Below are 576,716 nucleotides of genomic sequence, written 5' to 3'. Positions count from 1 at the left end.
ATCTGATCTAGGAATGAGAGGATCCAATTAATCTCACAAGACCAGAAGAGCATCATCATGAGCAACAGATTTTTTCCTGTTGAGCGAGCAGTTGGAAGACAGACGTACAAAACATGTTTGCAGACAACAGCTTACAGCCCAAGCAGTGAGGCAAAAGTCAGTGTGTTGGCAGGCTGTCCCAGTGGCTGTTGTCAGTGCTGTTCTTACAAAGTATGGCAGTCCAGCTGCATCACATGGACGTGCACTCTATCTTCTCATTGTAATGTCACCATTAGTCTGGTCTAGACTTTGACAGAACAGACAGGACATGGGATTCTGTGGGAAATGTAGTCCACAAAAGCCTGATCTCTCATCATTATCAAAGGAAACACAGTTTTAGTGAGCTAACAGTTGATTAAACATCAAGCAGAAACAGCAGAATTGGCACTGATAATGTGAGTCAAATATCCACTCTCTGTTTTTCTCTTCTCCACCAACTCCTGAGGAGAACATCTGGCTCTTTAAATGCTCCGCTATGTTCACCAGCTAGTTGCTAACTTTGTCTGTCTGCTGTTTATGAGCTGGATAGGTAGTGTCTTTTTAGAGCTTTTTAGCTGAAAACATGGTCCTGCTGTTGAAAGCTGAGAAAGCGAGTCAAAACAGTTAAAGGCAGGGTCTGTAGCATAGATCAGATCGCCAAGACATCATAAAGAGTAACAATCCAGTAAAACCGTCCCATGTCACACTTAGACGGCAACAGTGTCCACACTCAAACAAGCCAGTTTAGATTAATAATGCAATGCCAAAGAGATGCCACCAAGTTAGCTGCATCAGAAGTCCCACATCGCTGGTCTCCGATTGGTTTCCCCACCATGTCCTGAGAAACCGGTACACAAATTTGAACGCGGTTCTCTTTCGCTCTTCATCTCAGTGGGTGCGTGCTTCGTGCAGGTAACTCACTCACTGGCTGAGCTGTGCAAACTGTGCACAATTTCTTCTTCTTGTTCTTGTTCTTCTGTTCTTGTGTGACCAGCTCACTAGCTTTAACCTTGTGGAAGACTGTTGTCGACCTGTTAAGAGAATTTCAGCAAAAAATGTAAGTTGCACACCATAAAACAGGAAGCCAAAAAGCTAAAGATGGTGACAGACACTGAAGAGTTGGGTTACAAGAGATACCTGAGAAAAAGCTACATTCACAAAAAAACACATAGAACAAGAAATGTATACAATACACAATTACACTTACATGTGTGATCCAACATTCTTTTGCGCCCCCCCCTGTTTATACCTTCAGTGTTTTCTATTCATGTGTATTATAAACCACACTGCTGTTTAGGTATTTAATGACCAGCTCCTGTGTTTGTGCTGATCACCACAAGACCCCCTGCTAGTCTGGCAGGGAAACATCATGGCTTCAGGACTCCTACACTCTTGCACAGCGGGAGTTTCTGATAGCTGTTAAGGGAGCAGGCTTTTTTTATAGCCAGTATTACCTGTGTTCATATGTTGATATGATGAAAACAAGAGGCGTCCCATGTGATCTATTATAAATATCATCCATACCATCAGTAGGCTACCATATACCATCACATATGTATGTGTGCATTTATTTAACCCACTCTGTTGTCAGATTTGAATATATTTGAGATGTCAGGATTTCTCAGAGTACAATTTTTGTCAAAAAGAAAGGACTATATGCTTTTGCTTTCAGGTAAATATTCATGTCCATGTAATTTCTGCCCCCATTCTTTCCCATGATCCTCGGCTTACTGTATATAAATGTGGGGTTGAGAAGAAAGGCAGTTGATGGATGTATACCCCAGCCATCAGTTGCCTCCACTAACACGGTAATTGAAATGGTAATTTTCTGATACAGGATGATGACCTGTGTTCGGCCAGAAATCCCCAGCCTTATTGGATAATAAACAGGGAGAGAATCGGCCCATCAAAACTCATCGGCAGAATCACTCACAATTCAGCCGCAGAAGAGAGAGAGAGCAGACGGTAGAGACTAAGCTCTGATATGCTAATAGATTTTGAAATTTCTTTCCGTAAATTCAGTGTGTACAGCTCTTCGCTGTTTTGCCTTTGTGAAGACAATGTGTGGGCGAGTGTGGGTGTACATGTGCAGCAGTGAGTGTTTATGAACAAGTCTTTGCATAAATGAGTTTCACCTGAACCCTGTCTGTCCTTCTTTTTTTTTTTTTAAATGTTTTAATTCATTAATTTTCCCAGAGCAACTCTCATCTTCCCTCTGCCTCTGTTTGGCATATGGCCTGATAGGCAAATGAGGTGTTATTTGTAGTTTATGCCAGACAGGTAGCTTTGTGTTTTTGTTATTCAAATCATTATCTTAATTGCTTTGCATTGCTTTGATGGCTTAAGGGTGGCTAGCTAGTGAACCTGAACAACCAACTCGCAGTGACCAGCTCTTTTTTCAGCGTTTCTGTCTCTCTCTGGTCTCTTGCCAGACAATAATACAATCAGCCCAGCTCCCAACACACACACACACACACACACACACACACACACACACACACACACACACACACACACACTTACGCACGCACTTTTAGCAATTACTCAAACTAATTAACAATTTGGCCATTGGAATAATTACCTCTAGTTAAGCAGAGAGGCACACTCAAGTGTTTAGTTCTATGCTTATTATTGCTCCCGTAATTGTTGCTGGCTACCATTTTTCTTGTGTGTTTGATTGCCAGATAAATGTAGATTTATCCTCTACCTCGACACTGCAGGAGCTCTTATTCCTCATTAAACCGTGCAATAATAGATGTTTGGCCACTTGGTGGCAGTGGAAACAAGCTGTATATACAGCACTGACATATTATCACCTTTTAAGCTCCTGTGTAAGAGTTCTTTAGGAATTAATTGCGCATTTAAACATCCAGCAGATTTGGAGCAACATTAGTATTCATTCAGCAGTTGTATTTCTGGTGATCCCGCGATTGTAAGTCCAATATTGATTGTTCTTTTAGCTCTGTTTTTGGTCTCTACCATCCTCTGAGTGAGTGAGTTTTTAGGGCTAAAAAGCTTCACAGAGCTGAGAGGAACTGCAGAATTGGATGATACTTCTGAATACGTTTGTCAACACATATGACAACTTTGATACTACACAGTATCATCTGTTACAAAATCATAATGTTATTGTAAAAATATCGATTATAGCTGCTTCAACTTTTTCGACATGACCGTCACAATCCTAGCAATTCCCCGAAGCTCCCCATTGTCCACATGCACACATCTTTATCAATGACCACAAGTAATGGTTTCTATGGTGACCATACATGAAAGCGAGGGTGAGGAAGCTAAAGAGACCTGTGAGATCCTGCCCCGCTCAACTGTGCACTGTGTGTGTGCCTGTCTACGTCTCTACATGTCTCTCAGCAGGCCTCATTCAAATAGGATGTAATATAATGTAAATAAGCAGGGATGAGACTACAGTGGCAGCGGCCGAGGCCAGGAAGCCAGGCAGGCACTGACTGGAACGGGAGGCAGGACAAAAGAACATGGAGGCCTGAACACAAAGACAAATCAGGCATGAAAGGAAGGGCCACCACAGCTGACATTGTTTGCACAGTAATTGGTTGTTTTTGTCTCCATCAAATGGGGCCTATTAATGAATGGATTGGAAATAAAATAGAAATAAGGACGCCCCGGCTCTTTAGGAGGCAGACCACTGATAAGAGATTCCATTGCATCCCAAGTTTTTTTTGTTTTTTTTTAAATGCCTTCATCACTTAACCTCATTTCACAGAGGAGAGGCTAATATAAGCACACAGAGGCTGTTTAATGTTCAGGCCTGGCAAAGCTGTTCTGTCCCTTGAAGTTTTTGGGATGGTCCTTTGAATACAGAAATATTCAAAAAAAGATTTCTGTGAATTTTTAATGCAACGTTGCATTTGTGGTTTGAGCTTTTAGACATCATTTGACATGTCGTCTGGTGGTTAATGTTTATTTTGAGGTAATTGCTCCTGAAGGCAGGGTGGTAGGGATTTCATTAGTTCCCTTGCCCCTGTCTCACAGCAAACATTTTACCTGGACTCATTAAGCATCAGACATGACACATCAGAGAGACTGTTCTGCCAGCGTTCAGGCTGTTACTCTGCCAGGGTCTGCCCTCACTGAATAACCTGCCAAAGCTGAGAGCTTCTTTTCTCTTGTGCCCTAAAAAAAAAATCTTCTCTCCCTTTTTTGTGGCCTTAAACTGCATTTGTCTCATTCAGTCCAGGCCAAAAAAAAAGTGGTTTTTCCGTCTTAGTGTGGGACTGTGTAATGAAGTCAAAGGGTGCAAATGTATTTATCTCTAAAGAGCTTATATTCAAACCTTTTAATAATTTCTTGTGGTCCCCTTTAATAAAGATTTAAAGATCTCAAACGGTCTAAAGTCAGTTTTCCTTCTTTGTTCCGCCTGCAGAGAAATTCCGCTCAAAAACAGACTTAATAGTCTTTAGATGTACTATTCATAGTCTTGAATCAGTCAGTATTCATGAACAGGAACAGGCGTTTGAGTATTAAAACACGCAAATAGCTCTGTCTCATCAGTTATACATGTGAGCACTCGTCATATTTTATATGAGCTTGGGCATGCAAATTTTATACAAGTTACTTGCTGGGGTGAACAAATATTTGTCTCTTATCTTCTGCAAAATCAACCATTGCATGAAATGTCTTGACTTAGGAAATTATTTGGCCTTCTTGTTTAGAGGCAACTTTGACACGCATTGAATTACATTAAATTTCAATTTAAGTTTGACTTTTTTTCTTATCCTAACCAAGACAAGGAGTGGCAATGAAAGAGCAGAGCGATATAAAAGCAGGCTATGATTCCGTGTATGATGGAAGCCCTCCTGCAGGTGTTTTGCCCTTTTAAAGGCTGTCCTACAGACTGTGCACTCGTGGAGGTTTTGAATGGTTTAAAAGAATCTAAAGGTCTCGGACAAAGGTCCACATTTTCAGTGTGTCTTTAAAAGGGGGACAGGAGGTCAGAGAGAGACGTAATTGAACACTTTCTGCAAAAGAAATGGCTACAGTGCATACATTCACGTATTTGTACCAATTACTGGGCATCATCTCAGGAATATTCCTTTTAGACTGCATTCAGCCATGCGTCAGAGTTTGACACCCAGTGGCTTTAGGCAGTCTGGGTGGTAGTCTGGCAGAGGAGGGGAAGAGGGGTCTTCATCGTGTTTCATTTTAGGCTCCCAGTGCCCTCTGGCGGTCCTCAGAGCAGGCTATACCCAACTCCTCATTTCTTCCTCAGCTAGTCTCGCTATTAATAGCTTAGTGCCGCTCCAGCTCCCTTTGTTATTCCTGCTTGGCTGCATGCTGCGCAAAGGATGTCACATGTTTATCAGACCAGAAATATTGTGCATCTCTGCTTTTTGGAGAATGAACTTTGAGAGAAATCCTCCTGTGAATCCAGATGTCCTCTTCTTGTATTCTATAACTTTTTTTGTCTTTGGTGATCTTTTTGACCTTTTTCCCTGTATGATGATGATTCCTAAAAAGCTTGATCACTGAGGCAAAAGGCAAGCAGCATGCCTTCTCTTGCCCCACTCCCCCCTCGCCCTCCTTTTGGGTCAGATCACTGCTCAACAGATTGCACTGAGTCACTTACATGTGAAGTGTGTATCGCTGTTGGAGCCTTTGGAGACAGGTGGGAGTGTGTATTAATTTGTTAGTTAAACATGTGCACAATTCAGCACACAGATCTTTGCACATCCTGTACACGTGACATGCCTCTTTATGCAGAAAGATGCTGATTGATTGATTACATCAGGCGCTCACACACACACACACACACACACACACACACAATAAATTTGTAGAGTCAGCTTTGTGTAACACTTCAAAGGATTTGTCACTGAGTCTGCATAATTAGGACACTATGCCATCTAAATTCAAGTAGCCCAGTTGCCCTGGTGATCTGTCACTTTTTCCTAGAAGTCAAATTCATGAGAATAACCCCCATGCACATCAACAGTAACACCTTTGAGGAAGAGCAATCATTTGTTTTTCACCTTAAAAACACATTTTTACACAGTTAATAATTAAAATAAATACATATTTTATTATTCCTGCAGTAGATATTGAGCCACCTGTGGTCCCTGGTGCAGGTTTAAATCTCATAAGCATGTCACATGTTATGATGAAAGGTTTCAGGTGGTGTTTTTAAACTGTTTCAGAGATTTATGTTAGTTGGTTATTGTGGTTTTGATTGATGTATTTATGATGCAGGCTTTCCATTTACATTTTGCTCTGATCTTTAGTGGAATAAAGGGGTCCTTGTAAACAGTTCCTAAAGCTGTGGCGCTGATGATGTTATCCATGTTAATGGATTGTGGGATCGTCAGTACAGAGATATTATGGTGTGTGAATGCACTCTACAGGCAATTTGAGGAACTGCAACAAACAGCCATGTGGTTTTTGTATCATTTTTTGTCTTTAAAGGTCACATTTAAGCCTTTTCCACTGTAGGAATGATCCATTAAGTTTGCATACAGCCCGTGTCACAGGTTCTTTGAATTGTTATTCTTGCTTTATCATCTCTGATATAGTACTGTGCCCAATAACCAACATCTTGCTTCCAAACCCAATTATCGATGTTTTGATTAGACAGATAGAAGTGTATACCATGACGTAGTATTTTTAGAAAGTGGAGCAGCTTTACCTTTTTCTTATCTGGAATAGAATCTGGTTGCAGTGGCCATTGTTTCTCTGAAATTGCTCAAAGGCAGACAGAAAATATTGTGACCAAACTTGAAATAAATAAACTGGGTTGCAAATAAGTGAAAACGCCATGAGACAAAATAATCCTTGAAGGTTAAGAGTAGTCTGTACTGGGGTGGATCCCTTCCTTTAAAATCCACTCATGTCTTTTTAGACTTTGAATAGAGGTGGGAGATAACCTGCTGTGTGCACACATGCACAGAAATATTACACTAAAGAACACATACAAAACAGACTTTATTTTACCAAGTGATTCCCCTTGTTGCTTTTCACAATTCAAGTAAAGATGTCAGTCTTTAAGCTCCAGTAAAAATATTTTTTTATCATAAGTGTGGTGAAATTCAATGTCAGCTGAGTGACATAAATGTGTAGGAAACTGTCCTTTAATATGTGCAATATATTTTTGCTATACATCTGAACATAAAGTATAAGTCTATAGTATTCATGTATGCTTTTAAAACATGTCATTACATGTCTCCCTGTTGGTAAATGGAACAAGGTGCTCATTCTTCTCTGAATTCAGATGATTAACTTCCCTGTACTGATCAGCAGTGATACGTTTACTATTTCTGCTGTGATCTGTGACCACCTATCTTGCAATGTTTGTGTAAATGAAACTATCCTTCTGAATATGGTGATCTGTCTATAGCTGTTATACTGTGGTTTACAGTACATATCAAACAATGTAGCTGAATGTGCCTTGCATATAAATGTATTATAAATAGTGTTTGTATTAAGTATGTATCATGAATTATTATATACACCGGCATATATATAAAAATGGATTTGTAAAATTTCTGTTAGCTCTGGTTAATTTCCTCAAAGAGCTGTGTTGAAAGAAATGTAAAGAAAGGCTTTTACTGTGTTACAGTAACCAGACATCACTGAGAATCAATCAAGTCAGATGATTAAAAAATCTTTTATTGTCTTTTAAAGTCTTTTATTGAACACCAAACCAATTACGTTGTAAGAAATAGTGGATGGTAGGCTATGTAGGAGGGCAGAGTGTGGACCAGTCCAGGACCTGTCATCTTCAGCTCCTCAGATTATGTTCAGGGTCTGGAAGCAGGTTGGGTGCTGAGAGCGGCTCAGATCATTCAGTGGACTGCTGTGGTGCTGAGGTCTCCTGGGCTGCTTGGCTGGTCCACATCCTCTCTCAAAGACACAGGAAGAGTCCTGCCCCCTGAAATTAGAAACAAGTCATGGAGTTTTATTGTACAGTTCAGTTGTTCCTTTGGGTTGACTCAATAATTTCTAAATAAACTTTAGTCTGTATCGTCACAGATTTAGTGAATTTTGTAGTTTTAGTAAGGGCTTACTTACTTACTTGCTTGACTAAAACACAGGTGACCATTGCTCTCCAGCTTGTCTGGTCATCAGGTCCGGTCGGATGGATGATCTTCGTCTTTGTCGCCAAGGAAACTTGTGGATGTCCTGCCGTGGTTCTCTGGATCGTGGCGCCCTGATGGTTGTCTGTCTTCACATCTCTGGAAAAAAGCAAAAACTACAAAAAAGTGAGTAAAGCGAATCCCCATTGGATTATTAATGAAAAGTGATAAGGGTTGATGGAGACTTTAGTCAGTGTTAATTATTATCATACCTGTGTCAGATAAAACTGTTTCCATGCTGGTAAAAAGTAATTAAAAACTTGGTGAATGAGCTAAACGATCACTGACTTATTGAGAAGGTGATAGAAAAGACACTTAAGAGATGTTAAAATACTTTGCTAATGTCATTTATTATTCTGTATAGCCATCTATTTGGAAAAAAGAAAATCACTGAAGTACAACACCATATTTCATCGGAGAACCAAATCATTAAATAACTGATAAAAATAAGTACAGGGGACGAGTGCTAATATTGTTATTATTACCTTCCTCTTCAGGAATAAGAAGAACATTATGAAACAAAAGAGTAAGTAAAATGATCACTGAATATTTAGAATAGTGATAATAATACATTTGTGTTACCTCTGACTGGTGGAGTCTATATTAAAAAGTAAATCATCAGCAGAGTGAGACCGACCTGTCTTCCTGCCCACCTGCTTAACCTTCCTCTTGTGTTAGGGTCGGTACCGACCCGTTTTAGGTTTTAAATGGATAAAAAAAACCCACATACATTTGTTTATTGAAAAAAAAAAAATTGTTTTCACTAAATTATAAAATGCTCTAGTTAAAATTATGACCATTGTGTTGTTAGGGTCGGTTTCGACCCAGTTATAAAAATAAGATTATAAAGCAATAATTAGAGCCAAAACTGAAATCATAAGTTCACTGTTAGCCAACACACTGACAGCCAGCTCCTCTCCCAATCATGTGAGCTTTAGGGGATTCTCATTTTGCCTTGTTTTCCATTATACCTGCACAAAAACAAAACAAACAAAAACGAGCATGTCCAGATATGTGAGGTCAATTCAGTATAGAGTTAGTGACTTGCAGAGTTGGTGAGAAGAAGATTTTCAGTGAGCCATAATATTTATTGGTGAAATAATATTTTTGGTGAAAATGAGGGAGAGGACACAGAGCAGCATAGTGATTCTGATGAGCAGGTTTCTGAGGAGGAAGACAATGTGGAGTATCATCCAGAAGACACAGACACATCTGATGAGTCTGATGAGGAGGTCACCGGTGCTGAAGCTGCTCCAGCTGAAAGATTCAAGTCCAGAAATGATAAGATCTGTTGGAGCTCAGTACCTCCTGATGTACATGGCAGGGCAGCTGCTGCAAATGTCATCAAAGTGACCCCTGGAATCACAAGGTTTGCTGTGACCAGAGTCAGTGTTTTGAGCTATTTATGCCATTGTCACTAAAAAGAGTCATCATTGCTATGACAAACATTGAAGGAAAAAAAGTCTATGGCGGCATGTGTAACGACATTGATGAGGTGACAGTGGATGAACGTCTTGTCTCTTTCCAACGAAAATGCCCCTTCCGGCAATACATACCCAGTAAGCCAGGGAAGTACGGCATAAAAATCTGGGCAGCCTGTGATGCAAAAACCAGCTATGCCTGGAATATACAGATTTACACAGGCTAAGCTGTGAGTGGCATCCCTGAGAAAAACCAAGGAAAACATGTGGTCCTCGATATGACTACTGGACTGCAGGGTTGTTTGTTTGACCTTGCAAATCTATATTTTTTATATTTATGTTATATATTTGTTCTGCTTTTCATTTTGTCTTTGTACTAAAGTTCTATTGCTGAAAGTATATTTTCTTGAAGTAAATATATATATGGGTCGAAATTGACCCGTAACACCATAGATGTTACTATAGTCAATAATATTAAAATGAAAAAATAAAAAAAACAAATTTATTTAAGAGATGTGTTCTAAATCCCCTCAGTAATAGTCAGGTGACATAACAACCTTTTATTTATTTATATGATTCTCCTGAGGTTCATTTTACATTTTTTTAAAATTGAAATCGAGGGGTATACTGACAAAAAAAGGCTCAGGAGCCCACACCAAAAATATTATATAAGGAATAAGGAAGCCTAACAAGGTAACCAGGAGATGAGAAACAAATTGGATGATAAATAATTGTTTTTAGTGTATTTTACAGCTGATTTAAGACACGGGTCAAAACCGACCCGTTAACATAAGAGATGGTAACAGGAAACTAACACAAGAGGAAGGTTAACTGCCCTCACACATACTTACCAAGCTACCTACCTAGCCAGATCGCTATCAGCAGACCAGCTCAGATCAATCTGGACAAAAACCTCACAGTACCAAACCCAGCACCTGCCTGTGGAGGACTTGAGGCCAGCAGTTGATGGAATTGGCTCCTCACACCTTTCTGCCTCCCCTGGGTTTTCTGCACTGCTCCTCCTCTGCCTTTTAGGAGCGACTCGGTCACGGGTCTCTTCCCTGCTCGTCTTTGTGGAAGAGCTGAGGCCAGAAGTTGATGGAACTGGGTCTCCAGAGCGTTCTGCTTCTTTGTGGTCTCCCTCACAAGAACTCATTGGCCTCTTTGCACTTATTAGTCTACAGTTCTCTTTGCTTCTCCTCTTGGTGAAGGAGTTGAGGCCAGAAGTTGAAGGAGCTGATTTTATCAGAGCTACTTCCCTCCGTGAGGATTCGCTCACATCTCCTCCTCTGAGGTTCTGAGGGTTGGAAGATGCCATGACCGCAAAGACTGAGTCTTCCAAATAAATATCCAGGTAATTTCTGACGCTGCTCCACAGGCTGTTGATGCTGAACAGGTACCTAAAGGTGCCTGACAATTAGTCTCTGAGGAACAGCAGCTGAATACCAGCAGGAACACCAGCATGACCGGGGACTGCAGCATGAAGGCCTACAGGAACAATCAAAGAGGAACCAGCAGCAACAGGAGGAAACACTTGTCGCCTGCCCTGCCAAAAGTGGTCCTGTGGGAACTGGTGGTTGAGTGGAGAGTGAAGGATGACATTTTCAGCCTCATCATCTTCAAACTCCTCTTTGTCCTCATCCAACATGGTGTCGTAGCCAGAGTCATCACTGCTGATGTCCAAGTCAGACAAATGAATGCTGTCATCTGTCTCTTCCTCGGAAAGGTTTAGTAGGATGACTTCACCTTCTTCAGTGTCACTCTCAACGTCACTTTCCTCATCATCAGAGGAGAGCGGGGGGATGTCAACCTCAACCTGAGGGGCCTCATCCTCGTCATCAGTAGAGATATAGATCAGGAGGTTGTTATCTTCATCTTGGATGTTTGAAATCTGAGAGGAGTCACCTGAGTGGAAAAGAAGATACATGCATATTAATATTGTTTGTTGTATAAACATGCATTATATACACATAAGAAAAGCACTTTGTAGTTGCTCAACAAGGAGATGAGAGGCTCCCAACCACATCTTCCACTCTTGTTTAAGCTGTATTCAGATTTTAGCTCTCAAATACATTATTTGAATAATATGCTACCAATGTGAAAATGGGACAAATGTTTTCACCAGGAAGAAGATTAAGGGGTCTGGGCAAAGCACCTGATCTTATAAGAGGAGATAGTTGTTTTTGGACGCTCTAACGTCCAGGACGAGCAAGCAAAATTACAGTGTTTTCAAATCACCACATTTTTGTTAATCCACTCTATGTCCCCACTCAATCTATTCTAAGCATAAAATAATTCAACTGTGCTATTTTACACAGAGAAAATGTTGTGTTGGTGGCTGCTATCGCCCAATGTAATTACTTTTTTCAATGAGGCCTACTTAATTCTTTACCTTTCAACTCAATAAAATATATTCATTTTGTTCTGACATGATTTTTAAGGGTTTGACAAATATCAAGTCATGATTTTGAGAGAGAAAAAATGTGAATTTAAAAGTTTTCTTACTTCCACTGTCGTCGGATGACACAGGGACAGCTCCAACCAGCAGTTGCTCCTCCTCCCAGATTAGCAGTCGAGGCCAATTTAAAGCCAGTTTCTCCAGATGTTCACTTTTCCAGTGATGGCAGTTATCCAGTAGTTCACAGTAATCAAACACTACAAGGTTAGTTTTCCAGCAGATGTCTTTCGTTCTCCAACAGATCAGCTTTTCAGCGCTCAGGTTTTGCAGTGACTGGCAGCCTTTTTATAACCTCGGTCAGCTTGTCATTTGATAAAGAAGCTGCCGCAAGCATGAAGACAGAATCGTCCAAATAGATATCCAGGTAATTTCTGATGCTGCTCCACAGGCTGTTGATGCTGAAAAGGTACCTAAAGGTCCCTGACAATTAGTCTCTGAGGAACAGCAGCTGAATACCAGCAGGAACACCAGCATGACCGGGAACTGGAGCACCAGCACGAAGGCCTACAGGAACAATCAAAGAGGAACCAGCAGCAACAGGAGGACACACTTGTCGCCTGCCCTGCCAAAAGTGGTCCTGTGGGAACTGGTGGATGAGTGGAGAGTGAAGGATGACATTTTCAGCCTCATCATCTTCAAACTCCTCTTTGTCCTCATCCAACATGGTGTCGTAGCCAGAGTCATCACTGCTGATGTCCAAGTCAGACAAATGAATGCTGTCATCGGTCTCTTCCTCGGAAAGGTTTAGTAGGATGACTTCACCTTCTTCAGTGTCACTCTCAACGTCACTTTCCTTATCATCAGAGGAGAGCTGGGGGGATGTCAACCTCAACCTGAGGGGCCTCATCCTCGTCATCAGTAGAGATATAGATCGGGAGGTTGTTATCTTCATCTTGGATGTTTGAAATCTGAGAGGAGTCACCTGAGTGGAAAAGAAGATACATGCATATTAATATTGTTTGTTGTATAAACATGCATTATATACACAAGAACAGCACTTTGTAGTTGCTCAACAAGGAGATGAGAGGCTCCCAACCACATCTTCCACTCTTGTTTAAGCTGTATTCAGATTTTAGCTCTCAAATACATTATTTGAATAATATGCTACCAATGTGAAAACGGGACAAATGTTTTCACCAGGAAGAAGATTAAGGGGTCTGGGCAAAGCACCTGATCTTATAAGAGGAGATAGTTGTTTTTGGACGCTCTAACTTCCAGGACGAACAAGCAAAATTACAGTGTTTTCAAATCACCACATTTTTGTTAATCCACTCTATGTCCCCACTCAATCTATTCTAAGCATAAAATAATTCAACTGTGCTATTTTACACAGAGAAAATGTTGTGTTGGTGGCTGCTATCGCCCAATGTAATTACTTTTTTCAATGAGGCCTACTTAATTCTTTACCTTTCAACTCAATAAAATATATTCATTTTGTTCTGACATGATTTTTAAGGGTTTGACAAATATCAAGTCATGATTTTGAGAGAGAAAAAATGTGAATTTAAAAGTTTTCTTACTTCCACTGTTGTCAGATGACACGGGGACAGGTCCAACCAGCAGTTGCTCCTCCTCCCAGATTAGCAGTCGAGGCCAATTTAAAGCCAGTTTCTCCAGATGTTCACTTTTCCAGTGATGGCAGTTATCCAGTAGTTCACAGTAATCAAACACTACAAGGTTAGTTTTCCAGCAGGTGTCTTTCGTTCTCCAACAGTTCAGCTTTTCAGCGCTCAGGTTTTGCAGTGACTGGCAGCGTTTTTAAAATCTTGGTCACCTTGTCATTTGATAAAGAAGCTGCCGCAACCATGAAGACAGAATCGTCCAAATAGATATCCAGGTAATTTCTGATGCTGCTCCACAGGCTGTTGATGCTGAAAAGGTACCTAAAGGTCCCTGACAATTAGTCTCTGAGGAACAGCAGCTGAATACCAGCAGGAACACCAGCATGACCGGGAACTGGAGCACCAGCACGAAGGCCTACAGGAACAATCAAAGAGGAACCAGCAGCAACAGGAGGAAACACTTGTCGCCTGCCCTGCCAAAAGTGGTCCTGTGGGAACTGGTGGATGAGTGGAGAGTGAAGGATGACATTTTCAGCCTCATCATCTTCAAACTCCTCTTTGTCCTCATCCAACATGGTGTCGTAGCCAGAGTCATCACTGCTGATGTCCAAGTCAGACAAATGAATGCTGTCATCGGTCTCTTCCTCGGAAAGGTTTAGTAGGATGACTTCACCTTCTTCAGTGTCACTCTCAACGTCACTTTCCTTATCATCAGAGGAGAGCGGGGGGATGTCAACCTCAACCTGAGGGGCCTCATCCTCGTCATCAGTAGAGATATAGATCGGGAGGTTGGTATCTTCATCTTGGATGTTTGAAATCTGAGAGGAGTCACCTGAGTGGAAAAGAAGATACATGCATATTAATATTGTTTGTTGTATAAACATGCATTATATACACATAAGAAAAGCACTTTGTAGTTGCTCAACAAGGAGATGAGAGGCTCCCAACCACATCTTCCACTCTTGTTTAAGCTGTATTCAGATTTTAGCTCTCAAATCCATTATTTGAATAATATGCTACCATTGTGAAAATGGGACAAATGTTTTCACCAGGAAGAAGATTAAGGGGTCTGGGCAAAGCACCTGATCTTATAAGAGGAGATAGTTGTTTTTGGACGCTCTAACTTCCAGGACGAACAAGCAAAATTACAGTGTTTTCAAATCACCACATTTTTGTTAATCCACTCTATGTCCCCACTCAATCTATTCTAAGCATAAAATAATTCAACTGTGCTATTTTACACAGAGAAAATGTTGTGTTGGTGGCTGCTATCGCCCAATGTAATTACTTTTTTCAATGAGGCCTACTTAATTCTTTACCTTTCAACTCAATAAAATATATTCATTTTGTACTGACATGATTTTTAAGGGTTTGACAAATATCAAGTCATGATTTTGAGAGAGAAAAAATGTGAATTTAAAAGTTTTCTTACTTCCACTGTCGTCAGATGACACGGGGACAGGCCCAACCAGCAGTTGCTCCTCCTCCCAGATTAGCAGTCGAGGCCAATTTAAAGCCAGTTTCTCCAGATGTTCACTTTTCCAGTGATGGCAGTTATCCAGTAGTTCACAGTAATCAAACACTACAAGGTTAGTTTTCCAGCAGGTGTCTTTCGTTCTCCAACAGTTCAGCTTTTCAGTGCTCAGGTTTTGCAGTGACTGGCAGCCTTTTTAAAATCTTGGTCACCTTGTCATTTGATAAAGAAGCTGCCGCAACCATGAAGACAGAATCGTCCAAATAGATATCCAGGTAATTTCTGATGCTGCTTCACAGGCTGTTGATGCTGAAAAGGTACCTAAAGGTGCCTGACAATTAGTCTCTGAGGAACAGCAGCTGAATACCAGCAGGAACACCAGCATGACCGGGAACTGGAGCACCAGCACGAAGGCCTACAGGAACAATCAAAGAGGAACCAGCAGCAACAGGAGGAAACACTTGTCGCCTGCCCTGCCAAAAGTGGTCCTGTGGCAACTGGTGGATGAGTGGAGAGTGAAGGATGACATTTTCAGCCTCATCATCTTCAAACTCCTCTTTGTCCTCATCCAACATGGTGTCGTAGCCAGAGTCATCACTGCTGATGTCCAAGTCAGACAAATGAATGCTGTCATCGGTCTCTTCCTCGGAAAGGTTTAGTAGGATGACTTCACCTTCTTCAGTGTCACTCTCAACGTCACTTTCCTTATCATCAGAGGAGAGCGGGGGGATGTCAACCTCAACCTGAGGGGCCTCATCCTCGTCATCAGTAGAGATATAGATCGGGAGGTTGTTATCTTCATCTTGGATGTTTGAAATCTGAGAGGAGTCACCTGAGTGGAAAAGAAGATACATGCATATTAATATTGTTTGTTGTATAAACATGCATTATATACACATGAACAGCACTTTGTAATTCCTCAACAAGGAGATGAGAGGCTCCCAAACACATCTTCCGCTCTTGTTTAAGCTGTATTCAGATTTTAGCTCTCAAATCCATTATTTGAATAATATGCAACCAATGTGAAAATGGGACAAATGTTTTCGCCAGGAAGAAGATTAAGGGGTCTGGGCAAAGCACCTGATCTTATAAGAGGAGATAGTTTTCACCCCATTTCTTGAGAAGTCCTACGAAACAGTTTAGAAGGGTTTTATTTCTGAGAATGAGTTCCAAAAAAAAGCTCAAATTAAACTGGGTGGACATAAGAGGACATCCAAAAGACTATTTATGAATAGTGAAAAGGCCAACTCATTCCAACAGTGTGTAAAAACACAGACACTTATATAGTGTATCGCAGATCACTTTCCACTGGCACGTAGTATAAAAATGTATTTCACAAGCATTATTTCACACAACAGGGATGGAGGAGGTAAAATGGCTGTATTCAGTCAGATTTAGTTACATTTATGGTTAATAGTAATGTCTATACAGCGGGATTTGTCTGTTATTTAGCTGTATTTTAATACATCCTTAATACATTTGTCTTTTCTTGATCAAAAATGTATATTTTCAGTGACACAGGACAATAACATTTCACCAAAACAACAAGTCACAACTCTGCTGTATGTCAAACACAAGCTTTAAGTAACAGTCGGACCTCTTAACAAACATTTAGCTTAAACTCATAATAATATGTTGGTGCTTTTTGCAGAATATCTGGGACAAATATGATAAACTTTTAAGTTAAAAGGACTCGATACTTCAGTAAACAGTTCTGGGTGCATTTTTAGGAAAACTGTATCTAAAGAGGCGACCACGGTTTGTTTACATTTGTACATCCTGGACGTGCTGACGTCCTGACTTCGGCTCCTAATAATTCCACTATCTCCATGGTAACAAGAATGTTTTTTTTTTGTTATTAGCATTATTCGAAAATTGGTCCGGTCGCCATGTTTCGTCAATTAAACTTCCATCATTAAATTTGCAAAACATATTCCCCTAAAACAAAAAAATATAGTGCTTCCAAATCACTACACTGTTGTTTATCTATTCTGCACCCCTATTCAATCAATTTCAAATACATTTAACTATTTAAGACGGAGAAAACGTTATGTAGGTAGCTACATTTCAATTAGGCCTACTTAGTTTACCTTTAAACTCAACAAAATATCTTCATTTTGTACTGAGAAGTCTTTTCGGTGTTGTAGAAATATTTATTAATGATATTAATGTTAATATTTTACACAGAGAAAATGTCGTGTTGGTGGCTGCTATCGCCGCTAAATAAATAAATTTAACTATTTAAGACGGAGAAAAGGTTATGTAGGTAGCTACATTTCAATTAGGCCTACTTAGTTTACCTTTAAACTTAACAAAATATCTTCATTTTGTACTGAGAAGTCTTATCAGTGTTGTAGAAATATTTATTAATGATGTTGGAAGAGGAAAAACTTTAATTTATAAGTTCTCTTACTTCCACTGTCGCCTGCTGACACAGGGACAGCTCCAAACAGCAGCTGCTCCTCCTCCGGGACCAGCACTCGAGGACAAATCAGAGTCATTTTCTCCAGATGTTCACTTTTCAGTGATGGTTGTTATCCAGTAGTTCACAGAAATCCAACACAAAGTTAGTTTTTTCCAGCAGATGTATTTCGTTCTCCAACAATTCAGCTTTTCGGCGCTCAGGTTTTGCAGTGGACCAACTTGCCTTCGAACTCAGGTGCAAAGAGGGCGAGTGGAACGACTGCCAGCCCTTTTATAACCTCGGTCACCTTCCGTTGCCATGGCTTTTTCTGACGCATGCACGTGCGTGTGCGTGCTGTTTTATCAAAATACAATTTTATCAAAATTCACATTTGTACTACAAATAAATCTCAAAATCCAGTTTGTGTGTGGTGGTGATAAAGTAGCAGCACCAAGATTATTATCAGGGGGAGTATCTAGACTTTGACCATTTGCAGTTATACTGTTGCTTTTGTATTTACCTGCATTTCAATCTAGTAACATAAAATATGAAAATAATTTATACTGTGTCCAGCAGAAAATAATGGAAACACATATCTGTGTGACAGCCTATATAGATCAAACTGCGTTTATGTAAATGTCTTTTTAACAGGTCTGTGTGTCATATAGGCCTATGCACTCACTGAAATGTTTCTTATGAAAGGTTTTACACATTTTATCTGCTCTCGTAACCCTATTTGGAGCGCTGTGTAATAAATTCAAGACAGTATATAGGATATGTTAATACTTGATACCATTTTAGAGTGCTGTGTATTGTGTAATGAAGCTGGGGTTTTTTTGCAGAAAAAAATTATTATTACAAGTCGTTGAATTGGATTTAATCGATCTATTTTATTTCATTTTTCCCAATTATTTTGCATAATTATTTATCATGAGGGTACATGAGTGCTGCTTGCACATTTTTACTCTCAAACTTAATTCTTGCCATCATATTATCATGTATTTCTGTTCATTTCCTCTTCTTTCTACACGCCCCTCACCTGTGAGCAGTGCTGGCTGCTATGCGCTCCCGTACAGTAGGTGGCAGTAAACACACCAGGTTTCTATTGGTCTGCGACCTTTTGACGAGACGAAGAAAATGTCATGCCGCTATCGACAAGTGTGATGTAAGTGTACTTACGTTTGTTTTTGCCACGATGTAAACAGAGCGAATTTTTTAAAGGCATAAGAATAATGATGTGGTACAGGGAAATGTTACGCGACGTGTAGCAAAGAGATAAACGAGTGGACAACCGGAGGTATTTTGTCGTAGCTAGCAGCCTAGCATCACATGACCTTAACCTGTGTTAGGTCTTAGATGAAGATAGGCGATGTGCTCACACTGATGTTGTTTGGCAATGAGATATGGAGGCTATATTGTGCATGCCCCCATTTTTTTTAAATGCAGGAGAAAGGTCAACACTCAAATCTTTAGGAAAAACTGCTATAAGAAATAATTAACTAACCAAGTCGATAATCCTCACTAGATAAACCAGCCTGAGAGATGTACTGTCACTGTCATGTGTTATTCTTGGAACTATAGTATATATTGTACCATGTGATCTGTTTGATACATATTTTTTTTAGACAGATGAAAAGGTCTGTTTTGTTTAAGCACCTGTTTACACTGACCTAATGTTTTGCTGTTCTCCTCTTTTCCAGGAGTCTTGATGTAATGGCTGCAGTGGAGAACTGAGAGGAGTTTTTACACGATGGAGACTGTGGCTGACTTCCTAAGTGTATTCCACATCAAGGCCAGTGGATTGTCCGTGACACTCAGCCTCATCCTCATCTTTCTGGGTCTTCTCTACTGGTGAGTAAATGGTGTAAACCCTTGTCGGTCTGATATGCTGCAGCCACTGTGGAAATGAAGTCACTTATGCAATTTACAGCCTGCGAAAAGTGCGCACTCTTTTGAAATTCAGTACATTCCTCAGAGGGAACCTCTCAAAGCAGCCTAAACCAGCCAGGGAACAAGGTAACAGAGCACTGATCATGCAGTCTCGTGTGCTCCAATTAAAACCAGTCAGTTAAGACATGCACACATTAGTTAAGATGTCGTAGAGCTGATAGGGCAAAAGAGAGATAGTGGGCTGAGTGTTTGTTGAAATGTTGGTCTGTATTCTTCACTAAATTAGCTTTTATACTTCTCATCAACACAACTCTGTGCTCTTTCTTCTAGGTATTCAATTTACCCCTTTTCAGTCCTTTCACGATGTGGCATCAAACATCCGAAGCCAATGCCTTTCTTGGGAAACATATTTATGTTTCGCGAGGTAAAATATTTCCTCCAAATCGAGATTTATCCACTACTCTCTCTCTCTCTCTGTTTGTTTGTCTGCCACTGTGGAAATCTGCTCAGACAGTGACACATTTTATCCACCGACGTCTAGCCTGGGATAAATAATATCCATGCTGTTATTGTTATTTTTCACTTCTTAAAGATAGAGAGCTGACAAAGAAGCACTCCTAAGTTATATTATGCTGTGTTTTCATTTAACAGTAAACAATAATGTTTCCAGGTATCTATGGTATACTGATGTGTCTCTGCACCGCATTTCTTGATGTAATGTAGTCATCGATCCACAGCTGGTCAGGCAGCAGCTGTAGCTTCCACTACAGGCATTTTGCAAGCAAGCTCTAGTATCATTAACTATGGCAGGCCACTTTAGCAGTATCCAGAAAACCAGCAGGATTCAGTGTCTGTCTTTGAGGAGTGTTAGCTGAGCTGCAGTCTTACTCAATCTGGTCAGAAAAGTAGTGTAAAGTTATTTTTTTTATTTTGCAGCGTACTTTTTGCAGGATATTGATTAACATTTCATCTTTGTCGTCACTGTAGCTCTGTTAGATAACTTTGAAGTTGTTTCAGGCTTTTAATAAATAACTAAGCTAGAATCTCAGTACTTTCTTTTGAAATAGTTGGCCCGACTTGACCCTCCTCACAAGATGTGCACAAACCCACACAGCTGTTCACAAATGTGCCGATGTCATTTTTGTCATCTGTTCAGATGTTGTTTTTCATCTTTTTTTCAGGGTTTTTTAAACCCTCTCAATGATCTCATAAAGACACACGGCAGAGTTTGTGGGTGAGTGAAAGAAAGACTTACATCAGCATCTGATAAAATGATTGAATTATTGATTTGAATTCTTCCACATTCTAAGATGAAATCATTACTTGCTTAGTAAAAACCTTTTAGCAGACCTATGCTACACACGTCAGAATTAAGGTGGTTCTTTGATCTGACTGAGACTGTACTTGGTATGTTTTAGGTATTATCTGGGCCGGAGACCAGTGGTGGTGGTAGCGGACCCTGACATGCTCAGACAAGTGATGGTCAGGGACTTCAGCAGCTTCCCAAACAGAATGGTGACGACATTAGCCAAAGCGTGCACATGCACACTGTGTGTGTGTTTTCTCGTGATGCTAACATAAGCTTTGATGATGTAACGATAACGGATGTTTGTCCCCACGCTCCTGATTCAGACTATGCGCTTTGTCACAAAGCCCATGACCGACTGTCTGCTCATGTTGAGGAATGAACGCTGGAAGAGAGTGCGGAGCATCCTGACCCCATCATTCAGTGCTGCCAAGATGAAAGAGGTGAGATATGAATTGGTGCCAGTTAGAATCATCAGATAACTCTACAAAAGCTTATTATAGGTCGTAGATTTTCTGCATGACACACATCACAAACATCTGATCTGTTTTTGTCTGGTAAGTTATTGTCTGTCACAGACATAAGTGAGATATTTAAATTTATATTTTAACTCAGTTTAACAATGTAGAAAAGAGTGATAATGAAGCCATGGTCTTATATAGCTAAACTTTTGAGGAGTTGTTTTTGGAATTCAGGGTGAAGCGCGTTGGCATGATACCGCTGATAAATGTCAAAACACAAGGGTCTTTCATGAAGTTCGATCTTCTCCTCTTCAATCACTCAATTTAATGAAAGATCTTTACTGTCCTGTAGATGGTTCCCCTAATCAACACAGCCGTCGCTGCCCTGATGAACAACTTGGAAGTCCGCGCTGAGTCGGGAGAAGCCTTTGACATCCACAAGTAATCACAAAAGCAATGAACAGAGACTATTATAACAACGGTGTCTTTTTCTGTCCTCCCTTATATTTTTATTTGTGTGCCTGTTTTCGCAGGTGTTTTGGCTGCTTCACCATGGATGTTATTGCCAGTGTGGCATTTGCAACTCAGGTGGACTCTCAGAACAACCCAGATGACCCGTTTGTCCACCATGCACAGATGTTCTTCTCCTTTTCTTTCTTTCGGCCCATCATGCTATTTTTCAGTTAGTCCAATCTATTTGCACTGTATAAATGAATTATTACATTGAGACATTTGTATAGGGATGCAACAAAGGCTAAAGAATAAAATGCACTGAAGCATGGACAGTCTCAGAGGTATCCAATTAAATCTTAATTGGGTGATAAATTTGAAGAAAATGTTAGAAAAAGTTAAAATATATATATATATATATGTGTGGGTTATTTTTTTTAAACACAAGCATTTCTGATTGTACAGTCATGTGTTTATTTGTCCAGTTGCTTTTCCATTTATCATGGCACCTCTGGCGAGATTCATCCCCAACAAGAGACGAGACGAGATGAATCAGTTCTTCATCCACAGCATCGAGAGGATCATCAAGCAGAGAGAGGAGCAGCCTCCTGAACAGGTGGATCTCACTGACATTTAATAATCTTAAATACAGCACAACTTACAATTTCCGATTTTTTTTAAAGATTATTATTATTTTATTTTTTATTTTTTTTGTGTGTAGAGGCGTCGAGATTTCCTTCAGTTGATGTTGGATGCACGAACCAGCAAGGAGAGAGTGTCTTTGGAAGACTTTGACACAGCAAACCATACCAGTGAGCTGGATCACAGGAACCAGCAGACACAACCGTCCGCTTCTGATCAGGACGACCGTCCTCACCCACAGGAGCCCCCCACCAGGCGCCCACAGAAAAAGACGATAACTGAGGCTGAGATTGTGGGCCAGGCTTTTGTCTTTCTTCTGGCTGGCTATGAAACCAGCAGCAACACGTTGGCCTTCACCTGCTACCTCTTGGCCATCCACCCTGAATGTCAGCGCACTGTACAGGAAGAGGTGGATGATTTCTTCACCAGACATGTAAGCGTGTTTTGTCGTGTTTTGATCTGATCTAATTTTCCACAGTTAGTGACGACATATAGTTTTTTTTCTTATGTTGAAAACCTTCAATGATTAGTGCTTGTCAAAAGACTTTTCTTTAGATTGAGGAGATTGGAGCCAGCTTGCAAGTTATAACGAAGTTTAGTCTTGCATGCAAGAGGACCGTTCAACAGTGCAACAATATCATAGAGGTTACAGAGTAAAAGGCTCAACCAGTGAGCATGTACTGTACAGTTGGTTTTTATAATGGGAGTTGTGGGTGTAGCTTTGACTCATCGTGTGATCATCTACTGGCGTGAGGCGAAAGACATTTGGGCTATTCAGGTCTTCTCGTCCTTGTAGATATGAGGCTACACACCGTTGCAGAGCACGCCCTCGAGTGCGATTCTGTCTGACAATTCGCAAGCATGTCCTCGGATGGGAATTCTCATAACAGTGCTGAATTCATGTTGTATTTTCCTTTTGTTGTAGGAGTCACCAGATTATACAAACGTCCAGGAGCTGAAGTATTTAGACATGGTTATATGTGAAGCGTTACGTCTCTACCCTCCAGGATTCAGGTAAATTAAGAACATGAAATGAGGAAAAGAAGTATGTCTATACATGCATGTAGTATATTTATATTCATGTTTATACTAATCAAATGGAGTAAAAACTGAAAAATAAGCTATGTATAGAATAGAATAGATCATTACCGTCCACCAGGGTGGATTTATGTCTTCAGATTATGAAAGACAAGAAACAACAGCGTACAACGCATACAGTTAATAAAACAAGCACATAGACAGGGCCAATTTACACAATAAAATAGTTCATGTCAATCCTCGTTAACTTGTTGAGTGAAGGATATTGGTGGCATTTGGGATAAAGGAGTTCTTAAATACATTTTTAGTTGCCAGAGGGACCTTACAGCACCTCCCGGAGCTCAAACTAACGAGTTGGGAACTAGGTGTTAAACACATGAACCTGTTGCCTTTTGTTCTACAAAGGTATGCAAGAGACATCGACCACGACTGTGTGGTAAATGGCCAGGCCCTCCCAAAAGGAGCGACGCTGGAGATCCCAGCAGGCTTCCTCCACTACGACCCAGAGCATTGGCCAGAGCCTGAAAAGTTCATCCCTGAGCGGTAGGTCACTGTTCTCACAGTAAATAAGCAAAACTATTGTGCCTGCACCTTGTGTATCATTATCATCTAAATCTGTCCAATAGCCATGACATAATGACAACTAATAGTTGATGTCATCTTAACCGGCAAAATACATTTTACCACCATCTTCCCTGACGCTCAACATAAACTCATGACATTCATTATTATGACACTGATTGACTCTTATTCACTACTGCTCTGATTTCATCCAAAATAAAACTTGTGCTTGGTCTCCAGATTCACACCAGAAGCCAAGGCCAGTCGACATCCATTTGTGTACCTGCCGTTTGGGGCCGGTCCCCGTAACTGTGTGGGAATGAGGCTTGCCCAACTGGAAATAAAGATGGCTTTAGTGCGTCTGTTCCGCAGGTTCAGCATTGTGGCGTGCTGCGAGACCAAGGTGTGTTGGACACTTTAGATACTAAAATAACTATATGAGTCTTATAAAGGATCCATACACACAGAAGACACATTTGTACACTTCACAACTGGGTACGGTACCACTCGTCACACTTAAGTAGCTGTTCTTGGGAAAATGGAAAGATATCTGAGAGTCAGTCCTACAGTGAATTCATTTGTTAATATATATGAAATGTACAGCATGTCTCCATTTACATCCGTAAACATCAGATCATCATACGCTCATTGACTAAATTATACAGTAATACAATACTAAAGCCTCTGTGCAAATAATTCCAATAATATCAGTAATAATATCTCTGGCTTTTATCAGACATTTGAGATTCCTGTAGTTTGCAAAATTTGCAAAAAACAGTGGAACTAACAATACAGTTGTGGAAATTCAATCTTCACCTGTCGGCTACTTCCCTCGCATGAGGTTATGAACAAATCTGTATATGTAAAAAACACAAACATGTATGGAAGATGTCATTTTTCAAACATTCTTTTCTTTATGCAGGTTCCTCTTGAGTTGAAGTCGTCGAGCACCCTAGGACCTAAAAATGGCATCTTTGTGAAAATTCAAAGAAGAGACATGGAAGGAGGTCAAGCGGATTCTCCACCAGACAACTAAGAAACTCACCCTCAGTCTGCTCGGATGTTAGAAGAATTCTATGAATAGTTAGAAAGCATGTTCAATTTTCACATGAAAATATAATGTAAGTGTAAATTTTAACACGGTGCAGCTGAATTACAGTGCTTGTCTAGTGCCTTTCTTCTCGGAGTGAAGTGGACTGAAGATGACAAACAGCAATATTGTAAAATTAGCATCATCGGAGTGTGGACAGGGAGGAAGCTGGAGAACATATGAATAAAGACATAGGAGCAAACAAAGGAAAAGAAGTGTGCAGGCAATGGCAACATTGCAAATTCTTTTTGCTTTGATTTTGCACATTGCTGCCTGTCATGAAATGGTTATTTAAAAGGAGCATATTTAATTAACTATTAATCCAAACAATGGTTTTATTTTAAGTATGATCAGGTTAATATTTAATTTTCTTTCTTGCACTGTTTAATTTTTGTACATTCCTTCACCAAACGGGCAGTCTGCTGCTGCTGCTCACTTCACTCTTACTACCTGTGAATGATGGCAGGAAAAGTACTGTTTTACTTTTCTCACCATGACCTCCTTCATTATTCTTTCAGGAGAACATTTTCAACTTGTGGAAATTAAGACGTTACTTAACTATTTCTCATGTTAGTAGGTAAATCTTGGTTTATTGATTTAAGCCAGTGTTTGGGAGATATTCTGAGATACTTGAGAATTGCTTTTGCACTGATGATTAATTCAGATGTGTCCATAAAACGTGTATTTTAGCTGCTGTGATCAAGGACTGAATGTGATTATTGAGTGCAATTCAAAATGGGTCAAATGCCACATGTGTGCAACTGAATATTTACACAATATGATGAGATTTGTCTTTGTTGGTGTGTTCTGCTGTTATATAATTACAGTGACTGGTGGCAGTTTGTAATATGTTTATTACACACTGTAAATTCCATTTGTCTCCCTCAGTATTCTTCCAATAGATCTGCATTATTGATCTGTGGCAGACATTTTTACAACAACCTAGACACCAATAGCGTTTGGCTGAGGCAAAGCATTTTTTTAAAACATTTTTTAACATTTCTTTTCTGATACATTATGCATTCACCATGACACACTGTAATAAACATGCAGGGACGTCCCACTGAGTATTTCTCTTACCTTAAACTTCTACTCCACTACATCTCATTGGAAAATATTGAAACACTATCAGTTTAGACAATCTAATGCACTGCTATAGCTCAAACTATAGTAGTTTCAATTTGTTTCATCTCAGTCTTCTACGATACGCTTTATAACTGTTTATGCATCAGTAATGCAATAATTTTTAGCCACTTAACAGCCACTCTTACATTTGATACTAAAGTGCACTTGTCTAGATACAACTTCTGTACCTTTACCAACGCCTTTGAATGCAGGAATTTTAATTGCATTTTTACTCCGTGGTATTATTACTTTAGCTTAAGCTAAAGATTTGGATACTTCCTCCACCATTACAAAACTGCACAAGCCTTTAGCAAAGCCACTAGCTGCATCCAGTCAAAGTAAAGAGCATCCCATAAAGATTTCCCTTGAGCAAAATCTTGAGAAAACACCGGCATGGTGGTTTATGAGTAGTTGATAAGATACTCCGGATAAATCTGCTGTTTTTCAAAGATAACATAGATGCTGGGGTCATTCTCCTTGTCAACGCAGCTGTCGTAGAGGGTTCTGTTGTTTCTTTTTGCAGGGGGGCGGGCATAGCTGCTGTTTCCCCTGACGTACTCCCCCACCAGGATCAGAGCAGCAAACATGATCTTGTTCAGGTTTCCTTTGGCCCTGGCATATCTGTCTGAGTAGGAGGCATCTCTGGCAAAGTAGCTCCCTGAAAGATACCAAAGTGTTACTGCTGACACAGCCCCAAAGAAAAATTAGGATGGGTTTTGATTTACTGCCACGGTGAAGTATGCTGATTTTTCTGCCTGATAAAGCTGGATTTCCACAGTTCACTGCTCCCAAACACAACTGTCAGTACTGTATATTCATGGTGTCACTGTAGTGGCTGCTGAAGCTGTCAGGCTGTACCTTTGCCGTAGGCCGTACCGTGGACACCACACATCCTCCAGTCAAAGTTTTGCTCACAGATGGCCTCAATCAGGGACTCATCTGTCCCGTGGAACAAGTACTGCTCATTCACAGCTCTCCCTCCGTTCCTCGCCTTCATCTGCTCCTTCTGCCTGAAAACACACAATATAGAAAACATAACTGAGGTGCAACTAATTAAATCAGTTGTTTTTTAGTTTTGGGATTTTATACTCTGCTTTTGGACTCTACCAACTCCTGAGAAAAATATCTGACTCTTAGCTGCTAAATCCTCCACTACACTCAACAGCTAGTCACTGACTACATCTGTCTGCTGTGGAACATCTACCTGCCACAGTTTAAGTTGTCAGAGAGTGAACCAAAACCAAAAGTTGTTTTTTTTACCATTGAAAAACCTTCCACAGAGAGGGGTTCTGGATCCTTTGGATGCTCTTAAGTTTGCCCTGGGGCATGGTGCGCTTAAACAACATCTCAATCATATCATACTCCTTCGCAGATTTGGAGAGAAGAACGAGCTGAAAGATGAGAGCACAGCACAGATAGACAGGTCATTAATGAAAGGTATGAATATATATTCAATGTTGAAGAAGGAACAAAGCGTAGTGAAATCAGAAATACTAAGCACAATTAGGAATACCTTGTATCCTAAGTCTGGTAGAGCAGTCTTGTCCCAGTGGGGGGGGAAACCTTCAGCTGTGGAGGAGCCAGAGCTGTGTGATGACGATGAACTACAGAGGAGACACGCAGAACAAGTGTCTGACTGGTGAAGTCCAAAAGTGCAGTGTTAGAATTGCAAGGATGATGCAAAGTCTCCAAATACACATACTTCTTCATCATGAGCACATCATGAGCAGACACAAAGCGAGGCCTCCGTCTGACCTCTCTCTTGGTTTTGTATTTTAGATTCTGCTGATACATCAGCTGAGCTCCCTTTGCATCTTTGAAGTGGAGGGTATACTGCTGTGTGCCAGCACTAAAAGGAATCTCTATATCTCTGTCTGCCAGGTACATGTTCTCCAGAGTCTGAGAGGTGACAGAAGCGTCACCCTAAAGAGGAAAAACAGCCAACAAAGTAAAAGTTTAAAGTGAGATTTGCCACTGACGAAACAGGAACATTGCTGCATTAGTCGTACATGTGTGACTGACCTGTCCAAACTCCTGCCATTTCCCGATGTCGTCCTTCCAGTACCAAAGCCACTGTGTTGTAAGGATGAAGTGAGGGGGCTTTGAGACAGACGAGGCAGTGGACAGGCGACGGACTGGGGACCCTTCATATGTCATTGTCGTGAAGTCAACTGACTGCACAGCAAGGGGTGCGGAGCTGAAAGCAAGCAGCGCAAGTAAATCAAAAGTTCCCTTAAGGGAAGAAGACGAATAAATGGTTAAAGATCTGCTTGTTGCTATAGAGAGAGGACTGTGTGTACATCTCTGTGGTCTGTGTCTCCACTCATGCACCTTTGAAAAGACAAAAAACTGAAAATCCCGGTGGCGGCTGGTTGTTGCTCCGTGCAGTTTGTGTCACGTTCTGGGTCACAGTAGGCCTTCTCAATGCCCTCCATATCAGGCAGGTCCTTCCAGGTCACACCGTCGCTGCCTAAAACCTGCCATCTGTAAGGAAGGTGCCAGTGGACACGAGCACACTTCTCTGGGGGCAAACAACGAAACAGAAGGCACTCCTCAGACAGCGGTCAGCACGTAAACACCATCCCCTCCTCACACATGCATTGAGAAGTTACTGTGACTCTAGTCTCACGTGTTACCTTTGAAGCTGCAGTGTTTGCAAATGAAAAAGAGGCAGATTTCGTTCCTGTCAGCGTCGCTCATGGGTTTTGATGGACTAGCAGAACTAGTAGGGGATCCAGGGTTGCTGAGGGACGGCTTCTGAGTGGGGATTCTCACTACTGGCGACACTGCAGAAGAGACACACACACAAAATCTACTGAGCTGACAACCACTCTGTTTAGATGTAGTTGAGAAAATGTTAAATTCGAGTCCTCATTCTTTACCAGGAACAGCAGCAGCTCGTCCCTCCTGTTGACACATGATGATGAATTTATTCCTGTAGATCTCATTAAGGTGGTGGATATTCTCCTGACTGTATCCCCTGAAGATCTTTCCATGCACGTCCACATGATGGGCTCTCTTACACTTTGAGCCAAACTTACAGTCACCCTGGAAATAGTGCAGGCAGACGTGAAGCTTGTTGCAGGAAGTGGTGAACTTGCAGGAACCGTGCAGACCGTCGCCCTTGTTGTAATGTGGGCAGATCTGGAGGGGTCAAGCCACATCATTACAACAAAAATATATGACAGCTTAGACAGAAATGTACACAATTTTTGTACATAACCGCAAGACGATCTGAATTCCCTCCTCTGTGTCCTCCACTTGCCAGTACAACCTACCTCAGGAAGCAGATAGGGGTCGTTCTGCAGCAACAGCTGGAACAGCTGTTTCTCCGTCAAATCCCGAAGACCATACTTATCCAAAAGCAGTGCATTGTATGGAGACACCAGACTATGGGAATTTTTACACTTGAATCTGAAAATAACAGAATAAATGAAACACGCTTTCAGTTTTACCGAAGTGCTCACTGGTAAATACTGACAAGTATCCATTTGGTTTCTGTAAATGTATACAGGCCTCTAAGGATTTAAAAAGTACTATATTAATACTATTATATTACTGCTGATGGCACACGCCCAGGATATGGACCCTACAAGGGCATACATACACACCTTTATGGTCATGTTTTGGGTTTTTATGTGAGGTTAAACTGAAAAAAATAAAGCATTTCGCATTTTATGCCTTTGTCATATTTTCTAATAATAACAGTCCTGGGTTGCTGTTACAGTTGGTTGGTTTGATGTTTCTGTTTTTGTGCTTTCTGACAAAATTAACAGAATTTCACAATTACATTCTGCTGTGTATGTAGCCGGCTTGACATTTAATCAAACTGCACCTTTCATGTGAAATGCTTACTGTAACTCCCTCCAGTCTCTTCAGGGTTATGCAAGCCATCACGCTCACTCTCAGTGTGTCATTGTGCACAAGGTGGTTTATTTTGGGACAACAATGATCGCTTCATAAGAGGAGGCAAATTATTGCCACCTTCTGGTCAAATAAACCCTTGAAGTTCATGTCTTCATTTTATTATGTAATACGTTCATGTCACAGCAAGGTAGTCGATATAAATACTATGTCCCACAGCTTTAACAAGGGAATGTGCACATGCACCACACTTCACAGGTGGTTTCTCTCAGCCTCAGGTTGGGTGGAGCTCAGCTGTGATTCAAGTTAAGTCATCAATCACAGCAACAACAACATTTGGCTGTGACTCATCCCACGACTGGTGTGTGAGACAGCGATCACACCTGTGTGGGCTTTAAAACCCACAAGAACCTCACAGACCTTTTAAATATCCTGGTAAATCCCCTGTACAGCTTTATCCTTGAATTTAAGTCAGGAAGTCCCTCAGTGACAGCTGCTATACTTCCTGGTGCAGTCATGTGAGCCAGTGACAACCTGTGTTCCCTGGACACCTTTTCTGATTAACACCAGTGTTAACACAACAAGCTCATTTTAAACAGCTTGTTTCTGTTATTAAAAGATACGTTTCAAACTATTTAACAATTCTAATACCATCCTAGATCACAGTTAACCTGTCCTGACCATATTTTATGGAAAAGTTAATGTGAAACAGCTTTGAAAAGTAATGCTGTGACATACAGTGTATGTATATTTAACATTTCAGATGTTGGACAGTAGGGGCAGTAACTCTGTAAATAAGTTTAGAGCTGTGTTCATTATGATCTATTTAGTCTGTTTCATATCCCCCATAATTCTTTACTTAAAGGAGAAAGGGTTCTTCTAGGTTCAAGTTTACAACTTTGCTCCCATTGCTGTCACCTTAATAAGTCGCCTCTGTGGTTTGTTCGCACACATTCATCGACAGTTTGGGAAACTTTCTCTCTCACTGTATCACCACTACAGTGTAAAGCCTCCAAATGCAGCACAGCAGAGGGCCTCTTACCCGAACGTGCAGTCTCCGCAGACCAAATACCTGCACAGGTGTAACGCTTCGCAGCCGCCACACCCTCCGGGTTTCTGCTGGCAGAGCCTCAGGGCGGTTTTAGCCACCAGCAGACTGTCCGGGCTCAGTAACCGGCCGCCGGCCTGCCTCCGTCCGCCCTCCCGGATGGCGATCTTACCGTCGTCGAAGAGGACGCTCCGCAGGACCTGCTCGGCCACGGTGAAGCTCTGGGAGATCTTCTCGTCCAGCTGTCCGAAGTCCAGACTGCCCTGGTGGTCGCACAGGGTCTTGACGATGAATTTGGAGACGACCGAGGACATCCTGAAGTGAGATCAGCCGAGAAGTGAACGGTGTTGTGGTGGAGCTCCTCTCAGCTGGAGCGACGTCCGCTTACCGAGAAATGAAACTGAAACTGTAAAGAACCAGAGGCGATGAAACAGTGACAGAAAAAACAGTGATAGGTCTGCCCAGACAGGTTATGTAGGTATAAGTTGTTTTGGTTTTTTTGTTTCTCAAATTAACACTTTGGGGGACATTGAGTTGTGGGCGATGAGGGGAGAAATCTAACTTAACTGTGTATTTATTTATCCTTAACTCACTTTATTATGGGCTGGTTTCGTTTCGTCTCCTCAGGATTATTGTGGAGTTGAATTCACATCTAAAAACCACAACGTGCTCATTTTCTCTTTCAATCATTAATTGATGCTCATAGCTGCTGTTTCCCCTGACGTACTCCCCCACCAGGATCAGAGCAGCAAACATGATCTTGTTCAGGTTTCCTTTGGCCCTGGCATATCTGTCTGAGTAGGAGGCATCTCTGGCAAAGTAGCTCCCTGAAAGATACCAAAGTGTTACTGCTGACACAGCCCCAAAGAAAAATTAGGATGGGTTCTGATTTACTGCCATGGTGAAGTATGCTGATTTTTCTCCCTGATAAAGCTGGATTTCCACAGTTCACTGCTCACAAACACAACTGTCAGTACTGTATATTCATGGTGTCACTGTAGTGGCTGCTGAAGCTGTCAGGCTGTACCTTTGCCGTAGGCCGTACCGTGGACACCACACATCCTCCAGTCAAAGTTTTGCTCACAGATGGCCTCAATCAGGGACTCATCTGTCCCGTGGAACAAGTACTGCTCATTCACAGCTCTCCCTCCGTTCCTCGCCTTCATCTGCTCCTTCTGCCTGAAAACACACAATATAGAAAACATAAATGCGATGACCTGCAACTAATTATTTACTTTTGATTGATCTTGGTTCATTTTTTTCATTAATTGATTCAATAAATTCTGTTTTTGGTCTCTACTAGCTCCCGAGAAGAATATCTGATTCTTCAGGAACTCCACTATGTTCACAAACCGGTTTAATCCTGTGTCTGTGTGACGCTCGGTGCTCAGCAGGTAGTGTACAGGGAGGTTTTAAGAGGTTTTTTTAGAGCTCACATTGTCATTTACAATTGAGAGAGGGGTTCTGGATCCTTTGGATGCTCTTAAGTTTCATCTCAATCATATCATACTCCTTCGTAGATTTGGAGAGAAGAACGAGCTGAAAGATGAGAGCAAAGCACGGATAGACAGGTCATTAATGAAAGGTATAAATATATATTCAGTGTTGAAGAAGGAACAAAGCGTAGTGAAATCAGAAAGATACCCTGTATCCCAAGTCTATTAAGTCTCAATCTATTAAAATGGAAATAAAAATACCTGTTTAGAATAATGAATGGAATGTAACATCAGTATTTTACTGAATTAACCCCTAAAAAGGCTCTCAAATATCCATTTGGTTTCAGTAAGGCCTCTAGAGATTTAACAAGTACTTTATTAATAGTCATACTCATGGATCACAGGATATGGATCCCACACTGGCATACATGATACACTGTGATTGTTTGTGGGTTAAACTGAAAAAATAAAGCATTTCAGGTTTCAGGTGTCTGCCATGTTTTGTAATGATGATCGTTTTATGCTGCTGTCATCGTTTGGTTGGTTCGATCCTCACAGTGTTTGTGTTTTCTGATATAAATATGTCCACATTCTGCTGCGTCTTGTTATCTTATCAAACTTTGACATACATGTGAAATGCTGGCTGTGACCCCTTCAGTCTCCTCAGGGTTATTATTGACTTACAGAAAAAAACACAGTAACCTTAATGTGGAGTTAAACACCATACTTTTGTTCAATTCAATGTTGCTGGTGGACGCCACTATTTCTGTTCAAATTGTGTGCAGAAGCGATGACGGACAGTTTGCATTGTTGCAACATTTGGCTTTTGTTGTTGTTGTGGTCGAACTATCTATTCCCGGTGTTGTCCAAACCTGATCCTGGAGGACCACCGTCCTGCATGTTTAGGTGTTTCCCAGCTCCAACACACCTGATTCAAATGAATGGGTCGTTATCAGGCCTCTGCAGAGCTGGATGAAGAGCTGATGATGTGAATCAGGTGTGTTGGAGCAGGGAAACATCTGAAACATGCAGTAACAGGGATATAATCTTCCCTAACATGTGTACAGGCCTATTTGCTATTAGTATCATATGTTGTATACTCCCATTTTGTTTAAAATCCTCACTCACCCTTTAGTATATGGCAACAATAAAGATGACGCTAAAGATGACATTACGATTTAAATTCTTAATTAAGACACAGTGACTGTGCCAATTCTACTCATGTGCCCTGTAACTTTTCACATCAGCAATTTGCTGTCATCATGAGATATTTTTCGTGCAGAGTTCTGCCGAGGTCAGTCTACTTGTTGCACCAACGTGACAAAAGTGTGAGTTGTCCTGTTGCACAACATCAGGAGAGTGAGAGAAATATGTGCACACACATTAATAAAATGTCTGATTTGGACACGACACCTGTGTGGAAGTCTGGGGCTTTAAAGTCGGAAACTTCTTGACAAAACTTTGCATTTGCAGCTCTAATCTCAATCTTTTGTCTTTGTATCGTCTGTTGACATATACTTCTGATAAAGGGTTGCAGTTTAAACAAATTAGGCCTTTAAATTTGAACATTTTCCAACTGGTTTAACATTTTTTGATTGAAGTATGTTTTACCATGTTATAAATAAGTAACTTTATCTATATTTCACTTTAAATTGTCAGATGTTATCAAATGGGGTCTAAAGAGAATAAAATGAATTTTTTATAGTTGATATAGAATGTAACAGACAGAATGTGCTTCACACATATTTTCACATAATAAATAATAATTTTGATTTGCTTTCTTTTCTGTGTTTACTCGCTGCAAACTTCACAGAGTTTAGAGGTTTACCAAAGCACGTGAACGCAACACCAGCCCTAGCAACCACCCCGCTTCGGTGTACCTTAGCAACCATGGAGGACGAGCCTTCGCCGAGGGAAGAAAAGGGAAAGGAGGTCACACAAGAAGATAAAGAACTCCTCTACAACCAAGTCGAAGAGCTGAAGTAATGAAAATAAATGTTCAAGGACATCCTCGTGTGTACAAAGTAGCTCCACCGTGAAGTGTGCTAACTCAAAGATGGATGACTAGCTGAAGCTACCTGCTAACGTTGCCCGCTAATGCTAACTTAAGAGAGCGGTTAGTTGTGGTGTTGAGCAATATGGTTATAGGAGTTAAACAGTACTAGTTAAAGCTAAAACACAACTAGCTAGCTATATTCAGAAACATTAGCTGTGTATAGAGGGTCAGAAGTAGTCTCATGCACTTTAACTTCCGCTAGGTTACAGTACGACTCATAATATGACATGTTGAAATACTATTGAAGTATTTGACATTTAGAAATTCTCTTTACTTACTTGCTAGATAACAAGATGAACTTTTTTTTTCTTAGAGGCGGGTGAATATGTCGCCAGAATTTGACAGGTGGATTAATTGTGACCCATCTCTCCAAACATATGAGTTTACCTCTCCAGTTTAAGCCACCAAACTTTTAGCTTCAAACCTCTTCTGCAGCTGACTTTGAAGTTTCTGCTATTCACTTCCACCCAAGATGTTCCTATGCAGCCCTGCTGGCAGAGAATGACATGTTTGAGCGGTTCATCAGCCGCATGGATCCTCAGGACCTGGTGTCCCAGACTGGGGGAGATGCAGGAGCCTCGCAGCTGGAGGGTGGGGTAAGAGCTACCCAGTAACTTCTGTACTTTCTGCACTACACTCAGTATGTAGGTAGGTTTCCCCACTGAAAATGAACGTCAGGAGAACAGATTTTGGTCACTCTAAACATAGTAATAAATCTTGACAGTGACCGTGACATGTAGATGACCTCTCTGCACTTTACTCCTGATAGCCCCACATCATTTTGTGTATGCGTGTGTGTGTGCGCACATGTGCCTTGCCAGGTTCGTGGACGGAGGCGGAGGTCCCGCGGCAACATCTCAGATCGCCCCCAGCAGCTGACTTTGGAACAAAAACTTTATTTGGCACAGAGGGAAGTCACAGAGACACAGCAAGACCAGGAGAAACTCAAACAGAGATACGAGAGAATTCAGGACAACTGCAAGGTTACAACACACCCTGGCACAAAATAAGCAAACAAGCAAAAGAAATGCACTCTTACAGTATGCTTTGTCTTCGCAGGCCTCTCTGAAAGAGGCAGAATTGCGTCTCACAGAAATCAGGAAGGCTAAGAACGAGTTTGAATGCAGACTGCTTAAACCTATGAAGGACAACAGGCTGGAAATGAAGGAGCCTGAGAGGGTGCTCCAGTACATTGAAGACAAGTCAAAGGTAAAACTTTAGGTTGAGTCTATCAACCTTTGCAAAGTTACGTTTAAATTGATTCTGAGATTAACCACTAATACTACTCATGGTAAATGGTCTGTATTCGTACAGTGTCTTCCTAGTTATTTTGACTATTCAAAGCACTTTTACATTACATCCTCATTCATCCATTCACACAACATTCAAGTTGGAGGAGAATATTCTTTCATACATGTTCCCACACTGAAACTGTGCTTCAGGAGCAAGTTGGGGTCCAATGTTTTGCACTTCGACATGCGGACTTGGAGGAGCCGGGGATCGAACCGATTCATGGACGACCCACTCTACATCCTTTAGTCCCTAATTGACCCCCTCATTTGAAGTTAACTTACAAAAGATATAATTACATTTTCAGCTGTTCAAAGTCAATTGTTTTAATTAGTTTAAATGTATGCACGTCTCATAGTTCAAACATTTTACACAATTTTCCAAGACATTCATATGTTTTTATCCAGATCGCGCAGTTGGAGAGGTTTAATCTGAAGAACCAGGCACTGAAGGCCCACGAGAAGAAACTCCAGCTGCAGCTCCAGCAGAAAAAAGAGACGGGAAAATCAGAGTACGAGGTACACAGTGGTGTGTGGGGATGTATCCACAGAGGCTAAGAAAATTGGGAAAGTAGATTTCTATTAATTATGCCTTGATCAGTCCATTGTGTAGTTTTAGAGTTAAACTGTTATGCAAGAGAACAATGAATCGGACTACTCAATCTGTTTTTTTTTCTTGCAAGCCAGTATATACAACATTTATGTTGCCGCATGTTTTCAGGAAATATTCCAGGAGTACAACGAGCCGAGGATTGACAAAAACCCGGATGAGCTCAAAGTGAATCAGTTGAAAGTACAACGTGTCCTCAGTTCACATAAGGTGACTCATTAAAAATGTGTTTTTATTTTTTAGAAATTTCACTGAGATCATTTTATCAGTTAAATTCGGTGTAGATGTACGAAACCACCTTGAATTTAGCTCTTACCTCTGTGTTTGTTTGTGTGTGTGTCAACAGGAGAAGCTGCAGATTGTCACACAGGAGTCCACAGAGCTGAGCAATGACATCACCAAAAGGAAGCAGATGCTGGCAAAGATTGATGAGGAGATACAGCACGTGGAGGAGGTTTGTTTGGTCAAACTGTAAGGACTGAAACTCATAAATGGTTTGGTTTAGTGGTTACCAAAGAGTTGCAGAGTAATTTGCATTAAATTACATAGGATTGACTGAAACACATCATTAGTTAACACTTTATTTCTTCTTTAAACCACACTTACCTCCTGCTCTTTAAACTATTTCCATGTATGCCCCATCCCTACAACCTAATTTTCTCTTTCTTCAGGAATGTCTGAAGGCAGAGGCCCTCAACAAACACCTGCGCCGCCAGATGACAGATTATCAGGCTCCTGGTATCACAGAGTACATGAACGTAAAGGACAGACACAAGAAGCTTCAGCAGAGCATTCACACTTGGGAGAGAAAGGTTGGGATTGCTGAGGTAAACCATCTTTTATTTTCTTTCCCCAAACACAATCAGCTCCCTGCTTAAAAGCCAGGAATCTCTGCCACCTCCCTTAAAAATGGGATAAGATTTTGAGGTGCTCCATTGTTTTATCATACCATACAAAGCCTAAGTCCAGCTGGAGAAAAAACTGTTGTGTGACAGTATATATAACACTGGGCTCTCTGTTTTCTGTTTTCACCAGATGGCCTTGAAGACCCAGACTAAAGCATGGAGCACACAGAGAGCCACTCTTACCCCAGCAAACAGCGCTGACACTGGAGCTGGAGCGAGATCCGAGGTACACCAGCGCCCAGTAAAGCTCCCATACATAGCAGAACACAGCGCATAGAGAAACAGAGAATCAGAGAGCCTCCTGGATCCATTAAAGAGAATATATTTATTCGTGGTGGAAAGACAACTTTGTTGGGAATTGTTGAGATAAAACAATGGACTGTTGCCTTAAAACTTTCATCCTGATCATGTTATTTTATATTTTTTGTGTGAGCTGTGTCCTTGGAAGATTTTTACCATGCAGCATTATGAAGAATAAAATCCACAGTAGAGTTTCTGTAAAACTGCTACATCACATCCTATTCCCTTGTTTGTTGTAAAGTCTTTGTACACTGTTTGGTGTATACAGATAACTTGATTCTGATTTCTTGTTTGGAATAGGCTCCCAGGGGGTGGGGGGAGGGGGAGAGTTAGAAATCTAGGCTTAAATCCCCTCTCTTGTCTCTGCACTCTGGTCTCTCATCACTTCACTCACTAGGGTAAACATTCAAATGTCCTCTGCCTCCTCCAAATAGTAACCTCACTGCTGGTACTGTCATTCTATTTATCTTTTCTTCACCAGATTCCACAGGCTAATATTACAAATTACAGTTTTATATTCATCTGAGAGCTTTACTGACTGCTTGTTTTGCAGCTTTCATTTTTACACCCAAAACCTATGATCATCTAAAATATTATATTTTGCTTTAAACTGAATCATCCAACAATATGTCAAGTCGCTAAATTATCTTCACATTAAAATAGAAGCAGCATTTTACCGTTGCATCATCGCCAGTAATACAATAATCTGATCTAATCTTTATAATCACTGTGAAAGAGGCTATTTGAAGTACTTTTAAACAATTGAAGACTTATTTTGTGTGAACACCTTGAACTTCAATGAGCATAAAAGTAACTAAAGTCACGCAGTACAGAAAGTGGAGGAAAAAAATCCACCTCAGACTCGACAAACTATTTCCTTTATTAGAAAGAAATCCTTGGAGGTATAAGCCCTCAAAGAACTCTAAATGTTATGATGTTACATGCCATATATACAGTTATATACATAAAAGTGCAATGTCACAATGGGTAAGCTGTTTATTTATTATTAATTCTGTCATATAACTGTTTGGAAAATGGCATCATTACTTATTCATGTGTCTTCTTCTAGCACTGCATTTTCTCAAAAAAACACAGCATCTGACATGAAAATGCAACAGTAAAGAATGTCTGAAGTTCCTCTAAAACATTTTCAAAGGCACTTTCACAAGTACATACTACAGATGTACAGAACACCACAGAGTAGCTTATAGCCTACACACGGCATAACTGAGTCCTACTGTTGATGATGTTAACATAGTGACAATAGCACACTTTTTTTTTTTTTTTTTACAACTGGCTTCATACTGTATCTCTGGATATTTATTCTACATCGTTTGTTCTAAGTCATTTCTACCCAGAAACACAACAAACATAACAAAAGTGATTACAAAAATAACCAACGTTAGTAAGTCTGAAATCAATTACCTTTTGATTATTATACACACGTCTGTCAAGTCAAAGATAGTGTAAACCTGCTGTTAGAGAGCATTGCGTATTCATTGCAAACAGAGCCTTTTCTGTGCGTTGCTATGCTAGCCAAACATCCCCAGGACACGCACCCAGTTCTGTTATTTCTGCAGTACAGAGATTATTTTGAAAAAGACGCATACAGGAGTGCAGTCACACAGGTGGCTGCTCTGGCTCTGGCATGTACAGTTTTATGGGGATATTGCATTTGAAATTATGACGTGGACCTGGACGCACATGAGCTGGCTGTTCACCACAGACTGTGTGAGACTTCCTCCTGCTCCATGTGTGCCGTTTCCTGCCACATGTCGGCCAGTTAGAGGCGTGACCATCCATAGACGATGCAGATGATCCACACAGAAAGCCCCGATGACAGCACAAAATAAAATAAAAAAAAAAAAGACATTACTGACATTCCCACCTGAACAAAAAAGGGCTAGAGGGAGACAAAGCAAGCTGCTGTTTTCAGAGACTTTGACAAAGAGAAGCATAGGAAGCAGGGTGAAGATATCGGGAGGCTTAACAGTCATCAGGTCCATGGCTACAGGCAGCACTCCCACAGGGCGCCGCCATGAGTCTATACACATCAGTCAATATGAAGAATGCCTACATCATATATGGAGGATCAACATCCATGCTTTAACTTGTACAGTCATGTCTTTGGGTAGATAAAGCCAAGCAAGGCATAAACGGAGCTATGGCATGTGTTGTATATACTGTAGGTGGGAGATGGTTTGTCATCAGAATGTTAGGTTAGGTTATACAGATGCAAAGGCAAATGTTATCAGGCACACAGTGCCCCTGCGTCACCTGTCACCGCTGCAGGAATTCCAGACTGCACCCTAATGTTCAAACAAAGTTCACAATGAAGTAGTGGTTTTATCCAATAGTCATTTCTCATTTCAGGCAATATGGAAATATGTTCAAAATAAATTTGAGTGAATCCAGCACAGAGGTGATATTTGTACATTTCTAAGACACAACACACGCACGGTATGCCTTGCCACAGAAAGTTGCAGAGTTTACACGCTAGTAAAGAAAAGCATACTGCTATCAGTATCTATTCACAAAGTACCGTTAGTCGTTAAGGGCTCTTCAGGCCCCAAATCAGTCCAACCTTCAAACCATTTCTGTCCAGGTAGTCACAGCACCTTTAGATTATTTAACATTGGAAATCAGTTACATCTCAAAGTCAATAAGGCCTTTGGACCAGTGCACAACACCTTCTGCGGCCCTCGTAGCTAAGAGCAAAAAAAAAAAAAAAACGTTCTCTAGTTCTATGTGTGAGAATGCCACTCTGATCTCTACGGCTCTCGGCAACCTCTGCTTCAGATTCAGGTTCAGTGGTAAACAGAAGAGCTACATGCAGCCTGTTTTGTTCAAACTTACACAGTTCATGAATGTCTGTAAACTAAACTAGCTAGAGTACATTTTCTACAACCTGGAAGGAAGCCTTTGTGATTTGTTGTTTGAATTAATTTTTAAAAATGTGTTAGATAATATTAACCTAAGCATATTAACACATAACTGTGCACATCTTATTAAGACAGGAAGATTTGTCCGATTGACAGATCTGTCTATCTTCTAACTCCTACATCAGTCTCCCAGTCAGAGGTCTCTTTATGATCTCCATTTCAGCTTCAAAACACCACAAGGAAGCATGTTTTCCTCTCCAGGTCCATGTATTTTACACGCTCTCAGATATTACTTGTCTAGACACCGGTAGTGTTTTGCCGCCCCCTGGAAGATAATTGAAGGTTTTTGTTTTATATCTCCGGTTCCTGTCCCAGAGGTTACATGGTGCAGGACTTGTCCAGAGGGTCCTGAGGAGTCGTAGCTGGAGGCTGTGCAGCCTGGCTGGACTTGGGCAGGACCATGGGCTTGGGCCTCAAGGCGGGGGGTTTGAGCTGCACCCCCATGCGGGGTGCTACCATGGGCTTGAAGGTGCTCATGGCATCGCTGGTGCTGCGGCGGATGGGTGGCTCAGTGTTGGCGGTGGACCTCAGCATGACGCCGTGGATGGGGCTGAGGGACTCACTGGAGCTGGCCGGCGTGGGACCCCCGCCGCTGCTGCCGGGGGTCTGCCGCTGCTCCAGGGTGTCCAGCACCACGTCGGGGGCGTGCTTGGCTGAGCTCTGCCGCTCCAGCTCGCGCAGCTCATTCAGAGCAGTGTTCATAGTTTCCTCTATGTCCTGCAGGAGACAGAGAGAGTGTGTGTAAGAGAGGAGGGGGGGTATGGGAGGATGATAATAACACTGGTGACAGAGATGAGTGTGCGACAGGAAGGTTGGGGTTAAAAATGGGAGGAAACTAAAAGAGAAAGTAGAAGAGTGAAGAAAGAAACGAGAGAACAGCAAAGACAGTAGGAAACAAAAAGCGATGTTAACAAAGGACCACAGTGACAGTTTTCAAGAGAACACCAAGCATGCATTATACATGCAGAGAGTTAGTAGAGAGTATAACTTTGCACCGGCATGTCTCCCTCTGCATGCTAATGACTTTGGATAGCAAAGGAGATGCAGAGATGACAAGATCTGTTCATCTAAGCATGCTCCCAGTAGGCAGACAGACAGCCCAGCACAGTTTTAAGTACTCTCTGTGCGTTCTAACTGAGGCTCCATAAAAACCATCATTCACGGCTTTACTCTTCATGAGTATGTGACAACAGTCAAATTAGAGCCACCACCTTCCTATCAGCGGTGACGCAAACATGGGTGTCTGCTTGAAAATTAATTATTGCCTGTTAGGCACTGATATATTCTGTGATAGGTTTTCATATCTGAAAAGTTCTCTGTGTGCTCACAAGCCAGACTTCCGTAAATATACTGTGAGGAGTCCCAGTGTTAAGCTAAGCTCCCTGCTGTCTGCCTGTGAAGCTAGTCTTTTGCGTGTATTTAGCACACGGACACAGTTGCAGCCAGAGGAAGCAGAAGACAGGGACTGACTATGTTTTTACAGGGCGGGGCAGGGCTTTGATGGTGGAGGGAGCTGCGGTCGGGTCGCCGCTCGTCCCGCGCTGACCTGTGCGATGGTCTCCGGATCCAGGGGCTTGCCGCCGTGGTGGTGGTGGTGGGCGTCAGTAAAGCCCGTGTACTGGCCCGAAGAGGTGGAGCGGCGGATTGGGGGGCTCTCCATCTTCTTCAGCGACTCGTGCCGGCTGATGTTAGTGAGACTGCCGTGGCCCGTGCGGCGCCGGCGTTCGGGGCTGTCCATGGGCATGTGATTGCGACTCCGCAGCATGTCCCGTGGGCTGAAGTGGCCTAGAACCGGGGAGCCCATCTCTGGGGTGCCTCCATGTCCTCCATGACCATGCTGGGAGGGATGCACCATGCAGTGGACATCGCTGGGGCGGGCAGGGGGCCGCCGAGATGGTGGGTCTGATCTTTTCTTGTGCCTGCTGGGACACAGGAGAGGACACAACAAAGGCACATATTTACTCACTGTGGTACAGCTTTAATCTTTTAACATGTTACAACGTAGCTAGCACCCAGACATTGCACTTTGAGTTATCGTTTCTTCTTTTTAATTGCAGCTGTTGCGCCACATTGCATCTTCCAAATGTGAACTTTTTTACCAACTAAAAGCCTTGTGTTTGTATTGACTGCTGTCCTCTATAATTTAAGCCTTAAATTATTGAATTTCTTTAAGGGCTTCCTCTGGGTAGGGCTCTGAAAACACAACAATCCTACAGACATGAAAATCCTTCTAGGTGGATGCACGGGGGTTTTCTATGTTACAATACACGGACAGGCCACAATTTTTAGTTGCCTTAAGTCAGCCCTCATCAAACATTTACCACTGTGGAAAAAAAACTATCAGTGTCATGAGAGGAGCCCTGACGTCAGTGCCTCAGACGAGCTTATTTGTAGAGCAGGTAGTGTGGAGCTGGCTATCAGCCAGAGGAGGGAGGCCTGTGGTTCATCAGAGCACCAAATCAGGCTCCCCTGGAGAAGCTACGGCTGCCTCAGCAGTACAGCTGTCCTCTGTCTGAACCTGGACCAGCACAGCACCATACACACCTAATCTGACACACACACATTTGAAACATGGACAGAGCAGAGCGGGAACACACTCACACTCACACACGGACGCATGCCTGCTGAGTTATGCATGATGTTTCTCCACAGTAGCATCTCCTCCCTTGAAGCGGTTCTGCTACTCCATAAAAGGCCGATGGAGCAGCAAACCCTCCTCAGTACGTCTCTAACGGGCTCTGCTCTGCATATTTATGACTAACGGCACTCCAGTCCCACAGACAGCCCGAGTGAAGAGCTGTAATGTTTAATCAAAGCAGCCATCATCACCATCATCACTTTCAGTCTAGCAGCTAAATGTTTAAAAAAGATATTTGAGCATTTGGCATAGAACTAGGATTTAATCTAGAGAATTTAATAATGTAGTTATCTAATTTTTATTACATTAAATCTCAGTAATTCAATGATTTTATTTCAGGTAAAAAAAATTGAATAATATAATTTCATTTTTAAGCAGTCGCTTTTTCAGTCAGTACAACATTTTCTGACACGACGATAACTTAAAATATTAGATCACATCTGAAAGCTGATACGCGTCAGATTGACGATTTTAATTAGTCTTCTGATTGCATTATTAGTTCACTGTGATGACGAACAAGCGGTAATTTCATCCTTTAATCACTTCTCGGAGGCAAATGGCTTCATTTGAGACTTTACGCCTGCCTGATGAACGCTGTCTCAGCCATTGTCATGACGATTTCCGGGCAGCTTCATCACCGTGCTAAACAAAAAGCTATAACGAGCAGATATGAGGGACTGTGAGTGTGTCAGAGAATGAAAATTGCAGCTTGGTCTCTCCCCAGTCCCGTCATTTCATCATTTCACCGCTGAAAAACTGCTCGTCTACGTGAAAGTCTCAGGTCAGTCCAAACAGCCATGTGTGCTTATGTAAGACTCTGAAACTCGTACCTGCTCACACATGCAGAGCACACAAAATGTCTATGAATTAAGCAATAATAGCTACTGGTGGTAGTTAAAACACTGAAAAATAAAGACTCTGTAGTGGAGCGGTGCAGGCTGGTGAGGGAAAGATGATTTTTTTTCTGACTGCAGTGAGAAGTCTGGAATAGTAAACAACTGCAAGGACCACTGACAACCTGCAGGGGGAGCAGTCTGTATTCATAACACCAGTCTCCCTCTGGGACAGAGTGTACACCAACAGGCACTGCAACTTACTCTGCAAGCTGTCATCACACTGACAGCTCACCCTTTGTTTACCGTGGTCTTGGCTAATAATAATGTAAATCACAAGGCGTTCCACGAGTCCCTCTCCCTCAGAGCGGAGAACGAACCAACCGTAGTACTTGGTGTGATCCCATCAATGTGCATCGTCTCCGCCGAAAGAGGCAGCAACATAACCGCCTTGTTTACTAACGCTTGCTTGCTGTGGTCGTGATGCCAAACTCTCGTAAGAGGTCCCGTCTGGCGAGGGGGTTGTTGATTGAGAACACCGGGAGAGGAAAATATCTAAATAAAGCTCAGGATATAAATGATTCAACACTTGTGAGGATTGTCTGAATGGAAGAGCGGAAGAGTGAGTGGGAGGGGTAGACGGGAGATGAAGAGAGAGAGGTGGGGGGTCACCTGGGAGCAGGAGACAGGTAGAAAGAGTTGTTTGGCTGGCTCTGGGAGTTAGACGAGCTTCATTAAGGCTGATGTGAAAAAGATGATTCATTCAGATATATTCTCCACCCGCATACAAATACCTGCAGTGGTGTAAATATTGCCTCTGGTATGAATCATCAACATTTCAACAGTGAAGTAGAGGGAGCGAGTGTGGCTCTGAATAAAATAGCACTTGCTCATGTGTTCGGCAAGAGTCTGTAACAGACGTTTCAAGGTCGCTTACTCCACCGCAAGAAATGCAGCAATGAAGAGAGGAGCAGGAGACGAACTGGCTGGCAACCAGCAGACGCTGCCAAAAAAAACTGAGGTGTGATTGGATATTCTGTCTGTGTGCCATCACTGTGGATGTACAGTATGTTGCAGTGGGGATGAGTAAGCACCACTGTGACATGGCTAATTAATACTCGTACTTTTCAACTGGAACTGGGGATCAAATAGTGGGAGAAGTTTTGCTCGTCCTGTGGCAATTAGGCTGAGAGAGTTGAGCTGAGGATACAGAACGAGCATTATGCGACACATCTTTTCCTGCTCATATAACAGGCAAATCAGACACGTGCTATAAACGGCTCTGAGTGCAAGCTTGTGCTGAAGTGTAAGGTTAAAAAACAAGTGGAGTGGAGTGTAGAGACGAGGAGTTTGTGTGAGTGCATGTGCCGGTGTTCACACCTGAAGCTATTTAAGCATCTTGGATGATGCAACACTGAAGCTGTTGCAGACATTCTGCTAGACTGTCAGTCGTTATTGGATTGGCCGTCTGTCATTAGCCCTTGATCACCATGGTGTCAGGAGGACTGGCACTGACTAACTTAACGCATTGTTGAGTGCTGTAAGAAATCCTAAAATACTGGTTTTTTATCATGAACTTTGGTCAAATCTTGGCTGTTCTGTGTTATGTGCAGTGACATCTTTTCTTTTGAATTTTCAGGTTATTAAGTGTGAGTTTCAAACTGGTTTATCTGTTCACCAGTAGTGTCTACCCCCTCCCTTTCCAAACACATGACTTCCTTTACAATCCAGACAAACACAACAGGATTTTTTCCCAGGAAAAAAAACACCTCAAGTGTAAGCAAATAATCAGGTATTTATGAATTGGATAGAGGATGCAAATTGTTTAAAATGCCAGATTCCTAATTTAGGTGCCTTTTAGAAAGTGCTTATGAGAGACTTTTATATTTGTGTCCAACAGCCATGTGAAAACCAACCTGGTAATATAGGCCTCAGAGATCCTGGTGTCAGTGGGCGAGCCGATGTCTTTTCCTGAGCATTTATCGTCTCCGGCGTGGCCACTGCTGGCCTCGCTGTCGGCCTTCTGACTCAGAGTGTCCGAGAAGTTGTCATCACTGCGACACACAGACACAGAGTGACATTGAGGCATTCAAAGAGGAGGAGGAAGTGACAGTCTAAAGCAAAAAAGGAGAAATCAGCAAATCAGTCGATCTTTCATATTTGCAATGTTCCTCTATGGCAGTATTTGATATCAGTTTCCTGTGAGTCAGCGCGTCTCCCCCTCTCCCCCAAGGTCCAGAGAGTCAGATGAGTCATATTCCCGGGCCTCTCAGTATTCTGGTGATGCACTGTGGTGGTGACATGCACACACCCACACAAGCTGGCTGTATGTGTTTCAGGGTACAGTTGGTGCCTGTCAGGTGGCAGTAATCAGAGCTACTGAGCTGCACTGCTGCCTCTGATGATGTGCATTAGCAGATAGAAAACACAGTCACTTATTTAGTGAGTCCACATGAATGCACATGGACAGTGACAGAGCAAGGAAGAGCACTTCTCTAAATCTGAGGTGGCGGTAAACACAATTCACAGACAGACGAGCGAAAGTTCCAACACTCGACAGTGGAGTCTTGAGAGGGGCGTCCTGTGCTGAAGTGGTCTCTCAGACGACTCTCTGCATCTTTTAGTCTGGACTCTTTTTTATGGGACAAGTTAGGATCACAGCCCCGTGTGCTCTTCCACTCCTCTGCCTGCTCTGTTTAAGTAGGGAGCAGGATGTTACTATGCTCCGGGACAACCCGTACGGCAGTAAATTCCCCTGCTCTTTCATTAACTAAGAAGACATCCCATCAGCAGTGCCCCTCCTGGTGAATTATTGATGGAGGCACACTGACGGGACAGCAGCAGGGGAAAGAAGAGAAGAGGAAAAACGGGAAGGCATTCTGAATGGCCGTTTTGTCGGCCAGCTACTAAGTGATTGGAGTGATTCTGTTCCTGTCCTAATGAGACCGTGAATCCAGTCCATTAGGCACTGACAGTCACCATGGCAGACTGTATGCTTGTTAGTGCTGAGAGCAGGAGACAGTGACAGAGGGGCTGGCGGAGGACCCTGGAGATGAAAAACGCTCTACAGCGGAGCGCGTACGACAGCAGCGTGCCGGACAAGTGAGGCTGAAGGGCACAGTGGCAAGGCTGTAAGCTAAATGCTAATGTCAGCGTGCTAACATACAGTGACAATGTTAGTCTACTGATGGTGAGCGGGTGTAGTGTTTGCCAGTCTTAGTTTAGCATATTAGCATGCTAACACGTGCTAGTCGTCAAACCTGCTGAGACTCCGTGAGCGTCATTAGTTTTGCAAGTAAATGGTCAGAAACCAAAACATTCAACAGATGAATATTTGGATGTGAAGTTGGTGCAAGATGACAAGTGAAGGAATCACATAAAGATAGCAGTGCAACCTTTATTATGATCACGATACTTATGACTTTAATTCCTATGTCAGTGTAAATACATGGACTATTGTTCAGCCTTAAAGCATTCTCTGATGAGCTTGATGCACTTGTGCATTACTTAGTCACATCTAAAATAGTACTGGATGAAAAACACTCACATGTCTTGGACCACAATATACTGGTGTGGCACCAGGCCATCGATGCCGTTGTGCCGTCCCTCCCACCAGTCTTCTGACGCCCGCTGATACAGCAGCAGGGAGGCGCCCTTCTTGAAGGACAACTCTCGGGAAGAGCGCCCAACGTAGTCAAACTTGGCAATGGCTTCAATGGGTTCGCCCTCTGTCAACGGAGAGAGGATTACACAGGTCAGGTATGTCAGACAGGGCGAAGACAAGACGTACCGATGGCCATTATCGCACGTGCAGACATTTGTAATGACTGATGGAAGTGGTTGCAGTCTTATGAAATAAAAATCTCCATCTGGATAGACAGCGCGCACACCTAAATGCATGTTGGCTCTGTTGCAGGTGAGTCTTACACCAGATCTGGCAGACTGGCATGGTTGTGCACGTGGATGCTCATGTGTGACACTTTGTGCACATGGAGTTCAAGTGTGCTGAGCCAGTTGGTTATTTTAGTTGTAGTCAATAGTAACCTGGATCTACAACACCAGGCCAGGGCCACAACAGGCCCTGAGGAGCTTTAGCAGGATAATTATAGAAGCTGGTGAGAGGAGATCTATATGACTCAGGGGCATGTCAATCACTGTATGGATCATTAGGCTGGGTTGATATCTGCTCAATAACTGTACAAGCAGATCATCAGCTGGATCAGTGACTAGGAAATAAACACAGGGAATTTCAGGCAATACTAATCAGTGGTAGACTGAGTGGTTACTATTACGCTTTAGTCCAATTTATAAGTACTGATTGCTCTCTCTCTATCTAGTCCATTATATTTTAAATCACTGGAAACCATCTAGACTGTCTATCCTGAAGAAAACCGCTAGTTTCACAGCTACTGTCGAGCTACCATTGGAAAGGTACACGTCTCCAAGCCAATATGCATGCACTACAGCAACACAGGTCTAAAAATAGCTTCTTTATTCCGCCCTCACTCCTACCTCTGCCCCCCCCCTCCCTCCTCCCATCTCACTTTCTCACTTTAAATCAGACAGGGGGTCCCTGGACAGACTCGCCCTAGCACAGGCTCTCCATATACACAGGCAGTAGGAGTACATGGCAGAAGCTTGTATCGGCTGAGAAAAGCCATCATGGTATGTCTTTCACAGGAGCTTGAAAGTAATTCTCAGATGAGCAGAGAGGCCACGTGAGAGAGGAACTACAGACGTGACTCTGAGCAGAGCCGAGGTTTCTTCATTTCTCTCGACCTCATTTTATTATATGTCTCCCACCCCCCCCAACCTTTAACATTCCACCTTCCTTGCTTCATTTGGTCGTTAAGGTTGACGGGGTGGATGTGACGGGCTCCGATGAAATGTGACAAGCAGGAATTTACTGTCTGAATTAATTGGGCTGCACTGCAGCGGACAAGGCTGTTAATAAAGATGACGGAACCCTTATCGGTGCAGGGGATTTCTCCTCCTGTCTATTTTCTCAACCTATCCATCCATCTGCAAGTGTTTATCCAATGCACACACACACACACACACCCTGGTGCTGCAGTGACGTGGCTGCGGCTGAGAGCAGCAGGCCATAAACTCAAATCTCTGTGTGGTAAAGGATCCCCTCTGTCATGTTGTGCAATTATAACTGAGAATCGCTTCAGACCGAACCACCCGGGGTTACACACACACACACACACACACACACACACACACACACACACACACACACACACACACACACACACACACACACACACACACACACACACACACACACACACACACACACACACACACACACTCACACTGCGACTAGAGTTAAAGAAATGTTAAACTGTGGGAGCTGCAGGCCTGTGGTGTAAGAGATACGAACTGTCAGATGTCTTGCACAAGCCAGTGGAGCGGAGTTGGCGTGGATGTTGCTCTACATTCATGTTTGTGCATAGAAACAGGGGAGTAGGAGCCTGGAGTGAGATATGGTTGGGATCAATACAACAGGAGGGGTATTAAAACACTTTTCCCTCCTGATACTCATCTATCCAACCTTTCCACTGAAGAGAAATCTAAGGTGCTCGCTGCAACAAATGAAAAGACTGAAGTAGGTTAGACATAGATCCTCATGGGGGGAAAAGGATGACCCTTCAACATGTGCAATCCAATATACAGTATGCCCTCTGGGCCTGATGACAACAAGGACATCCTACTGTACTCCTGCAAAGTGAGCTATAATCAATGTGCCAGTTAGTTCACCTTTGGCCTTGTAACGAATTTACCAGCAGATAACATCAATGTATTGATGGCGTGCGAGAAAGGGCCAATCTAGAAACAGACCGTTAATCTCCAGGCATGACAGCCACAGTCCATGAGACCCGTCATGAGCGTCGGCTCTGAGCAGAAATGGGCTGTGGGACAAAGTGGGAAAACAGGTTGCAGAGGTGTCATTTCCAGCAACCATCTTTAGAATTCTTTTGAAGAATGTTAATCATTCTGCGGACAGATGGTCCGGATGGTGGGAAAAGCCTCTTGTGTTAAAGTGCTCTTAAATGACTTTCTGGGTTTTTAAGGGTATTTACATTTCGGTAAACTGAAAACATAACTCTGGGACTTGAATGTAATGGTAAAACGTGAGGGGCACAAACTGGGGCTGCAGCTGTTTTCAGCCTCAGCTTCGTTTTAGAGTTTTTAGTGGGCGGGGACAATCAGTCTGCTGGAGAGCTGTGGGGTCACATGATCCACAGATCTCCTTATGACATCATAATGGGAGCCAAATCTAAACAGCATGTTTTCACACACATCTACTGGAAGATGGAGCAGGAGAAAAAGAGAGAGGATGGTCTTAGCTCTTAGTTTGACGGGGACACACATTTCTGTTGAAAAGGCATTAAAAAGAGCATTGTTTCTAAAATGGGACCTTTAAAGATCTTTCACTTTTCCCACTAACTCCTGATCAAAGCAACAATCACGTAGCTGTACTTTCTGCGTGTAAATCCGGCTGGACCAGATCATCTATCTGAGCTAATGAGCTCTACCACACTCCGGGGGACCACGCCGACCAGACGAGAAAATTTCCGGACAGCTACTTAGACCAACATGTGGAATGACTTTTACTCCTCTCTCTGTCTGTCTTGCATTAACTTCGTCTGAGGGCAAAGAGGGCAAACACATTTGAGTCTTGACAAGAGAGAGGAGAATGCACGTATGGCTACTTCAAGTCTGCAGAGTCAAGTGCTGGTGACTGAACAGGAAAAGATGTTTGCTTTTGTCTCTGAAATCCAAATGAGGTCATGGGGATTTAAAAATAACTGATGACAACAACTTGACCACAGTTCTCTACTCCAAAGGGAGGGACTCAAGTCAGTGAGAACATCCTCCCTGAAGGCCAAGACAGGCTTTTGGAACAAAACCATGGTAGCAAGGGATATCTGGAAAATATAATCTGCCATTAATTACTCAAAGAGTTATAGCTGCCATCTGTGTGTTACAGTGGGAATCCTCACATACGGAAGTTTCCCTCTCTAATCAGATGTCCTTTTTAGGACATCTGATGATTGCTTTAATTTGAGTGATTAGCAGCTGTTGTAATGAAAAGAAATCAGCCATATTTCCAAACTCTTTCTATGGATGATAAACGGTGACAGGGAGCCCCTAAAAATCATCTGTGGGCGTGAAAAGGAGACAGGATTGGGGCTGCTGTTGTCACCATGGAAACAGGTTTAGGGAAAGCCTGTTACTAAGGTAAGATATGAGGACTTTGCTTGACTATAGGTGGACTCTTTTTTTGCTTACACTGGGTCAGCGCTCTGCCACGGATATTTATGGCTTTTTAATGAGCAGCAAGTTTAACAGTTTTTTTCTGCGTTCAGCTTGATGTGAGGAGTTACGTCGGAGCCCGGCTGATATTTTGGTTTCAACTCACTCACTCACTGTTTGATTTGGACCAGACCAACTGGTATCCGTTTCACTCAAACAAAGGACCACATGTAGGATCACACATATTTACTGTATCCCACCACGTCTGGGAGAAGTCTATTACATCCTCTAGCGTTTTATATGAGTCTGGTTTATTTCTTCATATCTCTCTTGAACACATGGAAATGTAGTTAAGAGAAAACAGATTTTTTTGAAAAGCTAATAAAACTGGACACTTTTGACACGGTCTCCATACATTTGCTATTCTATTACACACTACTATAACACTATCTTTTCACAAGGTAGTCAAAAAAAAAAAAGAAATCAAGGAAATTGAAAATTTTAACCCAAGGCTGTGACCCATGGGAAACAAGATCTCTCTACCAAGGGATCCAGTGGGTGTAGACCACCATGGACCATGTGAAAGAGGAATGTGGAAGTGTCCCTGTGTCCCTGTGGCCCAGAGGGAGAAGCAGAACCATTAGAATATGAATGAGCGTCCATCACTGTGAGCCCAGTTCCCCCGGCCCTTCAAGGTTACAGCATTTAACAGGCTGAAAGGCAGGATTAGCTGCAGAGAGCTGGGGTTAACCCTCGCAGCACCACGGACACGAGGGAAAGCTTAAATTTGGATTCAGCATATAGAGGGGAGGCTACAGCCTTTTACTTTATGTATGAGAGTGTGCGTTATGGCACGCCAGCTTTAATTAATGTGATATTTCGTTAATGCAGTTTGGTGGAAAACCATTAAGAAACAAATGTGCAGAAAGAAACAAATATTTAAGAAGAAAAAAAAAAATTGTGGAATTATGCACGACAAGCATACATGTTTGTATAGTTACTCACCATCCTCGCTGGTGTGCGTCTCTGTCCCTCCTTCGTTGTCTACCTCCTCCAGGGCTCCATGCTCACTGTAGGGGCTCTCACTGTGGGGGACAACATGATACTGTCAGGGTCACAACCAAGGCAGGGCCAGGGGTCAAAAGACCACGGATTTCTTTTCCATCACTTTGAAGTATGGAACATAAGACCGTCGCTAAAATCTCAACAGTTAAATCTCATTTCAGTGAGGATGACAAGGAGGAGGAGAGCTTCTTTTTTTGTTTTTTTTATGTTTGATATGACTCAGAGGAAGGTCAAACAGCGGTCATTGACAGTACTCAGTGAGAGGCTTAGATCCTCTATCTGTGGTTGGGCCTCTTCTTCTAAGAGGCCCTCTTCTGGCATCACGCTGGGAGAGCTGGCAGTAATGCCACACACACATCCCCACAGATTACCCCTGCCAGGAAATGAATGTCTCCTCCCATGTTAACATGTCACCAGCCGCCTCCGCTTCTGCAAGAACGGGGGGCAGCCAAGACAACAAACCTCCCCAGGGCCTCATGTGCCTTGCTGTGAAGGGGGGGGGGGTATGGTAGTGCTGGGAAAGATAATTAGCTTTAGCCAAGGATAAATCCCTGTCAGCCTGTGATGATGTGGGGGCATAGAAGAGGAGAAACAGAGACAGATAAGGAGAGGAGGAAACAAGTGATAAGCACTGCTTGCAGATGTGGAGCTGGCAAAGGGGGGTTTGATTGGGTTTTGATCTGTTTGACCGCAATTCATCTAATCATCCTCTCTCTGCCAGGTGAACTTTCTCTTTCCTCCTGCCGTGATCACGGTAATTAAAGTGATTGTTTCAGACTGTTTCACCCAGAAAAGAGTCCACTGTGTAAAGTCAGCGCTGAAACATGCTCTACCTTGTCATGTTCCCACAGATGCCTAATTGGTGCGTGTAATTACTCATATCAACTCCACTGACACACTACTGTGACAGCTGCAGCACTGAGAGGATGCATACCTGCGTGCTGAGTGAGTCCCAAAGGAAGGAGGATTGGCTGAGTGCCTTTGTTCCAGTCACGGTACCAGAAGAAGAGAAATAAGAAAACCACCTTCATCTGTCTGACTCTTAAACCTACATCACGTCGTGTGAAGCTGTGCAGCTGCATGAAGTGACCTCATCAGAATGCTTTTGGTCTTTTAATTCTCGATCCACAACTTCTAAACACCAGTGACAGGGTGGCCTGGTAACTAGAGAGCGAGTGTCTTGTATATCAAAGTTCATCCGAAGTTGAGTTTGCATTTAATCATTTCTAATCATTTAATAGAAATAGCAGCAAAATGCCAAAGTCATTCCTCACCAATAGTCGCCTCCGGCCATACACTTCTCATAGATGGGCCCATCCAGTTCTTTGGCATCGGGAAAGATGGTTTCATGGTGGATGATGATGGTCTTGACGATCTCGTTGACGTGGGCCTGGCAGGAGACCTGGTCCTGGCTGTCAGGTGTGGGCATGAGCGTGGGGCCGAAGCATATAGCCAAGTTGTATGGGTCCATCATGTTCTCGTCGCTGTACTGGGACAGGCTGTAGAGAGGAGGGAGGGAGGGAGGAAAAGAGAGATTGGGCCAAGGACACAAGAAAAGGCTGAGTGAGAAAAGGACACAGCAGTGTGGACCGCATTCCAGATCAAATCACGTCTGCTCATAACTTAGTGTGACGGGGCAATCCTCGTGAAGTGAAGCGCTGGGTGGATTTACTGGTTAGTGTCTATGAACTTACTGGTTGAGGAAGGCGAAGAGGTAGCGCATGACGATGAGGACTGATCTGGGAATGGTCAGGAGGATCTTACGGATGTACAGCGCTCTCTCGTACAGGTTTTCTATTCCTAAAGCAGAAGAGAAAGGAAGGAGGGCGTGATATTAATATGATAATAAAATGCTGCAATACCTCTGCTGCACGTCAAAAGCACCACATTGCAGAGCCGTATATTGAAAGCACTCATCAATTTTGATGACAACCACATATTGATTTTCACCATGCCGTGTCCCAGCATAAACATACACATTGAAGCTGAGAAAATTACTTATCAGAATTACGGTAAGTCTCTAGAGGAACAGCAGAGATTTACTAATGCATTGATATATAAAATGTGTGTGTGTGTGCGTGTGTGTGTGTGTATAGAGGGCACAGGAAATGTATCAGCTGTGGTGGTGGCCTTCACTTCAGCATGTGTTCCTCTGCTGACACCGCAGAGGAAGGGGAGGAGGAAAAGGAAGTAGGCGCTCTTAGTTAGCACCTGAGTACGAAGAGTCCAAGTAGTTTTTCCGGCTCTAAACGAAAACAGCATCTCTCTAAAACCATTTTGTCGAGTTCTCTATTCTTTCACTATTTCTTCTGAATATTACCATAACATTGTGCTCTTACTGTGCTTTATCATCACGCTAGACAATGCCAACTTTCATATCTTTCGTTACTCTCTCAATTGTTCTGCTGTGGCACTTGAGGCAGCCTATTTTATTTGGCTGAGCTGGGGCTCTGCTGGCTGCTAAAAATAGCCCTGTCACCCTCCAGCCACTCTGTGCCATCTGGGATTTGTGCTTCTGGGATACTTGTGATGTATTTCATTTTTCATGAATACCTAACTAGGATTCTGCAAGGCTCCTGAGCACTTCAGAAGCTACTATTTAAGGATCTACTCCCGTATGCGTCAGCTACAAACACACGTGTAAACACACCCACGCTAAACATCTTTGCTGCAATTTCCAAAATGAAAAGATACAAGAAGCTCCAGAGTGCTGTTGTGCTCACAGCCCACAGAGAGCAGTTACATGGAAAAGTGATCTTGTAGCTGGTCTGAGCTGTCCCATATGGAATAAGCAGAGGATTTTTAATATGAAGCCTGCTGGGCAATGAGCCCACACTGCAATCACTGGCATGTTGAGCCGGGGAATGTAAACAGGGAATCCCCATCACTTATCCTGCACAAATGTGTAAAAGAACACCTAGGAAACACACACACACACACACACACAGTCACACTTCACACACCTGTGAGTACGCAAAGGCCTGCATGAACATAAATACGCACATGCACACACAAAGCTGCATCATGGCACAGATTGTGTCCATGTTCAACTGTTCTCTAACAGAGACCCTATGTCATGTCTTAAAAGATCAGACAAAGCCACACAAAGGGCTGACTAATGTGTGAACCGACTCACAGAAAATGACAATGTGACTATTATAAAGACTTCGGTGTAGATTCAGCTCTGGAGTCAAGCGACCGCTCAGTGCTGTGGGCATTTCACATTCCTTCACCATCATGTAAGCATGGGCAGCTTTGTGCCACTTACAACAAATAATATCCTTCTCAGTGCTCAGCCAAATACCACAGAGTCGTGACAACACACACTGTCAAAGAGAAGTCACAGCCATGCCACAGACGGTTAATTGCACACTGTGTTAATGATGCTAAGTAATAAGACTACCAAGATACTTGAGAGACGTCTTTAACCACATAATAACTAACAACAGTTTCATATTTTAGGCTGATTATTGCAAGAGAATCCTTTTCTATAGTTTTAGAAATGCTTTCCAAAGTTAGAGGATTCAACAGAGGACTTGTTTTACTTGTGATCAACAACAAAGAGATGCACTCAAAATAAAAATAAAAAATAAAAAGCTTCTCTGATACTAAGTAAAAATGTGTGTTCTTACTGATGCAGGATAGCAGATCATTGAATCTCTCTTTTGGGAAAAGAGGGTTCTCCAGACCACGGAAGTAAAGTTTGAGGACCCCAGCCACCGAGTTGATGTCGTGATTATTCTCATCATCCGTTAGGGGGTCATTTCCTAAGACACAGACAAGGGAGGAGGTCAGTTGGACGTCCTTAATTATCAAAAATTAAATTAAAATTAAAGCATTTTGAATCTGATGCCAATGAGGCAAAAAACAAAGATCTAGGTGATAATGTGCAGTTAATACAGTTTAAGAGACATCATGTACCTCTTTCAAATGAGTTCTTGATGTCATTGACTTCCAGCTGGGATCCGGATACACGAAATATTCCTTGATGTTGGAGGCCTACACAGACAAAGACAGAGACATGGTAAGGAAGGAGGAAGAGGAAGTGCAGTGACAGATTCAACATGCTCATAAGTCCACTCTGACGGTCACAGAAAGAAACTCCCTCATTCAGCAAATAAAGCTTATAACAGTTGGACCTGAGAGGCACATCGTGCTCGCTTAGCCCCTGTGCTTTTCTAATTAAGGATAATTAATGAGTCGGGGAGACCGCAATCAAGCTTTACTAAAGTGTCTTCCAGCTGGGATTAGGACTTAATAAGGGGAGAAGTCAAAGGTCAGGAGGAAGCACGATTAGTCTGCTGCTTTCTCTTTTAGATTTCTCTTTGGATGTCACCACAGATGTCAGCCTCAGCCCAATAATGCTTAGAGGTTACAATCTGTCAGTGTTTTGTCTGGTTTAAACTCATCACTTGGGCCAGGCAAAGCTGTTTGTGTCTCACTGTATGTTTTGGAAGCTGGGTGGAAAAGGCTGCACCGCTGTAAACAGGATGGAATCTGTATTTTCCCATGACTGCAACTGAAGTGGAAACCTCAACATGTTCACGCCCAAACAGTATGCGCTTGGAAATCACTGAGGTGTCGCTTTTCACCAAAGTCAGACAAACTAGGGAACTAAGCAGGCTGCAGTTGGTTCATGGGAAGAGTTCATCAAACAAAATATAAAGGCAGTTATCAGTTTATGATTGCTTCACCATGGTGACAAAACGCCCATAAGCTGTAGAACTCACCATACAAATTTATGTAGCGAATACAGCTTTCAACCACGCGGGGAATAGCCTGTCCAGAGTCCTTTGAAGGCAAAGTAAACGAAAACACCCAAATGTCAGATCGTGTATAATTTGCCATTTTCATGACATGTACAAGAGCTAGAGCCCGACAGAACGCTGTCAATATCAATAATTGAGAATTGTAAAATATATATACAATATATTTAGATTTTCAACAAAACATAAGAAGTACCAGTAAATAGAGGATAACTGCAAATTGTCATCACTAAGTGTAATTAGAATTTCACTTATTTGTAATAACTATAACAGAAATGCACTAAACTTAACGTGTGCAGTGCCAAATGCACATGACACATTTATTATGGCAGCTTCCTTCGCTGCAAATGTTTTTTAGTATATGTTAAAAAAACGTTGGTCAGTGCCGATGTAGCTGTCATGACTGAATAAAGGTTATTAGCCTGCTGCTGTTTCGGTCGGGCTCTAATAGAAACGGGTTTTTACATGATGTTAAGAGTATATAAACATGCACACCAGGTGTAAGTGACATTGGCAGGTTTAGACACAAACTGAGGGTTACCTTTTTGAGATCTTACTGAGACAGACTGAGTTGGCTTCACCAGTTGTTTGATTGATCGTGCCCGGTCTCCCATAAGAACTCGGTGATTATGACATAGCACAGAGTGTGTACAATATCTAATCACTGACTACAAACCTGTTGTCCGACACGTTTCCACTGGCCTCCAACGTTGCTAAATATACTTTTTATGCTTGCAATCAAGTACACCCGGTGTTTAAATTAACTACAACTTATCTCAAGAGCCACACACTCAATATGGAGCTCAGGGCAGAAGTGGTGAGATGAGAGGAGCAGCACCGTCTCCTTCAGAGAAAACACATTCCTCTCACACACTTCAACGCGGACTGCACTCTTGTTGGGCCTCGGTGCCAGCTGCTCCTGTGGCTCAGCGCTGGACAGGGACTCAGTACATGCTTTTAATGATACAGTGGATCCGCTTACAGCCCTCAGGGGTACACACACACGGTCCAAACACAACGACCGTGCCAAAATTGACTATCTATCGTTGGAGTGGAGCCATGAGGGTTGAAGCACAGGTTTGGTGCAGCAGGATTATGTAATGAAATCCCTCTGGATATGGGAGACTGGGGGATCACTGCTTTAAATCACATAACTTCAATACCAATTTTTAAGCTGGAAATGGTTCATGCTGGGAATTTCCAAACACGATTGAAATTAAAGATTTGCTGAAGCATCTCAGTTTAAGGAGAAAACCTTCATGTCAGTCGGTCTCAGCCTACTCATAGAAGCCAGGTAACGAACACAAGACACAGGCACATAACATGAGGTGAAAATGCTGTTAAGGCAGGACAGATGAGGGAAACGAGTGCAGACAAGCAGCATGGGCCCCCCCAAGACGCTTCAAGATGTCTACCTGATGTCGAGCGTGTGAGTTCCGTCTTCCGCGGCTACAGAGAAGTGTCACAAGAGCCACAGATGGACAGGGAGACAGACAGAAAGAGAGAGAAAAGCAAGACCCAGATTAGGACCACAGCAGCTGCCCACCAAAGCTTTTACTAAGAGCGCACCCTCATTCCACTCTGTGCTGCCATCAAACCCCGAAAAGTAAACAATGGGAACTGGACAGGACCAGGCAGGGCTGTGAAGAGGCTGGAGGAGGGAGGCACACCTTTCCCAGTCTGGCATCCGCTCCCTGACTGCTATCTGTCCTGCTGTTTTTTTTTTACTGGCCTCTGCTCTCGCTCTGGATGAGGTGGACAGAATATCTCTGCCAGAGCGGCTCAGTGACGCCAGGTCAGCAGTGAGTCAGGGGAGCTGACGGAGACAGACATTTATCCCCCCCCCAAACTGCCGTTCCTCTCCTCCTGCAGCCCTCCGAATCCATCAGTGCCACCCCTTATACCTCAGACGCAGACTGCCAGAGCTGACTGGCTCATGAGGAAGGTTTCCAGAATCCATCTTAGCACAAATATGTTGTTGTTGGTTTTTTGTTGTTGTTGGTAAAAGATAAATCAGAAGCTAAGATGCTTTGGGGGAACCCACCAAAATGGCCAGAAAGCCAGAGCAAGACAGAAAATAGATAGGAGGAGGAGGAATGTCAAGCGGGCAGACTGGTAATCAGTACCTTGATAAATGACTCCAAATTGCCATTAAATAACCTAACATTAAAAACAGAGCGGGGTCTAGCCCGCCGGGTGCCAGTGTGAGATCTGAGCGGCCCATTGGGATGTCTAGAATACAAAGAATGCATCAGAATAAGTAAACAATGCAGTTTTCCTCTTAGACTGGTTTATATGTATACCGGCAATAACCTCTCTGTCCTTCAAAAACTTAAACTGAAGCCCAGGCTGACTAATCTTTAAAACCTTTCGACTCAAGATGATGGAATTTTCAGACACTGCTGAAACCCGTGAATGAAGCTTTTCTTTATAATCCTGTCTTCTTTTCCCCCACAAGATATCCCAGGCCAGAGAAATATCAGACTGGAGGGGAGCATCCGAAGTGTCAGCATCCACCTCATGACAGGTCCTGGGGGGGGGGTTAGGCCTCTCTTTAAGTCTGTTTGGATGTGTGTGTCTGTGCGACCTAATGCAATTTGGCTTCTTGTGACCTGTAGAACTGAGATGAGTTCAGGACTTTGGTTTCTCCTGCTGCTCAAACATAGTGACAGAAATATTCTGCTGGACAGGCCCACAGAAGTTTTACATTTCTGATCATGCAGACCCAAGAGATGAAATCTTTGCAATGTGAACACAGTTTTGTCATTAGATATACCGTAACCCCAGCAAGGAGTCAGTGAATACTGTCCTACTGTGACGTAAAAGCACCATTACTTCACTGACACTTGATTACAAATACTGGTGGTTATCTCTTCTGCAGAGCAGAGGTGCAGCTAACAATTCTTTTCATCAGCGTTTAATCTGACAACAATTTTCTTTCTTGATTAATTTTCTTAGTCTATATCATGTTGAAAAACATCACAGTTCTGCAGAGCTCAAGGTTTACAAGAAAATAAGACATATAGTCACTAGCTGGAGGTAAGGAGCTTTTGGTCTCTTTGCTTGAAAATTGACTTCAGTGATTGATTCAGTTATCAGAACAGTTGCTGCTCAAGAGATGTTTACTCAAAAGTATAAACTACATTTTAAAGTGCACAGAGAAGAAACATTAGAGTTTCTTTCCAGATCAGAGAGTGCTGTTGGATGCGACCTGTCCCCTGCAATTCTGTAAGTGCAAACTAACCTTAAACCCAGAAAAACCTTAAAAAAACTTTGCTGACTGACAATCTACTGTGAATGGCTCTATAGCTGTTTAGTTTACACTCCCCACGAGGAATTGACAATATGGTTATACATTTTCTGTAAAATAAAATGTAAGTTAAATATAGAGCTTGGCTTAAATGAATGAGCGAAAAAGTAGTCAAATTCCAGTACTGGTCTGTTTTCAAAGAGGCAAAAGAAAGACTGAGGATCCAGCTGACCCATCTGTTCCTATTCGCTCCTCTTTTGTTGCACTTTAAAACTGATGCTAAAACATTTAAATTTTATGCAAATTCCCTCTCTTAGGTTTCTCAGGCTAAACTTTCTCCACTTTACCACCTCTCATTCTCTTTAAAAGGCCAGACATGTGGCACTGTTGGGAGTTGGGAAGTACAGTTACGGCGCCACACGACACCAGGTTGGGCTTTAAAAAAAATAATAAAACACGGTGGCTGACACATCTGCTCAGCACTCTCCGGGGGGCTTTTTCTCTGAGGCTAACCACGGACTCCTCTGCTTTCATGGTCACAGTGGATTTTACGTGAGAATTCCCTGAGGCAAACTGCCCTCGCCCTGATGAGCTGTGATACGTCACGAAAGGTTTGTGTCGCTGGAAGTGTATCTTGAATATGCACTGGTCCTGTGTTGTGAGTGCGTACTTTACCTCGTGGTCATGTAGTCAGCTCTGTGGCCTGTGGATGAAGAGAGAAAAGAGAAGAGATGTGAGGTGAAGTTAGATGTGTGGACGTGCCAGGACCTGTCTCTGAGGTCCCTTTGGTGCGTTCTGCGTGCGCCTGGTGAAGCATTTGAAGCCTGCCATCTGTCCACAACCTCTGGCCTCTTGAGCAGCACAAATGAAACCCATACACACACACACATCCACGCGCAAAAACAACAGCTCATAGCTTGCACAGAGACCTCTACAGGCAACCCTCTAGTGACATTAGAATTAAAGTGCAAACAAACATGCACCAGGCACACACTAACACGCTAATCATTATAGTAATACACAGAGCTACAAGTTTCAACAGGCAAAGTAAAATTGAGTACAAAATAGTTTCCAAATGGTTTTGGGAAACAGGAGTAGTTTTGAATGTGTGGCCATCTGTTCCAATGAACAGGATCTGGCCTGTCTGTGTCTCTCAGTGACTCATACTGTACTTCAGCTCATTGACAACAATGTGATTAAGGAGCATGTGGGAGAAGCAGGAGGCCTTTCTCTTCCTCGTTAGCACACGGCTCAATTACTCACTAAGCGGACAGTTTGACTGAGACCACCAGGACTGTTGATTGGAACAATGACTGACAGCCGCTCTGTGGGTTGAAGGTAGATTAGCTGAGGCCTCGAGGAGATCCCACCAATGTAGAACAGAGAGAGACAGTCGGTAATGACCGCCACCCCTCTAATACACGGCAGGCCATTAAGTTTGGAGTAAATCAATCACTAAGACGGATAATACAAATTCACAATCCCCCTCAGCTCCTGCTTGCCTGGCTAAAACACAGATTACCATCTAGGAACTCTGACTAGTGGAAAAAGCAGGCAAACAATGGGAAGTTTGCCATGGAGACGGCTGAAATCGCTCAGTAGGACTGCAGGAAACAAAAAGACAAAATTCAATAACTAATTATTAGTTAAGTTGGATGTTTGGACACCGTTTGGCGCTAATGCGTCCTCATTTTGGCTGGAGGAAGGAGACACTCAGACTGGTGAAAGTGGATTTGACATTGAGAGGTAAGAATCAAGAACAAGTGCACGACCCGGTGCGACAACAAGAACAGTATAAGAGAGAATTAAAGCGAAGGGATCGTGACTGTACCTTCACCAAGTGTCCTCTTCAGCAAGTCATGTTTGGCCTGCAGTTTGGAGATGAGATTACTGCCCTCCAGAAACTCCCGGAATTTCTGTGGAGAATTGAGAGTAATTACACGCCGGCCCCCAGTGCCAGCCAGAGCGCCCGCTCTCAAGACAGCAATCTACGATAAGAAAGCCGAGGGCAAAGGACACGCTGAGAGTCTTTTTAAAGCTTTTATCAGAGCATGTCCATCTTCAGACTGGAACAGGGTATCAGTTAGTCTTACAAAATGGAAATTTTTGGGGAGAGCTACCCCGTGATCAAAAATTTCAGAGTGGCTTGGTGCATGAGACTCTGAGTTTTAAGTCCGATAAATAGATACACTTTTGTAGCATTTATTAAACAGAGTATATAACTACACAAGAGAGATCAGGCACTTTCACATTTTTTAAAAAAGCATCTAAGTATAGAAGGCTAACCAAGGCATCAAAGAGAGTCTATAAAAGGGATTTATTTCTATTTTCATACAGAAATAAAAGACATCTCTGAAGTCTTTTCCTTTGTATTTGCTCGCTCATCCACCACCATCTCTTTTCTTAAACCCCTCATCTTCGCTCACCATGAAGTAGAACTGCTCCGTCTCCTGCTGGTTGGCCCTCCTCTTGGCAATGCTGGGTTTGCTGAGGTACGTCTCCGACACAGTGGACTTGATTGACTCGGTGGACCGGCTGTGGTGGAAACACTCGGACACGTCGTAGTCTTCAATAGTCACCATGTCTTGGATGGTGGTCAGGGTGGCCTCTGATGTCTTCTTGATCTGGGGACGAGGGTTGCGGAGGAAGAAATTTGTCAGAGAAAAAAAAAAGCCGCCTGCTCGAAAGCTAGATGTAATTTCTTTGCTATCTAGATGTTACTATCGCAGCACACTCAGCAGTATCTATCATCACACTCCCTAAAACCCTCTCTCGCTATCCGATGACATTCTGAAAAATTAGGGTGTTTTCTGACAAACCGCAAGTTCCTAAAAATCCACCGACCCCTGAACAAGACTTCCAGCCAAACCAATCAATTTGCATGCACTTAGAGGGGCCAGAGGTGAACAGTGTCTGCCGGAGATGGTACAATCGGACGCAGGCTTTTAGGACTCATTTCCATAACTGCCTTTTCCCTGCCAACAGGAATGCTTCTGCAGGAGCTTATAAACATCTGGACTTTGCTGGACGTGCCCCACCACTTACTGCTCAAGATGCTTAGCCAGTGCAAGTGCAGCAGACCGTGGCTTTCTATGTGATGACAAAAGATGACAGCGGATGTGACAAACAAATGGGAGGGCAAATGAGTTTGCAACAGCTCTGTAAAAGTTAAGGAGACCAAAAGGGATAAAGTGACAGAGTAGAATAAAAAAAGGGCTCGCACTGAGTGATATTGAGAGATATTACATTATTGCTCTTTGAGCATTGTGGTGCCTTGAGCTAAATGGCTAAATCAGCATGGTAGTAAGCTCTCAGTGATACTGAAAATGCTAACATGCTGAGGTTTAGCAGGTGTAATGTTGCCATCTTTTGACATGCTTACAACATTTGGTAATTAGCACTAAAAACAAAGTGCAGCCGCTGCTGATGGGAATGTCGTTAGTTTTGCAGGCATTTAGTCGGCTTTTTAATCATATTTAGATCACCAAATGCAACTCTGTTTCCAAGAGGTCTGTTCTTTCTGTCTGGTCCTGGTACTCTCTGATATGACGGTGAGCTACATAAAAAATCTAATCTGTCCAATTGTGAGGATTACAAATTCCTTTCATTTTATTCTAATTGCCCAGGACATTAAAAAGTATTAAAACAGGGGTCAGTGGAGGGTCAACACAGTGATTATTCTGCCTGATGTTTAGTCCTTCAGATTGATTGACGAACTGCCCAGTTTATTAAAATAATATCATTATATAGGCTAAGGATATTTGCAGAATGAGGATAAATAGGAAGAGAGAGAGAAAAAAAACATAAAGGGGACAGACAAGGCGGAAGAGTCTAGAGACTGTCGAATGTGAGCATGAATCACTGATGTGGAAAAGCTGCAGAAGGAAAAGAGGCCATGCTGATGGTGAAACACCGGGAAAAAAAAAAAAATCAGCAAAACGCTCCATTCAGCAGAGACACACTGGGGGAGAATAAAGTCCTGTGACGATCGTAGCTTGATTGTATGCGCTTTTAAAAAGGTGGGGGCACCACAGGTCAATGGGGCCCTGAGTGAGACACAGCTGGAATTCCTCCTAATTATTATTAATGGTCTGCAGGACCCCCACTCAAAGGTGGTGACCCCATTTCTTAGTTACTGAGCGAGTCTGACCTCAGTGCTAATGAAAGAAGGAACAAGGTGGATTCCTTGTTTAACTGTTATACACACAGAAACAACAGAGGATTACAGCTTGTTTCTTTTAAGTTTGACCTGCGACTCATTTGGCCTTCAAAAAGAAAGAAAAAAAATACACCTGAAAAGCAAAGTGGACTTCATCTCTTTCATGTGCTACATTGATGGATTACAGTGCTGACACACATGCTTGGGCACACAATGTGGATGTAGTTACAGTGTCATCAATCCCGTCATGAAGAAAAAACACATGCTGCAGGTTTGAACACGACTAATGACAGCATAGAATAGGAAATGGGAACAGGATTCTGTGATCACAAAACTGCGCAAAAACACCATCCTGTCTCGTGTCGACAGTCGGGGATTATCATGTGGTGTGCCTCTAGACACAGAAAACATACAGAAACCATCACTTTACACGTATGCACCCTAGTTTTAGGTGCGATATACAGTCATTGGCTGCACGTTCTGAGTGTGTTTGGTCTCTCTCTCTATCCCAGAGTCTCTGGCAGCCTCATCCATGGTGGCCCCCGTAGAGGCGAGAGGCCCAGCTGTCATCACGAAGACAGGACCCATGCATGCGAGAGAATCGCTCCCAGTGAAAAAGCTGTTGAGTTTATCCATTATTCAGCAGACGAATAGTTACCAGTGTTCACTACTGGGCTCAATTACAACAGAGCTCCTAGTGAGACTCGCTGTATATGCCCATTAGCCCCTGTGGCTGACTACACAACAGACCTGGACAAAGTCCCTGAGATTGAATTAAGTTTCTTTACTTTTAATAAAGAACCATGACTCAGGTATTTCCTACGGTGCTACGCAGACAGCCCACCAACTCGCAGAGTTGACTACCAGTCTGGCTTGCTCACAGTCGTCATTCACTGGACTGAAAATAACTTCAAAGTGCAAAATGATTCCACTCGTCGCATTTTAAAACCAATGTTATTCTGCTGCAATGTTATTTCAACACCTATTATTCCAACTCAAAAGCCAGGCTGCTGTCCGCAGCTTTCAACAGACCATGTAGTAAGTGTGTTATCTGTTGATCATCCCACTATGAGCACACACACAGGCTTTGATGTGCCTCCCTGAGAATTATCTGAGGAAAAACAAACACTCCCTGCAAAGGAGATGGCATTAGATTGCCAGATTTTAGTGTGAAATGTCTTGAGAATACGAAAGCGAGCAAAGGAGGAAAATCGGCCTGTGTTAGCTCTGGTTCACACGCAGACGAAAAACGAAATCTAAAGGGCCAGATTATTACATCTGAAAAAGAGAGGAACCACCCTGGCTGACCGAGGAGGTGAAATGAACGATGTCCTTGGAGAGCAGACTTTTTATATGAAAAAAAATGTGATTGTAAATTCTGCAGGGAGGCACAACGCAGGGCTATGTTAACCCCAACCCCAGAGTTTTTTTCTGTACGTCGCACCCCACCCACCACTGATGTAGAGTAAATTATTCAGCAATGTTTTCTTTCACTGTTTCACGGGAGTCAAAGAGGTTTGAGGAAACAGCTGCACTTCTATTAAGCACTGCCCTGCAGCCTTTCCTGCCCAGATAGAGACAGACTCCCTTTTTCTCTCTTGTACATTTGACAGTCGTGCTTGTGTGTCCTCGCAGCGCTTTGAAAGTTCATTTTTCAAGGATGTATCTGGCACGCTGTGCCCGGGAAGAGAGGCCATCTGGTGATCCTAACACAAGGCAGCAGCACCCACCAATTCTGACCCACCAGGACATCCGCTACAGCGAGGCAGGCGGAAAAGGACACGAGGCAAGCAGGGCTTGTCATCATACCCTCACGCACAAATGTGCACACACACACACACTGATGTGTGTGTGTGTGTGTGTGTGTGCCCAGTTGCAGGAATACTGTACATACTGCGGGCAGTGTGAACTGTGATGACACCAGCAGGATCCTGACCAGCACTGATGCACAGAATAAAACAACACCCTGTCTGTGTTTGAATGATACTTAGTAGTGCTGTAACTAGGGATTATTCCCTAGTGCTGTAAATAGGGATTATTCCCTAGTTACTGTAACTAGGGATTATTCCCACTTGTTTATTGTCTCTACTAATTGATGAATCATTAGTTCTACAAAATGTCAAATCAATAAAAAAAATAGAACAATTCAGTTTGGAGTGATATAAAACATAGAAAAGCAGCAAATCCTTTACATCTGAGAGGCAAGAACCAGCTAATATTTGGCATGTTTGTTTGATTTCTGCTCTAGTAATTAGCACATTCAAGTAAGACAACAGACACAGCTATCCTAGCCATCATCGTTCATTGCAGCAAATGCATTTTCAGTCAATTTCACTGAAGTGTCGACAATATGATCAAAAGGAATGTGAAGTCACGGTGGGCGTAGAGCAAGTTGAGTGACATGTTCCCCTGTTTCTGTTGGTCTTTGTAGTGGGATAAAAGGGAGACGGTGCACCGATGTGGAGGGAGGGAGTGAAACAGAGGATAAACTCAGAAGTCAGCGAGAGCTCATAGAGAGGAAGCAAGTCAGACGTGATACAAAAGCCAGCCTGATGGACATAATTGCACTCTGTGGCAGTCACGGGTTTTCTCCCCCATTGGCTTTTGTTTTATACATAAAAAATAGTTACTTCAGCATGCTGCAGACAGATTAAAACAATGCAGTCTGTGAAGCAGGGGTGCACCTCCAATGTCAAAACACAGTAGCACAGGACAGGTTTGTGCAAATAAAAGCGAGACAGTGAATTCTACCGGTGGGAGCAAAAAGGGAGGCTTCACAGAGAGGGTTTGATGGCTACCTGCAGGGCATGAGAGGGGAAAATATAGAGTGTGCATGTGTGTGTCTGTGTGTGGTGTGTGTATGCAACAACAGAACAAAAACTTTGATTCTTCAGAGATCATCAGCATCTCACCTTGGACGACTTCTGGCTAAAGTTAACTTTCTTTAGTAGCTCTAATGCTCAGCAACTGTCAGCATCTTGCAACCAACAAACAGCAGCATAACTAAGTGGCAGATGGCAAAACTGGAGCAGCAGAAAATAGTTTTGACATGTTTGACACACACACTACCTCTATAATGACTTGAATATATGTGCGTCATTTTACCTCCTCGTTCTCGATCTTCAGAGTGGCCAGGCGGGACTGAAGCTGCTGGAACCTCAGGATGAGCTCTCCGTTCACCGGCGGCTGCACTGAGATCTGACACACCTGGAAAGACAAGGAGGAAATACATTGTCAATTATCAGGAACCTGAAATTCCAACCTACTGAAGGAACGAGGAGGCCACATAACCTCTGGTTTAAACAGGAAGCAGGCATCCAAATTCTTATTCAGTTGCAGAGCAAACCACAGTGACTTCTGCCAGCTGAATGTAGACAACCGCAGAACAACAGCTAGTAAACAGACATGATATCAGCGTTGGCAGTGCCAGCCAAACAGTAAAACTTGTAACACATGTTGAGCTACATGACTGCAGGGGGAGAATTAACACATGATTTGTCAAATTCAGTGCCCCATAAAACCTGATCCGACATCCCAGACGCAGTAAAATGCAGCACTTAAGCCACTGAAAATCAGACCTCATTAAGTTGGGCTATTTTAATCAACTCCAAATTCACTTCCATGCTGTTCAGTGTCTTGGAAACAAAACATTTAGAAATCCACAATGCACAGTTTTTGTAAAGTTTTTTTTTTTTTTTTGCAGTTTCTTTCCTTCAAATACAGTCCTGGCAATTTCCTGACTCATTCCAATTTAACAATGAAACAGGTTAATTTTTAACCATATCATCAATTCACAGCAGATATTTTCATCATAGCAGTTTCTTTTGCTGACTGAACTATGTACCTCATCTCCCATGTGAGGCTGAAACTCAAATTTTGCTGGTGGGCAGAAAGCCGTGGGGTACATCTCCATGAACCTCTGTCGGTCACTTCGTGGGTCCAAACTGTCCACGGCATTCTCTATGATGTCAAGGCCCTCGTGGCGTGACGTCTCAAGGTTGTATTCGGCTGACAGGTAGGTCCGCAGGGCCCGGTTCAGACTGGCGTGGTACCCCAAATCACAGCACTGGAAGAAAGGCTCGACTTCAGATGGAGAAGTGGGGAAAAGTGCAGCTACAACATTAAACATTAAAAAGCCTAGAGTGGCACAATCCACGATCCACATGAAAACTCAACCCAGACTAAAGCTGCAACTAATGATTATTTTGCTTTTTTAATTTCAACCTGATGATTATTTTCTTGATTATTTGTTGTCTCGATAAAATGTCGGAAAATTGAAAAATTCATGTTACAGTTCCTAAAGCTCAAGTTGATTTCTTCAAATAGCTTGTTTTGTTTGATCAACTGCCCAAAACCCCAAAAAATGATTGATATACTATCACACGAGGAAAATAAAAAACAGCCAAACTTTGCATGTGAGAAGCTGGAACTGGAGTCGTTTTAATATTTTTACTTGAAGGTGATTATCAGAAAAGCAGCTGATTAATTTTCTAATAGTTTCTGATCTTAACTACACAACAGCTATATCCAAGTTATTAATATTTTCTGGTGGTGTTTTAAGTTTCTTTTCACTGTAGAAGTAACATTTACGAGGACAGTAGAAAAACAAGCCAATAATTTAGTTTAGTTTAAATAAAGTAATTACATTATATGTGCAAACATACCTGTAACTGACTGGTATATGGTCAATATACAGAAAAATACAGACTGACCTTTAAATAAGACAAATTACCCTGGTAAACAGTCCAGCACTATCTGAGCCAGCACTGTTGCCTCTGTGTTACACAACGTTACCTCACTGTTAATGAATGTTGCCTCCATGATCTAATGCAGATTTTTTTATACTAGAAAATCTTAAGTCTGGGCCAAGGTCTCTCCTGGGAAGAAATACACGCCCCAGGCACCCACACACACACACACACACGTATGTAAAGTTACACACACGAACACGACATGGTCTGAGTGATAGGTAAACATGATGCCACTACTAGCCAGCTTGTACACTTTGTTTTCAACTAGAAAAAGTCTCCTTCATCAATAAACAAATGTGTGTAAGCCTGCACATACAACTCACGCAGAGCTCATCCCCAACTCAATCTCTCACTCACACACACACACGCACACACACCCTGGTGAGATGTGAAGGCTTGTGAGCAAAGCGGGGAGAGGGGTAATTTCAGCGCACAGCAGGCCGCTGAATAGAGGTTGAATTTCTCTTCTACTTCAGTGCTGTCTGGAATTTAAAACCCAGAAACGCTAAAAACCCGGCCTTCTCCCATTTCCTTAGAAAGGCCACAGAAAATGGCGCTGTAAGTTTATTTCTCCAACAAAATAATAATAATCCCGGTGAGCTTTCTCATAAACAGGTCATGTTTACTGATACAGTACCAAAAAGGTCAAACAAAGCAGGAGTGCTGTATTGACTGAAGTGATGACCCATAGCGGTACATGAAAAAGTACATTTCATGTTCTGGGTCTCTCCCACTCTCCATTCAGAGAGTCTATACAGTAGAAATCAATATAATATGTGGGTTTTCAAGAATGACATGAAAAGAAGGAAATGAGGAAAGAAAAGTTTTCATTTCAAAACTTAATAAGCTGCTTTAATTCTGTCCAGCACTGTAATTTCCATCCCACAGTCTGGTGTCTAAAGATCGCTTTTATATCAGGCCCGGCTGCTAGAGTCATAAGTCTCTCCTCTGATCATGATTTTAAGGCTCTCCTTAACTTATGCGAAAACTCCCCTGAATAGCAATGGGTCTTCTGCATGAGGAGCACAAAGAAACCTAATAAAAATCTACCTGGTATGTGTGTCAGCCCACAGAAAGACGACTGCAAAGTGTGTGTTCTGTTTACGTAACAGTGTCCTCAGCAAAAACTTTTGGAGACAAACAAGCCTGCGCTGAAGATGAAGCCGTCGCAGAGCAGAGTTGACAAAAGCTCGCGGCTTTATACTTACGTCAATTAAGTCCGACAAGTCGTGGATGTAGTATTTGAAAACGGAGGAGTTTGATGCTTCCAGTGTCAGTAGGTACTCGTTCCGCGCTTTGATCGACTTCAGCTTGTTCTCGGAGTACTTGGCTTGACGCTGATGAGAGAATTAGAGGCACGAATGAGAAACAGACAGCAACAGAGGGAACGAGAGAGGATGAATTTAATGAGATGAGAATTGCCTTCTTGACAAGTGATTGTGCCTTCATGTCTCTGCATGCACTGCACGCCTCAGAGCTGAGACTGGATTACTGGCAAAACAACAGCTTCAATAAACATAAGAGGAGAAATAAGTTAAATGATGTTAAAAATAGCAAAAAAGAAGGAATGAGAACGAATAAAGAAAAAACCCTCAACTAAAAACAGACCGTGTCTTTCGCTTTGACTGGGGTACCTCAGTCTGAGCCATCTGTCTTTGTCCTCCACTTCCTCTACCGGACAAATGCAAGGCTGTTAGTTAGTCACTATCCACTGACCAATGGGCTCTGACTCACACGCTTCCCAGTCCATCCATATTTTAACACTTCCCAAATGCGTTTGTCATTTGTCGCAGAGATTTAACAGAAAACAGGCCTGTTCTGAGAACACAAAGCCTGCTCCTTTGGCTCAGACCGTGCTCACAGTGTTTTCCTTTGCTCAGATCAGCTCTGAGAAAAACTCCAAATGGAAAAGTAAATGGTGTCACTACTACTACTAGTTTAAATGCAATTGTCACAAACTGGATTAAAATGGTTAACGATGGTTAATGGATTCGGAAGCCCTGACATTTCTACCTTCTCTTTCATCTTCTCAATCTTCTTCACAGAGCTGCGCCTCTGGTATTTGTCCTCCATTCGTATGCTGAAGACAGGATCACCCCTGCCGATCTGCTTCTCCTCTTGCTTCTCTGCCTCCTTCAGCTTGCTCTCGGCGCTGATGCTCTCTGAATGGTACATGTGGTAGGTCTTCATCACCTGGAGACAAAAAAAAAAAAAAATGTCAATAAGCTGAGAAGAAAGGAATCTTTAAGGCCCGTTTGTCATTATTTCCTCTTCAAGACTGGCAAAAGTCAGCAGCCTGAACACCACGCTTTTTTTGTGTCTAGTGTCAAGTTTCCGGTCAGTTTCTTTGGGGTCAAAGGTCAGAATAATCAATCCTGACAGACTTTCATAACCAGCAACTAAACCTTCCATCCTTTGATCTGCTCATTCATCACAAATCGATTCAACTCATCTCGCAGCAGTCGGTCTGTCTCTCCCTGAACCACAAACCCAAGACAGATTCTCTCCATTTTATATGAGGCGCTCGCACGACCACAACAACCACAAATCCCTGCAGCTAAATCTAACACGCTGCCTGCAGTGCTCTGTGTTTGAAAAAAAAATACACTCGGAAAAGAAGATTTGTTTTTGCCTTCTGGTTCTACCATGAGGTTATTAAGAGGGAGGCTGACTGCTCTTTGAGTGACAATTCAGCTCTCGCCTCTGCAATTAATACAAGTAAAGTCAAAACAAGTAAGCTGGATTAACATCACATTAAAAATGATTTTATTGAGATGGTATTAAAGTTTTGCTTCATTTTTAGACAGCAAGCATAATGGATCCATGCCACAAGAAGTACTTCTAGGAATACTTTTTTGGGAGTTACCATATTATTTTATATGCCCAGATCATTGCATTTCTTCTTTTTAACATGTACCATATGCATCTTACATACATCTAAATAGAAATATTTATTTTGTAAAGCCTAGGTATGTTGAACACTTCCACCCCTCTGTCATCACAGTGTAGCTATTTAACAGAAGGAAGTGCATTACTGTGATGCCGAATGGCTGATTAGCACCACTTCCTGAAGTTTGAGTCATCGTCGTCCTCAGAAGAAGTTGGGAGCGTGATCGTTCAGCATACACACTCCACGGGTCCATTTAGTGATGACTCAAATGTTGAGTAGCAGGTAAACCATGGAACCCAAACAATGAGTTCTTCAAGAGAGCCGAGAGATTCCAAAGGTCTTATTAACGCTGGCTCACGTCGCCAGGAGAGGAGAGACCAAACACACATCTGGGGCCTCTGAGGACAGTGCAGATGAATCACTGGCTGTGGGAGAGTCCATGACGCTAACCTGGAGTCATCAGCAAGAGAGCTCACTGACCTTCACATGAACATTCATGATTAGTATTTACAGCAGTATCATCAGATTTTATATGACATAAATACACTGACTGTAATAGGTAGTAATAGGGTTAGGTATGCAAGTATTAACAGTGCTTGCACAACAGTAAAAAAGTTGGTGCACTATCAAGAGATAACTGCATCCACTAAATCTTTGACCTTTTATCTGATTTGTTCTCTCGCAACTTGCTGCCATTTGAAACTACTGGCTTGCAAAGGGCTTGTAGAGGTCAGAGAATTGTGGGTAGAGAAGGAGGAGCAGTCGGAGTAGGAGAAGGAGAGGCATTTGTACTGTGAACCTTTCCAAAGAAGCAACCCAACAAAACAATCTAATAACTCTTTTGGAATTAAATTTGTTCAAATCTGTCAACGTCTCATCAGGTGTTACATTTAGTAAAAGTTTTCTTACATTAATTGGTCTCCTGTAAAGCTAAATGAGCCTGTGCAGCAAATTGCAGCTCCACAACCTGTGTATGCGATACACGTGTCTGCACAAAACCTCAGCTCCAGTACAAATAGAGACTCACCCATCTCAAAATCTAAACATCTTTCCCCCAAACTGAGTTATTTCTGTACGAGTGGAACAACAGAGTAAAGCCTGATTTGTCTGGAGCCCTTTGCCTTTGGTGGGGTTTGGCCTAACTGGAATCAGTTTAGAGATGGGTGACTGACCTTGGGCCCTGTACTCCGCACTTACTGGTCTGGAGTCTGCCTCTGCTCTGTTTACTTTGGTGTTTCTTTTGGAGGGACATATTTAGAGACGGAGCAGACCTGTTATTTCATTGGCGGAGGCCGACATCGGGACTGTGGCTGTCTGATGCAATAGCTACCAAGTGTGTGTGTGTGTGTGTGTGTGTGTGTGTGTGTGTGTGTGTGTGTGTGTGTGTCTTCCCACAGGGGCTAAACCAGGTCAAATCTGGAGTGTGGACTGTGGTGAGAGTGACACACATTGAGTTTGGAGTAACACGTTGTATTTGGAGCAGCACAGCCATTGACTGGAAGTGTAACCGCTGTTATAATCTATAGTAAGTGACTGGAGACCTTATAAGCAAACTGAACTACTTTTAACTCCATCTCTTGGGAAGAAACTACAACTGCCTTGACTTGTATCTCCATCTGTGTGCATCCCAGGTTATTACATTATTGAGTATTCACTCAATAATGTGATTAAATACAAATAAATACACAGTTTTAACAGTATGGCTAAATCATATTTCATTTTACATTTTCTGAAATCTTACTGCCAGGTTAGTATTTGTTGTTGGTATAACTACAAACCCATACCAATAATATATAAACAACATGGCTTCAGAGTTACAAAATATGTAGTAAAAATCAAGCCTTGATTCCATCCCATCGAAAAATACACGGGCATCTAATTGTCCAACAACATGTGTGAGGCATTAAACTAAGCTAGTAGGCTGCGAGGGCTGATTGGGCCAATTAAGGCAGTGGAATTAGCTATTGATTCATGATTTAAGTACGTTTCCCAACCAGGGTCAGAGCTACACGCAAACCACTTACAGCAAAGGCCCTGAACAGAGGAGAAGAAATGGTCTTTATAGGAACCAGACTGCAGTAACGCAGCCTTAATATAGAAGTTGATGGTCTGGTGAAATGTTACTAGGGCCCTGAGAAAATCTAACCTCAAAGTTCAAAGGTCTGCAGCCACTGCTTCGTTTAACATTTTGTGTTGCCTCTAATATGTACGGTGGGGGTCCATGCTCTGCCTGAGAGCCTTTGTAGCATGTAATCTCTCTTGCTCTCTCTCCCAAGAGGCTTGCCATCTGTCTATTATCAACTATGGAGTAAAGGCAACGATGGCAAAAAGGAATAACCTTAAAAAAAAAAAAAGAAAAAGAAAATATTTGTGGCAAGTAGCTATTAGGCTCCAAACCCCTGGTGTGGCTTTGCATGAATTTATTTTGAAGAGCAAGAAACCGCTAATAGGAGCCATTAAAAACTGAGAATAACGTTGATACTTCACACTTTGAATAGCTTGTTCATGAGGGCAAGAGAGACTGCGTTTCAAAATGTTGTGCTGCAAAAGACATTATTAGACAGGATTTCCCTACCGTGTGAGCAATCACATTGTTAGAAGCCTATTTGCTTAAATGTTGAATATTTGATCCAGCAGACGTCTTTATGCTACAGGGTTAAAGTCTTTAAGCTGTTAGAAAGAGACGTTATTTAGCTCAGTGCTACACACCAGTCTCGACCACGGCAGACTAAGACTAAGTGCATTAGTGAAAAAAAGGACAATCATGACTACTTACTGTGTACAGCTCATTTAGGACCTTCATTAAGTCTTCCTGGAGCTGAAAAGCTATTTCCTTGCTCTGAAAAAGAAACACAGAAGAAGAAGCCATTAAAGGGAGAGACCATTAAAACAAATCAGTAATTTGACACAATGAAAAACAATAAGAGTTTTCCAAAACAAAATGTATAGTTAATACCCCTTTAAATCCAACACAGTGGTATAATTCTGTCAGTCATGTTTGCCAAGTTGAATTTCCATTACAAACACTGCAGCAGCTATTTTTATTTAACTGATCAGTCTTTTTAGCGAATGCACACTGTATATTAAGTTTTATGTGAATGGTGGGCAGCGACCAGACATTTACTTGTGGTTTGAACAGTACAAATAGGAAACAGAACAGTGGATTCATCATCCTGTGTCAAATACAGGCTTTCTGTGTGAAAGTGGTGTCAGTGTCACAACGGCCTTTCCACTCAAGTCGTCGAACACAGCTTGAGTTTCACTGTCCACATGCTCGACACATTATCTCGATGTGAAAGATTTTTTCCCAAATATGTTAACTCGATCAGCCATGCCACAAGGCTGACTCAGTAATAGAATCACACACACACACACACGCCCACATTAATACATCTCACGGTGGTAGGATACAGTTTAACAGAGATGCCGTGATGGATTTAAAGGAGCTTTCACTTTTAATGTAACTGTGGAGCTCCCATATTTCCTTCACACTGACTCATATGCTGTATCACATGTTTATGAGATTATGAGTCATGACAATGAATTTTTGATATCTCCACTAGAGTGATACCACACGCTGGTACCTGGATGATGTTACAGCCTTGGCCTGCACTCAGGTCTTTCTTTAACCCAGTTATCCTCAGACAAATCTCATTCTGGGGGCCACTCCCAGCAAAAGGCTGTTCTGAGATGGTATTGAACCACCTAGTGAAGTGGGATAGAGTGGTGATTTACCCCTGATCAACTATGGAGTGCATTTCACGTTTTTTACAGGGCAATGATGGTCAAAAATAAAGCTACATCTACACTTGCAGCCAGTCGTTATTAAAAGTTACCCTGTGGAGTTTTTGAACACTATTAATACTATGGTGTGACATTTTTATGTGTGGCTCCCTATTTTGTGTTTACAGGTGGGGAATGCAAAATACATTCCTGCAACTGGTTTCAACCCATTGTATGGATGGACAGTTGGTAGTGGGAACACACTGCAGCAATGTGCCAACGAAGGCAAGAAAGACGACGACTGCTGGCTGGACAAAGTGAATGAAGCAGGATTAAGAATGTAAAAAGGTGGCTTTGCAAATGTTTTATTAGTAAGGGAACAAAGGTTTGTAGAAATAAGGGTAGATAGTGTTTTTATACTTATACCAGAATTTGTGAACAGTCCATTTGCTGGTATGAGCAGCAGGGTCCAGAGCAAACCAGCTAACAGCGAGGTCAAACTCAGCACATTTCTTTGTTACACTTGCATGTGGTTGTGTCCAAGCTGCGTTTACTACCAGTTACTGACATCCTGAAGCAGTGTTCATACCCCAACAGTTAACAGTGCATGGGATTTCCTCACTTGGGATTAGATGAGTCATACATGCTCTGTTGCCTTGCACACGGAAACAGGTAAGAGGCTCTATTGAGGTCACACACCTCCACTGATCCAGGTGAGTTTGCAAACACGCTCATTGTGGCGCACAATTACACTAATTTCCAGCTCTAAAACTGATTCTGCTGAGCTGTACAAATGCAACAGGCCGAGACCGCATCAATCTTGTGAAAACTTGTGTGCGCTGACACACAAGCTCACTGTTGCTCTTCACGAGTTGCTCGCAGGTAAAGCTGCACGATGTCTAAGCATGTGAATAGACAGCAAAGAGGATTACACTCTCAGTTAGCGGTTACCAGGCTGGTGTCTGAAATAAGTGTCATGCTGGGTGACCTAGCCAATTGGCAACATGGTCACAACCGCCACCTCGTCTGTCAGTTTCCTGTTTTGTAGCCTTTATCTAATCAGAGGGCAAACAGCCTATAAGCCTGGATAACCAGAGCTTTAGAAGCACCAGACTTGGCAAGAGTGACACTCAGGTATATTTGAAAATGGAGTGAAGGTGCAACAGAAAGGTCTTGAGTCTTTAGTAAATGAGAGGATGATCTGGTCCTTGGGTTTATATCAGATCTGTAATTGTATCTTACAAAAGACAGCAGTACCATATTTTAGGTAAACTGTCTATCAATTGTGGATTCTTTCATATCATACAGATCATAAGGACACAGGCATTCTCCTGTGGGAAAATCCATTAGCATCCATCAGTTCAGAGGACAGAACCCTTTGACTATCTGTCGGATCTAACGTTCGTCAGTTCTTCTCCATTCAGAAGGCTGGGAAGTGATCCAAAACTCAATGAAAAGACTTCTAAGGGATCACATGAGCTGCGAGAGGGTGTGTGTGAGGGAAGTAAAGACACAGATGAAAGTCAAGGAGCATTACATTCAAGACATGTTTATGGTGCTTTCACCAGAAAAGCTACACTTCACACAATGCTTTCGAGAACTCTGAAATAATAAGAGTGTTGCTAAATGTAATAGATACGCACACACAGTATACCACAAATTACAAGCAATAAGAGCTTTACTAAGTGTGGAGTTGTGCAACTGACATTGATTTAATATGCACAACTCACCCCCTTTCATTTTACAGGAATTCCAGCCGGGGGGGGATCCAATTTGATCTAATTCATTAAAAAGACCCTTCAAATGGGTTTCCCCTTTTAAGCTCATACCATCTGCATTCCAACCACATCAGAAAGATGAAACAACCCGAGAGAGGAGAAAACAAGTCAGCCTTTGGGGAGTGGTGGGTGTCATATTGCCATTGACATTAATCACGGTATAGAGATGGCAGTTATATACCCTGCGGGGCTTGTGCGTGTGTGTGTGTGTAGTGCTCAGCACAGACCTGAGTGCCTTGTCACTATGGGAAACTGCGGATTTTCAATCTGCTTTGTATCATTACAGTGTTGGTACTAACTGTCATCCATGCTGCCTAATACACAGCACTGTGCAAAAGTCTTAGGCAGGTGTGAAGAAATGCTGTAAATTAAGAATGTAATTTAATTGCTTATTTTATGTCAACTTACAAAATCCAAATTGAGTGAACAGACGAAAAATCTAAATCAAATCATTACTTGGTGTGACCACCCTTAGCCTTCGAAAGAGTGTCAATTCTTCCAGGTACACAAAGTCAGGGATGTTGTAGGATCATAGTCAGGTGTATGATTAACCAGTTATACCAAACAGGTGCTAATGATCAGCAGTTTCATATGCAGGTTGAAACACAGTCATTATATATATGTATATATATATATAAGTTCAAAACTTCATTAAGCTTTGGGAAATTGACATTGCAGCTGCAGCCTCAAAACGTGACTCATAAATAAAAGAGGGCAGAGTAAAACAAAGAGCCAGTTGTATGAATAATGAAAACTGAATACATGTGATAAGATCTGCCCAAGCGTAAAGAAAGAGAGAGAGAACTCCACTTCTTGACTCTTGTATTAAAAAAAAGAAAAAAACAAAAACACTTAAATGGGGAGTTTCTAAAAGAATTTGTGGCTGTTTGAAAAAGTTGCCGTCCGGCATGTGCGTTTGTGTCTTCAGCGCTGCATCGTGTCAAACGGACCGGCCGGAGGATGTTGACGAAGGCACCAGGGCTACTCTGGGGTTCTCCTCTGCTGTTCCAGCTCACAGCGTGAGACCTGAACATACATGGATATAAAAACACAGGTCTTTGATGTCCTGGAAGGATGACAACAGTACAGCTGTCTCCTTGAAGCTGTGAGGGAGCCCACGTAACATGGGGGACTTCTCTGTTGTTTGGGCCTTGTTACAGAAGCTCTGCTGAGATCAAAGGCTCAGGGAAGCTTTAATTAGAGGGCGAGCGGTGTCTCAGGTCTCCTATGAACCGGGACCTCCCACCAGTCTGCCGTTTGTCTGTCACCTGCATCTACTGAGGAACTGCATTGCACACTTTTACACAATGTGGTTAAATATTGCAGATTCCACAGCAATAATGATGCAGGTGGAGCAATGACAGGAGCACGAGGGGGTGCTCTGCCCTGGAAAGTGTCACACTAAAAATGTAAATCTGCATTGAAGGTAGTCTATAATTACGATCATCAGAGTGTGTTGAATCAGGGGGGGCAATGAGAGCAACGTCTGAAAAATGTCTGTTTCACATCTGGCCTCATTAGTAGAACCATAAGCCTTTAAACACTATCAAAAGGAAATGACTGCTGCAGCTTCCTGTTTGTGTGTTGGGGGTTCGGGGTGGTGTTTAAAGACCACGCCCCTCTACAATCAGATCAAACCACAACCATCAAGAGATGTTAATTACTCTGAGAACGAGTGAAAGAGTCTTACTTTTACTGTGTAAGTCAGGTTAGACGGCCAGGGCTTGCAGTCAAGCAGAGCAAAAAAAGAAAGAGGGGAGACTCAGAGATAGAAAAAGTCGCACAAGCTAAACTGACACAAAGGCGCTCCTCTGAAGAAAAGCCACTTTGTAATTTAGGCCTGTGGCGAGTTCATGTGACTCCTGCAGCATAGGAGCTCATAATCTTCTAGGGAGTTGTCGTCTTTGTGGTGGAAAAGGCAGCAGAGGCCCAGTTTCAGCCACGAAGCCGCAGTCTTCAGACTGGAGAGTGAAGGCGCACTGATCTGAAACTGTGGTGACCAGGGTTTCTCTACATTACTCTGATTCACAAAACTAAACCACAGCAGCCCAACAGACAGGGTTTCATCCCATCAGACGCAAAGCTGAATATATACTGTACATATCCTGCGACTAAATATACTTCATTGTCAGATGAACGGGTTAATTGTGAATGAAAGGCTGTTTATATAACATCAGTGACTGCAGACCCTGCTGACCGCTATGAAAAATCTGGACTGTGTTAGTGGTGAGTTCAAACTTCGGCTTTTGTTGATCAAAGAAAAGTCACATCTAACCTCCTCTAGTAGAGGTCAAATAAAGTAGGTTAAGTTTATTTCTTGAGCACATTTAAACACTGCTTCAGCTGACTAAAGGGCTGTACAAAGAACATTAAAATAAAAATGAGTAATTGCACAAAGACAAACGAATCAACATCAGTACAGAAGGAAGTAAAAAACAAACAAGAAAACAAAAATGAGAGTTGAAGCAGTCAAAAAGAGACTTCTGGGGCGTTAAAAAAAGACGGTGAAGTGCTGTACGAATGTACCAGTGATGGGGTGCATTCATAGTCCGCGTTTGGAACTGGAAACTGTATTCACGAACGAAAATGGATTTGTGTGTTTTGACGCGACCCGATCAGAGCTGTGAACAGAGTAGTTTGTGTCACTGCGGCAGGTAGACAGAGTCTGAAGAATAACAGGGGCTGTAAATGTGCTAATGCTGAATTTAGCACAAAAGAAGCATTTACCTTCTTGTAGGCTGTATGTTTGGATTCTCTCTCAGCCCAAACACCTAAAGGCCACGGGTTTTTTTTCTCTCCTACCACAGAGCACCTCTGTTTTCCACCTTATTAAGGAATAATTTAATGTCCTAAAATTACATCCTACAAATTGTTCATTGTGATGCTGGTGGCGATAGGGAAGTCAAAAGACTAACCGTTGAAACAAGTTGGTTACTCAAGTTATGACCAAAATGTGAGCAACATGTGTATGAGCACCATATTTAGCTTTAGTGTGATCGTAGCCTGCGCGATCTGCACCCTCACCTTCTTGAGTAGCCGTGTGGAGTCCTCACTGATCTGCATGAACCTCATGATGACGTTGTTGAGGTAGATGTCGCTCAGAGTCGCGTGGTCCTTACTCTCCCTCCTCACCTGGTTCAGCAGCAGGTACCAGCAGTTAACTGGGGACAGCAGGTTCTGGTCTTTCCTAAACAAACCAGGGAAACAGGCAAGTTTCAGTTGAAAAAAATTAATAAAAATTAATATCCCAGTGTCTCATGACTCAGCATTCTTTGTAAACACCTTGTCTGTTACGGTGCATGTGAAACATGCAAATAATCAAGAACACACATTATCACATATTCAAAACCCACTCATGGTTTGGAAGATATGAGCAAGCAAGCATGTACCTGTATCTGTTTATGGTTTGCGTCAGTGCATTTGAACATTTTCCTGTGTGTCTGTACCTGCATAAACGTATCAGCCCTAATTTCTTTGAACCATATTTGTCATTTTCACAAGGAGATTGTGGCAGTTCCTCAAGTAGCAGGATGTCTGCAAACACCTCAAGTGCACCAGGGCCTGTTCTAGAAGCAGAAGCCAGATGCGTCATAGCCCTCCCTTGGTGTTAAATGTCCCATATACTGCTGGTTCTGGGCCTAAAAAGCTCTCCATATATGACATGGACTACGCAGTTACGTTGGAAATACTTTGTATCAGTGACATTTCTGGGGCAGAGCTCTTCTAATGCTCTGAGCCAAACTGACTTCCTACAACCGTGGAAGAGAGTGCCACGGGCTTTAAATACACTTAGAGGAATGAAGTTAGAGAAACCGTGGATGTATTTTAAGTTGAAAAGTAGAATTAGACAGACATGCAAGTGAAGAGGGGTCACAGCAAAGGAGAAAGATAGAGATCTGAGTGCAAAAAAAAAACTAAAGAGTAAAAAAGTGGAGCATGGGAGCTGTTTCCTGTGCTGTGTGGTGGCTGCTTCCAAGCTAACTGTAGGACATTGTCCAGGCCAGAGCAGGCTGGGGCCCTGCATAAGCACTGGCTTGCAGGCTGACTTCCTCTGGGTTAATCTGTAACATTCCTCTTGCCTGCTAAGAGGAGCTCTGAATACGAGTATGTGTGTTTGGGAGAGGTTTTATGGTTGGGTCTGGGGTCAAGTCTTGCAGGAACCATATGGGGACTCGCCTCTGCTTTCCCCTCACAAAGTCAGTCTGCATCGACAGGCAGCACTTGTCAACACAACAGGTGAAACTCTGCACTCGGCAAGTGACCCAGCCCTGAACCACCGTTCAGGCCTGGCACAACATCTGCCACCAGAGCAAAAACGAAGCATTTCTCCAAATGAATAACTGATGCAAACATTCCAGTCAGCCGAGACTCTGCAAAAACAGGAAGCAAACTACATTTGATAAAAGCAGAGCCAAACACACTGACGTGAGAGCATCCGAGAGCATTTGAGAGCACAGTCCTTTCTCAAAGACGCCAGGAAAACAGTGAATGAAATAAACTGATTTAGCTAAACGCTGAGTGATGCGCTGGTGCCTCGGCTAGAGGACACGTGCAAGGGGAGGAGGAAGAGGAGGGTAGAATATGAGAAAATAAGTGAGGCGGTCCCAGAGCTACAACAGCAGGACCTCTGGACAGCGTCACACACACATTGTCAAAGAGCAATTACCATAAATCCTTTCTGCATTATGTATCAGCAGAGTGCAATACTTCATTCTGTGGCACTGACTCTAGACATGTGACAGCACACATGCGTACGTGTTTATTAATTCATGCTCACTTTTGCACATGCAGATGCATAATGTCCAGGTGGCCTCTGGCATGAAGCTGGACATAAAACATCATGAGCCTGTGCAAAAGTGTATAAAATAATCCTCTAGATTTCCGGAGCAGTCATGCGATTGTGATCGATGCCCCTCTGTCCACCTGTAACCATTTTCTCCCAGTTGTGAAATAATGGAGCTAATTTGACTAGAGATACAAAACAGCTGAAGTGAGAGCAGCCTGTTGGCAGGATTCGCCAGAAGATTTTCAGTCAGGGCCCGACTGCCTGGTGGACCTGTTCTCCTCTTTGCTTCAACCCGCCTTACTGCTCAAAACACAGCAGGACTCCTCGCTGTGAAAAGTTTGACCTAATTCAGCATCAGTACATGCACGGGTCTTATAAAAATTCAGTGCATCACACAATAGACGGCTAACAACAGCAGCACCATTCCTTCACAGGAAGTCCATTCTTTTTGATTGAGAGGCTACATCAAACACAGCAATGTCCCAGAATTCATTATAAATCAGCCACAGATTTAACTAAAGCAAAATCATGTCATGTCATGACAGCAAATCTGCAAAACTCTCGGAGACTCAAGATTTTCCACAAACACATCAGCAGATCTTAAAGCACCTTGTATGTTTGTTAATGCGCCGACCTACTAAATCAAACTAGAGGCCTGCAGTGAAAAGAGGACAGAACGACAAAACAAGGGTGGCGGGGGGGGGGTACTGACACAGGCCGTGACGACAAAGCAACCTCTGGGAGTTGCTTACCCCACATAATGGCAGGAAAATCTCTCACTGTCATCGTTTCCCCCTCAGCCAGGGCAGGAACTTGGTCAGACAGACTTACAGATAGACGTGTCCCCGAGAGGCTAGAACACAGGTACGAAAGAGGAAACTACTGTCCAGGAGAGGCAGGAAAGGGAGACAAGTGAAAAAAAAGAACTCATTAGCCACGTACTGCCTCTTGTCACAATGTGTGTTCTGTCCATTCATGCAGTCCAGGAGTCACTGAGTCAACGTCAACATACTTGCACTCTCATACAGTAGCAGGATGCTGATAATGATGGATAATTACCACTTCAGTATGTAGGGTATTGAAACAGGAGACCTTATCAGCATCAGAGGCAAAAGGACAAAAGTCCTGTAGCACCGTACTGATACCATCTTTCAATAATGAAATGTGGTGGCGGCTTTTATTCCTGCAGCACAGTGACTGCCGTTCACCTGCAATGTAGGCATACAGCTACAACCGAAGAAAGTGATCACTGCAAGCTTGTCATGTATAGGGTTAGAGTTACACTGGATTTAAGTTTGACATTTAAAGGCATCCCATCAGGGCACCAAGGCCCGATTAATAATTCTAGTTTCGACTCATTCTGTGAATACGTTTAAGCAGTGTTGAACTTTAGTCAGACGAGCATGGTACCAACTATTTTCTCCTCCTTGCCACTAGAGCTGAATGCCCTGCAGAGTGTAATGTCTGGCAACATGTACAGTATGCAGCCGCAGCATGTTCTACACCTTCTTTTTATCCTCACAGACAAAGAGAGGAAGTCCTTTAACCAGAAACTTAATTCTGGATAAAAGCAGCCTATTTAAGATGATCCCAGCTGTGGCTTCGGCAAATATAAATAATTCAACGATTCCCCTGCTCACCATCTCCATGTCCCTCCCTGAGCAAACTTTGCATAATACAGTATCTGGTTTGTGCATGTGTGTGTTTAAGAAAGACTGGGAGAGACATACACTACTCACAAAAAGTTAGGGATATTCGACTTTCAGGTGAAATATATGGAAAATGTAAAGAGTGAATGCTACAGTGATATTATATCATGAAAGTAGGGCATTTAAGTAGAAGCATGCAATGGTAATTTCTTCATCTTAAACAATTTATTGAAAGAAAATGTAACAACAGTGGTGGGTATACCACAACAAAAAATTTTCAGTGTCTCAATAAATTGGGACGTGGCCAAAGGACGTCCACTCCTCTCCTTTCTGTGACTCTTCCAGTCTCTGTATCACTGTTCCAACCTCCTGATGACACTCTGTGACCCTCTAAGCTCAGTGAACACCTCCGTCTGAGGACTTCCTGTTTGAAGCCTCCAGTGTTGAGGTGCTGCTGATCAATTGTTAGGTGTCGTCTTGGTCTCATGATGTCAGAATGTGAACAGCAGGATGAGGAGGACTGTTTAAATACCAATTCTAACTGAAGCAGGAAATGTATTGGTCGATTCATGGATCAAATCTGTTGTGAATGTTGCTGTTAAGCTTCTTGTTAGAGAACAGCAACTGGTGCAAAAAGTACTGAAACACTGAACAGTTGGACATGTGCATTCAAAGGTTTAGAGAAGGTCACATTAAGTTCACCTGGAAAGGTTAGAATGCATTTTAGGTTCATCCTGAAATTTCACCTGAAAGCCGAATATCCCTAACTTTTTATGAGTAGTGCATAATGGTCTGTATGTTCTGCAAACTGCCACTATAACACAAATGGACTAAACAGAAAGGCCTGAATGGCTTTTCCACAGACTGTCACTGTGGGCTGGACACAGTGATGCAGGTCTGTTATTTTATTCTTGTCAGAGGGAAAAAAAAAAAAGGAGGACACTGGTGGGAATTAATTTTTTGTTGCTGTCATAAATGTGCATTTAGTTTCTAAAGCCACAGATGTACCTGATGCAATCACTCATGGTCATCATCTTCTCCGCTGCAGCACTGCCTGACATCCTGAAAGCTATAAGCTCCAAAAGTTTTCAAAAGGTCATCATCAGCAGCTCACAGAGACATGCTTGGCCAAGATAGTCCAAAACAGCAGCATGTGTTCTGTTGAGTTTCCAAACTTCACATTATAACAACCAATTATTGTCCAATAACCAATAACTGTCAGCTATCAAGTATAAGTAGGCTAAATGTAGGCTAGTGCACGCAATTTAAAAAGGGGAAGCGGAGTGTTTTAGATGCTGAAAATCACAACTTATTTCTCAATAGACCGTCACTATAAAGAGGAGTCTGTTTGTTACTCTTGTAATAAGAATGTGAATATAGATATGATCCCTTGGTTTATGTGTGTCATGTTCAATATTTCTAAATGTATTGCTGCTCCAAACCCTTTAAAATCTTTAAATCAGAGACAGTGCCTATGTGTCTTTAAAAACATCCGTCTTTACTTTAGAGTTGCTGTCATCCATCTTCCCCTGCTGTCTTGCCACCAGCTTTTTTGTCAGACTCAGACAGAGAAGCACAGCTCAACACGGGGCACTTCCCCTGAAGCAAGATGGATTCGTCTCCAGCAAGTAAGCTACTGCAACACTCCCACAGGTGGAACAAAGTCTGTGCGGTCGGGCGAACACTAACTTTATCTCGCTCCCGTGGAGGATTCTGGACTGAACTAGCTCGAAGGAGCACAAGAGAGAGCGGCAGAGTGAGACCTGTATAAGATTATATAATAAATAATATATGATTTATTTATATATATAATATATATATAACATATTGGTGGTGCAGAGGCCAAGTTAAATCTCCAGTAGCGATACCTCCAGTCTGGTCATGATACCAACAAACACAATGTTTGAAGCTTGGTGGGAAGCCAGTGTGGGATCATGTTGTATAGCTTCACTGGCAACATGGCCAGTACAGAGGGCAGTGGGACCATGGAGTGATACCATTAACCTCCACCTGCGTTTCCCCCTGTTGGTGCAGACACAAATACTCCATGTGTACTGAGACGAGCTATGTTGCTGACTACAGGGGAACAAATTAAGGAGAAACGGGGGAAATTGTTGTCCAAACAAGCAAACCAACAGTGTGTACTAACACATAGAATGACATCTTGTCAACCTGTCTCATCGGTTAGAGCATATAACATCAGATAATATAAACCAGATTAGATATGCAGCTCTGCTGACAGCGACAGCAGTATCCCCCTCTTGAAGGCAGCTTGTCTAGACTAATCACCCACAGATTTAGCTGCTCATTTTTATGCAACTTTAGCATTTTGCTGCTCTGCCAAGCTGACCTGTCACATGAATACTGGCTTCAGGCTACAGACGGAGTAAAAACACACTTCTTCACACCACAGACAGGCCTGTCCAACGAAAACAACCTAGAGAATATGGAGAACACAGAGGTCTCACTGTACGCGTGTTGTTTATGTGAATACAAAAATATAGGCCACATGATTTAAAACCCACAGGAAGGCTATTAATGTTATTCAAACGCCTTGTATTTACATTAGAAATACGCTCCTTGGCACTTAACCTGTGAATGAAGTGACCGGACTGTACATCACGCAATGAAAACCACAGAGCGCCATACCAGAGTCCCTGCACCATTTACACACATAGGCACACACAGCTGCTAGAGCCATTGGAGCTTCAGACAGAGAGCAGGGGCTATTTGCAGACGGCGAGGACAAACACGTTTTATTTTCGTTCCCACCACAAGTTCAAACAATATGCTAATGTCTGCTTTTTCCATGAGCAGAGTTCTACCGTGTAATAAGGCCAAAAACTACGGCTCTCTAAACTGTGTCAAGATCCTAAAACAGGCTTCTAGTCAAACTGTAATACACCAGGAATATAGATGGAGGGAGGTGATGGACATAAACCTCAACAGTTTGATAAAGAATCTCATTTTATTATATCTGTACCACATCAAGGTTTACTCTACAAGGCAAACAATCAATGAATTTCGAGGTTTAGTTTCGTCTTCCACTTCTTATATCTTTTTTTAAATATTTTTTTCATAATGACAATATATCGATCGAGATATGTCTTCAGTGAAAAGTATTGAAAACGGTAAATTTTCAGAAGTTTGGCATCAAACTCTTGGTTTATTGAAGTTCTTCAAAGTTCTGCAAAGGCCCTGGTATAGTTGCTTGTGCTATACATTAAATACTGATGCCTTGAGAAGTTTGGCACATACTGTCAACTAAAAGGATTTTGTAAGAACAATATCTTTTGTCAAAAAGACAGAAATTCTCAATTCTCTGAAGAAAAAGTCCCCTGTACCGCACAACACTGCACAATATCAGTGTGAGGAAAAACTTTCTGAATATTTTTTTTTGTATAGATTAATTTTCTATGATGGGGGAATTAAAGTAGGACTAAGAAAAAGATGTCAGTCTAGCACTAGAATTTCAGAGGGTAAAAAAGAAATTTGAGAATTACTGAAAGAAAAATGCCAGAAACAAAAATAAAACTCCTCCACTGAGCTGCTTTTCGTTCTGGCTGCTTTTTGACTGGCTTTGTAAATGAAGCGAAGACTGATACAGCTCATCAGCAAAATAATCCCATTAGAACATAGAGATCCAGCGTGACTTCCATCTGGCTGCCAAAATAAAACACCTTTTTTTTTTTTAGAAATAAATTAGACCAGCAGACTAGGAATGAAAAGCATGAAAGAAGTATTCTCTGGGCCGTAAATGAACCCAGATGACATCATAAACTAATTGCGCACAGACAAACACTGAGACAGTGTCTCCTCACTTGTACTGCTGGTGATCCTTGGTGCTGCGAGTCTTTGCCATGAAGCGTTCGGCCAGTTTCTCCAGGTTTCTAGAGTACTCCATCTCAATCTCTGCCTTCTTCCGGAAGAAATCCTGGAGGTCCTGCAGCAGCTGGACCCTCATCTCCGTCTGCTGGTCCAGACATTTCTGCTGCTCCACCAACTGAGCCCGGATCTCTGAGGACACCCAGGAGAAGAACAAATTAATTAGGATGGAGCCAGAGCCTGAAAGCTGAGAAATTAGGTTTATTTAGTTTAGACATGTAGAATACAGAGCTACGTGAACTCAATGTGTACATGATAGGAACACTGTGTCTATTTTTAAAGTCTATTTGTAAAGTAAATGACCGTTATCATCAGTTATACCTTAAACAGTCCCAGATGTTTATTCGTTAAAAAATGTACGACATGTTCACAGGTCTTAAGTTAGACTATAGTTACATCAACTATTAAGCCGACCCAATGTTATATATCAGCATGCCAACATTATGTATTTAAAATCTATTGATTGCTATAAAAAAGACAAAGAATCAGCAAGATGAGTATTTACAGTACAGCACATGTACACATCAGTACTGCAGAACAGCCCGATGCAGCTTATTATCTCTTAGTTATGGGTCTTCTGAATGCTCGTAGAGATGTAAGGTTGGCAAAAGTGGTCTCAGGCGTTTCATTAAGGCTGAAAATAACTTCAGGATGAATGGAGCCTGATTCCCATCACACCCAGATTTACAACACAGAGCAGGCTACACACACACACACACACACACACACACACACACACTAGTGCCTGCGACTGAAAACCGAAGCCATTTAAGAAGGCAGAGGGGTGACAGCAGGCCTCGCTTAAACAAGCTGTATGTGCAGGTAAATTACCCTCTGAGGTCCTTTCTGAGAAGGCACGTCTGTCAGAGCGCCCCTCATTTAAATGTACATCCTCACCAGGACAACACGCACAAACATGCACACACAGACACACACAGACACACACAAATTGTTTCCTTTGTGTGTCCTCTCTGGCCAGGGCTATGTATAATGGATTTCTCCTAATGGAAGGTAGCCTGGGCCAGACATCTTCAGCAGAGGAGGGAGATTAATGAGGTGATTTAGAGCCACGTGGACACCGATAGCGAGGGGCACAGAGTGATCTCTCACACTAAAAGGCAAAGAACACTAGGGCTGCAACATGCCTTTACAAATTATTTGTACAACTCACTGGCCTGGTTGTCATTTTTATAAAAGGTAACAGCCTCCGAGGACTCACCGGCTTATTGGCGCACTGAAAAAAATATGGAAAATAGGAGTAATAAGATCTGCTGAAACAGGATAGCTGTTTCAGGGTAAAGTTTAATGTATTAATGTATGTAATGTATTGTACTGTCATCACTTAGAGCTGAGGTAGCTATTAATACATAAGAACTAAGTCTTCAGCAGAGGGCAATGCCACCCTTCGAGGAAAACTTCAAACCTCAATCAAGTGTTATGTTGGTGCTATGTTGTGCTATAGGGCAAGATGAATTGATAATTATACTCACTGAATTAACTCAAACAACACTTTTCCTGATCGTGTTTATTATTTCATGGCTCATGTCAGTATGGGTTGAAGACATCGTTTGACTATCTGCTTGTAAACCCATTTATATGACAGAGACAGCATTTTGCAGGCTGTGACACAGAGATACTGTATACTGCAGGGCTAATTAATTATAAATCTGTGTCAGTCTGACACCCGCTGTCTGGATCACTAGTTTATGAGCCAGCATGATCTCTCCACTGTGAGATATGCAGCACTATTGGGCGTCTTTACTTCCAAGTTAATGTTCAAAGTCTTTTGTTGTTTTTGTTTCTTAGCAAATGCGGGAATACAAATGGAGAGCAGCACAACATATTTGATCATTTCCTAAAATACAGACATATTTTGGGACATGTGAATACTTGGTGCTGTTTTTTTGTTTTGTTTTTTATTTTGCTCCGTACTTTAGAAACTGTCCTGTTGAGTGTCTATCAGTCCCTGGCAGGGAGGCACCACTATTGACTTTGCCACCTAAAATAACTAAAACTCTGGGCAATAGACTGCATTTGGGCACTGACTATTTTTCCTCCTTTGATTACGACAATAAGATCTGTGCATGTGCACATGTTCTTATAATAGTCTGCCTTCCTGTGTGAGGCAATAGCCCTCACTCTGACCCCTAAATTAGCTGTATTCTGTCTGTGGTCAACATTACTTAAACTGGACTAAACCAGAGCAAAGGGAATTGCAACAACTTTGAATCTGGCCCACCTGCTGCTTAATGAATACTCTCATTAATATGGACGTAAAGTGGACTGAAACAAAGACAAGTATTTGTTGAGACAATGAGACAGCAACAAACGACTTAGCAAAAAAGCCAGGAGATCCCTGAGAGCCTTTCTAGTGCACCATCAATAATTCAGTGCGTCAAACTACTTAATGGACAATCAGCTGCTGACTCAATTAGAAAGCTTCTTGTCAAAAAGGGGTGAGAGCAGCACTGGTGTGTATGTGTGAGCATATATGACCACGTGTCCTTAATGCAATTATCAAATTACGAATAGGCTCCACTCCATTCATCAGCATTAAATCTTCTCACAATCTTAATAAATTCAATTTACAGTGGGTCTGTTAGAAACTCTTGATTATTTTTTGCATTTTCAAGTAACAGCTCCTTCCTTCTGGCACTCACAAGGACTAAAACCACTTAAACAGAGATGGACGGGACACAAGGGAGGCGTTTCAGCAATACTAAATCTGAATGAATGCTTATCAAAGCAGTTTAACTCTCAACCACAGTGAACAACAAACATCATTAACGTGGATGATGGGATTTAAACAGTAAAGCGGAGGCCTGACTGCAATCAAGTACTCAAAACTTCAGCATCAAGAAAATCAGGCCATTGACAAAACTGGGAGACGACCGATGTATGCTAAGGTGGAAGTTGGTTTTAAATTTGACTGCATATAAGTCTACCAGGCCTTTTTGATGAATGGTCTAACCTTGCAATTGCCTCCATCTCCAGAGGATGTAGGGATTAAAACAAAGCTACCATGGCACTGACACAAAGGAGTGTACTGGATCATTTAACATAATTACATTCATGACTGCACATGGAAACTCATTAAATCATTCATTTTCCGAGTCAAACGTTGGCCATTGAAGCTGCAGTTCAAAATTGGAAGTGCGGAAGAATTAATGTTAAAAGCAAACCACCTGTCAGAGGAAATTACAGGTTTGGCACTTCTTGAAAATGTGATGTGCAATGAAAACTCACTTTTGGGTTAAGGAAAATCCAACTGTGACAAGAGTCAAACAAAGACCATGACCACAGTCAGGCAGATACATTTGAGAAGATATTTTTTTCAGTCCAACATGGCCTACCTTCCACACTAAGCTGGTGTTTTTCAAACCAAAAACCAATGCTTTTGAAAACTGCTTTCCATATGCCTGAAGCCTTTTCTATTGTTGTCAGACAAGTCTACTAACATAAAATAGGGATTTATTCAATGGTTCCATTACAGCCACTTAGGAATTACTGATCATCTTGGTCAACATGTAGCATTCATGAGCCACGATCAAATCGCAATGTATACAGATATTGAAAAATGATTGTCAATGAGGACAGCTAAAGAGTGCGAGTAAGATCTCTGACTATAAATTAATAAAAACACAATAATAGTATCAGTGATTATCAGTGGAGGGTTAATCTGCAGACACAAGCAGAGGTTCCTCAGGCAAGGCGGATTGAGACGAAAATAAGTGTAAATGTTACACAAGTTGTACTGTATGTAAAGATACGAAAGACAGAGCCACACAAACGTTTCTGAACAACCCTGGTAAAGTTAAGCCCTGGTGTACCCAGGAGAAGCATGTTTTAGCTTTAACTAAGGTGTGTCAGGCTCACCTCTGACTAAATGGCTGTAATACAACCAAAAGAGACTAAAACACTCCAAAAAGAATAAGAATAACAATAATAAACCAAGTGTGGACACCGACATTTTCATATTTCATAAGTGTTTTTAGACCTATCCACCTTAGTGTAGACAAGACTTCATAAGAGACGTTATCTAACCTAAAATGTAAATATTTGAAATGAATAACTGAGTCACTTTTGTGTTTCACAAGAGTCAAACAGCTCTCTTTGATCATACTGATTCATATGAACCCCCTACTGCAGGCAGCACAAGCTGTCTGACCAGTAAAAAACTAACATGACCAGCAGACTGGCACACAGGACCTTGAAGTTCTTTGAAAATTCACTGTGATCCAAAAGTTTTCTCATGTTAAATCCATCTGACTGACAGTGTTCATCTACTGTTACATGGTGCATTCCTGTCGTTCTGAGGTCATCTGTATGATAAACACGTGTGGAGGCCTCTGTGCCGAAGGATTTGGTGTGGGGAGAGCGTGGGGGTGGGGTGGGGGTGGAGGCTCTGCGATCCCTTTGAAACTGAGAGGAACTACGAGCACCTGTGCACTGTTTTGAGAAATGACGTGACGGGATACCAGGAAATAATGCTGTAAAGTTGCTGAAAAATAATAACTTAATTTCTCTCTGTGAATCTACCGAGCAAGCAAACAATCTGCCAAAGCTCCACAGGCTTTTCTGACCATATTCAGGTACATGTTGGCGCGAGCGGCTTGCAGAATTAAAGCAGGCGCTATAAAGTTGTCAGCAACAATTCTAGCTGACTGATGGACATCCAGTCAGCGTGGACCAGAATGCACATGATGTTGATATGGACAATGAGAGAGTGCTGTTCGGTCTTTGTGGTGATCAGTTTGTACCAAAGCCCTTTTGTTTCTGAACTGGATGTTATCCAATTGCTCCTTTGGAGGCCACATCACATACTTCCCATAACCCCATTCATGGCGACAAATATGTCCAAAGTTGCAGTTCAGAATGGCGTCTGATTTGCCAGATAGGCCCGTTCTATTGTCAAAGAAACTGCCTTGTAAGCAGGATGGGTACTGACCCACACTGTTGACCTCCAGAGAGAGAAACTGGGCTTCAGTAAAAAAACAACTCACCCACTATCAGAGGGCCACAGAGTTAAGTTTTTTCTCTCCTGAACAAATAATATGCTCCCGCTGATGCTCCCAATTAACCTTGCTATGAATCAATCTGTCTAAAAAGCATCTGTTACTTTTGCTGAGTGCAGCAATGTATTCCTCTGGAGGTTCCATAAAATACTACAAACACTATGAGAGTTTCTAGAGTTTCTCAAAGTTGATTACAGTCTTCACCAACTACTATCTGGGACATGGCGTACCACATCAGTCCCAGGGCTGTGTTGCCACATGCAGAGTGTCTCATCAGCAGCACCTGAAATAGCAGCTGAGGCCTGGGGAGGGACTGTGCAGGAAGGTGCCCAGCCCCACCATCTGCTTCAGATCGAGGGTTTGGGACTGGGGGAGTTGTCCATGCCTCTTCTAGAGGCTGGATACAAGACAGGATAAATACCATCAAAGGTAATTACGGAATGGCCGTTCAGTTTTTAACGCAGCACAAGCTTTTAATTACAGCTGGAGTGGGATCACAAGAGCTGAGTATCTACAGCACATCTTCTTCTGACGTTTTTGGAGTATTCTGAAAATCCAACAAGGCTCTACTGCCATACTTAATTATAACAGGACCTTCATCCATATTCTAGCTTCTTTAATAAATGCATACCGTATGGCAAAAATTATACAAAAAGTAGTTTAATCTAAGCAACTGGACTAGCAAAAGATGACTCACTACGCAGTTGAGTCAATCGGTGCTAATCTGTTGTTCTGATCAGGTCTGTACATGTTTTTTCGTAACTTTTAAAACTACACACTCATTTGCATCTCTGCCTGTGAAGAAAAATCCTCGTTTTTTAAAATGCAGGGCAGACTGAAGATAGAAATGTGGGATATATTAAGTTGGGCTCGTACCCATGGCAACACAGGACACCAGCCCAATCCACACAGTCACAGTGTTGATTCCCCCTGATGAAAACTGATGAGGCTCATTCCTTAGCACTCGTCTTTGGTTTGATGTTTAAACCCAGATGCTAAACACACTACTGTAAGCACCCTGAGCTTCTTGGTCGTCCAGCTCTCATCTACTGTGCCCACCTGAAGCGTTTTCTGCCTTCTCTCTGCACACCATTAACGAAAGGCAGATGGATGTGGACTAAAGGCCCGCAGGGTGACTGACTCTCTACTAGCACTCTTGCACTCGGCTGCCATGGAGTGTTTTATCACCAACACATGATATGCCAGGCCCGGACCAGATGGGGAGCCACTTGATGGACTGCTATGATGAGCACTGACAAGCATATTGCGACCGATGGAGGTAAACAAAGGCTTTTAGGTAGGCTGGATATACTGTAAAAGCTGTAAAAGCTAAGGTAATTAGACCTAACAAAATCATCAACGGAGCAGGAAACTGTACCGAACTATTCTCAAAAAGTAAAGTTGAAAGTTCTTGAAAATGAGTCATGCAAATGACATGAATCAGGAGTTTACTAGAAGCGGACAGTGCTTTGTCAACAGGTGGTTCCATCCTGTACCCTCAGGTACTGCGTTATGACCCTTACATGTTCTTACATTAAACCAGCACAATGATACTGTGGGAAAAAGCCAACAAAGGTAACTTTTCAATTATCATTTCACATACAAAAAGGAAGAAAAGTTCCATTACCCTTTATGAAGACTCAAAAACAAAAAACCTTCAGGCTATGGCAGCCTTAACATTAACTGTGTAACAGTAGCTCATGGCTAGGCTATGCCCACTGGACATAACATCTATATCATACTTTACCAGAAGGGAGAAGTTTCTACATTTGACATCATGAGTCATTAGAGCCAATAAATCATGACCAGGGAGTCACACACAAAACACTTTGCAGTGACTCAAGCTGTATCACACAGTGTCCTTGTGAGAGAGGACTTGTGCAACGACTGATTACGTTGGTGGGACCAGTAAGAAAGTCATCATGTGCTTGGTATGTCAGACTTATATCTGGGCATGACTGCTGTAATGTGTCACTGTGTGGTTTCTTATTGCAGATTATCTCACTAGTAAGATTTAATTACTGATGTCCAGGTTTCCTTCTATTTTGCAGCATGTGTCATACTCACTCTGTCTGTGATAAAACATATTAAACACTGAAAAGGGGACAAATGCCATTTTTTGGCTGAAATGAAGCTGTCAGGGACAAAGCTACAACTTGAGGGATAGCCCGGTCTGTCTGAATTACACAGACTTGCCAACAAGGCTGAACAGATTCTCGCCGATCACGCAAAGCACAGCCAAACTACACAGAACATACTGCCAGCTTTACTAAAGCATCTTATCTCAAAATATTACAGAACTGGCAATATGGGCCCCATTACAACATCTGACTGACATGTTAGCAGCTTCCAAAACCACAAACACAGTTCCAGTGAAAGTACTGCAGGCCACCGTGATCCAGCGACTTAAACCAGAGTGTAAGAGAGCCCGGCCCATAATCCTCTGCTTCTTTCAAACAGTATGAGCTGAACAAATGGGAGTCCTTTGGGATATTTTATGATCCAACAGGAGTATGATGCTACTCGTGTGAAGTGATTTACAAGAGGTTAATTTCTTAGCAGATTATCTGCACTAGCACCTTTGTTTGTTGTTCACTATTGTCATGCCCACACTGCTGGGGAGAAGAGGACCATGACCTGTTATTACCTTGCATAAATTATGATTTCCTCTGACATGGACGCACACACTTAAGCACTACTTCTCCCAGCAACTCCAACACACACACACACACACACACACAGACACAGGAAATGCAGTAGTGGCTGTGATTTGAGTCCTTGTGTTTTCTCCTGGGCCTGGGAGCATTGTGGGCGGCAGACCCAAAGAGCTCAGGTTCCTTCCTGCGCTCTGGTTTTTATAGTCTGATTCAGAAACAGCTCGGCCATGGCAGCTAACTGCGCTTACTGTTCAAACACAATACACTCCAGCAGTCAAAAAAACAGATGTTACAACAGAGAATTCTAACTAGGCAAAATAAACACTTAAATCTATGTCAGCTCCATTCACTGAGTTAATATTTAAATGTGCAATTTCAATAAGCGAAATGTAATAATCTCTGACAATTAGACTCAGCTGTGCCAAATGGCATATCGGCCAAAAAGCCACGGTTGCTAAGGCAACGTCTACACAGACGAGAAGCCTACGGTGAGCAGGAGAGGGATCAATCACCGCTGACATTGCGGTGGCCTGTGAGGACCATCGTTTTGATCCAAACAAAATAAGAGAGTGAGGAGCTGAATGAGTAAGCACACTTTAGAGGCAGAGCTGTTTGTTCAGCTGCTGGTTAACATCTAGACATTCTGTTTGATCTGGACACCAGTCTGGTGCGTGTTTGGTCCGTCAGACGGGCCGGACCAGATTTGTGTGGCTGGATGCGTCTCTTTAAGTATGTGTGGGTTCGGCTTTTGTGTGTTAGTGTGCTGAAGGAAATAATGCTTCACCTGTTGATGTTCTAAAAAGTTTGAAGCGCTCTTCTTCCCTAAGAGCAGTACATGCTGTTGGGTTGGATTCACAGGAGTAACAATGGAGAGCATACTAGCGTGCTCCATTCCTCCTTTGACGGACAGTTATTCTCTTTTACAGAGGAGGTGAAACACAGCGGATAAGCTACAATAGCTTCCTCCATTTTGGATTCAGTAGCTCTCTGTTCCCTCAGAGGTCAGCTCTGTCAAGATGGGTTGCTTTACGTCAAAGGCACAAATTCGTGCGTCTAAGGTCACCATGAAAAATGTATGTAAATGTCCTTTTTAACCCTGTTGTGACATGAAAGTCCTGGTGTGACAACACAATCTGTCTGAAAAGCTTCTGTGGGCACAAGTTGCTGCTTACTGCTTCTTTTTTCCCCTCGCTGTAACTCTGGGTCACCACTGGAATCCTTTTGTAATGGCTGAGAGTCAAAGCAGGGCACAGCTGCCAACGTAGCAAACTACAAACTTTTCAAAGACATCTTTCGGGCCTACAGGGAGTGAGGATTTGATACTCAAGAAATCAATTATAGAATAGACAAAATGATTGACACTGCTTCACTTTAATATTTCGTGCTGAGGGCGATAAGAATGTGGGCGAGTAATGCTAAGGACGGGAAGCGGTTACATCTGCGTGGCTGAACATCAGAGAAACGAGAATCTGTGAGAAATACATTGATCTTTTTTCAGTCTTTTGGCCAGACCTCACCACTTTTCTTATTAGTCTCTAGACCATACCCAGCTGCTCTGTCTGCTGCCCTAAAGGGACCAGTGTGGGTGCTTGTGCGTGAAAGAAAGAAAAAGAGGCCTAGATAATGTGTATACTGAAAACCAGTCTGGGCCCTCAGCTTGTTTTAATTTAAAGCCCAGTCCATACAGTGGAGTTCAGAAAACCACACTAGACATGCAGCATCTAAACCTCAGATGTAAAGATTTTTTTCCACTTTTCCAAATGGAAAATGACACCTCGCCTTGTACCTAGCCTGTCTTTGTCCTTTTGTTTGGGGATATTAGCGATGGGAGAGATAAAGGGACTAAAGCTCATATGTCAAGGCAGCCAGTCAGCCTCTCATTCTCAACAAAGCTATCCTCGGGCAAAAGACTTGGCTGGGCAGGCCTGCAGCTCTTACAGTTGGGATGTTTGTTTGGGGTAACAATACTATGAAAATTCTGCGGTCGGACAGCTGAAAAGATAAATGCCTTTCAAAAGGGCGTCACACGAGAAACATCTGGAACAGAGGCGCACAAGCTTTCATCTATAGGAATATTTACTTCCCCTCGCAGTAAACAAATGGAAACTGAAATATGCTGGCAGAGACTTGAATAATACAAAACTCTGAAAGATGAGCCTAAAGAATGGCAGAGCAGTTATGTGGCCTGCGGTGATAAACGTTTGAAGGAGGGGTGGTTTCTAAGAGACTGTGGATTTATTCCCTGCTCATGGCCCCCAAGGAGGCGGAAGGGTGAGAGAGAGAGAGAGAGACCGAGACAGAGAGAGGGCATATAAATGAATAGCCATACAATGTGGCTCATCACCCACTCACCTGCACACACTCTCAACACACACACAGCAGGTAGAGGGGGAAGTGTGTGCACCTGTATGGGAACTGAGTGCATTACATTGCAGGTATGCAGACCAGACAGCCGAGACGCTTCCAGCAGCGGAGATGAATCACTTTGACAGCTCTGTCACCAGCAAGCTCCCTGATCTCAGTTTCCGACTCTCCCTTGTATCTCCTGGCCTCTGCTCCTCACCCGTCTCCCTCCAGTGCGCCCTGGACAGTTTGGTCTGAGGTCAGGATTGTCAGCAGTCTCCGGTGGCACTCAGAGCTGCCACGGACTACCCTCCAATTCTGCTGCTTATTTCTGTCTGTGGGCATGTCTGTAGGCCATTTAGTCGGTTTGCTGGTGTCTCTATTACAGTCTTTACCTCCATTGAACTAAGATTAATTAAGGTGCATTAAATGTACAGAGCAGCAACCATAACATATAAATTAGGAATAGCCCATATAATAGCCAAATAGCTGGAATAGTCCAAAACTTAATACTCAGTTTACATTGATACAAAAGTGACAAAAGCAGAAACATTTGATAAGCTGAAATCAGTGGAATCTTATCCAGTAATAAACGTCATTTTATCACTAAAATATAGCATAACTATGATGCAGTCTGAGTCTGATCAACAACCACGTGCAAAGATAAAACTTTAAGAACATTAATTTTTGTAGTTTAATTACAAAAAAACTTAACTGTGCAAATAGAGCAAATCTGGGTGGGCTGATGCTCTGACACGTCCCTGTTGGTATGAATGTTTGTCTTCACGCTGAAGCCTGTTTGCCTACCTGCCTCTATTGTCCATCCACGTATTTGTCTCTATCCAGACGATCTACGAAGCTGCCTCTCTATGCCATCTGTCCATCTCTCTGTCCAGCTGTCTATTTACCCGGGGTGTTTGTACATCTGCCTTCCTTCACAGTGTGTACACCTCTATTTTAAAGTTCTTTTGTCTGTCTTCCCACACAGCAGCCTGGAGACACCAGAGCTGCACAGGGACAGGAGTTATGGCCTGGAGCCAGCTGGAGCCGCTGCCAACTTGGGTTGACAACGTGTTCCCACAGTCGGGACACCGTGGCACCGTTGGGCCATACTAAAGTATAGGGGGAAAGAGGAGATGAGTGTACACCACTACAGCTGAAGTGTCACTGACAAAGCTGGACCACCCAGCTGATATACAACCAAAAAAAAGTGGACAAATGCACCTGGTAACTCAATCAAGGAGTAATATCATGAACAAGTTTTTAATTCGATGTGGCAAGCTTTCCATTGTGTTGCTACCCACTGCATGACAAATACTGGATCATAACCATGGTCATAACCATGTTTTTACAGCACAGTTATAACTCTGCTGTAAAGATTCAACTTCCTGTGAACTTTGATCCAGTGATAACTGCATCTCATCACTCTAAGCCAAAGGGCTCCCTTGCAAGTTCAAATTCAAAGCAAACAATGCAGGATGCCACAAAAGACACTAAGAAGCTACGGTATTATTGTTGAATATTTGGTAACATCCAGGCTCAGGAGCTTAGAGAAACCAGTCCCAGTCTAGCACAGTTTCCCAGTCCCCCTCATTACACACTCCATCTCCATAAACACCTGCCTCAATGTGTCCCTTCAGACTCTTCAGAAACACTGAGATCCTTAAAGGAATCTTAGTGGACGGCTCTCTTAAATGAATTCTACACGTTACAGAAACAGAGGACGGGAAACCACGCCTGGGGGCTATTTTTCATTCTCCTTCTCATGCTCAAATGTTTCATCTTTGGACAATGAAAACAAATACCAGCAAAAAGATTGGCCAGTGATTAAGTTAATCCATCTTTTTATGACTCCAAGAAGAGATCAGTAGATGGAGGGAGACTGTGAACTTCAAAAGTATGTTAATGCGGGAGCAGGCTCAAACCTGGGCTTCACCAACACAAACAAAAACACGACACAAGAAAGCAATAAAGTAACAAGCAAGCTCCTAGTGGTTTGTGCTTTAATCAAGGCTTGTCCTACAATCACAGCCTGCATTATTACTGAGTAAAACTGGGCTGATTCAAATGAAGACAGGACTCCTAAGTGATTCCTGGCTATTGCTGAAATTCCACAATCTCCCTTTACGATCCTTCATCAGCAGGTATTGAATATACATGGCTGCTGATTGGCAGCAATAATTAGCACAGAAGAAATATAAATAAAAAAAATCAATAACAAGATGACAAGTCTACAGTAACTACACAGCGATGCTTCCTATCCTGGGGATACATTGATGATTGCATATTTTTAACAGAAATGCCAAAGACTTGATGGTTTTGATCATTATGTCTGGATGTCTAGAAGTGGTGGACTGACAAACTACCTCTGAATAAGTACACTTTAAATGATAAATGCAGACAGTTCTCGACAGCAAAATGTTAAGGTATGGAGCACATGTCTTCCAAAAGGTCACAAGTCCATGTATAGTGAATTTCTGTTCAATTTTGTATTTCAATATTTTGTATTGTTGTGACTTGACCTCTGTACCGCACTCTGGACAACAATTTCCTCTGGGATAAATAAAGTCATTCTTATTCTTATTCTTATTCTTAAACCTAACTCAAATAAAGAGTGTACTATCTGTGGTAAAAGGGAAAAGATTCATCTCCGCTGATATGTTGTTTGATTCCTCCTCATTTCTTTCTGCGGTTGGGTCAGTGATTGATTGGAGCTTCAGGAGAGCGAACAGGCAGCCAGCACGCATGTGCCAGAGAAGGAAAGAGCGACCGACCCCAAACTTGCACGGTGAATTACATTATGGCAAACATCAGGGGGGCGGTGCAAATATCCTGAATTCTGACCAAAAACCCACATGGGAAACATCAGCCATTCCTTCATGATTTGTACTGTATCCACTAAACAGCAAAGAAAAACATCATCCTCCGCTCATGTGTTTTCCTTCTCGTTACTGACCACCCCTCCTTGCGTCCCTCCCCTCACCCCACCACAAAAAACAGCACCTCGCAGGATGTGTGGTTTCTGGGCCTTTGATAGGGTTGAGCCACCAGAGGAGCTGCAGGGACCGAGGAGGAACAACCCTACTATTCAAGACCAGGCCTGTAATTCCAGAGGCAAGGGTATGTTCTGCAAGCACACTGGGGAGAAACAGAGCGGAGACAGAAATGGTACGAGGCTACTTATTACCTGAAAAAGTTAAGGGCTCTAGTAAAAACTCAGGCAAAAGGGACCGAGTTGTGGTATCTGCAGGATGTATACTTATTCTGACAAGAGAAATGTCATAGAAAGGCTAAATCTAAGGTGATTTCTTCCATATTTATTTGAAATAAACTGACAAAAACAAATCTCAGTTGGTCCAGGACAGAGAAATCCAAAGGCACATTCAAAGACATTTTATTGTTGGTGTACAGACTCCTTATCTGCACACCAACAATAAAGTCAAGACTGAAACATCGAGCAGAGTCTTTTTCAGTGGACAGAGAGTTTAATTGGGGGGGAATAAGTTGGGATCAGAAAGTTAGAAGGACTGCACATGTTGATGTTCACTCCACAACAAACAATGGAGTCTTTTCTCAATAACACACCAAAGCTTTCATCTGTTCCTCTCTTTTAGCTAATCTGAGGATCGCTTAAGTAATCCTTCTTGTCCCTCATTTGCTAATCTTGTTTATGTCCCACTTCAAACTAATGTTTTTAAAAAATGTCCCCAAGTTCAATTTGAGCTATACATTTTCTGACAAAGAGCTTCTGGAAAAACACACAGAGATGGAGATGACTTTCAAAAGTTGTAATCAGCTCAAGTCTCCTGTTCAGATCTCCATGGGACAAGTTTAAAGGGAAAATAAAACTACTTTTGAGGTCCAAAAAGATGGATAAGACGTCTTATCTGCAATGGAGCAGCTGGTTGAGACAAAGCACAGCTGAAAGTTAGACCTATGATGCACACACCACGCAGAGACACACAAGTCCATTCAGCCTTCTCTAAAAAATACTTTTACAAACCCCCCTGTGTCTACACACAGGCAGTATTGATTACTAGGGTAATGCCTTTAAATTAAACTCTAAGTAGCACACAGCGTCCTTGTGTGGTAGCCTTGTGAGCATTAATAGGATGTATTTATGTTTGTTTAGTGATGTGCTCTGTGTGTGTGTGTGTTATCTGCCTGTAGACTTCCATTTGTCATTCTTTCTGTGTGAATAAATGACCAGTCATTAGGGATTTACAGGTCACGAGAGAAGTGCTACGGCAGTGGATCATGAAGTGCACATACATGTATTCATTAATCGCATAATGATGTTTATTCCATCAATTTGTTTGCCGTTTATGCATAAATGAGCAGAAATGCTGCAGGAAAATACAGTATAATGACATCAACCGACTGGGAAAACACTCATGAAATTACGACATGGACAGCAGCCAAAATTAAGAACTGTTGGCCTTGCGACTGTAAACGGTAATACAAAGAGATGGCATAAAGATAAAACTGCAGCCGTGAGTGGAAACAGGAAGAGGGACAGAAAACCACTCCAGCATTTACAACCAAGACGCATTCCTCCTCCTATTCAGAACTTTTCTGTAATGTGGATGGGCTGAAAACATTGTACAAGAGGCAGAAACTTCCCCCAAACTCCTCTGAGGAAAAACAGTTCATCTTTTCCCACCTGGTGCTGAGAGTTGTGACAGCTGAAATAATCCACTCGTGGAGACGGCTTCAGCCTCGTGTAAACATATTCCGTTTGGGGAATGTGGAGACTCATCTCCAGCAGGAAGGGTAGGGTGAAATGAGAGTTGTCTTTAACCTGTGCTAAAATATACATTCTTCATTAAAATCATCAGCATTTTCGACATGTCTGAATGAGAATAAATGCTGCTACTGAAACTGTAATGAAGCAAATTGCCATAGATCGCTGAGATTCACTGAAAACACTATCAGATGTGCCAACAGTTACTTAATTAAATCTCAACGGTGCCTCAAGGTTAGAGTCTGACTGCACGCAAGCTTTCGCAGTGCTGACTAAAACACCCCAGTCAGCCATTCAACCCTCTGTTTACTAGATGCTGTTAAATATCATGGCTAACAATACCTGCTGACTACCATTAAGAATGCTGGCCATAAGGAACAAGCTTAACTTCCTGGAGCACTAAACTGAAAACCATTTCAGCATTGGTGTCCAGTTATGAGGTCATCTCTGTGTGCAGGGGAATGATTTCACCTCAGAGGGACATGGGGATCAGGGGAAATGTAGATCACACACCTGACATATCTAGACAGCTGCTGTCCCATGAGGAGAATGGGAAAGATGGAGCTCTTAGTTGAATTTACTCTGTAGTTTGATTATGTACAGATAAACAGCTTTTTGCCTACAATTTAAACATCCTGTAAAAGTGCTACAATTTGGTACTGTTACCCTGGTCCTTACACTATCTTGTGCACAAATCCACAACTGAGATTTCTCAAGATTAAAAAAAAAATACTTGACACCAGTGGGGAGGGAAACCTTAGAATTGGAGCAGTACTGATGAGGAGCACAGCCTGTTGAGCTGTACTAACACCAAAAACGCAGAGAGAGAAACTTTGGCAACACATAGGCATAATTTAATGCTGCTAAAGAGATTCATGTATGACCTCTATAATGATCTGATCCGTTGACGCCTCAATTCAGAATGTCAGAGGAAGAGCATCAGTTTGACTTTGGCCCTCGGTCTGGCTGGTCACAGGCTGGGGATTGAGGGCGCAGAGGTTGAGGCTAAGAAGGGCAGGTTGGGGGTTAGAGTAATGAGGTGCATGGATGGGTGAGCTAAAGCTGGGATTGAAGATTGAGGGTAGAGAATTAAGGGCAGGTGGGGGATAGTGGGGGGGGACTTTGCCTAAGAGCTTGGGGTTTAAGATAGGAGAAGAGGACATGACTCCCCTGGCAGTGAAGCCACTTGTGCACAAAGCCAAATCTGATAAACTGATCGTAATGATGATATTATGGACAAATGGATACAAAGCACTGGTTCACAATAAGATACAGATATTTTCATTTACTTTAGAGGCACTATAATTAGCTGAGTCGATGTTGACATTCAACTTTAAAGCTTTGCTGCATAACCTGGACACCTTTGAATAAAATAAAAAATTTCTGACCAGCACCCATGATTTCATCCGATCAAGTTCATATTTGGTTGGTGTACTCCTTAGGACGCAAGGGAATGGGGCGTTGAGTGTGAAGTCGATTGGGTTAGTGGTTCTCGAGAGCACTGCAAGCAGCACTTCCCAGGCCCAAGCAATCGGTCCCCTCCGAACAGGTATGTGTTGCCGAGCATCCCCCCCTGATAATGCTGCAGGCAACAATACCAAGAGCCGAGCAATAGCCCCATTCTGAACAGGCACACGCTCAAAAACAGCCACGCCCAAGCACAGCACCAGTTAAATGAAATCCGAGAAAACAATAAAAATGTATATTTAAGCTGATTTCCACCCACACAGACATATATGTAAGGTCTTTTCCTATAGCCACAGGAAAACGCCACTGATATTTTGCCAACAGCCAAACATCAAAGCAAACGCTAAATCTAAAATCAAAGATATAATTATGCTGATATGATACAGTTCAGAGCTTCAGCCAAATATGCACACATGCATTTTTAATGGCTGTTTAAGAGCTGTGAATGAATCATCAGAGCCCAAGAAGAAGGGACCATGTTAAGCCTACAATCATCATCTTTTTATTATAATGCTTGTTTCAAACGTTCCAAGAATCAAACAAAATATGAAATGGAACCCCATGTTTTTTGAGCTGCGTCTAACCGAACTGACAGCTCAAAGCAAACTTTAAAAGGCAGCAGGAATTTAATGCTCTACTGGAGGATTTGGTTTTCTTTTGCTCCGAGGCTGATGCAACAACATCTGTAAGGCCAAAGCTGCACTGCGAGGGCATAATAATGAGGCTGCCTTGATCGAGACAGCTCACTGCAGTGCATCTGAGTTTGGTGGTTTAAACTGAGTCACAGGTAAATATTTGCTCCACACTGCTCTTCTGAAACCTTAAGCTCAACCTTAGAGATCCTCACCTGACAAGGGAATGTTACGAGGGGGAGCAAACACAAGCAGGGTGATAATATGCTTATGTAATATTTGAGGACTACAAACTGAAACACTTGAGCAACGGAGCAAAGTTCTCAACAGAAATTCTTGTCCCAATAAATCTTGTTCATTACGATGTGAGCCTAGGGATGGACAGGGTTGGGTGGTCAGACCTTCGTGTTCCCACAAGGATGAATTTTTCCCTCTTGCATCACAATGGGTTTGACATTTTTTGGATTTTCATTTTTATGGCCAAATATCTGCACATCTAAAAATCATTCTCATCAGCCTCAGCTGTACTTCATGTTCAGTGCAATGCTAAATGTTAGCTGGTGCTCCATGTTAGCATGCTGACACGCTAAACTAAGATGCTAAACATCAGCATATTGCCTTGTGAGCATCTTAGCATTAAGTTCAAAGCACTGGTTTGCCAAAGTACAGCCTCCCGGAGCTGCAAGCAGAGCTGTAGATGGATGGTCTTATTCAAATCATAGCTGCAATAGTTAACTTTTCTGTGAGACAGGAAAAAAGTCTACAGGTGGCAAAAATTGTTGACTGAACAATGCTGATATTCACCCATGTTTTTGTCTGCTATATGTTGAGCTTTTCTTTTCTTTTGCTTCTGTGTTTAAAACAGCTTTGCAATTTTCCAGGCCTGAGTAAATGACAAAAAGTCTGACATCACTGACAAGCCTGTTCTACTATTACAGGGGATTTGCATGCTCCCACAACATCACACTTCCTACATTTTTTTCCCCAGCTTTTTTGTTTTAAATTACGGATCATTACAAAAAAATAACGTGTGTAGTTTGATCGCTATTAGGTCTTTTCTCTGTGGCCACAGCCAGCATTGCTGAAAAAGACATTGCCGTCACTCAAATCACATCCTAATCTTTCCCTTCACTCGGGTTTCACACTGAGCACCCACACTGCCTCCCAAACTGCAGCCTGAGGCCCAATCAGTCCCCTTGTCACAGCCAGCAGGGATTGATTTCTCACAAGGCATCTACAGTGAGAGGAAGTCCACAACACCCCCCAACAGCCCCCTTCCTCACGGGGCACCAGAGGCCAAGTTAGGCTAACACGATCAGCTCCTACACACACACACACACACAGAGAAGACAAGAGAATGAGGCTGCTTCACAAAGACCTCATTTCCAGATAATTATAGTGGAAGCCAATATGGAGGAAGTGACATAGAGTTACGTGCTGTTATCTCCTCTGACCTCCCCTCAGGGAGGCTTTAACTGCCAATCCTCTCCCACTTTTTTAAGTACCAGTGGCTGCCTCTGAGAGCAGGCCCTCAGTCTGGCTCTCAGGCACTGACACGACATGTCTTCCGCTGAAAAAAAAATGTCCGTCAGAATATCTCATTGAAAGCCTTTGTCATTTTCCCTTTTCGTGAACACAAACTTGACAAGACTGGACAGGTGAAATCGGATGCCAGTTTTGTCTGCAGGGGTCAACGCCACGCAGATCCACCCAATGCTTTCGGATTACCACATGAGACCTGAGCCGAGCGCGGCCAGAGAATGTGATCGACCTTAGGGCAGCTGCTCAGAGTGCGAGAGCGAGGGACAAAGAGGGTGGAAGAAGAAAAGAACAGACAGATCAGCTTTCACTGCGCTTTGTTTCTCTACACTATAGCGAGCAAGACTGGGGCTTTCTCTTTTCTGTCTCCCACAGAGCCGGGAGATGGAGGCCATCTTTTTGTGTGTGTGCGTGTCTGTGTGTGTGTGAGTGAGAGAGAGAAACCGAGAGAGAGAGAGACCACTGTCCAGTCATGCATGTGCCACGCACCCGGCTAGGTTGCCATGCATCACACCCCTGTGACACGCCATTAACCAGGACAAATCACAGGACCTCAGGGGAGATGGTAGCTTCCTCCACACTGCCTGATTAAAAAGTAAGATATATGAGGTATGTCCACAATGCCTGTGTCCATGCTGGGTAGCAGAACGGGCAAGTGTATGCAGACACACTCAACCTCCCCACACACACACACACACAAACTGGGATGACATTTTTGAATTGCTCCAAACAATCTTGTTTGCCCTGCTATAATGGTGCCTCAGCTGTCATCCTGCTGCAAGAGCAGATCACAATCTATAATTAAGAAGGAGATAAAAAGTGTCCTCTATACTATTTTCTTTGTGACCATTTGTGTCAGATAGGCTTTGCTCTACTTAGGGTTATGAGAAAAGGGCGGACCAGGACAGTGTCACGCTCGTTCTATTTCCAGAACGGTCTGATCTAAAAAACTAACTTTGCTGTGCAGCTCATACCACTCCTATTAAACTATAATAAAATGGGCTGTCAGGAGTCTGCAGGGACTTCTTGCAGAGAGCAATGTGCTCTACTTCATCCTAACCTAAAAAAAAAAATCCACCAGAACAGGACACAAAGATTTCCAAGAGCTGAGTTGCAGCTATTTGCAGTACCATGAGCTCTGCCAGACTGGGTCCTTCACTGGTGTTCCTCATATAGAAAGCATTAAAACAATTAGTGGATGCATATCTGGTTATCAAAAGGACTTTCTTATGACAAAGAGCAGTCTCTCACTCTACTGTGGAAAAATGACCACCCAGTCACCCAGGAATCATTGGAAACACAGAAGCTTAGCCTTTGTTTCGAGCAGAATAACCAGGGATTCAATTTAGTTTTAGGTGACACTGGTATCAATACTAGAACAGGAGGTGGACTTGTACTGATTATTTATACAACAGTTAAGTTGTCATCTTTCTGACCAGTCTAAAGGGAAAAACAGGGTGCATTTGTGACCGAAATGTGAGCATGTAGGGAGCCTTGATCAAGAGAACTAGTGAGTTCCAAATTTATTTTACTTTATATTATTTGCAGATTGTTCCCATTCATTACATTATTCCAAACATCAGAGATGTGTCACAGTAAATACAAATTAAGACAAGATCATCACGAGCTCCATATTTCTTGGAACTATTTAGTTAAAACAAAAAGCATTATAATTTCCATAAACAGGTCTGAAAGCTACCTGTTACTTTGCTGTTAAATTTCTCGGAAGAGTGAAAAAAATCGCTGACTGCTATAGAAAACTCATTAAGTATTTGTTTGAATGGCCAACGAGCATTGACGAACCCAGCACGACAGGCACGCTATCCACACACCGCCTAATTAAACAGAGTTGGCAGTGCTGTGGTCGGAGGATTCAGGTCGAGGAGCAGAGGTCAGCGATTTGGAGACCAGAGGGTCAAGTTGTCCTGGACAGAAGGCCGTCAGCACGGGTTCAGTGCAGGGACAGAGACAAAGAGCACGACAGACAGAAACTGAAAACCACCATAAGCTGCGTTTCAGTAGAATCTTACTTATCAACCTCTGCTATTAGTTAATCTGAAAGTGTGAAAATGAGGAAGTGTACTAGAAATAGCTGATGACTGAGCTGGATTCTTTTCTTTCATCACACGGTGAGGCACAGAAGATACAAAGAAAGATACAAAGAAATATCAGCTGTTTCATTGCATCCAGACCAACATCACATGAGGTCTCATGATGACAAAATAAAGGGGTTATTTATGGAAACGGCTGACCAACACTGCATGGCAGCTAGGAGAGTTTTCAGGGAGTGTAAAAACTTCACAAATGCTTCAAAAGATAATAGAACCATAAACATGTAATGTCATCTTCATCACTCACCTTTAGTTTATTTCATTGTCTGCTGTTTGCTGTTAGCCATGGAGAAACTCTTTGAAGCTTAGAAACTGAGCGAGTAAGAAGGGACAGAACACAGCCAAAGGAGGACTGAAACTTTCTCCATGTGTGACCACTGGCAGCGGGACACAATGAGCAGTGGAGGAACATGTCTGACAGATCTTTATCCGTAAATGGCTCTTTTTTTTTTATTTTTTATTTTTTTATTCCAAGCACCCCACATATGCGTAGCTGGAACCGCAGCTATGGCTCTTGTTTCCATCTCGGGGGAGGGTGCAGGAGAGTTCAGGCCACAGCTGACAGGACCTGCCTGGAGCTGCTCAGACACCAGCCATGGCTGCTCACTCGGCTCGAGCCTTCTCCTGCTGCAGCCCACAATGAGCCTTTATTATGAGGCTGATAAACTCAGAGCTGAGACCCTGGGAAACTCCTTCCAACTCCTCGCTGCACTACTAAAAACAGACCGAGCGCACTGGGGGAACCATAGACAGAGGGATAAGTGACCACATAAAAAAAAAAAAAAAGCGTAGACGTCCACCGCAGCAAGAATACATTATATTTTCAAATAAAAGACAGGGTTGCCTTCTTTGCTTTAAGCTATAATCAATCAAGCTTACAGACACAAAAGGGGATGAAGCCTTTAGTTGACATTTCATTGACCGCTTCTTTTTCTAACACTATTTCGGCCTAAAACGTCTCCTCAGGCCAGCAGCCCAACATGGCAGCCGTGCCTCGAGGGGTGGTCTCTGGCTATTGATTAGGAGGGCAGCCAGCTCAAAGCCCCCTTCCCTTAGGTCGTGAGGTCGAGGTAGAAGAAAGGAAAAGGGGGGGAGGGGACATGGGAGGAGGCGTAGCTTGGTCAGTAAATTAAACTTCTGTTCATCACTGTTAAGGGTGGATGTGAAAGAGTTTATGGCAGAGGGTGGAGGGAGGAATTGTTTTTGAGAAATGTCGTGTGAAACTCTGAGAAATTGCGGTAATGTGTAAAGCTGAAAGGAACTTGCTGGAGGTTATATACACTGACTGAGCATAAGCTCCGTCTGAGAAGACAACCTCATAGGAGATAACGTACTACAGGATATGACATATTGCTAATGCCGTTGCATTGCTGATATCGGGGATTGTTTTAGTCTGCCCTGACACAAAATAATAACTTACTATCTTGAGTCACTGATGAAGTTGAACATTTATCTGTCACTGGCTGGTAGAGGTTACTGCCCTGGTTCATAACTGGATTAGTTATGCACTACATTTTATTGACTGGAAAATTATGTAATTATGAGACACTGTGTACACCGAATTTTCAGCTGTGTTCAAGGAAACAAATCAAACAAGAACAATTGAAGTAGCTCAACACAACTTATATTACAGGTGGTTTCTTCAAATTCAACAACTTTTTCTGACTACTGCAGTCTCAAAATTATTCAACCCCCTGAACAGAATCCCTCATAAGAGCACTCATTTGCAAAGCAGGTGTTGTCTCAAGACACCCGATGCAACTAATCAAGGGCTTCATTAGTTGCATCAGGTTTGCTTGAGACAAAACACACCAAATACTCAGACTGGCTGTGGGTTTGTTCACAGTGACGCTTGGTTGCATGTTAGAAATACGAGTAAGTCGATATAATTGTCCAAAAAAGCTCAGAGATAAGATCATTACCTTGCACAAACAAAGAAAAGGATACATATGGTAGCAAAGGCACTGAATGTTCCTAGAGATGCTGCTGGATGCATAGTCCACAAGTTCAAAGCTAAAGGAACACTGGCTGCACTACCTGGACGTGGCAGAAAGAGGAAGCTATCAACGGCTGCAGCCAGATTTCTGGAGGAGGCAGGTGGTCAAAAACCCTGGAGTGACTGCAAAAGACCTCGTGTTGAATTTGGTGAAACCACCAGTAACATTAGTTGTGTTGAGCTACTTCAGTTGTTCTTGTTTGACTTGTTTCTTTGAACACAGCTGTAAATTTTGCTAAAACACCTAATTTGCAAAAGGGGGGGTTGAATAATTTAAGGTGCTACTGTATATACATTTACAATGACTTAAGCATGCAGTGGAAAGTCATAACGTACAACAAAGCAAGTTGCTAATGTAATTTGGCTTGTCTTTGGCAGGTGCAGGAAATATGAGTAACCATTTGATGAATGCAGACTAGATTTGACTGCCAAACATTTGATTGTTTTGAATTGCATCATTTCAGGAAATCTGGGAAGCCCGCCAGCTGAAAGTAGTCTGAAGTAGAGAGATGCATGGGCACAAGTCAAGGCCCAGGATCAGACCAGGTGCAGGCAGCGCTTTAGTTTTAATTTGACTGGCCAATGCAATGGAATCAAAAATAATACACATTAACTATGTCTCATTTTAAACAATGTCTCATTATTCTACTGATCTGGCAGTAATTCGCCAATATATATACAGGAAGGAAGTGCATTCAACTAAACATAACTTTTGACATTTACATAAAATATTTGGCAACATTTTTCCACCACTGCGAGCCATGGAGCTATGGCGTTTCAAATCCAAACCTCTGTACCCACTTCATGTCATAAACTCAGTGACACATGCCCAAAATCACACTGTAAACAGAAACCAGACAACGCTGTACACAATCTCATTGTATTTCAAGGGATTGATATGTGAGGCTGTTGTTAATTTAGATATGCTTATCAAAATTACAAACTCAATGTGAGAAGGATAACCTGATTAAAGTGTGAACATGCCTGCTGCAACAATCAGATCAAATTAGTGGAGTGGATGTAAAAGCAGTGTGACATCCATTTATGACACTCCTCTCTGCGCACATCTGATGATCTGATTACTTAATGAATCATTTGTCGATTGTTGATATTAAGCTTTTACAGCACATGGTGGTTTGCAGGGAGTTCCAGGAAAAAAAAAAGTATTCACCTATACAAAAATCCTGAGCAAATGTAACCAGGAGCGGCCCCATATAGAGTTGAACTAATCTCTTAAGCATAGAGGGGCGTTGCCACTAGGAGAAGATGGAGGACTTGGGGACCCTAAAAAGCTCAGCTTTCTTCCCAGAAAAGGGGATGGGAGCAGGGTTCCTGAACAGCAGCAGGCCACATCTTGTGAACAGATTGTGTTGGTCAGTCAAAGGTTTGACACAGAAAAGAGGAAGTCAAAGTGGCAGATGTCACATTGTTTAGGTGAACGCAGGAAATAAAAAGCAACAAGAGACTTCACTTGTAGCATGTTTGCACTTGTCTTAAAAAGCTTTCGCCACCGCTTAACACGTAAACAGCTTACATTTGGCAGATGAATCGGCTGAATACACACAGACGCAGATTAAAACAAGTCAGCCAAGTCAGAGATTATGACCTCCGCCTTCACTTATTCCTGCACTGACCTCATACCATCCCTTCCCATCCCCCAATCTCCTTCCCCCTAATCCAGCCCTGCTAGGTGGCAGACAGCAGCACGGCCTGATGGTCAAACTGCGTCTGTCTGCCTTCCTGTCTGTCCATCTGCTGAGCTCCAGCAGTGGTTCAAAGGAATTAAAGTTGTCTAGAAAGTTGCCAAATCCCCCCCCCCCCCAAGCTCTCCCTTTTATTTCACTATCTGATTTGATACTTCTGTTTTACTTTCTCTAAGCACGGTCCAATTCCATTAACACCCTGTGCCTCCTATTAGCTAATGCAGCAGTTACACACTGAATCTCATCCAGCTCATTACCAGGCATGCCAGTCCCACACAGGGATTCTTCTCTATGCTCCAACACCACCAACAGAAAGGGCGAAAACTACAGCAGAACATGGCGTGGTTTGACTTGATCCTTCCTAGGAATAAATTGGACCAATCAGTGTCACTTACAACTGAACACAATACACCAGGCTTGTTTTGTCTTCATTTGTAACGGTGCATTTGCAACCTCTTTTATTTGGTTTAGGGGTAGAGGGGCATGGATAGAGGCTGGTTTGGATATTTTTAGGGGGAGGTGAGGGGTCAGGGGCAGAGGAGAGGGATAATGTCCCGGTGGCCTTTGTGACAACAATGAAAAGCACAGCAGGGAAAGTGAAGCCTTGCTTTAGCTCAGCGGAGTTTATTAAAACTGCAAAAAGGGTGAGTGGCCACAGATGGTGCTGTCAATAACCACTCACCCACCCCTGCAAACGCACGCTCGTGCACACCAATGCCACACCCAATGCCATACCACCGACTGGAAACACACAACACACAGTTATAGAAAGGAGGGGGGGTAGTAAAAACAGATGGTAAATGTGTGTATGGATGTGTGATGTGGAGAAGTGCTCCAGGGGGCGTTAGGATTCCGAAAGTCTTTCAACCTCTAACCTCCATTAACACCTCTGAGAAGCTGTAAAGACAGATCGTCACAGATCCACCAGCATCCACGGTGGAGTATTACTTACTGCAACTGCAGGGAGTGTAAAATAATTTGTTTCAGTACCAAAAATGGCAACATCTGCTCATTGAAATAGAATATTAGATCAAGATTCATTAAAGACCAGAGAGAGAAAGCAGCAAGAAAAGTAGAGGAAAGATCAGGGACATTGGAGTCTTTTGTATTTGTGTAATCCAGTACCACATGGCTTTAGGGGACCACCAAAGTAATGGTTCTCAAGTTCCCATTTCCCTCCAGGTATCCTATTTTCCCCATCAGATTTCTGGATGACTTTAAATGCAGAGAGAGGGTCTTCCTCACGTGGCTCCAGCATGGTGTTAATGGGACAAAAACTTGACAGTCACAAAAGGTCGGGTTACAGTGGCAGCTTGCTTCAGACCTACTCACTCTCCCAAACTCACAGTTGACAATATTCACTAATCAAGAGAGCAAAGGTGACACAAGGACATGGGAGTCTGACAGCTGTTCAAATTTTCACTATCACTCTAATCTCAGTGTGTGTAAAGATGGAATCCTACCAAAAACCGAGATTACAAAGCACCAGGTCAATCAACCATTAACTGATAGCAAGTCAGCTTCTTAATTATGCTGCTTTTCTCCATTTGGTATAATTAAAAATGTAATACCTTCACAATAAATGTTATTGATTAGAGTGCATAATTAATCAGGTAATTCAAACAATGACTACTGACTGGTGTTGCTGTGAATGAACACAAACTGAATCAAGGACACATTTGGATTCAACTTTCTGTGAAAGCACTCAGCAAGTGACTGTTTATATACCCTGAAAAGACAATTTGCTTAAGTACTCCAAAAACTCCCTGGTCTTTTATAATCTAGCATGTTTTTTTTTTTTCCAGCAAAATGAGCCTAAAGAACCATTCTAAATAAAGAGACGGCAGCTTCAGCACACCGCACTCTCATCTCATGCTGAAGTCTGGGGACGATGGATTTATTTCACTAAAAAACCATGGAAGACCGATTTAAAGCAAAATTACAGTTTTGGCTACATGATCCAGATGTTACATATGCCTAGCATCTGCATTATAGGCAGTAATCAACACATACATGCTCATCCACCGACATGCAATTGGACAACCTTAACTCCCACTATTACCAATGTAAATAAACTAATGACTTTCAGCCACAAGACAAATCCTGTTAATTTCAAAGATAACCAAGACCACACCACCTCAGAGCAGTTTCCTGCCTTTAATCCCTCTGCATACAAACATGGCCAGGCCTCTCTGTTTGAGTATGCACAGGGGCAGGGCTCTGATTTCAAACAGCAGTGAAGGCAGGTCAAAGGGGGCTGCCTTTATGATGATCTGGGAGAGGACCCCTGACCGAGGCTCAAGGGGACCTGCCATCAGAGTCACGACCCCCAGGCCACAAACAGCGAGCCAAAGTCTGACATCAAAACCAACACTTTGCTCAAAAGCAAACAAGGCAGCGTTGCTATGCCCTGATCCACCACTCCACAGAAACAGAGACCCACAGAGAATGCCAGTGTACCTGCAACCTTTCCTCAGCCTGTTTCAAATGACTTGAAGCCGTCGTGCGATATAAAGCACAAACAAACTCTACTGTCTTGACCCAATTTCTTAATGTTTTTGTTTTTCCCAAAGCAAGCACAACCTTGATGTAGATGCCGACTTACGCAATTAGCAAACAATAAATCCCCGTGCTACAGAGCTTTTTCAATAAACGGATAATTTCCTTGAATCACCAAAATGACATTCATTTTTATGTCATCTGTGGGAGGGTAAAAAAGGCTGCTGGAGGTACTTAAGGAGTGAATGTCAGCTGAATGACAAGTCAGGCCTGACAACAGTAATGCCAGCCATTGTAGGGAGGCTTTCAGACAGACAGGCAGTCACCATGGAAGACTACATTAAATACCTCTCATCTACTGACTAGAATAACAATGCCACTCTGCACATTGTTGCCATTATGCCTTTGAAAAGTACTGAAAATGTATAAATATAAAAGATGAATCTTAGGGGGGTAAAAAGGTGTAAATCTGCTGATAGCAGATGACCACAGTGCACATGTCATTTACCAAAATCAGGACGGAGGGATTCAGGCTACAGATCAATGGTTATGGGGTTATGCAAGATGAGGCAACACTGGCCACCAGATATTTGTCAAAATATTGTGAGAATAACAACATTTTATTAAACTGTGAGACAGAGAGGATGCTGGCCAAAAGATCAAACATCAGCTCCGGCTGTTTTCTGAGCCGCTTGTTGTTCTACTTCTTGAGTAATCAATGTCTGTTCACCAGAATCTGCCTCTGGCTATCGCAGCTACACTGCAGATGTGATCCCACTCATTATCACTGCAAACTCAACTCATGAAGCGCTCCACAACAGCAAAATCAGGAGCTGCTCTAAAACTGAATATCTAATGTTGACTGAATGCATTTTCGGCCCCTGCTAACTACTCATAACCTACCAACACTCTGGCAGCTATTATTCAAGCACAAACGGGCTGCATTTGCAGGAGTCATCTGACCTACTAAAGAGTCTCATTGTTATGCTTGACAACAGGCATAAACATTTAAATTCTACAGCGATGATACAGTATGTGTGGATGAGCAGAGCGTGACAAGTAACATAGAGCATCTCCATGGTTAATTACAGTGAGTGGAGTTTGTCTGAAGACAGACGGATTTATCCACATTTGTCCAAAAATACATTTGCCTGATAAAAAAATAAATAAAGCAACTCTCAAATTGAAATACCCGCAGGGTATTTGCAATGCAAAAAGAACAAGTACAGTACTTTATGCAAACAGCATGGCACAACCTCTGGTTTAATATCCTCACAGGAATATTTACAATGCATGACAAGCCTCGGTGCATTGCGCTCAGAATTTAACTCTACATCTTCGACAAAACAATACACCTGAATATTGATTTGCTGGGGCTCAGGTGGTCTCGTCAAGCAACAGCTATTCTCAGCAGCATCAGGTTGTTGTTATTACCCCGCTGGGTTCTGCATGACAAATGGGAGGCTTCGTCATCTCTTGTTCAGCATCCCCTATGACTGTGCATCATCCTCTTTTAGAGGCTGAAAGCCCTTAGTCATTCTCGCGGGGGGAGCAGAAGAAAAGGTGCTGGGCATTCCTCGCAAATGAGAGCTTGTGCTCAACCACATGCAACCTTGTAATTCCTCAAGCAGCACCGGTCCCTTCACCACCCTGCCCCCTCCTCTAAACCCCTGCACCCCCGCTAACCTCCCCCCATTCTCTGGATCTAAGGCTGGTTAAGGGGACGTGAATAGGTGATATTTCAGCATGCCAACGGCACCGAGGAACACAGCTGGCTGGCTGGCTGGGGGCCAAATCCCCATGGTTACCCAGGACCAGCAACTACCTCTTTCCTGTGCTGGTCTATCTGGGAATAAACTACCTCTGCTCTGCATGCATGGGGGGACTTGAAGGAGACAGAGGAGACAAGATAAGTTAGGGTTGCATCATTGCAGCGCCCCACCTCTAAATCACCTACCTAAATTGGGGCAGATGGCACTGAGCGGTAAATAAACGGGTCCAACTGCACACAACCAGCTCTTCTGCAGTGCCCCTGAGCAGCACACTGCCTCTCTACACAAGTGTGCTGCCTGAACTTGTTGCAGTCACACTGTGGGAACAATGTGGCAGCTACAAAGTCTCACACCAGCCCTGCGTGGCTAGAAAAGCTCAGCCACTCACCTCAACAGTAACAGGTTGTTCAGTCAACATAATAAAAATGCACCAGACCAGGGCCTGATAGTAAAATGTGTTTCAGCTGATAGAGGTTGTTGCCTGATTGGACATACAACCTGAACATAACAGATGACTTGATATGCAGAGAGCTGGTAATCCCTTCTTTGGATCGGTGGGGAATCTGCTGAGCACTTTCATTGGCTTTTACATGCAAAACTACAAAACAAAAGACCACTAGCTCCCCCCTGAACACATACGACCAATCTTTTTATTTTGCTAATTAAGCTCACCGCCTTCTAATGCTAATATAAACACCATTAAACAGCAGTGGGCCTGTGGGTAACTTTACAGAAATCAGAAGATTGGCTGTTCTGGTTCAACATGTGCCTGTTAAACACCAATAGTAGGTCATATTTTACCAACTTTTTTTTTTAATGTGACACACCACCGGCTGTGACTCCCAAACAGGTAGGGATGAACTAACATTAGCCTGGTCCCTATTAGTCTGCCGCTACACATCCACTCTCTCTTACCTTTGACTTGACTCTCGTACTCCGCGATGATTTCTTTATCCTTTTTGAACCTCGGCGTGGACATTTTCTGTCTTTGCCCGAAGCTTCTTTAAAACTTCTTGTACAAAATAACTGTTTGTCAACAAGCGGGATCCTACAGCAGCGGACGCATCCCACACAGGGCGAGGAAAATGAACGCGAAGAAGAAGAAGAAGAAGAAGAAGAAGAAGAGGAGCGACACAGAATGACACTTTGGGAGGATTAAACTCAGCAACAAGCTCGACTTGGAGCGAGAAGAAAACGTCTAGTTCGTCATTGTTCCTCTTCCCTTTGGATAAGCGGTGGATATTCAGCAGAGCCGATGCGCAATCTTGCTCCAACCAATGGATCCACTCAAGTATCGGAGCAGTCGGCGCGGCGCAACACCACCGAAGAAGAAAAAGAAGGGGGAAAAAGACAATCACGCAACTTTCGGGGTCTCCGCGGCGGGTCTTCACAACGCTCTGCAAAGTAGTGCCAGCGACCCGTCCGCGGGGCTCTGAAGTCGGCTTGAATCGTGCGTGTGTGCGCTTGGGTTTTTTTTCTCTTTAGTGGCTTCCAGTTTGGGACCCGCACACACACACACATTCACGCACGCACACACACGCTCACACTTCCCCCCCTTGCTCGCTCTCCCTCGACGGTTTCTCCCTCCAACTCCCAGCAGGCTCAGAGGCAGACAGGGCAGGCCGACTGCAGCACTCAGCAGCTGGAGCCAGGCAGGGAGAGGAGAGGGGAGGAGAGGAGAGGAGGGGAGAGGAGGGAGGGAGGGACCTGCTCACACATACTGCTAGTGGACACCAGTGGACTGACACGCCCGCTCCCATATCTGAGGGCTTTTTCTTATTTGTCCATGTTGGTCAGCTGTTGGTGACTACAGGCCTCTGCAATTTATACCTAATGCTCTTCCTTAGTATTACTTACACACATGTGACAGAAACACAACTGAACCCACATTAAGACATTTAGGGTTTGCTTTTACTTTTACTTTTATTTGAACACAAGAAAGATCCTATAGGTATGTTTATCTGATATACAGACATCCATTACTGTAAGGGGTGAAATAAAAGTTATTTATAGGGGCCCATAGCTGCAGAGGGCCCTTTAAAGGTCCCGTTAAAATACACTTAGGTGCCCCATATGTCCCCGCTAGACTAACGCACTCATATAAATTACAACTAATATAGATGTGTCCTTACAGGAAGCATATTGCATACATGATTTAGTCATTAAAGAGTAAGTGCATTCTTTAAGCTTTAAAGTCACAAAAACACATTTGAAGATACCACTATGCTTTTGCTCCATTATATTACCTGATCTGTGTTTATTTGGTAAAGACAGAAGTTTTTCCCCATGATTTTTGCCTTTAAAGAAAACAACAACAAAAAACTCAAAACTAATTGGCCCACAGCACCATCTGCAGGGCAGATCAAAAAGCACAGGTTAGCCACAACCACTGATTTCTAGTCAGGACCATACTTCAATTTATTTATTTTTTTATTGCACTTTCATAAAAATAAAAAACGAAAAAGAAAAAAACAAAAAAAAATCCATGCAGCACAGCACTGAAATAAATAGAAAAAGGAAGAAATGTTTTTGTTATGTTTTGATCAGAAAAGTAACACATACCACAGCAACAACATCCATTTTCAAGCTGCCCACAATACAAAATAGATCATTTTCAAACAAGGCTTAAAACACATTATTGCCACTTGATGTTTAGTGTTTCCTAAAAATCACGATATTAAGTGCATACAAACAGAGATATAAAACACAGTTAAAATAATATAAGAACTGTAAAATGCAAAGGCAGTTTATCATTTTATCATTTCTAAAACACCTCGACGTTCCATCATTGTAAACATTAAGATGATAAATATATAGCAATGTCATGGGGCCCTTTACTGACTAGTAATGGCAGCTTTAACACTTTACTACATACATAAATGGTTTTATAACCCGCACAGGAATATTACACTTAACACAACTAGGTTCACTTCACCAGTAGTATGTCACGTTTCTCCACAAACCACAAATAAATTAAAGCTACCGCTATTTATCTTTTAAATGTTTGTTGGTTAAGCACCATAGTCAACCGCTTTTGAAGAAAGTCTCCTCGATGACCTCAGTGAACCTCTCCTTCATCTGCTGACGGAAGCCAGCATACCACTCCAGCAGCCTCCTCCTCCTGTCCACCTTCTGCTCCTGGCTCATCCCTCTCTCCCTCTCCAAGATGGCCGGCAGTTCTTTCCAGTCACTGATGAAGATGAAGGGTGCTCCTGCAGCTTTGAGCAGACGTAGCGGGGAGCTGGCCCCGGCCGCACAGGACCCAGGTGTTAGTACATCTTCCACCACGGGCACCGAGCCGTAAGAGCAGGCCTCGTAGATGCGGTAGCACTCTGTGTTGATCCCAACTGGGCAGAGAGTGAGCTCGCTCTGGGCTAAAGCTGTCTGATAGCGACTCAGACTGTCTGCTGTCTCCTGAGGGAGCCACCTGAGGCAAAGAGGGAGGAAAGATATTATGAAATATATTTCAGTGCTGTTGCAATGAGATAATATAATGCTGTAGACATTCATTTCATCTCCAGCCTGGCTATGGGTTTGTTCAGTGACGTTTGGTTGCATGTTAGAAATATGGGTAAGTCAAGGGAATTGTTCAAAAAGTTAAGAGAACAATTGAAGTAGCTCAACACAACTTATATTACAGGTGGTTTCTTCAAATTCAACAACTTTTTCTGACTACTGCAGTCTCAAAGTTATTCAACCCCCTGAACAGAATCCCTCATAAGAGCACTCATTTGCAAAGCAGGTGTTGTCTCAAGACACCTGATGCAACTAATCAAGGGCTTCATTAGTTGCATCAGGTGTGCTTGAGACAAAACACACCAAATACTCAGACTAGCTGTGGGTTTGTTCACAGTGACGCTTGGTTGCATGTTAGAAATACGAGTAAGTCGATATAATTGTCCAGAAAAGTTCAGAGATAAGATCATTACCTTGCAAAAACAAGAAAAAGGATACAAAAAGATAGCAAAGGCACTGAATGTTCCCAGAGATACTGTTGGAAGCATAGTTTGCAATTTCAAAGCTGAAGGAACCCTGACTGCACTACCTGGACGTGGCAGAAAGAGGAAGTTATCAACAGCTGCCACCAGATTTCTGAGGAGGCAGGAGGCCAAAAACCCTCGAGTGGCTGCAAAAGACCTGCAGCGAGACTTGGTGTCAGCAGGCATTGAGGCTTCAGTCTCTACAGTAAGGCGCATACTAAATGCTGAAAACCTCCATTGCCAAACTCCATATACATGAGCCACAGCAGCTTTGGTATTCTGTTCTGTGGAGCGATGAAACAAAACTGGAACTTTTTGGGTCTATGGATCAGCGGTGTGTCTGGAGGAGGAAGAATGAAACGTGCTGTAAACAACACCCTGCCTACAGTGAAGCATAGCAGTGGCTCAGTGATGCTCTGGGGTTGCTTTGCTTCTTCTGGCACTGGAAACCTGCAGTGTTCACAGGGCAAGATGGATTCAATCAAGTATCAGGAAATCCTTGGAGAAAACGTCTGTGAGGAAGCTGAAGCTTGGACAACGATGATCCCAAGCATACCTCAAAGTCCACCTGATTTCAGAAAAAGTCTTGGAAGATACTAGAGTGGCCGTCACAGTCGCCTGAATTGACTTGAAACCACAGAAAATCTCTGGTGGGATTTGAAGAAGGTGGTTGCAGCACGCAAATCCAAGAATATTAGAGAGCTGGAGGTTATTGCACATGAGGAATGGGCTAAGATACCTGAGAACCTGGTGTCTGGCGGTGCATCACATTTGCAGTAGGTCATAACAGCAAAAGGGGTGCTCTACTAAGTACTAAAGATGCTTGTCGAGAAGGGGTTGGATAATTTTGAGACTGCAGTAGTCATTAAAAGTGGCATCTTGTGTTGAATTTGGAGAAACCACCTGTAATATTAGCTGTGTTGAGCTATTCTATTCTAGAAAGGCTGTAGCTGTGGAAGGTATCCACTTGATTTGACTAACTAATCCTGCTGAAGCCTCACATACAAATACTTTTGCACAGAAAAAGACCTGTGGGTTTGGTCCTTCATTACTTTGGAAGTGCTGTAGAATGGGATCTCTTTGCTACCAGTACAGACAGGGAGAACGATTACAACTACCAGTAACACATTCAGTGTACATACAGGCAGTATTTTAGGATACACTAGAAAAAGTGTCTATCCGTTCTTCATTCTGTCTTTTCCAGGTTCTCAGGGGCCTTGAACATATTTGACAGTTTGTGGAATAAAGAAAAATAAGGACTTAGAGGGACTGTATGGTCTTTAATTAGCCCTTTCTCCTTATATTTTACCGCATAAGACCTAGAAAAAACCCTTGACTTTGTAAGTAGGAGAACCCCAGTGACTGCACAAAAATAGTTTTATCATAAATAATCTAAATTATTACTGATGTTATAAAAAGATGAAATAGAAAGGCATCAGTGAGAAACTCTTGATATTAATATTCTCAATGAGTATTTTTAAATCATTTTTATCTGAGAAAACAGGATAATCATACATTTCTTGTCATTAATACTAAATATAAAAGTTTCACTATTTCATATCAGTCCTACAAAACGGCTCAACAACTAAATAATGACTTACTTCTCTCGGGCATTGGTGAAGCATTCCTTATCCAGGCCAGTTTGTTTCAGCACCTGCATGAGAGTTTCTCTGGAGGAATTTTTGTAAACAGTTCCTAGGAAATTGCAGAGGTATGGCCTGTTGGAGGTGATTAATTGGGCATTCGGCCTGATCATAGGAAACTGCCTGTATCTGCACAGAAACAAGCAAAACAGAGCAACATGTTTGACAGTGTTATTCATTTAAACAGGCAGCTTTCACAGTTTAATAAACTGATATTGAGCACTTATGGTCTACACACACACACACACAGGAGTACTAGGAAATGACATACGTGGCGACACCAAGAGGCCACTGGAAGACATCCTTGTCATTGACCCAGGGGCTGTCGTACACTAGAAACAGCAGGTCCACAAAGCCACCATTCCTCTTTAAGTACGGGCTGATCCAATTGTTGTTGCAGTGCTCGTTGCCCAGCAGCACCACGGCCACATGTGACACTGTGTGGGATCGTACCAGAGCTTGGACATGCTCAAGCCACCGCGTGGAGTAGGAGACCTTCTGCTGCTCGCGGCCGTTCAGCACCAAAACCAGGCTGCTCATATCCAGAGGGGCGTGACCCTGGACCACAGCAGGACCTGTGTAGAAACTGAAGATGCAGATGAATTAGGGAAGGGAAGGAGAACAAAGTACATATTTGATGGTTCTGTCTTATCGTTATACAGTATGATGTGGTGCATTTCATGTGTTGTATTTCACATAGTGCCAAAAGCATACTATATGTTTGGCAGCCTTTTAAATATTCCATCTTTGTTACCTGAAATCAATCTTTCCTGACTGCAGCTCTCCTTCTCTCCACTGTGCTACCTTATCAGTAGGGTTGAGAGGTCCATCTAAAATATGTTCCCACAGGTAAAGGCCTGAGGAGAAAAGAAGGGTTAATGCAGTTTGCCATTGGAGTTAAATGTCATCATGTGGAGCGCCATTATGATGTACCATCGCCTGCCTTCCGCAGCAGAGCACGTTAGTATTATATCTACATCTATGTATGTAGACACTCCTGTTATAATCAGGTACATATACAGCATGTTCAGTTACTGAGTCTCACTTTAACTTAATGACTTAGGAAGTATGTAAGAATATAATTTTTTTTTTTAAAAACAGCGAAAAGGGAGAGGGAAAAAAATTCAAGCTGAAGCTTATTATAATTGTTTCTGACTAATAAATGTTTATATTTGAAGCCTTATTATTTATTCCAAATGATAAATAGCATGATGCAACTTTGTCAAAGCTCTATCCCTCTCTGTAACGCAAGAAAGAGAATATTTCGCAATTTTCCTTCAAATAAGGAAGAATTATAAATTATAGAGAATATTTCAAACCCTTCAAAACATGTTTGACATACAGTTTCATCTGGTCTTTGTTCTGTTGATTTTTGATCTTCTTAATCTGGCTGACTTTATTTCATTTACACTCTGAGCTACACAAATATGACTGATGTACTATATTGACTTAACCTTTAGAAAAATCTTTGATTCTGGACATTTGGACACTTCCGGTAGTTTTCTTATTAGCAGTGATTACGTTATTATTATTTCTTTCCCTATCTAAACACTGTTCATCTTCATCACTAAAGCACAGTATCTTCTTGCTACCTGCAATAACACTGTAAACTTATGCAAACTTCACATACGTTGCTTCGTACATACATCAGAATTTAGAAAATAATTTGGTTTGCTCCCATCATCAAAGTTCTGTGAAGTTTAGTGATAAATGTACGGTGGCCGGGAGGTGCAAAACAATTTTACAATACAAGAAACACTTTTACAAAGCTGGAGACAAATTTACATTTTAGAAAACATTTTTACAAATCAGAAAACAAAATTACATTGCCATAACACATTTACAAGTCCTGAGGCAAATTTACATTTGAGAAAACAAATTTACAAGACGTGAAACACTTTCACAAACGCCGAGACAAATTTACAAGTGACGAAATACTTTTACAAGCGGCCGAAACAAATTTACAAGTAACTTTTTCAACCGGAAAGGGAATGTACCAACTGTCGAGTAGAACCGGAAGTGATAAGGAGTTCATGGCGACCCACGATGGACGGCAGTCAAGCGGTCTTTTGCCCATTTTGTGGCGAACATATAAGCCGATTAACGCGGTACATTCCCTTTCCGGTTGAAAAAGTTACTTGTAAATTTGTTTCGGACGCTTGTAAAAGTGTTTCGTCACTTGTAAATTTGTCTCGGCGTTTGTGAAAGTGTTTCACGTCTTGTAAATTTGTTTTCTCAAATGTAAATTTGTCTCAGGATTTGTAAATGTGTTATGGCAATGTAATTTTGTTTTCTGATTTGTAAAAATGTTTTCTAAAATGTAAATTTGTCTCCAGCTTTGTAAAAGTGTTTCTCGTATTGTAAAATTGTTTTGCACCTCCCGGCCACCGTATAAATGGCTGCACAATAGGAGTTAGTTAAAAGCTACTAACAGAGGCCTGAGCTGCCGGAATGCACCAAAGCTTTTTTCCTCAGGCTTTCTGCAGTTTTTCATCACAGTGCGCCAAGGTTGTAGTTGTTTATAGTTTTTAAACTATGTGCAGTAGTGTTTGTAATTTTCATACATGACACAAAGTCTGTACTGTCCATTACTCATGATGTATGGCTGCATTGCCCTCTTCTTGTATTTCTTGCACCTCAGCGTCAGCGAGGAATATTATTCTTTACAACTGTATGATTGTATACGAATAAAGACAATAACTTCAACTGAAAATGTATATTGTTTAAAGTTGAAACATCCACAAGAAAAAAAAAAAAATCATCAATCACAAGAGTTGGAAGCACAAAATCAGATTTGATCTAAGTCGGTATGTGCACTTCTTACGAGAAAATCACGAGTCAGTGCACGAATGCAAATGAAGTCTTTGTCATTTCACTCCAGAATCTCAAATCACAGACCTCTCCTAACACCATGGCTTACCTATGGCAGCTTTCCCCCAGATCTGGACTTTGTATCTTTGAGGTTTGTTCTTGTCAATTCGACCCAGGTGCTGTTTGAAGGCTTCTCTCTTCCTGTTCAGATCTGAGTTGTACTCCACCTGTTCATCCTCCCACGGGTTCCAATCATCTGCTCTCAGTGGAGCAACAGCACCGCCATCTCTGACACCACCTGCAAACACAGCACATAATTTCCATTCAGTCAGTGGGAGTGAATTTCCGCTATCTGCCATAAACACGTTTGTTTTTACTGTCAAATTCAGGGAGATTTACGCAGCATCTCTGCAAATCAGGCCGGATGACGATTGTGCGGTGTGAGATCAATTACCCGAGGGTGCTCCCGTCTCTTTCTTCACCACCCTGTGAACGCGAGAGATTACTTTGGTGCTGAAGAATACATTGTACGCAGCATAGAGTGAAAACGCCACATACGCGAAAATAATTAGAAGGAATAGCTTTCTTTTGGGTATTTTCATCTTTCTTTTCTTTTCCTTTTCTAAATCTCAGGTTACCATTGTGTAGTTCGTCTCCATATTTTGTGACAGGACCCTTGTTTACATCACGAAGACCCCATGGATACGGCTGCCCTACTTAAATGCCTGTACCAAATTACCCACTGTTTTAAAAGCATCAGTGGTTTCTATCATTTTGGACAAAACTACCACCAAATGTCAACAATGAATCTATAAAGTTAGTTTTTGGCATTGATTAATAACTGTAAGATAATATAACAACGTGATATGTTAGAAAAAACAGGAGCTCTGCGGTCAACCCTCATCCTAATGCGGAAAGCCGCGAAGGCGGAGTTGGTTTCTGGTGAAGCAAACTAGAGGTGCACGCTAGATTTGTTCGCGCAAGGTCGCGTGCCCAGCTACGGGGCTGTGGTTTCATATTTGGGGCAAATATGTTGTCCATAGCCGCTCGTGCCGGGGCTCTTTCCCCATGTTTGCGGGCAACAAAGCCCACAGTTAAAAGCCTGTCGATCCCGGGAGCGAAGGAGCTGGTGTCCGCTGCTGGTAAGGACGAGCATCGGACGTGTGTGCTGTGTGATGTGACGATCCGACTCAACATACTAACAGCCTACATTTAAGTTACCACTTCCACATCAGAGGACACGCTAATGTGGTGTATCTTTGTTTTTCACATTGTTCGTCTGCAAACTACAGTTGATGTTACAGCTAACTTCCTGTAGCTTTGTAGTTTCCTTGATGCTAACAGCCGAGTTGTTGATACTGACATCTGTGACCTGACGGAGGGTCAACAACAGATTAAATCCCACGATGTGATCAAATATAGAGATATGAAAAGTTCATTACAACAGACCTAAACACCAAAGTCCACCACTTAATGCCACTGACATCAGTCTTCATATTTGGCCTTAACGATGTAAATGTGAACTGAAGTGAAGTGATGATCATCACCTCCTTTTTTCATTCTGTAGACTAAACGTTTAATCTGTTAAATGAAAAGAAAACTGCCGGATATATAGACATTGATGAAAACTGTTAGTAGTAGCATTACTGACGGAATCAGGATTTCTAGATCTGGACCTGATCTGATGTGCTTTATGGTGGGAAAATGTTCAAATCCTGATATCTGCTGCTGTTTTGTTTTTAAAAGTCCATCCTCTGGTTTCAATAATCTATAATGACAAATGGTCATGGATAATGTGAATAAAATCATTAGTGATTTAATCCAAAATTTGAATTTCTTAAATTTCTGTACCATGCTAAAAGTAAAGCTTTCCAATGTCTCATGTGTGAACCTTAAATAATCAAGTCTGTATCTTTGTTCATCATAAGATCTAGTGTTGATTAAGCTTTGAGTTGGAGGTTAAACTGTCATGTGCTGAAAATCTACAAATGGATTCCAACATTTTAGAGGCGAAATGTGATAATTAAAAGTTATAAATACTCAATATTAAGCAACAGAGGCATTAGATGTTTAAAGTTTACAATATTTTTTTTGCCAACTGCTTCGTGCATCTGCTTTGTCTTCAAGAACTGCATCATTTGTCTCATTTCCAGCTCCTGGGCGAATCCGCCTTGCCCACACGGATGTCAAGATTCCTGACTTCGCGGACTACCGTCGCCCTGAGGTCTCCGACCCCAACAAGTCCTCTCAGGAGAGCAGTGAGGCAAGAAGGTCATTCTCTTACCTCCTCACTGGAGCGACCACTGTGGTCGGTGTCTACGCAGCCAAGACGGTGGTCTCCCAGTTTGTGTCCTCAATGAGTGCATCAGCAGACGTCCTGGCGTTATCCAAAATTGAGATCAAGCTCGCTGACATCCCTGAGGGCAAAAACATGACCTTCAAGTGGAGAGGAAAGCCCCTGTTTGTGCGTCACCGCACAGAGAAGGAAATCTCCACAGAGGCGGCTGTGAATCTGGCTGAGCTGCGTGACCCCCAGCATGACAAGGATAGAGTGCTCAACCCCAAATGGGTTATTGTCCTCGGCGTGTGCACCCATCTGGGTTGTGTGCCCATCGCCAACGCCGGAGAATACGGAGGCTACTACTGTCCCTGCCACGGCTCCCACTATGATGCATCAGGAAGAATCAGAAAGGGACCTGCTCCGCTCAACCTGGAGGTTCCCTTCTATGAATTTCCTGACGATGACACGGTCATGGTGGGATAAATAACGGCGCTCTGTCTCGGCTTCTCTCTGTAATTTGTATTTTTTGTGTGAGAGTTAAGGGTTAGAATAAAATGTGTGTATTTACTAATACAAATATTTCCATTACATCTTTTCACACTTTATCTATCTCCATAGAGTTCTGTCATTACACACTACTTTTTGTATATTTGGAGCGAATCCACAACAGCGACGGGTGAAGGAAACAACATTTTTTACAAAGACTTAACTAAGGCTTTAAAAAAAAAAAAAACATGAGTCTTCCTGGCCTGAGTTCTACTTTGTATTTAAGAGGATTTTACACAACAACTTTTGACAACGACAGCCAGGTCCCTTTAGGATATCTTGAGGCACAATCCTCAAAGTTAACGGGCTACATTCAAGCCCGTTTGAGGTGAGAGAACCAAACACTACCAATAGAACAAGGGGAGACTTGACCACAGCCATGATGTGTCTAAAACATGGGTAGATGTTTGCTCTAAGCACTCTTTCTTCTGTTCTGTGAGCTTTTCTCAGACAAAATGTTTCATAGCAGTGATGTCAGTAGCCAAGAGTGTTTCAAAACTGCCAAATGAGATTAAGCACTATTAATTTACAGTCAGATCTCCAGCTGATTTAATGCTGAGGGAAAAAGTGCACTCTATAAAACAGGAAAAATACAAAGTTTTTTGTTTTTATTGATGAAATCATTTAAAGCGATAAAGAGCCTCCATGATGACAATACGGCACACTTTACACAGACGCTGGTATATTCCCACTCCCACTTAATTTACATCAAATCAAAATATTTCACTGTAGCCTAAAGTCGGCGCTCATTCACTGCATAATCCTTTGCATTTAAATATCGAAAACTTCAGTGTGGCCTCAACACCCATTCAGGCCTTAATTCAGAGCAACTTTTAATATCAGACATGAGGATCAGTGCCATTAAAGGCTTAATAAATAAATAAATAATTCCAACTGATAAGTGCACTTCCCATGATAAGTGAATCCACGGTCGTATTAAACCGTGTAACCTGTTGCCAGGACTGTGATGGCGTCTTCACATTTGATAAAGAGTCTCTCAAGAAACAGTTTTTTTTTCCAAAGACTCTGTTCTCTTGAGCACGAGTCCAGTCATCCCAGTGTTTCCGCAGACTCTAATCCACGTAGTGCACCTGTGCCTGGAGCTCCTTGGTGATGTACCCGAGAAGGGCGCCCGTGAGCTGCTGCTTCAGTGTGGCGTTGCCCATCACGAGAGCGGTTAGCTGAGCCACATCTGTCCACTGAACGTCCCCGAGGACGGCCATGACATCGTCGTAAAGCTTCTGCTGCTGCTGAGGGCTGAGCTCCATGATGATCTGAGGCAGTGGTTTGAACTGTCCGCTGGTCAGCCAGCAGCCCAGAAGGCCTCCCACTGCACCGCCTACAGCCGGAGAGGGTTTCAAACTTACAAATTTAGCAACAGCATTGATCAGCCCTGCAAATCAGTATATGTTTGCAATGTAGCACTTGTAAATACTGCACATTATGCATGCAGTGAAGTGAAGTATACTAGTAGTCTACTAGTAAGAAGCACTCAGATCTATAAGTAAAAGCAGCAATACAGCAGTCGGGAGTATTGAAACGTTTACTTCACAAATGTATTAGAAAAATAAGTTACAGAGGAAGAGTTATTGATGCATTAATATGTTCATCACTTTAATGTTGCAGCTGGGAAAGACGGAGCTCATTTTAATGACCCCTTATTTCAGCCTATAATATTACATCATAATGTACTTGTTGATTATATTATTAATCTCAATCCAGAACTAGTAACTAAAGTTATGAAATAAATGTTGTAAACCTACAGACCTTCACTTAGTTACTTTCCTCCACTGCCTTAAACTGATGAAACTTTCCTTCCTTCCTAATATTTCAAATGAATGTATAATTCATGGATAAATGTCCACGGTGGTATTATATTAACACTCTGGAATATTTAAGTATATATATATATATATTTTCTGTAAATTAAAGGAACTGTTTGCATCTTTTCCACTTACCTACTGCAATACCTAGAGGGCCCCCGACCAACCCCCCAGCGAAGGCCAGTCCCCCAGCCGCTGCTGCTCCCTTCCCTGAGCCTTTCACTGTGGTCTGGATCTGCTGATTGGCAGATAACTCACAACACAGCTTCATCACATCATCCAGCCGATGGCCCATGCTGTGGGTCACAGTCACAACTTTAGGAGACACGAAGAAGACGTGTGTGCCAACAATGTTAACCATAAGCATGAGGAAAGAAATCAGGGAGACGCTGTCAGTCACAATATTATTATTTGTCATTTTCTCTTCACAAATCGAGCTCTGAATTCAACACGATTCAAGACACCGAGCTCTTACAACGACCATGTGTGTATTGATCACTGTGGTGGCACACATGGTGCATTTAAAACAGTGGTTATTTACAGATGTATTAGTAAATTATACCAGATTGCGTCAGAAAACATCATCAGACTCACACCACCTTCATCAGCCGGTGTGTTTCTCCACTAAACACGGTCCGTTCACAGAGAAGCAGCCTGCTATCAACACACCTGCTGGGTTATCAGATCCTCATCCACGTCTGTTGGGCTCGTTTTTAATATGTTATTATGAGGTCAGCTGTGATCTCTTCTGCCGGTCTGATTTCTGAGCTTGCATTGCTATGGTCGCAATGCCTGATGGGAGCAACAAAAAAATGCTGCGTTCACGGAGGTTCGACCAACCCCGTATTTCCCTGCCTATTGGTCGGAAAACAGCATGCAACCGGTTGTAAATTAGTGTCATGGATGGTTAATGTTCATTTTGTATGGACCATGTGACAGGAAACCACTGACAATGCTCGTCACGTGATTGCAGAGAACAGAGATAACTTTAAGCAATTTAAATCTATTTCCTTTGTTAAAAAAAGGAATAAAACACTTTCATGTTAAAGGTGTTTGTTTTGGTGTTGGTGTGTGGGGTTGGAGGTGTTTTGCTGATTAATCTACTTACGTAGACGATGAATTAATTAAGGATAATGTAATAATAATGACTTAATTGATATGTAAGTACACATTTGTTAATTATAAGGTTTATGAATTCGGGGGAGGCGTTAAAGGGAATTGTATTTGTCTCATTAACAATACCTTAAATTGATGATGAAACTTCCCTTGTCTAGAATTTCAAATTAATGTATAATTTGTGCGTAAATGTCACGTTCCCTTTAATTTGTTCTTAATTTGGTGCACGAGACATTTATAATTAATTGGCAAACCACCAAAACATAAATATGTAAATTATAGAACATTTGATGTCTTTAAGGGATTCTTGTTTTACAGTGCATTCGTTTTTACAACTGGTGCATCTAATATTTCCGACTGCATTTGAAGGCAACAAAGGCAGCCAATGAGCGTGTGAGGAGAAGGGGGCTGGACCCACGGTGGTGTTACATTAATACTCTGAAACCAAACTTGTTCATCACAACTGTCCCGTTTGAGCTCATGCACCTCTGCTGACAGCGATGTGGGCTGGTGTTTGAGTCTGTGCGTCTTTAAATGTGATCTTAACTCGGCTGTTTGTGCAGATTCACCACGTCCCTTAAACGCACCGCTACTTTTACTGCAGATAAACTGTGAAAATGGCCGAGCACAGTGTGACGCTGTTACTGTGTGCTGGTCTTGTATTGTAGCAGTATGTCGACTGTTTACATTTGTGCAATCATCCACATTTACCCAGAGTGCACCGGGCGAAGGAGGGACAGCTGCGTCAAGCTGACTTCATGTAACTGGAAGACGGAAGAGACGATGCTTCTGTCTTCACAATAAAAGCATGAAACGACTGAACAAAGCAGGGCAAAAGAGAGAGAGGTCCAGTTTGTCTGTGTCACTGGCATAGCTACACTGGTTTTGACAGCTCTATTAGTCACGCTGCACATCAACAATTTACAGTTGAGATGTGTATATATTCACTTAAATGAACTTACAATACATTGAAACACAATAATACACGACTAATTTAACACGAACCACTCTGTATGGTGAGCTTATCTTTTTTTTTTTTTTACTTTTGCATGTCTTGATTCACACACCTAATGGCCCTCAAAGGCCGGAGCTCACCATGTAGTACTTCCTGATCATTTACACAAGTGTAATTTTGTGTTGGAATCATAGAGTGTATAAAACAGGTTGTAATATGCAAATAAGGGCTTAAGGTGAGTCCTGCTTCATCACCTGATCATGAGGTCGTACCCTGTGTTAAAATCTAGTTTTTCTAGACTTTCATCATCCTCAGCCCTGAAATAATTGTCATTTAATAAAACACACGAGGCGTGTTGCTGTGTAATATTCCTGCACAGGAATGAGCTGCGTACTTGTAGTTACCCTGAAAAGCGACGCGCAGGTGAGGTCTTTTATTTTGAACGTGCCTACCGGAAGTTCCGCTATTAGAGCCGGTGTTTTGACCTTGGACGGACGTGCGTGTCGCAGCGAGAGTAACGAGGAATATTCGCCAATCTTGGGAGTATTAAAACCGTGGATATTTTTGGAAATCATGCAGAAATCTTGAAATGAGAGTGTGAGATGGTATCACTTCCGAAAGTGAGGATAACTACCACCACCACTGCCCCATTGATGAATACGGCCAGAGCGGGTCTCAGGAATAGCTGCTGCATTCATAAACACTTTTTTAGGACTCACAACAACCCCTGAGCTTTGTGTCGGGGTCACTAACAACGCCTGTCCTGCTGTGCTCGTCGGCTGACAATGGCTGAAAAGGGTAAAATGAGCATGACTTTAGAGCATCTCGGCGGAGTGGTCAGGCTCAGAGAGGAACACGAGAAGGTAAATGAACCAGCAAACACTAAAGCTAGCAAACCACCACTGTCGGCCACTGGCCACGCGGTGAGGGGTCCCTGGACCACGAGTGGGTCAGCTGAAGCTCCTTTCCCCCACTAAATACACGCGTTTGTGCACCACTTGTACCAGCATATGACACATTAGTGAGTTGTGAGTTTGTTGTTTTGACTGTCCGCTTTCCAGAAGCTTCCTCCTCACTGCTGCTCACACGTTCAAGTCCCTGTTGAGCAAAACGCTGCCTGGAGGAGTGTTTGGCTTCGTCTCTCTGCAGGTTTACACGGATTCACTGGCCTCCAGGCTCTTCTTCTTCTTCTTTTTTTGGAAATGTGTTTTAAACGTATGCATTGACTGTCCACCAGCTAGCTAGCAGTGGGTTTTTTTTTTTTAGCAAGTACACATTTGATGTCAACGCCTCCTCCCCCTCCATCACACACATGTATATCTGCACCAGGAAGTCCCACATTGTTCAAGTTGACATCAACACAATCTGACACTCACTTTCACTTTTTATTTCAAGTCTGACACAGAGAAAGTCCTCACTGTGATCAGATTACCCTTCTTAAAGTGCATCTGTAACACTATCCAGATGATTTAATGTTTAAATGACACCAGTGTTTAGTGAGGGGATGTTTGTGCAGATGTCCTGATAAATGATCAGCAGTGTTTGTCTTCCTCTCCTGCTTCCTGGGTGTTTTGTCTGGTTCCCTGTGTGTGACGACTCTTAAACTTCCACAAAATATTTACAAGTTGCATATTTTCACAGTAGTATTCACAGCACCGGTCGAATGAAAGGACTGGTCACAGCTGTCATAACTCCTTTGACGTTAATAAATCTTCGACACTACACTGTGTGAGCTGCATAGATTTTCAATGTGATTCATGTTGAAATAATTTGTCCTAAAAACAGGTGGTGAAAGACTGTGAAAGTCGGATTCAGCACTGGTAAGCATCAATAAAGTCCCATGTACTATTTCAACAGTTTTATAGTGACAGCAGTCTGTAGTGTTGTTTTTTTCTTGCTTTGGAGCGCATTATCATAAATCTGAATCAGTCTCACAAAGAAGCCAAAATACAATCAACCCAGGTTCAGATATGACTGATTTCTGTCATTATCCACTCTTTTTTTTTTTTTTCCTCACAGCACATTTGTGTTTAGACGCAGTTATTATACCTCCATGTTAGAGCGGGATTATTTATTTTATAATAACCATAAGAGTTTGGCTTCCACAGTTAATCAAGCCTGATTCTGTGTAATATTACCTTGCGTTGAGATTGCCAGCTCCGGTCAAAATCAACAAATTAGACACTCCCTGACCAATCAGAGGCATTTGTTTCGAGTACGCTGTAATCAGACCCTTTATTCCTGATGACAGTGTGACGTGAGCCAGCGTGCACAAAACCAGGACCCTCAAACCAAAGCAGCTGAAGGGAATTCAGCCATCATTTATGTTTATTATTCGCACCTGTGCTTTTCCTGCTGTGACATGTTAAAATGTCCTCTCTGATATGGGGCTGTTTTGACTAATGACGGTGTTAGATGTCCCACCGAAACAGATGCAGCAAAGCTAACAGGAGAGCGGGGGAGATGTCAGTGAAGCACAGAGCATACAGACCCAGACAGGCCTGAGAGAAGCTCCGATCAGGTAGATGAAGTGGTAAACACCCGTGTGAGTGCACCAGGACGGTGGAAGGGCCTCTGTGTTCGTAGTAGTATTGATTACTAACACAGCTGGTAGCAGTGACTTCATGTGAGGAATGAAAGATATGCACATTTGATGCAAGTTACAGTCTTATTAAATGTAATGTGGAAATGAAGGCATCTCCTCGTCTCTCCTGTTGAGTCCAGCCACCTCACGCAGGCCCCAGCCTTAATCTGCACAGAGGAATAATTAGGCAGAAAAAAACAAAAAATCAAATTGTTCTCGCAAGTTTGGGAATATCAGTCTATGCACATGCAGTCTGTCATCACATGTAGACACACGTGGTCAAACCAAGTGGTTGAAATAAATGGAAATGTTTATTTTTCATGTTAAAAACACTCGTAATTGTATATTTATGTCAAGCAACAACTTGAATTTGACAATTTTATTAAAACGCCGTATCACATACAAAACTCATGTAAACGTCTACTGCTGTAGCATGGCAATGTAACGGTAACGGCCATTTACTAAAAACTACTTGAATACATGATAAGTTGTTGTATTAAACTTTCAGTCTCAGGGGTTCATGTTTACAAGGGACACTGAGGGAAATCTATGAGGTGAAGTCAGCATTAAGAGGTTTTTGAAGCACATTGCTTTCATCTGACTAACATCACACATTTACAGACTACATACACTGCTGTTGTGACTCTCATCGGCAGCCTCCAACATTCAAAAAGAGTTGTGAAAGAACTTTTAGAGGAACTGTACATATTTCTGTGGTTCAGACAAGATGGCATCGTAGAATAGCGTTCATTTTGGTCAGATGCTCTGTTGTCAGGATTTTCTCTGAAGTTTTATCACAATGCGGATGAGAAACAGCGGCATGTTGAGGCCACATGGATTACCAGAAGTCTCCCTGCTCCCCTAAGAGGGACAGGAACAGGCACTTCATCCTGACTCCGTAGCTGTCATTTGCTTCCCATTGTTCTTTTTAACATCCCTAAATAAGCCAAACAAAGCAATCTGGATATCGGTGGCTTCAGAGAAAAGCTGTGGCTTCAAATGAGAGAGAAAGAGGAAACATTTATTTGAACAGCTGTTGGCCTAACATTGTTGTAAATCCATGCTTTTGTAGGACGAAGGTGTCAGGTGACTATGAAGCCCTGAGAGAGCGTCTTCAAACTCTTCCAGACCAACTGTCTTATGACATCATGGTGGGTGCTAACCTCATTGATAAATGATAAAACACAATGATAAAAACACGCATACAGTCGAACGACTTGTGCATTGGAGGATGAATTCCTGTTGCAAACGGAAAGTTTACCATCTCCTGGTGAGCTGGGCCGATATGTTTAACTCTGCAAAAGCCAACTTTGAATACGCATTTTTTAAAAACTGTCACTGAAAGTTTTATTTCTCCTTTTGTCCCACTTTCATGTCTTCATTCTGCCACCTGCTTCATTTCAACTGTTTCTCTTTCGTTCTGCCCTTTTTCCATCCCCTGTGCCACGAACAGGTGCCGTTTGGCCCTTTGGCCTTCATGCCAGGGAAGCTGGTGCGCACCAACGAGGTCACTGCGTTGCTCGGCGACAACTGGTTCGCAAAGTGCTCTGCCAAGCAGGCTGAGAAAATTGTCGACCACAGGATGAAATGTGAGTCTCTCTCTGTCCTCCCTCAAAAAGGCGGCTTTGTGCCATTTTAATGTGATCGCCCGACACTGCGCCTGTTCACCCAGCAGAGGGCGTCGCTGCATCAAGTCTAGAAGGAGTCTGAAGGAGTCACCATGTGACAAACTTACTTTTAGCTGAACCATTACTGAGCATAAGATTTTGGGAGAAACTTTTAAGATCCTTGCAGAATTTAGTTTATTTTAGATATAGATTTAGTGAACCACGATGCCCGTTTGAATAGTTGCACTGAAATGTTGGCACGTGCATGGTTTTTGATTTATTTCACATGCGGTAAAAGGGCTGCACAGCACATTTACAGCACTCATTCGCTGTGCCGCCCTCGCGTTCACATCCATGTCATAGGTCACCACTGTCAAGCCTGCCTTCTAAATCGTGTGCAATTCATTCCTTCTCCTCTCCTGTGGTCAAATCAAGACCCGTTAATGCAACATTATTGTCATAGGAGGAAAAAAAAAAAAAAAAAAGAAGCTGTTCATTCTAACGTGGATGGTGCAAAGCCACGCTTCCCCTGCTGCTCTTCCTTGGTCTGAAAATCTCATACGGAGTCAAATGGGCCCAAGTAACGATCTCTGATGTGAACATTATTAGAGTGTTTAGTGAAGCAGAAATGTGCTGCCACAGCCCATCCGCAGCCGTCTGCCCCCCCCCCTGCTGCCCCTCCCCCCCCATCTCCTGACCCTGCCCACCCCGCTATTACAGAGCTAAGTGCTGTAATACAAACATAGCTAGCTGAAATGTGTCAGACAGCGGCTGAGTTGTCAGGCCTTCTGCGTTTGACCTTTCCTCACTTCCAGTTGATGCACTGACTGGAGGGGCTCCCGATCGCCATGGAAACAAGGGCCCTCTGCTGCTATTAGTAAAAGGGCTTAATTGTTGTCAAGATTTAATGATCCGGAGTAGTATTCAGGGCAGAAGATATTTTGAACTGTTTGTGTCATCATTTTTCAATTTTTTTCCCCCCAACTTGTTTTGGATTTTGACTCTTTAGCCGCCGGTTGTCATTGTTTTATTAAATGTCTCATTTAAACCTCCTGCAGCCAGTCTTTGCACACTGGGTTTTTGCCAGTCTGCCTCCAACTCTCTGAATGCACATTTTGATGATAATGTGCCTGTTTTCTGCAGATGTGAAGAGCGAACTAGACGATCTGTCGAAGACGATGAAAAACTTTGAAGCCAGAGTTGGGTTCACGAGTGACTTGGAAGCCATCTCAGCCGTATGTTGCATCACTACCAGTCATCTCACACAGACAAGATGTTGCACAAGACAAATGGGGACAGATGTATTGACTGTGCTTCTTCCTTAGAGTAAAGGGGATTATGCTGACATAAGAGAAGAGACCGGAAACAACGATGCTGCTGTCACCAAAGGTATCTTTGTCAGCTTTATTCTTTCTGCCCTCATTTCGCTCATTCGTGTTTGCTAACGAGAAAGCAAAGAAAGCTTTTAACCCATCGTTTACTACACCTAACGTTGACATTTAGGCTAAAGTAGTCTGAGAATTTCTCTCCCATCTTGTCTGCTTTAACAGCAAAGCAACGAATAGCTCACAAGCCAAATTCTAAGCCCAAGTCGGAGGCCATGTTGGATCTAAAGGAGGAGGAGGAGGATGAGGAGAACAAAGGAGAGGGCCGAGACGGAGGGAGCAGAAAAGGCATCATGACTGAGGAGGAGTTGTGGGCGAGATTGGATGAACTGGAGAAGCTGGAGGAGCTACAAGATGAGCAGGACAGGTGCACGTTTTTTTCTTGGTAGCTTTAATAGTTTCACACTTTCTAAACTCAGGGAGAAATGAAAATAAAACGTTTTCCTTTTAGACTATCCGATAACGCGGACATGAACGGCGAGGACACGTCATCCCTCTCCTCGGAAGAGGAGAAGGAGGGAGATACTGCAGCTCTGGAAAATGGGCCGAGTCTGAAGCCCAGCTGGACCTCCGCGTCTCGCAGCAAAGCGCCAGCCAGCATAGACCGGAAGGAGGAAGACGACGACGAGGAAGAGGAGGGCAGCTGTTTGCCCACCATCTTTTTCTCTCACACGGTCGAGCCCAAGAAGGTCAGATTGATGAGTACCTTTTAAACCTTATACAGATTTGTTTACAATTCCATATCTTCTCCTCTTTTAGGTTCAATTAAATTCTGTTTTGTTGACTTTCCCCTTAACCTGTTTGCTCCAGGTGAGGATAAACACAGGAAAAAACACCACTTTGAAGTTCAGCGAGAGGAAAGAGCAGAAGGAACACTCGAAGAGGAAAAAGAAAAACGGACACAATAACGGACACTCCCATCACGAACTTCACAAAATCACCACACCAGCCGACCTCTACAGGTAAAAACAGCACAGTAGGCCTCTTCAAAGCTCCTGCGGACAACATGTAGACGTATCTCAGTTTTCCTTTCCTCTAATTGGTGACGCTGTGTTGGTGTTCTTTGCCAGATTGTTTGTGGATGTGAAGAACGGGGAGCCCATCCCCAGGAAGTCCATCCTAAAGTCACGCAGCCGAGAGAACAGCGTGTGCAGCGACACCAGCGAGAGCAGCACGGCAGACTTCGAAGAGCGCCGGATGATTGGACGCAGCTTCAGCCACGACGAGGCGACGCACAGCGACACCAGTGATGGCATCACGGAGGAGGACAGTCCCACAGCGGTCCCACTGCACCCCGCCAGCCGATTTGAGGTCAGTTTTTCTTTTTCTTTTTGTCTTTGTCTGAACAGATCTCAGCCAAGTTTCTTTGCACGCTGTCATCTTTTAATCTCAGTTCAAGTGTGAAAGAGTCGGCAATATAGCTTTATTATGAGTTTATGAAAATTACACCTTTGAGCCTCAGATCCCTTAATGAAAACATAACAAAACTCCCACAGAAGCGTCTCTCAGTCGAAATGAGAGCTGCGTTGGGTCCAACAATCATTTAAACGCAATATGAAAAAGAAAACGCAGCATGAAAACATTATAAAGCCTTTTGTGACACCAAACCTTCACAGTAACTTCAGGGTCAGTAAGCAGAAAGCAGTCGGTTATGGAGTACCACATTTATACTGGCTTCTTTCCTGTTATTTCTCTCAATTCACTTCAATGGGCTTTAATGCATGTGTGTGTGTGTGTGTGTGTGTGTGTGTGTGTGTGTGTGTGTGTGTGTGTGTGTGTGTGTGTGTGTGTGTCTCCAGGTCGTTCACCATCCCTCAGGTTGTGGCCTGTTGATACATACAGAGCAGCAAGATCTGCCCTCTGTTCTTAGAGTATTTTTAATCTGGAGAGCTCATTAGCCTCTTTAAAATCTCTTTAAAAAGTAGAATTTGTCAAAGGAAATGTTCCTTATTTCACTGACTGTTTTACACTGAAGAAAGAAATGCATCTCCGTGTCAACCCCCCTCCCCTCTCCCCCTCTCCCTCCAGGCCTTTTCAGGTACGGTGGTAGAAAAAGACCCGATGCCTTCAGCTGTCCCCCATCTGACCATCACTCCACCAGCGCTGCCAACCATACTGGAGAGGAAACAGGAGGAGGTGGCGCCCGACGTCGCCCCGCCTCAGCAAGCCCCGAAAAGGGTGTCGAAGTTCAAAGCTGCCAGGTTGCAGCAGAAGTGACTGTTAACGAGCAGACATCATTTGTCACAATAACTTCTTGTTTTTTTTGTTTTTTTTTTTAAGAAAAATAATATTCTTTTCTACAGCTGACGAACTGGACAAACCATCATCTTTCTCTTCCAACCGCACAGTGTTTCTGTCATTGAGTTACGACTGTTCAGTGAGAAAAAGCACAGCAGCAATTTACAGTTTATGCGTCAGCCTTGTGTGTAACACTGCTTTTTAACAAGCACTGATAAATGCAGTCTCTTTTGCTTATCCACTCCAACAGTATAAACCGCTTGCTGTCTGTCTGTCATATGTTTACCTGTCTTCTGCTTTACATTTGATCCATGCTACTGCCAGTTTAAGACTCTAAGCTTCACCACTTAGCCTGAGATGCCTTGTTTTGTTTCTTTTTCCAAGCATTGATCATTAAACAGAATCAGGTGCCCGCTAGCTCCCATTTTACCCTCCCTTGACCTGCCTAATGAATGTATGTGTTCCTTTGTGACAAGCTTTACGTAAAGACAGAAAAAGAATATTGATGGAAACTAAAAGAAAATTAAATGATTTTGGCTACAAGTCTTGAAAGAAAATATCTTGTTCTGGATTGATCTCATTTCATTTTTGTTCTGCGGACATTGTTCAGCTGATTTTACTCTAAATCTCTACTCTACTCTAAAGATTTGCTGTAATAACACATAGTAATGGTGTGTAATAGTAACACATTGTTGCTCCTGATGCCTAGTGTAAATTGTTTTGGTCTTTAAACAGCTATTACCAGACACTGGCTGAGCTAATATGGTCCTTTATGAATTATTGTTACTCCTTGTGTATTTCCCATCGTGCATTAAAATTTGAAGAGCTAAGTAAATCGCCATCTCTGCACCATAGTGGAGCCAAAGCAAGCAATAACACTTCATCAAAGCTGTAAAGCAAAGTGAGCACAAAATGCCTTTTCCAGTTAGCAAAAGTACAGTCAGCCTTAATGAGAGAGCAGGAATTTCCATCCAGTCGCTTTGCTGACAGCAAATCAAGTTTTAGCATGGGGCCCAAAAGCAAAATTTAACTGCTGAGGTCCAGAAGAAAGTCGGATTTAGAGGCTGAAGTCTGCAGCTCATGGTTGGAGTCAGTGAGTTATGGGTATAAAGCAGCCACGCTGCTGTAGATGAGCGTGATGGGAAATGCTGTGACATCACGGACTGAGATGAAACACTTAAAACTGAGCTCATAGATGGCGTAGATCTGGTTTAATATATTTTGAAAATGGGTCAGGTGTTCAGTGCAGTGGCGGAAGAAGTATTCCAATACTTCATTTAGGTAGAAGTACCAGGGCAACAATATAGAAATGATCCAGAACAAGTAAAAGTCTTTTCAAACTCCTTCAGTACAGACAAAATCTACTTCAAGATTAAGTATGAAAACTAAAAGAACATGACTAGCTGATATATTATCACATTATCATAATGTTAACACATATGCAACAATGTGTGAGAAGCATTTTACTGTCGTAGCTGGTTGAGGTGAACCACTTTTAAACACAGCTTTGGTAGTTCAGTTCACAGGTTTCCAGCCGAGGGTCAGACCCCTCCGAGGGGTCACGAGATGATGAATGTGATAGGAAAGAAGGAAAAAAAACCAGAGCTCTGCCACATAGATTTGTCTTTCTAAAACCTTTCTCTGATCTTTGCTTTTTCTTAAAAGTTGGATAGTTTCACCTCCTTGGACATCAAACAGTTGAGAGAAACCATGTGAGAAGTTTAAAGAGGAAATGCCTGTTTGGTGGAGCTGCTAACAACTCACAGACGTATGAAACGTGAAAAGGGCCTCAATAGGCACTGCTTTTCAGAAAGGGGTCACAAGCCAAAAAGGTCGGAAACCACTCGCTTAATCTTTAACAACGTGCTCTATTTTACAAGCTTATCATACAGTATGTACTTTTCATGCAGAAAATCTTAATCTGAAAATCATACTATAGCTGTCAAATAAATGCAGTAAAGTAGATGTATAGTAGATGTATAGATGCATAGCAGAAAGAGAAATACTCCAAGAAAGTACAAGTACCTCAAAATCAGACTAAAGTACAGTACTTAATTACTTAGTGGTTTATCGCCATCGTCGGTACGATCCCTTGGATGGTTGTATTTAAATCTGACCAGTTGTGAAACCGCAATTTCATATAGATAAAGATTTTTGTTAGGGTCTGAGTGTTTAGAAATGGCTTCTTCTGTAGTAGCGAACCTGAAAAGACTATCACTGTGGACTGAGCTGTATTGTTTGGTGTAGTTTTGATTTTTAGTGGGGCAACTCATACAAGCCCCTGTACTTCATCTACCCCGCAAGCAGCTTTAATTAAAGCTGCGGCTTGTGAGTTGAAAGGCTATCACTCCCCTTTTAGTTAAATGGTGGGAGTGCAGGTCTGTGATAAGAAGCTTTTAAACAGGTCCTGAGGTGACTCTGCCCCCTCCCCCCCTCCCCTTCATCAGGATTATTTCTCCAATATGAAAATCCAGGTAGCATGAGACAGATTAGGCAATGCTTAACATGCTAGCGTTGTGTTGGTGAGACACGGATCAATGGACTTATGTAGGTTAAGCTGTGAAGGTATACGTATGCTGGAACATAGTAGCACTACATTACAAAGAAATCTAGCATACAAACTATGTAATGGGCTGGAACACGCACGAGATCTACATTTCAGGGATTAAGAGGGATTTTAAGAGTTGTGTGATGAAGGATTCAAGCAGGTATTGTTTTCCAGACAGGTGCTCGGGCCTGGAAGAGTTGCACTTAGCTCCAAATGTCAGAGGAATGGATTAAACGGCAGCCAGTATATCTGCTTCACTGCTATTTGAATATACGATATTAAAGATCCAGCCACAAAGTGTCTCGTACCTACATCATTTACACTCCTATAAGGAGAACTGTTTTTTTTTTGTTCCACTAATGAACCTGAGGTGCAAATTCACAGGAGAGGAACAAATGTTCAGGTGATCCGCGCTGATGTCACAGCTCTGCAGCTTCGTGACACTCTGATCCTCACGCTGCTGTTTCCATCCTCATACTCCTCAAAATGTAACTCAAACTTCACCTCAAACCAATTAAAAACACCACTTTTATTCTTGTTTTATGCTTTAGTGTCTTATGTTTAGTGTGTCTTTGGAAAAATTGAATTTCATTAATCACCAAAAATCAATAAATGTTTGGACAACAACTACATCCAATAATCATGATTAGAGCTGAAATGATGACAGAAAATTCATCTGCAATTTTTTTTTGATGATTAAGTAACTGTTTGAAATAATTTTTCAAGCAAACAGTCTGGTTTACTTTATAAAACTTAACATTTATCTGCTTTACATTATGGTAAATTAAATGTCTTTGGGTTTGGGACTTTTGGTCATCTTGGCCTTGACCTTGTGATAATCTTCCCTTTCACCTTTTCTGCCCAAACAATTGGTTGATTAACTGAGAAAATTGTGAAAAACGACCATTAATTCCATCTTAAATCAATATAATCCTGCCTCACATATTTCCAATACAAGAAAAACACAGAAGAAAGCCTAAAATAAGTATCTACCTCATTATTCATGTCAACCACAGCCAATCTACACCACAACAGAAAAACCAATAAACCTGTTGCTGTGTTGGTGGCCTCTATGTCTATTTTATTTTTTTTCTCCATTTCTGGATCTCTGATTGTGTCTGATGATCTCTCAGAGAGGAATGCGTTTGGAGATGCGCTCACTTATTTAAGTAAGAAAACTATTGCTTGGAGCAAAATCAACAGTGAAGGTCAGGAAGATGGTAGAAATGTGATAGATGTTACAAGCATCCAATTAAGCCTCCTTAATGGGGCCGTTTACGGACTAAAGCGCTGTATCACTGAGGTTTGCTCATCCTGTCTTCCTTTATATAGCACTTTTGTACATAGAGTAAGAATCAGTAGGGCCGAAGACAACACACGGGATCAGCCTGTGGAAAAAAACCCCTGCATTATTCTTCTGTCTATAAAGAGAGCAAGTTAAAGGATCATAGGATCATGTTATACACACACAGGAGAATCCTTCATGCTTTCACAGAAGTTTCCACGGAATGTTAAAGTGGGCTTCTACTCTTGCAGGTAATCCACCTTACCAAATTTGACATGCATAATACCACTTAATACTTTCAAATGCAGGCACTCAGTTGATGAGATCTGCGTCCTCGAAGACGGCAGTGCACATTTTACGCACGGTGCCAGTCTGTTACACTTACACACCAGCGGCCAGATGAGGGAGACATACGGCTTCGGGACATGTCGAAGTATACCGAGTAATTTTTACAAGATTTCATTACCTCTTTCTTCAACTGGAAATACTACAGAGCAAAGCGCACTGCTGCTTTCGTCTGCTGAGAGCGATTAATAGGGTGGCTTTTTTTTTTTTTGTTTTTTTTTTGTTTTGTGTTTGAGGTAAAGAGAGGAAGCGGCAGTTCAAGTGGGGGGAAATCTGGGTCCGACTGTGCGCTGGGCGTTTATGATAAAGCGTGTGAAGCATACAGTCCGTCAGTCAGTCATCCACTCACCCAGTTCAACATCACTCTCCGCTGAACTCCAGCTGTCACCTCGTGTCCTCCTCCGCGCCTCCAGGAGCCGGCCAGGTAAGAAGAAATCACTGCTGAAAATGTGCTCCGGGCATTTGTGAAAAGTGAGTAAGTTTCTGACGAGTCGGATTCTGATAGACGTGCGTTTCCATGAGCTGCCACTATTTCTGGCGTGTGTGTGTGTGTGTTTTTTGTGTGTGTGCGTGTAAGTGTGAGGGGGGCAGAGTTGGGGGGTTGAAAAAGTAAGTAATGGCGAGTGATGAAAGGTGGACTGAGGGATTCAATTCGATGCGTTTGTGTAAAATTGAGATCTTTCAGAAGAATGTAGAGGGGACAGCAAATGCGTGCGTTTCCTGGGTGTTAATTGTGCATATGTTGCGTAAATCAGACCATGAACATGTTCCATGAAATGCTTTCCATACGACCTTCCACCAAATTCTATCATATTGAGCCTTAACGTGTGTTTGTCTCATCCTGCAATTAAAAAATGGAAAGTAACAGACACACCAGACCCCATACAGAAAATGGGCTAATGAACTTGTGGCTGAGAATACTGATGCAAGGTGTCTGCACTCTATAATAATGTACAGTTTGCCTATTAAAAGCAAGACTAGCCTGAATTTATTAGACTATACAGGGGGTTTTAAAGTTGCACCTTTCACCCAGCGGCGCTGTCTTTAAGTGGCCGTGCTGTAAATATACATATATATATTTTTTTTACTCTTACCTGTACAGAGTGGCACAGCTACTTTCAAAGCCACCCTCACCCTCTGCCCCCCCCTTCTCCTTCCTCCTGTTTCCAAATGCTCTCCTTTGAAGCGATGATGCCCCATCTGTCATATGTGAGCAAAGAGAGACCATGCTCTGCTCTTCTCAATTACTGAATTCTCCTCATGCCAGCTCCGGTGGGACAGGAGGAGGAGCAGGTGGGTGGCAGTCAGTGCGATCAATCAACATGAAATATTCAGCTTTGAATATACACATCATTTACTACCGCTGCTGCTGTCCTTGTTAGAAACACCCCAAAAAGAGTTGGGGCGTTTGTCTGAGGCGTTTTCTAACTGGGACCATGTGTATGCTGTGACACAGTTCTTGATGAAAAATTGGGCCTTTGTGCATGTTCAGGTGACACCATCTTTTAAGAAAAAAAAAACAAAACCTGTAAAACTATAGCTGGAATATCGAGAGGGATGTTTGAAATGATTGCCATCATAACGGAGAGGAAATTAGAGAGAGGGAGGGTGAGTGGATGAAACTGTATTAAATGTAGCGCCACAGCCATTTTCTCATTATGCTGCAGTAAATTCATACAGCTTACATGACAAAGCTCTGCTTGGCAACTTTCTCCCCTGATAGGAGCACTTGTTTGAACACGAGGCACATGATTTGAATATCTGTAATCCATGCTGAAATCAACAGGCCAGATGAACTTTTTGGCACCCTCTTACCACCACATTGAGTAGGATTTTCTCCCCCCTCAAAAAATGCCTAAGCTAACCTAGACTTAGGCTTAACACCACATGAAGGGGGAAAAAAAATTGAGGCAAAAGTTATTTGATTTGTCTCTCTGATGCGGACCGCCGAAATCCTGGAACTTTGAAAATCCTATCAGAGAAAAATCTGGACTTGTTCAGTCATTCAAACTCTTCAGGAAACTTTTAATCTCCTAAGTGTCTGCCTTGTGATAATAATATCTCTGTGATGTTGCCTCGTGAAATATGCCCGAGTACCATGGCCCTAAGTATTTGAGCTATGAGGCAATACAGTGAAAAGCATAGCCCCCTCATATGAGAACACAACAGTGAATAATTAATAACCTTGCTCCCAATTCCAGGAAAACAATAGCATATTGTAGGAACACTGCACTAATTTAACTAGAGGAGGGGGGAAAAAAAAATCAGTCGACAACTTCGACAAAATCTGGAATGCATCGCCATTGTTATAAAGCATGTTTGCACGAGTTTTGGTCTAGTTATTGTAGCCGCTGTAGCTGTGCACACTTTTCATGCAGCTGCGTCGTATGCGTATGTGCTGTAGCGTTGCCTGCCGCATGATATTGTAGTGTAATGTTGTTTGCCTTTGAGATTAATCAGAACCCATTAAATACCCCTCTCTCACCTGCTGGCAGTATGTGAGGTGGAAGTGCACGTGCAGGAAGCTATTTTCCACAGGCCTCCTCTCTTGGCTGTCAGCTCCCATTAAGGGGGAAGGGTGTCATATCTGTAACACAGCTGAGTGCAGATGGCAGAGTGGAGGGGATGGCTCACCGATTTAAACAATGATTAATGAACAGAGATGGAAAACAAATTACATTGGACTATTGGAGGCAGGGAATTGTTTTTATGAAAATGTTAATTGTGTCTGCCAGGCTGATACCAGGAGTGGGGGAAGGGTGGAGTGAGGGCAAGGCAGCGAGGCAACCAAGGGGCTACTGAAAGGACGTCTACTACTCCCCAAGCTCAGATTATTGGCGTGTCTCAGCATGCGATGTTTAGTACCGTACCTTGGCTTTAAGACCTCTAATGTGCCATAACTTTCAAGGTTTGCCTTTTTATGATGAACCCCATGAAGAATTGTCGCCCACCACTGCACCAATTAGCGTTATCTCTAATAATAAGTGGTTGTAAGTGACGAGAGAAGGCGCCCTGTTCTAGTTGTAATTATTGCAGGCGGGTGCAGCTGCACTACTTAGGGAGATGATGATAATTATTTTTCTTTTTTTTTTTCATTGCGGGTTGATTATTTAAGAGCATCATACACTCATCAGAGTAATCAGGAGAGAGTGATTAGTGAAAATCCACGAGGCTAACAGCTGCCACATTAAACACTTGCCTCTGTTGCCAACACACAGAGTCAGAGCCCTTCCACAGGACAGAGACGAACGAAAGCACTTCACCTTCAACTCCAGGACCACATGTGTTTGTTAGAAAGTCAAGGCTCGGGGCACACAGAGAATTAGAGTAAACAGAGCGCTCCATGAAAAGGCATGTTGTCGCGCAGCAAGGTCAATCTTCAGTGCTTCAATTCACAAGTACAGCAGCGCTCTGAAGGGGAGGAAAAGTTGGCGTTTTTGGAAGTGTGGGAAATAGAGATAGTTGCTGCGCAGTGACCTTGCACTCCCCCCGAACTGTCTCTTATTGTACTGAAATAAGCGAATGTCGAGTGCTCCGGTGAATGAGAGCCGTTCGGTGAGGCCGTTGATCTAACACCCAATCTGATACACAATCCAAAAAAAAATCTCAATTAGAGATGTGTGCCACAGCCATGTCCGGTGTGCATGCTGCGGTGCTTGCCACTGTGGAAGGCCTGCTAAACTAAGGGCTAATTCTCTTAGCCCAGATGTTGCCTGAGCACAGTCCTGGGATCCCACTGGGTTGATGAGCTCAATCAGTGAAATGATGAAAAGATGATTTTGTCCCTGTAATTACAGTGTGTAAACTACTTAGCTAGGATTGCAAAGGAAGTCATTTTCTAATTACGCTGGTACCCCGTTGTCTAATGGTGGATGTTTTGTTGTTTTAGAGAGCGCAGGAGTGAGAGGGAGAAGGAGAGAGAGAGAGAGAGAGAGTGTCAGAGACAGACAGACAGACAGAGGGAACGAGAGAGTGTGAGAGAGGAGCAGAATATATATGTGTGTGTGTGTGTGTGAGAGAAAGAGAGAGAGAGAGAGAGAGAGAGGGGGAACTTCATGAGGGGTCTGTGCTCTGCTGCTGCGGCTGAAAAAAAGACCATCACAAGGGCAAGATGGCTGCCAAATGAGAGTTCATTGAATTATCAGCCCAGTTAATGTGCCTTGGATTATGCTCTTTGTTTGTCAGTTTTTTCCTGTAGATGCCATAGCTTAATGAGATACTGTAAGTGGCATTACCAGACTCCTGCTGTGATTTTGTGATGACTCGTTTAACGACTTTTGTTTTAGTGCCTCCAAGTGCTTTAGCAACTGAAAGTAGATGCTGTTCCCCCCCCCCCCATTTCTGCCATTTCTTTGCAGTCTTGCAGATATTGAGCAATGTGGAAAACAAGCGTGATGGCAAAACAAAATTATCCTGTTTCTTTAAGTGATATAGTGACAAGGGTGTGCGCTGGCAATCCTGCTTTCCTTGCACCAGGGGGGAAGTTGTTCTTTTCAAGAAAGCAAAACATGTCAGTATGTTGCAGACTGAAGAAGCTCCATTCTTTGAGATCTGTGTGAGTTTTGTTGGAGCTGGCTGCTGTCCTGCAGGGCCCAACCATCTGATGCAGCCTACACCATGTGGATAGGCTTCTCTTGTGCAAGGCATCCCCTACGCACCCCACACTGTTAACACACCCTATCGTACGCCAAAGCTTTGTTTGTGTCCAGAAAGAACAGGTGGTCTGTGCAAACAAGAGCAACTGTTTACACATTAGTGATTTAAAATACATTCTATATGCACGTGCCTGTGTGTGAGTGTCTGTGTGTGTGTGTGTGTGAGTGTCTGTGTGTGTGAGTGTCTGTGTGTGTGTGTGTGTGTGTGTAAGGGAGTGTGTATGAGAGAGAGACAGCACATGAGTGGGTGTCTTTGCATGTGCACGATGAAGATGAGTCAGGAAGACAGTGTTTATGTTTCCTTGCACTTTGCTGTTTGTGAGTGCCATTGAAAGCATCAGAGGAAGCTCATGGATGTAAACTTTAACTATGACTCACACACACACACGCACACGCACACACACACACACACACACACGCTTACACACACTGTAGTGAGGCAATGATATTGCATGTTTCCCTCTGAATCCTCATGCACACTTAGTCATTTTCACATCTTTGCCCTCCGCATAAACGTGATTTATGAACAGTTTATCATTTGATAAACGTATAGTGAATTGAACGCACCGTATTCCACCAGCTCTTACAGGTATAAACACACAGACGGTCACCACTGAGGAAACCTGCTGTTTTCAGTCTGACTTGCAGTTTCTTTACCCTGTAGCTTTTAGTATGTTGCCAGAGGAAGTTGTTTTCCCTCTGTTGCATTCAATGCCACTAATCTGCATTACTGAAACGAGACAAATGAAATTAATCGAAAGCCTCCTTTCACTGAACATGTGGAATAGCTGACTCCCAAATAACTGCACATCACCACTGTACCACATGCATGCCAGATTTATTTTTACAGGGCACAAGCCAGCTTTTTGATAGTTGTAAAAGGAATGGCATAGATTTACTGCAGCCACAACAAATGTGTATGTATTCCTTTATGAGTTCTTTAGCTATTACTCACAAGGAGCTAGTTTGTCAGTGCTGTGTGTGCTCTTTCTGTGCTCTGTACCCGCACAGTAATGAATGGTGCTGGTTAGACTATTCTGTCTCCGTCAGGCTTTTGGGGGGCCTACAGAGAAGCTCCTATAGGGTTTCATTAATCTGGCTGTCAGAAAGTATATGGGTGCTATCTTTTGTACAGGTCATGGTGGGCAGCTGTGTTACTACTGCCCTCTTCCTTGCACTGCCTCTTCATCCCCTGACAGGGCAGTCCACAGGATGGTTGGCTGGCTGATTTGTTGGGTGGGCGCGTGGGTAAAGTGAAGCACAGGGGGCAGAATGCATGGCATGGGGCCTGCTCTGTAATAATGAATAAAACTGTTGTTATCTGCAGACTGGGACGTCAGGGAATTTTAGGAATTTTGAAAGTCATTATCTCATGTTATGTGATTTTGAAGTAGGCAGAACCACATTATAAAGAATCTGGGGCATCAACAGACATGATGTGCATAGCATCACTCTATGTTAGTATATATGGGGTTTCTGTGTCAGAGTGTATCATTACATGAGAATATCATCACATATCACATCTGTAATTTACATTTTTAATCTTTTTTTGCCTACAACTATGCCCAGTGCTGCCAAAATAAATACTGGCTAAATCTTTCCATCTTTTCCAGGCTTTTGAGCCAAAGTTAGCAAACAGACATTCTTGTTTTTGATCATCTTGACACAAGAATTTTGTTGCTGGAAAACTGACATGCAACACTAAAAATACATGATATATATCTGTCATTTTTACTATCTGACTGTCTTCAGGTATGTATGTGGGTACGTTCATATTATCACACACTAGTGTTTCCTCCTCCACTTGCTTGTATATGATCTCTATTTTCGGCTACATTAGATGGGTGACTGTAACTGGTGCAGGTTGCAGGCGTATCTAGCTGCATCCATCCATCCACATAAATCATTAATGCTTTTTAACTGCTGTTAAAAAGACATTTGAAATATGCACTTCTGATCCATAAATTCCAGTCATGTGTTCCATTTCGGTGTCACCTTTCCATTGATTTACAATATCGTAAATTACCATCTTAGTTTACAATACGCCGCAATTACAAAGTAAAAAAGACTACCCCTCCAACCTCTTGTAGATTACATTCTGAAATGCAGAATCCTTTTTCGGACTGCATGAATTAATTAAATAATCTTTGATATTGTCAGATCTGAAATATCCACAATGCACAGTTCGCATGGCTGGTTTAATTGTGTATGTGTTAAATTTTTTTTTTCTTTTATTGCCTGTGCTAAATCACACCTGCTCCTTGTTCGTCTACACGCGGCCACACCTAAGAGGCGCTACTGTGACATGATGCTTAATAACAATCAAGCTCTCTCTCTATCTGCACCAAAAGAGCCTAATCCACTCTGACAGAGAAAACACCTGATGGCCCTGCATGCTGCTTCCATCTCCACCAATTCCTACATAACCTGATGTATGCACACACACACACACACGCTCGCATGAATGCTCGCACACACACACACACACACACACACACACACACACACACACACACACGAGTGATGCAGGTTTTATGCCTCCTTGCTATGCTTAGTTAATCAGAGGAATACCACTTTAGCAAATATGAAGTGGATCTTGTGTATGCTAATATCATTCCCTCACTTTCTCCCTGTCAGATATGATTAGGTCAGGCCTGTACATTGATCCCAGCTCAGAGCAAACACGCTGCGCACACCGGCCATGGCTGCATGGATGCCAGCTCTTTATCTGTGAGGTTTTGTGTACAACATTTTCATGACTGACTGAGGTTGCTTTGGACCATAAGCAGCAGCAGCAGGTGGCGCAGACTCCCTGCCGGACATTTTATTTGTTAGTCCTTCGGTCACATTAAATCTAGTGTCTAGATTTTGAACAAGGTTGCTTTTAGTTTGGGGTTTTCTCTTATTGCCTGCCTCGCTCCTACCTTCGGCTAGCTAGATGTGAAAGACAGGTGAGAGAGCCCACTTGTGTGTTGCTTAATAAACGAAATGCAGACGCAGCAGTCAAAGTTATTTCAGAAGATGCTGCAGACGCGAAGCCATTTGACGTTGAACTTGATCAATCATTATTGATTGGACGCAGACTTTAAATTGGATACACTGTACCATGTTACACAGCCAAGGCTACAACAGAGTGATGACATTAATAGAGGCAAATGCAATGATAATAAAAATGACCGTAATCCTTGAAAGTGGGTGTGATGGGTGGGGGGCATTTCCCCCTCTGCTTTAGCATGACTGCTACGGGGGACCAGGTCAGTAAATATGAAGTGTATCTACTACATTATAATATAATTTACTCATTTTTTCCTGTCAGATATGATTAGGTCAGTACCATATGGCTACATTGATTTCTGATCTGCAGCTCAGAGCAGACTCACCAGCCTCTGCTGCCAGCCTGCCAGCTCGCTATCTGTGTGGTTTTTGTGTACATCATTTTCATGACTGACTGAGGTTGCAGTCCAGGATGATGTAAGCCTGTGTTAATTCAGTGTGGACAGTGCAGGCTTTGTTCTGTGCCCTTTGGTGCTGCACTAGAGCCGTGCAGGGCTCGCTTATGTGACCTCTACCATTGTAGCACGCTGTGAATTTGAAGCTTTGTTTTGCTGCTACAGTTGAATCAAAAAAGGGAAACCAGGCAGTGGAAGAAATAAAGCATTTTCCAGCTTTCCCTTTGGATACTCTTCCTTTAAATTTAGTTTGCATTTTTGCATCATCAAGTTGTTTATTTTCCTTAGTACTCTTGTGACATAATTATCCCGGTAAAGGTTTTATTCAAATATGCAACAGACCTGCTGAAAAAGCTTAACTCTTTTACTTTAATCTTTCGTTTTTTTAAAGCGTCTAAAGATTTGTGAAATGCAAAGGAAGGCCAAGTTGAAGCAGACAGTCTTTGATGTTTGTGCTGCCTTAGTATTGTGTGTCAGTACAAAATGAGATCAAGACAAAGATTTTCACCTTACCCTTTAGTAAAGATGAGATATTCGTCGAGGAAGCCTTTGTGGTTAGACTTAATCAGCGTTTTCACAGTCTCCAACAATAATCAAAAACCACAGGCATAACTAACACAGGATGAGGAGAGTCAGAACCGACTTTGCTCTATTTCCTGACCTATTTGTGGTGAGTCACTGGCATTGTACAGCAGTTGCAAAAGTACAGATTTACTTCATTGACAGCTCTTAACCCACCTTACTCACCTGCTCTTGGGCCCTCTGAGCTTGATATGAATGTATTGGTCTTTGATTTGACAGAATTTGAATGCACTTAATGTTCCTTTTGTTTTCTCTTTAGGTCTCAGCTACCACAAACAGACATTTCATCTGAACGGCATGAATCCACATCCTGTTTCAACTGAATAAGTGCAAACAGTCAGCATACAGTTCACTGCTAACCTTCGGACTGCCCCACATTGACTCCCTTGACCACCGTCCTGTGACATCAGCCAGTCCCTGAAAGGACAGCTTCATTACCCCATCCACCCACCCAATTAGTAGCCAGATGGCGCTTCTGGCCAATCAGATAATGGATGCAAGGATTCTCAGCAGTATGAACGGGAGAGTAGAGCTTTCCCAGTTCTTGAGAATCTCCAATCAAAGCATCGTCTCCCAGGTAAATTCCACCCAGGATGACAACCGCAAGAACAGGAAGTATCCCTGCCCGTTGTGTGGAAAGCGCTTTCGCTTCAACAGCATCCTTTCGCTTCACATGCGCACACACACGGGGGAGAAGCCTTTCAAGTGCCCATACTGCGACCATAGGGCTGCACAGAAGGGCAACCTTAAGATACACCTCCGTACTCACAAGCAAGGCATCCTGGGTAAAGGCCGTGGTCGAATTAGGGAGGAGAATAGGTTGCTTCATGAGCTTGAGGAAAGGGCGATCCTGAGGGACAGGCAGACACGGGCTGGTCATGTTAGCCAGCCGCAAACATCTAATATAATCCAACTTCAAATGCCCCAGCTGTCACAGACTGTCCCAACGCAGCCCCCATTCTTAGCCAACTCTGGTGCTACAGAGAGCCAGCCACATACATCCACATCTCCTACAGTGACTGCCATCCATGATGATCCCATCCAACCCCAGCCCACCGGTTTCCGCTGCTCATTCTGTAAGGGAAAGTTCAGGAAGCAGCAGGAGCTGGAGCGCCACATCAGGATCCTACATAAACCCTATAAATGCACCTTGTGCGAGTTTGCTGCCTCACACGAGGAGGAGCTCATTGGCCACGTTGAGACGACACATATAACTGCTGATACAGGCTCAGGTCAGAAGCCTGCGATGGGCGCCGGCGACAAGCGAAAGCCTGTTGGTGAATTCCCATGTGAGGTGTGCGGCCAGACCTTCAGCCAAGCCTGGTTCCTGAAGGGACACATGAGGAAACACAAGGACTCTTTTGAGCACTGCTGTCAGATCTGTGGCCGTCGTTTCAAGGAACCCTGGTTTCTCAAGAACCACATGAAGGTTCACCTCAATAAGCTCGCTGCTAAGCGTAATCTCCCAACTGAGCATGATACCCCTGCTAACATGAGTAGCCTAACTCAAGAGCACCAGAGCAACCTCTACTCGCAGTACATCTCCCGCATTCACAACAGGTTCCTCACAGCTGAGAGAGCTGACCATCAAGATTATAACCAGATACTTGCCACAGCAGACATGAAGGTCAGGGAGATGTTAGGGAGGATGATTTCCTCTGGTCCAGGCCCTCTGACGGATGCAGAGAGCTCATCTTTATTGGGTTTAAATCATCTCCACCCTCCGCTGAGCTCCACAAGCATGGATTATCTGCAGAAAGTCATCTCGACCAGAGATACACTCAACAGCGGCAGCAGCTACCAAGGCTGGCAGATCATGGCACCAGGGCTGCCTGCTGAGCAGCAAATGTTCAGCCCTAAAGATCAGCAGCAGTGCTCCTCCTACCTGCCTGAGAGGTGTCTCCCTGTGGATGATGGGAAAGTGTGTCTCGGTGACCCAGACACCAAGGCCATCAGCAGTCCCGGCAGCCCAGGCAGCCTGAGTCATCACGGGCCACCAGAGATCATCACAGAGACGGGGAACTCCCACTCTGGCAGTGGACTCGAAAAACGACCACAATCTTCCTCCCCATCCACAGGTAATTCAGTTAAGAAAAGCCCATTGTTATCTGAAGACACTCGATTTTACACATAAAGTTCAGTGTACTTGATACGAGATGTGCTGCTCACCATATGACGATGGGTGGAAAATGTCTTTCATGGCTCTGTCGTTTCAAGAAAATATCCATGATGATGTCAGCTCTAATCAATGACACAATCCAGCAGCATTATGGGAAAAGTAGGATCATGGAGCTTGACCCATAGTGGAAAATAAATGTCATATCATCCTCTGCTGCTTTAATTTGTACCATTCTTTTTTAAAACATTTTTTGGGCATATTACCTTTAAATGGCAGTACAGACGCAGACAGGAAATGTAGGGAGAGAGAGAGAGAGAGAGAGAGAGAGAGAGAGAGATACGGATGACATGAAACAAATGTCCCCGTCTGGATTCAAACGTTGCACTTTACATGGTACATGGTAAGGTTTGACTAAGATGGCTAACATCTACAAACAGACATCGTCACGCTGCAGTAAAAAATCCTCTTAGGTCATCACAGCAAATGTGTGCATCTGACAAGCCTTTCTATATATTTTCTTTTTTCAGAAAATGTAATAGCTGTGTGACAGCTTTGGCCCCGTCTTTTTGCACACATGATGTAGGTGGACATTAAGCGCGGGGTCAGCAACACCACCACAGATATTACTGCCATGCACAAGGACTTTGTCTTCCTTTTAAAGACAATGGCATCATGTTGAATTGTAAGGATAATTAGTACCCTCTATTTTTTATCTGTCACATCCCCACCCCTTGCCTACGGGGGCACAAGATGTTAATGCATGCCATCTGGTGTTTTTAATGATTTGATATATACCACCCAGTGATTTTTATGATTTGATCTACCACCTGGTATTTTTATTGATAGTCTTCTGTTCCACCTGGTGATTTTGGGTGATTTGGCTCTCTGAATAAATGCCTTTCTTGTCATGGCATCCTGCGAACATGTTATCATGAGCCTAAATTACAGCCATAACAGTGTTATTAAGAGAGTAGAACAACAAATCCAAACTTTTGCTCTGTTTCATCATAGCTTATGACTGTGGTGATTCTCTGTTGGGGGACTGCTGTTATGTACATCTAAGTCTGATGCGCTCTTGTGGGATTTGATCCAGTACCCTCTTAAATGTTGGCCGTATAGCAGAGATAAATGGATCAGGTCTAATCTCATTAGATGTTTTGTCTCCATATTGTACACACATACTGGTATCTGCATATTTACATGTAAATACTCTGAGTTTATGGCCAAATCCCTCTCTGGTTGCTCTTTAAGAAACATATTCAAGCTCTATTGTTTTTACTTTCCCTCCTCTCCCCTATCACCAAGACCATACGGTGTCACTTCCAGAAACATTTATGATAGCTGGCTAGCTGAGGATTTGAGTGCACACAGTTCTGGGATGGCACATTCAGTATCAGACTCTAATTTCAGTCAATATTAAGCATGGAAACTAATTCATTGTAAAGGTCAGGCGTCATTGCTTTAGTCAATGATGGATCCGGCAGACTCTCTCTCCCCCTCTCCTCCTCTCCTCTCTGTTCTTAGTCTTGTGTAATGGTAGACTCACTCTGGGGGCTTAGCACCGCATTGTTTAGCTCTGACAATATATCCCAGAGACCTCTGCAGCTGCTCCCTGCGCTCACAATGACAGATTAATTAACACAATCACACGCTGCTGGCCCTGGCTCAACACACAGGTCTGCTGCGGGACAGATAGGTAAATCCTACACATATGGAGAACACGCACCACTTGATGAGGGTTTAATAACAGGGATAAGTTTTTTCGGAGGTGGGGGGTTGTAACTGATCAAGTCTGTCTGTCTGGATGGCTGGACGTGGAGGAAGAGAGAGGGAGAGAGAGTTTTCTAATTCAGGAGAGCGGAGATGCTGAGGAAGAATTACCACTGCCAGATGTTCAGCTTGAGGAACATTGATTAGTCCAGAATTACTGGCTGCATTATTCATAGTCAGCCTATGGTGGTCATGAAGTTATTGATGTTCTCAATATGGATAGCAAATATAGTACAGTCATGGCTGTCAGAGTGAGAGACGGCTCCTTTGCTTGATACATCCAGATACAGTGCTGGATTTAGATTTTTAACTGCAAATACCCGGCATCTTAAATTAGAAATCACGCTTTAGATTTCAAAAGAAGGCGTGTGCTACGAATTACTTCTCTCAATATCTCATCAGGGCAGATTTGAAAATGCACTTTGACTTTAATTATGATCTGAGATTAAGAATAACGACTCTTCTTAAAATGATAAACTAATGAAGGGTGCATGCTTCAGGCCTCTGACCTACATTGGACCAGTTAGATCCAGGCTCAGAATAAAAAACATGCCCAGCAAACATAAAATGCTCTGACAGTTATTAATTAGTCCCATTCAATACTCTTAACCTCAAGGTCAATGAGCAAACACCATGTAATGATGTTGTCCCCACATGTGTTTTGTCCCTTATTCCCTGCTTTTACACTTCTTTTTACTGTAAGCGTTAACAGCTAAGAGAGCCTGAAATGATAAGCGCCTGTAAAACTGTTAATGGTAATATGAGCAGAGGTTTACCCAGAAACAGAGATAAAGCAGGCTGCTGTACAGAGTATCACTTTTCATTTGGCCGTTCCGGTTACATCAGTCTATTCTTTGTGATTGCTGACAGTAAAAGCATCTTTTAACTGAACGGGTCCTTATCTAGCTCGCTCCTGTGTCGGGCTTAACAAATTCAGCTCTTATTCAGAGATCAGAGTCAGGCTGACTGGTTTGTCTAAACTGATTACCTGTTGGCTTTTCCGTCTCCCTCTCACTTCTGTCTTTTAATCCTCTTTTTAATTATTATTGCAGATATGAGGCTCAAATTAAGCTCAAAATGCTTGTTTTCCTAGCATGCAGATAAAAAGATTTACCCAGGGAGTTCTGAACACCTGCCTTGAAATATTGTTCCACCGTCTCCTGAATGCCATTTGGCTTAATTGACTTGGAAACGTCCCAAATGCGTCATTGACTATGTGGTCTAATTAATATTAATAATATATGCTATTATAAACATCAAAGAACATCTGGTGCCCCTGTTTTTCTCACCAGTCTTGTGTGTGACTCCCTCGCTCTCACTCTGTTTCATCTTAAACCAAACCAGCCACCATGTATCTCTGCTTTGCATTTCAGGTGCTTGATTGCATATATAGAAAGAGCCAAAGCCCCACTGTATATGGAGTTTGATATCTACAATATAACTGCCAAATGCCTGTGTAAGCATAGTATGTGAGCCCGTGATTGCATTGACGGTGATGTATGGCTGTAAATCTTAAAGCCTATTTCCATATGAAATGAATCACTTGTCCAAACCCAGCTGCATGCTTTTTCCATAGACACGGCTCACTTGAAACATTTATTTATTTATTTACCTTTTTCCTCTGCCTTGTGCATCCAGTAAGGGCGGATAACTCATACGCATCACTTCATTAGATGCTCTGTGTTAGGTGAGAGAGGCTGGGGTTTGTAATGATGCAGTAATTGGAGTTTTGGTTGATAAATCTAAGCTCTAAAATTACTCCCCTCACATAATGTGAGCCTTGGCAGTGTAAGTAAATCTTAAACTGATTAAGTTAGCATGAACCAGGCAATCACAAAGATGGCACCCATCCAAAGGAAGAGAAAAAAGGCAGAGTCTTCAGTCTTTGTGTTGTTTTACCACTCTCATATAGGCTGGCAAATGGGTTTAGGAAGGTCCACGCTGCAAGATGAGGTCAGATATATGTGTTTTCTGCATTTGGAGCTGACCGGTAATGTCATCGTAATTTAAGCCACAGAATAATTGAGATATATGGCGTGTCTGAAAGAGTTCCATTAAGCTGTTTTGATTTTTTTGTCTGTTACTGGAGACAAGGGTGTGGCACAGTTGAAGTCTCTTTCCCGCTCTTGCACGCCCACGCGCGTTGCCACACACATTCAGTGTATGCAGCCATCAAATCAAACATACTGTACACACATGCATGCACACAAACACATGCTCGGTACAAAGAGGGGTGATGGTCCTCAGATGAAGGACACGAATTTGCCATTTCAGCAGCGATTTTTCAATTTCATTAGGTTCAGCTCTATTTGATTAACATGTGGGTGTTATTTTATGGTTTTGTACATTTGAAGTAGTACAATACAGCCGTCTTTTTACTACTGTTCAGCTCGCGAAGGTGGTTTTTCTATTAAAGTTGGAAAAAAAGTAAAGTAACAACTACAGATCATTAGATTTAGATTTACCTCAGAGAATTACCTCAGGGTCAGATCTTGAGGTGTATGAAATTGATATTTCTCTGGTGGGGATGAATCACTGTTGTAACTCAGATATTAGTCCATTAAAGAAGAACAATAAGGCATCAATATGCATAGAATTAAATTAATGGTGGTGGGTTTATCTCTCTATCCCAGACGCATCCCTAAAAGACACAGTATAATATATGACCTGACCTTCAAATGCCAGGAGAGTGTTGGGCAATAAACTGCCAATATTTGTGGCTTAATGGCGTCGGATGACTTTTACTGTAATTGGAATGGCAGCGAAACAGCTGGGCTGTTTAAAGACAGTGCAAGGCTGAGGTCTCAGACAATCACTAACTCAAAATGCTCACAGGGAGTGTGTTTAACCCTGGAGGGACTTTCTGTGATGGCTATAAGGATTGAACTGTAGGTAAACAGAGGGAAGAAGACATTTAAAATAACTTCAATTAAAAGTTATGGCAAGTGGGATCAAATGTCATTTCCTCATGGATATTTTTCACTTGCTAAAAGGAGAAAAATTACCCTTTGTCATTCACCACAATAATACACTTTGTACTTTTTGAATAATGGTCTCATCACACCATTTTTCAAGTTTGAAGCAAAAATAAACCCAGCTACAGTACATGCTGCGGTTAATCAGAACTGCTCACATGTTGGACTTCGTTATTTTTGACTGGGAAACCCACTTACTGGTTTTGATGGAATGAGGTTCTTGTCTGCGACATCTGCCTTGTTCTAGTTGCTTTAAATTTCACTGTTTATTATTTCTGGAAGAATCTTGTTTGGTGTTAACATCTTTGGGTGTATTTATTGCACATGGTGGTGGCGTCCATACTGTAAAATGATGGATCACTGGAGCTGAAAGCTGATTACAAGCTTGATTTACTGCAGGGCAGCGCTTAAATCATTCAACTCAGCCTGGTGTGGGATTGCAACATTTTTCATGTTTAGACAACGGTTGTTGGTACATACATTTCTCAGAGCAAAATGCTCAGTATGCCTCTTATACGCAGAGTTTCCTAATTCGATTTGGATTGTATTATGATTTTGCTATTGTTGTCTGTGTTAGGTGAGAAAGTCTACAGGTGTCCACTCTCGAGTGACTACACCGCTGCACAGACAGCCTCCCTCGGCTTCCATCTGGATCGCTACCACTTCCCCCACTGGCAAAACAGCAGGGATCTTTCTTCTCCACTGCAGCCCACCAGCAGCAGCTCCAGCCCCAACCCCAACCCCAAGCTCAGACCCAGATCCAGAGATGACTGGAGCCCTGCTGCGGCCCACTACCTTGGTCTGGAGAGCCACAGTGAAAACGCCCTGCTCATCAGCAAGCAGTCCGACCTCACTGACAAAGATGCAGGTGTAGACGGCTCTTTATCTGCTTTAACCAGGAAGTCCCAGTATGAGCCTTTAGATTTGTCTGTCAGGCCAGAGTCTGTCATGTCTCATTCAGCCATGTCTCCTGCTGTACTGGCACAGATGTCTGGCGTTTTTAGTAATGGACTCTCCTCCTCCATTACCCGCCGGCTGCAAAGTTACTCTAATGCCGCAGCCGAACTCAGTGTGAAACCCGCATTTCAGTGTGACCTTTTGGTGCAGGGAACAAAAGAAGAGATGAACGCACAGAATGCAGGCTCCACAGGGCACGACGGTGAAGGTGAATATGAGAAATCCGAGCAAGGGAGGGAGGACGAAAATGACGATGCTGCCAAGTGGAAGATGCTGAAAAATAATGTCCTCAAGCCAGAGGAGCTGGGACAGCAGGCAGACGCTGATTTCCAGAGCCCTGGCGAGAAGAGGCAAGACAAGCCAGGACCTTGGGGCAGAGCTGTGGCTGAATCTCCCATCTCTTCTCTGGAAAACTTGACTCCTGGAGAGCCTGATCAGCTCCAGCACCAGGGCGGCCTGCTTTCCTTCCTCAGGTCCCAGGGGAGCCTGAGCGGCACACCTGCCAGCGCGCACAAAGCCAGTCTGAACGGTGGGGGGGACATGGAGAAAGATGTTGCATCAGGTGAGCATCACCTTATATATCATATATGTTGTATGCAGCTGTCACTGTTATCAAGATGTAGCGAGGACCTCCTTTACATTTGAAGGTATGTATTGCCATCTAGTGGTCAAAGGCTGACCCTTTTTTTTTTTCACTCATCTTGTTATTTCCTTTCAGATGCTCTGTACCACCCCATCCAAACGTGTTAGACCACTGCAGATGGTGGAAGAACAATATTACAAGTGGTTGACTTAGTTCTATATTTAAGTGGCTGACTAGCATACTGGTTCTACTTTTTTTGTTTTTAATCTGTGCTTGACACTGTCACGAGGATGCTGCTATAGAAATCCGAAAAAAGTTTTTGTCAGTATCTCAGCCCTCATCACCTAACAGAGTAAGTGTGAAGTATGAGTGTGAGTGTGTGAATAAATCATGCCAATTACAAACAACACACTCCCCTTATACTTAGAGCACTTACGTTTTTTTTCTCTCTCGCCTGATCTTATCTTGAATCTCAAATAAGGGCTAAAGAAGACACAGGTGTGTGGCACTGATTACCCCTACACTTTGAAGGATGATATAATCTCCTTGTGTGATAGGTTACAAATCGCCCAAGCCAATGGAGCCCACTGATGGAGAGGCTTAAGCTCTTGTGCTGGTGTGATATGCTTGCTGAGTGCAGATTTAATAATGCTGTCTCTCAGGAGAGGGAATCCAACAGCTGGGGTCTTTGATATGCATGTATTATGAGTGCAACATGATACACCTTCCCTCTGATCCCCCTCTTATTCAGAAACTCAATATGTTCATGTGAAAGACAGGAAAGTGCCTGTCAACTCCATTAGGGATTAACATCTGTTCCCTTTCTTTATGATTCTAACAGCAAGATGTAGTTTTCTATTTGATTGTACAGATGGTTATTATAATATGCCGAAAAGCGCCCTCCTCTTCAACTCCTGTCATAGCTGTCACAGTGTTAATGTGTCTTTTTTGCTCTTACTGTTTATGCCATTTGAATTTTAAAAAAAAATTGAGATTTGGAAAAGCCGTTGTCTTCAAGCAAACCTCATGTCCAAGAACAACTGGCATCATTAAACCTTTTTTTACAGCATATTTTACTCTGTTTATTGCTTCTGCTTTTCAGCAATCTGATCAATGTATCCTTTCCAGGAGTTATTTCAAGCATCCCTTGCCTTTTGTTTGTTGCAGATTGATCCTCCATATTTTTTCCCCTCTCCCTGAGGAAGTAGATGCCAAAGACACAATAAACACCTGTCAGTCAAACTGGACATTGAGACGGGTAACTGACATTGAGAGTCCATTGAGTGTCCTCTAAAACTGAACTAAGCAGGTGGCCCGGCAGCCTGTCCTGTCTGCAGTGCTGACCAGGTGGCTTTGTCATGGGGCTGTCTCCTGTTGCCCCCATCCTCTCCATACTGTATGGCACGTCGAGTGGCATGGTGACATATTGCTGGGCAGTTTGGACATGGAGTGATGTGTTTGTGATGACAGTTCAGGTCGGCTCCAATGTGCCAGCAGTGGTAATTGGCCAGATGGTGACCTCTGGTTGAACCTGTCTGCATGCTCATTAGTCTCACTGAGCCCTCCCTTGTGTTTTAAACAGAATCTCTCATCTCTGCACTGCTCAGACCCAACCACTAGATGGCAACATTTACCACTCTAACAAATGAAGCTGCTGTAAAGCTTCTGAATATTTCTCCACCAGGTATTTTGGCATGCTTTTATATTTCACAGGCACAATTTGGACAAATGTTTTTGTGAACACAGTCATGTGACGCCATGAATGCCTCGAGGCTTAGAGTGTTGACCAGATTTTGAACCAGTTAACCAGTCAACTAAACCAGCCATCTTTTGTGTGACATCAGATCAGGCCTCTCTCAGACGCATGAGAACAAGTGAATATGAGAAGATCGATAAAGAAAGGATTAAGAATGAAAGAACAACAGAGGACAGAGGGAAAGAAAAGGCCCTGATTTGAAAGGTTGAAAGGGGTGAGTCATTATCTCATTGTCTGACCTCTGCATACCCTCCGCGGAGAGGGTGACAGAGAGCGAGAGAAAAAGGAGAGAGAAAAGGAGCGAGAAAGATCACCATAGATGGAGATAGATGGAGCGACAGCGAGGTGAAAGAGGAGCGGTAGTACGGCTGTCTCCATGAGCAGATGTCGTTTGAGGGCAGCGAGAGGGCACCGCGGCCTGCCTTTGTGCCGTGCTTCTCCCCATAGAGATAATGAAGGGTGGAGCACTGGGAAGGATGTGCAGTCATCACTCACTGTCTGTGTGCCATCAGAGCTCAGGCCTGTGTCATCCGTCACCATTCAGCTCCTCTGGCCCCCGTCGGCCCCGCCACTGTCATCATGGTCATTATCTCAGCCTGTGACACACAACACACTCAGCACACAAACACACGTACACACGCACAGAGGAATACATGTGTGCAGGTGCAAACATATAGGTGTGTTAAACCTCACACAGATATCCACTTATAGAGGAGAGTTTGGTTTGGCATATTTGGATATATATGCTGTTATATGTGAGTTTTAAGACCAATATCAAAATAAAACCTTTTGGTATTTGACTTTTTGGTGCATTATGTATAGAAATATAACAAGGTTTTTCTTTAGAACCTTTTGCCCATCCTGCAACAGCAACCAGGTTTCTCAAATATTAAATGCTGGCTAAACACAACCCATACAAGAACTTTGCGCAAGTCTAAAATTAACAAAATTGTTATTTAAATCAGTAAGTATTTGTTTTTAAAGAATTCAGAATGAAGAAAACAACTCTGACCAAAGGTTTAAAGCCAGCTCGTGATATTTGACACTTTTCAATACTCAAATCGCACAAATTATGCACTTAAAGGAATAATTTGACATTTTTGGAAATATGCTCTATTTCTCCTTTCCTGCTGAGAGTTAGATGAGAAGATGCCACTCTGATGTCTGTTGTTCGGACATGAAGCCACAGCCAGGGGAAGGTTAGCTTAGCTAGCAACAGGGAAACAGTCTGAAAGTTAAAAAAAAAACCTGCTAGCTCGTCTAAAGCTCACTAATATGTAAATCCAAGAGTAAAAGCAACACATTGTGGTTTTATAGAGAGGCATGCACAGCTTGCAGTTGCAGCAAATACAAGTGGTCAAACAATCAAAGTTGCAGCTCAGATGAACTTTTTTGAAAGGATCAAATAATACACCCAAACAGTCCATTTTAAACATGGACCACAGCGACTTCCTGGTTCATCGTTCACCTAGCGTACTAGCTATTCTTGATTATTATTGTAGGTATGCTCACTTTAAGTTTAACCCCCAGACAGTGAGATAGTGTGGCTGAACTGTTAGCCTCCCAATAACTGATTGTCTGACTGCCCGTGTTTCTTGGCACTTGGTTTCTAGATCCAAGATGAAATAAACCAGAATTGTCCTTAAATACAGTCCAATGTCAGTATCATACAGAGTCAAAGTCAGTAATCACTCATTCTGTTTTCCTTTCTTCACTCTTTCTCTCAGCGCCACACAATCCCACCCCTCTCATTTCCTGTCCTGTCTATTTGTGCATCCGTGCTTGTGTACATGTGTAGGAGTGTCTGTGTGTGTGTGTGTGTGTGCGCGTGCGCTTGTGCGTTTATGTGAGTGTGAGTGTGTCTGGCTGTTCTAAAGCTGTAGCTCGAGCAGCCTATGAATGGAGGATCATGTGGTGAAGAGATGGATGGCTCGGAGCCCACTGCTGTCTCCTCTAATTGTAAAATATTAGTTACATTAGACTCTGGCTTGTGATTAATGGAACTTATTTGGAGGTTGCCCTCTCTAGGACCTCCCCTCTCCTCTGGTGGGAGGGAAGAAAGCACAGCAGACCCAGGGAGGCGAGGAGGGGGAGAAAGAAAGGCGACAGAGGCAGAGAGGGGACGACAAGCAGGGCAACAAGCGACTGATGTAGACGCGAGACCTTTTGGCATATTTTTAACTGACTTATTCAAAGTGTAATAGGCTACAGGAGTGTTCACAACATCTGAGTGCATTCACATGATTTTAACAAGATTGAGGGACATCTGTTCAGTCGCTCAAGTCACAATGGATGTGTACGATTTGGGAAAGTGGGATGACAGTTTCACAGTTCCCTTACGTGCAAGGTTACAAATAAAACATTTAAAAAAAGAACTCAGGAACGCAGTTTGAAAAATGCAGAGAAGAATCAGAGATAGTTATCTTTACTGTCCACTCTGATTCTCTGTTTTTCCACTTCCATTGATTGAGGCTGGGGTAAGTAAGTAAATAAGTCAGACAGGTGGAATTTAACAAACTACTCTGTACCTGGATTTTGACAAAACTTTTCTTTTACTGTTGTTCCTCACAGGCAGCTTCCCCTCCCTTCCTAACTCTCTAAACTCTCTCTCTCTCTCTCTCTCTCTCTCTCTCTCTCTCTCTCTCTCTCTCTCTCTCTCTCACACACACACACACACACACACACAATACCCTCTGTGCCATCCTGATGATATTCAGATGTGTCAGGCCTCATCCTCTCTCTGACTGGTGTGTGAATGTCGATGTGTGTCCTTTACGGCCATCAGGTTATTATACACCAACAGATGGAGCATTACCTTTTATTGCTCACACCTTCTGTGAGTTTTCCCACTTTTCCCCCCAAAAACACCTTTTTTATGTAGATGTGAAAGCGAGTGTTCAGCTGCCTACAGCTGTCTCGGCTCTGATGAGGAGCAAATAGAGAGGAAGAGGCGAGGGTGGGGTGAAAAAGCTGAGACAGCCCTCAGTTTTTGGGAAGTGATGTCAAATGACATCAGCACATAATGGTTTACTGTAACCATGAATCACAGAAAAGCACATTGAAGTGTTAGACAGAGGGGAAAAGAGACAGTCATTATATGAGGTAACATCTCAAAAATAGCACAGCAGTGAACAAGGACACATGGCTGTCTAGGTAGACAGGTAAATGAGTCAACCAGCGCAGTGTTTGTTTTGATCTTAGCAACACCTTCAGGCTTTGGTGTCATGCTGATTTTTATTGAGGTCAGATAAACTTCTGGAAGTTATTAATGGCATGTTTTATTGCTTGTATCTTAAGGGTACACTCTGTGCTGTGTCATGTAGGTTCACATTTCTGTAGTGGAGTTATGTAGCTGGCGCTAAAGAGGGGGACAGACAGGAAGTTTTGGCATGCCTTGCGTCCCAGCTGCAGACGTCTGTCATTCCTCAACTCACCACTTGTGTGTGTGTTTATTTGTCTATGTGTGTGTGTGTGTGTATGTGAGTGTCATGGAAGGGGGGGGGTGGGGGGGGTTAGGCTGTGTTTGTGTTGTGAGCAGGAAATGTGTTACAATGAATAAGAACTTGCTGGCCTTTCTTATAAAAACCTGTCAGCCCATGAACTGTCACAGTTTTCTGGTAAAGCTGGAGTGTTACAAAGTGCAAATTGTTATTATGAGGCCACATCAATGTCACAGTTCAGTCACTTTAGTTTTATTTATTTATTTTGTTACATTTTTCTGACTTTAGCACCTTGTGTGCAGCTTTATTCCCCTCTCTGGCATTTCATTGGTTCAGAGAAAATATTTAATTTCTCACCTGCCAACATCTGGTTCAGAATACTGACCTGCCAAAAATTGTATTTGATACCCAGAATTATAAACACTCAATCTCACCACACTCATTTTCACAAAGCTCTCTCATGAACAGAAACCTGTACTGTGAGAAACATTCACTGAAGTTTTGTCTAGAGCCAGAGCAGATGGCCTGTTTTAATTTGATTGGCTCACAGCGGTCAGCTGGGTTTGAATGCGGGCAAACAGTAAAAACAGTCAAATGTCATCATCTCAGAAATCATCCAGTTGGAGCTGATTTCCATTTAAAAGACATTCATTGCTACATTTGGCATTCGCCATTCTAGACAGGGTGAAGAGATTACATTCCTTCACACTGTATCACTTTTAAGTCCATTTTCTTTGTCTTCTTTGTTTCTCTCTCAGCTCGGAAGCCATTCCAGTGCAGGTACTGCCCCTACAGTGCCTCCCAGAAAGGCAACCTGAAGACCCACGTCCTCTGCGTCCACCGCAAACCCTTTGACAACAGCCTCTACCCGGACCGCCGCCTCCGACGCTCACACACGCCCCAGAGGCCCTCCAGATTGCCTCCGAGCATCACGGGAGATAATCGTGTGCCAGGGAGAGACCAGATTGGCATGACATCACTCTGTGGGACTTGATGTTGTCATGGCAACAGCAGATACTGACAGTTATGATTATTGTTTTAGCTTCACCTCGAAGGGGTTAGGATGATTGAGATTGTTAAAAAAAAATGTTAACAACCAACCTTGATGTACATTCCAGTGTTTACTTGAAGAGCCACAGTACGTATTTATCTGTAGCAAAGAAGCTGCCTATAATAATAAAGTCCATTGTGATGTGAAAGTGTAGCGAGGGTATTTAGTGCCGTTCATTTTGTCGAAAGTGTCCAAACGATTTACTTGTGTTTACATGCATCTATCAGTTCAACACTTGTCTGATACGGAGAATGTACCGTGCCTGCCCAAAGCACTTGTTCTTTCATCCAGTAAATACCCTGTGTTACATTTTTGTAAATATCGCTCGATTTCCCTTCCAGTCCAGAAGTCTTGTCTATCTGTCAGGATATGGTGCCAGATGTTCGGGCTTTAATCGCGGCAGATGTAATGAAGTAGAATGTTGCACATCGGAGCTTCCATTTGTTCTGGATTCCACTCCAGGGAGAAAGCCTCTCTCACATATAATTATTGCCCATTAACTCCTATGCTTCATGCCCTCGTGCTGGAACAATGCTCAATTAAGGGGAACCAAGGAAATGGGAAAACTGCAGAGATTCATTGATAGTACATTCAAATTCTTTCTTTCTTTTTTTTTTTTACTTTTACTTTTTTTGTAAATTGAGTGGAACAGCCCATGTGTGTATGTACCAGATCTGCCCACTGGTGTAAAATAGGCCCGGTCGACACGGCTACTGTATGCTGCTACAGCCACGTATGGTAATTTTAGCATGATCTGAGCCGCCTCAGCCTCCCGTGCCAAAAGTCTGCCTGTACACCCAGAGATCACCTTGGGCAGCTGTGTGCCTGTTCAGCCGGGGCCTTGTAGCCACAGCGATGTGACTTTGACTGACAGTCGGCCTGACAACTCCATTCATGCGCCACCTGCTAGCTGTCAATCAGGGCGGCCATCCTGGGGCTATTGACGGAGCTGTCAGCCTGTGTGAGATGTGTCTGTCAAAGCCCACCCACTCTGCCACTCTGTCTCCCTGCCTGGGCAGTCTGACATTCGTTTACTGTCCCCCTTCCACCCTTCCTTCCCTTCCATCTCTTTCTCTTTCTTCCACTCTCTGTCTGTCTGTCTCCTGCCTGTTTTCCTTCAGAGACACTGCTGCCCCTTAATCCCAGATCCAATCACAGATTCTTTGGGTACACATTTGTCATCCTCAAACCCTCTGGTTTTTGTAATAGAGTGCTTCACAAACACTTCTGCAGGTGACTCAGGCCTGATGTACATGTGGTTTTTATCGCTGCTGCTTGTATTTGTGTGTACGCCGTCAGCGCTGAATGCCACCGCCACTAATCCTTTCTTACCATTTTTTCCCCATTAAGTTTCACTCTCCGCCCTCTCCCTCCTCCTCCTCCTCCTCCTCCTCTGCTCACTCACCCTTCATCTCTCTACCTGACAGGTGACAAGGTCTGGGCCTCCAGCTGACTGGCTAATCGGAGGCCTGTCATACCTGTCAATAGTTTTTCAGAGCCATGCCAAGCCAGATCAGGCCAGACCAGACCATCTCGTGAGTTGACCAAGGGCACAGAGTTTTGAGCAGAGAGGAGGAAATGCCCCCAAAACTCCCAGCTTTGTGAAAATTCTGTCACTTGTACCCCTGGAACAGCCCTCTGGATATGGATCATCCCTAAGGCCTCATCCTGTCAAACCTCCTAATTAAGCGCAGTTTCCCTTAAAGCAGGATCTTTAATTAATGCTGGGGAAGTTTGTTAATTACTACTAATGGTGATGAATGTTTTAGTTAACGTCTCACTACTGTAGCCAATGTCATACTCAGTCTTTGTACTTGTTTGCAAGGGCTCATCTTTCTAGTGTTGTTTTTACGTTTGAACTCAAGGACTCATCGTGTCAAAGCTTTATCTTTAAAGGCAATTTGCATGGTATCGAGTTCTGTCGTGCCCTGGCAGCCTGATTGGCTTGACAGACAAGTGAAATACACAGATGGCACAATATTTTATCCACCCAAGCTCTGGCTCACCTTGACCTTTTGCTGAGAATGACATCCTGTTTACCTGCAGTAAATCAATCCTCATTCTCTGACACCTATAAATAACCCTCTCCTTTGGAGAAAAGGCAGACATGCCATCTTGCCGGCTGCCGGCGTGGGGTTTATCTGCCGACCTCAGATCAGAATTATTTCAAAACTGATATTCAGTGGAAGTTAACTTTTGAAACATGCTAATTGACTACAAAAATAGCCAACCGGGCTTTCTTTTTCTTCTCTTTCCATCTTAACATTTATTACCATAATCTTCTCTTTCTTCTTTTTCTCCGCGTCTTCATGCTCGTCCCCTCATCATTACCCTTCTCATCATTATTACTATTTACAGTTGCTTGTCTGCACATCATGTTTGAGGTCTCTTTCCCAGCCTCATTGAGAGAGGCGGGCCATGTACAGCTAATCAGCTTGAATAAGTAAAGGAAACAGTTTGACAGGCCAGGTAATGAGAAGTAATGAATCACTAATCACAGTCTCTTACAACCCTTGGAGCACAGATGAAAAATTAAAGGTAATTAGCTTGCACAGTTGTGAAAACAATATTTAAGACTGTTGGCATCACATGGCACAGACTTAACAGATTTTCTGCGCTAACAACATACATCAGCACTGCGCTGAAGTCCTAATATCAAGCTGTTATTGGAAAAGCTTTCTCAATGTAATTTTAGTGACTGATCTGATCAGGGTGTACGAGTCTCTCTTTTTTTCCCCCCTCTTGCAGGCAATCTTGCCAAAACGCAAGCATGAAAAATGTTTCACTCGGTTTTTCCCGTAGGATTTTCTCCACTGAGGAAAAGAAGGAACATGCCAGCAACATGCTTCTGAGACGTCGGTAAAAGCAACACTGAGGAACAGCAGAGTGTGAGATAATATACATTCTCCACTTCACACACACACACACACACTCACATAGAGAGTAAGGTAATTCAGAGGCATGTGGTCTGAGCTGCGAACCCTTTGCAGATCTCTGTGGTTCCTGAGCTTGACAGCAGAGTGAGGGATGCTTTGACAGAGCCCGTGTTTGACAAGTCTGCGTGAGACTCAAAGTACAGGATCCAGACATGGGCTGTCAGTCAAAGCCGGCACATCTCCCAGCTGAGACGTGCCAGTTTAGTCACAGTTACAAAGGAACTAATATGCGTTAACTGGAGCAAGGCACACATATGGGCCTGGTAGAGCCCTGTGTCCCGAGGCTGGGATTGAATGGATGCCAAAGAACATAAGCCCAAGATATAAAAAGAATTACAAGGGGACAAATAAAACATGGGGATTATGTCAGTGTGAGAAATGGAGGCGTTGCAATTCTGCATGTGTGCCGGCTCGCTTCTCCTGTTCCAGCATCCAGGGCCTGTGGGGTGTAGCCCTGCAGTCCTGCACCTGTGCTCTGAGGATCCAGGAGCTTTAGAGACAGAATGGAGAGGAGGCTGTTCTACTGTATGTGTCAGGGAGGGAGAAAGAGGGGGAGAGAGGGAGGGTTGGGAGAGAAAAGTGGGACAGGACAGACTGACTGGAGGTTTTGGAGACAGCAATCAGACCCAGGAATGCTGTATCTGCCATATCAGGTGCCAGCGCCCGTGTTTTGAGTTTTAGGCGAAAATGTAGGAGTGTAACAACCCCCACCCCCCTCCCCCCCCCTCCTCCCCTCATATCGTACAATACAAATGTTCAGTTAAATACCAGTGACAGGAAGTGACTAGATTTAAGCCCAGAGCTACTCCCCTGTTCAGCCGCTCGTGTCGTGTTATCGCCCAAAGTTCATTTGAGTTTCAAGCCTCCTCTCTCTCTCTCTCTCTCTCTCTCTCTCTCTCTCTCTCTCACTCTCTCTCTCACTCTCTCTCACTCACTTTCCCCCTCTTCACTTTCCGCTGAAAAGACCTGTCTCGCATAACAAACAATTGCACCAAACTCCATTAAAATCACTTCATGGGGATGTGATAGTGCCTCAAGTTAAAGGCTGTAATTGAAAAGCATTTGACAAACCACGCACTGCAAAGCGACAATAGACAAGCTGTGATTCTCACTTGAGTTATTCAGTGGAAATGATTATCATCATTTTATTTTTTGCCCGACACAACTTGCTTGAATAGTTCATCTCTAAAACAGTGATTCTCGGATTTGTTCATGCTAACGATCATCAGATGGATAGAAACCCGGATAATGATTTTCTTTTTCACTACATGACTCAGTATATAATAGCCACTGGAACCTATACACAGTTTCCTGATGAAATAAAAGCCAAAATGAGCTACTTTGGATTTTTTTTTTCTTTGATCTGGTGACACCAAAGCAGGGCTAGCTGAATGCTACTTTGACAACTTACTGTTCTCCAACCTGCACTGAAGCGCAGTGTAACCAGTCAAACCGTAAGAAGTGGAAAGTCTCCCTGGGAAGATGCTCCCGTCCATTGATTTGAAGTGACAGCCACATCCTTGACAAACACACCTGTCATTGTTCAAGTCACATCACATTTTCAGTTTCATAGACGGAAGACAGTAGAGGTGTGCAGGTGTGTGTGTGTGTCCTGTGGAGTGGGGGTTGTGTGTTCACGCACATGTGTCCATAAGAAAGTTTCTTCTTCTTCTTTTTTTCCCTTTTTTTTTTGGTGTTTTTGTGTGGATAAATACGTCCACTCTGCTCCAGCTGTTGTGCAGGAACACAGCCAGATTCTTTCATTGGCTTCCTCAGCCGATGTTTATGAAACAAGACATCTGGTATATTTATTTTCAAACACACGTCAGAAATGGATTTAATGTGCCAGAACCTGCTGACCATCACTCTGTGTGTGTAAGTTAGTGTCGCTGGGCTGGTCGGAGAATCTCTCTGTGTGCCTCTGCAGTGGTGTGGCGAGTTTTTAGGGGGGAGGGGCTGCTTATGGGTACTGAGGGAGGGGGAGGGTGATGAGCTGCTGCAATAATAAGCAGATTTTAATGATTTACTATAAATCAGCAGCCGAGGCCTCTGCTTGGGGAGACTGAGGGGGATGACAGCTCCTGACTCACACACCTCGCAAATGCCTTGCTGATGATGTGTGTGCGCTTCAGATCATCAATCACTGAGCACACACGCACACCTCCCTCACACTTTTACAAAAACATGCTTTCAACACACGTACGCAGGTGCACAGGCACACACACACACACACACACACACACATGTGCGGCCACACACATGTTTCTTGTCTCTAATGTCTCCTCTGCTGTGGCAGGGGACAAATCAATCATGGGTACAGAAGTTCAAGGGGGTAAGAGATTGTCTGGTCCGTTTTTCCCTATGCTATTGATCCCATTTTACTGGCATCATCGCCAAGCTGTCTCACAAACCCCGGGATGGCGATGGATTGAAAGTGGATGATTGAGAGAGGAGGTAGGGTGACATTCACTGTAATCTCAGCCCCCACCCACACCGCTACCCCGCCCTCCTCCAAACACACAGACAAATCCAATGTCATTGAAAGTTAGTATTCTACCAGGAGTTTTTTGGAGCAGATAGAATCAGGCCCATCATCTTAAATCTGCACAAGCTTGCAGTTGAAGGAAACACACTTGGCAAAGATTAACAGTGGGTTTTTTTTGTTTTCCTGTCTCTTTGCATTCCTTCTCCAGCCATCATACTGTTGGGCTGAGTATCTGAAGGTGTTGTGCTGTCTACTGTTCCCTGAATTTGATGAAAAGGACATTGGAGAGAACACCTCCTGACAGCACATCCCAAAGTGTGTGGGAGACGCAGAAAGAGTGACACAGAGCATTTCTCTAAAATTTCAATATGAGACTCATGTGGAAAATATTGATGCATGCTCAGTTTCCTCATAAGTACTCACAGTGTTTCCTTATCTCTTGTGTATAAACAAATGAGGGGGAATTTTCCCAGTAAATGATGGAGAACCGTCTTTTTTGTGAGTGTGGAAAGCAATTCTACTGAAGGCGTCCGATGGATCACAAGATAAACATATTGTAAACAGATTTTCCAAAAGATAATCGCATGTGCCGAACCCTGGGAAGGTTTTATGACAGTGTCTTACAATGAAGTGCTGATTCCCACAGGTCACATGATACCTTTGAAATGATCCACATTTCATTATCTCCATATCATTATCTACATTTGAAAAGAAATAGAGGACGTGGACCAGACGTAATATAATTTAATACAAACGATTTAGAACCTATTTATAGTAATTGTCACTATCATAGTTATAGGAGCTGCTTGCTTGGACATCATCATAAATTTCATGTTGTGCTGATAATTAAAATCATCCACTCTGCAACACTAAATCATACTTAAAATATACAGTAGTTTATATCATTCAGCGCCAAGTTTCACAATGTAAACCCACAATGCCAATGTAGCTCAAATTATTTACCTTCAGTATTACAATGCAAACTTCAAGCGATGATGAAGCTCAAATCACTCACCGCACTATTAGTATCAGTATATCACCGTCAGGCTGTTTATCACATTATATCTACATTATGATGATGCACAAGTTTAATTACAGATGGATGGATGCTTCATTCATCTTTCCTGTTGCTGACGTCTTGATTAAAAATGTTTAAAGGATTATCTATGGGACTCCTATTTGTGTCCTTGTGTTTGTCTTTTCAACTTTCATCCACTCGGCTGATTTATTCTCCCTGTCTATAAATAAATAGACAGGGTCCATGTGATGGATTAGTCTGCTGACATTGTACCAACTGCAGGTAAACAATTACTATTCATGCTTCATCGTCTTAGAATCTATACCAGGATACTGCCACTTAGCAAGGGGCAAAAGGTTAGGTTGCGAGCTATTGTTCTGCATTTAGTCAAATGTCATTCATTTCATAATCCACTGCAATAACAGAAAATTTGAAGTTTCGGGAGGTGTAAAGAACAGATTGTTCATGTGAAAAACGAAACCGTTTTTTTCTGGAATTTGATGAATCAGATGAGTCTTGTAATCAAAAGCAGGCCTGTTTTCACATCAGAGCGGTATGGTGAGTGTCTGCGACTGCGTTTGTGGACAATAAGTCTCCTTTAAGGTTGTGAAACACGCACAAGTTTACGACCACATCCATCCCCTCCTCACACGTCATTCATTGTTTATTCAGAATCCAGTGTTGCTCCAACCCTCTGCCCCTGTGGGCTGGATCAGTCTGCGGTCATTATGCTGATATGAGCAGTGAGTCACTGAGAAAAGAAAGAGGGGGTTAAATCTGTCTGTGTATGCGTTTGTGTGTGTGTGTGTGTGTGTGTGTGTGTGTGTGTGTGTGTGTGTGTGTGTGTGTGTGTGCGCGTGTGACTATATGTAGTAGGCCTACATCTGTCAGAGTGTGATTACAGTGCTGGGAGTTTATGAAACAGCCTCTGTATCAACAATTATTCATGTCCCTTAGGCCACAGAGTGAAAGGCCTTTTTCAGACTAGACTGTGGAAAAGAGGATTAGACAGAATACTATGAAGATGTGTGGCAGAGGAAAACATGGTACTAGCATTCAAACGCTATTTAACCACTCTTTTCTCCAAAAGATGATTTGTTTGCTTAATCAGACTGAACTAGATTGCTATTGTTTTCTTTTATTTTAGCTGTAAATCAAAGGAAAATATTGTCATTCATAGTTGAGCCAAAAAAAGAAAGCCAGTGAGAAAGACAAAGACAGTCACGAGTCAGGGATATTTGCTTATATTCTGATACTGGCTACTGGGGGTGTTTGAGTGATCCAGCAAACACATTAAGCCAGCCTTTAATTATAGGTAGACCACATTTGTCCAAGCTAGTAACAGCTGAGATGTGGGAAGACAGTGACATAGTGACATCAAGACAAGTGATCGCATGTGCAGACAGACTGTAAAACAAGCCAACAGTTCAACCGGATTATCTACAGCACTTTTTAGGGGGTAAACCTTAAAGTGAGCCCACCTGTAATGTCAGTAAATTACACAGGAAATTCGTGTGCATGTGCAACCACGGAAAGTACAGAGGGTCAGAGTTGGACCAGGAAATGAGTCTGTAAAGTGTAATGGATGTTTATTACAGCCAGTTTTATGTCAGAGTAATACGTTATTACAAATCTTTATGACTGTGTGACTGCTTGTTTTTCTTGCCCCAGTGAAGTATTCAGATGTTTAATTTAAGTAAAAGTGGCAACACTACAATGTAGAAATAATCTGTCATCTTACAATAAAAAGTCCTGAAGTGAAAATCTTGTTCAGGTAAAAGTATAAACAGCAGAATGGCCCCTCTCATTGGATAAATTAGTATATCTGTCTGACGATATGGTTTTATTTTTACTCACTGATTACTGTTTGATGTTGTAGTCCGTGGAAGTGAAACTAGTTCTCAGTATGGTAGTTTTTCCACGCTGATCAATGGATTGTATGTAAAACCTGAATCTGCAATGCAACTAGTAACTATAGCTGTCAGATAAATGAATAACCTATAAAGATATGACACAAGCTGTATTTAAAATGTTCATTTATTAAAGAATATTCACATTCATATTCCAGATGATGTTTTTCAGCTTTAAAATTAGTTCTTTCACCTCCTACATGAAGCCAAACCAGTGTAATATGGACTCATTAACACCGACCAGCACATATCCAGAATCAGATCCCAGAGCGAGCTGAAACAAAGCTATAACGATAATGGGTCACATGACAGTGAGGCAGTGACACGGTTAAGGCAGGTGTTTATGTGCAGACACATTAACACACAGTGACAGCAGCAGGCTGCTGTTTGGACTCAGCTGTGATGGAGGGACAAAGCTGCGGCCTGTGGTTCATCGGCTGAGACATTACTGGGCCATTTCTGTCTGAGGCGGCGTGATGCCTTGTCACCTGACACTGGGCTGCTTTGACAAGCTGTTGCACCTTAGCTGAAGTGTTCTGAAGACCTCGTGTACACACACCATCAGTTTCTCTTACTCATGTTTTCTCCACAGCTCATGTAGAGTGTGTCTCTGTGGCTGTGTGTGTGTGTGTGTGTGTGTGTGTCATGGAAAATTACACTTTCTGAGTCACTGAGTCCTAACAAAAAGTATCAGTGACTTTTAGAATCAGCACACATGTAACCAACTATAACTGGTAACACTTTATAAAAAGGGTTTCACCCTAAACAAGTGATCAAGTCACTAAGACTTACTGTGATTAGTTCACACTTAATAGATCATCAGTTAAGGAATGCTACTTCACAGTTTACACTTTATACATTACTTCATATAACAGCTGGATTTTTTTTTAGACAAGATTGTATTTCCGGACCATGTTCAGCCTCTCTTATAAAAATTGTTTCATATTTCTATAAGAATAGGTTCTGTTCTGCTTTCAAACTGGGCATCCAGTACAAGCATTTGCATGACACGACAGTACCTTTGATACATTTAGGGGGTGGAACACAAGTTATTAATTTATTTGCTTATTTCTTTTAACTATATTTGTAGCACAGTAGAGAAAGATGCACTGAAACCAAAATCATAATTTGTCTATTGGTACCAGATGACTTTGGCTTCAGTAAATCTTGGTCAACCTGCTATACTCCACTCCAACAAATGTAAATGTGGCAAAAACATCATTGGGTCGTGTCATTGGGTCATGTTTTTATGGCTTTTGTCTTAGATTCCTTTTCATTTTGTGTTTATATTCATGGGTTGGGTTTTGTTGGAGGCGGCCTGAGATGACTTGCTTCACTATTTGTATCGGATGAGCAATTTGAAAGCAGAACACTACCTAGTAGCATTGAAATAAACTTTCATGTATCAGGAATCCAGCTGATTTGTTTGCTTATTTATTAATGTATGAAAGAGCTGTGAGTGAACATTCTTTATCTGCTGATCTATTAAGTGTGAACTAATCACATAAAGTCATAGTGACTTGATCATTTGTTGATGAAATTCAGAACAGAAATTTGTCATACATAATGTATTATTTCATGCATTAAAGCATTACGAGTCATGCATTAGTTAATCATTACGTAAGTATATGATTTGTACCCTCATTATAAAGTGTTACATATATCTGTCCATTAAATATGATGCAACAGTCAGGAAACTGTTAGCTTAGGTTAACCAAGCTTAGCACAGACTAAAGGCTAAAGGTAAAAAAAACATCAAAACCATCAGCTCATGAGCCCCAATAAAACCACAACTTGTTGTTTTAACACATACATGTAAATTAGTGATCTTAAGGTGGATTTTGCTACCTTTGCTGTTAAGCTAACCGTCTTGTGGCTGTAAGTTTAGCCTATATTTCAGACTCATATGAGAGTGCTATTGATTTTCTCATCAAACTCTTGGCAAGACAGAAATAAGCGTGTTTACCAAAATGTGGAACACTTCCTTTAAAAATGTAAAACAACGCATTTGGCACAAAGCTTCACTGCATCACTTTGTCAGCCGTTTATTGTTTAAAAGCTCTCTCTTATTCTTTGGATGGTAGTGTACAATTTGTTTGCTTGTACATTGATTGTCAGGACAACATGAAAGGTCAGAAAAAGGATTTAGAAGACATCTGCTCATGTTGTAAATATTGATTGAAGTGCAGTAGACCATAGGGAAAACACGTGAATTGCTAAAATGAGCTGTGAAGCCCTTTAAGTGGTGTGTTTGCTTTAAACGTTAACCTGAGACTGCCTGCAGTGTGTGTGTGGAGTTTGGCACTTCCATGTATTGTACATCTGTTTCCTTACTTCGTGAAAGATGAATCACAAGATTTATTGTATATCTATTGTTACATTTTCTGAGCTTATGAATTCTCTGTGTGCTTTTGTGTTTTGAGTAAGAACACTGAATGTGTGGGTGTGTGTGTGTGTGTGTATTTATTGACACATGTCTATAAAGACAATTCATTGTCCAGTAAGTCTCAGGAGGGATCAGTTTCATGTCCCCTCCTCTTCCTCCTCCTCTCACCCTCAGGAATGGAAGACATTTCTTGTGAGAACAAACCTTTAATTGTCTGCCCTGTCGACATGTAAGGGAAGTGATGCGTTATATTATATCATCACTCTCCCTGACGTCCCCTGAATGACCCCACAATCAACGTCTCAGCTAAATGGACCTATTGTTGCTCACATTTTAATATTAACCATTCAGTCACCCGATGAAATATGTTTGTGACTTCAAAAAAAAAAAAACATCTGTTGAAGTCACTTCCTGTGTCTATCTAAGTGACGTCACAGATGTGCGATCAGGATTTACACAGGCTTCTCCTAAGGGCCACGGTCGATGGAGAACATCCACCATCCTGGTTGAGCTGTAAACTGTTGCCACTCTATCTGTTTTGTTCTTCCTTTTTTTGCGGTAGCACCAGAGGGGAGAGCTGAAGAGGAACTGCAGCTGAGTGGCGACACTGACTGAATTACCCTTCACCCCATGAGGGTGCAAGTTTGGGTCAGTTACTATCGACAAGCCTCCGTTGAGCTCTGCGGTGGCTGGAGGGAATAAGGGAGGTATTGTTGTCTTTTTTTGTGCTGAGCTTATTGGGGTAAATGTTTCTGCAGTTAGACAAACACGCACAAAACGACAACTCAAAGCCAAAGAAAGTGAAGTGAGCATACACATTTCCCCCAAAACAATGCCTGCATAAGCCTATTCTCTAGCAGTGGTAGGGGGCACACATTCTTTCCAGTGACTGACAACTAAATAAGCTGTGGAATTACAATGCTATTTCTTCCTTTGAACATGTTGCCGTACACAGGCTCGACCTGTATTGGATAACTAATTAGGCAAAGAAAGTAAAGTGCGAAATCCTGTAACGCTGAAAGGTTTGAGGGGGAAAAAACGGCAATGCATTCTCAGACAAGCGACTGTTTGGTGGACCTTATTGATTCCGAGGCAGAGGCAGAGATCAATGAAAAGAAACAGACTGAGACAAAGAGTGGCATTTAAGGGTGGAAAAAGCTGACATTTTCTCCATCACTGTCACAGCCGCGGCCATAAAGCAGCAGCAAATATTAAAACATTTCTCATCTGAGCGGGAGTATTGGCAGCAGAAATTGTTTTCTCCGCGGTGTGATACTCAGGCTGAACTCCCGGTAGAATCCCTGGGGACTGCAGATTGGTGCCTGTGACATATCGGCACCAGCATTTACACACACCTGCCACTCATTCCCAAACAGCCCAGGAGCAGGGCTGTAGAGGGCAGATAGCAGCCGAGGAGGCTGCTGGTTGGACTGCTGTCAAGGTGGGTAGGTGTGGTGGAATTCATCACTGATAACACGCTTATGTTTGCAGGCCGCATAGAGTGCTTCTATTAGTCAGCAATGCCCTCGACACTGTATGCTGGTTATGCATATGTAATGAGCGTGTGTGTATATGTGTGAATGACGTTTCTTATCTGTGTCTATTTGCGCTTGTGCTCATGCGGCGCCATTAGAGCAGAGCAGAGGCATGTGTGCAAAGTAAAATGTATGTTTATGCGCGTGCTATAACCACATTGTGTGTAATTATGAGTGTGTGTCCTGTCCTTCGAGTGCACTCCCTGAGTCTTGAACTCTGAGTGACACGGGTAGTGCAGGGTCAAACGTCTATTTGCGGGATAAATGATATTATGCTACACTAAGAGAATTACAAAGAGGATGTCCCTTGGAGTCACCAGGCTTAGCAATCAGTCATAGTTACTTTGTGTGTCTCCTGAGCCCCCCCTCTATCTGTACTCATCCACTGGTCTGGAACGGGTGTTAAATGGATCCTAGACCGCATCCCGTCATTATGAGCTTATGATTTGAGCCTTATGACAGAGATAGAAGGAGGGGGAGGGTAATTAAGAGAAAGAGATTGTTGAGAGAATACGCCACATTCATTTTTTTGAGTTCCTACTGCACCTCTTTCCTTTGCAGCACCTCTCTTAGCAGAGTGACACACACCTCCCTCATCCCTGCTCATCACCGCATCTCCCTCTTTTTCATCTTTATCCTTCCATCCCATTCGTCCCCCCTGTTTTTAAACTAGCTCTCCCTCCCTGGCTCGCAACTTTTTTCCTCACCTCCCTGCCTGCTTGTTCCTTCCTTCCCTCCTTCGCACTCCCTTGGTGGTATTTGATAGCAGTAAAGCAGGAAGCAGGAGAGCAAACAGCAGGTGAACCCGCTCTAATACTCAGCTGTGCCATCTGCTGCGGTCACATGACTGAGCTGCAAACCAGCTCTAACGCCATGATGTCCCATCATACCTGACACATCGATCAATCATGACCAAAGAGCAATAGAGAGACGGTGAGCGAGAGAGGAAGAGTCAGAATGAAAGAGAACCAGAGCGACATTAAACACTGCATGTCCTACGAATGAATGCCAGCCAATTATGACTCAATATATTACCTAGTTTTAACTCAAAATTTTGTCACGTCGTCTGGACTATTTAGTTTAATCAAAGCAAATTGTACCTGCAGCATAGACTTAGTCAAAATCTGATCAACTGTTTCTGAAAAATGAATAATTTGACATCTTTGATTGATAAATGTAATTGTGTCATATGACAATCTAAATCTGATCATTGAAATTGGCTTGCTGTGTGCACATGCAACAAATGGATGAAAAAAAAAAAAATCACAACAACAACAATGAAACCCCTTCACAATAAGTCCTCTTATTTCACCAAATAAGACAACAAATTAAGGGAAAACCAACAAAACTCTGCCTGAACCCAAAGGTCTTGATGGGTGTGAAGAACACATTCAATTATAGCAACAGTGGCCACAGGAAATGATTTCAGTCAAAACTGTCCCTACCACAATTAAGCTGTGTTAATTATGTATTTCATTAAGTAAGTGGATTAGAGGCAGTGCTGATGAAATCATAACGGGGGTTGCCGGAGGCCAGGCTGCAGAGAACAGACAGGAAACGACTGATATCTCTCCCTCTTCCTTATACTTCTCTGTTATACCCTGAAATAACCCTATAAATACTTAACACCTTTACCGGCCTATCTGGGCTGTCTTCATTCGCACACAATCACCTGGTCTCTGTATCTGCATACCTTTTTGGTGTAGGATCATATAGTGTAATTGTGCCATAGATACTGTTGACATCCACATGCTGTTTGCGAGTCCTCTGGAAACGATGAAGTCTCTCCATTTCATCTAAGCCAGTTCATTACCATTCAGGTGCAAAGAGGAGATAAAGCAAAATGCAGATCGCTCTTTCTGTCTCCCCCTCTTCCACACCCGTACTCTCTCACTCACTCACATGCACTCTTTTATTCTATCTCTCTCTCCTGTTCTCTGTGTTCTCTGATGTTTTATTTGATATCCCACAATAAAGCCTCTCTTTGAACTGCCATCAATTGTGTATGGATTTTTCCTCTGAGGAGAAACAGAGAGCTGTCTGAAAGGGCTCCAGTCCCGCAGGCTGCCTTCATATTGATGCAGAGGAGTATTGCCATCTTCATTGCTGGATCAATCACTCACGTCACTGTTGTTTTATGGCTTGGGCCACTTCACAGAAAGAAGCCTGACAACATCACCGCAGAGGTTTGCAAAACGATACAGCTCTGATAGCTGAGGAGGGTGGAGCGGGAGGTGGAGGGCTGCGGGAGAATTTTTTGGAGGCGAGCAGGGATGAATTTAGATTCTGTAACTGTTACACACATGCGCTTGCACATATCTCCCTATTTTACAGCTGTGGGAGCTGCTGGTTTATTTCTTGGTGTGGTTTAGTCAAACAGAAAACAGTGAGAACGCCACAGGATGTCATCAGAACTTGATGCGATCTGTACCACTGGATGTGGAGAAATAGTGAAATAAAGTGTTTATTACAATCCCATTTAAAGGAAAAATTTAATTTCTCTTTTTACCCGCAATAATTTAATCTCAACTTTTTTATCACCACAACATCACCTATAGATTTGTGAAATATTGACCCAGTTGGGGCGTGCAAGACACTTTCAGCTTTATGAAACACTTTATCTTATTAGAAATCTTCCAAGCTGTTGTTTTTGAGGCAGTAAACACAGAAAGCAGTCCCCTGGAAATCCCTCGCTGTTGTAGCAAATTGCAACTGGGTTTCCTGACTCTAAAAACTCCCGACTCTCTAGAAACAGCTTTAGATATCAGGTTGAGGTGTTTTATTTTTTATTTCTTTTTAAATCTGAGTTGGTGCAGGCCGACAATGTTTTGGTTTGCTACATACACAGTAGTCCTGATTATAGTTGGGTGAATTTGTAGCGCTTTAAGAATAGTTGCAGTAGATCAAAACTGCATGGTGTGTGTTTTTGCAGTTTGGGAACTTGCAGACACAAACCATATTCTTGAATTCACTCATCAGCAACATCGAAAGCGTGCCACGTTCTCACACTAATGTAAACAAACCAAGCCGTCATGCGCATATGAATACAGCAAGAAAGTTAGCTGGCAAATTGCCCAGGAAATGGAGTTGGTTCACGCAAAGCACAGTATTATATCTCATATAATCATTAACAATCACATAAGCTGATTGATGTCAACTTTTTCATTCATGCTCAATGAAATGCATCTTCTGTCTGACTACCTGCTGACTAGCAACATCTGATCAGACTCATTACAGTGTACAAGCCAGGCTTTTTAAAGCAAGACGATGTAACTTTTGATGAGCAGCCTCAGCAGCGGCCTCTGCAGCAGCAAATGGTAATTACAGTGTGTGTGTGCGCAATGAATTCTGTTACCTGAGAAATGAACAGTACCGAGTGATTCTAATGAGAGAACATTTTTTGAGGGGGAACAGACTTCTGCACCCACAGCAGTTATCCTTGAGACCCATAGCTCCATAGTGGGTAGTGTGTGGCGTAGTTCTGATGAGTGTTATGCACCTTTGGCAGGAGCTCGTACCTGCTCAACTCAAGTTACATAGTGCAACGACAGGCGTTCAAGGCGTAAAGCCATCAGCTAACTTGTCGGTTCAAACTTTTTCAGGTTGATGTCTCGGCAGAGAAAGAACATGCTTTCCATGACTTGTTGATCATGTTATTGTCAGTCTGAATGCACTGTGACTTAACTTCAGCCCTTGCTGTCCTTAGTCCGGTCCCAGCTCTGCCTGGCCTCTTCACTGCCTGTGAGGCCCGGTCTTTGAGGTGCAGCAGCAGACACCAGAGTCCCTCCACAGCCATCAGTCATCACTCTCACTCTGAACTCCATATGACCTTCCCCTCTGCTCTGGAAGACTAGATGGCTGTGTGCACTCTGGCATCTCCATACTCACCTTAAAGAGACAGAACCTGCTTTTTTTCTGAATGAACCTCAGTGCAAAGGTTCCTCTTTCAGCACCAACTAGGTATCAGAGCTGACCTAAAAGGAGCAAGAGCAGGGTGAGAGGGAATGGTGGAGGCCTGGTCAGAAAGAAGTGTAAGTCTTCATATCTGGTGAATGGCCCTTTAATTCCCTCTCCTGACAGAAGGCAATGGCAGCCTGGAGGAGGGTCAGGACACCAGTTGGCATGAATAGACACATTTTTGTCTCGTCTCCAACTTTCTCTGCTCCGTGCCTCCAATGACTGTAACATCTCATTTTTTCCCCCAAGCTGGAAGTCTCAACAGCCATTCTCTTGTCATTGGAAGGCGGGCAGGCAGCTCTCTGTCTCTTCTCTCACAGATGAATAGAAAACATTGTGCCAAAAGCTTCAGAATAGCCAAGCTGTTTTCGATTGCATATAAAACACAGAATTTGAGAACATGTTTGAAAATGACAGGCTGATTGGCTGTGGTCATTTCAGGCTGTGTGGGCCTCATTTTTTCCTGTGTTTCATCAGTGGGTGCATTCATCCATTCAGGATAGATTGAAGCAGTAGCCTTTAATAAAGTCACTAGGCTTGAAAATATATGAATAAAATGACATCCACTGCCTTGGATGGATCAAATTGACTTATCCTGGTAATAGCCCAAGGATAATGTGTGCGTGTATGCGTGTGTGTGAGTGAGAGAGTGTGTGTCTGTGCGGAGAGACAGTAAAAAAAAAAAAAAAGAAAAGAGCAGAAACAGAGATGGATATAGTGGTAAGACAAAGGCAGGAAAGACAAGAATATCAGGGAAATAAAACAAAGTTGACCTAAGGGGACAGAATTCAATGAAAACCTGAAGCTGGACACATGACTTTGAATCTTATTTGTATTGGTGAAAGTGACCCATCTCTGGCACAAGCATTATTAGGGATGCTGGGAAGGAGAAAAACAAAGCCATTAAAGGGGAGAGCAGAGGAAGAAGAGTGACAAACTTGATCCTAACAAAGTTAAAGGGTTATTCAACACAAAACAACAAAATTATGAGTCCAATTTCTCCAATTCAACAGCAATTTGATCGCGCTGAGCCACTGAGGACTCCCAAATCCAATGATACACCAGAGGAGGCATAAAGAGTTGTTGAGCAAAGGGAGCAATGATGACAAAGAAAGTTTTATATTTCAGTCAATTAAAAGAAAAAAAGACCACGCGGTTTCAACTCTTGACCCATCTTACAGCTTTCCTTCCATTTCCCCCCATTTTTTCCGTCCATGTTTGGCAGAAGGGTGTCAGGCTGCGATGTTGATGGAGTGGTCGTGAACCACAATAATGACAGTCAGAAGCGATGGCTGTACAAGGAGACACATGTCTGTTCTCTGCTCTTCAAACGTCCAGCTTAAACTCCTGCTATGTGTGAATAAAGAGGACAGGAAGTGGCAGTTTGGCAGCTCCAACCAGGAGTGTCACTCTCAATTGTGTCCCCTGCCAGCTCCAGACACATCGCACGGCCGAAGAGGTCACGGGTCTGACTCCTCTTTTTCTCTCTGTCCCTCTCTTTCCTTCTCTCCTCTCTTTCGTCTGTTTTACAGGACATTCAATTTCACTGCCACCTACGCAATGCATAACAGTCAAGGAGAAGACAGAATGATGTACGCAAGACACGAGCCAGAGCGACGGCGGCACATTTTTTGAACGCTCCGATAAAACATGAGGCTTGTCTTGTCAGATTACCCTGACACCCTGTGTCAAAATCTCTGCCATGTCTCCGTGAAGCAGAGAAGCAGATGTCCTGAGTTTGCCTTCCTTCTCTGGACAGAGCTGTCAAGATTTGCTCGTGAAGGACGCTGAAGACAGCGCAGATGGAAAGAATGAGTTGTTCGAGGTTTAGCTTGTTTCTCTGTCAGGAATGAGTTTTATGATGAGAAACAGTAAGCACTATGTTGAAAATAGGGTTGGATGTTCTGTTACAGGATTTCTGCATCTCAACAAATCACACAGCTGAGTACTTAGAGTACTGCTGTCTTTTGTGCGGAACAAGTCTGCCAAGTCAGCTTGTTTTAAAGACTGTTTCGTATAAGGCCTCAGTTTTTTTTTTCTTTTTAATAAAGTGAGTTACCTACATTAATCTGTTAATCTAGCATGTGCTAATTACATTCATTTGTAGATAAAAACCCTGAACTTTTACAAGCTTAACTAAGTACATTTGTTCAAGTATTTTAATTTCATGTCACTTTTTACTTCAGGCGCAACCATTGTACATTTAATTTCCTTCTATTTTTCCATTAATTCAATTATATTTTACAGATTGTTGTATATTTTACAGAGATTTTACAAATAAACATATAATCAGTTTAAAGCAGATTAAAACAATATATAAATACACTGAAAATGCTCTAACGCATGAATGCAGAAGTAATAATATTTTAATAATATGTATTAGAAATTTGAATGGTGGTTTTGCATAATGGGTTCTTTTAATAACACTCTTTTTTTACTTAAAGTTGCAAATCTGGTTCATGTGGACATTTGAATCCAGTGAGGGATGGTGGATCTGCCCTTAACAAAAGTATATAAAGTAGTAATTACTGGATGCAAATGTAATGTATGGCAACTGCTGTAAAAATTTCATGAAAATGAAATCAGAACTTTTCAGGACTTTTACAGGACTTTTTTTTTACAGTAGGGCATGACGACTTTTACTTCATTAAAATATCTCAGTATTTCTTCCACTACCGTTTAAAGGACAATGGACTTTTTGCATTGCAGGCACACCCACATTGGAAAAGCCATACTACTAGTTCTCTGCTTCAAATGTCAGTTCATACACTAGCTGCTGATAAAACAAAGCTCCTCGCTTATAGCTTCATATGCATTAAATTCAGGAACCTAGATTAAAAGGCACTCATAAATGTCATTTGTTTCTGATAAGAAATGGTTCCTGATGATAATAAGCCCTTGCCAAACAGAAAGGAAGTCAAATAGATTTTGATTCCACTCCAAATCATTCAGTAGCTTCCAACTAATGTAACTTGATCAGAGCACTCTCAAACCGGAGCTCTATGAAATGACAGTTGAGATTAATTTTGTCAGCCTTGTAATCGCGCCTTATTGATGTGTTTCCTGTGAAATGGCACATTGGAAAGAGCAGCTTCTGCCACGGGGCAACTGTGTTTCATATGGTAGTCATGGATGGACATTTGATGCTGACCTCCTGATCGCACACCTTCATTCTGTCGGGCAGGCAGGCACGCACACACGCTCACAGGTAATGCTCTATTATGCTGATTTATTGAAGGTTAATTTAATCACTCTTGTAATACCTGACCAGAGGGTGTTCTTACCCGTGAAAAACCCAAGTAGAAGGAAAAAAAAGGAGAAAAACATGACAACAAATCAAAAAGTGATTTCATGAAGGTGGCACCAGAGACAGGCCAATCCATCAGAACGGCGGCAGAGTGTGGACGTGTTGCCACGCGTGGTGCCAGGCGAGGTGCCAGGCGGTCCAAGGCACATCCTCCATGCCAGCGCCCTGAGGCTGTGTGTCCTCATCACAAGGACAGAGAGGTCGTTAGGACCAACTGCACTAAATCACACACCTCCTCCCACCCACTGTCATGGCCGACAAAGCAGGTTGATGCAGAAATGCTGGAGGAGGCAGAGCAGCTACTGGTCGAATCCACTGGTTTGTTCCAAGTAATCATCACATCCTCTTATTCCAATTGATCCAGTGATATATGATGTTGTTATGACACTTCCCCTGCTTGTGAGAGCACCCCAATGTCAACAAGGCTTTACACGGAGTGAATGATTTCTCCTAAATGCATTTTAGAGTTTTGCACAAATACATTTTCAGAGCTAAGTAAACAATGCAAGCCATTATCTAGATGTATTGTTTATGCATTTTTTCGCTCCGTGGCTGGGATGAGCAAGTGAGTGAGAGAGCTGTAAACAGAGAGACAGAAAGACAAAGGAGAGAGAGAGAGAGAAAACTCCTTTTCCAAAAGACATCAGCTCTGTGAACAGCATAGACAGATTTTCCATTCCGTCAGCATTTTCCTTTACGTGCCGAACAGATAGCTAAAGGTACCACTTAATGTGATGGGAGACAGGATCTAATGGATTGATACACAGGTTTTGACATGCTATTTGAGCATGTAGCTCGCTATAATTGGTCATGTCATTGTGCATTAAACTAACGATATATAGAGTAGTGCCCCGAGACGAGTGTCTTTAGCAAATCTGTCAGATATCACACCAAAATACCTCTGACAGCTATTTCAGGCAGTGGCAGCACACTGCAACACAGCAGCATGAAAACCTGCACCCACTAGTGAAGGCACATTGAGAAATCAGACCATCTTAAACTCACCTCTCCGTCTCTTTCTCTTGGTGTCTCTCTTTTTCACTTGCTTGGCTGCAAATCTTTGCACGTCATTGTTGGCTTAAATCGTTTGTGTCCTCTACGGGAGCGATATTGTGGCTGATTTCTTTAATATTTTAGACTGTGAAGGCAACATTTCCTTTCTGGCACGAATGAAAACAGGCCAGTGACCTTTAAATTGGCTGTCATAGATGAGTGTGACTCCTCCCATACATTAGACACACGGGGTCAGAGGTCCAAGGTGAAGCTAACTTGGCTCTACCCATGACTCCTTCGCTGCTGTCAGAGGACATCATGTCACTTTTCCTTCAGAGGCTGCGTTAATGGACTTCACTTCTCCCATTGTCTTCCATCTTGGCATGTAGGGATTTAGGGAGACACGAAGCTTGTTTGTCTGCAACGACATGGTTGTTTATCAAATTACGATGTCAAACCGGAGCACTTAGAGGAACGTTTGATTTGTTGTTTGTTTTTAATAGCAGTTAACCCATTTTATCCTCCTAACCTGTTGATATTTTTAAGACTTTCTCTGATTAACGTGAGGCATTAAAATACACGAGTGAGATAGCTACTATAAATCTTACTGAAATCACAATTTATGTATTTTCAGAACCACATAGTTTTGTGTGTGTCACACAGCTGTCGGCATCAGTTTGCCCAACTGCACAAGCACACTCAGACAGGAGTGATATATATCATCGTGCTCTAAGGACATCCACCACTGTTTTGGCAGCCATTTTGTTTCCTAAATACATAGCCTCTCCTCCTCAGCTGTCTGTCTGTCGTTGCTGTCAGCCACTCCTGTGTGATTGGTCTGATGGGCTTGATGCTCATCACTCTGTCAGGCTAGGCTCGCCTTTCATTAGTCTGGGCCCCTCCATCCGCCACACTCACACAAATCACATTGACATCCAAACTCCTCAGATCCACAGAGCAATTTAACTGATATTCATTAGAGGGATGACAAGAGCTGATGGGAGATCTGTGGAATGGAGGAGTGGGGGGACTCATTCTCCTCCTATCCTATCCCTGTCCTGTCCGCCTCCTTTCTTCCCCCTTCACTGCTGACTTTGTTTTAGGAGCATTGAGGCGCATCGGCGTCTATAACTACCCAGCCCTCAAGGATATTCAAGACAAAAGAACAATGGATAACACATCTAATCTCCTCTTTATTATCGCTGAAAAATACAATTGAGAGGAGTTTTGTGTCTTTCATGCTAAATAATTGGCTACAGCAGATCCACAGCTTCTACATTGCTCTCCTCTCGCAGCCACTATAATGCTCATCCAAGCAGAAGTCCAATCATTTAGCCCTCTCCCTCCAGCCCCTCATTAACCCCCAAAGTGTCAACTATCTCATTAACGCCCCCAACCATCCTCACCCCAAGTCCATCACAAAGCCTAAAGCCTTCATCAACACATACAGTGCTGAGAAAAAAAAACTGATCATGTCTGAAAGATAATTTTATATCTGCAAGGACTCTGTAAGCTTGGAAACTCACAAGATATTCAATAAGGCAGCTCAGCCTTTTTCATTTGCATTATCAATGGCTACCGGTCTGAATCCCATCTTTCAATTATCATCCTTTGTTAAGGGCTTTATTCTGCTTGTCAGATGTGAGTCATCACTGGGTTCTCCCACAACGTTAGACCAATGTATCCTAAACGTCGGAGGGCCGGGAGCAAGTCTGAGGCGGTAATGAGTTTGTGTGAGAAGACGGGGTCAGGACACAGTGTGTGTGTGTTAATTAATCTGTTCCCGGGTGGGAGGAACTGAAGCGAGATGATGAGATTTAAGAGAGTAAATGGGTGTGCTGCACTCGAGCTGTCCTCTGTTGAGTGAGCGAGCAGGGTTAGAGGCTGGGCAAATGGCCGTCACCATAGTAACCAGATAACTTCCCCAGCCCCAAGTCACTCAGTCAGTCAGTCATGACAAGCAAAGCCTGGGAACATCAAACAGAAAGAACATGGTGTCCCCAGGCGTCTTCAAAATAAGACAAAGGTAGATGATGGAAAACCTGAGAAGTAAATGTGTGTGTTTGTGTGTGTGTGTGTGTGTGTGTGTGTGTGTGTGTGTGCGCCTTCATCATGCATACTGAAAAACATTAAAAAAAGAAAAAAACTTTCTCATTACATGGCACTGAGCCTGAATTGTGACTACTCTGATAGCATCAACAACTGCCAGTAATATTGTTAGATCCAAAAGCCTGCTTTGAGGGAATAGCACCTGTCTGTGCATTCTGCACCACTGTCAGCTTGTCTCAGTGCGCGTATATAGGATCCGCTTTATTTTTTCCAAGGGACAGTCTTGGAGTCCAGGTGTGTGCCAGATCTGCTGTCTGTGCCCAGGGCTCCTGATGGCATCCAAGCCCCCGTGGTAATCAGCCCACTCTGCCTGCTGTTGCAGCCTGCCTGCCTCCTCCTCCTCCAGTGGCTCGTTTCAGAAACATCTGGTGGTTTACATGCAGCACACACCACCTGCCAGACGCCTCGCAGGCAGTGGCACTACTCGCACCTCTCGAGTCCGCCCCACAACAACACGACGACACAGAAATCACCAGGAATATCTCGACAAATTGTGTTTGTGAAGACAACTGCAGATAAAAATGCTGAGGGTTTTTAAGTTCTGCAGATGTAGTCGTGTGAGCAATCTGTCAGCTGATTTGCAAATGCTTAGTCATTACAATATGGGACAACAATTGGGAGGGGTGAGTTTTTTTTTTCCCTAAGATGCACGATTTTCCAGTGAGCCAGGTGAAAAATTAGATAACAGCTTGGAAATTACATTTTGGACAATGCTGTGTTGTGTCAGCTACCCCTCTTCATTAACAAGCTGCTTTGAAATGTCGCTTCTTGAAATATTGCTTTTTAAATTAGAGATTCACCATGCACATTTCTCTGATTGTAAATATGAAAGAAAACAAATGCTATATGCAGCAGTTAATTCAATTTAATCATAGAAGCACAAGGCATTAACATATTTGTATTTTTTTTTATCAAATAACATTTATAAAACTATTGTGCAAAAACAATGTCCTTTTAATCTTCTTCAAAGGCTCTGCACCAGTGGATAGTCATAGTCCTCTTAAATTAGGAAATATAACAAGTATGCATAATTTAAACAGCAAGTTGTAAGCTTATACACTATATATACATTTTTACACAGACCTGGATTTTAAGTGCCCCTTACTCAACGATAAAGAACAAGGCAGCTTTTACAATCAGCAAGAAAATCAATAGGCTGTACAGAGAAAACTATAAAAAACAAGCAATGAAGTTTTGCTGTTTGGCAGATTCTTTTAAGGAGCTTTCCCAGGCATTTGGCTGTTTTAAGGTGTTTAAAAAAAAAAAAAAGACCAGTTTGAAAGGGCATTTTAAAATCTGGACAGGACAGGACAGGACTGTACAAATGTAACAGTAAAACTTGTTGAACATGCAGTCTACCAGCAAATCAAAACCAAACTCACAAAAATACAAAATAAATACAATAAAGTTAATACATTTCAAGTTATTAGCTGACCTTCTAGTCAAGAAATTCACTGTGATAATGAAATAATCTGTCCTCTGTTGTCTCACATTGCCAGAGGTGTACGTAGAGTGAGAGGGACAACAAAGTTCACAACGAATCGGCTTGAATATCTTTGACCTACTTTTATATTTTGATGTGAAATAAATGTCTTTTGAAATACAGAGAAATCAGAAATGTGTATAGGCCGAATAGATGTAAACACCTTGTGCTGACATTTTTAACAGTAGTTCATGCCATCTTTGTGCATTACCACACTTTTGAATATTCTCTGTTTCTAGTTTTTGTTTTAAACAGCCATTCTACATGTGTTTTCCAGTATGTCTACTGCTGAGAGCAATTTAGTGTTTCTCTAGTTCGCACACATATAGCAGATGGTCCTCTGGAGACTTCCCATGGCTCTTGCTGAGGTGAAGCTTGATGGCGTGCTTAGTGGCAAATTTACGGACACAGAGCTGGCAGCGATACACTGACCCATTAGTGCTGCAGTCATCTTGTGATTGTTGAGAAAGGAAGGACTCCAGGGGCACTAGTTTCTCAGTGACAGTGTGGGAGTCTCTGACAGTCTGTTTAGGGGACAGCTTGGCCAGGTCCCTGATTCTGAACCCTAGGTGGGCTTCCAGGTGGCATACATATGCTGCTGGGGTTCGGATCTGTGAGGCACAGTCGCTACAGAAGAATATAGGTTGACCGGAGTCCAGGTTCTTCAGGAACTTTGTTCTGCCCGTTCTCCTTAGCTGGTACTTGACGTTAGCCAGCCAGTGGCTAATGGTGGTCATGGAGAGGCCTGTGAAACGAGACACGTGCATTCTTTCCTGCGGGCTGAGGTCGTTCATGATGTACTTGCCCTCTGATGTCTGCCTCAGGCTCGAGGCAAACTGCGCCTGCAGTAGGAGGAGGTGCTGGGGGTTCCAGTTAGAGTGGCGACCTTTGCGTTTGTGGCCATGCAGGGAGACGTCGTCATCCTCATGAGTAGAGCCCACAATCTCAGATTTATCTGTGATCCGGGACCGGGAGGGGGGTTTTGGGACATGATGGGACTGTGTGAGGTTCCTCAGCATGTCTGAGATATCTGACAATGCATTTTCATGCAGAGGGCTGCTGGATGTGTAGGGAGAGACCACTGTTAGCTTTGCAGGAGCAACAAGGGAGGAGGGGGAGATGGAGGAGGCTGTGGATGAAGGGGTTAGCGGTGCTGAGCCAACAGAGCCTCCTCTATCGCTTTTGCCTTTTGTGAGGTCCATAGGTTGGTCATCATTGGGCTGGCAAAAACTATTATCAACTACACTTTCAGGCTTTTTGGTCTGTGAGGGAGGGGCGGCCACAGCAGCCCTCTCAGCCATGCTCTGGCTAAGCCTGGAGAGCAGACTCAGGGGATCTTGGTTTGGCAAGGAGGGCTTGGCTGCTTTCCCCAAATGAATGTTCATTACTGACTGAAGAGCACTTAGAGGGTTGACAAAGGGCTGCTCTGGAGGAGTGTGGCCAGTGATAATGGCAGTACTGCATCTCAGTGTAGAGGCGAGTGGGGACTTGACTGCTGTCTCTCTCTTGGGTTCTGTTGCCGGGGATGCTCTGTCGCTATGGCTTCCCCTGTCGCTATTGGCTGGGGTGACTGCCCTCCATTCCCGAGGTGAGTCAGCCTCTCCGCCCTTATGCGAGTCTCCAGCCTCACTGCTACACGGAGACAGATGGTTCTCCACCTTAGGAGACAACTGCTTTACCCTTTGCTCTACTTTTGCTACTTTCTCTGTCACTTTTTTCACCAAATCCTCCATCGCCTGGAAGTTGTTGCTGGGGAAGGGGGACGACTGACTAAGCGGTGGGGAAATTAGGGGTTGGTTTTTGGCCAGGGAGGACAATGCTCCATCTCCTCCGTTGAACAAGAACTTAATCGGGGAATTCTTTTCCATGATTCCCTGTTGGAGCTTAAGGGCACCAGGGAACTGGTAGGCTGCATGGATGCTAGGGTAGCCGCCCCAGCTTGGATTCCCACTCTGCGCCTTGTTGATGGCTGACGTCACTGTGTTTTCCAGTGATTTGAGAATATCGAAGCCCCCTTTAGGGCTCTCCTTCAGGTCCTCTTCGGTGAGATAGTTATACATTGAGATGTCGTATTTTTCCTCCTTTTCAGCATCCTCCTCCTTCCCAACCGAAGCTGCAATTTGCTTCTCATCTCCAGCAGCCTCTTGCTTAGTGCACTCCTCCTCAACCTCCTCCTTTTTGATCTCTTTAAGAGGAGGGGAGGTAGCAGGGGGAGTTGGGGTAGTTTGAAGAGGTGGAGGAGAGAAGGTGGAAGGTGCAAGTGGGACAGACTGGACCCTCTGTTCAGTGGGTGTGTTAACCCTCACAGGTTTGGGGGATGTGGCCTCAGGAAGTGTTTTGATTCTCTTTCCCACAGAGCTGGTCACCCTCAGGAAGTGTCCTGTCACCATCATGTGGGTTCTCAGCTCTTGTAGTGTATTATGGGAACTCCCACACTCCATACACTTAAGGATCTGGAATTTGTTGGATTCAAACTGCCAAGCGTAGCTCGCGCCGTTCTGGTGGCCGTAGCGGTTATTGGAGGTGGTGTAAGGGCTGGAGGAAGGTTTCTGTGAGAGTTCGCTAAAGTCTGCCTGCGAATGCTTTGCTTTGGGGGTTCCTTCTCTAGAACGTGGCGAGGCAGTGAGGTCCAACCCCACTAGTCCCTTTCTCCTAGAAGACATGATTTTGGCTGCCACAGGGGCCATGGGCTCCTTCAGAGGCACTTTCTGGTAGTGTTTGGTTTTGATCATGTGGACACTGAGGTCCTGGAGGGATTCAAAGGAGTGGCCACAATACATGCACTTCAAAACTTTCTGGGCATCCTCCTTCCCCTCCATCTCCAGCAGGGACCGCTTACGTGGTTTAGACCAGCGCTTTCCGCCACTGCCTGCCCTGTCCTTGTTGTCATCGCGATAGTGGCCTGTATCATTCATGTGAACTGTCAACTCCACCAGGGTGTCATAAGCAGCACTGCAGCCCTTACAGCGGAATTTACTGGCCCCAGTGAAGATGGAGCCAAACAGCTTTGGGTTTTGCCTGTGGAGCTGGACTGTGCTAAAGAGGCTGGGCTCAGACTGAGTGGGGTGACGGCTCTGGGGAGGATGCTGTTGTAGTGTCTTTGCCACTGCAGACTGGTGCCAGTCATAGCTACCGCTGCTGCAGCTACTGCTGCTACTAGTGCTATTGCTGCGAGCTGGCTTCTCTGTAGAGGCAGACGACTGTGCCTGTGGCAGAGAAGAATTAAAGTTCAGCGGTGACCACAAGGGGCTGCTCAGAAAGCTGGTGTAGATAGCCTTCATTTGTTCTAAGGTGTCCGTGGCTATGGGAGGTGTTTTAGTGCCACCATTCAGAGGTGCTGTGACCAAGTTGCCCTCGGCTTTTCTGGAGGGGCTCTCAAAGTCTGAGAGGCGGTCACTGGTCTCACTCACATGTGACTCACTGTCCATCTCTTGTCCGGAGAGCTCTGCGGCCCCAGATGACTCCTGGTCACATGCCTGCTCCTTGGCAGGCCCTCCGCTTTGCTCCACAAACTCATCTTTCATGGGAAGGTCATCCTGAGGGGCCGAGGGCAGGTCGTCTGCTTCCGCCTCCTCATCCTCCACAGTGTGCTCTGTCAGCTCCTCGGGAGAATAGGCTGCAAGGAGAGTGGCGACAAAGACAGAAAGAAAGAGATGAGTTAAATTGCAGGGAGTGAACACGCTATGTTAGAATAACTGAAGAAAAAGTTTCCCTGCTATGTGTGCCCGAGGACTCCCAGGGATAAATGAGCCATCTGTGTGGGAGCCTTTAAAGCTGAGCTGAGAAATTACAGTCATCCCATTTCACCTCATCAACCGTTGAGGTGTTATTTTCCTCTAGGCGAGCCTGTATTTATATACTACCCCAGCCACACGGAACTTATGCCTCCCCTCTTTTCACTCCTTCTATTGGAGGAAAACAAAAAAGAAATATCTTGGCAAAAACATAATGCGCCATTTTATTTATCTCAGGGCGCAACAGCTTGAAATGAAAACTAAATCTGAAATTAATGAAGCCCAATCTCACTGTGGCATTCTCCTCTGGGGTAATAAATGAGTTGGATCAACCTCCATCTGTCAGTTAATATGTCTGACGCCTCTTCATCTGCCTCTTCTCTGATTACACACACATACATACTGACACACACACACACACGTGCACGCAGACAAAGAGCATGTCTTGAAGAATTTCAAGAGAGAGATGTCAGAATTTTGTTGAAGAAATTTTGATATTTTGAATAGACTTCGCACAGTGTCATCTGGACTGAAGTGAGTTCATTAGTTTCTTGATATGTGGAAGATAGTCAATACTCTGGGTTCAAGCTGCATGCTTAAAAGCAAATCTCAACAGTCTAAACAGGTGTTAAGTCTCAAGCAAAGCACAACACAAAAGCATTTCACAAAACAAAAAGAAATGAGCAAAATGAAGGTAGGAAGAAAATGAGACAGAGGCAAAAAGAGCGAGGAGCATCGCCATGATGGCAACTCACAAGCGATCTGTCATTTTGTATGCTAGCGCCCACTGTTTACATGGCGAGTGATGATAAGGGTGTGTGCCCTTATATCATGTTTGTGCGTGTGTAAACTGCCCCATACAAAAACACAAACTCCTGTGTCTCCTGTGGTGGAGAGTCTACCTAACCAACGCCAACTCACTCACCACTCACCCCCTTCCTCTGCAGTGTCACCATGCCCCCCTCCCTCATTTCCTGTCAACCTCACTCACAAAACCGCTCAACATAAGGAAAAACAAATAATCTCTGAAAATAGCGGATGGGATGTAGACGGGTCTGAGGGCATTTCGACAATACAGTGAGCTAAGATGAATGCCACAGAAAGGAGCTGTAGGTATAGCTATAGTTTGGGAACTCACATAGTCGAGCTTGTGCAGGCACACACACATACACACACACACACACACACACTGTGACTAAATCCTTCATTCCCCCACCCACCCCACGAACTCACGTCCAGTCTAAACAAAAATGTCATAGCTGAAATAACTCTCATTTCCAGTGCTAACAGCCAATATCTAGGCAGCCATGCGGCTGGCGCTGGTCTGATTTGGGCCCTGGGGGCACAGTCAGCAGGCAGCCCCACTGAGAGGCTAGCCTAATGGAGACCTGGCAGGTGCGGCCCACTCTCCGTCCTCCCGGAGATTTGGTTTGTCACTGGGTATCCATTACCTGCCATTCTCCGCTGATAGGCCCCGACAGCCCTGATCAAAAGATGTCGTCGGGCCCCAGTCCGCTTGGCAGTCAGTGGCATGTCGTTTGTAAAAAGGGCCAAGCAGGGTGTAAATAAAATGACATGATCACTTCCCTGGCCCCTCATGTTCTGGACACAATTATGATAATGTGGATATGGAGGGGAGGGAGGGGTCTGGGAGGATGGAGAAGGGGGCGACGAGGTAAATCGCTCACGCTCGGGCAAACACGCGAGGGAGTTATCTCACTGCTACCAGTGCTCAAGCGACTGCCCACACCCTCTTTCCTTTCGCTTTACTTTCTCTTCCGCTTCTCCTGTTGAAGGTATTCATGTCAGATTCTCATTTGAAAGAAGAAATCCAACCAGGATGAGCCAGTTAACGTGTCTGCGTCCTGACTAGCTGGTCACAGATGTCAGTTTGCATCAGACGAGCCTGACACATCGCTTGACCAAGTTGTCAGTTTTCTCTTCCTCTTCAAGAAAATATTCCACATATTTCTTCACATTGTCAAGCTATTTCATCAAACTATTGCTATACCCAATTTCACGTCATCTTATCACACTCGTAAGGCTTCCCAGGCCTCATTCTGTGCCTTAACTTGGTAGTAAATGTTTTACATTACATACTAATAGAGCTGGGGCCCTATAGGTTATTGTTCATTTGTCATTAAGCCGAGATAGCACAAACAGGGGGAGAGAGGTCCAAGAGGACCAGCTATAAAACCTACAGAGTCTAGCCGTGCTCCCAGGCAATTTAAAATGCAAAACAAAAACCATTATGTCTGAGCACTATCTGTTAATTTAATCCCCAATGACTGATAATCCATCACACAGGGCGACAACCACATCCAATTATTCTCCATGGCTTGACTGACAACAGAGGTGATTTATCAAGCTAATAAAAGGTGATGGGAGTATAGAAGCTCCCTGAGAATAAAAAAAAGAAGCAGATTATGAATACAACAATACTTTTGGATGCAGCCTTAACTAATATCTAAGCATATGGTGTAGGGCCAATGTGTGAGTTTTCCTAGTGTGTGTGTATATGGGAGAGAAAGTGAAAGAGAGAAGGCGTGTGTGTTCTTGTAATGATAAAGTGTGCTGATGCCATGTGGGGGAAAGACAAGAATCATTAGGTTCCATGAATGATTCCTTTGGGGGGGGGCGGGGTGTTTGGTGGTGGGGGACAAAAACGGTAGGAGGTGCACTTTCACACAATCAACATCTCAGTCACGGCTTGCACAGAAATAGCGGTGACACATTCGCACAAACACACAGGCTGCAGAAAATAAAAGTCTCACATGCAAAAACACACATTTCACCTTAAGATACGCAACCTCAAACACACACGTACGTAATTATAAATAAAACTAGCCAGTCAGTTATGACACCAGCTCACCCCCCCACACCCCTGCACTCAGATACACAAACACACTCGTGCACGCACGTAGATGCAAGCGATGAGGAAAGACAGTGACATCTTGGCATGCAGGAGGCATTCCTGTGGAGTATCATTTTCATAAACATAAGGGCCGCAGACGAGGAGGGAGAGATCATCTGATAGAAATACTGCAGTGCTGCTCTGACGATCAGGAACAACAGACAGGGCAGGGACAGGGGGTGATTAAGCAGGAAGGTGCTGTGGCTGCCTCTAAAGCAGAGCCTCTCAGTGTCTCTCTCTCTCTCTCTCTCTGTCTCCTTCCCTCTGTCCCATGGGTTATTTCTCCTCAAGTGCTGCTGAAAGCACAGTCTGTTTTTGATGCTGCATTTTAAATTGGCCTTGTATGCAGAGAGATAATATGAGGACCTAAAGAACCCCCCCCCCCAAAAAAAAAATCAATCATGTGTTTCTCAAGAAGAAATCTTTGCACTCCTTTTTTTTTTCTTTTTAAAGATTATCACAACTTGAATCAGCAAAATCATTTAAATATCTTTTAGCGAATGTGAATTAGCGAAAAGTGCAATCCAATATCTCCTCATCCAGCTATTCAGTCCTCTCCCTTTTTCTCAAATCTGTCCCTTGATGACCAAAGTGCATATTCCTGATCTGGCCTCCGCAGCTGGGAAAACAGTCTGGAAGCCAGATCACACCCAGCAGCAGCGGGGTAAACAGGATGTGTCATTAAAAACTCTACCTGTGTCTGACCCTCACACTCAAATGACTGCTTGGTCCCTGAAACCAAAAAAGAGACAACCTTGCCACAGGCATCGTGATATAAAAAAGGGTGAGTCCTTTGTGCAGTTATGGTGAGTACAATGTTTCATCTGTGCTTTTTCTGCGCTGAAAAAGGCACAGATGTCTGTTTATTGTGGTGAAAAAAGTACATAACCTCTACTTTTTTTTTTGTTTTACCAAGATTTGGTAAAAGAGAACCTGTTTAAATTCCCGTGATGCTACTAATATGAAAGATAATGTCTAAAAAAAACTATGCTTGACCAGTTTCATAAACCAATGTAATGTATAATGTAAATTCAATGTGTACATTTTTGTGTATTAGACAGATAACAGAGATAAATAAGAAATGCAGTACAAGATAAACATCACAGTTTCTCATGAGAGAAGCTAACGCTATTGCAAAGGTAATGTTTATATAGGTTTCATAGCTTGATTACCTCTTTATTTATAACTTCACCACTGTACTGTGCACAAAGACGCAACTGGGATCCAGGGAGGGGAGAGGAAATTGTCTACATGGGTGGTCCCTTATAGCTTGCTGTAAAGATTATAAAAAAGTTTTATGCCGTTGTTCAAGGACAATAAAAGAATCAAGCAACAGGAAACAATTTAAGCACAGAGACGGCAGCCTATTGTTGCTCTTTATTAAATCTTACAACTATGCCCGATCAAGGCCCTTGATCACATGCTAGTTGAGATATTGCTATCAGCTGGTGCTTGGATAGGAGGGCTCAGAGAAGAAAGAGTTAAACTGTGTCACAACATGATGAGTGCTTCTTGATATGTGTACAGTATTTCAACTGGACCTTGGCGCCCTTAAAACAACATGGCCCCTCAGCAGGGGGGCTCTTACTGACAGGAAACAGCTCCAGAACACTACGGGACAGGAAGTCACCTCAGTCTCAATCAAAAAAAAAAAAAAAAAAATCCACAAACCGCCGACCTCCACTCACTCTCTCTAGTTTCCCAGAAGCCTGAAAAAACTCTTTAAATAGATTAGAATAATTCAGTCCAAAACAGCCCCATTCTGTCAAAATAGCAGATCAGTAACATACCTAAAATGCCTTTCTGTTGTACACATTTGTCAAAGTTACACACTCAATCAAACTTAGCTCTCTCCCTCCCTTCCCTTTGATCCTTACAGGCTGGCTGAAAGTCCCACGAGAAAATATGTAACAGGTGATCTGTGGCTATTTCAAAAATTAACAAGTCTTGGCATGCTCCAGATATGGCCAGAGAAGGCCGTCTTGTGCTGCTAATTTGCTAGGTTTTTAATACTTAACTCTGCTACAACACTGAGCTTGTGCGGGCTATCATGTTACGAGCAATCATCGACGTCTTTGTCAGTTTTTATTTGTGTGTGTTCTCTACCCCCTGATGGCATTGTGAATACATTGTGTCCGCCAATTGTAGTGCAGGATGTGTGATATGGGAGATGGGAAAAACAGAGAGATCATTCTGGCCGCAGGCAACGCTTAGGGCTGAACCTTGTCAATGCCCATAGTGAGAGAGAGAGGGAGGGAGTGAGAGAGGGAGACACTGAAGACCTTCAAGATCTGAAAATTCATCTAGTTTATCTGACATGAAACGAGCCACAAACACTGTTGCTGACTCTACTATAGAGGAGAGCGAGGTGACCAAACTCATAGCTCCAGTTCCAGTTTGAAACGCGATGCAGCCACAATAAGTGATAAGCAAAATGGAAACAAACCCAAAAAACCCAACACAAACCGCTTCAACAGGTGCAGAACCAAGGGCAGCAATAAGGATCGAGATGCCACAGGCAGGCGATGTTCCTTTCCGACGTGAGCCTGTTTTCGTCTGATGACATGTTTGCCAGTCAGACTTTCTTAAACTATCCCAAATCTCTGCCTCCTTTCCATCACTCTCTCTTTCTCTAACTCGGAGAGTTCTCGAGCAAAACTCCATGATGCAGAATTGCTTTTATTTCCTCATTCCTTCAGCCGTTTAGTCCTCACAGAAAAAAAAAAAAAAGTTAAGATGTTAAAAGGTCACCAGGCTGACTGAGTGCGGCAACACAGTCACACAAGGTGCCCAAACTAGGATTACTGTAAAACTAGATCCAATACTCAAGTTATTGTAGGTCTGACCTTTTTTACATTCTGGTTTCTAATTCCACGTTCCTGTCTGCTGCAACATTTTACTTCTCAGCTTTTTCATAGAGACACAAGAATGCAACAATTATTCAAAACGGAGCTTCACACCACACTGCACAGGGCCTTACAAACACTGCTTTCACTGGATCAAACATGCTTTAAACACGTCCATTTTAACCCAACACTTTAAACTAACTAACTTACCCGAAGCATGTGTTATCATAGTTGTCAAAACTCTATGTGCTTAACAACAGTCATGAACTGGATAAAATTGAATGTGAAAACTGTCTGACTGTCATGTTTCCTTTGTCCCGTGAACTGTCTCAGTTAACACCATGTGTGCAGGAGTGATGGATGAAACTATGAAGATCGGAGCTATAAAACGTAATTTCCCCGGTTTGTGCTACGGCTTGTATTACTGTGGATCTGAAATCAAAGGTTAGTGTAGTTCTATAATTCAGGACAGCTCTAAAACCAGGCCCTCTAAAGTAAAGAGCTGACACTAGATCAGGAGCTCAAACCAAATTAGAGATGGGTTCAGGTCTGAAACTGGGATTGAGTTTGTGGCTTGTAGGTGGGACTAAAACTAGGACTGTGCTTAAAGTTGAACCTTAGGGTAATGTGGGGGAAATAAAGTCGGGGCTTAGGAGGAGGACGAGCAAACCCCTGTCACAACGCACAGCTGCTGCCATGATCGCCTAGCAACGAGGAGGTGATGGACGCAGCCTGAAGATGGATGGCCACCATAAATCACAGGAGTGAGTAGGAGGAGGAGGAGGAGGAGGAGGAGGAGGTAGGAGACAGAGAGAGAGGGAACAAGAAGAGGGGAAAAAACAAAACAACAGTTTTTTTCACTTTTCTTTAGCAGCAGCAGAGCTGGCCTTGCCTTGACCCCTCACTGTACTCTTTTATTCATGATTGTTGGGGAATGACGCTGGTCTAGGGACTCTTCTGGGCAAAGCTAAATGGAAACTTTTACGTAATCATTAAAGTCAGTTAGATTGGATCCAATGGATCATTTCATAATGTATGATTGCAATAAAAACCGTTGAGGTGACTATGAGCCCTTGAGTGTCTTGAGTTTTTTCATAATTCCACTAACTTTTTAAAAGATGATAATAATGATGGACTATACCTTCCATATAGCAACCCTCCAGGCAAGGCAATCTGGGTAGTGTAGTTGCGGGATAAACATCCCTGGGCTATCTGATTATGGCCTACTGCTGCGGCGCTGGTGTCTAGTAACACTCAGAGAGAGCGCTCAGCCATCCATCACACAGTGAGTGTCTGTCTAAGGCTTTCCACCCTGCTTCTTCTCGTCCTGGCTCTCCAGTTACAGCCATACACGGACGGCCTAAATAATATTCTTCATGATAAATGGCACTATAAGCCTGGTATCCATCATTAATCTGATTTTTAAAGAAGCATCCATCTTGGAGAGAGCCTGTTAGGGCCACGGGAGAGCAGAGCAGCTCGGGTTCATTTAAAGGCCAGGCAGCTGCATGAGTGATACCTGTCAGCCCTGCTCATCAGGGAGCAGCACACACACACACACACACACACTCATATGGCATTAAACATTGACGCCATATGGCCACACGTGCGCACGCCCACACACACACACACACACATCTGCAGTGCTCCTGTTCGTGGTCGTTGTGCATACATTATGAGCACATAACACCAACACACTTGTCGGACTTGTATACTCACAAATCATACTTCTCCCCTTCATTCAGACATCTACGGACGTGTCATGGAAGAACATACTGTCACTCATCAAAACACAACTCAGTGTAACTCAATCCTCCCTGTCATCTCGAAAAAATCTCCCCTCCCGAACGCTTCTCCTCAAGGGTTTCAGGAAAACTCACTCTTCCCTGGAAAAACTCACACACACATACGCACACTTACACGCACACAAACAGACGACGGTTTCTTCCTCGCTCTCCATTCCTCTGTCTCTCTCCACTGACTCTGCACCTCATTCTCCATTCCTCTCCTCTTTGTTTCTCTCAGTCCACTCTCTGTCTTGTTTTCCCCTCTTTCACTCTCTCTTTCTCTTCCCCTCTGCCCCCTATCCACCTCCCTTCCCTGTGTGTCTGGTAAAGCCTGTTTGATAAATGACACACGTCACCGTGTCAGAAGCGAAGGGTGGGTCAGTGATAAATGACTCTGTTGAAAAGGAAATCGGCTCTCTGGCATGGCCGGGCTATTCTCCTCCTGGATTGGGTTTCAGGACCCCTGAAGACCGGAGCAGCTCAGTTTCCCCGAAAAGAGAACACATCCAACCAGGCAGTGACGCTCGCTACCTCTGGGAGGGGTGGGGGATGGAGGGAGGGTGGGTGGGAGGTGGGGTTGGAGGGATCCAGCCTGTCCCAATTGTCGCCACAGTGCAGCTGCATCTATCACAACAGCGGTGGGACTATTTTTACAAAGCCTCCGACTCAGTGCCCAGACAGCAGTCCCGGCTGAAAACCTCGGCTGAAAGCACACCGAAAGCTGAAAGGGAAACGGTTTTCTATTTGTGACACTACTACAGCACTTACACTGCTCTTTCTCTCCGGGAGCCCAACCCTATGGCTTGACATCTGCCAAGTGTGTGTTAAAAAGGAGAGAAGGCCCATTTCACCGCCCCCACTCTTCTCCTGCTCATCGTCCCCACCACCAGCACCTCCTCCTCCCCTTCCTCCCCCTCTGCCCTCTTTCTCTGTTCTCTTACACTCTCTCTTTCACTCACTTGCTGGCAGGGTGGCACTGTTATCATTACACAGGCAGGATTTATGGAGTCAGGGCCTATGGCAAAAACAAAAAGGCATCTGTCAATACCTGTGGGAAACACTCTGTCAGCCTTCCTCCTCCTCCTTCCACTGGTGCTCACGGCCTCATTAGGTATGCACTTATCAGACACATAGATCATAGACGTGACTCAACCTCACCGGAATCCAGCCACAGGACTTTCATTAGCAACAAGGCCTGCAAGGCCAAAACATTTGCCGCGCTCGCACCTGCAAACAACGCCAACGGAGGCGTATTGTTGTTAAAGCTCGCTAACGCTGTCAGTCCGTATGGCGGCCGAACAATTAAGTCCCAACTCGGGCTCCCCCGCTGCTTCCGTAAGGGCATGCTTTTCACACATAAACAGGAAGGCAGACAGATACGAAAACAGCTTACTTCATTTCACTTGCTGCTTTTACAACCCAGTCACAACATGTGTGCATGTGTCTGCAATGTGTGCAGTAAACGCTTGCGTCTTTACTAGCGTCAACACTTAATGTTTGTGTGCTATGTCTTGCGTTTCCAAGGGAATGTACGTATGCTGCATAGGTGATGTGAGGGAAGGGAAGAGAGGAAGAAACTAGGCAACGCAGAAGGCCTACAAGGTTCGGTGAATTGTGGCCCGACCCCAGCAGGCGATCTACAGTTACAATTCCTTTCATCACTATCGCAAGCCAAGCCACACACACACACACACACACACACACACAAACCCGACAAATCAGAAAGTGCATGCTCACTGATTTGGGGACATACGCGTGCACACACACACACACACACACACACACACACACTTACAGAGAGAGACATGAGTGATGGCTGCCAGTCTGGCAGCTGTAATCCTGACCCTGCAGAAAGAAGAGACTGTTGCTGTGAAGCCCGGTCCAAATCAGACTCACACCCCCCCCCCTTTCATCCTTCTGCATTGGAGTCTCTCTTATACACACTTTCATACACAAATGACCAAAGCAAGGTTATAACAGAGAAAAGGGGACGCTGGCTCTCTAGAGTGGACTGACAACTCTTTCACTGTACTGTAAATACACTGACACCACTCTGCAGACATACTGTGCAACTTAAACATTACGGCAAACCAGCCGCGTCTTTGGCCACACGTTGTAAAGCCCATGTTAAGTCGGTGGACTACTTCAACTTTCCTCAGCCATTTCAACAGCTTCGGGCTTCGGGCCCCGTGCTTGCAGTGAAGCTAATCGCCAGCCACAAAGGAAGGAGGTCTGTATTTCCACAGCTGGGAGAGTCTCTTTCTCATGTTTGCTCGGCTGTTTATGTGGCCAGCTGCCCTCGGTTGTTAAGAGCACTCAGACCTGACCCAGGTAGGCAGGCCCATTTGTCACCTGCAGCGGAAAATTGAGTTACAGCACAACCAAAGGCGAGCGGCTCTGTGTAATATCAAGTTGATTACATCAAAGTGGTGGCAAACCTCATTGGGCTGGGCACCCCGAGCTTGTCATCTCCAATCACAGGGCCTGTCAGGACTCCATCAGCCTCACGGCTAATTGGACCAACGCTAATGAAGCAGGCAAAACAAGTTTTCTACTGTGGAGAGAGAAACCCTCTCAGACAGAGGAAAGGAAGAAAGAGAGGGAGAAGCTGAGAGAGTGTGTGGTGGAGAGACAATGAGAGAGCAAAGCAGGGTGTGTGTGTGTGGAGGGGGGCGGAGGGGGGGGATTTTTCATGCAAGTCTCAAGGTTGCAGTGGGCTGACTCTCCCCCTAAGTCCCTAATCAAGGCCCATCATCTGTCATCCTTTTCTTTGCTCTCTCTATCACCATGCTCTGTGCTGCAATCAATTCATCATCACCCTTTGTGTGCCACTGAACAGTTGACAACTTTATAACTTGCAGCTGCACGGGCTGACTGACAGGGGTGGAAGGGGAGCATGAAAAAATGAAGAAATGAATAGATGAATGAATGAACAAAGAAGCGTGGTTTCAGCGAGAAAAAGTTGTTTTCTAAAAACACAAAACGATCTATATTACAGCCTTTATTCCCTTTCGTCAACAGAGAAACAGCAGTGTAGCAGCGAGGAGAGAGTAGAGAGGAGAGAAAAAAAACATCCTTCTCACTGATCTGAAATCAGAAAGCTTTCAGTCATTCTTTATGTGCTCCCCGCGGCCACTCTGAGCCAGTGAGCATGTACATTAGGCTGGGGCATTTTGATGAAATAAAAGCCCAGGCCAGCTTATGGCTAAACAGAATGGGAGCACTCACTCAGCCTGTCTCTGATTGACCATTAAAGCCATTGATGAATGGGCCTGTCAGGGGAGAGACAATTAAATCAAACATGAAACAAAGCCGTTGTGACGGCCCGGTCTGACAGAGCAAACCCATTCCTCCCCTCCATTACATAGCACACGGCTCCTTTTACAACCTCTAACCCACTCCTCCCGCCTCCTCTGCCCACTGTGTGTGTGTGTGTGTGTGTGTGTGTGTGTGTGTGTGTGTTCAAAGTGAACAAGTGAGCCTGTGCACATGGGAGTGTGATGTTCTCTGCTGGAAGTGTGTGTGTGTGTGTGTGTGTGTGTGTGTGTGTGTGTGTCTGTCCGTGTGTGTGATGTCTCACAGTGAAACCACTTTGTCCCCCCTTCTTACACTTTTTCGTGAGTCAGTTGACCATCAGAGACAGACAGACAGACAGACTGAGAGAGAGAGAGAGAGAGAGAGAGACAGACAGACAGAGAGAGAGAGAGAGAGTAAAAAGTACACAGGGCCTTTCAAAGTGGTTTAAACGTGACGTCAGGGGCCTGCAGCACATGGTGGGAAGTGATTTTCTGATGCAAATCGGGAAGGATCAGATCAAAGCCGCATGACAGCCAATCAATCAACCGTCAAATCAGACATGGCAACTGTCGATTATGGCTCCTTCCAGCCCACGAAACCCCATTGTCTGCTCTCAAATTGTTTATCTTATCCCAAGAAAAGAAAAAAGAGCTCAGAGGTAGGGCTTTTTCCCCTGCTTGTGCAAAGAAGTTATGCGATCGGATCAAATGCGCACAAAGCCCTTAAGTCCCCCCCCTCCGCTCCCCTCCTCCCCTCTTATGACACGCCTCGGGCACCCACCATCAAACAAACACTGCTTATTTCCAGCGGGTTTTGCTCTTACAGATCACATTTAGGCAGCGGATTGGATCGGCAAACTATCAGGGAATCAAGCTGGGAACAATAGGGAGCGAAAGTTTACAGCAGTCAACTCATCGGATCAGACTACAGTAGCGGCACAGCGTGGAGAGCCAAACCGCAGAACCACAGCCTGCTGTACACAAACTGCACGTCCGCTTATCTTTAATAAAGAAAAAAAAGGTTCCAGTTTCTATGAGGTCTCACAAGAGTAGCCAAGAGTGACAAAGCGCATCGTCAGAAACACAAAGTGGAAACGGAAATGCAGTGACTGCACAAAGTGAGCTTTACAAAACAAAGGTAACATCCGCAGTTTCACGGCAGCAAACCTTATTTTTTACGCACATTACTGTTGGATACACGTACCTGCTGCGCGCTTGGGCGCTTCTTGTTTCCTCCGCGGCATTTTTATTTGTGGGGATTTCCGTGGAACTCTTCTTCTTCTGTTTTCTGTTTTTTTATTTTTTTTTTATTTAATATACCCCCTCGCCGTATCCGGGAAGATCCACCTTCTACTCAAAAAAGATTCACGCCTTCGTGTAGTAGACTGCACAACATCGGGGAGTCCGATGGAAAGAAAAACTAAAAATCATCGTTACGGAATAGCGTCGTGCGGGAAAAGTCAGCCGAAAAATAAATAAACGAGGTGTGTGTGTGTGAGAGAGAGAGAGAGAGAGAGAGTGTGAGAGTGTGAGTGTGTGTGTGATGTTGGATGTTTTTGGTGTGATCGCGTTAAGAATGTCAGCGACGATAGCCAGCGTCCACCTCGGCTGCCTGGTCTGGCAACAGGCAAAGTTGAGGGATAAGAGAGATGATCGCGTCACTCACAGCGGGAGAATGGGCAAACCCACCGCTCCGTTAACTCTTTACTTCTCAGAGAGGGGCGGACACCGCGCACGGGTGTCCTCCCACCTCTGCTTTTCATGGGAGTCACAGCTCATCAGCTATCACTTGATTATTACGCACAGCAGGCTTGCTGAGAATCACAGGCCACAAAACCGCAAACAATCCGAGAAATATTCCAATAATGTCACCAGATGTGTGAGTCGTCGTCCGCTGCGTTCAAACTCAATCGCATTTTAGTTCTCATCTGTCACGTTAATGTTTCTGCAGCAATTGCTGACTTTGCTGCATTTGTTCCCAATCATTATTATTGGCCCCCTTAAAGTTCGTTTGAATGATCATAATTGACATTCGAGTGACAAAACACATTTATTACAAGCTTCCTCTTAATATGCAAAACACAGGCAGTCACTAATAATACTTTATTAAATCTCACAATTTTGGGTCCGTGATAATAATCGAATCTGACTTGTTTTGTGCGATGAAAACCAACAAAACAGCAACGTAGGACAGTATTTATTACAGATGTTACGTGTTAATGCACACAGCAGCTGCAGTTAAGCATGTAACCACAACAGAGCAAACAGTAGTGTGTGCATATGGATGCATTCAGAGATGACAACAAACCAGTGTTAGGAGGAGGGGATGCATTTTTAGTTGTTCACAAGTAACAAAGCAAAATACAAATGTGTACAGTAGTATTCTCTACCGAGTCAATTAAATATAACAAGTCTGGTTATATTATTCTGTCAAAAAGACAGTTGATCAGAGTTATATACAATCAGTTGATTGTACTGTAAATAACAGGAAGTGCCGAAAGAGACGACAATGAGCTCCGGTGGCCTTGCTTATATGGTATACAATGCTTAAGTTGTTTTTGATTTTTCATTTATTCATAAGAAAAACATGCTTACGCAGTCTATATATCTTTTAAGTGGTGCAAAAAAAAAACTGTTTAGCAACCATCTCACCACTGCCCCAAAATGCAAACATGCCTGAGGCCTTTTCCTTGCTAATTTAATGTGAGCAGTTAAATGTTAGCTTTCATCACAGTAAAAGCATCACTTCTCTCATATATCCACATTAGGTAGAGATCAAAGCCAGTTCAAGGAAAGAGCGTTAAGTCTCAGTGCCGAGGTAATGAGTTTTTTTTTACTACTTCTCTCGCTTTTTTCTCGAGCCAGCAATATCTCTGCAGAGTGGGATGGTCCCGGGTCTCCCCCTGTGCCTCTGATGTGTGCTGACCCCTGCCAGCAAAAAAGACACATACAAGCACCAAAACATGCTGCGTTTGGGTGCTCAATGTTGCATAAATATTGCGCACACGCACACACACACACACACACACACACACTCACAGACACACACATCCAGTTCAGAGTCAAGGTTCTGCTCACTCTCTCAGATACAAATCTCAAACATTATGCACACACAAATGGCAACATACACCCCCTTTCCCTCTCTGTCTAACACACATACTTGTGCGCACACACAAACACACACAGACACACACACACACAGACATGATGCATCCTCACTCAGAGAACAAGAATTAAAGGCCTCTGTGATCAGGACGCCCCTGCCTCCCTGTCTCTAAGAGCGCAGAGGCTGGGTCCCTGTCACTTTAACAACATGAAATTACAACCCAAATGGGATGTCAGGGGTTAGCAGTGTCTCTAAGAGAACTATGTGAATATATTTCCTCCTATGGACTTGCCCCCATCGTGACCTCCCCCAGGAACAAGAAGTAACCAAGTGATTGGCGTTTTTACAGGCAAATTAAACCGTCTTGCAGGCTGCTGAAGGCAGGAGGAGAAAGCAGCCGTTCCAAAATTAGTGAGCCATCATCATGACAGAAAGTAGCGGGGACATGGTGTCATCCAGCTACTGTATCGATTAACCCATAAATAGTATATGGCCTCTACACTGTGGCTCTCCCAGGCTTACACTGTAAATGGAAGTTATCTCAGCTGTACATCTGTCTTGCTTTGCTGTGTGCATTAAAACCCTCGTATCTAGACTGCTACCTGGTTGGGTGTTTAGCACAGCATGAAAAAGAGGACTTTATGCATATAATTAGTGAAATGCAAATTGTATCTTGGATGCTTTTAGTGCTTTGACATTATTGTAATGATGAAAGTGTGAAACAGAATGTGTTTTTAATTAAAGAAAGAGTTCTTACAGAGTGGATCACGCCATTGTTTTAAGAAATGCAATTTGATGCAGGAAATGTGCATATTTTAAAGAAATATTCAGATTCTTTTTGTTCTTTTTTCCCCCAAAAAGGACTATGTGTGCTTCTTTCTTATGCCAGGTAGCCCTGCTGCATTATCCCCCTATTCTTGCTCTTGACACCAGGATTATCATAAAAGAGGAACGTCTGTCAAGCGCGCATTGATTTGCACACAAGTTCGCCCAATCAATCTCAAAGTTGCGATTAAAAAGCACGAGCTGTTTCTATTTTTCTATTCAAATCTTTTGGCAAAAAAGGGAGAGGCCTTTCAATTTCATAGCCTCCAGAACACTCAAGTATTCATTGCGCTCTACTTTTCGCTTTCAACCTCTCTGCGGGAGGCAGGACTCATGACATCTATGTATGCTGCTCTTATTCACAATGCTATTCAGCCTTCAGATGTGTGCTGCAAGCGATCCCTCAATACCATCAGATCGCTCATACTGGCATGCACCCAGTTATGGGCCTGTCCAGAAAGGCAGCGCAGTGTAAGTGTCAGAGTGCAAAGTGACAGTTTTGTACTCAAGAAGAGTCCCATTCAGCACAGCTCTGTTCAAACGAAGGACCAATCTTCTATAATGTGGCAAAGTCTTGCCGCTATTCCAGGAAAATGCCTCTGAAGAAAACTTTAAAGGCAGCAAAAAGACACTGAATAGTGTTTTTCATGTATTTCCTGTGTTTGTCTGTGTGCATGCTTTGTTGGCTTATCTGTATATTCATGTGGGTATGTTCATGTGTGGGTGTGGGTTTGTAATGCATGGCCCCGTTCAGAAGAGTGATTGCTTTATTCCTGCCTTGTAGGTGCTATGGGGGCCAGAGCCGTGTCTTTGGGCAGCTGTATGGATGGCTTGAGGAGGTCTCCATCATTCATAAAGCGCACTCCTACATGTAGAATTGATCTTGCAAAGAAACAGGGTGGCAACAGCAGTTCATCAGTCTTTCCCGACCACAAATCACTCGGAGGTGTCCCCCCGGGGGAGAGGTGACACCATTGTCAGTGCAGTGGTCCCCTTGGACAACAGAAGGGGCAGGGCAGGAACCCTCGCTCATACGGTGGCTCCAAAAGTGTCCGGTGAAATGCGAACGCCATTTGTGCAAATATGCCATATCCATAGTAAAGCTCAGAGAATATCTGGACTATAAATAATCAGAAGAAAAGGCTATTACAAGTACTTTGGCTGACAATGCAGCTAAATCAAGCCATAAAATTAAATAACTGTCTGACCCTTCCTCTATTATCTGTTTGAATACACATGCTCTTAATTTATTGTCACAGTTTAAAACTATCTTGAACAGACATATTAGAACAACATATGATTCAAAAGGAGAGGGAGGCGCAATTGTTATACTATACTAACTCTCATCTTTCAAGAATCTGATTAATTTTGAAAATGCACTTTCACGCCAGATGCTGAAGTCACAGGTTTTATAAAGGATGCATAATTAAAGCTACCTTTACTCATAGTGTTTAATATATGCATCTCTGCCTATTAATAACTCAGGTCATTAATTTGTATAAATCAGCTATGTATGGCACCGAGTAATTTCCACTCCTGTAAAGAGAATTGGTAAGATGAAGCTCTTGCCTTTGGCCTTGGGTTGCACATTACACTCATCTTACATTAGGGCACATGCGTCTCTTGTTCCTCCTCCTCCTCCTCCTCCTCCTCCTCCTGCTGCTCCTCCTCATACCGTTTGGACTTTGTCATTGATCTTCATTCTAAAATAATCTCTTATCATTTCTCATTGTAAGCCTGCAGAGAAACCTTTTCCAGATCCCAATTCATTAGCTTCACACTGAAAATAGAAAAAGCTCAGGGAAAAGGTGGACATGTGATGAAGGCTCAGAGTAAGCACCTTTAAAATATGTCCACCAATCCACCTTAAACACTCGTGATCTTTCTTTAAACCTCTGACATGCTACATATTTCTCTTTGGGACCATTCGTGCCCTAAAGCATGAACTGCTCACCATAAAAAAAATGACTTTTCAGCTGTAATGTTGTCACTCTCCTCTGGGTTTTCAACCCTTTCCCCTGTTATCAAGCTGTATAGTTCAGTTTTCAGTTCATGTCTTCATTAAAAAACATCAACATTCACAAACTGAATGGGTCAGGCATTGAAAAGGTCTCCTTAACATTTCTCCCTGCGTCTCCCCAGACAGCCAACAAGCAACTCGTTCTCAGTCATTGTCCCGAATGCGAGAGCAGAAGCATGTGTGGGACGAAAGAAGATTCTATAATTTTGTGGCAAATTATTATGAAAAATCTGAAAAGGTTCATCCTTTAGGGGTGGTAGAAGACTCCACACCGTTTCAATTAGCGCACTTCTGATTGTAGAGGCAGAACTCAGACGATTGATCAAGTCTCTCTCTCTCTCCTCTTCTCTTTCCCTGCCTCATTGCCCAAAAGACCCTTTTAAAATATTCAGGTAGATTATGAATGGTTACACCCCTATCTATTTATATCTCCTTTATTGACAGTATTACATTTATATGGAGTCAAGGTGAGGGATTTAATTTAAGACTCTTGCCAAAGTGCTCAGAATATTTAGAAAAAGACTGATGAAGGAACAATGATTTATATGATTAACACTTCTCAGAGAAAGGAAAAGAGTTCAATGCAGGATCAGTTGTAACTCTAACATGGATTTGCTTGGGTTTTGCTGGTATTTGTAATTCTGAGCAAATTCAGGAATATTTCAATAAGTTTTAGGAGCTATGGTCTCACTGAGTGACTAATAATTGTGGTGTTACCTTGTTATGGAAATTCAAAGCTACGTCTGGCACATCGCTCCTCTGATGTCACGTCAGTCTGCTTAGTGCTGTCAGCTTGTGTTTGAGAGAGGGCTGATTCCTCTCTTTCCCCTTCCTTCCCAGGCGGGGAACATAAAAGGGAGGATGTTTATGATGGACGGGCAGCTTTTTAAAGAGAAGCATCACAGGGTGTTGGATGGGAGGGATCCGAATCAGGACGGCTGTGATGTGACGAGACAGACAGGAACATCCTTCTCTTCGTGTCGAGATGTCAAGCAGAGGGAGTCTTAGCAGAGTAGACAGTATCATCACTCTCCCGAGTAAAGCAAGAATTCGCAGGGGAGGAGAGAAGTGGAGGGACAGTGGTGCAGAGCGGGCGGCGCCTCTGCCATGTTGGCCTGACTTTTGTGTCAGGTTGGGCTCTTTTCTTTGTTTTTTAAACACTGTTGCTTGTTCTTTGGTGCTTTGCTCTTTTTATAGGTTTGGAAATGTATGTCTTTTCATGTAAATATTAGTGTTCATTTGTAATGGCAGTTCTACATGTAATCTTACCATGTGCACACAACAATAACACAGTTTTATTTGCAAAACAAAGTTAAAGACACACTGATGCTCATGCATGAAGGAATAGTTAGCCATTTTGGGAAATAAAAGGTTTAGTTACTTTCTTGCCGAGAGTTAGGCAAGAACACTGTTACCACTCGTGTGTCTGTGTGCTAAATATGGAGCTGCAGTCAGTTAGTGTAGCTTAGCATGAAGATCAGAAATTGGGGGAAAACACTGGGGGAAAAAACTAGACTGGCATGTAAAATCCACCTAACAGCACCTCAAAAGCCGTATATCATGAGTATACGACAACAAGCGCAGTCACTTCCTGTTGGCAGATTTCAGGAAGTAATAGCTACTGGCTGAGAAACACTCATAGCTTTATTCTTATTCTTATAGTAAAAACATGACAATGATGTCAATCTTCTCATCTAATTCTTGACAAGAAAGTTCCCAAAAGCCGAACCATTGCTTTAAGAATATAATATACGAATATAACAACATATTGTAACAACAGCTGAGGTGGTCCATGGATGCAGCTTGTGAGGAGCCTCTTCCTCTTGAAAGACATTCCAGACTTAGAAATAATCTGCATAAATTTACACCTTTTTAAAAAATGTGAATGTTCTGTCTTTCTCTTCCTCTGGCTCTTATCCTGTTTGGTAATTAGCCTTTGACCCTCCGGGCTCACGCAGGCGTGAAGATTGAAGGACAGAGATAGTTTAAGCGATGGATTTGTCATAGAAATTTCTCATCAGTCTGAAATCTTGAGGGCAGAGCACCCAATTTATTACATTACAGAGCACATCTTGTAGCACTATCACTTAGGAAGGAAGTGTCAAGCAGAATCTGGCTTTGACTGTCGTGCCAACTCCATTTACCTTGGTTTTACAGTGTGCCCCTTGACTTTGCCATGTGTGGAGAATCACTAGACGCCGGTGATGGGCAGTAATTCCCTTGCCTATATGAGTGAGTGATCAGAATTCATATTAGCATCTTTACACGCTGATGGCAGCCTGTCACTCCAGGTGCCAAGTGGTCTCCTTGGACTGCAGTCAGTCACTCACAGGGAGGAAGCAGTGTCCCATTTTTATCCTGCTGGAGAGGAAAACATGGTCAGTTCCATTAGTTCCATCTGGAACACAGAAAATTATATTTAGCTGACTTGTACCAGCTCTTAGCACAGAAAATAACTTTCCTGCCTTGATATAAAAATTACTATTTTATTGAAATATCTCTCCATTCATGTGATGTATATGTTGGCAGCATGAACATCCTTTTGTGTGCATTTTCAAAGGATTTCAGTTCAGCAAAAAGTGGGTCTTTCTATGTACATTTTCTGTTAGCGGCCTCTGATTCTGTTGTATTGGTTTCTCTGTCCGTAATTTCATGAGATTAATGACACTGTCACACACTTGTGAAGCGTCCTTAACTAAGATTCAGCGGCATAATGTCCACTCCATCTTTGTTTCATTTTTCCCATTCAAAAGGCATTCCAATCAGCATTAGGCCATCTTGAATCCCTCCTCGTTCTGGCTACTGCGCAGCGATGGTGCCAGTGTTGGAGGGGGAATGTTTTTGCCAAACAGATGGAAAAGCATCACTGTGTTGCACACACACAGACACACATACTTCCCTCTTGGTGATTTCACGGCCTGCATTGACATTCAGTCATTCATTACAAAGTGAATTAATGTGCCAGAGTTGCAGTTTCCCCTTAAAAACAGATGTCGCCGGAACATCTAATTAAGCAACACACCAAATCATTGCCTCTCGGTCATCTCCAGCCGTTTTGCTTCTTCTACCCCTTTAAGAAGCGCCTGAACATACAGTATGGCTGTATCTCATCTGGATCGGGCGAGGTAGGTGTTGTGGCTGCGACCTCAGTGCCCAATAACCTAAATCACCATTTAAATTATTCACACAATAACGACACCGGAGCACTCCATTATGAACATTATTGCTGAGAAATGGGCTCTGCTGAGGTGAAGGATGAGTCTTATCTTTCGCTGTCAGTCGGGGCATTAGTCATGGTAACGGGTCCCTCAGACCTGTGTTCTGGGTTTTCATTGAGCCTTACGTAGCAGATTTATCACAGATCACTAGCTGATGTCAACGTCCTAACAATGAGATGAGATGACCGTCTAAAGCTGTTTAGCTTCAGTATTGTAATTTAAGGTCTGGATGATGCACTATGTGGATATTGGCATGCTATCTGTGAGATGGTGTCAGTTGCAACCTATCTGGTATAAAAAACTGTGTCAAAATTGCATGCCGTGGGTTTTACACACTGCAACGATAGCGAATTCACCAGTGCACCACTTTGACATTAACATCTACATTTACTGTGGCTCAGGAGTAAATGAAACTTCACAGACAGGAAAACTTTCCATTTGAACCAAACAAGACAGAAGAACGGAAAGTGTTTTCTCTGTCATTGCTCTTTTTTGCCCCGTCAAGAAGCCAAACTCAATTTATGTCAAACAAGGTTTAAAGGACCTTGGGATTAAAGCCATAAACTGGCTGCTGTCAGACCTGAAGCCCTGCTAACAATTTAGTGCCAAACCGGCGTTGTTCAATATCATTTCATATTATATCATGTCACGACACAGTGACAGCTACACATCAGCCCAGTCACAGCTGGTTTGCCCTGAAGAACTCCTCCGATGTCGGCTCCAATCGAAGCTGACTCCACTTTGCTCGGATCTAAAATGGGAAATCTATCTGAAGTACTCTGCAGGGAGCGGCTACAGCTTTTGGTAACGAATGCTAACAGGTCGATCAGGTAATGAGAAGAGATATTTGGGTGGGTGGGCGCGGAGTGGGGGAGACTGGTGCTGTAATGGGCCTGCCAAAAGCCTTCACTGGCTCCATTAAAACAGCCAGAGACAGTGCTAATGGAGTACTCACCTATACAGAGATACAAAACAGCTATAGTGAAATCAACAGCATACGACTGGAATATTTCTACCTTTTGCTGCAAATGAGTTCGCAGTGCCAATTAAGCGCAGTCCTATTTAAAGGCGTCAAAGGCCATGTCCATGCTAATATGGATACATTTGAAAACACTGTTTGTGTGTCAAAAGTTTTTCGCGTACACCTGCATTTCCAAATTGCTAAATCTCCTCTGTTGGGCACACACTGGCAATCTGAACAAAAAGCTTCAGGCAATTTCTGCCAAGCAGCTTTCCACCTTTTTAAAGTGTTGTGTAGCAAGCATGATTAGGAGTGTGCCAACAAGATTTTCCACAACAGATCATTTGACAATGAAATGTCTGAAGTCACTTGACAAGTCTCAAAAACCGCCAAACAGGATAAGATCAGAAAGAAGGAATGACCACATTTGCAGCCAAGTAATGAACGGGAGTTTATATATTTTATTATAATTATAATCTTACTATCAATTATTGTAATATATGTGTGTTCACATAGGTGTAATAATGTGAATATCTATCTTATATAAAGACTAATGTATTGGGCAGACTTGTATTTTATTCTGAAGTATGCTAATATGTCGCTTCACGTATAGAATTACTTTATTTGGAAGTTGTGTAGGTGGTTTTAAAGTATATGCACAAAGTTATTATTGTACATATCAAAATAAACAGTATGTTTTCATGAGAGGTGAACGGAGGTAGAGTGCTATTCTGCAGTCTGATGCTGATGTTGACACAGTGGATCAGTAGTGAGCAGAGTCTCCTCATAATAAAGAGGTTGAGCTTTGATTGTCATGTGAGACATGTGAACTGGACTGTGCATATGTCACTGTGCATATGCTCAGGTTCATATTAGTCATGATGGCCCACATATCCTCAAAATACTCCTTTCAGGTCATATACTGAAGTTTTCCTTTTCCACAGGCCTCTCAGTACAGGCGTCTTAGATGTACATTAGTCAACAAAAGGCTTGACCCCAGGACTCGTTTTAAGCTCATTCCATCTTCTCTGCGTCACTGTTTCTGTGTATCTTTTGCTATCTGTGAGTCCCTTCAAGTCGAACCTCTTTGAGCAGAGAGTGATAGAAGAGACGTGAGACTGCAGGAGCAGAAGGACGATGGGACAATTTGTACAATCGCAGGAGAAGGCAGAGAAGGAGAGTGACAGAGGGAGGGTGAAACCTCCACGTGTTTGATGGTGATTGGAGACATCACTTACACAAACAATGAGGCGGAGGATGACAACATCTTCTGCATGACGAGTGTGTTTGTGAAGGCTGTCCTCACACAACGAAATGGCACTTTGAATCATCCTCACACCCCAGACGTGTACGCACAATGACACGCACAAACGCATCTAAACACACATGCACGCACAAAGAGATTTCACTTCACATTTTCCAGCCCGATGTCATATAAAGTATGCAAGTACAAGAGGTGGGGAGGAGACACGGGGTCACTTTGTAAGAGGGAGATATGCCTTGTTTGTCAATCAATATACAAGCTTTCAGAGGAGAGACATAAATGCAGGTGTTGGAGTCCTGGTATTAGACACATTAGCACGTCTGTGACACAGAAAAAACACTATATTGTTTGAATGAACTCTTCTCACTCTGCTCTTCTCCTTCCTCTCTCTATCTTCGCTTACCCTTTCCGTCTTTCTCACCCAAACGTAAATGGCTTTGACAACTCACTGGTCTATGGCCATTCCACAGCACCATCCCTTCATTCTCCTTCCCCTTTAGGGTAATCTGATTTTACACAGTGGAAGTGGAGGCTCTCGCACATCCAGGACCAGGGAATCAGTGAGCTGAGCAGACAGGCCAGCGTGCTCCGACGGTGGGGTCTGACCAGATTCCTAAGATGTGGCTCCTGTTAGCACTGAGGTCCTCTAATAAAAGTCACTGAGCCATTCTACTGTACAATTTAGTCCAAAACTGCAATTTCCCAAACATTTTTTTTTTTTTTAATATTTGAATATTCTGACTCTCCACCACATTTCACATTACAAATGAATTATTAGTAATCTGACTGTTTACTGTAAATATGAAGGTGACATTTGTTGGTCCTATTTGAAAAACAATAAAGATTTCTTGAGGATGATGCACCTTTAAGCACCTAAACCTTTTTTTCAGTTCTTCAATATTTCCCATCATAATCAAATATTTATGACTAGATGAGCAACAAGTAATCTAATGGTTTTGGAAAAGTCTTCCTTAGTTACTCTTTATTAATAGCTGAATACTGAAAAACTAGTCTGCTTCACATCGGGATTGTGTGGGTGTGGTTTGATCAGATTTGATTGACAGTGTTTGTGCAACATCAGCAAACAACCCACCAACATCTGAACTGATTCTAATTCACATGTAGCCCACCTTAAGAAAAGACACAAAAACACAACTACAGAGATCTCCCATAGGAAATAACAAAAACTGTTGTAATTTATAAGGAAAAATTCTGTGTTCATGTGGGACCCCATCGCTCATAAAAGTAAGAAGCTGATTAAGAATATAGGTTTCCTGGGCCTGTTGCTGGTGTCTCTTGTTTAATGTCTTCATCTACAGTGGCCCTGAGAGTTCAATGCAGTGAAACTTAAGAAAACACATGCAAACAGACATAACATAGAGAAACGCATGCACAAGCATTTAGAAAATTCAGACAACACAGTACAAGAGTGAAACATGCTGCAATTACAGAAAAGGATAACAGATGTGTTTCCAGAGGACGCTAAAATGTGATGAACACGCCACAATTGTTGACTCATTAAGTATCTGAAGTCGGGCCCATGTATCATCTGTTTACGTTTACGTTGTGGATTTCTGATTTCTGATAATTCGAATCTGTGCACACGCTGAAAGTGTCCGCTGCATGTGACTCACAGGACCTTGCACAGCGGAGAAGTGAAATTCTTTCAATAATTTTAATGAAATTTAGCTTCTGTGGCAAATATTAACCTTTGCTATCCAGTTCACCAGTGTTGAGAGACAACCTGTACCCTCCATAATAATTTGTAATAAAATTCTGCTTTTTTTTTTTCTCATGAATCACAAACCATGATGTGTTCACGCTTTGGAAATACCTCTCTTGCTGTTTTCTGTATTCGCAGCACATTTACTGAATGCTATGCATGCGTTTTCAAATTGATGAAGATACTTTCTGAAATTGCTTAGTTTTGTTTATTTGCATGTGTTAAGTTATGTGTTAAGCACTGTGCTGAGCTTAAAAGGTGCAAAAGTTACACTTACAATGACACAGGAAATAGCTTATCAATTAATCCGAATTCTGTATCTAGTTGTTTCAAAAAATATCAATTTGTGGGTTATTTTTGAATTTCATAACAGTTTTGGGCAAAGTGAAGAATAATCTAAAGTTTTAGATGAATAACTTTAGCAATAAACAAGAATATGATGTGATAAGGACAATTTCCTTTCTGTGTTCCTGTGCAGGCAGTAAAAAAAGTATAAAGGGAATACTCTGTTGTGATACCACTTTTTCCATTAGATTTTCTTTTCCTATAAGAATTTAATGAATCGTAATCCAAATACAAAGTACTCAGACATTCTCTCTGCCTTCTGGATGCTTTATATGTGTCTAATAATCTAATAATCTAAAATAGTGTCTAACAAACAGTGTCACTAATTAAAATATTTCATTCTGATCCGCCCAAATGTATCTCAAGCTATTTTGCTTGCTTGTTTTTAATAACTAACTTTCATTTTATTTGTACAGGCATCATTATTTGTGATTATTTCTCTCCGCGTCTTTCACACATGACAGAAGACCGTTCAAACGTGTGTGATCAGTGGTGAAAAAGAGTCTGCTGCTTTTTCTTGCCCTTTCCACAGGGAGGTCAGAGTGCAGAGTCACACACACAATAGCACCACTGGAGGTGATAATTTTTCAGCACTCAGTGGAGCAGATGATGCAAACATGGGGCTTGAACACAGTCCTTTATGTCAGGCTAAAGTGCATTGCGACGCCTGGTTATATGGATTATGTTGTAGGTCCACAATTGTATGTTCTTTTCACTTGAACAAATGTCATATGCAGTGTGGTTACCACAGTAGGTTGCACACTTTTAGTCATTACTGCACCGTCCGTTGCTACCACACAAGCTTCTCTCTCCTCCTCAGGTGTGGTCCTCCCTGATACAGACCATCAGCTGTGCAATCCACCATATTCTGCTGCCAGCTTAATAAATGGCTTGTGTCAGAGGCAGTGTCAGTCTATTGGTTGCTCATTTTGAGTTTGTCTAGGGGTTGGAGGGGAGCTTTGCATTCTCCGCTGCGCTGCTCAGTGACTGGCAAAGTCCTGACTTTATTGATTTCTTTCTTCACTGCTCTTTGTCAAAATATCCAACTGCAGACCTTAAAGACCTCCGCCATTGCTCGACATCAGCAGCCACACACGGCTCCTCTTATAATGGTCGACTCCTGCACTTTGTTTTTTGAAGGGGGAGGAAGGGATGATAGGCTGTGTGAGTGGAAGATGATTGGAGAACACAATCTAAAGCCTCAGCAGCGCTCTCTCTCTCTCTCTCTCTCTCTCTCTCTCTGTTTCTCCCTGTATCTCACTCTCTCTCTTTCCATTCTGACACAGAGAAAATATTGTACACTGACTGGCTCCCATTGAATCCATGTTGTGATTCATCGCCCAATTTCAAACTGCCAAGCAGCTAAATTGCACCAGGTCTGCCAAAATTCATCCCAGGAACACGCAGGAGATGTGAAAAATTAAATGTCATCGTGGCACAGTGGAAAACTTTCACCTCTCATCGAGCAGAATATGCTCGCTTCATTCTGTACTGATGGATGATGGCCCGGGGCTATACTTAACCTACTTAGTAATGTCATGTACGGCAGAATGTGTTTACTTTTGAAAAATAGTGAGAAAACATAAACTCTATCAGAGCTTGACATCTACGCATTCTTCCTCCAAATAAAGTGGCTTTTTATGTTGATGCAGGAATGAATTTTCCCCCTCATCAGACTTGTTTGCTGTATATCATGCACTAACGCTGGGGGTGTAAAATAATGTAGGTGAGATGAAAAGACAGATACTGTTTCAAAATATTAAGGGATGTCTGTTAGACTTCACTGCTTAAATATCTGGATAAACTGGGAGTGATTATAATTTTTTTTCGCATGGCTACTCTTTAAGTGCCAGTTTGAAGTTTTATCAAGGAAAGTTATGCCTGTCCAGACATTTTGAAGGGGTAAAGGTACATTATTGAGCTTGAATGAGGGAGGGTGAGAGACAATGGGCTGAAAAGCAGAGAAAGGATGAGGTTGGGAGGCAGGGAGAGGGTAGGAGGGCTGAGCGATGACTGGCTACTTTAGCAATTAAAATGTGGGGCAAAGACACAGAGGCTTGGTTTGACCGAGAGACTGCACCATTCATCATCCCAGCTGCCATAAAGCAGCAGTAGATGGAATCTTTGATTTGAGCTTCACAGGAACATAAATCAAAATCCAAACCATGGCCTGTCAGGGCCATCGCCAGAATAACCCATTTGAGAGAGGGAGAAAGAGGAAGAGAGGGGAGGTAAGGTTGGAGAGAGTAAAGGTAGTTACTTTTCTGGCTTTGCACTCCATCCCACATGTTCACACACACACACACACACACACACACACACACACACACACACACACACACACACACGCACACTCAAAGACAGATACAGTTTACAGACACACACCTTTGTCCCTCCATATGTATTTGAAGTTCAGACGCAGCTGCCGCACACCCCGGCACAATATCGAATCCAGGGATCATTGATCAAGTGGCTGGGTCCTGTCAGTGGCCAGTGGTGTGCCTGACCCGCCCCGCCCTGCCAACATCTCCCCGTCCACCCCCCTCCTCTCTTCATACCCTCGAATACAAGGCAGAGAACAAGGAAGTGAGGTCATGCCGCGTGTACACCCATCCATCTAAATAGCATGACAACGACAGCTAATAAATCATTCATTCATTGTTTAATCTATTGTCTGCCCGGGCAAAAGTCATGTGGCTGATATGAAGACAGATTTACCCCATGCAGGTGGGGCACATTGAGAGGGATTTTTACTGTTACTGGTTTCCTTATCAATTAGTAATGTGTTCATTATACCTTGGAGCAATTAAAAGCACTAATGATTGAAATAACATGGAGGGTCTTTTATCAAGTCAGTGCCAAAGTAATTTAAGCCAATTTAGTCATACATTTTATTTTCGCTGGAGGCTTCTGGGTTTCAAACACTGTGATTTACTGGTGCGTCGTGGAAGTTGACTGAAAGATGAATGATCGCTCATCTACAAGTTATTTCAACATCATGTTCACCTGCACATATGCAGGAGTGCCTCTAATAATATATTCATTTGGGAGGGGAGGAGGGTGCGGGTGAGGCTCTCTACTCACTTGCAAGGTCAGCGAAGGTTCACTTTAAATGCAACACACAATCCCAGAAGTATGAATATTTAGGTTCATCTTCTCCACTGCGAGCCATGTTTAATTTATTGTAATTACACAAAGTCTGAGTGAAGGCAGCGTGTTATGAGCAGAGGTAGCAACCCTAACATAACCCTATTACCGAGGGGTTACGTTTCCCCAGTGCGGAATCAATGTAAAACACATGACCTGAAAGAGCTCAGGACAGGTTAATGAGGCTACATTTGGGATATGCATCTCATTACAGCAGCCAGAGGGAAGGTCACTAAACACCATTGTTTACCTTAGCCTGCCGCCGAACAGACTCACCCTTGAAAAGCAGGGCGAGAGGTACCAAAATACCAGCAAATCATGACGTTGTAATGGTATGACTCAGATACAAAAAGCACCAAAGCTCACATTCCATTTGGGAGAGGTCATGTGCTGTGTGCCCCACGGCGAACACGACCGCCATGTCTGACCTGTTGTTAAGGCGAAGATAGCAATTGTTTTACGCCAGATGAGTCTGATACACAATATGATTTAGAAGCCATAAAAAGCGATGAGGTAGTGTTGATCTCTCAGACAGCTACCTCCGCTGATGAATGATTGAGCTCAGGATGGGCTTGAAGCCGACGATGGGAGGCCATGAGGAGGTGCGTGTTCATTTATGTGGCGGCGTACAGCAGCCAAGAGCAGTGTGTGGCACTGCTGTCTGTGCCCGCATGCGGAGCGTGGCATTAGTCAGAGTGTGTAAAGCCCTACCAGTCAGACTGGAGATGGGTTGAGGGAGATGAATGGGAGGCAGGTTCACTTTATTACTGTCACTCTGCTCTCTCCCAGTCTGCCTCAACCTCCCCACTACCACCCATCCATTAATCACATGTTACTGCCTCCCTCCCTCCCTCTCTCGCTGTCTATTTCTCCTCCCTCCACCTTTCTACTCCTCCTCCATCGCTCCAGCTATCCATCTATCCTTCTATCATTCACAATTGCATCACTTTTTCCAAACCCTCGCTTACTTTCCCTCACTCTCACGCCCTTTCTATCATCCTATTAAGTCTTGTCTGTCTCCAGTTTGCCACTCCCTCCCTAATCTGGAGGCCACCACAGACTTTAACATCAAACTGTGGCATTATGTAAGACAAATTTACTTCTTATGTGACACATATCAGCATAAATTAGAGAGCCACCCTCTGCTGGAATGCACTTGTATACATTTTATTACCAAGTTTGTGTATTAAGTCTTTCTTACGTTCTGCTAGCCACTTCCAAACTAGTCATTTACTAAATTGGGTTTAGCCATTACGTCTAGCAATGTGTAAACTGGTTGCAAGGAAACATTTGCAGCAGCATCCAAGCAAAAGCAACCAACTATGAACAGGAAGTCACTGTGCATCATAAACTGCCAGTTTAGTTTTAGGAGGCTTAGCGATATACATATATATAAAATTTATATTTGCACACATGGAGAAACATGTTTGGTAATATTTGTAAGGCAATATTTATGTAGTTTAGAAAGTGGAAAACATATGATTGTTAAATGTTTATCTATCCTAGTTAGATAAGCATTACTAGCACAACACCCTGTAATGTTTTTCCTGTAAAAACATCCTGTAATGTATTTAGGTTGTTGAAACATAATTTAAAATCTTCCCAATTGTACACATCATCATTTTTCAATAGCGTTTTTATGCAGTGTCAGCTCACATATTTCGAATTATCTGCTTTGCTCTTCAACGCAAACCATATTGGCTGATGTTAAATATTTGGAGAGTACTAATCTCTTCCTAAGAATCACTTAGTGTGGTGCAGCCTGTTTTGATTTAGTAACCAGACTGAGGGTGAACTTGATGAGGATCCGGTGCAAGTGGCCTCTGGTCCATAAACATGCAGGCAGTTGGAGTTGAGACACTACAGATCAGCGTGGAGCAGCAGCATTACCCCTGCAGTGATGCCACCAGCTCTCCCTCTGTCCCAGCAGCTATCAGCCTCTCTGCAGCTCCCATGGGCCACACGTCAGACAGTAGTGCTGTGTTGATGCTTTTGCTACATACTGTATATATATATAGCCAGCTAGCTCTGCCTCTCTGGGGTACCTGTGTGCTACGTGGATACCAGGGCTGAGGGGGAGGAGGGAGGTAGGGAAGAGAGGCCCCCATAGGCCGGCCATGCCGCCGCTCCCCCGGATCCTATCGGCTAATGGGTCGGCAGGGATTTGGGGAGGGGGGTGGAGGTGGACAGAGACGGATGGCTCCTGACAAACTCACACTGACAGCCAGTGAATACAGGGCAGCCTAGCAGAAAGGTCAGAGCAGGGATGGATAAAGGACCGCTTGACTTTCAAAGTTTCACCCTGCTTGGTGCCACCGCACTGTCAGTGCAGAGAGAAAAGTGTTTACGGCTCGTCAGTTGGTTTTTCTGTCAAGTTAGCCGGGCGCCTTTGCTAAGTGCCTCTTCTTTACACACCAAAACGTCTGCGTTTCCTCCAAACATTTACATCCAGCACATAAACAGCTTTACTTGTGGGCAAAAAATTACAACAATTTTCAAAATGACTATGCCTTTAGCAGGTTCAATTCCAGGTGCAGCACATATATGCAATAGCACTGACATTCTCATTAAGTCCGTGGTAAGCTGTGTACCTTCAAGGAGAAAGAATCAAACCCTCTCTAAATGAACTAATCTGCTGTTCACCCTCGAGGCTCAGTTACTGTGTGCGTATGTGTTTGTGCGTAGGTGATGTGTTTATTGACTCCAGTAGAGGAGTGGATAAGAGGGGAGCCTCTGACTGAAGAACACTGATCCAGTCAGATGTCACAGGCCCTCAGAACTGCCTCTAATGGGGCCCCAGGGACTCTCTATCTCTCTTTCACCCTCTTCCTCTTTCTCTCCCTGCCTCACTAGTTCTCTATAGCCAGTCTCTCTGTGTCTATCTGCCCCTGGCATTCTGCACCTATTACACTTTGTGCATCAACTATTACAATAGTTATATTATATATAGTTAAATTACAATAGTGATTAATCTACTATGCAATGCAAAGTCCACCATCAAAAGTGCCATCAGGACACCACAGTTCTTTTACCACATGTTTATTCATGCTAGATTCATGCAAGGACACTGTGAGTGAAACATTTCATTGTGCTTTATCTATCCACAGTCAGAGGAAAAATAAGATGTTTTAAAGGAATAGTTTGACATTTTGGTAAATGCCCTTATTTGCTTTCTTGCTGAGAGTTAGATGAGGGGATTGATACAACTGTCGTGTCTGTGAGTGATATCAGCCTTCTCATCTAACTCTCTGCAAGACAAGAAGTCCCAAAAATGTCAAACTATTCCTTATGTATATATGGAATAGTTTGGCATATATGTCTAAGTCTATGTGGACTTTATTTGTCCAGCTAAAATTCTAACGTGCATAAGCTGCTACAACCTAACGTGTGTAGCAATAAATGCAACTTAATCATTTAATTCCATAAGTGATTAAGACTGAAACACACTTTTAGATTTTTGCACAGTGGTTGGTACGTGGTCAGTGAGTAGCAACCATGAAGATATCTGATAAACTTTTATAGCCCCGACAACAGTCATGCCTGCTCCGATTATATGTGAAACTGTCCACACTTAACCACATCTGATTTGCCTACTTAGCGTGAGCCTCATCATGTGAGATCAGCGAGGACACCACTCGTCAGCGGGCCGGAGGAACCGGAAGGGACAGTTCCCGGCAGGACGTCCACTCCTCCCACCGCTCCCAGAAGGCCATGCTTCAGCCATGTGTCCATCATCACCGTTGGGAGGCGTCCATTTTTGAGTCCTCGCATCCTCCATCTGAGGCACCCCTGTCTCTTTGAAGAGTCGTGTGACCTTTTCCCCACGTCAGGTGTCGTGCTCGGTTACGTCAGGGCGGCAGCTGAGTGTCAAAATGTGGTCCTGTTTGTGTCTGTTGACTCTGTTAATGGTTTTACCCAAAGAGCACCACTTTGGAGTGAAACAGGATCTGATGTGAGATGACCGGGGTGACAGAGACATGGCTGGCCTGGCTGTGTTCTACGAGGTGGCCCTGGCTCTGTGGAAAGCATCCTATTAAGACGGGCCACACACGATTCATTGTCAATGTGGTGGTGAACATTTTTCAGGATGAATTGCAGAGAAATAGTCTATTTGTAGGTGTGCATATGTGTTTCTGACACCTCGAGATTGGAGTGCAATGAGGAGGCAACAAGGGGGCACAGTCATTTTAATATAGATACATGAGACTGATCACACACTGCAGAAGGAAAGCCAGTGTCACAGATTGTTGTAAGTGGCCTGCTCTCCTGGAAAGTAGATTTTAATCTCACATAGGCTTTTATCTGGTAAATGGTTGGCTGGTATAAAAGGTTTGAAAAAAAAAACGCATGTACATGTTTGTGTGAGCGTTTCCAAAGGCTAAATAGTGTACATGCTGACCTTACACCCTCCAAGAGGGTTCATACAGACAGTGTATGTCCCTCCACTGTGTCATAACCCCTTTTCTTCTCCCTCATTACATTTCTTAGGGTGGAAAACGCACATGTGCTCACACACCATTGCCTGATCATGTTAGAGCTGACTGGGGCACCAGAGCTGCCGTCCACTGGCCTCCCCCGAGGCCTCTTCCGAACCCCCCACTGCTACTGTACAATCACTGAAATAAGGGTCAGGCAACCAATCCCTTTGATTCAGCCAAAACTTCCACATTTTCCTGTAGATTAGCGACACACTGTAGCATTAATGTCCAAACACTTCTGCTACAGACCCTTTTGAGTGCTGTGTATCATTATCAATATGTCATGGTTTCCTGGGAGGTACATTTAAAAGGGCCCAACAAATCGGAATTTGTTTCAGCACACAGCCACGATTATGTACGGTTTATTTGGACACACATTTGCTCCGGTAAAACACTTCTTAACTGATGGTTTTGTTCCAGCGTTTAAACCTGTGTGAAAGACCTGTTTGAAGCCTCGAACATTTGGTGTTAATAGGGCAGAACGGCGGGGTGTATTTGATAACCACAGCAGCTACAGTATGACATCCACAGCCAAACGATGGCTACCAGCTCTGCAAACAACCACCACACCCTCGATCCATTTTTATTGTATTTGAGCAGCAGTGTTATATTTCCTGGCCTCCCCTTAGCACCACACACACAGGGCACTCCAAACAAAAAATCCATACTATCGACCCGCCAATGTCACCACAATTACTCTTCCCAAACAGCCATTGAGGACAAATTACATCTGCACTGCCTTTTCACCCGGTCACTATGGCTGAGCAGTAGCCCCCTCACACCACTGCCTCCTCCTCCTTCTCCTCCTCCTCCTCTTCCTCCTCCTCTAAACCTCCCGTCTCCGTCCCTCCATTTGCCCCCTAACTGAAGTCTGGATGGAGATATGGAGAGGGTCACAACAGGGGACGGGACAGCAAAACAGCAAAAAAGCCAGCAGCTTAGACTAAACATAACAGAGACACTTCTTGAAATATTGCTCTTGCTTATCACTGATCACACAATTTCAAGCCTCCTAGGCAGCTGCTACTAAATGTGCAACAGTTATTCTGCTTGAACACTCACTTATCAAAGGAGAGATTTTTTTTTTCTCCCTGCATTGACATGGAGCGTGGGCAACCAGAAAAAATTGCCTAAAATTTGCATATGTCGCAATGGAATAGGTGATGTTCAAATATCATCTTTCTGCCAGTGGCAGACTCAAGCTGAGAGCTGCATCTTCCTCTGCACCCGGGCAGGCCTCCAGTGGTGAGAGGTAATCTCGCTCTGAGGTGTGAAGAAAACCACTTCCCATGTTTACATGAATACAGAAGCCCAACGCCACAGAAAACCCTCTGGTATTGATTTCCCTGTCTGTATACACTGCCAAAATCATTTATTCACTATTGGCAGTGGTGCTAGCAACAACCAGCATTTAATGCTCTTAGCTATTAAGTTTCTTTGCAAGTAATCTCAGAGAATGTTGTCCCCCCTCCAACAGCAGACAGGGTGATTGAATTTTCCTGATGTTACGATGGCCCAGGAGGACATTTAAATGACTCCTGGTGCAGGTGGTGTATACCTGGGTGTCGGAGTTTGATTCTGTTTCAGACAGTGTGTAGGTCTCCTTTCTGAATCAGGATCATCAGTCACCGCCCACACACACACACACACACACACACACACACACACACACACTCACACAGCCTCTCACCTTCATCTTAAACAATGAAAGGGTCCACACTCTTTTAACTATAATAGCTCCAGTGCCATTTCTTCTCATAGGAGCGCTCGTGTAGAACTCTTTGCCTCTAGGGCACATCAGTGGCTTCAGTGATATTTTCTGCAATTGTAAGGCTGGAATCAGAGCAGGGTTTTTTCTTATTGTTCCCATATCTAGAACAGCATGCAGATGCAGCATTCATACAGTAGGTGTTTCTGCAGGAGTCAAACCAGATAGACAGTATTACTTCTCCTTAGCATGTAGGAGGTTACATTTGAAAGGAATGAAAATAAATAATATACCTTACCTTACTGGGGTGGATTTCTAAAAACTCAATCGAGAACTGACTGGCTCATACATCAGATTCCATCCTTACAAATATAAATGATATCCATAAACAAACCCCCAAATTTTCACTGAGAATAAGAATATGAAAGAGAAGTAAAAAAAAAAAAAGACGGAAAAATGGTAGAAATAAATCTTTATTTTGATGGAAAACGTCGAGTCATACATCTACAAAATCTCATATTCTCGAAATTGAAGGATTTGAATGACAGAGGATGTTTGACTGTGTCAGATTTAGAGAATCATATGTGCGGTGTGTCACTGGGAGACTCATATTTCACTGAGAAAAAGATGAAACTCAAAGTTGCGTTTGTGCAGGCACTTCTGCTGCGTTTTCACACTCCAGATGATGAAGGCAAAGAAGACATTTTAAAGAATTTCGTATCACAAAATAGCAACAAAGATTTATCCAAATAAATCAAATCGCCTGCAATTCACATGGCAACCTATTATGCTCGCTGTCTAGATCCTGCATTAATGCACAAATCTGCATTATAACACTAAAGCTCCACCTATTTAGATCATGCGTGTATGTGTGTGTGAGGGAATCATTCATGCATCTGTGAGTGTGTATGTGTATGATATATGGTGATCAGTCACAGGAGGGGTTTTTTTACTGCGTGATTATTTCTGCTGTGACACTAACGAGCTTCGGCTGCAGATCCACTGCAGACCAATTACACTGGAGAAGAGGCTGGCTGCTTATTACACTCAGATAATCAGTGGGTTTTACCCTCCATGTTGCAGCTCCTGCTACACACATGAACATTTGATTTTGTAGGATGTGCATGGCTGAGTGCCGCATTTATGTATATACATATGTACACAGACGCATAAATACACATATACGTGTGTGCATGTGTGTGTATATTACAGCCCTGCTATTCAGATGGACAGATGGACGGCAGGCTATTGTCTGTGATGCTGTGCTGTCTATATTGGGGAGCTCCAGCTTGTTGATTTATCACTCCTGCACTGTGTTGCCAGAGCTCACCACTCGATTGTATCTTTGGTGCACCAATATGCCACCTCTGCATGTGTCAGATTGTGGCCAGGCCCGATATGAGGGATTTGTGACTGGAGGGGGACCTTGCAAACAGGAGACCTCCGAGGAAGGAGAAGATGAGGGGAGAAAGGGGGATCAAAATATCTCTGTATTCAGTGATTGGGTTATTCTAGACAGCACTGTCAGCACTTTCCACAAAGAGTTGCAGAAAACCGGGGAGGGCGGTGGGGGGGATCTTTTGATGTATACTGTACCAGTGTTCCAGTGTGTGTGTGTGTGTGTGTGTGTGTGTGTGCACGTGACACACTCTAATCACCTTAATTATTTCCTCTAATTACCTGCAAACAGCTAATGAATTCCTCAGGAATCCTATCATGTTGTGTATGTGCTCACATCATCATCCGTTTTGCACGGTTGCCATTAATTTGCTCATAAACAAATACAATTAGCATAAAATGTTTCATTACAGGCTCATATATCTGGTTTAGTCTGTGGTAAGGATATAAAAAAGCTCAACCACACACACACACACACACACAAAAAGAACATCTTTTTGCTGCATTTCCTCTCTTGTTTTATAAACGGCGTGATGAAATTAGCGTGGTTTAAAAAATATTTCATGATGTGTATGTTTGCAGTCCTTGGGGATGCTGATGTGTGCACTAGCATGCATGTTTGTGCACGTCTGTGTTTGTATTTGTGTGTGTTTGTTATTTTTTCGCTTTATAAATTTTCCATCCAAGGTCGTCCGGAGAAGAGGGACAATGGACTTCGTCCTGGGTGGACTGATGATGAATGTGTACATTTCATGACAACAAAAGCATAATGACCTTATTCTATAATGAATGGATTCATCATTAAAAATCTCTGGCCTGCGGCAAAGTCTTTTTTGCATATTCTGATGTCACCTCCTCTCTGAACATCACATGCATTTGCAGTCTACGCCTCTGGTGTACTGTGTGTGTCTGTGTGTATGTCTGTGTGTGTGTGTGTGTGTGTGTGTGTGTGTGCATGTCCATGTGTGTTTTCATTTTTGTTTGTGCAGGTCTACACGTGTGTATCCTCTGCGGTGCTCCAACAGTCCAGACATGGCTAAATACATCACCCATTAACACAGTCAGACATGCTAGCTCGAACAGACCGGTGCTCAATCATTCTTGTCACAGACATGTTTATGGAAATACTTGTGTTTACGTAACTAATGTCTTCATGATTGCAGAATGTACTTGGAGTGTATAATTAGTGATGAAAACCCCCAACTGATGTTCTGTCCTACACAATGTGACCAAACCCAACAGTGTTTGAAACCATGTTTGTCAAATTATGAAACTGTGTCGTAACTGTATTGTGCACGTTACGGATCAGCTGAAGTGTTAAAAATGGAGGTTCTAACTGTACTGATGTTTCTGGGCAGCTATTTCACAACACGCTTCCTGAGGTGACATTTCCTTCGTAGCAACAAAAGATGAAAAAAAAAACTGCTTTTAAAACCACAGATGTGTTTGATTACCAGCACTGGAAAGTAATCAAGTATATTTACTCATACTACTGTACTTAGTTAAGTACACTTTTAAGTACTTATCCTTTACTGAAGTATTTCTATTTTATGATACCTTATACTACTCCACCACATCTCAGAGGCAAATATGGTGTTTTTACTCCATTGCATTTATATGACAGCTACAATTACAAGTTATTTTATGAATAAAATATATGATCATCTTATAAAATGTAACGTATTGTTACAAATTAAGCTAACATTAGTGTATCTGGATTACCCAGTAACACAATGTATTACAGTTTAACACAGGGCAAATGTGAATAGTTTTACTTATGACATTTTGAGTATATTTTCTAAAACAATACTGAAGTACTTTTACGAATGAGGAATGGTGTACAAAGTACTCAGAGTAGAAGTAGCAATACCACAAGGAAGAAATATTTTATTACAAGTAAATTCAAATTTTACTTTTAAGACATAAAAGTAAATTACCATCAGAATATACTCAAAGTACCAATACTCATAATTAGATTGTAGTCATTGATTCATTAATGAATGCATCGCGTTAATGTTGCAGCTGCTGAAGGTGGGGTCACTGCTATAGTGTTACCAAAAATAATAATACACAATGCATTTGTTGATTATATTTTATATTAATAATGTGAAGCCGAACAGTAACAAGTTACTAAAGCTTAACAATAAATGTATTCATTCATGTAATATATGGAGTGGAGTAGAAGTATAAAGTAGCATAGATTTTATTATCATAAATAGTGAGAAAAAAAAATCCAAGCTTTTGTTTTTTAACGTTTCCCTCTATCTCTGCCTACATACAGTACTTCCTCTCCCCACAAAGAAACATTTAATGGCTGCACAAACACAGAGCTGATTGATTGACAGCGGCCAATTATCAGTACCTCCCTGTGCCGTATTGATCCCCGGGCAAGATTAGTATCTTTTCTCTAGCTCGCTGTCCTGCAGGTCATGTAACATGCTCTGACCCTGCCATGGATACAAATGGCACATACATCTCCTGAACTGCTCCAAATGTCACCTGTCAGACAGCGACACAGAGGATGGGGGGCAGAGAGTGGTTTGGGGTAAACACACACACTCAAGCAAGCACTCCCATCAGGGTAAATGATCACAAGCTGTAGAGATGTCTCTTGTTATAAAATGGCAATTATGTCATTTGACAGCTTTGCATCTCGTCTCCTTGTACGACTTGTCTGTTTTGCTTCCTCTGCCCTGCAGGTATACATTTTTAAGAGGTGAAGCAGGTGAAACCGCTTGAACTGAATCACCCGTTCACACCATTCAATTAGAATATCTAATACGGAGCAGCACTATTACTGAGTACTGAGCCAGCCACAACACCAATGCATTTCACAGATAAAGAAGCCGACTGAATTTAGAAGCCACAATGGGTGTACTGTACAGCAGTGGGGGAGGAAGCAGTGGAGTCCCTGTGCCAAGTTGAGAATTCAGAGCTTCCCCTCTGTCTGTAGTCAGGTGGGATGACAGGGGGGCGAGTGCTGGTTGGTGGCTCTCTCCGGTGGCTCTGACAGCCTGTCACAGGGAGATCACTGCCACATGCCTGTCTGTCCACAACGCTGACGGCTGACCCGTCCAACACGGCCCGGCCCGCTGGTCATGCCATCCCTGTCTGCTGTCGGACGTCTCTGACAGCTGACAAGACACCTGGGACACGGCAGGCAGGGGCCAGAGCACTGCTACCTGTATAGACATCAGGATTTACTGCTGCCAGGGAGAATAGAAGAAAGAAGTGTGGAGGAGGAGAGAGAACATGCACAAATTTTCAAAAGGATCACATACTGTTGTTGCTAAAATCTATTATTATAAACAATAGGGATTTGCCTCCAATTAGTGAGTCTTTGACATCAGTTTTTGTCTAAACATAGATACACAGCACAGTTAACATCCTGGCTTTTGACAAAAATGTGTATGTGTGTGTGCGTGTCTAAGAGTGCTTTGTTTTTGAGTGTATGTGCGCATTACATTTTTCATAGCACAACTCCCTTTAGATGTGGAGACAAAGGAGGCTGGCGGCTAGAGTCTAGGCTGCTGAAACATATGGGCCATGTCATTTATCACGTCTGCTGGTGAAGGAATGAGAGCCCATCAGTGGCCTGGCATTGATCCCTGTATGGGCCAGCCATTGTTTCCAGCAGCACCTGGTGGAGTTCTGTCTGCAGTAATAGGGAGGAGGAGGCACACAGAGACAGCAGAGGATTAGTTCAGGAAAGGGAGGTGTTAACATCCTCTTGGCTACTCTTTTTGATCAACAGAAAGTTTGAAACAAAACTGTTAGTTTGAATTTTTTATATAAATTGTCTTTTTTTTTGTATTACAGATACATTTTCTCCTGTTAAAGTAATGGTTGTTAAAACGTCTGTCCTGGCTGATTTGACAACACCGATGGTTATTGATGGTGAGTGTAAGTGTGATTTAATACCACCGGTCCAGAATGCTGAGGGAAGCAAATAATTTTTTTGTAGCCTCTTTGTCAAAAATACAACAGGCCATCAGGTGAATCTGTTTACAGTGCAGCCAAACAAACTGACACTGTCGTTATACATTAGCAGACAATATGAATCTAGGGCCACAATAGCAGACCACACCACTGATAATAAAGAAATCATCCAGGTACACTGAAACATATATATGGCCCATATGTTTCTGCAGCCTAAGCTCTAGCCGCAAGTTTTAAATGTATTTCTATATAAAGATATATATCAAAAACAGGTTTTGATTTTAATTATGACATATATACATTAAACTAAAAAATACATCAAACCAAAAGATTATTTTTATACAACCTAAAGATTCAAATCTTTTGTTTGTCACATGCTCATACACTATAAAAAGTGGAATGCAAGGTGCCGTTCCTTTGAAGCTGCACTAAAAAGGGGTACTGAGCAATAATCGATAAAAACTGCAATAAGAGTAAGAATTTAAAAAATGAATGTATATACAAAGTATACAACTCAAAATAAAAATAGAAATATATGTGATGTAAGTATCAAAAGTTTATGCTTTATGCTTTGCTTGGCTGTATGACATCATATTCCCAAAAGAAAACGAGGCCCACAGAAATGTAGCTTATATTTTATTGTCTCATGCACTGAAAAGAAAACTGTAATATTTTCACCTGGCTTTGTTAAAAACACATTTGCCTACTCAGCATTGTTTGTCTGCAGTAATTCATCACAAAGGCTTTGAGCTATTGATGGAACCGGCATCGGTTAGCAGGCCCCTGTCAATGATTCACTCACTAAGCCCATCTGTCAGGCGCCCTCTGCCTCTCCCCTCGTCCTCTCCACCACTGCTGTTCTGCTCAATCCTCCTCTTCCTCAATGATGGATGCATAAAGTCCTTGACAGCCTCAAATGGCCACATGCAACACAAGAACACTTCACAAGATCAATTGTTTTTATGTAATCCCCCACAAATATTCAGTCAGTTACTGTCTCAAAGTCACCTGTGGTGCAGAACGAAAACCATTTACAACTTTTGAAGACCTGCGTAGGAAGGTGATTTCTGGAAGTGATTGGTAACTATTTGAGTATTCACAGCTTAGCTGGGGACAGTGATCAATAAATCAACTGCTTACAAAATCCATCAAGATCATGCCATTAAATGCTCCCAATATAGTCAATGATAAACTACGGGCCGGCGCATTTCAGGGAGGTGGTGTGGTGCATCCTTGCAGAGCGGCGTGAACCACACAGGGAAGGGATTAAGTATCTGTCTGAGTCTGAAAAGAAACCTGAGGATCTTGATGTGAGCACACATCAGTGGTGTGACTCAAAGCGCAGGTGTGGCAAAGACTGCCATCTGTGGGCGCAGGACGAGAACTGCATGGGTGAAACTGATCGGACTCCAACGTCTACATATATTAAAGAGGATCAGCCTTGGCCTTGTAAGCAGCACTATGGTGTTCTGTGTAGTAGGTTTTATGGAGCTGTCCATCATATCACATGATCAGCACATGGAGTTGTGCCCAGTTGTCCTGGAGCTGTAGATGTTAAAATTTCTTTCTTTTTTTCTGACCACTTTTATGGCTTTTCCCACTCTTGGCTGCAAAACAGTAATATCACTGATATCTCAAAATATAATGCTTGATAGGGGATAGCACAACTTGTTACTCAGCATAATTAATTGAAGATGTCTTATCTAATATAAACTTTCTGTATATTTATGGAATCATGATTTTTACAATATGCAACAGTTCATAAATTAGAATTTAAATTTGCAGTTTTTTAAAATTTCAGCAACCATAACTCGACCGAACTTGAATTACATGTATCATTGTTTGATTCTTTGTCTTTCTGAAAGCTGAAACGCAAGTTTGGCGAAAATCTCTATATTCTTCCAAAAAAGTCAATCTTCCCCTCAAACTTTATGATTTAAACTTTGTTATATGTGGTCTTAGTTGTTCTTATCCCTCACCTGCTTTACTTATGCGTGTATGTGTGTGTGTGTGTGTATGTGTGTGTGTGTGTCTGTCTGTCTGTCATACTGCTGGACCTGTCAGTCTGGTATTATTTACGCACATTACGCCTGTTTGCTGAATGACCTTCTGGTTACGATTATTCATAATTTTTTAAAAACCTGTTTTATTGATTGTTTTATAACGTTGTTGACTGCTGACTCCTCACTCCTCTTGTGCTGGTAGGCGCCGCAAGACGCGATTCAAAAAATCAGCTAGTCTAAAAACAAGCCTGACCTCGTCTGTTGCAGGTCTAGTCTGTTGTCGTGGCTCAAAAACTGACATTCACAGAAAAAAGTTTGGTTCGGTTTTGAGCCAGAGCATCTGCAAATTCATTCTATACCCAATATGTTAAGATCCACTTAAGTTAGGCACAATATGACATGAATAAACCACCATTTCTGTCACCTGGTCTTGACTGTAGGTGAGGTGGTGTTAGCAGCTGTTGTGTCCAAGTCTGTTCCCCCCATCAAATAGTGTTTCCTGAAGCAGTACCGTCTGCTGCTGGGTTTGGGTCTAGGTTATAGGATTGGGTGTAACACTGATTGTCTGGCAGAGATCTGGAGTGCACTTTTCTAGTTTGGTATGTTTCTTGAGAGGATCAGTAATTTCTATCTATGACCAGTTAGTAGTTTTTTCCAAATGTGTCTGTATGTCCTGAGGAAGACAAACATGTTTGAATTGATTTTCCATTTGCCATTTTCGCTCCATCTGCCATCTGCCCCTGTGAGAGTTTGGATTCCCATTTCATGTACGTAACAGGGACACTCTTCCTCTTTGGTGTTGTAACCCATAAAATCTTCCAAGAAATCCAAAAGATGCAGCATAATGTTAAAAGTTAGAATCCGTATTGCTTTAATGAAATCAAAATAGATTTTGATACCATGATACCCAATCCCTGTATTTAATTGCAGTAACTAACTCTATAAATGGCAGCTTTAATTGGAAGTGAAGTCCACCATTCACTCATTGAATTCCAATTGCGTACACATGCGGGTGAACGGTACACGTTATCCAGAGTTACTGTTTGTAATTTTTATCATATTTATGTTAGTCTGACTGTTTCACACTAAAAGCGTTGTGGAGCTGTCGCAGGTAATGTATTGACAAATCTATATGTATTTGTCACTGAGGCAGGCTGATAACAATAATGCAACAAAATAGCAAAGAACAAGAACACAAAATACAAAACAAGATAGCAGTCGATTACAGCAGTTTTTGACCGCATTTGCAGTCACCACCAAGCACTAAAGGAAGCAGGACTGAAATGATCAGGGTAATAACTTTATTAACAAGATGGGAGGAGGTACAGGCTGCCAGTCTTCTCAGTGATTGCCTCGTTTGTCAACAATATCCCAGCCTGAGCTTGGTTATGATTTATTGGTGTTAACATGCCACACGTGGCATGTTAAAGAACCACATCAGCACATCCGTGAAGAAACACAGGTTTCCCTTACACCCATTCAGGAACACAAGACCGTGAGTGAGGTGTAGCATAGTCGCTGCATCTCCAGCTGTGCAGAGATCACTGCAGCTCTCACTCACCTTCTGAGAGCGAGGGCCCTCAGCGGTGACCCCCTCACATCAAACTTGACTGCTCATGTCCTGTCTGCACGCCGAGTTGTCGTGTAGGCTGTGTCGCTCTGTCACAAGACATGTCCCACATTTGCAGCCGCCATCGTTGGCCAGCAAGATGAGAGCGTCTGTCAGGAGAGCTGACACGCATGCCACTTTACTGGGCGACTGACAGAGGGCCACGCCACACTGTCACTTCTCCCAGACCCATTGCCTGAGGATAAACACGGACACACAGATACACACACTCACACACGTTAATAACACAAGAGTAAACAGAGCTGGAATCTCAGAGAGTGACTGGCTTGACTGACTGACAGTCTGACTGGACGGCCGGCCGAGGCTGAGGAGGCTGGAGCTCAGTGTCAACCCTCATTCTTACAATCTCCAGCTGTCACATCACACACTCTGCTCCTGTGATGCTCCGCCTCCAGACTCAGCCCCACCACCACCACCACCACCACCACCTTCCCCCACCCCTGCCTTTTGCACTGAGACCTCATCAGAAATGTATCCTGTAGAGCAAGAGGACACAGACTCAGCGCATCATCCATCCTGATAGTAAATGAGTAAATAGTCGCATATCATGCCACAGTCTCATGTTGGATCTGTTTGGGTTTATAAATAATCAAGTGATCACATATAAAGACTTTCACGCTTTCAGGTTTGTGGGAACAGCAGCAAACTCTACGCAGATGTGTGACAGAAACCAACATACCTGACCAACATGTCTTGGTCAGGTGTCGGCTCACAACATGTGACCGACATGTGAGCCCTCATGTGTTGTTTAGCAGCGTAGTATTTGAGTGCAATTTAGAAGTACTCGCTCTTTACTTGACTATTTCTGCCTCAGTTACTTTATCCTCCCCAATAACCTGACCACTTGAGGCCCCTGAGAGATAAAATTGTCTAATATTTCACAAAAAGATTAGAAAAAAGTCAAACGATGAATACAACTTTCTGTAGCAGAATTCTATTTATTTATCTATTTTTTATTTCCTCCCTCATTTATCATCTCAAGACCCCTCCGATTTATCTTGTGGACTGTATATAAAGTAGTTAAAACCAGCTCCACCTCCACCACCAGATACAACAGCACAATGCTTCAGCATTAACAATTTAAAGAATGTCACATCCAATACTGTCAGTCAACTGGGACATTTTTGTCTGCATTGTGTACTTTTACTTTTTATGGCTTCAGTACATTTTTAATAGTAGCCCTGCACCTCTTCTGGTGCTGAATGCAACCTTGTATTTTGACATAGTGGTACTGGTCACTGGACACTTCCATCACTGGTGTCTTCGATGATGGTCAAAGTGCTGTCTTGCACGTTGTTCCGAAATCTCCCATAGGCGTTCAGTTGGGTTGAGATCGGGTGCCTTTGAACACTACGCCATACCACTCACATCAATTTTATACTTTTGAATGATGTTTCTCATTTCCTTTAATTCAAGGTTTTTCCTCAGTAATAGCCCCTCAGGTGCTGTGGCAGTTTGCTCCTGTGCACTAGGCAGCTGCTGCTCGTGGACTTACAGTGTCCTCTAATGGCTAAAAGTTAAATTACATCAATTTAAATAAATAAGTAATGGTGAGAAGCTTCTCATCTCATCCTATATTTATTCAGAGTACTTTTGCTGAGAGCAATCCTCTGTTCTTTTAGTCCTGCTCAGTCACACCTAAAGTTGCCCAGTATAACTACAGTTATTTTGGCTACTGAGCTCATCAGGGGCCTTGAATGCTGGAGTTTGTAGCGCCTCAACATGTACAAAGCCAAAAAAACATGGAAACAGATATGCATTCAGCAGCGGAGCCCCATTTGCAATTATTTTTGTTTTTAATTCAAACTCAGAGTCTCTTATGTAACTGTTTACACCGCAGTAAGTGAAATTTGCATTTCAAATTTACATTTTCACCGGGCCAACTTTTAATAAATGTAATAATGCTAAAACTAAATTGTAATTCATGATGCCAGAAACAACCATGAACTCATTCAAGGATCCTCAGATCCCACTGTGGGAAATCCTACTTGTGTGTACCGCAGAGGGAAAGTGTAAATCTGGAGTAATGAGTTGTTGTTTTTTTTTATCACGTTGTGGTGCCTGCAGCTCGCCAATAGGTGGCAGTGTTCATTCATGCAATGCCTTCATCTCACATTATGATTGAACAAGACCACCAAAGTGAGCTAATTTAGTAATAATATTAATAACCATAGAGAGAAGTGGATGTACTGTAGTAGGATCTGGAATTTGATGTGTATGCTGCATCATGAATACAAAATGGATAAATGTGAAGCTCTATAAATCCTGCAGGGAGTTACAACCATCCTCTTTCCTCCCGTATCTTAATATGATGCATTATGTAGGCATGTAGATGGATGGGACACAGACATCAAGACCATCAGCTGCATACAGCAGCGCTGTGTGCCTCCCCAGCGGCTCGCTCCAGTGTCACTGCTGTTAACTCCAGTAATGCCTGCTAATTAAGTATGGTGTAGGCCGACCTGCTGGGACCCCCCCCCCTGCTTTTGAGTTCATGTTGGAGACTCCCAGAAGCTCAGGTCAGGAGGCTACAGGCTCTGGACATGAATGATTAATAGTGAAATTGACTTTGCTCTGTTCATCAGACACTCTTATTGCTGATAACAGCTAACCATGTAAGACAAGAACAGCTGTTCCAGTTTATTTCTTAAATGTTGAATGTTGTCATCACCAGGAAGACTGCAAAACATAGAGGGAATATTCATGTGCAGGTAATGAGAAAGACATCTTATGCTACTTTGTGTCTGCTGAGCATTTTGACATAAAAAAAAAGAACCTGAAAATGTCCAACATTTCATGTTGGAAGTAAGCTTGAGCTTCAAAAAAGGGAGATTTGACGACCACTAATGTGAACTGGTGTTTGAACAAGATCAAGCTCGAAATATTATCAAAGATAATAATTTATTTAAAAGGAAATAGATAATACAAATGAAACAAAATCATTTTGTCACATGAATGATTTCATGAGTCATTAACAGCCAGAAGAATCCAGTCCTCTCACAGGAAACTCAAATGCTGTCTCACTTGCAGACATTACTCTTATGAGTTTTATGACATGAATAGTTTTGACACAGGGCGCTTCCAAAAGTGCTGTCCGTGGAGTGAATACTTTACAGTGCAATGCCAAGTAAACAATACATCACATCTGATCATTCATTGGTAAACATCTTTTATATCAAAGAACTTAAATGTTCAAAGTTTCATCAATACAGTACATTTATAGCAGACTTCACATAGACCCTGGGCAACCTCCCAGTCTCAGAGTATTTCACATTTAATTATCTCCCTTTGGAATTCCACCAACACTCTCTGATTAGTGTTGCTTGTCTGCAACCTTCAGTTCTGTTTCTCCGAGTGCAGCCTCATCCGCTCTTCTCACAGTTCAGCTGCCCTCTGCTCTCCTTCAGTTTGTCTCTCTGGGCATCTGGGGTCTTGGAGTCTCCTCTTAAATCGCTAACCACGGCTCGGAGGGTTTTGAACCTGTCCAGCCGGCTGCTCTGGGACGCCTGAAGCTTTACTTCTGAACCCTGCGATGCACTGAGGGAGCTGAGGGAGCGCACCGCCGCCAGGCCGCGCTCCTTTCCGGAGGGACGGCGCGGTGTGGTCATGGTGCCGAGCTCCCCCGGGTGCTCCATGTCCCTGATGACCTCGCACAGGTAGCGGGCCAGGTCCTGGCTGGAGAAGGAGAGGGCTTTGTGGGAGCGACGGAAGGTCAGAGGGGACGGCAGGGTTTCTGTCTCTGAGGGGGGAATGGCCAGGCGCAGGGCGATGGCTGCGCTGCCATTCCCGTTGGACATCCCCTTCTTGTTGTTGTCCTGGGGGAGCTTAGTCTGTGGGTAGGAGATGATGCTTTGTGGGTAGCTGTACCTCAGAGACTGTGCCGGGCTGGGCTGGAGGGAGCGCTGCAGCTCCACCATGTTAAAGGCATTCTGAGAGAGCAACAGAGAGAAAAGCAGGGGAATGAAAGAAGGACGGAGATGTTTTCTTCCCTCCAATGTAATCTCTCTTTCTTTTGGAATTTAAGAGATAATGAAAAACAACATTGCCACATGACACCAATCTGTGCATGGAGCAGTAGCTCAGCTAATGCCTCTGCCGGCAAATGAACCTGTTCCTCAGACTAAGACGACAAACCACCACGAACGAGGAGATGCTGGAAACAACAGCGCCATTGATTAGCCCTTTAATTAATTATCTGATTGTAGAGGGGCGATACTGCAATTACCAGCACTATTAAAACAAAGTCGTTAACAGCTATTGGTGTCTATTTGGTTAATTTCAGCTGACTGACTCGCACTCCGAGGTCTCCAGGGAACTGTGATTTGGTTTTCACTTTCAAGGAGCCAACAAACACAATTTTCTATCAAGTGTTGCTGTTTGCTGCTTCAGCCTCGGTCCTACCTTATTTGGATTCTTTTAAAATATTGCACGATGACATTTACAATATATGCAAACGGAAATTAAAACTTAAAAGGACTGCAGTATTTGCGTTCAGCGCTCCATTTACTTTACTGTCTAAATACCAGCGCGCGCGTGTGTGTTCACCTGATCCTGCTCCCCTCCGCCTTCCTCGTCGTAGTTGAGCACGTTTTCCCTGATGTCCTCCCACTCGCCGTGGTGCGCAGACACATGGTACACGCCTTCCTTCAGGCCCTTGTGTCTCCTCCAGCAGGAGTAGAGGAACAGGCCCAGCATCAGCACTGAGGGGAGCCAGAGAGCAGGTTAACACAGCAGGGGGGGCACACTCATACAATCAAACTGAGATTCTGAGCTGGAGAAACACAATCTTTGGGTGTAAATGAAATTGACAATGCAAGTGGAAAGCGATCATACAAACACAGAAACGCAACACCGGCTGTGCTATGTGACCATATTTCATCAAATGTAAAGTAACGCCTAACACCCATCTGTATAAATAGGTGAAGCAGACTAATAAATGTACTGTACCTGGATTTTCCATCACATTGATTTTCCCTTTAAGACCTACTGATTGCACCGAGTGTACAGTTCAGACATACTAATGGAACATACGTGGAAACACAGACGGACCACCTTTCCACTTAGTCCCCTTGATGTTGCCTCTCTGTTTCCTGTCTTAACAAAGACTGCCGCTTCTTGGAAACCTATTAACTGAATTTGTGCACCTCCCAGCTTAAACTCAAGGCCTCAGTGGCTCAGCTGAACGCATAGAGGAATGCTGTGGGAGCCGAGCAGGAAAGGTCCTAAAGCATACACATCAATCACAGCTATTGTGTGCTGAATTATACAACATGCTGGACTGACCTTTAAAGTCCATTAATCTCAACCAATATTTTTCTCCCATCTGCCATCCCGCTTTCTCCTGTTCTCTTCCTCGCTATCTGTTTTTACTAGTTCACTCTTTCTTATTTATCGCTTTAATTTTTTTTTCTTTGTCTCTCTGTGTTGGATCTTCCCTCTGACTTTGCTCCTCTCTTCCTCACTCATTAAGTCTTTCATTCTTATTTTTCAGTTCCTCTCTGGCCTCTCTCTGGCCTCGGCTTTTATCTCTCGCAGTAGATGGGATCCATTTCGACTACAATGGTTTATATGGCGCGTGCTAAGTATCTCTTTAATTGGAAACCTTATGAGAAATGCAAGGTAATCACATTAGTCTGGATTTTTAAAGTAATTGCTTGGAAAGAGAATAATGCACCGACGGCTCTTTGGGGTCACACTAACAGGCAGGTTTTCATAAACAAAGACAAAAAAACAACTCCCTGAGAGCTAATCTCTGCAGAAAAAAAAACATCCCCAAAATGTTATCTCAATTAAAAATCATCATCATCTCTTTATTCACTGCCTGGAACATCTTAAACACCTCAGCTGCTGCACTCTCCTATTTCTATGCTGCTCTCATATCACGCAGAGAAAGAGAGCTTCCTCCCTCGCTCCTAAGTCAGCAGCCCGCACTATGGGGTGGAGGGAGGGCGGTATTGATCAGGTGACCCGGCTCTCTCAACTAGCAGAAAACACCAGAATCTCGATGAGGGTCTGGTTGGGGCCTGGGCGTCGTTCACGCCTCCAGAATTACCTGATCTGAGGAGCTGCCTTCAGGCCTGCGCTCACCTCAGCGTCAACTGAGCTTATATTCAACTCATCTCTGTAGGGGAGGAGTTCGATACAGAGTGCAGACACACACACATACACACACACACACACACACACACACACACACACACACACACACACACACAATTAGGCACAGGTAAACATACACTCAATAGTTGTATGCAGCTTCGCCACCTAAGCCTGCAGCCACTAGTGCCTAGATTTGTGTGTGTGTGTGCAGCTGCATTCCAGTGAGATCAATATCACTCAGGGTGGAGAGCATCACAGTCATTCATCAATCCATAATGCTGCAGCCTCTTTGCCCTCTAACCGTTACTATGATGGGGGTAACAGGGTAAACAGTACAAGATGGTAGTCTGAAGCAGGCTGTGCATTATGAATGATTGTTCAGTAAACAACCGCAACATGGCTTGATAAAAACACTTAACCCGTTCACTAAAGCATTAAGTGTGAGGATTATGAGAGAAAAAATGAGCCGTGATGAAAAATCAGTGGAGGGTTCTGGGAAAAAACAGGGGGAAATGAAGATAGGTGAGAGATGAGAAAAATAATTTATTTATAAATCTTTCAGGGAATAAAACAGACAGGCACTTAAACATGATTGCTTGGCATGCAGAGAGCATATGGGAAGCAAATTTCTTCCATTCTTCAAAAAAGAAAAGAAAAAAACACAGAATGTCAGATTTGATGCTGGACTAATGAAGCTCGACCAGACATCAGCTCATCTGGCTCTGTCAATAGCACATGATGAACTCACATTCAGCTCGGCCTGTGATGGCTTATGTAAAACTTAATAATGGATGATCGCTTTAACTTTTAATGCACACTGAGGCGGAGTAGGAGTCCCTCTTTAATTTAGCACCCAGCTAGCAGTCTCTAACCCAGTGTGCAGAGTGTTAGTGTGTATTTATGGCAGTGGTTCCTGTGGTGATGAGGGTCATCATTAAACAACTAGCCTACATACGGTATAACGAGCTGTTCATTAAACCCAACCCCAGGATTTATTCTATGTCCAGATTCAGGACTGTTAAACATGAAGGTAGAGCTGGTTCTTCTTTATTTGGATTCAGTTTGACAGAAGGAACTGTTAAGCTTATCCAATTCCATTTGCACAAAGTGTGAAAATAGTAAAAGTCACGAAAGGCAGGCTCTTTCCAATCTGAATTATACAGAGGAACAGTTGGTGATCCTTGTTGAGGTGAAAAGTTTGAGCCTTGAATATAAATGCCTCATCAGTGACAGTGGGCAAGCATTTAGTTAGCATGCAAGCGACACATGCATTTTCATGAATGATGCCAAGGCCACACTTTATCATTTTTGAATTCATTATCAAATATTGAAGACCGCTTTATACGTTTCACTCTCAAGTGTCAGAATAACTGATGTCCCAATACTAGCCACATGCCCTGGAGGGAATGTTGAGTCAGTTATAGAGGCAGGGACAGTGTATTGAATTGCCCAAGCGTTTTATAAGCCTGTCGCTGACAGAAAGACTCATAAACAGCAATGTGGCCCTTCTGAGGGTAGTGAGCGCAACAGCATGCAAGCTCACTCACACAATATGTCCTCCTATCTTTGTGAAGACCAGGAAGAAAAAGAAATCACATTTATTTTTGTTACAATGCCTAAAACTAACTTAATTAACTCAACCCTGCCTTAAAAAAAAGAATTAAAGGGACAGTTAATCTTTTTTTGACACGTGTGTTTTTTTTTGTGAAGGGATATCAATGCATACACATTTACAAAAAGGCCTGTCTGGCAGCAGATGTGGGTAGATATTGAATCTTGATCCTATTAGATTTTAACACAGCTTATGAAACCATCAACCATGCGTTTTTATTCGACTGCTTACTGCTTAAGTGGGTTGGTGACATCAGTACTTTACTGTTTTGAGCATAGAGCTGAAACATTAGCCGTTTAATCGATTAGTCGGTCAGCAGCAGCATATGCAACTATTTCGATTATCATTTCGGGCAAAATGTCAAACAATGACTCATTTCAGTTTTTCTTTGTAATGCTCTTGCACATTATGGTGGGCACTTTTTAAACTATTTTCTGACATTTCAAAGACTATGTGGTTAATCAGTTAATTGAGGAAATAAACGGAAGATTTATCAGTAATGAAAAATACCAGCCAAATCCCTATTCAGGTCTAACCTTTTAAATAGAATTTTGTTTAATTTAAAACTGAAAATTAAAATTCTTTATCTAAATAACTAACTAACACAAATGGTGTTCCTCAAAGTTCAATTTTGGGCTCTCTATTTTTCACTTATGTGTCACATATTGTGAAAATATAATATTTTTAAAACAGATAAACAATTACTTCCTACGAAGTAAAATAGCCCAGCTACCCTCACTTCTTTGACTCACTGTCTTTGAATACCAAATATCATGAAACTTTTTGCCAATACAACAAAAAAAACAACAGATATTCTACTTTTTAGACCCCTGAATTCACTTTTGATGCAGCAAAAAATAAAGTGGTTTAGACGTGTTGTTAACTAAGAAACATAAGAAAAATCATCCATGTATTCATGCCCTCCTGCCTGAAGAACACTATGTGCTCAGGCATCAGTCACAAAACTCAAATTCAAATTCAACAGCTTGGCTCTCAACAAGTACTACAAAGAGACCACATAACCCTTATCTTATACTTATGGATTTTAAGATTCTACTCTTCACCTACAAAGCAGTCAATGGTCGGGCTCTGGTATACGTGAACCCACGACACCTTACATATCATTCTCCTCATCGCCTCAGATCATTCAATAAGCCAAGTCTTCAAAGGGAGACCTTTTCAGTCAAACTCCCACAGCAAAAGGGTTTTGCTTTAAAATATTAGCTTCCTTTTTAACATACAGTGGGGCAAAAAAGTATTTAGTCAGCCACCAATTGTGCAAGTTCTCCCACTTAAAAAGATGAGAGAGGCCTGTAATTTTCATCATAGGTACACTTCAACTATGAGAGACAGAATGGGGGGAATGATGAAAATTACAGGCCTCTCTCATCTTTTTAAGTGGGAGAACTTGCACAATTGATGGCTGACTAAATATTTTTTTGCCCCACTGTACTTTCACTTGATTCTTAATCTGGTGTATTTGTTTTGTCTTATTTATGACAGTTTGTTTACTCCCCACAACACAATGCATAAAGCAGATGTAAATAAATACATTTTCTCTTGAATTTTTCTTGATTTGGTAAAGACATGAATAATACGATTAAAAAAAGAAGCTTGTTCTACAATTCATTACATCTCTGTGTCACACTAATTCAGTATTTCACTGCTCGGAGCATGTATATTACATGTACATTTATAATGTACCCTGGACATTTTGCCATTCGAAGACCACACAAACAGCACTTTCCCTTGAGTCTGTACAGTGCTGACTACATGCTGTGGTATAGTTGGGAGTGTGCTGTGATGTGGTTAGTTTTACATTTAATCACAACACATAAATTATTATTTATTTAAATCAAACATATGTAGAAGTCCTGATCAGAGATCAAAATCATAGTCTCACACTAATCTAATGCCCAGATGTAATATAAATGGTCAATAACTTAAGAGGTAATTGAATTATCAGCTAAAACAGTGCAACGTTATGGGCTAAAGATTTTGTCACCTTACTGGATTTGTGTTACTTTGTAGCCATACAGAGGAAGTTATTTCTTTATACAAACAACATTATTTAACTTTCTCATTGGCTCTTATAGTGAATGGTTACATTACACATGAACTTATGATTAAAGGTAACTAATTGGATGAATTTCAAATAATAAATAAACTGGATTACAAGCTCAATTATGGGTACCGCTTATGCTCATTTAAGCCTTTCAAAAGCAACTGGATTATCTCAAAAATGGATTCTTACCAAGCTTAAAACAAGGCCTTTAAGGTGACATTTTGGAGAAAAGGTAAATATGAATGTAACAAAGTGCTAAACCATAAATACATTTGTGAAAATCTAACCAACATTAACAAAAATGTCCTCTGCATGGTGGCTTGTGTTTTTGAAAACATAGTCCTCAATGGGCGGCTTGTAGTGGGTATTTTTCACCATATAGCAGGCTTGTACACTTTGTTCTCCAGCTAGCCTGCTTTCACATTTTAAAATACACAATGAACCAAATAGATTCTCCAAATTGGCAGTTTTGAGAGACAACACAAAGATTCTGTTTTCTGTTGTGAGTAGTTAAAATGTTTTTGTAGATTACAGTTTGACACTTGTCTTCTATTTCTCACACGCTCGCTGTTAGTTCTCTGATCCCAGGAGTCTTGCCCCATATATGTGTATGTAATGCTACTATGAGAGAGTAAGTCACAACACTGGTGTCAAATCCAAACTATCCATTCAACCTTGACCATAACTGAGACGAGACACTACAGTGTGATTCTGATAAATACACTTTAACCTAAAACTAATCTTTAGCCTAGAATTAACCCAGAATAAACTTAAGTAAAAGACAACAAAAACTGTACACAGAAATGTTGGAGGAAAGACAAAAAAACAGACATAAGGGTAGTAAAATGAGAGTGTGGTGGGATATGAAATAAGTTGGACAGATAAAAAGTAAGGCTGAAAGTGAAATTGACTTCTGAAGTCAGACTGTAACATTGGAAGAGACAGGGGACACAGAAGTGATGAGAAAAATATAGAAAAACACATAAAGAAACCCCCAGATTCTCCGGGGACTTTTACAGCTTCCCCGTGAATCACAAATTAAGAAATACAATGTTTCCCTCCCTGCTTCTCTTGCAGTGCAGGCATTTGTTTCATGTTTTCCACCTACCACCCATGGAGAAATCACATTCTGGTGCAACTCAAGAGATCAATACGGCTCTGCGATGTGTGTATGTAGATTATACAGAACCAAACAGGTGTGAAAACAAATAAATACAGTGGATGCCACAGATAAAATCCATCATAATGCAAGAATTATTCCATGAAGATGCGAACAAACATAAATAAGAATATGACAGAAAGAAAATCAACGTGTAAAAAACAAAACAAAGACAGATGAAAACATATAAAATGAAGACCATGCATGACATGAACGTACATACATTGATATCCCATAAAAAAACATGAAATGAGATGAGGACAGCGTCGGGTTACCACAGGTAGAAGAGGACATAGTCGACATAGCTACCTAGAAAAGCCATGACACAGATGCTGATGGCAAACATGGAGCTGAGGCTGAGGCTGTTGCCGTCCACGTTGTGGAACATTGCAAGCGTCACCTCGCAGTGGCGTCCCCGGTACCCCTCGCTACAGTGGCATGAGTACCGGGATGGGGAGTGAGCCACACAGGTGCCGTGGCGGCAAGGCCGGCTGGCGCACAGCGTGTAGACACACACTTTGCCCAAGGAGCTCTCTTTGGTCATGTGGCCCGGAGGGCACCTGTGCAGACAAGAGAAAGTGGCGTAAAGCAAAGACAAGAAACACTCGGGAAGCTGTCAGATAAAAGGAGCACTGATTTCTACTGAGCTATGAAACCTAAGCTGACAATGTAAAAATAAATCCCTAAGGAGCTGCACCTCTTATTTTTGATTCAAAGATATGCTCTTTGAAGGTTACAGAGTGTCGACTGTACTCAAACTAAAAAAAAAGAGCGAGAGAAGAAGAAACTGATATGCTAAGATTGGCTTTGCAGTAGTATTCCTTCGGTATATTTGTACAAAATATCCCCTGAATATCATTCACCCCTGCCCTGTGCTTCTCTCTATGCTTTGTATCCTGAGGCTGTGCTGCAATCACAGAATATGGATATCCAACCGCAGTGAAAAGTCTCACACTGGTTCAGAGTCGTGAAATCACAGCAAGGAGACTCAGTGGTCCTGCAGAGTTTAAAGGGGCAGCCGTCATTCTGACAGTCACTGCTGTTACTCGCAATTCTCTCAGGTTGACACACTATTAGGACACACAGTGCAACAGGGCTGTTATACACTACTATGTCAGGTTAACACACTGTTAGAACACACAGTGTTAACAGGGCTGAGTGCAGTCTAGCTGCCATCTGGTGGACACTTTCATTTCCAGTGTGTTGCAGGACACTGACAAGACCATTGTACTTACACTGAAATGCACAAACTGTATGCAAGTAGTAAACCATCTGTACTGATTACTAGATGCTTGATTCTCCTCTTTACTGCATGTTAATGTGGATTTCTAAATTCTAATGGCTTCATATATGCTATATATGCTTTATAGATAATTTATAGGCCATTAACGAGAATTAATAATTAATTAATTATCATTGTTGTGTACTAATGGGTTTCTTGTTTTCTAATAAGTCATATGCAAAAACACATTAATAAACAATTTATAAAGACAATCCACTGAGTACCAGATGAACACAGGAGCTCCCTAAAAAGACAAAGTCATGATTGAGGATTTTTCACAACTTGGCAGAGCATTAGTCAATGATTTATTAAACATTAATAAAGCTGTTAGTCACAGTTTATAAACACCTTATAAAGGGTTTTGTCCTAATTAATTATGATGACCTTGTTACTTGGTCGTCCCCTTGACATACTGTATTTTTGGGCCAATGCACCTGCAATTTGGTCACAGATGATTTGTCAACTTTGAATATGTTTTTGGTCAGATGTTGCTTTGAAAACTTGAAGATACAAAAACATATAAATGGTCATTGTTGGACTTTGTTTATAGCTATTAAAAGATGAAGTGACCTGCCTATGTAGTAGTTTTTCATATTGTAAATAAATTACTTTATGTTTAAGGTTACATTATTCTATCTGCAAGCTGCAAGAAATCCATACTGCATGTGGGTTTTGGCATAATTTCTTGATACAATATGCATTTGCGAGCCCTAGCAATACTAATTGTATTATAAGCAAGACTGTGCTATGCAGTCCTTGTCTCTAGATGAATGTGTGCAAATATGTACTGAGTGTGGCTGCACACTGGAAGGCGTCATTAACATGCTGGCTTATCTATCCTGTATATTTACTGCAGCACCTGCACTCGTGGTGTCTCCAGAGGTCTACGCAGACCAAGGGAGAGGAGCAGTGATGTCTCCTGCATGCTTCTGAAGAGCAGCCGATGGAGACGCCCTGCGAAGTGACCACCTGAAGTCCCTCTGAAGGCTGCTCCTGGCCTAGAGGGATGGAGTGGCCATTAAACCTCACATCTCTCAAACAGCCTGGTGAAGAGAGAGAGAAAAAGGAAGATGAGGAGAAAAAAAAAACAACAAAGTTTACAATGCCAAAAGACACACTAAGACACCAGTCCTCGGGCAAAATGTTTTATGGACACACATTTACACCATGGCAGGGGTGTAAACTCTAATACACAGACACAACACGCATTGCCACACATAAACAGACTCGCTGACACACCTGCAGACCAAAATACACACACTCGTGCATGCAAACACCCAAACAGCCTGAGGCTAAGCTGTCAGCATGGAGTTCTTCTTTTGCAGGATATTTTCTCTGCTGGTTAGTTTGCTCACTCTGTGGGAAGCATGAGGTCTAACACATCATTTAAATACAGCGTCAGTCCAACTGACTCACTTTCTCTCATCTGCTTGAAACTAAGGGATCAAAACACCTTTGGGCCAGGTTATGAAATGTAGAACCAGCAAGTGGTAAAGATAAGCACTGAATCATTTATGTGTCCATTAATTTTAGATTTTAAGTGTACAAGTTAACTGTGAAGTCCACTCCTTTGAGTATGTGTTTGCCAATTAATATATTTACAAATTAACCTGTTTATCTATTCACCTTTTCTATTGATTTTTCCACCAAACAATCAATGCATGCATTCACTCATTTATCTTAATGTACATTAATTCAGGCTCAGCCTACTATAACATGCAAGCAGCCACCTACCGAGGAAGCTCCGGTTGAGTCCCGAAGGAAAAGAGTTTCCTAACATGACCACGGAGGGGTCAATAATGATCTCCTGACTCTGCCCAGGCGACGCCGTAATCTCTAGTCGTCCTCCACCTCCGTCCAGACGCAGGGTGAACTCTTTGCCATACCGATCCAGCTCCACCTCATGCCACTCTCCATCGTCAAGCCGATGGTAGGGCAGTGTCAGGTTGTAGTCTCCATCTCCAAGGTTGTAGAGAACCGCCAGCAGACCCTGAATAATCTGAGATACACAGTAGACTGTTGCTGATTTGAAATTCAGCCATTCAAACAGATGAGAAGACATCAGAAGCAAGAAATAATGCAGGTGCTTTAATATTTTGGATGGGCTCCAGATCTGAGGCATCATAACTCTACCACTGGAGTGCAGTTGGAAGAATTTTGCATTGCTAAATTACAACGAGCCTGTTAATCATCAGGTCCAGTAGCACTGTTTGCGTTAGTGTGGATTTTGGGCTTGGAATAGACGTGTGAATAAAACTGTAAAATGAGGTGACACAAATTCTAAAGTGACACACCTGGACGGCTGCCATATTGTGCTGCGTTGATGGGCAAAAGCAGATCTCGAGCACAACAACATTATAAGAAGTGGGCCAGCTCCCATGGTGGGGAAAAGACAGCAAAGGTTGGGCAAGGCAAGAATTGTGGTATGTAAGTAGCCAGAAAACACTCTCAGTGATGAACTTGCCAGAAAAAAATGGCATGAAAATTTCAGTGGTAAAAATTAATTCAGCAATTTTGTAGCCATGATGCTTTGCAGAGCTGCCGTACACATCACTGCATGGCAGAAGCCAGAGTCATCCCGAAGGGAAGGTATACAAGAAACAACAATTATCTTCAGCAGTTAAGGATGAGCGAACACAATGAACTCAACCAATGAGGGGCTCCCATAACTGCAGCATGTACATGTCCAAAGCTTAATTGGAAACAGTGGGGCAAGATAATTCACATTCAGCCCAGCTTGCATTAACTATTGCTCCCTCAGCATGGGCATCTCAAATGTGTCTCCCCCACTGGACACACACACACACACACACACACACACATATAAAGCAAAAGCTGACTGTGCTCTCCCCAATGCCTCATCCTGCCCTCAAGTCCACAACAAAAAATGAGCAAAGGACAAAGGACTCAATCAATACTCAGGAAAAAATCTGATTACTGAAACTTTCTGCAGCGCCCCCAGAGATCTACGCAATCACCATTAAGCACAAAATGTTCAAGTGAATTTCTGAGGTCTGAATTTCTATAGAACTTTTCAAACTCAAATCACATTAAAGTAAAAAAAAAAAGAAAAGAAAGAAAGAAAATGAAAAACTATGATTTTAGAGTTTTACTGTTCTTAAGGGTTACTGGTCTTTGACAAAGTAGTAGTCAGTGGCAGTCACTCTTAAAAAAAACCTCCTTCACAGAGAGCATTAGATGAATGTTTTCTTTACAGAGACACTATACTCCTTAGAGGGATGCATGCTGTTTATACCCAGCTAGCCCCTGGTAACCTTTGTGTGAAAGTGTGGTTATTTATTCAGTGTGCACTCCATCCCATATCTACCCTTAAAAAAGAAAGGGGAGAGAGACAGCCCTTTAAATTAGGGCTTGTTGTCAGCAAACACACCAGGCTTGTGCTCAAGTGTTTCTAAGAGCTTTGAGACAACCAGGCTGAAAATGCTCCAGTGTACTGCCGCAGACAGACATCAGATGTTTTATACAGCTCACCAATTCAGCTCCAGAGAGGGTTTCACAGAGAGGCTTCACAGCCCACATACAGTAAAGGCTACAGCCTTTTCCTTTTCCTGTCACTGTGGGACTGCAACAAAGCGAGAGGACAACATTGTTTTTCCTCTTGTAATGTAAAGACCCAAAGAGGAACAAGAGACAAGGCTGGTGCTTTAAACAATGCTGTCCAACAAATAACAAGCACGAGCAAAAAGACAAGATGTTTTCAAAGACAGACCAGTGGTGTGGAATATACCATAATGGAGACAGGCTCACTGCAAACGGCTGACCTGTGAGTTAGCCAAAAGTGAAAGTCCTAACAGAGCCCCTTACTCCCAGGTGCTGCTCACACTCGACCTGTCAGTCAATGAGACGAAAGGCTTTGACAAGAAACGCTGGCGTCATTTCCACTCGGGAATGTGTCAGGCAGGAGAGGCATGCTATTATGGAGATGTTTGGTGAAGTGAAGTAGACTTGTCTCCTCTGCGTGAACACCACTCTCCTCCAGTTGTGGCGAAGCGAGCAGCGTGCTTGCAGACGTGACTTTGCGCTCATTACTTGAAACAATCTGTGTCAAAACCCTGAAGTACAGCGCAGAAGATCTGACCTTGACTTAAGAACACTCTTCCATCGTATTACGGTGCACAAGGATGGCTCTCCTGCCACAGCGGATTGTCATGATCCGCTTCTGTTTTCCACCTCCTTCTGTGAGACTGAAGACTCTTATGATTCTAAGGACTTTGAGTAGTTTAATTGGTTTTGGTTTCTTATGTCCCTGGTTTTGTTTAGTTGTCTCTTCCAATCATTGTTTCCTGTTTTATTTTGTAGTAGCCTTGGCTTGTTTTACCTTACTCCCTGCAACTGTACTTTTCACCTGCACCTGCATGCTTATTTTGACAGTAAGGTTTTCCCCTATTAGACTCCTAGAGGATCAGCCTGCATTTGCATTTGGGTCCTTTCTCTCTCTTCCCGGTTACCAACTTCATTGTGACATTGATGTTGTACTTGCAACATTAACCAGAGACAGAAATAACCTTGAATAAAAGAATCCTATTTTTTTTCAAATAGCAGCCTCTCAATAGCGGCGTTCTGGAGACTTATTGAAAGACCTCGTCGAGAACATACTTGTGTCAATCACTAGCCCCCTCAGTATCCACCCATATGTCTTCAACCCTGATATTACTCACTCTCAGTCTGACAAGCATTTGCAGCAATCATTGTCCTGGCCCTAATCATCATTTTTAAGGCCCACAAACAAGACAATCACAGCTGTCAAGGTGGAGGGGACTGACCACACATGACTCACCTCTAAACGCAGGTATTCATTCTGCTCCTGGGAAAGCAGGCTGAGGATGACTCCGGTGGCGGCACGCGTCCGAACCCCAACCTGGACCGACGTCTGTCGCGCAGGCAAAGACCACAAGAGCTGGAGCTGGATGTGGCTTCGGCCGTCAAAGGAGAACTCTGGAGCCACTTGTCAATCAAAAACACACATGGCTTGTTCAATTAATTCAACTGTCATGTGGGAGATACAAGAGGATATCACAGCGAGGGCGTGCTGTTCTGCAGAGGCTCTTTATGTAAGATGAGGTTATCTTCCTACAGCAGCAAAGTGGAGTTTTGGAACACAGAATTTCCCTCATGTCCTACTTTGTCCTCCACAGAGATCTCACTGTACTTTCCCAGAAAACCCCGTGGTCAATTAAAAGCTGTTTTAAATACTAACCTTGATCACACTGAAGCCCTGTAAACCCCGGATCACACAGGCAGCTGAAGGAGCCCCACTCGCCGTGACAGCGACCCCTCTTGCCACAGGAGGGAAGTTGCTCTGTGTTGATGCAGTGGTCATCAGTAAGAGAGCAGCCTGGCACAGTGTTGGAGGATTCAGCTGGGGAACCAAGGTCATATAACTGAAGGGAAGAAGATGAAACGAGGAAAATATGAAGAGTGAAAAAGAAAGAGTGGATGTCTCTGAGCTATTAGCTATAATAGTAGACCAGTGAAATGAAAAGTCAATGAAGATTGAGATGGAAAACTCTATTTTTATAATTAAATGGTCTGTATTTGTATAGCACCTTTCTACACTACTCAAAGCGCTTTTACATTACATCCTCAATCACACATCATTCAAGTTGGAGGAGGCTGTTATTTCACGCACATTCACACACTGCAGATAGTTGGGGTCTTGCCGAAGGACACTTGACTCTTGATCTATCTCCTCTCAAAAGTGTTTATTACTATTAAGACAAAGACATTTAATTTAGGCGTCACTGCAGTAAGAGGAAACTAGAAAACTAGAATTCTACACGTATTACTGAACATGAACATGAGTATTGTTTAAGCAGATAATCACAACGTCACATGATAAATAAGTTGTATGAAATCAATAAAGAGCTGCACCTCAGAAATAGAATCGGGTGGTGATTAATGTGTCCTGTGTCTGCAGACAGCTGTTCTAACAGCGTGAAAATGAGCTTATTGCACTTGTAGCAGCAAACCAAAAAAGTGTGGAGCTTTTAAGGACAAAGATAACAGTGGAGACAGCAACAGTGTCATTGACTTATAGCGCAGTAGTTGTTAGCTGTATTGATCTTCCAAGTGTTGCTAAATTTGAAGTACTTCTACTTTATTTTCATTTCATGCTTTTTTACACTTCTACTCCACTTTATCCCAGATGGAAATATTGGGCTTTTCAATCCACTACAATTATTAATAGCAACTGCTACTTTTCAGATTAAGATTTTCATGCAAAAATATGATCATCCGATAAAATATTATGTGTTATAGATTATATATTTAACCATCCAGCAGTATATACAGCAGATAAAAGTAGCTCAGTTTAATCCAACTACAGGGAAAGATTAAAATTCATCTTAATCATTAATGCATCAACTATAATAATCCAATAATCTAATACATAAAAATATAATATTGACAGATGCCTTGTTTAGTTTGAGTGGTGCAACTTCCGTATGTTTACTTGATGATGCCCTGTGGAGGCGCTATGGAGCATTATTTTTCTGGGTTTTGTCCAGTGTGTGCGAATGGCGATGCACATGTACGAGAACGAGCACACGATGCACATTTCTGCTGATGGTTTTAGATAAATCCAGTGGTTCAGGTGGTGGTGATGCACCAAGAGACACAGCGATGCTGCTAGCAAAGAAGACTGCTAGCAGTTAAACATGGGTATAAACAATGCAGGTTTCAAAATGTTGCTGCTTTGTAGATATCTTATGAGGAAGGAAATTCCCTCAACATGTTAAAAAAAAGGAAACTCGACAGAGCAAGTACAATTCTGAATGCAGGACTGGAGGATGCTGTAATATTACTCCTACCGCCTTCCTTTTTATAAACAGTTCAGTTCAGTGCTGATTCATATGCAAACTCTTGGTAGCTACAGGTTGACTACAGAGATTCAGACAAAGACAGCAGGAGCATATTTGACCAGAAGAAAGAATGAAGGGTGAGCAATGTATATGATAGTATACGTCATAGATATATCTATTTATTCACAACAGGGTTCATAAACTTGTCTCAAGGCAATGTATATTTAGAAAACACCTCCTTCACAGTACCTTGCTGTCCACAACCAGGTTCCTTATACATCCAGTATAGCGTTTGTGCTGCAGCTGTGGGTATTCATACGATATGTTCTCATTGACCCCTCCAAGCTGCATTACAACATTTCCATTCAGGTACCTAGGAATGAAAAGCAACTCTCAATATACAAGTAAGCAGAGAAGAATAATGTGAACGAAAGGAAGATAAGTTCTCAAGGTTAAAATTCAATACACGACTCTCAATGCAAAGAATACAGAGCAGGAGCATACACACCATATAATCTATCAGGGTTAAAATTCATGGTTTCATTCTTTTCCTGTCCTTATGTTTGCTGTTTTATGACAAATATGACATCTTATTCTTGTTTTTTTTCATTTATTGTGAAAATAAATGCATGATGGGTAAATTACTTTTTCCTGAAACGAAAACACAAACCGCTTTAGCACAACAACTCCTTGGTTTTTTTTTTTCAAAAGAGGCTGCACAAAGGGGATGAATGTGACACATGAGTGCTAATTTTAGCTTGTTATCAGCACATTCAATGACGTAACTGTTTGTATTCCTTAATAAGTTGAAACTCAACAATAGTACATGGTTCGTAAAGATTCTTAAATTTAGAAGCAAATTCAATAACAGGGATAAAACACTCATGTACATTGTTAAACATCAGAAACTCAAGACATATTCACACAACAAAACAATGAGCACGGTGGCAGGCTGAGCCCACGATGGGAGAAAACCAACTCCGCCTTGGCAAAGCAGAGCTGGTTATGTACAGAGATGTAGTCAGAAAAGATAAGATGGCAATTTAAGCACAATATCTGAGGATTTCATCAACATTTTCCTTTCTCCAGAGAGGACAGCCTGGACCACTGAGGAATTGAACACCGCCAGACTAAAACAGCGCGAGTCACTAACTGATGTGATTTCAATAAATGATTCCATGCAGCTCGTACATAAACACCATTTTAGATACTTTTTACTGAACATGAATTACAAGAGCAGGCATTTTTGCATAATACACCGCAGGTAGGGACATTACTCTTTTTTGTATTGAAGCAACACAGTATTACTTTGAGGGAATATGGGCCACTGGAGACGATCCAACTAGCAAATAGCAAAACTGTTTACCGCTTGGACTGACTTTAGAGATTAAACAATTGAGTAATTGAACAATCAATGGACAAAAAATCTATCAGTAACAATTTGGATAAATCGATAAATCATTTCAGTCACTTATCAAGCAAAGAACAGTGACTTGTTCCAGCTCCTCATATCTAATTAGAGTTTTAGACTGGTGATCAGTCAAAACAAGTCATCTGTAAAGGACACTTCGGGCTCTAAGAACTTGTGAAAAGCCACTATTTTTGCATCTAATGAATAGTTAAACCATACTGAAAGTAATCAAGTGCTTCCCTGACTTACTTTTATAATGGCTTAACTTAGATTTTAGTTTCAATTTCATGGTTCCACCTTTACTTTGAGGCTTCATTTAATCTTTCAGGACCCAATCCCAGATCAATACTTGGCTATGTTACATTATTTTTTAATGTCACACCAGCATTGCAAATGTTGCCAAGAACATCCTGCATGCCAGCACATCATAAACAAAATCAAATATCCATCATAAAATGAAAATAGTCGAGTTTTTGGACCTATCTCTTATCCACTGAAGTAAGGGTTGATACACCAGAATATCCTTCATATACAGAACATGCAGTGTATCTAGTTACCACGTCTGTATGTAAAAACTGACTTTATTCTTCGTTTTTCACTTTTACTACCTTGCAAACTGCTGCCTCTGTGGCTGCTTATGCTGCACTTCATATTGGATTGTTTACCCCTGTGGGGACACGGGGCATTAGACACTGTCCCTATGGGCCATGCATCCTCTTAGATTTATAAACAGTGAAGAGAACAAAACCTTAGTGGATTAGTAGTTTGCCACCGACGGAAAACCCCAGAGGGATCTCTGGAGAATTTTCTCAGTTACCCAAACCATAAATACAGGGGTCTCTCAAAACAAACATGTAGCCACATTTACTTATTCATTTACATGCATCACCACTCATTGTTTCCCTTTTCAGAGGAGCTGCTTGGTTTTTATATTGTTCAGTGTTTGTCAGAGTTTTGCTTAATAATTGATCTTACTTGTCCCTGTTGGGTGTGACCCCTCGAATTTCACAAGATGAGCGGTCCTCTGTCATTGCCCATGAGTCCACTCCCTCTGTCTCCATGATAATCGCACTGGAACATCGATCGAGAGTGAAGCGCACTTCCTTTAAATTGGTGGAGAACAGGGAGAGGTCATTGCTGCAGCATATGTGGAAGTGTGAGGATACTGTAGCCAGGCACTCTCTACAAATTACTGCACACACTATATTACAATCTGACATTTTCGTCACGCACAGGCAGAAATTACACGTAAAGGTGCAAGCATGAACACATTTCTCTTACTTTGCTGTTGCTCCGCACATCGAGGCGATGCCAGCGTCTGTCAGCCACCCCAACGTTATTTGTTAACTGAAGCACCAGGGTCCCAGAACCGTGGTTGATTTTCAGACTGGGTGTGCCACTAATCAGCTCTGAGGGGAAAGAGAGATCAGAATTAACACTAGCTACTCTAATGCAAATCAGAATCATTATTATATCTGAATGAAATCTTTTCAACACTATTTGTAGTGTAAAAAACTGAACTTGAGCTTGCACAGACAAAATGTACAGGCAAGGTCAAGAATAAACAAACGGGGGAAAAACAGACAAGATGCAAATTACGAGTTTGAACGAGCTTGGAAAAAAAACCCAAGGGACAAATGAAAACATCTCACCTGAGAACAGACATGCAGTATGAACTTAAAAAGTGGAAGGCAAAACATTATAACACAACTGGATTAGAGCAGGGAATCTGAATGGCACCAAAAACTAGGTGATGGAAAATAATAATAAGTAGTTGTGAAATAAGAAATAAAAATCAATTAAAGGGTCGCTTCACCCAAATTACTTTTCACTGTGAGCTCTGTGAATTATTCAGTAATGATCACTCTGTTTCTGGGCTGAAATGTTGCTGCAGTATTTTTTCAAGTCTCATTTTTTAATGATGTGAGCCCCACAAACGAAATTGAAGTCACCTTTGTTATATTGGGGTGGAGGCAAAAGTCTGAGAGACAGAGAGATCTCAAAACCTGAGCGAAAAAAACATACACACACACACAGACAAAACTATCTGTATGGCTAGATACACCAGGTGGAAAATGAGAAAAGGTTTTGTGCAGTTTGTAATTTGGGTGAACCAACCCTTTAAGTTAGCCACAGTGTAAAATTGTGGAGATAGAAATTGTAATTGGATACTATATGCAGGTGCATATGTATAAATACTGTTAAACACATAATTTAGCAGGTAATTATTATATTTTGAAAATATAATCTACAATTATCATTTAAATCATTGTTGTCAAAATCATCACTATTGTCCAGCACCAGTAACCTCAACAATAAGCAGCACAACACCTAACTTTAACAGTTTATATCCGCTCGTTCAACAAAGGAGTAACTGTTAATTTAAAAGACTCACCACTGATTATATCAATGACTAACATGAGTCATGACAGAAATGAGTCCTGGCAACGTAAACACTATTTGTAGTCATACTGTAAGTATGAAGCTTTATACCTCGCCATCACTATACCCATTCTCCTATTCGATAAAATGTTTGCTCCTGTACTTCACCCGAAGGATTCAGGTTGAGCCTTTGTGTCAGCAAGAATAAGTGTCCTTGAGTGAGACACTGAATGTCTTCCAGCCACAGTCATTTCACAACCTGAACCACTGTGCTGATGCTGAAGCAGGAGGGGGTAAACAAAAACAGAATTCCTCATGGCGCACAGCAAAGTATAACACGCACATTAAACTGTTGTGTGTGTAGAGCCACATTAAGCACTTACTGTATAACTTGGTAGAGTGAGAGCTCACATCCCTCAGCAGTACACTAACGAACAAAATTTGCCTCATATATCTGATTAGCAACCACCCAGTAATTAAACACACAAAGTTCCAGTTTCAGTGCAATAATGATCCACAGCTCCCTTGGCACACATCTAATTAGCCAGACTTGTTCTGTACCTATGGCCATGTAGTCCTCAGCTTCCCCTGGCAGCAGAGTGGCCAACGGGCCGGCATACAGCAGCAGTCCGTCGTCTTCCTCTGTCATAAACTCCAGTGAAAGATGACTATCAAAGCATGGCCTTATGGGGGGAAACCAGGCATAGCCGTTGCCAAGGAAACTAAGTCTTGTCTGCTGACAGTCTGCCCCTTCAAGCTGTGGGGGGCAGTGACACCTGTAGCACAGAGAGGAAAGAAAAAGTGGACAAAATCAAGCACAAAACACAAGGAAAGAAACAATCAGTGCCGTTCATGTTTTGTGCTTGGTGAAATCTTTACACCGTCCAATCTCCAGACCTGCACATGGTGACTTTCCTCTGGGCGGACGTGACAGTCTTGTTGATTTGCGCAGGCAGTGGCTTTGACTTTGACCCTAACATGCCGGCTGTCCACAGACGGCTCAGAAAGCACTTTTATCAATCAATTGTTTGCAATATCCATGAAGCTCTGAATGTTCAATTCTACATTAAATCAATTAGCTATGAACACAACATTACTCCGCTCTGTTCCTTATCTATCACAGCTGCCCGAGCTGAACCCTCTGGAGACTGTTCCTGCTCTACACATCACATCTCCTTTGTTAGGAGATAATTAATTCTACCTCTCTCACTCTTCTATATGCCGTACCACCACTGATTTCCTGGACTTTTTCTCACTTTTCCCCTCCCGCCCCCCTTCTCATTCTTAAGGTATTACACACTTTGGTTGATATCTGTACAATTGCCTCTTCTTGTATTTATCTACTTTGATTAGACCATGAGTGTTAAGGGCCACTGCTCTTGCAGAAACTGGAAATGGGATGTTTTCCATGCCTCCCCACAGTGTGTTGGTGTATGAGACTGCAATGGTAAATATCAATAATCATGCAACAACGCTATAAAGGAAGAGATTCATGCCGCGATGAAAAACAGCCCATTCCATCACTGCGATGGCGAGGGTGAAAGGGACCAGTTGATCTCATCCTGTCCCCTCCACTGCAGGCATGTGAGACAAGCTGGCTCTGCTGATAATGTCAAAGCCATCTATTTTCATGCAGTGTGTGAGGAAGGCTGTGTGTACTGAGGCTGTTAGGGGCTGTTTCTCCCCATTGCTGTTTATTCTGCAGAGGGGAAACACATGTCAGGAATACTGATCCATACGCAGAAAAAGAGACGGCTTAGGCGGAGTGTAGCCTTATGCATACATATGCACACACCGTGCCCGGCACTCCACTCGTTCACTGCTCTTTCATGTGACTCATGAGAGCAATGCCAATCCAAATCGAGAAGAGTGCAGGGCATGTTTTTCTGACTTCTGACTGACAATATCTGATCAGCTGCTGACTGAGGTTGCCTGTTAAGCTCCTTCAACAGGGGATAGAACCAAAAATTGGATTCTTTATGGCTGTACTGCTTTCACATGAGGACACATATAGCACATATGGGGAGATTTTCCTCCCCCAGTACAGCAGCTTCTGTCAGTAGTATGCAGATAAACCGCGGAACAGACAATTTAAGAGATAAAAGTCAAAAAGAGAAAAAAAATCATCTCTCTGAAGACTCTGCCTTTGACAAACTTCCATGTTCACATAAATGGCATTAAATGAGATTTTGGGAAATTGTGAACATAGAGGGGGGCCAGAGTTGCATTAATCCCCTTGCCCTATATTTATTTAATCTGGGCATTAGTGTGTGCATGAAATGAAATGTGTGCTGTTTCTTCTGCAGTATGCTCCCACAAGGACCAACACATCCAAGTTGAAGGCCTTTTTATTGACTATAGACATTTATTAATATGCAGGTTAATATTTAAAGCAATGGTTAATGATCCTGATACAAAGGCTACATTCATTATTTACTGTTGACTTCTGCAGAAAAAACACAGCGCACCAGAATTAAAAAAATTTCAATAAAAGGATATAAATCTAGAGGCCTGATATGATAATCTTGGAAAAATACACTAAGGTATGCATACACATGTACATTTCTTCTATGGCAAATAGTCCCAAGCCTGCTACTCTATATTCAGCTGACAACACAGCAGAGCAGCTCAACCAAGTTAGGTCAAGTTGCAGGTGAAGGAGATTTTTCTCACAAGGGGCGCTGTTAGTAATTCTGGGCTCATTTTCCAGGATGTCACTCCTACAGTAAGTCTAACAGGACTATAAAGTAGACTGCAGCACATCAGGAAACTCAGAGTTCTAGTTTCCTCTCTTTTCAGAGTTTCTTCCCACTGTATTTCACCCAAACAATGACAGACGTGCCTCTCACCTGTATCCGCTTTGGGTGTCGACGCAAGTTCCCCCATTAAGGCAGGGGTTACTGGGGTAGGAGGAGCAGGGTTGGTGGTTCATTTCCCTGGCAGTGCAGCCACACACAGCCGAGGGTGTCACCTTTACTGAGACCAGGGAAAAAGCACCTGAGTCTATCAGGGTGGGCGAGTCACTGATGCTTAACTGTGTGGAGCAGCCGCCGGATGTCTTGCAGTCTGTGTGCACACATTCATCTACCTGCACCTGGCTCACATTCACACGCAGCAGTGACTGCAGCTGCAGAGAGTCAGAAAAGGGAACATGAGAGGAAACGAGTGAGACAAAAATGGGAATCACAATTATTGTCAGTGACGATGCAAAAGATTTGTATCTCCAGTGTTGGTGGTGAGGGGCACACATTGATGTACATGCGGTGGGATAAAAGACTCCACAAGCAAAGCTAAAGAGAAAGGTGAGACCTGATCCACATAAACGCTTTCAATATTCTGTAACTGTTTTTAAAGGAGCAAGACATATTGTTGGGGGGTACAGAGGAATCGAAATGATGCACAATCAAAACATGGGGAAAAAAAAGATTAAAAAATGAAAGGCGACGTCGAAAAGAAATAAATGGGAGAGACAAAGAGACATGACAGGGCCAGGCAGGGAACAGACAGAAAGTTGGTGTGAAAATAAAAGGGCAGATAAAACGCCCTGTTATCTCTTCCCCTCAAGCTCCCGAGTGTATCACTTGATATATGAGCATTGATTTCTATCTATCAGGCACAATGACGTATATACCTTCCTTTTATGTGCGGCGAGGACAGCATGCAGTTTCTCGGGGCGCAGGTAGCCATTATCGGTTAGCACATAGAAATGAATGTCCACTGTTTTCTCCTCTCTGTCTGCTACGCTGAAAATGTTGATGCTCCCCGGTCTGACGGACAGGGCTTCAGACAGGAAGTCCCAGAACGTCTCCAGCCGACTCTTCCCCTCGACGTGAGAGTCGATAAAATCTCTCGCTGTAATGCCTTCGGGAGACAAAGAGAGTGGGGGTTCACGCAATAAGAACTACCGACTTGTCAATGACAACTACAGAGTTGATCAAAGTCTACTGGGTTCCTGATTCCATTAGCACAAGAGGTAGCCTAACATCTCCCTCTATTGATCCATTTCCTCACTGAATCATCCATAAAGTGAATGAGTCGTGATGCAGTCAAGTAAAAAATCGTTCACTCCTTCACTGAAATAAAGTTAGGGTCTAGAGGAAGTGCCTTGTGCAAAATATCTTAATGACCGGAAAATCAATCACATTTGTGGTGCCACCTTCCAATAATACCAGGAGAATGTGAGCAGTCATCTTTAATCTCCAAAAATCATAATGACTTGGAGTCAGAGGCATCCATAAAAGCCTTCGACTCTGTTCGCCGAATGGCTTTTTAAATGTCAAGGACTTTACCTGACACTTCTAAATTGACCTTTATAACTCAGATCTGCTGTGAGAGACTGACAGAAAAATGAACATTGTAACATAAACTTCTCAGTCTTAACGAATAAGATGAAGAGAGAAGCGATTAGCAACAAGCGAGTATGAATGGTTTCTTTACAATGCTTAGAAATGTTAAATAATGCAAGTTTCTCCTGACAGCCTATTATTTCACTGTTAACTGGATTGACAACCTGATAATTATTCGATGAAAAGTACCACTTTATTCATGCCTGTGGCAGATGGTGTTCCTTCTACATCAGCTTCACAAAGGAATTTAACAACAGCAGCAGCAACAAAGAGCAAGCTTTCTGTTTTGTGGGGGATGACTGAGACAGGGAATCCAATCAAAAAACTATAACACCCAGTATTGTCTTGACTTATGGGTTGAGGGTCATGTGGAGACATAACAGGTAAACTCATAAATGAATCACAGCAACAGCTGCAGGCACACAAAAAGTCAAGATTAACAGTGTTTATGCTATCAGGTGAGTCGGTGTTTCTGCTAACGTTACCAGTCAAACGCAGCGAGGCAGACGACTGGATGGCCTTTTCCTCCAGGTCCCTGACATGAACTCTGACCCCTGAGATCACATCGGGCCAAACCCCATCAGACACGCCAACCCTCAACCAGTAGCTGCCAGCTGGAGTGTTCTGTCGAAGGGTCAGCACTCCTGTACTGTGGTTCAGAGCGAAGTATCTGAGAAAAAGCAGAGTAGCTGTTAAGTTGGAGTGGATGGCTTCAGCGGAAGATGAGAGAAAAATAGCTTCTTTTGTTTCTGAGCTCTTGTTCAGAGGAAAAATACCTGACAGATGGCAGACAGACAAGTAGAGAATTGGTCAGCAGTGTCTGTGTCTGGGCTTACTCCAGCAGGAAGTGAATGTGAATTCACTTTGAAAAAAAAAACAAAGAAAAAGAAACACCGCCAAGAAAAAAAAAAAAAAATCTTTCGCTCCAAAAGAGCTTGATAATTGTCATGGTAACTGTCAGAATTTGTTATGTGAACACAACAAATATGCAATTGGTATTTCTAATCTGATCTTGAGGGTATGAATGCTGAATAGCTGCACGAGGTCCCTGATGGAGTCAGACTGTGCTCGTACAGGCTGTTTCATCTTGGCAACATCATACAGGTGGACCGAGATTGCTTAGTTTGTTTGAATCTGATTGCATTTTCTAGAATGGCAATCACCGTTGACAGCTATGATTAAAGTCCCTCTGGATAGTGTAGCTTATATTAGAGGCCGAGAATTGGATCTAAGATTAGGAAAAGTACCTGTTAGGCATGTTTTGGGCAGAGTGATATCTTTAAAGAGGCCATGTGAGAGAAATACAGCCTCAACGCTGAGTCCACATCCTCTTTATTTTTCAAATTCTACACTGTTGGCAGTTCTTCTGGTACTGTATTGCTTTAGCACTTGTACTTGTGCTGCACATTTGGAGATCAGCATGTTTTCAGAAAAAATTATATGCATTTAACAGAGAGCTCTTACTTGGCTGCACTTGTCTCCAGAGTGTAGGTCTTGTTGTCCCAGTCATCGGGATCTGGGGCATACACCTTCCCCAGTGCCGCATTTGCCATCCTTCCTGTTCAAGGTAAACACACACACACACACACACACACACACACGCACACATGCATTGATTCCGTCTGGACTGAATCTGCTGATGCCAACACTTATCTTTTCGTCCCTCTCTTCTCCTTATCTTGCATTCTTGTGTTCTGTTCTACTTATTATGCTCATAACTGTGGAGCGCCACTGCTGGAATGAATACGCTCTCAGTGCTCCACTTCAGAGAGCGTGGAGCTTAAGGAAGCAAGGCTATCTCAGTATGGATTATGTTATTATCGACCTGCAGTGCCAGAGTACTGCAGCTGGGTAAACAATGGCAGCCTGGATGAGTCACGGCGCTCCTGTTTTCTACAATTACCAAAACTGCCATGTACCTGAGTGTGCGGTTAAAACACTTACAAACCAACATACCTACCCAACTTACCCGGAGGGTAAAAAAAAACACAAACAAAATAAGAGGAATCATGATCCTTATCATAAGGTGATGTTCAGGTGAGCTTTAGGCATTGGGTTGGCATGGGAGGAATGTGCTGATGGCTTGAAAAAGGATTTGACAATGATATTACCATAACAAAACACTGTTAGAATGTAAAAGGAAGAGCGCAATTATGAATTCCAGACTACACAGAGCAGGTATGGGAGTGAAAACTTTTCCCGTCAGCTGTAGCCTCAGTTTCCCCTCTTCACTCAAGCTCTGCCTGCAGTGAAAAGCTCTGTAGCGAACGCGAGGGGCAGAGAGAATGAAATGAGGGGAAGCGAGAAACTCACCCTTGCGGCTATGCACATAGACATCTTTCTCTCCTGTTTGATGGGCGTTATCATTCTGGTCGCCAATGATGATTGTGAGCGTGTTTGTGGCTGTCATTGGCGGATCACCACTGTCAATCATAATCACCGGCAAGTGGAACTCGCTGTGCCTTTCCCTGTCGAATGTCCGCAGGGCAGTGAGTGTGGCGGACCCGTTCCCGTGATCCTGCAGGTGGAAGTCAGCAGAGTAAAGTGAGGGCAGGGAGAGAAAAAAAGGAGGCCCGTGCTCTGGGGAGTCTCTGTCCACAACATGAAGCAGAGTTGAGCTCCTGTTGAGCCAGACCACTTGAGGTGCTGGACTGTTCTCCCACAGCACAGGAGTGTAACCTGTCTCCAGCTCTGGCCCGTTGTCATTCATGTCTAGCAGAGGCAAGTGGACCGTGACACTGCCAGTCAGTGCTGGGGTACCCCGGTCTGTCGCCATGACAACCAGCTCATAACCTGCCACCGTCTCCCTGTCCAACGGCCTGGCGACTGTGACCAACCCAGCACGGCTAACAGTAAAATGTCCAAATGGGTCAGACTGAGGGAGAATGCTGTACACAATGTCCCCATTAAGGCCCGAGTCAGAGTCAGTGGCTACGACCTGAATGATGCTGTTTCCCACAGTTGCGTCCTCAGATAAAGGGGAGAGCATGTGGGAGCTCGGGGCAAAAACGGGTGCATTGTCATTCTCATCCTCCACTTGAACCAGACAGTGGATGAGGCTGGAGAAGTCAGAGTCCTCCACCTTGACGGTAAGGTTAAAGCGCTGCTCCCCTGGCTTCTCAAAGTCCAGCTTCTTTTTCAGTCTCAGAGTGCCCGTCTGCTCCAGTCTGTGGCTGACCATGTAGAATCGCTGATCCGGGTCCCCTGCCACCACACTGAAGGCCAGCTGTCCATACACACCAGCGTCAGGGTCCACAGCGCTCAACTCCAGAATTGAAGCATCTTCATCAGTGCTTTCAGGCACACGAGCGCCACACCAGTCCTCTCTAAACTTTGGCACATGGTCGTTGATGTCTGTCACCACTACTAAGGTGGTAGCTGTGCCGGTCATACCCCCGCCGTCCCGGGCCTCTACTACCAGTCGGTGGCTGTCAGCAAACTCCCGGTCCAGACCCTCTGCTGCCACAGATATTGTGCCGGTGCTGGAATCAATACTGAACAGCTCCACATTGTTTGCATTCTGTGCATTCTCAATAATCCGGTAGGTAAGGATGGCGTTCAGACCGACGGCTGCATCATCAAAGTCTACCGCTGTCATTTCCACAACAAACGTTCCAGGAGGGGAGTTCTCCACCACGCTACTGTGGCAATTATCAGGCGCACACGTGAAAGTGGGGGCATTGTCATTGATGTCCCACACATTGATAATAACATCAGTAAAGCCAGTAAGTCCCTCGCCCTCTTCGTCTGTTGCCATGACAACGAAGCGCCAGACGGCACGCTCTTCTCGGTCCATGGTGCGTTGGGCATACATCTCCCCTGTGATATCGTTGATCATGAAGTGTGACTCTGCCCCTTGGCCATGAATGGAATACCGGATGGCGCCCTGGTCTGCATCTTTGTCTGGGTCAGTAGCTGTCACCTGTGGAGATAAAGACAACTTCTTAAGAAAATGGATATTCGTTCATCCAGTCAAACCCAAATTACAGCTTCCTCTTATCTCTCCGCAGCCGTCACCTCTTCCTCTTTGCTTCTGGATTTTTCAGACAGCCCGTTTAAGTGTTCCTGACCACCTAAATTAATGCAATGAGCTCTGATCAGGCATGTTTCTTGCATCAGGCCTCAGAGTGGGTCTGACAGCTTTACTGCCAAGATTCCCCGCACAAGATTCATCGCTACTGTCTTTCTTACTTAGTAGAATATTAATTCTTTAATGTGTCAAAGTACGGTAGTGTATGAACAACAGGCGATGCACTGAAAGAACACATTACACTAAGAAACTGCAAACACAAAAGAGCCTCCTCAGACAACTAAACTTAGAGCAGATTCTGAGAGGCACTTGAAATTCAAAAAAGGAGATCTAAAGATAATTACAGGTTCATGGGTTACAGTAATTACTGAAAACAATGCAGCCTAAACCCTCTTAGCAGTAAGCATCTCAGCCTCTCACCTGTAGTACAAACACAGGTGACCCATCAAGCTCCTCTGTGACAGATCCGTAGTACTCATTCATGGAGAACACGGGTGCCTCATCATTCTTATTAACCACAGTAACCACCACAGCCGCATAGTCTTCCCACTTCCCGTCGGAGGCGAGGACCAGCAGCTTGTATCTCTTCTGCTGTTCATAGTCCAGTGGTTGTGCAATAAAGATCGTCCCCACCTCTGGCTCGATGTCAAAAACACCACCTTTGTTGCCAGATGTGATCTGGTAGCGCAGCTTGGCGTTGGCTCCTGTAGCAGGAATTCAAATATGCACAATTGGGAAAATGAAATCCCTGTCCCCATTCAATTTTGTAGCAAGGTTACTGCAATCTAAAGGTAAAACGTAAGTGCAGCAACATTTTAAAGGTGTTGTACGGCAGGTTGCTGCTGGCGTCATTATTCCTTCAGTCTCCACATGCTGATTACTACTCTCTTACTTTGAGTGGAAGAACTATCATTCTAGCAACAGCAGAACGGCATAACCACAGGGGTATTACACCTCATTTCCTCTGAGACCTGAGCATTAGTAGGTTTTCATGTATCCCTTTCTTGTTTTGATTACTTAATTAAATGGAAACGTTGTACCTCGTCTCCTCGGCTTTAATCAGATACTAATTAAAAAAGAGTGCAGTAAAAAGTAAAAGGGAGCATGAGAGTAAAAAGCAGCATACAGTTATGCACTCTGAAAGTACCCTCTTGGGAATGATTCTGAGGCCCAAGAGAGGCTGTAGGGGGGATGTAGTTTAGTAAAAAGGAAGTCAATATCTGAACTTATCTACTGTGTCTCCATGGAGACCATCCAGTGTAACGGTTTAACACTGGAATAGATAAGATAATCTCCTGGAATGGACAGTCTTTGCTTTCAATCATCCTGTTGGGTTAAAGTAGCTGCAATCCCATGTAAATACACTAATCTGTACTATTAACACAACCCTAGCTGACAAAGTGCTCTCTGCCTCCCACAGGGATCTGGCAGGCTTACAGCAGTCAAGTCCAGGGTGGAGTTTTTAAACAAGACAGATTGAACGTAGCCTCTCAGACACAAGTGCAACAGTATTGCAACTTTAATATTGGGGGCTGGGTGTTATTCCACAGCTATTCATCATTAGTGCTGCAGCCCAGCCTAAGCTGCACCCCCGCTCGCCATAAATACTTGATTAACGGACCTAAACATGCCTGATGAAGGGATCTTAGGCTACTGCTGTACAGAGGATGAGCAATTGCTTTATTGGTTAAATCCCGCCCACCTACTGTGTGGGAGCGTGTCACTCTTTTTGGAACATATGTGCTACAGTGCATTACCAAGCCCTCAAATGACTACTGCTAAATCTAGTGCACCACACATGATTTCACCACAGCAGGATTTCAGCAGAGCTCAGGCCAGATTGGTGAAGACTGCCCACAGGGTCACTTTATGCACACTGCTACAAAATGCAGGCCATCTTGCAAAAAGATGCCTACTTGGCAGATAACCCGCTGCTGGAAAACCAACTAACAGACTGCCAAATTGTTCCTGTTATTTCAAGAAAGAGAGTCTAGTGAAAAATAAAAAAGTGCAATCGGGAAACTTCTGAAAACTTTCAAAGTGTCTCTGAGAAACTTTCATATTGGTTGTGTTTGGTTAGCTTCTTTAACCTTTATTTCTAGGAAGTGGCATCAGTAAAATCTCTTTGGGACCTCCTCAGTCTGCTGCCTCATCAAGCATTACCTTCATCCTCATCATTAGCACTAACGGTGACAACAGCCAGGCCCACATCTGCATTCTCGTCGACACCAACTTCATACAGTCGCTGAGCAAAGACTGGTTTGTTGTCGTTGACGTCGCTGATGAAAACCCTCACATACGCTGTGTCTGCAGGAATGACAGAATGGCAGAAGATTAAACGACGCAGCACACAAACACACAGGCGCGCACACACTTTGCTAAACGCTGTATGTGTGCATTCTCCATCTGTTTATTGATTCTACAATTCATTGTCACTGTTTAGCTGAGAAGAGTCACTTAACCCGACACAATGTGCCTCATTGACATGGAAATCTGAAAAAAAGCATTATTCACAAAGATGTGCTGTAAATTACATAAATTATTCATTTTGTCGAGAGTTTATTGTTTTAACAGGGGTAGCTGTTTCAAGAGAAAGAATAACACGAACGGGGCTAAACCTTTTCAACAAGCTGCTTTTTTGCACAGGATAGATAAAGAACCTCTACTGGGAAGGTTAAATATTTATAAGATGACAAGTGTTTGTGTCTTATCTGTGCTCTCCTCATTACGCTGTTTATTTCTTTAGTTATAAAGAGTAAATTATCTCCTCACATAGCGCATGGGTGACATGTTAATTTAGAGCTCGCGCGGTAAGAGATGCTGGTGGTTGAGGATGGCTCTATTTGCTCAGCTTGCTTTTACATTTCCCTCCTACTCTTGGTGTGTCCCAGTGGTGATGCAGCGAGACAGGTAATGTTTGCAGAGGAGATGAGCCCTTCTGGATGTGCGAGATTTGTTGCACAAGACACAGCTTAGGCTCATTGCAAATGCAAAGCAGCCCTGGCAACTCTGGAGAGAAGGCTTTACTGCTCCAAAACATCACCTTTTACCCCTAATACCCTCTTCACAAACACTGGAAAAGACCCACTCCTGAATACAAACGTCATATTACGTTACTCTAGATTCAGACTGTGGTTTTTAACTGCCAAAATGTCACAAAGAGAACATGGCGAACATACACAGAGCATACTGGTTAAATATTTAACGCCGAAAATTAAAAACGGGGAGAAAAAAAAGGGTTTGTTACGAAAAAAGAGAGTAGCAAGAAATCTCAGCTATTCTCACACAGAGGAGGTGAGGCTGTCTGGTCATGGCAGTGGAATAAATCAAATTAAGATTCATTTTTCAAAGTCAATCCCAAGGTGTAAATGAATGTAATGTCGTGCCAATGCAGCCTGTTTAAAACACAGCGCACAGAGGAAGAGCTCCTCATGGATGAGTTTTCAGTATTGCCCTGTGGGCATATAGGGAAAGAACAATGCTGCTATTTATGAATGGGACGTTGCACCGGGCCAGAGGTCACTTCAAAGTTAACTCTGCCAAGTCTTAGAGTTTCTTTGAATTTAACAACAATTAAAACAACCATTTGTATGGCCAAAAAACAGCAGGAATCTGAGGAACTGTCATGATTTATTATTTGCATAGCAATGGTCCTAATCTAGGCTTGAATAGTCTTTGACATTTAGTACGATTTGTTACAGCGAGCCTTGTAATCACTAATCAACACAAGTTATAATTTAGTTGTTTCATTTGTGAGAAACTCTGTGTAAAAATTACATGTTTTTTTCATGGTCAGGAGCAGGACACAGCAGGTTTTTGAACAGACTGAGCAAACTTTGTGAGCTGTAGAGGTTCCGCTACTGTAGGTGGATTTTGTTTCCTTTGGACGGAGCCAGGCTTCCTGTTTCCACATGTTCTAAGTCTTTATGGTAAACTAAGCTAACCAGCTGCTGGAAGTAGCTTCATATTTACCATACGAACACGAGAGAGTGGTGACAGTTTTCTCGCAAGACAATGAAAGCGCATCATTTCCCAAAATGTCAAACTATTGCTTTAATGACATAAGAGAGGAAGTATTTTCAATAATGTTATGCTAGATGAAAAGGTCTGATGTCAATATTGAAATCCTCATAATTTCTAACCTGAGTTGGGCTGCTTGTTCTTGCCAGGTCGCGCTGACTCCTGCCCATCTTCTGACTGAACTTCCAGCAAATAGGAGCTACGGGCCTCACGATCAAACACAGCTTCTGTGTAGATGACCCCAAGTTGTGGGTCTACACGGAACAGATGGTGGTCGCCACTGCTGTCACTCAGCAGAGAGTAAGCAATCTGTGGAGCACAGGAAATTTGAAAGTTTTACTTACAAGAAATAACCTGCAGAAATAGCATAAATTAAAGGCTTTGTAGCTGAAAATGTCAGGAGTCTGTCTTCTCATTACAGGCAAAATGAGATCGATATTTGGATCCCTCGGATATTGTCACAGTAAGTCACACTGCTGCGTTGGTACAGTTCCCAACACTAACTCTGATACAAAAGCTTGCGCTGAGGGATTGTGGTGTGATGTTACAGGATGTTCATTCAAGTCTAACATGGATGGCTTAGCAAAAAGGGAAAAGGGGTTTGGAGATGTGGTTGAAAATCTGTTCATTTTTTTTGTTCCTGCACAATGTGAATACAAATAGATGAGCACAAACCTCTCCATTAAGACCCAGATCTTTGTCATGAGCAGACACTTGGAGAACCGAAGTTCCTATCTGGGCTCCTTCTGTTACTGAGGCCTCGTAGATGGAGGAGGTGAAAAATGGCACGTTGTCATTGACATCTTGGGAGAGAAAAAGGATTTAGTAGCGAGTTCAAAATGTGTTAATTTCCAGGTAGTAATTAGGTAATAAATCCTCTGGCATCCAAAGCTTTAGCCTCTGTAGCACATTAAAGATTTAGGGGTTTGATTTTCTGAAGAAATAACACAACTGCAACACAATTTACTGGAGCTGCTGACATCTGAATTCTGGATGTTGGACTTCTTGACGTGCACACGAACATCATACGCAAAATACATAAAATATGTAATTCTGATCATTATATACAGTATATCATCATATTTTATAGCATAATAATACTACATAAGTCAATTGATAGTAGTGCTGTTAATATTAGCATTTTTAAAAAAAAGTAAATTATTACTATTACTATTATTATTATTACTATTATTAAGGCAGCTGCGTTTTGTTTAATCCAAACCCCACGTGTCAATTTCAAATGGTGTATCAGTGTATTTCTGCCAAAGGTAATATGAATTTCATTTAAATCTGTTTTTCCAGCTGTATTGGTGTCACACGTGAAACAGTTTTTCTTTGTGATTTCCTTTTCTCTTGTGTCTCCTCTGCGTCCCTGTGTGATTCTGTGTGTGTGTGTGTGTGTGTGTGTGTGTGAAGTAGGCATGGCATTCCATTCATTCTCATGGCTCCCTAACAACTATTCAGCCTACACGTGAAACCTGTATAATCAGAAGACTGTGGAATAAGAGACAGCAGATAGAACAGAGCCTACAGATCTTACAGTGGTTTGTCTCATGCTGTCTTTGCTCATCAGATACCAGGTGCTACGGAGGTGTTGCAGAAGTTTTAGCACATATGAGAAATGATTCCTTCTCAGCTGATATCTGATTTTAATGGCCTTGATGGTTTCGAAATTCAACTGGCACTTTGACATACAAGCCTGGGTTTTCTTCTTATTTTTGTTAGTGCACGTAAGAAATCAGCCTGTCGTGCTGACAGTTAGAGAAGAATCTGCGGTTAAAGTTAAAAAATTCAACAACAGCATATGTATTAAAGTAGACTTCCTTTGTGTTAATTCTACATTCATGCTGCAATTTTACATTTAAATATCCATTACTTCAAGCTCTAGTCTTAACTAAGAGCTAAAGATTTATTAATCGCGTTTAATTACAACAAACAATTGTGCAATTAATTAGTTTTTTAAATGGATAGACAGCCTCGTTATATACTGTATGTGTCAGTGTCAACCCATGGATTCTAACAGCTGACAGTTTTTGATTAATTTCATTAGCCAGCAGCTAATCATCACTCACTACAGTCAATTACAGCATATACTAAATATAAATGCAATAAAATCTGAAAATACAGTACAAATCACACCTGTAATATTGATATAAACTGTAGTGAAAGCTGCGAGAGGCACTGCGGCCACATTCTGCGCTCGAACCCGGAGTGAGAAAAATGGTGTGGTCTCATAGTCCAGCGGCTCGGACACCAGGATGGACGCAGAGCCATCTTCCCGGTTGGGGGAGAGGTAGAAACGAACTGGCATGTTTGTCTCGGGTACCATTCCATCCTCCAGGTTATAGGTCACCCTCGGGTCACCCAGCTGAGAGGTCGCCTTGATTGTCTGGAAAGGATGAGAAGTATCATGACTCAACTCTTATAATGTCGTACATCCCAGTCAACTCTCGTCCTGCAAAGGAACATTTGGGGAAATATGCTTATTTGCTTTCTTGCAGAGAGTGAGATGAGCACATCAGCACATCTCCACGAGATGCCAGGAGATGCTTAGCTTAGCCTGACAAACAAAAAGACTCCACTGGGTGCTTGGTAATCTCATCGTTACAACCAGACTCCAGCAGCATGTAGCTCTCAACAAAAACACTCCTTGCCTTTTTTACATTTCTGCTTGTGAACAGATGAAATAAAAGAAAACTAAAGTGTTAATTATTAAGCTCTACAGAAAGTGTCTTAATTTTAATGCCAGGATAGCTGTGTCCTCCTTCTTTTGGTCTTTTTTGCGAGCTATGCTAATTGTCATGCTTGACACTTTGAGCTGCCAACCCACCAAAAACAAAGAAATTATTCTGGGCTTAAAGGAAAAGTTTAACATTTGGGGAAATGTACTTATTTACAGAGCCCTAGAGCGGCCATAGATGGAAAAATATAATAATTTTGCACGTTTTAATTAATCACATTTTTAATTAATTAGTACGCTTGGGACGCCATTACTACATTGTATTTTTACATAGCAAATAGTTGTTTGTTGCTGTATTGTAAATCTCATATGCAGAACCTTTAACAAGGATTCTCTTTGAGGTAGGTCAAGTAACATCTGCTCACATACGATAGGCTACTTAATAACTAGGTCAGACCACATTTGTGGTTTGCAGCCTGACCGAGGCAGAGGTTATGCCAGGTTTTGATTACAATTATTGTGATGATTGATTACGAGAAAGAAGCAGCAGGATGAGAACCAAACCTGTTGTTGAACCTGCGCTGAAATAACCTCTCTACGTGAATTCCCCTGTGAAGACCTTGGAAAATAAGGAGATTTTTATGCACTCCAGATTGACAGCTATATAGTTTTCAAAGGAGACATTTTGAATGGATTTAATTAGCCTCGAGTCATGAAACTTGCTGAGCACATGCGATCCAGCGACAGATTTCTCTAACACCATCAAACTAAAACACGTTTACAGATTTTTCAGCACACTGACAAGCTTTCAAAGGCGTATGTGGAGCACAAAGAGAACACAGAGTCTGAATAATGCTCAAGACTGTGCACTAATCCAGGGGAGTAAGCAAACAAACATTCAACTGGTTCAATTACAGCAACTCAAAATGGCAAGGGATAGAGAGATCATCTTAACAACACGTGTTCTAATATATACAGTGTTTCTGCAATCTAAGTTACATGCACACGCACCACTATGGGAGTGTCCCTGGCGGTGTTTTCAGGGATGATGACGCTGTAGCTCTCCTCCTCCCACTGTGGGGGCTGGTTCTTCACGTTGGTGATGGTGACTGCCAGCTCCACTGAAGTGCTTCGGTTTCCCCCATCAGTGGCCATGATGTCCCGAGTGATATAGGTTCTCTGTGATCAACAGAAACGGCTCACTAAACTTATCATCACGGTATTTAGAGCTGAAACGATGAGTTGAGTAACGGATACTCGATTGACAATAAATCAATGAACAACTAAAATTGCTTGCGATTTGGAAAATACGCATTTATCAACACCCCTGATGTATCAGAGAAATAGTAATAAACTTAACCAAAAGTCATCTTGCTGTTATCTGACTGTCTTCAGCTTGCTCTTTGGCAGTGGGCCGATGGAGACGGGCCAATGACAGCAGATAGCAGCAATAACAACTAACTGTGTGGAGCTCAGTGTCTAAATAGACCTCTCTATTATATGAATAGCTGTAGCTCAGAATGATCAACTCATGATCATGCAGTAATGGCTGCTGAAGTTCCCGCCTTAACCTAAACTGTTGTTTGAACTCTATTGAGGAAATCATTTATTTAGGATAAGCACACAAGAAGCAGCAGTGTGAGCCTTGTAAACATTTATTAAGCTATAACTTAGGTTGCAAAAGCTCTTCTACTTTTGCTATTGCGCTATAATTGAACCGCTAGGAAATAAAAGGGTAAATTTGACTGAGGAAGTGTATTTCATAAAAGTGGACACTGCAGGGAAAGCTGAAAATTTCCTTAAGAGGTCATTAGAGTGTTTGATTCTGTTTATCTAAATTAGACAATGTGTAAAACCAACATTATGGTCATACCGGAGTGGAGAAGAAAACCCTCTAACGGACCTCTTTTTGCCCACACGAGGTAATTTTAATTCATTCTAACCACTCAAAGTAAAAGATAATGCAAGTCATAGTTATACCACTTTGTTAATGAAAAATTGCTCAAATAAGAATTCAATTGTTACGATTTAACGATTCAACCATCAGCTGCATTATTCTATTAATGCAAACCACAGCCTAGCCACTCTATTATTGTGCTGCAGTAGTCAGATAAAAAAGAAATCTCACTTAACTTCAGAATTACATTTTCTATTCCCGGGACAATCCAATTAGTATTTATGAACAAGTACAACTCTTTTCCAAAGCTCGATATCAGAGAACAAAGATCGTAATCTGTCATGTCCAATGTGGACCCAGCAGCTGCTGCTTTTACAATAAATGAATGACTGACTGACTTTGTAGTAACGTCCAGCCAAGGTTTAAAATCAAATTAGCACTAATAGTGTCTGATCTAAACCAGAAAATATCCATAAAACATTCTGGATACAGTCGAGGCAACCTCTCCCCACATTTTCCACTTAATTCTCCGCGGAGCTGTACTGTACAGTATGTTGACAATGCTTGAGGCTGCCTCCGGCTGTACTGTCTTAGGGCATGAGAATAACCACTGTTGTTAAATGGTCTATCTCTTTCATATTCCACAGAAAGGCTGCAGGTCATTTGGGAACTGTGCTGCACACTTTACTGAGAATTGTGGCGTGAAAATGTGGTCTTAATACTTATTCATTGTAATCAGAACCTGTGATGAGAAAATCAAAATAGGACAATGTCTCAGACCAACTGAGACATTTAACATTTAATGAGGGGCTTTTACAATCTTAGTTACAGCACAAAGATTGATTCAAATAGCTGCTGAAGCAACTCTTAAATATGCAACAGCTTTGTTCAGCGAGGTCTGGGGCTTAACGCCTTCAATTTTGCATGAAGTCAGCGACAAAATTGCAAGAGACTAGAACACCAGTGTGCTAAAAAGTATGCTAAATAATAAACAGCTCTATAGTGCTATAGTAAGTATCTAGCCAAAGAACAACTTCTACATTTGAATAAGTGAAAGAGGAATATTAGGAGGAAGAGCACAAACTTGAAAGTCTACAACAAAGAAAATGTTACATCACTGAAACTCTGAAACAGTAAATCACTTAAAGTACATCAGTGAGTTGACACATATCAACCACTAAATGACAGCTTGCTAGTCCTTACAACTAGTCTTCATGCTGAGCACAATCATTTGAATAATAATAATAATGAAACTAATTCATCTCTTAAGAAGAACTGTTTAATTTATCTTAACAAAAATGATCTTTGAAGCAGGTCCTAAGCATATGGCTTAGTGTGTTAGCTTCTGAGAAGCTGCTAGCTTTGAGGTAACAGTGCTTTGCAAGTTAAATCACACGCATAATCTCTGAGCCTCCAAATCAATTTCAATTAATAGCCTCAAAATATGACTCTTCTAAAGCTGCTGGATGCGGTCAGTGTCCTTATCAAAGCCTCAGATGATGAATTAAAATGAAAAAAGTCTTGAATCCATTATATTAAAGACAGTATAAGAGATGGAGAAAGAGTCCTGGTTCGTGATAATTAGCTTCTTAAAAACCTGTGCCATCCATTTAAGAAGAGCCTGTCTTTTGACAGCTACTGTGGGTTAGAGGATTTTTATGCATATTTGAAGGATAGTCTTTCGTAGCAGTGCAATAAACAGAACCGTAGTCATCAAATATAACCACAGGAATCCCAGGCTGTTACAATCTATTTTTAATAATTTGTTTAGCCTGAATTAGTCTCCCTCCATCTTTTTTCACTGTGGTCTTTCCACATGCAGCACCGCTGGGAGTACACATACCCCAGATTGGAGGTAGCAGGCAGAGGCACTTTGAGGTGACTTGTTCATTAACTTTGTTGACACAGACATACAGGCCACCATGAGATACAGACACTATCGGTGTGTGAGTGTGTGTGTGTGTGTGTGTGTGTGTGTGTGTGTGTGTGTGTGTGCGCGCGCTGGCTGACAGAGAGGCTGCTAATAACTGCTGACTAACCTGTGATATGGGCTGGTTAACGTAGACCCATCCTGTGACAGGGTTGACCTGCAGGTACTCAGGCTGCTCCGTGGACATGAAGTAAGTGATGGCTGCATTAGTGCCAAAGTCGTCATCGTGAGCTGCCACTCGAAGGAAACTGGTACCAACCAAAGTGTCTTCTCTCAGAAAATCTACAGGGGAAAGAAATAATGCATGTCAAAGAGTAGGAATTTATGAGGCTGAGAGCAAAGGATGATAAAGGTCAAACATGAGGGATGTCATGGATATTGGTTATTATGCAAAAACTATTTAGACTATTACCAAGGTGTTTTTTTATATCTATTTCCAATTTTCACACAGAGATGCAATTCATTAAGCAGTGGAAAGGATGATATTTCATTTTTTCCCTAAATAAAACCCAATCTAGAGGCATATTTACTGCATTTACTCTCTAAAAGACATCCTCGATTAAATCAAATTACTAAATTAAAGTGAAAAAGCAGAATAAAAACCCTGCTCACCCTTTTTACCTCAGCATTTTTAAGGTCCTAGTACTGCTACTGCATTAATGACACTAATATATGTATTGCAGTTGTACCAGCATTTATAATTTGTATGAACACTTACACTCGTAGCGTAAATTCTCAAACTTGGGGCTATTATCATTCTGGTCCAGTATTTGGACGGTGAGCTGACAGATGCCGATGAGCGGCTCCTCTGCCCAATCAGTGGCCGTCACTGTAATCGAATACTCTCTCTGCCTCTCCCTGTCGAACCGTCTGGCTGTCACAATCACCCCTGTAAATACAGAGCAAAACATGCACACATGAACTCATATATATATATATGCCCTGGATTGGTTGCCAGTCAATCACAGGGCTGACATATAGAGACAGGCAACCATTCACGCTCACACTCACACCTACAGGAAAAATAAAGTGGCCAATTTAACCTGCATGTCTTTGGACTGTGGGAGGATATAGATATATATGTATATATATATATTTGTATGTGTATATGTATGTGTGTGTGTGTGTGTGTGTGTGTGTGCGTATTCATCCACCCATTAATCCACCCATCTATGCATGCATTCACCCATCCATTAATCCAGCTACCCACCCATCCGTCGATCTATCCATCCACCCATGAGTCAAGAAGTAAAGTAAACAATTATAAATTTATTCTGAGTATGTCGAGCATTTCTTTCAAGTGCAGTGGCTTTCTTATTAAATCTTGAGATGACTGAAAATAGAACAGAAAGAAGAAAATGACTGACAGAATAACATGTTGACGCCACGTGTCGGGACTTCGGAACTGCTGCTATTTGCCTTTTTATTCATAACATAGAACTATGACAGCACTAAATGAAATGTTGAGTGATTGACAGTTTCTTGAATGATCATCAAGGATGTCTATTACAAATAAGATGCAGCATTGACTTACTACTGTAAACTCTGTGCCTAATTGAGACCTATTTTAGCCAGACAATCTGTGACTGCTCTACCTGTGTCTGGATGAATTCTGAAGGCGGGCATGGCGCTGTCTCTGTGCATTAAGCCATATTTAACTTTTCCATTTGCTCCCTCATCTGCATCCACAGCATGCACTTGCAACACAAAAGTCCCCGTTGGCTGATTCTCCAGCACTGAAGCCTCCTCACGATATTGCTGGCACTGAGATAGAGAGAGGGAGGGGGAGAGAAAGAAGGGACAAACAAAAGAAACAATTCTCATATATGAGAATATGCTATTGTGTTAATATGTTGCATCAATGAGAATACAGGGATCAAAGAAAATAAACTCATTAATTAGGTCACATGGGGAGGTACTGTGCATGAAACACAACATAGAAGTTATAGATACAGTTGCCCACATCCATGAAAAAGAAAACACTTGAGCTGATTTCTTTCAAAGAGCCAGCAGTGAGGAGCTTTGTCTTAGCCAGGAATTCAATCCATTTCCCCTAATGAACATATGCCCCAGATAAAGAGCTGCTCTCTGGAGTCTTTCTTTTTTGAAATCAGACATAAATGCTAGCTACTCTTTCAAGAGAATGACCATGAAAGAAGAAAAACAACAGGCGAGGAGATGCGGAGAGGGAGGGAGGTGGATCAAAGGATGTGAGTGAGCGATAGAAAGGAGAATAACGCAAGGGTTAATGGAATGCGATGGCACAGGCAGTGTGGCCTGTAGGTAGCTGTTCATAAAAATCACATAATATCAAACATAAGGTCATGCTACCCCAGATGGTACTGAGGCGTAACTTGATATTTAAACACATCAAGTTGCCAAGACCTCCATCCCACCTAAAAGACCTCCAGCTGAGCATGTGTATGTCTTCTGACGAAGTTCAAGTCATTCCTAATTAAGGGGGAAGTTAATTAAACAGGTATAGTATATTGTGATGATATTGCACTTTTTTTCATAAATTAATTGAAATCCCAACGGAGCGCCTAAAGATAGAGTGGGTGTGCAGGCTAATCAGAACTCTTGGGAAAACAGAGCAGAGAGAGACGGAGGCCAGGGAAATGAGAATGCCAGGGCAAAAATAAGAGCTGGAGAGAGGGATGAGGAGAGGGCGGATTGGAGTGATAGACAGAGGAATAACTGCAGTGCACTGAGAGGATGACGCACGCAGACAGGTAGGTGAGAGAAAAATGTACCAATATTGTTTAAGTACATTCTTTGATTTGAGACTACTCAGTAGTCAGTTCAGGTGGGCAGCTAGTCTGGATATGTTCAAACGTACCAACATCAGCCAGGGCCCTCCTTAAGTCACAGGTGGCTCCCTGACAACTGGTCTTAGCTAAGAAGTAGTACAGCACATGTCAGAACACTTCGGTTTCCATAGGGATATGTAATGTGTTAATTAGTGAGCTTTAGAGGTGCTGGTAGGTGCACTTTATTACCTTTGGACAGAGCCAGGCTAGCTGTTTCCCCCTGTTTCCAGTCTTTATGCTAAACTAAACTAAGCAGCTGCTTGCTTCAGCTGGCTTTTACTGGACTGACATGAGAGTGGTATCAGTCTTCTCATCTAACTCTTAGCAAGAAAGTGAAAGAAATATTTCCAAAAATGTCAAATTACTCCCTTAAAATCTACTGAAAATTCATTAAAGGGAAATTCTGGTCTTTTTTTAACCAAGGTCCCATTCTCATAATTCTGACTTAGCTGAGGATGCTGAGGATCACCTGCGCCAGCTGAGTTATGAATTATGGGAATAAAAAGTTCCAGAGTTTCCCTTTTAAAAAAAAAAGAACCTCACCTGCTCAAATACAGGTTTGTTGTTGTTGACATCATCTACTCCAACGATGACACGAGCGGTGGAGAAGAGAGGGTGCGGCCCACCTGATGCATTGTCGTCTGTGGCCGTCACATTGAGGACATACTCCAGGCCTTGAAGCTTGGGCAGGGGAGTGGAGCGGAGGCGAATCAACCCTACGAAAACCAAAGGACCATTAAATTACACGTTATAAAATATGGTTCCTCCAAAACACGGTAAGCGCAACCATTCCATTAGTCAGTAAGCGGGATGTTATTTCCAATGTGGCCTTGCATGCTGAAGGATGTGCTATCAATAAAAACATGGCAGACGATGCTTACCGGATGCTTTTGTTCTAGAAATCAGGGCTGAGATAGAGAGTGGCAGAGATTTACCTCAGAAGTCCACAGAAAGGTAAAAAAAAATCTGATATGCAGACTAAATCCAAAAACCAATTTCACAGTGGTGATTTTGTCACATTTCTAATCTAATAATTGCATGCTCTCCTCTAAGATGCCCATCCAGCTCAAGCACTTGAGCAAAAACATAAAGTAGTAAGTGACTCGGGTTAGAAGTTAACCAGGCTCAGCAGATGCCTATTAGCTGTTCCTCTCTTCCCCTTTGTCTTCTTTCATGTAACAGTCAAGATCAAAGGTGGGATAAAAGGATGCAGCATCTGAGTCAACATCTTTCTCGTCAACAGTAATACAAAAACATCAGAGGTTGCAGGACGAACAAGCAGCCTGTGATGTGGGGGAAACTCATTAAAGTGAGAGCATCGGGAGGTTTTTTATTCCTCATGTTGTGTTTCTATTCATCTCTTTTCAATGCTCTTGATTAAAGACAACACGGCATGCTGATACACACAGTTGTGAGTGCTTGACTTTCCTCTCTCCCAATTTACTTGTGATCCCGGCTGCCCACAGAGCAGAGAAGCGCCCTGGCTCCTAATGACAATGCGTGACGTTGACAGCACTGCACCACTACATTAAAATAAGTGAACTGTGGGATGTACACGGTAATTCTCCCGGCTTAAATGCCAACCTTGTTTACAAATGCGACATGGGCTCTAGCAGCTATTCAATGAGCCAGCACTCTTCCTATACACAGTAAGTGGGAAGCCTTATAGTGGTTTTCCTGCACCCAAAGGATATCAGCCTTAGCATTTTCTTGCTCTGAGGATACACAGAAAGGGCGGAAAGGAATATAAAAAGATGGCACAATAGAAAGAAGAGCTGGCAGAGCGCAGCCTGAAGATTGTGAGCTGTGATAGAGCAGTTGTTGTGAAATTGAATTGAAAGGGTTGGGTGACAAATGTCACAGCGATTGCTACTGGTTTCGGATCAAAGGGTAAATAAAAAAGATAAACTACGCAGTCACCAATACTAGAAAGCTCAGAAACGTGGGGAACATTCCACTATGTACCTGCAGAAAGAAAAACCAAGTGTGGAAATTTCCTAAATAATGTCATCGTTCATACAGTGGGGCAAAAAAGTATTTAGTCAGCCACCAATTGTGCAAGTTCTCCCACTTAAAAAGATGAGAGAGGCCTGTAATTTTCATCATAGGTACACTTCAACTATGAGAGACAGAATGGGGGGAAAGAATCCAGGAAATCACATTGTAGGATTTTTAATGAATTAATTGGTAAATTCCTCGGTAAAATAAGTATTTGGTCACCTACAAACAAGCAAGATTTCTGGCTCTCACAGACCTGTAACTTCTTCTTTAAGAGGCTCCTCTGTCCTCCACTCGTTACCTGTATTAATGGCACCTGTTTGAACTCGTTATCAGTATAAAAGACACCTGTCCACAACCTCAAACAGTCACACTCCAAACTCCACTATGGTCAAGACCAAAGAGCTGTCAAAGGACACCAGAAACAAAATTGTAGACCTGCACCAGGCTGAGAAGACTGAATCTGCAATAGGTAAGCAGCTTGGTGTGAAGAAATCAACTGTGGGAGCAATTATTAGAAAATGGAAGACATATAAGACCACTGATAATCTCCCTCGATCTGGGGCTCCACGCAAGATCTCACCCCGTGGGGTCAAAATGATCACAAGAATGACCTGCAGAGAGCTGGGACCAAAGTAACAAAGGCTACCATCAGTAACACACTACGCCGCCAGGGACTCAAATCCTGCAGTGCCAGACGTGTCCCCCTGCTTAAGCCAGTACATGTTCTCATTCTGTCTCTCATAGTTGAAGTGTACCTATGATGAAAATTACAGGCCTCTCTCATCTTTTTAAGTGGGAGAACTTGCACAATTGGTGGCTGACTAAATACTTTTTTGCCCCACTGTATTTATGACCCCAATAATAGAAAGAGCGGCACTCACATTGGAATTACAGCTTTTAATATCAACTTTCAACATCTTTGACTTTGAAAGTAGATAGCATTTATTGCACAACACTTCAGCGGGAATGGATCGGAGAAAACTGAATGTGTGATTTGACTGAAAGCCTGTTATTTAGAGTGAGAGCTGAGATTGTGAGGTCTGGCCGGAAAATTAAGAAGTATCACCTTTCTGGCTGTCGATGACGAAGTTTCCTTCCTCGTTGCCTGCTGTTATGGAGTAGATTATACCATCCCCATCTGGGTCTTTGGCCAGAACGGTGGCGACGAGGGTGTTGGGGCCTGCATCCTCGGAAACAAACGTTCGATAGCTGCAAAGAGGAAGTCAAGTTTAGCAAGTGCGCGAAAGTGAGAAAGCACACATGAAAGTCAATGATTGAAACACACACAGGCGGGAGATACAAATCATTTGCACAGTCCAAAGCATCAGCGGACTGATTAGACTTATGGTTGTGGCTTTTGCTTGTCACTATGATTTAACCTATCCTCTTCACTGGCCAGACCAGAGACAAATGATAATGTCTACTGGGATGTTGAAGTCATTGAACAAATGGTGCTTCCACATCCCCAACCCACTGTGGGCCATTTGATCCAGTGCCTTTTAAAATGTCAACAGTGATTTGCTTGCTCTGTGGTGCTGGGCAGCGAGATGCCCAGCGAGACGCAGGAGACTGATATACCTCTGTGGCACAAAGCACAATGGGGTGGAGATGAACTGCGTGACTTGGAGGACGCAGAGGCAAAGAGAAATGAAAGAGAGCAAAAGCAGGAGAGAGAGAGGAGCAGGTGACAAAAAAGAAGGCTGGAGCCGAAGTGACAGGTAAAGTGATATGTGGGAGTGAGCGAGAAGACAGTGGAGCGGGAGGAGAGAGGATGGCTGATAGACGGAGAGGAGCAGGATATAAGAGGGGGGCGGTGTTCTCACGGAGTTTGAGTTGATTCGTCAGCAGAACTCATCCCCTGTGAGGTTTTGTGCTGTATCGTCTTCTAATGTGCGTGTGTAAGTATATGTGTCTGTGTGTGTGTGTGCGTGCGTGCATGTGTTTAGAAGGGGGCGGGGGGGGGGGGGGGGGGGGCTGTTGGTGTCTGTAATGCGAAGTCAGAGGTGATTGATGGTTTACAGAAGAACGCTGATGGGTGATTCATCTCCACCAGCCGCGGCAGTCTCCGTGGCAACATGAGTGACCTGTAATCTGTCACCCGGCTCAGAGGCCACCTCTCCGCGGCTCTGTGGGATGAGACATATACACTCTCTCGGCTTTTCTCTCTGAAGCATCTCCCTACATCTCAGTGAACTGTGAAGTTGCACTCAGACAGGGTACGCCTGCCCGTCCGCCTGCTGGACTGCATGTCTGGCCATTTGCATTTTCGTACGCTCTCTGCCTTGTCCGTCCCCCTCTTCAATCACTTTTAGCCTCTCTACAACTCATTCAGATGTGAACATGCTACTCTGTCCTCTCACATGTTGGAGTATCTCAATTAGTCTGACTCAGAGATTAATCTCATGAACAGCACAGGGTCCGTCCATCCATCAGGGTGCCTCTGCACGCCTGTCTTTGAGCTGCTTTTGGCGATTCTGTCCTCTTCTGACCTCACAACATTTATCTACATCTCAGTAAGCCACAGTATGACTCCCAACTCACCCCAACTGGCAAAATGCCTGAATTTCTAACTATCTGTCTGCTGCCTGGCATGAGTATTTGTCTGACTGCAGACAGGCTGCTCTGTTTATCTGCATATCTGACTGGCTGTCTCCTGTCTACTCACCGTGTATGTTTTGGTATTCTCTTCTTGCTTGCCCTGCAACCATGTTTCAGTGTGTTCTCCCTCTCAGTTTTATGTTTGTCTGCCTACATTTCAACCTCTCTGCCCCTCTCTTTGTTGGGCTCTATGTCTAGCCACCCACCGAGACTGACACCTGACTATGCAACACGGGCGAGTAACAGAGGTATCCAACAGTCTTCTGTGAAGGTCATTGAAACATGACTGACAGGACAACATGCTTACTTGTTTCGGGGAATAAATGCAGCGGAGCCTCAGTGACAGTTGCTGCCCACCCACTCACACAACTTTGCCAAAAAGGCGGCAGAAGAACACACTGGATAGTATCCGTATGTCAGTCTACCTCACACCTTTGGAGAAGGCCAAAAATAAACCCAAGCCAATGCCATGTGACTGCTCAGTTCTGTTCCAGTTCCTCGGTACAATATTGAACAATCTTTAGCAAATCTCGACAACATGTTGTGATAATAACAATGTCACAATGTGTTTGCGGTTAGAAGTGTGTGTGAGAAGTGAGTAACAGATCTTTCCGTGGCCAGATGGCTGTGATTAACAGTCCAAATAAAATATATTGAGATTGTCTTAGTTACAGTGGTTTTACTACAGCACTACAAGTTGGCCACTATTCATGGCAAGACTCCCAGCATCAAATATTACTGCGATGAAATAGCCTGAAGGAAAGCAGGTCTGTGATGTGTGATGTACTGATCTATTTATCTGTGATGCAACTACCTTGTCTGCTTAAAGAGCAAAGCTGCAATGTAATGACATGTGACATTTCTGCTTCATGATTAGGGCTACACTGACAACACATACAGCATAACAAGTGTACCTTATGCATGTTGCATTTTGTGTATAAAGGGTGCCTTGCAAACAGATTCATTATTGTGTTAAACTTGGCAACACTCACATGCACAAAGACACTGAATACTTTTTTTAATAGCTTATTGATCCACTCATTGGCCTTGCACTTTTTCATTCTAATGCATAGTCTTGCGAATGCCACACACTGAGTCCTCGATAAGTAGGAATTATTATCAATAACTACATCAATATCAGCTTTCTCTTGGAGTTTACATTGTGATCATTTCATTGCGGGGTAAAAGGCAGAAAGACAGAATAAACTGCAAATGGAAAGTTATGGAGGAAATGGTGATTTATGGAAAGACTTTACAGGTATTTTGTTAGTATATTAGTATATTCAGCTGCTCACACAGGCTGGGAGAATTCAGGGGCTTCATCGTTGATGTTTGCCATCCTCACACGGACCGTGGCAGTGCCGGAGTGAGGCTCGTCCCCGCTGTCCATTGCCATCACCACAAATTCGTACAGATGGTTAGGCCTCTCATAGTCCAGCCGGCCCGCGGGGAAAATGGTCCCATGGGGTGAAATGCTGAAGTCCGGGCTCAGGGTGTAATAGGTGAGCTCAGCGTTTAACCCAGAGTCACAGTCTGTTGCCAACACTGGCAGGAGGAGAGACATCACAAGAGGACCATCAATTTACAGTTAATCGAAATGAGCTGATGAGGTGGCATCAGCTGATGAATATGTTGACATCTGTGTAGATCATTATCTCTTTATGGCCTTGCTAAACATGTAATAGATCATAAGCTCTGACAGCTACAATCACTAGCACACAAACTGCACTGTGCCCCTCCACAATTATAAATATCATTTGCTAAAATGAGCTCAAAGAGAGCAGAAAGATCCAGTGAAATGAACAAGCGGTATTTTCTGTAGGTAGTGTTTGGAAACAAATTTATTCAGAGGTAATTACACAGAAAAACTATAGATTTGTTTCTAATGTGTTTATGAGATTTTTTTTTTCTAAGACTTCAGCCGCACATATTGACACCTTGGTAGCAAAGCTAATTTAAGTCATAGTTTGTTGTTGTGAATTTCATTTAAACTCACTGTTTTCATACACTCTTTCCCCTGTAGCTCATAACACTTGCATATTGCATATTCATTCTGATTTGTTTATTTCCTCTGTGTCGAGCATCAGCACTTGCAGCCTGTGCGTCTAAAATTCTTCATTTTCCCTCCATCTCAGTTCTCAGTTCAAGATTTGCAATTTACTATATGTTCTTTGTATAGTCTGTATTATGTGACTCACCCATGACTCACCAATGTTAAAGAACTGAAGGCATTTCCATTAAGCCTCACAGCCACCGCTGCTTCACTGTTTTATCCAAAGATTATTTATGTCTTCTTTACTATTAACCTCTGTGAGTAAAGTTGAAGTGAGTGTCTCATTGTAAAGTATTCATCTGTGTCTTTGCCCAATTGAATGCAAGCTGATGGGGTAATGGGTAATGGGGATTTCACTCCCTTGGTGCCTCAAACCTTTGACATTTCATTAGTTAGCTGTGCAGTCCACCAGCTTAAGAAATTATCTCTCTTTTTCTCAGATTTTTTGCCCCCTTGATCTCAATTGTTGGGGCATCCTGGGCCTGTAAAGTCATATATTTTCATGGTGGATCAGCTACAGTCCATTTGCAGCATAAAGATCTAACTTTCCCAAACGGTAGCTCTTGGGACTCCCTGTCTTTGCTCTCTCTACCTTTGATCCCTCCACTGCTGAGTTCTTTCTGTTGTACTACTTGTTTTATTTCTTGTTGATGCATTGGTTTATATTGGATGCCATTTTCTCCTACTGCTGGCTCTGCACTGCCAACAATTTCTACCGCTCTAGGCTGGGGATTCGAATGTTTTCAGATTAAATTTGTTCCATTTTTCTCTCCCAGGATCCACGAGAAACAATTGCCCAGCCAGAGATTCCCACGAATCACCAAAGCTAGCGCAAGTGGGACAGGAGACCAACAGGCACAGAAACATTCGACAAGATCTTAACAGTGAACACAGCGAACTGTAAGAAGAATACTCCTTAATTTCTGAGTAAAGTACAAGAGACGGAGAAAAAATCTTACATCCTCCAAATGTCATTTTTTCAAGCAGCAAAAAAGAGAAGGTGCGAGTGAGCACTGGTTATAACACATTTCGAAACAAACATCTGAATCCAATAAAAAGATGTAGTGCAGGAAAGTTTCTTAGCTGGTGTTTATCTTTATACACATTTACACTCAAGTTAAGCAGTGCTGATGGCAATCCATTCGCCTTCAGCCTCATAATTGATAATTATAAGGTAGCCTCATGCAGTAACAGATAAATTGACATGCCATAACTCATACAATACATAATAAATCAAAACAAATGTTTGTAGCAGCTAGTTTAGTTCAGTATAATTGAGATTAGGATCACGGATCTGAAACATCTATTAGTTTCTTTCGGTATGCAAAAATGGAAGCATGACGGGTCTATAGGCTGAAACAATGACTTGAGGTCTGAGTTGCAGCTTTGGCTTCATCCCAAAGTACATCTGTTGTTTTCCTATAGATAAAGTGACTTTTTGGACAGTTTCTCGCTCCACTTCAAAAGGAAACAGATGGATGTGAAATATGGGGGTCAGAGGAGTCTCACCTTGCAGGAGTGATGTTGCCGTGGTTACAGTCTCAGGGACTCCATCCACGCTGTAGATGGATTGGAGAAACTCGGGGACGCAATCATTCTCATCCGTTATCAACACCTGAACCTGATTAGTGCCAGTGTGTTGGGATAAGAGGAGTGGAGAGGGGAGAAGAGGAGAGGGGAGAAAACAGACTAAATCAAAGTAGAAGAATACAGAATTAGCCTCTTTTTAATAACCCTCGATTTCAGGAGACAACCATACAAAATTCCCTGTACAGGAAGCTGACCCCAAAACTTAATCTAAATTGCATTTTATAGTTTCTCAAGTTGCCAGTTCAACACATTTTTTATCTTCCACTTCATGATTTTCCTGAGTCAAAAATAGAAATGTTCTGAGCATGTGTGTGTTTTTCGACAAAGGCCCTTAGCCGCCCCTCCGCCCTACAAGCTCCCTGTCACCACTGTGTGTAAAGTGTGAAGTGACAGCTGAGTAATAGTCCTGAAATAGCTGGGATAGGTTTTCCCAGTCTCCATCTCCTACTCCACATGTAGCTGAGCAGAAGGAGCTTTTGCCTGCTAAATTTGTGTTACGACGTGAAAGCCTGACATGATAATTGGGAAACAAAATCTTTGAATTAATATTTAAAATGATACTGAATTCATGAATACTTTATTTAAAAGTATTCTTTTGTGAATGAAGGATTTTGAGTTCTCATGCCAAGTGCCTCGCTATATTTTACACCGTTCATCTCCAGATCACAGTCTCTACACAAAGCACTTACTGAGACACAAAAACAAAAGGGTGAAACAAACCGCAGAAAAATATCACTTGGGCCCCTGGTCCACTTGTTAACATTTCAAAACCATTCAGCCATGCCATGCCCTTAGACAGCCACAAACTCTGCTGCTGCTCCTCTGTAGTTATCGTCAAGCAGCAGGATGTCAATAGGTCGGCACTGAGATCAGATCATTGCCATAAATGCAGCTTTGTCAGCCACATGACATTTAGGTGTCTGTCTGAGAGCTTTGTGAAAGTCCAGTGGGAGAGCACAAGGCAGCGAATCTCAGCAACAAAGCAGACTTTTTATTTCAGTTGAATTCAGCACCAAGAGTAAACGCTCGTGTGACAGATACAATAATAAAACACCACTGTGGGTGTCAGCTTTGTGTTTAGTTGACCCGAATGCATGAACTCCTATATGACTCATGTTTGCTGCTTGTATCAACCTCTAATTAAACTAACCTCTGTGGCAGTGCTGAGGCTGCCAGGCTCCTCGCTGGCTCGCACCATCAGTAGGTAGCGTCGCTGGTCACTCTCATAATCTAGTGTCCTGGTCAGACTGATCTCCCCTGTCTCCTGCCGAATGCTGAAAAGGCTACTGGGATTGATCAGCAGGCTGTAGCTGACTGGCTGCTTCTGGAAGGAAATGGCAAACACCACGAGGAAGCTGCAGAACAAAGAGAAAGTGATTAAAAGACAAACGAAAACAGTTTTTAATACTCTATTTCAGCTGCACACATGTGGATTTAATATCGAAATCCTCTTTTCCTACATCAGCATGGCGCTATAATGAAATCAATTACTGTATGGCCCATTGACTGTGTGTTATAAGACGGTCAATCAGTACTTGTCAGTTCTGTGTGATAATGTCTTACTATTATGCAGAAATCAATGTTTGTTTTTACGGTAAGAGAATTTGTGTTCCCCTAATGGTGTGTGATGATCATACATCATCATTCATGCTTGAGCGCGCTGGTGTGACCACATGAATATTCATCAACATAAGTCTCAACAGTTATTGTTTGCAAATCGACAGCCAAAGACAAATGTGTCTTTCTGCAGGTCTGCATTAGTTATTGAAGGACTTGTTTTAACAAAGACATATAATGTATGTGTGCCTGTTTTAGTTGTCACAGACATTTTAGGTTTTTATACAGTAATGTACATGTAAAACTGTCGTGTAAATGATTCAGTATGATTTCATGCATGCATGAATTATGGCAGATATGAGGTATACTGACAATACACTTTTTAACATTTGAATATATCTTATATCTATATATCTATCTCATATTGTATTCTACAGTATCAGACAATTCTACCTATTGAGGCAACAATAAAGAATCTGACAGAGTGTTTAGTGATAAGCACATGGGAATAGACCACATTTAAATAAGCCCCAGCATAACTGTTTAACTACAACAAAAGACTTCAAAAAGATATCACATCACTGTAAGTTCTACTGAAAAGGACAAATACCATCAGGCAATGCTGAAAATTACAAAAGAAAAAAATATAGATTCATTTATTTCAAATTGTTGAATAATATATCATAATGTTTTTTCCTGTAGCACACAGCCCTATTTCATCCCTGCTTATGTATGTGTGAGTGACATGTGGTACTCACGGCTGCCCTTCAGGGGTGTTCTCTGGTATGGAAATGGCGTAGCTGGTATTGGTAAACTGCGGCGCTCTGGCTCCTGCCACTATAGACAGCATGGCAGGGGCGCTGCGGCTGCCCAGGCCATCGAGGGCCACCACGCTTAACAAATACTCTCTGTCCCTCTGAAGCACCAGCCCTGTGGTCGCCACCTGGCCTGTCTTCTTGTCCACTGCGAAGCAGCCGTCACCGCCTGCAGGGAAAGACAATGACCTCATTTTCAAACACTGGATCCAAACCAATCCAATACTGTTGGCTTGAATACTAACTCAGAAATGTTACCCAAATGACAATTTGAAATAGGTGGTTCTGTCTTGCTAGGTCTGCTGAGTGAAGGCCTGTAACACATAGTTTTTCTTTTCCTCTTATGTGACACGTTTAAATTACTATTTACATGAAATGTATTTATTTATCAAAACATGTTTCTAGTGTGGACATATGAATAAACTATCTAACACACAAACTCACTGGGTATGCTTGAAGGCACAGTGAGCAGGATTTTTCTCTTGCAGTTTGTAATACCAGAACATTCATACATACATACATAGATCGATCAATGTTCACCGTGCTCCTATCATTTGAACATGGGCTCTACTATGATATAACATCCAATGGATTAAGATATTTAAAGCAGCTTTATTGAAATGACTCATTAATTGCTATTTTGTATTCAGGCAGCACGGTAGACATTCAACTGTGACTTTAAGCTGCATTTGCATTTACTGTTATTCATTTGGCAGAAGCTTTTGTCTAGAGCGATACACAAATTAGGTACAATCCAAGCCACAATAGATCGAGGAAAAGCCTTTGAGAACTGACTAGTCGTTGTTCATTGGCAGATTGTAGGGAATGAGAAGCTCATAAAACTGAAAGAGGGAACTGAGGTAGGTGGGTGCAGTGTTAGTAATCGCGCAATGGGCGAACATTAGCGACTTGAAGTCAATGTGAGCAGCGACTGGGAGCTAGTGGAGCGCAATGAAAAATGGCCATAAACTGATATATTTTAAATTCATAAGTAGACTGTATCTTATTTGCTGGTTCGACTGTTGCAACTGCGTGATGGGGTATGTAATATTTTTTTCTTGATTAACTTTGAATGCAAATATGAATAAGCATAATGCATGAGAATAAGTAAGAGTATAAAAATAGGGAGCACACAGTTTAGTGTGGGGACACACAATATACTGTATATGTTAACATAAGTAAAGTATATATACATAATACATCATTTTGAAAGTGTGGCAGAGCTCAGCTGGATACTAACGTTGTACTGAACAGAAGGCCAGGATGGGATCACCTGGTGTTCATCCACTTTGAAATAGCATTGTGGCAGCTGGGTATCATCAGCACAGCAATGGGAGGAACAACTATGTGAGTGGACAATTGAACCAAGGCTAGGTGGTGTAAGAAAAGGGAAACAAGCACTAATCCTTGAGGCACACCAGTGAACAGGAAATTATGACTCTTTTCTTTGCCATACCACACATACCTGTGAAGTACGACTCAAACCAGAGCAGCACTGTACGCAAAGGGCTGTCACGATAACTGCAATATTGCAATACCCCGCTATTGACATGCCAACCGCGGTGGATAGCAATCAACTGCCACAACTGCAAAACTGCACATTTTTTTCCACATAATCCACGTGACTGGTGCTACCATTGTGCACGCTGATGAGAGCTCTATAATATGGGACCAGGTCTGTGGATCTGCAATCCTCATACCTCGCTATTGAGCCATCCTTTAATGACCATGGTGGAAATTCCTTCACCACAACAGCACTATGTACCCGTGTCCAATAGAACAATGAAATAATTATTTTAACTTGGGGTTAGGCATGATTTTATTTTTAATAAACGATGTTAACTATCAGTGAAGTAAATAAATTGATTTATTACTATCTATAAATTACCAATATTTGTACAAACTCCTAAGTTTGTACTACTGAGTAAAAAGTTCATACACGTTCAGCCCACTGGACTCTTTTGAAGATGGTGATGGGGTGTCAGGGGGAGTTGCAGTGAATGTTTTGGGGCTTGACATTGGGGACTTAGTTTGGATTGGGTCCCGAGGTATCCTCCTCCTCCTCCAATAGTTCAGCTCTATTGTGATGCTGGTTTATGCACTTTAGCACCTCAAATTAACATTCAAAGTACAAGTCTTAATCAATGAAAAAATGTAATGTGTACCTCAAATACTGTTGTTCACTTTCCAGATTAATTATGAATTGTGGTGTTAAATGTTTAGTAGTTGTTAGTAATTAGCCATAGTATTAAGTAGAAACAGAATACTTCACAACTGCTTTATTAAACATTTACTGACTAGAGTTGGAAAAACAGTTAAATGTATTTATGTTAACATTAGTTTATTGGAATATTAAAAGAGAAACTGTTCATGTAGTATAGTACGTGCACCGCTTACCCCTCCATCATCTGCTGCTGTCTCTGTCTCTCTCTTCTCTCTCTGCTGCTGTCTTATTATCTTCCTTCTCTTTTGTGAAAGTCCATATGAATTGAGTTGTTTTTTTCCACCTGGACCTGTATGATCTGCCATTTCTCCTCTAGCTTTCCGCTGTAACTTGTGTCACTCAGCACTGATCGTCATACCACCCTGTTAAGAGTAGGGTAGCTCCTTTGAAGAATAGGGCAGAGCATTGTGTGTGCGCATATCAAGTGTGTGGTGGAGCAAGTGAGTTAGAGCGAGTGTGAGAGAGTGACGATGAATGCAAGCAGAGCAGTGAGAAAAGTTAGCAGTTAACTTGTCAATCTGCCAGTGGGCTTACATTTAAAATTATATTTGAGGGTGCACTGAAAGCATTTGGGCACCCACGTCTTAAAACGCAATTGTTGACAGGAAAGGGGCAGAGGAGAAAACGTCACAATCAGCTAGGGCAGTGCAGGCGGGGCATCAAGGCCCCTGTGGCTGCAGGGCATACAATTTCTTTGTGGGCCATAAGACCAAACTGAGGGGGCACGGTCATTATGGCCGCAGTGAAATTCCACCCCTCTAGCTGTCACTGAAGAAACATTTTCATTCTCAAACTGCCATGTGATCTTTTCTATAGATTGGAGAAAAGAAAGAAACATTGACTCTAGTGTATTTCTGATTTTACAACATATGGTCTTTTGTCTGTAAACAATAGTACACCAGTTTCACTTCTGAACTAGAGAATAGCTGTTCTCCACTAAATCTGTCTTGCTTTACATAAAATCATGGATAATTCAACTAGTTACAACTCTGCAAGTTTATCTGCGATGACAGGTACATGGAGCCGTGATGAATGGACATGAATGCACTTGCTAGGTTATTGTACATTCAGTTCAGGTGGAATTGGATACCACTTTTTACCATTAAAAGGGAAATTTGTTTTAATTCACTATTTCTTTCTGACATGTATTGTTTAATCCACAAGGCCCAACACACAAGTTGAGAATTACGACTCCAACACCAACTTACAATGTCAGTTTTATGCAGATGATACAATCTCGTATACACATGGCTCCTCTATATCCTGCATAACCTCAAAGGTTTACTGAATGCTGATAAGGCAGATGCTATTTCATTCCTAGTAACTCATATTTCTGTGGTATCCCCCTTAGACATGATGGTGATGGAATTTAAGTTGTTCAGTACCTGGGAATTTGTTAGATGGCAGTCTCACTTTTAAATCAAATGTGTAACGACTGGCACAGAATCTGAAGGTAAAGATGGGTTTTATATATTGGAATAAAGCATGTTTTTCTTTTGTGCTATTGAACATTATGTCTGTTTGACTATGGAGATATCCTGTGCTCACATGATGCTTATTCCACCTTAAATCAATTTGTGGCAGGTTACCACTGTGCCTTGGATTTTATTATGGGACATAAACATCGTACTCATCACTGCACTATATGAAAACGTAAAATAGAACTACAACTCTTTTTGCCATAAATGTCACCTACTAAAGCTCCTACTAAAGCTGCCTCTGTATATTACATCTTTTCTGAAATATAAAACTGCAGTTCACCAGACTAGATGCAAGAACTAGATAAGTCTGGAAACCCCACAAGTAGATGCGGAGCCTGGACAAACTGCCTTCCGTTCATCAAATTGGAGGAGTTGGAAGTGCAATTTTGAACATTTTTAGAAATGTCCATGTTTGTGATGCTGTTTGTATGTGCTTGTGCATGAATGTTTCTTTGTTGTGTGTCTTATCTGCTCTGCTTCTCCTGCTGCACTTAGATCTGTCTCGCAAAAGTCATCTTGATCTTAATGAGACTACCTGATTGAATAAATCTGATTGAATGAAACCTACATTGTTGATATCAATATTTGGTAGCAAGCAGCTGGATTTTCAAGATTTCTGTTAATGCACTGCGACATATATTTATGCACTATGGCCATCAATTGATAATTAGTCCAATAGCGTGAGACTATTATCACACGTGTGTGTTGCATCCCTTGTAAGGTTTTGCACAGGCATGCAATGCGATGCATGCACATGCAGGTGACTAAAATACAAAGGGGGTATGCTCATATAAGTATAATACTATTGGTAGTGCACCTCAAAAGGATGAGACTTTTAATAAATCCTATTTAAAAAACCAAACTAACAATGTGTCCATTTATCAATACCCTCCGGCTTTCCTACCCTGACTGTGGATCTTAGCTAGTGGATCTTATGTTATGAAGTCCATTTATTGTGTTGCTGAGATATCTACTGAGGTTAACATGCTGACCGGCTAGGCCCGCGCCGTACTGTCTTGTAGTACTGCATTGTACCTCAGGGGTGATAATGAGCCACTGTAGTGTCCTGTCTGCGCTCAGTCCTACAGAAGATGAAGAAGTGGCGCTGCCCAAGCAAACAACTAACATCCAATACATAATGCAACTAAGAACAACAACAACAAATTGTACTGAAAAACATTCCAGATGAAGAGGCGGTACATACTTAAAACTTCTATACATTTTTTTTGTTTGGATTAAGGCCAGTTGACTTTGAAACAGTCACTGCCCATGGTATCCAGCTGGACCAAACACTCGAGAGTGAGGTGAGTCAGAAATACACTCATAGGGGCTGGAAATGAAGTGAGGGGTTTCAATTAAGAGCAGTCCAGGGCATCTTATGACCACCAGTGAGATCAAACGCGGTGCGACTGTCCCAGGGCAGAGAGCCGGGATAAGGTGCTAAACTAACCCAGTTTGGACCCGGCTTGGGGAAAGGTGGAGTGGATGAAATGCTGAGGCTGGCCAAGTAGACTAAGAAGGGTAGATGGCTGGAGGCAGACTCTGTGTTTACATCAATGATGGTTGGTGCTTAAATGCATTCAAAGCTGATGGACAGTGTTTCCCAAATGTTAAATTTGAAAAATATATACATGTATATGCACATAAATAACTGTTTATTTTGTTTTTACTCCTAAATGTATTTATCTGTATCTACGTGTGTGTAACATGAAAGTGTGACTGAAACTTGAACCTTGAATGTGATGAGGCAATGGCGATAGACTTTTGACGACATTGCAAGATCTATTGGGAGAGGAAGACGGTGGGAGGAGGAGGTGAAATGCTTCCCCCCATTTTTTGGAGCACATGGCCAATTTTTACACATTGCACCTTTAAAAATGGCTCACAAATATATAATTTTATTCAAAAAAAAATAAAGACATAATAATATCTGTTGCTTTTAGAAAATGGTACTCAAACAGGGTTAACCAGTGCATTTCTTGGGGATTATTTTCAGTAGCAAGACAGTGTATGTGAGTATGACTCAAACAGTGGCCATGTTCATGGGCACAGGTTGACAGCTGGAGGCAGGAACACTCCACCAAAAGCAGAGAAGTAGAGGACTGCTAGCAAGCAAATATTGGTGTGAACCATCTATGATTTTAAGTATTAAACAAAATGGGCTTTACAAATGTTTTATAAGGAAGGAAACATATTCAGCACAGCTCTTGGACCTCAAGGATACAGTGTATGTTTTGGTGAGAAACACTGATAATGAACCTGACCGTTATTTCTTTACAAGGAAATTCTACAGGGCAACCTCAGATAAAATACCTAATTTTCACTACTGTTAAATACAAAAAAATTTTGTCAAACAGACTGGCATTGCTCATGAAATGGCCAGCTACTCTTATCCTCTTGAGGTCTTAAAAGTTAAGTACAGGATAAGAGGGTCAAATAAATACATGTGAAATCTTAAAATTGGGTCTCGATGACTCTGAAATGAAAGTGTTTGGTTAGCTCAAGCTTTTATTGGTAAACCTCACTGCTTAGATTTCCCAGCATGGTCATACAGACTAAGGGTACCTTTTGGTAATTATGGTTTACACATAAGGGAGTTGTGTAATGGACTAATGTGACTCAAGAGGAAGTCAGTAGTGTTTTGTAAAGCCCCTTTGGCAAGATTAACACATCCCTCCATCTCTGACATGCCAGCAAACCTCTATCCCCTCAACCACCAGGGGGTCTACTACCCTGGCAGATTTCCAGCAGCCCACTGTGCGAGTTTGTGTGTGAGTGGATGCTTGTGTATGAAACAGAGAGAAGCAGACAGATAGACAGAGTGCATGATAAGTGCATAAACAAATGTGCAAAGGCCCCTGGCTGTGTGTGTGACTGTGTGTGTAGGAGATAGAGCGTGAGAGAGGACAGAGATACAGAGGCAGAGAGAGAGACAGGGTGACAGAGAGACAGAGTAACTAATGGACACCTAAAGAGTGTATGAATGCATGAATTAATGTGTGAACGCCTGCGGCTGTCTGTCTGAGTGACTGTGCTGGTGTCTGACTAGCCTAATAGTTATTTATTTCCAAGGCTCTATAGCCAGTCAACCTATTTTAACAACACAGCCTATTTTAATACCACTTCTACCGTATACATCTTGAGAGAGTGTGTGTGTGTGTGTGTGTGTGTGTGTGTGTGTGTGCATGAACAGCAGAAAGCTTACCATCTGACAAAAAGTATTCCACCTCTCCACTTTTGCCCTCATCCCCATCGTGAGCCTGAAGCTGGTAGACAAACGTTCCCGCAGGGGCCTCAGGGGAGACAACAGCCAGGTAAGGGTACGGCTTCATATCCCACTCTGGGACGTTGTCATTGACATCAGAGATCTTCAGCTTCACCTTGTTCAGGTACCAGTCTTGGCCTGAGGGATAGTGCAGAGACAGTGACGGAGCTGTGGTTACTAAAAGTGACAGCTGTCATGTAACTGTGTGTGTAGAGGGGAGACAAGCAGCCAGGGGAGTCAACTGATGGTACAAGAATGTGAGACATAAATCCTCTCCAGTAGTTGGCAAAACATAATGCTTAGATAGATCAGAACAAATCTCAAGGATTCTTGTTTCTGTAATGTGGAACTGATACCAATACCATCTCGATTAAGCTCAGAGTTTTGGTCCAAGTCAATTGCTACACTATCTTTACCATGGCAATTTAACCGCTATCTTTCTACTTCCTTTTGCTTCACCATAGCTGCCGGGTTTGGGAGAATGCTGTAAGTGAATGTCAGGAGAGCTGTATGGACCCAAGGTGGAGGTGGATGGATCTGACGTCATCCATCCATTCTCCATCAGGGCCCCCATCCAGACACCCAGGTTCCCATGGGAGAGAGGCTCAGCCACAGTCTCATCTACCAAGTCTGTGTAAGGCTACCTTGATCTCCCCACAGGGGCCTAGGGATGATGCCTCATGGCTGCAGGCATTTTGTCGCCTGCGCACTGCCTCACTGGAATGAATAAGAAGATTCCAGGAATCCAATTACCAACTCACTCACCCTGACAGACAGCAAAGAGTGCACAGCAGCGCCCAAGGAGAAGCGGTGTACAGCAGTGCTGCAGTTTCTATGACAGGAGTGTGGTGTGCCTCACACTGGAACTGATAGTGGGGAATCATTATCTACATTAAATACAATGACACAATGTGGAAACAGTGTGTACAAAAAACTCCTGACACTGTCACGGACCCAATCTAGGGCACTTTTTGTGTAGCATCTATTCCTGCAAAGTGGAGCAAGTCACAGAATTGTGAGTGGAGACACTATTTCCGCAAATATTGGCTGTGATCTTGTGTCAACGTGGCATGAAGGAATGTCAGAAGAGCTGCCAACCAGTTCAGTAGGCTGCAATCCACAGAGGCCATCTGCCTCACCCCAGAGAAGAACCCCCTGCCAGGACAAACACACACAAACACACACGCAGATATGAACACAATCGCAAAAATTTGACATACAGGCAAATCACCCCGTCACACCCGGACACATGCTTGCACACTTGACGTAGCTGACATTAGCATGTCTCTTTCTGTCTTCTCTTCTCCTCTGTCTTTCTCTCCCTGACAAACACACACCAGTGCACACTTGCGGTGCATTGAGGTGAGTTACCTAAGGGCTAAAAGTAACTATGGATTTCAAATCCCATTATGTAAAAGCACTCCGGTGTGTGTCCACGGGCTATATATGTACTTTTTAATCCAAGACAAAAGCAGCAGGAGTTTGCGATGCTTTCTTTCACTAGTTGCGGGCTGACTCGACAGATGTGCTGTCGCTGTACAAAACAGTTCTACTTTGCTGGTTCCCCCAATATTCTGCGACACAGTGTCTCCCCAGAGTCGATTACAGTAGATAATAAAAATCTTTACATTGATAATAAGTGATACATGCATATAGCAAATGGTATTAAGTCTTCAAACTCTATGAAATGCTGTAATAAATCTTTTTCAGCACCTAGTATTCGCTCATGCTGAGATCACAACTCCTATTTCTTTTTTAACTGGCTTACAGTTGAGATGCATTTTGATGGAAAACACAATGTGTTGCACTCCAGACTTGCTCTGGAGTGTTCACAACTGAAACACAATAGCTATAAAGTGTGTGACAGCTCCTAAAAGGATTGTTAGAGGGATAATAACAGAGGGAGGAAGAAGCTAGAGGAGAGAATTAATCTAGCTTTCTGCTCAGGCTTTAAAGTTGCTCTGCGGAGAGAAAAGTTCTGACTCGGATCTGACGATAGTTCGTTTTGGATAAATAGCCACTGTATCGTGGGGGCTGAGAAACTAATCAATGTTCAGATGCTATCTCCTAAAATGTCGACAGCGGCAGTTTATGCAGTTTAAACCAGATCATCCTGCCCTGTAAGACGGAACAATCCTTCTGTGATGAATAATGAGAGAGGATAAAGAATCCTTTGCAAAGTAGAGGGGCTTAAATGGCACTTAATCAAAAAGAAATCAGAGCTCCAGCACTTAACATTTAGTTGACTATCAAATCTTTGCGGGGAGCGGTGCAAGACACATTCCTTGCCTCCTGCTTGTTGGTGTCTTTCCCAACCATGTCTCCGTGGTAATGGTGGTGATGATTTTACAAGGCTCCATCTAATTAGCTTGTTACAGAGAGACTAATCAGAGGCAAGGCAGATAATTAGAGCCTATCAGCTCTGGAATGATAATGAAGAATGTACTAATGTGTGTGTGTGTGTTTGTGAGTTGAGAGACCGTTTGTGTGCACAAGCGAGCGACAATGGCTCATGAGCACCAAACCGACACAACCTGCCTCACCTGACCAAGGCGAAAGATCAAATAACCGGGCTCCTGTGGATTTTTCAAAGTCAAATATGCTTTGTGCTCCCTTAGTGTGATGAAGAGCTGTAGCTTAAGCTGTACTATACACTACAATCCCATAAGGATAAGAGCACCTGCTTGATGGCTAACATAATAATGCATCGTGAAAAGGTAGATGATGGGTCTGGCCAAGGCTCAGTGATCACAACGAGTGTGGTGTGTTTGCATATGTGTGTTAGAGCTCTATATCACTGTATGCCATTCTGTTGATGTTTCCTGCTGTTAATCCTCTCCTTGGGTAGTTGCTATATAAAGCTGCTAAGTGGCTTGTCGGTATGAAAAAAACAAAGTTGTCTCAAGTGCCTCTGTGCACATGTACGCTGCCCACAGTACAAGGACACTGAGTGTGTGTGGGAAGGGGATGAGAGGAAACACAGCAAAGGAGAGAGGCACAGATACCGAAACACAAATATCTACAGAGGGGGGAGAAATAGACAGCACAGAGAGGAGGAAGAGGCAGGCAGCGTGGAGGGAAGGGGTATTGTGTGATGCTTAGCAAAGAACGTAAAATAACATTACAGAGACAAGAGCACTAGGGAAGCACAACAAACAGTGTAACACAACAATAGATGCTGGGAGCATCCATGTTGGGGAAGAAAACATACAGTGGGAGAGCAGAGACCACGAGAGGAGAAAATTAGGTAGTACATACAGCATAATTAATATCAGAGGGTTTTATGGATCCCTTGTTCCTCCTAAGTCCAGTGAGGGAGGAAATTAAGATACAAATATTTCTGTGTGGAATTAAACAAATTGCGTCTGCAAGCATAAATATCAATGGCCCGAGTGAGACATGGAATTTCAGGGGTTTTTTTATAGCAGAGAGTGAATGGAAAGTGAAATTCAGCTCAATGGGGGAGTAATAAGGTACATTAACCAAATGTTTGCAGTGTTAAGGAGGCTCTATTCTAAGCCCGCAACCCCCCCCCCCCTACATTTCTGTGCTTAAGCAGAGTGTGAAGCCGTCAGCAGGAGATCAACACGCTAAAAGCACTGGGGACGGAAATCTATTAACTCAGGGATCCCGGCGCCACACACTCTGGACTCTGCGGCTCAGAATGGCTGACACACTAACCATGTAAACACACATGCAGGCATTTTCATCATCCCAGAACAATTACAAATGGTAGATGTCTTCAAGTCGTGCACACTTTTTTTACTCCAAATCTGCATATCTGCAGAAAATGCAGCAAAAAAGTGTTCGATAAAGTGACCTTTTTTTTTTTTTTTGTTGCAACTACATCTGCAAACAATTTGCAGCAATATTGGCAGGATTGTGGCATAGCTTACTTGCAGGAAATGGAAATAAAAATATGTTGTATATGCAGCATTGATATGAACAAAAATATGAACGTGTGGCATCAGTTCACTGAGGGAACATTTAGAGATTTATCTTGGCAGGTCCCCAAACTTGCCATGTTTTAAAGCTTCAAATCTTTAAAAGAAACATAATAATAATAATAATTTTCAACATTGCCAACAAGACATAGAAAAAGAAAACTGGCTGTTGAGACTCTGATTGTGTGAAGAAAAATGTGAAGAAAATTTCCCATTCACGTCAACACAATTGGTGCAAACAGCAAGTGGCCTTCAGTTTGACAAGAGCCAATCAGGAAGATCTATTAGATGAACACGTCACAATAAAAAAAAAACACTGTAATTTGCACACAAGGAGGCAGGAGGTGCTTTTGCAGATACAAACTGTGTTGTCTCAATTTGAATCCAGTTTTTTTCCACAAAAAAAAAACAACTATTTGTGTGTGTGTGTGTAAATATTTTCTGCATAATTAATTTACTATCCTTGCACAGAGTGATTAAGACTGCTGGAGTCCCATTAAGTTTGACCTCAAGTGAGGACCCACACCCCTCACAGTGCTAGTGACTCACCAAACTGCACTGCTCCAATGCTAAAGATAGAAATAGGTGAAAAGATAGATCTAGACAAATGCATGTATAGATAAATGTGTGACTCAACGAACCAATAGATAGCAAAACCTACAACTGGTTATGAAGAGCCGAGGAGAAAATACAAAATATCCTCACAGCAGGAATTATCATCTTACCCTTAAACCCCATTCCGTACTGTTGTTGTATATGGATGCATGGATGGATGGATGGATGGATGGATGGATGGATGGATGGATGGATGGATGGATGGATGGATGCCTTTCTCCCATCAGACACAGACAGCTATAGTCTTTTCTCTGGTGGGCTAATTTTTTCTTGTAGTTCAGCCAAAAGAATTACAAAACTCATTCAATCCCTTTTGTTTCATTGCTTTGAGCACAGAAAGATGTGCCCTATTCACGTCTATTCACTCGTATAAAAGAGGAGGATTTACAGAGGAGCAAGTGTTGAATGGAGATATACTGGTACTGTATAGCCTTTAGGGGCAGGAATAAAAAGTTCATTCAAAACAACTATGGCCTTCGCATGTTAAAATAACTTCACTTCACAACAAAAGTTTTTCATATAATAAATAAATTACTTCACTTCAGCAACCCGCTTTCACATCTATTTTACACACAGTAGCACACATTAAATAATTAATGCACACGACTTTGCTCTGTGGTGAGTCTTGAGCCTTAACTTACACAATTAATTAGTAAAAATAGCTAGTCTTAAAAAAAAAAAGTCATTGTCTGAAAGAGAAAAAAAACAGTTGATCAATGACTGATTCATTCCTTAGAGATAATTGGACTGTTGCAGCCACAGACGTGGCCAGATAAGTAGCCGCACATTTTAGAAGGGCTCATATGTCATATATCGTAGTTTTCTTTCTTTCAGATCCTCCACCATAGGCTTAAAGCCCACTAAGACTGCAGGCACTGCCCACACACACACACACACACGTGCACGCACGCACACACGCACATTTACCCACATACATGAAAGAACTCTTAGGCAAAAGCAGCCAGTGTTAAAAAGAAAGCTCTGTGGTGCAAGACCACTGCTGTTTAATCGCAACGTCCCCAGTTGGATTCCGACTTAATTGCATGTCATGCTAAAAAAAAACTATGAAAAAAAGAACTACTCTTTACAAAATACATCTTATGATTCTTAAACACTGGCTCCATGTGGACTTGAAAGATGGCTTTAAAACATAGTAACATGCAGCTGTGGACAATAACTCACAGTGAGCTATTACACATGTCGCTGGTAACCAGCATAAGTAAACACAGTCGAGCATGATTTTAATGTTTAGCTATGAAGAGTATTTAGGGGAAAACCAGATTTTTTTAGAGCTTTACACAGTGCCAGCTGTATTCTGACAGTGTATTTCAGCAGATGAATATAAAGATAAATATGTCAGTAAGCTCTGAAGTCCTTTCCTAAGTGTACTTTTTCAGAACCTGAGCTGGATTTCACTGGCTCCGAGCACCATCCTATATCTCTCAGTAATAATTCAACACTAACTAATAATAATGAACTTAATAGACCCTTTTCATAGCAGACAATTTAACTTGTCAAAGCAGGAAAAGCATGGGTGTAAATAAGCATAAACATTAGCATTAAGTGCCCCAGTTAACCCAGGCAGTGACTTATACTGGATTGATCAAGAACCCTGTCAACCCCTTCAGATAGTTTAAGGGTATTTTGTGCTGTTAGGAAGGAGAAGTCTTATATTTTGCGTCATAAACGTGGAAATTTCATGCCATGGTTTCAAAATCTTCGTAGGTTTCCGGTGTACAATCTTCACATATTTCATTTAAATATAAGTAAGGGGGAGATTATATGCAAGTCAATAGCTGTCAATGGAGCCAGTCCCGATTTTCATCCCACCAACATGTTTGGCTTGCTTTTAAAAGGAATGTGAGTCATGCTGTCGTTATGCGGCAAAGTCCAACACACAAGGAACTCTGTGTCATGAGAAGATCCCTGGATGTTGTTGTCACGGTCGGTTATTTGTTTTACAGAAGTCAAATAGTGTTCTTGGAGTGTTAAGGTTGGGAAATTTTGTTATTTTATATTAACAGCCTGATGCTTTACAGCGAGACCTGAAACACAAACTGCATTCCCACTCCGTCACAGGCTAAACAGTTTCTAGCCTGCCCTTCTCGTGTCCTTCATAGACAAAGGACACTTAATTGATCCTTGCCTTTGACTCTAGATAATCAATGTGAGGCTGAGAAAATGTGTGTGAGGGCCTGCAATTAGAATAACAGCTGCACTGAACTGCCTCTAAGGAAAACACACTTCAAACCTTGACATATAAGCTACCAAGCAAAGGCCTGTTGATCAAACCTACACTATAAGCACTCTTTGCTTTGCTTTCACATCAGTTATCACAGTTACTGTGACACACAGACCAACGGGGACAACGCAAAGCTTAATTTATGCTTAACTCTCTTGACATTTGTCTTGTGACAAAGGTTAATTTGTCACTGCTCATCCCACATTTACCTTTGCCACAGTATGTTGAAAGAAAGAGAAATGAGTAATCGCACAGTTTACAGCCTCCTCTGTACTACTGGCCTCAAAGTGTCATTTTCAATAATGGATAAGCAAAGACATTCACTTCAATCAAATGTTTAGAATAAATTCTAATGTTTTTCTAATATAAGAATATTTTCTTGACATAGCAAAACAGCAGTGACCGCAGCCCGCCAGCATCATTTGCGCCAATGGAGAAATGTCAAGAGTATTAATCGACCTAACATATATTGAGTTTTACATATGTGGATGGATCCAGATGGAGGAAAAAAGCTTTGTCCTGACAGATCAGAAGGATCTTGCCTAACATGACTGCTGATGAATTCAGTTTTCTATTGAATTTTATACTGACTTTAGTTTAACACCAATGAAACGTACTTCGAACACCGTTCATTAAACGCAACTGTTTTAAATTGTAGCAACTGGGGAAAGTCGTAGAAAGATATGTATCCTTGATATCATCGCTTGCTTCAGCCAATGAAGGAAGATATGCTCATATTTTACAGAAAGTAAAAGCAGCAACACCTCAATGTCAAAATTACCATTACAAGAAACACTCCTCAGCAGAAAGATGGCTCCTGTCATTCTATTATGAATCAAAAAATTCTGATTACTGATGCATGTGTGAGCAGCATTTAATGCTGCATCTGGTTGAGGTGAAGTTAATAGTAGAGGCCCTGCACAACCTCACCGGTATTTTCCATTTTACAGTTAATTAGACCTCTGCTGAGTTATTATGGAATTATGCGCCGTCACCAAACTCAAGGTGTAACTCCTCCAGTCTAACAAGTGCAGCAAACTAATGAAAGGGTCAAAGAAATGTCAATCGATCAGCAGTCTGTATACACACAGACATTCCTCAGAAGAGGTCTGATCAGTCTAGCTGAAAACCCCCCATGAGGGAGCACCATGTGCCTTTTAATACTTTATATACTTTTTTAGTGCAGTGGTCTCCACCCTGGGGGGGGGGGAAACAAACTCTGCTATATAATTTATCATCTTGCCTCTAATTCTAATTACTAGACCACTTTGGCTATTCAGGCTAAAACAACAACAAAAGCAAAAACAGTGTAGCTGAAGTGGGGGGTCAAAAATGTAAGCTGTGTTCAAAATGCCTCCCTTATCCAATCCTTCCATCCTGTACAATAGCAGTGGTGGTAAAGTCACAAGCTGAAATGACTGGCAGAGAAACTGGTCATATGCTTCGTAGTATTGAATAGCTTAAAGAAAATGCTAAAGTCAAATGCAAGTCCCTTCATCATTGTTAGTTACTTCCTGACAGGATACAGAGCAGGAAGTTGTATGAGTTATTTCAGGCATCCAGGCCTCCCGAATCGACATTGGATAAGAGTCTCCTAGTTGAATCATCAAAACAAATACAAACTAAAAATATTTGGACTAATGGATTTTCAATATTTCTGCTTTTTCTTTTTAAGTAATGAGTCACATGTGTCACCCCCTCAAAGGGCCAATGGCAGCAACGAGAGGAAATACAACAAAATGTCCTAATACTTCCCACAGCAGGCTAACGCTTCACTACACAGCAGCACTTTCTCAAAGGAACACCTGTCTGTCCCCAGAGGTAAAAAGAAGTTCGCAAGCTGCGGGCTCCTTTCCTCTGGAACAACCTCACAGCTGATATCAGACAGTTTGTTGAGGACTTTAAAGCCTCACTACTTAAGACTCATCTTTTTTCTTTCTGCGTATTTTTGATTACCTTGTGCCAGCTTATCCTTTCTGCCGGTTGGTCAGAGTCTCCGTGAATCTGTTAAGCCCAGCACTATAGTCTATGTTTGTCCTCCTGATGAGAATGCTTAAAACTTTCTGAAAACCACAGCATCTCTCTAACCCTCTGTCTGGTTGTGTCCCACAAATGCAGCTGTGTACCTGCCTCTCTCCCTCTCTCTCTCTTTCCTAGTTTCTCCTCCTTGTCCTCCCTCTTCAGGTGCTCTTTCTGTTCATTTTGGGGGAGTTATATCTGAATAAAGCTCCTAGGGATAGCTCTAAGGGTCTACAGATCGTGAAGGCCCTTCAGGCGAACTTGTGATCTGTGATATTGAGCTGTATAAATAAAAATGACTTAAAGTCCGAGTCCACAACTTATTTTAGAGGCACTTTTTGTTATAGCGGTTGAAATTCTCAGCAATCAATAAATGAAACAGTCTGACAAAAAAAGAAAAAAATCCAGTATCTGTGGCTGTTGCAGGACTATAATGAACTTGTTTGATTTCATTTGGAACAAGTGAATGCTGACCTGCCTGTCAACCTACGTACCTGCATACCTGTGCGCACGCTGCAAGTGCACCCGGAGTCATCCACAAGGCTAAAACTAGCAAGGTAATTTAAATTACGGCTCAGCGACAGAGAGCGGTGACAGACCAGCATGAAGCACACTTCCACTGAGCCTGACCAGGACTGACTGTCGTTTAGCGAGCTGACAGCTCAGCTTGACTGCTGTTTGGCTTGTGTTTATATGATTGTGTCTTTTAACAGTTCTTAATTTGTGTATTTATTTGTCTGAAAAACTAAGAGAGGCTGTCAGTCAGCGGTTGTGCACAGAATGAACGAGGGACCCGGTGGCGGCGGCGATCAGTCTTCTCATCACTGTTGTGGATTCCTGCTCCAGCACTGACGTTAATCAGGCAGCGCATTCATGGATACTTTCAAAATCTAGCTATTCTTGCTATTTTCCCCAACACTGCAAAGTCCTCCCTTAACTGCAACACTGACAATTAGGAAAAGATGCCTGTTTCCCACATAGTGTATGGTCAGATGGAGGGAGTGATTTCATGGTTTCATTGGTTTATAACAGCAAAGGCTGCAAATTCAGTAGGACGGTGACAGTTCCTTCAACAACAGTGACTCATTTTTTTATGTCTACACCTGTTAAATAAACAAGTTAGAGCTTTACAGTTGGCAGAGCCTGGCTAACTGCAGTCTACAAGGCTAGCAAGGCTACTGCCTTCCACAGCCTTTGTGCTAACATTATACTAAACATGTCTCAGGCCCTCAGCACGTCTGCAGCAGATGCACAGATATCATATTGATAGATATTATTATGTGCCTCTGACATTAGGCAGCAATGCTTTCAAGTTGGACAATATGACAAGCCACCAGTAATGCCAACAGCAAAGCCCACACTTTCCAGTTAAGACCCACAAGGTAGAGAAGTACCACCAACACACATAAAACACTAACAGGCTCACCATTTCAGCAAATGCTAAATACACCATCAAGGCCGACAGGACCCGGCGCTCCAAACAAATCAATATTAGTCCTACTGCATAATGAGGGTGGTAACAGGTTGACTGTTGATGCAAGACAATGAGGTTTTCAGTTGTGTCTTAAAGAAGTGATGTGTTGTGTCTGATTGAAAATGCTTTGCAGACTTCGACATAGTCTAAATAAAACAGCCTTTTTTAATTGTGGGTATTCTGTAAGATTACTGCAGATTTGGAGTTAAAAGCTTCCTAGCAGCCCATTTCTTGTGAAAGACTAAGATCTTAAGGCTAAAAATTGAATGGCAGGCAACACAAAAAGCTAAAATGGGCATTCGGCTACATGAGCTCTGTGTTCAGTTCTATAAATGCCACACATGTCCGTTTCTTTTACACTTTTGATGGGCAGGTGAAGACAAACAAGTAAAAGGAGATTTCTGGTGGATATTTCAAAATGAAATTAAAGTCAGCGCCAGGTGATTGACAGCGTGTGGGATCCCTTGCTTCTTCTCGAATGAAATGGCTGTACAGATTAGGTTACATTTACATAAGCACTCCATTATTAGTCAAGTATTGTATCTTCACAACTATCTGTGATATCATACATAATTAGATATGGCTGTGAAGTACGCTTTCTCTTCTCAAATTTGTGATGGAACGACGTTGCTGCAATCCAAACAGACACTTAGTGTGGAAATAATGTGCACTCAAGCTTGAATACAGTACGGTGCATGGTGCACTCTCCCACCCTCACACCCACCTAGCCACTACACTACAAATGACACACATATGCATGCCCCGTCACACAGTTAACAGCAGAGACCAGTCATTTGGAAAGGCAGCGAGGAGAGTTAATCTAAATCACATTGCAAATTGGAATATTCCAGTGCAATCTCTCTGTAAGATCTAAAGTATACAGGTATAAATTGTTGTTTGGCCTCTCCCTGCCCTGCTTTGTACTTCCTTCAGGGCTTTCATTTTCCTGCCTGGAGCACAGAACATGTGGTGTGTATGTTTTTCCAACTTGTTTATACCATGTGTGTGCATTTGTGTCTTATGTAGTGTCTGCACAAGTGTCTGTTTGTCGATGCCAGAGCATTGAGGTTTAATTGAACTGTGTCTTGTTTGTGCATTCATGTGTGTTTGTGGGCTTCCACGTGTGTTAAATTGCATGTGGATGTACTGCATGGATGTGATGCGTAGTGTACTTCTGTGTGTGTTGTTGGTGTACTGATGTGTAACAGTAGCTGTGCACGGCGTGTGTGTTTGTGTGTGTTTCCAGTAGACAGCAGATGAGGTAGATGCTCCTCGGCTCACACTTGCCTGGGGAAGAGTTCCAAGAAACCCAACACAGCTGCAGAAACACAAAAAACTCTAGTCCGCAAGGGATGGTGAGCAGGCTTGGGTTTGATGTTCATGAAGGTCGAGAACAGAGGAGAAGGCGAGAGAAGAGGAAGTAGCGATTGATGCCATGTTGCTCCCTTCCATTCCGCCCAGAAAGGCTCACTGTTCATACCAGAGGCTTTCATTTGGTCATTAGTCTCTATCAGCACCCGTCTGTTAGTGTTAGTTTGTGTCAGAGAGCTATCTTTCTCTCTCTGCCTGGTTTGATGATGGAGAGGTAATTTCAGCTTCATGACAGTATGACTCTAATGATGAGAATGGGACTGCTGGGAGCATGCGAGGGTGGGAAACGCTGAAAAATATTTTGTGGGTTTCTGCGCGCACGTGTACCAAAGCACACATCTGTGCCTTCGCCCGCCCTGTGTGCGTGCGCAGGCGTATGAACGTGCACGTGTGTGTGTGTGGACACAAGCGGGATGGGATCCAACTCTTACCGCTGTCCCCATCACTGAATGGGCTGTTAATGGAGAGTAATGAGGGAGTACTTTCATGGCAGATGTGCCCTCTCTGCAACTCTGTTTTACCTCGAGACTGTAAAACTGACCCATGCGAGACACCAGCAGGCAAGCAGCCGCTCCCCGCTTTGATATGAGCTCTGCATGTGTTGCGGGAATTTGAATGGTTTCCTCGCTTAGTTTGCCTCACACCGCTGTACCCCAGGAAGTAAGAGTAAGTATCATTTCGACATAGCACCTAGAGTCACATTAAATGACAAAAGCTCTGGCAGTGTCAGCCAGGCCCAAAATCTGTTAGAGGGCCATCTTCTTCACTGGAGTGTGAAATTATTTTAGCTCTCTGCTCATTATAGGATTTTAAAATGCATTATAGTTAGGGCTTTTATGGTGTGCCGCGGCATTAATTCAATTTGCCCCATTCACGCTTTCTTATTATCACGCTCAGTTCAAGCTACAGGGGGAGGAAGCTGCTGAGCAGTGCTCCCCGGCCTTATCTCTAAAGGATATAAACTACACTACCCAGCTCAATCAGAGCCAGCACGGACTGCTCCATCCATTCAACCACTTTTCCTCTGTCTCCCCTTCTCCTTTTCTACTAATGCTTCTTCCTGTTGCAACCTCCATCTCTCTTTCCATCCTCCATCCCTCTCTCCATTTCCTTCTGAGTTAATGATTGATGGGGGTTGTCCTTGGAGCCCTCTCGATATCTTTCCATAGAAGCGCACATATAGGCAAACAAACACAAACACACACAGCCCGCGCACTGTCGGAGGAGCCAACACACACAAGCACATGCCGGGCAGAAGCAACAGAGGGAGCCATACAGGTTTAATAGGAAAACAAGCCACAGTGTATGGGTGAGACAGCGTTAATCTATCACTGAAACCAGAACCTGGGCCTGTGTGTGTTTAGCACACCAGAGGCATTCTGGGAACACCCTATCACTGTCTGTTATTGTGCAAAGGTACAACGATGTGTGGAACACAGCAAATGTCTTCCTGTGGAAGTACAGCAGATAATTAAGGAACTGCAGTGTGAGCGTGGACTCGAGCTCTGACTGCGTTCCTATAATGTAAATGCTGCATGCTTTCATGAATACATACCAACAACACATGGGCATGGTTTGGTTCGACATTGTCTGCACTGCACATTCGCACACAAGTACACAAAACACGCTGCACACTACACTAGGCACATGCATTAAACTGTAACTCAGCATGTGACTGCGGTCTGGCTTACTGGTAATGGGGGAAGAGGAAGAGAGGATGAGGATAAAGTCCTCATTTAGATATCTAATCCAGTGAGCAGTCTGTCCTGTGTGGACCATCATCTCCCGTCATTAACAGCAGGCCAGCAAGATTAAACAAGATCAATGTTTATCACCCACTGTGTGTGAGAGAAACCAAGTGTTAAACTCTCCCACCTCATCACAATTTATCACAATATCTGCTCTCAAAGCTACGTTAACAACGGAAATCTATGATTATATCTAACATATGTAGCAAAAGCCAATATTAATCAACATTAATGCTCCAAATCTGCGATAATGTTCACCCATTCACATTGGATGGATGAACGATCTCATATTAATATATTTTAAACGTTATAATCAGTGGGATTTACTGTAAATATATGGTGATCTCCCACTCAATCCAAATATTACGACAAGCTGAGTGACTCATTTGTAACTTTGAACGCGTGATTATTCATGGGGCTAACCGAACGTTTAGGGACAGATCCTCAATTTAGTGTTTGACAGACGCAGCTGTTTCTCAGTCAGAGATATCCATCAAAACCAAGTTAACGCACATTCACACTATTAATTATTGAAATTACGTTATTAAATAGCAGCCTTGGTGTCGGGGCAGAAAGGGCACCAGTAATTATGAGTCCATAACTTGTGAAAAATGACATGCAAAAGTGTGAGTAGATCACACTGTTTAGGATTTGCAAAGAAAAACATTAAATTAACGCTTCCCCCACCTCTGTTTTTCTTTCTTTTATTCCTGTCTTTTTCCTGGTTTCATTTTGAGTAACGCAGGTCATAAGGGCCGCTCTAAACTCTGTGTACTCTGCTTCAGGTCAAGATCCTTAATGTGTGGCAGTGGCAACGTGTGTTTGCACGGCAAGGCTGGCACGACTAATGACACAGCAGCATCCCTATCCTATCCTTCTCAGCACATCATAAGACTGTAGAGACCATATGGCCTGATTAGTCCACAGAATTAAGCCCTTCGCTGTCCAGGCAGAGTGAAAGATACAAAGAAATCAATGCACGTTCACTGGTTCCACCAAGAACAGACACAAATTGCTGGCTTGAACAAATCAGTCATAGAAAAAACACTCACACACATGCTGCACAAGCATGTGAGCCAAGTTTGCGACTGACATATCGGAAATGTCCCAATACAGAAGGGAGGAACATAACAATAGCATACAATAGAGAGTGCAAGCCAGATCGCCAAAAAGGCGAGAACAAAAATGGTCTTTTGAATGTCCTCCTTTGTGGTGTTTACATCCTCTGTTTGCATTTCTCTCCACATGTGCATATCTTCCACTCCCTCGCACACAAACACACTCAGAGTCACATTTGAAAGCATTCATATAACAGCCCATGTTCTCCCCTGGATGCTCATCAGCCCTGAGAGGCACTACATGTTCTCTGCATCAAAGACACCTGCTACTGTAATCAGGCTGTGATGGAGTAGCAGACTTTCTCCCTGTTTCCCGAAAATTAATCAAATAACTGAACCATGAGATGGACATCATCTTCAAACTTATTTTCTAATCTGAGCCACTATTCCCTCGCCTTCTGCATAGTCTTTTTGATCGTCAGTCAGACTAAAATACAGACGAAAAAAGTATTTTTCTTCATTCCACTGCCATCTCTTTTTGCATGGCAGTCATTTTCATCTTTTCAACAAAAGCCACACTCACGCTGCACAAATTGGTGTCACGCAATTACTGCAATTTGTGCAATTTGTGCACTTTACTCCAAAGCAAAGTTCATGGCACGTCAAAACATCTCACTAGGCAACTTGGCCAGCCATGTGATCTTTTTTTCCTGCATTAAAAATCTACTTGTTCACAGTTCACCCAGCAAAGCTTTCAAAGTTGTCTGTGTCCTGTGTGTTTATCAGTGCCTCCTCGGCCACCAAGAGCGGAGATGCAACCATTGTTATGCTCAGTTAATTGGACCTTTGGGTACAAAAGGTTGAGAAATTCAAGACCAAATAGATAAATAAGCACAAGCATTGAATTCCCACAACATATCCTAGCACTAGCTCCAATTTTCCCTTGTTCATTCTAGCCTATAGGCGGGTTTGTCTGAAAGGCTGATTCGTTAGAGTGCTTCAGGACAGTTCTATCAGCCTTTCGACTCAATCACACACATACCTCTCTGTGCGTTTGTAAACTATCAGCAACAGTCTGTCACAGCCCATTCTGTGACATATAAATTGTTGTTTAAAGTGATGTTTTGTGACTGGGAGCAAAACAGCTCCTGGTTAATCAATACCACAAAATCAATTCTGCTCTCTAGGGAAACACCACAGAGAGGCTATCCAGCATGCAAAAGTGGAGCCAAAACAAAAGTTTTCAGAGGACCGGGGGGGGGAGGGGGTGGACATTCAGCCAGTGAAATAATCTGTTGCTGTGCTCATTACAAATCATTAGAAAAGTAGAGCGTCACAGCAAGCACAGTGGCAGAAAATTAAATTACGTCAAGGAAACCTTCAAACTCAAACCTTTGTCCGATGTCAGCGCATCATGGATTAGATTTAATGAAATAACATCTTCTCAGCTGGTGATAAGCTCCTTGTACAATGTGCAAGTCAGGCTCATTTATCACACAGGTAGACACCAGGTTGCAGGGAGGCATTCTGGGAATCTGTGCCGTTGGAGGTCAGCGAGACATTTACCTGACAGTGCCTGCCTCCGTGCAGTGTCTAGAGTTGACAATGTCTGTGGTAATGGGCATCAATAATGCAGACCCATGGCCAGTTAAAAACTCCCTGTCGCCATGACTGTCCTCACAGCACTGTGACTTGTGCAGCACTCTCTCATCTCCCACTACACACCGCACGCAACAAACTTGCGTAATTTATGTGGGTCGAATGTTGAAGTTTCTGCTTTAATGAGATATACATCGCTTGTGTAAACAGAGTGACAGACATATGCATACTTGCTCATTCCACGTCCTTGGCTCTATAATTAGGTTATTTTATAACCCATCCTGATGTGACAAATACTAAAAACAAATATCTTCTCTTGTATCAGGGTAAATTCTGACCAGGGTAAATTATTCAGCAGATCAGACCCTACTGACTCACATTAAACGCAGTTTCTGGCCTTGTCATTACAATGTCGTGATGATAGCGGGTGATTCTGCCATTAGTAACATTCATTATGTCACGACAGGCATCCAACGGAGCTCTTGGTGCCGCAGCAATCCCTGGAAAGTGTCCTCAATTAGTTGCTTCAGGGCATGCACAGTAATGTAAACGTTCATGCGACAAATACCTGTAGAGCACGTGACATCGTGTTACCTTACATAAAGATAAACCCGGTGACTTCAAATTTGGATCGGTAGTAAGAATCAACACAAACCTTGAATCAAGGTGTTGTTTTCTTCGTTCTCTCTCTCTATTGTTTGCTTTCTCTCCTCACGCCATTCCAAAGGGCAGGTCATACTTTTCCTCTAATCTTCCCTCCATTTGCCCCCAACAATCTTCAGACAAATACGAGCACACACTGCCCTTTTTGCAGCTGTACAGTACTATATTTTTCCCTGCCCCGTTGTGCCCTGTAGCCATCCACTCTGCACTACAGGCTAGAGCACATGCACACCTCATTCCCCTCCTGCCACCCCAACAGTTTCTCACTTCTGCCCTCTAACCATCTGACAATTATGTTTCACCAAGCTGACCTCATCTGCAGTATACAACTCCCTGCCTCTGATCTGGCTGCCCTTTAGTTATCTTCAGTAAAGCTTATAGGCACGCAGGATAAAACAATCTCACAGGCATGCATTTTACACACTCCCTCTTTTTCTGCCCTTATCCTTCCCCGTCTTTCTGTGCTCCTCAGGTTTCTCACCTTTGCCTCACTTAACCTTCTTGACCTTAAAGCCACACTCTGTGACTATGCCCTCAGCATTACAGCTCCTCCTGACCTTTCTGTGGCCCTGGTAGAGGAGCCTTGCATCCCCTTTAACTCTCTCTCTTCTGCATGTAAGGGAGAGCTATTTTGTTTCCTCTCCCTGCTCTTGTTCTCTCTGCTTAATCCGTCTTTAAAAAAACTGTGGCAAACACACTCCCCTTCCCTCCTACATGGCATCAGATACATGCTAAGACTGTAGAGAAGACAGGACTGCAGGGATGTGGCTTAGACACATCCATTTGATATCTGAGAGACCATAGAGCTGAAATCAAGTGCTGCAGGCATGCTTCACAGCATGTCGTTAGAAGCAGCAAATCAGAGAATCTCTGCTGCGATGAATCTGGATACTGAGAGGCCAATCATAACATTAAACACATGCACAGGCTGGCAAACAGACATGTGCGCACAAGCAGACGCGTGCATGAAATAAAAACCCTCCCTGTATGTGCACATGCAGCCGCACGCATGCTCGTAATCACAAACAAAATAGAGCATAATCACCACGAGCATTTTGTTTTTACTAAATTGAATAAGTGCAGACAGCTTTTTATGAAATTGTTTTCTACTTAGACAAACAGCCCCACAGTCACAAATTATAAACAAAAATGAGATCGGGTCTCTTCTCAATTCATTTCACATCACAAGGGGAATATGCAAATATAATGGGGGGAAAAAAACGAGTATAAAAGGGGAAATTGGATTAAAGACAGCATGAGGCGAGATGCTGACTATGAGACAGAGACAGGAAGAGGGAGGAGGATGGGGAGAGCGAGAGAGAGAGAGGAGAAGAAGGTTCCCTGACAAAACAGGCTGAGGAGAGGTGATTACCACAAGCTGAATACCACCCTGCCCACAGATACCTAAAGGACAGGGAGAAACCACTCCAATATCCCCCACTCCAACTCACAAAGGACTGCACCACTTGTTCAATACTCCTCCTAACCTGTCAAATGCCATTAACAGATTCCTACTCAGGTGGAAAGAAAAGGATTCTTCGGGTGGGACAACCGAAAGCAAAAATTCTTCCGTAATACAAATCTAAACTGACGTCCTCTGTGGGCCGGCAAAGATCCTTTACAGGAAGAGCTGTAGAGGTCCCTCACTCCCTCTCCTCAAAACAACACCACATAACCAGTTTCTGTGAGTCATGGCCTACTTCCATTGCTTTTACCTTTTTTTTTCATATCGCTGGTTTGATACACAGAGGCTATGTCAGGAAAATATCACTTCATTTTTTTCACTGGGGATTCTGGTGCACTGTAAATAGTTCAGAAGGTGAATATTTCTCCAACATTAGCGGGGGTCTAGTCAGGGAGACAGAAGGAATCCTTTCATGGGGCCCCGAGCACTCCACTCCCACAGACTCCTGAGGCAAACAAGGTGATAAGACCGTGTACTAAATCTGATCTATCAGAAAGGGAGGAACAGTGTCAAAGCATCGTCACAATGTCCTAAAATCCAGTCATACGTGTGCGGGAAAGTTCTACTTTGATCTCAACCCCCAAAAATGTCTAAATGTGCGCCAGCTATCTAAAAATAATGCATAATCCATACATAGAGTACATTCCTATGATGAGCTCTAAAACCTAATTTTCTTACTGTGTTAAGGAAAGTTTGGAGCAAAGCAGAATTAAAAAGAAAGGAAATTAAGCGAATATGTTTGATTTGTTTTTCAAAAAGAGAAAGTAATTCTAACTTTGGGGAGTAATTAAAAAGTAAGTGGTGTAATGAATAAAAGCGCTGTGATGGTGAAATGTAATATAGGGATATTACTTCAGAAATGTGTAACAGTAAAGAACAATCCCGAAGTCATTAAACAATGTCACTGTTCACACTGAGCAGTCACATGTGACAATATGCTGCGTGATTACACTGAATCGATTAAATCGATCCCTGCAGAAAATGGCAAACGCGACGCTGACTAATTAGATCTGAACAACAGCAGAAGCAATTATGAGCGTTATGGTAAATTATTTTAATTATATTCATGGATATGAGAAGCAACCACACTTTGGTGTATGTGGGTCTGCATATCTTTTTAGAAATGGATGACAAACTGTGCATTTCCTGTGCAAAGTGTGAGCCAACTGCTGTGGCACTGCACTGTGCGATGGCAAACTTAGCACATTATAACTTTATTATTCAACATTTATTCAAATAAAACCTTTTAACATTGTTTTTGATTAACACAACCGACTACAAAGACGGCTCAGTGTTCAAACATGTCACGTCTTAGAGCCCCAAGGGGGGACGGGGGATGAGTTTTCGGTAAGCACATTTTCTTTCAGGTAAATATGCCAGTGAGGACGGACCCCATACTGAGAGTCATCCAGCACTTCTGTTCCATCTCCCCCTCATCTGCAGCGTGCCACAGCCATTTATCTGAGATATCTAAGTGTCAAAGTAGACTTTTTAATCTCCATTTGAATAGCACAAATAACAGCTCTTCTGATGACTCTAATCATAACGCCGTACCCACAGCAAACGTATTAACATACGAAAGCCTCGCTCCAGTTTGATTAGCATTTAATGCCCAAATTAACCAGTTAATGAACACATTCACTGCACACTCAGTATATCTGCACTCATCAGTTAATAACCACATGTACGTTTTTATCCCACACAGACTGTAACAAACGTGTGTGTTCTTCTTATTATCAAGGAGAGCAAACAGCGAGTGATGCCTGGTGACAGGAAATCAATCACTGAGGTGCACATTTACATAGAGGCTGGTGGAGATGGCTTCACTGTAACAGTAGCAGTTATTAAACAAACCTGTGGGAAGCAGTGATATTAGTGTTGTTGCGCACTGGCACACCTGTGTTAGAGTGGCAGCGACTGGCTGCAAAAGGTATGATCAAAATTATAGGAGGACTCCACAATAGAGCAGAATCGCTACAATGGCAGTAAGCAGGAAACCACCACCTGTGCTATTGCAAAGGTAAATGTGGTACTGTACCTTTGTAGCTGTCTCTGGGAGGCATTATTTCAACTGTGGCACTCTTTGAAACCATGTTTTGTCGTGTCGTTGCACCGGATTGTGTTAGAGTGCTCCTATTATTTGTATGTGAATATTGTAGAAAATCTTTTTAAGGTGAGCACTGAATGCTGCTGACTTGAATATTCTTTGAAGCGCCGGCAGACTGCTGCCTGACAGTGATTTCTGTTTGACATTCAGCAGGTGACTGTCAGCACCACGGACAGCTCTGTGCTACAGAGAGTTCACGGTGGTAAAATAAGTTGAGGCGATGCAACACATGGGACCTTATTAAAACTGTTGTTGTGGTATCAGGGTTCAATTTTAGTATGACCGTGACGTCTAACACACTTGCATACAAACAAACACCTACAAAGACAAGTGCAGACGTACAGAGCATCTCACTCATTCTCTTCTCTTTCTCGAGTGTGTCTCTGAGCTCGCTGTTTTATCCATGAGACAGACCGCGAATTTATTGCAACACCCAGGCAAACCCACATGCAGTGGTAGGGAGCCAAATTCATGTGGGAGATTAGGTTAAATCTCTAAAAATAAAAGAAAACAGCTAAAATGGACTCCTTCACTCAGAGAAATGTGCATGCAGGGATTGGGAATGAGACAAGCAAAAGAAAGGCCTGTCCGCCCAGACTCCTGCCAGGATTCTGTCTAGGAAGCTGTAGTCACAGAATAAAGGACATGCCATGCCTTTGATCAGGAGAGTAGAGTTTCGCAGGTGAGCGAGGTAAAATGGAGGAAGGAATCTGAATATCTGTCAGGATAGAGCGGCTTATTTCTGTTACGTATCTGTGGGAAAAAAAACCCGTCAAGATTCTAACTATTTTTGCGCTCTCTGAAAAACATCCACACATCCTTTGCAAGAATGTGTCCCAATCAGGCATGCAATTACAATCTAGCACATGCTGTGCAATGTAACAGCAGCAGGCAATTCAAAATGAAAACAGCGCACACTGTTTCCTGCACACTGTGTAGCTCAATTATAAAGCAAATCATTTTGATTCCTTGTTTTCATTGCTGTTTTTTAAGCTTCAAGTCTAACTTTGGGGGGAGCACGGCCTCGACGACTGATGCACACAAATTTCACCTTTCCACCAAGAATTTCAGAGGTTGCCTGACTGTGGCGGTGCTACTTCAAATCCCTGGGTCTAAAGAGAGAATGAGAGGAGGATTAGAGGGGTAATGCCAGTAGATGACAGGGAGAGAGAGGTGGGGGGGGGAGACAGAGAGAGAGTGAGAGAGAGAGAGAGAGAGAGAGAGGGCCGAAGTGCCACTTGCCACTCTGCAAGGATTAGCTCTGAAAACTACTTCACTGTCGCAAACTATGTCAATCAAGGACATAATTGAAGCAGTTCATAAAGACTCTTAAACCGAAAAACACGTCGTCTTTCTACAAATGAGCTTGTAATGCGCACTCATGTTGAAATATCTCATGCACATCATCGCACATTGGACAAATACAAATATATATATATATATATATATATATATATATATATTAAAAAAAAAATCTCTTCCCTGCAGGTTGCATCGTCTCAGCTCATATTTGAGGGATGCTGATGGATGGCTGGTAATGAGGCACACCTGTGGAATGAGCCTATACTGCAGCTACACTGACAGCCCTGTGCGGACGTGATGGAGATGTCAGGCCTGTTGAGGGGCTCCACTTATGACGGACGAGGTGTCCAGATGGCAGCGTAGTCTCACCATGTGCATCTAATGTGGAGCATTCCATTAAAAATAGGGCATCACAGCAACAATGCAAATAAGGGGGAAGGGGGAGGGGTAGAGAGGAGGAGAGAGAGAGGGGGGGGGAGGATGAGGGGAGAGGAGAGGAGGGGGGGGGGCTGCGTGGCCTAACTTAAGTGCGGATTAATGGGGGAATAGTCTACACACCTCGTTTATCCTGAATCTTTACAGTGAGCTCCACGAAAGGCTCGGTCTCCCTATCCAGCCTCCTGGTTATGGTGATATCTCCACTGTCGCGCCCCACGGTGACCGGGGAGCCCTCTGACTCCGGGTAAATCAGCTCGTAGGCGGCTGACTGAAACCTGGTGGGACTCAGGCTCGTTATGACTGAGCCGATGTTGGCGTCTTCAGACACGTTGAGGGAAACCACGGTGCCGGGGTCAAGCAGTGCCCTCGGCGCCCGCCCTGCCCTCCCTGACCCCGCTAACTCAGCAGGACGCGTCGCCCACCGCTGTGGCGCAACAGTAACCACTACACTTTTACTGGTCAGGGGGGGCCATCCGTGGTCTCTGGCGTAAACATAGAATTTGACTTGAGAGGGGAGACCCAGGATAGAGTCAACCAGCAAAACTTCGCCGGTTTTCGGGACAACATAGAAACTGCCATTTTTGGGGATGGATATATATGTCAACTCTGCGTTGTTGCCGCTGTCTGCGTCGACAGCCTCCAGCCTGTAAACCACGCTACGGAGAGCGGTGGTGTCGTCTAAAGTTATGTGAACGTTGTCTGCACTGCGAAAAGTCGGCTCGTGGTCGTTGGTGTCCAAAACGTCCACTTTTACCGACGCAACATCGAAGACGACCGACCCCGACACGCAGGTCTGGCAACACAGACCGACGCTCAGCACGTATTCAGAGCGAGCCTCTCTGTCTAAAACCCTGGAAGTTTTTAGCAATATATTCCCCCGCTTGTGGTGGGCGAAGGCGCGGAAATCTTCGCTGCCGTTTCCGTACAGTTTGAAATGGATCCCGGGGACTGGGCACCATTTTTGCGCGTTGATGCGCCTCACCGGGATGCTGAGTCCGTTTACTTTAGACGCGGTCGGTGAGTTCTCAAAAACGTGCCCGTGGAAGAAAGGCAGTCGCTCCCGTGTTTGATATCCATCAGCCGGCGTCAGAAGGCAGCATAACAAAACACCCCAAATCATGTTGGTGGCAAGTTATGTACCTCCAAGCGACTCAGGGGGGTTGGTAGAAAATCATTAAAAAAGAGAAGGGAAACACTTGAGAAACATTTCCTCCATAGTTATCCACGACACGATCCTTCCAGGAGACCCCTCTGAACTTAAAGCTTTGCCGTCCTGGGAGATCCGTGTCCTGGCTCCATGCAGCACGGATGCGTCCACAGCGCTGCAGGCAGTTGGCTGCGTTCGTACCCAGCGTTCAGCACCACTCCACCGGACAGCGCCAAGCGCGGGGGCGTGGCGGCGCACGGGGACGGAGCTCCTCGGTGAACCCCACCCTGTGCGATGGTCAGGAGGGTCCTCAGAGCCTCAATCCTCTCCGCGCCGGCTGAGCCTGTGCACACGCGCGGCGAGAGCCTTCCCAGCTGTGTGACACCGCCTGCCACAAATCCGCTTGTCAGCGCACAGAAGTACTGATGGAGAGAAAATCACTCATCCCTCCTGTCCAGAGAAAGTCGAGTGAGCACATATGTTCCTCTGATCATCGACGCTCCGCCTGGAAGCCGACCCACACCGTACCCAGCACAGGCTCCAGTGAAGCACTTAAGGCTGCCTTGCTCAAGAACACCTCGCCAGTTGTTGCTTGGAGGAGGAATTACTCATGCTCTGCACTCGTCTTCTCCCCTCCTGTCAGTAGGAACTGAATCCACGATCTGCTAGTCTTCTCTTAAACTAAACATTTCCTACATTCCCCAATCACGCATCCACACAATCACATTTCATTTATGGCTGTAAGAAACTACAAAAAAACCTGGAAATTGGTCCAATATAAATGCAAATGCAGGCATCAGGGCCGTTAAACTGTGTAAACATGATGATTTAAGACAGCCTGGGCTGTGCAGCTCTATAGGTCTGTGCAGCGAAGGCTATATGCACAGCTATATGCACACCAGAGTTCGAATTAACACCATCATCCAGATAGCTAAGTGGCTACTAGTAATTCCCACACATAGACATTTCCAATTCCCCTCAGTTCTCCAAGTCAGAAGCCTAAATATTAGATAGAGCATAGGGCTCTGAATGGTTAAAAGATAAGGAAATAATGGGTATAGGGAGCGCAGCTGTTTGTACAATTGAGTTTGTCACTCAAGTGGTGCCAACCTTTACAGCGAGCATGGATCAATATGCATATGCATTGTGATATTATGCTGGACGTGTAATTCAACGTCGCTCTGCTGAAACACACATCTGTATTCAGTTTGAAAATTCATCAGAGCTCCAGCTGAAAGATCCTTATCAATTTGAAACCACAATCCATCACAGCAATTTTAGCCGAATCCACTCTCTGCAGTTAACTGTTCTTTTCAGGCAATAACTCTGGTGACTGGCAGTGAGCCCCCAGACAATTTTGAATCACAGCCTGCAGCTGGAGCACAAAGCTCATATTGGTTGATCGCTGTATTCTTTTACGTGCCACAAGCTGTGGGCTGTGTCACCGTGACACATGAGCCATGCGGCACTCGCTGGTGTTGTTACAGTATTTGTAAAAAATACGTCCACAGAATCAACCTCAGAGCGACATATGACAGGGTGCCTATTGATGGTCATTTAAGGTGAAACGGCCCAAAACAGAGGACTGGCTGAGAGGACCCTGTGTGCTCCATACGGCTCTGCAACGTCTCTTTGAACTTCCTAAGTGTTTCATGAATGCAAATCAAATCCTGTCTTTTATCAAGTTGTCTCACATGGTGAAATTCGCCGTGACTGCCAGCATGGGAGATAGCTGTAGCAAAGGCTAATTCAATCATGGGGGCCAGGCCAGAGTGTGAGGGATAGTTTACTTGAGGGTTGTAGCAGTTATCTGCTGAGATGAAACGCCAACATACACCACATAAAAACAACAAAGCTGTGATGAATTTTAAAAAAAATTCATGAAACGGTCTCATCATCCCTCTCCTCCAACAGATAAGTGAAAGCTGCAGGGCATTAAAGGAGAAAAAAAAAAAAATTCACGATGGGAAGAGCAGCAGACGAACATTAGAAAGCTTCATGCTTACTTAATGAATAATTGAATCCATTTGAATCCACTCCCTTCACTCAAACAAGCACACGTAGCCTCTGAAGACAAAGGTTGTAGCTTGGTAGCATTGAAAACATTCCACCTTTGCATCTGTGCTCCTCAGAGACAAGGGATGATGGGATTGGCAGGAGGTCCCTTCACTTGTATGTTGTGAAAGTTGCAGGTTGTCTGTTATTCTTCCTGGAAAAGCAGAGGAGGAGAAAAACAGGAAATGATGGAAAGCGGTGCTAACAGGACTTGGCACTAACATCAGTTAATAGGCAGTGCATGCTACAGAGCAAGTGCAGTGTTAAAAATGACATAAAAATAGACTGTTCAGCAGAAGTCAATGGCATAATTGGCTAAAACACGCAGGTTTTTATTAAAGACTGACAGGACAATTAAAATGGATGACTAAGCATCCTGCTCCCTGGTTTCTATTCATCTGTGAACATTTATAGTGAACATTTATGAAAACCCTACCCCACGTGTTACCCCTGGAAGAGCTGCAAAGAGCCATTTCTGGAAACACCATGACACCTGACGGGAGCAGCAGCTCTGTAGTGGCGTTCATTGCAGCATTACCGTGTATAGATGCCCCCCAGGACATTTCCCCTCATCACAACCTGAAGGCAAAAAGCAGTTAGAGGAGCTGGATAAATATAAAGACATTTCCCTCTTGTATTAGGTACGGCTAATTAGATTTGATCTGTGATCCCCTTAAGGCTCCCACCACCTACTGTAGTATTTAAGCTGTGCAGTAGAACCCATAACTGTTTATTAATAGAGGAATTAATTGTGGAGCAACATGTGCAGCCAGGTTCAGAATTTACCTCCACTAATAACTATGTAGTGGAGGTACCATCACACTGCAATCAGGCTTTTTGAAAATGTCAGTGTCAAAAACACAGCAGCAAATCCAAACCATCTCATTACCGAGCGTGTTTTTAGCCTATTTACTTAGAATGCCACAGAAGCTGACTTTTGTTCAGTGAAAGACTCACAAAGTATGATAGAAAAAGAGAACAACAGCAGCCACTTTGAAGGAAAAAGACAAAAATAATTCAATGATTAATGCATGGCCTGTTGTTTTGATAGAAACAAAATGCACAACTTCAGGGCCACATCCTGTCTGAGGACGCTTTTATTACATCTAAATTCAGATTAGTGGAGCCCCCGGGTTGCCTCGGTGATTAGCACACTTAGCAAAAGCATCATTGATTTGAACAGGATCTCGTTTTAGCCCCGAACAATCACAACTTTCTTTTTTTTCTATTAGCACATTAAAAGATTTCTCGCACCATCAAAAGACACAGGAGACAGCCATTGAAAAACAAAAGGAAATGAAAATTATCACAGCTCAGTGTCCCTCTCGTCCTGCCTTTCTAAGAGGTGAGTGTTTTGAAACTGGCAGCGGGTATGTTCTCTTTGAAACACAGTTTGACGAGGGAGAACATCACCTCAATTCTTTTTCTCAGTCAATTAACCCAGCAAGCCCCAGCCATTATGCAGGTTTCCATTACTCGACCAGTTCACTAATAGTGTAAATTCAATAATGTGCTATTTATGACGCTGAGAGGATTATGAGGGACCCATTTGGGGAGAATATGCAAAATACTCAAGGCATCCCAAGCCGAGTGGACTAATAAGTCCTCGAGCCGTGCTGGTCCTGCAGCCTCCCCTCCATGATATACACGTGGGACCAAATCAAAAGACCCATCACCCCCTCATTATCTGTAGTTAGACCACTGGATCCAACTGTCTGATCTTCATTATCTGGTCCTATTCACACCTCCTGAGCCTCTGCAAATCAGTACGAACCAGCGACTACTCGCTGTCAGAGAGATTGAAATAGATGAGTTGTGCTCCTCTCAGTATGGAAAACACACTCAACCCTGGCTCGTTTTTTTTTTTTTTTTCTCCATTTCATCTAACTAATTTCGCCAGGGTAAACTGGTAAGTGGCCTCTTAATAAGAGTACTTCTGAATGGGCTTTATGCTCCTACATCAAACAGTAGTACCCTCAGAGCTCCCTCAGGCTGAGAGGCATTTTAACCAGTGCACAAATGTCACATAACTCGCTTCAGAGTTTGTTTTACAAAATAAAACCTCCTAAATACTGGCTACTGAATGAATAAAATCACATGCTAACCTATATTCTGCTGGAAATAACAGTCGCAACAGTTTATGCAAGTTATATTTTGGTCATTCAAGTGAGCAAATGCAGTGATTTCCATTTGGCTCTCTTTGTAAACACAGGTATGGCACCATGTGTCCTGTGTGTGTGTGTGTGTGTGTGGAACATGAATGTTGCTCTTCCTGGAGGCACTCACACGTCCTTAGCGTCTTCTCTTCACTCCTCACCCCTCTCACTCTCTCAGCTCCCCCCCCCAGCCTGCCAAACATCTCCACTGGAGCAGTAATGTCGATGGATGTCCTCCATCACTGCTCCTTTTGGCGCCAGTGCGTCAGCTCAGCCGCACCGGAGGGTCTCTGGCGCCATCACCCGCCTCTCCAGAGGACTGCAGCGCTGCGAGTGGTGAAACTGAGGGCAGGATGACATTACCGGGGAAAATCAGACACAGTTAAAATTGGCTTTCAGATGAAATTACAGCGCCCGCACGGCTGAGAAAATTAAGATTATCGCACTGGACAAATCATAAAGCACCGATAGTTAAACTGGTGCGTAAAGTCTGAAGGCGAGAAAGATCCCGAGGTAATAAAACCCTAATAAAATTAGACAATTTTGAAAATCTAAAGAGGAGAATGTTATGAAGAAATAAAACTTGAAAATGGCAGAGGAAAATACTTGGAGCTCAAATTAGATGTTGCTAATATACTGATCAGTTAATAAATGTAGGCACATAAAGTAATGACTGCAACTACAGCAAAGCTCACTCCTGGTAGAATTCACGGATTATTTTCATTCTTACCAATACGGATGCAGGACTTTCTATTTATTAATAAGGACAGTAGTCTGAGAGAAAGAATCAAGCCATTCAACAGTAAAAAGCCTGTTTAATTGCAGAATATATTGACAGTACAGTACAGCAATAAAAACACTGCCATATTGCTCCTATTTTACATGACATACAGCTGCTGTTGAGCTTATGAAACAAAACAGTAATACGGTACTTGTACAGTAATGATGAGAAACACAACATACAGACAGGCTCACAGAGCACTCGGCCCATCACTTTGCAATGTTGATTAAGAAACGCACAATATCATAATAATCAATCATAAGAGCAAGAACAAAGACACAAGAGCATTCGATCCCAACAGTAGCGACGTCTTCGTCACTCAGTCTGAAGGAACGAGCTGGGCTGAAACAACCGGTCACACAGGGAGCAGAGACGCACAGCCACGAAGCCCACAGACGAAAAACAAAACAAGAAAAGAAGAATAAAAACCAAAAAAAATATGGATTACTTTGTACGTACGCAATACATACATGACATAAAATGACTCGACATTGTCCGTGGTCACACGTCACTGTGAACTGGCCTTCATTCGCCACATGTTACATCCTCTTTGTTGCTTGTACCTCAGTTCATGTGCTGCTGCGTTTCCCTACAAAGCTTCAGTTTGTAAATAAGGGCACCGCAGCTGCTTCACACAGCTCCCCTCTCCCTCAGCTACCGAAGAATCCTGGGAGCCGACCTGTCGTCAGTCAGTGTCTTGCGGAGCCTCACCCCCCGGCGTATAGACACCAGCATATCCACGCCGTCCTTGTTCGTAGAAGAAGGCTCCTGGAGCGCAGACTGAGCCGGATCCCCCGGCAGTGAGCTATTGAAGGGAAACTGACTCTCACCGAGGGCGTGGGCACTAGCAGCAAGCTCGCCTATCTTCTCCACCAGGCTGTGGCGGTTGGCAGCGAGAAGAGGGTCCTCCTCAGTGCTGGGGGCCGCCATGCCGGGGGCCTGCTGGGCATAAACAGTCCTGTCCGCCCCTCCTCCCCCACAGCCCCAGGTTGTGTCAGGGAGGCTCATCCGCTTCGGCGAAGCCCTCATGTAGTCACAATTAGATGGGTCATCACCATACAGAAACTCCTCGCTGCCCGCGCGATACTGGGATGGGCTGGCATACCCTGGAGAATCTGGCACTGTGGGGGTCTTAACTGGCACGATGGGGGGCCGGATTGGAATGGGACCAGACGTTGAAGGCGTGCGTCTCACTCCAGTTTTGGAGGATGGTGTACGGCGAATGGTGGCTGTCCCAGAAGTGATGGCTCCAGAGCTGCTACCCCCTGCACCATTTGGAGTTCCCTGCTGTGTCTTACCCGCAGGCAGACCTGCTGTGCTGGCAGGTCTCTTGGTTTGAATCATGCGGCGGTAACTCTGAGCAATGTTACTGTGGCGTGGGATGGTGGATGACTTGTCAAAGTCTGCCTGTCCTTCACTATCAGCGTCCCCATTGAGAGAATAGCACTCGTAATCAGAACCTAGAAGAGACAGCGAGTCATGATGAGAATTTCCACGGAATAATTAAGAGTACTGAAAACAACGTTTTTAAGAGTTGTTACATAATGACTACAGTACTCCCACGAGCACTGAAGGTAAATAGTACTGCAGGGAAACTCTGAGCTGTCTTTTTCATTGTAAAAACAGATATACTGCACATATCCTATTACTATATTTTACTCATAGTGTGAATTGTAATTATCTCTTTTTATATATTTATTAAACATCAGCAAAAATATAACAAGAACAATTCCTTGTAATGTGAAAACTGACTTGGCAATAAACCGGAATCTAATGTGTTTGGCTGCTGTGGTCAAGAGTGATTATTACCTTGTGACGGTATGGTGTCCTCGGAGCAGGAGGGGGTGTTGGTCTGAGTGCTGTAGCCGCTGGAGTACTGCAGAGAGTCCCTGCTGCTCTTCTGCTGCTCCATACTCAAGCCTCTGGTCAGAACCATAGCCAGAGTACTGGCTGCTGGAGAGAGCGGTTCGCCATGCTGTAGCGCGCACACACACACACACACACACACACACACACACACACAGAGTGATACAGGAGGGTAGGAAATACATAAAGATTAGGGCCACTTTACATATGCAATTCACCAGGCTACAACACTTCAGGCATAAAAATGTATATACTTCACACTTTTACTCTTACCTTGGCTGCAATGGTTCCTGGGCCAATTCTCGCTCGAGGTGGATCATCTGGCTGCATCCCAGAATACCCCAGCGGACTGGGTGGAGCTTCAAGTTCTCTCATCTTATCCACAGACTCCCTCCTGCGGTGCAGAGTGCTGGCCAACGATGGCTCACAGGAACTCGATTTGGCCCAGTCCTGCAGCAGCAGATGGAACAATGAGACTGTCCTCCAATTGTGCATCTCCAGTGATTGCCATCCAACGGTTGTGCATTCGGTAAAACATGGGAGCTGCTGATTTGGCTCATGAACTGGTTAGATGCCGATGTAGATATGGGCAGACTACATTAGGCTATGTAAGCGTTACATGATAGAGCCATCTCAGTTTAGCACATCTTTGTGAGAAAAGATTGGAAAACTGAGCTTGATGAGCGACAGCAAAAGGGTGACTGTTAGGTTCATCTTTACACTCATTAATGTGAATGGAGGCAATAAAACACAAGAAGCAAAGAAGCAACAAAGTTTTAAAAAGAGAAAACCCAAAAAGTAAAATTGCAAATGAAAACAAACCTTCCAGCTAGGAACCTTTGATGTGGGTGAGGGGGTGTTGGATCCAGGGGAGTGGTTAAATGTGGGGGACGCAGGAAGTATGACAGAGAGAGGCCTGATGGTGCCAGTGTGAGAGAAAGCAGGGCGAAAGGTACCGAAGGATGAGCATGAGCCAAACTGCGGAACGGACAGAAAAGTCTGAATCAGAGTGCTCAACATCCATAAATAGTCCACGTCAAACTGCACTGCAGCTGTCAAGTGGAGCCCACAGACCTCTTTAAACTGCAGATAACGATGAGTAAAATGTACAGGACATTGTGTGTGTGTGTGTGTGAGCGAGTGTGTGTGTGTCCGTGTCCAATAAAGCAAGTAGATTGGTGAGATGCATGCAGTACTAACCGCTGTAGGAGAGCTGCACTCGCTGACAGACTGGCAGGTTTCTGAAGCCTCAGAGGAGGCTGAGCTTGTTGATTTCTGGGAAAGGGAAGATGGAGTAAAAAACAGTGGAAGGGAAGGGTAAAATGGAGAGAGGGAGAGAGAGAGAGATGAGAGATGTATAGGAGGAAGGTGAGAGATGAGGAAGAGTGTTGATGGGCTTTTGGAGGGAGGGGCGGTATTACCGTCTCTGAGGGGATCTATATACCATAGGCTAGAAAATAAAGTAGCCTGTAAGATCATTTATTCAGAAAGGAACATTGCATCAGTTGGCGTGCTGCTGAGTGTGTTCTCTCCACTGCAATATGTTCAGACCGTGAGAGTCTGAATAACTTTATCAGTCCTGTGAGATAAAAACTCAACATTCGCAACTGGCAGAGCTCTATTGCAGCAAAAACGGAGAGCTTTGTCTGAGTTTGGTTAGAAAGCTATCGAGCTCTTATTGAGACTGGGTTCACATGTGACATGCAAACATTAAAAATATTGAAGATGCCAAATGGGGAAAGATTGTTGTTAAAAAGTGGGAATTATTGCAGATCTACTGTGACAACAAAGTGGTGTTATCTCGGAGTCCTCCTGCCCTGTAGCATTACCGCCTGACAAATCTCTGGAGCTACCGAGTCTGCTTTGATGCCGGTTCTGCTGCAATCAAATCCCTTGCTTCTTCTTAATAAAGACTAAACTTTATTTTGCAGTATCATGGCTGGGACTTCTACCTGGCTGGTGATGTCAGAAGGCATGGGCGATGGAGGCTTAGAGTGGGTGTTGGCATCCTGGGACACAAAGCCTGAATCGTGAGAAGAGACGCTGCTCAGCCGATGGGCTCCTGCAGAGGGCATCTGGAGGAGGCTGTTGACAGGACATCACATCAGTATATAACTCAACCTCTATGGATGATCGACAATGTCTAAATGAAAACAAATCAAACAAGAACCACACATATAGTAAATCCTCCCCTAAGGGGGGAAAGAATGGTATAATCTTGATCTTAATCCTGTTTTACATGCGTACCATACGCTCTACGGAATATTTACAATGCGAACAAAATCACAAGGTATATTGCATTTCTGGGTTGTGTAGCAGAGAGCAGCACAGACCTGCCAATGCTGAATGCAAAGCACCTCCTTTTTAGAAAAGCACATGCATCATAGATGTCGAATTTTAAAATTCAATCAACCGTCCAATTAGGAGTCTGGCGGGGCTTAATAGCGCTAATGGTAGCCGTGAGAAAAACAGCCTTTCACGTTAAAAGAGTGCCATAGACAGTCAGAGAGGTGGTTGAGTGCACCTCTAAGCCCACAAGAATAGCTTTTAATGTGAAAGGCTGTCTGTCGTGGCTGCCATCATTTAGCGCCAGCAAGGATACGTTCCACATGTGGTCATAACCTCGAGCAGATGTGATTGGTCAGTTCTTTGTATTTCATTTAGTCATGGATGATGCATCTCCTTTTCTAAAAAAAATCCCTTGCAACTCTTCAAGAATAACTAATAACGGTCTTTTGTATTTAGTATGCTGCTGTCTGCTGGACAACACTGAAATGCAGTATACCTCCTGTTTGTTTTCCAGTGTTGTAATTTGATTTTAATGAGGCATGGGAAAGTACTGTTACAGTGACAAACAACTCATTAGTTAATAAAAGACTAAAGCCTAATTTTAACATATGTCTAACTATGTAAATGCATGCATGAAAAGGAAATACATTTTTCCCTGATTTGTTTCCATTTAGGCATTAAAAATCTTCCATAGAAACACACAGGACTGTTATCAAGATTCTACCATTTTTGTTTTGGGAGGATTTATGTGTTGGCCAAGGCAAAAAACAGAAACAGCTGGATGAAAAATTGATCACAAAAGCTGAGAAGATGAAGGCAGCGTTATGAGAAAATTGTAAATGACGCCGTTCTTCTAATTTTGATGCATCAAAGAGCATTAAAAAGTTATCCCCTCTTTGATTTTTCTTTCCCTCAGAACACGAACAGCTGTCTTTGTGCTTTGTGTCTCCTGCTCTGTCATTCTCACTCAGCGTTGCTTCTTCTTTAACACCCACACGTTTGAAAATATGCAACTTAAGCTCCCCCCCCCCCCACTGGAATGTATCTGAAGTTACAATTTCTCCTTTATCTTTACCCTCTAGGATGTGGCTTAAGGAGGAATGTCAAATTAAATATGACTAATTAAATAACTTAAATGATTGAAAGCTAGACGCTGTCCATATGCTCCTTCTGTCATCTGTGTTTTTTAAGTATTCAGTAAACTTGTTCTTCTGCTATCCTGCGACCAAGACCTCTGTCTCTGCTGGGAAAATGGTAAAAATAATTTTTATTCTTTAACCCACAACTAAATCATGACGTGCTTCTCTACAAGCACAGAAAATAGTTTGACCGTCAGCTTATCAAAACCCTTTTAGAGACTAAGTGGATAAACTCTAAAATAAAATGTACAGAGATCAAGTTCTAGAAAAAGCACAAACATTTGTGAGATTTAAGCTTTTCATGGACTACTCTTATGTTAGCCAATAAATATCATGCTAACTGTGACTTACGAGGCACATAGAGGATGAAATGTTCCAGTCACACATCTAGTCGGTGGCTGCATTGAGAATAAATACTCTAATAATAGGCTGCAGCGTTAATTGGTACAAATATCAGGGAGGCTCTGTTAGGAACTGTCACACTAAAGAGAGGCGATAACATGTGATAACAAGATTTGGTTTTCCTTTAACTCAACATTACGAGGGTTTATTCGCTTGTCTCTTGACCTCTTTTATACAGTCTAGGCCTAGAATGCACCTTTGACCCACATTTATAAATAACTCGTCGTACTATTACCATTAGACTGAAAAATATTTGGATTTCAGTTCTCATGTATGCTGTCAAGCTGTGATGTTTCACAGCTTTGGGCCTAATCTGGCTGTAAGAAGCTTGAGAACTGAAAATCTGCCAGGAGCGAGAGCTGAGGAACTGGCAAGATACGCTACGTACTGCATGTTGACTGTCACTGATAGTCTGGATATGTGGCGGGGGGGGGGTTCACCCGCTCATGTACTCATTACAACCTTTAATATTTCATTCCTTTGCTCTTGTATCAGTAATCAGGAATGTGCACGGATGTTTGGTCAAAACAGCATGACAGCTCTGATCAAATCCACTATTAGCAACAAGTCTGACCCAGCGAAGTAAACATATCACGCTTTAATGCACAATCAACACAGAACTGAACAAAGAGAGAAGAGAGCAACAAGGTGTGTGTATACAAGTCTGTGTGTGTGTGTGTGTGTGTGTGTGTGTGTGTGTGTGTGTGTGTGTGTGTGTGTGCATAGGATATACCTGCACATGCTGCTCTTCCTGGAGCCGGTGCTGCTGGGGGAGGAAGGAGGAGTCTGATAGGACCAGCTGTAGTCGGAGCCTTTCAGGTCCCGGATCACCTGCAGTGACACAAAACCAAATGGTGATGATACAGCGGCAACAATAGAAGTGGGCGACATTTCTTTTACATGTGAGAGGGAAAAAAACCTGTGATGGTTTGGATAGATTCAAGTAAATTACTTCTAATCAAGATTCGTCATTCCCCCCATAAAAGTTATTTCTCAAGCTGTGCGGAGAGATTAATTCGTTTTTAAATCAGTCGGTTTCATCATATTGTGGTGAGACTGTAATAAGCAGGAGAGTGGGAGCAGAAAAACAGATTTTTGCACAGCAAGAGATGTATAGTACGCATTTTCGGTTAAAATGGAGACACCGACACAAGTCATCTCACACCATCCGACCTCTTAAAATGTGCATGAAAGCATTAAATCTAAGAGTAGCTAATGTAGGTAGTGTATTTGCATAAAAAAACAAGAAATCTTTCAAAATGCATAGTTTTGTTTTTAGAAAAGCCGATATAATTTCCTTAAACATCTAGGCACTGTAGTTTTAAGTAAATGTAATAAGTGAGTCCTCACACATGCAGAAGTAAATACATGCTTTGGGGACTATTTTCACTGGTGGATTGATACCCATGCTGTGCTCCAAGGAGTATTTACATGTTTGTTGGATCAATAAACCACAGTGCTCATATTTATGGGACAACAATCAGGTTATATCAGGCTCTGGACACACAGATACAAAAACAGGATACAAAAATTTAGAATATCATCGGACTTATCACTCAGCAAGGGTTTCCTACTGAGTTTATGGTCTAAAAAGCTAGTTTCAAGTATGCGTCAATACAGTGTGATGTTCATTTTGTAAGTTATGGTCCCTTGGACTGCAGTTACACAAGGGGAGTTTGACTGTGATCCAAATAACCAGGCAATTTCCAGCAGCATTGGTAGAATTAGGAGTATTACACCTCAGTTACCTGCTCACTGGCTGGCGGCAGCTTGTGTGGGTCTTCAGTCAGCACAGTGAGGTCATCAACAATGGCCTGCAAATGCGTTATCTCTCCCAGCATGGCGATCTCTATATTCTGAAGGGGAAAACGAGGATGGATCGAATTAAACAGCTACAGCATCGACGACGAGAGCAAGCTAAGTAAAACATCAATTCCATTTACTGTTACTTTCCACAACTTTTTAGTGTAACAAAGGCCACATGTTCCTCACCACCACAGGCTGCAGCAGGTTAATGAATGTGCAGTAACGGCTCCTCTCCTCCAGAAGGGCTCTGCGCACTGCCTGCTTCTCCGTCTCCTCCATCAGCAGGTACAAGTCACTCACGTCCTGCATGGCACTGTCCAGCTGGGGGCGCAGGTTACCCCGGCCTGAGCCAGGCAAAGCACAGGCGCAGGGACGCAGAGGAGGGAAGGGAGGGGGTGTTGTGAAGGAGGAGGGAGGGGGGAGGGGGGGTCAAGTAAAGATAGAGAGGAGAGGAGGAGGAATGAAAAGAGATAAGGATTTTGAGGGTCAGGGGATAATTATGGGAGAGACATGAAGGAAGGAAAATGGGGGAAAGTAAAGAAAATGAGAGATGATTAGAACACATAATGATAAACTGCATGTGTGCCAGAGGTCAACGCACTGACAAACACTACACTCAAATGGTTCGTGTGCATGGGGATGAGAGGACGCCGGAACATGTCATCAGTTATGAGTTGATGCAAAGCAACTGGTGGTGACTCGTAGGTCCTGAAATGGACGTGATTGCACACACGAAAGTAAACAGAATGTTTTAAAGTCATTCAAGCCCGCATACCACAATGACACTAGATGATACAGAAGATGAAGGAAGGCAAAAGGATGGAAGAAGGATGCGATGGAGATGAGCACGGAGATGCCAAATTGTCTAACACATTCCACTGCATGATTTACATAAACTGCCAGTTAAATGATTTTAATACACTCACTGTAACTACCGTACAACTGGAATATTTACGGAAGGAATATAGTTTTGAGTGAATTCAAATGCATGTCTTGCCATGTTGTTTGCAGTTGCCTAGATCATAATCACTCTAGCGGATGACAAATGAAGAGTCCCATAAGGATATGACAGCTTGCCAATTAGTGGGTGCTTAAAAACTGAAGTTTGGGTCTTTGGTGGAACATTTAGCTGTCACCATGGAGCCGAAATGTCAGCTCATGACAAAGAAGCCATTATTACTCCGAGGAATGAAAGATTAGCCCACAGATAAACTGCCAAACAGTTTCTTACTCTATTAAAAAGGCATTTAGAAAATAGAGGGGCTGTATTTGAAACAGGCCTGGCTAACTATCAGTGTGGCAAAAGACAAGTACAGGGAGCTAGTAAATTTAAGACAAATATGTAGTGTGGTATTTCTCAATGGACATTTTTCATGGAGGACATTTTGACATGTCACAGCAGGAAAAGCACCGGGGTGAGTAAGCAATAGAAGATGATGAATCTATGACGGCTGTGTTCCATTTAGCTGCCTCAGCTTCAGTATTGTCACGGCTTACTTGGACACTTGAATGGAATAGAGCCATCGTTGATGCTACTAGTAACACCCGTGCTTTTCCAGTGATGGCCTGGTCCTATTTGGTTCCACCCAGGTTTTGCTTACACTCTTTAGTGGTTGGATATTTACAATGAGCGCATCACTTGAGGTTTGGGTTAAGGAATAGTTTGACACTTTGGGAGTCAGCAGCCGGTTAGCTTAGCTTCTCATGAATACCAGAAACAAGGGGAAATGGTGCACAAGCTAATGTGGAGCATGTCATTTTGACATGTTTTCTTTCTTCCTTGTATGGATTAAAGAAACAAGATACAACGTGTCACATTAGTGGACTTTAAAGAAGCTGGTAGGTGGATTTTGTTACAATTGGACAGAGCTAGGCTAGCTGTTTCCAGCCTTTGTGCTAAGCTAAGCTAACTGGCAGCTGGTGTTAGCTTGCGTGCATGAGAACGGTATCAATCTTCTCGCAGCAAGAGGGCAAATAATCGCAATTCCCAAAATGCCAAACAACTCCTTCCTTTGACCAAAAGTGTTGAGGCAGCACAGGGTCTTTTTTGACTGGCAGTTTGTTTTAAAGATGGTTACGATGCCTCTGAAAACTGTCTCATGAAGGTCTCATACGGGGCAAAGCAGAGCAGACATACCTAGAAGCTCTACAGCCACGGGAAAATAGCCCAAAAGAAAAAGGGTAGGGGTTGCAGGATCAGGCAGGGGGAGGAAAGACAGAAGAACAGGCAGTGTTAGCTGAATCAAATCAGGGCACGTTGCAGTTTTTATGATTAGCACGTACCACTGGTGTACAGTAGGTCTAGGTCCTGTATGAAAATCTGAGTTTAATTACAACCAGCAGCAGGGGCTAATGCAAGCACGGCCAGGAAAGAAGAACATTTCTTTGATTCATAAGGCAGAAGCTGACAAATCATCCGAAGCTGGAAAGGAGCCTCTGAAATTGTGCCAGACATTTTGATTTAATTGAGATGTCATTGCTGGTTCTACACTCTAGATGGCGCCAGCTCAGTCTGAACCATTAGTACAGACCAGGGACCAGCAGCCAGGAGGACAATATAAACATCAGCCCTAAGATCTCAATCACGTTGTGTGAGTTGTTTTATCACAGGTTGTATTAACCAGCAGGTTGTTATGACCGGGGAAAGTTTTTCTCACCTTTTCTTGCTTTTTTCTGGAGTTTTATGGTATCTAGCGACTTCCTTTTGATTTCCTGACGAGACCGCTTGTACTCTGCACACAGCAAGTCAAAACCAAACACGCATCAGTTTCTATCCAATGTACAGTGATCCCAAATTTATGGTTTGTGCTTCTCAGTTGTTTACCTTTGGCATGGTCTTTGTCCAGCTGATTAGCTGTCTTTTTCCATTCCTCTATCCTGTCCTGGAGTGGCGTGACCAGGCCTTCCATAAGAACACTGCAGCAGCGAGGAGACATAAGGTGAGGAAACAGACTGAGAGAAGGACAGGTATGACCAACGGCCGTACTTGTATAGCACGAACACACTCAGTTAAGACTGGCAGAATGAGACGAAGGTCAACAGAGATATGAGCACAATAATCGCCTTAAAACAGGAGGAGACACTTACTTGGTGAAGTGGCGTAATTTTGCCTCAATGCTGCGGTGTCGCATGCACATCCTTGTCAGAGCTGAGCCGACGTCCCTGGTGGCACCTTGGGTAAAAACATTGGGACAAACAAATTGTCACCTACAATACGAGGGGTTGGCATTACAAATCACAGATGTGCCTCTTGGCCCAGAAAAATAGGATTTTCTGTGAGCAGACACAACACATCAGGAGAGCATTTTGAAAGGTCTAATTCTCTCCAGTCAGATGGATTTATCCTGAAGTTTGTTTTTTTTCCCCCCTGAAGGAGCAGAGTTTCCAGTCGCAGCCACAAGGTGGACAAATGCTAACTGTGAGAGCAAAGGCCGTAAATGTCACATTTGTTTGGGGCAAGAAAATGTGACACAGTGCCTGAAAATTAAAACCCTACACTCCCAACCTCTTGCATAAACATGCATGTTTCCCCCCCGACACGTCAAGACTGCGTGCGTGATTCTTACCACAGTGTAAATAACAGCTTGTGTGAATTGGTTGCTGTACTTTTTCTCTCTGCTGAAGTGTAATTAAGTTGGGTTTTTAGCCCCTAAAGCCCAGGCTGGCCTACTGTCTCACTGATGGCTCACAAGCCAGTGTAATATGCGGCAGCACTGATCCTGTTGTAATCTGGGCCACATAGGGCTAATCTGAGGGTCTCTCTCCACACACACACACACACACACAAAGGGAAAGAGAGAGGACATTTCGCACAGCTTCACAGAGTGGAGGCCTGCACGATTATGATTTAAGCTCATGAATGATTTTTGGAGTGCATGAGCACAGGTTTGTGAATGTATATGTGTGTGTTTGTGTTTGTGTGTGTGTGTGTGTAGACAGGTGGTGTGATTTACCAACCCCCCACCCTTTCCGAAGTTCTCACCCCCTCTATCCTGGAGGAAAAAGGAGGGAACCCTGTAAGGGGATATCCCTCTATTCTTCCCTGCTTGCTCTGCCTTTCCTGTTCTCTCTGTTTCCTAAACACCATTCATGCAGGGCGGACTGGCTCGAACCTGCACCGCAAAAACAGCCAGACAGAAAGAGTGACACACAGAATGAAACTAAAAGAAACGCACAACTAATATAACAGGCCTGAGTTTAGATACTGAGCGAGGAATGCTCCAGATGGATGTCCTGTGAGATCTGTGCTCGTTTTCCCGTTATCACATAAAGAAACTGGGTTACTGTCGTCTCCAGTCGATATCGCGTCACGCTGCTCAGTTCAAAAACCTTTTCACTCCACCGCCCGGCTGTCAACTTCAGTGAGTTGCACAAGTTCAAAAGACACCGCGCAACGGATCTGGACTCCATCTCACGGGGACATTGTCGTCGGGCAGATGTAGAATAACTTGACTGCGTTTGTGTGTTGGGGAGAGGAGGGGAAGGTTGTTCTGCAATGCTTCTCTTGGTGACTGAGAAAGACGGGAGGGTTGAGAGGTGAGAGGTCGCCCAGCTGTATCACACACAGGCGTTACACACCAGCAGGAAGTGACTGGGCTAACATGTGGAACCCATGAACCGAGCTCTTGATATAAATAGTGAAAGGGGGTGTCCATCTTTAAAGGACTGCTGTTGAGTACCTGCCATCTCATCATTCTGGCTCAGAGGTTGATGAAGTCAAAGTCGTATGAGAGACACAAGCACACGGCACCGGGCACGTGTGTGCAGGTTATGCATCACTCCTCTTAAAAGCATTATGGGAGACATCCACAGCTGCAAATCAGCTCTCGCAGGACAGAGGGAGACCGAAGCTGAGGCGGAGGGGGGGAGGGGGGGCGGCGGCGATGTGGGCGCTTTTATCTCTATAACAGACCTTCCCAATGTCACTGTCGGAAAGCGAGAGCCCCCAACCCCCACTCTCCTGTCCCATCCACACCTGCCAATTTCTCTTCCTCTCCCCTCCTCTCACCCTTCCCCTCCCAGAGAGGGATCAGCTGACAGCTACATCCTGGGGAGGCCCAGAGGCTTCCTGCTTATGTCCAGGAGCCCTGCTGGCCTCTGGCCTCCACCGGATGGACAGGCACGGAGTGATTCACTCCCAATGCGCCCTGCATATGCGCACACAGGCATGTGACAAACATACAAACTGAGAGGAGGGTTAAGATTGACAAGAAGTACCTTTGTGATTAGTGATTCTGGACTATCTAAATAAAACTTACTCAAATGTTTCTCTATCTACATCCAGCTGACTGCTGACTGTGAAGCAGCCTGAAATTTGGCAAAAAATAAGTGGGAGCTGGGAAAGTGATTATTTAGCAGGCTGGGACCCCTGGGGTTTTAGGGGGAGCAGCGCCGACCTCATAGCAGACACCCACACGTGCATGAATGAAGCAAAACACAGACCACGGTAGAAGAGAGCCGTTGTGCAACCCATCCATATATCTTAATACGTGTAGCAAACAACTGGCACAGGGCAGAAATGTGCGCTTCTCTGTAACAGCACTGCCAGGCATGTCACTGTGTTCAATATGTATGACGAGCATGAATATAAATCACCGCCAGATCTCCTGTGCATGTTGAGGAGTACATGGGATTGTTGGGGGGGGGAAGGTCAAGCCCCCACTGCTGGGTTTTGCTGGGAACCCTCAGCCCCCAGTATCCAGGACCAGCCCAGTGTGGTCTAAGCGTTTAGTGAGTGGTTCCATCCAGAGCTCTGGTTCTGATTAACTCGGGGAAGGAGGAGCGTTTTAATAGGGCTGCTTTATAGGGGGCTCCCCTGCCAGGAGCCGGGAGCCAGGAGCTGCAAGAGGCCTCATCCCATGATGTCTTCAACATGGGAGTTTAGCTTAACTATCTCTCTCTTTTTGCATCTAAACCCTGCTGCTCAGCTCGGGTTTCATTTGCGCTGGCGACTACCGAGCTGGAATGAGACTCTGCTGGAGTTAGACTCCTGCACTGCAACCGGTTTTCAAGCTGACTCCAGCTCTCCTGAGTCGAGTGGTGCTCCCTTTCTCTCTCTCTCTCTCTCTCTCTGCTTCCTGTGTCAATAAAGCATGTTTATTATGTGGGCTGTAGAGCGAAAAGGTACAGAACATCCTCACAGTTACACTTCCAGGAATATAAAGTCCCTTTTCTTTTTTGCTAAGCTCTCACACAGCCGCCGCTTAGCTAGGGAAATTCCATCATCCGTGAGACAACAGTTATTCCTCACGTTGGTACCTTGGCCGCGAGCTGACAGACAGTTAAGCCTCCTGCCTTTACCCTCCCTCACCCCTTTTTTAAGTGCTGCAGAATGTGAACTGGCAAGGACACAGCGGAGGTTACTGATGGATGAAAGGGGCCGTGAGATGAGAAGGGAGGGGAGGGGAGGATGAAAGACGGTACACACTGCTGAGGTGGCGGCTGGGTCCGGCCAGTCAGAGGAGGCCGAGGAAGTGCTAGCTGGCTGCTGCAGGTGCAACAGGCACTGCCAGGACAAAATCTCCCACATTAGGCACCACAGATATGTGATGAATGGGGAGTAGGAGTAAGTGGGAGAAATTGGTTCATGTGATGTTTTCCAGTTTCATCAAAATATTCATGGAGTTTGTGTTTATCTTCTATGAGGAAGCAAAAACATAATACTTTTTTTTTTTGAGTGATGAAGGCAAACAAACAAAAAAAAGAATGAAGAGGAGTAGAGGGGGGATCGCTTTGAATTTGTCAGCTTCACTGGTCTCGTTTAGTTACCAGTTGAGCAAATACACAGCCGGGATTTCTGAATTCAAAAACCACATGAAACATCACACATTCACATCATCAAACATTCGCTTCAAAGCGCAGCTGGAGTTCTGCTGGCGTGTCTCAGCGGGGACAGTCGGCATTAAAAAATAAAGCAGCATCACTTGCGTCTGCTGGTTAGACAGCAGCGTCTTCTGATGGAGGAATGAGTGGCAGATAAAACAGCCGTGTGCGGACACGGATTGTGGAACAGCGCTGTGCACCTGCAGCAGGAGTTATACAGGATGACAGACAGAGATGCAGACAGAGTCTCTCCAATCTAAAATGTGGGTATATTCACATCAGCCCAACGTGAGAAAAATAAGCATTATTGTTATGTTTTATCGTAAACATAATGTTTTATCAGCTGAAAAGAAATTTCATATAACAGACTGGGGTGAAAAGTATATTTCACTTTGCAAATAAAGCCTGCTGTGAAGTGACAGTCTTTAAAGGAGAGATTTCATACTGAACTTAATTTGACTGAAAAACTAGGCCATCATTGTTTGTTTCTGAAAACCAAGATACCACTTGTGTTTATGTTAGATATGCACTAGAAATGGCTTTTATGCAAGTTGCATTCTGTACACAGCAACTTCTGGCTCCCAAAACCAAAGTTTACTTTGACCCTGATGCAAACTGTGGTTGAACTTTGATTATTAAAAAAACATATATATATATCATAGTGTTATAATAATCATATATTATTATATTGGATTACTATCATATATTGTTCTAGCACCAAATAAAGACATATTCTAAGTTTTTAATGCTACCTGGCTTGTCCATCTCTGCCAAAAAGTAATTCATAGTCAAAGACATATACAGCATTACTTATATTTGGGGTCAGTTAGACCACTGAAAGGTGTATTTCCCTGTTTAACCTCTTCTGAACAAACAGAAATCATACAGACATATTGAAGATTTTCACAGGGGTAATGCTACATAAAACATTTCAGTACCAACCACATATACAGAGCATATTAAAATTAATTGTATTTCACCATGTAATTCTGAAACTTGGCATTAGTTCGATATCTGGTTTATAAGCAACTCTCATGATGCATCACTGTGATAAAACAATGTATTTTTGACGGCCTAATACCCGACCCTAGACAAAACAGAGAGGTGGTTTGTAAAGGTTCTGTAAATATGCATGTATGTCGAGCTGCAACTAGCTATTTCCAGTATGAATTATAATGTAAATTATTTTACTGATTAAGAGGAGTAATCATTTTGTCTACAAAATGTCAGAAAAAGAGTCAAAATGCCGATCACAGCTTTGCAGAGCCTAGGGTGCATGTTCAAATGACTCCTTTTGTCCGGCCTACAGTCCAAAATCTACAGATGTTAAATTCACAATGTAATAAAACAGTTGAAAATAAGCCTAAATAAACATGTGTTTGTCAGTGAGATATTTGCGTTGTGTGTCCGCAGTAGCAATCAAAACAGCACTGAAAACCTTTGTGTCACTTCCTAACATGTGGAATCTCACTTCTCACCATCAACAATACTGATGAAAGACAGAGGAAAACGGCCTGGAGATCAATTGTTTTAGTCACGCACACGCACACACAGTCAAACACACACTGAGCCCATTGTTGTCTGGCCAGTACGCACAGCAAGTTTCACCTCACAACCAGAAACACCCACAGACACAGACGGACCTCGGTGTATCCTGATGCGGTGTAAACATGTTCTGGATTGCATTAGGACGAGACTAAAGACGGAGAAGGAGGAGGAGAACAAGGAGGAGGAGAACAAGGAGGAAGCAATATTTTTCTGTTGGAGTAGCTTCCTGTTCAGGGACATAAATGGTGCTAAAAATAAACGCAGCCCCTTGTCCAGATGTGCTTTTCATTGGAGTTGAAAAAGGGAGAGACGGCGAGAGAAAACAAAAAAATATACAGTCAGGGAGGGAGTGAAGCACTGTATTGTGCAATAAAATGGAAAGAACAGAGAATCCACAGAGGACTGTCACATTGAGAGGAGGCCTCTGGAGGATCCTATGAGCAAAACACAAAGGACCCTAAATGTATCCTAACTCCAGATGCAGACGGAGAAAGACACTGAGGCAGCAGTCTGTGAATGAGTCAGAATTTAATGGAGCAACAGCTGCAAGCCAGCTCAGTCAGATGGCTCAAGCTGTCCTGCTTTTACACCCTCTGCAATAAGGTTGTCTTTATCTTAATGCTCTGCCCATTATTTCTGCTTCGCCAAAAGTTCCAGCAGCTCTGCTCATTTGCAAACAATCCTCGAAACAATGCTGACACCACTGCCGGCGCGCCATATAGCATTTCCTGAGCTCCACCTCCCACCTGTAGCCTCTGAGTCTTGTGTTACCCTGGGGAAGGGGGTTTATTATCATTGCTGCCTACTCTCCTCTGTGCTGAGCTCGGCGTATGCCTGCTGGGAGAGACCAGTCAGAGCCTAGACATCAAATATAAACTCTGCACATGCTTTATATATTACAAGTTTTCCACGTGGGTGGTACGACTGAAATGTTCCTCTTCTCTGCAACAAAACAATTAAATTACACTGGAAGCTTTTACCTTTTAAGTCTTCATGAGTGAGTACTGATCTCCAAACTGAATCCTATTTTTTGCTTCTTTTTTTAAATCATATTGATTGATTTTGATCACTGTGTACCAGTCCAATGGCAAATGGTAAAAAAAAAAGCTTTCTCCAACTGTTTTCAATCAGCCATCTCAGTTGATTACAAACTATGCGTGCATCCCTTTTGCTCTCTCTTTTAATGTCCTCCCTTACATTCCTCTATCAGGCTCTCTCTCGCATGTATTTTCCCTCCCCTCTCCAGCTCCCTTCCACGCCGAGTTCGTGCTCAGGATATAGCTGAACACAGTGTTCCCCTCAAGTCTCATGTTTGTCTTCTTAGTTTGGTATTCAGCCTCAGACTGAAAGAGAGAGTTATGCAGAGCCAAAAGATTTGTTTTCTCTCCCTTTATTATTCCCCCCCCTTTTTCGTCTGTTCCTCACATCATTGTTCCAGCCACTTCACCCTTTACTTTTTGCATGTAGTCATTATAATAGCTGGAAAACATTCGTTTGCGGGGAGACCACATTGATTTTTAGCCTAGAGAGAAACATGGAGAACTGTGTTGAGAACTGTTCTGACGACAAGGTAGACAGCTGATGGAGAAATAAGAGGCCCTAGCCAATACTTACGCAACTTTATGGGTGGGGGGGGGGGGTTGTGAAATACCTGAAGAGTCTAGCATACAACCAGCAGAATGGCACAACGAACCGCGACGCATCAGCCGGTGAATTCATTGACGCGACTGCATGTACATGTACGTCCAGCCTAAAAAACACATCCATAAGCTCATTGTATGTCAGACCCACATAAGATGCAAATGTAACCTCCCTGTCCACGCACACTAAGTACAACACAGGCTTGAACATGAAACACCACGCTTGATGGATGTCCGTGCCAGTCACATGGGCTCACTCTCATTATTTGACATGTCCGTAAAAATAGCCGTGCTGCTGGGATAGCTCGGAGGACAGTAATCCCCTGATCTCGCTCTGGACTAGGCCACGGCCGCATCTCGTCCATGCCAGGCTGTCCAGATGGCGGGTAGGGATATCCGTCCCATCTGCCAGCCCAGAGAAGCACAGGGGCCAAGCAGATTACTGGTTCGCTGAGACACTGATCTACTAGCATACCTCCACTCCTCTACTGAGAGTGGACTGCAGGAGTGAGAGAAAGAGAGATAGACATGCAGGGCTTGCATGGAGCTTCATGTGTCTGCGTGTGCTGGTGTGTGTCCTTTACAGGCTCTGGTAGATAGAGAAAGGTTTCGTTAGTGTTGAACATGAACCTGCAGTGCATTGCAGTGTGGCCAGTGATCCCAGAGTGTGAATTTTTAAAGCTGGGGTGGCTGATCAGGAAGGGGAGAGAAGGCAGTCTGTGTCTGTGTGTTACAGAGTGGGGCTAAGAGGATTAGCTAAACGCCTCTGCCTAGCCTGGATACCCAGAGCTGTGGAAATCTCACTGCAACTACAACCCCCACCCTGGCCAACCCACCCTCCCCACTACACTCACCGCACTCTCCGAAAAATATGGAGCCTGTATCTCATACCCTGATGGACCATTAGCCCTGGACCGCCGACCCTTTGACCTCCATCTAATTCAACCATGTCCAAAAATGGAAAAAATGAAGTCACCACTAAAACACATGTTATCCAGCCTAGCAACAACAAAACACCAAACACAGAGTATCCTCTAGATAAGCCCAGTCCTCTTAGAAATATCACACAACAATTTAATATGAACAAAAACAATGGTCTAGGCTGCACACCAAAAACCATTAGGCTGACCTGTCTACCAGTACAACACTCCAGAGAGGAGTCAAACTAAGTCCCAGGAAAGATGGGTGTTGAAACATGAAATATTTATCTTTAAGTAGGCTAAACTACTCCAAATACATTCATCCAATATAGACTTTGTGGTTGGTGGACCTTTATTGAACCCAGATGCGAGCTGCCAGTTCACAGAGACGGACGTGCCTTTAGACACAGCTTAGAGAAACAGCGCTGTCAGACACAGTGCCAAAGCGCCTGGCAGCCGACTCTTCCAGCTGCTTCATAAAACACAGACGCTGACACCATGACCATGACCATAAACTCTAAAAACAGACAACACAGGCAACAGGAAGCCTGAACATGAACGCAAGACCGAGGGACTCTGACACATGAACATGCAGCACAGACAGGAGGTTGAATGAGGTGGAGGTCTCGCATATAATACAGCTATTATGGGCGTGTAGGAAAAGCTGCCCTCCTAGTAAAAGACAACACAAAAAGTCAGGGCAGGAAATCATAAAGTCCTCTTTCATTCACCGTCCTGTCTCCCCGGATCAATTAAGCAGCTCCGAATGAGGGGAAATGTTGCTTTCCTTGGCAGGGAAACGCGTACAGTCTGGAGAGTGAGCACGAGGGTTAAAGGGGTGATGGGGTGAGTGTGTCAAAGGTAGATTAAAGGAAGCAGGAGACGAACACGATGAAACCTCCAGCTGTGCCAGCAGCTGCAGCTCGTCCCCCGAACTAGAGAGGGGAATCGGGGTGACAGCGATAGCGGCCAACAGTTCACAGCCGTGGGCCTGCCTCCTGTGGTGCAACCAGCCCTATATGGCAGTGCTGAAGCTGAGACAAACATGATCGCTGCAGGCAGACCGACCCACACACATGAAGGGAGACAGACAGAGAGAAGGGGGGGGGGGGGGGGGGGGGGGGGGGGGGGGGGGGGGAGAAAGAAGAGCCAACGAAACAGAAATGGAGACTTACGAAATGGTGGGCAAGTCATCTCTGAGTTCTATTTATGTCCCAGTGTTTCCTGAACAGTTAGCGCATGTGGAAAAAGGGGAGCATCTGGTTGCCAATATATTTTAATAACTTTTAACATTGCAGCTGCCAGAAGGGCACATTTGCCTATGCAAATGTCCGTGGAGCACTGCAGCCTGGGTCAAAAGGTCCACTACTAGCCAGCTCCAGTAAATATCGACATTCCCTCTTCCACCAAATTAATTGCCGGGGGTTCGGAGCACGCAAAGACTAACACAGCTCCCAAAGGAGAAGTGGGATGGAAGTGGTATGCTGGTTAAAAGCTCGTAAAAGACTGAACGATCTATTTCAGATTGGTTGAAAATAATTGCTGGAACTGGAAAAAAAAAACAAAAGCAACTGTAAGCAAAGACGTTTTGCTTACACCAATTAAACTTTTGTCAAAGGAAACATTGAAAACATCATATTATTTTCTGCAACACTCCACGAGCAGAAAGAAACTCTGTACAGTCAACACAAATTCTTTTACAATACTGATAGAAAGTCCAGTTAGTGGTTATTTTCTAATGGATTGTTGAGTCTTAAAAAAATGGTCAACCAACCAATGAAGTGACTTCGCCATCCTTAGAGCGAGGCCACTAGCATGTCTAAAAACAGCTGATTTCCAATTTACAATCATATAAAATAAAAGCAGAAAAAACGTATGTTGAAATTGTCACGCATCTTCATTTTATGCCCATCAATTTATCAGCTCTGGTCTAAACCACGTTTCATTACTTTCTCTTTAATTGTTACAAAGTCTCTCAGCACATGGCGCTGCCTGCACCCCCGATACAGTCTGTGGCTGGAGAAGGATGACATTAATCCTAAAGTTAAAGTCCCTGGGAGAGCAGCAGAAGAGTGAGTGGGCGTATGAGTGACACACTTACAGGGATTTATGCATCTATAGCTGTAAAACTCAATGCGCCCTTCTCTCTCATCTCTCTCTGGTCCATCCATCATCCTGCTCTTTTACCTTATTTTACTGTAGACACACTTTTGCTTTGAAGTCCTGCCTTGCCGAGGTCTATACCTCAACTTTACTGAAGCAGGCTGCCAGCTGCAAGCAGCGAGCAGGTTGACCCTATAGTCTAACTTCGCCTTGCAGAACTCACGTGCACTCACATCAGGACTCATTTAAGGTAACTTGATGTATCGCCATGGCAATAAACTCTCCCGTTACTGGAAAGGCTACAGGAGCAAAACTGGTGCGAATGTGTGAGCACTGCTGAGCAAATGCCCCTTCAGTCATTTTCTCCAGCAGTAAGTGGCCAGTGCGGGGCTGCGCTAATACAAACTGTTTGAAAGCATGTTGGCATGTGACCTGCAAGGTCAGGTGGCCGGCTACCAGCTGTCACTCTTTGAATATCTGTGTGTATGTGTGTGTGTGTGTGTGTGTGTGTGTGTGTGTGTGTGATTGTGTTTGCGCGTGTGTCGGGGGCCTTTGCATGCTCATCCGAGTTTGCAGGGTTTTTTTGACCTACATACTGCTCTCGACGATCAACTCCAAAGAAATCTGTGTTAATCAGCTGCCTCTCTGGCCAGCCTGTCTGCTGCCACTAGCGGGGTGACAAAGCAGATCAGCAGACCTCATTAAGACTGAAGAAACAATAAGCTCAGATTTTCACTTCTCTGACCCCTGCCCGCCCCACCTCACCCTCCCCTCCCCTCCCCTCCCCTCCCCTCCCGACCCTTCCCTAGGAACTACCGCCCACTCTGGCCATCTTAGAGTGGCAGACTTATGTCTTGGGTGGCTGTCCACTACTTGTTTTCTTGGATTATATTCGGGCAGTCACATTTTCTGCAACAAGCCATGAAGGCAACTAATCGATTTGCTCCGAAGAATAAAATACAAAAGCTGGTGAATGTAATTTTGCTGCTTTTATTTCCTCTACTAATTCTTTCTGAGTCATCACTTCACAGCGTGAGAGCTTGAATCATTTAAAAACCCTCCCTCTTACCTCTAGAGTTGGTAGCCATGTCTGCCACCTTCTGAAAGGCATCTAAAAAGGCCGCCGCTGCCAGAATTGTGGTCCTGTGAATATAATGGCACATGTTAACCGCACCTGCCTCTAAATAAATGCACAAGAAATCTTTTCATCACCGTTTACAGGAGCTACTCACCTGAGTTGAGAGTGCAGTTTTGTGGCCTTGGCACTGAAGTCTTCCCACACAGGGTAAGAGCTCTGATAAAAGAAGAGAAAAGAAAAGAAATGAGTCCAATAAATATCTATGCAAGGACATTTAAGTGCACAGGCATGCCTGCTCAAACACACACACACACGGCAGACATGCATATTTAAGAAGACATAATGTTCTCTACAGCGGAATATAATCTGGCACAGCTTAATAAAAGCAGCTTTATTTGCTGGAAATGTATTTTCGAGCTAACTTGCACTGATAAGATACTGACTTGAAATCCAAATAAGGTTGCAATAAGTCAAATAGAGTGTTGCTTTCTTCCCTGGGGTTTGGAACTGGTTGGTGAATAAGCGCCATGTCCTGGCTTGTCTTTAAAAAGGTCAAGGTGATCTCACAGTATACACTTACTGTGTTATTATTGTCCTCAATCAGCCCAAATGCTCTCCTCTCTTGCTCTTAGCTCTACAGGTTCACATGCACACATCTCTGCTGTACATGACCTGCATGATCTGGATAAGCTCTCATATCACGAGTGTTTATGTGCGCGAGGCAGGTAGTACGGCTGCTCTTTGAAAAATCTGGGTTAGATTTACCCCGGGATCATCACACGCTGCCTTGAGCGATGAGAGCAGAAGCCAAACATAAAACACATTCAGGCCTAGATCCCATTAGAGCAAGAGCTTGAGCCCCAGAGAAAGGAGAGGAAGGGCATAACCCCCATACGCCTCTTTGATGGAGAGTAGCCAAGAGAGGCCACACATCCTGACTATATATAGTCACTTTGGAATCTGGAAACAGTCTTCATCATTTCTGGTATAACCTCCATTCTGGCAATGACAGCATTTAACTCCAGGCCTCTCTCGGATAAGGCCTCCTGCCTTAGAAAGTGATTTAGGAGCCATCGGCCCTGACAAAAATATTTTGCCATGAGCCTCCCAGCCTCGCTGTCTGCACTTGACTCCAACAGGTGTCTAATTAGCTTGTGTGGCCCGTGACTCCCAGGGGCAGGAGGGATGCGCCGCCAAGACAGCTGAGTGAGGAGGGTGAGGAAGTGGGCAAAGAGGGCTTCATGCAGAGCAGCAGTCAGGGGTAAGGAGGAGGAGGAGGAGGAGGAGGGGGAGGAGGAGGAGGTGGGGGCAGCTCCCAGGGAGGTGATGGAAGAGAAACAGAAAGAAGGAACAAGGAAAGGCCTCGTCATTCACAGGAGGGCGAGGTCAAGACTAGCATCCTTGGGGCTGGTGGGCGGTGTTGCTCAAGGACATCATTTCTAAAAGGTGGCTGCTTTCCCACGTGGATGAGGCTGGAAATCACATGCCCATCACATCCATTGCTGACCTAATTCTTGACTGCTGATCTAATCCAGCTGAATCATTTCATTTCTTTTCTCCCACCTCCCACTCCTTTTACCTCTTTGCCTGTGGCTTCATCAGACAGTTATATAACCGGCGGGCACTGCCTGTATCAACACATTTTGTCTGTGCAGTCTATAAGAGGCTTTTTAAGTTTACTTAGTGCACTGTATGGGTATCATGGAGGTAATCGTAAACTATGCTGTAACATTGTTCACAATCAGCAAGATCAGCACAGGAAAGCCATGCTGCTGCATTGCCCCGGGGGGGTGGGGGGGTAAAGCTGGTCTGACAGGCTAGTGTGGCCCAGCCAGGCGGCAGGAATGAGGTCAGATCTCAGACAGTGGACATCAACACTGTGCTGACTCAGGGCTTCAGTCTCATTCATCTGCGCTGCTTATCAATACACAGACTGCCTCTTTCTGAGAGCCCCCGTCTCTCTGCGGCCCTGGCATCACAAAAGGGAAATATATGAAACCAAACCAGAGCTGCCAATAACTGAGGGCCGATTTCACTGGAGCCTGACAAACGAGGGCCCATAAATACTCTGTCCGAAGGCACCACTGCCCTGTGAGCCAGTGATCAATAAGAAATCTGTTAGGTGGAGAGTGTCGCGTGATGCTTGACTTGTCCGCTGTTATCAACACTTTGTTGCATGAGCGTCCTCCACAATGAGAGAGCTGGTAGCTGCCACCAGGCCTGATGAATACGTTCACACTTTCCATCTGTTGTCGTGAACAACAGACCACCCTGGTTCGACTTCCTCGACTTGACCCCTCCCCCAACACACACACACACACACACACACATACACTTGCAAATGTGTAAAAGATAATGGGATTTATTTAGTTCCTGCTTAGGAAATCATTTTGAACAATGCTGAGGCGTTGACAACTCTCTGGTTTCACAAAAATAAGATGCAACAGTAAGTCGATGACATGAGTAAAGTAAGGCCTGGATCAAATGTGAAGTGAACTACATATTGGTAAAGTACAGATTTCCTGCCACAAGGCCGAACATCAGGAAGCACAATCAATAACCTTTCATGAGAGTTTGTGTCCAGGAGGCTGACACGATGGAGCTGGTTATTTTCTTCCACAGCATCACTCTGTGTCTGACATTTAATCCTGAAAACCTTGGAGGGAGGCTGGGATGAAGGAGGAACACTTGTTTGGGGTCAAATGGCACACCAGAGCACTTCTGCTGGATAGCTGGACAAAATTAAAAGCATCTCCATGTTTCTTTTCCCTTCTTTTTGCTATTCGCGATTACTTCATTTTAACTGTTTGATTCTAATGATGATGAGGTTTTGACCCCTGAACCAAACACATAAAGCCACCACTAAGTAGTTTATGGCTAAATACACATTTAGCTCCACCACTACTTGCATGCAAGCAGTTAGGGTAGGCTACACAGACTGACACACTGGCTTTAGTATTGTTAAATGTAACCAGTGCATGACAGACCTGCTGCACATTATGCAAATAGCACAAAGGGAAACATGTTTCATCTCTCAATTTGTCCTGCAGCGGTGTTTCCAGTGGGGGAGGACCAAAGAGACAAAGGCAGTAAAAATATGCGTCTGATCAGCCACCGTGCACCCACAAAGGTCAGATATGATCCGTGTCTACTTTAATTCACATGTGTGTTACCTTCATGTCGTTCACGATGGCCTGGAATAATCCACCCAGCGCTCCACACTCCTTCTCCACCGACTCCATGGTGTCAAAAACAAACAAAAAAGCTCGCAGAAAGAGGATAAAAGCAGATGAAATATCCGACAGGAGAATCGTTCTCAAACATCAGACACGGAGATCTTTGTTTTGCTCATCCGCCCTTCCTCGTCCTCTCCTACAGCAGCTTCAAGCCAGCAGCGGAGGAGATGCGAAGCCTCAAAGCCTCAAAAGCCCCACAGCCTGCAGCCTGCGGAGCGCACAGACAAAAAGAAATGTGCGCTGCTCGGAGGCTCCGGGGGGGCTGCCGCTCGCTCCGCCGCCGCTACTCGCCCCTCTCGGACGCACGGGAGAGGGATGGAGCACTACAGGGTGAACTACAGCCGGGAAACGTGGAGGGCACATGCACCGTGGCTCCTCATGATCGCCGCGTTAGCGCAAATAACGGAGAGAGCACAATTGCGGGGTAGAGGGCAGCAGGAGCAGGAGGAGGAAGAGGAGGGGGCACCACCACGGGAGACGGGATCGGTCTCAGGTCTGGGACGCGGGGACGCGCTCCGTTGTTAGTAGCGGAGCAGATGTCTCGGGCTGGAGTCTCCCGTAATACGATCCATGGGAATGGAAAGGGGGCTGGTCAAAGTGTGTGTTTTTTTCCTACGCGTATTGTGGGTGAGGAGGAGGGGACAAGGAGGAACACCCCCCCCCCTCTCCTTTCCTCCCTCCTCCTCCCCTTCTTCCACCCCCATCCAAACAAAAGTGAAGCCCATTGAACCACTGACTGAGATGCAAAGGAGGACTTCCTCGGTTTCTCATGTGTATTCACACACGCGTCTGGTAATGATCCTGTGCGCCTCTCGGACTTCTTGGCTGTTTGCAGCAGCAGCAGCAGCAGGTAACTCTGCACCAGTGAAGTCTAAATCACCTGAGTCTACATGAAAAAAACACCGAAATCTAAGTTAATAAAAGTGATTCCCTATGAGTTAAAGGAGTAGTCCGGGATTTTTAAACCAGTTTGCCTTCTTGCCCAGAGTTAGACAAGAGGGTCGACTTTAGGCCACAAATATGAAGCTGGTGTGGGTGTAATGTAAGGGGGCGTCAGGTGTTAGTTAGCTTAGCTTAGCACAAAGACTGGAAACAAGGGGATGCAGCTAGCATGGATCAGTCAGAAGGTAAGAAAATACACATATTAGCATCGCTAAAGCCCACAAACTGGAGTCTATAGGAAGTGACTGCACCTGACCAACAGCCCGGCTCATAACCTCCAGTAATAACTACAGTGAATCATTTCTATACTGCAGTTTTGCACAGATTTAACAAATAATGTAGACAGAGCTAGCTGTCTCCAGTGTCTGAGCTAAGCTAAGCTAAGCTAAGCTAAACTAAGCTATGCTAACCAGCTGCTAACAACAGCTTCATATTTACCACATAAACATGAGACTGGTAACAGGAACAACCTCCTCTTGTAACTCTCTGCACAAAAGCACATTTTCGAGCTAATTTCCCCCAAAATGTTGAATTATTCTGTTAAATAATATCTGAAATAATGAAAGCATTCACAACAAGCCTGTTTAGCTTGTTACTTTGGAATAATTAGGTGGTAGACTAATCTGAGATTTGGCACTCACACACCACAGTCCGTCACATCCAGCCTGACAGGGAGAGTTAGAGGCCGACAGAGTCTAATGCATTTTGACCACATCATCACTGGTCTGTCATGGAGTGGCTGCGGGGGGCTGGGGCCACCCCACAGTACTCCTGATAAACATCCTGTCGGTTTATAACCCTGGACATCTGCCACACACACACACCTTCCTCTCTCGTGTGTGGACTCCAAATTCACGGGAGAGCATCCACTGGAGTGGGCAGACCTCTCTGTGAAACACCGTCGAGTCCAGCCAAAAACTGCAGCCCACGTCAGCAGACAGACCAATCGCAGCAGAGATTATTTTTATCAGTCGTGCCTCTCTTTTACCACATCATTTCCTCTGCTTTCTCTCCCTTTGGGTCGTGTCGGTGGAGTCACCTTACAAAGCATTTGCACGATCAGTGTTGCACCATGTAATAATATCCATTATACGTCTTAGACAGAAAGAAAACATGACTTCTTCTGTGGGTATTTATAGAGCAACCAGATACCAGCATCCTGTCATGAGAGCAGTACGTTTAAACAACAGCAGAGTCATAAACATGAGTGATGTAGGAAAAAAAAAAAAAAAAAAGGACGGAGAGAATCACACAAAGAACACAAAATCATACCGCCTTGCTGTTAAATTGCGGTGACTAGATTAAGAGCTGTGTCTGGGCTGGTTTGGTATCTTCCCCTCGTGCCCACGTGGACAGACATGAGTTACAGAGTCCGGGACTGCAGCCCAGTCCCTGTGCTCTCACCACAGCACTCACTGGCATCTCTGAGAAAACAGCTATAAAACAGAAAATATCCCCAACACAGATGCTGACATTCCTCACCACCACCATCAACCCCCCTCCTGGAAAAAAAGGGCCTATTCTGTTCCCTGCCATACCACTGATGCATGTGCGTCTGCTAGAGTTTCCTTAATTCAGCAGGGATGGGTTTTAGTAAGGAAAAAATGCGACGGTTACTGTTTCGCCTGGCTCTCCCAGTAAGGCTTTACAACTGAAAGCAATCATCAGCCCTAAACACGTCAAGCTGGGGCGACTCTGAAGATTTTGAAGGCTTATATAACTGACTTTAAGAGCTTTGACTTCTGGGTACATTTTCATCCACCATTGTGCGATAATGCCTGTTTATTTTTCAGCCCTCGCCGAGGCAGCGTGATTCATCTCATTCATACGACACACTGGAGGAGTTTATCATTTAGCAAGGAGAAACACGATAGAAGAAATCTGGCATTTACTCTGCTAGGAGATAAGTAATTGAAATGTGGATAACATTAGGTGTTGTGCTGTAGCACTCAGTTATATAAGCGTACGAAGTGGGAGCTTTAAAGCAAACGCCTGTTTGTTTTCCTAATCTTTCTTTCTTTATTTTGTGCTTCTGCTCACTTCCTGCTCCTTCTGGATGGCATTTTAAGGTTCCCTCTAACCTTGACTGAGCCACAGAAGCAGCTCTTCTCCATACAAAAGGGGAAACACAGGTTCAGTGATATACTGTGACCCCTCACCTCAGAGCCAGGTCCTACCCATGATTCAGCTGGAGCCCTTGTCTTGTCTTGTTTGTCAGCCGTAGTGAAGGATAACATTCAGGAAGCTGTGACCCCCCCCCTCCTCTGATGAAGTCACTGCTGAGGTCACCGCTGAGGTCCTCTGCCCACTTGACCATAAAATCTACCAGGATTTATTATCTGAGTTTCAGTCTGGTCAGATTATTATGTAAGTCATCTTTTGTAATGCTTTAAACCGAACGCTGTGCTCACCTGCAGGGAGTCACGAGGACACACATATGAACATAGGCTTAAGATCAGCTATATTGATCCCACGCTGGGAAAAAGAACATACGATCGTACTGCAGATAGTACAGACGGCAGAGAGGTGGATTATACAACACGTTTGAGACATTCCTCTGCGTGTTTTGATACTTTTTTTTCCCTCCACCATGGAAGCTCGTCACCATCGAAATCCATTTTAACAGAATGAATTCAAGCTGCTGCTCCCAGTCTGTGAGGAAATCACGTAACAGCCACTTTTCAAACTGACAGAGGTGAGAGTCTGATACTCAAAAGATAGATTTTAGGTGGAGCTTCACTATTAGAGCATTCATAGCCTTATATAGTGCCATTTTACTGTCTTTCCTTTATGGCAAATACTTACACCGCTGAGGTCCACAATTATAATTGTGCACTCAAGTGAGATTTATCCTCTGAGGGCAGGTGGAAGTGCCAAAATGAAATGCTGCGAGTAAGTAAACTGCTCTCTCCATGCAGAGAACAGACTTTTTTTTTAGGAGCCTCTGCAAGTAATGGAATATAGAATAGAGATGTGTCTCATTTTTTTGTTTTAGGACTATTTAGTCTAGTTTGATAGCACTGAAAGGGAGGAAAAAACAGCAGGGATCGTATAAATCTCCTCTTTCATCTCAGTCTACCTCGTATTTTTTGGCCCTCTCTACATTTAAACTTTGAGTTTGGTTTACCCTCTGAAATCTCTCTAAACCTTGTCCTGCTGCCAAAATCCATACGAGAGAAGAGGAGAACTGATCAAAACATTGATCTTTAATGAGAAGCACTGAGTGACTTGTGGACTGTTTTTGCCCTGTGGCTTCAATGCAGAGGAAGATCTGCAGGCAAGATGCAGAACATGCTTCTGTCTCTTAAAGAACATTTAATCTGTGTTTTATTTTACAGTGAATATTTCCTATAAACAGGCTAGCACTGAACGCCAATCACAGCAATAAAGGGCAAGGTTCTATATTCATTACATAGTTTTTTTTTTACATGCTACCTTTATCATGGCAAGTACAATAACTCGTTATATTTATTGTGGTTTTTAATTCTAATTTGTCATTATGAGATGAAGATTTTCTTCAAAACACTTGAAGAGCATATGCTTTTAATCACAAGGTGTTAATGCTGACAAAGAGATGCAGACAGTTTCACACTGTGCTGGCTAGATGTACTGGAACTCTTAATGAAGCGAGCTCTATTTGACCCCTTGTAGTTTTCCACTTGAAAACAAACATCAGAAATGTGTCTTGGTTCAGCAGCTGGCTCCCATCGCTCCTTTGGGCTGGAGGGGTCTGAGTGCTCTTCAACACTGTAGTGCCTCTCTGAACGTGACACACCACGACCCCACATGTCAACACATCACAGATGGACAGAAAGTTGTCCTGGGAGAATCTGTGGCATGCACTCTTTGCATTGCATATTCCACGGAGGACTTCAAACAGGGGGGTGGATGGCTAATGAATGAGCTAATGTAAACTAAACTGCCCATTCTGGCTGAGATAGACTCTCCCTCAGGCCCTCTGTATCATCTCTGTCTGTCTTGCCCTTCATCTCCCCTTCCTTTCCTTTCATCTACCCATCTCTTCTTCTCTTTGTTCCAATCCTCTCCTCTTCCCCTTTTGGCTTCCTAAACCTTCCTATTTACTTACTTTTTCACCCACCCAACTGTCGGTGCCCTCTCAGAGCTCAGAGAGTTGGAGGATCCCCCTTAGCGTTAACACTGGGCTCAGCAGCTCCATGTGAGCCTGTGGAATTTCCTCTATAGTTTCCCGCTCTCCTCTGAAGGACCCCGCAGACACGTGTGCTTCTGTATACATCTCACACAGATCAGCACAGAGATAGAGGCTCAGGCACGTGGAAAGACAGAAAAAGGTTTGAGGGGAGAAGGGCGAGCGAGTTCGACAGAAACGAAGACGGAAACCCCTCAGCTACAGCGTGCATCAGGCCACGTGACTCACTTTATTGGGACTGCTTGACCTCCACACACATGCACCCACCCATGGAGCCGTGCATGCACACAAACAAACACTGGACCAGATACACAAACAGAATAATGCTGAAGCTGGAAAGCTATAAACACAAGCATCCCTTCAGTAAAGCAAACAAATAGAAAACATCTAAACATGCCAAGCTTGGGAAATGATTAAGCAGTTTTTTCCTCTTTTAAATGTGGGAAATACTCTTTGAACTGGATTTGATAAACAGCTGTCAGAGTGTGCGTGAAAGCTCACAAATGTGACTCAATCCATATTTGGTGCACAGTGAAATAGCACTTTTTCACTACTGCTAAAAACATTCCTGCTCTCCTCTAGAATATCTGTCTTTTTAAAGGCTCCATATTATGCAAAATTAACTTTTAAATGTCTTTTCAGCGTGAATGTGTGTCCTCAGTGTGTCAACAGACCGCCAAACGATCAGAAAAGACTGTTCTCTCTCCTTTTCTCCCGCTCCATCTTTCAATAAATGTGTGTGAAAATGAGTCAGTTAGATTTGGCTCCCTTTATGATGTCATAATGTGACCGCCTAAGGCCCTTCAGCTGTTCGCCTTTGTGTTTCCCTCACTAACGTCAGCTCCTGGTAACACAATGATGTAAAAGGCGAGAGCAAAGCAGCAGATTGTTCTGTTGTTCTTGTGTTTTTTGAACATTAAGCCATGTAAGAATGATCTAGTAGGACATCCAAAAACAAGTATGAACTAAGGACCTTTAAAAACGTCCACGACACATGTAGCCATGTATGAGGAACCAAACAGTCACAGGGTGATCATATACACAAATACCCCGCTATGTAAAAATATAAATCTGTGTAAAGCCCACAGACAGACAGAGACAAGGACATTCAGCGAGTTGACAGATTTTCGTTTTGCCTCCTGGTAAAACTCCAATCAATTTATCTCCGCTGAGCCCTTGAATCTGTTTATTTGATCTCCAGCAAGGACATGACAACCCAAATTATTTGGAGAATAAACACTGTCACTGACGATGATGCTCTGCCGTTGAGGTTCATTTCAATTAAACCTGATGAGCTGAGATGGAAGCAAAGAGCTGATTTCGCTCTCACAGTAACAGCGTTGGCTCTTACTTATCGAATCATTAGCCGTCAGAGCTGCAACTGAGAGACAAATGAGACAAACTCAAAGGTCTATGAGATCATCGCTGCTGAAAAGTTCAATCTTTCCTTCACGGGAACCAAAATGAGCTGTGTGGAGGGTGAAGAATCTCAGCAAAGACGGTGTTGATCCTCTCACCATGGTGAGATTCACGGTGATGTGCCTCCCCCTGACACATAAAATAAACACAGTTATAACTGACATTCCACTTAAAGGAAGAAGAGCGGACCAGGTCAAATCAGTGTTTGGGCATCGCTGCCATTCCACGGGTACTCCCTCTGGAGTCACTGTCCAAAGTGTATGGATGTGTGTGTGTAACTGTGCATGCCGGGCGTATCTGTGAGCACGGGTGCACATGTGAACTCTGTGTGTCTTAGAAAATATGCTGCTTGGATCCGTTCTGAAAATAAACCGCAGGGTCAACAAACAAGACAGAGAGAGGGAGTCTGTCCATGTGTTGCTGTGAGCTGGAGAGGCGGCTTTGTGGGGGTAACAAAATGTGCTTTCCCCTCTGTTTTCCTGTCTGCAGCGGGACCAGAACTCTCTGACTTTTCAGTGAACTATCCACTGTGTGTATCACGAGGAGGATGACAAAATGCACCCAGGGTTTGGTTTGGAGAAACTCAGGCCCAGGAAGGAAGCTCGTCCTCGGGGGAGTCGCCCTTGGGAGTCAGTGATCTGGAGGTCACTCAAGACAAGCCTGTTAAATTCAACACCCACCGATGGAGAATGCATTCGGAGGAATGAGCAGAATCTAAAAGCAAACAGGCATTCTGCAAGAATGTTTAAACATTTGTTACTTGAAGTCATCAATCATATTAAATACAAAAATAAGCTTGTCAGTGTTAACTGCAATACAATAAATCACAGCAGCAACCAGGACAGCTCCTCTGTGACAGGTTTAATCTTCCAACAGAGAATAACAAGACTGGGCTTTGAGACTGTTCCTGGAGCTAAATGCTAATGTCAGCATGGCAACGCAGTGATAATGCTGGCATGCTGATGTTTTAGGTGTAATGGTGACCATGTTCACCATCTTAGTTTAGCATGCATGCATACATTTGCTAATTAGCATTGAAAGCAAAAAAAAAAAAAAAAAACAAGTAAGACTGATGGGTATGTCATTAGTTTTTCAGGCATTTGCTCACACACCAAAGTATTGGTTTGAAAAGCCAGAGGGTCACTGAAGTTAAGACACATTGCACAAGAGTCTTGGATGTCTGTCTCCAAACCAGACAACTAGACTTTGAAATATTTCACTGGATTATAAAAAGCTTTATCTGCTGGTGGTGCTGGATGAAAAGTCAAAAGATCACTAAAGTCATTAGGATTCATCCTCTGGGGTCTCTGAACATCTGTAGCAAATTTCATGGAAATCCATCTTATATTTGTCGACATTTCTCAGTCTGAACCGAAGCAGTGCACCGGCCAACATTTCTGTTTCTAATGCAGCCTGGTCAGAGCTTGTTTACGTGCTGCCATCTGGTGTTAGCTGACATGAGCAACATAATAGTGAAATCTGCTTTAACTGCTGGACAACAACATAGATATTAATAGGAAACATGAAATAAAACGGGTAATTTAAAGGGGGATTCTGCCAGTTTTATACATACAGGTGATTTTATTAATCCTGGTATGTTTTATCAGGGTTTGGGGTGAGAAACTACTGGTTTTAACAGAAATCTGCTGTTACAAACTGGGGGTATTTACCAGGCAACGCTGCTGGTTGTATTATGGGAAAATGTAGGATCCAGTCCTTATAGAGCTTGCTGATTGACACATTGGACACTAAAAACACAGATATCTTGCAGCCTGCTGCATCCCTTGTAAATCCCCTAAAATTATTGAACACTACTAGATGTCTGGAGTACTGGAGTAGAAAATGTTTGTGCTAGTTTCACAGCTGTGTTCATATAAAAGCACGGATAACCTCCACAAAACTGTGACAGAATAATTGTAATTAACTGGGAAAAAACTAAAACAACATGTGCATCATGTTCAAGGAGAATCTTTAATGAAAATTCATGAGTGGTGCTACAAACGTGAATCTACAAATCAACAAAAACAATGTGGTTTGTGCTACTTTCTGTTCGAAAAAAGGACATAATCAGATTTAAGTGTTTCTATGTGTCTGTTGTTGATATGAATGGATTTCATATGATCAGCAGCTCTGCATTTTACTTTTTATCTTAAGGCCACTGGGAGAAATAACAAGGCCAGAGCGTGCGCACACACACACACACACACACACACACACAAGGATGTCCCAATAATTCCAATCAAATGTCTTTTCAGGACATGTTGCCACTGCGGGGGAAGCTACTTCACAAAACAATATATTTCAAAAAGAGTTACTGTCAAAATAACTGTGAAATAATTCTGAATATTTTAAATTAGTTTTGATTTGCAGCATGATCCATTGTCCTGGATCTATTATCTTTAAATTATTATTTCAATACAATGACTTGCAGGAAGCATCCTTATTAAACAACAAACTCCACCAAGATCTGCCAAGAATTTCAGCATTAGTTTGACGACAACATTTCTGTTTTCTCTCAAATGTCCACTGACATTTCTAGACTTCTACCAACTGCATTTGGTAAAGTAAAAAAAACTCAGATGCACAACATACGAGTACCACTCTAACTCACAAACAAAACTTTTTAAAGAATAATTATTACCTGGTGCACGGACATGTAGAAAAGGTCTGATGCTAGAGTCAGGAAGCAAGCTGCTGGACCAACATGATGCTGGAAGACAAACCCACAACTGGGACGTCTGAAACACAGCAGCTTGCAGTCATGAGAGAATTGTGAACTGGATCCACTGGCTTTCATTAAGCCTTGTGATCACCGAGTTTTCTCAGACGGTCCTCAGGCTGTACAGCCAACTCTTCGTGTCTTACAGCGAGGTTTCCTTGGACTCTGGTACAACTGGTTTGAAGGTCAAGATCTCTGTGAAGGTGTGACCTAAAGGAAGAAGCACAGCAGGATACTGATCAATAAACTGCTCAAATTGTCTTTGTCTTTTCCCGTTCGTCCTCCATCCTTTACTGGTCTCTTTTTTTTTTTTGGCTTCTTTGCACCACAATCAGTCGACCACAGTGCCTCTCCTTCATCCTTACGTTTCCACTGGCTCAGAGGCAGGTCCGTGTTGTCTAGCGAGTGGTCGTACAGTTGTGCTTCTGTCTCTTCCTCTGGTTCTCTGAACTCGGTGAAGTAAGGCAGCGTGAGAGCCTCTGCGGCGGTAACCCTGCTCTCCGGATCCAACAGTAACATGCGCTCCAGCACAGACACGGCTGAGGAAAGAGTGGAAACAGGAAATCAAATACCAGTTTGACTGTTTGATTGATCAAATTAAAAGGCTGAGCGCCTCTTACCTTGTGGATTAGCTGTGGAAAAGACTTTCTGAAGGTCTTTCTTTTCCACTTTTGGAAGACTTTTGATGTAGCTTTTGGCCTAAGAGAAAAATGAACAAACATAATGTGGCACAAATCATCATAACCATAACAGAACTGTGTGTTTGTGTGAGCTGGAACATTTCGAGGACTTGAAGGCACGACTGGGTGCTGCAACAAAATGAGGGAGTATGTGTTGTGTGATCTGAACTCACGTCCTCAGATTCTAGTTTTGATATAAATTCCTGAGTTGGTGTTCCTGTAATCTTCATGATCTCAGTCAGCTGATCTAGGTCTGAGGAACAGGAATCAAGGCTCAAATGTAATGAGTCACACATACGGGATAACAGTTTCGATCCTGCAAAAAAGCCTTTTAGCTATATGACTGTTAGTAAGATGTCAGCAGAAAACAGCCAGTGAGGTAAAAGGATACGGTCGCTGCCTTTAAAAAGAGGTTTTCCTTGTAGCATCTCTGCCATGATGCAGCCCACAGACCAAATGTCCACTGAGGAAGAAGCAGAAGACAAATTTCATTTCAGACCTTCTGATGCAAAGAATTATACAACTACAGGATGTTGGAGGCCAGTGATCAGCAGGCAAAAGACGGATGGATCACGAAACACTTGCAATATAGAGTAAGTTGTTAAGAGACCACCACCTAGTGGGTAATACTTATTATTACCATCTAAGTCAACTGATTTTTAGCACCACATCCTACCACTTAGACATTTCTGGGCTCATTTTATAGTCATGAGGTAGAGCTTCAGTGGAGTTTTTAGCTGCTGTCTGGTCACATCATTCACAATCAGACAGAAAAATCTGTCACAGAGGGAGGAATAATTTCTGCCTGTTGACTGTCGCTTCAATACGCCAAAATGTGCTGCAACCACAAGATATGTGCGAGAAAGCTTAAGATAAAGTAGCTAAGCAACAAGTCTCCGCCTGCCTGTTGTAAAGGTCATGCTGGGTTATGTAGTAAATCCTTAGCTAAAGCAGGAGTGAGCTGGAGGGCAAATAAGAGCTCTGAAACAACTAATTCATGCCAAGTCATAAAATAAGAAGAAGATTTGGTGCTAATGGGGAGCACTGAACATGACACATTAATGAAAGGTGACAGTAAGAGAGTGGCTTTTTTCCTGTAATTAGCTCTTCATTACCGGTCTGAGTGTAGTGCATCCAGCTCAGGATGACCTCTGGGGCTCTGTACCAGCGAGTCACCACGTACCCCGTCATCTCGCTGTCTGCCTGCCGCGCCAAACCAAAGTCCAAGATCTGACGGGACATGAAATCAAAACACAGTACGGTCAGACACAGCAGGAGAAACAGGTAATAAAACTTTAGGGACTTAGGGTCTTAAAATGAAGACACGTGATGGGCTGTGTGCGTCTGCACCTTGAGCTCACAGTCCTGGTTGACGGCGAGATTTCCTGGTTTCAGGTCCTGCAAAAACAGATATGAAAAGATGGGGAGGGTGTGGAGTTGTTCAGGAGAAACAAACTCCCTTTAGATAGCAATGTGATAACCTCCACATGCATGGTGGAAACATCAAACTTACCCTGTGGATTATACCAGCAGAATGAATATACTGTAAAAGAAGAATATAACGGGGATTTAATCTGCAGAACAATCAAGTAGTAGAGTAATAAACTGTCCACAATGTAAGATCCAAGTAGACCTCTCCACCTTAAGCCCTTTGAGCGTCTGATAAACCAAATACTGAATCTTTTCTTCTGAAAGCCTCTGCAGCTTCATCAGCTTCCCCAGGTCTGTCCCCATGAACGGCATCACCAGGTAACTTGAGGAGGAGGGAAACAGTATGAGTAGGATGCTTTCCATAAATTTGCCCAAAGGGTGTGTGCAGGTACAATATAAGTTAATACTGACCAGAAGCACCGAGCACACTTACAAGTCATGGAATATGTCCAGAGAGAGGTCAGCGGTAAACACATCTAACAGGCCGATCACCTGCAGCAGACAGACACATACACAGTGAATCACGCAGGTGGAGATGAGCTTTTGTTCTACTTTCATTTCTCTCTGTGGAAAATGAAAGACGTCAGCCCTGTAAACTTGCACTGATGTAAAGAGAAACAGTCCCGCAGCCGCGAAGGCCTGAGCCTCTTAGCTCTACGCTGAAAGCTGAGCCTCACATTTTCGTGTTTCATGTGTTTGAGGAGCCTCAGCTCCCTGTAGGCCCGCTTGGCGAAGAGCTCTGACTGGAAAGGCCTGTACAGCTTCTTGATGGCCACTTTGGTTCCAAATCTGCTGTCCACTGCAGAGCTGAGGGCAGAAATGCATCAGAGGGTGTGAGACAAAATATCTAGTATCTTCCTACAGAATATCAGCTGGTGTAAACATGACCAGTGTTAGGAAATAATAACCCTATGTAGGAACCTCCCTGTGATCACTGGAGGGAATAGGAAACATCTGATCTGAGGATGTAAATGAAGATTTATATATCTAATGTTGTGATCAGGACACACACACACACACACACACACACACACACACACACACACACACAGAGCCACCTCGCCTATCTCCTTCCCTCATCTGCCACCTCCAGCAGTGATCGGGCTGTATCAGACGGCTCCATCTCTGGTTTGTGTCTGACCACATTATTTTGGAGTTGAGGAGTTGCTCATGCCTTATTAAGACGCATTCAGTCAGTCAGCTCAGTTTGGTAGCCGCCCACAGAGTTAATCATTGATAACAAAGGGGCAGCATGTGGCGAGACGCACAAAGGTGCTTTGAAAAGCTGCTTTTTTCATTGTTGTACATCAGTAAACTTGGGCGAGCGCGCCCGCTTCGCCCCGAACCACCCGTGCGCCTTTCATAACTCAATAATCGTAGAGAAAGCCAAAGGTGGCGGGATGGTCGCGTTGAAGCAAAGGTGCCGGTGCAAGTGTCTATCATATAAGGAAGTGGAGCAGCATGTGTTGAGCTGAGCGCAGATACTTTTTCTTTTGTTCGGCCGTGGCACGGTGCGCCTGCCTGTATGCCACCATCTGTTCGGTCGCTTCCTTTGTTACCGAGCTCCACATGAAGCAGCACCGCGATCGGTGCTTCAGCTTCCGTCCAATTTCTCTTAAATCCACTTACCACACCGTCCCGTACGCCCCGGTCCCCACCTGCTTCAGATCCCGGTACCGCTCCGGTACGTCCCATGAGGTTTTGCTGACTTCTTGGCGGTAGTAGCCCGGTCTGACTCGTTTAGACATCCTATTTATTTTTTTAAAAGCCCAAATAAGAAGTCCAGGAGTGGTTATTTTTTTTAGTTGTTTTGTCTCTTCCGTCGCTACGCACCCATTGTCCCAGATCCCACCTATGCGCTCACCCTCGATCAGTGCGCAGCTTTACGTGTCAGCCGCTCAGGGCGCACCCTGAGGTCGCCAAAAGCCACTCCCGAGTCCTGCGGGAGTCCTGCAATTAAAGGTGAAACGGAGACTGGAATGTGAGTAATATGAGACTGGGCTGACAGCATGCCTTTGAAATACGGTGGTAGGTGCGCACAATTTGGATAAAAACTTTTAATAGTGCTCAGTGTGCTTCTCAGTGCCTTGTGCAGGAGTGGGGTTAGTAAATGTTTGAGACCTGTTGGGACACGAGTGTTACTGACGCCCCGGGGTGTACACACACACACACACACACACACAACTATGTGGTTAAACTGTTGTTTATGCGTCCAGGAAGCAGAGCAAGGAAACCATAGTGTTACTGTGTCAGTCTGTATCACATTTGTATTAATATGGCAAGCTGAAAAATTCTCCTGCATCAGTATTGAACACTCTAATAGCAACATCAATTAAAAAGGATCTGCAATGCAGGATTAAGGAGGTGAAGTTCAGTTCACTTCAGATGAAAAGGCAGAAATGTCAGGTATGAGCCTTTGGTACCAAATAAAACCCACACAACTTTTATTGACTCAGTTTATTAGGATAGATTAAGGCTAGAACTGAGGAAGCGCTCAACCATTTATTTCATATTAAGCAAAAATAAACATAATCTCTGAAACATAATCTCATTTCTGTCATTTTTCAGTGTTAAAGTTCAACTTTAACTGCTTCATTTTGACAACAAATCTGAAATAACTGATCCTGGTTCAAAGTTATGATCAGTGCTGAGGAACCACAGCTAAAACAAATCACATGCATGATGTGCAGTTCCCATTTTCTCCTTGCTCACCGCTATGCTCCGCTCCAGCTTCGCTTAAATATTTACTAAACAAATTAGGTGACATAAAAAGGTTAGTTATGTTTGTGGCTTTGTGCCTGAAAGGTGGAGCTATGTCAGTGGCAACAGGAAATGTTTTCTATCATAGGAGAATATATTGTGCGTGTTTTTCTACTGTGGCTTGTTAAATCCAGTGCGATCACTCACTTTCATCCGAATACATTCGCAAAAACATCATCTCTCTCTCTCACACACACACACACACACACTTATTTGGTATTCCTTGAGGTGACACCCCAGTCTTTTCAGAGTCAGACAGGTCACTGTAGGACTTGTTGTCTGAGTCGTCATTAATAGCCAGCCGAACACCAAGCAGACAGGGAACAAGATGAGAGGCTTCTTCGAAAAAAAAAAAACTCTGTTCCTGATGTGTTTTTCAGTTGCTGTTGTGTGCCAGATTTCTGCCACAAATTGCATTTTGCTTGTCTCCCCCCCCCCCCGCTTAATGCATCTTGCATTTAGAGACATCCACCTTAAAAAAATGCTACCATGGATTTATGGTTGACCTAGTCGACCTCCTCCAATTAAGTCGAGTCTGACGCCAAAGCACAAGTATATAACCCTGTTTGAAACAGAAATGTGGAGCTGTGGATGAAAATAATCACTTCAACGCTATGTCCCAGCACATTTCATATATGGTAAAAAGCCTTTTACCAGACATAGCAAGAGCAACCGTATTTGTAACCATATGCATTTGTGCAATCAAAGCCGATTCACTCCCTGCCTGCTTTGTATCGGCTGGGTAGAGCCTACAGGGTGTCGGGTATCCTGCTAACTTCCCTGATGCTGCCTGCCAAAATAATAGAGAGTTGTATTGTGACTGGAGGACTTAAAAAGGTGCAAAAAACTATGAACTAAAAGACCAATAAACTCTCTTATCATCTTAGGCAGGAAAATGCACGATCAAGGAAGTGATTACGAAGATCATGTGACACAGATTTCCTGGGCCCAAGATGGAGGCTTGCTATCATAGGGAACAGGATTTCTGGTGGTAGACGTAGAAGCCGCCCCTTGCTGTTGCTCCTCTCCTTCGTCCCTCTCACCCTGTCCGGCGGCCTCGCCTTCGCCGGCCCACATGGGGAGCTCCAGGCCTGGCTGCGAAGAGAAAGGCTTCTCCAGAACCTTGAGGACCCGCTGGACCTGCGGAGCACAGAGGAAGTGAGAGCAGGTGAACACCCCGAAAGTGAAACACTGAAGCGAGCACAGGGGGAAAGAGTGTAACTTAAAGTGCGTTCTAATCTTTATCTCGCTACTTTAAAAATCAGTGTAAAAAGATGTTTCCCGGCTGCATTTTAGTCATTTTACTGACTCAGATGCACAACAGGCCAAACTAAAACAAGGGTGTAGTAAAAGACACCAAAGTGCATGAAAATATGACATGTTCAAACAAGACGGCTGAAGCAGCACAGTGGATCCAAGCCCGACCTCAGAGAAGTCTCCATTCTCAGCCGCCTCAATTGCATTCTGGGCAATGTAGTTCCTGAGAATCACACGCGGGTTGGTGCCGTCCATCACCCTCACCCTCTCCTCCTGCAGGGCCTGCACATCGCTCTGGCCTTCCAGTTCCCGGGCCAGACGCTTCCTGTGGCAGTGATAACAAAAAACAGTTGGTCAGAGAGTTACAGTAATGGAGCAGCGTCAGACTCAACACCCCACTTCCTCCTCCTCTCTCTCGCGGTCTCCGTTATCAGTCACATTTCCACCCACCACCATCCATCCAAATATTTTTTTCCAGTCCATGCCGTTCCTCCCACCCTACACTCTTGTTTTACTGTTTCTTTCTAAATACTTCCCTCGGATATCTTTTCTCCCTCTATCTGCCCATTTGGTTTTTCCCCAAACCTCACCGATAGCGTGTGATCCATCGGGTCCACTCCTCCGCCTGTTTGGTTTTCAGCTCTTCCTGGCTGGTCTCCATCAGGTCTCTCAGCTTGCTGAGCTTGTCTAACTGCCTCGCAATTGTCATCCTGTCTGAGATCATCTGGAACAGCGCTGGGTTGCTCTGAGCCATAGAGATCAGCATTGCCAGCTCACTGTCAACACCAGACAGAGATCATAACAGTTGTAATCTTAATTGGCACGCTGGGAGAAGGCAGAGGACCAGCACTGCCAGTGCAGGAAATCCAGATTTTAGCCATTACTTTATGGGAATATCACGTAACAAGATGCTACGTCCTGTTCCGCTGATGTTTCCAGGCACATAATAAAGATTTATGCAGGAAATCAGATAACACTTTTCAATATGTTACTCTGATTATTTGAAATCAGGCTGGTGGTGATCACAGTGTTCCCTCTATGGCCTCCAAAATAAGACCACAAACAATTAGCAGCCTTCCACACAGCGTTGTCCACAACAGATTAGGACATTTTGTATTTTCATAGAGAGTATGTTTCATATATAGCGATTAGCTGGAGCATTTAGCAGCTAAAGAGCCAGATATTTCCATTAGGAGCTGGTGGAGCCCCAAAACAGAGCTAAAAGAGCCTTAAATATTGTACTTACACTCCCCCAGGAGCTCAACTCCAAATGAAGGCTTATGTTTGTTGTGTTTACCGAACCAAAATGAATTAATGTTGCACCTCGAACTGATGCACTTGTGATACAATTTGTGTCTTCTTTCTAATACAATGTACCTGTAGTTGTTGCTCAGAAATCTGGAGTGCCCAAACTTCGCCTTTATCATGTAGCACCTCCAGCAGGGCAAAACCCTCTTTCTCTGGCTGTATCCGCCATTTTATTCCCGACCCTTCACCTCGAAAACACTGGGTTTCATCTATGCTTCATTTCTGTATGACAACACATGGCGTGTTTGACAGTATGCAGCATGCTTGAATAGCTCACCGTGGATCCATAGTGGGTTTGTTTGCGGCCTTGAGCTCCTCTAAGGAGGCGCACTGCTCCAGCAGGAGGTCCGTGGCTTTCTTGACAAGGTCTTCGTCTCCCTCGCCGTCTCCGTCAGTGGGACAGGAAATCTGACTCAAGCTGCGGAAAGTGTTGGTGAAGTCGGCACCTGCGGAAGGATGACAGTTTTTATTACATGCATGGATTTTACTCTCAAACACTTTGCCTCTCTCTGTGCGCTCTCGTCACACTCTATTCCTTGGGGACATTCATAAGGGTCTCCCACTCCCGTCCCACCTGTGTTGTGCATGGTCTGCAGCAGCTCAGTGATCAGGATCTCGTCCTCGGGCTCGTCCTTCTTCAACAAGCCCAGCTTCTTCCTCATGTTCTCCAGGTAGAAGCCGTTATACAGATCCATGTATTCGTCCATAACAGCCTCAGTCCGGTCTGGTGGCAGCTCTGGAGCAAGAGCCTCCGCTAGCTTCACCAGGTTCCACCTGCAGATGGCTGGCTGGGCCTGGTAGGAGTATCGGCCCGAGTTGTCAGAGGCGTTGCAAATGAAATCTGGATCAAACCTAAGAGGGATGAGGAAAGGTGTTGGAGACTTCATACCCACAACAGGATGACTATTGGATCAACCACACCAACTGTGTCTGAGTCTGACCTGTCCATAAAGCCATATGGGCCGTAGTCCAGCGTGAGTCCCAGGATGCTCATGTTGTCGGTGTTCAGGACTCCATGGCAGAAACCCACACACTGCCACTGAGCCACGAGCCGGGCTGTACGGGTCATCACCTACAGACAAGAGACAGTAATTTAATAATAGCATTGTAATGTATTTTCCAAAAATATCTGAGTCTGGAAACAAGCCCTGGGGAGGACAGATGATGCGATCTCTTTCTAATAAGATGAAGAAAATGTCAAAAGTCTGTATCCAGGGTTTAATGTCGTGATAATATCTTAATCTCATACTGAGCAGAAGGCACGGTGACTCGGTACATGCAGCCACAGCAGCTTAACGGGATAAGAGGATCCAAATGTTCTTGGCTTTAAACTGCAACATCAGGCCTCGAATCGGCTACTTGCCTAAACCTTGGAAAACATTTTAGTCTCTCAATCATTGCTAAGGTGTCACTTGTGTTCTCTGACCTCTCTGAAGAAAGCCACGTTCCTCTCCACCCTATCTGGGTAATTCTGCTGGATCTCAGGATAAAACATCTCGATGACATAATCCATCATCTGACCTCTGATCTCATCACGTCCGTAGCTAGGACCCTGGCGGCCCGTGTGCTCGTCGGCCCGCTTGAAGATCTCAAAGGATCCAAACCTGCTCGGAGAGCACACAGCCAAGACGAACAACTCTTGTGAGTGCATCTCCTGAAGCTCAGACATCTGTGATCAGATGAAAGGGGGACCACACACACTCACCTGAGGAAGGTGGGAGCGATACGGACGACCACGGAGCATCTCTCATTGCGAGGGTTCCCGCTGTAGTACACGTCTCGTATGACCATGCTGTCAGAGGTCACTACGGAGCCCGCTCTGGTGGTGGGAACGCCCAGGAAGAACATCACCTCGCTGCACAGGAACTCTCTTATGCTTGAGCGCAGGACCTTACGGCCATCGGCTTGTCTGTGGAGGACAGAACAGACAGATCAGACATTTATACTGATAATCCAGATAGAGCCATGCTGGACAAACCACATCTCACATCACATCAGTGTGAAAGCTTAGCAAGACTCGTCTACCACCCTTTAAACTGACCTCCTCTTTTAGATGACCGGTGTGGCTTTAAAACACTACTTTATATAAAGAGTCGGCATTGAGTCCCACTCGTGTCTTCTACCCTAAATAAGTGAAATATAAGCTTTCTAACATTACACAAAGTGACGCACAGAAAGCAACGCCTTGTACCTGGAGTAAGGGGTCAGTCCAGCTCCTTTCACCTGGATCTCCCACCGGCCGCTCGGGTTTTCCAGCAGCAGCAGGGGATCTTGGCCGGGTGGCACCTTCACCTCCCCGAGGTAGCAGGCCGCCCCGTCGCCCAGCTGCCCGGCGAACTGGCCGAACTGGTGGCCGCAGTAGCAGTGCGCAGCGGGCTCGGATCCAGGCATGACTTTGGACCCGCTGAGATACTCCGGCCCGAGCGGGTCGTTCACGACCTCCTCTCCGTCGAGCCCCAGCAGAGCCAGGGCTTGGTGCGACACGGCCACGAACCGAGGCTTGGTCAGCGGCTGCGGCTGCGGCTTCACCCGGGAGAAACACGCTCCCTTCACCTGCCTCACCCCCGGCTCCTCGGACGGGTCCAGGGGGAGTTTCTTGAGGGCGACGTTGTCGAAGTCGAGCCGCTCCAGCGGGGAACGACTCACCGCCAGACCCATGTCGTCCATGCTGAGCGTCCCGAGGAGTCTGAACACGGTAACACCGGGGACAAAGATGCGCGACGGGATGAGCCGAGGTCTTAAATACGCCATCCACACAGGGCCATCTGTGTGCTCCTGCTCACTGGCGCAGTTACGAAGTGCTCACTAGTCATGCTTTCATAATCCTGCGAGTTACAGCGGATGTCACACTGTTTATTCCAGCACGCGTCACATTGTTATTCGTCCGACGGGAAACAAACAAAAAGGCGGAACTATTAAGGCCGAAACTCAAACAAAATGACAAACAATGGATAATAAGGTTGTCCTCATTGTTTGTTTAGCTCACCCTAAATATACACTTACATACACGATTTTAATAAAATAAAATGACTCCACTCGATAATCACTGAGTAATATAAAGCAAAAGGGTTAAAAAAGCAGCATGAGGCAAATGTAGTTTAACTTTACTTAAAATGATTTAATAATTCATTACAGAAGTTAGGATATAATGTTTGTTTTGTTAACAATAACAGTATCACACAAGGGTGTGGGGAAACAAGTCTGACGACAAATACAGGCATTCAGAACAGTTTTCTCTTGGCAATTCTCAAACATACAGTAGATTAAACCTTTGGACATGATGTGGGAGGGAGACACACAAGATGTTTAAATTTGACTGCATTTCTACTGCTGAGGGACTGAGAGGCATCACTACATCTGTTCTCCTTTTTTTTTTTTTTTTACAATATCTGTATCTCTAGTATTTACGCTAAACTGGAAGACAGGCTATCTGAGTTAGTTTAATGTGTGGATGACTTGCATATGATTTAGTTATGTTTGTAAAATGACATGACACTGCTTCATTTACTCGAGTCCCATATTATTCATTGGACCATTTCACAAATTAAGTACAGTCACTGAACTCCTTTCATACCTCATAAAATCACTTAAATCAAAAATGAGAATACCTGGAAAACTGATGTTGGTTTATGGCCTCGCGACGATGTAAATATCTGGTTCAGATTTTTTAGGACACCTCCCACAAGTTCCCGGGATGTCATGTGACCAATTGTTACACGTGCAATAGTAAGCTCTATGCTATGGATGTAGGTCATTGCCTCAGCAGAGGAGGCTGTCTGAGGGTCAAAGGCAGCAGTGATAGCAGTGTAAGGCTTTACCTCCCAACTCTGACCAGTGTTAGTTTCCTTCATAGTAATCTAAACAAGTCCATAACAGCATTTCCCCTGAAGGAAACTCCAGAGGAGTTTTAAACTTAATTTTGGGGAAACAACCCAATTTAATTTTTATCTTCTCAATCCCCATTCCCGTCTTACAATCAGACTGGCGAGTGATAATGCATATATCATAACAGTACCAACAGCTGGTGCGCTGAATGCCAGGTGTTCTCGAGTGAAGGTTTGTAGATGCATATTTTTTGTGTCAAGTATGAACCATTGCTCAGAGATGGAGCCAATACATGAGGGTGCCTCATACTGGAAGTACAATCAAATACACAAATTAAAACAGATTAACGCATCTCTCATCCTGAGGCACATTTAAGCCGGTCCTGTGTCAGGTCTCTGTTGAATGTCCGACTGGCCATAAAATAAAGGGGGGGCTATGCTAACACAAACTAGATGTTCTGTGTTTAGGGCAACTGTATTTATAAAATAGGCCCATTCTAATAACTATATAAAGACAGAATATTACAAACTTGCATTGACCATTTGGTTGCAGTATGTGTAAGATGCATATAGCACACATTGTTGCCATTCCATTTAGTTCACCAGTAGCCCTTACTGCTGCGATATGAGGCACTTGTCTGCTGATGTGGGCCGGACTGTGCACATGGGAAACAAGTCAATTTTGGATCATGCTAATACTGTACATGAGTTTTGATGAATATGCATTTCAAATAGATTTTTTTCAAAAATTGATGATGGTTAGCCTTCCAATTCCAACACTTTTCGACACTGACCTCACGCCCCCGAGGGTCACTCTATGCACCAACTATAAAATTGAAGGTTTTTATAGAGTTTCTAGACTACGTGTTTGTAATTTGTTTATTAGAATTTCAAGTGACTTGAAATTTCTTTTCCCTTCCATTAGCTGTATGTACCGTATAAAACTCTAGCAGTCTCTTATAAAGTGCTGGATTTGAAATGGGCTATTGAGCCAAAAACGCTGGAAAGAATAAGAAGACAGCGTTAGAAAAGTGTGCCTCTCTGGAAAAAATGGCTCAGTCGTATCAGGGCAGGTGACTGGAGATGATTCAGATGATTCTTGTCAAATAAAAACTGTGTGTTAAAGTCATTTGTAGGAATGGTGGGGGGGAAAATGTAAATATATTGAAAAGGAATTATTGGCATTTGTAAACCATACAAAATGCAGGATTTGCACAAAATATGAAAGAAAACAAAGGGTACTGTCATGGTTTCTTTGGCAGTACAGCCCTGCTGTGTCTACAGGGGCATAAATACGAGCTGGGAGGCTCTACACCCCCTGAGGTCCTCGTTAGTCCATGTCGTGGGCTGGTGAAACCTTTCCTCCAGCCTCACCTCCTGTTTTTAAGGCCATTGGTGATAGATGCATTGTTCTGATAGATCAAAGGTCATGTCACTGATGGCTCCGAACAGACCAGTGGGGTCAAGCTGGGGGTGGCCGCACAGTCTCCAGTAAAGATTGGACTGCAGGTAAAGACAGCAGAGCTCTACCTAAACTCCCTCCAGCACGGTAGCAGGCGTAACCCAGCATTCCCATCATGACGCCCTTGATGACTGTGCGCAACGCCCAGCCAAAACGTGAGGGAGGCGCAACACTGAGGAAGAGACAGACAGACACATTGAGCAGCTATGCACAGTTACAGTAGGTTTCCATTACTAATAAACAGTCAAAACAAGATGGACATACCTCATGATTTCATTAATGTTGAGCTGCTTCTCCCAGTTTCTTTCTATGCCGGGGACATGACCCATCCCTACCACTCCAACCACCACAGCAGGCACTTCTACAACAGAGCAGAAAATGTTCTGTTACTTGACGAAAATCTACAACTACATATTCTTTATACTCCTGAGGAAGTCGTTACTTCAAAAACATTTTTAAAAATCAAGCATCCAATACCTAGGGACAGATTTCACTATAAATGAATGCAAACAAGCCCTGAATGTCTGGATTCTCCCCCTTTTGACAATATATTGATTATCCAGAACAATATGATTCACAAAGCATGAAATCCTGTGGCCGCACCATGTTTTTAAGCTAAGGAAAACAGTGGAAAAAATGTCCCACTGTTGCTGTAAGATACAATCAAAAGGTCACACTTTTTATGTTCCATTAACAGTCTCTGTGGCATTCAGATCACATTGTAATTGCTGGTGGATTAACGACGCAATAACTCAGTAACAAATTCAGTGATAAATTTACAAGGACAATAAAATTCATTCCATTTAATGTTCATTTCTAATGAGCAATTTATATGTGAAACAGCAATGCATGGACAAAACAGTGTTTTATAAGTGAATGACAATATATGCATGTATCGATCATATCTATAAACTCATACTGAGCATACTGAACAGTGTAATACTCACTCTGGGCATTGGGGGGGGCCTCCACACAGCGTGTAGCCTGGCGGAGAGTGTGTGTGAGGTAGATGTCTCTTTCAGCCACGATGGTCTGGTGGAGAGCAGGAAACTCGCCGATCATCTCCGACATGGTCTGCTCCAGCAGGTCCTTCTGTTTGCACTTTTCTACGTCCTCTTTACTAAAACATGACACACAATCCAACACAGTCCCCGGTGGTCACGTAGGAAGGAGAAGACGTTGGTTGTTTTGTGTTCACTCAGTATTTTAGTTATGACAGTAAAGAAAGAGGAACAAACAGTACAAATGTAACTTGACTTTCAAAAACATACTTTCAAGCCTTAGCTGCCGTTTTAAGGCTCAACCTAAGAGATGTTGGAAGATAGACACACAATCGCTTTATGCAGAATGCCTCCTGCCATATCTCAGACACCGGCAGATTAAAAAAATTGGCAGAGCATGTACTCTGGAAAATATGCGTGGGTGCACATTTCCTAGCTCTAAGCAGAACACTCTATACTGTATACTGTAGCTGCACTTCAGCAAAAAACTGCGTAAAGCTTAACGTTTGCTACTGCTACCACAATTACCCCAAATTTCACAACTCTTTAATATGTAGCATTTACATTTAAACTGTAATTTTGTTCATCATTTCCATAAAACGGAAACCTCTGAAGAGAGAACATTAAACATGTTCTGAACCCATTCTTTTCTAATCCATGTGATGGCCACAGTACTCCATCCATTCAAAAAACATTTCCCACTGGACACCCTCCCTATGCACACACAGCTTTCCCTGAAAATTTCACAACATCCACATTTATGGGTAAGTTGAGTAAGAATGTACAGGATCCCCGGACCAGGACATGTCAGTCACGTAGATGACCTCGTGCAAGATACAGAGCATCATCATTCTTGTCTAATAGAAGAGACTGAGAGAGACAATCACACAACAGTATTATTTGCCAAAAGTGACCAAGGTGAGCTTATACCTGATAGGGTCTGACAGAAAGCAAAGACCCCATGCCAGACGGGCCTTTTGCCACAGACTGAGAGCAGCAATGGCCCTCTTGAACGTAACAGGGATGGGCCTGTCCCCAAGGTGAAATTTACAGAATGGCACCCGTCCAGCCTGTGTGTATAGGAAAAAAAATTATTAAAGAGAAAATAAAACAAATGCAAAACATTTATTACTGCCCACCTTGTTTTACTAGTGCGTGTTTTACCTCTTTGAAGGCCTCCCTAAACTCTCCTCCAGGAGCCATGCCCAGTTGCTCTGTGATGTGAGCTGAAACTTTGAGCAGGAGAATCTGCATCAGGCCAGACATCAGCCCATTCTGGAAAACACAGAGGGCAGAAATGAGCATTCACAAAACACAGAAATGCGTTTAGCAGCCATTCTTTGAGTGCACAACAGACTAAAAGCTCTTAACTGGCACTTAATCCTGTTTGTGCATCAGAGATATTTGTTTCTCCATTAACAATGAGTGCATTCTGCAATCCCCTTCACTGTTTCTCTCCATCACAGGATAAGAGCTGTTTCAAAATCCAAAACAACATCATTATTGCCTCATTCAGATCAGACAGCACTTTCACTGCCTTTGTTTGACTTTATCCCTTCCTACATCTTTCTCTGTCTTTCCCCTCCTTTCTCCATTTTATCTCCTCATGCAGTTTTTCACACTACCCCCATTGTTGATTCCCATCATACTGAAAGTCTGACCTGTTTGATGGCCTGCTGAACCTTATCCAGGTTGATGTCTTTGGCCTCCCTCAGCAGCGTATTTTCGTCCATCTTCAGCATAGAGACCCTGTACTGGCACAGCTCCACCACCACCACGTCTGGCTGCACAGCGCGGATTGTCTGTGTGAGGGAAAGAGCAGTGAGTACGGAAGATAAAAGACAGAGGCAGACTAAGAACATAAGAGGGTAAGAGAGAGACAAAAGGCAAACTCCTCTCGCACAGCTCATACAAACAAACAAACAAAAAAAAAAATCACTATGGAAAAGAAAAAAGAAGACATGATTATGCTTGGCAAAAGAGGAATGCCAACCTAATTACAGCATTTACAGGCGGGCCAAGTAATCATCACTTCAAGGTGCTACTCTAGAGCATTTCTCCACATTTGCAGAATTGCTCTATTATTTCACTGACAATTCACAGCATATCACATTTTAAAAAGGGTGTAAGTGACATTGTGTACTGCAGAAATTCTCATCAGCTCACCGTGGCCACATCCATTTTGCTGCTGTCACTGAAATGGGCAGTGCCCACCAGGTACAGGAGGCTGCCATCAGGGGCCGTAAGACAGGTCACCGTCTCTGGGAGCTCAGGGGACGACTGGCGGCGCTGGGCTCGCAGCTGCCAAAGCAGCTCCATTGCTTCGCCATCCGCTAGACAGGAACAAGAGAGACGGTTATAAAACGATCAGTACAAGAAGAAAACTATACCATCTGATGTTTCACTATCTTTACTAGGATATATTAAAAGAAGGATAAATAATTTTCCAGCAATTTTGCAATTACGTTCCAGTCCTTTTCACAGTGATATAAGCTTCACACCTGAAGAATGCCTGCTACTAGTGGAGAAGATTTACAGTTATAGCTGTTTGGGATTTTACAAACAAGTCTACAGACTACATGTACACCAGAAAAAACGTTTGGTATACAACAGACTTTTTCACACATAAAATTTCAAAAAACGTCTGCGGATGTTAGTGAGGGCACAGAAAACCATTTACATCAGGAAAAACTGCACTCTTGGTTGCTTCAGGAAGTTGCACTATGGTATGGGCCCCTTTCTTGTATGAAGCATAGAACCTGTAAGACTTTCATTATTGTGCCATGCAGATTTACTATCTAAATTAGAGGTGACAATGAAAAGGCTGTTGCAATGACCTGTAAGGCTGATAAACTTTCTAGTCTCAGACATTTTACTAACATTTTGCGTAACACAGCCAGTGACATGGCAAATCGAGTGTAAGAAAAAAGAGGTATTACACAATCTTTCTGATGAAATACAGCATACACACTGTGCTCAAAGGGGAAAAAAACACAGCTTACAGAGTCCTGGAGGTAGAAAAGGCAGTTCCTCTTCTGAGGGATCCTCTGATGGGCCGACTGACTCATCCTGTGAAGCATGAAAACAACAAACAATAAGTTGCACAGCAGGCATGTTTACAGCAATGCAAGATTAAGAGATTATTCCTGTTGAAATATTGCCAGTTGGAGAAAGACGGGCTGACTGCAAGTAATAAGGTAAACTGCTCAAGGCAAATCAAAATTACAATGGTTGAAAAAACAACTCAAAAAAAGTACAGAAGAACATATGACAGCACTTCACTAAAAAAAAAAAAAAAACAAAGCTGCAAAGATGTGTCCCTTTACTCCAGTGTGAGTCACAAATATCTCGTCTCTGACACAAAAATACAAACATGTAAGATTTACAAACCTCTGAATTGTTGTCTTGGTCCATGTTTGAAGCACTGCAAGCCGGGCAGAGAGCTACACACATGTCGGGGAGAAGACACAGGTTACCTCTGGGCGGTGAGACGTTCACTGACAGCTACATACGGTGCAGCGTTACTGACTGCTGACGCTGCTTTAAGTAGAACCGGCGCCGGGTGCTGAGTTGTTTAAAAGCAGCCAACAGGTAAAAACACTGTACCGTTAACGGGAAAAGTGGTGACTTAAAATGATTTATGAGTATAACTGTAGGAGGCAACCTTATCTGCGACGAGGCCATCACTGCGACTTCAGGTTAGCAATACAAGAAGCTGGAACGGCTAAACAAGAGGTGGCTGGCCGGTGGCAGGTTTACAAACTAGCTAAGGTTACCTCCAAATACGGGACTGCTAAATATTTAGTGTTTACCGAGAGCTCGTCGGTTTGGCTAGCTTACCACAGCTAACTCAAGCTAACACATGCTAACAAGTCTAGTACGAATTTCGTCAAATAATATAAGTTGAAATTGAATACTTATAAAACAAACGCCGCCATTATCAAGTAGAAGATATTTGGTAATATACAGAGTAGTTGTCCAAAAGTAAATGTGCATAACTTACTTAGTAAGCCAGCCCTGTATGTCAGTGTGCTCCTCGCCTGTACAGCAGTACAGTGCTCGGCTGGAACTGACAGCCGCAGTGCATTCTGGTACATGTAGTCATTCAGTGTCTGCACATTTATTTGGAAAGAAAATGTGTTTATTTTTTTTCTCCCATCATTACATTTCACACAGTACAACCAAAGTTGTCTTTGCTTCACATTTCCACAAGCATTGAGACGGACTGAGATTTACCTCCGCTGACTGTCTCAATGTGAAACTCTACACATAAAATCAGTTATAAGTAGAGCAGTGTTACAACATAGCCTATAACATGCTCTCTGACACACTCGTGCTACAAGTGTTAAAGTGCTTTTGAATGCATTTAGTGTGCTTGAGTAGTCTGACATGGGGGTTTTGAGCCGACCTGTGTCACGACAATGAGAAGGATCGTTTGCTATTTCCAACAAAAGTTAAAGAAGCTGAAGTGGGAAATAGCTCTGTTCCATCACAAGACTTAAAGTGTGTGTTTAATGAATGCCCCGGAAGAAAAGATGAGCTTAGTATGTGCAGGTCTACCTTTACTGTAGACAGGCCCCTGACAACAGCACTAATGTCTTCTACAGTAGATGTCATATTGTGCAAGTCAGTGCAGACAGTTCCTTTATTGAAGTTCCTGTAATCATGAATGCAGCTTCAAAAAATATGAATGTAGAGGTTGGTAGGCACCCATCCCCCCCTGTCCACTCACTGGTTCCCTGTGAAAAAGTGCTAACATACCTTATAAGCTTGGTTGCACTACAAATAACAGACCAACTATTCTAACTATTCATTCCTTCATAGAGGATGTTAGCACAATGTGAAACTGGGCAGAACTACTGAAAGAAGTTTAGATTGTGTCGGAGACAGCGTATGATGATCAAAAGCTCAGTCATCATGTAACAAACCTTCCAATGAGGAAGGATTTAACATCTACTCAATACTTCACATTACAGCACTCCCACAAGAAGCCAGCAGAACACAAAAGTCAGATACTTTTACCAGCGAGTCCAGCTCCATTCATCACATCGGAGCTGCTACTAAAGACACCCACATCACTGCCTTTTTTTCTCTACTTGTCTGATAGCTATCAGACAAGTCTGACAGCTTCTCTGAGCAATAATGTACCGTACTTACACATCACCTCACAATGCCACACTTCCATTGCAGAGTCTGTTATCTTGCTGTTCCTTTGTATAATACGCCAATTTACCTATTATTAATGACGTGCAACTACAGTCGAGTCAAGATCTGCTATACATTCCTAATCAATGGTGAAATGGCAATGATAAAGCCATGAAACGTGTGTTATATTTTAAACACCTCACAAACACTGAGTCATATACAGTGTCTATACATGTATAGCGTTGTGTAAAATATGTTGCTGTAAGCGCATACATTATTGCCACAAATATATTGTGATCTTTTGCATATTAATTGTGCAGATCTCAACTGTATTGCGTGAGCTACCTTTCTACTCGGCTATTGGGATAAAGGGACAAAGCGTTTATCTTATGTGTTTAAAATACATTTTGTTTGAAGCCATAATGCACATATGCATCTTTAAGGTGTCTGGCCTTTTTTTTTTTTTTTTTAAGAAAGCTCACTCATCTGTCATTGCCGTTCATCTGTTCATTAGGCCTTTTCCATATACCTGTTTGACCCTGCACTGTAGCACCCTGTTGAATTATATCACTGCTGGTTTCATTGGAGGGTGTTCAGCTGTACACAGTCATCCTGAGACATGAATGTGACATCAGTTCCTACAGTAATACTCTGGTCAACATTATTAAATACCCAAACGTTTGTCTCATCCTCTCCGAATCATTTTCCCATCTAAAAGTTGAGTCATTTGGCTTGTAAGACTACCAGACTTCTATGTCACTTTCTCACTTCCCAGTTTCCGCTCATCAGTCATCCCAGTCCACATCACAGAGGTGTGCACGTTCATTTAAAGAGTCGAGGTGGCTGTTGATACGAGGTGATTGACATGGTGGTGCGCAGAGTGTAGTGTCGGGAAGAGTGATCTCAGTTCTCGGCGTTCACTTCAACATTCCCCAGCTGCGATGAGCTCCCCCGGTCGCTCTGCCAGTCTGTCTCTTCGGTTTTCTTCATCTTCTTCTTCCTCAAAGAGAGTGTGATGCATACTCAGCAGCTGGTGTGTAGGTGCTCTGGTCAGGGGGGGTGGCTCGGGGTTTTCCGTCTGGGTGAGAGGCTCCCTCGGAGGAGGAGAGGACTTGGGGCTGAGGGGGTCCTCGCTGGAGGGAGGGTTGGGGCTCACGCCATTTACGTAAGTAGTGGTGGGCAGGGTGACTGTAGAAAAGGCAGCGTTGGTCGATTCTGGAGAGCACACCTTCGTTTCTGGGGGAAAAAACGGACAGGGTAGAGGAGGAGAGGAGAAAGCCTCATTCTTAAATGAATCAGTACAGGCAGTGTGCCCCTTTCTAAAAGCTTCAAAGGTCAGCAATAATTGCACGGGGAGACTCTGAGGATGTTGTCTAACAAGCTGGAGCTCACTTTCAGCTGTAACTGAAAGCTACTGCTCTATTTTATTGTGTTTCTTTCCCAAAACAGAGCAAGTTTTAATTGGAACGTGCTCAACCTTTGCATGCTAAGACTGACTGGCCATCATGGAAGGCATCTATTAAGCAAGTGGAAGTCATAAATAATCATTCCCACTCTTTGGACTAAGCTGTTTTTGCACATATATGCAAGGTACAGCTGGATGAGACGGGATGCTGGATTTGCCCGTTAGCTAACACTGGTAAAAGCTGGTTCAAGTGAAATGTGATAAATCCTGCCCTGAAGTGAAGGAGAGGTCAGGCTTACCTGTAATTGCACCAGAGACATGAACAACAGTGTGTGTGCCTTCAAGGTACACTGTATCTATGTTGTGCTCTGAGGGTAGCGGTGCTGTGATTGTGGCCTCCACCTTGGGCTTGCGAATGGTCAGCATATACGGGTGGACGTCCAGAGAGAAGTTGCGAGCGTGCTTTTTCTCCATCACACTCAGATCTACGATTGAAAATGAAAAATCTGACTTATAAGGAGGAAGGGCATTACTGCAAAAAGTCAAGCTTCAACCTACTGTTTGTCTGGCCTCCTGGAACAAGCTTTAAACACATCTCACTGTATAATATCACTAACTTTGTGTAAAACCAAACAATAAGCTGAAAGATGCCTAAAAGTTCCATAAAACTAAGGGGAACTGCAGAGTTGGGTGACAATCCTCTACGTTTGTCACTTTCCACATAGTCATTTGTTCTATTTTTAATAGAAGACTATTGATCAGAGCAGATTTAGATGAAAGATTGCTTCCTCAACAAATCACTGACTTACCTTTTGAATGTACATGATTCCAGCTTACCTTTTGTTGCAGGATGTTGTGTGCTCTTGCTGTCCAGGAGAGGTGCAATGAAGCTGTCTGCCACAGTCTTTCGTCTGAGTGGTTTGGGCTTTTCAGGCTTGGTGTTATTTTCCAGACGTGTCAGGGTGAGGGGTTCCTTCCAGAAAACACAAAAATACATAATTAAATCATAGCGTAAACTACAGTTTGGCTAGCCAAAGGCAACAAACAAACTCGTACTGAAGTGCTCTACATAATTTGGAAGTCCTAAATGAGGATCACTTCTGCAGAGAGAGAGGCTCTTATCAAGAGCTGACTCAGTTCCTGTTGTTATACACTGCTGTGCTCCAGTGAACAGAACTCTGTTTCCAGAGGAGAGTAGGTAGATTTATTCCCGCTGCTGTCATTAATGCTGAATGATCGATCACTGAATTTCAACTAGAGACATGGAAATAGTTCTCACCCGGCAGGCTTACCTTGAATGGCTGAGGAAGAGGATTTGAGGACGGGATCCATTTCATTTTCTTGCGAGGCCGTTTGATGACCAGCGGCTCCCCGGCCATCTCTCCCACTCCGAGATCTGACGGGTCCATATTGGGATCAAGTGTCTGTATCCCAGAGTCCCTCACAGTGGGTGTAGCGTCATGGTTGGACTGTGCAAGCGCGGCCAACAGCTGCCTGACCACATTGTCGTACATGAGATCACTCTCATTGGTGATGAAGTCCAGCCGGTTGAGCGACTTGATGTGGTCCCTGTTCTCATTGCAGAACATGGCCAGGATGTTGATGTCGCAGAACTGAGACTTCTGCCAGCGACGTCGCGTTTTAATGCCGACTTTATGCAGTTTGTCAAATACAAAGTTGGACTTGCGCACCACAAACAAGTGCAACAAATTGATCAGGATGATGAGGTTCATGGTGCAGAGCAGAGCAATGTCCACCGCTGCCATGATGCGCTGCAGCTGCACGGCAGGCAGCTTACAGTTGACTCTGAGCCTCAGCTCCACGTAGCTGCTAATGTCTGGGGGCTCGCCCAGCGCACAGGTGAACTCGTTCTGTCTTTGGCGGGCATAGTAGGCGCTCAGGTAGGAAATGGGGATGGAACTCAGGCAGATAATTGCCAGGTGGCGTCCCAGGTAAAGCTTAGCCAGAAAGTTACTTTGGCCTCGTCTCTCCAAATACTTCTCAAATAGATTCTGCTCGGGGCTTTTTTCCTTCTCTGCATTCTCTATGATCTCCCTCCTCTCACGCTCAGTTATGCCAGGCCCTTTGGACTGGATCTGCTTCTCAATCTTAGGGGCTCGGCCCTCAGCGGCTCGATGATAGCAGTTATCAATCTCTTGAAGCAGGAAATTGAGCTCTGAAGTGAGCCGCGTAGAGGCCAGAAACTCCCAGCCCAAAGCAGGAATGTACATGATTCCAGCAAAGGCCAACAAGGCGTAGGGCAGAAACTTGTGTTCAAATAGCGACGGCCAAAGGTGAGACTCCACTCCAGGTAAAGCATCCCGCAGCTCTGTCCAGCAGTAGCCTCTTGCATACAGTGCCTGGTCTCTGGTGAAGTTGTGTGGTGTGTAACAGTATATTGACTCCTCTGAGGAAAGAAAGAACCAAACATTACTTGAACGAGTTAGATGATTATATTTCCTCATATTACTCATCACTACTATCAGCTATAAGAGTCTGCTCTCACATTTTATTGGCAAGACAATGAGGCAATGGCTGGCAATGTTAAAAACTCAGTGTGAGGGGTCAGAGAAACAGGCAGTTTAAAATAAACCCAGTTCAACAATCTTATCTAAAAACTGCACAGTAAACATACCTGAAATATCTGTGGTAATCAGCCATTGTTCTATAGAACCGCATGTGCACACGACTACACTGACTGTGAGTCAACATCGAACCATTCAGTCGCTCTGTATTTCTATCAAAAACTGTTAGAAAAAGCCTTTTATGTTGCTGGGAATAAAGACAATATGTGCAATGGCTTTACTGTGTTCCAGTCACAGGGGGCAGGATGCGGTCATCCTGCTGAGTCATCTAAAACCTGTTTGGCAGTGCCCTAAATATCATTCTAAAACACACCAGCGAGGGAATACTGAAGAAGTTGTCTAAACCACCCACGTCTTTCTGCTGCTAAAGTTAAACACTCAGTCCCAGATGGTTAATGCCGCTATGCAGAGAGCCTGACTCAGCAGTGAACTAATGTCTCTCCCATCCGTCGCTTCCACTCTGCTTTCGAACCAAACACCTTCCTCTTCCCCCTCCTATCTCCACTCATTCTCCTGCCTTTCTTGCCTTTTTTCTCTGTCTGCTCCTCCAATGCACTTGCCAATACTCCTTTTACCGCCTTAACCCAATCCCCAACTTAGACCTCCCCTGATCACTGTCTATCACAGAGGACACAAAAGCACTGCATAGCTAACCCAAAATAAACTGGGTGAAACTCATTTGGATTCCTTAACATTCTTGTGGTGAGACTTTGGGTGTATCTGTGAGGTTTTGTCGCTATAAAAGAAAAAAAAAAGCACTGTGTGTGTACATTCAAGACCATGTCTGCTGTAATGTGATATGAGTGGTGACTGGTGCTGTTGTAACTCAGACACCCTAGGTTTACTGTGGCAGCGAACCTCCTCTAGTGGCAGAAGTCTCACCTGCAAAGTTCCTTGTGAAGACGAGGGTGACCAGCAGGATGGGGATGATGACCGTCCCTATAGTAACAACACGGTCAAAGGGCAGCTCCAGTTTGAGCTGCACCATGAGGCTGGCCAGTGCCCCGCCCTTCTCATCCTGAGAGGAGCCGGGCAGGATGAGCTCCTTCAGCTTCTCACCGGCAAGCAGAGCCGTGGCCATGTCTAAGTTCTGATCGAGGATGTTCTGCATCCGGAAACAAAAGGGGCACACACTACGACCACCGATCCCTCTGGCCTGTAGTCCAGACACTCCCTGCTGTAGTTAAAAACTCTTCAACACAGTGTGATACACTCGCACAAAGGCACACACACACAGAAATGTGTGGCCAACCTCAGCCCCTGTCACCATGAGTGGGAAAGAAGCGGGTCATGCTGTCTGGTCTGTGTCCTTCAGAGCTTTTTTTTTTTTTTTTACAGTTTCCCTCAGCTCCTCTCTTTTAGAGGAACAAACATAACGTTCAGAAGTGCACTCCTCGCTCGTTCTGCTCTGTGTGCAACCCTGTGTTCTGCCCCATCTCCACAGTGCCTGGCCTCAGTCCACACACTCTGTGTGGCAGGTTGAGGAATGAGCTGAGTTTAGGAGGCGCCCTTGCGATCCCAAGGGAGAGTGATTGCTGGCTGAAGCGTTGTTACAGTAGCTACGGTCAGGAGAAGCTCTGATCAGTTTTTACCTGAAAGACAGATTAGCGAGTTAGTATGTGCATTTGTATAGAGATACAGTCAGGTTCAAGATGCCATTTCTGTTCTATAGATCACGAGTGCAACCATCCTTCAAACAGCCATAGTGTAAATTTGTATTGTCTTACACCCTCCTTAGGAAAGCTCTCTGTCCGCATCCATCGTCCTCTGTAATGCCGCCATGTAGCTGAGGACGACTAATGCTCATGCTCTGAGCAGTGGAGTGTGTGAGCGTGGTTACATCTGACATTTGCTCTTGATCGAACAAGGACACTAAAGGGCAGATTTATTTTCTGGGGTGTGTACTAAGCCAAAATTGATGAAGAACTGAATCAGTGATTTTGACAAGTGTTGAAGTGTTGCATTTGTCTTGAAAAAATTAACAACCTCATCTTTGCGGACCCTGAATTGCTCCCTGGCCCTCTCTCCGGACTCCTGGTGGTCATTATCGCTGTGGAACAGGATGTTCACACCGGGTAGTCAGGTGAAGTCAGACACTTGTCAGTGGGATGTCTTGTCTTGTCTGTGTCTGAGTGCGTGCACGCACGAGTGTTTGAGCGAGTGAGTGTGCACGTACGTACACACCCATGAACAAGCATGTACTTGTACAGTAATTGTGCAGGGTGAAATGGTCGAATGCTGCACGCTCATTTGAAGGTTATGTGAATGTCCTTCGAGGGGAGCGTGAATACATCACCCCTTCCCATCAACAATTCTTACCCTCTCCTTCTTCTCCCTCCCCACCATGCCCTCCTCTCACATTCTTCTCATTATGCAAAAACACAGCTCATCTATAAAGTCCTTAAAGGCTGGGCCCTCTATTCCAGGGTTGGAAAGTACACTTAATATCTGAGGGAGTGGAACCTTGAGACTGCGGGGGACAATTAACGCACCATTGTCTGCTTCGTAGCACTCTCACCTGCATGGTGAGAAAGATCATAAGGAGAGGATTTCTTTGAAATAATATCACAGAACATTATTCAAGGCTGCATATGTTCATTCTGACATCATGCGAGAGAACAAGATGTCCCCATGTAGGGCAGCGTAACGTACAGTACAGATTTTTCTCTGCTCCGTCCACATCACTGCCTGGTGACAATCAGGGTAACTTTAAACACTGTCTCAAGTAATGGGGGGGAGATAAACTTTGCATAATTTAAACTTAAAGGGGCAGGATCACATTTTCGCCGCTCAGTTAGAGGCTGCTCTGCTGTCTGTGAGCCACTGGCACTGCTCCAGTCCAGCAGATAATGCCCTTCAGTTGGACGAAGCTACCAGTGTTTAGAGAGGGAATCCCACATTGTTTGGCTACTACAGCATCCCGCTTGGCTACGACGAGTACAGCTGGCTACAAAGAGAAGGGACCAGGCTGAGGGAGAGGAGCCCCATTCATCCATTATGAATTAGATGATGGCTGAAGAGGGAAGAACTTTCAGCGCGTATAGATCTGACACTTGTTCTCAGGCATTCAGAAAACAAATCTGAGCACAGGATTATGTCAGACTGATGATACATTTTAGAGGCATGTAAAGGATTACAATTTTATATCAAAACAGAGATAGAAAAACACCATAACTAAAGTATCCTCACTGTTTTCTCACTTTTGACCCTCACTAAGTCCCTAAAATAAAGGAGCGTGGACATTACATCAGGGTTAGAAGATCATAGTGTCCTAGTTAGCTCGTTTTGAGCTAGGATGCCTCTCTCTGCTGTCTCCAAACAGGTCCGCCAGTCCGGGACACAAGCAGGAGGACCACACGTCCACCAGAGACATTGCATTGCAGTGGATTACAGCTGCCTGCAGATGCCGAGCCGTTTCAGCACCTGAGCGGCGGACAGCTCCTAAACGAGCTGCTAAACATCAAGTGTAGCGACTGAAGGTGCGAGTGTGTGTGAGAGTGTGTGTGTGTGAGGAGTGAGAGAGAGAGAGAGAGTGTGTGTGTGTGTGTCCTAGATGCTGAATACCTGCATCGGTCGTCTACCTGTCCTCACTGGGGAGACCAACACCGGAAAAAACCCCAATCCAGAGCCATGTGCATGCAGCGGGGGAAATAATCAAAATGCACTCACCATGTCTCGCTGCATCCTCCGGCACGGTAAGAGTTAATCTGCAGTGCGGGCGAGCAGCTACAGCGTGTATCCGAGCACACCGGTTTGTTCCGCCTTTCCCACATAACCCCCCCACCCCCACCACCACCATCACCATCACCACCACCACCCCCACCACCCGGAGCCCCTCACTCCTTCCCTCCCTCCCTCCAAACCCTCTCCTCCCTCCCTGCCCTGCCTCCTCCTCAGAAACAAGGGATGAGATAACACATCAAGGCTCTCTACTCCGTCGCATCACTTCGCTTTCAGCCCCAGGATTCACGCGCAGTCTCACGAGGACAGGTGGCAAATTCATTTCTGTCGCAGAAACCTACAACCCACCACTTCTGTGCTCATTTTAAGGGGTTCGGCAGGGAGATGTGACAGATTCCCATATAACCATTGGTGGAATATTCTCGGTTTAAACTCGCGCTTGAACGCACCAAGACATCAGTCTAATCAGGACTGAGAATGAGCATGTAGACTACACAGTCCACAACCTAACACAAGGCACTGGCAGGCTCCCAGTTTCTTGTTGATAGGTTTACCCAGCCTGCCCATCACCATCCGTGACTGTGGGACTGGCCAAGAAACACGTGCGAACAACGAGTGGGAAGCATGTCTGTCATTCAAACTCACAAGGGTGTGGCGAGCATCTTTTACGGTGGGAGTTTCCAGCAGCAGGACGGGGATCACACTCTGGGGGGGGGGGGTAACTCTGATCAAGTTTGAAATAAAGTAGATCCCTCCAGCTCTGATTGAATTACATTTAATTGTAGCTGCTTTTGTCGAGGCGCCACGGGCCTGTGAGATATTAGTTTGTAGAGGAGTCTTTTAGGGAAGCAGCGTAAATGAATGGCTTTATGAAAAATACATTTGTTAGTGCTCCACTGCCTTTTTCCTTCCCCATTACATCACTGCTGCAGCGGCTCCGTGGGTTTGTCTGCTGCCTCCAGCAGCCTTTGGCTCCCTGTTGGGGCTCTTGTGGCTACCAGGCGCGCGGAAGTGGCGCGTGCCCGATGTTCGTCAGCTGGACTGAGCCACAAGTCAGTTTTCCTCAAGCCGGTTTCTGCCGGTTAGGGAAGCCGCACCTCTCTACGTCTGCTTCCAAATATAGTCTCTCTCTCTCTCTCTCTCTCTCTCTCTCTCTCTCTCTGAGAGATGCTGCAGATCTTGGTGATGTTCATGTCTAAGATGTGCTGCAGCTCCCTGCCTCCTCTCATGGTGATGTGAAGAATGCAAAATAATGCAACAGCATCCTGGGAAAGACAAAAAAAAAACAAAAAACCCGCTTGTCTTTTCATTACAGGCCTGATGAGTGCAGAGATACGTTCACCTGTAGCCTGCAGTATTTAGCAGTCTGCCATTAATTCAACCTCCATGAAGTTTATATTCAGTGTTTGGTGACATTGTCAGAAATGTGTAGATTCACTATTACTGAGGCCATATGTAAAGGTGGGTTTGTACAGGACCACACTGTATTCAGGGGTCTGATTTTTTGTCCTTCCTGTTTACACGCATAAAACAATATTAGAAACACCTCTGAATATAACACAGTTCACTAACTATGACCTCGGTGAAAAGACATATATATGAATTAAAAACCTCTTTGACAGTGTCAGTTGTGCTGGATTGCATCAGATCAGTGGATCTCAACTTGCGGTGCAGAGACTCCCAGGGGTCCTCGACGAGGTTCCCATAAAAACGGGGAATAAATTTAATTATTGTTTCACCGACTACAAATGAGCTCAGTGAGAGAATGTGTAAGAAAGACTGTTCTGCTCATAGGTTTCACACTCGTCACCGTTATGGGATGACAAAATCTCACCAGAAACAAATAATACAGGTGTGATTAATGTTTATCAAATGAACACCAAAAAAGTTGAGAGTCATTGCATTAGACTGTACAGGTGTGCCTCAGAGAGTGAGCACAAACTAAAATTGGCTAAAACCGGCTCAAAGTCTATAAACATAATGAATGTAACATTTATTCGGCGTGTCATTTCAGTCTTTTGAAGCATAATCTCATATGTAATAGAGGGAAATGACTCTTATTCAATAAGAATATGCCATGTGCAGTGTCCATCACAGACTGGAGTGAAATAACGTAATTGTGATTAATAGTTTTTGTAGTGCAACAATGACAAAATTCTAATTTCCAAAGCAAAAAAACAGGTATGTGTAGGTTTTTGCTTAAAATATGAAATATAAATCACCTATTTGCTAAAAATCACTTCCTGATGCAGGCAGACACATGTATTTGTAGCCTGGTTACTCAACCTGTCATCTTGCCATTCACATATCTGCTAATTAATCGAGTGAGAAACATAAACTATATAATAAAACATTACACACATGTTTACTTACAGCTCATGACATTTTATTTTTCTACACGAGAGTCAAAACTCTTTACATTAGTTAATAATGTATATCTGCAATATCCAGGTGGATCGACTGTTGAAACGGCTAACACACTGCTGTACACAAGAGGACACAAAGACCCTACCACTGAATAAAATGTAACTTACAGAGACTTGGATGTATTTTCTTCCAGACTGATATCCTATTGTTCCTACAGTACAAACATGACGATGATGCTGACAAAACCGAATCATCCATTAAATCCAGAATGAATTCAGTTGTATGCATTTGTGGTATCGAACAAAGAGGTTGAAACAAAGTGCTTGAAACATTTTCATACTACTGAACACTGACTCACATGACTGTTTTGTTGTACCTACATGGTGTAAATGTAAAAACACTTGTGCTTATTAAACTACAGAGAATGGTTCAATTCCCAGGTCGAAGAATGCCTCTCAAATAATAAAAGTCCAGAACACCGACATTAAAGCAAAGTGCTCAAAGCATTATCTATGCAAACATTTTAATCAAACAAATAAAAGAGAAAAAAATTCCATCTTTGTTGCATGCTTTCTTTGATTTCTTTCCCTATCTTTTGCTCTTTATTTCCTTCTCCTTCTCCCTCTTGGTCTCTCTCTCTCCATCTCTGAATACACTTTTACTGCTTTTGTCTGCCCTTCAGTGTGTTCTGTCTCGGGATTGCACTCTTGTGCTTTCAGCATACAGAGTTTATTTTATTCCTCCACTTCTCATCAAACCTCTCCGTGTCGGTAGGACTGTTCATTGGGCCATTTGGACCACTACTGCCTTCCAGGCTCTGTCTTTGTCGAAATCCTGCAGCGTTCCATTGGATGCTTGCTGCTGACGGAGCAAAACAGGAAGAGGACGAAAGGAGAGAGTTGAAATGTGGAAGGGGACAAAAACATTGAGATAAATGATGTGTGAAGGATGAGTGGCAAAATGGGTTTTTTTTTAGGAACCATATGACTAGCTTATTGATTTTTGATATCATCATATTTAAAGCATATAATGCTCATTTTCAGGTCCATGCTTGTATTTGGATGGTCCCTCTAGAATCTGTTTCCATGCTATAATGTTCAAAAACACATCATTTTTTTCCCTCATACTATACAAACTGCATACTGCTTTATTTGCCCTCTTACTGAATCCTCTGTTTTTGCGCACCTTCGACATCTTATTACTAGAGCTAGCATTAGCCTTATAGCAATGGTGGACATAGAGGTTGATTCAGGTTTTCATTTGTCAGGGACAGTCAGCCACCAGGCTTTGATGCCAATTTTACATAGTGGCCAAACCATGTAATTATAACAATGCCGTCCATCGTGTGATGCCATTGGGCCCAAAATGACTTTTTCCCATAGACTTACATTGTGAAAGAGACGCTTGTAATCAGTGGATAGATTTTTTTAAGAGTCACAACCCCCGTGAAATAACTTGTTCCACCATCAGAATTTGATCCATTCGGTCTGATAACATTTGGAAAGTCTAGAAGAGCTGCACGATTAATTAATTTTCTTCCCATTCATCATTGTGGAGGGATAGCTGGGACACTAGTGTGCATGCTCCACAGGCCCAACAATGAAGCCCCAAGGAGCTCCAACACTATCCAGTTCTCTTTATACATCCGTGGCAGGGACAGGCAGCCTGCTGAAGGGCTGAAGGAGGTCACAGTTTGTGACATCATAAGATGGTCCAAATCTAAACAGTGCGTTTTCACACACATTCACTGAACAATGGAGCGGGAGAAAAAGAGAGAGGATGGTCTTTTCACATTGACTGAGGGTCTCTAGACACAGTGGAACACATTTTACATTTAAAGGACATTAAAAAGTGCATTTTGTACGATATGTCCCTTTTAATTGCTGTTTAAATGAGCTGGTGAGTCTGATACCTGGAACATAAGTGTCATCTCCACACTCTAAAATGTCTCTTGTTTGAAGTGGAGAGACAGACAGATAGATTTGTCCATTTGTGTCCATGACTCTTGCTTTTGTGTGTCTTACCTCAAAGTAATGGGTCGATGTGTGCATGCTCTCCTCGCACTCTGGAGCCCCCATGCGGAGCTGGCTCTTGTAGGAGGCACAGTGCACCACAGTGGCTGAAGTTAGAACTGCCTGCACCAGCAGCAGCACCATCAGAATCAACAGCAGTATGTCGTAGGATTGCTGGACCACACACACACACACACACACACACACACACACACACACACACACACACACACACACACACACAAACATGGCATTAGATGACCCTGAGTAAGGTTTCTCACAAAGTCAATTTCACAGTGTCTCTCATATTTGTTCCTGTCTTTCTCATGAAAAAGGAGGTCGAGGCTAGAAAGAGTAAAGTGTAGAAACTCTTTCTACAAAACCTGCAAATTGCATACAATGATCGAATCTTCACTTCAATAAATTCACCTTGGCTGTAGGCACATCATGCAGAAAAATTTCAATAAAGCTGATCACACTGCAAGAGAGGAAGCCGGAGGCTGAAAAGAGCAGGGGAGACGTCACACTGCTGATAGCAATCAGCACCTCCACCTGAGGGACACCAGGGAGACAGGAACAAGAGCAAGTGAAAAAAAGGAACACAGAAAAAAATTTCCAGAATAAAAAGGAATAACTTTACATAACTGAGAAATGTATTTATGAATCATGAAAGATTATCCGTCCTCAGCAGACAGTAACTTTATTTATTTCCACTTTTCAAGAGCTGAAAAATTGGCTCACCTTTCAACAAGGCGAGCACAAATACTGATAGAAAAAAGCTTAAAATAAAAACTTCATAAAATAGAAATAAATGAAAAAATGACACAAAGTCAACTCTAAAGAGGTGGGTCTTGAGCTGCTTTTAAAAAACTGTTGACAACACAACTAAAGAGATCTGAAAAGCATGTCACTCTTAGTTTTAAACCTGAAGCGAGGAACACCCAACAGACCCTTATGAAAGGACCTTAGAGACATACAGGTAACTGCAGTGGCTCTTAAATGTAGGGGAGTTGTTTAACAGTGGCAACTTTGCAACATTTTGATTTTTAATGAGGTGTACAATTGAGTATCATCTGCGTGGCAGTAGGAGATACCTTTAAAGTGTAAGAGAAGCATATGCAAAACAAACAGAATAGGACCCAGGACAGAACCTTAGGGAACACCACAATACAGAGTGTCACATAAAAAGGCATGGTGACCAACAGCAACTAAGAAACTCCTATCTAACGGGTAGGAGGAGAACCTCTCTAGGGTTGAGATGTCAGAGCATTCACCTGCATTGCCATGCATCAAGATGTTATCTGAGACTTTGAGAAAAGTTGCTTTCCAGATGAAGTCCTAGTTTGTCTTACACAGTCTGACAGCTGACTGACAGCTCCAAATATATGACTTGAATTGATCGCATTCCGCCTAGTAAAGATGTTGAGCCCTTTTTAGTGCACAAAACATTCAAAAGTGTACTGTTGTCTTGTACTCACCAGACATTTATTGGGGTATTCTGAAACAACATGACTGGCAATAGCACTTGGAAAACACTGAAAAGGATTACAGATCAGACATGTGTGATAAGGCCAGTGATGGACGATATCTTAGATATCATTCTTAGCTGCAATCTCTGTCAAAATGGAAATATGTTTTAGTGAAAAAAACCTACAGCCACAAGAATCCAGAAAAATGTGACAGACAGGTAGGGACCAGGTAGCAAAGCATCCATGTTGAGTGCAATGATTCCTCCAAATACAGCAGAAATTCCCACGATTACCTCGATCACCTATTAGAGACAGTCGTCAGTGATTGATCAGCACAAATTTATATTACAGAAATATATTATGCAACAAAACTGGAAACCACTCACAGAATATGCTTTAAGGAGTCGAGTGGGGAACACTGCAGGGGTCATGACCATCTGCCTGTCATGTGTCACAGGCTAGAAGATGGATGGAAACATTGAGAGGGATTAGGATGGAAGGAAAGAGGGAGAGAGGGGAGAGACATCAGTTGGTGGACTAAAAGCAATCAATCACTCACAAGCACGCACACAGACACGCACCTTCCTGTGGCAGCAGCAGTCTTCTGCAGAGCGGGCTGACAGGATGACAGTGCTGGCCATCAACACCTCCAGCAAAATCATCAGGATGAGGTTAAAGTTGATCTGAGAGCAGACAGAGTGCAAAGGAGAGCAGAGACACAATAGCAGAAGAAGATTGAAAAAAGGAAATATTCAGAAGAACAACTTGATACGATAATGTGCAACCGAAGGAGCGTTAGCTCTAATTATATCACTATGATGCATTTACATTGACGGCAGAAGGGTTCAGGACCAGTTTACATCCAAACCAAACAAGGCAGGTGGTCGTCACAGCAAATGTTGACACGTAAACCACCTGGAAGTCTGACACCTTGTAAAAAAAACAAGAAAATATGAGCCTCGATTGCCTTGAGGAAATTTAATTAAAAATCCATTAAAACATAATTATCTCTTTTGCCCTTGGTGTGTCCATTGTTTACTCACAGCAACATGTCTGTTCTTTGCAATGGCAAAACTGGCTATCGCTGCAGGGAGGCCCTGTGGAGAGGAGCAATAAATGAGCTACTGCATTTATCTATTTACTAGATGCTGTCTGGAAATTATGCGTTACTGGCACTTTGACATGAAAGTCTAATCTAAACAATGTGTACACACTCATTAAGATGGGGTCAGATATGAGTGTGACAGTGATTACACTTGCAGGATGGTCACTTACAGAGCCTGCAGCACAGCGCAGGTAGTCCATGGCAACAGGAAACACATTTCCCAGGTACAGAGAGAAACCAGATGTGATAAGCAGACTGCCCTGAGGACACACACACACACACAAACACATAGAGGCATACACATATATACAAATACAGATTTTCATAAATGCATACAACAGGTAAGACTGTGCAAGGATGCTAACATTCTCTCTCACACACAAACACACATATTTAACAATACACAAATCTGAGGTTAACCTGATAATACACAAAGAAAAACTCTGATATTTGAAATAGTGACATGGAGCAATCCATTCTTGTCCCCTTTTGTAGAGCCTGGGCTTTATTTATTTGTCTCATCCTTTTTTGATATTATAGTACTTGGATTATTTTTGAAAATGTCATCAATCAGAACTTGCACAGCCTGGAGACATATTGCTGTATTTATCTCTCCTAAATGTGGAGGCACAGAACAAGATTTCTTGTCATCCCACTCAAAATTTCTAGATTGGGATACTCTCTCATCAGGAAAAAAGTTCACCCCAACCTTTAAAATTTGTGTGTTATGGACTAAATGGATGCACCCTGTAATGTGCCTCCTTTGTACCTCCCCCTGACCAGCTCTCCTCTCACCCCTATGAGGACACTGTAGAGCCAGGCCCTGTAGCTGAAGCAGGGGTGCTTTAGCGGCTCCGGCTGGGCCAGCTGCAGGTCACTGGCCCTCACGTCCACTGTGTAGCTGTCCCGCTCGGGCCTACACCGCTCCCCCCTGTCTGGCCTTCTCTCCGCTCCCCTGTCACCCCGTCGTCCCAGCGTCCCGCTGCTGCTCCTCTCCAGAGTGGGCATGTGGCTGTAGGTGAACTCCTCTCTGGCCGAGAGCTCGTCGCACTGCATCATTCAAACAGCTGGTGGCTAACTTCACCGACCGGATGGGAAACACAGAGTGAGGAATACAGCCTCTGGGGGAAGAGGCGGAAAAAATCCACTTGTGAAAGTTACATGAGTTCAGGGCCTCTGTCTTTTTAGTTGTTTTCGACATATTTCTTCACAGCTGCTCCCATCAACATGAAGCAATACGTTTATTTTCACAATACAGATGGCAGTACTCAAACACAGGAATTCCATCACTGAGAAGTGCATAAAACTAAAAGAAAAGAGCCATTAGTTTACTGATCATGCAATCCCCAAAACAACCCCCTCCTTTGTCCGCATGAGCCAAGAGGACGCCACTCATCACGTCCTCCTCTACTTCACTGCTTCGTTTTTCACAAAATGCTCCCACCACACTCACCTGTAGTTGAGTCCCTCGCAGAATCTCCCCAAATATTGTCCACAAAAGGTATCCCTCGACCACCGAGATCAAATCACCACATGGAAGACAGCTTGTTTTTGTCAGCAGTTCCTTCTGCTCCTCATCTCTCTCCCTCACACTTACACTCTGTTTCTCTCCTCCTCCTTTCTCTCCTTATTCACACGACATTTCTCAGAAACAGTTCTGAAAAGTTTTTTTTAAGCCCTTCAAAGCGTGGAGCTGAAACACATGGCTCTTGTGTTGCCAGCCTACTTTGTGCCAAAGGGAGAGCGCCTGTGCATGACAACAAGGGGAGGATGAAGGGGCTCGCGCTGGGGGCAGAGTTAGTTGGGCAAACACCCTTTTTACACTCCCATTTGCTCATGCACACACATTCACACCAACCCACTCACAAAACTGAACAATAGACACACAAGAATGAGCGCATGACGACACACAAAGTTACGTGTGCAGAAATTCCAGCTCGTAGCAAGGAAGCTTGTGTTTGTGTGGGTTTCTTATGTGGAGAAATCCACACAAACCCCATCACGCACAGTGTCAAACAGTTGGTTTTTGCCCGTGTAGCTGAATGTGTCCCCCTGTGATGTTCCCTTAGTCTTAGTTAGTGCTCCACTTGCAGTTCACAGCCCAGTAAATTAAGATGCCCAGCAGTGCTTTAGAAAAGAGGCAACAGAGACATTTCCACGGCTTAATCACACGGGCTCTTGTCTGACACAGCTAAGCCGATGATGGATCATTTCTGCTTGATATAAACATCTCCTAACTACTCATTCAGGAGTAAATCCTATTGGATGACGTGTGTATGTGTGTTCATTGTCCCATTGTGTGAGCATGTACATGTATGTGCACCTCAGGCTTCCATTCACTCTTTAACACAGCGGAGCTTTCTCAGCTCCACATTGTTCCTGGGCGGCGGTAACCATGGCGACTCCTTAACAACTGCTGTCACCCCCTTCCCTCGCCATTCTAATGTCTCCGCCCAACACACACACACACACAGACACACAGCTCATGCACATGCACACTCAGAGAGAGACAAGTATTTTGCAACAGTTCTCTGGAGACATTAAAGGAGATCTGAGGAAAACTGATTATATGAGACACAATTCAATATCAGGGAGTGTAACAAAAACCAGAAAAAGCCTGTTTAGACTGGGCTCTTTGCTCTCAGTGGCTTGATTGGGAGAGTTTACAATTTCATAAACATCTATCCAAACAAACCCCGACTGTCCTGCTGCCCCTGACATTAACAGTATGTCACATAAAGACAAATGAGTATCAGCATCATGTTTGGCACTGTAGCACACTGGGGCAAAGTCTCAGGCAAAATTGAAACCACACAGCTTTTACACAGAAGGCATTCAATGACCACATCTTTAAAATTTCAAGAACTGTTTTCTCACAATGCTTTATGTCCGCACACATCAGAAAGACATGCAGGGATGGATCATGCGTGGAAAAAGTTGTACTGCAGAGAGAAGAGACGGTGCGATGTGGATTGCAAAGGTTCGACCAGTACTGCTGCATTTCTGTGGCTGGAGTGAACATGTATGTTCTGTGTTTTATTATTGAAATTACTTGAGGTCGATCCTGAGATGTACAGTATATAAAGTGTTTTGGTTACATTAGTGTATTTTGGATATTAAATAAAGGCATGTTGTCAAAGAGAACTGTCTGATCAGTTAAAAAAAAAAAAGTAAAAGTAAACTCAGTAAAGATGTGTTACCACTTACAAAAAGCGAGAGAGAGATTCTCTTCATTAGCAGCTCACTGAAAACTGACCACACATAAAGTTTTCACTGCTTTGCTTTTACCCTCTTCTGCAAAAGAGTGGACGAGCAGAGAACAAGGCCACGTCTGTTCTCTCTGGACAGCTTTGATTCTCTTCCTCTACTTCTCTTTCTCTCTCTTACATCTGATGTGCTCACCTGTACACCTGTCTGTCTGTCTGTCTGTCTGTCTGTCTGTCTGTCTGTCTCTCTGACCGTGTCACCCCCTCCGCACCTCTACCTCTTTGAACTTTCAGGCACATCTGCAAGCTGCCTCAGTCCATATGAAATATACAGCATTTTGGCTGTGCTCCACGCTGAAGTAACATTTCACCAAATGAGCATGGAGCCTTTCCAGACAAGCTGCCTAACAGAAGGTAATTCTTCATAAAACAACACAACTCCTCAATGTTACATTAATCATCTATAATACTGAACTGTTCACTGCTGTAACATCCTTCTATAAGCTGATGTAACGATAGCTAAAGCGTTTTAACTAACACAGGCTGTTTACAAAATCACTTCCCATTTACTGGTGCACTAGAGTCACTGTCTGCCGTTTTATAAACATGTCAGTGTACATTATGTTCTGCTAACAATGCCACAATATAATTCACAGCCTTTTATAGATATGAATGTCACCATGGTGTGTCTCTTTTTTTTCATGCTCACTATTGACTTAACTATTGAATTTCTATTAGGGAGTAATGAAAGGTTACGTTTGTTTGACATTATGAAAAAAAGAATACACATCTTCAGGCATACAAGACGTCCATGTTGGCACTTTATGGAGCCTAAAGGCATGTGCTTTAAGATAGAGATATTAAGTTTACTTTGTTGGTGTTAGCTTTACCAAATGCTTTATGTGCAGTTTATAGAGTAATGTTACAGCATTATATGGATGATTAACTTTTTGAATAGTGGCTGGTGTAGTTTGGGGCTGCATAAATGAGTGTGTGAGGAATAAGGAACTTGTTCAGAGCTTGTTCTTTTCTCTTTTTTGTCACTGATTTCAGGCTATTTATCCAAGATTGCATTAGCTTGTGTGAAGATGGGTGCCACATTAAACCACCTCCCAGCTGAGATCTAACCTTTCAGCTGTGGAATACCGAATAATCACAGGACAGCCTTTACATCAAACAGAATAGCAGAGGTCCCCTTGTGGCTGTTTTTTTTTTTTGAGCCAGAGGCTGCATTAGAAGAATCTAAGAGCAGATTCATAGTTTTCTTTAGATTCATCTTTATAGAGGAAAGATATATCAAGTCGCACATACACAAGTCATGTGGTTTCACAATCCCTGGTAAACAGCTGACAGCACATTGTTCCCGATTCAGGGCTAAACAGGCCTGGAGCATCTCACACAAGAAATGACGACACCATTTGAGTGTTACACATTTAGTGATCCATGCTGATGACAAAAATATTCTTGCCCGACTATCAGTCTTATAAGTGTGAAAGCAGCTCCTTGATGTAACCTTCCAACAGCTCAAACAGAAAAACTCGAAACACAGTCATCCCTCTGACATGCAACACTTAAACACAGATATTTAAAAGATGAGCTGCTTGTTTTTACAGCGATATCCAACGGTAAGACACATGAGAAAACATCTGTGGATATATACATTAACTTACATTATCAATAGCTCTGTTTTTTATGAACAATATTTACACAGTAGAGGAGGAAGGAAAAGTCTCTCCCACCCAGTTGCCAAAAGTCCCGAGATGAAAGTCCCTCTTTTTAACTGGTCACATTACGGGTACACGTCAGTTGTTTGTCTTGTTTGGCTTTAAAGAGTAATCAGCACAGATTATCCTAAGTGACTGACAAATATACAAATTAATTACTCTGTACAGGTTCCACGTGTTTAAGCAAATAATCACAGCATGGGGCAGCAGCTCTTCCTCACAGCCAGGAAGGGATACACTGATGGCTTATCACATTACGCTCATGTATTCAGACGCTCCGCTGGGTCTCCGTGGTCCCACCGGATCTGTTCAGTTCAATGTGTAACACGCAGAGCTGAGAATTTCTTGCTGAATGAGGGACATTGTTACAGTGATGTATGTTCTTGGCAAATTGTGGCATAATACAGCTATCGTATGACATGTCATTGTTACAGTAAGTCATAGTTGAGAGATATCAACAAGGCAGACGGACAGACTTGTAACCACCTGTGCTAAGATAACAAGAAGCATATTAGCAACTAATGAGCGTGACAGAGACAAAGATCATAACTGGACAAGTCTTGTTTTTCTCTTTCACTTGAAACGATCCATCGCTCGGATTCATCTCAGTACAGTGTTACGTCTGTCTGACGTCTCTCTGCTAAGTATTCTCCTGTGCTCAGAGGGGTCAGGAGATCAGACGATGGATCCCTTGGAGGAGGACAGGTGGATGGACTGGATGCGGATGCCGAGGGTTTTCTCCAGGTCCTGCAGGATTTCACCGCTGGGGCTATCTGGGGGCGCGTCGTACAGCAGCTGCTTGAAAGGCTCCAGCTCGATCAGAATTACCATGTTCTTCAGGAAGTAGCCCTCTATGTAGGATGCCAAGTCTGGAGCATCCAGAAACTGTGCAAAAAGGGGGGAAGACATGGTCGTTTAGCACTGATAAAAACTGTGAATTTTAACAACACCTTTTAAAGAAATTACAGATCAGATTAAACTCAGGCTTAAAGTCAATGTGTGAAAATAGGTCCAGCAGTTTTACTGTGGGTGTATTCAGTCTGTAACATTCTGCTGGTGGTTTTGCACCTTGGTGTGGTTGTAGAGCTCCACACATGTTTCAGTGTTAATGTTCTTGGTGCAGATGATCTCACAGTGCCTCTGCAGTGCCTCCAGCTGGAAGAACTTGGCTGCAGAGAGAAGCTGGAAAAAAACAATTAATTCAAAATTTAGACTCTATTTTGTATTTGATCACAGACATAACTGTTCATTGCATTAAGCATAGTATATTATAGTACTATAGTACATTATAGAGCTTGTGGTGAAAGAGGGCCGCAATGGAAATAAACCTTGGGCCTCCATTGTGTTTTCATCGTCTGTGATTTTTAATCAGTGTAATGACTGCAGTTCAGTGTTATGTGCAATCATCAACTGAATTAATTAATTCAATCATTCGTTCAAAGTGGCAATAATGACTTCACCTCCATAATATCAGTGTTCCTGATGTGCAGAGCTTCAGTGCCTCCACAGTAGAGATACTGCATCACCAGCTGAACAGAAGAAACAGGATAAGGATGAATATAATTTATGAATGATTTATGAAGGAAGGAGTCTGTGTGATTCAAGTGTAACAGTGTCTCACCTGAAAAATTTGATATTTGACATTGCTGATTTCAATGCACGTGTTTTCGCCGCACGGTCTGTTTGCTAGAAGAGTTTTAAACCTTGAGACATAAAAAGAGAGCAATCACGGGAAAGATAAACCTTACTGTAATTCATTCTTTGGTGTTTCAGTAAATGGGAATAAATCTTAGTGATATACAGTAGCTTGCAGCGCAGATGAGCACAATGAGCCCAGAGAAGCGGCATAGTAACAGGTTTATTTTATCATGAGTTGTGTTTACTCTGAGGACATAATCTCAACAACACGTTTGAGTGATGTGTCCGTTCATGACAGGATTGATGGATTGATTATCATCAATGAAACATGACATGGGAGTGAAAAAGACGTCCTGCCAAGATCCTAGGGGCGGGAAGAAAAACGACTTTATGGATCAGCAGGCAGAAATGTACAGTACTGACATCACATCTCAACAGCATACCAACGCAGCATGTTAAGTGTGTGGTCATGGCTCTGTGAAATAATTTATTTTTTCACATTAAAATCGACATAGTTATACAGGTCCCTCACCTTATGCAGCAAAATCCTATACACCGGAAATCATATACATATTTTCTTGCACTTTGGTATTTGAAAGCAGATGTTTGCAATAATTGTACCTGCTGGAGGCGGTGAAAAGCAGGACTTTGTGGGCATAAAAAGGCTTCCCCTCCACCAAAAATGTCACATCTGACATCTCTTTGTTATTCAGGAAGTGAGGATCTGAAAGACAGATGGCCAGAAAAACTTTACATTAAAAAAAAAAAAAAAAGCAAATGGGGTGTGGAGCTAAGCCTCTCTAGCTATTATAGACACGTTTTAGCTACTTTTTTGTGTTTACATTTGTATTTCTATTCCAGTCTCTGAACACTAGATGGCATTATGTGCACTTTCCATTTCCCTGCATTGTGCATTCACTACTAACAGCCAACTCAAAAAAATACATTAAAGCAGTGAACTTGTGCTGCCTTAATGCTTTATTTCTAGATTCTTGAAAACTATAGATGTTTCTTTACAATCACAAAGATACAATTATAAGGACTGGCCCTCACCCAGACGCGATGACTGCTTCCTCTTGATCTCTGCCAGTTTGGGGATGGGGTAAGGCCCATAGCACTGGGTGAAGATTGCAGACAGCTGCTGGCTGATCACCTCGTTCTGACAAAACACAGAAACAAAACATGAGTAAAGCTGCTTGGGCAGGCAGTGCTTTGCCATGTTACGCAAGAACACGAGCACTTACTGTAACGCTCCTCTCCTACACAAACATCCACAACACAATCATCAGCACAGCGCAGAGAGAGCAGTTAAACTTGTGCAGTCTTGTATCACACTCAGCATTCACTTTATTCAAGCTATTGTTCCAATAAGGCACATATTCATGGCTATCTCACACCTTTGAAAGGGGTTCAGATGAATATTATTCTCGCAAACTATTACAACTACTGTAGGAAAGTGGGAAAGTGAAAAACATGAGCTTCTCACCCTCACACCTAAATTCCACTTGTGTGGGTACATGGTGCTAAAACTGATGTAGAACGAGGGGTGAGTGACATTCAGCTGCAGCAGTGTTGCTCAACGCTACAAGCCCCGTGTGTGCAGTCAGTCTGCTTGTTTTTACTGAAGCATGACGGCAACAAACAGCCATTAACAGCAACCTATTCCACCAGGAACAAATATGCATTTCTGCAACTTCCCCCCCCAGCATTCACTAGCCACACATGATATGTGACAGTGTGCGATACATGGAAGTGAACTGAATGGAAATTAATAAAATTGAATTGAACTGTATGCAACGATTGCTGAATGAAGGTTTCAGTGGGCCAAGGCAGCAGACTATCGGTTAAAGAAAGATGAACAGCCCCTACCTTGATGTCTCTGGTCCTCATGGCGGAGCAAACAGCGCCTGAGGCCCTTATAGAGATGAGGGTCATTGGCCCCACCATACATCAGCCACGACAGAGACAAGGACTGACACTGCAGCAGTCCACTGAAGGCTAGAATGGCCTGAACGAATGAGTGTGCGTTTGTGTTTGTGTGAGCTAAAGAAATACTGTCGGTGGGGGATTGCACTCGCATGTGAGTCTCTGTAGGTCTGCTTGTGTGTTTTACTTATGCCTGTGTGTGCAGTGTTTTCTTCTCAGCGGTGACAGCAAAACTCATCTCACCAGCAGGGCAGCACTAAGCCAAGGCAAAGTAGACAAAACAAACAGAGGTGCCAAGCGGGACGATGATGTGCTGTTTTAAATGTGCTGTGGCCCACCATGGGGATCATGAGCTTAAGTAATGAGACAGGGTCCCGATCTAATGAGCAGCAACAGAGAGGAGTGGGGGGCAATATCATTTTAGGTAATTGATATTGAGTAGGCCTCTGAGGCTCAGTCTCTGTGAAGCTGGCAGCCTGACTGCCTAATGACAATCATACAAACAGAGAGGAGCTCAGGAAACAGAGCAGGTATATTTGAAAGTATAGAATGAAGATTTTTCTGGAAGCGCAGACTGTGAAGTACCTTGCTGGCTCTGAGGATTTGGAACATGAGAGGCAGGCCATGCGTGATGAGCTCCTCGGTGTACTCCTCTTCCTCGATGCAGCTGAACTCTTTCAGGAGACCCTGGATCAGAGGTCGGCGGTGCTGATGGAAACACGTGCGCAGAGACTCCAGCCAAGTGTGCAAAGTCCACGGAACCCCTGGGGAATAGTTAGAGAGGTAAACACACATGAAACACACACAAACATGCACAAAGAAGGAACACATGTTGCATAGAGAATGTCTGATTGGTGTTTCTGGACACTAACCGAGGCTCCGTATATCTATGGTGATGTCTACATGCCCGTGTTCTGAGCTGTGGTACATGGCTTCTTTCAGGGCTTTAAGTTTGGCCTTCCCAGTCCGGATCAGGTCAATCTGAGACGGACTTCTGCCTTCCAGCTCCGAACCCTCCGCCAAAATCTCTTCCAGGGATAAGACGTCCCCTTTGCCTTTCTCTGTATGGGACAGCAGCTTACGAAACACATTTCTAGGAGAACAAAAGAACATAAACAAAGAAAGGCAATTCATTTGACGCGTCTGCAGAGATTACAGGACTCTATTTAATTGCTTTTCATTGCATGAGTTTGTGCCTCCAGTCCAATATCACCACAAGTGGCAAACAGGTGCTTTTGTATTATAATGCACACCTCTGAGTTTTGGTCATTACTGATAGGTCATGGCAATCTGAAATTAGCTGTCTCAAACCTTTGATTGTTTTTGCTGCATATAGCTCTGTTTTAATTAACAAGTATGGTTAGATAAACAAATGCTTAATGCATATCGACAAACAAAAACATCCGCAGGGCAAAAACGTCTTCGTTTATGCAAATGAGGCACCTGTCTATCTAGAAATGCAAATTTAAACCCACCTATTAATAGCAGTGACATGAATCGCGTGCTAAAATTATGTTTTTAATTTCTATGGTTTAATTACTGAGAAAAACATTTTCATTTGTTTGGTCCTCCATGTGGATCAACATAAACTCATGGGGAAAAATGTGAAAATAATAATTTGCAAGCTTCCTGGAAAAACTGTCTGATTTGTTACTAATTACAGGGAAAACATATATAGTATTTAAGTGGCACACTTCATTTTAATTACAACATATTGCAAACGTAATGTAGAGAGTCCATTTAGTGAGTGCACAGCAGGTAACATGGTGTAAAATCTGTATACTGGCAAGCGGAAATTAAAGCATAACAAAAAACTGCAACAGTTCTCTATGCATGTTTATGATTTATTAACATAAAGAAGAAAACTAAAATGTGGGACTTTGACGGTCTTGACACACTTGCAACAGATTGAATGCGAGTAGGACAAAGGTCGAGGAAGTCCATCGATGACAGGTTGTTTTAGTACAAAAATGTTGAGGCACATTGAAACCATGCTGCCTTTCCTTTCATACAGTCCTGATAGCTGTTCTGTTTGTGGCTGTATTGTGCCATTTCAAACGGAACTAAAAAGAAATTGTGAAGAGAAGCAACAGCATTGACACGAGAAAACAACGGGATCACTGAACATCTAGTGACACAAACCAATTCAACAGACAAGGTGTCAATTTCATAGACACGCTCCGCTGAGATTGCGTTTGTGCATAAACAAGATTATATACTAAGTACACAGTATGAACAGCGTGAGCTTGCATAGCTTCTGTTTATTTACAGGGAAATGTGTACTTAAACATGAATGTGTGTGTGTGTGTGTGTGTGTGTGTGTGTGTGTGTGTGTTTCCTACCTGTGTCCGTGAGCTGCTGCCAGACTGTAGGAGTTCATGTCTCCCTGTGGCGCAGTGGAGATGCCATTACGGTACATGGTTCCCACCATGGGGTCGGCCCCCCGCTCCAGCAGCAAACTCACTAGCTCAAAGTTACCTGTGCATGAAAAATGATTGGCAGAGCTTTTATATATATATATACACACACACACACGCACACACACACACACACACAATAAGATATAACCAGGATGAGACACAGAAAAAAGAGAGTGAGGCAACCATTTGATCATTATTCTGCATGCATGCTTCACGCTGACAGTCAGGTGTTGCTATCAGCTGGTTATAGATGGCCAGCTGGTGTTGTCAGTGTGCTGCAGGACAGCTGGACAGGAGGCAGAGGATGGGAGACAGAGGATGGGAGGCAGAGGATGGGAGGCAGAGGATGGGAGTCACGCTGCGTCTCTGTACCTGCAGCAGCCGCCAGTTGCAGCGGGGTCTCTGTGTAGTTCTCCATCCCGTCCTGCAGGGAGCCCTCCACGTTGGCTTTGGCATCCAGCAGCAGCTGCAGGGGAGGCCGGGTGGCGACACAGAGGGGCATGATGGGAGAGGGAGAGAGAGGGTGAGGAGAAGTCAGTTGGCTAATGAGAATGATTAGAAGTCAGTCTGTCAATGTTCAGGTTCTCTCATCTGATTCATTAGCATAACAAATCTATATAGAGAATAGTGGATATTCAACTTTTATACTGCTACATTATAAACTGTTGAAGATACTAATTTACTCTCCACTGTTCAAAGGAATAGTTCAACATTTTGGGGAAATTCACTTGCTCATATTGACCATACAGACACAAGAGTGGTATCAATCTTTTCATCTCACTCTTGGCAAGAATAAAGCGACTAAGCTTAAGTCACAAAATGTCAAAGTATTCCTCATATTCCTCAGAAATATGAGCTGAATGTTGATTTTAGGCTTAATAGAATGTAAACAATACACATTTCTTTTGTAGGTGAATGATCCAAACAAGTTCCTGGATGTCATAACTTTATGTCATCTTGCATTTAAAATTAACATCTTGCCAAGTGTGAAATAATTACATAATAGTTACATAATGACAACATTATTACACTCTACTTTTTTGATCTCCGTTCAATTTCTTTAACATTTATCTGATGTCCTCAGGGATCAAATTGTGGCGTCACATGGCGGAAACAGTTCCCATTAGAATTTAATGATTCAAAATCCAATGGATAGATCATTTAGAGGACAAACTGAATGAATTAAACGAGTTTGATAGCAATTAGGCAGCTGTGTTTCCACTTTCCGCTCGCTAAATGCAGTCTGATCCATTTGCACAAACATACTACGTGACACGAGGCCGTGTCGTTCAGACCTAAAGATTGACGGGGTAAATGACCTCTTTCAAGATAAAAAAAAAAAGGTCACACTGCACATCACACAGACAGCATTTCAATCATTTTGGAAAAAGAAAATAAAAAAAGAGAGACAGGAGAAAACTCGTAGTGGAGAACCATTATCATCATCACCACCAAGAAGCTTTGATGACAAAAATGACAATGATGACCAACCATGAGCTGAAGCACAACGAGAGGTCGTGATGTGAGAGTCACAGGTGAGAAAGGACGTCACTACCTGCACCACAGGCACATGTCCGTGTAACACAGCGAAAGTGAGGGGCGTCGCCTGCCGCGTTTCGGGAAAGACTGAGGGGTGCTTGTGCACTGAGTTTGGCACCTGGGGAAGGGACACAGGTAGGTGGGTCGGGTAGGGTAGGAGGGACAAAGGTGAGGGAGAGAGATACGAAGCCATTAAAACTACTACATGGCCCACGGAGCACAAGACAAGCAGCTGCAGGGAGGAGAGGGGGGGACAGGAAGCTCTACAGGAGAAACTAGAGTAATTAACCAGGAACCCTGGGGCTGTGGAGGACATCCTGTCACTGTGTTCGCCATCTAATGAACACGAGGGATTGATCTGTCTAGTTAGTCCTAATGGTTTCACTCTAATCTTTCCACCCTCTGCTGTGGTGGGTTTCTCTGACAGGGCTCTGACCCGACCTCTCTAAGGCTCATCTCTCTGGTCAGGCCACAATGAAACACTGTGAGCTAAATGAAGACGTGACATACATTCACATGAAAGAAGCACAAAGGCACATATCTTCCTCATGCTGCTTTGGGAACAAAGGGGCATTGAAGTTCTGACCTGATTCATCCAATGAAATTGCACTGTTCATGACGGGCTGTCACCAGTGATTCTAACTTTGAGGGAATTCAAAGTCATTTTGAAGCTGCATAGCTGAATCAATCTGAAAGCGGGTCTTTACATGTTAGTCGACAGTGCTTTGTGCTTTGGCCAGGGGTCATGAATGCAGTGGACAGCAAATCGACTCTGACACAATGGCTGATGGGACATGTTGTTGCTAAGGTGACTAACGAAGACCAGGATCATGAGGCCTTAACTGAACCACCTCTGTAATGTCTGCACAGAGTCAAAGGACGATGCCACGTGGAGCCTCTGCAGACTCTGTGGGGACTTCAGTTTGCTTCAAGCCAGGCGATCTTTATCGCTTCGGATTAAATGAGTCAGCAACAAACCTCTGCGTCATGTTTTACAGTCTAAATACTCAAAGTTTTACTTCATATGTAATTTTGATCTGTTCGTGGCAGGGCAGTCAGTGCCTCATGATCATCAGCTCTTATACATTCAGCTCCGTGACACATGGGAGAGAACACAGAGGGGGAGATGAGGGACGTTTTCTCAACACCACACACATCATTCTCAGCACTTACAAACATTGCTGAATCACTTTTAGGTTATCATTATGAGACTCCACATATATAACACAAGCTGTAAGGTCACATCTCACCAGTCCTCCTTGACATATACATTGCCTCCCACTAAAATGTCACCTTAAAACACTGGGTAGATCACTTAAGGCGTTTCTATTCATCTCATGAGGGTAATGCGAACTTCGTTCTGCTCTGTGTAGATCTTTTTTTACACAAGAATAATCTTTCCTTCATTTGACTTTGATCTACCCAATGTTGAAACCAGAATAGCAGTAAAAACTTCATCAGCACTGACCTCGCTGTTAATATCAGCTCCGGCGTCCAGCAGCATCTGTACCATGGCCTCATCTCCGCGGACACAAGCATACATCAGCGGGGTCATCCCCTGCACAGGCACAGGTACAGAGAACAAGAGCAGTCGCATGACTTTGGAAGTTAAAGACTCCCTGGTTCTACAAAAAACACCTAATGGCATCATCAAATCCTCAAATCTGCCCCCCAGCGTACTGCATTTTTAGTTTATTGAGCCATGTCAAACATCTGGCATTGTGCCAATGACAATAAATTAGTTGCTGAACATTCAGTTTGCTCTAAATGTGACAGTCCTGCTCCTGGCACCTTGAGCCTGATGAGAGTTATATTCTGCTATTGATCCTTGGTCATTAGGGACGTCAGCAGAGTGTGTCTGACAGAAACACAAAGTACTCGACTCTGTATTTGAAAGTTTCTGCTCCAAACTAAATGTTGATTTCCCCTGGAAAATCCTGAGTTACACTTTCAGTATTCCCCTGAAGATTTACTGTACTGGAGGTGGTAGTCGTGACATAATGCAGAGCAGCTTGGCAGGAAAGCTGCGGAAAAATATATGTAAGAATAAGCTTTAATATTCATGACTGCATTTCTGCTCATGGTGCTCAAAGGTGAACGAGCCGCAGTTTACCAAGCAAACAGCATTTTCTGTTCCACATCCCTTGTGTGTGTGTGTGTGAGTATGTGTGTGTGTGAGAGAGAGTATAAATCTGCCTACATATGCATTATTTAATGTGTTGACTGGGTCTCTAACCTGCTCACTCATGCTGTTGATACCATCGGGCCCCAGCAGGTTGACAGCCTGCTTCACCAGGTCCGTGCGTCCACAGCTGAGCATGCGGAAGCCCAGGTCCTGCAGGAACTTCGCTTCAGTGGAGGCAGCATCCAGTTTCCTCGAGGCACAGAAGCAGTCATCCGTTCTGAAGGGCAAAGCACACAAAGTGATTCACAGCACAAGCTGACTGTTTTGAGTGTTGCGCCATTTTACCTGAACACCTCACGAGCTTTATTTCTTAACACTACGGGCAGGATGACCGCATGGAAAGTATGCCTATCCTTTCTTGCCCGTATCACTGGTGTGCAAGTTTGTGTGCGAGTTCGCGTGTCTGCCTGCTGGTGTTTTTTATGTGCAGATGAAGAGGCTGGGTGCACACATGCGAGTACACCGCTTGGAGCCGTACCGGAGCTGACGGGGCTCGCAGTCCACTCCAGGCATCAGCAGTCTGGCAGCCTGCCGGACATCATCGCTGTCCACAGAGAGGCTGCGTCTGTGCTCGGTGTGAACCACGGCCACGCGCACCCACTCCATCAGAGGCGGCAGCACCATGAACGGCCTGTGAGGGGAGATAGAGGCACATGTTCTGGACACCAGAGACACACAACTTCAGTCATACTCAGTACTGAGTGTGCTCAAGCACTTGCAAGGGAAATCCTCCTAATACTGAATTTGCATATGTTATTTTGGAGATCTTGCCCGGTTTGGCGGATGTTTGGGAACAGGATGAACTCCGTCTAGAAAATGAAATCAAACACTCAAAACTAGTGTGTCACACAGATGATGTGAGAAAAACTAAACTGAGCAAAATCCCAGCATAGATTAAAGACCATACATTATTGCCATTTATGCAGATGGTTTGTTTCCACTATATCTTGAATCTCTTCACTGCCTATTTTGCTGCATTCATGCTGTTTCACCTGGTCACACTGAGGAATAATGTATATCTGTATCTATTTCTGTTCTGCGTCGTAAAAACCAAATGCATTGCAAGATATGCGTAATGCTTTATAATAGTTTCTATATGCTTTTAAATGCATTGCGAGGTAGAAATAATGACATTACGTGTATCATCAGAACACTTTAAGCATTGCCATTGCTGTGCTTCTAATCTATTTTGCATGGCATTATAAGGTCTTACGAACATCACTGTGCTCTCTGCAAACATAATGGATGGCGAGTGCGGTTACTGCATGCCCACATACAGTAGTTGTGACAGCTCATTATCTGCTAAAAAGTAAACTAAAGGTATAATGTTCTTTCTTTTGCAAACCTACTGTACTGTAGAGCTTAGACAGAGGCAGGAAATCATCCAGCGGATTCAACATCCTGCAGCCACATGGAATCCATAAGCATGAAGATACGTACATACGCATGATGTCACATATTGACATGTTATGTTATGGATATAAATGCACACTTTCTTCATTTAACAATGGGCTGTCATAAATACATTATGCAAAACATAACCACACACACACACACACACAGACAGACAGCACTACGTTATTAATTAGACTACATTAAGTATTATAATGAGACAAGTATATGTCATGCGACTGCCGGCACAATATGAAGGCTGATATTGACAATTATACTGTATTACATATGTGTGAATATACATACAAATATAGAAAAACAAGCTTAAGATATGGTTTCTAAAGTTTCATTCATTTATTTTTTTAAAGTAACCAGTTTAACTTGTGCGAGTCAAATCTGACAATTTAGAACATGTTTAAGCACATTGGTCTTCTTAATCATGTAGAACAGTATTCAGATCATAGTATTAACAATCTGTTTGGTTTCATGAGGTAAGAAAACTGTCTTTGATACAGTTTGAATGCTGCTGAAGACTATGTGTTTTGTATGAGCTGTCTCACATCCATTCGGTGTGTACTTGAAGAAACTTTGTTTAGTCCTCTGAGATTTGTTGTTCAATAAATCACTTTAAAAGGGATGTCTTAATGCCTGGACTGTCCTTGACACATGCGCGGCCCACATCTGTCACTCACTGTTAATTAGTCACTCATCAAAATTGCTCTTGTTTCAATGCGATTAGTTTGTAATAATACTTTGGTCTACTAAGAAATGCAAACCCTATTGTTTTAATCACTTCAGAGGAGCCTGACCTACGGCCACGTGACGCTATTGGTTCCACAGTCTTCATTAAAGCGGCACAGAACACCTAATCAAGAGGCAAGGAACGTATGATGGTAATACATTCACTCACAAGCCCAACGGAAACACTAGTTCACAGGAAGTTCAAGGTCTCGCTGTTTCCATGCAAACCTCTTTCAAGAACTGCAATAAAGCAGAGGTTGCTGCAGTCTAAGGGCTTTCCCTAATTCTGGCTCTGCCGATGTGCTTAAATATGTCTAAAACAAACACACATAAATGTGATTTTTGTTAAAAATGAAGATTAGAGCTAAAGCAGATGAGAGTTGGACACCTGGGACGCACATTAGCTGATAACTTGCTCCACTGCAGGCGATATAGTCTGGAGCCCCAGAGGAGGACTGCTCAGGCTCAACTCTCTCCCACCTCTGCCGCAAGCTGACAGGAGTTTCCACCAAACTGTAGGAAATACTGAACAGGTCGAGGCGTAAATGCTACAGCGGGACAGGATGAGCGACAAAATAAAAAGAAATAGCTCACAATCTCAGCAGAAAGGGTGTGTCATGAGTAGAAGCTCGTAGAAGACCGTGTGGACTGCTCTTTGCTTTCCTGACTTATGGCAAAACTATAGAGTGTTCCAAAAACTACAGGATGCAGGATCAAGGGAATTAATGGCATGGAAATATTGCCTAATCCTTATGGCATTCACATGTAAGTCACAAACACAGTCCTACAGCTGGCGGCTGATAATGCCCCACTATGTCAGTGACGGTAATTACTGACTGAGCACATGTTCGTGCACGCTCGCCTCATCAGCCCCTTCCTGCTGCTGCTCAGGTCACACAGAGGGCTCACTCAAGTGGCCACTAAGTTGACAATTCACTTATATAAAACTTTGCTGCACTTCCAGAGGAAAACATCTGGTGTGCCATTTCAGGGGTGAGCACACAGAACCAGAGATACAATAAAAGTCTGCTGAGGAGTATAGTTACAGCAGCATGATCTCTGCAGTTCTCTACTGAAGGAACATTACTACTGGACAGTGTCCATAAAGCAATACTCTGAGGTGAAAAGAGGACAGATGCAGGAGTGTAAATACTGGAACTACAGGGAGTTTCCACTTTTTCTCACTGTGGTGGCATTGTGTCATTTTATTATTGCTCCAGTGAACATTAAAAGGTGCAATGTTTTTACTATCCCGCAGTAGAAAATGAGGTGATGGATTAATCAATACCAGGCGATTCTATTACTTTGCCTCGTTCTGGCTTTCAAAAACACAAACATTTTTCACAGCTCAAATATGATGGGAGGTGCAAGTACACATCTAGATAAAACAACTGGCAACTTTCTTTTTCTACCAGATACAGCAAATACAGTTTTTTTTATTACTATTGTACTGTGCTTTGTGCTTTGCTGCATTTCTATCAGATGATCCTGTTACAGCTGTGCCACAAGCCTGTGGATGCCCATCATCTCAGTTCCTGATGGAGGTTGATTAAAGCCATAGTAAGTGTTCTTAGTTCCATAATTGCACCAGTTTTTTGTAAAGTTTGTTTTAGTCAACAATGAAATTGAATCTTAGGGCTGTAAGAGGTATACACAACTTTGACATATTTATCACCATTTGAGTTGATATGGCGAACTTGTTGGCAAAGAATTTATACATCCAGCAGATATGGAGTACGACTGGCATTCTTTGTGAGCCATATGTGTGGACATCTGAGGATTTAAGTACAATATTCACCCTAATTTTAGAAAAATATCTGGCTCTTTAGCCATGAAATACCCCACTGTGTTCGTTAACTTTGCCAGTCTGTTTAGAGCAGGACAGGTTGTGTACAGTAGGGTGTTGTAGAGCTTTTATTGAAAACGGCTGCTGCGTGCTTCATCTGAAAACAACGCTGATGAGAGCTGAAAGACACTAAAACACTCAAAATCCAGGTAACAGCTCCTCCCTACATATGATCCATTGCATCCATTGCATCCAAAAATATTGAGTAAAGCTGCATTAAAGCCTCCATGTGTACAAACCGAGCATTTTTCCCAATTGTTGTGGTGCCTTTAATTTCTGTTTGTGAGAATCAGAGAAGTGTACTTATTGTTTTCAGCCCTTTATTTCCAAAAGGGTCAGACTTATGGGATTGAAGGCTGGTGTCATTCTATATCTATATGGTTCTATATTTCTTCCCTTTTTTCTTACAAAAAATGACCAAAACTAACACTTAATTAGATACTTTCATGCCTCGTCTATGGCTCCCCAAATTCCTAATGAAGTAGTGAATTTTTTATTTAAAAAGGGTCACAAATGTCTGGTTTCACTTTGCAAAAAGGCGCAGAGTGTAATTTCCTTGAACAGCTGGGTGCTGTTTGTTTTAGAAAGCTCCTCTCACCTCTCTGTTTGTAAGGTAACCTTGGAAGGTTCAACATTGGGGTTCTCCCACTCCATCTGAGGGCAGTGCATGAAGTAACACAGCGTGTAGATTGCCTCGGGCTGCCAGTGAATCACGCTGCTCTTCTGGTGGATCGGCGTCCCATTGTTGTGGTTCTTCATATACAGTGGCTGTAGGTAGTGCATGGCCCGCGACACCAGGTCACCTACACACACACACACACACATACGCACACACACACACACCATGAGGGGAAACACAAAAGGAGCACGAGCAGTGAGAAAGGAACTCATGTGCGGACACGAGGGTGAAAAGACAGGAATAGTTTGAGCGCACAGCCTTTAAAAAGACGTCGGGGAATCATCCTCGTTCCTTCCTGCCCCCTCAGAGCTCACCCTGTCAGGAGAAATCGAGAGTTTCTACAACACAGTCAGGAAAAAGACAGGGTTTATCCCAGTCCTTTCTCTGCTGCTCACAGAGGGAGAGCAGGAGAAAAAGCATGCTCAGGACGGCTCTGTGTAAAGAATGAATATTTATGGATAAACATTAGCTACTCCAAGCTATTTCCTCTGCATAATTTGTCAGTATTTTAAGGTCATCCAGTTGTGCTTGAAAAATCAAAGCTTGAGAGGACTCTGCTAATAAAAATTTGAATATTCTCTAGGCGTGTCTAAAAGAGAGTAAACAGTTCTTGGAAAAGCATGTTCAGCCCCTTGTTTTATACTTAAGGGACAAGATAGATTTTAATGCTGCACCTCTGCTAATCAAAGATCGGGAGATGAGTTGGAAGTTTATGTCACAGCCAGCCAGACAGTCAAGATCACCACCTGCTTCAAAAAAACATTATGACTCCGGTACCTTAGTTATTGAGTGGCAGAGCATGCTTACTTGAAAAACAACCCTGTATTATTACAGCATGGACTCAAATCCCATTTCACTGCTGCCAGATTTCTGTCGCTTCTCCTTCCAGTCTAGACCCACTGCACTATGAGAAAATGTAATGAAATTCTGAAGTGAGGTCGCTCTAAAAAAAAAGGAATAAATAAAAAAATAAAAATACTGTGTCATGTTGTTCTGGTCAATTTGATACTATTCAAGGCAAGACAGTAATAGAGCAGGATGGCACTTGGTTCCCCCGGTCTAAATCAACTGTACTGTATGTGTGCCTATACAATACAGAATGGGAACAAACACTCATTCCCCTGGACAAAAGGGTTTGTTTAGCATCAAAATTGCACTATTTGGCGCTTGCCAAGATTCCATTTAGCCTCGACAATGTGAGAGGCGAGTGTGAAAAGGATGCCTGAATGAGGGAAAAGCATTCATGCAATAAAACAGTCAATCTCTCAGCGGTACTCTGGGAACAGTGGGGCTATGCTGATAGAGAAATGTGCTGGACATCATCTCCTGATGCAGCGAGCAGGAAATATTATGACAGGAATGTCCACCTCTTGTTCAAACTTTGAGTCAAGGCCGTGCAGTTTCTCTCTGTCGTTATCTGTTACTCCTCCTGCGTCTTCCGCTTAATTGCACTAACGGGAATACAGATAAGCTTGTAACAGTGCCCTCTTAAGCTCGGTAAGGGGAGCTGAGGTGGTCAGCGACAGCCGGTTCTTGTGTCTTATTTATGCTGGCCTGTGACATTTCCTGTGCTAGCAGAGGGGACTGGCAGGGACGAGGAAGAAGATTATTTCTAGTTCTAACACTGAAAGAGTGCGACAGTAGTGAAGTAGCAGCAGTTTAACACATAAGTGAGATTACTGCTGCTCCTTCAGCAGGTGTACGCAGATATTGCTGCTGAAAAAGGATTAACTCGTTGTTTTCAGAGACCATATATCAGCACAGAGCCGTGAGGATTCTTTGATTTGGTCAAATAAAAAGACGGACGGAGGTACAGCACTTTAATAAGCTACATCAATAGTTTTTTCATTATAGGGTTCAGGCCTTTAATCAATACCTCATCCTGGGTAATTAATTCTTTATGCTAACAAGAAAAGGAGAGGTGGAGGACACACACAGCCGATCCGGCTCCTCAGGTATCTTGGCGATTACCTTTTAGCTGTGGGGCGATGCTCTCTCTTTGTTTTCAAAGCTTTAAATTCCCCTTAGGAAAGCAAAGTCACACAAATATGCCATTTTCAAGAGAATAATGGCACTGCTTTGATTTACGAGGGATTTTATGAGAGTTGGCACCTTTAAGGTCAGTAACAGGCAATGCAGCTCCCACATAACAACCAAATTGCTCATTACTTCAGAGAGTGTGAGGGCTGTTCAATGTTTAATAGTGAGAGGGAAAGCATATATGCTGTTTGGAAACATAGAAATTAACTCTAATTTCAGATGGAGCAAAATAAACACACAGTAACCAGCTTTCCTCTGGGTAGTGATCCACTGGTCCAGGCTGCACTGCAGCTGCTGCCATCATCACGCTGCTGTGTTTCAATAACGTGCTGCTATGCATCCCTGATTATATTTAATGGTCGCCTGTGGCCATCCTGACTCAACAAGATTAGTTATTCTTTCTACTATTACTTTTGTCCATCTGAAAACAGAGCTTTTAGCCACCAACGACTGTGGATATCAAGATAACATGGTGGGCACAAACACTATCTTTATGGAGCTGATGCATCCAGATCTAGAGGAGTTAATGAAAAAGACTCACTGAGCAAAAGAGAAAAATGAAAAAGAAGGAAGAAAGGTGTCAGCTTAACAAGAAAATGACTGAGCCGGTGGTCTCTTTGAATATGAAACATTGTTGAGGAAACAGAATTATTCCTTTTAATGTTGTGCCATGAGCTTTATGCCCATCACTGCACATCTCTACTTTAACTTTCAGAATGGCTTGACATTATCACGACTGAGGAGTCGCACATCACAGCCTGTGATAGGAACAAGCACACAGCTTCCCTGCAGTAACCTGTCTGTAAGGCTCGCTCAAGAACCAGGACAGGTTAGTTTGCATACAAAGTAACATCATGTGATGACTGTCTCGCTGTCAGAGGTCTCTGGGGTCTTTATTAGAGGAGGAAGTATGTGAGGATGGGAGATGTAACATTGTTAATTCCACATGAGGGAATACTTCACTCCTCACCAGCACGCTGTTAAACAAAAAGCTACTAGTGTTGAATCGAAGCAAAATTATCACATAAGCAGTGAAGAATTGCACTGATTTATCCTATGTATTGCCCCTCACTGATTGCATGTTGCTTTTGTCATGTGACACCCTTGGAACTTTGGTTAGTTTCATGTTTTGGTCTCAGCTGATTCCATTTAACTTAAAGGTTTAATGACACGATCAACATCGCCGTCTCAGAGCAAAACAACAAGCACTAAAGCACTAAAATCTTTAAATTGCTACTTTCATCAGACACATGGCCATTCTGTGGTATTAAAGTAAGTACCATTCTCAGAGAAGAAGCTGCTACCACAACAAAATGATCTTTGAGAGGTATTACAGAGAGTGCGGGTGGCCATTGGCAGCCCCCTCTCTTAGTTCTGAGCTGAAACACTTACAGGGAAACAGTCGTCTATCAGGCTAGACCTGAGAATAGAGCAGCAGATGAAATTAAAAAGGAAAGATCACAATTTCTGGAACAGCTAATACCAGCTCCAAAAGCCTTTTCCTTGCAGTGGTAAAATGTGTTTTGAGCTCCATTTACAATAATAATGTATAATGATGCTTAGGAGTGTTTTTAAAATCAGCATTAATAACTAATATGTTATGACAAAGTACCTTCTGGGGGATTGGAAGGCTAAACATGAATTATTAATACTGGCATTATTATTTTAGTGCCAAATATAGTTGCAGGTAATACAAGTTAAAAGCCCATTATGAATGTGACGAAGAAGTCAAGCGTAAAAATCCAGCTACAGGTGAGTGATAGTGGAATTAAAGCAGCCATACTGTTTTATGAATGAAAAAGTAGAATTTAAAGGGAACCCCCCCCCCCCCCCCCCCCCCCGAAAATATATTCATAGAGGAGCATTAAATTAGTAGATTGTTACCAGTCTCATGTGTGCATGGTGAATAGGAAGCAAAAATATTTTGTTACCTTTGGACAGACTGAGAGTGCCCAGCCTTTTATGCTAAGCTAACTAAGCTAACCATCTCCTGGCTGTAGCTCCATATTTAGCGTACAGACATGAGACCGACATCAATCTTCTCATCTACAAGCATCTACTTCCTAAAAGCATTCCCTCAAAGCAAGAGAGCGAGGTTCCGCGGCAGCAGACGCATCAGTCGGCACCATGAGGTCGCTGCTATTTGACCTTGTGTCACTTCGTGGTGGTGATATCATTCGACAGTCTGGATTTACATATATATGGAGGAAGCCTACATATATTTTGCGCGCTGTATGCCTCTATGGATAGAGTCGGAAACAAAGCCTGGAACATATTTGAAGCCGGATTTTGGGTGGCATGACTGAGTGATGATGACACACCAAGAGTCCTAATAATTGCAGTATTTGCAGGACTGTCATTTCAAATATGCTAATTTGGCATTTTGGCGAAAGAGAATATGAGAAAATACAAAGAGGTAAATTGGTGGCAAACCTCTAAAACTGAGTCTAAATGCCAGTGCAAGAAGCTGTCCCTACATAGGATGCAAATTTTACTGCGTTGGACCAGAAAATGTTATTTCATACATTTATTGGAAAAAAAAAAATCTAACTGTCTGCTTGTTTTTCTCTGTAAGCTTCCCATCTTTTTTCTTTTTCCACTTCCCATCCTGCTCTCTTTCAAATACACTATGTGACAGCCAGATAGTGCAATCATTGCCGGCTATTTGCTTTTCTCAGTTATTCCTTTTTTTTTTTTTTTCAGCTCGAGCCGTGTTTGTTTGCAAGTCCTATAGTGATTTACAGAATTCCTCTCCAGAGCTGATAACATTAGCACCGGACTAAGCTCTGCTATTATCCATCGGCCGCTCTGTTGTCTCACAGCGTGTTTGCAGTGTCAACATAACAGAATGAGTCCTTGCTTGACCTCATCAATACTACATGAACAGAGGACAGGCGATTTGCCTCAATGCTGCACCCCACCCCTCCCACCTCGGTCCTGAGGAAGCATCCACAGAGGAGAATGGTCTGTATGTTTGTTCTGATGATATATGTTTACACTGGATATAAATAAAATATTTCTTGTCTACTTGTCTTGACATACCGATGCCAATGACAACAGAAACAGACCCCTCTCTCAATTAAGTGGCTTGAGGATTTCTTTATGCGCATTATATCATGCATATTAGGAAATAATTGTTCTCATCTGAGTCTGTCAGCGGACGCCGCAGCACTCAGATGTGTTTTCTGGAATGAGCTGCAGAGTTGCACTCGAACCAAAAAAACAAAACAGTTCGTCACTTCCAATGAGCATCTTGAGCCTGCGATTATATCTGATTAAATCAAATGGGAAAACATGAAGTTTTGTTTGCAACGCAGCCTGTCGGCACAGATTTGTTGAGGCCTCGTGAAAGTTTGTCAGGAACTTTTCCCCAAAAACAGAAACCAAGGTGGAAACTTTTTTTTCTTTGTCCAACTTTTTTGTTTTGTATCACCATTTTTTATGAGTGAGGACAAGAGGATGAAATATAATCATCATGAAACTGTCTCAATGCAGATGCAGAAAACCTATTAGTATTATATAAAATTGACTCCTAAAGCCTATGCAAATGACTTCGTACTGTACAAATGTATTCAGACAGCATTCTGATGCCCATTATCCTTTGAATAATGAGTACATCAGGCCTGGACAGACATTCAATTAACTTTTGGAGTGCTTGTCAAACTTATAAGCTAAAATCATTTTTTAATGGATGGCTGTAGTTCATTAGAATCGCTCTTTGAGTGCAACTCCCACTGATTCACATCCATTTAAATCAGCACACACACACACACACACACACACACACACACACAGCAGGATTATGATATAGTGATTTACTGATAGCGCGAGACAACATTTGTGCCCTATTAAACATCACGCTGTCATATCAGGGAATAATGGAATCCAAAACAAATGTTAAGGGGACGTCTAGTTGACCAGAGCTGCACACCCTCAATAAAACCTGCAGTTAAAATGTCTTGTAATTGTAAACTCATAATACGTTTATCAAAACTAGGAGTCTATAGCCATGCTAGCGGCTCTGTGAGGCTGTAAAAACACCACCAGTTATTATATTTGTATCAGATGGTTTAAATTCTGCTTCAGTCCAAGAATAAAAATCTGGGGCAAACACTAAATATTGAACATGAAGTATTATTTTGGCATGAAATTTAAAACTCTTCGATATCAGCCAAAAATAACAGGTGTCAGCAATTTCAGCTAAAAACCACAGCTACTAGCTTTCAGCCATATTGATCAAACTCTAACACACACACACAGACTTTTTAGTGTGTTTTTCAAGGGTAGACTCCCTGACTGTGCGTTTTTCCTTTGCAGTCACATACAAAAGTGTGCGGACACCCAAACAAAGAGCAGGGAGACACGCACTGTAACATTAAACCCATATGTGACTTTTGAACATCTGAATTCAAAAGCTTGGGCATCAATATGCTGCCATAGAAATCTGCCCACGTCTGGGAAGGCTTTCCACAAAACTTTGGAACCTTGCAGCAGGGCTTTGTTCCCATTCAGCCACCAGTGCAAATACACCACAGACCTTTTTCCACACACAAGACATTTGGACTTGCCACAGTAGGAAAAGCACAGGTGTGAATGATAAAATGAATGATGGCTAAATTATGTTTAGCAGGGCCCTGGTACTGCGCATGCTGGTTCACTGTCATGGCTTACTGGGAAACCTGAATAGAAACGGAGACATCGTTAATGTTTTTATTAACATCTGAGCTTTTCCCACTATGGAGAGTGTCTGCAGTGAAGAAAGGCCTTTCAGGGAGGCTGGGATTGGTGTTGGGTGATAAGGCCTGGCTGCCAGTCGGCACTTCAGTTCTTCCCAAAGGTGCTGGATGAGTTTAAGGTCAGGGCTTTGAACAGGCAAGTCAGGTTCCTCCACACCAAACTCCTGTCATGTCGAAACATGACAGGAGAGTCCTAAAAATTGTTGCCACAAAGATGGAAGCACAGTATTGTCTGGCCAGGTAACCAGTGAGCAGCTCCACTTGGTTGAGTGGTTTTTACCTTTGCTCAAGGGCACATTGGACTGTAGAGAGTTTTGCGGGAGGTGTCACTGCGCCACACCCACCCACACACACACACACACACAGACACACACACTCACTGAGTTCAGAGACGCTGCCCACTCTTGTAGCCAGTAAACACTGTTCAACGGAGCGCAGCTCAGACTGACTGTAGGCGTTTCCCTCTCCGCTCTTCCCTGCTCGCTGCTGCTGCTGCTGCTGCTGCTGCTGCTGCTGGTCCCGGTGAAGAGTCAGACCCTCAGGTAGGCTGAGTGCACCTGAGAGAGAGCAAGAGAAAGAGAGAGAAAGAGTCATGGTACAGCACAAGACTACAGTCTGAAAAGAGACCATCTGTATACTGTATCTGATGCTGTCAACGGCACGCAATTAGGTTCAAGCAAGACTATGTAACTTTTAAAGTCTATGATGAGCAGAGGCAACAGCGGCTTCTGCTGCCACAAATTGTAATTACAGGACGCTGGTACCTTCAACTCTGTTGATATCTGAGCAACGAAGGTTACCGCACTAAAGAGAGCAAAATTATTCAAAGGGGAACAGAGTTCGACACAAGACCAGGTCAGAGAGCAAAGGGAAACTGAAAACATCTGCAACCACAGCAGTTTTCCATGTTTTAGACAGACCCAGAGTTGATAGTGTGTGATGTAGTGTAGTGTGTTTTTTGTAGGGGAATGTACCAACTCAAGCCAAGGTACATAGTGCATGAACAGGCGTTTGGGATTGAAAGAGGTGCCCTTCTCCCTGTGACAAGTCAGAGTACCATCGAAATGATTTTGAAGCTGTTATTTTAAGGTGGTGGTTGCATAATGTTGCTTTAACTCATTTTTGATTTCTCTTTACAGAAAAAAAGAGGAATACAATTGAAAGAATTATTCCCTTAATTATTATTTCTCTTTACATATTTGTCAAATTAGTGATTAATTATTTGAATTAGAAAGCAATGGAAGCCATACAAGGTAGTATTTATGCCTGCTAGTTGCACCTGTCAGAGACTTCTCCCAAAGGTAATAATGTGGAATATTTCAGCTGCATTTTCATTATTCACACCTCTATGTGTTAGTTAGTCTTTCTCGCTCTGAAGGTGACGAGGCAGACTGCTCTCCATTTCGCTTTGCTGACATTTTTTTATTCCACTGCAGCTTCGTGCTGCACCCTTCTTACTGTTTGCAGGGTGTCAACTTATGAAATGGCTGTAAGCAGTGACTCTCTACTCAGCCCTTTAATCAGTGTGGAAAAAAGTAGCTTCGGATTTAATGGCTCCTCTCTCATAATATGCTGCTAATTTAATGCACGTGCTGCCTGCGGTGACTATGACATTCCTCATCCATCTTGTGGGAGCAGACACTTGCTTTTAGGGCGATTCATTTCACTTTTCCCAATTGAGACAGTCTACAGTACTACATGGAAGGGGACTGTATGAAAGCAATATTATAGGGGGGGGGGGGGGGGGGGGGGGGAATAGGGCGAGATAGGCATTCTTTCTTTTGAGGGTTGACTAAATAGTTTGGGAACGTTATATAAAGCAGAATTGACAGCCTGTTAAATGACCCTGTTATCAATTGTCAGTTATCACTACTGACAGGTTGCTTCAGCACAAGGTGCATCAACACTATTATTATATCTATAAACATATACTGTATGACTATTGGAGAGTGCTAGTGTCAGGTATACCTGACCATATATTATTATTACCATTGTCGTCATGGTAACAATTATATACACGGTAACTTACAGTTACAGAAGTGAAGTGAAGTTACATCACATGCATGACACAAGTTACTTTTAAGGGTACATTAAGTATGTGACCTAAGTTCACTTCTGTGACTAACGTACTTATTTTAACCCAGTCCATCATCTTGTCCTAAACCTAACCATTGGTTCAAAAATGAAAATTGGTTAGAATAGTCACCATGCATCATTTTTTTTACGTTATAACATAACATAATCTTGACAGTAACTTCTAGTGATTATTCCATTAACCATTCCATCCATTACCCACAATCCATCTTCACCATCAACAGTTCTGAGAGAGATTTGGGTGTGTTATGCAAGTAGCGGCTAATGTAGCATCAAGCTGCAAACTTACAGTCTTCAGCCCCAACTGACACTGACCCAGGTGACATCACTCGAGGCTATTGATCAGCTTTTGTGCAGAGTTAAAAAAGGCTTTGAACAGTATCAGTATCAGTGGAGGTTAAATTGGAGTACTTGTAATTTTATCTACATAGTTATGTTGTGATATTGTGGGAGGGGTGTTGCATTTTTTCTTTTCAAAGGGTTCAAAGAAAATAACAGTGAACATAATTTTTAGCCCCCCTTCCCACTAACAATATAGAAAATGTAGTTAGTTAGTATCAATATTTCCTTTGAATGTACAGAATCTAAATCCACAGTTCTTCAGAAGTGCTGTTTTTAAAAGGCACGCCTCTGGTTATACCCTTGTGTTTGCTTTTCACCATGCATTATACGACTAATAAAATCGGTGTGGCAAAAACATCTGGAAACAGACCTCTTGGTAATAAGTCAGTTATTTAGCTCATAAAGTCACAGAGCAGCCGCTTAAAGAGCAGCGGCCGTTGCACCGTCTCATCTACAGCTTTGTTCAGGTGAAGCCAGAAAGCTGCTGACAACCTGCACGACTCTGGAACAAAGAGCAGGAGACACCACCACCTGCAACACCAGGATCAGGTGTCCTAAACAGCTGCGGTTTCCAGCCAAAGCTGCAGGCGAGCCAGCAAGATCACGTATGAAGAAAAGAAACTTTCCTTATGTGTCTGCGGGAACTTGTCTGCCGGGAAAACTCTGGAACACCTCCTTTATTACATTTATTGCCCACAATGTGCCCTCTTTGGCGAGCAGTTGTGCAAACTCCAGGAAATCCATCTTAAACCATTTAAAGCAGCGGGGGGGGGGCTACCCTTGCACCTTCACTTTCTTCTCAAACAATTATATACCAAAGTAAATAGCCCCTCAGAGTGTGACCGCAGGATTCATGACCCACCTCTTCTGATGTGCACAGACTAAAAGCCTCCTGGTGTGATTCGTCTGAATGTTGCACCGCAGTCACCATAATTTTCATTACTGGCTTAAGGATGAAAAAAGTCTTTCACCTTAACCCTGGCCCTGTCATCACACTCTCTGTTTTATTTATTTGTCTGTTTTACTTTTACTTATTTATTTTAGTTTTCTGTGGGAGGTTGCTCCAGCCACAGTAGCAATCATACAGGGCTTCCAGCATGTATTGCAGGGCTGCATGAGTAGGTCCGAATACTTGCTCTGAAAAACATGAATAAAAACTTGAGCTTTAACTGTCCAGCTCCTTAACCTTGGTTCAGGGGAATAACGGGACCAGCTGACAGTGAAGTGCTGAATGCTCTCAGGATGGACTGAGGCAAGGTGACTCACTGGCTCTCTGCGTCCTAATGCAAAGCACTGTCTACCCTCAGGGAGGAACTGATGGAGCTCTTACATGCCACTGACTGTAGCTGCTCTCTCTCCCTCTCTCTCCCTCTCTCTCTCTCTCTCTCTCCCTCTCTCTCTCTGTGCTTGCGTGATGGGAACTCTTGTCGCTGTCTTCCTCCTGATTGTCACTGCATCAGCAATCTCTCCGGAAATGTAATGTTCTCAGGTTTCAAACTACAGTATAACTGCACAAGATGCTTTAAGTTGTTTGCTAACCATTATTATAACTATATGATTACATAATTTATAAAATAATATATAAAGTTATTGTTTTTGATGTATGATGGTGGGAGATGGCACTGGGCACCTGCCACTCTTTAAGAGGACCAGTCCTGTTTGCCATATGGCAGCTATTCAGTGTCGCTGAGGAGAAGAGGAGGCTGGATGATGCTCCAGGCACGACACTGTCACTGGAGAAGAAGTAATGAGCACAGGAGTTCCCATTAAGATGTCACTGAATGCACCTTAGTCATATTCTGTGATAAGCAGCCGCACAGTTGACATCCTGTGCATGGCCAAACACATATTCTGCATTCACTGCCAGAAAAAACAGCACTTAAAACTGGCCAAATACAGTATCACCTCAAATGCAAAATGATACACTTTCACCTGAGAGTCAGCCATTTCTGCTTTTTTTAAATTAATGTGCTTAAACTTTTAGATCTGTCACAATGCATTTGGGTTACCACATGAAGTATTCTGGGAAGATATTCAAAGTTTCAGAAAATACTTAAATAAGAATCAACAGCCAGCAGCTGGTTAGCTTAGCTTAGCACGTCTTAGCAGAGTGTAAACAGGAGGAAATCAATTGTCTATTAACACGTAGCTTATCGATTAAACTATACAACAACCAACGAGTAAGGGAGGTCTGTTCAAGTAGAAATTGAGGCAAATTTTCACCATGTTTCATTTGCACAAATTTGACTGCTAGAACATTTGGGCAGTCTGTGCTGGCCCAAACAGCCGATGTACTGAGTGTATAGACCTTAGCTGTAAGCTAGCTCATGTTTCTGTCTGTCAGAGGGTTGACTACTGTAGTCTGGATCCACTCTGAATCATCCCAGGGTTGACTAGAGCAGTAGGGCACGGATGCTGACCTCGGTGTGGCTCCTACCCTGCACTTAAATCTATTTTGGAGCGACTGACGGAGAAGTGCACTTCCTTAAACACACTGCAGCTCTGCAGGAACATACAGAGACAGCGGAGAGGAGCTTTGATCTGACAAATCAGGAATGCATTGCGCGAGCAGGTACATTGAAGCACTACCTGGATGAATGAGATGTAATTGCTGACTTGAATGCAGTGCTTGGTTTAGGGTGACAGAATGAAAGAAAAGCAGAAAAGATGAGAAAAATAAGACGAATAGAGACAGCATGATGCAAACACAGGTGAAGATACCAGAAAGAATAAGAAAAAGAATGCTTTTAGTGCAGCGTTATGGCTCTAAAGGGTTAATCATGTTGTTACTGTACATGGATCACAGTAGTGCTGCCCCACTCTAGGCTCCGGCTCTGTTCTGCCAGGCCAGATGGCTACCATATGTATACCGGGCGAGTGATCATAGAGGGAAACATGGCGAGATGGAAAGCGGGAAACAGAGTAGTGATGTGTGTTGAGATGTGTTAGAATGCCTTTCCTTTTTGCCTTTTTTTCATTTTGAATAATCTTCACCGTGTGTGTGGAGTTGTACAAGCAGAGGTGTGAATATGAAACAGCTCCTTTGAAGGAGAGCTGCTGTGCTCAGATTGGTTGAAAATCTACAGAGGTGAGATCTCGGTTTGGGCTCTCAGGTGACTTTAGTATGGTCTGAGGTAAGTCTTTAATGGGTTAGTCCTGCGCAGGGGTACAGAGGAGGACTGTACAACCATGAGTCCTGTTTGACAATTCACATGCAAATGTCTGTTTAAATTAGGAAACTGGCAAAGGGAAAAGACATGCGATCACCGGAAGAATCACAAACACATGCACTCACACAAATCCTAATTTACAGTCAGTAGCTGCAAACAAGTTAATAACAACAGCGAAGTGCGTGCACACAAAAGCAGACACGCACAGATAATTATTAGTAATTAAAAAGTCTTAATCCCAAGCAGTTTGTCTCTAGTTGAAGTGGGATGTGCTCTGCAGAGCGAACAATGTGTTCAGCTAAATCCAAACGGAAGATTTCCTTTTGCTGGGCAATCAAATTCAGGACACAGACTGAAAAAACCTCCACAGTTTGCATCATGTGTCGCCTCCCGATGTGCTCTTACACAACTGTGAGTAAACCGCCAAGGGAAATTCATTCAGATGGAAGGTTTAGGTTTGTCTTGTATTCGGATTAGGTAACATTGGTAAGGAGAGCCCACTGTACGCACATCAAACCTCCTCTGCTCCTGTTTTAAATGATATACCTAGAATCTAAAACAATAGAATAAAAATGGTCAGAGGGCGGGCTCGGATGCATAAGTGCCAGTTCAAGGACACTTCACTTCAGTTGTGCTCGCTGACACAGGAGGCTCAAACAATCCAATTAATCATTTCATCGCCATGCTGCTCTCTGCTGTGGTGCCTTTCTGTGTGGATGGTACAGGTATCTTGTATTAGATTTACTTGATTGAGGTCGCACCTCATCTTTGACACTCCTTGAAGCAGGTGTTCATTAGACTACAAGACAGCGAGAAGCAAAGAGAGAAATGTGCCCACAGTCTGGTTCAGTCCTTCCTATCTTTTATATGGAGCCTCTGTTGGCAGTGCTTTAATTAGAGAGATGTTCACTTGACAGAATTTGTAAAGAGGTATCTATTTCATTTGTAAAATTGATTCTTAAAGCTGCACTAATCAGTATTTTTATATTAACAATGAACAAGGCGGCTACATGTAATGTGAAAGGTGACAACCCCACAGAGCGTTATTACACAACTCTGCACTTGGCTCGAGCTGCTTTTTAGTTCACTGTTTTGATTTTACAACTCGCAATATTATGTTTTATTTCAGTCTTTCCAAACTCGTCAACTGTGTTTAAGCTCTGACAGGCCCACTGGCTGCTACCTGCCCATCAACAAACCGGCACAGTTTGGTGCAACAAAATGATTGCAAAATAAAAATGTGCAGTGAGATGACCAAATTAAGAGCACCAGTCTAACTTTAAATGATGGAAAACCGCAGAAATATGGCATTTATGTTTGCTTCATGTATTGATTTGAGGAACGTTTGGTCCACACAGATCTGACGTTTTGATCTGCTGCAATTCTTTTGTCTCCTGATGGAGGCGAAGCTTCATTGGACGTTCAAGTCACATGATTCATGTCCGTCATGATTTAGCTGAGTCTGAGCTGATTCTGTTTCCGTCGCACTTTTTGTTTTTATCGATACACCAACTTTTTCTACCTCTGCCAAGCTGTCATGGGTGCAAGCTAACAGGGGATAGGGCCCAAATTCACATGACTGAGGCAGACTGATACAGTTCAGAGATTAAATGATTTAATTAAGGGTACACGGATTACAGGACCATGAGGCAGACCAACCCAGGAAAGCTGGCCAAAACAGGCAGAAATCCAAAGTTCAGTCAACAGGCAAAAGGTCATAACAGACAGTTTGGAGATCAAAGACAAAGAGGCTGGAGAGCAAGCACATGTAGAACAGTAATATCTCAGACAAAGAATAGAGGAAGTAGACCGGTATAAATGGGGAGAGGCGGGGAAATCCAGGTAACTGCAGAGCAGAAGAGGGAAGTAAGACCAGGTGTGTAGCTGGGTGAGGCAGTCAGGTGATGGGGGAAGGAGGGAAAGTCCAAGGGCATTTGGTGAATTAGTGGAGAATAGCACCGAAAGGCCTGGGAAAGGAGACGTGTGGCTGGAGACGAGGGACAGAAGCTGATTGTGACACGAGCGTAAAAACTTTTGTGCAATTTTTCAACTTGGTCCATTTTAATGTGCAAATTAAAACATGGATTGAACCATATTTATAGATGGATCTCTTGAATTGAGTTTTTATATTAAAACATCTGTTACTCAATTTGGGAGCAATAGCAGGTTCTTATTGGATCATTGGTGGTGCGACTGCTGTTTTCTTTTTACATTTTACATTTTACAGATTGGTCCTTTAATTCTTGTGATCATTCAACCTCATAGGTAATAAAATCAGATGCCGAGCTTACGAGTTAGCATTAATTAGCTAATGCTAAAATAAAGTAAAGACGGTAATAAGAAGATGAGATGAGAGGTGAGTTGCCACTGAAGCAGTAAAGGCAGCATGGAAATAGCAACACACTGGAAGCACTGGCTAAAGAAAGGAGACAGATGTGAATAAGTCAAACAAAAAACACACATGCAAGTACATACTATGCAAGTCATCAACACACAATGGACCATACACTCAAACACACACAGACGGAGGACTTGCGACGGGTGACCGACGCACAACAAGGGCACAACGAGAATTACGCAATCTTCTCCAATCAGAGGGAAACCAGCCTTCCTGCAGGCTGTGTGTTATTCCACCCCGGAGTAGCAGCTCTTTCACTATTATTTCTCTCTTTTCATCTCATTTCTTCTGTCAAGGGTAATAAGTCTGTGTGTAATATCCATGAGTCGAACGCTTCCCGCAGGATGCTTTCCAGACAATACTGGCAATCAGCAGCAGCAGGGAAAAATCTGAAGTCACTGAGCCGTAATCTCTCTGCTCACCCTGCACTACCTCTCTGTGAGCTTTTGGGAGAGACTTAAAAAGCAGTGCCACAGCATTTTCTCCCTTACAATTATCTCATATAATCTGATATGAGGGAGGGAAAGAAAAAAAAGTGAGTGCGTGTGGTCTGTCGCATTATAGTAAAATCAAGCATGCAGTCACTGTGAATTATGACTGAAAAATATGAAAAGCCTCCGAACTTTTGACAAACAGAAACAGCAAGTCCACTAAATGCAACAATGTTCGGAAATAATTGCTCATTTAGCACTGAGGGCACTGGAGTAATTAAAGGATGTGACTAATGTCATAAAATGAGATTTGCTGCAGGGGGATATTTTCCTCTGGGTCATTTTAAAGGGGTGACATCATATCGAGCCGCTTGCGAACACTGGGAGCTTTTAAGTGAAGACGCTCTCTGAATTCAGTGCCATAAATAAGAGGCAAAGAGCAGAGGAGTTAAGACGGTAAATCCTTAAGGCAGGAAAGGTACAGTCACCGCCTGTGTGTATTGTGTGTATGTTTGTTCCCACATCTGTGTGTGTGTGTGTGTGTGTGTGTGTGCGCGCGCATCTGAGATGAAGGTATTCCCAGGGAGTGTGCAAGTGTGGCGTGCATCTACATCACGGGTCAAAATAGAAACAAAACACAACTCTCATTCACTGTTAATGGTGTTTACAAGCATTTTCACAGTAGCTTCTGTTTAATGAACATTTCTGCATATTTCTGTAACCCTGAATCTGCAATGAATGCAGTGAAAACCTACTGTAGCAGCTACGTTTCCTTCCCTCGTCATTTGAGAAAATGTGACTTTTTTGTATTTGCAATGAGGGGAAGAGGGGATGATTCAAAGCGTTCTGGGCAAAACATCACACAAAACTCTGGATGTAAGGAGCGATGACGAATGATGACACCAGGATTTGTAATCCACAGTGCAGTCTGTTCAGTGGAGGATACATAGGGTGAAGGGTGTGTTACATGTCTCGTTCTCATGGTGACACAATTAACGGATAACTCTGGTATTATTCTGCTTTCTCATATTTTCAAAAAATCCCATTGAGGAGACCAAAACTGACAATAAAAAGATCGTACAACAGGTAGCACCTTGGACACAGACCTCCATTGTTGTATTAAAACAACTGTATAGGGATACTGTAGTTCATTCCACTGTCCTGGTGCTGTATACCACTCAGTCACCAAACATGTAGTAATCCACATCTGAAAATAGTCCCCAATATATGCACCATTTACTCATGCTCATGTAATTTTCTAAAAACTAAAGAGCCCAGCTGTTTTGGGAAATTACTGAGCTTTAAAAACTGAAACTATGCATTGATAATGAGAATAATACAGAATAACGCCAGCCTTATGCATTATAATGTGGTCATGCTTTATGTCCATTTATGCTTCATTCCAGCGGCTCCTGTGGTGCACAGTAACCACTCACACAGACCACAGTCTACATCAAAAATAACCCTTTTCTATTTTCCAAACAGTCTCATCCACATTCAACTGTTTGTTAGGTTTCTGTCCATTTCTATTATGTCTTAAATGGTACACACATTCACATTCATACAAGCTACTGTATGCAAACCACCCATTCAGTCCTGACACCTGACTGCTAGCCACAAAATTTATCTTCATTTTCCGCCTGCTCCTCCCAGGAGCCCCAAGTCTGCAACCTGGCAGAAATAATCTGATAACTGCTGCCATCCCAGCAAACAGGCCAGACCCCTGGCGTCTTGTGCGTCACTATAGAGTGACCTCAAGCGCAAGCTCTGCTCTCTCATTCCTCATTTGCTTTTTAAACGCTGGTTTCTTGTACTCGCAGTGGGCAGACGAGCCAGTCACCTGCATGACACCCTGCACAGCGTGGAACTATGAAGCTCTATTTAATGCGCGTCTGTTCATATGAGAATAAAAACACAACGTCACAGTGTTGTGTGTGTGTGTGTGTGTGTGTGTGAGTTTTTATACATATATGTTTTATCTAATTAGTGCATGTGCGTGTTTATGGTAAGCATTTATTTCCCAAAACTTCCTGCAGCAAAACAGTACAGGAGTGAATCTTTGACAACCAGAAAAAAACACTGTCCTAATATTATTATTATTATTATTAACATAAAAGAAATGCTTGAGCGGTTTATCTGACTTCACTCTCCAAATTTTGATCCCTTCCTCTTCCCACAGTTGTTTCAGGATGGTAGACCAGGAACTTATGAGGCATAAAGCTCCAAATTGCTCCATAATTGTTTAACTCACCTAGCGTAATCTATCATTCTGACTTTGCAAAGTGGCTGAATGCAGCACACACACTGTCTGGAAGTGGGCCATGCCTGGCAGAGAGTGATGAGGCCGGGGGCTGTGTGCCGCTCCCTGTTGCTTCCCCCTACCCAAACAACTCCTCCGGGGAATGACCCTCACTGCTGAGGGCTTCCATTAGCAAATATCCCTGTCACTTTGATAATGTGAGAGCACTTGTATCAGAAATGTGATCATTCAATTTTGAACAATGCTCAGAAGCTCAGGGGAGGAGCCCTGGTGACCTCAACTATATTGCTTATTATGGAAAATGTGGAAAGTCTGACAGAAAACAATGTCCTCTTTGTTTAGTCTTGGGAATGAGTGATTGCCCTCATACTTAGGGGTGAACATTGGCCAAAATGTAATTGACCAATTTGCAATATCACTCATGAAATCAGTCATGCAGGCTCACCTTTCAAAAAAGCACGTCCTCTTACTGTTGAGGTAAGAGGACATGAAACAATGCCGCTACCGTACACATCATTGACAGAAACTAGCAAAATAATATGCATGCAACACACAAGGTTTCAAACAAGGATATTGAAAGCAGGATTGTTATTGCAGGTTAAAAATGTCACAGCTCATGCCAACAGTACATCCTTTAACGAAATACACAAATTGAGCCAAAGCAAATATTGAAGGTATCGTATTTTGGGTATCTGCCACACACCAACTGACTCCAGTCAGCTGCATGCAGCAGGTAGGCCAGGTCTCCCTCCTGTTCCTCTGGGCTCTCCCCCACATGTTTTCCCCCAGCCTCCCCCCCTCCACCACCACCACACTGGCTCTGCTGTGAGGCAAGCAGAGACTGGAGGAGGCTGGCTGGCAGCGAGCGGCCACTTCAAATCCAAACACACGGGCACGGAGCTGGAATGTGCACACACGCTCACACCCTCACACCCCTACACGCACATACACTCACACACACACGCACACAATATCCTTCTTTTCCTCTGTTCATTGCTCCACTCTGCAGATTTGCGAGATCCATACACACTTCATGCCAGGAATATAAATGCAAAAAGGGAGTCATTGTTGAAAGGGCCAAGTTCAGTGTTCGACTCTGTGCTCAGTTCCTGAGGTGGGGTTCACTTAAAAGTTTAAAACAACAAGACACCGATATTGAAGCCTTTCAAAGGCACAAACAGTGCACTAGTCAAACTGTGGCTGTAGTTCAGAGGATTCTGACCTCACACTCACAGCTTGCTCGTAAAAGAAAAATTTCTCTTGAGAAATGCAACCAAACGACTTGATGCCCTGACATGATAAATCACGAAACCACCACTTCCCTTCGTCGTGTTTTTGCTTTTCTTGCCTCAGTGATTATTCTTCTTCACCATGAAAACACATCCTTGCCACTGCACCCCTCTAACCAGCATAGCCACATTTCCCCATGTGTCCCATCACAATGTTGCATCCCATATTCCTTCCTAGCCCACGATGCACTGTATGCACTGTAGCGTCCATCATCATCAGGTCACTCATGCTCAACGCATTAGTGTTAATTAATGGTGGCCAAGTCCCTGGCAGCCCCAGGCAGTACTGAGTCCAAACCTAACTCGGGCCGGCCCCACCCCGCCCAGTGTAGGCAGGCACAAGATGTTTTTCTGCTTGATTGGCTGTGGCAGTTTAATGCACTTGGCTACATAGTCAGACCTGGAAATTGGCCAACCCCAGAAAGCTTATTTAAAAAAGACCTTTTAAAAAGTCAAATCTTCTGTATATATGAGAGCTCTGCATGAAGAATGATATCTGACTTTGAAGTGAAGCGGCCTTTGAGAGGGCCGCTTATGTGATATTTTGCTTTGAAATCACGACTGTTCACATGAGATTATGTGAAGTGTGTCCACAGGCATTAACACCTCAACAGCATCAACATAAAGTGCTCTTATCAAACAGTGTCCTTTATCCTTCTCAAGGTGCTATGAATGAAGGATAAACGTGATGCACATCGACCCATTATCCCAAACGGGTGTCGTGTTAACTTGCTTTCCAAATGTTCTGCTCGCCTCATTTCTCCACTTGAGGCCGACGTCTATGGTCCCAATGTCAGTGAGGCATTAATGCAAGTCAGAGAGTTTCGTTTAAGATAAGCACAGAGATGCCGATGATCGCCATTAATGAATGAACGATTGGTTGACTGCTATCACACAAAAAGTCTTTTAGGCACTATTAATGACACTGAGTGGGCAAAAGACATGAGAAGTTCTGAGCCTCGTGCCAGACTTTTGAGTCCAGTGTCTTTCTCAGCAGAATGAGAGCAGTAATACCCAGAGGCCTGTCACAGTTTAATATCATCTTGTCAACAATCTTGTGGGAAAAAGCTTCCACATTGGTATTAATGGGCTTGTGAATTTTGCTCAAACTGACAGCCATTCTTCATTCATGTCTTGTTGCAGCTTTCCTTCCAAGTAGTAAGTTTTGTAATTGATTTTCTCTGTTTGCATCACTTAGTGCCCCTAAGCCATTAATAGCAGTCTCTTCTGTTTTCACAATAGTCACTCTTATATGCATTATATAATGCTGACTTGGCTGCCAGGGGTATTACAGCCAAGGTCCTGATGGAAGCTTTGAGTATGAGCAGAGGGCCTACGCCTCGAACTGAAATCTGACTTCTAGAGGTTTCTGAAACACTCAGCTGCCTGTTCCAATCAGGAGGGAGATCAAAGTTAAACCCCTGCTCAGCCATTAGTCTTGTGGTCTTCACTGTTTTCTTTTAATTTCCCTGACAATGCCCCCTCTTGGACCGAACCCATGAGTGACCCTTGTGTGTATGGTTTGGTATTAGTGCACGTTTGCTCATAATGACAGTAAAGCGTGCCGTGGTGATGAAGTGCCTCAGAGCATGTGTGCTGCCTCTATGAGCACGGATGCGGTTTCTGCCTTACTAGAGATCAGCCTGCGTGTCTGCACACAAGGTCGCTAATCGTCCTTTGACTCCTTTCACGTAAGATGATTTGAAAGTGTGGTAGTAGTCTATATGAATCACTCCATGCCACGTCACATTAGCTACCTTTATGTTACCCATGCAGGGTTGAGCGGTCCTCTCATTCCCCCGGCCATGTCAAAGTGAAGGATGGATGACAGTGACACAGCCTTTAAACATGTCAGGGGCCATCAGCCAGATGTTTCCACCATATAGACGATGTGGCATCAAATCATATCACTTATTTAAGAGGTCTTAAAATGAGCGAAAAATCACTGCAACTTTCACAAAGCAACGAACAGTGATGAACTGGAACCCGAGCCTTGAGATTACCTGGCAGTGCAATCTGGAGGCCACAGTGAAGCTGAGATTAAACATATCTGTACGTGGAGTGTTCTTTAATAAGATAAAGACAGGGACTGAGCTATAAAGGTCCCTGCTTAGCATTCAGGCCTTGAAGGTAACTAACCAGACTCAACCGACAGGCTAACAAATTTAGGCCAACAGTTAGAGTTACAGCTTTACTTGTTCATCTGTGACAGGTTGTGTAGGATTCTTGCTTGAGGCAGAAAACATGCACCCGATAACAACCTTTGTTTTAGTACCCGACTCGACCTTTAAGCACTCACACAAAATCCAGGTTTTTCAGTGCAGTTAGTCGAAAAGTCTGCTCTGTTTCATTTCTTCAACACCTTCTTTCTCTTACTTTCTTTTTTTTTTTCACTATTTGAGGTTCATGCTGAACCTCAGCAGGGACCCGTCCGGCCCAAACCGATTGATGTGAAAACAAAGCAGGGAAGACAGATAGAAAAATGTCTCTTCGACAGCAGTGTGTCTAAATCCTATGGCGGAGCTTCCTTGAAAACAAACTGCAAAATTACATTAAGTGCTGCACACTGACATCTTGACAATCAAATATTACACTGCGGCTTCGGTTCACAGTCCGTGCTCTGAGAGCGTTACAGAAGCTGCTGTACATGCTGGTTATGTTGGTTTGCATGTCCCATTAGCAGTGAAGACACAAACACAGTGAAGGAGCCATCTTATTAATACAGGTTCTTAAAAGGGGAAAGTATAATCACATGAACACACAGGAAATACATTTAGTTTCTGTCCTGCCTGAGTTAGATAAAAGGAAAAACACCTCAAAATTATTAAACTTAGCAGCCAATTAGCTTAGCTTAGCACAAACACTGAAAACGGGGGGAAACAACTAGCCTATTGTAGCTCTGTCCAAAGGCAACAAAGATTTTTTTCTGTCTCAGCACATCTGGCAACATAACCATCGTGTGGCAACAACTGAGAGGAAATAGGCAAAAATGTATTTGTTAGCTCACAGGAAGAAAGATATTACTATTGTCTGGAAGATGGAATAAGGCAGTAACTTTTGGGGGAAAGTTGGTAGCTAGGGAAATAGGGATCTGTTTGTGTAGAAAGCTGCCAGTCCAGGAAAAAAAATCGTACCTCAAAGTCGGACTCAGAGTCAGTCAGAAGTGCTGTGGTCGGACAGCACAGCAGGTTGTGCATTCTGACGGCCTCTTGGTGTGATGGGAGCAGATGAGGCATGTGAAAGGAAAATGCTCTGGTATACTGAGTCGGCAGCAGAGGTGAAGCAGCAGGGCTTGAAAGCTTGAGTGGAAGCTGAAAAGCAACAGTTTGTTGCAAAGTCAACCTTAATAGTGGGAGTCAATGACTTAGAAACTTCTGAATGGAGGTCAAAGCAGATGATGAGTGTGAGGCAGCAGCAGGAGCCTTTGCACAGTTGTTGTTGGCCAGTTTGGAGAAAGCTTGTTTATGTACTGTTTGCAAGTAAAATACTGCATGTAGTCAAGCATGTTTTCTAATATGACACATCAGGTAGTTAGCATTGGATTGGATTACTTTGGATCAGCCTTGAAAGGAGTAGTTCAACATCTCACATGTACGGTAAAGTGGATTTGACAGGAAACAGCTAACCTGGTTCTGTCCAAATAAACTCCATCTACAAGCACCTCTAAAGTTCACTTTATACACGACACAACACACATAACATGTTATATCTTATTTGTTTAATCAAGTAGCTAAAAAGTGTTGATGTTGCGTGCTGCGTTATTTCTTGGCCAAACAACCTCATGATGACTCCAGGACCTTGGATTGAAATAGTAACACTAATTCATTTAAGGGTTGCTGGTAGACAGACTTTGTTACCTTCGGACAGAGCCAGGCGAGCTGCTTCCCCTTGCGTCCAGTCTTCTTGCTAAGCTAACCTAACCGCTGAAATGAAAGTGATATCATTTTGGAAAAGAAAGCAATCAGCTCACTGACTAGATGTTGGACTTCAGTGGAGAAATGAGGCGAGCAGAACATTTGGAAAACAGGTTAGCACTACACCCATTTGGGATAATGGGTTGACGTACTTCATGCGTAGCCTTCATGTACACTGAAGAGTTTTTGGTCGCTGTGGTCATTCCTCTTCTCTTTGCAGGCCACTAATGAGTCTTTCAATGCACAGTTCATAATATATGGACATGTATAAAGTAGTGTAAAGAGTATTGTATAAAGATAGAGTTGAAAAATCGACCAGTGGAAAATTATTGCGTACTTAAATCAAACATGAATTCACCCTGAACCTGATGTACTTTTACACTTACTTTTGGGGGTTTCTTCAGGTTTTTAAACCAAGTAACCTAAATAAAAACTGGATGATATCTATTCTAGAAATATCAAACTTCACCTAAACCATCTACTCAAAGTGTTTTACAGATAAATGTGAAGGGATAATAAAAGCTTAACATCGCTACTCATATTTTCCCGACTGGTTTAGCCTCCAGCTGCTGGGCCTAATCAACTCTCAGTAGATGTTTTCCACTCTAATATCTCATAGTGATTTGTTTTTGTTGTACTATCAGTGTTGCAGTTAAAAGTGCCGGTCTAGATATTATCTGGTAATGAGGGAAGTGAGAATAATGATGCAATTATTAAGATAATTTCTGTTGTTTTCTCGTGTTAAATAAAGTACTTTCAAGGACGCTCTCGTCTCTCTCTGTGCAATCTTTCTCCTGCACTCACACTTTGAAAGGTTTACATTTGTCAGCTGGTAAATTATGCTTCCTGTTGGACGGTCTAAGAGAATTATGATTGGTGCCTGATCTGTGGTGCGTCTGGTAAATGCAACATTTCCACCAAACCTTTAGTGTCACACAGTGCCTGCCTGAATTTCTTTTTTTATGAGGTGATTAATACCTCAGATCATTCAAAAAGAAAAGCTCCTGTGTGCTGAAAAAAAGAGCTATTGTTTTTATTAAGTCATTCATTGATGCTTTCTTTCCATCCTCTTCCCTTTACCCACTCCAAACAGGACGGCACCAAGAAAACTAATGAAAACGTATTGATTAATGATGAGAATTAAGGGTGAATAATTGGATAATTGCATTGCTGATGGATATTGCCTTGCCACATTATATTTTCTGGCTTGATTTTCTGTAAATGATGCACTTTGTTACTAACTTACTTTACTTTGAAATATCAGAACTTGGTGAACACTTTTCCTGCAAGAAATACATGGAAATACAGGGATAAAAATGATGCTCAAGTTTGCTTAAATTATAAATAATATGAGTGATATTTAAATAATTTCATACTTGCTCATCAATTAAAAATGTGAAAATGCACTTGTGTGCACATTAAAAGGCTTCATTTTCAGTATACTTATATACACACAACAAACTGTGCACTGTGTGTGTGTATGTGTGTGTGTGTGTGTGTGTGTGTGTGTGTGTGTGTGTGTGTGTGTGTGTGTGTGTCACAAGACAAGACAGAAGAAGACAGAGACGCAGGGTGGCTATGGACAGTGTATAATGATGAATGTTGGCAGGAGGATGTACACTATTAACCAACTATTACTATTAACAATTCAAGTAAGGATATTAAGAAACTCTAATGTGATTTTAATGTGAAAAAAGTATCTCGTTCATACGACTCGTTTATATGCCGTTTCATTGAGAGAGGCCATTTAGAATACAGACTTTAAAGAGTCCCACAAATGGTCCAATGATGGTTTCTATTTAACTAATCAAAAAGAAAACAAGCAAAACTTGAGTTCATAAAACTCTGAGCCTAATTTAAAAACGCTTGTTTAATTTAAACACTTGTTTTTAAATTAGTTCTGATTTTTGGGTTAAATCAGGATGGAACACACACACACTCATACATATACATATATACACACAGGAAAATAATTTGTGAAGAAAACACACAACAAAATACTGCATAAGAATTACACTGTTAATCATCCAGCTGTGTGACTGATATGTCGAAATAGCATCAAAGGCAGTAGTGATGTGTACGCTGGCCTGGCTAATATCTCTCCCACTGCTGTCCGGCTTGAATGATCAATAGCGTTCATTTAGATGAAATGAGGACCTGCTGCTGTTCTTCATTTGTCCCCTAAATTACCAAGCGAATCATGTGCCAGTGTCTGATCTTTAAAGCACTAGTTTAATGATCTACATATTGTGAGTGCTGTCAGTAAAGGAGAAGTCAATGGAGTAATTACACTCGAATGAAAGCATCAAGAATGGAGAGAAGCTTCGGTGGGCATTATCGTCAGCTTGTGAATGGAAAGGAAGTCAGTGGACTTGTATCAAAATAGCAGCTTGTGCCACGCCGGTGCCACTCGGCCCCTGCAGGGAATTCATATTTGCCAGGGAATTTTTATTTGCCAATGAGCGACTGGCAAGCCATTCATATCCTCCCTGAGGGAATGGTGTTGGCGATCCATTTATTTACTCTAGGTCAAAACAGAGGCAAAAACACTGATAGAGTCACCACTGCACCGTTAGACTGGGGAGATTTTCTTTGCTTTATCTGTCACATGCAAGAAAACACCTTGGGTCCACGAGCAGAAAAAAAAAACAAAACACTCAGGCTTTGTTTTGTGTTTGCGTTTGCCATGGAGAAGGATTCAGCTCCACATCAGACATGGCAACCTCCTGAATGACAGGTAATCTGACTCCGCAGAAGACGCCTCTGCAGCAGACGGCAGCCACGCTCCACCAGGAGGTTTCATGTGTGTGTGAGCGTGCACACACGCACAAACAAATAACAGATCTGTGTGTGTGTTTTATTTTTCTCCTGCAGTCCTGATGAAACTACAGTTGTGAATAATTCACTCTGACTAGATGAAAGTGACTCTATGATTCCAAGGGACATTAAAATATCCAGTGCTGTTAAATATTATATTGTGCTACATGTTGCCTGCGTCTCCTCTTAAACATGCACATACACTTTTTGCGTGGGCTTACTCACAGTCGTATACCGTCATATCCTTTGTGGTTGGGCGAGCGTGGCTTAAAGTCTTGGCAGGGTCGGGGGGTTTACCTCACATACATGAAATGTGAGTGACTGTAAGAAGATTACTAGAGGGGGTCTGAGAGGGCCGAGGGGTCTATATTTTTACTGAAGGGATAGAAAGAAGTGAGTATTTTTTGGGAACGCAGAGGGGGTCTTTTAACTTTTTTTGATCCCAGAGATGGTACATGTTTTGATATTTGATGCTGTCTGGAAGAAATACGACTCAGACATCATAAAAATTGATTTTGAGGGACTCTCAGACATCTGATCTCATTAATATTAGGCTAGATCATCATCTGATCTATATTCATATATATTTTAATTAAGCAGGCTATTAGAAGCCACAGAGCTACTGCCTGTGCTCTCTTCACACATCCTGTAGCCGTAATGACTGTTTACTTGGCAGCTGTTTATTTAAAAATAGACAAGAATATTCACCATTATGTTTTGTTAGCCATAAGTATATTATTTTGAGATACTGGAGGGGAACAGATGGCTTTTTTCACTGGTAAAATTAATAACGCTCCTTCACCACCCCACCAATTTTCATATGGTCCCTAAATTAATTTGGATTACAGCATAAAAACAAATGGCATCCTGCTAGTCTATGTGTGTGGACTGCTGAGGAACAGACAATGTGCTGAATGCTAATGAGCTGCATTTACAAATTCAGGTCAGAATAATTAGAATAATTTGGAATAAAAGTTTGTTCTTTTCCCTTTTGGCAAAAGGTGTTTGAAATGAGGGCATCGTGCTCTCTGCTCTCTCTGGGTAGTGACTCATAGTTACCTTCAGAGGAACCCAGAGAGACCTGGGTGACCAGAAGACAGATGTACCGTGTGGAAAAAAAAAAAAAAAAGAAAAAAGAAGGCAGTGAGGAGTGATGAGTTGGGTGTGGGAAGAGCAGAGAGAGAAAATCAAAAGAGAAAATCAATGAAAACAGGGAGACAGTGATGGACAGTCAATAGACTTGAGAGGATTTGGAGACGACACGGCCAGCGACTGACAGCCCCTTCCCCTGTCATCAAATATTATAGAGATACAACCTGCCAAGATGTGACCATCAGTCAGCTGCAAAAAGGCTTCTGCTGTTTCTTGCAATGACCTTGTGGCACGCAAGCTCAGATGCAGAAAAGACAAAAATACAATCTGAAGGTTGGAGCGCAGTAGCTGATGCCCTTTGGTGGAAAATATGATAGCGTGTCTGCCTCTGGGCTGTGGGAGCAGGACAGAACAGCCTGCAGGAGCATGTGAAACACAATCGTTCCCCGTCAGCTCCAGGTCAGCAACTTTTACAGCACAAAAATAGGCCTTTGTTGTCGACCCCTGTAATCAGTGTTTAAAAGCGCCGCCACATTACAGTTCATCTAGCTTTTGTGTCCCATTTAGCCTCACTTAGAGCGGCTAAACGGGCTGAAATCAGGGCACAGGAACAAAGGAAGCCCTCCAAAATGCTGGGACGGTATTGCGACTTGCTGTTGTCCTACAGAAACAAACAACCACAGCTGAGCACACATCCTGAGGGTGTTGATACCAGAAAAGCCGCGATGACATCAATAGCTGGAGGCTGTCCTAGCCACTGGCCTCAAGCCATCCAGTTAAGGGCTCCAAGATGGAGAGCTCCACCCACCCTCATGTTGCCTCGAGGAACTGTGTACCAGAGGGCTGACAGACCGCTGGCTCACCCATCCAGAACATTGCACTGATTGACCAGAAACGTCCATAGACATAACAGTCGTACATGAAACTGTCAGAGGAGAGGGAGCGAGGGCAGCAGAGTAAATTGTTGGATTGACTTAACACGAGTGGGAAGCAATAAAGCTCCCCACCACACAAACTAATGACTACAGCATGCGGACTACAGGGCACAGTCCTCGCTCTGTCCCTCCCTCTCCCTCTCTTTCTGCAGAGACCTTGAGAAAAGCCTCTTCTCTCGCCCAAAAAACAAAGCTGTCATTTTATATAAGTAACAGTGAGCTCAAAGGAATTCAGTTTGCACTATTTTGAAATTGACCAACCTTTACAGAGGCCACAATGTCAATGCCCCCGTTATGCAAAAGACAACAGAATTATGTCAACGCGCAAGTAACAGCTACTGTAACTAATGAATGGGGATGACCTCTCTCTGGCCACTCACTTTTCATCCGTGAAATTAATTGAGTGGTTTGTCTGAACTCCCCAGCAGGGAGAATGATATCTGATACCGGCAATTACACCTGCCAGGCTGTGTGCAGATGGGTAAAGACAAAAAGCATTAACATTGTCAGAGGAGGAGGAATGCAGCGGACGACCAGGGGGGACACTGAACTAGTTCAAAGGGTTACGCACTGACTCTCTTTGTAGGTGTGTACGGTTTCTGACCCACAGGTGTCCAAGGCCGTAAAAAGCAGCTCCTGCCATTAATCAAACATAAAAGGGAAAATGTCCTGCAGGCCTCGGCTGTGGAAGCGGGAAGGATGATGCAGCCAGTGGTTGAACCAGGTGGGAGCTTTTCACCTTCTCTGTTAAAAATCCTAATTCACTAGCATTACATAATCAGGAATGATTTGCATAATTAGTGAAATAGTGCCTCTTGCTACTTCTTTGCATTCGATGTGGTGTGATTGTGAATGGGTTTCATCATATAATCTAATATTCATGTTCCAGTAGAACTGGCAGTGATTAAATGTGTGAAGGAAAATACTCAAAAACTCACGAGGCTGTGAAATTCTGTCAAAGTGGGTTATCCCAATTATACCATGGCCACTTGCAAGACACAAGTATCATTGTTTTCCCAAGATATAGAGAAATTTATGAGAAATGTTAAGGGGAAATTTGTATGGTCACAGTCTTTGTTGATGTAGAAATAAAGTCAAAACTCAAACAGCCGAGGGAAGTCAAAGCAGAAACACAACATCAAAACATCTGACTACCCAAAGTTAAAACACAATTTCTCTGATGAGAAACACGTATTCTGCGTGCTGGATACCTCTACACGTCCCGTGACAATAAACAGTAGATTCATATTAGAGTTCTTTCTGTTTTCATAAGGGACAATCCAGCAACTTGCCATATGGTGAATAACACCATCTACTTGCCTGCAAAACTAATGTATGGTACCTGGCTGGGCACAATTATTGTACAGTGCATATTCAATCCACACTACCTATCCATCCATCATTTAACATTTTCTATGTAATCATATTATGTCATGATTTTGACTTATCACGACAAGTTAGTTACCAAAAAAGCAATACAGAATGAAAATATTTTTTACAAATTAAGTAAAGTTGCAACGAATGAAATTGTTCAATATTTTGGGAAATACGTTCAGGCTTACTCACTGTGTTGCTGAGAGTTAGATGAGAGGATTGATACCACTCAGTCAAAGTACAAGTAAATATTTAGAGACAGCCAGTTTAGTAGTTTAGTACAAAGGCCGGGCACACAGTAACTTCCTGGACAAGAAGCAATTGCGCCCAAAAAGAAATAGATTGGCACGTAACTCTTAAAAAACATAACATGAGGTTTTTACGCTTTGCTGTTTATGCTAAAATAATCTAAGCTAATTACCTGCTGGCTGTAGCTACATATTTCACATAGAGACATGAGCATGGTATTGATCTTCTCCTCAAACTTTTGGGAACAATGAGAATAAATGTAAACATTTCCCAAAAATGTTGACATATTCCTGTAATTTAGGTAATTTTACAAATGTTGAAAAACAGGAAAACATATGAATACTGAAGTAATGTTTATGTGCTTTCTGTGACATTCAAGGGGTTTCCCTCTTCATCTTTCCTTTCTCTGTTCCCCATTCATATTAGCAATGACACTTGCAACAAGTAAAGAGAGTTGCCTCCGCAGGGAGCCGACCCAAAAACAAAAACAACTGTGTAATAAAAGCCAATGCAATAAAACAGCCCTGCAATAAATGCAACCCTTGTGAAGGTTATCATGTGCAACTGTAGTGGCTGATTGTGTCAGAGAGGTTTTGGATCAGTTTTGATCGTCGGGCTGGATTTGATAATGTTGTACAGTGTTTGTGTTGCTGTGTGTAGTGCCCACACAGTCGAAACCCTAACAGGACAATCCTTCACTGATGCTGTGTAGCCATTTGAGTAGCTGGATGTTTGACTCCATTGATCATGGATTGATTTAATTTTTTATGTATTCAGAAGTGCTTTGGCTGGCCTCCAGCTGTGGTAGTGGTTTAAGGAGATGACAGTTCACAATTGCAGGAGAGGCACAGAGAGCCATTAGCCATCTGGATGGTATGCAGCGGCCTCCGAAAGCATAGATCTTCCTGTACTGTGGAGACATGTGTCTCCCATAAGTCCTCTCCTCCTCTTTTTTTCTTCTCCTCCTGCAACAATGGATCCCCAAGCAAACAAACTGTTTTTTCACTGATTCTTCTTTTATCCTAAACTGCTCCCTGATGCTTCAACCAAATTATTCCCTCATGGGACACAAAAAAGGAGGAGACAGTCAGTGCGAGTGACATTTTTTGAGTTTGAAGAAACAGCTAATAGCACATATTATATTTTACATGTGGAAAAAGTGATGCTGCTTCTTTGTATTCTTACTTCAGTGTCGTTTAGTGCTAGCTGAGCTCAGTCAAAAGCTGGATCAGACCGAGGATGTGGCGAAAGGCGACACAGCAGAGAGTGTAATGAGTGCACACAGGGTGAGGGATCAGAGACACAGCATGACATATTAATCTCCTTCCCCCCAGGGAAGCTGACACCACCAGAACACAACAGGTAAGAGAGGAAATTCAGTTTGCAGGTGTCAGCACGGGGGTTTGGTGCCCAATCTCTGATTACAGACATCTCTCATTCTTCGTCCACCATTATTTTCATACAGTGTGCCACCTATGCAAACAGTTAAATCACTCACACGATCAGTACATACCTAAATGTATATACAAAGCTTAATTGTTATTATAGCATCATTAAGACCCCGATCAGACAGAGCACTTTTTAGCAGCCTAAGATGGCTTTTTGAAATTGTCAATTTTCAATGAGAGTGAATCTTTTCTTGAGAGTGAATCAATCTTGCAAAGTCCAAAAATACACCCACCAATATCTCTAAAGCTGATTGGTTTCTCAATCATTTAACCCATACACAAACAGATGCGTAAAAACAACACTTGGTGGTTTAATGCGGAGTTACATGGTGGGACAAAAGTTGTGTCACAGTGTTGCCAAGACGCATTGTAAATGAGACAGTTTTAGTAGTGCTGGTAGACATTATTTTTTCACATTGGAGAGAGCGTTAGCACGTTAGCTGTTTCCACCTGCTTCTGGTCTGTTGCCTATGCTAAGCTAGGCTAACAACAAATAGTTTGACATTACAGGAAATGTACTTATTCAGATGACAAATCAATATCACGCACATGTCTGTATACTAAATATATATATATATCACATGTTTAATCCTCCTGCTTCCAGTCTTTATGCTAAGCTAAGCTAATCAGCTGCTGCCTGTAGCTAACTCTCAGAAAGTGCATTTCCCAAAAGAAGAAAAACCTTCCCCATATTTTTTGGATCCGATTGTTTACATGCCTCAATAACCCAGTAAAATTCAAGAAATAAAAGACCACAGCGTGTCGATTCTCCTTTCAGTTCTTGTCTGAAACTACATTTGCCTGCCATCAGCAAATTGAATGCTGTCATCGCAAAGTGTGCTTGGGGGCTTCTTGCTTGTGGATCAGGGAATGTTGTTCTTATAATGGAGTGTGGCTCTCTGCCATCTTTCCTTCATTACACCATGGGCCTGAAAACCCCCAAACCAACGTGACCACAACCCAAGCATGTGGGTCCCCTCTGTTCAGTACGCCGTCTCATCCAAATAGGTCCGGCAAGGCGCTGTACAGTGTGATGTCATGGGGCAATTTTCATTACCAAAGCTCCCTGAGAACATGTGAAATTTCAGTACAAATGTTCAGACAGAGTCGAACAATTAACGATTATAAATGAGCGCTGTCCCCGGCAGCCAAAACTGATACCGTGAAGGAGCCGCTGAATGTACATGTTGCTGCGTTTGCAGGACAGAAATGACTAATTAAGAGGAGTTCATTTCATAAACACCAATCAGATAATCTAATGTGACACACTCGTGTAACAATGAGGGTGCTTCAAAGCTCCTTTGCTCTTGAGCTGCATCCACAGTGATATCACAGCGGTGGTTTGGGCCCCCAGAGATGAGCTGTTGTACAATGTTAAAGACCCATCATTATGGGCTGCACAGCCATCCACTACAAAATCAAAAGCACATTCAACGAGTTTGTAGATCCATATACAGCTCTTGTAGCATTGAACATTTCCAATGAATACAAAATAGCACTACAGCACACAGCCATGGTTTAAAGATGGCCTTCATGTCTGTATTTTCAAGCTATTTAATGCTGAATTTCACACTTGCACATTGACAGGGGGTGATTTCAAACTCCAGCTGTCTTGGTATAGAATGTTAAGTTTTGTTAAGTGTGTTAAGTGAATCTTAAGTTTTAGACCACGGATGAACAAGACACTTCATAATTTCTGTCAGAGCAGCTCCAGCTTAACACTTGTTCCGGTGTTACGTGGCAAAAAGCTCAACAAAGCCGAGCACGATCCAGCCACATTATGTAGTTTCCATGTGTAGGGAAAAAAGTGAGTTGGATATTCAAAGTAAAACATATCTTAATGGTTCCTTAATGATGCTTAAATTCCACCGAGGCGCTGCCAGTGGCGCAGTCAGTCCAAGAGAAAATAAAGAGCTTCATAGATCCAGCACATCGATCTTAAGTCATTTCTCCAACCGATGAGTTTTGTGCACCGAGATCCCTCTGATTTGTACAAGAAATGTTACTCCGAACCGCAACTATGGTACAGCCTCTGAGAAAATAAGAGTTTTGTCTCAAAACAGAGGAATAAGACACAAAAATATGATTCCTCTAATGCACACAGTGCATAGGAGAATTAAATTGCATATGAAGAAGACTGTGGAGTCTGATGAACACCTATGACTTGTTGCATTATTGAACTTTGTGAGTTTTCACAGCATAGAGAGGATATTTTTAAGTTTCTTTAACAATCATTTCCAACTGTCAGCTACTCTACATGAGTATTTATCATGAGGCTAATAACATCCCACCACTTGAGCTGCTTTTCAAATGTCAACATATCTGGTGTGAACAAAAAAAATGTTGAAAATGTGACTTTGTCAGCTGGAGGTGACTGAATGATTTATCAGTCCCGGGTCCCTGAGCAGATCAAAATCATCCTTGCTATGTTCTCATTTTTCTCCTGCTGACAATAAGGCCTTGAGAGGCATGCCTCGTGTGATAAGTCGGACATGATTTATTTGCTTGAGTCTGCATCACAAAGAGGAGACATTTCAAATCTCTGCACACAAATTTCACAGCTCATGGTTCCCAAACTTTGATTATACATAAAATGACCCTCTCTGTCAAGCATCAATCTCCACACATCCACTCTTAACCTTCACAATGTCTGCCCTAAATAAGAATCTGGGTACAAGCAATTCTGTTATCCCTCAAATCAGACATCCAATATGTCTTTTGATGGAAACAGATTGGATAGGGCAGGTCAGAGCTCATTCTGCCAGAATGAATATGCAAATGATGCATATCTGTTTTGAATCTCGAGTAGTAATCCTTGTCCATGGAGAAAATCAAATCCCGCAGCGTCTCCAAACACCCTATCTCCTACGGTCTAAGTATACTACGACATTAAAGCAGCAGTCACAATGTGTTTCTTGAGCACAACGTGCTGCGCTATCACCCCTATCAGTCATTGTGAGTCAGGGATTAGCCAGCCTCAGTGAAGCAAACAACCTGACAGATAGGAAGACATTTCACCTCCAAACAGAGGATAGATAAAATATATTTAAAGTATTTAAATATCTAGTACCTGCATAAGTAAATATACAGTGCTGCTGCCTTTCTCTCTGTTCTTACTGTTTAACTTTACAGAGGTGACTTGAGGAATGCATCTTATCAGCCTGAATCTGACCTCATCATTTCATCCATTAAAGCTGAAATCAGCCTGAAAATCAATGCTTTAGCTTCATATTGTCTGTGCTGCACTCTGGATGACGGGGCAGCAGACGGCGACGAAGAGGAAGAGCAGAGTGCGCAGCCACTGATGCTCTGGATGAAATGTTGAATCTTAGTCTGTATGGATTTAGTCATTTCCTGAAGCTCCCTCTGTTACTTAACACCCCCCTCAGCTGCAGTGGCCGAAACGAACACTCTATGTGGATGTCTATGTGATAATCTTTCTGCCCCTACAGGGGGTAACACTTGGGTCAGCATCACTAGTGCGCCTCGAGCAGCCCTCTCTGTGCCTCTGTAATTTTTATCAAACAGCCAGGAGTGCTGGGAGAAGGCAAAGGGCAGGGTCTCTATCTCAACTCCCCTCCAACCCGTTTTTACAGAGGAATGAGCCTTAAAAAAAATCACCCGGCAGACAGCTGCAGTCAGAAGGCATCATCAGTCAAGATGGAAAAGGGACGACAACGCTGGTACTTAAAGACCATCAAGCTATAGGAGACCGTTATTGTGTACTATCTGCCAATTCACAAGCGTAGCTACGTAGCTACTGGGTCTGTTAAGGTGAAAACGAGGTTTTCATCCATTACAGGTAGCCCTCAGGTAGCGTCCCCGCCTGCTGTCACCTGCAAATTAGAAAGCTTGAGCACAAACCAAACTCTTCTTGACTATTACATTCTTACCAGTCTTCCTCTCTGAGAAAGGATTATTATTGCTTTTCTTTATATTGAACAACATAAATTTCAAGCTTATGGTTTCGAAGCTTAAGTTTAGAGTTTTAGCTGCCACCTGTAGCTCTTTTTTGGACCTCATCTTTTCCTAAATGTAACAAAGAGGTTTTGGTGCCTAAACCTAACCAATCTGCGACCGTTTCAGAACGTTTGTTCTGTGTGTTTATGTCACCATGACAGCGAAGGTCCGTGGCATGCCTATGGACATTCTGGTTAGCCCTCTGCTATCTTGAATAGTGAAGAAAGGATTTAATCATGCAGCTCTTCCAGATTTTTCAAATGTTATCGGATCCTCTTTCACAGTGTAAGTCTATGGGGGAAAAATGCCTTTTGGGCCCAATGGCATCACATGATGGACGCCATTGTTGTAATTACACGATTTGGCCATGATGTCAAATCGGCTTCAAAGCCCAGCGCTTTTCCTCTGGGCTTGAGTATGCCTGCAGCAATATTAGACAGGGGACAGTGCATTTCATACAGGCGCTCCAGGGACGTCAGTATTTGACAACCTGGGAATGAGAACCGTTTTGAATGAGGGGATGGCCAGAGCAGTTGCTCTTCTTCTATTCTTCTTCTGTGGCTGCAGAAGATTGTCTGATATGTTTGTATCAAAGGGGCGTGACAAAGCGGTGGATGAGAACGAGTTTGATATTTTCCTCTGAAACACTGTGTAGTAGGGGAATAATATAGCCTACAATATTCACATTAAGTACAAATATCTCAACACTCCACTTAAGTAGAGTACTTGAGCAAAGGCCCTAATGATCTTGCATCACCTAATGTGATTACAAAGCTAAAAATCTCATCTGTGTATCATGCTTATCACAGCCAGAGGCTTAAAGCCTCTTTTGGCAGAAAGGTATTTCCAGCTGTCTTCTTTTGACTAACCCTCCTGTTTGTCACCCCCCCTCCACCCACACCTCACCCATCAGTGGTTCACTCTGCTGCGGCACCTCCTGCCTCCCTCTCTGAGCTGTTGTCATCCATCTTTTCAAGTGCTGGCCCGTACAGTCACTGTGGCAGCGCTGCTTTTAGGTGTCGCTTAGCCTACTTGGTTCAAGCCACTGACGGGCAAGTAAATAGACCAAATTGGATGGATGCAGCTTCCCTTGCCGGCAGAGGCGACCCTAATAGTTCACTTCAGATCCTGGCTCAGCCCTCTTTCATCTGTCACGCACAACACAGAAACAAAATGCGAATTCTCTTGTTTTCAAGCTCTCAGTTCCAATGTTTTTCACCTTGTTTTCATATCCTGCCTTCCATCTGCTTCTCTTCCCTCTGCCTCTCTTCCTCAATAACTCAGCCTGTGTGATTGCACACAGCACACCGCACAGAATAAGCTGTGGTATCTCTGTGGGAGTGCAGGAGAGGTTGAATTGATCATTTCATTCACTGTGTAAATTCCGCAGGTGTGCAAAAGGTTACAATAGCAGAAATCAGTCATCATCGTCTGGAGACAATCAATAATTTATATCCTGGATGAAGAATGAGCCTGAATTTGACATTTTCAGAGGCGGGACTTTGCGTGTTGGTGCGCTTCATTTCACCACTCTCTGGTGGTGTCATTCCTCCTCTCAGAAATACTCGCTGAGGAAGGTTCATGATTATTATGGGACACTGGGACAAGTGAATATAACTAACTGGTGAATGAATCTCTTTCCAATACAGAGAAAAAGTTTGATCTTTTTCATCAGATTCAGCAATTAACCACACAGTATTTGGTCTCTTAGATCATACATTTCCCTTTCCAGAAGGGGGTGAGAGCTTAATTAAAACTAAATCTCGACTTGGGATCATTCTCAGGAGAAAACAGGAGCCTACAGGTGACCGAGAAAGGTATTATTTCTATTCTTGGGAAAAACTAAACAGCAGTTCCTCAAAAATGATTCAACTCCATATGCTTGAATAAACAATATTCATGGAATTCATAAAATTCATGAAATTTCCTTGCTTCATGTATTTTTCAGAGGGTTTGGAGATTATCTGAAAGTGAACAGCCCTTCCTCCCAGCATGCGGTAACTCATCCTCCTGGTGCTCTTCCTGTCCTTTGCGAAACAGACTTCCAGCCGCGAGTGAGACTGTGTGGATCAGAGCCGTGTGGTCGGGCTGATGCAACTTCATGCCAGGTATAAGACGGACACACCTGTCTCACCAGCAGCGTGTCATCCTCTCAACCTCTCTCTGCCCTGTGAGTCAGAGCAAGCTGTGAACTTCTGTCTGTCCAAAGAGAGACAGTGGCTGAACCAAAAGAATAGTCAGAGCATAATGACAAGGCTGAGTCATTCATAGTGGTTCTTAATCACTATTGTACTATGGCAGTGGTGTGGGTGTTTTCCTAGAAATGCTTTGGTTGTTGAAAAATTACCCTGAATTCACTGTAAATTAACATAACTTTTAATTTTTAATTCCAGCTCACTAAAACGCACTTCATGTATCCATCAGGAACATGTGGAATGCATCCCTTTTCAGGTGTCTGGAAACATGTATTTATAGGGTTATATCAAGCACGAACTGCAAGAGCTTTGGTGATCCCCTGACCTTTCACCTGCTCACGTTAGCATGCTAAAGTTGGCCTTTAGTTCAGGGCACCGTGCTGTGCCTGTGACTAAAGCCTCACAGAGCCACAGCATGGCCGTAGAGTCAGAGTGTTGTTTTTGCACCAGCTGATTGTCTTTCTCTCCCTCATATCTTTTATTGGTGCTACCTTTGACTGCTCATTACTGCTACCAACCATATTGGTCAAATTACAAGGAAAATTTAATGAATAAGACGTAAATATTACTCTGTAAAATCACTCAACAGCAAAGTTAATAAGATGGATAATTAGACTTTAAACAACAGAGACTAAACTGATATTAACCTTCCATTAAATAAAAAAAAGAAGCACAATGTTACTGGCATAATGTAATTACTGAATTTCACATTGTTTAACATCACTCCTGTCAAAAGACTTCTTCTTTAGGTAGAGGAGATTGGAGCCAGCTTGCAAGTTATAACAAAGTTCTCATAACAACTCCTTACAGAAAAAAGTAATTGATTACAGTAACGTTTTACTGTTGAACTCAGCCTCTCACCCACTGAAATATGTTCACTTTCACCCATGTGATTGTGCATCCTTGTGAACGTGCTGGTGATAGAAACAATACAGGGACCCAAACACCACAACTCCCTCTGTATCTATAGAGAGAAACTTGAGTTACAGCTATCGCACCACTTGTTGTAAAAGACTCCCCAGGGTAATTTTAAGTTTTGCAAAGGGTATTTAGCTTTTACTACTTTTTTACTCAGCCTTTGTGTAAGTCAGAAATATTTTGGGAAGTTTTACCTCATCTGTAATCACTACAGATCAGTGTGTCATTAGGTAACGATCTCCTTTCATGACTTAAATCCTGGCAAGTGCTTAAAAATGGGCCAAAGTGGGTCTAGCAGAGCGTATGTGCCAAATAAAAGTCATTTCCCGAAAGGAACTTTAGAGGAATGATGAATACAATATGCAGAACATTACTGCAAGGAAATATTTATCCTTGGGTTTAAGGTACTACTAAACACTGCTGTGGCTGCCATAACAAAATATACAGTGAAATGAGTGTTTCTCTAAAAAAAAAAAAAGTGAAGGGCAGAGGTTACAGACGCTGCTTGCATCTGTCTTTTCACAGTGTGGTTGTTATGCTGCCAGTCTCTGAGTAAAGCAGGAACAGGCATATGTTAGTAATAAAAAATGTCATGAACAAAATAGACATATACAGTACCTTCTCCTGTGGTAATCTGTACCATATGCTGCTAGTTCAGCTGGGAGTTGAGCAAACTCACTCAGTTGGAGTGAAGGATTGAGAAGACGTCCAAGGTTCAGCTGTTTAAGTGCAGAGTTTGAGAAAAGCTGTTTGGCACTGGACCCTAATGTAAAAATGTTGATTGATGCGCAAGCAAAGTCACATTTCTCATTGACTTTCTCTCACATCACCCACACGCTGCCCAGCCCACTCTGGTGGACAAGCTACAGTTACAGATTGTAGTTCGATCAGGAGGAGATCTGTCATGGTTCAGACACATGTGTCTGTCTACGGCGTGAGCTCGGCTGAGGCTCCCCGGCGGGGGCCCACCCTGTCTGGATTGACAGAACTATTAGAGCGCTCCCAGACATGTAGGACGGGACAAGGTTACCTCAACTCTGCACTTACTCTCCATCAAGGCAGTGGCAGAATGTGGACTCATTATATGTGCACTGAATAAGAGAGCTGGACTAAAACATGTGGAGGAAAATGAAGACGCAAGAGAGAGCAAGGAAAGAGAAGCAGAAATGAGAGAGAAGGGCAAAGAGAGAGACGACATTTATTCCCGTCTTGATTAGTAATCGCCTGGTTACATTTTTCAGGTCACAAGCCCTAATTGAGGCAGTAGCACACTGGAAAATAGAAACAGGAATGGCGTACAGTCACTTTACTCAAACATGCATACAGTATCTGAATGCAATGACACACACATAGTCCGAAGGTCAGTGCTCAGAGCTCTCATGGGAGGTAATGAGATACCGGTCCACTGGATCGGCAGTGCATCAGCAGATTCAACGCCTCCTACAACGCTACTAAGCCCTGGTATGTGCTTTTCTTCACGTCGATCAATTGTTCACAAGCAAACCTACATACTTAGATAACAATCAAAATGAACTGTTGTCTAAGATTTAACATTTATTGTCTCACAAATAATCTTGGTAACTTCAATATTTATAAAAAAATTTTTTAAAAGTCTCCCACTTTCAAGGCAGTAGCTACTGCTCTGTGTAATTTGGAGGATTCACATAAAAACTTGATACTGATTCTTGTAGTTTTATATCCAATATATTGACATTTGAATTCAGACCAATAAGAACAACTATGCAGCTGTTGACTATAGGTCTAAAGGCACTTTTGAATACCACAGTTAATTTTCACAGATAGGTTTACCACTATTGTAATGTTATTGTAAATGCTAAATAAAGATAAATTGTCAGTATTTCCTTCAGAAAACAGACTAAGTTCACTTATAATTTACTTGTTTGTTTGTTCTTTACCTTTCACTGACTCTCGTGCACGTGGAGGATTCGCATCCTCAATACACACGCTGACGTGAGTATTTCTGTCCTGTCTGTGCGCTAGTTTCTTTACCTACACACGCCTCAACACACCAGGGTGCATTGCTGCCATAAGATGAGTTCTGAGTTTTTCTCAACTAGAAAAACTTGCTCTCTTGATGTTTTTGTCATTATCACCTTCATTACTGATCCTTCCGCCTGCAAGTGAATAAAACAAGTTCAGGCACATCCAGGGGATAGCTGAAAGGCACTCTGGGAATGTGGGAAAACTGTTAATGATTTGCAAGCACTGCAGATGAGGCAGACTGAGAGTAACTTGGTATATTGAGGTTGGTGTTGTCTACTTATCTTACTTAAGGGTCCACACTCAAACCACTGAGCAGCTTGTTGAAGATTTAGGAACGACACAGCAGACGACAGCAGTGATCAACGCACACCAGTGTATACATATCCATATATCCAAGGATAATTATGTCCAGCAGTGAAAATATAGGTTTATTCCACAGAAACGCTGGCATGTCAGAGGAAGCGTGTGTTTACGTCTTTCACATGAACTATATCTGCTCTGTGTTTATACAGCTGATGGCTTTGTGTTCGTCATGTGCAGAGAGAGGAAACACGCATAGAGAGGTTTATGGAAGACTGAAATAATAGAAGTTCAGTGCCCACCGTAGAATCCCAGGTGTGCTCTCACCCCCACTGCTTACTGCACTACAGCCATTCAATGGATTAACATAAAAACTGAGGGAGGGTCAAACATTGACAGCTCAGAGGGTGTATAGGAGCTTATTTTCTTTATCTTGACTAATCTTATGACAAAAAGGTTTAGGACAGCCAAGGACAAAATATGATTAATGAATCTTAACAGAAAAGCTCCACATCTAGGGGAATATGCTTATTCTCTTTCTTGTTGAGAGTTTGATGAGAGGATCAATACCGCTCACATTTCTGTCTGTTAAATTGAAGTTCCAGTTAGCTTAGCTTAGCAAAAAGACTGGAAACAGGGACAACACACAGCCAGCCTTGTTCTGTCCTTAGATGGCAAAATCCACCTAACAGCATCTATACAGCTCACTAATTGTCACATGTTAAATGTTGTTTGTTTCCTGGAGTTTCCTCTGTTGCCTGGCAACCTCAGGGTGGCAACAAATATCTGGAAAAGTGAAATAGTGCAGCACATAATCCCTCTGTAAAACCGAAAATTGTTGTTCCATTTCTTTGGACGGATTAAGCAAACAAGATATGGCATGTTAATTAATAAGCTTTAAAAGTGCTGCTGGACAGATTTTGTTACCTTTAGACAGAACCAAGCCAGCAGACTTTATGCTAAGCTAAGCTAACTGTAGCTTCATATTTAACCCCTTGATGCTCCTACGCACATTTGTGTTTTTGGCTTTTACTTTTTAGCATATTTTATCCGTTTATCATGCCTATTGTTAATGTACAGTCATGAGAGTGGCATCAATCTTCACATTTAAGTGTCTGTTAAAAAACTATTCCTATAACTAATCCACTTTGTATTATTCAATGTTCTGACTATCAGTGATCCTCAGTGAGAAATGAGATATTGAAGGTGAAGCTAGTTACACACTAAGTAGAGAAAGTGGGAGCTCTCCGGTGAGTGTCTCCATCTTTCCCAAAGAGCTCATCTAAGCTATTTTCAAATAGGTTTCAGTTGGTGCTCTGCAGATAAGAGCTGCTCTTCACTCTGATTCACAGACTGGCTGCGTGTGTGGTGGTGGACTGCTGGCTGATTTGAGGAAATGATGTCCTGATGTAATAGTTTTATCAGCTGAGGATTACCACACACACCCAGAGGAGGCTAACTGTCACTGCAGATGGTTTTCTCACGAGTAATGAACTTCGCTGCTGGCTAGTCCTCTGACTGTCATCTCTCTGTTACTGTGATTGAATAACAGCAGGTGAGATGATGCAGGCATAAGTAAATTAGCATAGTGCTGATTGTGAGTGGCGCTGGGCCTTGTATAAGAAGGCACTGTGCACACATTGAAAACCTGCTCTGTTCACAGAGAAAGAGACGGCAGACGAATCTGGTTAGCGGTTCATCGTCTGTGAATCCAGTAGTATCACGATGTGTCCCGACATGCAGCTTCCTTTATCAGACGTATCACTTTTCTAATGGTGACAGGACAATCTCTTTGAATTTTGCTCAGCTCACATCAAAGAGGGGGAACAAGTAGAGGAGCTTGTTTACCAGTATCTACTTCATAATTTCCAGCCAGACTGGCTGTTATTTAAACTGGATCATTTCCCTCATTACAACAATAGGAGTTCAGAGCTGCAGAACAACGGCGCAGTAGATACTGATGCTTCACCAAACTAATCCACTTGCTGGTACTTGTTTGCCCAGAGTCTTCTTCCTGCTATAATAAGAAGTAGGCATTGCTTGTCTGGGTCTCATCTGTCACCCACAGCTTCTCTTATGGATTTTCCTGTTTTGATCCTTGCCATCTGTGCTTCTTTCTCTCCCTCTGCTTTTCTCCCAAAGTCGACGTCAGGAGCAATTCGTTCTTAGCCACACATTCACTGGATTTGGCTCCATAGTGCAGACTAATTGTTAAACTATTCTGGTCTAGCACTGGTTTATTCTCATTGTCCTCACTAAGAGCTATTGCAGAATACTGAGAGAGGTAAAGGGAATTAGCTACCTGTGCATTGGGAAAAGTTCACAGAAGATACCAGAAGAGTTAGGCCAAAGATAAAAATAAAGCAGCTAAAGCTCCTCAATAATGTCACCCAGGGATAAAAATAGGAAGCTAAAAACATTACGCAGAGGGATTTTAAAGCAATATGAGCTCACTTTCCGGGTTGACATTGTCAGGGCTATGATGGAGTTAACCTCATTTTGGTGCAAAAGGCCAAGCATGAAAATTAAACAAATCTACAAAATTAGTCCAAGCTGCAGCAGCTCCAGCGGCATTTTTATCAAATGACACCACCAAATGGTGCTGTGCTTTTTAAGCCTTGCAGTGATAATCATGAATATTGGTAAAATTGGCCCATATCCAAATACTCTGTTTACTTAAAAAAACTTAAAACTGGATGTCTGCATTGAATAAGGGATCATGAATAATAGTTTATTGTGTTCAGTGGCTGCAGTCACATTTATACAGCAGCTGACTGATACTGAGTTTGATGCCACTAAATCAGTTGCATGTATCAACACCAGTTGCAGCACCACAATGTAAAAATACTGTTACAAGTAAAAGCACTGCATTCAAAGTCTCACTTCACAGTAAAAGTACTCATTATGCTAATTTCTGCATAATATATCATGTTGTTGTATTGTAATTATTTGGTGCATTCATCGTGTTGATGAAAAAACAATATTTTCTTCTGAAATGTAGCGGAGTAAAAGTTTAGAGTAGCATGAAATGCAAATACTGAGCTCAAGTACAAGCACCTCAAAATTGTACATATTAAGTGCAGTACATGAGTAAATGTACTTAGTTATATTCCACAAATGATCAACTGAAACTTTTAATACAATCCTCCTGAGGTGCATGAGAAAAAAAGGACGGTTACAGAGGAAAAAAAGGACATCCAATCAATTGTAGCCGCTGCCAGCCGGGTGCAGGATTTACTGCATTCTATCACCTGTCTCCTCTCCTCAACTGAGGTAAACTTGGCTGGAGCTCTCCCTCACCGTACCAGACTCCGTGTCACATCAGCATTCCTTATTCACCTCCTAAACTCACAATTAATACCAGACCTGCTCCTGAGCCATGTGTGACTTTGTGCATATAAATCTGTATGTGTATGTTGCTGCCTTATATACCCAAGGGTAAGCTGCTATGTAAAGATTTCCCCCAGCACAGACATGTTACTTCACAGACATAATGGAGTCTGGTCTGCACCGGTACAGAGTGGTACCGCTGCAGACCGCAGTCATTCCTGTCTGCCTGCCTTCCACACAGCATGTGCGCACCAGGCACCGACCTCGCGCTGCAACCTCGACTACTGGATAAGGAACAAAAGACCTGTGAATGGAATGAGACCTGCACTAACTCACCCTGGTGAAGCGCTACTAAAACACTGCAAAGCTACACAGCAGACGAACAGTAAAGTGTCACTGTCCTAATAGCACAAACATCAGAGCCTCGACAAGTGCGCCGTTTGTTCTGGTTTTCACACATGATGTTTGTGTCTGGGAGATTCTGATAAGGTGAGGTCTCACTTTTGAATGTTAAATGCTAAGTGTGGGGCTTAAAAGGAAAATCCCACCCCAGTTACACAGTTCACACTATAATGGTCCAATGGTTTCCAGGGGATGTGCTAAAGTGCTGTAATTTACTATTTCTGTGTACCCACTTAACTAAAATTAGCCTTTTCTGTTGTTGATTTTCACATTTCCTTGAGTACCTTTTGATAGAACACACAGAGGTGTGTTCTTAGTGCCGAAAAGACTGTAGATCAGCAATATTGATAGCAAAGACTGTTTTGTTTTGAAGTAATAAAAACTAAGAGTGAACAATGCCACAGAGCAACACATCTAGTGGTTCAAATTACCTCAAATTACCATTCAACAGGGTTAGATTACTCATGTTACTGGCAACAGCTCTATGAAGTTGTGGCTGCATTGAATTTCTACTGAGGCTGCTGGTAGTGTCTTTGGCTATGACGGATTGCCCTCTGTATGATTGCTGAATGTCAGTCCAGAATGATGAAGTCTACAAAGACACCATCACTTCTTGATTCTGCAGGACTGACACTAAAGACATGTTCATTTTTTTCTTTCACCATGTCTTTGCATAAGGGACAGGTGCGAGCATATTAATAAAGATATCATACATACATAATACTAGCATGTTGTATCACATTTAATATAGCTTTAGTCTTTCTAATCTTTTTCTTTGTTTAAGTTGTTTGGTGCATGGATTAGGAAACAGTTGCCTATTCACCCAGACATATAACAACCTCAGCATTTATTTGGTGTCACGCTACCAGTTGACTGACAACTACAATATTCGCTCTCCTTTTTGCTCTGTTTTTGGTCTCCACCAACTCCAGCGGGAAATATCTCTTCTCTTCACTGTGTCTGTCTGCTGTTTAGTGTACAGTGGGTTTATCAGGGTTTTTGAACACTGACTGAACACTGATGCGAATGTCGAGATTGGAGCAAAGCAGTAAAGTTGTGGGCCGCAAAAACCAAAACAGTGAGCTGAGAGAGTTGTGCTGTGTTAGCTGCCTGCTGACAACACTGAAGCCAGAATCAAAACATTAACTTTGCAAGCCAGAAATCCAAAACAATGAGGTAAAAGAGTCTGTAGAAAATATCTGGATCTTTAGCTGCTAAATGCCCCACTACTGCGTGTTGACTGGCTAGTTGCTAACTTTGTCTCCTGTTTGGTGAGAATGTTACATACAGCGGGTTTATCTGAGCTTTATCATTAAAAACAAGTGCCTGCTGCATTTTGTTACTATGAGAGAACCTTTGTTCACACACATTTTAACAATTTATATGCTATAAAACGATTAAAGCAGCTTTAAATATGTCATGTTTACCTACCGGTTTAAGATGACCTGGCAGAGAGCTCCAAAAACTGTCTGCTTTGTAAGTAAAGACAGTATATTTTCACAATTTAGTTTGTTTAAACACAGTCAACTGTAGTTGCGCTGGAAATATTTCATCATCAAATCGTGCACACTCGGCCACCTGTGCATGTGAATAACAAAAAAGTGAAGTGAAACACCATTGTAAAACAAAATGGGCCTGCAACTGCAAGGTACAATACCTACACTTGTTTTAAATGCCTTTTGGGTAAAATGTTCCTTTAAATCTTTCAACCAAGCCGTATCTGCCCAGACTTGAAACTCATCTCACACCTAAAGTGTGATTAGAAACTTGTCCTCGGGGTAGTACATATCCCCGAGCACTGGATATCATGTTCCACTAAACATTTTCTGTGACATCCACACGTCGTAAAGGAAATCAAAGAATCACTGTGTTGCTGCGTCTAGTGGGAGCCATAAGATATATCCCACCATATAGAGTAGTTTCCTGTTCTGACAGGATACCACAGCTGAAGAAGGGAAACCCAACACCCACCTGCAAATAACACTGAGTCAGACATGGTGAGAGGAGCCCGTGACATCTTGATGTATGTGTATGTGTGTGTGAGTGACTGTGTGTGTGTTGGGTCTTATGTGTGGGAGGCCTGCCATATGCTAGATGTGCCAATGCAGAACTGTGGAGGTGCAGTAGGTGAGAACAGACATTATGGCATAAGGTAATTGTAGATCTCGTTTTGAGGTCTGACACATAAATTCATGAAACAACCGTGTACTTGCTTATTTTCGCTTGTTTGAATAATTTGCTGAACTACAAGACATAAATCCATGCATGCCAACATATAGCAGGCAGAACATACCCTGCTTATATCTAAAACTACAGAGCCTCTAATGCATGTTGGACTGCTTTTCCATTACTGATCGCTCGTGAAGGTTTAAAGAAATTGTTAACAATTTTGGAATACACTTATTTGCATTCTTGCCGAGAGCTGGGTGAGACTATTGATGCCTCTGTCATATCTGTATGGTAAATTTATGACTACACCCAGCAGCCCATTAGTTCAGCTTGGCTTTAGTGGACTATTTGTTGGCCAGAAACAATAACGTCCTGAAGTCTTGTTGTCACAATGCAGTTACCAGGCAACCAGTGGATACGTGGAGATGTTACTTCTCCTGGCCACGAAACGCTGTTGTTTTTCTACTTCTTTATACTTTTATGTATGGATTAAATGAACAAGATGTGCCGTGTTAATTAGCTAGCTTTAGATGGGCTGGCAGCTGGATTTTGTTATGTTTGGACAGAGCCAGGCAAGCTGCTTCCCTCCGTTTCCAGGCTTAATGCTAAGCTAACCTAAATGGCTGCTGGCTGTAGCTTTATAATTACCATACAGATCTCATCTAACTCGTGACAAGAAAGCCTTTACTACAGTGTCAAACTATTGCTTTAACCTTATGAAAGACAATAACGCCTCCATATTATTTAGCTCATTACTATGGTACCTGATTGAAGCTAAAAAGTTAGAAAAAAAAGGAAAACATCCAACAAAGTCACTGCGTAATTGAATTTGTGACTCAGCTCTGGTGGAAGAGATGCAATAAAGATATTCATAAAGACCTCCTTAAAAAGCTAGGTTATCATACTTAGCATAATATGGAAAAATCACCTCAATTACTCCCACTTGGCAAAGAGAGACGGAGAGAATGGATAAAGCTATACGGAGCTTCAATTTGGCAGGCAGCGGCTCGGTTAAGGTCAGCCCACCCTCGGACTGACTGGCTGTTTAGTTTTACTGGGAAGACAACAAATGATGCGGCTGTATCTCGGCCTTATCTGTCACTGCTGATAGAGGTATCCGGAGGTTTAGAGTGTCACAACAAGAAATAAGAGGGAGGACAAAATCCTCTACAATATGGACTTCCTGTAGCCTATTACCTAAATCAGTCATCCTCTGACGCCCCAACAGATACACACTGTATACTACTGTAAAACAACCACTCTTAAAGCTGCAATAACAGACTTTTTGGCCACTTGGGGGCACCAGCAACAAGCTGTGAAAACGACACTGATGTATTGCCGTCACAAACTTAACAGGGGAATTGTTGGTGGTATATCGGACACAGCACACAGACATGTGCACGTCCAACAAAGTAAAAAGAAGATTTATAACTTATTTGCTTATTTGCCTTTCTGGTGAACATCCTGAACAATCACCCTTTAAGTTGATATAGCTAATGTGTTAGCATAAAGTTGCCTATTTTCACATCTAGCAGATACGGAGCAACATTAGCATTCATTTTGGAGTCATGTTTCTGGCCACCTGGTGAATGTAAGTCTGACACGGACTCCTTTTTACTATGTTTTGGTCTCCACCAACACTTCAAGGAAAATATTGCCTCTTCAACTACTAAATTTTTCACTATGTTTTGCTATTCATTGATCATTTGGCACTGGGTAGGTGACAGAGCCAGAGAGCGGTGAGAGTGAACTCTCCACACATTGCACACAGGCACTTGATGCATCACCATTATTAAAATATAGATTGTAGCCATTTCCAACTTCATTTTCATGTTTGTAATTACTACCTAATGAAGTACACACTGCTGAGCTACACAATGGACTTTATGGACTATGCCACTTTTCTAGCCTTTGGCATTGTATCAGTATTCCAAATGCTCCAGACATTTTTCTTGCATCTCATCCTATTCACCAGTCCAATGCACCACTGAACACTCACCACACCTCTCCTACAGCTGAAGCGTCACTGCATGCCAAGTGGCCTGAGTGTGCAGTGTCACTGAATATTGACATTCAGTCCTGTACAGTATGTGCTCGTACTGTAAACTCTGATGCTATATTACAGTCTCTTTGAACTGTCTTGGTTTTTTCCACTGTGTGTCAATATACACTGAAATATAATGACGCTATATGTTGTCATCGCTACAAATGATTGCACATGCATGAGACTGATTCCAACTGTGAGGCTGAATCATGCTCTGCCGTAAACAAATAGCCATGGAAAGGGTAAACAAACTGACACAAAAAAGGCTTTAACAAAAAAAAGGCTTCACTGTAGCTTTAAAACAAAGAGGTACAGTGAAATAAAGTGCTCTTCTCATGATGCCAGGCTTCTGTCGGTGATTCATCGATAGGGTCTCTTCAAGTTTGTCTCCCTGTGTGCCTGTCTGTCTCTCTTTCTCTCCCTCTTTATAACTCAGTTTTATTCACATCACTCTGCATAATGCATGATAGCACATAGGTCCCCCAAGGCCTTTCATTACGTAAACCTGTTGCAAGAGGAGCCACAGCAGCATTTTTACAACATCCATCAAAACAGGGGCAAGCATGTGTTTGAATGGCCTGTGATGTATTGCTGTTTAAGCGGCAGTGAAGTCTGAGCACAATTACACTTACTTTCAAAGCACACAGCAAAAGGTATTTTTCAACACGCAGAAAGCTGATTTGAAAGCTATGGGGGGGGGTTCTGAGTGCAACAAAATCCGCAAATGTACACGCAAATGAAAGACCCCCATCCTATTTGGATGAAAGGAATAAAACTCACTTCTGCAAGGCATCATTGTAGGAAACCAACAGGGAGAGCCCCTTCCACTGAAAGCTCTCAAGTTGAGGCATTCAGCCTGGGGATATCAGGCCCTGCTTCCTCGTTGTGTGCATTAACAAAACAGCCATATACAGTATGAGAAGAATGGCATCTGCAGTACATTACTGCACAGAAGACAGAAGAGGCAAGCCGGCCTTAAGAGGACCGCTCTCTCCCACCCTGATCTACTCAGTCAGTCATCACCTGCCTGCAGCCTCTGCAGCTCCCTCGCACTTTGAGATTCAAAGGCACTATTTCAGCTGCAAAAATGCTCTTTCACTGATGTCGTAGAGTTAAAGTTCACAGTTGCTCAACACGAGAGAAGTTGAGAGATTGTGGCATGACCTTTTCATATCAGAAATCTGTCAGCAAGTGAATTTGAGGGACCTCTTTATATGCATCCTCATACTGCTCGTGATTGTGTCATTTATGGTGCAGGTGAGACTTTGGTTCGGATGACTGTCACCTGCCTTATTAAATAATATATGGTTGCTTGGAGAAAATGAAACGAAGAAGCCTCTACCTTGTTGCCGTGTTACTGATGTAAATGCCCTCTGTGACACGAGAGGAGGGACTCTACAAGTGAGGAATTACGCATGGGGTTTGAAAATCGGTGGATGCCCGTAAAGGATAAGTGGAGCAGGACCCTGTTGCGTGGATTTACAGGATTCATAACTCACCGCTTGCATTCTTGCCACAGATGAGGTGTTGCCAGGGCAGCAGAGACCCCCAAATCTCTGCATCAGTGCAGATGGCCTGCTCCAGGGTCTCCACAGTGAACTTGGGGATCCCGTTATCCCGCTCCAGCAGCGCACTGCGCAGCACCCGCGCGTGCACCTCGCGGAAGAGGCTCTCCATGCACGCAGCCAGGTAGATGGCAGCGTGCTCGTGGATCCTGACCGCAACCCTGCTGTCGACCATCCACCTGAAGAACTTCCCCACGTTGAAGATGAGTCCGCAGCGCACCGACTTACCGCGGCTGAACTTGTCCTCCTCTGTGCTCATGTTGTACAGGGACAAGGCACTGAGGGCCGCGCCGATGCAGTTCATCGAGACGGTCCACGACAGGGCGAGCTTTATGGCACTTTGGATCTCATATTTGGTGCATTTGGCGTAGCGCAGGCTCAGGCGCTGCGCCTCCTTGGCGACCCTAACCAGGGCCCGGCTGACCAGCACCGAGAGCCTGAGCAGGACGTCCTGCGGGAGAGTCGGCAGGCTCATCTCCTCGTCCCTGCTCAGCGCGCTCGCCACTTCCCCGAGGCTCCACGGCACATCCTCAAGCTCGGGTAGTTTAGCGCACTGCCCGGTGCTCTCCAGGATCTCGGCGTCTTCGACCAGGACCGTGTTAACAGTGTCCAGGCTGTTGTGTCGACTGTGCATCGAGTCAGTTAAATGCCAGTGATTCCCCCCATGTGCCTCTGAGCAGCACAGGGACGCACTGGAAGATCTGAAGGAGTCGGCGGCTCCACCATAACCCGAGTCTAGCGTCAAATCCTCCAGGGTCCTCGCTGCTGACTTGCTACTCCTTGCCATAACTGCACTTCATACTGCAAAAGAGGGCTTGGGAAAGTAGAGGAAAATATTCAGGGCGCTGGAGTTTGGATACGCACGCGCCTTGCACGAGCTCTGCTGACAAATGTTATTCTGTTTTTCTTTTTTTCAGGGAAAAAGTCCCTCCACTGCTGTCGTATAAAGTTAAAGAGTAGTATCTCACTACAGTGCATCCACAGTCACACAGAGCTGTACCAGCGCAGTGCCTGACAGATGGAGGCGGGGCCGCGCAGAACCGAGAACAGCTGTCAGCCAATGGACTCTCGGAGTGAGCAGCAAAGAGTTTTAATTGGGTCGCTCTGGAGGATCAATACAAAGTCAATGATATAGCCCAGGATGAGGCTTACCAATAAAAAGGTGATGTAAACAGTGAGCAAAATGCTCGTTGTATTCTCTTCAGCCTGACTTAACTTCTCAAAACTTTGGAATACCATAAATGCGTAAATCCTGACCAATGTCAATGTAAAAGTGAAGTATAAAAGGCAGAAATTGCAGTAAATAATAAATCACATAATGTAGAAGAAGCTGCTTTTACATAATCATGTTTAGAGGACATGTCCTCCAGGGGATCAGGCTCTTTAGATATTTTCTGAGGGCCCATGTCTGATCGTAACATGACTCAAGACCATTAATAATAGATTGCATGCATAATGTATCCTTCTCTGTTCCTCTGGAGGAGAACTCATTGAAAAGATCTGAATTACTTTCAAGGTCATTAGCCGGGATCACTCACAGGGTCCAACCTAGCCTTTTGGTTTTGTTCCCTAAACCCGCAGTCTCTGTGTGGAATCTGTGCGAAACCTCGTCCACCTTAAACGACAGCCATGATGGGTGCAGGTACATTTGAGGATGTGGTAGAGATGCTGTTTATTTCTCAGACAACAGCATGAAGCATGTGGTTTTAAGTTAAATGTTCTGAAAATAACTGCAGTCATATTGTGATACTGACAAAACCAGTACAGTGCAGAGAATTGTGAAACATCCACTGTAAAAATGTGAGAAGAGGTGGAAATGATCTAAACTGGTGATAAAATAAAAAAAAATACTCCATTAAGTGGATGTTGCTCGCTGATCTGTGGCTCCTTTACATGTGAGATGCAGTGAGATTGGAGCCTCTGCATTTGACAGCATGCAGGATGTTTCTCTGGAACAACAGTGAACCCTGGTGTTGTGCAGCCAGACTTCACTTTATTTGTCAAGGCAAAATTGCTAATAGTGTTTTTTGACAGAATGTCAGCGAATATCAAAAAAACATCTGTATTAATATTATTTTTTTTGTCAACAGAACATTTCTGACAACTAAAATCATGTACTCTACACTGGAGATAGACATTTTAATGAATATTTTATCATGTCACAGTATGAAAAGCACAGGTGTAAATAATAAAATGAACAATGGCTGAATCCTGTTTAGCTGCTTCAGTTTCGGGGTCCTGGTTATGTGCATGCTGGCTCGCTGTCACACTGTCATGTCTCGCAGAGACACTTGAATAGAAAGGAGCGTTTATGTTATTGGTGACATCTGTGCTTTTCCTGCTGCAATGAGTCAAAATGTCTGCTTTGAAAAAAGGCCTTTCTCTTGATACTTAACAAGTGATGCATCTGAATATTCAAGAAACCCATTACATTGGCTACACACACACACACAAGAAGAAATCCTGGTCGGACTCTCAAGGTCACACAAGGACAAAACAGACGATGCAGGATGTGTTGGTGTGAAAAACACGTTTCTCTAAAATCAACTTATAGAGACCTTAAATGTTTTAGTAGCCTCTCCCTCTGGTCGGAATATGAAAGGTGCAAACTGAATACTGTTAACCAGATGGTGAAGACTGACTGGGATAGGGTGGATGAGATAGGTGCACCTCCAAGAAACCATGTTTATGGCCTGTTTCTCCAGGTTCAGAGAGAGACAGAGAGAGAGAGATACAGAGAAATTGGTTGATTCTAATCATGTACCTTTACCTCAGTAACTTCTCTGATTGCTCTATGACAGCTCTGTCATTTGAGGGGAAAAAAGTGAATTTTTGAGCGTCAACTGTTGTAAAATTAAAGTAACTAAATTGGGTTATAAAACTCACCTTGAAGCTCTTTTATAGTCCTAGAGGATCATTTAATATCACAGCGAGTCTCATGTCTGCGCTGGGTGCAGATTAGCCTTCCAGCTGAGGGACTGCTTTAATCAAACGTAATTTAGCAGGAGCTGTGTATCAGAGGGAGCACAACTCAGAGTCTGGTAATTAAAAAAGGGTGATTTTGTGGCAACGTTTTTTTTTTTTTTTATCGACATGGCCCTGAGGGTGGTAACGCTGGCCTGTTCAGTTCTTCGGTTCCGACTGAAATATCTCAGCAACTATCGAGTGGTTACTGTGACATTTGGTACAGACATAATTATTTGGTGATCCCTTTACTTTTCGTTTAGTGCCATTTTTCACTTATCCAGTGAAACATCTCAACACCCTCAGATGATATATGACCATGTACATATTTTGACATTTGTGGTTTTAAGTGAAATGTCTACTGGATGGTACGACCATAAAATTTGGGACAATACATTTCTCCAATATTTTGATTTAATGACCAAGCACCTGTCACTAACTGCAGCCCAGTCTTTGTGTCACTGACAATCATCAGTCAAAGCTGTGAGTGCTCTAACCAAAGCAAATAAAAAAAACTCAATGCTGCTTTAAATGAGAAAACAGAAATTAAATCTAAAAAAGAAATGAAAAAAATGTGATGAGGGGGGGGGAGATCCCAAACAAACAATTCCTGGTTAAGACTGCCATCCAGTGTCCATTTACTAGGCTACATGCAGTTGGATGTTTTATACTGTTTGTTGTTTCCAAGTGAAGCTCACTGCATCCCATGAGAGCAGCTTTTAGCGATTCTCTCTGATCACAACAACCTACACCAGTGATGCAGCAGAATCAGCTCAGCCTTTCAATCAATCAACATCTTTATTGTGAAACTGGGTGTAACAAGTCCTTGACATGAGCAATCAGAATAAATAGAAATTAGTATAATTCTTCCTGTATTAGAAGAGTGAAAACTGTGGATTAAATTGGCTTTTGGATAAGTGAAGATGTTAGGAGATCAGCTGATCAGCTTGTAGGAAAATGCCACCAGAGATTGGCCAATCATGCAGTTCCACCAGCGGTAATCAGCACAAACCCAGAGGCTGATCCGCTGCAGCGCTGCAGTCTATCACCCCTCCCATCTTCTACAGTAAGATGGCCTGAGCTCACCACTTTGCCTGTGTGATGCTGGAGAGCCAGGCTATGCCATAGGAAACATCCATTGTAATTCACTCTGGAAGTGAGGGATGCGTGTTCTGGGCCACTGAGGCAGTTTCTGGAGCTGCTGAGGAAACTCGTCTCATGCCTTACTTTAAGCTTCGCTGTTTACTGTGAGACCTCGGTTTCTAAATCACTGAGGAGGCTGTTTCAAGCCGAGCTGATCCATTCCCCCCATTTACTATTAGATGACTTCAACAGAAATAGGATTGGTCAGGTGTAATGTTCTGAACAAGTTAAAAGCCTGTGAAAGTAGATGACACTTACAATGATAGTAGATGTACTGTATAGCTCCACAGGCCTGGGTCAGTGCCAGTGATATTTTTGACATCCTGCTCCAGGCTGATACAGTATGTTCCTCTTAGTTCAGCACAGTACTACTTTCTTTCCTCTTATATATTAGTGGGGTATAAAATGAGTGTCCGCAAAAGTATTTTTATTACCCTTTTAGAAAATACCAGTAATTTCATTAACTGTAAAATTATTCTAAAAGATAATAATTTTTTGTGGAGTAGAGAGGAACTTACGTAAAAATGTTTTTAAACCATTTAAAGTTGCACCTAAAATGCAATTACTCATTCAAAAATTATGACAATTTGTAACTTAGATATTGCCTGATTTGTCTTGCTATATATTTACAATTTTGTTTACAGGGAAGGTCCAACCTACAGTAGATTTAACTTTAATTTTCCTTAACGTCCACATAACCATATTATCTCTCTCTACACTGGACAGCAGAGAGAGACTCTTCATAAAACAACAAACTGTGGGACACAATGGCGACACTACACTGGTCTGTGCAAGGGGACTTTGTTTAATTCACAGTAGTATGTACAGTATTCAAATACAGTTCCTTATTAATTATCTAACAAGTCAGTTATTGCATGAGGTCAAATGCTCATTTTTGTTGACAAAATCAGTAAATGTCAGTGGTGACATAATAAATGATGCTGGAATAACTACTGTATTTACAGCCTGGATGCCAATGCACAACATAATCTATATTTTAAGGTGGATTTCCTCCATAAATTGTTATGGTCACACACATTAAACACTGAGGCGTCATTATCGCCACTCAATCCTTTATGTAATTGAACGAGGTTGACATTGGTTTCAGATTATCTCTGCTGGGAGTGGGCGGGGTGGGGACTAAATTGGACCAAACGCACAGTTGCTGTGTGCGCGGTGCGGCCTCTGCGATAAATCGAGCACACCTAAATCCAGCCATGCCTCGCCGCGCCGCATGTGCTCATCCGGGTAACTCAGAGGTGTATACATAACCCAGTCTAAAGCCTGTGATTAGCCGTTTATATCGGACACTTTTACGGGTCGGTGTTTAACTTCTGCTTTTCAAAAGTGAATCCGGACACTAACCATTGAGGGAACCCGGCCGAACATCGAGGTTTGGATGCTTTAAAGCGACATTTGACGACATGTTAACATGCGTGAAAAGCACGCTACGGAAACGTGACAGCGGACGGCTTGTATAACGGCTGATTCTGACCAATCAGAGCGCTCCTCTCCGCCCCGTGCGCCGCCTGTGGGTGGAGACTGTGGCACAGAAAGGACGTCTCGCATGGCACAGGAGTTTACCAGCCGCTTCAATTTACACAGGTTACATCGTTCACCGTGGGAGTGAGGGACACTGGGAGCTAATGTTGTGTGGACTATCGCTACATGTGGAAACGAACCGGAAATATTTGCGTGTTTGTACTTTTTAGCGAGCAGCTAGCTAGCTAGCTAGTAGCGTGTGTTACGTAGCTCCGCCACCGTCTCCTGCGATAGCGTAACGTTACGAAATTAAAAATCGTTTCAACATCGCCGCCGCCTCAAAAACGTGTTTCTAAACGGGATCTTACCGAGAAGACAAGACTCCAAGAGTTGTTGTGCTTTCTTTTTCTTCTGTGTGCTGCCGTGGTTACCTGCTGTCCACACATGCAGCCACCGCTGGCCTGGAGGCTAAACCCTGTGGATACATTCATGGAGCAAGGTTAAGGTCAGAGACACCTTTGACGCTTCGAGGTCGCCGACTGGATTAAAATCTATCTTCGCCTCTGAATGTGAATAATCTCCTGACTGCTTTGTAATCGAAACAACACAAGAGAAGCCTCTTCATCGAGGCCCCTCTCCTCCTTTGCACTTTATAAACTCTCAAGGGATAAAGAAAAAAAAGGAATTCAAGAAAGCAGGAAACATGGTGGTCAACACCATCCACTGGTTCAGGAAGGGACTGCGGCTGCACGACAACCCGTCTCTGAGGGACTCCATCCGGGGAGCAGATTCCCTGCGCTGCATCTACATCCTCGACCCCTGGTTCGCAGGGTCCTCTAATGTGGGCATCAACCGGTGGAGGTAAGAGGGTGGGACGGGGTGTCTTGATACTAATCGAGCTCTTACTGATGATCCATGTGATCATCTACTTCCACTCGCATACCTGCCTGCCCATCTGACCAAATGTGTTATTTGTCTGCACACTACAGACCTCCTCAGGTCACCCCCTAATCCAGCACAACAGCCTGCAGAATGAAACCTGTAGTAAAACCTCCTGTCTTAATATGGGGCCGGGTGTCTCGTGTGCCTGCACACTTTGTTGTTTTGTTTACTGCCGAGGTGTCACATCATCAAACCACTGACTGATCCAATAGATCATGTTTTTCCACTCAGCGATGGTGTGGGGTTTGCAAGATCAATATGCAGTTTGCTGTCTGCCACTGTGGTTTTAATCATGAGCGATAACAACCCAGCTCAATTCTGAATAGTTGTAGGTAATGGCCAGAAGAAAATCGAGATGGCACATACTGTACCGCTGTGCAGGTCTATAGTGTCTTTGAATTCAGTGCACTGTAGTCCATAATTTTCCCTAATTGTGGATGAAGTAATTTGCTCCAGTATAAAGTAATGACTTTGGCCTTCATGCCCTGGGAAGACGTCCTGTTGATGATACAACTCATTTTTCCCGCTTACTAACTCTGCTGCTCTGCCCCCAGTGGAGAGCTGGGAAAATGGGTCAGTGTGTTGTTATGGTCATTACATCAGGCCCTCTCAACACAGCTTTGACCTACTTTAAACACACACATTCACCAGACCCACCACTCCACCCCTTTTTTAGTCTGCTACTGCACACCACTTCATTTACTAAGTACAAACTATTTCTAGCTCATCAAACGCATCCACATCATTCAGATTTCCTGTGAAGTTTCTGTGTACAATAGCACCACTTGTATGTCTCAGCAGATCTGAACCAGTGAACTTTTTAATGGCTCCTTCTCATCTCAGTTCTCTACATTTTAACACGTTTTTTGTGAGCCAACGTTGGTGGAAACTAATATAAAGATTCATTTCTGTTATCAATTTTATTAGTTTATATTAGTTTGTGTTGAGCAAAACCCAAAGAAGAAGAGTGCTAGTTTGACTTGAGTTAATTTTACAGTGTAGTAAATTATAGTTTCAGTGTATTTAAATTAAGTTTTGATTTAAAAAAAAAAAAAAATAGCCCAAATGATGCTTTCTCTAAATAGTGCATATAGTGACAAACGACGGTTGTTGCTTACTTTAATGCTATGAGAGGTAACTTGGCTGTTGGGATTAATTCAGTTCAGGTATGTTAAACCCTCGCAGTGCTGCTAACACAGCCAAAACCTTTACTGTTGTTAGAGCTGTTATTGATCTATATTTGCAGATTTATAGATGAATGACTTTTAGCTGCCATACAGGCTAACCAACAGTGTGAGGCGCTGACTCCCACTAATGCAACAACTGAATATTTCTGTCTTAATCCTTAAACACAATCAGGATGGTCCACGCAGCCATTTCTGTCCCATTGAAACACATGTCACCCATGTGACTCAGACACTTGCACGTTCTTGGTGCTGCAGTTGTGGTGCAAACCCTCCCAACAGTCCTCTCAGATCAGCCACAGCAGTGATGAGTGGTCTCATTATTGGATTTAGTGTAACCATGCTCTCTGGTGTGTCATAAATTCATTGATCCTACTCTGTTTGGTTCCAGGTTTTTGTTGCATTGTTTAGAGGACTTGGACGCCAGCCTGCGCAAACTCAACTCCCGCCTGTTTGTCATCAGAGGCCAGCCCACAGATGTCTTCCCTCGTCTTTTTAAGGTGTGAGAGAGAGTCGAGTAGGAGATCCAGACTTGTACTCAGTTTTGCTCTAAAACACAGCACTGTAACTTTTCAGTAATTTCTACACTGGATTTTAGGTCATTAAACAGTTTTGGATTTGGATGCTTAGGCAGGGACTCTGCGATTTGATTACATAGACATGACAACCTGCTAAGACATCTAATTTATTTTCTTTTAAAGATCTCAAATATCATGGTAGCAGTCACAAGAATCATTTAGGACCCCAGTTACATATCAAGCACCCTCACATGTGGTCCTGAACCAGAGTAAAAGATTCATTGCACAGAACCAATTTGTTGTTCATGATACTGGAATAAGAAATCAGATTGACTGTGAAATGCTAAATGCATTTCTGTGCAGAATAAAACAATAATTATATCTACTGCTGTGTGTGTTACTATGTTCCTCAGGAATGGCAGATTACCCATTTATCTTATGAATACGACTCTGAGCCATTCGGCAAAGAACGTGATGCTGCCATCCAGAAACTAGCCAGCGAGGCTCAGGTGGAGGTCATAGTGCGGATATCACACACACTCTACGACCTGGTCAAGTGAGTACCTACAACAGAATAAGTTCAACCAAACGTCTCCTAGTAATAAACCTGTAGAGAGTCGCTGGCTGCTCTGTGTTTGCGTCTGTAAATGTTTGTGCTGATCCCCTCTGCATTTTTCTTCCCTAAAGGATCATAGAGCTCAATGACAGTCACCCTCCTCTTACATACAAGCGCTTCCAGGCCCTCATCAACCGCATGGATGCAGTGGAGCTGCCCGCAGAGACGATCACACTCGACGTTATGAAAAATTGCACCACGCCCATAAGTGAAGACCACGATGACAAGTTTGGGGTTCCCTCCCTGGAGGAGCTCGGTATGTTTTTTTTTTTTTTTTTTTTTTTTTTTTTGTTGTTGTGCAAGTGTGTGTATGTTGTGTGCATGGACACACTGATTGTGGTGTACACACACAGATGGCATCCAGCGAACATTTCAATGTCACAATGCACAACAAAAAAGACCTTGAACAGTTTTTGAATCTCTACTTGTGTATTTTGCTTTTGTCAGGTTTTGAGACAGAGGGCCTGACCACAGCAGTGTGGCCGGGCGGAGAAACCGAAGCCCTCATGAGGCTAGAGCGGCATTTGGAGAGGAAGGTAAAAAGATGTTTTTATTGCAGTTTTCCACCACTCTCCTAGCTCGAGGCATAATGTGTATATGAGCACTACCCAGAGTCACACTTTTCACTAGAAATAGGCGCTACTAAAGCAAGGTGAGGATCACTGTAACATATTCAGTTTTACTGAAAGCCTGGCTTTTCTCCGTCCACTTGCTTTGCTGGAAAATCAAAAATTAATTAATTCATTTTCAGTATTCCATCATCATACTTATGTTCTCTGGTTCCTGATGGTTTCATGCAGATGGCAGATGTCAAAAAGCCAGAATCATTATTAAAAAGCATCTGGCCTTTACATATAAAAATATGGGTGTAGATTTTGCAATGGACGGCAGAAAATCTGAAAATAAATATTGATGTGTTTGCTTATCTCTATTTTGAAAAACACATAAGGCAGCAGAAGGCTCATGTTTTTCCCATACGCCTGGACAGGTTTTCTCACTGACGCAGCAGCTGTCACCAGAATATGAGAATGTTTGTTTAAAGGGAAGTGATACAACAGACACTCAGATATATTGTAGAAACCCCTGATATGTTGGTGAAACCTGTGTGCTCAGCAGAATTTTCAATATGAGCAGTGCAAAGTGAAATGTGTATCACTCTGCTGTTTAAAATCACCACTTTAAACAAAATAGAATAACTTAATTTAGCCGTCAGTTGAGTATATTTAAGTATATTTCAAGTAGGAAAATGTCAAGTTTATCAAACATCTGAAACGTGCCAGTGTCAAGAAATCTGTAGAGGCCAGAGAGTCAACTGAACTGACACTGATGGTAAAAAAAAAAAAAAGTAGTCTAGATTGTGACTAGAAAGCAAACATAGATAAACGGAAACATACATTTAATATTTTATTTGGTGTCTGTCATTTATTCAAATGCATATTTTCTCTCAGCAATCACAGCTGTTTTATTTTAGCTAAAGCTGACTGACCATATTTTCACAGGCATGGGTGGCAAACTTCGAACGTCCACGTATGAACGCCAACTCCCTGCTGGCCAGTCCCACTGGCCTCAGCCCCTACCTGCGCTTTGGATGTCTCTCCTGTCGGCTCTTCTACTTCAAACTTACTGATCTGTACAAGAAGGTAAGAATGACCAACAACACAAACTTTACAAATTTCATCTTTGGAATCATCAATCTCACATTTTCCCATGTTTTATTGTAGTTTTATCATGATTTTCTGTTGATGTGAGATGAATGAGCCTAGACAATACACTGTAATGTAACCAGTGTATCCTGCAGATAATAAACCTTATTTTTAATCCTGTTACCTTCTGCACGCTCTATCTCATCAGGTCAAGAAGAACAGCACGCCACCGCTTTCCCTGTATGGCCAGCTGTTGTGGAGGGAGTTCTTCTATACGACTGCCACCAACAACCCCTGCTTTGACAAGATGGATGGAAACCCTGTGTGTGTCCAGATCCCCTGGGGCCGAAACCCAGAGGCGCTGGCCAAGTGGGCAGAGGGACAGACAGGCTTCCCCTGGATAGATGCCATCATGACCCAGCTGAGGCAGGAGGGCTGGATCCATCATTTGGCAAGGCACGCTGTGGCCTGCTTCCTCACCAGGGGAGACCTCTGGATCAGCTGGGAGGAAGGCATGAAGGTAAGAATGGAGACCAAGTGATTATAGTACACGAAGGGACTGCCCTGCTGCTTCTTGCTCAAATTAAAGTTACTACCATGCATTGTCTCAACCATCCACTGTCCATGTCTTGTCCAGGTGTTCGAAGAGTTGCTCATAGATGCGGACTGGAGTGTAAATGCTGGCAGCTGGATGTGGCTTTCTTGCAGTTCATTTTTCCAGCAGTTTTTCCACTGCTACTGCCCGGTGGGATTCGGACGACGCACGGACCCCAACGGGGACTTCATACGGTCAGTCAGCACTTTCATCTGCACGGCATGAATTCAAAAGCACTGGCCTTTCAAACGCTGACAGTGTTGTGGATATTTGTTCCTGCAGTCGTTTCAAATGGCCAAATAAAATGTCATGGATAGATTGTGCTCCTTTTGTAGCACATGATTGATTAAAACCAATCATGTGCAGTAGCTGGTAAAGAGCAATGCAAATTACCTAACTGAATGTGTCAAAGGAGAGAACAAAATAGAATTAGCTTTCACACTCAGTGCTGATGGCGGTTGAACACTAGCTTATCTAATATGGCACCTCTATATCATGTTTGGGTATTGTGCTACATGACATTGTGTTCCACCCATGTGTTCGCTCCCACATCCTTATTCTTTTCTTTCCCTGCTCGCAGGCGTTATTTGCCCATATTGAGGGGCTTTCCAGCCAAATACATCTATGATCCTTGGAATGCCCCTGAGGAAGTGCAGAAGGCAGCCAAATGTGTCATAGGAGTCCACTACCCCAAGCCCATGGTGAACCACGCCGAGGCCAGCCGCATCAACATAGAGCGGATGAAGCAAATTTACCAGCAGCTTTCCTGCTACAGAGGACTCGGTAGGGACCCACATACCGATCACCTCCAGCTCACACTTTCATGCTTTCTTTTTTTTTTTTTTTTTGTTATATAGTTTCAAATATCTGGAAAGCTACCCATATATACAGGGTTAGTTTTCAAAGAAAATTCTGTTTGTAGTTAAGCTCTGACTATTGAGTCATTCCTGCAGCCCAGGATCACCTGTGAAAGCTGTGCTATGAGTCCCAACCCCATACACCACGAGGAGTAGATCTAAAAGCTGCCACGCTGTTTGCCTGGCAACATTGCAGTGGGCGACACATGTAGAAGCACTTTCCTTATCCCAGAAATAAAGAGCCTAAAGAGGTTCAGAAGGTTCATTTGAAAATTCTGCGTTTCACATTTGCTATTCTCCATGAACATCTGTGTCAACTTCTCTAGGCTGAAACCCAGTCTTGGCAGCAAGATGCTGGCATTGTGTTTCAGTACTCATAGCCTTCAGGTACTGCAGTGTAGAAGCCTCAGTGTATAATGGATGGCAGATGACTCTCTGACCTCATACAAGAAAACTGCAATGATTACGGGTCTCTAGTATTTACCATACAAACATTCACTAATCAAGTGCTTTTGATGTGTTAAGCTTGATGTTTATGAAGGTACTCACTATCTAAGTTGAACTGCCAGGATTTTTATAAATCTGTGTGTGTGTGTGTGTATGTGCACAAGCTGTTGTTTTTTGGGTAATTTGAAATGCTTTGGTCTCCTTTCAGGCATGCTGGCAACAGTACCTGCGAATCCCAACAATGATGCAAATGGCAGTAACACAGGGGGGGCCTCTGAAAACCCCTCCGCACAGGAGGGAATGTCTCAAACAGGTGCGTTGCTTGGATGGTTAATACCGCCAGTGGTTGAACAGACATGTTACTCACTCAAAGTCATCCCACTCATGGCTAAAATGAATATCCATGAGACTTTGGTCGGAAGGCAGCATGATATCAAACATTTTCCATCCCTGACCTGAAGGACTCCCGTTGGCCTTTGAGAACTAGTAACAGAATATTTGGCTTTTTTACAGAACTTATCTAAACTACTGTTGCTCTGCCAAAACAAGCCAGAAAAAAAAAAAGTCATGAGCAAAGTTGCCACACTGCAAAAGGAAGCAATAGTTTTATATGTACGTTCGTTCCACTGTTGAATTTGTGGTGTTTTTATATCATATTTACAAAACCAAATGTAAGCTGACACCAAACCAATTTGAAATGATCTCTTGATGTATGTTCTGTGTGTCGTTTTAATGCAGAAAGAGGACCGTCCCTGCATAAGCGGCGCCGTGAAGAGGTTCCACTCGAAAGCAGCTCAAAGTCCTGGAGGCAGAGCAAATAGAGTGCAAAAGGCAGCACACAGAGGGTCCTTCATCTGGACAGCATCCGGTCCTGCAGCGCCCCGAGCTAACACACAGCAGTACCTGTTACCATAGAGGAGACACAATGGGAGGGGGGGTTAGGATTCAGCTGACTGGCTGTTTGACGGACAGACTCCCTACACAGTACCTGATAGCTGTAATCAGTTTAGGCTGACGTCAGACGTTGGCCTGGCCGGTCAGCTGTTAACATGTCTCCATCTCCAGATAATAACACATATGTCAGGACCGGAGGAAGAAACTGAGAGAAAATACTAATACTGGACAGAAAGAACCCTGAAACAGCAGCTTGTAATACGGTGGTGAGGCCACCTTTTGTCTTCCGCCACAAATAACAATGAGATTGATAGAAGTGTCACTATACTTCACCAATTCTTTCTCCCCCCTGGGCAACCAACCAAGTCAGGACATCGTCATCAAATTGTGTAATCAGGAGGCAAAAACCATCAGCTGGATGTTCAATCTAATCATCAGTCCTTGTAGACGGTGAACTGAACATTGTACTGATATCTGGCTCCTTAGGCCTCTACGCCTCAATGTGAAAACGTCAAAATCTGAAATCTGACTCCCATCCGAGTGACGACTGTGGAAGACTTGTTGTTGTGTACAGCTGACGCCCTCACCCGCTGTTTGCACACTGACATCAGATAATCTGGATAAAACACAGCTGTATCTTTTCTCACAAACAAGCCCCGTAGTATTTCATTTGAAGAACATTCAGCCGCTCTGTCATGACCGTGCATAATGTGAGAGCACAAAGGTCTGATGTGCAGCAGCAAAGAATATTAGAAGTCTGCCAGACTGTCAGGTTCTGGCATAAAGCAGGCCGTACACTCTGTAAATATTTTGATTTCCAACTTTTGTATATTTGGTCATGGGGTTTCACAACTCCTTTTGTAAAGACTGTGTTACCAAAACTGAAAAGTTCAACTGTGAATGCACGTGCTTTTGTCTCCCATGTGATGGTAAATGTATTATTTTTGTATAAAGAATGACCAAATTCTGACTGTATCAAAATGGCAATAAAAAAGAGTTATTGTTATATCTTCTTGATTTAGCTTTTTTAATTATTTATTTTACACAATTTACACAAATGTCAAGTAACTTTAAGTCACTATAATGACTTTTTATCTCAAGATAATGGCTTAAGAATCTCAAGAGACTGAGATACTCTGGAAATAAAGAGATACTGTCTCAATATTGACTATTGTTGTGGAAAATCGCTAAATGAAATAAAACCAAGCTAGGTGCAATGTGAAGTGAAACTGAATTCTTTATTATCTTGCGCAAGAGAGTCAAGTCCCACACACTACTAGAGTGGAGGAGTTGACTGAAACAAAGACAACAGAGAATTTTATAGGCAGTTGGGTGCATCATAAGCACAAATGGTTTTCCTTCCTTATCTGTGCATGGGCATGATTGTGCTCTTATCCTTATAAGGTAAAAACTCAGTAAAACATATCGCAGACATGAAGTGCAACAACAGTTGGGGCAACTTCCTGTTTTCTGAACATCTGCCTTCACACTCAACTCAAGGTGGTTTCCTGTCTCGCCATGCCCTTTTCTTAGAATCAGCTGCAGGGCAGATATACATTTGGCGTCTCTGTTGTTCCACTTTCGCTTTCAAAGGTCATCAACGATTAACTAATTCCAGCATTTTCCATCACATTATGTATCTCAAAATAGACAGTATTAAGATAATGACTTAGTAGTGAGTCATCATTTTGAGATACAAGGTCATTATTTTGAGAGTATCTCATTATTTTTAGGTACTTTTCATTGACATTTGGAGAGTTTTCAGCATAAAAAGCCAATAACATCATCAGCTGTGATTCAAAGCTGTGGCACAATCAACCATGGGAGAGTCCAGAGGGTGGTATTACTGTAGGCTATATGTGAACTTTGAGTTGAAACTGAGATAGTGTGACCTTTTATACCTTAACAGGAAAATGTTCAATCTCTTAGAATTAATTTGAAACCTCTTTTTTTTTGTCATATTTAAAGTTTTGAGGTCTTCTGTGTGCGGCTGCTCAAGGGGGGGGGGGGGGGGTCCTTACAGGTCTTGACTTGTCCAAACGGACCTTTCCTCACACTTTGTAGCAAATGAAGTCTGCTGTTAATTAATGATTGTATAATCAGAGAGCTGGTCACGTTGCAGTGGAATCGCGGCAGGCTGGAGGCTGAAAATCCCTCCCAGGATGCGCTCAAACTGCGCCGCGTCCAATAGCAGCAGGCGGCCGGTGGGCGGTGAAGGAGAGGTTCAAAGCTCAACAGATTGTTCCCACACACACACAAACACACACAGATGCAGCTCATCTGCTGCCTGGCTGCTTGTGTGTGTGTGTGTGTGTGTGTGTTCGGCTGACTGAGGGACTGCGGAGATGGAGGTGAACCAGCCGAACAAAGCGGAGAGGAAACCTGTGCGCCTCATAGCAGCGGTGTGCAAAGACATGGGCATCGGGAAAGATGGAAAACTGCCCTGGAATTTACCGTAAGTCGCTATTATCTTATTTCATAAGGTCGTTTGGATGCCTGATTCTGGAAATACTGGACACAGTCTGCTCATACAGGTAGTCCAGTTGCTTAAGATTGTAGCCTATTATGTGCACGTTGCATCACAGATACTAAAACGTAATGTTATTATTATCTATGGATATCACTGTATAACAGAGATCTACATGACTGTTCAGTAGGGAGCCTGTAAACTTTATTATGTTTTTAAGCCTTCAGCATCACTCCTTTACAAACTATTTCTGTCTAGTATATCCCATCCTCTGCACACCTCTGTGGAAAGTTTTCAGGAAAAGTTTGCACAGCCTGTGACAGCTCCACGGTCCAATATGGATTATATATCTCTAATGATTCAATTGATTGTATACCAGAAGAGCCCTAAGTGATGTATGAAAATGCTTGTTTTGTTGCCTTAAAAGCCAAAAACAATCTATGATATATATATATATATATATATATATATATATATATGTATATGTATGTATGTATACACACATGTGCAAGAATGATACAATGACCCAAGGGAAACAGCTGTGACCAGAGAAGAAGCAGGAGCAAAGATGCATTTGGTATTCATACTTGACAAATGGTGAAAAAGTCATCAAAATTGTCAGAAGTTAATTTCCAGTTGATGGTGTAATTGCAATAGCAATACAGGTAACCTGTATTAGCTGTTCATGCTTGTATAAGTTATCAGTGATATTAGTTGTAACAGCAGTAGTGATGAGGAGATCAGTGGTACAGTAGGGCGTCATGGGGAGCTTGTACATCACAATAAAATAGAATTTTATTGTTATAGAGACTGTGTGCTTTGATGTGTTAAGTAAATAAGAACACGTCTTATTCATTAGTGCATTCTTTGCTCCGTGTGCAGACTGTAAGCAGCAGCACTTCATGAGCTTAGCAACAGCTGACTTTTTTTCTGCTCGATTTCATATTGAAAATGTGACTCTTACAGATCTGAATTCCAGTACTTTCTGAACACTGTCTCAAGGGTGTCGAGACCAGGTAATGATCCCTCAGCATCAGTGTTTCCACATATTGTAGCTACCTCAGGCTGGGCAGGGTGTCGTTCAAGTGCCAAAACTAAGAGCCAAAAGTGCATCTGTATTTTGATCCTCATACCGACACAATGTAGGCTGCCCTTACTTTGTTATCCTTACCTTGATCATATTTAGTAACATGCTACAGGCATCAAGGCCATCTTGACAGTAGAGTTGGGTTATATGATACTGTGAGATAATAGACATGTATCAACAGTGGCACATTTTCCCATACAGTCTATACCATGGCAGTTATCCTTACAATAGACAATGTTACTGATCAGTAAAAAGGACACATTTATCCCATTAATTGAATTTACAGGATCTTTGCTCTAATGTGATGAAGTATTTTGACGTTTCAGGTTGTTTTATTACAGTTTTGTTATTCCACAAAATATACTGTGTCAACATCACGATGTAAAATTGCACATATAATTGCATATTATCAATATCACCCACTCTTACATGACACTGACTTGCACAGTTTATTCCCCAGACTTAAAAAGGTTTTGAAACCCAGTCCTGTGCTGTTTATCATAAGAAGCGTGTGAGAGCTGCAGTAGTTGTAGTAGATGAAGCGTTTAGTGTCAAATATCTTGTCGTGTCTATTCCAGGGAGGAAGAACGTGATGATCTGGGGCAAACTGTGCTGGTACTCCAAACCAGAAGATATGCTCCCACTGGCCAACAGTCTGCATGTGGTGCTGAGTACGACACTGAGGTGACTTCTACTTGGTGGTTCATTCAGAAGCCAGTCACAGGTTTTCATTGTCATTCATCCTTTTTATTCTACCGGACCTTTCTCCTCTCACAGCGCCATTCCAGATAACGCCCACTTCTTGTGTCGAGACTTTGAGAGTGCCATCCGCACAGTTTCACAGCCCCCCCTGGCTGACCAGGTTGAGACCATCTGGATCGTTGGTGGGACACGGGTCTACGAGGTAAACTGGTCCAAGTGTCTCGCTGAAGCCTATTAAATGATAAAGCAGGGAGCAGCACTGGATTAACCAGTTTGGGGACAAAAACTCAGTCCCCCCCAACCAGGCTGCCCAGAAACAAGTTTGAATCAGTGGGTCAACAGTGTGTAAAAATACAATGCAGTGATGGCTGAATTCCATTTAGCTGCTGTGGTTACAGGGTCCTGGTATTGTTGGCTTGATGTCACACTGTTGTGGTTTACGGGGACACTTAAGTAGAACTGAACCATCATTAATGTTAGTTTTTTTCCTTCATCAAAGCGCTTTAAAAAAGGCCTGTTTAACGCTGTACAGCAGCTGCTGTTCTGCCCTATATAGAGGTGCTCTCTGCCAAGCATTTAACTTAGCTGCAGTTTTTAACAGTGGAGCTAAACACTGCCATCCAGTGGCAGATAAATGACCTCAGTACAGCATCTGTACGTCCTGTTCACACATATAAACTCATAGTAGCAGGCTTTCTCTTACGGCTCATGAGCCTGAATAGTTGTGTGGCCGTGCACAGACTGTACTTAATCTACCTAACTCTCCTTTTAGCATTCCTGCCCCTGTTAAAGTGGGACCTGTATCTTTATGATCTGTATTAGCTCATTGAGTATGTGGCCTCCATCCAACCTCCAGCAGGTCTGCTCAGAGAGAATATATATATATATTTTAGCGTGCATAGCCTTTATTAAACCATGTGTTCTGCATAAATGTACACCCATTTCAAACTGTAAACAGAAGGCGAGCTAATGACAGACCAACAACCTGTAGCTCAGCGATGATCTCACCTTCAAAATGATCCCACATCTGCAGGTTTGGTAAACAGGAAACTGTTATATTTCCAGAGCCACTAATGTGTAGAGTAGTCTCGTGCAGCTCTTGTGTTAATATTGCAGTGACTTACACACACACACAAAAGCCAGTTGTTGATAATGTCTGTGTGACCTGTCGCTCCTTGTTTACGATCAGGATGCGCTGAAGCACCCGTGGTGTGACCTGGTTTACCTGACACACATCATGGCAGAGTTTGACTGCGACGTTTTCTTCCCTGAGTTTGACAGAGAACTGTTTAAAGTGCAAGAAAGGTACATGTTTATCTCATCCTCACACCTTGGTGGCTGCGGCCCCACACCTGAAATTTGACTCAGTGACTCAAAAATACACACAAACAGTACATATATGCAGTAATCGTCTTGCACGCAGAGTTGTTGTTTTTTTTTTTTTTTTGCAAGCTTTGCCGCTGCCCCGTGAGAGTGATTTTTGCCTTTTGTTGTAAAGCAGACATCAGCACTATGTGTCAGACTGCGCTGTCGTTGGTTTGAATAGTTCAAAAAAGGATTTGCTGACGCTTGTTGCTGTGATACAATGTTACTTCAACTGCAATGAATGTTGTTCATGAAAGGCAGATTCTTACCTTGCTTTGTCATTAGAGGCAAAAATGATCATTATTGAAATTTTTAAATAATATTTTGACAAGAGTATTTCATTTGTTTCATAACTGCTGTTTTCTTCCACAATCAAAGCCAAATTGAACGTGATTATGCTCCTTGCTACTGTGATTGATTTGTTAAAGTGTTTATCCTTTGAGTTCCTATATTGAGCAGTTGTCTTTCCGTTAATGAGCTCACAAAACCCTTTTTTCTTTTGCTTCCCAACCAGATTTCCCGACGTACCGAGTGAAATCCAAGAGGACAACGGCATTAAGTACAAATGCCAGGTATTCAAGAAATTGATTGGTGATCTGGTGTAGACAACTAAGAGGAAACGAAGACATCGTCAGAAAACACTGAACAGAATCACTCTGGTGTGTTTTTCTGTTCTTCCTTGACATCTTTCAACATTTACTGCAGAGTTAACGCCTGGATAGGCCGTAGGGACACGAAAGCCACAGTGGGTCATTGTATGAATTGTGTAAATTCGTGACCTCAAACTCTGTCGCTGATGAAAAATCTGAACCACTGTGAGCACAGACACTTTAACAGCAGTCCTGACTGTCTGGTCATGTTTTTATGTGCATTCACTCTTAGAACTAGTTGCTCAGTTACTCCATGTCTCTCTTCCTCTGCTGACACCTTGTCACTTGTCACCGTTCCCATCTCCTCCTCCTCCACCTCCTCCTCCTCCTCCTCCTCCGTAATATTGCAGCTGCTCAGAAAATATGCTTGTCAGTGAGTCAGTCAGCGGCCTACGTCGATGGCAGCCTGTGCTCTGGGTAGTACAGCAGATCTGGTCCTTTCCAAGTCAACATGACAGATGCCAGCTGAGAAAGTGACAAGTGAATTACCCTCCGGTTTGCTTTGATACTTGTACGACTAGATGTGAAGAAATGTTACATCTTGTAATTTGTGGTTAGAAAGGGAAAGGTGCATATTTATTGATGAATGTTTCACTGCATGGGGTCTTTATGGTGAATTTATTTTGCATTTTGAAAAAAAAATTCTCCTTGTTCCTCTGGTTGTATGTCATTGTTATTGCCACTAGATGGAGGCAAATCAACGAGACAAGGGACAGGAAGCCTACCTACTGATTATCAACACATCCCAGATTTTATCACCAGCTTCATTTTTGGAATTTTAATTTAGATTACACACACAGACGGTGTGTCAACTGTCAGAAAGCTCCATTATTATTGGCCTCTGCTGCTGTCATGATCTTGTGATAGCGATATTATTATAATAATCATCACAGTGACTTCAGATTAAATCAAAATGATGATAAAACTAACAGTGAACAGAAAAAGTGGTTGAAAAACACCAGACATCTTCAGAGAGCCAGACACATTGGTCTAAAACCTGAAAACATGGAGAAGGTGTGGTTTCAGCAACATTTCCAGCCACTGCTTGGTTATCAGTAGTAATTTAAATGCCTTCCACTTCATGTGCCATCTACACTCCACTGAAGTGGGTTTTTGGCTCCTACATTAACATGCAGCTCACAGCGCAGCACGTCCTCATTGTTACCACATTTGGGTCCCAGTATCGCTCCACCCAGCGTTAACCTGAGCAGGGGTCAGCGGAGGGCTGTCGTGTGTCTAAAAACCTTTTCCGCTAACATACGTGTTCCTCAGACCCACTCAAAGAAAGAAACCCACCCACTCGCAGCACATCCAAACATGTCCAAAGACGTCTCTTTTGTATTCATGTGCCCCTAAATCATGACAGTGTGACAGTGAGGCAGCTCGCTGAAACAGCTGTCTTTGATTTCACTTGTGCTTTTCTCGTTGTCATGTCAAAATGTCTTCCATGAAAAAGACCTATTATTTCCTGGTAGACTTCAAAAGGAGCATTGTTCTGAGTCTCAAGGACAAGCATTGACAAGCACTGCTTTAAACTGGAAAATCAAAATCAGTCATGACTGCATGAACGAATGATTCAAAAGATGGAGTGAAAGATGCAATACTCAATACAGAAAGTCATTTACCTTTTGTGTGTTACACATCCATCAACGTGACTTTCATTGTCTTCCAGCATGTAAAGTACGTCAGTATTATTTCGTCGGGGAACAGAGAACAAACTTTCTGGTGTAGGTGTGGAGAGAGAAGTTGAGCCGAGCGCACGCTGAAATCCCGTGATGTCTATGATGCAAATCTTAATATATTGGAAGAGCTGAAACAGTATGAGGTGTTCTAAATCTGTTCAAATACAAACAGTACTGATGGCTGCCAATTGTAAAATACCACATTGTAGATCTAAATTGGATCAATCAGCTTGCTTCATAAAGAGCTTTAAGCTCTAAAACGCATTAGCACTTGACATCAAATTCATTTATTTAGCACATACTGTATCTGTGGTGTGATGTGATCATGACACTGACAGCTGTATATTCAACAACACTTTCCTTGTAAAAGCCCAGCTAGCAAATATGTTAAATTGCAACCTCCTTATCAAATAAAATACAAAACAATTAAACAAAATAAAATAATAAACTTAAAAAAATAATTATTTTCTTCATAATTAGTTTTGAGTGACACAATTAATTTTAAGTGACTACGTATTTTTCTCCTGCGTTAGCTTATTTTGATTAATATAAAAATTCCTCAGGCTCAGGTTTCTGCTGGAAAATCATGGCTTTTAATTGCAGAGGTCATCTGTTTCTGGTGAGATGGGAACCGTGAAAGCAATTTGTTAGGCGTGGTTAATATCAACCGGTGTCATGTCTGAAATGAATAAGGACAATTTATACTCCCTCTTATTAACCTCTCTGGCTTGTCTGTGTGATTCAAGAGCACAGCACGGAGGACACGAGGGCAGTGGGGAAGAAATAGAGGTGACTTGCATTGATACACCTGAGGACTGGTCTCATATGTCTCGCCTTCATACGTCCTGGTTAACTCCTTGTATTCATTACTTGAAAGACAACCTTGCAACCTGAAGCATTAAAGCAGATGTCAGTGATTAGGAACCTGCAGTACATCAGCTGCAGCATACTTGAGGTTCTGTTTTAGCCCCCCAGGGGCTCCGTGTTGAGAATGGTCTGAAAATGAACTCTTCTCAAGCATCCATCTGCTGAGCTCAAATTCATTACCAGATGCACTCACTTTTGCATCATCTGCCCAGTGGCTATCGCCATGACTACGGAGCCATGCTGAGTGATGCAGACGGCAGCAGATGGGAGGTGGAAGTTGTTAACGTATATGACCCCCCCCCTCTCTTTCGTCTTCCTCCTCCTCCCTGTGGACATACAAGTCCTCTCTCTCTCTTTGTTGTGACCCCCATCGTCCACATTTAGAGAGCGAGGGAACCTTGAGGCATAAAGTCATGGCTTCATTAGCTGTGGAGCTCACTCCCATTAAAAGGCAAAAAAAAACATGTTTCAAGGGCTTTTACTGGCTTTGAAACATTAAGACGGGGGAACATTTTAAAATGCCCTGCCTTGGTTTAGACAATGCTCAGTAAGATTGTATATTGATTTTGTAGCTTATAGCAGAGTGAATGTAGGCACTAACCCAAGGAGCAGTATTTTACCACCATATGATGCACATAGACATGAAAACCTTATTAATAAAACCAAACGTAATGGGAAATCAATTTCGCATAAATGAACTGATACAGGTTTTTGAACAAAAATTGCAAAGTGTGTTCAAATAATCTCAATCAAAGGAATCTTCCTTTCTTGTCCCTTGCATCATGTGGGTGCATTTGAATTAATTTGAAATGATAATAAAGTGACATTTCAGTAGTGGAACAGCTTATAATAAAGTGTCTCCATCTGTGAAGCAACAATAAAAATCGGAGACACAGTAAGATTTCCTCCCTGAGGGGGGACAGTTGTGCTGCCAAGAACATTGTGTGAAAACGAGACACTTGCACAGGCTGTAAATAAAATGGTTTGAAAAGCCTCGTTTGTCCTCGGCAACAGCCTCCACTATAGACGAGTCAGCACGTCTCTCTCTACACAGTTATGTCATGAGGTGTTTCATGTGAAGTCATTGTAATCAGATAACTTATAATAACCTGTAATAAATTCTTCATACGTCCAACAACTACGTCTTCCCTAAAAAGCGTGACACATTAAGATGCCATCACGTTCGTCTCACTTTCTGATATCACTCTGCAAACGTATGAAGAAAAAGCAGCATTCGAGCCAATTTATACAGCCGTTAAATCCTCCATTTTGAGATGGCTTTCTTAAAGTAAGTACACCTTTAGATGCAAGACATTTTAATCTGATGCTGCTCTTAATATAGACATAAATAATCAAGAGCAGAGCACATACATTTACAGCTTTAATTCACTTGCATTAGTTCGTACCACTTTCGTCAGTCATCTCCTTTCAAAGGGGCGACAGGGTTAAAAAGAGGTCTCTCTCTACGTAGCTGTAGTTTTCCATAACTCATCTCAAAGTCCTTCTTAGTGCCATTTAGGACCTCCAGACTGCCCGTTCTTACGTCATATCTGTGTGCCCGCAGTAGCTGGATGCGATGATTCACTATCTGCGTGGTCAGCTCCAAAACGGTGGGAGTGTCCATGATTTGAGCCATGCTGATCCCAGCGCTGAGGAGGCCCTTAATGCGCTCAGCCAGAATAGCTTCAGGGTAGTAAAGCAGAGCCGGGCAGTTGAGGATGATGTCCCGCAGCTCTGCCTCAGAGCAGCCCATGGTCTCCTGGGAGTACGCCAGGGTGCGACGCATGCTGTCCGGGTTCAGCTCGGTGACAAAGCCCCTGAGTTTGGAGAGGAGACGCAGGAGCTCTGCCGTGCTGAAGCCCTTGTCCCTCAGGAACAGCAGGTTCTGCCTCAGCACCGCAGGGGGCTTGAGGAGAACAAATGGATTCTGGCTCAGCAGCTTCTGAAGCCAGATTTTCATGTTGGCCTCCTCCCCCCCGAGCTCTAAGTAGGCCTGCTGGAGGGTGCACACCATCACCTCGTTCTGCTCTACTGGCCGGCTGAAGCTCAGGGGGGCGCTGGCCATGAGCTTGGTGATGATTCGCTTGTTGAGGTTTAAGCTCTGAAAGTAAACGATGTTGTTCCGCTGGTTGTCGTGGTGGCTGGAGGAGGTGAAGAAGGAGGCAGGGAATTTCTCAATGATACCAACTAGCTCTTTTTGGTTTGGGCACACGGACATCCACAGCTCCTTCTGAGCCTGTATCTGCACTGGATGACAGAGGACTGCCTCAGGGTGAACCGCTAAGATCCGGGCAACGATGGAGCCCGAGGCTCCCATGTCCCTCAGAAGGTCAGCCACCTCCTTAGTATAGGCCGGGCTCTGATGCAGGACCCAGCCCTTAAGTTTACGGACCTTCTGGATGTCCACAGAGAGGTCATGGAGAGCCTCCACGGTCTGCTGGTTCTCTGATGAGCTCAGTGTGGCACATGGCCTTAGGGTTAAAGGTAGAGCTGTGACACGTTGGCACCGGAGGCACAGGGATGTTGCGATTAAGCGCAACATTGACGCAAAGTCCTGAAGCTGATCACCTATGTGGGGCGAGATAAGGAGGCACTGTAGTGGGTGACGAACAAGTAGCCAGATAGCATAACCTTCACCTTCTGAAGTGGCAGAGGGAGATAGAAAATGACGGCTTGAGCAGACAGTTGCAGTGAAGTACAGCAACACTCACGATTTTTGAATTAATCAAACACTTGTAATAGCTGTGGTGATGCTCTGTAAGGTCATGTGCTTCTATCAGGCCAGGAGACTGACAACCATTAGTGTAATGGTTACACCATGTGGTCAACTATTCACATAAATATCATGCAGTACAGACAGAGAAGCCACACAGACAAGAGAAGTCAAAGTAGAGCAAAGTATATGAAAAAAAAGATGCTCCACCTGTATTATTATTAAACGGTTTATGTAAAGTAATCAGATCTCTTTACAGCACTTTGTAAATTAATCTCCCAGTTTTGACCCATCGAGCACCAACTTGTTTGCCTTTTTATGCGATTTTGGGTAATGTCGCTCACCACAGCCTTGACCTCATATCACATTCACAGAAGATGATATTTGTTCTGCACAGCTGGTGCCAGATGTTTCATGGGGGAAAGTGGAGGATCAAGAGAAAACTCGTGGGTGAACTTAAACATCAGACACGGTCAACGACCCAGTGTCACTCACAAACAGATAACACATTCAAAAGTGTAATAAAACACTAAAGTGTGGTTTTATTCAGACGCTGTGGCTGCGCCGATAGCTACCGATTTCAAAATAAAAGTCTTCTTAAATGAAATCATGCTAGGTATTTAGCATGCTAGTTAGCTACCAGAGACAAAAGCAGTACCGCCACTCCACAGGCGGCGCGACACATCATATGATTTATCCCGGTGATTAAACATCATTGCCGTCAGTAAATGTTGACAGAGGTGTGTAAATATGTTTAGCGTTTAGCGAGTATATCGACGTTTCTTTTAGAAAATGAATTACCTTTAGCTGCGGTCAGAGGATGTGACGTGTTGTTATGAAACTGATTTCTTCTTCTACTACCGTTTTCTGTGTCGTCTGGTGCACCACAGCGCCACGCAGAGGCGGCGGCGGCCACTGCAGAGCAGCGTGGCCAAGATCTGATAAATTCAAACGTGACCCTGAAAGAGCTTCAATGTTTCAGGAAAAAAAAAATATTTTGAATGCAGAAAAATCGATGTAGAAATGCTGAAAAGTTGTTAGAGTTTATAATTCCTTTCCTCTTTTCAAAGCTCTGCTCTTTTGTTGCCACCCATATGTCCAGCAATTAAATAATTTTGGCAAAAATCTGTATCTCAAACAGCAGTTGGTGCGCCTCCAAAGCCTGCAGCATACGGGGCCCTGATGAGTGTAATCAGCGCAGGGCTGAATTGGACTGAACACACGGAGAGTTTTCTCGCAGTTGGTGCTTAATCATGATGCTTGATCACCAGCTCTGCAAGCTGTTCCCCCAGCAGCACGGGAGCTGCTGCTGCTGAATGGGTAGCTGGGTTCATTATAGTTTATGTACTAGTAAACAGATGATATGCCTCAAAGGAAAACAGGTCGGTGCTTCTTTCTTTTTTAGTACCCAGTCTGTTGACAGCAGTGAGATGGTCACCAGAGTGCACTGATATTATTTGTGTCTCTCAGGCTGATTGTGTCCAAACACAGAAAAGACAGTCATAGATGTGATTTTGCATGAGTTTCATGGGAAACAACTGTCCTTATGGTGGAGGCAGAGCTGTAAAACAACATGTGGGCCTGCTGAGTAAACAGTGTCATGCACTCTTCATCTATTTGCAGTCAACCTGTTCACAGTTTCCTTGACTTCTATCAAGCGTTTGAGCAAAGTCACGCAATCAGTATCAACTCTCTCTGTCTAAAGTGCTGCTGTTGTTTCTGCATGAACGAAGAGCCAAAAACGTAGGCAGGGATTTTAAAAACATCAAAATGACTAAAAATTGCACAAGAAATTAAAGAAGCAGCTGCACAGCGCAGTCACAACAACTCAGACAACAAGAGACGCATCAACAAGAGACAAAATGGAGGGTGCCGGATGCGATGTTGGCACAAAGATGTAAACAAAGGCAATGAACTAGAAGAGGAAAGGAGAAGCTTTTCCAAATTGCCACTAGGCAGCACCAGCAAAATGTGGCGCTGGCTGTCAGACCTCTTGCAGATGCTCATAAACTCTGTTGCTCTGTGGAGTTGGTAATATTGTCCAGAAAGCTTTCCAAAATGAGTTTCTCTTGTCCAATTACTTCACTAAGATGGTGATGGCATCAGCCAGACGCTGGCTGGCTACGCTGAGTGATGTCATCATCTCACCTTCTCTCCCACAGGTTAGGATTTCAGGGAGTTTTGCACAGCCCATCACTTTCACTGACCTTTTGAAACCTCGCCAGAAGCCTCCTCGTAAACCTGACGCCGTAATTTCCCTACCTAATAACAAATCCACCACCTGACCCACCTCCAGCACGGGTGACAAAAGCACTGGGGTTTTCCCAGGCAGAGTGCTTAACCCTGGTCACCGAAAAGCTCCGGGCATTATCAAGAGCACAAAAACATTGCTCTTGATAAAGAACATTGTTCTTGATAAAGCTGACTTGAATGACGATCCAGCTATCCTTTCACATTTCAGCAATCACCATTCTTGCTGCATTGTAAAGAAAAAATATATAAATGCTCCTTTAAATTGTATCCCACAGGTTGTGTTTTTTGCTTGTTGTGATTTCCTTTTGCCGTGCAATAGACAGTAGAAGCAGGCATTTGACCTTGAATTCAACACCACAGAGAGATGTATTGATTTTTAGAGTGGTACAGTTATTTTGTGCTATTTATTAGCGAAAAAGACCTGTCACATCGGGCTTGATGGAGTGAACGAGTCGAGCAATATGACATAGTAGCTGCGCGCTGTTGTTTCATAGTAGATCACAATCAACTTCTCATTCATGGTGGCATGTTAACTCATTGACCAAGCAAAGTAAGTCATTAACTAACAAACGGAGCAGTGTAGTTTAAACAGATTACACACGCCCTTTTTCTGTGTTGTGTAAACAAAACTGATTAACAGTGAAAAACATAATATGAACAGTAAAACGCACATGTGATGCAACATTATGAGACCACTAGTAGAAGTACTGATGAGCACAAATGTGTCTGTTCCTAAATATCATTTGACTTGAGCGTATCATAAAACAACAGCACCATTTTGATCCTGAAGCTTTTATGCTGCGAGCCATGTTACTCAATTCTTGCACAATATGACACCCAACTTCTTTCATCTGATAAAAAAGAACAAGTCTGAATGAATCTTTTGTTACCCCACATTTCAGGTGGAAACGCACACTGCTAACCAGACCTGATACAGATCACCTGATACTTCTACATTCAAGGGCATTTTCGGCATGAGTTGGCAAACATGCTTGCTTGCACGGAATTCCCGCAAAAACTCGTGTACACACATATAAACACTCCCTTTAACAACTGTCGTACGACCTCGCACGGAGACTGACCACACCCACAGCACAGCAGAGGGAAAACCTGTCCAACTGCACATCAGTGTGGTTAATACACTCGTCTCTTGGCTCTTGTTTAGCCTTATCGGTTGTCTCAGACAATTACATATTCCTTTTACAACTTTAATGCCTCTCCACCCACTCCTGTCAATCATTAAGCAACATGACATGTCCCTGAGTGTGTGTGTGAGTGTGTGTGTCTGCATGCCAGTGGGGATGTGTTTGCATACGTGTGTCACACTGAGGCAGAGTGTGTGTGTTTGTGTAGGTCTGTGGAAGAATGTGGAAGAGGAGGAAACCGATATTAACAGGAGGCGGAACTTAAGTGACAAAGCAAAGTGGATGCATTAAAACAGGCTTTTATTAAGCACACATCCCACAGTGTGTCAAACACATGACCTGGGACAGACGGACATCATGACCTTCATCAGGTGCCTGGAGTTTCTGCTTCTCCTCCTCCTCCACCAGGTGCATGGTGAGGAGGCAGAACCCATGTTCAGAGCAGAGGGCAACGCTATCGAGATGGGGTATTGTTTCGGAGTGGATTACATGGTTGTTTATAGATCTGCTCTGGAGGGAGATGAGCTACTTGGCAACTCCTCAGCTAACTACATACCCTTTACAACTCCCAGAGACCTCCAGGGTCGCATCCACATCGACAAGAAAGACAACCTGCTCGGGCTGATAATCAGTCACCTCACACACATGGACTCTGGGATTTACAGGAGGGAATGCTGGCAGAACCAGACACTAGTCAGACAGCACACAGTGAGGCTGTCTGTGTGCAATGAGGAGGTCGAATCTGAAGAGATCATGGTGAAGAATGGAGACGGAGGGCTTGAGCTTCTATGCAACAGCACCTCCATTGGTCTGGAGGGAACCTCTGTGCGCTGGTACAGTGAAACATATCCGACTTTTAAGCTCACACTCATCCTGGACAGCAGTGTGTCGCTGGACCCTCTGGAGCTGCAGGGTGTTGTGGGGGTCAGAGACAATGGGGCGTTGCTATTGCTCAACAAAAGCCTGTTAAAGAATAACCAGCATTTTTATTGTCTTGTGATCAAAGGTGATAAATGTCTCAGTTTCCAAAACATGCACCAACCTGACAACATTGAGAGCAGGGACATTTTTGCCTCACAAGGAGACAGAGTGGTGCTAAACTGCTCCACTGATGGAAACAACCAACAATGGGAGACACCACTTGGGCAAATCAATGGTAGCAGCATAAAGAACGATCAGATGTACATATCATCTGGTGACAAATCGGAGGACTTCTCGTTAGTGATTGCTGCAGTCTCTGATGAACATGTTGGGGACTATTCCTGCATCTCCTCTTCGTTTGAATTGCAATACTTACTGGTTCTTTGCCCCAAAAAGGAACCCCAAGAAAAGGTTGCTTTGGAAGGCGGACACATCTGGTTAGATTGTGATGATGGCGAGCACGATTCCCAAACGGTGCAGTGGTACCGCCGAAAACCATCGGGTGAAGATGAGCTTATCCTCGACTCATACGACAAGACTGTTCCCATTCCGGAGGATCTGAGGGGCAGGCTGACTGAGAATGGCTCCTTGCTGGGGATCTCTCACCTGGAGGTGAAAGATGGAGGGGTGTACTGGTGTGTTGTTTTAAGCCCAGAGTTTTTGCTGGAGAGTGACAATTATGAAGATGATTATGGTGATGAAGATACTGAGGAAGATGAGTCCAGCGATGACCCATACTGGGATGACACACACAGGTGCATTGTTAAACAGGAGATTTTGATTTTATTCAAGACAACAAGAAGAAATCTGGATTTCGAGCCTGTGACCACTAAAACACGGATCACAAACTCCACAGCTGGTCCGCCAGCCCCCTCTAATGTCACCACGTACGCTGTGGTGGCAGGACTGGTGGTGCTGCTTGTGGTCGGAGTGATTGTTGCAGTGATTGCAATAAAGAGGAGAGCCAATGCCTCGCACAAACAAGCAGCCTCTCACTCTGGACTAAACACAACCAAGGACATAGAAATGAATGAGGATCCTGGTTGCACTGAGAGATTAACTCATAATAATGAATACGTTGCTTAACAGCTTTTGTAAAGAAGCTCCAAGGCTTATTTTATTCAACTGATATTAACTCTGCCTGTTAATAATCTTTCTATCCATCTGTGTTCACCAGTTGATGAATATGAAACAGTCGTATTTATACTTTCAGTTCCATGTTTATTCCGTTTCTTCTTCTTAGGTGCAAATGACAAACAACAGGACTGTTCCCATTACATGCAAATTTCAATGCACAAACCAAATAGCCAGTGTGGTGCAATGAGTTGATGCTGTGTTTTTAATTTATCTGATGGCCTGACAAGGTGGTATGGCTGAAATGTGACAGTAAATGATGACTAAAAACCAGTCTGACTGCTCTTCAGTCAGCAGATTGTTTTACTGCCACTACGGCACAGTGCAACGGCCAGAAGTACCTGAAGCTCTTGTTTTTAAGACTCAAAACAACAGAAAGTAATTTGACTGTGACACTTTTACTTTGCTGCACATTAAAGTGATAAGCATAACCGCAGGCAGACATGTTTGCTTGCTGAGTTTATGAGGCTTCATAACTTAAAAATATTTAACAATTATTCTGATTGATCTTAAAGTTGCATTGATTGATTTTCTTTTTTGCCTTTTGGAGCCTGGGCAACAAGCTGTAAGCACAACGCAGACATACTATCACCTTATTACGTTGACATGGCCAACGGTTGCCTATTTACTCGTTCAGTAGACACAGAGCAACATTAGCATTCATTTCTGGCCATCTGATGATTTTAAGGCCAGTATTAGCTCTGGTCTGCTCTTCACCAACTCCTGAGGGAAATATCTGCCTCTTAAGCTGCTAAATGCTCCATTAATTTCACCAGCTAGTCGCTAACTGTGTCTGTCTGCTGTTGTTGCTGGTACTGGCCAGTTTGTGTACTGTTGGTTTTTTCACTGAAGCAGCTGCCTGCTGGAAACGAGATTGATGAGAGAGGTGACAGTTAACCACACAATTAACGCTGCATGCCGTTAAAACCAAAACAATGGCTTAACAGATGCTAAAACACTTAGTAAAAGTGACTAAGCTGCAGAGAGGAATTGTGACTGTCGTGATGGCCATCGTTCAACTGGTGTTTTCCTTATTTTCCTTTTCCGTTTTCAAGGTCAAGAAGCAAATGTCAGCAATCCAAACATGTTGTGCTTTAAAAGATTTTTGCTTATCAGGAGTTTTATTGTGGAATTAACATATAAAATGTGTTTTTAAATGAATCTCTTAAGAAAACAGGATGAGGCGGGCTTTTTTGCTGTATGTATAATATGCTTTTAAAAGAGAGATTAACCAAAGAGAGTCAGAGGAACCGACTCAAGCTGTTGCCGCTATACTTTGATGTTTGCAAAGGGCTGGGATGTGAAAAGCAAGCAGAACAAACAACCAGCGCGCTCCACAAATGCACATGTTTAAGTATCTTACATTTGCGTGTGTTCTTCCATCTTTGATCAAAAACCAATGAATCAATACCTGCTGCAGCTTCCACTGAGTACTGAGCAAGTTTTGCAGCGCACTGCTGAGGAGTGAACATCGCTATTGATCCGATATTGCAGTTTATGTTTGCAAAATACAAAATAAGATATAGTACATACATAAAATGATCACATGTGTTATTGACTGGCTGACTGGGTTTATATTGATTCAGTCATGCATTTTATTATACATGGTAATACGCAGTGGGATGTGTAGTTTATATCGGAGCAGAGTCTGAGCAGCAGCCATGGTGTCAGTGTGTCACACTTTGTACTTCAAGTCTCGCTTGTAACAAGCTCACATGAACTTGAATAAACACTTTAAGTTTAGGATCCGGAAAACGGTTCATCATCACCATCGTGTAATCTGATTGTGATTTGTTCGTTTAGAGGAACTTCCAAACAGAGAGAGCAAATGCTTGTCTCATTCTTGCACTGTCCATTTGATCAAGAGTTAATATGCAGCAGTTAGAAGGCTGTTTAGCTGCTGAAGGGAAGCCCTGAGCTCCTCCGCAGCCACTCAAACACTCCTGCTCTCCCTCACGTTATTACCAGCAGGCTGCTGTTCTCCTCTAACTACCTGACCATACTTGACAACAAGCATCAATAATGTATGAGGCACTGTGTTCTGCTCTCAGTAATCTCACCCCGGGGAAAGCCTATTCTATGTGCAGTGTGTTTTATGTATGTGTAAAAATGTAAAATCTTGACAAAAATGTGATTTTATTATGTACACTGTATAAAAAAATCAATCTGAATAGCTGCCATTGCACTGAAATAGTTGCAGGTTGATTGATCAATACATTTGGTTTTCAGTTACATATGTATATAACATTTACATGTAAAAGATGTTTGGTTTTGATTAAATAATGGATCTTTACAACGTAGCTTTTATTGGGTGTTTTATTAAGTCTTTCTTCACTTTCATACAGTTTGTGTTAACAGATGACAGATGAGCATTACTTTCAGCATGAAGCTTGTACAACGATCTCATTCAGTGGCCAGAGATATCCTACTCACACATCTATTTTTTACCTTATTTAGCCCCCATGTAAGCAAACACAGTTATGCTATAGCTGTTAATATTTATATCATAAATTAAAATTAAGTTTGATGAGCTAAGATAAGCTACGCTTTTCCAAGGTTAGGAAACACAGGTGACTTGTTTCATACACTGTCAGCGGCTAACACATATATAGTATAGAGTATATAGCGTGTGGTGATGAGAGTCTACTCTGGATGTTGTATTGCTGGTCTGCTGTATATGGCAGCGCCCCTATCAGGGATATTTTGGCTTCATTTTTGTACAGTTGGAGGAGGTGGAGGTGGAGATGCGTCGTTCATCTTTATATACAGTCTATAGACAAACACTGGACTTTAACCCAGGAGACCGGGATTCATGTTCCATGTGAAACCAAAAGTGAAAGTTACTTACATAACTAATGTGAAAAAAAAAACTCATATTCATATTTTCCTAAACCTTACTGAGACCATAAATGAAACAACTGTTTAATGGTGTTACCATGACAACAAAGGTCCATTATGCCTGCAAGTTCAGGGCCCGGGGCATCTTGCAGATAATAAGGGGGAGCTGGTATTGGACGAGCTCAGACTGAAAACCACGCTATGTGTAGCTCTACGCTAGCTTAGAGAGATACTCAAGGATTCCATCAATGCATAATCACAACATGTCATCCTGAATAAGCTCATGATCCTAATTTTTAAGAGCTCAACGACAATGGGATGGATTGCCATGAAAATGAATGGCGGTAAACCCTTATTTCCAAATGAATCCCATTTTAATAGTACATACAACTTAGCTAAATCTAGCAGGTTTTTAAATGATTACAAGATGTGAAATAAATCAATAAGATATTAATCTGCATTTGAATCTGAAGATGTTGTGTTTCAGCCACCAGATTCTATTACTCCCACACACTTAACCTTTTGGAGCCCTGATAAATATTTATGTTCCACAGCAGTGCCAATACATCCAAAGAAGAAACACGGTTTGTGTTATATAAATATATATAAAACACAAAATCTTATTCCTGCTTTGTTCTTATTTTGATGTTGGGCCAATATCTGATACTGCAGTGAACCCTAAACCAAGTTTAGGTTTAGAGTGATATTTATCTCTTCTTCTGATATTATTTTCATAAAAGACATAAAAATAAATACAATGTCGATGTCCTTCAGAAACCCCGTTCTTGGTTTTCCTGCTCTGTCTCACTAACATTGTCTCCCAGCCACCATTTTTACAACTCTGGGAAGAAGCACTTCTATTAAAAATGCATCCAAAGTGTGGGCTTAAAATCAACCAATTTTATGAGAGGCTTCATATTTGTAGAGTTGAGCTATGAATATAGCTATGAATTGCTATGCTATTAATATAGCAATAGCTATGAGTAAGATGAGGAATTTGGACCTTCTACCCACAAGGTCATGCTATATTTTCAAAAATATCTTCATTACGACATCACGAATACTCTCAGGACAAGGTGAGCAAAGTCTGTTGGCAGAGGAAAAAACAGTCAGATTTAATAGCACAGTGTGGCTGACAAGTTGGTACAAAATCTGGAACAGACATTTGAGGGCACGGAGGAATCAGATGAGTGAAAGAGAGAAGAGAGGGAGGGAAGGAGAGGGTCTTCCATATTTACCAGTTTGCTCCACATAAGCCCCTTCACAGGCGTGATTGATGGAGACACAGATGTGGAAGAGGAGCAGCTGTTCAGTGCTCTCAGGTGTAATTAAGAAAGGGCTCGGTCACACAGAAAGGCCCCGGGAGGCCCGACAGAGCGCAGAGGAATCAGTACGCCTCAGAGAACAGCAAGATCCAGCAGCAGGCTTCCTTCGGCTTGTTACAGTGAGATACTCTAAATGGATCAGCTTAATTGTCGAGGCATCCCTCAGACCATCTGTGAGTGTGGGAGGCCGTGTTTGAGCTGCGAGCGCGTGTCTGTCTGTGTCTGTGCTGCATGTGTGTTTGAGTTTAAGCTAACTGTGTGCCATCGCAGTGACAGAGCAGAACTAAAGTTAGAAAAATAATCAATGAAATCAGCCAGGAAATTGTGTTTAGACAAGTTGTTACTCTGAGTCTGTTGTGTTCACTTGGGATTGTACAACTTCTGCAGAACACACCGAGATGTGTGACTAGACTCCCAATTTGAAGATTATCTAAAGTTTTCTTCTCCCGTACACATGCACACACACTGGTCTATTTCTCTAATGCAACGATCAAAATCACAGCCGGCGGATGCTAACATGATCTCTCCTTGGCTCACTCATCCCAGGGCACCTCTTTGTGTCCGATCAGGAGGCCTTGTTCTGTAGAATCAGCACGTCTGCTCTGTGCTCCCTGGTGGCTGCCAGGCTGAGTCTGCCGTGGCCCGATCTGCTGTAATTTGCCAGGCCCATTACCCCCACAAATGTGATGGCTGCGAGTCCTGTGAGTGTGAGACAGTCGGTGGGATAAAGAGCAGGAGAGAGACAGAAAGAGAAAGAGAGAGAGAGAGAGCAGGGTACCTCGCCATTGCTGTTGTCCAGCCTGAGAGCGTGTTATGCGTCCTGGTAATGGCACCAATTATGCAGTGGAGAGCACTGCTGATGGGCTGGCTTCGTGGTGAAAGTGCAGGGGGGGAAAAAAATTGTTGCACAGCGAGGCCTTTGGGTCCACAAACAAATTTTTTAAAAAAAGGAAAAGATGTTAGAGACAGCAGGGAGACGAGCCACTTGGGACTTTTCTTTCCTAATGGTGATCTGCTTGCTACCCAGACATGTGGAGGTGTCTGGTTGGATTGCAGCCATGCAGGAATTTATGTCTGTTATTTTCAGAGGGGCAATCCAAGCGAGACTAGGACCAATCAAATGCTCTCAATAAAACTGACTTCCCTGTGGAAGTCTCAAAGGCTTTCAGTAGATTTGATTTGAAGTCCATAACCTAGAAACTAGTGGGCGTGAGGCTGAGATGCTGTGATACTCGCTCTCTGTCAGATTGTAAAACTTTAACTCCCCAGAGTGGTGAAACTGTTGGAGAGCAGAAGGTACATCACAAGACTTCATCCTGTTTTCTAATCCCCTGGTGTGATTGTGCTCATTGTGTGATGTTTACAAGCAAAAAGTAGTTTATCTACCTTTTTATGTGTCGGTGTGAAGCATCATAAGGGAACATTTTGTGAGGAGAATCTACGTGCAAGCAAAAAGAGCTATCAACCGGTTAGACTAGGAAATACTTAGTCATGTAATTGGCTCTTCGGGCATGTAAGAAGCACAAGTTTATGAAAGTCTTGATGGGTGCCAAGAGAAAACTTAAAGGCTTTAAAGGAAAAAGTTTTAATTTCATCAAATGGCACTGAGCTACCAGCATGCATACAGCAGATGATGAGCAGATGAAACTCTTTTTAAAAAAGAAAAAAAACGAACAAAAAAAAACAGCAGGGTTCAACAAAACAACAGCACAGCCGACTAGTTCACTCATGTGCAAATGAAATAAAAAAAGAGGGAGATCTCAGTAGACAGGGGAGTGAAAATGAGACCATCTATATTCAAGAGATCTCTCGTTCAAAAACAATCACGCAGACGTGCACGGTGAATGCAAGCCAGCACAGCCACACCTTTGATGCACAGATGGCATGTGTAAACTTTCTCGTTCCCCCTCCTGCTCTTCCTCTCCTCCCCTCCTCTGTAATCTCTCTCTCTGTTGCTCACATCCCTCATGTCCCACATTCTTCCTTCCTCTCATCATCTTGTGTGTCACTCAACGGGTTTCTCTCACTCTGCCAGCAGCCAAGCACCTCCGCTCGCAACCCGTCCCGCCTCGCCTAAATTTAATAAATGAAGCCTTGCAAAATTGGCAAGCGGGGTGGGGACACCATGGCTGGATAAATGTTAGTGGGAAGCTTTGGTTTATAAAAACTGCTGTAATTTGGAGTTTTCATAGAAAACAGCCAGATTGTCTGTGGGTGATACAAACTTATGCCAGATCCTCCTTGTCTCCGTTAATGGCTCCTCAAATACTGAACAGTGAACTGAGGTGAGCCCGGCCAGGAGCGCTGTGGGCTTCGTGATAACGAGCACTCAAACAGACTCAGACACTAAGTCTGATTGGGGTCAGCATCGCAGAATTCGATCATGACCTACAGTTACCAGTGAAGACATACTAGGCCAAATAAAAACTCCATATCGACTGGCAATCTGACTGCAAACATCAGCCATCTCAGAAGTTACATGGAAATAATCCCATTCTGTATATATTTTGATCATTTCATTACTGAATGAAATAATACATAATGGCATTTTGGGAAATATTGTTACACACTTGGATTTATGAAAGGATTTTTCAGACGTGCATTTATAAAGCCCTAAGATCACAATGTGCCTCACAGGGTTTAGGATACAATCTGCACAGCGTATGACTCTCTATTCTTAAACCATCTATTCGGACAAGAAAAATCACTCACGTCGTCAGGTAGCTATAGTTTACAGCTAATATACAGTTTGGGACTTTGCTTTCAGTCTGAACACACATTGAGACCTGGGGCAAAGTAGATTTTCTTATCCAGCAGTCCCCCCCCCCCTTTTTCCAGTCTTTAAATGTGTAATCAGCGATCCTAATCCACTGGACTTTTTGGTCAGATTTAGCAGATATCTCCTAATCCACTGGAGTTTTTGGTCAGATTTAGCAGATATCTCCTCACGGTCCGCTAGCTGCCCGTTTTATGTGCAGTGAAAGATAAATCCAGTGTGCCTGAACTCTGTAGATGGGAAACAAACAAACCGAGCCATTCTGGCCAATCAGCAACAGGTGGCACAGCAGCAGCCAATGGGAACAGCTAACGTGCTGATCAGTGAAGGAGCGCTGATTTGAGGACAGTGTTTGTTTTGCTGTTGAGCTCAAATGTCAAAAACCACTGACTACACCTTTAATGCTTAGATATGCTAACCTGCTGCTTCCTATGGCCATGTATTTACCATAGTAGGCTATTGATCCTCTAATCTAGGCTAACTCTCGACTAGAGAGTGAATACGTGTATTTCCCAAAACGTCGAGCTTCTCTTTTTTTGGAACTAATTGTGTGCCTGCATGGTGTTATTACCGTCTAAGCCACAATAACTTTGGAGCGGTTCTTCAATGCTGCCTGTGCAATACCACTGATAAATAAGCGTGCTGGTGTGCCCTGTGTTGGTTGTTTGCTGAATTAAATTTAGTTGTCTCTGCTGGCATACTAGTGGGTGAAATGAGATTTCTTTTCACCTGCTTATTGCACTTAAGTTACAGCGAGCGAAGGCTAAATAAAGGGACTGCTTCTTTTTTTCTTCTTGCTCCCTCAAATGAGATGGAGTGTACAGAAACACTCCTTTTCCTCCACAGGCACCCCCCACACCCTCCATAATTTTTTGTGAGACCTGCTTTTCCCTGTGACAAGCTGACTGACAGATAATCTGACTGACGGATCGCGCCTTTAAAAGAAAAAGGAAGGTGCAGAAGTTGCCAAGCACGCCCAGATGTAGAAAATCAGGCAGTGAGCTGATGAGACAAGGTTATCCCAAACTGTAGAGAGATTTCAGCAGAGCATTTCCATCCACTTTATGATGAAAGACTGCTGTCATGTTAAAGATCAGATATGGGGTGGGATCATAGCGATATGGAGTAGAAAGAGTGCAGATTGGTGAGGCATTTGTTAAGAGCCTGATGGCTCTGGAAAAGAAAAATGAAAGGCACTCCAAATCTCTGACATGAATCTGATTTTGTGTGCGTGGTGAGGAGCGGGTGTGGGTATAGCTAAACAGGAAGGCCCGTGGAGGATTCAGTTTTCGCTCACAGAAAATTCGACTCTTTGTTATAGCCTGCTTCAAATCTCACCAAGAAAGGTGTGGGGGCGTTCGGCTGCTCGGAGCCGGGGAATCGATGCTGTGGGCAGGCAGAGCGAGGGCTCAGCGCAGAGAGGTGCAGAGGACAGGACACTCTTGTATCACTCACTGTGGCGCTCTTGGCAGCTTGTCATCCTTTATGTGTGCGCGAACAGTGAGACCTTTGGCTGGTAATGTGCCTCAGCCCCGTACCACCAGAAAAAGCTCGTTCTGTATCTGCGTAGGCCGACTTCAAACCCCTCTGGTTCCCACTTCTGAGATAATTCTTGCCTGCCTGTTGCTTTGGTGCGTTCACATGTACTGTCTGAAAGGTTTAAACACAGGCGAGATAAGGGCAGAAAAGTTGGAACAACTAATCCCCCCACTGATAGAAGGTTTAAGGCCTCTGATGCTTTGGCAACTCATGCAACAGCAGGAATTATGCAAGGTAGAAGTGAGATGCAGCAAAAGACAGCAGCAATATTTCAACAATTATCTCTGTTAGCAGTAAAGACACACTTTAGCCAGCGTGTCTCTGCCACAGCAGGAGATAAATCTGAAAGACCGCAAACAGAATCGACCCTCATTCCCAGGAGTAATGGAGCTGTCACAGGCTAAACCTGACCCCACGGTAACCCCCCGGGGGCAATGATATGGCACCCATCCCTTCACACTGGGGAGTCGGCTGAATGAGGAAGGAGGGCCACACATCCGATGGTAGCAGTCATCCTCAGTGAAATAAGGAAAAATAGAGGTCATTGTACCACTGTGATCTGATGGGAGATGTGTGTGTGTGTGTGTTTGTGTTTGTGTGTATAAGTGTGTGTGCGTGTGTGTGTGTGGTATAGTGAGGATCCCTGCAGAGAGCATGACAGAGGCAGAGCTGCAGGAATGACACTCTGATGATCATGGTGGGATGCTGAAGTGATTGTTGACGACTGGCTGGAACTGCTGAAGCTGCTGATGAAGCCTGCCTCCATCAAATAAGCTATGGGGCCATTTCTGTACGTGCAAACAAAATCAAATTATGATGCAGGATTAAATTGTAGTTAGACTAAGTCATTAGGCTAAATTTACTGGCTGTTAAGATCACGAGACGTAAAGGAAACGTACCCTACGGCATGAAAGCGTAACGCACGGCAAAGCAATCTTGCATCCAAATCTGGAGAATCGGCTCCAGTAGCCTTTGTGGTCTCTGGAGGGGTGAGACATGCCTCCACCGTCAGCCTTTCCATCCATGGCGCATCTCCAGGTCTGAATCCACTTCGGCTCTGGACACCGGCGGCAGCGCTCGAACACCCCTCCGCCTCTCACTCAAACACACACTCACACACACTTTTACAAATGCAGCGCAGAGGACTGGACCGGCTGGAGGAATCCTATCCGATCGAGTGCGTTGATGGTAAGGCAACATATTTTTGTTCCATCTGTTGTGCATTTTACGCGCAACGAGCTGCAGCCGGGCTGATATCTGACAGACGAGCTGCTCCAATCTGACATAGAGTATCATCAGAGTGAGGAGGTGAGGATGAGGAGTGTTTGTGCCGATGATTTGTCCACACAGCGCGACTATTAAGTGCGTCCGCGGTGCTCAGTGGTGAGTTTATAGTGACTTTATCGGCTGTGCTTTCTCTATCATACTCCTCGCGTGTCTCCTCCGTGTATCCTTGTAACATTTAGTGAAAGAATAGTTGTTTTTTGAAGTCATAACCCGAGGAGAAGGGCTCTAAATTGAGTTTATATTGGTATCAAGTACTGCAAATTCATGTTTTAAATGTTTTCAGATGCAAATGTGTGCTCTTCATCACTGTCACAGCCACTAAAGCACAGATTAGAGTGTCATGTGTAGATTGAGAAGTCTCTTATTCCCAATCCAACTGTTTTATCACCGATTCTTTACTTTCATCATCTCCAAACTCTTATATTATCTTCTCAGTTCATTTAACACTTTATCAGCCAGCACTGCCCAGTCTGTCTGTCTGTCTGTCTGTCTGTGTTTGTGCTGTTTCTGAATGGACCACACAGTGAGACCAGGGAAACTTACTGACCATGGACAAGAACAGATGAAGCGTTGACCTTTTTCTTCATCCTTTCTCCCCCTCGTCTCAGTGCCTTTGCTCCGTATGTGTGTGCACTGGAGGACAAGATTCGTCCTCTCTCCCATCACAGCAGCTCCTCAGTACCTTAGGGTCAGATGCAGATCTCTTCTGCGCTGCAGCGCTCTGCTCTCCGCCTGTGGCTCTCTGCGTCTGTGTGTGCTGGTTTAGAGAGCGAGAGAAGGGAAAAAGATAAACAGATAGATAGATGGAGAACAGAGCAGTAAAGACCAACTAGAGACTCGAAGCTCCTCCTGGTGTTACTCAGCTCTGTGTTTTCCAGGATTGATCATCAGGCTTTGCCAATAAACAGCCTCACTCAGAGGATCTGTGAACACGCCGAGGTGCCTTAATAGAAAAATCTTTGGCACTGTCACATCCCTCAATCACTCGCATCCCAAATCCCTCAATCCCACCCTCATCACTAACTTCTAACCTCATTTGTTGCCTTTATTTTCCACAGAGGCAATTGCCTTTCCCGCACGGTGCACAAATGTCATTATCTCCAACACTTTTGCTGCAAGCCATGTTATCTCAGCAGCAGCAGCAGCAGCAGCAACGCCTGTGCTCACTGAATTTACAACTCAAACCTACCAGAGGAGCGAGCACCGCACAGTGTAATCTTTGGCTGATCCTGTCCCTGAGGCTTTTATCCCCTGTAAGCACTGTTATTGTATGAGGGATACAAAAGATGAGACCATCTGAAGCTCACAGTCCCTTTCCAGCTGTTGACAGAGTGTCTATTATTCCTGTTGTGTGCCCCGGTGTGGGAGGACTCATAAGCCAGGCAGAAAGGAGGACTTGCAAATCAAATTGCTTTAATCCATTGAAGCATCTGTCTTCATTCTCCAGAGGGCAGCAGGGTGTGTGGCAGAGAAGCCCTGAGCTCTGATCTGACTGCAAAGGAAAACTAAACCTGTCGCTGAGGAATGTGGTCGGTCAGCCAGCGGTGCGGTACATGCAGGGAACGGGAAAAATTGTAGGGAACGTAGGGCAGGACTGTCAAATTGACAGTCCTGCCCTACGTTCAGTGACAGTGACAATTTTTTTTTCTCCTTTTGTTAAGTGTCAGGGATTATAAGAAGCTTGGTCAGAGTTTCTCATTATCTGCAGTCATTCGTGCTTAAGAGTTCTCTGCTTTTTCATCCGTCTCCCCTGTCCTCCAGCTAACGCACAGACAGAAGAGGCAGCTTCAAAGTTGTTCTGAAACAAGAGATAAACAGTACTGTGTCTCTGTTTCTGTCGGTCTCTCTGCAACTTGCAGTCTAAGAAACAAAGTTTCTCCCCCCCCTCCATGAGTTCATTCTGCGATTGCTGTTTTTAGCCATATTCAAACAGAATGGCTCATGATGTCAGCTCGATTTCTTTTCCCCTCACCCACAGAGTAAATGTCTTTGGTTTTGCGCTGTTTGTGATTAATGGAACATCAAAAGCCGATCTCAGCTCAGTGTGATACAATCCTGAGGACATGAGTCTGCCAGGGACTCATAAACATCATTAATGAACAAGAGGCAGACTGGAGAGAGAGAGAGAGAGAGAGAGAGAGAGAGTGAGAGAGAGTGACAGAAAGAGGGTGAGGATGCAGACAGGATAGCAATGTTTATTTTTGGCAGTAATATGATGTATATTTACCTGTGGTTTTGATGATGATTGCCCCGGCACAGTCTCTTTGAGTGATGGAGACACAGTTTGCGCCCAGGGATGTAGTGTGATTACCTACCATCAGTTTGGTGCAGGGGGACAACGGAGCAGCAGCACCTTTTTTCTAAATCCATTTGGAAAATCACATCTCTCTTTGCTCTTTCATGCCCAGTGGCATTGAACTCAGAAGTGTACAAAGAAAACTTCTCCATTCATATGTGGAGACAGCTATATTTATCTGGGTATGTAACTCACTGCTGAGCTTAGAGGCTTAATTACCCAGAAGAGAAGAAAGCAAAAATGAAACTCAATTATGCAACTGTGTGCACAGTATCCTGTATAGTGGAGCTATTATACATAAGGACAATGCTACTACCATTTCCTAGTAAAGGTCTGACCTCTGAGTCATTTTACTGTAGAGTAAATCTGTGGATCCTTTGGGGAACAAATCCCTGACCTTTAAATTGTTTTTTCAAAGCGTTTAAGCTACTTGTTAGAAATGCTAAAAGGTGCTGAATGTTTGCTCTGGGTGGAGAAAAAGAGAGCAACCTGTCCTCTGATCTGTATTTTTAAGAAACACTGTATTATGCGTTTTTAAGGAATGGTTTCACCAAACACTGTTATTTACTATGAGCGGACAGTTAGCTTCGCTTAGCACGACGACTGGAAAAAAGTCAGCCTGGTTCTGTCCAAAGGTATCAAAATTCGCTAATCACTAATTAACAGGTCATAGCACCACAAATAGTCATTATTACATATTAAAAAGAGGCCTGTTTCCAGTCTTTATGCTAAGCTAAACTAAACTAAGCTCAGCTAACACGCTGCCGGCTGCAGCTTCGAATTTATTGGACAGACACGAGTGTGTATCTGTGTCTTCATCTAACTCTCAGCAAGGAAGCAAAATAGTAAATTTCCCAAAATGTTCCTTTACTCACACACACTTTCTTTTTTTTCTTTCGCTAGAATATACTGCTACACAAATTGTAGGACATAGGTTGAAATTCAGGGCTGGAAGGGAAATCCAGGCAGGAGATTTTAATGAGAGCTATTTTACCTTATACTGTTTAAGTGCCCCTGAGCAAGAATATCAGCCACTGCAGCAAGAGCTGCTCATTGGCCATCATCTTTGGAGGGCTGCAGGCGCAAAGCGAGCGGGAGCTGCACATGTATGGAGCTGGAAAAAAATGCATCAAAATGAAATCTCATTGTGTGTCTCTCTGTGACTCCCCGGCGGCATCAGCGTGAAGGATGTAGAGCCAGAAGGGGGGGCAGGATGGAGTGCTCCTGGAAGACGGTGCTGCTGCTGGTGTGTGCGTCTCTGGGGGTCCAGTACACGGCCATCCGCACCCTGAGGGACTCACTGTCTGGACCCTGTCAGGGAGCCTACCGCTGCCAGACCAGACACCACAGAGGTACGCCTCACAGCCAGCCAGCACTGTCCCACATACTGTGCTGCCTCGCTATTAGAGGGCATAATGTATGTTTAGCTGCTGGCATATAAAGATGTATGCTTATATTTGCAAAAATAACTTAAAATGTATGTGTGCAAACTTTGGTTGTACAGCACCAGTAGAGAGAGAACACCGAAGGACACTTGATTGGCAGTGGATCAGTATGGAGGAGAGCACCATGCAAAAAGACGTTCAGTAAAGAAAGAGACAGCATCAAAACTGAAAGTTTTGAAAGGAAAGTAGATCATTAAATGAGGGAATTCCCAAGAAGTGGGGAGGATAGAGAAATGAAATACATGTGATTTGTTTTACAATTATCCTCCAATTTATCTCCATTAATCCCCTCTCATAGCGCAGCTGTAGCTTGTCGGCACTGAGCTCTTGTGTACAAAAGTAACATCCCCTTTGCAATCAACTCCTCATCAGCAGTAATTACACGTTAGCTATATTTAGAGATCCGCCATTTCATAAACCCTCTCGGTAGCCACCAGCAGACAAGCAACTTACTCATGCATGTTTAGCCTCTGAATTATTTAAACTTTATTGGCTTGATTCAGTCATTCGCGTTCTCCTGGCTTTAAGTTATGATGAAAACAGACTCATTTTCTTTTATGAGCTGAAGTAACTCTTCTGAAATAAGTGAAATAACTCCTCTTCTACTTGAAACTAGGAAACAGGGAACTGGTTGTGTATTATGTTATTTAAAACTAACCCATTGTAAGAAAACATGATGCAATTAATGCCATTATGATGTAATTTGCGTTAAACATGGAAAATGCATGACTTTTTTTGCTTCTCTCTTCAAGACTCCAGGTGGAGAGCCTTGTGCGATGACAGCTGGATGTCCGTCGAGTTGCCTCGGAAGCACGTCCTGCTGTTTGCCACCACCCGCAGCGGGTCCTCCTTCACTGGACAGCTCCTAAACCAGCACCCCGGGATCTTCTATGTGTTTGAACCTCTCTACCACGTCCAGCAGGCCTTCACCAACTCAAGCAGCAGGCTGCGTCGCACCCTGGACCGCCGGGCCCTACTGGGAGCGTACAGGGACCTCCTCCTCAATCTGTACACCTGTGACCTCCACTTCATGGAGAATTACATCCGTCCGGAGCCCCAGGACCACGTCACAAACTCCTTCTTCCGCCGAAGCTCCAGTCACGCTCTGTGTTCCCCTCCCGTGTGCTTGGAAGGAGGGGAGGGATCTGCCCCCGACCCACCTGATGAAACCTGGTGTCCAAAGAAGTGCGGGGCCCTGAACCTCACCCTAGCCTCTGCGTCATGTCTATCAAAGGGACTCATAGCCATAAAGACTGTGCGGGTCCCTGAGGTGGGGGACCTGCGCACCCTGACAGAAGATCCACGTCTGGACCTGAAGATCATCCACCTGGTGAGGGACCCCAGAGCCATCCTCGCCTCACGCATGATGGCGTTTTCAGATCAGTTCCGCGCTTGGAAAATATGGAACGCGACAGGACGGCAGCCTCGATACGTGGACCTGACGCAGATCACCAGCACCTGTAAGGACATGGCGGCCTCTGCAGAGACAGGCCTGCAAAGACCGGCATGGCTACGGGGACGCTACCTGCTGGTGCGCTATGAGGACCTGGCGTTAAACCCAAAGGACAAGGCCGGTGAAATCTACAGGTTTGTGGGGCTGGAGATGGACGACAGGGTGCAGACATGGATTGCAAAAAACACCAACAGTAATGCTTCGTCTCCGTCCGAGTGGAACTACAGGTACTCCACCACCAGAGACTCCAGAGCAACAGCAGAGAGCTGGAGGCTTCGTCTGGGCTTTGACATCGTGAGGACTGTGCAGAATCTGTGCAATGACACTTTGGCACTGCTGGGATACAAGCAGGTTCACTCCGCAGCTGAACTCAGAAACTTGTCCCATAGTTTAGTGGAAAACAGGACCTTTCAACCACTCACATAGTAGATTTGATCCTCTTCTTATTTTTATTCATTTATTTATTCATTTATTTATTTATTTATGTTGACTTTCTTCTCTGTCATGATGCTGATAAAATGAATGTAATTTATCTTATTTCTGAACAATGCCGAAAGTAATTTAATATCACTTGTATTTTCACTTTTTATAGTTTTGTTCAAGATATTAAAAGTGCCAAACTTCTAGCGTGTGTGATGCAGGAAAAGTTATTGATCCAAATTAAAGATACACTACTCTGTGTAGAATCCTGACATCGTTACGTTATTATGCTTATTTAATGTTCTCATCATTTCAGTGTTTACAGAGGGGAAAAAAAGACATTTGAAAGAGTCCAGGTACCATTTCCGAGTAAATCTGACCTCAAGGGAGATGAAAAGCGATGTTCCTGGAGGTGAGACACACAGGAAGCGAGCGGGAGGGAAGATAACAGAAATTATAGGGCTTGCCTTGCGAGTGTCTCTAATGCATTTTGGGAAAGGATTAAAATGTCACAGACGCAATCTTCTGCAGCACACAACAGCTTTAATTGTGAAGATGTCGAGAATATGAGAATATGTTTGTGTTTTCTCTACTATAAATACTAAATACTGTAAATGCTGATTAACTGTTGCAGTGCAAGTGTGCAGATGTTGTGTACCGGATGTGTTTGGACAGTTTTGTCAGTGTAACTATACTGTTTATATTTTTTAGACTTTTTAAAATAAATTATTCATATGTAAGTAATACATGTCTACCACACTGCTGAAATATTCTTGCAACTACATTTGTTTGATGTGTTTTTTTCTACCCTAACCCTTCTTCAATCCTGAGAGGGAAGCAGATAAGTGCTCGAGTTTTAGCGATGAAAACAGAGAACGGTGCAAATTCCTTTTCTTTTATCTTGTAATCCCTCCATATTTGGTTTGTCTTTAAGCCAAATTTCAATCCCGTTGATGTGTCTGTAGTAACAGATGTGTTTTTGACTCAAGAGAACACATGCTGCACATACTGTGTTTCATTCTGAGTTAACTTTGAACCTAAAAAGAATAATACCAGGATCATTCGGCGGTACCAGCTGCCTGCAGTGGAGTACAGTCGGAGATTAGACAGCTGCAGGTTCTCTGCCAGTTCCACCATTTGAAATTGGTCTTTGTGTCTACACAGAGAAATAAAGAAAGCGTGCCATCTCCAGACACCAGCCCATTTATTTCCATGTAGTGCTGCTCTCTTGAGATAAATGCTGGAAGTAGTTTCTGAGGAAGAATCATAGGAATCATAGCTGAACCACTGATTGACTGTAATTTTCTTGCCTTTCAAATGTGAGCATTGCATCTTCCTATGGAGGCTGCAATTGTAGCCCGCTGGGAGCTATGAGCTTTAATGTGTATGCTGCCAGAGAAAGCCACTCCACAGTGAAGGAAAGTATGCAATTTGAGTGGAACGGTCATGCTGCTCTGTGAGCACTATTAAATATGAGGTGAAATTGTTCCTTTAATAATGTATTTTTAGACACCCAGTCCTCCCAATCCTTCCTGTAGCTGCCCTATAGCTGCTGACACCATGGATATCTCAGCGCAGCCCAAAGAATTGATCTACAGATCCAGCTAAGGAGAAACAGGATTTAAAATGCATGGAGAAAAGAGCGGCCGTCTTTCTTTGAACTTAATCTGCAAGGCTACACAAACTGGCCATAAAGCAAAGCTTTATGACACCCGTGGAGATGCACTTCATCGGTTTTTCCATCCCCACCCTGACAGACAAAGCTGCAAGTGGCCTGAGTCAGCTGTCAGCTAATTACCCATTTCTTTGCACTCAATACCAGCAAACCCTTTCTGTCTCCCAAACTGTGCAGACAAATTTAGGTCTCATCAATACAAGTAACAAATATGGGGTGGTGCTGATGTTGAGAAATGCAAAATAGCAAATTGTTAATCTACACCTGCGGTTCAATATATATTCTGTCAGTACCCCAAAGTCCTGTAAGATGAGCTCAAGTGCCCCCTCAGTGACACTGCTATTTATTCTAACCATGATTCATTACTTCTAGCTAAGATTTTAGCTGTAAATCACAATGAGCAAACTGTGTATCAGCTACCTTTAGCTAATTTCTCAGCTTCGTTGCTAACCAGTTTCCACACACTGCATGATCAGTGTTACAGCTGACCCAATGTGTGAATATATGTTTAATTGTAAAACTCTAATTTGTATTTTATGAAATTAGTTGGGCTAATCCACAATCGCTCCACATACCCCCTGGCAACTGCGGACATACCCCCCCCGGAGAACAAGTACCGCTGTCCTGGCTGGACATGAAAAACAGAGGTGCAGAGGTCAGGGTATACAGCAAGAGGAGCTCACATGTGTTTATGGAATAGAAAGCATGCTCAAGCCAGGATGTTAAAAGGTGAAGTAACCATTTTTTATTCTGTAGTTGGTTTGTGGTCATGTGGAGAGGGGGCACGCTGACATCCGTCACACTGACAGCTCCTGGGAAGCAGGGCAGCACTTTGACTTCCTTTTTTTGGCAACTATCTCCTGGTTGCTTTCAGATGTTGTTTTTTTTTTTATGTGCTTTCCCTTTTATATGTAACTCCAAGCTCCTCTTGCATCAGTGATTTGCATGTGTATGACAAAAAACAGACGAAAAGGAGACAAATTGAAAGTAAAGAAAAAAAGCACGGAATAAACTAAAAAATCTGCAAAAATAGAGGCCTGCTGACAGAATGAGAAGATGGATCACCCTCAAACTGACAGGTTTAAGGTTCAAAGTGTGAGCGGGCAAGAGTCTCCTCTGCTGAGCCCTCATCTGCAGTGTGAACGGCACCAAGCAAAAAGACAGTTTTCCTGCAGGGATCAATGAAGATTATTATATCAACTGTTATTTTTTTATAAGTCTCAAGCACAACAGACACATGATTTGTCCTGATCATCTCCTTTGCTTCAGCTTGGCGCCCAAGGCTTCGCTGCTCAGTTTAACAGCTATAGGTCCGAGGTATCAAGGAGCACAGTATGAACCAGCTTCCAGCGGTGTTTTGATAAGCACCTTCTTGACCTTACAGCACCACTGTTGTGTCAGTCGAATAAGCTCCATCACGTAAATCCCCCCCTCTGCTCTGCCCCGACGCCTGTCGGTAATCACCAGCCTTAACCATTTGCTGGTTATAATGAGATGTGGGAGTGAAGGAGGTCGTGAGACGTCCTTGGAGTTGCTCCTCCAGCTGCAGGTGTGTCATTATCCCGTGGTCGATTCTTTATGGTCCTTATCTGGGAGAGCAGCCAGAAAGTCGTCAAATTATGAGCCTCTCTCACTGTCACACTGACACATAACCGCATGCTTTGATCAAAACCAATGTCATCCTGTGTGCATACATAAGCCTACATGTACCTGTCTTCATGCAGTGTAATGTCAATGCGGCTGTGACAAAGGTGACACCCAGCAGCAGAGAGACAGAGAACAATTTCTGCTCCTCTGTGAGCTCCACAAATTGCCCTCCTTATAGGAAGGCATTGATTTACCAAAAAAAAAAAAAGGTCAGAGCCTGGTGAGAGCAGGACACACTGCATATTGACAATCCAGTTGAAATGACTTGTGAAAAGTGCTGTTGATGACGGCAGAAACATCACCAGGAAAAAGGGTATTCCTATGTTGTATCAGACCTACCGCAGCACTTAGTGATAGCTTTTCACAGCACACAATATTTATCATTTCTCTCTGCTGCTTAAGTGCTGAGAGCTACTGTAGGCTGTAATTTCCACAAGCTAAGTACATGCAGTGTATCCCATCTGAATGTTTTATAGAATTTTTTTTTTTTAAATGATGAGAAAAAGCATTGGGCTATTCTGACATTTAAGCCCAGCAGCTGTCTCTCTATTGACAGGGCCATCAAAATCCCAGTAGCACTGGCACAAATAGTTTGCATTTTTCACTCTCCTTACTGGGAGCCAAAGATGTCATTTATGGAGCATTTAAGACTGAATGAAACCACTCTGAGCCACAGTATCTTTATTACTGGAGCCACAAGGGCCCTGAGCAGACATCAGCCTCTGTCACACCCATCACTCACATACTGTTATTTCCCCCCATGCGTACGGTACAGATTCACACAAACACACACAAGCCCTCCATATGCACCCCAACTCTTCATCAGTCATCTTCACCTCTCTGTCTCTCTAACCATCTGAACATCTTTTTTTTTGCCACTTTAGAAAAAAAAAAAGGTTACTTGAGTGTGCCTGTGATATATTTTGCACTCAAAGTTGCATTTTTATGACATCTCTCCCAGGCGTTTGTTTCCAGCACGAGTTCCCTCACAGATTATTTATTTTGTTTTCCACTGATCCTAATAAGAGGCTTTCATAGCGAGCATCAAAAGGCCAGCTGGCAGAGCTGCATCTTGGGTAGAGCTCCTCAAGGTAAATGCAAGCAGGCCCTCATCAAAAGCACTGTCAGCATTATCACACACTTACACACACACACACACACACACACTGCATTTTAGAAACACACCAGTGATTCTCAACATTTCATACATCAGAAAATAATTTTCAACTCTGAAAGCACCATGTGCATTGCGTTACTGGGGTGGGCGTCCTCTCTTAACTGCCAGCAGGATCTAAATGATGGGTTTATATCTTTACAATAATTAAACGCTCAATTGATCTCGTCCTTTATTGCCCTATTGGGTGGAAAATCTGCTCCATGAGGGCAAATGATGGTTGCTTAACTGCTGTGATACTGCAGAGGGTAATTGGGCATTTTACAATCAGAGGTTATAGGCATTAGAAATTTCTAATTCTAAGAAGCCTTCGTAGCTCATGAAATGCCGGGGCTATTTTGAGCTTTTTTTTCCTGATGCACAATGAAGCAGTCACAGGGGCCCTGGTGAGAGAAAGAGAGAAAATGAGAAATAACAAACATTCAGGCACAAGGCGAGTAATAACAGGTTACTTCTGAAGCTCCTCAGTGGGCGAATAACTGAATACTCACAATCAGTCACAGTGTGTAATACAGTCTTTCTCTTATCGATCCGAATGAGGAATACTCTGATCATTTACTTATGTAAAAGTACCAATCAAACTATGTTAAACTACTCCCTTTCAAGCAAAAGTCTTGTGTTTAAAATCAATTTATGTACTCAGTGTATGACGTAACGAGATGATCAGTGTGTACGTAGCATTGTATTGATTAAAGGTCCCATATTGTGCTCATTATAAGGTTCATATTGGTATTTGGAGGTCCTACTGGATCAGGTTTCTTTTTCTCATACCAGACATGGCTGCTGCAGCTGTTTTCAGCCTGTGGATGAACGTTCCGATTTAGAAGAACAGAAACAATCTGCTGCTGCGCTCTTGGCTTCAACGTCTTTGTGTTAGCGGGAGCTGGTGTTAGTGAGGAAAAAACAACAGCGGACAGTGAAGTGAAGTTTCATTGATGGTGACAGTCGGCCTGCTGAAGGGCCGGAGGAGGTCACATGATCAACAGATCCCCTTATGACATCATAAGAGGAGGCAAATGTGTGTGTTTTCACACAAATGTACTGAAACATAGAGAGGACGGCCTTCTTTCACAGTCTGGTGGTATTTAGCTTGCCAAAAACACATATTTATGTTGAATAGATATTACAAAGTGCATTTTGCATAATATGGGACCTTTAAGGCTCAATTAGGATCAAGAATCGTGACCTTTTTGAAGCTGACATGGTAAACTTATTAGCAAACGGTTGTTTATTTACACAGCAGTCACTCTAAATCATTAATTTAGCGAATGTAAGTCTAATATTCACTTTTTTTAACTCAATTTTATCAACTGCTGAGGGAAATACCTGACTCTTAAGTTTGGACTACACGTATTTTCCAGTTGGGTAAAAATGCTTAAAATAAATAGATGTTTTATTAAGAAGAAAGACTGAATGGTCATCATTGGTGCTTTATCTTGAAGCAAAGAGTTGGTTTTGTTTCTCTTGCTCTCTTCGGGGTGCTCTCAGTAGAATACAGTAGATCAGTCTATCTCCTGGCTCTCAAACACCCCCCCTGCTGACGCCTCTCACCAGCCAGAGCCAGGCTCCTCTAAAGGATCTTACCCCAAGGACAGTCTTTCTTCCGGAAGGTTTTGGAAAACCAAGTCCACATCTTTTTCAAGTGAGCAGCACTCAGATGTTTTAGATGTTGGTATTGGTCCTCTGCTGCCTTTCTCACTCCCCCACATGCCTCTATTCTCTCCCCTTCTTCCCTGTTTGGCATCTCTTTCTTCCTTTCATTCCCAGCTCCACTTTCAGAAAACAGTAGGTGTGAAAATGACTGTGGGATCTTGTTTTAATTTCATTTTCTCTTCTCCCTTGTGGAAGTCTTTTGCGCAAGGAGGACTAAAGCGCAGTATGAGGCGTGGGCTGCAGTATCACAGAGGCAGTAGGAGGAAGGTGTGATCACAACCCTGCAGGCTCAGATCAGATCACACGTCATGCTTTTCAGCCTAATCTGTGAGTTTGGTTTGGCCACAGTTTTTCCAGCCCACGCATCCCAGTTTGCAGCAGCTGAGGGTTTCGGGGGGGGGAAGTTTGAAACAACAAAGACTGGTGCGGTTTCTCCTTTTCTTTTACCTAACATACTTTGCATTGAACTGCTGTCCGTCTCTGTTTTCCTCTACCTGCTCCCACCGTCGAGATAAAGGTATACCAATACTGTCAGCAGTTCCTCAATGAATTCCCAACAAGCTTTAATTTTCAGACTCATCCATAATTCACCAACAGAGGGCACCGAACAGAGCGGCATCAAGCTGGATTAAAGGCCCAAGTACTGTATCTTTTCCTTTCAGTTTAATTTGAATAGATTTCATATTCATTGAAACGGCATATGAGACACCCAATTTCAATATGTTGAAAAGGAAAAGAAACAGACAGGAGGGAGCAGAGACGGTGGCTAGATGGATGATGACTTCAAAAACATCAGCACGGCTGCTCTGGGTGTCCTGAGGCTGCTGCTGTTATAAGAGCACATGATGTCTTTTGCGAATATCGTCCATTTTTCTTGACTATTTTTTCCTAAGTAAACATGCAGTAGCTTACAAAGTAGATCATCTTCAGGCGTAGCGATTCAGTGTGACAGCTTGAGACAGATTAGAAAAAGAACGGTCAAAATAGGTGAACCAGAGGCCAAGATATCCTGACTTTTACTCACCAGAAGGGATCAGGCTTCAAAAAGTCCAGATCCTGCATTTCCAATAATGCAATTCAATTGCATATTTCATTAGTTCTTCTGTGGCTGTTAAATCCACAACCCTTTAAGTTCAATTCATCCAGTTTATAACCAGCTTCACAGTCAAATATTTGAAGTGTAACTCATGATATACTCTGGGTTATATTCTCAAACATGGCAAAGCTTCTCCACAACCACAAAAAAAATATATACCACTGTCTTTTTAATCATCTACATATGACACAATTTTTTAGAAGCCCTGTGATTGGTTGGATTTCAGACCAATCATGATTTTTCGTCCGATTTGATGGGTAGTTTTCAAGATTTCTCTGGATACTGTTACTATCAAATACTGTGGTGATACTGTGGTTCTTGTTCACCACATAATAATAATATTAATAATACAAATTACACTTTGTGGTAGTTCTCTCTCTAAGTGGCCCTAGCTACTGTTCATTTTGTACATGGTGCATAGGCAGACATGATATCGTTAGCAAACTATCTAAACTATCTTACTCCCTGAAACAAAGTGAATATCGAACTATTCCTTTAAATAACTGCATGCTCTTTAAGACTACAGTATGTCAGTCTTGTAAACCTCCATCACTGTGTCTCCTCTTTCTCTCTCCTCTGTTTCTCTCCCTCCCTTCTTTTGTTTCTAGTCACACAGCCTCAGTCCCATCAGTACCTCAGGGCTGACATGTCCGCTGATGCTAACAAATGACAACCGTCCCCACTGACAGGAAGTCCATCTGTCTGTGTCAGAGTAATTGAATTTCATAAATATAATCAGAGGGGTCTGTTATGAAGGGACCTGTAGTGTCGTCTGGTCTCCTCTGCGTCATGCCTGTGTATTATTCCACACACAAGAGACGTGGTCTGCAGCCACATTAACAAGAGCGAGCTCAAGCATGATCACAGTCAAACAGATAGAACACAGATAGATGTTAGTTTGGTATCTGAGGAATAATGAACAGAGACTCTGCTGCACCATTTGTCTTGAAATCTAATAGGAAGAGGAAGTTGCCAGTGGCACGCTGCCTTGATTGAGCGGGTAATGGAGGAACAATTGATGCTCCACTACAGCGTCATGATGATTTGCTCTGGTTTGAAAAGGAGTTGTGTTTAAAAACTCCACTAGACAATTTGACATCACTCAAATGAATGAATATAGTGCAGGTAATCGGCCACTATTGATCAAACCAAAAATAAAACAGAAAACTCTTGAGCCACTGACGGCAAATAGATTTGAAGCCATAGATTCCATCCATTATTAGCCAAAGCAGGGCCACAGTATTCCCACTGACCCGCATGTGCAGATTCAGCATTAATTGTATGTTCTGCTGAAACAGAGGCTTCACACGAACCATATGCTCAATATAAAGCATCTAATTAGCTGTTAAATGAGCCGAGCTTTAACCTGAGAAGCTCCCTCAGAGGGGTAGTTAATCCCTGTTGAAGCAGTTTGAGGAATTATTGATCCAAAGGCCCATCAAGCTTTGCTCCATGAGGATGCTATCGACCAAGGTACCCAGAGACTCTTTCCACTCGAGCCACAAACTCAAAGTAAAGAGAATAAGAAAAACAAAATAGAAACTCCTCGTGTAGATGATCACAAAAAAAGTGAACTAGCAGGGCCTTTAGGGGTTCTCAAAGACGCCAATCTAATTAGTGGCAATAAAGACCTTGAAAACTCCATTGATGATGGTGCTCTCGACAGAGATTATCTCTCTCCCAAACTGAAGAGAGTGAAGCAGCAGGCCGAGATCAGGGCTCTCTTGATGCCACTCTAAGTAGATTTTGTGAGCCTCAACACTGTGTGAAATTACTCTATTATGAGACCAAACAGAAACTTGCAAGTTATCTTTGCTCCATCTGATCCATCTCAAGCCATCATGGCTTCAATTAACACCCAAAAGGAAAAACAGTCTCTCCAACACCATTTACTTTATAATATCTTCATTTGGAACAATATTGTAATGCAAAGATTAGAGCAGGACAGATGACCATGTGTGACTGGTTCGCTTTGGCAAGCTTGCGGATGCACGACTGTGATGTCTGCCAAGCTGCGAAACCTGTCTGGAAGAGGAGCGAAGCAGCAACTGGCTGATTCACTCACTCTCTCATGTTCAAGTCCTGATAGATTTCATCTCCAAAACAATTGATAGTTTGTCGCATCTGCTGTGCTGTGGGACATGCAGCCTGGGATGTGAAGAGAGCCAACATATGGTAGATTTAATTAATGTGAACCATCTCGTCGTCTACCTCCCTGCAGACAGTTTAAGCCTTGTAGACCACACAGACCCCCCGTGTTGTTGGGATTCACAGGCGTTTCCAGACCAGTTCACTTTGTTGGGTTCACCTTACTGAAATAATTGGTGTGCTCTCTGTCCAGCTGAGCCTGGGTTTCACCTGCTCCCTCTCAACACTGCCAACTTGGGCTAAAGTTGCGAGAAAAACATTTTAAATTCAATGTGAAAGTTGCCTGTGTCATATATATTCCCTCACTTGCAGAAAAAAACAACTTCAAATTTGATTTGCTTTTTCTGAGATTCAGTCACTGACATTCCGCTGAGATGCAGAAGCTTATTTCTCAGATCTCCCAGATCAATGAGCGTCTTTCGAGACGCTATTTGTACTCAGTCATTGTTTTTTCTCTGTTCTGCTAAGGAGAGTGCTCCTCTAATGGATTTGAACACTAAACTGATGAAGGAGCATTTATTGGCTTATCGGGACAAATCACATTTTTGAGAAGGCTCTTAGAATCTGAGCTCCTGTCTGTAATAGGATAAACAAAATGGCCTCGTCTCAAATGGGAGAGTGTGTGAATCCACCGTTGCCAATGGAAAATATATATTCCAAAACAGATACCAAGAAGCATTGGCTTCTGCACATGGTTTTGTGAAAATTTGATTAAAATGATTGAGCCCTGTGCCTGCTGGCAAGTTAAGTCCCTCGCTGGATGTTAACCCTTTACCTACAGACATCAAAGAAATAAACTGTGCTCTGTACAAAGTGCAACAAAACATAATTTTGAAATGAAAAATTTAATCTTGTTTGGGTAAATGAGATTAAAAGAGCCAAATAATACTTGTCCTGGCTCACAGTCTGAGTCAACGCATCCAAAGCATGAAGCTTTAACTCTGAACTGAACTGTCTGAATATACAAAGTACCCAAAATAGAATAGCAATGAAATATTGAGATTTTATGGAGAAAAAAGGAGGTTTAATAACATTTTGTTCTTCCCTCTGGTGCTTCAGTGTTCCATCTGTGCACCAAATTAGTCCACAAATTCAAAAGAGGAGAGTCGATGTAGTGTGTACAAAAACACAAATATCATCACTCACCATCTGACAGCATGACAGCTTTGTTTAACAGCACAATCTAATATTCAACATCTTTGAGTTATCAAGTCGGCTCGCCCCGAGGAAATGTAAGAAAAACAGCATTGATTGTGGAGCCAACACAGTGCTCCGTCATTATCGACTGACCCTGCTGTCAGGAAACAACCTGACAAGGTATTCACTCTGGAGGCACCGAGAACAAAACCGAATAATCCAGCCATCAACAGGGTGGCAGTTTGTGATCATTTACGGGCGATATTCAAACAGATGATAGGAGTAATGATGCAGTTACAGATGATATTCATTCAACTTCATTTCATAATCAGAATCAGAATCATTCATTTGCTATCTAGTTGAACAAAAGAGGAAAAGTAATAAGAATACAGTAGCCTATATTCATTTCCTTTAGTTATGAACTTCATTCTCTGCTTCTTCAATAAGGAATTTGCACACAGCAGAGAGTCTAGGATGGTCAGGCAGGATGTGACCATTTCCATAATTTCATAATAATATAAAGAGGTTTTAGAAAAATGCATAGAACCATAAAGAATCTCTTGTTTATCTGCCCTGAAAGATGAATACCGACTGTCATCCATGCAGCACATGAAACACTTTCCATTATTTTGATAAACAGCATAAATTGACTGAGCGGGAGGCTCATGTTGACTGGTGAGAGTGTGGGGCTCTAAGTTACTGAGCCATGGTGTGAAATCCCATATGAAATATGATATTTTTCATGAATAGCCGTTGCCTGGTTCTAAGAGAGGCAAAGGTTGAGTAAAATAAACTAGTGCAGAAATAATGTGATTCTATGACATCGAGAGGGCAGTGTTCACGGGGGAACAAATTCAGACACACCAGAGCACACATACAAATATGTACAGCCAAACACAAAATAAGTGCATTAATCACTGTGCTTACTGTGTGTATATCTTGAAATCCTCGAAAGTACAAAGTACGTATGCAATTGTTGAACATTCTGAGAGTTAAAGTTGCATTAACATTAACATTATTGGTTTGTCTTTTATGGCATAAATTCATCTTCACTGCATATTTATACACCCAGTAGTTACGGAGCTACATTAGCATTCACTCTGAGCCATGTTTCTGGCCACGCGATGAATGCAAGTCCAATATAAATACTCTTCTTATATCTCTGTTTTGGTCTCCACCAGCTACTGCAAGACATACCTGGCTCTACAACTGCTAAATGTTGCTAAACAAGCTAAATGCTGACTTTGCCGTTTGCTGTCTGTCATGTAGCATACAGTTGATTTTAGAGCTTATTCTATAAAAACAGCAGTGTAAATGACAGAGAGAACAGATAGACAGTAATGATGCTAATAAGAGTTTCATCCCTCCTTTCACCATACATGTTTCCTATTCATTTCACCTATTAAATAAATAAACATTGATTACAGGAGCTTTGAAGACAGTATGATTGGGTCTGACCAGCCTCTTTTTGCTACTGTTTCATGTCTTCCCTTGAATTGTTTTGTGGCCTCTGATTTGTTCAGCTGGGGCCGAGCAGCATGCTGAGGGTTTGCTTGGAGTAAGCAATAGCATGCTAGTGTGCAGCCGGCCACCAGGGAAGCTGTGACTTTGCTGGAGGGGGTACCCCACTGCTCTCCCCTAATTCGAGACACCTAGTGTCTCTGGCCACCTGCTAGTCAACAGAGATACACCATAATTGCAGCAGCTTGCTGTTAATCTAGTCAACTGAGTACAGGACTGGGGGAGACGGGCAGACAGCCTTGAAGCTGCAGTGGCAGGCTGATATTCTCTCAACATCTCCTTAGTTACCTAGTTGCTATACTTAGACTATGAGTGCACATAACAAGCATTAGGACACTCGAGAGCCTCTAGTGCAATTCTACCGCATTGTGTTGCTTCACTTTTCTCCAGGCTGAGAGGTCTTCATATTCATGGTTTGCAGAAGTAAATTACATGGCTAATGGGATCTCTGCAATCTGATCACTCAAGAGCTGGACACCATTCACAACCAGGAAACAGTAAGGGAACTGAAGCTTTTTCCAGGGAAAAAAAAACAACATATTGAAAGCAACATATTAGGTTTGAGTCATTGTCTGAAGGGTTACAGGTTGCGTGGGTATGACTGGAAGTTGAGCTGACTAGCAAGACGATAGGAGGGAATGATGAGAGAGATGGTCCTGAGGCACAGGAAACACAAATCACAGGCTTAAACAATGCTTGAGGAACAATACACACGGATTAAGGGGTCAGTGGCAGAGGCAATGATCTCGCAATGAGTGGAGGGAAAGCTGGGGTTGATATGCTGCACATTAATGAGCTGATTTTAGGCAGGTGAGCAGGTGAACAGGATCCAGATGATTGGGAGGTACAGATGCGAGCATGGACTGCCAGAGGTCGGAGCAGATCAGCAGATGGTTGGTGAGAGGACTTGGAGCAGGGACGCTCTGTACAGGCTAGCACAAAGGGACAGGTGTCTGCGTCCATGGAGGGCCAACAGAAGTGTTGTTTTAGCAGCTACAGGGTGCAGATGATGCCAGAGTGACAGGCAAACCTGGAGGTGTGCCCCCACTGCACTGGAGGGAGAACCTGAGAGTGGACAGAGTTAGGTACCACCAGACAGTTGGGATCATCACCTGAGTCGGGTTCTGTTGGGCTGTTGGCAGAGGCTCCTTCAGGGACGTATAAACAAGACAGGCCATCTGGTTGAAGTTAAATCAATCAAAGAACAGGAGCCACCAGACTTGACGGGAGTTGAGATGCTTGTCTGTCCAAACAACAAAAGGAAATTCTCCAAATTTTCCAAGATGAACTTCATCTCAAGTAATTCACACTTCCCAACATCATCTGTGGGAATGGGTAGGCAGCAGGCTAACGGGTAGGCAGTTGAGCAACTAGAAGCCAGTGACTCTCTCTGCTTTGTGAATAAAACAACTGAAGCAGTCTGATGCTTTAATTTAGCTCATGAATGCTGTGAAGAGCAAAAGAACAAGTTTGGCGCCATCAATCTCTGTCTGTCTCTGAACCTTGTGCAGATGTCTCTTTCTTAAACCAGTTAACACACAGATGGAGCGCACAAACACTGCATGTGATCAAGGTTAAAGAGGCCGATATGTTCAACATTTTATCAGTTTATGGTATCAGTCTTTGGTATGTTCATGCTGACATCTGCCTCCTCATTACAGGCTGGGGACTGCGTATCCTTAGATCCTTCACCTGTTAAATCCCCAACAATCCTCTCCATATCAACCTTGTTATGCATATGTTTAATTCACATCATTATTAAATATGTGACCTACTTTTTCCTCCAGAAAGACAGAGCAAATTCAGTGTCCATGCCCTTGGTGTTGTAAGGGCTCCCACTGTGAATTACAATGGTACCTAAATATGGAAAGAGATTTTTTTTCAGCCTAAATCAGAACATAAAAAATGCATTTGCATGCATCATTTCAGCTCTGTCCCTTTACTGTCCCTGTAGCTACTGTGTGGCATTAGCGGTTATTTATAGTCTTTTATATCAATAAAGAATGTAGAAATTACCTCTATGAGACTTAAACAATGCAATACCAGATGTCCTAAGGTATCAGCGGGCCTCATCCGAGGGACTTACAACCGCAACGGCACAAATTTGACAAACACAATCAATTAACATAAGGCAGGGTGAGTCATGACCTGTGGTATGAATGAATGCACTGATGCAGAGTTGTGTGATGATGTGAGCTCTCCAAAATGATCAGAGCAATAATCAAAGTGACACACATGCAGGACTCGTGTAATGGAAGGCATGAATCAGCGAGCAAAACAAGCGATGAAAGCACCTGAGAACATCAACAAACAGCACCAAGTCACTGCCCCGTTAATGGCCGTAGACGGCATTTACAAAACTTAGAGAGAGCTGCAATAAAGAAAATGAAGTAGGCATGTCCTTAAGTGGGATCAGAGGACGATGCATGTGATGTACGAATGATGTCCAGTGAATAATTCAGATGACCTACAGTTCACATGACCTATAAGCAGTCCAGAGAGAGAAACGCTCTTTATCTGTGCCATTATATATTTTATATTTTGTTTTATTTCAGCTTGGGGAAGGTGATGCCATGCTGTGTGATGCATTTCACTCTTTCTTTTGGTAAAAAGTGTAAGTCATTGACGGTAAATTCTGTCGATTATTCAGACTAACTTGAAAGACACGCTGCTTTTGAGCGTTTCAAATGTAATTTTTCAGTGTCTTCAGCACCACAAATAAAATTCTTTTCACCTCTTGTGTGTCGGGGAGGAAGCTGAAGTCTCAGAGACAGATATTTCAAAATCAAGGCACCCTAAACAATTATTTTGGTGGTCTGTCCCTTTAATGTACACATCTTTAACCTTTAATAATAATTGAATAATTCAACCTAATTAACAATACCAGAATAAAAGGAAAGATAACAAATACTGACGATGGTATTGACAACTGTGTATCTTTATAACATATTATATTTGAACATAGCAGTTTAGGAACAAAATGAATAAAATCCAAAATAATAGGAACACTGTACAAGACACACAAAAGTGCTGATCGTTACCTCAATTTTCTTCTGCAGACATGTCAGTGATTCGATGGAAGTCACCTGGAGCCTGGTCAATGCAGGCATCAGACAGGAGTTACATTCCCAGGTAGCAATCTTCTTCTGTTTGTCTGCTATAGAGCAGTGGGACTGGCATTGTCCCTCCTCTGTTAACTAAATATATATCACTATCTGAAAGGCAGACCTTAGTTTTACCTACATTCTTTGTCACTTGTTGTACTTGTCTAACACATCTAATGACGTATTTGGAAAGTTTGCACTTTGACCAGTAAAATGATGCCAAACATGACACCAGTTTGTTATTCTGTCACCAATATGTCAACATCATCAACTTAAAAGTTACTCAAAATCGAACTTTAGTTTTTTGTGAATCGGGGCTTGATCTTCAAAAAGTGATCATTTATTTAGCTTTAGCTTGAGTGGATTCTACGGTTCTTCTGTTTGTTGAGTGGTTACTTTTACTTTTCTTTTTTTTTTATCATGAACGTCATTGCTGAGTAAAGTGTGAGGGAAGTCTCCCCAGGTGTTTGGGTCAAAGGCTCTTATTCAGGCCAACTGTGAAACCTAACGCTGGAAAAGTCCTGTCTCTGTCTCTGAAGCACAGTTTAGCTGTTTGGTCGTTTGGGTTGGCTGGCGTCCTCCAGATAGGGAGTGGCGCTCTGTTGTCAGGGTTACCAAGGTCACAGGTGATAACCGTGCTCTGCTCCAGACATCACAAGAGAGACGGTCTCCTGTTGCAGAGATGCTGATCTTGACCAGTAGATTCACACAACATGATCGGGGGTAACGTGAATGGTCGTAGTTCCTTGTTTAGATTTCAGAAAGCCAATAGACTACTCATACGTATTTATGGTATGAGTAGAATGACCACATTTGGGCGTGGAGTGATTTTGGCACGCCTAGTGGGGTTAAAGGACTGATCTCAGGAGGTGACCTTCAGAACTGAGGTGACATCAGGCAGTGCTCTTACTATTTTGCTGCTGTGTCCGTTCTCCTCGGCCGAGCCTTAATAAACATTGCCGTGTAAGATATCAAGATCTTCAGTGAGACTCAGTCTGAGCTATCCACATCCCAATATTTCCTTCACAAAAAGGTTTCGGCTTGGTTGGAGTATCCTGTGTCCTGGGATCACACCTCAGTCCAATAGTTACTTGCATAATCGGAGTTGTATTATTTTGCTCTTGTCCCTGTCTTGAGTCTCTTAAGCCACAAACTTAGAGACACTTGGTCTCTGAATATTGAGTGCTGGTAAAACACAGCAGTGATCCTGGACAGGGTCTGATTGGTCAGTGATTTATTTCATTGATGAAAGAGCCTGAGGATCTGCCTCAAGACTCTAAGAAAAAGCTTTTTAGTCTGGGATCAGAAGTGGAGGTCGGTTTTCTTCGTCAGGATGTCTGGGGGCTGTGGGAATGTGCTCCGCTCCCACACTCACACCTGATCCCACGGTTATATTTGCTATGGATAATGTGCTGACCACTGCTGTCCTCATTGTGGTCCACTGCATTGAGAGAATCTTCTCCATCAAAATCATCTAATTCCTCATCCGCCTGCATCGACGTTTTTCTGATACAACATGGAAGCTATATGCCATTTACGGGCTGGCTAATAACTCTGCTTGTGCTTTGCCTTTTTTAACCGAAGGCCACAGAAATTTATGCATTAAGGTGATGTCTCTTTGCAGGAGAGGTAGGTGAGAGCCAGGTGGCCCTCCTTCACTAGATAGAAAATCATACATGCAGACATGCTGTATAATTATGATGTATTTATTAATCAGGATATTTTATTTGTATTAACTAGATTAGATGGTATTCTGCCACCCCACACAAATGACACACGGAAATATTAGCTTAGCTCGCTAAAGAGCTTGTTGGTCAAAAATAATGTAAAGCAGCTGTAATCAGTATTTCTATCGCAACAATTGTTTACATCATCACGTGTATGTGAAAGGAGTCGCTCATGGTCGTGACTTTGCTGCTCCGCTCAGCTCTTTTAGCTTCTTTCAGCTCATTGTTTTGGCTCATTTCACTCTCATCAGTGTTATTTTCAGACGAGGCAGGTAGTATAACAAATTCAAACTTACATGTAAGTTTCTTTTAAATAATTTGGATGCACCCCATACACCTGTAGGGCATCATACATAAGTCTAACATACAGCTGACATACAGAGTGTCACACAAGCACAACGTTGCTCACTGGAGTCTCCTAATTTCAACATTAGCTCAGTTTAGGTCAACAGGACATGCAAAAGGTCAAGCGAGAGTTTCTGGGCCAAGATGAAAAGTTAAATACACAAACACAAAGCAAAGGCTGATCTTCAGTTTGGCTAGGCTTATTCGTCAGCTGAGGAACACAGTCTGATTGTGAGAAGGAAGTTGCCACACATACTGTACGTACCCAAAGTGTAAGTTCACCTTTAACCTTAACATCTGTGGAGCTAATCTACTTGTCACCCATATTTTACCCAGAAGAGATCTTTGAGCGTACCATTTAAGGGTTTTAAGCATCCTAAATTATATTTCACTCTTCTATGGTCAAATCCATTTTGATTCTAACACTGCATTGTATACAGAGATCCAGACGTTCCATTTCCAATATATATCATCATTAGACTTCCTGAGTCCTTTCACCCGCTGGTCGTGTTGTCACGTGAACAAAACATCCTTAAAAATTACTATTTGTTACTTGGTTGTTTCTAAAATTACAAACATGGGAATTACACCATTACACAAGAAAACACATTTTGATTAACATTAGCTAATCTATTGGACAACTGAACAGTTCCTTCACCCATATTTAAACTTACAACAAGAAGGAGGATGCTGTTAAAGATTTCCATCTGTTATGAGGGCATTGGGGGTCTGCTGAGGAAACTGGTTATTTACAGGTTGTGAAGTGCCAAGTGGGGGGAACCAAAAGGACAGAGGTTCCCTTTGTTCCCCGTGGCCTGAGTGTCCCCAGTTGAAGATACTTAGACATTGTCTGTAGAGTCTTTGTGCATTCCTTTGGTTTTTCACGGTTATTCCCCAAAGGAACAGAACAGATCTGACCCCAGTGGGATCACAGAGGGTTCAGGGGAGGGTAAATTTAGTGGCTATCATGACATTTGCATGTAGACCGTCAGGCTGGAGGTGGCTGGTTCAGCTGGTGAGTGTCACTTTGAAGCTTTTTAATGGCTCTTGCCTGAGGGCGAGGTTTGACTCCGTCAATTCATCATCTGGACCTTAGATAATGATTTCCTGTCTTGGGAAGATTTAATTCAGAGTTTAGTTTAACAGCCAGGCCACTATTGAGATCCGGGTCCCCCCCTCCGGTGGGTGTCACAGGTCAGTCCGGAGGTCACAGGCGAGTATGAGACTCAGCCTCAGAAACTCCACAAGCTTCGACTCACTACATGTGCCTGGATTGAACATGAACAAATCATACATTCCTTCACTGAGGAACAATTTCTTAGACTAACATTACAGTTTGAATATTTAGCAGCTAAATCAAATCAGTCAAATATTTCCCTCAGGAGTAGGTAGAAAGCGAAGTAGAGCTAAAAGGAGAGAGAACATTGAACATTGAGGTGAACACAGTTTGCTCTGTATGGATGTGTGAAGAGTTAACTCTTAGCTAACATATTCACTGTATATGGGTTTCCAGCTTGGTTGCAAGTGGCCAAACGATCAAAGGAGGATCATTTAAGACAATCCTCCCTGAGTCACAGCATGCCTGAGGTAATAAGCAAAGAGTTCTCACATAAGCAAAGCAAACATCCTCCCCTGCCAGCACCGAGTTTCAAAATGTGCCACAGAAGATGGATATGAAATGTCGTGCCTCGCTGCAGAGCAGAGCAGCTAATCGAGAGTTACCCTTTGATATGCACAATGAATATTTCCTGTGATACAGTTATATGGTAGTGATAGCCCTTTATTACCTCAGCGGGACTGGAAACTTATTTCAAACCTATAAGATTTTAAGCTGTATTTAAGAGTGTCATTGGGAAGTGTCATCTCCCTCTGTCAGTAAAAAGGCTTATTAAAATCACAAAGCAAAATGACTGGGAGAAATTTCCCTTGTGAGTTTCTAATTACAATGTCAACCCAGCTTTCTCAGCAGCTCACATCCTTTGTCAAAACACAACAGAAGCCTCACAAGTCCGCGTGTTGTCGGCGCATGAGCCGCTGTGCCAAGAGTACAGCCGTAACCTTGAACTACCTGGAAATCCTCCCCACTGTGCTCCGTCTATTTTCTCTGTCAGCACAAACAATCCTTTCAGATCAAGCAGCGCACTGAGCAGTGACCCGCTCTCCTGGGAGGTTAAACATGGTCACCTGCTGGTGACTCTAACTGGTTGACACAGGGAGTATTTAGAGAGATGAGTCTGCTGCCTGCACGTACACTACATCTTCTGTCCCCCCCCGCCCCCCCGCCCCTCTCTCCACTCCTCCCTCCCCTCCCGTTATCTTCTGTGTTATCCACCGGGGAGCCCTGCTGCCTCCTCCTGCTTCACATCTTACAACTGCCTTTGAAACAGTCTTTTCAGGGGAAACGGCCTATTTTGTTCTGTTTCGTGGTGACATTTTTATGCGTGTGCAGCTCTCAGGGGAGTGGCAGCTTCAGCTCAGTGTATTGTGCCAAACACTTTCTAATAGAGGTGGGTTTTCATACCACAGAACTAAAGACACTCTCCCTCTGTGTGTGTGTGTGTGTGTTTCTCTGTTCTCTCTCTCCCTGCCACTTCTCCTCTTCGACCGTGCCCATTTAGTCCCATTTCTCTCCATTTCCCCGCAAGCTGTGTGTCACAGTGGCTGAGGTTACAGAGCATGCACCACACACACACACACACACACACACACACACACACACACACACTTCTCAGTTGGGACTCTGCTTCCATTTGACAACTTAAACAATGCCTGGTCACCATCTGTAAAAAGTCTGCTCTGAATGAAAACCATGCGCTGCACTTCTGTTAAGAATATTTAATTGATTTATTTGGTGATAATCCGCAAAACCTTAGACATGAAGAGCAGCTAATTTCTTTGGCAGTACAGAGAAAGCTAATTAAACAGATAATGGGGTTCCACCAGCAACACTTTCTTCCTCCAACTGAGCTTTTCCTGCTTTTTATAGACAAGGACATGGATGAGAGGGACCATTGTCTCTCTGCTGAGGACTGCGTGGAAGCAACTCAGCTGTCAATCAGCAGTCACATAGCCTTGATTTAATTTGATTTTCCACTCTGTGCATTATTATGTGATCTGCCCGTCTCTTATTCTGGTAAATGCTCTCTCTCTCTCTGTCTGTCTGTCTGTCTGTCTGTCTGTCTGTCTGTCTGTCTGTCTGTCTGTCTGTCTGTCTGTCTCTGTCTGTCTGTCTGTCTGTCTGTGTCTCTCTCTCTCTCTCTCTCTCTCTCTCTCTCTCTCTCTCTCTCTCTCTCTCTCTCTCTCTCTCTCTCTCTCTCTCTCTCTCTCTCTCTCTCTCTCTCTCACATCTGGCATGTAGTATGTGAATTAAAAATTAAATTTCCTGTCCTCACCTATGTTCTTTTCTCATACGAACTCAGGACAATTCCTGAAGAATCAGGTCCGGACATCCGGAGTTGCCCTGTCACACATACAGCACACCCCCACACAGTCTATTCACACAACAGGAGACTGTCTGTGTCAGACGTGTTACAACATACTGAAATACTCTGTTTGGTTTAGGCAAAGGCTGCAGGAGGCAGGACATGATGCAAGGCTACGCTGCGGTTGTAATTCTGCGTTTTTAAGTGTTTACTAGAAACACAACAGCATTTATTTTCCAAGAAATCACAGGAAGTCCTCTTTCCCATTAGCAATAGCTTCACAGCGGAGCGTTCAGGTCAAGTCTAGCCTTACAGCTACAACACAAAAGAGAATAAGATAACTTACTATGTTACGCTACATTATTTTTATTGTTTTCTACATTGTAGATCAATATTGAAGACATCGAAATTATGAAGGAACACAAATGGAATTATGTAGTGTGGTATCTGGTGGGTGCATCAAAGGAGTGTTATTAACGATTGTGTCAGTTTGGTATTCGTGTCTGTTTATCTAAAGGAATCAGACCTGGGAAAGCATGACCTAGGCAGGAGTGACCTGACCTTTGCCTCCTTATCTGGACACAGAGAAAAGCAGATGTTTATGTTACATTCCTTTGCATTTTAACAAAGACACTAGATGCTGAGCTGGGTGGTTAAAGAGGATATATAAGGTGACTAGAGAATGAGCTCAGGAGGAGACGAGGACAAAGGCAGTAGATTTGGCTAGGGGTTATACTGTCTGGTCCTACAATTGGCTGAACGTCTTCTCAGGCCTCCATGGTGCCTGTTAGACAACTGACCTTTTTGCAATAAACCTATTTTTTATTCATTAAGTCGTTGTCAGCGGAAGTTTCCTTTCATCAGCTGCACATCATCGGCTTCAGAGAAGTCACAACAGTAGTAAAGAAAAAACTGTTTAACAAACCAGAACATGTTTTATATTTACTTCAAAGTAGCCACCTTTTTCTTTTTCTTTCTCTCAATCAACTTCATGAGGTAGTTTGGTAGTGTGAATTTCTTGCCTTCTTAACGTGTTTGAGACCATCCCTTCCGTTATGTAGGGTTGGTATACAATTCTTTACAGTGAATAGCCTTAGTTAAGAGCCCACATAAATGCTTCACAGAGTTCAAGTAGCAGACAAATCTCAACATCAACCATTCAGAGGAGACTGCGTGAATCGGGCCTTCAGGTTGAATTGCAGCAAAGAAGCCACTAGTGAGGAAGAACAAGGAGAATAAGAGAATTGCCTGTGTCAAGAAACACAAGGAATGGACATTAGAAGAGTAGAAATTTGCCCTTTGGTCTGATGGGTCCAAAGTTGAGATTTTTGGTTCCACCCCCCAATGTCTTTGGGAGATTCAGAAAAGGAGATCGGATGGTTTCTCCATGTGTGGTTCCCACGGTGAAGCATGGAGGAGGAGGTGTAATGGTGTTTGGGGGCGACCTCCAGGCTATGGAGGGACTAGGGACAAAAAGGAGAGTGATGGAAGCTAAACCCACTTGAAATAGTTTGGGATGAGTTGGACTGCAGAGTGAAGGAAAAGCAGCAAACAAATGCTCAGCACCTCTGGGAACTCCTTGAAGTTGTTGGAAAACCTTTCAAGGTGACATGAAGCTGATTGAGAGGACGCCAAGAGTGTGCAAAACTGTCAGCAAAGCAAAAGATGGTCAGTCAGAATGTGATATATCAAACATATTCTGGTTTGTTCAGCACATTTTTGTTTACCACATAATTCCATTTGTGTTCCTTCATAGTTTTGATGTCTTCAGTATACAACTACAATGTAGAAAATAAACCTTTGAATGAGAAGCACAGTGTGTCCAAATTCTGACTGGTACTTTATGTCCAGATGAGTTAAGTAGCAAACTATGAAATATATGCAGTATGTACACTTTAAGAGCAGCATTATTGGTCATTAGTGAAGGCTCTGTATTGTAGGAAAATGGCATTTTTAGGTGTTAATAATTTCCCTGCTATACCCCCACTTGCCCATCACTAATCATACACCCCCCTTTTAACTATAACCAAGTGCCCATGTCTCTACCTATAAATACTGTATATATATATGTATTATATATATATATGTATATATACCCGAACACACACACAGTGTATTGCACCTCCCAGCAGCGATGACAGTTGATCCACATATGTATTTCACCACAGATGGACATCATCTATCTTTCATAAATGCGTTCCAAAGCCATCCGCCTCTCACGAGCTGGCATTTCAGTCCAACAAAGCTCGACACATTTTCACAATTTCAGCAAATTAATTTCACTCTGACTTTCTCTCAGCAAACGGTAGATGTCATTTCAAAGACGTACAAAAAAGGAAACGTAGCAAACACGGAGAAAATCAGTGAACATCAGAAGTAATTGTTTCTGGTTACTGTGAATCTTTGTCAACAAAATGATGAGTGAGAGGAAACATTATGCACTGAGAGTCCTTCCCCCCTTATATGGGAACAGAAGTACCACTCATTCTTCTGAGGATATTATTGAGCTCACTCTTGTGCAAAGCTTTATTTCTCTGAAGCATATTAATTGGGCTATTTGCATAACTGGAGAAATGAGTTGCAAGTAATACAAGAATAGAATAAGTGATACCATTGTGTGTGTGTGTGTGTGTGTGTGTGTGTGTGTGTGCGCGTGTGTGTGTGTGTGTTTTATCAGTTGCCTTTGACAGTGAAGCATATCGTTCGGTTAACACGATCAGTCCTGTGTGAGTCCAAACTAGAGCATACTGTTAGACTGTCTTTCTGTTCCTCCAATCACATGCAGTAATAATTAAAAGGAGGAAATTCAATTCAGTGCAGCTCATTGTTTTTGATCTGTGTTAATCAAAGAATGAGCTATGTAAATAAATTATGCTTTCTGAATTTCCTGGCAAGTATTTCTGCTGGCGCCCTGCTGTGCATATTTGTCAGCTGAGCCAAACATGTTCAGAGATCGACTGAAGCCGCTTTTCTCAAGCCAGGTGGGAGATCCACGTTTTGTGGGTATAAGATGAGTGGTATACGTGGTTTGTGGGATATTTTATGTAAAGCTATGTGTTTTATTTAAGGTGCAGCTGGCTTGTAGTAAAGTCAGCAGAAAACTGGCAGGTGGTCAAACAGAATCAGCGCAGCATTACCTGCAACATTTTCATCTCCATCCAGGACTGAGGCTTCCTCTGTGGACGCTGAGGTCGTGTCTGGGATACTTTTTTCTGGGTATTTTGGGTTTTGGGCAACTTTGGAGGAGTTTACATTCTACTTTGGGATTTTCTAGATGCAGTAGATTAAAATACCACGACTACCTTTACACTAAATGTAGCATTACCAAACAAGGTACCAAACCAGGTTTTTTTCTTACTACTGTGTGACACTCGCAATATCCTGTGCAATATGCACGTGTATCTAAATGCATTTATTTTTAAATGTTGTAATATACATTGTTTTTGCACTAATTCTTTTACTGACACTTTGTTTCTGCACCTTTTCTGTCTCCTCTGTTGCTGTAACAAGTGAATTTCCCCTGTGTGGGATAAATAAAGTCTCTCTTATCTTATCAGAATTTTATTTCTGGCAGTACATTTAAATTCCTGGAGCTCTGAAACCGTGTTTAGACCTTCATGTTGGGGAAAAAACATCAGTATCAAACAACAGTATTTTACAGGTCCTAATTATTTTGTATGAAGTTTCTAGAAAATAAATACAGATACTTATAGTAAAGGTGAAATGCAGACAGAGTTCTGAGCCTGTTCTTTTAGCTTAAGTTCAAAACACATGTAAATGCCCCATTTCATATTTGAGGTTGCCTAATTCATCCGGGCTGCAGCCCCGCTATCATCCAATCTCTGAACTGCCCACAGGGATTAAAGTGGGGATCAATATGGCTCAACTGGCATTAACTTTATTATATCTCATAGTTTATTTTAATTTCTTAGAAAAGAGCCAGTTGAGAATTTGAGACAATTGCTGGAGAGTTTTTCATTTACGGCACAGCAGGTGAGCTGAATATGAAAAACGGTCAAATATGTCCACAGACAAACATACAATTCACCATATATGAAGAAGAGAAAAGATTCCAATAACAAGCAATAATAAATTAATATTTATATGTACATGGATTTATTTTCTGCTCATAAATTCAACATTATTAACTAAACTGTAATTACTGTCTGCATACTGAATGCTAAGCCTCCATTTTCCCTGTAATTAGTACAAAATTACTCAGTTATTCACAGTAAGGACCCTGGGAAATTATTGGGAAATTACAGGCCACAAATAATCTTTACCTTTTTTTCTTTACTACATGTGGGATTGTTTTTGGCTGTGAGGGTGGGATCAAGTGTTAGAAAATATAAATCCTTATTTTCATGCACAGTCTTCAGTAGGTCGTTGATCTACACTGTTGCCCATAAAGTTGGAATAAAATGTTTTTTTTACCTCTTCTCATGAAATGATTGTGACAATGTGATTTATTCTTGATAAATAAAGTGGATATCTTCTCAACTTTATTGATCAAACTCTTCCAAACATATCACAGTGAAACTTAAACCACAATTAACCTTTGCAAACTGTGTGTTCAGGCTTTAACAAAATTGGGGGTATTGAACAGTTATTCCAACTTTATGGGCAACAGTGTATATGAAAGATCAGCCTGTTAACAAATATTCTGGGGAAATAACACTGTGACCCTGGTTCCATACAGAAATCTTACACTGATGTAAAACCTTGATTCTTTTTATCTGTAGAACCATAAAGAGTGCTGGCAGTAAGAGAGTGGAGCTTAAATAAGCATGAGTTCAGGATGTGTTGCTGCTTAAGGTGAAAAAGAAAAACAAAGAATATCCTGAAGTGGTGAAGTGAGGATGTGGGAGGACGACTGCAGACTCATTTGTCGCAACATTAAATCACCGGCTGGCTCTGAGGGAACGTATGCAGCGGTCAGCGAGGTTAGACTCCCATTATGATAATGATCGTAATTAAGCACATCAAGTTTTCCTGCTTTGTCATTACTCACCCACAAGCCTGGAGGAGGCAGCTTTGTTACAGGCCCGCTTTGACAAACCCTATCAGTTTGAATTAACCACAAAGAAAAGAAGCAGAGTGGGGAAACCATCCAACTTACAATTAACAAATCAATTAGTCTAAAACAAAAGAACAAGAGAAAAGCTGGCTGGAGAGTGTTTTAACCCACATTTGGAGGACTTACTCGTCTGTTTTAAGATATGACTGAGAACACAAGGTGCGTATTAATTGTCAACAGGGCTGCAAAGTATCTCATGTTTTGCATTCACGCACAGATCTGATGTACTTGTAGTTTACTTGAGTATGTCCTTTGAATACTACTACTCCACTATTTTTCAGAGGGAAATATTGTACTTTCTACTCCACTACATTTATGTGAAAGGTGTAGTTATAAATTACTTTACAAAGTCAGATTTGACACATGCAAGATTTAATGCATTGGAACTACTCTGCTGTACATGGAACAGTTAAAAATCAGCTTCACAACAACTAACAATCAAATGCTGCGTCACTAACAATAATCTAAAACTACAATGTGTAACAGTGTGACACTTACAAGGGGCATTCAGTGAGTACCTCTGCTTTTTAATATTAGAAGTACATTATGCTGATATTAATTACACTTTTTAAGTAACATTTTCAATGTAGAACTTTTACTTACAACACAGTATTTTCACTAAATGATGCAAATACTTCGTCCACCACTGATTTTGAAAGACTATTTTGGCATTCATATCACCGAAGCTTTTGCCAAACTGTTTCAGTCTGACTTGAAACTGTTTTTATTGGATGTAAATGAACTCTATGTGTTCTTAATGATGAAGATGGCACAGATTTAAAAATGAAAAAAAAAAAAAAACTCACAAAGGTCTTCTCTGTAGAGCAGCTGCGAGACAATTTCTCAACCTGAAACTGAGAAGTGCCAAGAGAGAACGATCAGAGGGCGGATTAATTAGATTATCACTCCCCCAAAGATGCTTTTTAAGATCATGAGTTTGTTCCGCTCACCTCACACACACCTACAAACACACACTGTGATCTTGTCTGAATGAAACATCCCAGAATGACTCCTCACACTGACCAACAGGAGGAGCTGCAGCACCTGTTTACCACACTCTTGACTGTAATATTGAAATGTGAGGCATCCAGTGAAACATAATGTTTGAGTGTCGGTCATTTCTGTACTAATCCCATATAAACGTGGCCACTGCATCATATCATCATATTTTTTCCTGTTTGATTTTAAGAATCAAACGTCACCTTCTATATATCTAAATAAGACTGCAGTCCTTGTGGTAATGCTGTTGTTTATTCCAAACATAAACGACCATCCAGACTAGATCCCATTACACCACTGATCCATTTTAAACAAGATTCATGATGTTGACCTCCAAGTAAAATTAAGCGATTTCTCAGATTTTTGCGTTTGCCCCTGGGAATCCTTTAAGGACTCCCGCAGGTCCCTGGCAATATTCTGAGAGGTACAGCACTATATTACTTCAGTTTCTACCATGAGGGAGGGGAAGGTGGTTTGAGGCTGCAAGAGGTTAAAAGTATGAAGCGCTTTGTCTCTGCAGCTTGTATATCTGTTAACGCCCACGGTGTGGGAGAGGAGAGGGAGCCAGTAGAGCTTGAGAAAATTCAGCAGTGTTTCACTTAACTAATATGGCTGATGAAAGATTTGATGATCCTGTTGGGGGGAAAACTTGCTTTCACCAGAGGGGATAATCAAGTAGGATTGGCACCTTTATCCCCTGAAGTAAACTGCGGGGTGTGTGGAGATCATCAAGATCCATGAGAAATTGATTGGGGATCAGTAAAGTCTTATCTTATTTGTCTTATCTGGCATTGGGAATAACAAACACCTTGTGGGAAAAGAATACACCATTGATGTTTTCGTAAAATGATCACATTGCAGTCTGTATGAGTAAACAAGAATCGTCCTTGCTAGAAAGAGCCACGCATGTTTTCTGAATTCTTCATCTCTCATCCATTGAGCCTGTCGCAGAGAGAAATCATGCAGCATAAATCATGACTTTCATGTCCCAGTCGTCTTCTTGTCTCAGCATCCTCGAACTTTAAATTGCTTTTGAAGTGTTAAACTTCAGGCCTGAAATTTAAATCATATGTGCCACTATAAAAAGATGCCTGAATCACAACCTGGATAATGGAGGACGAAGGCCGTCATCTGCAGACTGTGAACACATTGTTGCACTCTTGCCACACTGACGCTTAGACCGGGGGCTCAAGGTTGCAATTCCGATATGAAAACTGCACCCGCTGGCCCTGATAGACAGGCACCATCTATAATAACACTCCCCAAGCAGGTCTGTGGGTGTGCTGGTCCAGGCCACAGGGGTCGGCTCTGGTTAACTTCAATGACGGGAAGAAAACTATCCATTAGGACTCCTCCAGCTCCTCCATCAAAAAGCAATATCTTTACACAAGATGAGAACATAAGGGGTGCTGTAATTACAGGCTCAGACTCCAGTCCCTACCACCACGGGATAAACAGCATGTAGCGTCTGACTGCAGCTCTGTGAACCATCTGAACACACACACACACACACACACACTGTTTCATATTCACATTTTGAACTAGTAATTTGACAATTCGTGCTCATTATCAACCTTTCTGCTTGTCCAGGGCCACTTTGCCACTGCACCATGCTTCAGTTTGATACATTACATCTTCTTTGTGTTAAATGTTATTTACACTATGTTCCATCTTCCGTCTTTGCACATTGTCTTTGACAGTATCTGTGTCGGTTTTCTTCTTTTCTGTTTTGCGAATATTTCGACAATGATGTTACATGTAGCTTGATAGTGACAAAATAAGATAAAGTCAAATTTAAATCACAATAATAATTGTCCCAAACTGATTTACTGGTCTCACTGCACTTCATCCAGAGTATGAAGTTGTAGGATGGATTTAAATATAAATCATCACTCTCACAGGAGGTTCTTGAAGTCAAAGCGTCTCTTTATTCAGCAGTGCACAGAATCTCACGCAACGCAGAGTTATGTGAAAGGAGCTCCTCCATCACAAGTCTGCTCATCCTTTATACGCATAGTTGGTTACACTCAAATTTGAGTCATAATCTCCCACTAAGCCTATTAACAGATGTTTGTCCTTAGTCCTGTTTCAGGGCCCTCACCTTAACCGCAGATCTAGTTAAAATGTTGATTAGGTTCACATCCTGTGATCAGAAGAACATCTTGCACAAGCAACAAGGCGAAATGACTGCAATAGCTCAGTATCAGTATTTTTCCATCAGAAGTAAAATAATTTTGAGTCGTTAGTGATAATACTTCAACAACACTTGTGTGTGTGGTATCTGGTATGTGCATTTAGTGGGTATGATTTAAGGTTGTGTTTAATTGGTGTTGGTTGTTCTTTCTCTGTGAATGATTATCTGAAGGAAACCAGACCTGGGAAAAGCATGAACTAGGCAGGAGTGACCTGACCTTTGGCCCCTTCTCTAGACACAGGAAGATGGGGATGATTATGTTGTATTCCTTGCGAATTGGTTCAGGGAAGACGAGGACAGAGACGGCAGATTTGGCTGAGGGTTACGCTGTCTGTACCTAGAATTGTCTTAGCGTCTTCCCAGGCTTCCATGGTGCCTGTTAGACGACTGATCTTTTTTGTAATAAACCTATTTTTATGCAACAAATCATTGTCAGTGGACATTTCCTTTCATCATCTGCACATCATCGGTACTTGAGGAGTCACAACATGTGTAATAATGTTAATCGCTTTTAATTGACATGGTTATCTTAAATAAAGAATAGTTTTCCATTTAGCAGGTAGGTAGCTCAATGTACATATTCATATTCATATCTCTTGTTAATGTCTATATTGAAAATGTATGTTGAAACTGATGTGAATTTTTTCAATAATACATAGTAATCAGAAAACAGTCATTGGGTCAAAATTCAACAGAAACAGTGCAGGAACGTTTTTGAGCGGAACGAAGATTGTGTGTCCCGTTTTCAGGAGGTCGACGGAACTTTAGTCCGCCACTATTTTGAGTTCGGGTGGAAAACAACCACGGGTGTTCCCGATTGTAGATTTTACACGCCTGTTCTCTATCCTGTTATATTTCCTGTCAATATCGTGATAGTTAGATGTTTCGCTCTTTCCTGGTATAATGACACGATTAATAGCTGCAGCGAGAAACATCAGAAGCAGCTCCAGATGCGGCTAACTCGACTAGCGTGAGCGCCAGCTAGCTAAAGCAGCTAAAGTTTTTGCAGTAACTTTCATTTATCATGTTGGGACTTTTAACGCCCCCAAAATGCACGCGTTATGTTAGGATATTCTCCAGATTATTTAAAGGGACACGGATATATAGATGTTTGTCAGAAAGATGCCAGTCAGATGAGTTCATCCGGAGATTTATCTCAGAAAACACAGAGATAGTCGGAGAGCAGAGTCTGACTCCAGAGCTCCAACTGAGACTTTTCACCCCAAAGTGCAGATTTTGGAGAGAGAGACCAGAGCTGTGGCCTTTTGCTGATCCCTACTGGGCCATTTACTGGCCAGGAGGACAGGCACTGTCAAGGTAGCCTCACGATAAACAGCCTGACACTGTTCAATGTGTGTGAGAGTCTGAGCTCGGTGCCTCACCTGTGTGCAGGTACCTCCTGGATAATCCCGGACTGTGTCGGGGCAGGACGGTTCTGGATCTGGGGAGCGGCTGTGGAGCCTCGGCCATCGCTGCGAAACTATGCGGTGCTGCTCATGTTGTTGCCAATGACATTGACACTGGTATGCATCCATGTTTATCTATTGTGTTAATTTTTCTCATATCATTTTGCTCCCTGAAGTCAGATTTTCAACACTCTTCCTCCCATCAAACCGGCGAAATGAGACATTAAGATAAATACAGACCCAAATCTCCACTCCACTATTATGTGGCCTTGAAGTGAAAAAATGTTTGGCCCCTCTTACCACCAAAGTCATAATCTGTGACACTATTATACGATTGCTTTGGTTGAGTTTTTACAGCAGAGTTTCAGTTTCTGTTATTCTACATTAGTGTAATTTGCGGTTTACATAATGTTACTTGCATTAGTGCAAATATCAAATGCTTGTCTGGAATAAAAACTATCTTTTGTGTTAGATATGGAGCAAATAAAATAAATAAAGCTAAACTGACATTCTGCCCTCATTTTGTGACACCTTTAAAGTAATACAGCCAAGTTCAATCATTACAATGTGTCAAAGTAATAGAGAGAGACTGCATTGCATTTCTCCGTTCAAAATTCCAAATGCATCAGCTCTCTTTATAGATGCTATAATGCACCTGGGGATTTGTCTTTCACCACCTACGTTCAGCTGTTCCACTGCCTCTTTTACCCCGTTCTTACCAGTGTTGCATTTCCACATGGTGAGAACCACCTTTACCTTTGTGTGGGTGGTGGCATTAATAACAGTTGTAGTATTAGAACTGAAATTATCGACAAGACCCAAGTGAGGGCAGGTGTAGAAAAGAAAGCCTCAACGAATAATTCACAGGCTTTTCCAGCAACGTGCTGTTTTGTGATGAAGTCCGGTCGACCATTGTTGTAGGAGATGATCATAGATCATAGCACACACACACACACACACCGCACAGACAGAATTGCAACATGATGGCATACACACAATTCACCAGAATACTTCACACACACACACACACACACACACACACAAATTGGAATGACAGGATATGCAATACAATACACACCCAATGCAATGCACACACACGCCGGGTAGATGATGCAGTGTTAAAGTATAAAAGCCCCGGAACTGATCAGGAATTGGAATTGAAGTTTAATTTTAAAGTGTTGTGGAAAATCAAAGGAAAGCCTTCCATTTGTGCTTTGTGCACAGTAACTCCTGTTGTATCTTCTCTGATGCCGATGATGTGCAGTTGATGAAAGGAGACGCTAAGCCAATTGTAGGAACAGACAGCGTAACCCCCGGCCAAATCTGCTGCCTCTGTCCTCGTCTCCTCCTGAGCCCATTCTCTGGTCATCTTTTCTACTCTTCTTGACTTCCTAGCTCGACAGCTGATGTCTTTGTTAAAAATGTACAGGAATGTACCAAAAATACTTACAACCATCTGTACCCAAATAAGGAGGTAAAAATCAATCACTCCTGTCGAGTTCATGCTTCCTTTAGATAGACAGACACCAACAGGCACAGTCATAAACACCAAATGGACACAGTCATAAATACCACTCTTAAATGCACCCATCAGATACTACACTCCTCACTGAGACTTCTTTGTCAAATTGCCACTAAAGCCAGCGGTGGAGGTGGACGTTGAGGGGGGTTTAGGGGACATGTAATGGCAGTGGGGGTGGGGGAAGGGACCAGGGGTAAGTTTGGTCCCAGTAGCGACCAGCTCTTTCATCTGGGGAACTCCAGGAGGTGAGAGTGTTGTGACATTGTCATGCGCATTGTCAGATCCGCGTCTGTTACCACCTCTCGGCAGGTGACAAACAGCTCTCCATTACAAGGGGCCGAGCCTCAGTGCACTAACAGGGTTCACCTGCTTAGTGTCTCACCTATTGGCTCTTTAAGCTGTTGCAAGGAGACTCGCCTAGCTTATCTCACTACCTTCCTCCGAACGTCTGCCCTACTTCCACTGGTGGAGCACCCGGCAGAATAGCCTACGTGCCGAATACCACGCACCAGCCACGCCCGTTAACGGTAAAGGGCCTGTTGCTTTGCTGAGACTAGGGATACCTATTATGAGTCTACTGACGTTAGAACAATATCAGAATCTGAATCAGAATTCCTTTAATAATCCCCAGTAACCTTTACTTTATATCCTAAGAAGATTTAAAAAGCTCAATGTCCACAATTTCTCTTTAAATGCAGGTATTCTAACTTTATTGCAAAATATAGCAGGGAAAGGCGTACAGCTTTAAATTAATTAACAACCATATGTTGATTTCTAATTGATTCAGTACTAAAATCATTAATCTAAAGGTTAATTTAACTGATCTTGACTGATGCAGACTTGTTGGTTGTTCTTTAATCTGGGGAAGGAGAATAGGGAAATCCCTAGGCTGTGGATCGTTCCTTCCCTGCAGTGCCCTGGATGTCAGAATGAAATGTCCAACTTTGTCCAAAGAATGGTGTTTTCACCCATCCTTCCTTTGCTGCAGGTTGAGCAAAAGAGTCTCTGTGAGTTGAAAACTCCCCGGCCAAAGCGAAGTGGTCAGTCCCTTGTCCGATGCCGGAGCCTGTCTCAGTCTCGGCCGGAAGGCATCCCCTTTTCTGTGGTGTTAAGGTTGCTCAATTCTCACTTCTTGAATAGATGATTTCTGAGTCCGCTGAAGTCCCTCGAAGGTCTTAGCACCAGGAATCCACGTAAGACTGACCAAGAGTTATTAAGTTATTGTCCTTATAAGGTGCGGTCTCAGGTTCAAGGTGTTTCCCATAAGTTACTGTTAAATAAGGGGAACTTGATTGTGGAGTTCCCCAAAATCTCCCTTCCCCAGAGGCATCAGTTTGGGGCGTCATATAACACCTCCGTTGCTGATTATGCTTAATCATCCTCGTGTCACATACACTTCCTGATTCAGTATTATAACACTTTGTCCTCCCTTTACCTCGCTACTGTCAAATCATACAATGATCTAAAACATTTCCATTACACAAATCATCAGTACATTTCTTTGCTCATTTTAGTATTAACTTTTACTTATTTCATGATTATTAATCATCACATTTGTAAAATACTTCATCTCTTATAAATCACTTATTAATTTGATCCTTTATAACATGACAAATCAGTCATTTGTACTTCATGCATTCTGCTTTTACTCACTTCATCCTAGATTGTGACATCACACATTGCTGTTATCATGAATCACTCAGTCCACAGAGACCTAAAAGTCTCAAGAACAGTTCTGGGCAGTGAGGGGATTCAACTTTACTTGACAGCATGTATCAGAGTATGGGTGTGTACAACAATCATTTCCTATCAGAAACTTAACCCTACAAGAGGAGGGTGACCTGGATGGGGTGAGGGGGGGCTGAAGAAGGTGAATCCTCACAGAAAGTAATTAGCATGTGGTGTTTAGACTCTCTGTCTTGCCCCTCCCCTCATGTAGTAAACTCTCTCTAGGCGTGGGTAGAGCTGGCTTCTGTCTTGTCTTTGTTTTGGTTTGTCTCTTGTCCTTGGCAGAAGTGCAGATGGGTGATGCAAGAAGTAAAATAGGTTGGAAGTGAACAATTTAAATCTCGACTTGTTGAGGCAAATTCCATCTGCCCTAAAAGGATGTCTGCAGTTTCCTGAGAAAGTTGCAATTGTTAATAAAATGCACTGAAGGGAGAGTAAATATTCCTGTTTGTGTTACAGTTGCAGCCGTTGCGACACACATGAACTCAGAGCTGAATGGCCTGGAAGCGCCCGTTTGTCTCAGTAACAACATGATTGGTTCACAACCCGAGGCCTTCGACCTCATCCTCCTGGGCGACATGTTCTATGATGAGGCCCTTGCCACCAGCCTGCACAGCTGGCTGGACCACTACATCATAACCAACGGCACCAAAGTCCTGATCGGAGATCCCGGAAGAGCCCAGTTTGAGGAACACAGCATCCGACGACGCCTGCGTCAGCAGGCTCAGTTTGAGCTGCCTGAGTCTGTCAGAGAGGAGAACTATGGTCTGACCAGCAGCAGTGTTTGGTGCTATCACCCTGAAACCTGAGGACAGGAGAGGATCTTCTTAGCTTTGGAATTAAAATGTCACATGTTCTGTGTGTTATGTGATTACTTTGTTGGTATTTAAAAAAAATCTTACAGAATAAAACATTGTCTCTATTTTGAATTTTTTTCTTTTTGATTTTCACAGTGAACCCCAAATAATGATTATTACAATCATGCAAAAAGCCCACTAAGCCCCACATCTCTAATTTAAAAAAAGCAAGTGAAAGTGTACACTCCCCTCCAAAAGTATTGGAACAGTGAAGCCAATTCCTTTATTTTCGCTGTAGACTGAAAACATTTGGGTTTGACATCAAAAGATGAATATGAGACAAGAGATCAACTTTTTAGCTTTTATTTCCAGGTATTTACATCTGGATCTGATACACAACTTAGAAGATAGCACCTTTTATGTGAACCCACCCATTGGGTTGTTTTTCACCCATGGACAGCTCTCTGGTTTTCATGTTGGTTACACCTCTAACTATAAATGCAGTCTGCACAGGCAAAACCCTAATCTGAAACTGAACGTAGACATTCAGCGCTATTTATTGTTTGAATAATCAATGTAATAGGACACACCAGGGCAACAAAACACACCTGTCAGTCACATGTTCCAATACTTTTGCTCACATGGAAAATGGGTGGGTATCTTCTAAGTTGTGTATCAGATCCAGATGTAAATACCTGGAAATAAAAGCTGAACTGTTGATCTCTTGTCTCATATTCATCTTTTGATGTCAAACCCAAATGTTTTCAGTCTACAGTGAAAATAAAGGAATTGGCCTCACCAATACTTTTGGAGGGGAGTGTAGGTATTAGAAGCCAACATGGAGCCCCAAAACTTTCCATATGAAAAACAGAAATACGTGATTTGGGGCTCCAGTATATGTGATACTCACAAAAAATGTCATTTTTTATTATAACATATGTGTAAGATTTGAAGAAGTGCTGAGTGCTGTAAGCAGAACTGAAACCACAGAGGCCGTAGAGTCATCTTGAAGAAGGAGCAGTAATGTGGTGATAAATAGCACAGCGGGAAACCTGCAGCGAGTAATCATCTTGAGAGAACTGTTGTTTAAACAAAATGAGGAGACTTTTCTGAAAGTCACAATGTTTGTGTTCCCACTGTGGAAGTAATATCAAATGTCATCAATTTTTCATGACTTTCCATAACCAAAACTGACTTAATGGTTGATGGTGTTACTCAGCTATGACACTGGAGACTGACAGAGGCATTAGTCTGTGCATGTGTTGGTTGGCAGATAATTCCTGAGAGCCTCATTGAAAAGTCTGAGATTATTCAGATTTAAAGGCGTCCATGGCGATCGATTTAGATTTAGGGGTGGCAGGCGAGTGTTCTGACAGCAGGTCAATATTTGAGCTGAGCCTGAGAACGGGCTTTACCAGAGGAGTGGAGCCCTTCAGCAAATCCATCCAGCTAAGCTTAAAGGGGGATTTCTGATTAATATGCACTCCCTGTGATGTCCAGCAAGGCAGATCATAAATGACTTGAAACGCTGTGGTCTGTATGTGTCATATAGAAATCATGGGACTATCACCAAAGGTTCCAGTATCAAAGATTTAATTTAAAACTGCTGCACTGAGGTTAATCGATGTGAGGTCTACCACTCATATCATTTTAAGATTTCTAAAAGAGTTAGGGTTGTGTGTGTGTGTGTCGTGGTATCTGATATGATATATGTGTGTGTCCTCTCTGTGGATGTTTATGTAAGAGAGCCAGATAGGAGGTATGTGTTAACATATAAGGGCATGTTGCTGTTGGACGAATTCCCAAGAGACATAAGCTTTCTTAACGGTATAAAAAGGTTACGCTGTCTGTACGAGAAATAGAATTAGCATTATGTCTTTCCAGGCAACCATGGCGCCTGTTAGACAACTGATCTTTTTGTAATAAACCTATTTTTATGCAACAAGTCGTTTCCTTTCATCATCTGCACATCATCAGTATCTGAGGTGTTCCTCTAAATCACCTGCACTGTGCTCACATAGCATTTACTTCACTTCTGACCCACGTTAAAGTCACCAGTTGAACTCAATCAGTCGTTTTTTGTGTCCAATGATGAAAGCAGAGTTCTCATTTCAGATTTTCCCCCGTGTTTTGTAGAGGCAGGAAACCCCCAGCCCCCGGCCCTCCTCAACAGGTGATCAAAAACTCTATTTGGTTCTGTTTGAGTCAAAAAAGGAGTCATGCCAGTCGAGGGACCAGCTGTCTTACTGCTGTCTAAATTCTCCCTTTACCTTTGTTCTTGAAAGTTTTATCCTGATTCAGCTGAAAATAGAAAAATAAGCCACAGAAGAGAAATTACAGTAAATTCCAAATATTTCCACTTTATGGATGGTTATGTAGCTTGTGGTTTGTTGAAAGCAGAAAGTTATTTAGGTGGGATTGTGTAATTGTGTGTCACAATAAACACTACATGGCCTCCTCTAGTTGTTGCTGCTGGCAACATATTAAAAGCTGTTGTGGTTAGAAAGACTCAGGAGGACTCAGACTGGGCAGTCCTTCAAAGGCAGCACAAGTGGAAACAAAGCCAACAGAGATGAGCTGCTCACACAAAAATGAGAGCGTGTGATGATGTAAAATAATAAGTCACTCCAAGTTAACAAAAGGGAAAGTTCTAATTTGGACAAACTCAAAAACTCAACTTTTGAAATGAAGTAAAATTGTCAAATTTTCATTGAGGTGACTTATAGACAGATATACGATTTGACTGCTTTCTTGGGAGCTCTGACCCCTACAAATCAGAGCTGAGCAGCCTGCTTAATTCGAACCCTGTTGGAATTCCAGAGGTCATGCATGTTATCCTTAAGTCAGCGATCTATCTTCTCGACTCCACTTTGTCTGAACAACTGTTCGGTCCATGGAAAGATCAAGTCCCGCTGTGGGATACCCCCTCACATACCTGAAACCAGATATTACTTTAAAAAAATCCTATATATGTGGAAGCTTTACTCTGTATTTCTGTGAAGATTCAGTTCTGAACTGAAGAAGCCTCTTGATCTGATCAGATTCTACCCATTCCTGTTCTCTATCAATAGCACCATACAACAACTGCAGACGGAGTCATTTTATTTTAAAAAAGTTAGAAACACTGAAGTGAAACAAGGAAGACAACTTGTGCTGAACAGTGCTGGGGCGTTTCCTGCTCCCATACACGTAACGTAGGTCACACTAGCCTATTCAGTACAACATTGAGCATTGTATTGTACATAAAAAAATATATGCATTTCTTATAAAAAATATATGATTGACATGCAAATATTGCATAAAACAAATGTATAAACTTCTGAAATCATCCATATGTAGTAGAGATGGACAGATAAACTTCAAACATTTGAACATTCAAATAAAAAAAACACAGTTTCTGCATAAAACACTGACATGAAATTTTGTACATGAAGGGAATTACCTTTTACGGTCATGTAAACAGTCACCGATCTATATGTGCAAACTGACGAGAACACGTGACTCATATATAGTATAGTGGCAACTTGTTTGAATGCTAAGAGCAAATATATTCAAAACAAGCACAAGTTTAATTTTACTCCCTGAAAATCCAGTACAAAAAACACAAAAACCATCATTGCTGTAACGGTTTTAGATGCAAATTTCTGAAAATAATATTGGATTTAAAAACTGATGTCTCTGATGACAGCAAAACTCCTGCTCCTTATTCATCCACAGGTGGCTTCTTCATGTCCATGTACTTCTTCTGAAATGTGAAGAAGAGGTTGGAGGTCTTGGGGACGGGGGGCGACCGCAGAGGACAATACTTCTTTTGGGGATTTGGATACCATGTACCTGCGGGACAGTTCATTTATATTAATTAAGGAAAAACATGTGGCCACTGCCTAAATACCAACAAAAAATATAGATATGAATGAATTATGTATGTTCTAGTTACGTTTGCTACCCTTTTCCCTCATGACAGGTTTGTTGGAGCTTGGGCCCTGTCCCTCACCAGGGTCAGGTTTTTCTGGAAAAATAAAACAAAAATCAGGCTCAGGTGGGGAAAAAAAAGAAGTCATCCCAAACATAATAGAAACATCATTTTAGAGTCAGAAACAAAATGAGCTCATCGCATGGTTTCTGCATGACTCATGTGCCCAGCTACTACCAAAACCTGCCAGGAAAATTCACTCGTAGGAGGAGTCCTTAAAAGGAATGGTTTAAACAAATAAGGTGGAGACTTCTCGAGTTCCCTAGGTATGAAATAGAGAGAAGTAAAGACAAAAATCAGTCAGTCTAATCCCGGGGTAGACTCAAGGTTGTTGGTATTGACGTCTGAAAGAACACAATTCATTCTTTGGCATCCGATTCCTTCTATCTCCAGAAGTCTTCCTTGTGTATTTTCCTTACTACAAGATATTTTGAAAGAAGCAACACTAGTGTTGGAGCAGAACCCAGACTTTTTCCTGGCCCATTGCGAAGAGGCTGAGATCAAACACCGGCACACCTCAAATACAGGTTTTTAGGTTACATCTTATACACACAGATCGGCTGCATAGATGGATCAGAAAGCTCAGGACAAAATCATTTCTGTACAAAGAACACACTATTTAAACATCAAACAAACTAGATCATTGCTCTCAACTTTTTTTAAACAACTTCAATAAAAGTTCAATCTATCAATTATTTTGACAAAGGTCAACACAGTATATCAATAGAGACTAGACAGTTGTATGTTGACAGAGTTACGTAACTTAGCTATATGTCAGATTTACACAATAAAGGGCATCTGTTTTAATCTGCCTCTCATAAATTCCCCAACTTTTTGGGAGTGCAAATCTAAAATCACTGTACATTCATCTCGATATAATGACTTACTGGGACCTGGATCATTTCTTTCTTCTCCCGATTTGGACCCCTCTTTGAAGCTGAAGGTATTTGGCAGCACACTGAACCTCAGGACATTGTCACTTCTCTCTTGATCAGCCGGCTTTTTGATCGCGACCGCATTCTTTTTCATCTTCTCGTCTCCACGTTTTAGTCCGTTACAGAGGGACCTCCTCCTCTTTAGACTCAGGCAGCGCTTTACATTTCGATTCCCGATCCTCATTTCAAAGGGAACTGGCAGCTTATTGGCATGGAGGGGCGGGGCCACTTCAGCTTCCTTGAGATTCCCCCCCGATAAAGGAGCAAAAGTAAATTTCTGTGTTCTTCTGCGCCTTCTTTTAGTTGGTGGAAAACTTCTCCTCCATTTTTCATAAAGCCGTCCTTTGAGCGAATCTTCTCCTGTGTGGTCAGTTTCACTGGACTTTGTCTTCAGGGGACTGAGAGTCACAGAGAGAATTTCTGGGGGTCTTTGTACTAGATCAGATGATGCAGTCACTGTAGACGGACTGTATTTCTTTCTGCTGCCACTTGAAATGACCTTGTTTTGTGCTGAGCCAAACAGTGCCAGTTTTACAGTTCTCCTGCTTGAGGCTAAAGATTCACAGTCAGTCACATCAACTAAAACCTTCCTACATTTTGAAACTCCCTCAAGCGATGCCTGTGGATCCACATCAGCAGGGGCTTTACATTTCTTTGACCTCTTTAGGAAGGTTGAGTTGAGTTTATCATGGCTGCTTGGCCTCTTCCGATTCGGTTTCATGTTTCTGAAAGTTTTCGAAACAGTTTCACATTTACCGCTGAGGTGGAAAGTTGTCTGGAGGGCAGCCGTCTCACTAATTTGAGTTTCTCCTTTGGTTTCCAGTGATGACTCTGCACCATCTGTGGATGGCAGCTGAGCTTGTCCAGAAGTCTCTTCGCTGCCTGACATCTGGCTGGCATCTTCACTTTCACAGCTGGGAATGTTTTCATGCTCTTTGTCACTACTGACTGAAGTACATGGCTGAGTACTTCCTGTAGATTTCAGCTGATCTTGAACACAATCCACCTCAGGGTCTGACTGAATTTCAGTACCACTGTTGGAAAGATCTTCGCTTTCACTTATGAGTATTATGCTTGATTGGCTAGTGTTTATACTTATGTGAGAAATGTCCTTTGTGTCTTCATCAGAATAGGAGTGAGATTTGTTGGCCTCTTCAGTTAAGGCAATGGATTGACCAAGCTCATTGCATAGCGCTGACCAACTATGTATTATAACTGGATTGTCAACATCCTCCATGTCCTTCGCTTGACCCTCTCCTTCCATGGCAGAGTGGAATTTGCTGTCAGACCCCTTTGCCCACAGTTTGTCTTCCTGTTCTTCTGCCATCTCCTCCTCATCAGGGCTCTTGTCAGTGCAATCTTTATCACTTTGCTTGTTCTTGCACTGGCATGTACTTGAAGAAGACGTGTTTGACCCAAAAATTGTTTCCATCCACCTTGCAATACAACAAGCCTGTTCTATTGGACAGGCCGGCATGTTGCCTGGTTTTGGGTCATTCGATGTGATATTTATGGCATCAGATACCTCAGCAGAGATATCCATGACGCTCTCTGGCTGACTGTCCATGTCCATACTTTGTGACATCTTGCTTTGTATTTGCTCAAAGATAATGCTCGCCTCTTCTTGGGACATAACTTTGATTTCAAGTGAGTATGGGTCACTGGGATCAACACTTTCTGTGTTATTAGGTGAGGCTGTTTCTGTTGATGTGGCCTCAACAGTGGACTCTTGTATTTCTTCACCTGAGTCAACTGTCCTAACATCTGTTTGCGACAAGACCATGTTCGGCACGTCTGTAACAATTTGTACACAAATGCTGTTGTCTGTCTTGGCATGATCCGATTGGCTGCAACTCGTGTTAAGGCGATACTTCAGAAACCATGGGTAGCCAAACTCTTTATCAATGTCATCTAGCTGCTTGTTGACATTCAACCATGGGGATTTGTAGGGCAGTTCTGAATAAACATCATCGTCTTTAAGGACATAGCAGGATTTGAGTTGTTTCATAACGCTGCCCTTTACATGTGACATTATGACAGAGTCTTGTGTTACTTGTTTTTTGCAAAAATTGTTGACATCAGTGATTAAATCCTTGTACCAGCCTGTCTTTAGGACATTTGCCAACGTTTTACAGCTGCCACCCCAAAACATGTCTAATGGTGTTTTTGGAGGATCAATATTTGTAGAATGTTTTATCTCAGCTGCTTTTTCCATATCTAGCATCAGTTTAGTTAAAACTGTAGTTGTCAGTGGAATTGTTGGGACTGAAGAAAGCTCAAAAATCTTGGCCTCTGTGGGCATCTCACTTTTCTTCTCATCACCGCGTGGGCTCGCCGGCACTCCAGAGGTTACTGACTGTTGAGCTGTTGGTGCAACACGCTGGTCTACATGCATGGCGGTAACCATTTCAGGTCCTGTGTCATCTGCACATAACTGTTTTTCTTGAGGCCTGGCTGAATCTGAAGATGACATGAAGCAGTCAATGGACGTTGTTGAATGCCTGATTGATTTGTTGGACGTCATGTGGTTTGCATTGTCTGTGTAAAGATGAGATGCTTCTTTCAAATATGAAGCCTCTTTGTTTTTTGCCATAGTAGGTGAACTACCTAACTTCAGACAATTGGTTAAAAATTCATCTGTTTTGGTGCGTTCACTTGATTGACTGACAGTCTTAGAAGAAGTGAGATTGCTGGCATCCTGGTAATTTTCCTGAGACAATGGTTGCACCACAGCAACAGCTCTCATGCCGGAGCGACCAGGAGATGAGAGAATGGAAGCGTCACTTTCCTTGGCTGATGGATGCATTCCAAGAGCTTCACACATCTCACGACTGTTTGCTGCAGATGATATGGTCTCACTTCTCTGCGGTAAAGTGCTCTCTGGCAATTTCATCAGTTGAGATGCATCACTTAAAGATCCAACTTGATTCGCTTTCCAGACCATGTTAATTTTAGGACAAGATGCATTGGCTGCAAAACCTCCATTTCCAACTCCATCTCCTATTGTAATGGCATATAATGAATTTGGTGCAATACTCTGCTGGGCTGGCACGTCTACGCTGTGCTGTGTTCTTGACATAACACCATGGGTGGTTTGAGGCAAAGACTGTCCAGAATTGGGCAGTAAGTAGTACTGAGAGGCATTTGAGCTAAAATTTTCAGCGACCTTCTGTGTCACAGGTTGCAATTTTTTATTAGACTTGACAAACTGCTTCCCTCTATAATGCTGACTAGGATATGGTGGAGGAGGAGTATCTGGAACAGAAGGGTATGAATTGTGTAGATGGTCAACAATGTCTGAAATAATCTGGCTGTGGAGGACATTCCCATTTATTTCAGCGGGAGATGATAAATGGCTGGTTTTATGTCCCTTATATGACTTTGAGTTGGCAGAGGAGGTGGCCTCTACCTGATTGTTGTTTGTTAAGTTGAGCTGAGTTGGGTATTGCTGCACAATATGTTCACTTGATGACGAGTTTGTTGCAATGCTGTACTTTCTGGAAAACTGAGAGACATTATTATAACTTGGATGGATGGAAGCCACGAAGCCGTGGAAGCCGTTTTGTTGATGATGCGGTTTATGAGCAGTCTGTCTGTTGTGTCCAGTGACCGGCATTAATGTGCTCGTGTAAACCGCCTGTTCATGTGGAAGCGAGGTAGCTCTTGTAGTGAATGCTGAAACAGGCGTAGTCTGCTGTCCGTTTACATTTTCAAGCAAGCTATTCTGAACCCTTCCATTTTGCACGCGAAATTGCATTTCCATATATCTGTTTGTTTCCCCTTCAGCTGGATGCTGAGAAGAAACTGCCTGATGAGGAACAGCTGAGGTCTGAGCATTTGGTCCCTGTCTGTTAGACAAAGCACCATGGTGAAAGTTGAAATGCACATTTTGTGGTAGGCGGGCTGCTGCATTCACTGTCCTGTACTGACAACTATTCCCTGTGCCCGCCTGCTGATTCCTCCTTGCGCCATTGCAAAGCTGAGTAGCAGCTTGTGAGGGTGGTCCAACCTCCTGATATTGTCCATTTATCCATGCACAAGAATACATTTTTGTCCTCTGTTGAGCCCTCTGGTAGGTCGAAGAAGTAGCTTTCCTGGAAGATAAATTCAAAAATATTAAGTCATAAAATGTTTTTACTATGAACAAATAGAAGACATATACAAGCTTCTCTTCGTGTTTAACACGAGAGCACAATCTTTCATTATTAATGCTCAATTTGGGTTTTTTTTCTCTGTCGTTATTGTATCACAACAAACTCTTACTCTTGTCCTGGCTAACTTCTCTTCCCTGGATGTGACATTTTGACTTTTCTCTATTAGACATCATATTTCATTTCACATTTCAAGAAGTTTCACTTCAGTTAAACACCAATGTTCAATGAACTAATGACATTCAGTGGCATCCGAATTTGAGTTTTTTATTCGAGACTGGTATACTGAATGGCAATTTGAGAGAGCTCCAAAAAAAATCCTATAGTTTGTAGTAGTTCGGTAGTTGTGAATACATTACTGAATCAACATAAGAAAAAAAATATAAAAAAAGATAAAATTTATGTCATTTATACATTTTTCATACATTATTTTAAAACAGAAAAATTTGCGGGGAATTTACACTATCACCGCACTTAAACAAAAGCAGAGTGGTATTTTCAGTTTACCACAAATCATTGTGCAATATAAACCATGTTGACTCGAGCACAACTGAACATTTCGCACTATCCGAAGCCCACACAATCAGAAAATCAACCATTTTGGCATGCTTGGTTTTTCCCGAGCACGTCCTTTTTCATTCATTCTGTGCTATATTCATCTGACACCATTATCTTCCAAATTCATCCTGTTCTTTATTTTTAATTAAGTTAAAGTTTTTTTTACACCCTTATTTCTCAAGTTTCTCTTGTGGCCTTTTTTAAAAAATAATAAGATTTAATGTAAATGCACGTGTGATTACACAAGAGTTATACGTGGTGCAGTGGGGGTTACAAAGGTTACAGATGGCGCAATGAGAATTACATAAGACATGCTCTGAATGATTACTGTCACACTTTTCCTACTCTGCTTCATAACATATCATAGTCAATAACATATCACAATCAACTTCAGTATAATACTTCATAATCAATATCTAGCAATTTGCAATTTAATTTCTTCAGCACAACACTTGTCTCATTGAAAATTATATCACAAGCTTTCCAGATGCCAATGATCCAGGTCCAAGGCTACGAGGGAGAAGCCCTAGTCCATAGACCATGGACTGCAAAAGACATGGATGAGGCAATGACACACCTGCCCAAACCATCTGCACCATTCTGCCCACCAGAGAAGAGATGCACCGCCTCCTGATGAAATGGCTGGGCTCCACTAGATTCTCTGCAGTCAGGACCCTTCTGGACAATGCCACACAAGGACTGACACCAAAACACCCTGACTGGACTAACCAAGCCAACCGTGCTTAATAAAGATACCAGTTCCTCACGTGACGTCACTCAGCGACAGAGGCCGCCCAACACAAAGATCAGGGCTGAGAAGTGTAGTCTGGGAGAGAAATACCTGCTACATGCTACTGATAGAGATAAGAGGGCAGGTAACAGCAGCCCTTCTGCAGCCAGCACAACAGCCACTCCATGACCTGAAACCCGGCGACTACATAGTGGTGAAGGAAGTCATGGCACAATAAGAAATAGCTAGGCCCGTTCCAAGTGCTGCTGACCACTCACACTGCAGGAAAGTTCCTGAGCCTGCAGCAGAGGAAGCAAATTAAGGTGACAAACACCCAACGCTGATCCACACCCACTGGAGTGTGAGCCTAGCACCGCTTAGTGGCTATGCTGAAAACACTGTTAGATAGACAAGTCAATCTTTGGGGTACCCCTCACATAACTGAAAGCATATGTTACTTATAGAATCACATACAGTGGGGCAAAAAAGTATTTAGTCAGCCACCAATTGTGCAAGTTCTCCCACTTAAAAAGATGAGAGAGGCCTGTAATTTTCATCATAGGTACACTTCAACTATGAGAGACAGAATGGGGGGAAATAATCCAGGAAATCACATTGTAGGATTTTTAATGAATTAATTGGTAAATTCCTCGGTAAAATAAGTATTTGGTCACCTACAAACAAGCAAGATTTCTGGCTCTCACAGACCTGTAACTTCTTCTTTAAGAGGCTCCTCTGTCCTCCACTCGTTATCAGTATAAAAGACACCTGTCCACAACCTCAAACAGTCACACTCCAAACTCCACTATGGCCAAGACCAAAGAGCTGTCAAAGGACACCAGAAACAAAATTGTAGACCTGCACCAGGCTGAGAAGACTGAATCTGCAATAGGTAAGCAGCTTGGTGTGAAGAAATCAACTGTGGGAGCAATTATTAGAAAATGGAAGACATACAAGACCACTGATAATCTCCCTCAATCTGGGGCTCCACGCAAGATCTCAGCCCGTGGGGTCAAAATGATCACAAGAACGGTGAGCAAAAATCCCAGAACCACACAGGGGGACCTAGTGAATGACCTGCAGAGAGCTGGGACCAAAGTAACAAAGGCTACCATCAGTAACACACTACGCCGCCAGGGACTCAAATCCTGCAGTGCCAGACGTGTCCCCCTGCTTAAGCTAGTACATGTCCAGGCCCGTCTGAAGTTTGCTAGAGAGCATTTGGATGATCCAGAAGAGGATTGGGAGAATGTCATATGGTCAGATGAAACCAAAATAGAACTTTTTGGTAAAAACTCAACTTGTCGTGTTTGGAGGAGAAAGAATGCTGAGTTGCATCCAAAGAACACCATACCTACTGTGAAGCATGGGGGTGGAAACATCATGCTTTGGGGCTGTTTTTCTGCAAAGGGACCAGGATGACTGATCCGTGTAAAGGAAAGAATGAATGGGGCCATGTATCGTGAGATTTTGAGTGAAAACCTCCTTCCATCAGCAAGGGCATTGAAGATGAAACGTGGCTGGGTCTTTCAGCATGACCCCATAGAAAATCTTTGGAGGAAGTTGAAAGTCCGTGTTGCCCAGCGACAGCCCCAAAACATCACTGCTCTAGAGGAGATCTGCATGGAGGAATGGGCCAAAATACCAGCAACAGTGTGTGAAAACCTTGTGAAGACTTACAGAAAACGTTTGACCTCTGTCATTGCCAACAAAGTGTATATAACAAAGTATTGAGGTGAACTTTTGTTGTTGACCAAATACTTATTTTCCACCATAATTTGCAAATAATTTCTTTAAAAATCAGAAAATTAAAAATGTGATTTTCGGGAATTTTTTTTCTTCTCATTTTGTCTCTCATAGTTGAGGTATACCTATGATGAAAATTACAGGCCTCTCTCATCTTTTTAAGTGGGAGAACTTGCACAATTGGTGGCTGACTAAATACTTTTTTGCCCCACTGTATATGTGGAAGCTGTATGTACTATGTATCTTTCAGTCTCTCATCTATGCCTGTGTTGTTGGACTCCGAGCACGTAAGACTACATAAACTTCTTGAATGCATCTTGGTGTCCTCTCTTCATTACGAACAACCACAGAAGAGCATCTCTACAGTATGTTATCCTTAACTCAGCAATCTCATCTTCTTGGCTCCGCTTTGTCTGGACAACTCTTTGGGCCAAGGAAAGGTCACGACGATCTTTGGGGTACCCCCTCACATACATGAAACCTGATGTTACTTGCAGAATCCTATATATGAGGAAGCCAAGTTCTTGAATGCATCTTGGTGTCATCGCTTCATTTCGAAGAACCACAGAAAGGCATCTCTACAGATAGTACTGTGACTTCCACTTCACAACTACTTATCTTATCTCAGCAACCATTTAACTAGTCCTCACTGTTGTGGCACAGAACCAAGGTTCCAGGCCAAGGGGGCCAAATTCTGAGTTGTTTAGCAGTATTCAATTAGGTTGGAAAAAGGCTTCGTAGTTGAGTCCAAAAAGAAAAACTGAGCTTACAGGAGTCAGGAAAAAAATAACTTCTCAGTAGAGCTCAAGAGGTCATCAGGAGTCAGAGTCCAGAGCAGCAGAACCTTTAATGCCAGCAGTAAAGACAGAACACTCTATATGCACATTACATGCAGCCAGGGAGCTCTGAGCTCCACTGGACAGTACACCTGCTTATATTCCCTGGAGTCCCTAAAGGCTCCACCTGTTCCCCACCCATCACCCCATCAACTAACCATTCACATTGGTTTGCAATAATACACCATTATCGTTTCATTGGTCAAACTTAGTATTTTCATCTTTCATCTCTCATTCCTGCTCATCACACATGATGAGGGCTTTCTGGGGCTTTCCAATCTGCAGAGCATGCCTGGGCATGTTCTTCTTATTAATACTATGTTGTACACATATGACACCAATATCTTTTAAACCGGTCTTGTTCTTATTTTTTTACACCCTTATTTTTTAAGTCTTTCTTGCGGCCTTTTTAAAAGAATAATAATATTTAATGTAAGTGCACTTGGTTTTACACAAAGAATACATGCAGTGTAGTGAGGGTCACACAAAGGTTACAGTTGGTGCAGTGTGGAGTACATAAAACATACTTCTGAGTAATTGCTATCTTACTTGTAATCTACTTCTTAGCAAGGTTAACAATACATCACACTTTACTTCAATACAACACTTATGATACTTCGCAATTAACAGATTGTTAGAATGTCTTTTCCATGTAACATGCTGTAGGGACATGTGTCCTAGATAGCATGCACGTTCCCCTCAAGTCAGCATTCTATCTTCATGACTCCACTTTGTCTGGACGATGGTAAGTTCATGTAAAGGTTACGTCCATCTTCGGGGTACCCCCTCACATACCTGAAACCAGATCTTGCTTGTGGAATCCTATATATATGTGAAAGCTTTGCTCTGAGCTCGTAAACCTACATAAACTTCTTGAATGAATCGTGGACTCCTCTCTTCATTACTACAAACCACAGAAAAGCATCCCTACACAGATCAATATGTTGATCTAGCATTTTGCAGGTTGATTTCTTCAGCACAACACTTGCCTCATTGAAAATTTACACCACATCACCCTTCCCCCTCCCTGTCTGTCCCTAACAGTTAAGACTCTTCTTTATTTGTTTCAAGATTTTTCAAAAAGTTTAAAAAAATCGAAAGTCAGGTTTCTCTAAAAGCACCAGGAGAATTCAGGATTCAGCGCAGTAAAGGTTTTACTGTCGACAATTTAGCCAGAGCTGAACAAGATCAGTTCTTGAACAGCTCTTCATTCACACAATGCGTGTCTTCTCCATTTATGACCAAAAGTCTGCTGGGTCTGCCCTATGATATCATTTGGCTGCCCACTGTTAGCTACTATTATAACTATTAGCTCCAAACTCCTCTCAACCTGCCCGGCCATGTTCAATCATGTTTTTTAAATTGTTTTTTTACCCTACAACACACCATTATACACTACTCACAAAAAGTTAGGGATATTTGGCTTTCAGGTGAAATTTCAGGATGAACCTAAAATGCATTCTAACCTTTCCAGGTGAACTTAATGTGACCTTCTCTAAACCTTTGAATGCACATGTCCAACTGTTCAGTGTTTCAGTACTTTTTGCACAAGCTGCTGTTCTCCAACAAGAAGCTTAACAGCAAAATTCACAACAGGTTTGATCCATGAATCCACCAATACATTTCCTGCTTCAGTTAGAATTGGTATTTAAACAGTCCTCCTCATCCTGCTGTTCACATTCTGACATCATGAGACCAAGACGACACCTAACAATTGATCAGCAGCACCTCAACACTGGAGGCTTCAAACAGGAAGTCCTCAGACGGAGGTGTTCACAGAGCTTAGAGGGTCACAGAGTGTCATCAGGAGGTTGGAACAGTGATACAGAGACTGGAAGAGTCACAGAAAGGAGAGGAGTGGACGTCCTTTGGCCACATCCCAATTTATTGAGACACTGAAAATTTTTTGTTGTGGTATACCCACCACTGTTGTTACATTTTCTTTCAATAAATTGTTTAAGATGAATAAAATTACCATTGCATGCTTCTACTTAAATGCCCTACTTTCATGATATAATATCACTGTAGCATTCACTTTTTACATTTTCCATATATTTCACCTGAAAGTCGAATATCCCTAACTCTTTGTGAGTAGTGTAGGCTCTGGCTCCTACTCCAAGCATTTTTATTTTTTTAAAATTAGTAGCTGACACCATATCTGTATTTCTATGGAAGTTTCTTATAGTCATACATTAACTCAAATGCTGCTCCTTAAGGCATGTTCACTTTGCTGCTGCCAGGCAGATGGAAAAGGAGAAAGCAGAAGAAGGAGGCATGGAGGTAAACAAGGAAGGATCAATTTAAAGCTTCAGGAGGCAACAGCTCACCTTTGCCTCCAGCTTTCTGTCATTAAACCATGTGCCATGGACCCATGCTGTTCGACTATTAACAGCACTGAATAGTTTAATTGTGCACTTGGTGGACACAGAGGGAGACAGATGAAGCGACGGAGACAAAGGCAGGACTTGTAGGAGAGGAGCGTGAACACAGTGAAACTATAGCAGACACGATGGAGTACCTGGTCTGCCATGGTCCTTTTTGGCCACCTTATATAGATCAACAGACTCACAGTCACCGATGGTCTCATTCTTGCTCCTCAGAGAGTCGAGCTGTGATTCGTCCCGACATAAAGTTGCACTGATAAAAACGTATCCGGTGCTCACATGTCTTCTGCAGAGCGCAGCTGGAACTAGCAACATATCTCCTGACAAACTTAACTCGTGTTTGCCAAGCACGCTGGCACACAAGAACTCTTCCGTGCATTGTTACTTTCTTCACACACACGCATGCCGATAGATATTAGCATGTGGTGGCTGTCCACGCCTTAGCCACACATTCGCCCGTCAACAATGAACCACACTTAGCTGCTGGCTAATGTTAGCTAACTTACCTCGACTCCAGGCGACGTCCCCAGCTTCAGCTCGGTCCTGACATCCACAAGTTAAAGCACAAAAACACGTCTTTTTTTTTTTGACGCTCATTGATCCATATTAGCTGTTTTGGCTCAACATGCCAAATGCTGTAAATTCCCCGCGCTCGGCAGCTCGTCCCCGGACACTCTCTCCTCCTCAGCTCCGACCACTGAGCCCTGTCACCCTCACCCTCACCCCTACTTTAGTTTGTATCGTCTGTGTGGGGGAAGTAGCGGCACTGCTCAGGACAGGGGCGTGGCGGCTGTTGTAAGTTCACACCCCCTCTGAATCACACACTCCTTGCAGCTCAGATATAGTGATGGGAATTTCGGCTCTTTTTAGAGAGCCGGCTCTTTTGGCTCCCAAGTGGCTCCTCAGATTTTTTTGTTGCTTCAATACATTTATTGCCAAATTATGTGTAAAATGAATTACTACACATTATATATATATATATATATATATATATATATATATATATATATGTGTGTGTGTGTGTGTGTGTGTGTGTGTGTGTGTGTATATATATATATATATATATATATATATATATATATATACACACACATATATACACACATACATTATATAGAATATGTATTATTTATATTGCTTTATTAATTTTAAATTATTTAGTTTTACTGGCTCATAGAGCAGGGCTGTAGGTCTTGGTGGCTGTGGTGTTCTGGATGATGCTGTAGATAATGTAGGAGCAGCAACTGTTGCAGTAGACACACTGGCACCTTCATTAACAGCAGGTTCCCTTGCTTGTCTTTCCTCCTCTAACTGAATTGATGGGTGAACAGTACACACATGTCTGTGCAGGTTGTTTGTGGAGCCTGATATGAAATTTTAACTCTGCACTCAAACTATCAATTATATTAAAATGTGTCCAAATTTTACTACGTTTTCTGTCGCTCATGTTTCTCACCTGTCCTGCCTGCAGTCTCTGACTATGTAGCAATACTCTCTCACACTCTCATCTCTCCCCCTCACTCCAGATCGTGTGCTCACTGCGCTGTCGTCCCCCCCCCCGGCTCAGTTTGGACATACAGACACCACCACACATCTTGACCAATCACGTGCAGCTTTAACAGAGAAAAGATGACGGCTCCCGATCGGATCGGCTCCCAATCAGGAGCCGGCTCCCGTCGTTCACTTCAAAGAGCTGGCTCTAAGAACCGGATCGTTCGCGACCGACACATCACTACTCAGATATCATGTGGAGTCATCCTCCTCCACGTGATGCCTAAAACTCTCTGCTTGAGTCTGAAGGGACAAAAAAGGCACTGGAAATAAGCAGAATAGAGTTTATTGAGTTCCCTTTTGACCACCTAGCTCAACATCTGGTATAAAGGTAAAGGAATGCAACATGAACATCCACGTCCCAATGTGTACAGATAAGGGGGCAAAGGTCAGGTCACTCCTGCTTTCCAGGGTCTGATTTCCTTTAGATAAGCATTCACAAAGCAGGCACAAACACCAAGTAAACAACCATAAATCACACCCACTAAATGCACATAGTGTAAAAGAGTGTGTTGTGCTAAAAGAAATTCAGTTTGCATGCTGCTTTTGTTGACTTAATCACTGAAACTATATGAATAATGGAAAGACACTGGAATAACTAGATATATGCGATAGTGTGATAGAGTGTGATATGTTGTTTCTATTTTTAGTAATCATTCAAACTATCACTTATATTCTTCTTCTTCTTGGATGTGTGTGTGTGTGTGTGTATATATATATATATATATATACTCCTCACTATGATTTACATGTACTCATCACTGGACTAAAAGTATAATTGTGTGTGACCCTCACTCATTGACCCTCACTGTATCACATGTATTCTCTATGTTAAAACAAGTGCACTTACATTGAACACTGTAATTTAAAAAAAAAAAAAAAACAAAGGCAGCAGAAGAGAGTTGAGAAATAAAGGTGTAATAAAAAGATATAATTTAGAATAAAAGGAAACATGCATGTGCCAGTGCAAGTGACTGGAAAGTCCCTAAAAATCCAACTTTAAGGATTACATCATCTGGGCCCTACAACTGACCAATGAATATTATGGTGTAATGTTACAATATAACTCGATTGGTCATTTTGATGCTGTGATGAAAGGAAAACAGGTGGAGCCCCATGGGAATATAAACTGGTGTACTGTCTGTGAGAGCTCAGAGCTCTCTGACTGTATGTAATGTGTAGATAGAGTGTTCTCCCTTTGCTGCCAGCATTAAAGGTTTGTGCTGCCTTGAACTCTGACTCCTGAAGATTACTTGAGCTCAACTGCAGAGACTGCCTTTCCTGACTCCTTTTGGCTCATTTTTTTAAGACCCATCTACTTAGTTTTTCTGACCAATTGACCACTGCTAAAAAAACAACTTTAAAACCGCAATACCACAGAGGTAAATATAATAATAAACCTGACCACCGGTTTTATGTGTTGTGGGAGGGAAACCCCAAACTTGGTCACTCTTCTCTTTTGCAGGCTCAAAGTTTCCAAGAAAAAACACTCTACCAAATAGGCACCAGGAGGCTTCAGGATTCAGTGCAGTTGAGATTTATTGTTGACAACAAAGCCCGAGACCTGAACATGATCAAATCCTGAACAGTTCTAACACACAAAGCAAGGGTCCTTTCATTTATAGCCTAAAATCAGCGGGATGATCTCATCTGTATGTCTCTCTTGTGGGACTGTGGGGAATATAATATTTGTGACGAATATAGTGTTACTATTCCAAGAGTGAAGAATATAGTATCAGTGAAGAATATAGTGTTATTATTCCAAGAGTGAAGAATATAGTATCAGTGAAGAATATAGTGTTACTATTCCAAGAGTGAAGAATATAGTGTTACTATTCCAAGAGTGAAGAATATAGTGTTACTATTCCAAGGGTGAAGAATATAGTATCAGTGAAGAATATAGTGTTACTATTCCAAGAGTGAAGAATATAGTGTTACTATTCCAAGAGTGAAGAATATAGTGTTACTATTGCAAGTGCCTTATGATGTGTGGAGATCATATTGTTATTATTCACGGTGCCTTATTTTGTACCTTATTCACTGCTTTGTATTTACAGGGACAGACACATATTGCTTAAATGTACTGTTATAAAGTTGGCCAACTTCATAATGTTAAAGACAGGATACAAGCACTGACCCCAGGTTCTGAAGGGTTAGACACATGAGAGCAAAGAGAAGTCTAGCAAGAGGACACACAGCTTACATGCACCACACTAACAACTCCATATAAGGGAGCTCCAAGGACAAGAGATGCTCTCTCTGAATGTCACTATTGTACAAGTTAAACAAGATAGACACAATAGGGATAGGTTGCACTGAAGGATGATCATGCATGAGACTAGAATAGGGAGGGTACTTTTTCCCAGGTTCGGCTTTAGCGAATTGGAGGCTGTGATGCCAAGAGGCTGGGACAAGCCTGTGCACCAACAAGGGAGAGCCAAGTCGAAACCATGGTCTCCCCCACCTAATCTAAACCAATCACAATACTATCCACAATATCTGAATGTACAAAATGATGTATTATACAGAGCCCGGGGCTCACTCTGCTCTCTGTTGGCTACGGAGTAACAACTTGCAAACTGTGGTTTTCTGAGAACAGACTGAGTCCATGGCCATGCTTATGTTGTATTCTTACAAACATTAAAACACCTTAAATGAGAGAAGTTGCCTGTCTTCATTCGAAAAAAACGAACACGACAGGACCCACAGTAATATGAGAATATAACTGGACACTGGGTAGCCCCCCATTCTCATGTTTTATTGTGTGTTATTTTGCATTTGTAATATGATTTATATTCAGGCAGCACTAGTCATATTTTTAGCAGGTTTTCTCGTGCAGGCACTTCTGGGCAGCTTAGGGGTCTTTAGGGTGCACAGGTAGCACACGTGCCCAAGCAGACCGAAAATGTCCGGCAGTAAACGGCCGCGCTGAGCAGTTGTGCTTGTGATTTTGTATTTCCAGAATTAAAGACATGTTCATGACCCATGCACGCCTGGCAGTCCCATTTTTGAGTCCAAGTGTGCAACACTCTGCATCTGCACCCAGTTAGACATGCATGAAATTGAGATGACACTCCCTGAGATTTAAATATAACTATACAGATATAAGCAAATATTGGAAAACGTATGAAATAGATATAATATAATAGAACACAGTGAAGACTATATACACACAATGTGGTAGTGCAAATGGTAGATCATTTGCACTGCATCAGGATGAGTTGAGGAGCTTAACAGCTTTGGGGAAGAAGCTGTTTTTCATTTTTGTGGTGTTGTAATGGAAAATTTAATCATAAGCTTTATTCCTTTAACATATCATGTATTATATAACTGTTTCTAACAACTCCTGAGTGTAATATGCTTCCTTGTGGTTGTCATAGTCATATGGATTTTGGTGTGCGTATATCATAGCCACATACACCAAGATGCATAAGAAACATTTCATAGAAACAAGTTCCAAACAACAAGACTCTGAGACACTCTGTGCACAGAGGTAGCAACTTATGTATCCAACCCGGTCATTCTGTGCTGTACTAAAGGAATAAGATTGCAAACTGCTAGATATTGATTATGAAGCACTATACTGAGGCTGATTGTGATATGTGTGATGTGTTCTTGACTATATGTTGTGGGGAATTTTATTATTACTTCTGATCACTACTTATAAAAGGCCAATTATACAATACTGAGCCTCAAATTTGTACTAACTGCGCTAAATATATATGTAACAGAGTAAGTACTAACAACATCATATATAACCAATTACAGAACACTGGATTTGAATTAACACTATTAATGTATTGATTAACGTTACCACAAACTGTATAACCTTTATTTGAACTAACTACATGACCTGTGAGTGAACTAATAACACTATATAACCAACCATTAGAATCATTTGTGTTGTGTTGCTAACATTGGAAGCTCAGTTCTTACTGACAATGTATGCTCTATGTTAATCAGCAGGGAGAGACTTATTAATGCAATGCACCGCCACAGGGAAGAGCCATACCCCATAGTTGCTAAAGAGGGGAACAAGCACTGGCCCCAGGTTCTGAAGGGTCAGACACATGATGATCAGGTGGGACATTTATGGCAAGAAAGCACAAGCACGCTTACATGCACTACAATACACACCTCATAAACCACATCTCGCACCATATACTGGGAGCTCCAAGGGCAAGGTTGGTGGAAGGCCGTGATAGTAACGGGAGGATAAGATAGCAGGCAGGGGAGGATGCTCTCAGAAAGACTCCATTGTAAGAAGTTCTCACATGATAGGGAAAGGTCATTAGGGAGGATACTTCGTTTACAGGTACGGCTACTGGTCAAGGTCGTGATGCCAAGAGGCTGGGACCAGCCTGTGCACCAACGAAGGGAGGGCCAAGTCTAAACCGCGGTTATTCCCCAACTAGACAACCAAAATAATTGTATTCTTGCTGGAATGTATATACTGTTACTGCACATGTGTTTCGGGGCTCACTCTGGGACCTGTTGGCTACAGACTAACAGCTTGCTGACTGTGGTTTTCAGAGCTCAGACTGAGTCCTTGATCAAGCTCAATACTTATTCACACAGAAAATAAAACACCTTAAATGAGAGAAGCCTGTCCTTCATCGAAAAAAACGAACGCGCTGACAATGTCATAAAAGTAGAGTAGGAAAAATGTGATGAAAATCATTCAGAGTATGTCCCATGTAATCCTCATTGCACCATCTGTCATCTATATGTAACCTCCACTGCACCACGTGTAACTCTTATGCAGTCATATATGCCTTCACAGTAAACTCCGGTTTCAAGGCACAACAGTGCCTGTGGAAACAAGCCTACCATATATACTCTGCCTTTTTCAATCCTCTTTGGAAGACGTTGCAGACTACTCTGTACTCTGTTTTGTTTATCCCTTCTTGCAAGAATATAGAAACGTCAAAGAACTCCTCGCTGCAAACTCTTTATTTGCAGAAATTTCCACAACAGTGTGTGCATGAATTGTCCTGTATCTCCTGTCTGAGGGGAGGGGTGTGAAGATGTGGTGGGCAGGGTGTGTTGGGTGGAGGGTGATGATGTCTGTGGCCCTGCTGAGACATCAGGCCAAGTAAATGTCCTCAATGCCAGGGAGTTGAGTCCCTATGACGTGTTGGGCCGTCTTAATGACCCTCTGCAGCGCATCCTGCTCTCTCCTGGTACACCAAGCGTGTTTACATAAATACACAGTCCACCGCCCATCTTTTTGCAAGCCTCAGACGTCCTCAAAGCTTTTCATTTATGCTTACTCAGGAGTTTTCTGGCCAATTCCCAGAACAATTATCTCACACTTCAGCATGATGCCGTGCTTTCACCCACTCCTGAGGATTTCTGCTGGTGCATTGGCTGGGATATGAGGCCTAGGTCATCCTCCCAAGATACTCTCCTTTTTTTCTGAACTTTCCCCAGCTATACATTTTTTTTAAACAACTGAAGTGCTTTTATTAATGCATGCAAATCAAGCATTGTGAACAAGCAGGGTATATATGAAATTATAGGCACCACTGCAGGTGGGTGAGGGTGTAGTGGTTTGTGGTAAAATTATAAAAAGATCTGCTGAGTAAAGTCATGCGTTAAGTCACGTGTCTGATCTGAGCACAAATTATTATTAACAACTCCCTGAGATCCTATGTAACAAGCACCCTGAGAGCTAATGATCTGCCATATAATATGTGTTAAGTCATAAACAAAGCTTTGGAAAAGCTCAGAAATAAGAGTGGAAACTGAGAACACGGAGCAGGCCAGGCGTAGGAGGCCCAGGAGCTGTGCAAGCGTGACAGCTGTGGAATTCCCCCAGAGTGGGTAGAGACATCACCCAAGGGCTTGTGACATATTTATTTTCTTGAAAGTTGGTGGAGCCTGAGCCTCACAGACGGAGCTTCACTGAGAATAAAAGGAGGATTCAGACAGCAGCAGTTCAGTAGGGTTTAGGGACCCTCAGGGTAAGAAGAAGTTGGACTGAATGGAAGTCTAAGAGAAAACGACCCCACAATGCCTACAAAAAGTATATCGTGACTCCTCCTACCAATGATGTGCAGATGATGAAAGGAAAACGTCCACAGACAACGACTTGTTGCATAAAATTAAGTTTATTACAAAAAGATCAGTTGTCTAACAGGCGCCATGGTTGCCTGGGAAGACGTGAAGCCAATTCTATGTCCCGTACGGACAGTGTAACCCCCAGCTGAATATGTGTCGTCCTCGAGCTCTTGACCACCTCTTATACCTCAAGAAAGGTTATCTCACCATTTGGTTTCCATCAATAACAAAGAAAGCTTATTTCATCATATGGTTCCCATCAGTAACAAGACCTAACAGGAACCCTGGAGCTATTCTCTTGACCACCTCTTATACCTCAAGAAAGGTTATCTCACCATATGGTTTCCATCAGTAACAAGACCTAACAGTAACAGTAACAAGGGGGTCTTGTCCAAATACAGAGGAATGCACAGAAATGGTCACTCTTTAGACGTCACCCTACAACACCATGACCCTATAGGTCAGGGGTCAGCAACCGAGCCATTTGGTCCCGTTTCCCACAGAAAAGAAAACGCCGGGAGCCACAACACCCTTTTGACATTCAAAATGAAGATAACACTGCATATATCCTTTTTTACCTTTATGTTATGTATAAACAAACTATAGTGTGTTGCATTTTCGAGAATTTGTGGCTGGACTTAAAAAGAGCTATTCACGCCCAATCCCCGAGCAACCTGACAGAGCTTGAGCTGTTGTGGATGACAAACTTTGGGGAAACACCAGATAACTCTACCATTGCTGTGGTGACTTTAAGACTGCAAAATAAGTGTGACTGCAAAATGGTCAATCAGCTATCTACCCATAAAGGACAATGGAAACTTGTTTGAAGACAGCAATCAAACGGCGTGGATGACACAAAGGCCATCCCTGTCAGGATAGGGGGAATCATCCAAGATCAAAGAGGGGTTTAGACCACTTATCAGGTACTCACAACTGCGGTTTTGCATTCTTTTTGTAAGGGCTCTACTGTTCGCACCTCTATTCATGAGAAGCCAACCGTAACTTCCAGCCATGGCTATGGTTCTTTTGTTCAGCTTTAACAGAGTAGTGATCTGGAATGAATTTAGTGCATTTTATCCCCTGAAGGCTGAATCTCTTCCTATGTTCTGGAAAGTTTGATCACGAGTCTGCAGAAAATGAGTCAACTCTCTGACCAGTTCCTGCCTCTTTTCAAAAACCATCTCATGTTTTGAACAGAAAATATCTGTGCTTGTTTCTAGAAAGCTCTGTCTTGACCCCCTCTAGGGAAGTTGGGGGATTCCTGCTGATGTTTTTCCTGGATATGGTCCAGGCTTGTGAGGCCTAGTCTGCCCTTTTTTTAAAAAAAATATTTAAGTGCTTTTAATAATGCATTCGAATCAAACATCGCGATGGACACACTGTCACATCATAATACACAGGGTATATATCAAATTACAGATCAACAATCTGTAGAACATCATCTTCAAGAAAAAATATAACATTCGTCCTCATATTTGTGTTATTATTAACAACGTTCATCCTTTCTTTTTCTCAGTCCAGGCCTCTTTCACTATTCTCAGGACAGCATGCTTTTTTTCGTCTCCATTTTGCTTTGTAGTTGACTCATGTAGAGATGTATTTGAACCTCAGTATCCTCCCTCAGTTTGTCAGCTGGGTCAGTTGACCGTAAGGTACAGGTGACCGAAGTGTGTGTGTGGGCTGCATTCATCTCTTTTCCTTTCTTGTGTTTTACATTTTTCTTTGACCTCTGTATTTTTCCACTATAACAACAATTCCACTGTCAAATCCAGCTTATTGTTAATAGAATATAAACACGCCTAATGGTATGTTTTTTGAAGTAGCAACTGCATTACATGCATTAGGGCAAATTCGGCCAGGGGTTACGCTGTCTGTGCAAGACAGAATTGGCTTCACGTCTTTCCAGGCAACCATGGCGCCTGTTAGACAACTGATCTTTTTGTAATAAACCTATTTCTATGCAATAAGTCGTTGTCAGCGGACATTTCCTTTCATCATCTGCACATCATTGGTACTTGGGGAACCACAACACATCCAACAGTAACATTTCCTTATTCCAACACATATCTCATATCTGGCTCTCTTACATAAACATCCACAGAGAGGACACACACATTTCATATCAGATACACATAACATATACCACAACACCAATAAAAATAAGATGTTTGTATCACAAGTAATGAATAGTTAAAGCACTGTTAACATTTACAATGTATGGTATAAAACACAAATGTATGAGGTATTAAATTGTTTTCAAAACTGTAGATAGATGAGGCCTGAACATAATAGTGTCGGAGACAGGAGGAGATTTAGGAGCTTTCCATCACCATTAGATCTGTGGATGATGTGTCTGCCTACTTGCTAGGCTGGCCAAGAAAATGCACCGATAGAAAACATTATGATTAAGGGTTAAAGGAAAATAGGGTCCTCCTAGAGACTCATCGAGTCCCAGGGTATATGATGGAGTGAACAGGACTTTTACTCAGTCCAATACCAGGACTGATTCGAGTTTCTTGTTGTTACTGTCTGAGAGAACACAAACTAATTTGCAGCTGATTCCTCCCATCTCCAGGGATTTTTGTTGTGTATTCCCCTGACTACAAGATTTTTGTGAAAAACATTATTGACTTAGTGTTTGTCCTTTGGAGGGGCTGTGAAGCAACAGGGACTCAGTTCATGTGATCAAAAGCTCCAAATACATTACTGTTTAGTAAAACAAAATTATAATCACATTACATTACACTGAGTATTTGCTATAGAATTATATAGCATCATACTGAGTATATATCCATATCTATATCTATGTATATAATTACTCTTATACTCATATCCAAAACAAAAACTAGATGAAATACAAATTCAGAAAACCGAGGTACAGTTAATTTTACTGATGTTCATATGACTTCTGAATCTCAGTTAGTATAGACTTTTGGTCCAAATTAACAAGAAAGTGGTCAAGTGCTCTTAAATGTACAAGCCTGTACTTATGTGCATCCATGTCTCTGACTAAGTTGCCATGCAGCAAAAAGAAGAATGAGAAAAAAATGAAAAACAAGAAAGACAATCCAACAGTAATATTGAAGAGGAAACCCACATCTGCTGATTGTCCCTCTGCTAGTTGGAAGAATAAATGATTTGCTTCTTCATCCTGCCATTATAAGTAACGTTTTGGTTTTTTTTGTTCTCCGTCAAACTTTTCCCTGCTTTGCACCTATACACTGCCTGAGTCACCGATGCTCCACAGCATGAGAAAGGCAAGAGAGAGGAGAGCAGTCCCCAGTAGGTCTCCGAGGGCCGTGAGGTAGGGTATCGAGTAGCTATCGGGGTCTTTCCCCTTCCGCCATAGACAGTGGACCATCCAGTCGGCAATGCTCAGCAGGCTGAAGACCTAGGAGACAGACACCAGTGATATCTTAAGACGGTGGTGAAGTATGCAGAGAAAAACAACACGTGCACACACACACACATCTGGCTCACCTGAATGAGGGAAGCCGACAAGAAGGTGACGGTGAAGAGAGGACTGGGCAAAGTGTGGCCTCCTTTCATCAGGTGAATAGTGTGTACGAAGATGAGCTGACCAGGGATGACCAACAGAAGCAGAATCTGAGCAGATCGATGGTTTGCTCCTGCATGACAAAGCTGAACATCAGACTGTGTGTGTGTGTGTGTGTATGTAAGGCCCCCTTAATTAAAAATGTTGACCCTTTGACCCGTACCTGAACCGAAGAAAGTGCGGCAAGGGTTGTAGCAGCTCCTCCGGTCTTCAGGTACCTCTCCAGGGGGGTAATTCAAATGCAAATTGGTAGAAATGCGACTAGACTGAATGGAGACGAGGTTTCCTCCAATACCTGATTAGGAAATAAAAGGTGGAAGCGGAGTCAACAGTAAGGTGGATGAAATGTGTGACTTCTGCCTTCTGTTTAGCATGTGGACTGCAGATTCAGGTGCTTTAGGTAATTGATCAAACTTCCTGCAGCTCTGTCTGGATTTGTAAAATTGTTCTCCTTTAAGTTATTTGACCTCTAAACGTGCACCAGATGTAGCTAGTTCTCAATTTCTATGACCTAAAGAACAGACGTATGGTGTCAAGGGGAGGGAGACACAGAGAGACACACTCAGTTGGCTTACGTTGTAGTAATGTTTACTGATCAGAAGAAGTGACACCAGCAGAGCAGCAGTTCATGCAGGCAGTGCCACCATCAATTCTGAGGATCCTCTCTTACCGTTAGGTATAGATTGTCCTTTGGGTGAAGGGCCAGATTTAGATTACAGACCAATATAGAAACAGCTAGTCTGCTCAGTGTTGTTAGGAATAGACAATCCTTAACCTTGACAAGAGCAGAGAGTTCTAGCATATCTTCCTTCTACTAAGATAAGACCTTAATATGGAGACAGGGCTCAGGCCTGTGGAGGTTAAAGTGACCTACTCTAACCAATAGGATAATTTGGGACGTCAGCTAGCTGAAAGGAGATACTTTATAAGGGAAAAGGGTGTAGTGAGGATAAGCTTTTGTTGAATTCCTTGAGTTTGGTCTCCCACAGGGAACAGACAGCCAAAACGGTGTCCACTTTGCTATGGTCTGAATAATAACATGGCTATTAAACTGAGCTCTGAACCAAACCTCCCCAAGACAGGAACCATCAAACTGTCAACAGTGATACTTCCCAGCCATGGTGTGATCATTCCAGCTCTGACAACCTGGATGCACTGCTGTGATAACGAGGTAATTTACAGGACTATGGGCACTCGATGCCCCTTTTGGGGTAAAACCGGAAGGGCTCTGTTTTTGAGTCTTTTGAATCACAAAGCCACAGGAGAAAACCAGAGGGATATACAAAATACTTTTAAATCTATATTTCAAAGAAAGACAACTTACCATTTATGACTGGAGCATAAACTATGATTCCTGCCAGGTTTGGATCTGCCACAGTCTTGTCCAGAATCAGTCCGCCAATACTGAAAAGAATGTACCATATCTTTATATTATATAGCTTTAATCAGCTCTACAGTACGGAATATATACAGTATGTGCAAAGCGCTGCTCAGTATATGGATGGGAACAAGGTTCAACTCTTGTTCTTTTAACAAAGATATAAATTCCCCCTGTATTTTCAATTTAAACAACAACAACAAGCAGTCTGAATGCATGTTTAAGTTTTTTAAAGGTACAAAGTTAAAGGTCAGGTACAAGACTGCTGTGAGTACCTGCTGATGACCATTGCTGTGATGATCGGCTCCCAGCCTGTGCGGAGCAGGATGTGACTGGCCGGATGTTTGGAGGCGATGACCATCCAAAGAGGAATCAGGCACAACAATAACAGATCCACCAGATACAACACATAGAGATACAAATCTGTCAAGAGAAAACGTTGTTAATTAGACCTTTATTTCAACCAGAAATGAGTCTGAAGCTGCATTAGGTATCTGATCTTTACAGATGTGGTAGTTCCATTGTCACAAGTACCATCTGTTGGCCAAAAGTGAGAATTACATGACCTCTGACTCAGAAGACGACCAAGAGTGGGTGTTTGGCCCAGCAGACCATTTTGTTGTCCTGGTTTCTCTTTACCTATGAAGGAGTAGAACCACTGACTGAAGCAGGCCAGCAAGGCAAGAGTGATGAGATCGCCAAAGCTAGCTGCCATGGGTGTGGCCACATTGTCAGGGTTGATTCCCATCCGCTTGGAGCCAATGATCACTCCCACCATAATAATACCTGGAGAGGGCAGAACACAAGGTAAAGCTCTTAATCTACGAGGTGACAAGGGAGCAACTAACTAACTAACTAAAGGCATTCATTCTGTTGGAAATAAGTGATTGCTTGCTTGCAGGAATGTGAACCTCATTTGAATTAGAATGACCTCAAACTCTTCGTTTATCCTCAGTGCCATCTTATCTTATCTTAATTTTGATTATACAGAAAATAAAGTTGATGCAGGGACCATAAAGGAAAGTAAAGATGAACCTTGGGCTCCCTTTTGTGCATGTAGCCCACAATTCCTAGTTGGAAGGGTTGAACAGATGTAATGGTGATACACATGATATACAGGTTTGTGATGCACATTTTCATGCACAAGGAAAGGTGAAGGACCGTGGTTCAAGTGTGTGTTGCTACCTTGCAGCAGTGAAGCCACGAAGGCAGTAGTAACACTGGTTGAACACAGGAGCATTACATGATGAAAGGGCATCTTTCCTTCTGCCATCCAGCCCAGCACGGTCGCCATCAAAGAGGCCAGCAGGCCGAGCACCGTGGCTTGTAGCTGTGAAATGACGGTTGCAGTGAGAAATATCCACAAGTCGCGGTGGACTGCGATAAAATCATGCAGATAAACAGTTTTTCAAATGGCAATAAAGTACCTGCTTGAGGGCCAGGTTCCCAACGATCAACATCCACTTTTCTCTAGCAGGTTCCATTTTTCCTGCATTCACCTGACAACATCATGCAAATATTTATATTAATATCATGAAACATGAAAAACTGGACTTGAACATAAAGTGTAATTTTCAAAAATGCTAAACAATTTTTTAAAACAGCTGGTCATTATAGTTTTTAGCAAATGTAACTCTAAATGGGAGTAAATGGTGCTTTTGTTGGGACTATTTTCTGCTGCAGATTAATCTAAACTTTGAGGCTCTAGATAGAAGTATTAATTTCCCCTTGGGGATTAATAAAGTATATTGATATTGATTGATTGATTGATAACAACAGCAGAGGGGGTTTGACTCAGAATAAACTACAATGCCCATTGTAATGTAGGAGCATGTCACCCAGTGCAACAGTGTGGCTCACTGATGTGATTTTAATAGTTTTTAGACAACAATGGAAGTCTGTGGCACAGAGGAACGAGTTACTTCAGGTATTTGGCATGTTAATGAATCCTAAATATGATAATATTTGATTATTACGTTCTCTTTTTTTTCCAGGAAAGCATTGTTTCAGATTATCTGAATTGCTGGAGCATTTATTTGCCCTGCAGGATATTGTGCTGCATGCTGACCTGCTGCTGTGGCCTTCACAGGTCTGTGAGGAGTTTCACACAAGGACAGAAAAGCCAGCATGCAGGACGGCAAATATAATATAACTCTAAGAAGGAGTTTGTAGTTCCCCTGTCAGTTAGTTTTCATATTATTCAAGTTCACTCCAGCTCTGTTGTCCATTTCTGTCCATTTCTTTGTATTTATTGTTTTTAGGGTTATTTCATTCTATGTTTACTGTTTCAAACACATCTCTCTTGAGCTCTCTTGAGTATTTTTTCATACTATAAATAGATTCCTGACAAGACATGTGCATAATAGCATGTGTACGAATCGATTATATTGTTTGTATGCCTGCACATGTTATTGTGTGTGTGTGCGTTAACATGCGCACACTCACAGCAGTCGAGAGTCTAGAGGCCAGAGTCATTTCCAGGTTCCCCTTCATGCCTAATACTGCAGGGACCAGTATGAAGATCTCTGTGATTTCCAGGAACACGTCCCAGTTCTGAAAAGAGTTCATGTTCATGAAAGCACACACAAGGTGCAAAACACGGCCATAAACTTAACATAGGAGATGAACCACAGTCAGCACCACAGACACACAATGCATTGCTTTTATTTCTAAAGTGATCTTCACTTAAATTAAACACACTAACTTTGAAATTAGTTTTGGTTAGCTTTTTAATTCCCATAATTCCCAACTCTCTCCTGCTCTAGTAAAATTTCCAATCGTCCTCCTACCCCTCTGTCTCCACAGTATACCCGGTTTACAAAACTCTGCTAACTCTCCTACATGGACTTTTTGTCATGCAGCATCTTCGCCCTCCTCAGCTTTCCTCTGTTTCCTCACCTGAACCACATCAAGCAGCATCCCAGCAGAGACGGTCCCAAAGCCGGCCAGCAGAAATGGCACCAGGATCTGAAGCACCATGGAGCAGATGGTCTCAGAAGGTGCACCTGCATCCTTTTCTCTCCCGGATCTACTGACAGTTGACCTACCGTACAGTTTATCTGGGAGCAGATAGTCTGACTCAGTGCACTCCCGTGGTGGCTCGCAATGGAGACTGGCGCTGAGTGGTGAAATATTCCCATTAGGGCTAAAATGTTGTGGGCTTCCAGAGTGTTGAGATGAGGACGGGTTGGATCCGTAGTGTTGGCTGGTGCCTCTGCCCGCTGAGCCACTTGGTGGCAGTTGCTCATCTCGCGACTCTGGGACAATCATGGTGAAAAGTTGGAATCTGGCAGGATGTTATTCCTGCAGCAGCACCTACACTGGCAGCAAACAGTTAAAAAGAAAATGAGCAACACCAAAAATGAGTTGCTTTGAAGAGAATTCCCAAAGATGACGATGTGGTGTTAGTTATAAAATCCTGTATCATGCAAGCAGATACTGTGGAAACTCAGTTGTGCGACTTCAACATGTAGAAAGCTTTGCTGCTGCATGAGGTTGTTTCAGTGTCATCTGATGGCACAGAGCGCCTGCATTATCATTCTTCATGCCTGATTCCCATCAGCAGCACTGAGGCTGCGTTGTCTGACAGACACAATGCGCTTCATTTGAAATTCCTACTAGATGACCAGGTACTAAATAGCTGAGGTCATTGAGTTATGAGAGAGGAATTGTAGAACATGTTTAAGTCAAACACAATCTGCAAACATTGTCATATGAACAAACATGCTTGTCAACAGCGTATCAAAATGTGTAAGAATAGTCTCAATAATCTGCTTTATCCTGTTGGAAAAACCTTAAAAGAATGTATAATTTTAGGTGTTCATGTAAACAATAGTTTAAACTACAGTTTAGAAGTTAAGAAACTGAAACTTTGTAGGAACGGCACATCATCTTATTATGTTAAATATTCATATACATGATAAATTAACCAACGTCTGACCATCAAAGACTCAGACTGGACAGAAAAGCCATAAGAACAACTCTTTCGTGACTCAAATACCTGTTAAATCATTCATGGTTAAGTGTTAAGTGTATTCTGTACGTAGTCTTGTACTGCTGAACCAAGATCTGCAGATGTCAAAGAGTATGTAAGGAAAGAGTGGTACATCAAACAAACAGTGTATAATGAAAGGATGTCTTCAGCTAGGGGCTAAAGAATATTCTCATATCAAATTAATTTGTAATGCTTAGTTTCTCATGGATCGTCTCTGTCTCGCTTACATCTCACTTTTTCACTTTTTCAAATGCTGCCATTGCACTGCTCTGTACAAATTGTTATACTGCTACCAATTTTTGCTACTTGTGTATGTGTATATACACTTCCTTTTCCTATTTTTATATTCTTATATTTCTATTTATTGCCTTGTTGGAACGTTATATGGGAGAGGTCAGACGGAATTTCATTGTACTTTGCTGTATGATGACAATAAATCTGATTCTGATTCTGATTCTGATTCTTCTCACACAGACACTACCACAAGCAAGTGAGTCGACACACACACACACACACAGTTTGAGCAACATTTTGTCAATAGTTAATAGAAAGAAAGAGACTCACCCTTAATGTGAAACCATAGGAGAAGGGGAACCTATTCTCACTCCACTGCTAACCGTGACTCTTCCTCGTGGCTTCTGTCGTCCTCTGAATGGTGTGCTGAGTGTGTGAGTGTGACATTACCCTAACCTACCCGCTAAACACACACACACACACACACACACACACACACACACACACACTACATAACTCTCTCTTTCTCACCCCCTCTATGTCCTGTTCATGTATATTCACATACAGAGACAGCCTGTGTACATTCTGTGTACAACAGACAGCAGGATTCCCACACAT

At 42.9% G+C, this 576,716-nt stretch overlaps 26 protein-coding genes and 1 long non-coding RNA gene across 33 annotated transcripts; 11 read left to right on the top strand and 16 right to left on the bottom strand.

Annotated features, from left to right (window-relative positions):
* The first annotated feature begins 19,145 nt into the window (after nt 1-19,145).
* Nucleotides 19,146-25,722, top strand: tbxas1 (thromboxane A synthase 1 (platelet)). The gene is made up of 13 exons (XM_070830289.1): nt 19,146-19,290; nt 19,660-19,753; nt 20,511-20,563; nt 20,748-20,844; nt 20,962-21,078; nt 21,449-21,537; nt 21,630-21,778; nt 22,032-22,162; nt 22,268-22,621; nt 23,114-23,202; nt 23,632-23,769; nt 24,028-24,190; nt 24,710-25,722. Exons 1-13 carry the CDS (start codon nt 19,190-19,192, stop codon nt 24,821-24,823), a joined length of 1,689 nt encoding a protein of 562 aa, XP_070686390.1. The 5' UTR covers nt 19,146-19,189; the 3' UTR covers nt 24,824-25,722.
* parp12a (poly (ADP-ribose) polymerase family, member 12a) lies at nt 25,712-31,256 on the bottom strand. Its single transcript, XM_070830288.1, has 11 exons — nt 30,909-31,256; nt 29,281-29,416; nt 28,885-29,146; nt 28,639-28,788; nt 28,334-28,523; nt 28,025-28,199; nt 27,705-27,925; nt 27,516-27,606; nt 27,263-27,393; nt 26,861-27,012; nt 25,712-26,660 (listed from the first exon to the last, which is right to left on the bottom strand). Exons 1-11 carry the CDS (start codon nt 31,226-31,228, stop codon nt 26,404-26,406), a joined length of 2,085 nt encoding a protein of 694 aa, XP_070686389.1. The 5' UTR covers nt 31,229-31,256; the 3' UTR covers nt 25,712-26,403.
* A 2,984-nt stretch (nt 31,257-34,240) lies between these two features.
* Nucleotides 34,241-37,520, top strand: cfap263 (cilia and flagella associated protein 263). The gene is made up of 9 exons (XM_070831487.1): nt 34,241-34,332; nt 34,879-35,002; nt 35,228-35,389; nt 35,466-35,615; nt 36,104-36,214; nt 36,417-36,515; nt 36,652-36,759; nt 36,977-37,132; nt 37,341-37,520. The coding sequence occupies exons 1-9, from the start codon at nt 34,241-34,243 to the stop codon at nt 37,485-37,487; spliced, it is 1,149 nt and encodes a 382-aa protein (XP_070687588.1). The 3' UTR covers nt 37,488-37,520.
* Nucleotides 37,521-38,369: 849 nt separating this feature from the next.
* On the bottom strand, nt 38,370-117,842 carry srgap1a (SLIT-ROBO Rho GTPase activating protein 1a). Of its 3 annotated transcripts, none has more exons than XM_070830198.1 (22): nt 117,285-117,842; nt 87,828-88,023; nt 80,596-80,758; nt 74,847-74,909; nt 71,194-71,373; nt 70,389-70,517; nt 68,274-68,495; nt 67,535-67,636; nt 62,697-62,894; nt 62,102-62,186; nt 60,946-60,973; nt 59,147-59,252; nt 56,985-57,045; nt 56,176-56,253; nt 55,887-56,021; nt 53,949-54,054; nt 53,529-53,753; nt 52,195-52,274; nt 47,471-47,651; nt 45,840-45,977; nt 41,999-42,374; nt 38,370-41,169 (listed from the first exon to the last, which is right to left on the bottom strand). In XM_070830198.1, the coding sequence occupies exons 1-22, from the start codon at nt 117,346-117,348 to the stop codon at nt 40,771-40,773; spliced, it is 3,315 nt and encodes a 1,104-aa protein (XP_070686299.1). In that variant the 5' UTR covers nt 117,349-117,842; the 3' UTR covers nt 38,370-40,770. The 3 variants fall into 3 exon arrangements, with proteins under 3 accessions (XP_070686299.1, XP_070686300.1, XP_070686301.1); XM_070830199.1 differs by lacking the exon at nt 59,147-59,252 and adding an exon at nt 58,436-58,469; XM_070830200.1 differs by having other exon boundaries at nt 41,105-41,169; nt 41,934-42,374.
* A 624-nt stretch (nt 117,843-118,466) lies between these two features.
* Nucleotides 118,467-125,445, bottom strand: rxylt1 (ribitol xylosyltransferase 1). Its single transcript, XM_070831015.1, has 6 exons — nt 125,258-125,445; nt 124,913-125,101; nt 122,747-122,849; nt 122,264-122,578; nt 121,951-122,121; nt 118,467-119,796 (listed from the first exon to the last, which is right to left on the bottom strand). Exons 1-6 carry the CDS (start codon nt 125,403-125,405, stop codon nt 119,394-119,396), a joined length of 1,329 nt encoding a protein of 442 aa, XP_070687116.1. The 5' UTR covers nt 125,406-125,445; the 3' UTR covers nt 118,467-119,393.
* A 283-nt stretch (nt 125,446-125,728) lies between these two features.
* On the top strand, nt 125,729-127,672 carry LOC139201573 (cytochrome b-c1 complex subunit Rieske, mitochondrial-like). The gene is made up of 2 exons (XM_070830934.1): nt 125,729-125,945; nt 126,957-127,672. The coding sequence occupies exons 1-2, from the start codon at nt 125,834-125,836 to the stop codon at nt 127,565-127,567; spliced, it is 723 nt and encodes a 240-aa protein (XP_070687035.1). The 5' UTR covers nt 125,729-125,833; the 3' UTR covers nt 127,568-127,672.
* Nucleotides 127,673-128,273: 601 nt separating this feature from the next.
* Nucleotides 128,274-130,333, bottom strand: LOC139201711 (protein C19orf12 homolog). 2 transcript variants are annotated; one of them, XM_070831106.1, is made up of 3 exons: nt 130,123-130,333; nt 129,589-129,768; nt 128,274-128,969 (listed from the first exon to the last, which is right to left on the bottom strand). In XM_070831106.1, exons 2-3 carry the CDS (start codon nt 129,746-129,748, stop codon nt 128,704-128,706), a joined length of 426 nt encoding a protein of 141 aa, XP_070687207.1. In that variant the 5' UTR covers nt 129,749-129,768; nt 130,123-130,333; the 3' UTR covers nt 128,274-128,703. The 2 variants fall into 2 exon arrangements, with proteins under 2 accessions (XP_070687207.1, XP_070687206.1); XM_070831105.1 differs by having other exon boundaries at nt 129,589-129,749; nt 130,123-130,324.
* A 1,681-nt stretch (nt 130,334-132,014) lies between these two features.
* uri1 (URI1 prefoldin like chaperone) lies at nt 132,015-139,369 on the top strand. Its single transcript, XM_070831492.1, has 11 exons — nt 132,015-132,387; nt 133,310-133,344; nt 135,181-135,259; nt 135,562-135,697; nt 136,859-136,950; nt 137,041-137,104; nt 137,266-137,467; nt 137,552-137,789; nt 137,911-138,062; nt 138,171-138,411; nt 139,129-139,369. The coding sequence occupies exons 1-11, from the start codon at nt 132,310-132,312 to the stop codon at nt 139,315-139,317; spliced, it is 1,506 nt and encodes a 501-aa protein (XP_070687593.1). The 5' UTR covers nt 132,015-132,309; the 3' UTR covers nt 139,318-139,369.
* Nucleotides 139,370-151,404: 12,035 nt separating this feature from the next.
* On the top strand, nt 151,405-160,141 carry LOC139201284 (zinc finger protein 536-like). The gene is made up of 5 exons (XM_070830559.1): nt 151,405-151,425; nt 151,536-151,598; nt 152,627-154,280; nt 159,644-159,934; nt 160,071-160,141. Exons 1-5 carry the CDS (start codon nt 151,405-151,407, stop codon nt 160,139-160,141), a joined length of 2,100 nt encoding a protein of 699 aa, XP_070686660.1.
* Nucleotides 160,142-160,179: 38 nt separating this feature from the next.
* On the top strand, nt 160,180-166,929 carry LOC139201962 (uncharacterized). Its single transcript, XM_070831412.1, has 2 exons — nt 160,180-160,585; nt 166,561-166,929. Exons 1-2 carry the CDS (start codon nt 160,189-160,191, stop codon nt 166,794-166,796), a joined length of 633 nt encoding a protein of 210 aa, XP_070687513.1. The 5' UTR covers nt 160,180-160,188; the 3' UTR covers nt 166,797-166,929.
* A 23,407-nt stretch (nt 166,930-190,336) lies between these two features.
* Nucleotides 190,337-207,074, bottom strand: tshz3a (teashirt zinc finger homeobox 3a). Its single transcript, XM_070831403.1, has 2 exons — nt 206,754-207,074; nt 190,337-194,588 (listed from the first exon to the last, which is right to left on the bottom strand). The coding sequence occupies exons 1-2, from the start codon at nt 206,791-206,793 to the stop codon at nt 191,272-191,274; spliced, it is 3,357 nt and encodes a 1,118-aa protein (XP_070687504.1). The 5' UTR covers nt 206,794-207,074; the 3' UTR covers nt 190,337-191,271.
* A 33,602-nt stretch (nt 207,075-240,676) lies between these two features.
* LOC139201792 (neural-cadherin-like) lies at nt 240,677-322,607 on the bottom strand. The gene is made up of 33 exons (XM_070831216.1): nt 321,608-322,607; nt 299,383-299,580; nt 292,416-292,641; nt 291,251-291,455; nt 290,020-290,131; nt 287,753-288,002; nt 284,926-285,068; nt 282,402-282,574; nt 280,644-280,812; nt 279,767-279,937; nt 279,158-279,330; nt 276,233-276,400; nt 274,681-274,930; nt 273,217-273,344; nt 272,664-272,850; nt 270,685-270,828; nt 268,942-269,225; nt 266,805-268,413; nt 265,956-266,049; nt 264,977-265,161; nt 263,777-264,006; nt 262,995-263,272; nt 260,707-260,921; nt 259,045-259,172; nt 258,739-258,866; nt 256,602-256,725; nt 254,750-254,933; nt 254,330-254,496; nt 251,266-251,530; nt 250,391-250,574; nt 248,559-248,809; nt 241,860-242,014; nt 240,677-241,243 (listed from the first exon to the last, which is right to left on the bottom strand). The coding sequence occupies exons 1-33, from the start codon at nt 322,605-322,607 to the stop codon at nt 240,677-240,679; spliced, it is 8,745 nt and encodes a 2,914-aa protein (XP_070687317.1).
* A 5,033-nt stretch (nt 322,608-327,640) lies between these two features.
* Nucleotides 327,641-352,604, bottom strand: mtss1la (MTSS I-BAR domain containing 2a). 2 transcript variants are annotated; one of them, XM_070830863.1, is made up of 15 exons: nt 352,413-352,604; nt 349,394-349,455; nt 349,231-349,304; nt 338,216-338,300; nt 337,953-338,044; nt 337,786-337,860; nt 335,315-335,472; nt 335,071-335,178; nt 334,056-334,153; nt 331,445-331,577; nt 330,693-330,767; nt 330,315-330,470; nt 329,766-329,942; nt 329,436-329,601; nt 327,641-329,086 (listed from the first exon to the last, which is right to left on the bottom strand). In XM_070830863.1, the coding sequence occupies exons 1-15, from the start codon at nt 352,479-352,481 to the stop codon at nt 328,281-328,283; spliced, it is 2,334 nt and encodes a 777-aa protein (XP_070686964.1). In that variant the 5' UTR covers nt 352,482-352,604; the 3' UTR covers nt 327,641-328,280. The 2 variants fall into 2 exon arrangements, with proteins under 2 accessions (XP_070686964.1, XP_070686965.1); XM_070830864.1 differs by lacking the exon at nt 330,315-330,470.
* An 8,358-nt stretch (nt 352,605-360,962) lies between these two features.
* mapk12a (mitogen-activated protein kinase 12a) lies at nt 360,963-365,703 on the bottom strand. The gene is made up of 12 exons (XM_070831273.1): nt 365,464-365,703; nt 364,512-364,641; nt 364,268-364,326; nt 364,045-364,156; nt 363,917-363,946; nt 363,754-363,801; nt 363,519-363,633; nt 362,795-362,866; nt 362,577-362,656; nt 362,344-362,422; nt 362,089-362,262; nt 360,963-361,933 (listed from the first exon to the last, which is right to left on the bottom strand). The coding sequence occupies exons 1-12, from the start codon at nt 365,580-365,582 to the stop codon at nt 361,866-361,868; spliced, it is 1,086 nt and encodes a 361-aa protein (XP_070687374.1). The 5' UTR covers nt 365,583-365,703; the 3' UTR covers nt 360,963-361,865.
* A 620-nt stretch (nt 365,704-366,323) lies between these two features.
* On the bottom strand, nt 366,324-371,983 carry selenoo1 (selenoprotein O1). The gene is made up of 9 exons (XM_070831272.1): nt 371,351-371,983; nt 370,865-371,068; nt 370,586-370,763; nt 370,101-370,231; nt 369,734-370,011; nt 369,437-369,605; nt 368,442-368,627; nt 368,020-368,176; nt 366,324-367,734 (listed from the first exon to the last, which is right to left on the bottom strand). Exons 1-9 carry the CDS (start codon nt 371,908-371,910, stop codon nt 367,510-367,512), a joined length of 2,088 nt encoding a protein of 695 aa, XP_070687373.1. The 5' UTR covers nt 371,911-371,983; the 3' UTR covers nt 366,324-367,509.
* A 273-nt stretch (nt 371,984-372,256) lies between these two features.
* Nucleotides 372,257-379,510, bottom strand: trabd (TraB domain containing). The gene is made up of 10 exons (XM_070831262.1): nt 379,450-379,510; nt 378,837-378,889; nt 378,449-378,515; nt 377,613-377,779; nt 377,108-377,248; nt 376,611-376,721; nt 376,377-376,516; nt 375,393-375,565; nt 374,710-374,806; nt 372,257-374,617 (listed from the first exon to the last, which is right to left on the bottom strand). Exons 2-10 carry the CDS (start codon nt 378,858-378,860, stop codon nt 374,446-374,448), a joined length of 1,092 nt encoding a protein of 363 aa, XP_070687363.1. The 5' UTR covers nt 378,861-378,889; nt 379,450-379,510; the 3' UTR covers nt 372,257-374,445.
* A 2,003-nt stretch (nt 379,511-381,513) lies between these two features.
* panx2 (pannexin 2) lies at nt 381,514-386,127 on the bottom strand. Its single transcript, XM_070831425.1, has 6 exons — nt 386,046-386,127; nt 385,464-385,686; nt 383,289-384,403; nt 382,834-382,969; nt 382,296-382,481; nt 381,514-381,827 (listed from the first exon to the last, which is right to left on the bottom strand). Exons 2-6 carry the CDS (start codon nt 385,660-385,662, stop codon nt 381,514-381,516), a joined length of 1,950 nt encoding a protein of 649 aa, XP_070687526.1. The 5' UTR covers nt 385,663-385,686; nt 386,046-386,127.
* A 4,515-nt stretch (nt 386,128-390,642) lies between these two features.
* On the bottom strand, nt 390,643-396,274 carry mlc1 (modulator of VRAC current 1). Of its 2 annotated transcripts, none has more exons than XM_070831091.1 (11): nt 396,011-396,274; nt 395,386-395,475; nt 395,154-395,207; nt 394,939-395,040; nt 394,692-394,793; nt 394,497-394,568; nt 394,296-394,412; nt 394,120-394,176; nt 393,071-393,193; nt 392,654-392,815; nt 390,643-391,490 (listed from the first exon to the last, which is right to left on the bottom strand). In XM_070831091.1, the coding sequence occupies exons 1-11, from the start codon at nt 396,272-396,274 to the stop codon at nt 391,410-391,412; spliced, it is 1,224 nt and encodes a 407-aa protein (XP_070687192.1). In that variant the 3' UTR covers nt 390,643-391,409. The 2 variants fall into 2 exon arrangements, with proteins under 2 accessions (XP_070687192.1, XP_070687193.1); XM_070831092.1 differs by having other exon boundaries at nt 390,643-391,487.
* Nucleotides 396,275-399,674: 3,400 nt separating this feature from the next.
* Nucleotides 399,675-464,910, bottom strand: btbd11b (BTB (POZ) domain containing 11b). Its single transcript, XM_070830195.1, has 17 exons — nt 463,922-464,910; nt 421,668-421,844; nt 414,431-414,635; nt 410,332-410,484; nt 409,905-410,070; nt 409,137-409,226; nt 407,685-407,786; nt 406,502-406,595; nt 406,052-406,187; nt 404,582-404,802; nt 404,295-404,473; nt 402,837-402,942; nt 402,405-402,507; nt 401,767-401,848; nt 401,606-401,674; nt 401,214-401,327; nt 399,675-401,030 (listed from the first exon to the last, which is right to left on the bottom strand). The coding sequence occupies exons 1-17, from the start codon at nt 464,772-464,774 to the stop codon at nt 400,821-400,823; spliced, it is 3,060 nt and encodes a 1,019-aa protein (XP_070686296.1). The 5' UTR covers nt 464,775-464,910; the 3' UTR covers nt 399,675-400,820.
* Nucleotides 464,911-469,637: 4,727 nt separating this feature from the next.
* On the top strand, nt 469,638-478,278 carry cry1b (cryptochrome circadian regulator 1b). The gene is made up of 11 exons (XM_070830086.1): nt 469,638-470,437; nt 472,094-472,202; nt 472,634-472,776; nt 472,908-473,092; nt 473,284-473,372; nt 474,336-474,476; nt 474,688-474,999; nt 475,117-475,268; nt 475,655-475,857; nt 476,587-476,691; nt 477,117-478,278. Exons 1-11 carry the CDS (start codon nt 470,280-470,282, stop codon nt 477,197-477,199), a joined length of 1,680 nt encoding a protein of 559 aa, XP_070686187.1. The 5' UTR covers nt 469,638-470,279; the 3' UTR covers nt 477,200-478,278.
* Nucleotides 478,279-479,551: 1,273 nt separating this feature from the next.
* Nucleotides 479,552-487,088, top strand: LOC139201988 (dihydrofolate reductase). Its single transcript, XM_070831445.1, has 6 exons — nt 479,552-479,727; nt 480,706-480,755; nt 481,405-481,510; nt 481,604-481,730; nt 482,718-482,833; nt 483,408-487,088. The coding sequence occupies exons 1-6, from the start codon at nt 479,618-479,620 to the stop codon at nt 483,496-483,498; spliced, it is 600 nt and encodes a 199-aa protein (XP_070687546.1). The 5' UTR covers nt 479,552-479,617; the 3' UTR covers nt 483,499-487,088.
* Nucleotides 487,089-487,465: 377 nt separating this feature from the next.
* Nucleotides 487,466-489,621, bottom strand: mterf2 (mitochondrial transcription termination factor 2). Its single transcript, XM_070831323.1, has 2 exons — nt 489,607-489,621; nt 487,466-488,660 (listed from the first exon to the last, which is right to left on the bottom strand). The coding sequence occupies exon 2, from the start codon at nt 488,632-488,634 to the stop codon at nt 487,507-487,509; it is 1,128 nt and encodes a 375-aa protein (XP_070687424.1). The 5' UTR covers nt 488,635-488,660; nt 489,607-489,621; the 3' UTR covers nt 487,466-487,506.
* A 2,768-nt stretch (nt 489,622-492,389) lies between these two features.
* On the top strand, nt 492,390-494,879 carry LOC139201732 (uncharacterized). Its single transcript, XM_070831131.1, has 2 exons — nt 492,390-494,716; nt 494,829-494,879. Exon 1 carries the CDS (start codon nt 492,561-492,563, stop codon nt 494,208-494,210), a length of 1,650 nt encoding a protein of 549 aa, XP_070687232.1. The 5' UTR covers nt 492,390-492,560; the 3' UTR covers nt 494,211-494,716; nt 494,829-494,879.
* An 8,970-nt stretch (nt 494,880-503,849) lies between these two features.
* Nucleotides 503,850-509,667, top strand: LOC139201887 (carbohydrate sulfotransferase 1). 2 transcript variants are annotated; one of them, XM_070831321.1, is made up of 3 exons: nt 503,850-503,924; nt 507,500-507,671; nt 508,517-509,667. In XM_070831321.1, exons 1-3 carry the CDS (start codon nt 503,922-503,924, stop codon nt 509,641-509,643), a joined length of 1,302 nt encoding a protein of 433 aa, XP_070687422.1. In that variant the 5' UTR covers nt 503,850-503,921; the 3' UTR covers nt 509,644-509,667. The 2 variants fall into 2 exon arrangements, with proteins under 2 accessions (XP_070687422.1, XP_070687421.1); XM_070831320.1 differs by lacking the exon at nt 503,850-503,924 and adding an exon at nt 506,119-506,152 and having other exon boundaries at nt 507,489-507,671.
* Nucleotides 509,668-539,393: 29,726 nt separating this feature from the next.
* Nucleotides 539,394-544,107, top strand: etfbkmt (electron transfer flavoprotein subunit beta lysine methyltransferase). Its single transcript, XM_070831258.1, has 3 exons — nt 539,394-539,873; nt 539,949-540,079; nt 543,672-544,107. Exons 1-3 carry the CDS (start codon nt 539,581-539,583, stop codon nt 544,019-544,021), a joined length of 774 nt encoding a protein of 257 aa, XP_070687359.1. The 5' UTR covers nt 539,394-539,580; the 3' UTR covers nt 544,022-544,107.
* A 2,995-nt stretch (nt 544,108-547,102) lies between these two features.
* LOC139202028 (uncharacterized) lies at nt 547,103-559,903 on the bottom strand. The gene is made up of 5 exons (XR_011584333.1): nt 559,829-559,903; nt 549,824-553,011; nt 548,870-549,790; nt 547,956-548,018; nt 547,103-547,843 (listed from the first exon to the last, which is right to left on the bottom strand). It is a non-coding gene; the product is annotated as an uncharacterized lncRNA (long non-coding RNA).
* Nucleotides 559,904-570,150: 10,247 nt separating this feature from the next.
* Nucleotides 570,151-575,140, bottom strand: slc41a2a (solute carrier family 41 member 2a). Its single transcript, XM_070831453.1, has 10 exons — nt 574,769-575,140; nt 574,316-574,423; nt 573,298-573,369; nt 573,056-573,200; nt 572,510-572,656; nt 572,146-572,293; nt 571,817-571,896; nt 570,656-570,787; nt 570,417-570,565; nt 570,151-570,327 (listed from the first exon to the last, which is right to left on the bottom strand). Exons 1-10 carry the CDS (start codon nt 575,138-575,140, stop codon nt 570,151-570,153), a joined length of 1,530 nt encoding a protein of 509 aa, XP_070687554.1.
* Between the last annotated feature and the right edge of the window lie 1,576 nt (nt 575,141-576,716).

The sequence above is a fragment of the Pempheris klunzingeri genome, chromosome 5, assembly GCF_042242105.1.
Source record: "Pempheris klunzingeri isolate RE-2024b chromosome 5, fPemKlu1.hap1, whole genome shotgun sequence".
Taxonomy (NCBI): Eukaryota; Metazoa; Chordata; class Actinopteri; order Acropomatiformes; family Pempheridae; genus Pempheris; species Pempheris klunzingeri.
The sequence above is the reverse complement of the archived record's forward strand: the minus strand, read 5'-3'. Positions and strand labels throughout refer to the sequence as shown.

What these genes read in the sequence shown, in the direction of transcription:
- srgap1a (XM_070830198.1), bottom strand. Translation starts at nt 117,348, where the DNA reads ATGTCCACGCCGAGGTTCAAAAAGGATAAAGAAATCATCGCGGAGTAC. An exon ending in GTACGAGAGTCAAGTCAAAG is followed by an intron (nt 88,024 to 117,284) that starts GTAAGAGAGAGT and finishes GGGTGTCCTCAG; the next exon opens with AGATCCGGGCTCAGTTGGTG. An exon ending in CGGAGCAGTTCTACTTCATG is followed by an intron (nt 62,187 to 62,696) that starts GTGAGCGAAGAT and finishes AATTCTCCACAG; the next exon opens with AAATTCCGGGAGTTTCTGGA.
- LOC139201962 (XM_070831412.1), top strand. Translation starts at nt 160,189, where the DNA reads ATGAACGCACAGAATGCAGGCTCCACAGGGCACGACGGTGAAGGTGAA. An exon ending in GGAGAAAGATGTTGCATCAG is followed by an intron (nt 160,586 to 166,560) that starts GTGAGCATCACC and finishes TTTCTCTCTCAG; the next exon opens with CTCGGAAGCCATTCCAGTGC.
- LOC139201792 (XM_070831216.1), bottom strand. Translation starts at nt 322,607, where the DNA reads ATGATTTGGGGTGTTTTGTTATGCTGCCTTCTGACGCCGGCTGATGGA. An exon ending in GGCAACATCACTCCTGCAAG is followed by an intron (nt 288,003 to 290,019) that starts GTGAGACTCCTC and finishes TCCTCCTGCCAG; the next exon opens with TGTTGGCAACAGACTGTGAC. An exon ending in GACACCCAAAGCGGATACAG is followed by an intron (nt 260,922 to 262,994) that starts GTGAGAGGCACG and finishes TCTGTGCTACAG; the next exon opens with GTGTCACTGCCCCCCACAGC.
- mtss1la (XM_070830863.1), bottom strand. Translation starts at nt 352,481, where the DNA reads ATGGAGTCGGTGGAGAAGGAGTGTGGAGCGCTGGGTGGATTATTCCAG. An exon ending in CCAGAAAAAAGCAAGAAAAG is followed by an intron (nt 335,473 to 337,785) that starts GTGAGAAAAACT and finishes TGCCTGGCTCAG; the next exon opens with GCCGGGGTAACCTGCGCCCC. An exon ending in CAGGAACCATTGCAGCCAAG is followed by an intron (nt 329,602 to 329,765) that starts GTAAGAGTAAAA and finishes TGCGCGCTACAG; the next exon opens with CATGGCGAACCGCTCTCTCC.
- cry1b (XM_070830086.1), top strand. Translation starts at nt 470,280, where the DNA reads ATGGTGGTCAACACCATCCACTGGTTCAGGAAGGGACTGCGGCTGCAC. An exon ending in TCCCTCCCTGGAGGAGCTCG is followed by an intron (nt 473,093 to 473,283) that starts GTATGTTTTTTT and finishes TGCTTTTGTCAG; the next exon opens with GTTTTGAGACAGAGGGCCTG. An exon ending in GGAGGGAATGTCTCAAACAG is followed by an intron (nt 476,692 to 477,116) that starts GTGCGTTGCTTG and finishes GTTTTAATGCAG; the next exon opens with AAAGAGGACCGTCCCTGCAT.
- parp12a (XM_070830288.1), bottom strand. Translation starts at nt 31,228, where the DNA reads ATGTCCTCGGTCGTCTCCAAATTCATCGTCAAGACCCTGTGCGACCAC. An exon ending in AATGGCAGGAGTTTGGACAG is followed by an intron (nt 27,926 to 28,024) that starts GTCAGTCACACA and finishes TTTCCTCTTTAG; the next exon opens with GGTGACGCTTCTGTCACCTC. An exon ending in CGGTACGGCCTACGGCAAAG is followed by an intron (nt 26,661 to 26,860) that starts GTACAGCCTGAC and finishes GGTATCTTTCAG; the next exon opens with GGAGCTACTTTGCCAGAGAT.
- mlc1 (XM_070831091.1), bottom strand. Translation starts at nt 396,274, where the DNA reads ATGATGCAGTGCGACGAGCTCTCGGCCAGAGAGGAGTTCACCTACAGC. An exon ending in CAAAGAACAGACATGTTGCT is followed by an intron (nt 395,041 to 395,153) that starts GTGAGTAAACAA and finishes TTTTTTTACAAG; the next exon opens with GTGTCAGACTTCCAGGTGGT. An exon ending in ATGATGTGCCTACAGCCAAG is followed by an intron (nt 392,816 to 393,070) that starts GTGAATTTATTG and finishes TGTGTGGTCCAG; the next exon opens with CAATCCTACGACATACTGCT.
- LOC139201988 (XM_070831445.1), top strand. Translation starts at nt 479,618, where the DNA reads ATGGAGGTGAACCAGCCGAACAAAGCGGAGAGGAAACCTGTGCGCCTC. An exon ending in AAACTGCCCTGGAATTTACC is followed by an intron (nt 479,728 to 480,705) that starts GTAAGTCGCTAT and finishes TGACTCTTACAG; the next exon opens with ATCTGAATTCCAGTACTTTC. An exon ending in GTGGGACACGGGTCTACGAG is followed by an intron (nt 481,731 to 482,717) that starts GTAAACTGGTCC and finishes GTTTACGATCAG; the next exon opens with GATGCGCTGAAGCACCCGTG.
- trabd (XM_070831262.1), bottom strand. Translation starts at nt 378,860, where the DNA reads ATGGACCAAGACAACAATTCAGAG. An exon ending in TTAGGGAGGCCTTCAAAGAG is followed by an intron (nt 376,517 to 376,610) that starts GTAAAACACGCA and finishes CTATACACACAG; the next exon opens with GCTGGACGGGTGCCATTCTG. An exon ending in AACATTAATGAAATCATGAG is followed by an intron (nt 374,618 to 374,709) that starts GTATGTCCATCT and finishes TCTCTTCCTCAG; the next exon opens with TGTTGCGCCTCCCTCACGTT.
- uri1 (XM_070831492.1), top strand. Translation starts at nt 132,310, where the DNA reads ATGGCTGAAAAGGGTAAAATGAGCATGACTTTAGAGCATCTCGGCGGA. An exon ending in GAAAGTCGGATTCAGCACTG is followed by an intron (nt 133,345 to 135,180) that starts GTAAGCATCAAT and finishes ATGCTTTTGTAG; the next exon opens with GACGAAGGTGTCAGGTGACT. An exon ending in ACACCAGCCGACCTCTACAG is followed by an intron (nt 138,063 to 138,170) that starts GTAAAAACAGCA and finishes GTTCTTTGCCAG; the next exon opens with ATTGTTTGTGGATGTGAAGA.
- tbxas1 (XM_070830289.1), top strand. Translation starts at nt 19,190, where the DNA reads ATGGAGACTGTGGCTGACTTCCTAAGTGTATTCCACATCAAGGCCAGT. An exon ending in GAAGCCTTTGACATCCACAA is followed by an intron (nt 21,538 to 21,629) that starts GTAATCACAAAA and finishes CTGTTTTCGCAG; the next exon opens with GTGTTTTGGCTGCTTCACCA. An exon ending in AGGAGCAGCCTCCTGAACAG is followed by an intron (nt 22,163 to 22,267) that starts GTGGATCTCACT and finishes TTTTGTGTGTAG; the next exon opens with AGGCGTCGAGATTTCCTTCA.
- slc41a2a (XM_070831453.1), bottom strand. Translation starts at nt 575,140, where the DNA reads ATGATTGTCCCAGAGTCGCGAGATGAGCAACTGCCACCAAGTGGCTCA. An exon ending in GGAACCTGGCCCTCAAGCAG is followed by an intron (nt 573,201 to 573,297) that starts GTACTTTATTGC and finishes GTCATTTCACAG; the next exon opens with CTACAAGCCACGGTGCTCGG. An exon ending in TGTCGGCTTCCCTCATTCAG is followed by an intron (nt 570,328 to 570,416) that starts GTGAGCCAGATG and finishes TCTGTCTCCTAG; the next exon opens with GTCTTCAGCCTGCTGAGCAT.
- LOC139201732 (XM_070831131.1), top strand. Translation starts at nt 492,561, where the DNA reads ATGACCTTCATCAGGTGCCTGGAGTTTCTGCTTCTCCTCCTCCTCCAC.
- etfbkmt (XM_070831258.1), top strand. Translation starts at nt 539,581, where the DNA reads ATGTTGGGACTTTTAACGCCCCCAAAATGCACGCGTTATGTTAGGATA. An exon ending in GGAGGACAGGCACTGTCAAG is followed by an intron (nt 539,874 to 539,948) that starts GTAGCCTCACGA and finishes ACCTGTGTGCAG; the next exon opens with GTACCTCCTGGATAATCCCG. An exon ending in TGCCAATGACATTGACACTG is followed by an intron (nt 540,080 to 543,671) that starts GTATGCATCCAT and finishes TTTGTGTTACAG; the next exon opens with TTGCAGCCGTTGCGACACAC.
- tshz3a (XM_070831403.1), bottom strand. Translation starts at nt 206,793, where the DNA reads ATGCCGCGGAGGAAACAAGAAGCGCCCAAGCGCGCAGCAG. An exon ending in AGCGCCCAAGCGCGCAGCAG is followed by an intron (nt 194,589 to 206,753) that starts GTACGTGTATCC and finishes CTCTCCTTGCAG; the next exon opens with CCTATTCTCCCGAGGAGCTG.
- LOC139201887 (XM_070831320.1), top strand. Translation starts at nt 506,119, where the DNA reads ATGAACAAGAGGCAGACTGGAGAGAGAGAGAGAG. An exon ending in GACTGGAGAGAGAGAGAGAG is followed by an intron (nt 506,153 to 507,488) that starts AGAGAGAGAGAG and finishes CTGTGACTCCCC; the next exon opens with GGCGGCATCAGCGTGAAGGA. An exon ending in CCAGACCAGACACCACAGAG is followed by an intron (nt 507,672 to 508,516) that starts GTACGCCTCACA and finishes TCTCTCTTCAAG; the next exon opens with ACTCCAGGTGGAGAGCCTTG.
- panx2 (XM_070831425.1), bottom strand. Translation starts at nt 385,662, where the DNA reads ATGGCCACGGCTCTGCTTGCCGGTGAGAAGCTGAAGGAGCTCATCCTG. An exon ending in CTCTTCCTCAGCCATTCAAG is followed by an intron (nt 382,970 to 383,288) that starts GTAAGCCTGCCG and finishes GTTTTCTGGAAG; the next exon opens with GAACCCCTCACCCTGACACG. An exon ending in ACAACATCCTGCAACAAAAG is followed by an intron (nt 382,482 to 382,833) that starts GTAAGCTGGAAT and finishes TTTCAATCGTAG; the next exon opens with ATCTGAGTGTGATGGAGAAA.
- mterf2 (XM_070831323.1), bottom strand. Translation starts at nt 488,634, where the DNA reads ATGTTGCGCTTAATCGCAACATCCCTGTGCCTCCGGTGCCAACGTGTC.
- btbd11b (XM_070830195.1), bottom strand. Translation starts at nt 464,774, where the DNA reads ATGGCAAGGAGTAGCAAGTCAGCAGCGAGGACCCTGGAGGATTTGACG. An exon ending in CTGTGGCAAGAATGCAAGCG is followed by an intron (nt 421,845 to 463,921) that starts GTGAGTTATGAA and finishes GCTCTCTCTCAG; the next exon opens with GTGCACTCAGCCTACCTGAG. An exon ending in GCAACTGGCGGCTGCTGCAG is followed by an intron (nt 406,188 to 406,501) that starts GTACAGAGACGC and finishes TTTCATGCACAG; the next exon opens with GTAACTTTGAGCTAGTGAGT.
- cfap263 (XM_070831487.1), top strand. Translation starts at nt 34,241, where the DNA reads ATGGAGGACGAGCCTTCGCCGAGGGAAGAAAAGGGAAAGGAGGTCACA. An exon ending in ACATTGAAGACAAGTCAAAG is followed by an intron (nt 35,616 to 36,103) that starts GTAAAACTTTAG and finishes GTTTTTATCCAG; the next exon opens with ATCGCGCAGTTGGAGAGGTT. An exon ending in CGGGAAAATCAGAGTACGAG is followed by an intron (nt 36,215 to 36,416) that starts GTACACAGTGGT and finishes GCATGTTTTCAG; the next exon opens with GAAATATTCCAGGAGTACAA.
- LOC139201284 (XM_070830559.1), top strand. Translation starts at nt 151,405, where the DNA reads ATGACTGCTACGGGGGACCAG. An exon ending in GCTATCTGTGTGGTTTTTGT is followed by an intron (nt 151,599 to 152,626) that starts GTACATCATTTT and finishes AGTCCCTGAAAG; the next exon opens with GACAGCTTCATTACCCCATC. An exon ending in ATCTTCCTCCCCATCCACAG is followed by an intron (nt 154,281 to 159,643) that starts GTAATTCAGTTA and finishes TGTCTGTGTTAG; the next exon opens with GTGAGAAAGTCTACAGGTGT.
- LOC139201711 (XM_070831106.1), bottom strand. Translation starts at nt 129,748, where the DNA reads ATGGGCCATCGGCTGGATGATGTGATGAAGCTGTGTTGTGAGTTATCT. An exon ending in CCCTCTAGGTATTGCAGTAG is followed by an intron (nt 128,970 to 129,588) that starts GTAAGTGGAAAA and finishes CTCCGGCTGTAG; the next exon opens with GCGGTGCAGTGGGAGGCCTT.
- LOC139201573 (XM_070830934.1), top strand. Translation starts at nt 125,834, where the DNA reads ATGTTGTCCATAGCCGCTCGTGCCGGGGCTCTTTCCCCATGTTTGCGG. An exon ending in GGAGCTGGTGTCCGCTGCTG is followed by an intron (nt 125,946 to 126,956) that starts GTAAGGACGAGC and finishes TCTCATTTCCAG; the next exon opens with CTCCTGGGCGAATCCGCCTT.
- mapk12a (XM_070831273.1), bottom strand. Translation starts at nt 365,582, where the DNA reads ATGTCTAAACGAGTCAGACCGGGCTACTACCGCCAAGAAGTCAGCAAA. An exon ending in ACCAGGACTGTGAGCTCAAG is followed by an intron (nt 363,634 to 363,753) that starts GTGCAGACGCAC and finishes ATGTCCCGTCAG; the next exon opens with ATCTTGGACTTTGGTTTGGC. An exon ending in CAAAACTAGAATCTGAGGAC is followed by an intron (nt 362,423 to 362,576) that starts GTGAGTTCAGAT and finishes TTTTTCTCTTAG; the next exon opens with GCCAAAAGCTACATCAAAAG.
- rxylt1 (XM_070831015.1), bottom strand. Translation starts at nt 125,405, where the DNA reads ATGAAAATACCCAAAAGAAAGCTATTCCTTCTAATTATTTTCGCGTAT. An exon ending in AGAGACGGGAGCACCCTCGG is followed by an intron (nt 125,102 to 125,257) that starts GTAATTGATCTC and finishes CTGTGTTTGCAG; the next exon opens with GTGGTGTCAGAGATGGCGGT. An exon ending in TTCACCAATGCCCGAGAGAA is followed by an intron (nt 119,797 to 121,950) that starts GTAAGTCATTAT and finishes TCTTTGCCTCAG; the next exon opens with GTGGCTCCCTCAGGAGACAG.